At 35.8% G+C, this 576,716-nt stretch overlaps 2 protein-coding genes, 2 long non-coding RNA genes and 3 pseudogenes across 8 annotated transcripts; 3 read left to right on the top strand and 4 right to left on the bottom strand.

Annotated features, from left to right (window-relative positions):
- Positions 1–53,472: 53,472 nt before the first annotated feature.
- LOC140617059 (glyceraldehyde-3-phosphate dehydrogenase-like) lies at positions 53,473–54,476 on the bottom strand (annotated as a pseudogene).
- Positions 54,477–65,964: 11,488 nt separating this feature from the next.
- LOC140617279 (dol-P-Glc:Glc(2)Man(9)GlcNAc(2)-PP-Dol alpha-1,2-glucosyltransferase) lies at positions 65,965–78,015 on the top strand. Its single transcript, XM_072798392.1, has 3 exons — positions 65,965–66,293; positions 67,742–67,939; positions 70,152–78,015. Exons 1-3 carry the CDS (start codon positions 66,111–66,113, stop codon positions 71,205–71,207), a joined length of 1,437 nt encoding a protein of 478 aa, XP_072654493.1. The 5' UTR covers positions 65,965–66,110; the 3' UTR covers positions 71,208–78,015.
- A 35,428-nt stretch (positions 78,016–113,443) lies between these two features.
- Positions 113,444–113,555, top strand: LOC140617742 (U6atac minor spliceosomal RNA; annotated as a pseudogene).
- A 9,400-nt stretch (positions 113,556–122,955) lies between these two features.
- LOC140616828 (uncharacterized) lies at positions 122,956–165,701 on the bottom strand. 2 transcript variants are annotated; one of them, XR_012017162.1, is made up of 4 exons: positions 165,566–165,701; positions 165,022–165,191; positions 160,749–160,862; positions 122,956–123,149 (listed from the first exon to the last, which is right to left on the bottom strand). It is a non-coding gene; the product is annotated as an uncharacterized lncRNA (long non-coding RNA). The 2 variants fall into 2 exon arrangements; XR_012017163.1 differs by having other exon boundaries at positions 160,749–160,857.
- An 89,502-nt stretch (positions 165,702–255,203) lies between these two features.
- On the bottom strand, positions 255,204–571,880 carry CPNE8 (copine 8). Of its 4 annotated transcripts, none has more exons than XM_072798389.1 (20): positions 571,575–571,880; positions 538,651–538,691; positions 537,353–537,399; positions 513,216–513,319; positions 502,754–502,793; positions 485,341–485,417; positions 459,732–459,795; positions 452,846–452,949; positions 447,978–448,082; positions 446,936–446,977; positions 419,648–419,723; positions 416,239–416,292; positions 414,823–414,884; positions 396,243–396,289; positions 390,416–390,597; positions 384,201–384,328; positions 374,071–374,173; positions 373,118–373,175; positions 367,495–367,568; positions 255,204–255,354 (listed from the first exon to the last, which is right to left on the bottom strand). In XM_072798389.1, exons 1-20 carry the CDS (start codon positions 571,709–571,711, stop codon positions 255,325–255,327), a joined length of 1,575 nt encoding a protein of 524 aa, XP_072654490.1. In that variant the 5' UTR covers positions 571,712–571,880; the 3' UTR covers positions 255,204–255,324. The 4 variants fall into 4 exon arrangements, with proteins under 4 accessions (XP_072654490.1, XP_072654491.1, XP_072654489.1 ...); XM_072798390.1 differs by lacking the exon at positions 255,204–255,354 and adding an exon at positions 324,047–324,327; XM_072798388.1 differs by lacking the exon at positions 255,204–255,354 and adding an exon at positions 357,018–358,757.
- Positions 437,318–438,732, bottom strand: LOC140617278 (bax inhibitor 1 pseudogene; annotated as a pseudogene).
- A 54-nt stretch (positions 571,881–571,934) lies between the features above and the next one.
- On the top strand, positions 571,935–575,263 carry LOC140616827 (uncharacterized). The gene is made up of 4 exons (XR_012017160.1): positions 571,935–572,240; positions 572,507–572,606; positions 574,389–574,448; positions 575,093–575,263. It is a non-coding gene; the product is annotated as an uncharacterized lncRNA (long non-coding RNA).
- Positions 575,264–576,716: the final 1,453 nt, after the last annotated feature.

The following is a 576,716-nucleotide window of genomic DNA, read 5'->3' as shown; positions in this document are numbered from 1 at the left end:
CTAAAATGCAGATTTTAATGAGAAAGAGAAACAACCTTTCATCGTGTCTGAGCCATTGTCATTTTGGGTTTCTGTTACATGCATCCAACCCTAAATAAAATACCATCTTATGGGTTTTTATGATATTATCTCTAAAGACTATTAAATCCAACTGAATTTTTATAACTAGATACATAAATCATATCTTATACTTCTTGCTATTCATTTATTTGTGGGCTTAGAAAGATAGCAGTTGTATGAAAAACCTAGACATCTCCTTTACACACCAATTATTTTCCTATCAATGCAAATAAATTAAAAGAATAGGGATCCCTGGGTGGCGCAGCGGTTCGGCGCCTGCCTTTGGCCCAGGGCGCGATCCTGGAGACCCGGGATCGAATCCCACATCGGGCTCCCGGCGCATGGAGCCTGCTTCTCCCTCTGCCTGTGTCTCTGCCTCTCTCTCTCTCTCTGTAACTATCATAAATAAATAAAAATTAAAAAAATAAAAAATAAAAAAAAATAAAAGAATATTGTGGCTTCCATAATATGCTGTACTTAGTAAAATTAAGAGCTATCATCTCAGTTTACAAAAAAAAAAAAAAAAAGAGGTGTGTATTACACAATACTGCTTTCAGTTTAACTCCAGTCACAAAAATATTCCAAGGTAAAACAAAATTACCCTAAAGATAACCATCTAAAGTATAAGCATATTTACAGCCCAAGCTTACAGTCTTTTAAATAACAATAAACAAATGTTCCTAAAAGCTTTTGAAGTGAACATTTTATTCATTTAAGTCAAAAAATACCATTACCCCGAATAATCAGTTGAAATTCGTAGACAATAATAAAGTGACTTGTCTAGCTAGATTAGTCAGTGAATAGGAAGGAATGTTCATGATCCACTCTTCAAAGGGAAACAAAAACAAAAATGACTTTTAGAAAAATAGACTTTTAATAGTCATAAGAATGGAGTATTTGTGTTGTCATTTAAGAAATATTAAAGAAATTTAAAGATGGAATATAGTAATATAATAGATTTCTGCACCAAGGACTCAGTACTGATAAGACAGACCAGAAAATGAAAGAGAGGGCTCTTCTGAAATTTCAGCAAGGATAGGGTTTTGTTATCCTAGGGATGAATCTAAGGAAACCATAAATAAAGATCTCCAGGGAATAATAATACAGAAGGACTGAACTGAGATGAAAATCAAGCTCTCTAGGCCAAGTAGGATAGGAAGTCTAGGTGATAGGAAACCAGCAGAGGTTATTCTAGGCAGCTGGTTTATCATTAGCAGAGAGTTATAGCAGAGAGATAAGTTGTCAGGGATGAGAACGAGGCTAGTTGAGTTGAGATAGGCAGAATTGAGATAGCAGGCAGAAATATTGTTAATGGGAGCAAGAGAAATTAAGCAAAATTTCAGTTACTATGAATTTGGGATACAGGAAAAGAACCAAATTCACCAAAGGCATCTCGATACCATGGTCAAAGATATGTGAACTACAAGTGGAGTAGTCAATGATTAGCCATGACCTACCGTTTATATATATCTCCTAGCCTAGGAATACGACTTGACCTTGGGAAAGGAGGGAAACAGGCTCAGCCTAAAGAGATTTCAGGAGAGAAACCAAACAATATTGTTTTCTTCTAAAGTCCTACAACACCATGGAAGTAATATGGCCCCATAAAATGGGAAACAAAATGTGAATGAAGTTTGTAATCAAGAGTGATTAGGGAGCACCTGTGAGGTGACAATGGGATTCAAATGAATACCAATTAGAAGAGGGGAGAAATAAGTAGGATGGAGTAAAGAGTGGTGATGGCAGAGGCTCGGTGTCATCCTGGATTTTAGGCAAAGTCAGTCAAGGGAATCAAAAGATCCGGAATCAAGAAAGCATGTCTAAAAAACAATACTGTTTGAGGCAGCTGAGGAGGCAAATACAAAAATGGATCATGACAACACAGAGACAATGAAGCTCAAAAAATAAATTTTTATAATTTTTAATATTTTAAAATATTTATATGTAAAGGGAAAAATTTTATTTAAAGCCAAATTGTTGTTGTTTAAGAACTTTAAGACCGTAACTCACAGCAGAGAAACAAATCTCTAGTACTCTTCTGTTTGCAAAAACTGGTTGGGGAGAAAAGGTAAGATCTAGAGAAAGTACTGTATTGTTTAGTCTCTGGGCATGCAAATGAAGATGCTAATTCTGAGGTGAAAGGTAAGGAAAATTGGGGTGTACTGCCAATTAAAAGGGGAACATCATCATTATCTCAGTGTCTGGGAGTCCACAATAGAGAGAAGATACAATTACATAGGCCTTCTGGCTTTTCAACCTACCAGAAACACTAGCTTCTGGGTATTTGCTTTTGTTGTCTTTGCTATGAGGAATGCAAAGATATCCACCCACTATGACTTGCATTTTATCTCCTTCTGATCTCTAAACAAACGTTATCTTCTCGTTGAGACTTCTGTCACTTTATTTAAAATTGATTCCTCCATAAATTTAAGAAACATACAGGGGGGAAAAAAAGACAAACAAAAACAAACACAAACCAGACCCAACTATAGAGAACAAACTGATGGTTACCAGAGGGGAGGTAGGTCAAATAGGTGTAGAGGATTAAGACGGCACTTATCCTGAGCGCCGAGTAACATATAGAACTGTTGAATCACTACATTGTACACCTGAAACTAATGTAACAATGTATGTTAACTGTACTGGAATTAATTTTTTTAAATTAATTCTTTCAGATACACACAACTCTTTTGCCCTCCTGTAGTGAATTAAAGGGTGGCCTTCCAAAAGCTATGTCTGTCCAGAACCTGTAAATTTTCTTTTCTTTTCTTTTTAGGAGGGGGAAGGGCAGAGAGAGAGTAGGAGAGAGAGAGAGAATCATAAGGAGGCTCCATGCCTAGCGACTCACCTCACGACTCTGAGATCATGACCTGAGTTGAAATCAAGAGACATGCTTAACTGATTGAGCCACTCAGGGGCCCCCAACACCTGTGAATTTTGATCTTATTTGGAAAAAAGGACTTTGCAGATGTAATTAAGGACGTTGAGAGGAAATCATCCTGTATTTAGGGTGAGTCTAAATCCAATACCAGTTGTTCTTATGAAAGAAAGGCAAAAGGAGAATTGAGGCACTGAGCCAGGAGAGGAAGCCATGAGAATAGGGAAACAGACACTGGAGCTATGCTGCCACCAGCTAAGGAGTGCCTGGTGCCAACAGAAACTGGGAAGAAGCACACAGGATTATCCCCTGCAAGCCTTGTGAAGGAGCCTTGATTATGGACTCTAGCCTCCAGAACCATGAGAGAATACAATTTTGTTTTAAGACACCAACTTGATAGTAATGTGTAATGACAGCCCTAGAAAATTAATACATGGTCTTTATCAGCAGCTGATTCGTGATGTGTTTCACTTATTTTCTGTTATATTGCCTGTCTTTCTCCACTAGAATGCAAGCTCCAGTGGAGCAGAGGTTTCTTTGGGGCGGGGAGGGGGGGATGGCCATATCCCTAGTTCTTTAGAACTGATATTTTCACATGCTACACATTCAAGAAATATAAGTGATTCAATATTTAAATAGATGAAAACTGAGCTGAGTTCCACATTTGGATCTTTGTGGAAGAGAGAAAACAGAATGCCCTAAAAGAAACACATGAGTGAGATGGAAAGACTCAGGCAGGTGGGGACTTAGATTTAGAATGACCAGGAGAACATTCTAAAGGCATTAGAGCACCTCCAGAGTCTAAAGAAATTAGAAGGATGAAGAACATGATCTGAACTCTGAATTGTACAAGCTTTGCCCACACAAATTGTTGTGAAGTGTTTAAAAGCACATCTTTTTTTTCTGGATTGTGGCATCTAGTGTTAATAGGTCCTTGCTCTACCCAGAGAGTAATATTTTAAGTAAATTTCATTCTTTCCAACTAAAAAGGCAGAAGTTCACAAAACATCCCACACTGCAGTGCAGGTGAAGAATGCCATGGCTGTGATCAGAATACTTAGATTAAAAACCTTTACATAGGTAGCCCCAGTGGTGCAGTGGTTTAGTGCCACCTTCAACCCAGGGCCTGATCCTGGAGACCCGGGATTGAGTCCCACGTCAGGCTCCTGCATGGAGCCTGCTTCTCCCACTGCCTGTGTCTCTGCCTCTCTCTCTCTCTCTCTCTCTCTCTTTCTCTCTCTCTGTCTTTCATGAATAAATAAATAAAATCTTAAAAAAAAAACTTTTACATATACAAAAATATGCAGCTGTAGATGCTAATGAAAAATAGCATCTGGCAGTATTATATTCTTAAACAACAACTGACAATATAGCAATGCCTATGAAATATGACCTAAAACATGTTTTCCTTTTCATCCAGCAAGTTCATTTCTCAGAAATCATAATGTATGTGCCCAAATATTCAATTGCAAAGATAATTACCACAATGCTATTTACAATAGGAAAGAAAAGAAAGTAAACTGTGTTCAAAAATAATGGATATTTAAATGACTTTCAACATGCCCATTAAAGATGTCATAGAACTATGTGTTTTGAAAAGGAAGGAGATTCGTGATATATTAAGTGATAAACAAGTGTACAGAACAGAATACAGAGTGGCTTTAAGATTTTATGTACAAGAAGATCCATTAAAAATCTGAAAGATACATACAGTATGGGTGGTTCTTATCTTCTCTTTATCTGAATTTTTATAATGCATATGTGCTACTTTCAAAGCAAAGGGGAAAATGATTTATTTTTAAAATGAATCCAGCTTATGAAATTCTGTGTTTAAAATTTTGTATTTCATTTACATAAAAAGATTGATAACTTTGTACTTGATACTATCAAATTGGTGATCTTTCTTAATGTCACCAGCAAGGCATTAGGGTATATCATATAAAAAAGAAAAAACGTGTACCTGGGTGGCTCAGTCTGTTAAGCATCTGCCTTTGGCTCAGGTCATGATCCAGGGTCCTGGGATTGAGCCCCACATTGGGCTCCCTACTCAGCTGGGAGTCTGCTTCTCCCTCTGTCCTTCCCCCTTGTTCATGATCTCTCTCATCCTTTCTCTCTCTCTCTCTCAAATAAATACATAAAATATTTTTTGAAATAAAAGAAAAAACAGGGAAGCCCAGGTGGCTCAGAGGCTTAGGGCCGCCTTCAGCCCAGGGCCTGATCCTGGAGACCAGGGATCGAGACCCACGTCGGGCTCCTTGCATAAAGCCTGCTTCTCCCTCTGCCTGTGTCTCTGCCTGTCCCCTTCTCTCCCTGTGTCTCTCATGAATAAATAAATAGAATATTTTTAAAAAAGAAAAAAAGAAAAAGAAAAAACAGAACTTAGATGTTTAGGAAAAAAGGAAAAGGAAAACTAAAAGTGGATCAGAGTAGAATCACTTTCTTTAGTCACTCCTTGGCAAAGAGATTTCATAATTTAGAATGAAGGGAGATTATAATTCCTATCAGAACCCACATAATGATTATGTAGTTGGTTGTGTACAGTTACATTCAAGCTGACTATACAATAATGTAGATTTGGTCACCATTTCATATGTTCTTTACTATCTTCATAAAGTCCTCAGTTATAAAATCTTTTCTTATTAGGTCTCAGGTAGGTAACTAAGTTAAGTAAACTCTAACCAACTTTGTGTCAAGATTCTGTCTTCTAGAAAGGAAAATCAAGGTACACATTTTTCCCTACAGAATAAGAACCTATTAAATTAGTCTTCACTCGGCCTGGGTTTGAAACCTAAATAAAAAGAACTACTAACTCAGACAACTGCAGGAGCATTTCAAAGTGGATTATCAATCAGAAAAAAAAAAAAAAAAATTCAAAATTTTAAGAAGCTTTTGCTTCTTAAACCCAGTACCCTCCAGTTTCCATTCTTTTTATAAATGGCAGTAGAAACCAATTGACAGAAATGCCTACTTATAAAGAAGTTGGGTGTTGATTACTGAGTATTAATAATGTGTGCAGGAGAAGAGGCAGTCCTTTCAATGAAAAAGTTCCCTGTAGGTGAAGAAAATAACCTAGAAAAATAGGTGTGCTTTTGTTCTGCCCTGTGAAAGAATATAAATCCATAATGTTTTCCTTCTTGTTCCCCCCACCTCATGTCATAATTCTAGTTCAAGATGTTTCCTACCCCATTAAAAACTACCCTTCTTGGGTAAAGGGTTTTTCTTTTAACCAAGGTATATTTTTTGACAAACTGAGATAATTGATCAACCAGTTCATGCCAAGTTATAAAATTTCTAATGGACTGCCTCCCAGGTCATAATGTTGCCTTCTAAGTCACAAAATCACTTCACTTATTTCACTTAACAGTAAATGAAATTAAATTACTGAGGATAGACCAGAATTAGTACAATTTGTATGGGAACAAGGCTTTTATTCAACCTCAAAATATCCCATTAATCTATTATACTACGTCTAGATAGGGTTGGCTATGCTTGTGGGTCGACCCCTTGTCCTCGTGAGACATCCTCTTACTTCACCATTTAGGTTTTTGCATTAGAGACAACATACATGCAAAGAAGCTTTCTTGTAGATAAGTCTATAAACTTTGTTTAGCTTCCCCAAAAATAAATTGTAGGGAAAAAAAAAAGACACTTCTAAGTTCTGATTTTTTTTCAAAAAAATTCAGTCTTTCTAATACAAGTTGGAAAGATTAGAAAAGAGAAAAAGAGGATATACCTTTGAAAGCTTCAAATAATGAGAATAAAAAACACTAAATGAGTCTAAGGACATTTGAGGTAAAAAATGTCTTTAATTAGTTATCATTCCACCAAATGTGACTTCACCTTTTTTTTTTAAGGTCATTAAATTAGCCTTTATTAGAATATTGTAGCAGTGTGTTTTGAAGAAGGCAGCCCTACAAAATAAGGATTTTAAATTACCTCCTAATCCATTTCTAACTGCATGGATAGGAAAACTAGGGTTGGAGCTGAGGTGGGGATCAGCGTACCCCATCTCCATGTCAACACATGAGGACACCCCCCTACCTGTACGGGGATGCTAGGTGCACAGCACACTCATAACAGCTTCTGCCTGGCCTTGTGGAACCAGTTTTTAAGGAGCAGGAGAACCCAAAATGAACACAGTGTGACTTCACAATTTTAACAGTGACTTTTTATATTCACTCTTTTAAACATAAATCTGAATTACTTGAAAGGAAAATCTTTGGTTTATTTCTAAATATTTCTAAATAGGAGACGATGATGAATAATGTCCCAGCCTCAAGTCTTTCAGGAACTACTGGTAAAACAGGACACGTTATATTTTTATTTACTAAAATACTAAACTAGTTAATAGCAAATGAGTCTGTCTTTTTCCTATTGGATTAAATTCTTTTCACTCTCTTTTTATACTTGATACAGCTTATCTTGGGAAATTAGGTTTACTGCTGAACTAGAATACAGGACTGGAAATAATGGGGTTGTTGACTAATTCAGTGATCAGAACCCAGATCAGCTAATAAGAGCCAATAAAGTGATTTCTGGATCTATATGGCAGCCACTGCCCCAGATCCCTTTTTGACTGGTGCAAATGGAAACATATTTGTAAAATAACGGAGTACATTGGTAACATTCCTTACTTCTGAATAAGGATAACATTCTAATCTAATTTCTAGAGGATTAAATAAAAATAAATCTAAAAAGCATGCAGCACATTTAAAATCTCCCTGTTAGTTATTATTATCATCTCTATATAAAAGTAAATGAGGAAAAAAGAAGGAATAAATGAGTTTCTGATTGATGAAGATGACATGTTTACCAGTTACAGGAAAAAACACATGCCCAAATGTATCTTCTCTAACAGAATTGATTTTGAATTGCAAAGAGCAAAACAAACAATGAAAGGAAGTAATACATGTTATGGATAATAATATAATAATAAGTACTAGATGGTCAATGGATTCAAGTATCTAGGTCCTAGTTAACATTATAACAGACTGGGAGGAAATTTACATATCATTCAGGAACATTTATATTCAAAGAAATCACATAGTTTTTGGAAGATTGGTAATGGGAAAGTTTTCCAATTTCCAAAAGCAAGGAATGGGTAACTACTGGAAATGATTGACGAGGCATCTATTTTTGGTAAAATTGTGGAATTACGTATTAAATAAATGAGAAAAACAAGGTGATTGCCAAGAGGTATCATTGCTTATCTAAAGTAAATCATAGTAAAATACTTTTCTTGAGAGTATTGCTTTATTCATTCATTTTCTTGAGAGTATTGCTTTATTCATTCATTCATTCAAAGTTAAAGAGAAATATATGATTACTTTAATGAAATAGTAATTACAAATTTCATAGATATATTTGACTTAAAATGACATCAAACACCGAAGCTATTTTTTAATGGCTATATACCAAACTTAATGAGCCCTTCAGTTACCTGCTATAAGATTCTATCGTTGGCCATCTAGCTGTATAACAATTTTCTCAATGCCCCAATGAAGATATTAAATGAACGCAAATAATCAATCAAATTAGTTAAAATATGTATTTAAAGCATATAAGTCAGGCATTATTATAAGTGCTGGGGGGCTGGATAGCAGTGAACAAAATATAGACTTTTTAATAAACTCTTTTTTCATGGAGCAAACATTATGTTTGAGAGAAAAAAAACAAGGAATTCACATATAAAAAGTCAAATAATTCATTTTTTAAAATAATAGAGTGTGATGGTGAGTGGAAGTTTATAAAGTGTGATCAAAGATGAAACGTTTTATACAAAAGTAATCAGTGGAGACCTAAATGCCATAAAGCCAAAAGGATACCTAATAGTAACAGATTTTAGGTTCTATATTATCCTGGAAGAGTAAAAAACTGTTAAATATGATTACAATAAATGCATAGTACTACATTTTTGTTTTAAAAAAATTCATTTCCCTGGCACCTAGGTAGCTCAGTTGGCTCAGCATCTGCCTGGGACCCTGGGATCAAGCCCCAAGTTGGACTCCCTGTTCAGCAGGTGCCTGATTCTCCCTCTCCCTCTGCCTCTTCCCTGATTGTGCTTTCTCTCAACAATTAAATAAAATTCTTAAATCTTTGAAAAAATCCATTGCTTAAGTAAATGATGAGGAAAATTTTGCTTGCTAGCAACTCACATGATAAAGATATATGGTATTAATTAACCACAAGTGTAATATAATTAAAAAATAGAGTATAGATAGCAAAAAAAAACTATCACATTAGTTTGTTTCCAACAACAGAAGAATGGTGTTCTCTAAGGAAACTAAGTTGTCCAGCCTCAGGGGATAGAGGCAGATCATGGAAGCTGAAAGATTCTGGAGCCAAACTGCCTGAGTTCAATTTCTGGCTTTCCAATATGACCTGGGAAAACCGCCTAATAACCCTGCAGGTCCGTTTTCCTCATCTGTAAAACACAGGCCACCAATCACTTATGCGAAATTATAAAATCCAAAAATTTTCAAAACTGAAAACTTTTAATTTTCGAGGAAACTCATCTGGCAGCAAGAGCAAAGCTGAGCTGATGTTGGTTATTTATAGTCACATTTTCCCATGTTGTTTGAACATGTTTAAGTCTCTCCATTGGAATGTTAATATGTTTGATTATGGAGTGCTTCCCCAAAACCTTCTAGCTATTGCATAATCTACAATATATGCACTATATTATCTTTGTGAAACTTGAAAATCTCTAATTTTCAAAACACATTTGGCCCCAAGGATTTCAGGATAAGGATTACACATCTAGTACCTATTATTCCCACAGGATTAAATGAATTTATGAACGAAGCATGCAGTGCAATGTTTGGCACATATGAAGTACTTAATATATGTTAGCTACTATTGCTACAAATATTCCTTTGTTTTCTGAGTCCCTTATACTCAGCAAAAAAAAAAGGGAGTGAAAAAAAGTCCTTATTTTTTTTGCACAAAAAGTGATACCTTTGAATGCTGGTACATTTAAACTGTTTTATAATCAAGAATTTTCACTGGTGCTTTCATAAAATGTTCTAACTTACTACAGATCTTATAAGTCTTAATTTATAATGGTTGAGAAGTGTTAAAGAAAATGATTTTCATGGAAAATGTCTAAGCCATCTTTTGTGTATGAACAGAAGCAAATAGTAAGAGCTTATAATTAAAACGGATACATTTCAAAATACATTTTCACCCAAGGTGGGAAGTAAAGTAGGTGATAAAATCTAGTGTATTTCTGTGAAATATGTTGTTGTGTTCTTTGAAATTCTAAGAATTATAATTCCTAGAGAATATGATTTTTTGCAGGTTATATTAACTTTAGAGTAACTATTTTTATATGCGGTCCACAAAAAGAACCTGGTATTTAAAGTAGAAATGATGCTTGTAAATCTTCTACTCCTTGTATAGACAACTCATTCATCCATTTCACAAAGTTCACAAGACAGTATACATTCTAAACACTTTTTAGCATTCTTGTATATTGTAAACTATTTTATATAAAAAGGTTATTATTGGTCATAGGGAAAAATGGAATTCTAAGACCTGGAGGAGGAGCAGGCTAATGTGAGACAATGTCTGACTGACTGAATGACGGACTGGCTGAATGAATGAATGAATGAATGAATGAAAAGCTGTGGCTTTTTGCTGAGTATGAAGTTCCTTTAGAAGATCCAGTTGAAGACTACTGATAGAAACCTCATTTCCTTCATGTTTTCCTGAAAGATAGATTAGTAAAAAGCAATGCTATTTTGTCTCCTCACTTCTCCTCCCTCAACTATTTCTGTGTGTGTGTGAGGAAACAATTTGTTTGCCAAGTTAGAGAGGGTTTAATATCCACTGGGTTAAGTTAATAGGGTGGGCAGATAAATCAGAATTTAATGAAGATTTTTCTCTTTTCTCTCTGCTCCTCTGTTCCGTGGAATACGAGACAGGTCATGGCTTTTTCTTCTAACCTGAGGGCAGGAAGTGTGCATGTATTTGTGTGTGTAGAAGATAAGTCCAAAAGAAGAAAAAAGACTGGGAACATTGCCACATTCTCCAGTTAGAAATTACTAGAAATCTTGAACCTAAAGTCAGAATTGTATTTTCATTTCCACATGGATCCTTAAGTTTTTTTCTCTTGCTTGCCTTCAAACCCACAGGTGAAAACAATAAAAAAGGAGGACAGTTATTAGATTACTCCAACAACAAGACATATATCCAATGGGGAGCTGGAGGTACAGCTGTGCTATCTATAAGAGATAGATGTTTGAGATTGGCAAGTAAACTGTCATTGATCCTACAGGAGTGGACCGATCACTTAGCATCATATGGGTTTAAGGAGGAGCAGACTTCTGAGGCTAGAACTTTGGAAACCACAGATGACAAAGGAAAGAACAAAGAATGGGCAGTCTGTTCATGGTGATGAAATGAAACAGATTTCTAAGAGGAAAGCAAAAGGGTGTTTTATTTTGGAAATTAAAATCAAAGTATTTCAAGAAAGATAGTTGTCAAAGGCATCAAACCTTGCATGGCATAGGAGAGCACACTTACTGGATGATTATCCAACAACAAAGACAGAATAATTCCATTTTATTCACGCTGACTTGGTCATGAATATTTGACTTATCTATAGCACAGTGTCCAGGTTCAGAAGAAAATGGGGCATACACTTTCCTGGGTACAGCCAACTAAAAAAAGACAAAGATTTTTTAGAAACTTTAGAAAATATTTTAGAAATTTTAGAATTTTTTTAAAGAAACTTTTAGAAAGCTTGACCCAGTAAACAAAATGGCCTTGAGTTTGGCTGGGGGGAAGGATACTTAGAAATGTCAAAAAGTAGGAACTTCTAGGTAATTGATCTAACATTAAAATACTTAGAGAACAACAACAAATGCTTTATGCATGTTTAAGAACAGGAGACAAATAATTATTGTTACTACTAAGCGTGATACTCTTGTGTCTGTAAAGTTTTAGGCATAGGAAAATTTGGGGATAATATGTAAAGAAAGTACTTTTGTTTGTCTCATTTACAACTGCATATTTGTTGAATTTGTTCAACATATTTATGATAACTAAAAGCTATTTGTAGCCTTCTATAATGGACCTGTATAGAAAAAAAAAAAGAGAGAGAGAGAGAGAGAGAGAGATTCCTTTTGTACCCTCAAGCATATAGAATTACCCTTGCAAATAAGATACTGAATATACAAGCAGACAAAGGCCAGACCACATATAAAAATAGAACTCTGATCCACTGTATTCACTAACCAGCCCAGGAAATCAACCCGCTCTTTAAGTAGGACTTCTTGAAAATCAGACCATCATCTCTAGTAAACAGTCTAGGAAACCTAATAGTAATCCCTGCAAAAGCCCAAAGAACCAAGACTTGATTACTAACTGACAGCTTCCCAATTTTTGCCCCTACTTCCAACTGAGGGCCAACCAGTAAAGGTCAAATACATCCCCCAAACCAATCACGTGGGATGCTTTATTTCTAGGGACACTGTCTACACCTTCCATATACCAATACCCTTCAATCGGGGCAAACCTGAAGACTTTCTTTTTTTCAGCTGTAAAGCTTCCTCTCCCCTCTACCTGCCTTTGAATCTCCACCAAAGGAACAAGACTGACTCACTTGCAAGCTCAGAATAAATAGCTTTGTCTTGTTCTCATTTGGAGGGTCTTTGTTTATTTTCACACAGATAAGACTAAATAAAATGCAAGTATTTGATCTGATGACTATTGGATGTCATTTATTAGTGAATTTTTCTTATAAAGGAGATATTATAAAATATATCATGTTCTAGGTAAAAAGAAAAACAAAGTAATACAACTTGAAGCATCAAAACTATGTTTTGAATATTTCCCATCACCCTCATGCTGCACTTTTATTCTCCTTTCTATTCCAGAAGCAGTCATGTTAATGTATTTAACATGTATCTTTTTACTTGAATGTGTCCCATTAAAATACGTTGCAAAAAAAAAAAAGACCAAGGTATCTTTTGCTTCAGTGCAAGGTTTTCTATACATATACATCTTTTGATTTTTCTACTTTCACAATTTTATTCGTGTTTTTCTCGGGGTTAGAAATTCCTTTCTCTCAATTTCACTACCTGGTAAAATCTACATACCTTTCAAGGTACAGATCAAATACTATCTCCTTAATGAGAACTTCTCAGTTACTCATATTAAGAATGATCTCTAGTTCCTCTGAATTTCTGTAATGCTTGTTCCTCTTATTAAATATTTCCTTGTATTGACAGTGATATTGTTCCTAGTTTTCTCCTATTAGATGTAGTCCCTTGAGGGCTATACCACTACTAAGTGTTGAAAATATAATGATAAATTAGATAACTCACTAGTCTTTGATGAGCTCACACTCTAATGAAGTTACTTTTGTATATGGTCAGCTCCACAGGATCACAAAGGGTAGTAATGAGTTCTAACTGGCAGGAGTCTGAATGTGCTTTAAAAAAAAAAAAAAAAAAAAAAAGATAAATAGGGCAGCCTGGGTGGCTCAGCAGTTTAGCACTGCCTTCAGCTCAGGGCATGATCCTGGAGACCAGGAATTGAGTCTCAAGTTGGGCTCCCTGCATGGAGCCTGCTTCTCCGTCTACGTGTGTCTCTGCCTCTCTCTCTCTCTCGCTATCTCTCATGAATAAATAAGTAAAATCTTAAAAAAAAGAGATAAATATAGGTTTCCTGCTTTGCCTACACCCATTGCATCCCTGCATCCTTTCCCTTACATCAAGGAGGCACTTTGAGTCAAGAACCCTGCTTCTCCCAGCCCTACAGAAACCTGGCCCCAGCTCAAGTAATTGGTTTGCCTTTCCAAGAAATTTACAATTTGGGAATAGATATGTAATCATTATCAATTAAACTGAAAGAATATGTTGCCTGTGGTAATTATTTTACCCAAAATACATAAGAAAAACAGAGCCCAATCTCTGAGACAGGCAATAATGAACCAGACATTCATGGGAAGAGAAGAAAGAGGCAGTTAGCTGCACAGAGAAGGAGAGAAAGGAAAAGAGTTTCCGTTCCAGGCCATTTCCAATTTCTGACCTGAGTCCTTCTGAGGTATGCCTACATTTCTTGCCCATAGGTTCTGTTTGATAGTCTTGTGTGTTCTTGCATTAAATTAACAATTTTCATGAAATACAGCTTAAGGGAGTCTCTATTACTGCATCCAAACAATCTCTGACTAAGAGGATTATGTCTTAAAGGATAAATTACAATTGGTCAGATATGTAAAGAGACAGGGCAGGACTCTCCAACAAAGGGCAAAAATGACAGAAGATATAGAGATGAGAAGTTTATGTTTGAAAATTAGCAAGTAGATCACAGTAGTTAAAACATATGATGAGTGAAGGGCATTACTGAATCCTCATTAAAAAAGTAAACTAATTATTAAGGAATTTGGACTTTATCACAACAGCAGTAGAAAAAAGAACACAGAAACATACGCTTATAAGAGAGATATCAATTGAAAGATCTCTCTGCTAAGTCACATTGTAACTTTAGATGACTTTTTTCTTCTTTATCCTGTTCCTCTAACAAATAATAATAATCATTATAATTAGCAATATTGACAGCTAACATTTCTATAGTACAATGTACTAAGCATGTTTTACCCAAATTGATTTCATTTTCATAGGAGTCCTGAGCTAGGGTCTATTATTATCTTCACTGTATCGATAAGAACCTCAAAACACAGAGATTCAGGAACTCACCCTATGCCACATAAAAAGTAATAAGGAGAGACAGGATTCAAACCCAGGCAGCCTAATATCAGGGTTGATATATTAAACTACCCATGACATTGCTTTATCTCTCAGGATTTTAGTTTCATCATTGTCGGTGTTTGTTCAAAGATTTAAAATCACCTATCAGAGCACCCACGACACATAAATGGTGTTGCTCAATGGACAGTGGCTTCTATTGATCCTTACTCCAAAGTTCTCCCAGAATTGGAGATCCTAATCCAATCAGTGTGCCTACATCTTTCGTTCAGTTTAGCAACCTTAATATTTATTTGGCTACTAAATAGATGCAGACGTATTTAAAGGTATTTTTTATAGTTACTTTAAAAAATGTAAACATAAAACAAGTCTTTTCTCTGTACAGGTATACATTCAAAGAGACCAGAACACAATTGGCATCGTTGGGGTCCTCTGCCGATCATAGTCTTTGCCCAGGGTTCATGTTCTCTTCTAACTCACTGTCACGTTTCACTTATCTTTTTCTCTCTACTCCATGACCCACTTCATCTCCCACACAGCCTCTTCCATTCATTCTCCCCATAAACTTATTTATTCACTCACATTGTCTACAGTGTAGCTTTCTATAGCTGTGTCTGCTTAAATTTCAGGCTTTGAGGATTTTTCATTCCCATTTCTCCCTTTGTATTTTTTTATTTTTATTTTATTTCTTATTCACTGTTATCTAAAACAGCAAAAACAAAACCACTAACTACCAAATGCTCCACTGAAATTGATTCAAAATTATTACCTGTATTGAGAAAAGCTTTAGAGCAAGAGTGGGAGGACTGGTGGTAAGAGACCACATGCACACACACACACACACACACACACACACACACAGATATACATGCACACTTTGGTCCACAAAATCCAATATAACCTTTTAAAACACCAGGTTCTATTTTAACTTGAATTAAATATTGCATCATCAAAGCCACAAGCTCTTCTTGGGAAATTAGAGCTAGTTTCTACCAGTTTCTAGGCATCCCTGAGAAGCATCTCTGCATCCACTTCCCAAAAATCCTAAAAGGATCATTGCTTTGAGTTTAATATTCTTATGACTTGAATCATCCTGACAATGAGTTAGTAATTGCTAACTCATATTTGATAATTAATTACATATTTATTTCCCACAATAACCCTAAAACATTTTTAAAAATAGGAACTTCCTATTAGCCATAAATGTTTTTCCTGACCCCAAAATTATCTTAATTCCTCTTAACCCACAAATATAATTGATATCAATATTGTCACAACCAACTGAGTAATAGTTAAGGCACTGCATCCAGAAGAGTATTGCCTTCATAAGCATGCTATACCTTATAGGAATATCATCAGAAGTTAATCTTTTGTACCAACTGTGATTAACATTGCCTAGGACTTAGTCCTCTACTAAGTTTCATAGCTAATGTAGACAGAAGGAAAGCTAATGTGTCACAAATTTGAGTCTTTCTATAGGTCTTCCACTATATCCATAATGGTATAGAGTTGGTTAGCATTCACAATTAATGACAAATTCTTTATCATATTATGATTGTTTCTGGCTCCATCATACCATTCAAGATCGTATACAGGGCTGCAGAAATTTTTATTAAATCCACAAAGCTGGAAATAACTATTCCACAATAGTATTATAGATAATCAAGGAGACTTAGGTCTGAAAGAAGCCCATATGGCACCTTGATCTAAAAACCCACGCTTATTATATCAATGGGCCAGGAGTGAAAATATTCTATAGTTTATGAAGTTTACCTCAAGGTTAACTGCTATAGCTACCTGCTCATTTTATCTGAATAATAAATCTGTCCACCAGAAACTTTCTCTAGCAGTTTCCCTTATTCACATATTTAGATACATTGAATATTTCTGTCTACATTAGCTATCAAATATCTACTCTGTCATGGAACGACACTAGGAACCAATAGCAGAAGAAAAACTTGGATAATTCACAAATATGTGGAAATTGAACAACACACATTTGAACCAAAAGATCAAAAAAGAAGTCAAAAGAGAAATTGCAAACTATCTCAAACAAATGTAAATAAAAACACAACATGCCAAAACTTATAGGATACAATAAAAACAGTACTAAGAGGGAATTTATAGTGATGAACACCTATATTGAAAAAGAAGAAAGATCACGAATAAACAACTTACATTTATACCTCGAAGAATTAGAAAAACAACAACAACAACAACAAACTAAACCTAAATGTAGCAGAAGGAAGAGGGCAAACACATATAGATCCATGGAATTAAAGAGAGCCCAGAAATAAACACATGTATACACTTGACTGATCTTTGGCAAGAGTGCCAAGAATAAACAATGGTGAAAAGATGGACTCTTCAACAAATGATGTTGGGCAAATGGATGTTGGGCAAAAAGAATGAAATTACACCTGGGTGTCTCAGCGATTGAGCGTCCATCTTCAGCCCAGGGCGTGATCCTGGAGTCTAGGGATCGAGTCCCATGTCGGGCTCCCTGCATGGAGCCTGCTTCTTTCTCTGCCTGTGTCTCTGCCTCTCTCTCTGTGTCTCTCATGAATGAATATATAAAATCTTTTTTAAAAAAAGAATGAAATTAGGGTTCTTCAATGGGCATAAAGTTTCAGTTATACAAGACAATATAGTGTCTATAGTTAACAATATTATATTGTTCACTTAAAATTTTTGTTAAAAGGATGGATCCTACATTTAGTGTTCTTAACACATACACACAAACACACAAGGAACAAAAGGGCACAAAGAAATTTTTGGAAGTGATAAATGCACTTATTACCATAATTGTGTGCAGGTATATGTATATGCCACAATCATCAAATTGTATCATTGAATATGCACAGGTTTTAAAATATCAAATATACCTGCTACTTATCCCTGTAAAATATCAATCATAGCTGTTATAGAAAAAGTATGAATCTACTGATTACACAATTGGGGGTCACATTTATTGGAGTTCTTATGTTCATCTTGAAACCAGATATGAATGAAACAGTTATTTATAAAGTGGTTACCCCCAAATAGGTATTCAAATGGCAATGTCCACTTGCTTGACCACAGAGTAAGTCACCAGTAACAACTTTGAGGTTGATATATACCAGGCAAATACCATCTGTATGATCCTGATTAGTCATCACTAAAGCAAACTATATATAGCAATATAAAATGGACTACTACATATAATAGTATAAAAGTAGTATAAGATTATAAAAGGACACCTATTAGGTAAAAATATGAAAGGCTATCTACTTTATTAGTCACCAAGGAAATGCTCTATGGCAATCTCACTAATACTTTGTACCAGCAGTTTTTAAATTTTAGTCTTTTTAGTGGATTTAGAAAGAATAGCTTTACATTACTCATAAAGAATGTCAGTAGAGGCTCTCTAGAAACATACTCAACTCAAGAGCCAATTCAGTCATATATTTAAGAGAAGATTTTAAAGTAAAATTTAAATATAATTAGGTATAAATTCTTCCTCAAGATATCAAGCCTTGGAAAGAACATTTTAATAATCATTGTTTTAGGCATGTTGTCACTCTCCTATTTTATTTCAATTAGTTTCAGACCGGCAAGATGGTATCTTTTAGATAAAATGATTCCTGAAGCACACAATATTGTACCAATGTAAGTTTTATATATCAATTAAAGTCCTTTTAATTTCCACTTGGAATTCATGTTTTGTACCAGAAAGAATAGAAAATTGTTTCAGAGGCTCTCTCCTCTGAGAATCAATTTTGGAAGAAAAAGAAAAAAAAAAACCCTCAATTTCACAAATCACAGAGCTCCACGACACAGTTCTTTCTGGAAAGTGGAATTTCTTGTCATTAAGAGTAAATGTTTTAACTTCACATAATAAAGGTTATTCGGTTAGTATTAATGACCTGAACGTTTAAATGTAATTATTAACTCTGTCATCCTTCTCTCTAAAAAGCCATTTCTAAGCTGTGGTCGGCAGAATGATGACCCACCAAAGATGGTCATGCCCTAATGTCTAGGAACTATGAATATATTATATTACATGGCCAAAAGGACTTTGAAGATGTGACTGAGGTAACTGGACCGGAGACTGCATGCTGGATTATCAATGTGGACCCAATCTACTCACATGAATCCTTCAAAGTGGAGGGCATTCTCTGCCTAGGTTAGGAAGAGGAAATAGTACAAGATATTCAAGGTATAAAAAGTACTTGGCCCACCATTGCTGGCTTTGAATATTAAGGAAGGAGAATACAAGCCAAAGAATGTGGCAGCCTCTAGAAGCTGGTCCAGCGTTCAACTGACAACAGCAAAGGAAATGATAAGTCTTACAGCTAAAAGGAAGTGAATTCAAACAGCAATTCAAATGACCAAAGAACTGGAACTTCTCTAGAGCCCCCAGAAGGGAACACAGTTTGTTACCACTGTGATTTTAGTCCAGAGAAAACTATGCCAGACTTCTAACCTACTTGTGAACTGCAAGATTTATATATATATATATTCTGTTAAGGTTCTAAATTTGTGGTAATTTGTTACAGCAGCAGTAGATAATTAATACATGTAGTGCAATTTCTATCAATCTGAGTTAAGGAATTTCTCAGCCCATCCCTTTCCATAGCTTAAAGATTCATTACTTTTTAATTAAAAAGTTGCCAGCCATTTGTTTAGGGGTAGCTTGAAGGGACCTCTCCGGTCTCCTACATTCTTTCATACTACTTTGCAAGAGAAGAGTTATTTATACATTTTACATAACTGAGCCATAAGAAAAGTCCAGGGCAATTCTTTAATTCTCTCTAGGAATTAATTTCTTCATTATTTTTAAAGAATATTTAATAAGCATTTTAAGATTTGCATACTGTTCTTTATGCTAGGAGTACAGCATTGAACACAATTTCTGTCACCTTAGAAATTACGTTATAGTATGGGAAGTGGTGGGAGGGGAGTCTCAAATTTCAAACCAATCATCTAATAAACATATAATATATCAGGGATAATAAGTAAATAAAAATAAACCAGAGTTTAATCATTCAAAGTCACACATGAAAATAGCCAAGACAATGAAATTGGAATTCCTTAGGGAGGGACCGTGATCCCAAGATAATGGGCAAAACTGAATTGCTTTTGTTTCTCATTTTGTCCTCCCATCCTGTAGCCTCAGACATGGATGCAGTTGGAGGAAGCATGTTGCAGAAAGGGGCAACTAAAGCTTCAGCTTTCTGTTTGGAGAAACCAAACTTCTCTGGGGCTCCCCAGAGAAGTAGAAAGGTGAATCATGTAAGGAGCTTAGGAGACTGACTCTATGAATTTGTTTATGTGGTCTGCGCTCACCCCTGTAATTCTTACATTTATTTAGGCAGGGATATAGAAACTTCACAGAGAAAAGATGACCATATAGAGGAAGAGCAGATGTGTGATACCTTAGACAGCTTCCTAGGAACATCATTTATTTTCTCTGTTTTCTAGAATTCCAGCTTCCAGGCAATCCCCAGAGGAGTTTTTTTTTTTTTTCTTTTCCACCATTTATCTTGTTATCAAAGATAGTTCAACTCTTCTTGCAGAACAAAAACAAAATATTACATACTGGACACATACCTCACATTTTCTTTCGTACGGCTTTAGCCCACCCCCACTCCACCAAGAGACCAAAAAATAATAATAATAATAAGGCCCAACAACAGCACAAATAACTCAACCTGACCACATTCTCAGAAAATGACACTAGACTACACTACAAAACAGGAGTCATCTGCTTTATGTCCAATGGCTTCTTCTCTATATCTTATAGTACACAGCCATTAACCGTCACTGAAAATGCCATGTGTCAAGTCAAAACACAACTTCAACACGTGTCAGATCTCATGGGAGATGGTGAATGTACTAGAAATTGGAAATTTTTTAGCAGTATTTTTCTTTAAATACGTTCTGTCAAAGAAGCAACTCTTCTTTTAAATCAATGGCTATAGCAATAACAGAGTTGGCAGTGGGGCAGCTGACACTTAAAACTTGGAGATAACGAAATTTCTTCTCTAATCACAGGAACTATGGTCTCAAGAGGATAGTGACCATTGTTTTACCGTCACTTTTTTTCTCTTTCTGTCCTCCAACTTCTTGGTCCCAGATGTGGGTACAGTCATAGGGGTGTCAAGAGGGATAACCAAAGCTTCAGATTTCCAGCTGAACAGTGAAAAGGGGAGCCCCACTGATTTATCCAAACTAAAAACAACAGAGAGAAACAAAGTCATTTCACTCCAAAATGAAAGTGTGATGAGTGAATAAGAATACTGAGTGAAGGAAATAGGATGGTAGGAGAAGCCATTGAATACATAAGGAAATGAAAGAATATGCTAGGCTATTTAAGGCAGGCTCTCACAGTATATATTTAACTTCATCCTATGTATTTTATATATACATATATGTACACAAACACACATACCAAAACGTACGTGCTCTGGGTGTAATTGAATGCTCTTACCTCCTATTCCCTCAAACTTTATGGCACTCTTCTCAGACAAAAAGTATTTGTGTGCATATTACAAAAAAGTTCTCAATTACTGCTGAAGCACACTATCCTACATGAAATGTGTGTATGTGATCTACTCCTATAAGGCCTTTTTCTCATAGTCCAGTTTATGTATTGTCAAATAGTTCTGACTTGTGAACCGGTTGTCAAGTTGTGTGGAGATGATAGTGCTTGGCCAGCTACAAATAAACACTCCAAGCATCATAAAAAATTTTTCTTTTAATGGCCACTGAAGAGTATATATTAAAATTCAATTAATATTAAAAGAAATGATAGAGGAATCAGAAGATAAAATTAATAGGCAATTAAGGATTTGTAGAATTTGAAGAACATAAAATGCATTGTTTACAACTCATACGATACTGGAATGACATCTCTATAATTATGTTACTTCAGATTCTATCATGCCAATTCAGTTGGTCTCTGAATTTCCAGAAGCATCTCCTTTGTCCTAAAGGGGTTATGCATATAAAGTGCTTTAGGGAGGAGGTGTTCTTGTCAAAGAGATGCTAACAGGATTGTGAGGTGTTTATGAGGCCAGACTACAGGTGATTGATCCTAACAGTCCCAGGTCTGAAAAGAATTTGACTATAATCAGTAGTGCAAGATTAGCATGATTTGTGGCATGGCCATTTAAAAGGCTCAAAATAAATGGTCAAAAGGACTGAAGTAGACCATACTAGAGTTCATTACTCAAAAGTTTAGAACTGGAAGTTACCTTAGAGAATTCATGGTCTAATTCTTCATTTTGCAGATAAAGAAATTCAACTAATAGTCCAAGATTCCAGTTTAGAAAAGGAAGAGATTTCCCAATGACCATAACACCTTTCCTTCATTGAGCCTATAACTGTAAATCAACTGTCTTATAACTCATCGGCCTATAATAGTAAGATGTCATGCTTTTGGTTTATGCCTCAATTATGATAGAGCAGTGGACTCTCTTTTGTTAACTCAACATCACCTCCTTCCCCTGCTAAGATTGTCTCTAAATGAATTTCCTCAAATCTTCTTCCCCATGTAGTTCTTCAGCATCTGCCATTGAGAAGTCTGCTCATGAAATTTCAAAGGTGGGACCAAAAGAGAGACATGTAGGTAGACAAGCAGGCAGATGGCAGTTATGTGATTTGCAGGAACTTCTGACAGTTTCCAACAACTCCCCCAATGCAATATAGTTGAGACAGATGGTAGCAAATTCTTGCTAATCACTTGAGTTGGTACTGCAAATTGAGAAAATCAGTAGGAGGTTCTTAGGTTCCTAGCTGTTTCCAGGTAAACTCTTGAGAATCACCCAGTTTGCTGTTCAGATTGAATTTGTCTTGCCAGACCTCTGATCCCTCACTTCAGCCAACACTTATATAAGCCTCCAATTTCCTTTATTAGAATCCTTCATACTCAGAATACATAGAGTGATTTCTGTTTCTTTTTTCTGGAGTCTGATGCACACAGTCAGGCTCAATTTCTTGAGTATCAGAAATTAATCCCATGTAAAATTTGGCTGTTATTTGTGGGGATAACTAAAGCTGAACCTCAAGGCCATTTATTGGATACAGTCACTGAAATGCATCATGTATAACACCCATAATCCTACTTTTATATTATGTCAAGCCACTTGAAAAGCTTGACCATGGTAACTGCCCATGATGACAAAGAATATTCTCCATCCTAAGGGAGATTTTAACGTAAGCTCCCAATGAATGTGTCATTTCACTCAAAAGTAAGTAAAATAGCCTCTTCCCTTAATCTGGGTCATCTTTTGCCATTGGAGCTCATATTGTACCTAGATGTTCACAAAATCTCTCTGAATTAATGATGCAAGCATTTAACAAATATAGGGGTGGGGAACAATGCCTACAAAAATAGTGGAGTTGACTGGTTACTGCTGTTGACTAACTGCAGAAGGGTAATGATTGAGGGCTTTTAGCAAGAAGTTTTAGAGCTAACTGTGAAAAACAAAGGTATTTCCTGCAGTCCAAGAACATACATATTTGAACAACAGACTGAAGGACCTAATTTGTTAAAGTTCTAGAGCTTCTAAGATATCTAAATGCTCACCAAGTAAGATCTGTTATGCAAAGTTCATATCATTTGTCAAGAAAGATTGGGATATTGAAACAGATTTATCTGTATGCATGTCTCAAGGATGTTGATTCTGCAACTACCCTGGATCCTCTGGGCTTGTGGAAGTATCTCACTTGTCTCTAGTGTATCACTAGTGTTTCTACTGTGCTGTAGAAGCCTCTTTCCCAAAAGGCAGCAGGTGCCCCCCACCAAGAGCTGCTCCCACATTTTCTTCTGGCTGCTAGACTAATAACAAACATTAAATCCCAGCATAATCTGGCTAGAAATGTGCTAAACCTGATAAGAAGGAAAGAGAATATACACCTAAAGAATCGCAAGAATTAGCTCACATCCACCAAAAAGTAATTAGGCGGTAATTCTGCATTTGATTTTGAACATTCTTTATGAAAGGGGGCCAGAATGTAAGGTTAGATACACAAGAATTCATTGATTTGGGGGCACCTGCTCAAAACTTGGGACTCAACATCCTAGCAAGGCCACAGGAAATGGGGTGAGGTGATTTTTAAAAGTATGAAAAAAGTTAACATCATAGGTTTCTAAATAATGGAGGCCAAGAGGCTCTAAGTACCATAATAACCAGTTAGCTTGTTATGCATGCCCTGCATTTGAGGCCTGAGTAGACTCACTCCAAACAAAAAATATAAATGGCAAGATAATGGCTGCTAGAATCTAATGGATGAGCTTAAGGAGAAGTGACTTAGTTTGACAGGCTGCACAACTAGAGCCTGTCACAACAATAAAACATGAATGTTTTCTGTGAATAAGATAGGACACTGTAAGAAACATGGCCTCAATGAGATGGTCTTAAGTCCTGGCTGCCAGGGCCTCCCGGAGAGCATAGAGAACTCAGCAGAGAGAAGCTGAAGTGCATCTCCCTTTTCCAAAGGATGAGGAGGAAAGAAGTAACACTCCAGAAAAGATATGCATTCACTCAGGTGAAGAGAACCACAGAAGAAAGCCTCCCAATAATACAGGGAAATCTCTGCAATACACACTATAGAGGCAACCAGATAAAGATTCAGGTCTAACACCTTCCAGAATTCTCATCTCTAGGTGGTCTGGGGTGGAAAAGCGAAAAGATCTCAAAATTTTAGACAACCACAAGATTGTATATTTTAATGATTAAATTGAGACTATTTTTTTGACCCCTTCAAAGCCATAAAAGTCATGATGGTTGCCTTAACTTTTATCTAGGAGCAACGAAATTAGTAGCCCAAATGAGTAAACTCCTGGGAAACAAAATAAACTTGCTTGGGATTGCATCACATAACTCATACTTGATTCATTTATAGGTAGAAAGAAAGAGAGAGAGAGAAAGAAAGAAAGAAAGAAAGAAAGAAAGAAAGAAAGAAAGAAAGAAAAAATAAAACAAAAACAAAACAAAACAGGGCAATCCGGGTGACTCAGTAGTTTAGCGTCGCCTTCAGCCCGGGGCTTGATCCTGGAGACCTGGGATTGAGTCCCACATCAGGCTTCCTTCATAGAGCCTGCTTCTCCCTCTGCCTGTGTCTTGGCCTCAATCTCTCTCTCTCTCTCGTGCTCTTTCTCTCTCTCTCTCTCTCTCTCTGTGTGTGTCTCATGAATAAGTAAATAAAATCTTAAAAAAATTAAAAAAAAAAAAAACAGAGAAAGTATTACTGGAAGTCTTGGTTAGCTAAAGCAACCAGCTCCCTAATTAACTAAAACTACTAAGTTGTATAACTAAGGTATTCAACGTTAGTTAGACTGAGGCTCTACTGGCTAATATTGCAGTGTGAAAATATCTCATGATTGATTCTAGCTTAAACTTTTTATAACATTTCATTCATTTTATTATTATCATATTTATTTTCATGCCCATAAATTCCATTAGCATTTTTAATATCTTCTTATTCAGATCACTTGCATTTGTTGGGGGAGTGGTAAGTAGATGGGTTTCCAAAACAAAGGAATTTGAGAAATGAAGTCATTGTACAACTGTCACTTCTAACTCCTTTAAGTTTTACAGCTCTTAAATCTTTTCTCGAACTCAGAAATGGCAGAACTTGAGAGGTGTGGATTTTGTTTTCTATATCTTCAAAATAGTGTATTTTTAGATCCCTGCAAGCTTACCTACAAACCTATTTGACTGTTGGTTTTTAACACTCAGTGTGTAAGTGATTGACATGTAGTTAGTACTGGCAGTGAATGGTTTGGTAGTTTCAGACAAACAAGTAGATAAAACCATTTTGTTAACAATTTTAAAATTTAAAATTAATTTTATTTTTCATAAAGCACATTGTTCCCTCTAAGAAATAGTCACACTTTTAAAGATAGGCACATACTCCAAGGATGTATCAGTCTGTTGTTCTTGTCTACATAAATTTCCCAGGGTGTGGTTCATCTTACCTAATACTTCCACAATATTTTAATGTAATTTTTTAGTTTTATTACATTTGAATTTTAGTTATTTTTATTGGGTTATGTTATGTCTTCACAGTTAGATTATGAATTAAAATAAAAATGAGTAGAAAATATGTTTTATTGAAAATGAAATTAATTTTACATTGTACTTATGTGTATGTAATTTTACATTTTAAACACATATATGAAGCTTAAGGATTAAAATTGTATAAAACACTATGTCAGCCGTCTACATGTAAAAGATAAACATAATTTCACTAATAATATAATATGCAGATCTGAATTTGGATGTTTAAGGACAAATGAATTTATAAATTTGATGATTTTGTGTAAACAGCTAAAATGAAATGGTAAAGAGGAAGTACCATTATAAACACCTAAAATTTGAATGTTACTGATTCCTGGTACATTTATTCCTAGTTCCCCATCTATTGTTTATGGCTGGATAATGGCATGAAACCCTTGAAGCTTTCATGTCATTTTAAACCACTGTACACTGCCCTCTCTAATAAGCTAATTTATTTTCACAATAGAGCACAAGGTAATTCTTTTCATTATAAAGTTGATAAAATGTGTCACTAAAAATAGAGAAAAAGCCTAAAGTACAGGACATCTTTCAAGGTTGTGGTCCTTAGTACAAAAATTAGTACTAATTCTGAGAGGCATGTCAAATCAGCCAAAAAATGTCAAAGGTAAATGTGCTCACAGAAAAAGCAGATCAAACATTCAGCAAAACTCATATAATGAAAGATACTCTTTGTTGGGGCAGAATGAATACCTAGGACAAGAATGAAGTGAAGCATCTACTTCCATGCCTATGCACTAGCAACACAATTTAATAAATGTGTTGGGTTTAGAGAACTTAGTTTTTGGTGTATATGAGAAAGGAGCCCTCTAACACCTCGTTTTTTTTTTTTGTTTATTGCTGAAACCTCACACCCATGACACAACGAAAGACATTCTTTTGATTAATACTATGTCTTGAACTGTGTCCCTCAAAAAATTAATCTACATGGAAGCCCTAATGTCCTCAATGTGACTCTTTGTGGAGAAAAGGTCTTCAAGAGATAATTAAGGTTAAATGAGGTCAGTAGGACGCTAATATGATTAGACTGTGGCCCTGTAAGAAATAGTAGAAACAGATGCCTCACTCTTTGCCTCCACTACACGAGGATGCATGCAGTGAGAAGACAGCCATCTGCAAGATAGGAAGACAGCTCTCATCCAAACCCAAACATGCTGCACCTGATCCAAGACTGCCAGCCTCCAGAACTCTGAGAAAATAAATTTCAATGAAGCTTCCTAGTCTGTGGTATTGTGTTATAGCAGCCCACAGTGATTAAGACAACAATCACTTGGAGATTTATGAAGTAACTTGGAAGAGCTGGTACAGGGAGCATTGGCTGTATGAGCATGGGTAGCGGTGAAAGTTGTGTTAAGAGAATAAGAAATATTGTATCTGAAAGCCAATACAATAACAGTTTTAGCTACAAAGAACTGATAGTAGTAAATAATATGCCTCTTGATCTTGATTCAGTATTGAACCAAGAATGCAAATTAGGAGAAATGAAAGAATATGAATTGTGTTTTAAAAATCACAGCCATTAGACGTACATTACGTTTCAGAGCTGATGTGCCAAGAAGTGGACAGCAGGTACAAGACTTTGTGTCTCTATACTGAATACGCTGGCCAAGGATGGGTTCAAAAACTTCAAAAAAACATCATTTTATGTTAAAAATGAGATTTATAATGAAGATACCTTTATGAAAATATAAATAAAGCTAATTCTATAATTCCAATTGAATTTTTTCTGATGACATTATTCAGCAATGTAGTCAATATTTCCACTGGCACAAATCTATTATGTTAGGGGTCAAAAATACCACAAATTTTCAAGAAAATGAGAAATCACAGACTTGGAGAAAATGTTTGCAAAAGACATATCTTGTAAGGAGCTGTTAATCCAAAACATAAACAGAACACTTACAACTCAACAATAAGAAAACAAACAACCTAATTAAAAAATAGCAAAAGACTTGACAGACACCTCACTGAAGAAAGACACGCATATGGCAAATAAGCATATGAAAGTATGCACATCATACATCATTAGAGAATTGAACATTAAAACTGGGACCCTTGGGGGACTCGGCAGTTGAGTGTCTGCCTTCAGCCCAGGGCGTGATCCTGGAGACCAGGGATCGAGTCCTGCATTGGGATCCCTGCATGGAGCCTGCTTCTCCTTCTGCCTATATCTCTGCCTCTTTCTCTCTGTTTTTTATTTATTTCTCATGAATAAATAAATAAAATCTTTAATTAAAAAAACAATAGGATACCACTATATGCCCATTAAAATGGTAAAAATCTGAAACACTGACCACAACAAATGCTGACAAATACACAGAGCTATGGGAACTCTTATTCATTGCTGGTCGAAATACACAGTGGTACAGCTACTTTGGAAGACAGTTTGGCGGTTTCTTACAAAACCAAACATGCTCATATCATATGATCTGGCAATCATGATCCTTGGTATTTACTTAAAGGAGGTGGAAATAATGCCCAAACCAAAGTATTTGGGCAGATGTTTATAGCAGTTTTATCCATAATTGCTAAATCTTGGAAGCAAGCAAGATATCCTCTAGTAGGTCAATCGATAAATAAACTGTGGTACATCCAGACAATGAAATATGATTCACCACTAAAAAGAAATGAGGTATCAAGCCATGAAAAGACACGAAAGAATCTTAAATCCACATTACAAAGTGAAAGAAACCAATCTGGAAAGCCTGCATACTGTATAATTCCAACTATACGACATTCTAGAAAAGGCAAAACTATGGAGACAGTAAAAAAGATTAATGAGAGAGGGGTTAGGTAGGAGAGAGAGCAGAGCCCAGAAGACTCTTAGAGTATTGATGGTGAATGCATGTGTGATACATCTGACAAAAAATCTGCTTTTAGAATCAATTCCCCATTTTTGTGTAAGTCATTTTGTAAGATGCATTTATTATTAACTTCTAATGGGAATAAAGGTATAAGGATACTACTATATGGAAGTAACTAGAAAGTGAAAGTGAAAACTGATGAAAGTTGACTCTCATTTTAACAAATCACCTAAACAAGTTTAAAATAAGAATCTGAAATAGACTCTGGTTAAACGATATTTTTGCTTCATTTGAATGATGGAAACTAATATAGGCTTTATTACAATGAGACATTTTGTTTAGGAAAGTGACTGTGTCGCTTGGTGACCTGGCACTGAGGGATTGAACATAGAGCAATAGAAAATAAACAGAAGTTCCAGAGGCTTGGATTGGGTCTGTCCATTTACTAAAGCAATTTCTTAGCCTGGCACATTGTTTCTTGTTGCAAACTGTCCATAGGATAATGACGTTTGAATAAAATAAATTTTCATGGATTATCTGTCATGCAAGTGCCTGTTTATAATTTAATGCTATCTTACTATGGATAATATTTTTTTCCTGTCAAAAGTAAAATCATTAGTTCAACTCTAAACACACAAATTTCATTTTTAAAATGTCACTACAAACAATGTCATCATAATTGTATGAGTCCACACTGAATCAAAATTGGTCTTTTTGAAACAAAAAAAATTTTTTTAAAGACTTAGTGTAGTTTACACACAATGTTACATTATTTTCAGGTTACAATATAGTGATTCAACTTCTCTATACCTTATGCTGTGCTCACCACAAGCATAGCTGCCATCTGTCACCACACAGCACTATTACAATATCATTGACTATATTCCTTATGCTGTGCCTTTTGTTCCCATGACTTATTCATTCCATAACTGAAAGACTGTATCTCCCACTCTGCTTGACCCATTTTGCCCATCCTCCACCCCTGCCCTCTGGCAACCATCAGTTTGTTCTCTGTATTATGGTAATACCTCTGGTTTTTGTATGTTTATTCATCATAAACAAAGCCATTCTTTAAATAGAGCAGCGATCAAATTGCTTCTTACAATTCCAATTTAAGCTTACAACATACTTTCATACAGATAGACTCACTATGACTCAGTGGGTTTTCCTTCATGACACTTCTTCCCAAATTAACGTACATATTAAGACTATATCAGATCAGAAAATTGCTAAATAACAAGGTTTTTTAGTTGAACAATAATTAGGATTTACTTTAATCTTAGTGTTAGTTAACACCTAAAATAGTAATAATAGTAATAATTTCAGAGTTAACCTTACATAAATCCTAGGGATTGTAAAAGTCTGTTAACTTTATACTAAATGTTATAAGGTACAGACTTCTTTAACTATCCATTACTACTCAAATTAAATTAATTTCAGGGAAATAGGGAAATTTCCTGAAATATCATTCCTTTTTGCCACTATGTTTATTCTATTAATTTCAATGAAACAAATTTCATTTTAAAAGGCCTTGCATAGAAGCCTTGGACAAACTCTTCTCTATTCCATTATATTCTCTATCCCTCACGTTAAGAAATAATTAATTTATTTTGGCAGGTAATTCCAGTCATGCTGTTAGGTAGAGTGGTAAGGTATTGACATGGGCTAATTGGAGAAGTAATGAGGCAAGACATCCTTACAGACTATTTCAAAAATATTTTCACCTCCTAAAAGACTTATAATTGATAATTTCACAAAGATGGTACTGCATCTTTGACCATCTTAGAATCAGATGATCAGAAAACACCTAAAGGAAAAGATTTAATAATATTAACTCAATTTCCTTATTCAACAGATGGAGAAACTAAGTTGCAGAGATATTCAATTGTTTGGCTAAAGTCATCCAAACACACAAATAACAATGCATATAGGACTAAAGGCTGTCTTCTGATTTCCCACCAGTCTACTTATGCTTCATTAACCTATTTTAGAAAGATCATCAAAAAATATTTGGCTTGACTTAGTGATTTTGGCTTCCTTTTTCAGCTTCTTTTTTTTATTTAACCCAAGGCATATAGCCAGGTATAGAAAGTATTAATAATTTGCTCAGACTTCATCCTTCTGTAGGGTAAAAATCTTACAGCAAATTATTTTTTAAAAAATTATTTATTTATCCATGAGAGACACACACAGAGAGGCAGAGATGTGGGCAGAGGGAGAAGCAGGCTCCATACACGGAACCTGATTTGGGACTTGAGACTCCATCCTGGGACCACGGGATCACGCCCTGAGCCAAAGGCAGGTGCTCAACCACTGAGCCACCCAAGCATCCCAATCTTGTGGCAAATTCTGTTATCCAAACAATTCTAACCCATAAGCTATAGCTGCCCTGAATGCCTTCAGGCTGAGGTGGCTTATTGTTACTTCAGCAAAAGTCAGGAACAAATTTCATACAACCTTTTTGATGGAATAATGCCCACCATAGGCAAAATTCTGTGCTAACAGGTGTTTTCCTGGAATACTTCTGATAACCACATCAAGTTGTAAATAGTATCAGTTTAGGAATGTATTGAGAAAAATAGCATTTAGACACACTGTAGGAATGGTTACATGACTAGAGAGAGACAATATAGAAAGAAAAAGCAAGGATTGCTCATATTTATTAGTCTTAGCCTTTTATTAAGTTCTGTTTAAAAAAAAATACCATGGAAAAAGTAAAAGCTACAGTCATATGTCTAATTCTGGCCCTGTTGAATGATGGCACAAGTTGACCTGGTTTGAAGTCAGTCTATGATAAGAAACCTACTTCACAAAGTACAGCAGAACATGCAAGCTCAGATTTCTTTTGAGGGTAATAGTGGTAAAAGAAGTAATGGCAATAAAGGTAGTCACAGTAGTACTATTACTGCTAGTACTATTAGTAACTATAGTAATAGTCAACATGATCTAGGGTTTACTATGTGTTAGGCAATATAATGCAAAGTTTTATATATAAAATTATCTCACTTAATTTTCACTTCAGTTCTCTGAGAAATAAAAGAGGTAATTCCTATTCAAGTCAAAAAAAAGTTGAAAAAACTTTATTTAGAAGAGGTCCAAGGGATTTTTTTTTTTACCAAGGGGTTCTTTTAGACTTTCATTCCTGTCCAAGATGGAATAACAAAAATTTATCCCCTGTCTCAAACAACAACAACAACAAAATGAACATAATGCTTAGAACAACAGTTTCAAGACACTGAATGCTAGACCAAACTGACAGCGATTCTTCAGAGTTGGAAAGTAGAAAAGGTAAGCCTATGATTTCCCTAAGCTTACTGCCATGACAGCCATTATGCAACACGAGGTGGGGGGACCCAGGAGATCCCAGCAGACAAAGCTGAAAATCCAGGGAGAACGAAACAGCTAGACTATAAAATTCAAAGGACCCCAAAGAAATTAAACATCTTTGAAAAACAGCAAAGTATAGGGTTACATCTACATGGTTTCAACATTTAAAAGTTAGAGTAATCAATACAATATGGCATTGGCCTAAAGATAGACCCATTCATCAATGAACAGAATGATTTCAGAAACAACTCATCACATGTACACAACTGGTATTCCACAAAGGGACACATGCAATTAACTGAAAAAGGATAGTCTTTTCAACAAATAATGTGCAATTAAATATCCACAAAAAGAAAGAACTTCAATACATACCTTACACCATATTAAAAATTAACTAAAATTAAATGCATCTAAATGTAAAATTTACAATTTAAAAACTTCTGGAATAAAACATGAGAAAATATTTGTTAACTTGAATTAGACAAAGATTGCTTAGATATGGCACAAAAAGCATAATCCATAAAAGAAAAGATTGACTGGTCTATTAAGATTTTTTTATTTCAATGTCTATATACAACTATTTGTATATTTATAAATGCAATTTCCAAAAATAAAAAATAAAAAAAGACAAGATTGTTCCATTTGAGACAACAAGGTTGGACCTAGAGGCTATTATGCTATTATGCTAAGCAAAATAAGTCAGACTGAGAAAAACAAATACCATATAATTCCATTCATATATGGAATCTAAAAAAAAAAGAATAGACAAACAAAAAGCAGAATCAGAGCTATAAAAACAGAAAACAAACTGGTGGTTGCTGGAGGGGAGGGGAGGAGAGTTGGGCAAAATGGTGAAGGGGAGAGGGAGAAACAGGCCTCCAGTTAGGGAATGAGTAAGTCACAAAAATAAAAAGTAGAGAAAAAGGAATAAGGTCAATAATATTGGTGAACATAGCATAATGTATCAACTTGTTAAATGACTCAGTTTTATACCTGAAACTAATGTATAATTGTGTATAAATGATACTCAAAAAATCTTAAAAGATTAAAAGAGACTGCTCTTCTCCCATTAAAAAAAGAAAGAAAAGATTGATTGATTGATTGAACTTCATCAAAATTAAAATTTTCAACTCTTCAAAAGATAGTAAAATGGGGGAAAACACTTGCAAAGCATATATTTGATAAAGGATGTATATAGAATATACAAAAACTCTTATATTCAATAATAAGAAAACAAACAAATAAAAAAGTTCAAAAGATGTGAAAAGATACTTCATCAAAGAAGATATATGAATGGTACATGAACACATGAAAAGATGCTCAACACCATTACTCATTAGGTAAATGGGTATTAAAAACATAATGGTATGCTAATACACACATATTTAAATGCCTAAAATTAAAAAGACTCTTCCCAGGAAATGAACAGTGGAGAGAATGTGGAGGAATTAAATTTTTATCTACTACTAGGTAGAATGTAAAATAATACAACAACTTTGAAAAACCTTTTGGCAATTTCCTTAATATTAAATATACACTAAATATATGATTCAGACATTCTATTCCTAGATGTTTACCACCTCTGCCCACAAAATGAAAACGTATGTCTGCAGAAAGACTTGTACACAAATGTTCCTAGAAGCTTGATTAAAATATCCAATAACTAATATGTACATCAAGAGGTGAATAATAGTAAATTGTGGAATACCAATTCACTGGAATACTACTCAGCAATAAAAAAGGAGTGAACCATTGTTTTTTTTTTTTTTTTAAGATGGATCTTAAAATAATTACAGAGTAAATGAAGCCACAAAACAAGAGTACATACTGAATGACTCCATTTATATCAAATTAAAGAGAATGTAAACCAAGCCACAGTGACAGAAAGAATACTTGCCTGTTGTGAGGAAAGAGCAAGTCGGGGGGTGGGGAAGGGGAAGGAGGTATTTTAAAGGGACACGAGGAAACATTTAGAGGATGATGGGTATGTTTTTAACTTGATTGTGGTTTCATTAGTCATAAGACACATATCAAAACTTACCAAATATACTTTTCATATATATGCATTGTATTATATGTCAATTATATTCCATAAAGCTGTGAAACAAAGAAAGAAAAGAGAAAGAAAGAAAGAAAGAAAGAAAGAAAGAAAGAAAGAAAGAAAGAAAGAAAGAAAGAAAGAAAGAAAAAAGAAAGAAAGGAAGGAGGGAGGGAGGAGGGAGAAAGGGAGGGAGGGAGGAAAGAACAAAGGAAGGAAGGAAAATTCTAGCTTCAGGTATGTCCTGGTGAAACTAAATTGAAATTAAAGTTTGATAATGAAGTACAGAAAAAACTCAGTACCTGTTTTGTAATTGTTATTTCAATGTAGCTTCACTGGTTTTAATATATTCTGAATTTAAAAAATGTCTCCTAATGGCTTATTTTTTCTGTAAAAATACTTTTTTTTAAAATAATCCCTCTTGTTTATATCAAGAAAGGTCAAGTTAAATTGGATTGAAAGCAAAGGTTTCTATGTCTACCTTTAAATTTGCAATTGACTAGGTTATAATTGATCATTGCATTCTATTGCAAGGAAATCACTTAGACCTTCTGAAACCTACTGAGATGCAAATTAACCAGCTATTTCCAAAGCACTGATCACACTGGCTTGTCAGCTTCAAGTGCTTTATTAACAAGCTCCTGGGCTGACCTTTCTTAGACTCCCTGAATCTCAGGGGAGGGGGTGGGGGGATGTAGAAATAACAAAAGGATTTTATATTCTCATATCTCAGCATCAATTAAGGAAAATATCATAGTACTTAACTCTGGACCTTTTGAGAACTCTTGAATGGATTTAGTATCAAAACAATTTATTAACTTGATAATAAAGAAATTCATGGGTATGATATTGTTGTGAATTATACTATGCTGTTCACACACTGATCTTGTGCTTTATTCTTTTTTCCACCATCTGGCTCTTTTCACACTATCCTATACAACATTATCCCATTATACAATCTGCTATGCTCACAATCATAAATGAAACAATGTGAATTCCACTATTCTCCAAGGCACAGAGGGTCATACACTGTTAAGAAGAAATTTTGGGACAGATAGGTCAAATTGCTAAATGCAAGATATAGGAAAGGATGACTTTTGAAAATATTTACCAATATCTATATAAAATGTAATATTTAAGATATTATGGAAAGTACTAATATTTGCATCAAATAGAAGATGGAATATAAAAGATGGAATATAATAATCTGTTCCTGCATTGCTCCAGCAAATCAATCACTTTCAATGAACAAAGTCCTCTGCCTATATGACAAGTTGATGGGCAAAAAATTCAATGCCTTTAATTTACTATGTCTATCCATGAGATTTTTATCTCATATTTTTGTCTATTATTTTGAATCACTGTGATTTATATATCCACAAGGCCAGTTGTGGATATATCTTTGTCTTTTTACCCATGAGTCAATGCTTTGCAACATACAAGTAGGCTATGTTTGATAAATGACGCTCTCAAGCATCTGATTATATCCACTATCAACTCATTAACTTAGTCACTAATGACTTTTGGCAGAGTCCTAAAAAATCAGGAAATCGTCCCCATCACATTTAAATATTCATGAACAGCTTATGGAAGTAACTATTGACAGCTGAACACGGTAAGAACTTTATACACAAAAACATAAGCAACAACAGTAACAATTCCAAGATGGAATAACAAGATGTAACTATTCAGAATTCCTAGGGCCATTTCTCCTAGAACTTTTTGAATATAGTACTGGATTAATAAACTTGAGAGAAATAGGGGGGAGGAACCCCCAAGATCTTCCAGTTACATTGAGTTCTGCATAATTGCATAGGTTTGCTCCATTAGAAAACTACAAGAAATCAACAGATTGTTTTGTTGGAGATAAAATATGACAAACTTCAACAATGCAAGACATAGCAGCTACACTATGCTCACTGATAATCATTGAGCTCTCTCAGGATATGCAGACTATAAGGAGCATCTCAAAAAACGGAGAAGAATTAATCATTACTGCATTTGAACAACAAGATCTAAGATCATTTAAAATAGTAAGATGTATCTTTTGAGGAACATCTTTTGAGGTGGTTTTTAACTGTTGCTTAGTTTAGAAGCACAGAGTTGAATATACTTTGGTTTTACTGTCCTTTTCTTTCTTTTTTTTTAAGTAGGTTCCAAGCCCAGTATAGAGCCCAACATGAGGCTTGAATTCACCACCCTGAGATCAAGACCTGAGCTGAAACCAAGAGTTGGATGCTTAACCAGCTGAGCCACCCAGACTCCCCTGACTGTTCTTCCAATGGATAACTTATTTCCTATCTCTGGTCTCTCCATTTGGCTTCATCTTGACAAAAGACCTCATGGTATATTTTATTACCAACTGAGCCACCAATCTTGAGTCATAAAAGATTCTAAAAGCTTGGGGTTTTTTAGACCCCATTCACCAACCTGTTGATGTTTTTGGTAATGAATCACTGTCTACTTTTGGCATTTTTGTTCTTAATCACTCTCTGCATCTACCTTGAAGAGCCTTTTCTTCCTTTATCTAATTCTTCATTTCCCCTCACCCCTGGGTGCAGATTGTCTTTCACCGGGAAATGTATGTACTGAGAAGCATTCTTTGTATATCACACCAAGAGAAGGAAGATTGGCAAGAAAGAATGTTAATGTATCCATTTTTTGGAGGTTCTTGGATTTTTAAGCTTAAAATGTGGGTAAGGAAAAAATAATATATTGTTAATTGCAGTTATTCATTTAACTTCCTTAGTCAAACCAAGCAGCATGAAATTTATGGGTGACATTGAGTTCTTTTGGCCAATTATCAAGCTTGGAATTTGCTCCCAAAGAGGATGCTTCAGGTTGCAAATACTAATTGGCTTTCAATGAGTAATAGTGAGTATGCAAAGTGACATAACTAAGGAAAGAAGTTAGGAAGCTGTACTCTCCACTACTCAACAGTGGCCAGGCCTTCTGTGTCTAATTCAAAAGCACTACTTGACAGGAAGTGACATTGTGACTATGTCTCATGATAGGTGGTTTTCCTAACAAAGTTAGCTTTTCACCTTAGGGCATCTTATTTCACACAAAGAGCAGTGACTCATAGGAACTGGGAAGAAAAGGAAAGCTTACGAATTTCCTGAATATCTCTGCCTATTGCTCATATAATTAGCATTTTACTATAAATATCATTTTATTTTCAGTAGACATTTTAGTAGGCAGTATTATCTGGCCACCATTTTGGGTGGCCAAAATGAGGTAGCCTTTAATCATACCAAGAGTATGAGAGAACAAAATACAAAGGCTTCAGAGTCAGTTTAATCTGAAACCCCGCTCTGGCCTGTATTAACCACATGACATTTGGAAAATTACATGATCTCTGAGTTTGGTAAAACATGAATAATAGTAAGAGTGCTTACTCTACTGAATTCTTAAAAGGATAAAATGAAGCAATACACATAATCCTTGTATGGCACTTGCAGAGTTTCTTCACACATTGTATCAATAAGTTTTTGTATTATTATTATTTCATGAATGTTTACTAATAGTTCAGCAAGTCACTTCACACTTTATAAAAAAGGAAACTACGACACAGGGGATTAAATAATTTGCCCAGATCACATTGAGTTAGTAACAGTTAAGACTAGAACCCACATTTCTAAATTCCAGAGCTGTATTCTTTCTCTAGCTATGATTCCTTTCTGCCATTGCTTCAATAAAGACCATTTTACTTTAGAGTGTGAATCATGAATTCACATCTCATGCAGCTGGTAGATGGAGGTCGTTCTAAGTAAGAAAGAGCATTCATATATTAAAATAAAGAAACATGAATATGTGTTTTCAGGTTAGAATGAAGAACCAGTTTAACTAAGGACCATCTCCAGAATGAGCTGGGGCTCCCAAAGTGCTATACACTCAAGGTTAAGGAAAGCTAGAAGTGAGAGAGCTATTACATGGAATTTGGGCCAGATTTGACTTTCTTGGATCAAGGAATCTCAAATTTAAGCTAAATTTGACTAGTTGCAGACTGGTAATGCTCTCTGGTACCGCAGAAGCAAAGGATATATTCTCTGGAAAAAACTACCTTCATAATATACCCCAAATCACTCTTGCATTTTTTCACATGCAATATTTAAGGTATACTAAAAAATAATGGAGACCACATTGAGTCTGTAATTTAAAACCAGAAGAAAACTGAAAGATAAGTGGGACCAAAGAGACTTCAGATACTGAAATTATCAAATGCAAATGATAAAACAATCATGCATAAAGAAATACATTGTTAGCAGTCTCAAATTCTAATTAATTCATAGCCATAATAAGAAATATTTGGTTTACCAAATTTAGAATAAAAGAAAGAAAAATCTGACAGATCAAAAAGAGAAAGTCATCCTTCCTATGACAATCATACATAAGTAGAATTCTTAACAGAATGTGTTTTAATTATTAAAAAACATTCTTCTTTGACAATGACACAGTAACTCTCAACAAGTTAATTAGAAATGAAGCTTTGTATGATCAATAGGTTTTACTTCCAGTATTTGTAGGGAGAAGAAGCATCAACGGCATATTTGTACAGTTGAGTATACATAGGAATGAGACTGGAAGACCTATCTCTATGTCAATTAGCAAAGGTTAATGAGTGGTCAGGCCTATATTGCATAAGGCCAGAATGTCAGCAATGTCCTTCCCAGACCATCTTAGTGAATTTTCTAAGGGTCATATTTAAAAACTTTAGAGAACAAACTGATGGTTACCAGAGGGGGGGGGGCGGGTAAGGGGATGGGTTAATTAAGCAGTGGATGAAGGAGCACACCTTTTGTGATGAGCACCCAGAGTTGTATGTAACTATTAAAACCACTAAATTGTACACTTGAATATTACACAGTATATTAACTAACTGTAATTTAGATAAAAACTTAAAAAAAATAAAAAAAGTGCTTGAGTAGGACCTGTAAGTAGGTATGGTCAGTATGAGGATAATCTTAGAATATTTAAACAGAATACAGCTGTAAACGTTTAGAGTCCCTCTTATTATACTGTCATATAATAACCTGATTGTCTACATGTAATGATGCTTCGCTCTGGATCCATGCATCTTTCTACCTGAATGTTCATATGAATCCCTGAGATATCTTGTTAAACTGCAGATCTGATTCACCATGGCTGGGGGAGTGGGGGTCGCTGAGATTTCTAACAAGCTCCAAGTGATGCTGACGCTAGTGGATGTGACTAAGAGGATGCAAAATAACAGTTTTCAGACTTCAGCATGCATTAGAATCACCTGGCAGGCTTCGTAAAACACAGATTCCTGGACTCGACAACAATTACCCTGATTTAGTCATTCCAAGTTGATGCCTGAGAGTTTTCATTGCTAAAAAATTCCCTGGTAATGCTGATAATGCGAGCCCAGATGCCAGATTTTGAGATCCACCAATCTAGGGTGTAGGATTTGGAACAGGCAATAGACAATGCCAAAGAACACAGCAGGAAATGAGTCTATTCATCATCCAAGGCTTAAGCCAATCAAGCTTCCCCTGAAAAAGCACCACAAGAAGCCTGGGCCCATAAGCTCTTTCAGATATCTCATCCATAATTCGTTCTTGTGATTGCTAAACATGTCACTGATGTGGTGGGACTCAGCAGCTTCTAGAACCTGGCCAGCAAAGGTTTCATTAGATGGATATTGTTTTGAAGTTTACCATTTGATATTACACACTAGGAACTGAATATCATTAGATTCATATTATTTCAGATGAACAAAGAATGAAGGGTCGTTCCATAGCCAATGATTCAGAAAAGAAACTGAGAGCCAGGAAGGTTGTTTGAGCATACTCAGTACTCAGTGGTGGCACAACTGAAATCAGAAAAGGCCTCTGACTCCAATGGTATAAAATGGAACATTATTGTCTAGTACATTATGTTTTCATCTAAATTATTCCTCCTTGAAGGAGATATTCTTTGACGTTTAGGGATATACTATGTGTTTGGGGGAGGAGAATTCGCTCAATGCTCTTCTGAGAATAATCAGGTAGCAGGTCAGTGACTATTTCCTGATAGGATATTTAAATCACCTCAACTCAAAAACAAACAGAAAAGGTGGTACAGGAAAACTAGCTTTATTTGAGCACTGGTTCAGACACTATTCTACACACTATCCGTGATATAGATGGTCCCCTACTTATGACGTTTCAATTTATGATTTTTTGACTTTATGATAGTGTGAAATTGATCTGCATTTAGTAGAAACCATACTTCAAATCTTGAATTTGAACCTTTTCCCAGGCTAGCAATATACAGTATGATACTCTGTTGTGGCGCTGGGCAGGGGCAACAGCCACAGCTGGCAGCCAGCCACAGGATCAAAAGGGTAGAAACTGATACATTTACAACCATTCTGCACCCACACAACCATTCTGGTTTTCCTTTTTAATACAGTGTTCCATAAATTACATGAGATATTTAACACTTTATTATAAAATAGGCTTTGTGTTAGAGAATTTTCCCCAACTTTAGGCTAATGTAAGTGTTCTGAGCATGTTTCAGGTAGGCTAGGCTAACCTGTGATGTTCCATGGGTTCGGTGTGTTACATACATTTTCAACTTACGGTATTTTCATTTTATGTTAGATTTATCAGGGTGAAATCCCATTGTAAGTCAAGGAAGATCTGTATTTATTTTGGATCCTCACAATGCCCTTTGAAGATGAAGACCCTGGACCTCAAAATTAAAGTCATTACGCCAAAGTCAAATATCTAAGAAATAGCAGAGTTATTCATTCTATTTCTAAGGGCCACACTTTATATGTTCTGACATACTCTTGGTAAGCAGAACATTAGAGGAAGTGATGAAATGCTGCTGGAATAGAGAAGTGGTCAGATAATTTAGAGGGAAGACTGAGGATTGATTTAGGTCACTTACTCTATAGTATATACCACATAATCAGCTGTATCTTTATATTGCACCTTGACTCATGCATTCAATTATCCACTAGATTGTCCTGTATGGATTTGCCGTAGGTAGGCTGCACACAAATTGTGTAAAACTGAAACTATCTTTCTTCTAAAACTTGTTCCTTTTCAGACTTCATTTTAATAAATGGCAATATCCTTTCATTTAATACTGAAGCCCAGGAGTCAACTCTTCCTTCCTCCACATGACTTCATCCATGATTACTAATACCTTTCAATTCACTCTTATTAGGTTTTAACATATCTATTTCCCTCCATTGTACTTACTTCACCAGAGTTCAGATGTAATTAACGACATTTCACCTTGAATATGATTACATTTTGCTAACTGACCTGGTTTCTATTTCACCCTCCTAAAATCCTCCACAGTACTATCAGAATAGTTTCCAAAAAGACACCTGATCCCCTGAAACACACCCCCTGCCATCAGTATCCTCCAAATTCCGGACATCCTATGTAGTATATTCATTTTTTCATGGTCCTTTCCCTTCCTTTTTCTTAGCCTTCCATAAGGCTCTCCATGAGGTTTATTGCATCCCACTAGTGTCCTAAACACAACATGCTATGTTGTGCTTTTGTGCCTTATCCAAGCTGTCCAGAACGTTAAGTGTAGTTTATAGTTTCTGAGAAAATGGTCTGTTACCTTTTGGAAAAAAGGGCTAAACAGATGCAACAGAATCACCTGTAAGATTTCTCTCCTTTTGTTCTTTTATTTTTTTATTTTGTTTTGTGTTGTTTTTGCTTTTTGAGAGAGAGAGAGAGAAAGAAAGAGAGAGACAACGGGGCAGTGGAAAGAGAGTGAGGGAGAGAGAATCTTAGGTCCCCTTAGAATCTTAATCTGAGGAGCCTGATGCAGGGCTCATCTCATAACCCTAAGATCATGATCTGGTTCCAAGAATATGTTTATGAATCTCCTTTAGTAAAACAGTGACAGGGCTGAGATGGGACTTTTCTAGAACCAAGAATTAGCTGCTTAACCAACTGAGCCACCCAGGTGCCCTCACTTCAAAGATTTCTTACGAAAACTTAATCTCCACATTGCCACATACCCTAATCAGGAATCCAATCAGAGGCTTCCTAAGCATTAGTTCTTTTTTTTTTTTTTTTTCTTTTTCCTTTCTTCCTAATTAGAAAGCTGCTAATGTCCTAGCCCTGTCCTCTGCAGCAGTGTCCTTAGCCCTGGAAGTGGTACTAGGATTTCAAAAGCTTGGAAAGTCTTCAAAACCTGTCAGGATAAAAAATAAACACATATCAAGTGCCTACTGTGGGCCAGGTACTCTAAATGCTTAAAGTCTAAAGGAGTACTTTGCAAATTTTTATGTTTATGAATCTCCTTTAGTAAAACAGTGATGGGGCTGAGATGGGACTTTTCTATGAGTTCCCAAATGATATTATTGTGCAAATAAGTGCAGTTTGAGTAGCAAGATTCTGGTCTATTACAACACATTTCCTGCTAATGTGGCATTGTATTTAAAATTCCCACAATTATTATTCCTCTGTGAAGAATCTGTACAAGAGTTAGTCTGTCGCTGATGACATAGTATGTCACGTAGAGGTGAATCACTTACCTCACCCTGAGTGAGGATGAGAGCAGTCATTAATGAGTTATGCACACTTTGATTGGATGGAACAAGGTGATAGGATGGCAAAGCTCCTTCAGAGATACCAGGAGGCTGGGCAGGAAGCACCAAAGACAAACATCTTCATAGTCATCATGACTATCACTTAATGAACATTCGTTACATGCCCACATATTTGCTTTACATGCAGTTAATAACACACATAGTGTTTTATAAAATAGCAACATTGTCTATTTTCCAATGGGCCCAAGATGGGCTTTTACTAAAACATGTATGAATCATTTCTTTTTCTGCATCTACTTGGCAAAGAAAACATTTACGATGTTTTATCTATATAAAAAAGGGGGGCACCTGGGTGACTCAGTCAGGATCCAACTTTTGATTTTGGCTCAGGTCATGATATCTAGGTCATGAGATCAAGTCCCATATCTGGCTCCTCCCTAAGCAGGGAGTCTGGCTTGAGAGTCTCTCTGCCCCTCCCTCTGCTTCCCCGTCCCTCAAAAATAAATAAATAAAATCTTTAAAAAAAAAAAAAAAAGAAAGAAAAACTATTCTTGTCTACTGAGACTGAGCCATAGGCATAAGATACCATTTTGCCTCAGGAATGACTTTCATCCACTGACCTGGGTTTAAGTCTGATACATCGTTTCTCTGATTTTCTGGTTCAGCCTCCCTAGAACAGATAGGTCAGCTATTTTTGCCCAAGGTCTAACATGCTCTGATCCCAAGGAAACGCGTTGTACTTGGATGGCATTTCATTTGTACTCAGAGTGGCCTGAGGCTGAGTTCTTTCTTCCAATGGCTCTGTGAACTCTTCATATTCAGTGAAACACATTAGCCCCAATGTTTGTGCCCCAATCTATGAAAAATCACTACGGAGATGAATACATTCTAGGTCCTGCTATTTTTTAAAAGCATATGTACATATGCCAAATATTTTTGCTAAGAATTTCCAGAAAGCTTCTCAGAAAATCAAAGGACTACTGACAGGTACAGGACCCCAGAGAAGAGCCATAAACTAACCTAGTACCCAGAGTGTCTTCTAAATGTAGTTCCTATCCTTTCAGCTACTCAACAAATATTTACCAAGATCATAAGGCTGCATAAGACACTGAATCTTTATCTGCATTTTCATATATATGTTATATATAACCCATGCATGCATTAATTAATTAATTAATTTGAGAGAGATAGCATGCATGCGCATGCAAAAGAGGGGGTGGAGGGGCAAAGGGAAAGAATCTTCAAGCAGACTCCCCCACTGAGCACAGAGCCCAACACAGTTTTCAATACCAGAACTCATGAAATCATGACCTGAATAGAAACCAAGAGTTGGACATTTAACTGACTGAGCCACCCAGGTGCCCCTAGACCTCATTTGTATTTATAAATTAAGAAGATTAGGCTAAGATTATTCTGCAGCTTTTTAGAGTTCTTCTAAAAGTAGATGCTACATACATGTGTCAAGCAAATGCATTGCTATTTTTGTGATACTGAAGGTGGCTCACGTACAATGATTTATTGATTCATTCATCCAAGAAATACTTATTGGGAGCCTACAATGTGTCCAAACTGTTCTATATGATCAAAATCCATCAGAGTACAAAACAGACAACATATGCTTCATTTTGTATGACCATGACCTTTACTTTCAAGAGATGCACAGAAATAAGAATCCATATACATTACTTTCAGGAATCAAAATGTATCAAGTAAATGAGATGTCTTCCAAAGTATCATTCTATCTCGGGAAACTGGTTTCACCCATACTGCTCCTCTATCTCCCATCAATGCCATGTTAAGAGTCATGCTGTAATGTGTACCCTCCTCCAGGAACTAATTTTGTTTTCCAATTCCCCTATGGCATTCTAACCTGGGCCATTGTCCGGTTTGTAGTGGCTTTCTTGTTCATTGGCTGGCTCTGTGGTCATCGCTACCAGGGTCACCTTCAGTCCTTCCTTTGTCCACTCTTATGTATTTGATTAAAGGTTTCCCTGGGACTTTGGCAGTTCTCCTTTAAAACACTGTTATTACCTGCTATTCTTATCACATGGAGAGATCACTCACATCAGTCACTAGATATCACTTAGGAAAGGAACATTTTATAGAAAAGAAACAATACATGTTCTCTCTAAGAGATCCTCTTTTACTTGATTTGCAGAGATCTATTGTCAAAAGTCAGTAACTCACTTCAAATTCAATGGGAGACAATCTGGTGGAAAGTAAGGTTGTGAGATGACCATTACCATGTTGTATAAGCATGTGCAGGATATTCGATCTTTGTGTCTCAGATTCTAGGCAAAAAATAATATGTAACTCAGAATGTTGTTATGAAGACTAAATTGAATAATATACAAATGCCAAGCATGTTATTACCAAGTATTACATAAAAATACATCTATCAACAATTGCAAGAAAGGACACCATAATATGCAAATGAATAGCCAGCTATAAGTTATATGAAAATGTTCAAATATGAGATATTTTTCAGTGATATAGATAAAACCTAAGGAAAATGAACTTAATGAAGTAAAATTTTGAAATTTATATCTAAGTTCCAACACAACAACTGCTAGTTTCCTTCCTTAATATTATTATTATTTTTTAAGATTTTATTTATCTATTCATGAGAGACATGGAGAGAGAGAGAGAGAGGCAGAGACACAGGCTGAGGGAGAAGCAGGCTCCATGCAGGGAGCCCAATGTGGGACTCGATGCCGAGACTCCAGGATCAGGCCCTGGGCTGAAGGTGACGCTAAACCACTGAGCCACCCAGGCTGCTCTCCATCCCTAATATTCTACCCGAAGTTCTATAATGAAATCAACTGTTTCTCCAGATGGACAATTCTAATTTTCTAGGTGTTAGTGTACTTGTTGCACTTTACTGATCGGCTCACCAATGAGCTAAAATAGCAATCTTGGTGAAGGAAATGCCAAGAACTGGGCTTAAGTTGCAGATTTACCACTTCATCACCTACATGACTTTAGCATGTTGACATATCTAGATGCCAATTTTTTCAGCTATAAAATGGTAATCACTAGCTGCTTTACCAATCGCAAATTTTATGTAAAGATCAAAAACTCATCAACTTTGTAAATTTGGGACTTTTATCAATGTAAGTGATTTTGTTATTTCCCTATTACAAATAGAGTTAATTGAATATATTTAAATAAAGTAAAAATGGTTCTTAAATATATATATATTCTTAGTGAATAAATCCAGATTTCCTTTCTAATCTTAAAAACTACACATTAGAAAGAAATTAAAATTTGAATGTGAAAAAACAGGAAATAGCACCATCATGAGACTAGCAGGGTGATTACACCATTTACTGAACTAAGTGTATGTGGTGGGAAAAAGATGTTGCCCTTTCTCCAGTAAAACATGGATCAGCAAATTTAACATACAGAATATTATGGGGGGGGGGGGATTAAATGGTATTTTATTTTATTTTGTTAACCATTTTATATATATAATTGAGTCATTTTATGTGATATCTATATCAACATTAAAATTCTCCAGCAACCTATGAAAAATAAGAATATTTTTATTGTATATGTTAAGGTGTACAGTGTGATGTTTTGATATAAGAATATTTTCATTGTATATTTTAAGGTGTACAGTGTGATGTTTTGATATATATATATATGGTATGTGAAATGATTAACACAATCATGCTAATTGACACATCCATAACCTCATAGAATTATGATTGTGTGTGGTGAGAACATTAAAATCAATTCTGTTTTTTTAAAGATGTATTTATTTATTTATTTGAGAGTGAGAGAGAGAGAGTGGGAGGAGGTGAAGAGGGAGAGAGAGAATCTCAAGCAGACTCCTCACTGAGCTTGGAGCCCAAAGGTGCTTGATCCCAGGACCCTGAGATCATGACCTAAGCCCAAATCAAGAGTCTATTCAACCAACTGAGCCACCAGGCATCCCTAAGATCAATTCTTTTAGCAAATTTCAGGTATAAAATACACTATTAACTATAGTTAATATTATTAACTATAGTCACCTTATTACCTTAGTCACCATTCTATATATATTAGATCTCCAGAATTTATTCATCCTATATAATTGAACCTTTAAATCATTTGACCAACATCTTTTCATTTTCCCCACCCTTATCCAATAGCACCAACATTCCACTTTCCACTTTTATGAATTCAATATTCTTAGATTCTTTATATAAGTGAGATCATTTGTTTTTCTGTGTCTGCTTCATTTCACTTAGCATGATGTCATTCAGGTTCATTCATCTTGTCACAAATGGCAGGATGTTTTTCTTTATATGGACGGCAAAATAGTCATATATATATATATATATGTAATATATTCATAGATACTAATTTTATTTCCTTTGAATATATACCCAGAAGTAGGATTCCTGGATCATATTATAGTTCTATTTTTAACTTTCTGAGGGACATTCAATACTGTTTTCCATAGCAGTCACAAAATTTCACATTTTTACCAATGGTGTATAAGAGTATCTTTTTTTCCCAAATCCTTACCAACATTTATCTTTTCTCTTTTTGATAATAACCAATCTAACAAGTGTCAGGTGATAATCTTATTGTGGTTTTGATATGCTTTTACCATATGATTAGTGATGTCAAGCACCTTTTGTACACCTGTTGGTCATTTTTACAACATCTTGGCAACATCCTAAGTTTTCCAGCTTCTTTTCCAGACCAAATATGTCTATTTAATTTTGTTCTGTTTTCTGATAAAAACTTAAGTGGATGATGTTGAGCCAGATTGTGATGTGGTTAAGCTAAATGCTTTCAAAGATCTATCCAATCTATAATTAATTAGCCATTAAACAGAAATATAATGGATAAGGAGAAGAGTGCATTTATTAGAATGCTCTGTGAGAGTGTCCTAAGTGTGTTTAAATGAGATTTCCCTCTTATTGCCACTTAAGCTGGAAGAAAGGGGTTGGGTTGAGGGACATGAAAATGGACCCTAAACCACCTTGTATGGATGCTATTATCTGCAGGCATTGCTTGAATAAGCTGGCTGTATTGGCTTTCTCATGCCATTGCAACAAATTATTAGAAATTTAATTGCTTAACAACAACAAAATACATTATCTTACAGTTTTGAATGTCAGAAGTCTGATATGGGTTTCACTGGGCTAAAATCAAGATATTAGCAGAAATTCATTCTTCCTGGAAACTTTAGGGAACAATCTATTTGCTTGACCTTCCCGGCTTCTAGTATCCACGTGCATTCTTTGGCTTGTAGTCTCTATCATATCACTCTGACCTCTGCTTCCATTGTCACATTTCCTTCTCTGATTCTGACCTTTCCCCTTCACCTAAAAGGACCCTTGTGATTGCATCGGGGTTACCATATAATCTAGGATAAGCTTCCTGCCCTCAAATTCCTAACTTAATCACATTTTCAAGTTATCCTTTTCCGTGTAAGGTAACATATTATCAGATTCCAGGGGTTAGGAAGTGGATATCCTTGGAGGAGCCATTATTTTACCAATCACACTGAATATGCTATTCTGGAGAAAAAAGAATGTGTATTTATATCTTAAATCCATCACTTATCAACTATTGGATTTCAAATAAATTGCCTAAATTGTAAGCTTCGTACATATATAAAACTAGCTGGGGGACGCTGGGTGGCTCAGCGGTTGAGCATCTACCTTCGGCTCAGGGTGTAATCCCACGGTCCCGGGGTCGAGTACCACATTGGGCTCCCTGCACAGAGCCTGCTTCTCCCTCTGCCTGTGTCTCTGCCTCTCTCTCTCTCTGTCTTTCATGAATAAATAAATACAATCTTAAAAAAAAAAAAAACAACCCTAGTTGAATAATGACTGATATATAATTTGCCACTCTAGTACTCCTAACCTTTGAGTGATTAATGATACCTTTTCAAGGAAAAGAAAAAAGATCTCTTTGGTATTGATAAAATATTTAAAGTACATTGTTATTTAAATAGGTGCATCATAAAACTGGGCAAACCCCTTTGGCTTATAGCTCTTTTACAAATACACCAAGTAGGGGTGCCTGGGGTTCCTGGGAGGCTGTCAGTTAAGTGTCCAACTCTTAGTTTCACTCAGGTCATGATCTCATGGGTCCTAAGATCCAGGCAGCCTCTGGCTCATGCTCAGCAGGGATTCTGTTTGGGGATTCTTTCCCTCCCCCTACCCTCCTCTCATTTTTGTGTCTTTGTGTGTGTATGTGCATGCACACTCTCTCTCTCTCTCTAAAATAAATAAATCTTTATACACAAAGTAAATTTACAGGTTAAATTCTCGATTTTAAAAGTTCATGATTCAATTTATTGATAGTAATTTAATTTGGGAGTTAAATGCTATTTAAATGGACACAAATCACTACTTATAACCTGAATGGCATGCTTGCTACTATGCTTTGGACCTTTTGAGTACGGTATTTTTATTAACCAGTTTGTGATGCTTGAAAATTCCCACCATCTTTCAATATTTAAACTATTTGGAAATCTTCCTGTATTAATAGGATAAGAGACCATGATATCATTTGGGCTTCACATGGTTAAGCCTGATTATAAACAAATAAACAAAAACCCAATCCAGAAGTGCTTAGTTGAAATGCCACTGTTCAACTCTGAGAGCATCTAGACCTATACTTTCCAATATAGTATTTGCTAGGCACATGTGAATATTTAAATTTTAATTTAAATTATTTTAAATAAAATAAAAATCTCAGTTCATTAGTCACACTAGTCCCATTTCAATACTTAATAGCCACGTACAGCTAGTAGCTACCATGATGAACAGCATAAAACTGAACATTTTCACTACCATAGAAAGTCCTAAATAGCACTTATTTAGAATATACTTACATTTATCTATTTATATTTTCAGATTAAAATTTTAAAAATTAAAATTCTTATGAGGAATTCCGTATCTTTAGTAGACATCCACTAACCAAAAGGGACTGAAAGACATTACACTGGACTGTAGGCCATGAGTAAAGGAATCATTCCTATCCTGTTAGCTGGTTTTTCCTTAATCTTAGTGCTTAATAAAAGCTTGTTGGAAGATAGAATTCTCTATTTTAAAAGAAAGCTGAGTATATAAGTTATGTCTTAGAACTAAGAAGTTTTGGCTCAGTGATTGAGTGTCTGCCTTTGGCTCAGGTTGTGATCCTGGGGTCCTGGGATCAAGTCCCATACTGGGCTCCATGTAGGGAGCCTGCTTTTCCCTCTGCCTATGTCTCTGCCTCTCTCTGTGTCATTCATGAATAAATAAATAAAATGTTTAAAAAAAAAAACTAAGAAGTTTTGTGATGGAGTAGACATCTTGGAATAGAAGTTTGGGTATATATGTATATATACCTTTTCTTTAGTAAATATAACATTAATATATTTTCAATAAATACTTCTTACATAATTTATTTTCCATGATTATTATAAATAATGATAAACTTGTAGTTAGAAAGCCTGCCCTCTTTCATAATTAACTTCTTCAAATCCTCTCATTTGTGACATTATACCCCACATTTTGGCTATGGAAGAAATCAGTATGTAAATTTGAAAACAAATCAAATTGAATTACTGGTATGTTGTAAATAATGACCATCAAGTATTAGGTTAAGATTACTTTATTATTCTTTTTTTTTTTTTTACTTTATTATTCTTACTGAGTGGACTCTGTCACAATAAAAAACTTCATAGACTCTAGTACAGTATCAAGTGTTTCAGACATGTTTGTTTTTAATGCTAATATCTTTACATATTTACTAGCTTCCCTGAATAAATTTGTTTCTGCAAGTTCTACACAAATTTACATTTTAGAAGTCGAATCCTTCTTTAATTAAACTAGAGTATTTCATTATAAAGGAACTCTAACTTTTTTGTTATTATATCTTGTTTTCACACAATGGAGTTATTATGTAATTTGAAAAATCATCCCTGTAATGTTTTTGTTGTAAATTTGTCACTTTAAAAAAAATGACTTATTCCTAAGACTATACTGGCAAAGAATCTAGACATTTCATCTGTATCTTATTGTATAAGGTTCACATGTTGGCATTTAAGAATCTTCCTACAATGAAAACAACTCTAATAGATTATTGATGTCCTAGAAAAATGAGATAAGCTTATCAATGATGAAATAGATGCATGTATCCTACTTTATGAAAAATAAGATATTTTATTAGTTGGCTGTTTGATTTATAAATATTACAGATTTTATTGTAAGTTCCATAAATATGCTTGGCAAAATATAATGGACTACTTACATTTCTCTCAAGAATACTCAGGTATAATATATTTGTATTTCTCTGAATTTTAAGGGAACAGCCTAAAACTGTGTGTTAAAATGCAAATGAAATGCCATAGTGCTGGAAACCTTTTCTGTCTAGCAGGAAATATAGAGCACCAGTAATTTAATTAATGCTGGAAAATGATGCTTTCCATTAGCACAGATTTACTTTCGAAAATAGATAATGTGTTGACTTAGAGGTAATCTCAGTTCTCATCTTTTAAAAGATTCCATTTTCCTTGGAGTGCAAGTACTTCTAAAATGTATATAAGAAATAGCTATAGTTTTAACCACATCAATTTCAGCCAAAGTTTGATCTATCTTAAAAGATCAGTAAAGTGAGTATGACTGTGGACAATAATGCATGGAAAATACAAATACTTCTTTTGGGGTGCCTGGGTGGCTCAGCTGGTTAAGTGTCTCTTATTTTGGTTCAAGTCATGTCTCAGGGTTGAGAGATCAAGCCTCATGTTGAGCTTAACATTCTCTATCTCTCTCTCTCCCTTTGTCCTTCCCTGCTAGCTCTCACTCTCTCTCTCTCTCTCTCTCTCTCTCTCTCTTTCCTTCAAACAAAACAAAACAAAACAAAACAAAACAGACACAAAAAAAAGGCAAACCAAATACCTTTGAGAACCAATAACTCTTAAAGAGCTGGTCACTTATCCTGGAACCTGGAGTTATGTTTATGTCCTTGCACAAAGTGATATATTAATGCATATGATGGGGATTCAAATAGCCTATGCTAAAAATGTATATTTCTCTATAGTTTTCTTCTGAAAATCAAATTTGAATGAAGTTCTCTAAATCTTAAAGGTTTTATATATCTTTACCTTTTCACATGCTGCTTTCTCTAAATAGCTCTCCTTCCTCCCTCACTCTTTTTTTCCTTTTTTTTTTTTTTTTTGGTATCTAACTAAATTTTATTGTATTTTTAAAAGATTTAATTTATTTATTCATGAGAGACATAGAGAGAGAGAGGCAGAGACACAGGCAGAGGGAGAAGCAGGCTCCATGTAGGGAGCCAGATGTGGGACTCGATCCCCGGTCTCCAGGATCACACCCTGGGCCAAAGGCAGCATTAAACCACTAAGCCGCCCAGGCTGCCCATTTTATTGGTTTTTATTATAAGCCTGAGCATCTTTGGGAAGGTTTCTCTAGTTCTAGGAATAAATGAATCTTGTTTATAAGTATTTTTGCAGGTGTATTAGTTTTCTTAAAAATTTGTCAGACAAATATTTTTAATTTCTATAGTTAATATATTAATCACCTGTTTTACTGAATGACTATGTATCAAAGTCTTTAAGATTCACCTGAAGCTTTTTCTTCCCTTAACCAAATTCTGCAAATGTACTTTCTTTAGCAATAAAATAAATAGTTAAAGCTCAGATTCTATGTTTTATACTCGCAGTAATTCACTGATTTAGTAAGCAAATACTGCAATGTTTTAGAATTTTCTTAATTAGCAGGTCAGCCTAAAACTTAGAAGAACATAAAAAAAGACCAAATATACAGTTATAAGTTCTCCCTGTAGTAATAGTCATTGGTCCAGTTTGGGTTGATAAAATCTTCTGGGCTTAGAACAACTATTGTGTCTGTGAAAACCTAAAACACAAATAAAAAAATGTTATGCTACATTTTACTATGCTACATTTTACTATTATTCCAAAATATCAGGTGTTAAATAAAGAACATATTATCTGCCTACCATTCTGAGAAAGGAGAAAGTGGTAATAGTCTCATGAGGTGGATTTTACATCGACTTTAACCCTTCTGGATATAAACAATTCACCATATATACATAATGTTTAAAGTTGCTCTAAGAGAGGGGCACCTGGCTGACTCAGTGGTTAAGCATCTGTCTTTGGCTCAGGTCACAATCCCAGGGTCCTGGGATCGAGTCCCACACCAGGCTCCCACAGGGAGGCTGCTTCTTCCTCTGCCTAGGTTTCTGCCTCTCTCTCTGTGTGTCTCTCATGAATAAACAAATAAAATCTTAAAAAAGAAAAAAAAAACTTTAAAGTTGCTCAAAGAGAAAGGTGGTGATTTGGACTAAGCTATTAGTGCTCCCATTTTCACACCGTGCTTTCAGACTTATACTGACACATTAATAATATCAATATCTCCCTAAGTAGAGATTTAATTATACTTTCCAAACAAGGCAATACATTCATACTGTACATTCAAACTGTCATAAATAATTAAAGCTAAAATATATTCTTCAAAATAAACAAACTGAGTAAATTTGTGTTGCTGTGGCCTTGATTTAGTAACAAGGAATTTTTTAATCACTCATTTGCTCATCAAAGAAATATTATAATCTTGATGTACTATCCTTGGGTTCTAGTTTACTTCCTTATTTTAATAAGGCAGGATACATTTTTCATGAAATGTTACTTAAAATGGCATTATGATCAACAGACATTTATTCAATATTTACTGGAAGCACGTCAAGCACAAGACACATTACTCACTCAAGCTCTACCATTTCACTTTCTAGACCAAATTAGTACCAAAGTCTTGGACAAATGGTATTGCATAGAGTAGGGCAAATGGCTTCATGGTGATTCTAGGATCCAATCTATTCACGTCTCCTCAAGTAACCCCAAGTAATCCTGTTTCTTTATTTGTTTATGACTGGGTACAGTGTACTTTATTGATGTTACATTACAAGGTAGGGCTCCCTAGCCCCCCCTCCCCCCACTTTCTCCAGAAAGTCTGGGATAGAAACTGTGCAGGGGTCAGGAGATTCTCAGTATGTTGGGGGATGAGTTGGAGCAAGGATTCCTCAGCAGCTGGGGGGGTTGTCTCTTTCTCCCTTGTTCTTACTGGAGCAGGTGGTCCAGGAACTTTTGGAGGCCATGTGGATCATAAGGTCTTCCACTCCATTGCTGTAGCCAACTTTATTGTCATACCAGGAAATAAGCTTGCCAAAGTGGTCATTGACAGCAATGCCAGCCCCAACATCAAATGTAGAAGAGTGGATGTCACTGTTAAAGTTGTAGGAGATAATCTGGTTCTCATCATAGCCCAGGATGCCCTTCAGATAATCCAATGTTTCCTTTGCCACCTTCTTGATGTCATCATATTTGGCAGCTCTCTCCAGAGTGCAGAGAAAATCTACAACTGACATTTTGGGGATAAGGACACAGAAAACAATGCCAGTGAGGCCCCGTTTAGCTTAGGGCTGACCTTGCTCATAATCTTGGCAGTGCCAGTAGAAGCAGGGATGAAATTTTGAGCAGTCTTATGGCCATAATGCCACAGCTTCCCAGAGGGGACCATCAGGGATCATTTAGTGATGGCATGTACTGTGGTCATGTGTCCCTCCACCACGCCAAATTTGCCATGGTTGACCTTGGCCAAAAAACCCAAGCACTTCGTAAGGCAGAAGGAATTTCTGAGAATCTTGAGGAAGCTGTCATACATCTCAGGTTCATGCCCATTCCAAACATGGGGGTATTAGTGGAAGGGGTGGAGATGATGACTCTTTTCTTCCTTATCAAGTGATCACTAGCTTCTTCATGTTGGTGAAGACAGCAGTGGACTCAACAGTATATTCACTACCAGGATTACCCCATTTGGTGTAGGTGGGCTCTTGCTCCTGGGAGATGGAGATGAGATTTCTACTAATGACAAGCTTCCATGTTTCAGTCTTGACTGAGCCGCTGGTTAGAATCATACTGGAACATGTAGACTGTGAAGCTGCAGTCAGGGGTCACAGATAGAGACAATATCCACTCTGCCAGAGTCAAAAACATCCCTAATGACCAGAAACCCAATGTAGTCAAATCAGTTTGTTGAATTTTCCCCATCACGTCTTAGGAACGTGGTGGGCATTGCACAAAAAGGTGTGGATGCCTGCATAATGCAGAGGAACAAAGAACCCCAATCATGTTAACTACTTTTATCCTTCCCAAACAAATGTGGGTGATATTATATCCTATGATATCTCTTAGTTCTCTTTTATTTATTTCATCCATTTATTTATTCATTCACTCAATAATTATGGAGGGCTACTGTGTGTTTGATACTATGCATACTAACATGTTATTTGTTATCAAGTGTTTACATAAATAATTTTTCACTGATAAGTAATTTTGGCAAGATGATAAGTGCACTATATTAAGTAGCTTCACAGCAGTAACAACCTCAAGCAACATTTATTTATTTCTCATTCATAGTACATGTAAAGATCTGTGAGTTGGCTACTGTTACTCAACTCTTTGTTCATTCCCATTTCCGAACTCAGGCTTAAGAAACAGTCCCTGTTTAGGACCTGACATTCTTATGACAGAGAGAATAAAACAAGAAGCTAATTGGGCAGTGGCTTCAAATTCTTCTGCTTGATGTGATATATGGTTGATTCTCTTTATTCTTGGTAATTACGTTCCACTAAGTCATCATAAACACTGAATTAGCAAATACTGAACTATTGTTCTAAGGGGACCTGTGAGTGTCTGGTCGTAGCATTTTTGTCAGTCAAAATCCATCCTATTTGAGTTATATAAATGTGTCTGTTAAAATCCTTGTAAAAGAAGCCAATGTCATCATCATTGAAAACCTGCTCTTCCATATAACCGTCTCCTGTATGACACTTAGCAGATATTTTTAAAAACTTCATGCACATTTTCCTGCTCTGCAGAACCTGCCTCACTTGCAAGTTCATTTTTCATGCTGTTTCACCTTTTGAAACACATGATTCAGATAGCAGCTGATAGGGGTCTAATATTTTCCTGACCCTAGTTAATGCACCTTTCAACATGGAACCCTCAGTAAGAGAAAGTATTCCTACAGATCAACAAGCCTGGAGAAGGTCCTCAAATCTCCATTTCTTAGAAGCAACAGCCCTCCCTTTCTCAATGAGGAATACCCGGAGATTCCATGACTTAGTTAAGCTTCTTCTCTAATGCAGAAGTGTAGTTGAAGATTTAAGGAATCGGTGAATTATTGGTGGTCTTAAATTATTTCCCAATAGATCCACTGTCCTATGGTAGCACATTTATAGAGCTCCAGCTGGGATGGAGGAAAGAATGTGTGTTTATGTTAACCTAGTTTGTAAATAATAGCTATTCTAAGTTGAAATAATACTGTTGGTATTCACAGGATAGATAGGCTTTTGAATACTGCCCTGATTATTTATTGCTAATATCACCATTACAAAACTGTTTTGACATCTTAATCTTAATAAGTAAGTTGGAAACTATTAGGTTTACTGGGGGCTTTGGCAAACTATAATCAGTGAGTCAAATCCTGCCTGTTACTTGTTTATGTAAATAAATTTTTATTGGAATACAGCCATACTTTTATGTACGGTCTATGGGTGTTTTCACACTACAGAAGCAGAGTAAAGTAGTTGCAGCAGAGACCATATGGCCATAACACTGAAAATAGTTACTATCTAGATCTTTACAGAAAATGTCTGTCAACCTTGGCCTTATACTTATGGTAGATGTGTCAAAAAGAAAAAAAAAAGACATTAGTAGTGGAATCATGAAGAAATAGTTTGGAAAAAGAATATCTTCCCACAGAAACTATATTTCCAGGCCTTCTTGCCTAGGTCAGTGGCATTGAATGAATGTAAGCTGATTATGAACTTGTGCAAGAAATTAGTGCAACCAGATTTATGATAATTAAATATTCTATATTACAGAAAGCATATGATATTTTAGGAAAGCTGTTATGTTTACATCGGATTGGGAAATAATATGTTTGTGAATTGGTTAAACTGAATCGAAATATTTTGACCAACCATTTAGCATATTAATTATCTTTGATTCAACTATTTGAGCTTGGCTAATTAGCATATGAAGAGACTTGTATTGGTACCTATGAAGGATTAAACATAGAACTGTACATTTAAAAAGAGTGAATTTTATTGTGTATAAGTCTTATCTCAATAAAACTAATTTCTTTCTTTTTTAAAGTTATTTTTTTAAAGGATCTTATACCTGTATAGATATTTTAAATTGTAGTCATTAAAGTAAGTTTTATAAAATAGTTTTTTTTGATTGCTGGTATCATTGCTATTTAAGTTAAATGATTATAGGACCCATAGCATTCCACATTCAGAAGGAACAATTCAGTTTCTCTCCACTTAAAAAAAAAAAAATTCTGTCTGAAGAGCTGGTTATAAGGTTTGCCAATTGTCGTTAAGAGTATCACCATATCTGCTCAGGAATAAGGCAAACATGAGGGTTCTAGCAGGAGACCTACAAAACAACAGAGGAGAAGAGCTTTTTCTATCTGCAAATAGATTGTATGGCTACTTTGGCCTCATTGGTGCTATCACACAACCACCTTCCAAAGAATTTGGCCAATTTTGCTTTAACTGCAATGAACCATCTGATAGTGAGGCTGCAGAGGTGGAGAAACAGAACTGTTACCAGCCTCTCTTTACAAAGGTGGAGTACCTATATTCCTGAGAGAAAACACAAAATTTGCCAATTTCCAAAAACTGCCTTCATTTAAGCTAGATTGATAAATAAATTTTCACTCACAGAGCACCGAATTCTTGAAAATAAAAGAAGGGCAAATTTTAGAGTGTTGAATACTGTATTAAATTATCTTGACCAAATGGAAACACCACGCTTAGACATTCGTTACATTACATTTCTAAGGTTACCAGGTTAAAAATTAGTCTCATTATGTATCTTCTGGACATACCACAAAGGTTTCTCATCTTTTTAATTTTGTTTTTTGACTTAAATTTGCATTTACCACCATAGAGTGTTTCTCAAACTGTATATGATAAGGAACCTCAATACAAAAAAAAAATGGTAATGAATTATTAATACTGAAAATAATGAACTTGATAAACCACAAGTAGCCAATCTGGGTATCATTCCTGTTAAGCAGATTTTGAGTGCTGATTGATAAATACAGCTAAAACATTATTGGAATCAGTCTGGAAAGGTAATAAATTGGTCCTGATTCTGCTGCAGTTTTCAGCACCCTCTAGTGGAAATAAGTTTTTGAAAAACCAATTCTTTAATATAGGGATGTATTTCAACCATTTTTGCACAGATGTATCATCAGTCATCAAAACCTGGCAGTTACAGAAACTAAAGCTTTGAGACAGTAATAAACAGCATTCTATTATATTTTATTGTGTTAAATTATTATAAATCCTTCAATATGATTTGCTGTCTCAGTGAGTAAAGCAATACAAATCAAAACAAGACTAAAAGGAAACTTAAAAAAAGAGGGACCAGAGAACTGGAGCTATTCCTACAATGTCTCTGCTTTGTGCAGTGGAAATAAAGTCTAAATGAGGGTTTCTGTATCTAAATTTCATTAATGAAAATCCAGAGTATCTCTGTTCCTACTAAATTAATATCATACAAATAAAGAATACTCTTTTGAATGTATGCCAAACTTGAAATTGGTACAGGGCACCAAATGATCAGCATAAGGGTGTTCGCATGTCTTCTAGCTCTGCCTCCAAAACCAAAAGGGAAATAAACAAACTGAAACCTTCCTCAATATTTCTTTAAAAAAAATGCTCCAGGATCTCTACTTAATTTTATTTTTATTATTTTTTTAAGATTTTATTTTGAAGCAATCTCCACATCCAACATCAAGCTTGAACACACAACCTTGAGATCAAGAGTCACACTTTCTTGCAACTGAGCCAGCCAGGCACCCCAGAAAACCTCTTCAATATTTCATATTGACTTGGATAAGTGTCTTTTCAGTAATAACAACTGCACAATAAATCTCAATCCAAATTCTGAAATTTTTTATAGTAAGGTCATATTACTATGTTCATTAAAACTGTAAAATTACAACTATAAAATTATTAATTTCATGTCTTTCTTTTAGTTTTTCATTTTAGTTGATTTAAGGGTACTGTGATTTTATCAGTATAATAGCTCAATCAATCCACTTAATAATCAATTTGCGGTTTCCTTAAATTTTATAGTGTAAGGACAAAAGCCTTTGTGAAGTTTCTTTACCCCTGGAATGTTTCTCATTTAACTGGCAGCAATAGCTGTAGGACTATTCAGCTGCTCCTTTTGCATTTATCACAATGCAAAAAAATCCTTTTTACATAGAGATTTTTTTAAAAAGAAAAATTCGATGTGTTTGATTATGGCTATATATGATAGAAAAATATTAAATTGTAAGCATTTAAATTTTCTTCTCCATCTGCTGACAAGGAAGGAATCTATGTTTTTCAGTGATGAGCTTTGTGTTTTTCAGCAGAATAAAGCTTGGAGATGAAGAACTGGATAAGCTAAATTCCTCTTTATGAGAAGAAAAAAAAAAAAAAAGATGAAAGAATACAAAGATCCCAGGGAGGTGACCAAACAGCAAAAGTGACCAGAAGAACAAAACTAATGTAGAGAATTCAGTGTTCTCAAACTCAGGTTCACCTAAGAATTTAAGAAAATAATAATTGATTTTTAAATGAGTGTTTTATAAGACATAGATTGCTTGGCTCTACTCCCAGAGTTCCTGTTTAAGTAAGTCTCAAGCATTGTTTAATAACTTGCATTTCTAACAGGTATCCAGGTGATGCTAATGCTGCTGGTCCAGAGACCACACCATAAGAAGCACTATTATAAAGGATATGTAGGAAGTGTTGCTTTGGTTTGTATGGTACAGCTTTCCAACTGACCAGCCATCTTGTTTGTCTGGAATTGGAGGATTTCCTGGAACTTGCAAGGCCACAAATGGAAACTCTTCCAACACCAAGAAGATTGGTCACCCTACATTCTACCTTCAAGATATTTCAGTAAAGAGTTAAAATACTGGCTAATCCATCTGTATAAGAAAATGTCGGGTTCTTTTAAAAAAATAATTCATTCATTGGTTAATTATAAAAATTATTTGGGAGGGGTCATGGGGGACTCAGCTGATTAAGCATCAGACTCTTGATTTTGGCTCAGGTCGTGATCTCAGGGTAGTGAGATCAAGCCCCACATGGAGCTCCATGCTGGGTGTGAAGTCTGCTTAAGATTCTCTCTCTCTCTCTCTCTCTCTCTCTCTCTCTTCTCTGCCCCTCCCTCCTACTTGTGCATTCTCTCTTTCAAAAAATAATACAATTATTTTTTTCATTAATATGTTGAAATTGACTTCAGTGCTGGAGTTGTCCACAGCAACTTCTTGCTATGCATACCTCCAAAAGCAAGGGAAAGAAAGGCAAAAATTAACTCAAAAATTAACTGCTGAGACTTCATCAAAATAAAAAGCTTTTGCACAACAAAGGAAACAGTCGATAAAACCAAAAGACAACTTACAGAGTGGGAGAAGATATTTGCAAATGTCTAGTAGTTAAAGGGCTAGTATCCAAGATCTACAAAAAACTTATCAAACTCAACACCCCCAAAACAAATAATCCAGTTAAGAAATGGGCACAAGATATGAACAGACATGTCTCCAAAGAAGACACATAGATGGCTAACAGGCACATGAAAAGATACGGAATATCACTCATCATCAAGGAAAGACAAACCAAAACCACAATGAGATACCATCTCACACCAGTCAGAATGGCTAAAATTAGCAAGTCAGGAAACAACAAATATTGGCAAGGACATAGAGAAAGGGGAACCTCCTTACACTGTTGGTGGGAATGCAAGCTAGTACAGCTACTCTGGAAAACAGTATGGAAGTTCCTCAAAAAGCTAAAAATAGACCCAGCAATTGCACTACTAGGTATTTACTCAGAGGATACAAATATTGTGATCGGAAGGGGCACTTGCACCCCAATGCTTATAGCAGCAATGTCCACAATAGCTAAACTATGGGAAGAGCCCAGATGTCCACTGACAGATGAATGGTTAAAGTAGATGTCACACACACACACACACACACACACACACGCATACTAGTCAGTTATCAAAAATGATTAAATCTTACCATTTGAAATGATGTGGATGGGATGAGGGTGGGGTATTATGCTAAGTGAAATAAGTCAATTAGGGAAAGAATTCATATGGTTTCACTCATATGTGCAATTTAAGAAATGAAACAAAGGATCATAGGGGAATGATGGGAAAAATAAATTAAGATGAAATCAGAGAGGGAGGCAAGCCTTAAGAGACTATTAACTATAGGAAACAAACTGAGGGTTGCTGGAGGGGTGTGGGGTGGGAGGATGGGGTAACTGGGTTATAGGCATTAAGGAAAACACTTGATTTAATGAGCACTGAGTGTTATATGCAAATGATGAATAACTGAACTCTACATTTGAAACTAACTATGCACTATATGTTAATTAATTGAATTTAAATAAAATATGATAATAAAAAAAGCTCGAGCTGCTTTTTGAATGTCATCATCTATAATCCTGATCTAAGGTGCAGTATCCTGCTATGGCTAGAACTGTCACCTAGAACTGAGTAAGCCATCTCATGACTAACTATGACTATCAAGTGGTCAGTGTTTTGGTTCAGCAGCAAGTGAAAAGCATTCAATTAGAGAAAGAATCATACTTGGACTATCACTTCAAAGTAAGAAGGTACTTAGACAAATTTCTCAATTTTTAGAATTACAATCTTAGGGAAATTCAGTGCTTGGGAATAAGTGTTCCACACAAAGTTCATACATAAAATACCATATGAGTTCATCAAATCAGGAATATCAGAATTGATCAGGATGGGCTAAGTTTTATGGCAGTAATAAATGCAAAATCCAAATGGCTTAAACAAAAAAAATGTTTATTTCTTGTGCACATTACTTATCCTTAGAACTCCAACAGAAATTGCTCTTTTTTCCTTTTTATATCATAATTCAAGTAAACAGCACAAAATAGAGAATTTGATTGATGTGCAATGTTGATGGAATTTACTCATTCTAGGGATAACTCTTTTCCACAAAATAAATCTCTTTGGGAAATTGGGGTGAAATCCTGAACAGAGAATATAAGGTGATTATGAATGGTGATCCAGTTTTTAAAGATAAGCCTAATAAAATATAACTTACTTCATCAAAATCCCCAGAGATAGCTATTTTATTAGGTCTTGATTTAGTGGCAGACCTTGGAAAAGCATTTATAGTTTACTGGAGATGTGGTAATTCCAAAGTGATAAGTGACAAAACTTCATCAATTTGCAGACAGTAAAAATAATTCACCAACAAACTAGTGGAGCATTTTGTCACTATTGGATGAATAGGATTTCTTAGCATTCATGTTTTGCACTGATGGTTTCCAAATCTGAAAATTATTATTCAGTGGTTTGAGATGGTACCTCGGAATCTAATTTGTTTTACAAAGCTCTCCAGCAGATTTTAATACAATTACTCTGCAATGTGGACATCTAAAAAAATGATACCTGTTTTTTGCAATTTGATAGAAACATAAAGGGGTAGAATATAAATATAAGGTTACTGGGACTAACAAAACATTCATTTCAGTGTAAGCTGAATATTGTTTTAAACCATAAGGGGCAGCCCGGGTGGCTCAGTGGTTTAGCGACGCCTTCGGCCCAGGGCCTGATCCTGGAGACCCCGGGATAGAGTCCCATGTCAGGCTCCCTTCATGGAGTCTGCCTCTCTCTCTCTCTCTGTCTCTCTCTCTGTGTCTCATGAATAAATAAATAAAATCTTAAAAAAAAAAAAACAAAAACCATAAGGCTATGGGGTTATTTTATTACTCTTGAGCTGATATTCTAATTTCTACTCATGCCTCTGCCACTAATTTCCTATGTGATTTCAAGTAAATCATTTATTTTAACCTCAGATTCTTTTGAGAAATGAAATCAAGTAGATTATTAAGGAAGATGCCTAGTATTTCTAAAACCCCATATTTCCTTGAAACCTTCCAAATACCTTAAAAGGATGTGTGATATATATATATATATATATATATATATATATATATATATATATAATATATACCCCCACTGCCAGTGCATGTGTTTTTAAAAATATAGATCTCTAAATACTTGATATATCTGGGATACTCTACAGTGCCAGTTAATAGCTACAAACATTGTTTTCCTCAGGTATTTCTAGATGCTGTAGAAATCTATCGGGGATTTTTATTGTTACAAAAATTTTTCTCAATTGTGAAAAATTAAAATCAGTTTTCTAACCTTTAGAAAGGAAAGAAAATGAAGAATCGCTTCACTGTAATACAGCATGAAAATAGGTATTTGTTTGCTATGTCGTGAGTGTGTTTCTTAAATGAAACAGAATCAATTTCATCCGATTTCTAGAACAGATGATTAAAATCAAGTTCTTTTCAGGCCAGCCAAAAAACTTTAAGGAATAATCCAGTTTTGTACAACTTAGTCATGTATGTACATAATAGAGCAGGCTCATGTTTAACTATATATATGTGTGTGTGTATATATAGTTACATATATATAGTCAGATGTATATATGAGTCAGATGTATAGTATAAGCTGTTGCTGAGAATTATTATGGAAAAAAATGTGCAGCATAAATCTTTGGCCTTATTCTACTACCTTCAAAAATTGCCCACTATTTCTGGATGAGATCAATGGACTGCAGAGTATTATTGGGAAGTGAGGTTTAAGACATGCTAGCTCAAAATATGATAACTTGGCATATTGAATATTTCAAGCCTAAGGGATTTGAGAAATGGCATGTGCGGGAAGTGTTTTCTGATCTTCCAATGAAGTAGATCATAAAATCTAGGGAGGACTTTCTGACCTGAAGCAGGTCATAAAAGCTTCACATGAGAGATGCCCTTCTGATACCCACAAGAAAGTATCCTTATTTTTGAAGTTGAAGGAACACAGAGAAATTTGAATGAACAGGGCTTGCTAAGTTTCCTCCAGTTTACTACACTTACCTCATACCTTTTGTCTTACCATATTCTTTGACTACTTTCCACTCCTCAAACTTAGCACAAAAAAATACTCTAGCTGAACTATCTCTTCAGGTTTTTGCTTCCATATGAAGGCTCCTATGTCATGTAAAATTAATATTAAATAAATTTGTATGCTTTTTCTCTCCAATCTGTCTTCTGTTATTGAGCTCTGAGTTGAGAACTTAGAAGGGTAGTGTGCTCGCTTCGGCAGCACATATACTTAGAAGGGTAGAGGGAAAAGATCTTCTTCCACCCCTATACTGTATACGTCACAGTTAGTCATGGGATCTGGGGCTATTACTCATAGACCATATCAACTTTTTGAAGACTGGATCATCTGGACATGATCTCAAATAGGTAAGTACACCATGTACTCAATACTAAAATGGGAGGTAGTAGGGAAAATAAACCTAAGCATCACATCAAAGCAGGATCCTGACTTGATTTTATTCCAGTGGTTTAAATATGTTCCCATCTTACCCCTTAATCACCTTGTGCTCCTCTTATTAATGAGGAAATGGCAGAAACTGAATAGGCATGCAGTTTAATTTGTTTAAATTGTGTGAATTAGCTTTGACCCAGAGAAAGAGCTGAACTGAGAACCCTGAGGTTTGTAACACTAAACAAATCCTGACTCTTTCCTGATGCATTTCTACCGAAGATAACCTGAGATTAATTCAAGAGGTTATTTTTCTGCAAAACACTGCCAACTATGCTCAAAGCAAAATTACAAGATGTAATTTACTTGAGCATTCTTCAAATACTCTCTCACCTCCTGCCCCTAACTCCTAATACAAGAAATGTGTGACATCTACACAACCTGTAACAGTCCACCAGTGTAAGTGCTTAGTATGTGAAAGCCATTTGCAGTATTACAGGATGTGTCCCCTCAGTGCCCCAGGGTTCTTGATCACCCCTCTTGGAAGAATGAAGAGGTAGACCAGATAAAGAGTGGTGGGCAGTAAAGCAAAGTTCATTGAGCAATAGTATAAAGCTCCCCAAGAGGGACCACCTCCCCAGGGTCATCTTCCAAGTTTCTAAGTTTAGGGGTTTTTAGGAGCTCTTTTACAGAACTTTCTTAAGCCATCAGGGTGTGCTAAGTTGTGCCCATCAGGGGGTTTGGTCAGGATCTGTCTACCCATTAGGTTAGTAGGTTAATGTCTTCGTGTTGAAGGCCTTTTTTTTTTTTTTTTCTTCTTCTTTTCTTTTGCTGACATTTGGGGTCTTATACCTTCAAGGTCCCTTGCCCGTGATATTAACAAATGCTTTGTGGTTAACTGTCTTATGCTAGGATGTTTTGCAGAAGTCATTTCTGCCAAGGCTGCAAACCAAAATGTTAGCGCGGTCCTCTCCAAGCTGCAAAACAGGATGTTGGTGCCGTTTTGTTTTTTGGTTTTTGTTTTTGTTTTTGTTTTTTTAAAGCTGTCCTGACTCCGTATTTTCTTGGCCCCGATTTCCTAACTGTCCAACTAATTCCTAAGCGGCGGGGCTACCAATACAAGTGCTGCATAATGCTAGTGCTTATTATCTAAAAATGAAGATAAAATACTGCGATAGAGATGTTAACAAGCACAATCAAACTTGAAGGCATAGAGCCCGCCTTCCTCTTATCTAAAACGACCCAAATCCTGAGATGATTGCTTTCCCCAACCCCTGTAGAGTACTTCAATCCGGTTATCAGAGTGCACTATGAATGCCGATGTCACTAAATCCCCTTTGAGAGTACCCACATTCTGCAAGTCTTTTTTTTTTTTTTTTTTTTTTTTTTAAGATTTCATTTATTTATTCATCAGAGACAGAGAGAGAGAGGCAGAGGGAGAAGCAGGCCCCATGCAAGGAGCCGGACGTGGGACTCGATCCTGGGTCTCCAGGGTCACGCCCTGGGCCCAAGGCAGATGCTCAACCACTGAGCCACCCGGGCTGCCCTGAAAGAGTTCCTTTTTAACCTTAAAACAAAACAAAACAAAACAAAACAAAAAAACACTTGTAATTCGTGAGGTTCACCCAGCAGGATCATCACGTTTTAACCGGAAAGTATTAATCTTAGCTTCCATAACCAACGTTCCCCTCCCACCCGCCAAAGTTGCGGATATCAAATACTCTGCCATCGCAGATTGCAATTCAGATCACAGGACCAAAAAAAAAAAAAAAAAATGGGGAGGAAACGGGCAAATTCTGAAAAGCTTCGTGATTGCAAACGCGGGGGAGGGCCGCCACCTCCTGGTCAGGAAGTGGAAACGAGCTGGAAAAAAAAAAAAAAAAAAAACCCACCGGGAAGCTGCGGGCTGGAAGCACTAGCCGCGAATGTGCGGCGCGCGTGGACCCCGAGGCCCGCCCCTCCTGGTGGCTCTGTCCACTCCGCGGCCTCCGCGCAACGTGATTGACAGGCCAGCAGCCCGGTCCGTTACCTAAACTCGTCACTCCGGAAACAGTGACCGGATTCCTCCGGAAGTTCGCTGGGGGGGCGGGGAGGGGGAAGGTCCGCGCTCTCCCAGCATCCTTTGCTTTCCGGCTATGCTCAGTCCCGTCCGGCCAGTCCCGCCTTGCGCGCCCATTTCGAGCCCGAGTTTCCAGCTCGGCTCTGCGGGCTCGGGGAGCCCCGAGCAGGTTTTCCGGGGCGCGGTTCCGGCGCGGTGGCTATGGGGACGGGCATGGCGCAGCTCGAGGGCTACTACTTTTCGGCTGCCCTGAGCTGCACCTTTCTGGTGTCCTGTCTCCTCTTCTCCGCCTTCAGCCGGGCGCTGCGAGAGCCCTACATGGACGAGATCTTCCACCTGCCGCAGGCGCAGCGCTACTGTGAGGGCCACTTCTCCCTCTCGCAGGTGGGGCGCGCGACCTGTCCCCACCCAGCACTTCTTCCTTCCACCCTTGTCCTTTGGTCCCTCCGCTCTAGCCTTTCAGCTCGGAAAGACGAAGGGAAGTGGGCAATCCGTTCGTTCCCGTGCCTGCCCACCTAGGGAGCGAACAGGAGCGCACCTGTGCCCCAGGAGGTCCTGCTCCGGGAGATGGACTCCTGGGAAACGATCTGCTTTACCGCAGGGTACAACCCAGGTACCCAGTCGGTGTCCCTGTCCTCGGCAGGCGATGGGAGAGTGACCTCTCCCAGGCTTTCGTGCCCGGTCCCCAGACGAGAGGCATCGGGCCACCGCTTGGAAATGTCCGAAAGCATCGCTGGAGTGCCCTGGTCAAGGGCCTCAGGGTCTATTTCGGGGGAGCGGGGGGGGGGGCGCTTAATAAATGGGAGGTGCTTAGAACAATGCCCACTAGAGCCGTACGGACTCAATAGTAATTATAATAATTGTTTTTAACTCAAATGGTTTAAGTGGTGTAAATTGTGAGAGGGAGATAGATGTAAGATGTTAGGAGGACATTCAGCCATCAAGGAGTGGCAAGTGACATTAACTCCGTCCTGGGCGTTTACAGGGACTTTTTCTCTTAATTGGATGGACTGGGGCCCGGGGAAACGGCATCACGTTTGAATATATCACTGGCTACGTAAATGTAAGAGATCAAAAAATAAAGCAGAGGTACTAGTATCACCTGTACTCTTCCGGGAAGGCGATGTCGAATCGTGGTGGGAAGTATAAAGTCTGTAGTTGAAGGCCTGATTTTATTAGACCTTTGCGTGTTTACGAGGACCTGCGACCCAGGGAATTAATTTTGATTAATTTCTGGTTACTCATTTGCGAACGACTGTTCTAACGGGATGTCCCGTAGGACGTTTTGCGGGGTTAAGTACAGAGGATTCGGCGTGATTCTTGGCTCAGTAGAGGTTACCTATCATCATAGAACCTGTGATTTGATCTCTCTGACTGCTTCTTTCTCAAAATAAAATAATAAAATAAAATAAAATAAATAAATAAAATAAAATAAAATAAAATAAAATAAAAATAATCTTCCTTTTCTCCAAAACCATCAGAGTTCCAGCCAATATTTCCCAACAGTCTAAAACTGGGACGTTTGGGGGAGTTTAATCTCCAAAATACAGGGTCTTGGAAGGGCAGGTGTTGGAACCGAAGACGGAGGATTGTTGTCTACTGGCTCCAGCTGCCTCTGCAACAAAACAGGTACAGAGGCGAAATGGACGCAGAACTTTTCTTTAGAGGAGACTTTTGATGTGCTGAGTACTTCTCCAACCACCGTGTAGCAGAATAACGCCCCCAAAATGTCTGGTTGTTGGTCGAGGTGTTTTCGAACTTGACCCCCTTGTGGGGCCTGTCTGTATTTCATCTTGCTCTTGCTTCATTGTTGGCCTTTCCTTTTTTTTAAGTGGGATCCCATGATTACGACGCTACCTGGCCTATATCTGCTGTCAGTTGGAGTGGTCAAACCCGCCAGCTGGATCTTTGGATGGTCTGAACACGTGGTCTGCTCCATCGGAATGCTCAGATTTGTCAATCTTCTCTTCAGTGTAGGCAACTTCTATTTACTGTATTTGCTTTTCCGCAAGGTACAACCCAGGCACAAGGTATGTTTCCAAAATAATTTATTGCAAGTTTATGCATAGTCAGGTCCACAATTTTGACAGTTTGGTTTTATGAGATCTGGTGAAAAGTTTCTTCAACACTTAGTGTGTGTATATATTTTTTTAAGATAAAAAAGCAAGCCCCACTTGACGGGATGAGCACTGGGTGTCATTCTATATGTTGGCAAATTGAACATCAATGAAAAATGAATTTATATAAAAAAAAGAAAAAAAGCAAACCCCTCACCACCCCCCATTTTAGGAGGAATTTGTATTTAAATACTTGAATGACTTATTTATTTGTAAAAACCTAAAAGAAATATTTGAAAATCAGACGAGTTCAGTAAATGTTTATTGTGCTTATTACATGTGCCAAGTACTGAGACTACAGAAATAAATAAGGCCTTTTTTTTTTTTAACCAAACTTTTATTTTCATTAGGGAAGACAGAAATACCTATATTTAACCCAGGAATTTTGAGGTGGCTTGCCCAGCTATGAATTCTGTCCATTTACAAGTTGTGTTACTTTCAGCAGGTTACTCTTAGTGACTCCATATCTTCATCTGTTTTTTTTGTTTTTTTTTTTTTAAGATTTTATTTATTTATTCATGATATACACACACAGAGAGAGAGAGAGAGACAGGCAGAGAGAGAAGCAGGCTCCATGCAGGGAGCCCGACATGGGACTCGATCCCAGGTCTCCAGGATCACACCCTGGGCTAAAGGCGGTGCTAAACCACTGAGCCACCCGGGCTGCCCCATATCTTCATCTGTTAAATGGAAATAATACAGATCTGTATCATAGGACTGTACAGGAGCTTAATAAATGGAAGGTGCTTAGAACAATGCCCACTAGAACAGTAAGGACTCAATAAATAGTAATTACAATAATTATTTTTAACTCAAATGATTTCAATAGTGTAATCATGAGAGGGAGATAGACGTAAGATGTTACGAGGACAGAGAAGGAGTAGAGGAGCACTTATTTTGCAGCCTGACAGGAAGATGTATAGGTGTCATTGGGTAAGACTTCGCAGAAAAGATGGTCCCTGACTTGAATCTTGATGAACAGACAGGTCTATAGGGTGGGAAATGAATCCTGATAGGAGAAAAATCATAAACAAAGGTAGAAAAGAGTTGAGCAACAAGATGCAGAGGGAATTTCTATTTGGGATCACAGGATTATAAAGTATAAGATGTGAGGCTGGACAAGTAGATAGAGGTGAAGTCATGAATGTCCTTATGTGTCATGGAAAGGATTTTGGACTTTATCTAGTCAGTGATGGACAGCCTTATAGTTTTTTTAAATTATTTTTATTTTATTTTTATTTTTTAAGATTATTTATTTATTCATGAGAGACACAGAGAGAGAGAGAGGCAGAGACACAGGCAGAGGGAGAAGCAGGCACCACGCAGGGAGCTCGACATGGGACTTGATCCTGGGTCCCCAGGATCAGGCCCTGACTGAAGGCGGCGCTAAAACGTTGAGCCACCCGGCCTGCCCAGCCTTATAGTTTTAACCAAGAGAGTGGCATGGTTTGATTTGGTGATTTAGATTAAATGAAGGATAAAATTTCGGAAGGTAAGAATGCTTTCAAAATCTGAAATAGTGAGAAACGCCAAAATAAGATATTTAGCTTTAGACTGGGCCCACTGTTTTCAGGAAGAACCCAGTAAGTTCATCATGAAACAGTAAGATCATTGGGTATAGTATATATGGGTAGTGTAAATGCTATATACATAGTTATATTTTCTCTAAAGTAGAGTTTTCAAGGGGTTGTCTTTAAAAGGAATTGATGATGGTTAAATAAATGCTGATTGGAGGCCCTAAGACTTAAGTTCAAGGAAGTGAAACCATGTGCCCTATGTGCCATTCATCAACATGTTCCTTACAGAATTGAGTTCAGTGTCTTTCACACGATAACTCCCTTAACTCTATTTGCTGAATAACTCAAAGTATTTCAGGACATAGAGGCTTTGACGTAAACATGTATTGTCTTCATGGCTTCCAAACTGATAGATACAACTAAAAGGGACCAGAAAGTGTCCTTAAAATGTATATTGTATTTTTGCAAAGCTAGAAATAAGATTAATATTGGATAATTTTACTTAAGATTCAGACAGTTTTTGTTTTTTTAATAAATCTCTCTTAGCAGAAATGGCATATTTATTTTATCATGAAAATAATTTTACATGTGTTTTCTCTTCCCCTTAGGCTGCCTCAAGTGTCCAGAGAATCTTATCAACATTAACATTAGCAGTATTTCCCACACTCTATTTTTTTAACTTCCTTTATTATACAGAAGCAGGATCCATGTTTTTTACTCTTTTTGCCTATTTGATGTGTCTTTATGGAAATCATAAAACTTCAGCTTTGCTTGGATTTTGTGGCTTCATGTTTCGTCAAACTAATATCATCTGGGCTGTCTTCTGCGCAGGAAACGTCATTGCACAAAAACTAACTGAAGCCTGGAAAACTGAGCTACAAAAGAAAAAGGAAGAGAGGCTTCCCCCTATTAAAGGACCATTTTCAGAGTTCAGGAAAATTCTTCAGTTTCTTTTGGTTTATTCCATGTCCTTTAAGAACTTGAGTATGCTTTTCCTTTTGACTTGGCCCTACATCCTTCTAGTGTTTCTATTTTGTGTTTTTGTAGTTGTTAATGGTGGGATTGTTATTGGCGATCGAAGTAGTCATGAAGCCTGTCTACATTTTCCTCAACTCTTCTACTTTTTCTCTTTTACTCTCTTTTTTTCCTTTCCTCACCTACTGTCTCCTAGCAAAATTCGGGCTTTTCTTTCCTTAGTTTGGAAACGTAGAATTCAGTTTTTTGTGATTACCTTGGTCTCTCTTTTTTTAGTTTGGAAATTTACTTATGCTCATAAATACTTGCTTGCAGATAATAGACATTATACATTCTATGTATGGAAAAGAGTTTTTCAGAGGTACGAAATTGTGAAATACTTGTTAGTTCCAGTATATATATTTGCTGGCTGGAGTATAGCTGACTCGCTGAAATCAAAGTCGATTTTCTGGAATTTAATGTTTTTTATTTGCTTGTTTACTGTTACAGTACCTCAGAAACTGCTAGAATTTCGTTACTTCATTTTACCTTATGTTATTTATAGGCTTAACATACCTCTGCCCCCTATATCTAGACTTGTTTGTGAACTGGGTTGCTATGCAGTTGTCAATTTCCTAACTTTTTATATCTTCTTGAACAAGACTTTTCAGTGGCCAAATAGTCAGGACATCCAGAGGTTTATGTGGTAACATCAGAGATACCTTGAATCCTAAAAATAGACTTCTTATTTAGACTATCTCCACAATGAACAACTGAACAGGTAAAAATTATGGACTTTCTTTTAGGCACGGTGGTGATCCACAGGTCACATCAGATTTTTTTGTGTTTTAAGCATCACATATATGTGTTATAAACATATATAATAAATCCAAGGAAGTGTTTAAGAACTGAGAAGAGTTTAAAACTTGCTCCATAAGCCTGAATAATGGAAGATGAAATTGTTTACAGTTATTTCATGATAGCCCTTTGATACTGCTGGCCATACAGAAAGCTGGGAAACATTTTACAGGTACAAGTTTAAGAAAACTGAGCTTTTTGGTACTGAAACTTATTTATTAATTGTCTTTAGAAAGCAGTAGCAGGCAAAGTATTTGAAAAAATTTGCAAATCATCAGGTAATATTCTTGATTGAAAAGTTACTTAACATTTCAGTAAATATAATTTTAATCATAAGACAAAATAGGCTCACTGATAGTAAATGTTAAAAATTAGAGGCTCATCTAGATTTATCTTGTAATTAAGTTGTTGATTTTTGTTAAAAGTCTAGAAATGATCAAGCCCGTTCACTAATTCTTTATTTTTATTTTATTTATTTAATTTTAATTTTAATTTTTTTTTTTTTTTTTTTTTTTTTTTTTTTTTTAGAGAGAGCATGTGAGTGGAGGGGGAGGAGGGGGGAAGGCAGGGGAAAGGAAAAGAGAATTTTAAGCAGACTCCACCCCTAGCGCAGAGCTCAACATGGGGCTTAGTCTCACAACCCTGAGATGATGATCTGAACTGAAATCAAGAATTGGGTGCTTAACTGACCGAGCCACCCAGAGGTCCTACTAATTTTTTTTTAATATTATTTAAGTAATCTGTATACCTAAAGTAGGGCTCGAACTCATGACCCCAACATCAAAAAGTGGCACACTGTACTGACTGTGCCAGCCAGGTGCCCCCTTTTGATTAATTCTTGGTATGAAATGTATGATGGCCAAAGATAAATTGTGTCAATCATAGTACCTTTTAAAAGAGATTTTCTGTCAGAAATACATTACTGTTTTAGTTTTTTTATGGCTGCCGTAACAGATAACCACACACTTGGTAGCTTAAAAGAATGTCTCTCATAGCCCTTGAGGCTAGAAGTCTAAAAGTGTTGGCTAGGCTGGTTACTTATGGAGGCTCTGAGGGAGAATCTTAACTGCTGGTGGCTGTGTGCAGTCCTTGCTGTTCCTTGGTTTACAGTGCAGCACTCCAATCTCTGCCTCTGTCTTCACATGGTCTTCTTTCTCTTATAAGGACAATGTCATTGGGTTAGGGTTTAGACTAATCCAGGAGGGTCTCACATGGAGATCTTTAATTAAATCTACAAAGACCCTTTTACCAAATGAGGGCACATTTACAGGTTCTGGGTAGACATCTTTTTTGTGGGATACCTTTCACCCACTGAAGTTACCAAAGGATATTTTAGGATAAACCTCTTAAATTTTGTAGGAAATAATTTTTTTGCTGAGATATTTTAAATAAAAATATATCTTTACTGAAAGGTAAATTTACATAATACTACATAATTACAGAAGAAAAGGCAATTGGTATTGGATTCCATTATCCAAAATAGTTAGAATTGAAAGGAAGTTTAGAAATCATTTGATCTAGTTTTCTTTTGTAGATTAGGAAGCAACTGCTCAGATAGGGTTTTTTTATGTGTCTTTGGATTCTGTGTCTACTGTTTCGTGTATTCATTTTGTGTCATTCCATTGCAGAAAAGTATTATTTGGACATGTTTTAACTTTGACATGCAAAAACTTAGAACTGTGAATAAATTTATCTTTTAATCTCACTTTACATTTGTAAACTTAAAAATAACTGTGAAAAAATTACTTTGTCTTCAGTGTTGGATTGTGCTTTCTCTGGGTTTTAAATAGTGGATAGATTTGGAAAATATCCTGCATTTGCAAATATAAAATTGTGCAGGTGAAAATTATAGGTATAGTCTTGAGTAATAAGTACAGGACAGTCTTGTACTCTGTTCAGTAGTTAGAAAAGTAGGTTGACTCTCAAGTTGTAACTGATCGTTGACAGATATTTTTACTTTTTTTTTCTTTGGTAATTAGATAAGAAACAAAGAAATTATTATTTTGTAATGGAGCTCTGAGTTTCAGGAAGTCAAAATACATAACTTCTTGATCTGATATTATTAATACAAGGCGTTTGTGGTTAGGAATATTTCTGAGAAGCAAAAACTTCCTCTCTAATCCATTCTGGCAAACATGAGGAAACCATTCCACTCCACGGGGGAATCATTGTTCCAGTTCATTTGTAAGTGTTGAATTCTTGCTATTTTAAGAGTGTTTGGAGGAAATCCACACTCAGAGGGAAACAGGTTAATCTTCCATGTTTTCTATAAAGTATATAAAATACAACACAACATTTTAGAAAAGAATACTGTGAATTAAATGGTGCTGTGGAGCATAGCTTTTAGAAATATCCTAAGTTGCATTTGTGGTTTGAATATTTTTCAAGAATTAAGTACATACTTTTGACATGAGTCTTTAAAAAATTAAATGTAATTGAATCTCTTGATTAAAAGATGATTATTAAAAAGTATTGATAAGTTGGAGAGCTGTGGAGCCTAGTAATTATTGTTAAAGTCTTTTAAGTAGAATAATTTTTAAAAATATCATAAAAAGATTTAGTCCATAAATTTTTAAGCCTTGTAATAAACTTTTTGAACTTTTTCTACCTTATATGAAATTCCATTGATAAAGAGTATTTCCTTTATATGGCATTTGTAAGCTTGCAGTGTGCTATGCGTTTCCTCATGTATTATTTATGTTTTCTTTTAGTGGATACCAGAAATCTTTTTATGTATCTGACTGTGTTTTTAAATTATTTGGGAATACAATGTTCCTGAGCTTAAACATAGAATGTCATTTTGGTAAGAGAAATTATGTTAGCTGTCTGGCCTCTTCCTCCTCTTAAAGCTATTTCTGGAACATGCTTAGTCTTTCATGAGGTACATTAATATAAGTAGCTTAATGCAGTTTATTTATATTAGATAAATAGCTTAATGTCATGTATTTCTAGTTTGAATTTAACTGCCACTTGCTTGACATTTTCTTTTTCTTTGTAATTGTCTGAAGATAGGAGAGGAGAGGAAAAGGGATCCATCCTCATTTTTATTATGCCCCCAAAATAGTAGACAGTTATTTTTGGTAAACATTTAAGTGAAATGTGATATAAAAAAGAATTCATGTTAATTAGGCTGGAGAGCATTTATTATCTTTGAGGCAACTAGAATTTCCTTAAGTGAAACAAGAAAGAAATATAATGCAAATAAAATGAGAAAGCTTTTTTGAATGGAAATTTGAATATGACTTAGGAACCATGGGCTTGTAGAAAAAGCATTTAACATGAAAGTTAGGATTTCTGTATTTGTGGTGTTAGATTCAATAAAGCCACTTGGTGGTTTAATCTTTTCTCCTCACTTCAAATGAGAACAGTATTTGTCTTGACTGTAGTTATTTTAGCCTGACATGTGTCTAGCCTTATTTCAAAAATAATTCAGCCCCTGTTATATATCCATAAAGTTCGTAAATATATAGTAAATGTCAAATAAATGTATACTGAATGAAGTTTTTAGCATAGAATGAAGTGAGTCCTAGAAAAAACATACTATGTAACCATAAGCTAATTTTAGGAAATAAATCACATGCTTCATAATGAAAGCCATTCTAAACTTTTTTCTGCCTAAATTTTCGGACCTAGTTTTAATTTTTTTTATTTACCATAGTGTTTAAAACTTATACATGTATCTATTTGTAAATATGTTATTTGTTGTTATTATAATAGGATGTGATTTCAAAATTATTGCTGTTTATTTAAATAAGAACAATAAGTAACTTTCAACCATTAGAATATAAGCCGTAAAATGTCTGATGCTTATTAAACTTTTAAGGGGGAAGAGATTTCAAAAATCATGAATAATTTGTGTTACTTTAGTTAGGGTGCATCTAACTACTAGAGTATTTTTTTATGTATCTAAATGACGACAATAAGACAATTCCAATATATTAAAACTTGTATAGCTGAGAAAATTATAGTAAAAATGGATAGATGATATAATTCTTAACATTATCCATAATCTAACACTGAATTCTGTAACATTTGGAAATTATTTCTAGGGTAAGAAGTGTTGCCAAAATGAAGAAATCCAGTAGTGTATTTTGATTATTAAAAGTTGGGCATTTGATAAATTTAATGTTAATTTAATTTGAGCCCAGTGCATCACCATCAGACAAAAAGAGATACGGTATTTTTCTGAGGAGATAAATATTAAGTATTTTGTTTTTTTCACACTGACTGAAACTTGACAATGATACAGTTCAGTTGAACCACTGGGGTTGGGGGCATATAACAAAATAAGAGAGGGAAGAAAACTAATGGTAACTAATAATTGCTATCTTTTTTTGAGCACCTACAATGTTTAGGCATTATACTGGCTGATTTATAAACATTATCTCATTTGATCCTACTCATATTTTTATATGACTGCTGGAGAAAATAAAGTTAAGGCAGATCAGGCAAGTTGCCCAAAGTCTGCACTGTCACTTAAGAACATAGATTGGCCTGACTCCCAAGCCTGTGAGTTTTTAACTGATACTCTGCCTCACTGAGAAAGTTTTTCATTAAGAGAAGTAAAATGTGGAGAGAGAATTTGTATTCTGTCTTTACTTTGCATTAGCCGGAACATTCATGACATACTATTTTTTTGTATTGAATGAAGTCATTTTTTAAAATGCTAGCAGCTATTTAAAGGTGCACAAACAGTTGTAAGATAAATGGCTTTTAAACGAATATACAGGACGCTTAACTTGGAGAAGTAGAGATCCTACAACTTGATAAGCTCTGATAATTGAAGAGTAATTATTTGGAAAAAGGAGTGGACTATTGTTTATTCCCTAAAGTTTATATCAAAGGCCAACAGATTTCAACTGATTCAAAACATACATTCTTTACTTACTTAGTCTCTGGCTGGGAATGGATCCAGAAAAGAACAAGTTTCCCCACTCATTGGCAAGATTTCTGTTTATCAGGAATGCTTCAGAAGAGATTCAGATTAGTAGGTAGTGTAAAATGTTTTTTTTTAAGATGCTTCACAACCCAGTGATGTGAAATTCATTGTTTGTTACAACTAATATTTTTTGCATTAATTGAGAAGTCATGGTGAAGTATTTCTGGTGAATTGCATGCTGTCCTCAATATATTTTAAATTTCCGAACAAAAATTGTACTTTTAACTCTGCTACCTTGTTTAGAAGTAAATTTGAGATACACAACTTAGTAGGAGGTATTTTTAGCTATAGTGTTTAAGATTACTGCTAATATAGTTTAAATTTGTTTTCTATTTTTTTAAATCCCCTTTACATTAGTGAAGAGAATGTGCTTCTATTTGAAAAGGATTTTCCTCCTAAAGATAAATAGGGCAAGCACGATCTATAAAATGTTTTTAAATACAGTATCCACTAGGTGGTGATATTGTACTACATTTCTGAGTGTTCTGGTAATTAAACTTTCTTAATCTGAGTTAAAACCTTTTTTTATAGTTTTAAGTTTTGAACTACAAAGTAATTTATAGTCATCCATGTCTATTTATTATAATGTTATTCACAATATTTTCTAAATTATATGAAGCTAAGGTAAATATAAAAAGCAATCATTTTTGTGTTTTATAATTTTGTGTTTTATAATGTCTTAGGTGATTTAACCTAATATATCTTCCCATATGGCATTCTTTACTTCATAGGACATAGACAAGATCTTTTCCCACACTCAGTGAATGATGATGGTGACAAATTTGAAACCTCCTATATTGTTGTATTAGCCACAGATGTAAGTGCTTTACCCACGTTTTTTATGGATCATAACAACATTGTGGGATCAGTACTGTTTTTAATATATCTGCTCTACACATGAAGAAACTGAGTAAAGGGAGATTAAATATTTTTCCCAAGATTGCGAAATAACTGGCTGAGCTGGGATTCATATGTAGGCAGGCTGACTCCAGAATCCAGGTTAACTGCTGTCAATTGATGGGGGGGAGGGAGAAGAGCATGAAGTCTACCTTCAAATTCAAGTCTATCTTCAAATTCATAGCAAAGTTTAAAATTTGAAGTAAGCATGAGGAATGATTATACTCTCTGTTTTTATAAGTCAGGAATATGAGGCCCACACCAGTTTCGGCTATTCCAGAGCCAGATAATCTTCCATCTGCCACGTTATCCTCCATTTCTGTTTTGGTGATGGTGTCTCGGAGTGAAATATGTACGTACTTATGAATTTAAGGGAGGGGAAAAAATACCCATCAGGATTGGAGTGTTAGCCATATTTACATTGAAGTAAAGACCTTTGTTTTAATTAGATGATTCCAGCTACCAAATGGAGGGGCATAGTTGTTTGAAAATTGTTACTTAGTTTCTCTAAAGAGACTCCCATTTGGAAGCAAATTGTCAAACATGATATACTTTGGAATTTTTTTAAAATTTTGACTGGAAAAGCTTAATCCTTTTTTGAAAAAAACCTACAAATGTTGTAGATGCTTTTAAGTTTTATATTTTATTAGATAACTGTTCTGTAAAATGGAGAAGCTTATTTTACTTCTAAAATTGTGGGTTTATGTCACTGATTTTAAAGTACATCTATTTATAAGAATAAAAGACTTGTTTTCCTTTTTAAGAAGTTTGTTCAGATATCATAGTTTCATTTTGCTTGTAAATAAATTCATGTTTTGTAATAATTTACTGTGTCTATTTAACATATTTTCTAATCTAAACTGGATACCAGTGGCTCATTCATTCTATGCTACTAGCCATTTTTCTTTGTTTACCACCCACCAAATCTTACAATTTTATTAGTCTTGAAATAATGGAACTGAACAGAATTTGTAAGCATCTGAATGAATGCCCATCACTATTGCGGATAAGTATATAATCTTCCTTTTATTCTCATAGTAATGGAAGACAGTGAAACTACTGGATGATCACCTTGAACTTGTAGAGGTTTGGTTTTCATTGTTAGTGTAGGTCTTTAGAAAGCCCGGAATGCTTTTCCAAAACCTTTACCTTGGCAGGACTCAAATACCACATTTTGGTGAGGAGAAGAGATCCCTGCTCTGTTAGATGTCCAGTTCTGACTTTCACTGGGCTTCTTGGAGTTTCCCCCGCTTATATGTCAGCCAGCAACTTATACATGGGTTTGGTGGTTCCTCTTTTATGTCCTTCCTTTCCAGGATTTCTCTTCATTTTTAGCCACCTTAAACACCGTGCTCTCACACCTCAAGCCAGTGATGTTGCAGCTTTCTGGGCTCGGAAAAAAGTCATATAAACATGGTTCTCACCCAGTGGACTCTTCCAATTGTCAAATCCTATCCAATCCAATTCCTGCCTGCTTTTGTTTGCTCCTCAGTGCTTTTAAATATATATATATATATATATATATATATATAAAATATATATATATATAATAATATACTAAATCATAAAATTTATAATTAAGTCCAACAACTATTCGAAGATCCCTTATGTAAGAATGGTATCAAAAACAAAAGTGACTAACCTATTCCAGACAAGAGTAGCTCACCTCTTAATTGGGGGCTACCTATTGCAAAGCATAATATCACTAAGGTGGAATTTAAAGCGAGGGAGTTTACTTGGAAATAGAAATTACATTTGACTGAAATATTTCATGGGAAAAATTACATCTGAGACTGTATTTGGTGAGAATGGGTAAAGACTGAACATTCCACGCAGAATAAAGGGGTGTGAACAGAAACTGCTCAGCACAATTATCCCACTTGAGCACTAGGTGATGGCAACAGTGACATTAATGGAGCGCTTGATATGCGCTAGGTACTAGTCTAAGTCTTAAATATGGACTAATTTATTTAAGCCTCATAATAACTGAAGCTGATGCTATTCCCATTCTATTGATGAGGAAATTGAAGTAGAGGGATTGATACATTGCAAACCTAGGAAGTATGGCTCCAAGAGCGCCTGCCCTTTTACACAGGCTGCTATACTAAATCTCTAAATGTGTATAATCTGACAGCCTGTGCTTCAAAGAAGTTGAGAGAGAGGAGGGGCAAGAGGGCGGAAGAGTAGGGTCCCCAAATCACCTGTCCCCACCAAACTACCTAGAAAACCTTCAAATTATCCTGAAAATCTATGAATTCGGCCTGAGAATTAAAGAGAGACCAGCTGGAACGCTACAGTGAGAAGAGTTCGCGCTTCTATCAAGGTAGGAAGACGGGGAAAAAGAAATAAAGAAACAAAGGCCTCCAAGGGGGAGGGGCCCCGCGAGGAGCCGGGCTGAGGCCGGGGCGAGTGTCCCCAGGACAGGAGAGCCCCGTCCCGGAGACGCAGGAGCTGCACCGACCTTCCCGGGCGGAAAGGGGCTCGCGGGGAGGTGGAGCAGGACCCGGGAGGGCGGGGATGCCCTCGGGCTCCCCGGGACAGTAACAGACACCTGCGCCCCGGGAGAGTGCGCCGAGCTCCCTAAGGGCTGCAGCGCGCACGGCGGGGCCCGGAGCAGCTCGGGGGGGCTCGGGCGGCGGCTCCGCGGAGGGGGCTGCGGGGCGGGAGCAGCTCGGGGGGCTCGGGGGCGGCTCCACGGAGGGGGCTGCGGGGCCCCGGGAGCAGCTCGGAGGGGCTCGGGGGCGGCTCCGCGGAGGGGGCTGCGGGGCGGGAGCGCGAATCCACCAGCGCAGGCTCCGGAGCACAGGGCGCCGGGACACAGCCCAGGATCCGGCCTCCCCCGGGACAGGCAGAGGCCGGGAGGGCCCAGGACAGCAAGGACGCTCCTGCCCCAGCTGAGCACATCAGCGGCCCCGCCCCGGAGCCTCCAGGCCCTGCAGACGGAGTTCCTGCCGGAGCTGAATCCAGGTTTCCAGAGCTGCCCCGCCACTGGGGCTGTTCCTCCTGGGGCCTCACGGGGTAAACAACCCCCACTGAGCCCTGCACCAGGCAGGGGCACAGCAGCTCCCCCAAGTGCTAACACCTGAGAATCAGCACAACAGGCCCCTCCCCCAGAAGACCAGCTAGAAGGACAAGTTCCAGGGGAAGTCAAGGGACTTAAAGTACACAGAATCAGAAGATACTCCCCCGTGGTGTGTTTTTTTTTTTGTTTTTGTTTTTTTTTTTTTTTTTGCTTTTTGATTTCTGTTTGCTTCCCTCACCCTTTTTTTTCCTTTCTTTCTTTTTCTTTCTCTTTTTCTTCTTTTTTTTTTCCTTTTTTTCTTCCTTTTTTCTTTTTCTCTTTTCTTTCCTTCTTTCTCTCTCTTTTTCTCCTTTTCCCAATACAACTTGTTTTTGGCCACTCTGCACTGAGCAAAATGACTAGAAAGAAAACCTCACCTCAAAAGAAAGAATCAGAAACAGTCCTCTCTCCCACAGAGTTACAAAATCTGGATTACAATTCAATGTCAGAAAGCCAATTCAGAAGCACTATCATACAGCTACTGGTGGCTCTAGAAAAAAGCATAAAGGACTCAAGACACTTCATAACTGCAGAATTTAGAGCTAATCAGGCAGAAATTAAAAATCAATTGAATGAGATGCAATCCAAACTAGAAGTCCTAACGACGAGGGTTAACGAGGTGGAAGAACGAGTGAGTGACATAGAAGACAAGTTGATGGCAAAGAGGGAAACTGAGGAAAAAAGAGACAAACAAAGACCATGAGGATAGATTAACGGAAATAAAGGACATCCTCAGGAAGAAAAACCTACGTTTAATTGGGGTTCCCGAGGGAGCCGAAAGGGACAAAGGACCAGAATATGTATTTGAACAAATCCTAGCTGAAAACTTTCCTAATCTGGGAAGAGAAACAGGCATTCAGATCCAGGAAATAGAGAGCTTCCCCCCACCCAAATCAATAAAAATTGTTCAACACCTCGACATTTAATAGTGAAGCTTGCAAATTCCAAAGATAAAGAGAAGATCCTTAAAGCAGCAAGAGACAAGAAATCCCTGACTTTTATGGGGAGGAATATTAGGGTAACAGCAGACCTCTCCACAGAGACCTGGCAGGCCAGAAAGGGCTGGCAGGATATTCAGGGTCCTAAATGAGAAGAACATGCAACCAAGAATACTTTATCCATCAAGGCTCTCATTCAGAATGGAAGGAGAGATAAAGAGCTTCCAAGACAGGCAGGAACTGAAAGAATATGTGACCTCCAAACCAGCTCTGCAAGAAATTTTAAGGGGGACTCTTAAAATTCCCCTTTAAGAAGAAGTCCAGTGGAACGATCCACAAAAATAAGGACTGAATAGATATCATCATGACACTAAACTCATATCTCTCAATAGTAACTCTGAACATGAACGGGCTTAATGACCCCATCAAAAGGCGCAGGGTTTCAGACTGGATAAAAAAGCAGGACCCATCTATTTGCTGTCTACAAGAGACTCATTGTAGACAGAAGGACACCTACAACCTGAAAATAAAAGGTTGGAGAACCATTTACCATTCGAATGGTCCTCAAAAGAAAGCAGGGGTAGCCATCCTTATATCAGATAAACTAAAATTTACCCCGAAGACTGTAGTGAGAGTTGAAGAGGGACACTATATCATACTTAAAGGATCTATCCAAGAAGAAGACTTAACAATCCTCAATATATATGCCCCGAATGTGGGAGCTGCCAAATATATCAATCAATTAATAACCAAAGTTAAGATATACTTAGATAATAATACACTTATACTTGGTGACTTCAATCTAGCGCTTTCTATACTCGATAGGTCTTCTAAGCACAACATTTCCAAAGAAACAAGAGCTTTAAATGATACACTGGACCAGATGGATTTCACAGATATCTATAGAACTTTACATCCAAACCCAACTGAATACACATTCTTCTCAAGTGCACATGGAACTTTCTCCAGAATAGACCACATACTGGGTCACAAATCGGGTCTGAACCGATACCAAAAGATTGGGATCGTCCCCTGCATATTCTCAGACCATAATGCCTTGAAATTAGAACTAAATCACAACAAGAAGTTTGGAAGGACTTCAAACACATGGAGATTAAGGACCATCTTGCTAAAAGATGAAAGGGTCAACCAGGAAATTAAGGGAGAATTAAAAAGATTCATGGAAACTAATGAGAATGAAGATACAACCGTTCAAAATCTTTGGGATGCAGCAAAAGCAGTCTTAAGGGGGAAATACATCGCAATACAAGCATCCATCCAAAAACTGGAAAGAACTCAAATACAAAAGCTAACCTTACACATAAAGGAGCTAGAGAAAAAACAGCAAATAGATCCTACACCCAGCAGAAGAAGAGTTAATAAAGATTCGAACAGAACTCAATGAAATCGAGACCAGAAGAGCTGTGGAACAGATCAACAAAAACAGGAGTTGGTTCTTTGAAAGAATTAATAAGATAGATAAACCATTAGCCAGCCTTATTAAAAAGAAGAGAGAGAAGACTCAAATTAATAAAATCATGAATGAGAAAGGAGAGATCACTACCAACACCAAGGAAATACAAACGATTTTAAAAACATATTATGAACAGCTATACGCCAATAAATTAGGCAATCTAGAAGAAATGGACCCATTCCTGGAAAGCCACAAACTACCAAAACTGGAACAGGAAGAAATAGAAAACCTGAACAGCCCAATAACCAGGGAGGAAATTTAAGCAGTCATCAAAAACCTCCCAAGACACAAGAGTCCAGGGCCAGATGGCTTCCCAGGGGAATTCTATCAAACGTTTAAAGAAGAAATCATACCTATTCTATTAAAGCTGTTTGGAAAGATAGAAAGAGATGGAGTACTTCCAAATTCGTTCTATGAGGCCAGCATCACCTTAATTCCAAAACCAGACAAAGACCCCACCAAAAAGGAGAATTATAGACCAATATCCCTGATGAACATGCATGCAAAAATTCTCAACAAGATACTGGCCAATAGGATCCAACAGCACATTAAGAAAGTTATTCACCATGACCAAGTAGGATTTATTCCCGGGACACAAGGCTGGTTCAACACCCGTAAAACAATCAATGTGATTCATCATATCAGCAAGAGAAAAACCAAGAACCATATGATCTTCTCATTAGATGCAGAGAAAGCATTTGACAAAATACAGCATCCATTCGTGATCAAAACTCTTCAGAGTGTAGGGATAGAGGGAACATTCCTCAACATCTTAAAAGCCATCTACGAAGAGCCCACAGCAAATATCATTCTCAATGGGGAAGCACTGGGAGCCTTTCTCCTAAGGAGAAACAAACATTATATGTTCTCATTCATTTGGGGAATATAAATAATAGTGAAGGGAATATAAGGGAAGGGAGAAGAAATGTGTGGGAAATATCAGAAAGGGGGAGGAGGGTGGGGGGTGGGGGGTGAATGGGTGACGGGCACTGAGGGGGGCACTTGATGGGATGAGCACTGGGTATTATTCTGTATGTTGGCAGACTGAACACCAATAAAAATAAATTTATTATAAAAAAATATAAATAAATAAATAAATAAATAAAACAAAGAAGTTGAGATTATTTTTATTTTTATTTTATTTTTATTTCTCCTAAGATCAGGAACAAGACAGGGATGGCCACTCTCACCCCTGCTTTTCAACATAGTACTGGAAGTCCTAGCCTCAGCAATCAGGCAACAAAAAGAAATATAAGGCATTCAGATTGGCAAAGAAGAAGTCAAACTCTCCCTCTTCACCGATGACATGATACTCTACATAGAAAACCCAAAAGCCTCCACCCCAAGATTGCTAGAACTCATACAGCAATTTGGTAGCGTGGCAGGATACAAAATCAATACCCAGAAATCAATGGCATTTCTATACACTAACAATGAGACTGAAGAAAGAGAAATTAAGGAGTCAATCCCATTTACAATTGCACCCAAAAGCATAAGATACCTAGGAATAAATAAACCTAACCAAAGAGGTAAAGGATCTGTACCCTAAAAACTATAGAACACTTCTGAAAGAAATTGAGGAAGACACAAAGAGATGGAAAAATATTCCATGCTCATGGATTGGAAGAATGAATATTGTGAAAATGTCAGTGTCACCCAGGGCAATTTACACGTTTAATGCAATCCCTATCAAAATACCATGGACTTTCTTCAGAGAGTTAGAACAAATTATGTTAAGATTTGTGTGGAATCAGAAAAGACCCCGAATAGCCAGGGGAATTTTAAAAAAGAAAACCATATCTGGGGGCATCACAATGCCAAATTTCAGGTTGTGCTACAAAGCTGTGGTCATCAAGACAGTGTGGTACTGGCACAAAAACAGACACATACACAATGCAGCAGAATAGAGAACCCAGAAGTGGACCCTGAACTTTATGGTCAACTAATATTCGATAAAGGAGGAAAGACTATCCATTGGAAGAAAGACAGTCTCTTCAATAAATGGTGCTGGGAAAATTGGACATCCACATGCAGAAGAATGAAACTAGACCACTCTCTTGCACCATACACAAAGATAAACTCAAAATGGATGAAAGATCTAAATGTGAGACAAGATTCCATCAAAATCCTAGAGGAGAACACAGGCAACACCCTTTTTGAACTCGGCCACAGTAACTTCTTGCAAGATACATCCACGAAGGCAAAAGAAACAAAAGCAAAAATGAACTATTGGGACTTCATCAAGATAAGAAGCTTTTGCACAGCAAAGGATACAGTCAACAAAACTCAAAGACAACCTACAGAATGGGAGAAGATAGTTGCAAATGACATATCAGATAAAGGGCTAGTTTCCAAGATCTATAAGGAACTTATTAAACTCAACACCAAAGAAACAAACAATCCAATCATGAAATGGGCAAAAGACATGAACAGAAATCTCACAGAGGAAGACATAGACATGGCCAACACGCACATGAGAAAATGCTCTGCATCACTTGCCATCAGGGAAATACAAATCAAAACCACAATGAGATACCACCTCACACCAGTGAGAATGGGGAAAATTAACAAGGCAGGAAACCACAAATGTTGGAGAGGATGCGGAGAAAAGGGAACCCTCTTATACTGTTGGTGGGAATGTGAACTGGTGCAGCCACTCTGGAAAACTGTGTGGAGGTTCCTCAAAGAGTTAAAAATAGACCTGCCCTACGACCCAGCAATTGCACTGTTGGGGATTTACCCCAAAGATACAGATGTAATGAAATGCCGGGACACCTGCACCCCGATGTTTATAGCAGCAATGGCCACAATAGCCAAACTGTGGAAGGAGCCTCGGTGTCCATCGAAAGATGAATGGATAAAGACGATGTGGTTTCTGTATACAATGGAATATTACTCAGCCATTAGAAACGACAAATACCCACCATTTGCTTCAACGTGGATGGAACTGGAGGGTATTATGCTGAGTGAAGTAAGTCAGTAGGAGAAGGACAAACATTATATGTTCTCATTCATTTGGGGAATATAAATAATAGTGAAGGGAATATAAGGGAAGGGAGAAGAAATGTGTGGGAAATATCAGAAAGGGGGAGGAGGGTGGGGGGTGGGGGGTGAATGGGTGACGGGCACTGAGGGGGGCACTTGATGGGATGAGCACTGGGTATTATTCTGTATGTTGGCAGACTGAACACCAATAAAAATAAATTTATTATAAAAAATATAAATAAATAAATAAATAAAACAAAGAAGTTGAGATTATTTTTATGTAGAAAACAATGTTCTGCTATATGCAAGGAGGAGCAAAGAGAACACACATCCTACAAACAGACTTGTGATAAATGGGCTGGAGGAAAACTCGCCATTTGAGAGGATAGCCAGAAAATGATGAAGGGAATTGCCCTGTGGTCCCTCCTTACATCCCGTTGGATTAAGGAGAAGGGCATTCTTAGGGAACATGGAGGTTGAGGGGAGCACCCTAAAATGTTTGGCCTGAAAGGTTTTGAAGCCAGGAGGAGACATATAGTCTTCTCAGGAGAAATGTTTCATGAGAGGAAGTACCTGCTTCCTCTCATGAAGCCGGAAATGCCTGCTTTCTTTCAGAAAGACTGAAAGATCAGTCTTCCTCAGTAAGTTCTGGTCAGGGAACTTTTTTTCTTTTACAATCCATCGGTCTCTCAAAATACAGTGAAAGAACAAAATGTAGATTAAGAAACCTGGCCCGATCTGGAATGTTAAATGATGACTGTGTTAAGGATTTGGGCTTCAAACTGGTTGACCAAATACAGTGTCAAGTTGCAGAGGTGTAAGGAGGCCTTTGGACTAGGGAGATCCACAAGCAGAGGAGAGCTTTCTGATCTTGGAGAGCGATTTTTAATTGACCCACCTAGAAATCTATGGCTTGATCATAGGATTTTGTCCCTTTTTGAAATAATGCAGGGGAAAACAACACATGAAGGCTAATCAGGCATTAACATTTCAGTATCCTATGAGGATATCTATGTGTGTCCCTTCCAAGCCTCCAGCCATCACCATCCCCCCCGCCCCACACACCCCTCACTGCCTGCCTACATACATACAAGGACTTCTGGGAATGAGGAGTGTGAGAACTTTAGGAACATGCAGGAAAAGAGGGAAGAAGGTGAAGTAGGAAGGTGAAGAAAGATGAAGAGTGAATAGGAAGGGGTAGTCCAGAGAGGAAACATTTCTTCGTATATTGTTGACTCTCAGAATTTCTTTATTAAAATATTTTATTCAGGAAGTTCGCTTATTATGGAATGCATCCAGAATACTTATATGAAAAGGAAGAAGAATATAATAGGACCTGGATTAAAAGGCCAGACTGATGTCTGCTTGCACAATCAAAATTTAGAGTAATGTTAATTCTTTAGTGGGGAGAACTAACTATTGAACAACCATTAATCCCCTTTTTGCTAATCTTGTTTTCAAAATGCATTTTCCTCAATTACACTGGAGGTGGCGATCTTGGACATCTTTTCCAGTTCTTAGTACAACAGGAAATATACCATTTTATTTACCTACATAATGTTACAAATACTGATGATTCTTTTCATTACTTTTGAAAGACATTATTTTTGAATTTTTTTTATTTATTCATGAGAGACACACAGAGAAGCAGAGACACACAGGCAGAGGGGGAAGCAGGCTCCATGTAGGGAGCCTGACGTGGGACTTGATCCCGGGACTCTGGGATCACGCCCTGAGCCAAAGGCAGATGCTTAACCACTGAGCCACCCAGGTGTCCCAGAAAGACATTCTTTAAGTATGTTTAGCTTTAGGCAAATATTACTTGCTTATTTTTATGGGGGAGCATTTTGGAAATGTGACCAGTGCAAACTTGAATTAGATAATTACAACTGCATTTTCCCCTGTTATTAAGAATCTGTGAAAAACTTTATATTTTCTACGTTTTTTTTCCATTTCTAATACCATTCAAATCTGGACCTTGGACCTTATAAACACAGTTTTAATTCCTTTGGAATTAAATATATATAGTGTATATATATATGTATATATACATACGTATGTATATATATATACATATATATATATACAAAATGACATAATAGTTCTCAAAAGTTTTGTTGTTGGAAAATTCTTGTTTCCCTTCTATCTGGCCATTAGACAAGAAGTCAGCCATTCTCTGACAGCTGTTCTATAGAGCCAGTTACTTGATAAGGGGAGAAAGCAGTAATTGTATTTGTATTGCTATATGAGTAACATAGGAAATGAATGTTTTAGTCATTCATTTTAGATGAAATAAATGCAATTTGAAAGTTTCTGCAAACCTCCAAATGGTTTACAGTGATATATGATGTGACTTGGTAGATTATTTATGTATTTTCTGAGTTTTATAATGTTTGATATTATAGTGGCTCTTTATGTTAGTTTTCTCATAGATATATATATGAAAACTTCCATGGACTATTTACCATCCAATGATATTTTCTCAGTCTCAAGAGATAAGTAATTCAATTTGGAAGATCATAAATTTGTTAACATGTGTTCTATGATCCTCCAGATGTACTGCTATTTTTCTTAGTAAATTCCCAGTTAAATGTTTCTCATAAGCTGTAAGGAATTAGTATAATTTTACTTTCTTCATACTCCGGTTTTCCTCTATTAGTAAATTTTTATCAAATTGAAATAATGGTAGTTTTCGGAAGAAAAGTAGCTCATTATGACAGATAATTGGCAAGTATCTAAGAAGAAAATTCTGATCAAATTTGGCCTTCTATTTCTTAATGGTTTAATTTGGGCTTAATATTTGATAAGGATAAATTAACCATGATCAAAATTAGAGTTAAAAATGTTCTAGTTTAGAACCGTTTTATAATTATTAAAATAACTTCCTTCTAATAAAGGAGAAAATGATTGAATAAAATAAAAATAAACTTCCTATTTACTGTACACGAAGTTCTGATTGATTGTCTTTTGTCTGAAGTTGTAAGGCACCTGTAAAATATAGAACACTCAGGCTGGCATCACAAGACACGGATTCAAATCCCAATTCTACCTTTAACACATGTGATCCTAGGTAAGTGAGTCTGCCAGGATCAAATGTGAAAAGGAGATACGCATGGAAATGATCTGATAGTTGTAATCACACACCAGTAAGGGATATGTATTAGTTATTAAATGTGACTGAGGCTGTGTCACAAATAGTTTATCTTTTACGGTATTTTTTTGGTGTGTGTAATGTTAAATAAATAGTGTTAGATAATTGAATCATTACCTACCATCCGAAGGAGTTTGTGGAAAGCTTTTTGACATTATTTAAAATGGAATTTTGGTTCTTTAACTTAAAAAGACATGGATTTTGGTAACTTGTGATGGGTATTTGCTAACTATATAGTTAATGAGCTTGTCTTCTAAAAACAGCAGTTTGGTGTTCTAAAAATGTTACATATGTTACATTTTTTAGAATCACATTACTTGAGTTTTTTAATGATGTAAAGAAGAGCTAAGGGGAGTCATTGAAATTGGACAAAGAAACATAAATTAAGAAAGGATATTGTCAAAAAAAAAAAGAAAGGATATTGTCTTCCCATCTATATCATCTGTCACTGTGAGTCCCAATGCTTATAAAACTGGAATGTATGGCGAACCTCATGGAGAAGTTTGATGACATCTCAATGCTACTGGAGATAAAAACAGAGTTCAAAATATCTGCCTTCTCTTAGGTTCTCTACCTCCTTCCCTACACCAGAACCCACAGAGGTTCATATTGGATCTGTCTGCTTTCACTCACAATGTACACAATAGGCAGGTTTTCACTCTGAACCATGCTAGAACTCAATATGATCCATAAATAATCCCCTTTGACTTTGATACCAATTACTGGTCCAATCCATTATGGCCTACATAGTAAGGTTGGTAACATTAAGATCATAAGTCACACGTTGCACCAACTTTATTTGGGAATAGTCTTCTTAGAGCTGCTCTCATAAGAACATCCATGGATTCATCCAGTATAGGAATATACCACTCTTTATAACAAACCAAAACATTTTATTATAATAAACATAGAGGTGTATGTGTGATTGTATTTTCCAAGTTTTTTTCTTAGACCCCCATAAAAAAATATAATTACTAGATCAATCAGTGGTTATTTGCTAAGTACCTGAAACTCCTCATTGCTGTAAAGTATGTATAATTTAATATCAAATGAGAAGATAAAATATAAGAAGATATATTCAGGAAGTTTTCCATGACACTACTGCCTTCATAACTGAATATTTTTCTATTTTTCTCATAGTCATTATCACACCATGGAAACTGACAGCTTCCTTGTCTTTATTCTTTACTAGACTAGTATGATCTTCATGTAGTCAAGGACTGTGTCTGTTGTATTCACAAATGTCAGGCACTTATACAGCAAATATGCAGTAAATTGTTTTTGACTGACTGCTTGAATAAATATGAATAACTAGATGCCTAAGGATGCCAAACTAGAATAACTCTAGTCAGATTTAAATCTAGCAATATTCTATGGAATTTTCATTTCATAATCTTTTACCTGACATTCAACTACCTTGATGCTTAGAGGCCAATATAGTTTTTTTTTTTTTTTTTTTTTTTTTTTTTTTAGTAGAATGCCTCCTTAGTTTAAAATAAAAATGACAGGGGATCTCTGGGTGGCTCAGCGGTTTGGAGCCTGCCTGGATCATGGCCCAGGGCATGATCCTGAAGTCCCGGAATTGAGTCCTACTTCAGGCTCCCTGCCTGGGGCCTGCTTCTCCCTCTGCCTGTGTCTCTGCCTCTCTCTGTGTGTCTCTCATGAATAAATAAATAAAATCTTTAATAAATAAATAAATAAATTAATTAATTAAAATAAAAATGACATATAAGATCCTCTAGCAGTAATTCAATTTATAGCAATACTTATTAACACTAAGAATATGTCTTTTACTTAGAAATTTGTATGTTGTGTGTGTAGTAACTATAAAAAGAAATACCTGTATCTTTGATTATTAGAATCATAGTATCAGTTTGGTGATTCACAGTGATATAAAACATTTGATGCATATCACCAATGAATGTCTATCCAATACTATATAAAATTAAAATATTCTTGCATGTAAATGTATAGTGGAAAATCAAGGCACAACTCCTAGAAAGGACATTGAGGCTAAAGATAAAAGGCATTGCTCTGGGACGCCTGGGTGGCTCAGTGGTTAAGTGTCTGCCTTTGGCTCAGGGCGTGATCCTGGACTCCCAGGATCGAGTCCCACATCAAGCTCCCTGCATGGAGCCTGCTTCTCCCTCTGCCTATGTTTCTGCCTTTTTCTCTGTGTCTCTCATGAATAAATAAACAAAGTCTTTTTTTTATAAAAGGCATTGCTTTTTGCAATATCAGCAGTTGTATTTGCAGCCCGTGTTCCTCTTGTCTTTTATCCCATTTTAAGACCATATTCTTTGTCATTCAGTTACATGATAAATTCTTCAGGTAGCCAATTTCACAGCTTTCCCTGAAAAGGTGTTGGAGCTCTGAGTCACTGAGGTTTAGTTTGAATGTTACATATTTTCTGTTATATCGATACTTTTCAAATAGTGGACCATCATACCTAAATTTTTCTCTTTTCAAATCAAGACATGTCGAATAACGGTAACAATGCAGCATTAATTTTGTTCTCATTTGTATGCATAATGATCTTCTATTGCTTCAATGTGAATGTAATATTTTTGCTGTTATATTTACCGGTGTTGTGGGAGGAAAGGTTTTTGTTTGTTTTGTTTTACATAAATAAGTAGGCTGTTATTGGATGCCATCTTCCCATAATGATGTCTGTCCTCCCCCCCCCCAAAAAAAAGGCGAAGCAGTACACTCATCTATGGATATGCAATTTTTCATTTATGTTGCCTGCCTTGCCAATTAAAACAGACAATTCTTATATCTAATGAGAATGTTCTTTCTAAAAAAGGTGATGGGACACCTGGGTGGCTTAGCGGTTAAGCAGCTCTGCCTTCAGCTCAGTGTGTGATTCTGGAGTCCCAGGATCCAGTCCCACATCAAGCTCCCTGCATGGAGCCTGCTTCTCCCTCTGCCTGTGTCTCTGCCTCTCTCTCTCTCTCTCTCTCTCTCTCTCTCTGTGTGTGTTTCTCATGAATATATAAATAAAATCTTTTTTTTTTTAAAAAAAAGGTGACTTAGGGATCCCTGGGTGGCGCAGCGGTTTTCCACCTGCCTTTGGCCCAGGGCGTGATCCTGGAGACCCAGGATCAAATCCCACGTCGGGCTCCCGGTGCATGGAGCCTGCTTCTCCCTCTGCCTTTGTCTCTGCCTCTCTCTCCCTCTCTCTCTCTCTCTCTCTGTGTGACTATCATAAATAAATAAAAATTAAAAAAAAAAGGTGACTTAAATCACAATAATTTAACCCATGCATGATCTGATATAATAGGAGGTTATAAACGTTATTAATCAATTCTATAAAATTTTACATTCATTATCAATACCTTTGTTTTCACTTTTATAGATCAAAACATAAAGGGAATATCCAAGAAAGTCAAAATAGTTAAAGCAACAACTATTTTTATAACTCAAGATTCTGATTAAGTCAGCAATGTGGACTGGACTCGGGTGATTTCCTACTGGTCTCAGCTAGATTCACAAGTTAGATAAACTATTTTGACTAGGAAGGTAGCTAACTGTTCACTGGGGTTGTCGGGACACGGCCATATGTCTCCAGCAGGCTACCTTGTGTTCTTTCACATGGTAGCATTGTCAGGGCTCCCAAGCACAGCAAGACAGGGCAAGTCACAATGCACAAGCAATCTTCAAGTTTCTGCTTATTTTATGTTTGCTCCTGTTTCATTAGACAAAGTGAATCACAGAGCCAAGGCAGAGTCACTATGGAAGGATGCTGCCAAAGGGTGTGGAAAAAGGGAAGGGAAGAATTTGCAATCACTTGGGATGGATTTTGGGGAAACTGACTTCTATACGCCTGTGTTGATGACTTTTTAAAAGTACTAATTCATTTGTAATTACAACTGATATTAAACAAGTGGTTGGTAGATTAAACAGCAAATGTTCCTATTCTCTTATGCTGCCAAATCTAGCAATTCAGTTCACCTCCATGGTATTAAATACTTTATTTATATAACATATAAACTTACCTACTTTAAACATTTCATTATCAGTTCATATTTTTTGGGTCATGGGTTGAGAAATCATTAGACATTTTTAGACGTTTGGCTCAGATGGTGCTATATAACATTGAATTAATTGATTCTAAATCTCTCAAGTATATAAAAAAAATAGAATAAGAGCAATAAGCCTTGAATTTTGTCCTAAAAGAGTAGATCACAACTGTCACCAGAATCCAGACTTCTCTCTTGGATTATTTTAAATGATTCATTACACTGACCTTAGTAAATAGCTGATGTTATATAAATCTAAGTAAATATCTAAAATAGTTCCCCTGTGGGTCTGTCTTTATTGAAATGATTAATCTATGTTCTTGGAATTATTTTCACAATTCTGAAGCCATATACTTGGAAAACAAAAAGAAAAACAGAAAGTGTCTCTATCACAGAGCCATAGACTACCTATTTGTTTTTCTGTGTTTTTTTTTTTTCCTTCTTCTACTTTACTGAGTGCATTCAATGCTGTCCTTCTGTCCCTGAAGTCAATGTTAAAGGATCCCCAAAAAAGGCCTGGTGGAAATAGACTCTGGAGTGAGGCTGAAGCCTAAGAACCTGGCAAGCCTTAAATGAGGGTGTGACTTTTCTGCCCTCTTCATCCATTTCATTACTCAGCCCCATGCTCCAGTGAGAAGCTATCAGCTGTAAGTAACAAAAACAACCCCAACTTAAGCAAAAACAAAGTAAAACAAAAAGAAATTTATTGGAAGATTAAAGAAAGAACATCAAGAATCTGAGCCTGTCCTAGAACCTCAGGGTTGGAACTGGGCCTCAAAATTTATTTTCCCCTATCTGGATCTCTCTATTTCTCTTGCTGCTTAACCTACTCTTTCCTACTGCAGCCAGATTGCTCCACTCATGCGGGAAGAAGGACCAGCAGGAGTCCTGTGTTCATATCATATCAGCTTGGTGATCGCAGAGGAAGGAATTACTTGGACTGAGGTTTCTTCCATCCATTACCTTTGATTACTCTGGCTCCAGAGATGGAGAAGCTTATTATCATCATTAAATACAAATTATTGAATTTTACTGCATGCCAGGTACTGTTCTGTGAGCTCTCCATGATTAACTAATTTAATTCTCACAGGAACTATTGGAGACAATCATATGAAGTAGGTATAATTCTGTATTATGTGCATTTTACAGATAAAAAAATGCAGAACAAAAAGATTAAAAAGCTTCCAAATTCACACAGCTAGTAAGTGGCAAAGCCACGATTCAGTATGAGGAAGGCTGCTCCCGGGGTGATGCTGTAGTCAGCCTGCCATGGTTCGAATGTCTCCCAAATTTCTACTAGACCTCTCCCATAGTTCTATATAACCAACAATGGTTCCTCTTTGAAAAGGCTGAATTTGAAATAAATTTATAGGTTTTGGGGGGTTCTTTTTTTTGGAAATATGTAATTTAGGACTCAGAATTGGAAAACAGTTAACCTCAAGTTTATCTGGACAGCTGGGGAATAAAAGGACTAAATATAATTTTGATTGAAGAGTAAATGATCATGTAAAGCAAAGACTTGTCAAAAACTCTTACACTGGATTCATTCCACCTTCATAATCAAAATATGCCCTATTTGAGCTTTGTGTTATTTCTTGTTCCTTGCATGGACACTATCAATTTTATAAGAGGTATTGATTTTACTGTAATTCTATGAAGAAGCACCACAGTACTTTGTACTAGTGGATAGAAATAAAACATTCATCAGTAGTGAAATGACTTATAGTAATTTATAAGTTAAAGTTCCATATTACAGGGCAAATTCTTTGAATTATAGAGCAATAGGATTCTGCATCTTTTGAAATAGTATATTGTGGAGCAAGCCAAATTTCCACAAACCAGATAGTTTATTTTTCTGTCAATTCCTTTTTACCTTTGAAATTTTTGTCAGCTGATATGTAGCTTCTTTATTTTATTTGAGGCACAGAGAACCTCCCAGGCTCTTCATTATAAAAACTCTTGTCATCAGCGAAGAGGCTAGAAAGAAGTTGTGTGGGTTAACAATGCTGTCGTGCTCACTTCTTGGGCTGTTTCATCAGGTCCAGGAGCAATACCATTTTTTTTTTTAATCACTGTCCTTAATTAAAAAGAAAATCCCTTTAGAAACTAGTCATTGAGGGACGACCATGTGGCTCAGGGGTTGAGCATCTGGCTTTGACTCAGGGCATGATCCTGGAGTCCCAGGATCGAGTCCCACAACTGGTTCCCTGCAGGGAGCCTGCTTTTCCCTCTGCCTATGTCTCTGCCTCTGTGTCTCCCATGGATAAATAAATAAAATCCAAAAAAATAAATATATAAATAAATAAAAAGAAACGAGTCATTGTTCTTAAAACATCATAAACAATGATAAAGAAGCAAACCCTGATCATCCTGCGGTGAATATTTGGCTGAAGACAAATTCTTAGCTGAATATTTGGCTGAATAACCTCAAAGGACATTATTATCCAACTTTATGTAGAGATGGTGTTGGGAAGGCCAGTTGGGTTTATCTTCAGAAGAGAGCAATTTTTTTTGTGAACTTAAGCAGCTACGTATACACACTTGTGCAAATCAAAATTAATATAGGATACCAAAGGACATATTTTTAGGCATATGTCTAGAGGTTCTAAGAGTACAGAAATTTCTCCTATTTTTTCCCAAGCTATTTATTGATCATGTACTATATGCTTTGAACCATGCCTAATATATTGGCCCTGCCCTTAGGAAGAAGGAAAAAAAAAAAAAACCTAACATTTTTTTTTGATTTACATCTCTGGGCTAGTAGTTGTCATTCATCCCTTCAATACATTTATTTTCAGAGTAGGGAACTGAGCAGTGAACTAGGGAGACAAGGTCTCTGGTATCAAAGAAATTATGTTCTAAGAAAAAGGCAGAATATATTCAGTGAATAAGATAATTTGAGATAAGGACCCATGGGTGGCTCAGCTGTTGAGCGTCTGCCTTCAGCCCGGGGCATGATCTGTAGACCTGGGATCGAGTCCCGCATCGGGCTTCCTGCCTGGAGCCTGCTTCTCTCTGCCTCTCTCTCTGTGTCTCTAATGAATAAATAAATAAAATCTTTAAAAAAAAGATAATTTAAGATAATAGTAAGTGTTATGCAGAAAATTTTTAAAGTGTGATATGACAGAGAGGAGTAAAGAAGGGGACACTTGAAGTAGATAAGGCGATAAGGGCATTGTGGAGAAGAAAATATTTGTGTTGCATCCTGAATGTGAAGAAGGGAATAGCTAAAGGAAGAGTGTTCCAATAGCCGCAAGGCGAAGGCTCCGAGATTTATATGCATTACATCTCCTTTAATCCTCACTAGGTTTCTGTGAACGATGTAGTATTTGCCTAATTTTCCAGATAGCAAAGAAACACAGAAGTAACTTATGTCACTCAGTAAGCCTGATGCCATGATAGGAGCTCAGGATTGTTTTGCTCATTCTGCTACCCACACTGCTTCACTGGGACTAAAGCAAAGACTAAACATATGTAACAGGAAGGAATTTCAATGGGAAAAAAAAAAAAAAGGCTCCTGTTCTAAACATAGGGCTAAGAATATCTGAGGTGCTCCTGATTCTTCATTTCCTTTCTACTAAGAAATATACAACGAAGACTTACACTTGTCCATTTATTGATTCATGCGTTCAATAGACATTTTTGAGTGTCTACAGTTTGACTACAGCATATGTTAAAAGAGTTTGGAATACACTTGTGATGAATAGTGTGAAGTACTTCCTTCAAGAATTTGAAAGTGTGTGTGTTTTTTTTTTCATATATCGTTTGGGAATTTTAGCAGTATAATTTGTTCTGCAAAAGTTACATGGAAGAAAATAAGTCATCGAAATACTAAAGTCTTCTCATCAGTTCGCTGGAATTTGTCTCCGGCATTTAATATCTGACTCAGTATTTGTAAGCAAATGAAGAAATAAATATCCTTCTTATGAGTGTGATGAAAAAGGTATAGTTGGGATCTTTTCATGGGTTTGTAGAACAAAAGAGCATTTTATAAGGTTATGATATATATATAATTTAGAAGGCATTGAATTATTTTGTTACTGATGCTGTCTCTGAATTCTGAGAAATGCCAAAGGAGAGACCCAAATATCTTCAATTCAGCCAGTTTAGGTCTACCATTGTCAATTAATTCTTTTCCTGCTGTGATTTCTGGCTTATTCTCTTATCGGCTAATTACTAGATAGGACAATGGTTCAGCCAAAACAGCAAAAGCATGTATTTCTATTTGTTTCCCTTAAATATAAAGGTGCCCTTGTGAAAGGCAATCTATGGTTATTTAAGTCAATGCCTGTACTTAGTATTCAATAATAACTATCCTCATACCTGAAGGTTCAGTAGTAACCTGTATATAGTAATTATTTAATATTGCTCAGTGGAATGAGAAATGCTGCCACATATTACTCTTTAATTTTCTTAATGGTCTTTACCATCGTTAAATTTTATTTTAACTTCTTATTATGTGGTTTCACTAAGAAGTAAAGGAGCTAGATCGTGTAGGCCTTGTGGTATTGTAAGAACTGCAGTTTTTACTTGAAGGGGATGAGAAACTATTAGAATTTCAAGCATGAATGCCCTGATCTGACCTGTGTCTTTTTTGTTTTGTTTTTTGTTTTTCTTTGAAGATTTTATTTATTTGTTCATGAGAAACACAGAGAGAGAGGCAGAGACACAGGCAGAGGGAGAAGCAGGCTCTTTGTGGGAGTCTGATGCGGGACTCGATCCCGGGACTCCAGGATCACGCCCTGAGCTGAAGGCAGATGCTCAGCTGCTGAGTCACCCAGGCGTCCCTGAAGTACTTTTATGTGATGAATTCTTTGGGATACTAAGGACATCAAATGCCAACAGAATGTTCCAAGACAGTGAGATGAGATTACTGCTTAGGTCAGGGCTATGCCATGGCACCAAAATTTACTTTAAAATTAAAATTGCAACACAGGATTTAATTTCCTCCTCAGAAGAGGAATAACCTCTTCAATGAATCAGAATTGGCTTTTTCTGTTTACTGTAAATGGGATCATGCAACCTGAACATCAAGGAATACCTAAATAGCAGGCTATGTTAGAAAAGTTTGGGGAACAGGGAGCACCTAAGTGTATTTAGTTTGCAACATTTTCTGTAGGGAAGTGGAGAAATAAGACACACCTACTCACACACACTCGTTTGGATACAAAGAAACACTGAAAAGATACAGAAGCAACTAATGCCCTGTCTGTAGGGGGCAGGAGATAAACTGGATTGACAGGAGTAAACTTTTAAATTGATTTTTAAATATTATTTTGATAATTTATCATGAAAATTATTTCCTATTCAGTAAGTAAATAAAAAAGCATCTTTTAATTCCAGTATAATTAACATACAGTGTTGTATTAGTTTCAGGTGTATTTTACCCCCTCCCCCCCCCAACCTCCCCTCTGGTAACCATCAATTTGTTCTCTGGATTTAAGAGTCTGTTTTTTTTTTTTTTTTTTCATGGGTCTGGCTTTTTTTTTTTTAATTTATTTTTTATTGGTGTTCAATTTACTAACATACAGAATAACCCCCAGTGCCGTCACCCATTCACTCCCACCCCCCACCCTCCTCCCCTTCTATCACCCCTAGTTCGTTTCCCAAGTTAGCAGTCTTTACGTTCTGTCTCCCTTTCTGATATTTCCCACACATTTCTTCTCCCTTCCCTTATATTCCCTTTCACTATTATTTATATTCCCCACATGAATGAGAACATATAATGTTTGTCCTTCTCCGACTGACTTACTTCACTCAGCATAATACCCTCCAGTTCCATCCACGTTGAAGCAAATGGTGGGTATTTGTCATTTCTAATAGCTGAGTAATATTCCATTGTATACATAAACCACATCTTCTTTATCCATTCATCTTTCGTTGGACACTGAGGCTCCTTCCACAGTTTGGCTATCGTGGCCATTGCTGCTATAAACATCGGGGTGCAGGTGTCCCGGCGTTTCATTGCATTTGTATCTTTGGGGTAAATCCCCAACAGTGCAATTGCTGGGTCGTAGGGCAGGTCTATTTTTAACTGTTTGAGGAACCTCCACACAGTTTTCCAGAGTGGCTGCACCAGTTCACATTCCCACCAACAGTGCAAGAGGGTTCCCCTTTCTCCGCATCCTCTCCAACATTTGTTGTTTCCTGCCTTGTTAATTTTCCCCATTCTCACTGGTGTGAGGTGGTATCTCATTGTGGTTTTGATTTGTATTTCCCTGATGGCAAGTGATGTAGAGCATTTTCTCTTCGCATGTTGGCCATGTCTATGTCTTCCTCTGTGAGATTTCTGTTCATGTCTTTTGCCCATTTCATGATTGGATTGTTTGTTTCTTTGGTGTTGAGTTTAATAAGTTCTTTATAGATCTTGGAAACTAGCCCTTTATCTGATATGTCATTTGCAAATATCTTCTCCCATTCTGTAGGTTGTCTTTGAGTTTTGTTGACTGTATCCTTTGCTGTGCAAAAGCTTCTTATCTTGATGAAGTCCCAATAGTTCCTTTTTGCTTTTGTTTCTTTTGCCTTCGTGGATGTATCTTGCAAGAAGTTACTATGGCCGAGTTCAAAAAGGGTGTTGCCTGTGTTCTTCTCTAGGATTTTGATGGAATCTTGTCTCACATTTAGATCTTTCATCCATTTTGAGTGTATCTTTGTGTATGGTGCAAGAGAGTGGTCTAGTTTCATTCTTCTGCATGTGGATGTCCAATTTTCCCAGCACCATTTATTGAAGAGACTGTCTTTCTTCCAATGGATAGTCTTTCCTCCTTTATCGAATATTAGTTGACCATAAAGTTCAGGGTCCACTTCTGGATTCTCTATTCTGTTCCACTGATGTATGTGTCTGTTTTTGTGCCAGTACCACACTGTCTGGATGACCACAGCTTTGTAGTACAACCTGAAATCTGGCATTGTGATGCCCCCAGATATGGTTTTCTTTTTTAAAATTCCCCTGGCTATTCAGGGTCTTTTCTGATTCCACACAAATCTTAAAATAATTTGTTCTAACTCTCTGAAGAAAGTCCATTTTATTTTGATAGGGATTGCATTAAACGTGTATATTGCCCTGGGTAACATTGACATTTTAACAATATTAATTCTGCCAATCCATGAGCATGGAATATTTTTCCATCTCTTTGTGTCTTCCTCAATTTCTTTCAGAAGTGTTCTATAGTTTTGAGGGTATAGATCCTTTACATCTTTGGTTAGGTTTATTCCTAGGTATCTTATGCTTTTGGGTGCAATTGTAAATGGGATTGACTCCTTAATTTCTCTTTCTTCAGTCTCATTGTTAGTGAACCGATACCAAAAGATTGGGATAGTCCCCTGCATATTCTCAGACCATAATGCCTTGAAATTAGAACTAAATCACAACAAGAAGTTTGGAAGGACCTCAAACACGTGGAGGTTAAGGACCATCCTGCTAAAAGATGAAAGGGTCAACCAGGAAATTAAGGAAGAATTGAAAAGATTCATGGAAACTAATGAGAATGAAGATACAACCATCCAAAATCTTTGGGATGCAGCAAAAGCAGTCCTAAGGGGGAAATACATCGCAATACAAGCATCCATTCAAAAACTGGAAAGAACTCAAATACAAAAGCTAACCTTACACATAAAGGAGCTAGAGAAAAAACAGCAAGAGAAGAACCCAACACCCAAGAGAAGAAGGGAGTTAATAAAGATTCGAGCAGAACTCAACGAAATCGAGACCAGAAGAACTGTGGAACAGATCAACAGAACCAGGAGTTGGTTCTTTGAAAGAATTAATAAGATAGATAAACCATTAGCCAGCCTTATTAAAAAGAAGAGAGAGAAGACTCAAATTAATAAAATCATGAATGAGAAAGGAGAGATCACTACCAACACCAAGGAAATACAAACAATTTTAAAAACATATTATGAACAGCTATACGCCAATAAATTAGGCAATCTAGGAGAAATGGACGCATTCCTGGGAAGCCACAAACTACCAAAACTGGAGCAGGAAGAAATAGAAAACCTGAACAGCCCAATAACCAGGGAGGAAATTTAAGCAGTCATCAAAAATCTCCCAAGACACAAGAGTCCAGGGCCAGATGGCTTCCCAGGGGAATTCTATCAAACGTTTAAAGAAGAAACCATACCTATTCTCCTAAAGCTGTTTGGAAAGATAGAAAGAGATGGAGTACTTCCAAATTCGTTCTATGAGGCCAGCATCACCTTAATTCCAAAACCAGACAAAGACCCCACCAAAAAGGAGAATTACAGGCCAATATCCCTGATGAACATGGATGCAAAAATTCTCAACAAGATACTGGCCAATAGGATCCAACAGTACATTAAGAAAATTATTCACCATGACCAAGTAGGATTTATCCCTGGGACACAAGGCTGGTTCAACAACCGTAAAACAATCAATGTGATTCATCATATCAGCAAGGGAAAACCAAGAACCATATGATCCTCTCATTAGACGCAGAGAAAGCATTTGACAAAATACAGCATCCATTCGTGATCAAAACTCTTCAGAGTGTAGGGATAGAGGGAACATTCCTCACATCTTAAAAGCCATCTACGAAAAGCCCACAGCAAATATCATTCTCAATGGGGAAGCACTGGGAGCCTTTCCCCTAAGATCAGGAACAAGACAGGGATGTCCACTCTCACCACTGCTGTTCAACATGGTACTGGAAGTCCTAGCCTCAGCAATCAGACAACAGAAAGACATTAAAGGCATTCAAATTGGCAAAGAAGAAGTCAAACTCTCCCTCTTCGCCGATGACATGATACTCTACATAGAAAACCCAAAAGTCTCCACCCCAAGATTGCTAGAACTCATACAGCAATTCGGTAGCGTGGCAGGATACAAAATCAATGCCCAGAAAATCAGTGGCATTTCTATACACTAACAAAGAGTCTGTTTTTTTGTTTCTTTTTTTCTTTGTTTTGTTTCTTAAATTGCACATATGTATAAAAATCATATAGTATTTGTCTTTCTCCAAGTGACTTATTTCACTTAGCATTTTACCCTTTAAGTCCATCCATGTTGTTGCAAATGGCAAGATTTCATCCTTTTTATGACTATTATTCCGTTCATCTTTATCTCTTTATTCACTAACCTATAAATGGACACTTGGGCTACTTCCATATTTTGGCTATTGTTAATAATGCTGCAATAAATATGAGTGCATATATGTTTTTAAATTAGTGTTTTTTACTCTTTGGGTGTATACCTAATAGTGGAATTACTGCGTCGTGTGGTAATTCTATTTTTATTTTTTTGAGGAGTCTCCACATTTTTTTTTTTTCACAGTGGTTGCACCAGTCTGTGTTCCCACTAACAGTGCATGAGGGTAGTTTTTCTCCACTTCCTGGCCAACACTTGTTTCTTGTGTTTTTAATTTCAGCCATTCTGACAAATACGAAGTGATATTGTGGTTTTGATTTATTTACATTTCTCTGATGATTGGTGATGTTGAGCATCTTTTCTCGTGTCTGTTGTCCTTCTATATGCCTGCTTTGGAGAAATGTCTGTTTATGTCTTCTGCCCATTTTTAATTGGGTTATTTGTTTTTGGTGTTGAGTTGTATAAGTTCTTAATATATTTTGAACTCTAACCCCTTTTGGGATATATCATTTGCAAATATCTTCTCCCATTCAGTGTATCATCTTTTTGTTTTGCTGACAGTTTCCTTCCCAGTGCAGAAGCTTTTTTATTTTTATGTAGTCCCAATAGTTGCTTTTTCCTTGTTTCCCCTGCCTTGTTTCCTTTCCCTATGTCTAGGAAAATGTTGCTGCAGCTGATGTCAAAGAAATTACTGCCTGTGCTGTCTTCTAGGACTTTTATGGTCCTTAACCCATTTTGAGTTTATTTTTGTGTATGATATAAGAAAGTGGTCCAGTTTCATTCTTTTGCATGTAGCTGTCTGGTTTTCCCAATACCATTGTTGAAGAGCCTTTTTACCATTACATATTCTTCCTTCCTTTGTCAAAGATTAATTGGCCAAGTAGTCATGGGTTCATTTCTGGGTTCTGGGTTGTGTCCTATTGATCTGTGCGTTTGTTTTTTTGTGCCAGTACCATAATATTTTCATTACACAGCTTTGTAGTATCGTGAAGTCTGGGATTATGATACCTTCATTTTTTTTTTCTTTTCAAGATTGCTTTGGCTATTCAGGGTCTTTTATGGTTCCATACAAATGTTAGGATTACTTGTTCTAGGTCTGTGAAAAATGCTGGTGGTATTTTAATAGGGATTGCAGTAAACCTGTAGATTGCTTTGGGTAGTATTGACATTTAATAATATCTGTTCCTTCAATTTGTGCATGGAATATCTTTCAGTTTCTTTCATCAATGTTTTATAGTTTTCAGTATCCAGGTATATTACTGTGTTTTCTGCATATAGTATCATGTCATCTTCAAATAGTGAAAGTTTTACTTTTTCCTTACCTATTTGGATGCCTTTTATTTCTTTTTCCTGTCTGATTGCTGTGGCTAGGACTTCCGTTACTATGTTGAATAAAAGTGTGAAAGTGGACATCCTTGTCTTGTTCTTGATCTTAAGGCAAAAGTTGTCAGTTTTTCACCATTAAGTATTATATTAGCTGTGGGTTTTTTTATATGGCCTTTTATTATGTTGAGGTATTTGCCTTCTAAATCTACTTTGTTGAGAGTTTTTATCATTAATGGATGTTGTACTTTGTCAAATGTTTTTTTCTGCATCTGTTGAAATAACCATATGCTTTTTATCTTCTCTTGTCAGTGTGGCATATCATGTTGATTGGTGTGCCAATATTGAACCATCCTTCCATCCTGGGAATGAATTCCACTTTCCCACTTGATCTTTGTGAGTGATTTATTTTTATTTTTATTTATTTTTTTATTCATGAGAGACACGGAGAGAGAGAGGCAGAGACACAGGCAGAGGGAGAAGCAAGCTCCATGCAGGGAGCCTGATGCAGGACTCGATCCCAGGACTCCAGGATCACACCCTGGGCCAAAGGCAGGCACTAAACTGCTGAGCTACCCAGGGATCCCCGATTTTTTTAAAAAAATATATTGTTGGATTCAGTGTTCTAATATGATGTTGAGGATTTTTGCATCTACGTTCATCAGAGATATTAGCCTGTAGTTCTCTTTTTTTGTGGTGTCCTTATCTGCTTTATCTGGTTTTGGTATCAGGGTAATGCTGGCCTCACAGAAAAAATTTGGAAGCTTCCTTCCCTTCCTCTTTTATTTTTTGAAATGGTTTAAGAAGAATAAGTATTAATTCTTTAAATGTTTGGTAGAATTCACCTGTGAAGCCATCTGGTCCTGAACTTGTGTTTGTTAGGAGTTTTTTGATTACTAATTCAATTTCCTTGCTGGTTTTCAGTCTATTCAAGTTTTCTATTTCTTCTTGACTCAGTTTTGGGAGCTTATATGTTTCTAGGATTTATCTATTTCTTCTAGGTTGTCTAGTTTGTTGGCCTACAATTTCTCATAAGATTCTCTTACAATCCTTTGTATATTTGTGGTGTCAGTTGTTATTTCTCTCCTTTCATTTCTGATTTTATTTGAGTATTCTCTCTCTCTCTCTCTCTCTCTCTCTTTCTTTTTTTTTTTCCCGATGAGTTTATCAGTGTTGTTGATCTTTTCAAAGAATCAACTCCTGGTTTTATTGATCTGTTCTATTGCTTCTTAGTTTCTATTTTGTTTATTTATACTTTAACCCTTATTATTATTTCCTTCCTTCTACTGATTTGGTAGGTATAATGCTAGTTGTTTATTTGAGATTTATCTTGCTTCTTGAGGTAGGACGGCATGACTATCAGCTTCCCTCTTAAAACCACTTGCTGTATCCCAAAGATTTTGGCCCATTGTGTTTTCACTTTCATTTGTCTCCATGTATTTTTTTTTTAATTTCCTTTTGATTTCTTGGTTTACCCACTCATTGTTTAGTAGCATGTTATTTAACCTCCATGCATTTTTGTTCTGTCCAGAGTTTTTTCTCTTGGATTATTTCTGGTTTCATAGCATTATAGTCAGAAAAGATTCATTGTAAGTCTTTAATCTTTTTGAATTTGTTGAGACTTGTTTTGTGGTTTGGTCTGTGATCTGTTCTGGAAAATGTTCCATGTGCATTTGAAAATAATGTGCATTTTGCTATTTTAGGATGGAATGTTCTGAATATATGTTAGATATATCTGGTCCAATGTGTCTTTAAAAGGCACTGTTTCCTTGTTGATTTTCTGTTTATATGATCTGTCTATTAATGGAAGTAGAGTGTTAAAGTCTCCTACTTATTGTATTGCCATCAATTTCTTCCTTAATGTTTGTTATTAGCTGCTTTACATATTTGGGTGCTGTTATGTTGGGTGCATAAATAGTTACAATTGTTATATCTTCCTGTTGGATTGTTCCCTTTATCAGTATGTAGTATCCTTCTTTGTCTCCTATTACAGTTTTTATTTTAAAGTCTATTGTCTAAGTATTGTTACGCCAGCTTTCTTCACTTCCATTTAACGTGGTACACGTTTTTCCATCCCTTCACTTTCAGTCTACATGAGTCTTTAAGTCTGAAATAATCTTTTCTTTTAAAAAAAAAGATTTTATTTATTCATTCATGAGAGACAGAGACATAGATAGAGACATAGACAGAGAGAGAAGCAGACTCCCTGTGGGAGCCCAGTGTGGGACCCAAGCCCAGGACCAGGATCACGCCCTGAGTGGAAGGCAGACGCTCAACCACTGAGCAACTCAGGCATCGCTGAAATGAATCTCTTCTAAGCAGCATAGAGATAGGTTTTGTTTATCCATTCCATTACACTCCATATTTTGATTAGAGCATTTAGTCCATTGACATTCAAATTAATTATTGATAGGTATGTACTTATTGCCATTATGTTACTTGTTTCATGGTTGTTTTTATAGTTCTTCTCTGTTCCTTTCTTTCCTTGCTCTGTTCCTTCATGGTTTCCTGCTTTTCTTTAGTGATACACTTAGATTCCTTCTTTTAAAAATCTTTTGCATATCTATTACCAGTTTTTTATCTGTGTTTACAATTAGGTTACATATAACATCTTGTGCATATAGCAGTCTAAATTAAGTTGATGGTAACATAAATTTGAATTCATTCTAAAAAATATTTACTCCCTGCCTCCATGTTTTAGGTATACAGTGTCACACTTTACATCCTTTTCTGGGTTGTTTACACTGATGCGAGTGTTATGTAGTTGTATGCATGCAGCAAGGTGATTTGGGTCCTCCTACTCCACCATCTTCCCCCAGAAGTCCTTAAAAAACATCTTTTACAAAGCCACAGGGGAGAAAGGAAGAGCTTAGTGAAACAAAGTGAAACAAGAAATTCCCTCAAAAGTGTTTATTTTGTCACTTTCCTGACTTCCTAAACTACATCGTGGGCTCAGCATTCTCAGATGATGAAGGGTATGTGTGTGGGCACTGATGACAACTGATTGGGTCATGTTCCTTGTTTTTCCTTATAGAATGTAGTCCTAATCTATGGGGCTGCTGATGCAAAGGCTACAAAAACCAGTTGAAGAAAGCCAATCTGTGAGAATGCCTGGAAACTCTTTAGTCTTTTCAGAGGCTAAAGGAAGTAAAATTCTACTAAGGAGATTGTCTGTTTTCAAGAAAGGGTTACAAGAATCAATGTTTGTAACATGCCTGTCCTTGCCCCCTGTGCAATGCTGAGAAGGCTTCTGGGCATCCAGCCGTCACTGGCACCATCCCTCTAGCCCCACTTGAGTGCGAAACTCCTCATGCCTGCAAGGCTCAGCCTGGAGCAGGGTGTGCGTGTGCCACAGCTGCACACAGACTCTCCACACTTGTCAGGAACAGCTGTGAAATTTGCCCCTGGTCTCCTCTTCAGGTAAGAAATTTCATCAATCAGAATAACACCTGGCCCTTGTATAGAGTTTTGTGTTTATAAAAATGTTTTCACCTATGGTTTTTCATCTTATGGATTCATAGAAGCTGAAATCGAAGGAAATCTCAGATGTTGTGACCTCCATGGAATAAAAGGAGAAACTGAATCCAAGAAAGTGATCTCTTTGCCTAAAATCAAATAGCTATTTAGCAGCAGAGCTGAAACCAATACACAGTTGTGCTGACTTCCAACCCTGAGACTTTTCCATTATTGTCACATGGTAATCTCACTTGTTTTCGCAGGATCTCCTCCAACTTTTCCTTCTTTCTGACCTATCTTATTTTTTCCTCTTTTATGCACTAAAGGTAACCTACTTCTATCAAGATTTAATAATTTCTTATGCTTGTTGATTCTTTCAAAAACTGCCTGAGAACTTTTATGCCAGCAAACAGTTACACTTTCATCTTTACTTTTCCTGTCTCACACACTGGAAAATTAAGCATAAGTGGAAATGGCAATTAGAGTTGTTTTCCTTGTCAAGGCAATGATTTATACTTGAGTTGTTTCCTATCAGATTTACCAAGCTGGAATCTTCTAAGCAAGTACTCCCTTACATATATTCTTTCTCAGTGGGCAGACACTAATGAAGTCTCTGTCAAAAATCTGGCAAGAGAATGTTTCTTAAACTCATAGCTGATGCCAGACAATAACTACATCAGGTTTTTCTATTCTGTGGTGGGAAAAGGAAAAAAAGAAAAGCATATATATCTAAATTAAATTCTGGTAGAAGGGAAAGAATTATATCCAGGTCAAGTTCCAACCCAGTGAGGTCTGAATAAATTGAGATACCGTGTCTTCAGAATTCAGTCCTTGCATGCTTAACACTCAGAGACATGCCAAAGTCAAAACAGCACTGCACAGAATTGGAATGACATCCCTTTGCAAAGGTGTGCATTCTCAAAGGATACTTATTCTATACCGATTCCTTTCTCCACTCAAAATTTAGAGGCTCCACAGCTACCAAAAGACTGTTTTGGTATTACAGCACCAAAAGGCACATGTAAAGGCTACTAAGAGGAAATTGCTGAAAAATCTTACTTTGGAACCTTTAGAGGAATCCTCTTGCTTGATCAAAGACATACTATTCTCTTCCCTTACCCATAATCCTACTCCATGTTGCCAATATCCTAGCAATTTTCTGGAGGGTATCCTATGTGAAAATATTATGGTAGAAGTTAGAAATCTGAGATTTTTCCTAAATCACTCATAAATTTATCCCCAATACTTGGTTTGATTTTTCCTAAAATGGGGAGAAAACTACTGTTCCAACCACCAACTACCTTATGTATATTCAATGAAACATTTTTTTCTAGTTAAACATTTGTGTAACTTAACTGACAAGAGGAATGCTTTTTAAGTAAATCTAAAAAGACCTCATTTGTCATTAACAATACTGACTACACAATAACTATAATCAATAAATTATTTTATTACAAGTTAAATAATTATAGATATTAGTTCATAATTACATATTACTTAGTTTGAGGAAATATCTTTCTAAACAAGATGTAGGATATTTCAAAGGCCCTTCTCATCTTCTGCAAGACTCATCTTCTTAGTGACAGAAAGCCAGAAATTTCCTACAAAATTCAAGATACAGAAAGATTTTAAGGGTCTAGTGCCTCTAAATTTTAACATAGAAATTTGTACCAACAAAGAGTGTTACATCCAAGAAAATGCTTTCATGCTACTGGTTAAATTACAGAGAGAAAAACTCAACCTCCAAACTTTTTCGCTGCTAAAGAGATTGAGAAGAACTCAGTGCTGCAACATGACCCAGCCACATAAGCAAACTTTTCAAAAACAGTTATGTACATTAAGGAGAGCACATGATGAGATGAGCACTGGGTATTATATGCAACTGATAAATTATTGAACACTACATTTGAAACTAATGAACAACAGTTATGTACAGGCCATACACCTTTCATAAAAATTAATGCAAAATGGCTCAGACACCTAAATTTAAAACTCTAAATTTCCTGGAAGAAAACACACAGGAGCAAATCTGCTTGACCTCTATATTACTTTCACAATTTTTCTATTAATCTAAAACTGCTTTAAAATAAAAAATTTACTTAAATGATTATGAATTTATCAAATTAACATTTACTAAGTGGTGCACAGGATGCCAGATGGTGAGCCATGGTTCAGCAACAGACCTCAAAAGGAAATGAAATAGAAAAGTCCGTTACTCACAGGGCCTGGAAGAAGTACAGCATCCTTCCAGGGGCTGCATGGGAAGGTCAAGGTAGAGTAAGTCAGGACTTGAGGTGCTGCCATTAATAGGGCCTGTGGTTGGAGTGCTTTGGGGTCTCAGGCTAAGGCCAGATTGGTTCATTCAAACCAAAAGAGTAGAGTTTTGGTAAACCAAAGGGGAAGCTACTGGGAGACAGGAGAGACTGTTGATCACAAGTTCTGTTGGGGAACTTTATATTTATATTTACTCATGACTCTGTGTACTGCTATGGGGAGTTTAGCTAAATTACTCCATAATATTTTTGTCTTAGCATCCATTTCCTGTGGTCAAGTGACCTGTGAGGACCTTGAATTGACATTACCCCTCCCTTGAGCCCATAGCCTAGATAACAGCCCACAGAGTCGCAAGTGTGAAGTTCTGGCGTGACAACAACCACTGCACCTTCATGGGAAACATTCTCCCCTACCTCCCAGGCCTTCCCCTTGTGCACGCCTAGAATAAGACCTCCTTGGAGCTTACCAAAATCCTGTTCTTTTTGGTTTCAATTGACCAATCTAGACTTAGTCTGGGAATTTCAAAGCACTCCACCCTCATAAAGCACTGACCCTATTCAAGGCAGTGCACCTGCACCTGATTCTTTCTGTCTACACTCCACTTTGACCTCAGGCTGTGGCCACTGGAGATGTACTGGGTACTTCCTCCAGGACCTGGGAGTAATAATCTGTATTTCAGTTCCTCCTGTTATTGAACTGTAATACTCAGGGGGTTCTTTTTTAATTAATGTTAATTTAACAAAGTCACAATAGCTGCTATTAGGGCACACGGTTGCATGAGGGGGCGAGTGTCAGTTTAAAAGTCACTGAAGGCTGCCTGGCCAAATACAATGGATGCTAAGGCAGCAACGCCATGGGGTAGCTTAGCTAAACTCTGACATATGTACCCAAAACAACCCCATATGGCCATTAATGGGAATGTGATTGATGTGTCTATCAAAAGTAATTTAGTGCAAGAATTAGTGAAAGATATATACCAAACTAACCAGTTTTAAAAAGGAGCCATTTACTTTCCAAGTGATTGAATAAATTTGTCAAAACATATTTGGCAGTACTTTTCTTGGTAAGAAAAGTACTTTTTTTTCCCTATAAATACTTCTTAATTTATTTTTAAAAAATTGTGCTGTTAACCCTTTTATGGGGCAACAAGCTATGTGAAAAGTACAAAACTTTTTTGTCAAATGTAATATTGAGAGTGCTTTTGACATAGTTCACTGGTTTATCATCTGGATCAGTATATACTGTGCAATGGGCAAGGCTAGAATCCATGAACCAAGCTGCAAAGATCTCAAACTAAATAAGGCGGAAAGATTTGGAGAAACAAAAGAAAGAAATTCCAGCCCTGAAAAACAATTACTTATAAACAGGAAATTTTGACAGTATCAAAAATTCTGAAATAAAAGTATTCAAAGGATAGGGACTTAAGGAATGTGTGTGTAGTGTGGGGCAAAATTCTACAGATTATGCCTCTGAGTTGAAAAATCAAAGAAAAGTATTTATATTAATTCAGAGCAAGAGATATGAACCACAGAAGAAGCGGCTTGTGTGGTTAAGAGCACTTGCTTCTGAGTATCAAGGTTCAGTGCTGAGGCTGCTGTCAACTGTAAGAAGAATAAGATTTGCCAGAACTTTTGAATTTTCAAACTATATGTTTCTTAAAAATATATTAAGAATACAAAACAGAAAATAGTGTGTTAAGTAGAAAAAGCATTAAGTCAAAATTGAAGAACCTCAAGTTCTAGCACTAACAAATTATAAACTTTGAGCATAGCGCCACTGTAGGTATTCATTTTCTCACTTGTGAGCTGAAATATTGGACTAGGTGATTCATGAAGGATCTTCTATTCTAAGATTATAAAACAGTAGAAAAATATATACCAATTATTATATTTTATTAAAGATTTTATTTATTTATTTATTTATTTATTTATTTATTTATTTATTTATTTAAGAGAGAGAGCGAGAGAGAGTGAGAGAGAGCATGAGTCAGGAGTGGGCAAAGGAGAAGGGACAATCAGATTCCCCATGAGTATGGAGCCCTACATGGGGCTCCATTCCAAGACCTTGAGACCATGACCTGAGCTGGAGTCAGATGCTTAAGCTACTAAGCCATCCAGGCACCCCTATCTATTTTAAAGAAATAATGTATTTTTAGGATTTTTGAAAAACACAGTAGTCACTGGAATGCTTGAAGATTAAATGAAAAAAAAAAGTGGGATAGTAAAAATGTAGTGTTCAACATGTGTCAAACTTTGCAACATAATTCAAACAAGGAACAACTCTTAGGATGCCAGGCTTATAGATATTCCCGTTGTTATAATCATGTACTATAGTGTGGCTTTACCAAGGAAAGTACTGCCAAATATGTTTTGACAAATTTATTCAATCACTTGGAAAGTAAATGGCTAAAGGACATCAGACTTAGGGCATTAGTATATTTAAAAATATTATTTTAGAAAATTAGAACTGAATTTGTCTTGCAACTATAGTTACCATCAAATGGCTTGAAGTCAGTTGGAAAATTCTTATATCCAACAATGATAGATATATCCAACTTTGAAAGGTGATTAGACTGGTATAAAGACTTTATAGTCTTCATTAATGATTAAAAAAATAATACAGTGAATATGATACCACTGGGTGGTTAGTATGTCTTACAGTAGTTCACTACTTCCTAAACATTTATAAAATGGACTTAGAGTTTATAATTTTGTGCATGAAAAGAATAATAAAGGGATTTATTTTTTTTCCCCTGGGGTGCCTGGGTGGGCTCAGTTGGTTGAGTGTCAGACTCTTGATTTCAGCTCAGGTCATGATCTCAGGGTCCTGAGATCGAGCCCTGCATCAGGCTCCACACTATGCTTGAGATTCTCTCTCTCCATCTCCCTTTGTCCCTCCTCCTGTGTGTTCTCTTTCTGTCTTTCTCAAATAAATAGATCAACAAAATCTTAAAATCATTTTATTCTTTAGGGAAAAAGTAAAATTTGAATGATAGGCACAAAAACCCCTCTACATTAATGGTTTAGGTAACTGCAGTTTACATCAGAGAAATGCAATATAATTATTTTAAATTGTAAGGGATGGGGTGGGGAGTAACCATTTTAGAGCTATAGTGTGAGATAAAACACTATTCTGAGATAAGTATATTATAGCAGTGGGGCAGGGTGTGGGATCACATCAACTTTACCAGAACAGATGATTAATGAAAGTTTGGAGAAATGGGTGGAAGTCATATTTACAGAGGGCTTTGTATATTGCCAAATTTTACCACTTTACCTTTTTACCGCTTTATCTCATGGGTGAAGAAGGATGTAGAAGAGATAAAATATGAAAAAGGTTTTAAGACTATTAATGTGGTAGTTGTGTGGAGGAAGAAAATGATACAAGTTAACAGATGACTTCAGGTTCCCATGTATCTGGGTTGGATCCCTGGCTCGGTATGGCCACCAGCAAGGTACTTAAACACTTTATGTTCCCAGATTTCTCATAGTAGTATATGAAAATTAAAAAAATATTTTTATATAATGCATTTGGCATAGTACTTGGCTTAATGATTAAATACTAAAAAAATGTTTTGCAAACAAAGAAAAGTGGGTAAGAGGCCAACATTTGAGAGTTTGAGAGATCATTAATATAGCTTAAGGAAAAGTCCATGAAAATAAAAATAAGGAATGAATAAAAGAATTAATAGGCCTTAAAGACTAAAAAAAAGGGGTGAAAAAGAATGAGGAGTCACTGTTGACTTGAAAGCTTGGTGTCTGAGTAACTAGAAGAACCAGAGCTAAACTTCTCAGAAATGTGAACTCCAATGAAGGGGAAGAAGGTGCTGGGAACCAGAAGGAGAATATGAGCTCTATTTTAACTGCTTTGGGTGTGAGGTGACAATGAGACTTACAGCTTAAAAAAATGTCTAACAGGTGACTGAAGACATATCCCCCTCTAACCACTACCTGGAGGCATATTTAGATTCAGCTTCCATTTGTGTTCTTGTATCTATGGTCTCCTCTCAGTAATTTCAACCAATTCCAGTTTCAACTTGTTATGCTCTTAAAGTCTGAGGCCTACTGGAAATTTCTACTTCAATGTCTTATAAATACCTCAAACTCATTTTGTCCCAAATCAAAACTGTGTTTATCCCTAAAAAGGCATCTCTTGGGGAGCCTGGGTAGCACAATTGGTTAAGTGTCTGACTCTTGGTTTTGGCTCAGGTCATTATCTTAGGGTCCTGAGATCCCACTGCAAAGACTCTTTTACTCCTCCCCTCAACCCCCCGACTTGCTTGCATACACAAACTCTCTCTCTCTCTCTCTCTCAAATAAATCTTTAAAAAAATAAAAATGACAGAGGCATCTCTTATTGACTTATCTGATTCTGTTAACAGTACCTTCAAGATCACCCAGCGTAGGTAACTTGGAGTAATCATTTATGTATTCTCCCTTACTGGCAAAATCTTGTTAAATTGGTATTGTATGAAAGAGAGGTCAGAAAAGGATGAGAAGGTCCTAGTGACCAATACAATACATTTATGGTTGAGATATTGCTGTGCATTTTGTGGCATCTAATCATGATATTCCACTAACTGTTGACATATATCAAACCGTATTAAAAATAACCTTTCTTCATCAAAAGATGAAATTAACAGAGTCAAGCAATCTAGAGAGTGGGAGAATTTATTTGTCGCACATATATCTGACAAAGGAATTCTATCCAGAATGTGTAAGAAATTCATCACTTTACAAAAGAGGACATCCAAATGGCAAAAAAAGAAAAACATATAACTCTACTAATTATGTTAAGAAAATACAAATAGAACCCATGAGAACAAGCTATTGTATACTCATCAGAATAATATAACATAAAGATAGAAAATGCCAAGTACTGGTAAGGGTATGGAACAGCTGGAATTCATACACTGCTAAGTGAGCATTAATTGCTGCAACTACTTCAGAAAACTGGTATTATCTAGTACCGCTACATATTACACATGACCCAGAAATTCCATTCACAGATACATATCCAATGGAAATTTTATGTGTGTTCACAAAAAGGTGTATACACAAAAGTCCATAGCAGAATTATATGTTATTATTCCAAACTGAAAAATACCCAAATGTCCACCAACAGTTGAACGGGTGAATAACTATGGTACATCTATGCGATAGAACACTACACTGCAACGAGAAGGGCCAATATTCAAAAACGTGGATAAATATCACCATCATGGTGTTGAGTTAAATAAGCCAGACACAAAGGGATATCGTGGATAATTTGTACTTATGCAAAATATGAAAGCCATTGAAAAAAATCCACGCTGTATAAGAAGCAGTAGGATGGGTAGAGGTGGAGATAGACAGTGGAATCTTCTGGGGGTATTCTCTTCCTTGATAAGGGTGCTGGTTTGTGAAAATTATGATAGTTTATATACACTTGAGAGTAACATAAGATACGTATGCTTTTTAGTTTGTATACTATATTTCAGAGTCCTGTAAATTTTGTCACTTCGCTATTTCTCTCCTTTGTTACCTCCTTATCATCCAGTGCTCACCTTTGTTCTTTAGAGAGCCGAGTGGAGGGAGGGGCAGAGGAAGAGAGAGAATCCTAAGCAGTCTCCCCACTGAGAGCAGAGCCTGACAGGGCGCTGTATCCCAGGACCCTGAGACCATGACCTGAGCAGAACCGGCTGAGCCACCAGGTACCCCTAGTGTTCACCTTTTTATTTCAGATTCTTATTACCTTCATCTAAACAATTGTTAGTTTTCTACACCTATTTCCCTTTCAATGCATTTTAATTACCCTCGGCATATTTGTCTCTCAAAAGCAGAGTCTGGATATCCCTAACAGGCTTTCAGGGCCTTCATACATTACTTCTAAAAATTTTCTCACCCACTTTGGCTTAAACAGAATAAACGGAGATTTCCTATTAACCTAAATATGATTTTCTGCCCTTCTGACCTCATGCTAATCTTCTTGAAAAAGTTTTTATCAACCTCTCTGTTGAAACTCTACTTTCTTCTCATCCCAATTCAAACATCCAGTCCGCATCCAACTGTTCTTGGTCACTGCCTTACCCCCAATTTCGGAATCTGATCTCTCCTTTTAAGAGTCCTTTAACAATTATTGCACACTTTCTCAGATGGTTTGAATTATCTTTACTTTTTTTTTTCTTCTTATCCTACCCGTTTTTATTCTAACCATCGGTGAAATAATAGGTTTGTGTCACTTCTCTTTCCACCGCTTAATTCACTTGGTCATTGAGTTTGCACACAATGGTTGATCACTAAACACTTTAAAACTTATGGAATCATGAAATGTAAAAAATGGTTGCTCTCAGCTTTTAATTTAACATCCTTCAATAACTTATAATATCTGCTTATTTATGTTTATCAATCATGAGATGATCTTGGATCACTTGATTTTACTAGGTAATTTGCCTTTTATCAAAGGTGTTCCACTCTGCATTCTTCCAGAAAATGAAACCAAAGAGAAATTTATTACGACTCATCATGCTGTAAAAAAAAGAAACAACAACTAAATAATGATATATACAATTTTTTAATCACAATCATAGAAAAACACTTGCAGTAAAGGTAGCTTTAAAATGCCAAAGCTGAAGCTGCCTCGTTATTCAACGTTACTCGGAATTTGAAACCACTGTTAGCTAGTTACATTATACTGCTGTTGTTTTGTCTTACAGTGTTGAATTGATGTCTTTGATGATACGGAGTTAATATTTTTGACACATTTTCTGTATGCATGAAATTTGGACCATCTCAAATGAACCAAAATTTAATTGGTTTAACTAGAAGAACATGAAGGAAAAAGAAAAGCTGATATTTTCTTTTAGCTTGCTCTTTGACTAAAATGAAAGACTGAGGTGAATGGGCAGGTCGGGTAGACTGATTAGAAAAAGAAATGAAAGAAAAGATTCCTCTTGCTAGCTTCCAAATTTCTGTCACATCCTGTGATATCACATTATATCTTTACAAATATCTATCGGTGACTTGCCCACAGCCACGCAGTGTGCAAGTGGCAAAGCTGTGGTGGGACTCAGCAGAATTTGCAAAAGGAGCAGCTTCCTTTCAGAAGAGTACTAAGCAACAGGAGATAGCCAATAGGGATTCTCTTCTAAGTCTCTTAGTAGTTTTGGTTTTTGGTTTTTGGGTTGTTTTTGTTTTTGTTTTCCCATTGGAAGGGCTCTTTATTGGCAGCCAGACTAGCAGGCCAGAGGAGCACTGAGGCTCCAGTTAGGCCAATCCTTGCTCTGGATGCAGGATCTTTGTGGGGGAATAGGGGAGTGCAAGGGGGCTTCAGACCTCAGAATGGTCCTTGGCTCACACAGCACTGTGCAAATACAATCTAAAAACTTCCTGAGTGTCTCTGTCTGGAAACCAGTCAGCCCAACAGGTTCCACAACCACCTTCTTTTTGATCACTGGGTAACACCAAAAATGCTGATAGAGGAGTGGTTCTGAGTCCACCCAGACTAGATTCTTGACACTGTCATTAGAAGCCAGGTCTGTGGTGTTCAGCGGTCCACCAGGAACTGGAAGATGTGTCCATACAGTGCATCCAGTGCACTGTCCACTGAGTCCTCTATCAAATCAGAAAATTTGGGAGTGCCTAGGTGGTTCAGTAGGTGAAGCATCCAACTCCTAATTTCAGCTCAGGCCCTGAGATTGAGCCCCACATCAGGCATCGCACTCAGCAGGGAGTCTGCTTCTCTCTCCCTCTCCCTCTCATTTGCATGTGCTCTCTCTCTCTCTCTAAAGTAAATAAATAAATCTCTTAAAAAATTAGAAAATTTATGGGATGCCTGGGTGGCTCAGGGGTTGAGCATCTCTGCCTTTTGCTCAGGGCATGATCCCAGGGTCCTGGGATCGAGTTCCACATCAGGCTCCCTGCATGGAGCCTGCTTCTCCCTCTGCCTGTGTCTCTGGCTCTCTCTCTCTCATGAAAGAATGAAATAAAATATTTGAAAAAAAAATTGCCACGACAATGGGTTTAGAACATTATCATCATTGTAACTCAAATGACACCAGAAACATCTGATGCCCAAGCCTGTCCTGGTGTCATAGGCAAAGAAATTTCAATGAAACACTGAAAAATAATTGAAAGTGATTTTATATTTTTGTTGCTTTCCCTTAAAAACATCATAGTGGTTGCATTCATAGCATACAAATAAACTTCTAGGACTTCTCCCTCTCGCCCCATATCTCCAATATCTCATAGACATTTTATCAAAAGATTAAGATTCTTTCCTCTCTACTTCGTTTCTAAAAATTATCTCACCCTCCGTCCAAAAATATCCTTTATCTTCCCCAACTCTTCCTAGTTTCCTCTTTCCATATCAATTCTTATCTCTGTTCTAAGTGAGTAGTTGTGGACTCCTTGCCAGGTGAAGCCTGGCATCCACATTATTCACATTATTCTCTTTCACTATTTACTTTAATGTGCCTAACTTAAACCCAGTAGCCACCAACACAGGATCCTTCCTACTGAGTGCAGAGCAGCAGGAGGTTGTGGATACTAATAGATTAATATCTTTCTCCTCAGTACAGCTACTATGACCAAAGCACTGCCTAGCTACTGTGGGAGATAAAAACAAAACCACCAAACTAAAGACAAGGACACTAATCAGTTTTAAGACTTGGCCTCTTTCTTAAGGAATATCCCAACTGGGAAATCACTCTGGAGATACTGCCCATTAAAGCAGCCTGTCTTTTGTTTTCTACATTATTTATTTATGCATTCTACTATTTCATTTCATGAGAGAACGTATAGACTAAGATAAATGTGCTAAATACAGTTGTTGCACAGGTTTTGACGTGAAAAACTGTGACAGGGAGAGATGAGATGGATGTGGATTGATTTAACCATGCATTAAACCTGAGGAGGGATAACTAGGGTCAGAAGGAGCAGAAAGATGGTGCTGTTAGAGGAGGAATAAGTAAATATAAAGGCAAGAGTACTGGGCACTTAGATGTCATGGACAACTGGGCAAGAATCAATCAAAAACTGATTCCAGGTAGTATCACTGAAAAAATGGAAAGTGGTAGGAGGAAGCAAATCTCGGAGGCAAAGAGGATGATAAGTTTGTCTTGTTAGACCTAGCGCATCTCCATTGAAGCATGTCGAGACTCTGGAAAGATGGGAAGACCAGTCGGGGATATTTGGACGCCACTCACTTAGCATTAACAGCAGAAGGAGAATAGACAAAGAAAAAAAAAACAAGATGAATGAAGTTATGGTGCATAATGTCCTACAGTTTTTCAGAATGAGATTTTGAACTGTTTTCACACTGAAGTGTTTTTTATAAATGTTCATTGGCACTAAGAGTGAGTGCCTTCATTTCTCTAAACCCCCGATTCTTCATACTTTTTGCTTTTTAAATTATTTTAGATAAATACTGAAGCATTTCTAATAAGCATTTTAAGGGTTTCTTTTTTGGCATAGAAATTGCTATTTTATTTAGATCTTTTTAAAGACTTAAACTTCTGTGCTGATGGAAACCTAGTCATGAGAGTTCATATGATCTGATACAGATTTTTAAAGAATATCCCTCTGGCTACTTTGTGAAGGATAAATGTGTGGCTATTAGATGATGTGCTAGAAATGAATTATAACAGTACAGGTATAACTGATAGCACTTTAGTCTGAGATGGCATCAGTGAGGATGGATGAAAATGATATAGCATAAACTGTGTCCCACCCAAATCCACATGTTGAAATCCTAATTGCCAGTATTTCAGGATGTGACTGTTTTTGGAGATAGGGCCTTTAAAGAGGTAAGTGAGTTAAGGTGAGGTGATATGGGTGAGCCCTAATCCAATGTGACTAATGTCCTTATAGGAAGAGCAGCCTCAGACTCAGAGGCAAAAAAGAAACAAAGTGTGAAGACAAAGAAAGATGGTGGCCATCTGCAAGCCAAAGAGAGAGACAGAATGAAACTAACCGTGCTGACACCTTGGTCTTGGACTTTTGGCCTCCAGAATTGTGAGAAAATTAACTTCTCTTGTTTAAGTCACTTGGTCAGTGGTACTTTGCTATGGCAGCCCTAGTAAACAAATACTGAATGAATTCAAGATGTAAGTTGAATATAGAATTTCTAGGATTAGGAAATGGGTTGAATGTTGAAGAGGGTACATTTAGGGTATATATTTAGGATAAATTTCCCAGTTTGAGCAATTGCCTAAATGGTGTTATGATTATTACACCTCTACACTGAGCTATACAGGCACACCTCAGAGACATTGTGGGTTTGGCTCCAGAGCACCTCAATAAAGCAAATACTGTAATAAAGCAAGTCAAATGAATTTTTTGGCTTTCCAATGCATATAAAAGTTGTATTTCCACTATACTGTAGTCTCTTGAGTGTGCCATAGCATTGTATCTTAAAAAATGCACATATCTTAATTTTAAAATACTGCACTACTAAAAAATGCTAGCTATTATCTGAGCTTTCGGTGAGTCATAAGCACTGATCACAGATCACCATAACAAACATAACAATAATAATGCAAATGTTCGAAATATTGCCAGAATTACTGAAATGGATACAGAGACGTGAAGTGAGCAAATGCTGTTGAAAAAATGACACCGATAGGCTTGTTAGATGCTGTGTTGCTACAAACCTTCAATTTGTGAAAAATGCAATATCTGAAAAGCTCAATAAAGGGAAGTACAATAAAAAGAAATATGCCTGTAACTTCTCAAACTCCCTCAGCTATATTGATTCCAAAGCTACAATCTTAACCTCTATGTTCCTATATTCTTCACATTTAAAAAATGTTGCATTTAGAGCTATACAAATTTAAAGCAAAAATGAGCCACAGACATCATTTAACTGTGTTCCTTCATTCTATAGTTAGAAAACTAGGGCCAGCAAGAAATGATCGACCTCTCTATTTTAAAAGAATAATTCCAGCATATCTTTATATAATAAGAGGAATTGCAATAAGCATTCTACCTACTATTTACAGGGACAGAACAATTTTTCTCGGCTGATTAGAGGGACCCCTTTGAACACTGAAAATCAAAATCATTAGCATTTAAAATAATAGATTTAGCTAAACTTTTCTTCATCCAGTGATTTTGTTTAATAAAACACTACAAAGCATGAAACCGTACATGATTGGCATTAGCTGAATTTAAGTCCTGACTTACTTTTTCATTGTAGAAGACTAGTGGTTCCCATGCATCTGATCTTTTTCTTCCTTATATAATCTCACTGTCTTTCTCCCTTTTCCTTATCTGTACACCATTAAAAGATATGTACATACTCACAGACAAACATCTCAAAAAGTACATATGAGAAATGAATATCAATATCAAAGTCCTGTGGAACTCATTTAACTAAGGTGAAGATCAGAGAAAATCTTAAATCCTGGGAAAGAATGGGCAATGTTGAGAGGAGCAAAGATTAACTACCTCCCAACCCCTCCTCTGCCCAACACCAATAACATCATCACTGCCACCATTACCACCTCTTCTTCCACAAACAAACAAACAAACAAACAAACAAACAAAAAACCCACACCATATCTCAGTCTTAGAACTCAAATCTTCAGACATGACTATAAGGCGCCATGATAGGATGTGAGACAGAGCATGTAGAGTTATTATTCTTATGTTGTTTCCAGTAGAAATCGCATTGGATTGTTAATTTGGAAATCAGAATTCTAGTAATGAACAACATTAATCAGTCATCTGGCTTTAGTCAGCCCATAAGTATTTCTAATCCTCAATTCTTTTGTTTATAAAATGAGAGGAATTATTTCAAAAGGATACAGTTGAGTATTAAGGAAAGCCCTACTTAAGAATTAAACAGATTGACTCAAACCCCAGCTCTTATAGTGTTACCTGTTTAAGCTTCTCTGAACCTGTTTCATCACCTATAAAATGAGCCTTGCATTGTTTAAATAAGGTATGTGGAAGGATTAAGTGGGATAACACATGTAAAGCACGGCTGCTGGGTAGAGTCTCAATAAATATTCATTCTATGAAAGTCTTCCCAAGCTTCATGACCTTAAATCTGATTTGAATGAACAATCAGAAGGTAAAAGAAAAGAGAAAGGCAGTACCACCTCTTTTGCTTTAGTAGTGGTGGTGATGGTGAAGGTGGTAAAACTTCTATTTGATTAATTGAGAAAATGTTTTTTGAATACTGGACATTTTGCTGGCATCAAGGTAGAAATGTGCTTATTATATAGTGTGTGATCTCAAGGAACTCACAGTCTCTTCAGGGAGACAAACATATAGTACACATAAAGCACTCTAGTGAGGTCAGTGATAAAGCTCAGTACGGGATATTACAAGCACATCCAGGAAACATGGCTTCCAAGCTTCAGGTCTGAAAAATTAAGGAATCTAGCATCACTCATCTCAATTTGCAAAGGATGTTTCTGGGATGTTGGGACAATTCTTGGGATGTGTTGATGCTTGGGTCTGTATTTGGAACCCTGAGTTAAGACAGTTTCGTCATTTGTAATTGTCAAAGATTTTATATTCATCTTTTATGAGGTCTTCTTAAAGACCATGTTACAATATCACTTTACAAATTACCTTGACAGATATAGGGCTCTGTTACACATAGGGGGGAAAGTGGCTTTAATTACCTCTGTACCACACTGCAAGGGGCTCTTATGCTGATTAAAGGGAAATAAATGCTGGAAGGCTTTGACCTCTACATGATATTAAGAGTGCAATTGTTACACAGAGGTGCAACTCTGAGAGCCATTTAAGCTGTGGTTCCTTCTCTAAGAGATCCTCCATTTTTGAATCTGTGTGTTCTGCAGCAGTTCATCCCTGATATGATAGCTTTTTGCTTTCTCCTTGATCCTCCTTGTTCTGGAAAGGGAGGGACTGAAAAGAAAAAAAAATATTTTTCCTAGCCTGTGTTACAAGATGTAGGAGATGTGTTGTGTTTTTAGAACAAATAAATATCTGGGCTGGTTAATTAGACAAATTGATACCATGAGATTCTTGAGATTGTTAAACTGGAAACCTAAAAGTTATAAAACATGTCTTGGTAAACAAATTAATGAAACATTTGAGTGGATGCATTCATGTAGAAAAACCCTGTCATAAAATATTCTGGGGATATTTTTATTTAAAGTGACATAAAATTCCTAAGGAGATAAGACTCTCATGACAGAAAAACCTGTGAATGTGTGTAGCAGAAATTTGCTAAGGTTTTCTTGTCGTAATACCTTCCAATCCAATTATTTAAAAATCTGTCATCCTTTTATAGTGTATGGGAGAGAGAGTGTGTGTGTATGTGTATGCACACATGAGCAAGTCTATGGAGAGAGAGAGAAACCTGGGAAAGAAGAAATTCATCAGTTCTTGGTTATTGAGTGCCAACCACAGGGGCTCCACAGTAGAGAGAAAATCAATAGGAGATGCCCACTACCAGGGTGGTTAATTCCCAGTGGATTGATTTTTGTTGTGAAGTAATAAGAAATGCAACTTGAGCTTTTAGCATCCAGCATTTGTAGCTTTGTCAGAGGCTTCATAGAGTATCATCTCAGCTGAGACCAAGCAGAGCCTGCAGAGCTACAAGTCTCAGAAGCTGCACAGAACCTGGGATAGTGGGTTCGGCCACTGTTTTTTTTTTTAAGATTTTATTTATTTATTCATGAGAGACACGCAGATAGAGAGAGAGGCAGAGACACAGGCAGAGAGAGAAGCAGGCTCCATGCAGAGAGACCAACGCAGGACTCGAACCCTGGTCTCCAGGATCAGGACCTGAGCCAAAGGCAGATGCTCAACCACTGAGCCATCCAGGCATCCTTCTGCCACTCTTTTTAAGTTAAGATACAATATATGTTAACAAGAGATAATAATTTGTCTCTCAAAATTATTATTCCCTCTACTTTGATGTCAATTATATTCACTATAGAAATGAATGGAAAATAGGTCCCAGTATTCAAGTGCATGCTAAAGGATATTAATAAATCTTATTAAAAGATCATAATCATAAAAAGGAAAACCTATATTTTATTTTTTTAATATTTTATTTGTTTATTCATGAGAGACCCACAGATAGAGAGAGAGGCAGAGACACAGGCAGAGGGAGAAGCAGGCTCCATGCGATCCCGGGTCTCTAGGATCAGGCCCTGGGCTGAAGGCGGCACTAAACTGCTGAGCCACACGGGCTGCCCGGAAAACCTATATTTAAAAAGAAGGTAAACAGGTTTGCTTACTGCAGAGATTTCCAAAGCCATTCACATACATCACCAGACTATAAGGTGGCAGGGAAGCATATACAGGGCTTCCCATTTTTAGTTGACTGCAGAATCAGGAGTAAAAGAAGGGAAAATAATAGAGTAATATCAAGCAACTAACCCTCCATTCCCCTTAAGACTTAAATGCATTCCCCATTTTTTCTTTCTCCTGGTGAGCAGCTTAAGTGGATTTGGCTAATAGAGGTTTAGATTGAGTGCAAGAATGTTTTAAGACCTTTATAAGCTTCAGCACTATTTATTTTGGAGGCTCATTCCACACCTCATCAAAAAATTTTAAATGTCCTCTTAAATAAAATGTTTGCTATAAAAATAATTTTAAAGCATTTTAAAAGGTTTTTTTTTCTGACAGCAACATGATAAGGTTAATAAACAAAGGCAATGCAATGAAAAATATGAACTAGGAAGGATCTATCCTTATGGGAGTTAACCATCAGTGGGAGCATTTAAAAAAAAAAAGTGTCAAAGAAAAATGCAGTGCACATTAAAATCCCATGTAGGGAAAAGAGTTTCTCTCATGGCCACTGTTACACAAATCTAGAGGGCATTATTTATATAAACTGTCATGCAAATGGTACTTGCTAAAATTGTGCTACATGGCAGCCATGTCGCTGCTTGGGGCAGGAACAAACTGGTCCTGTTTAGGAAGCAGGTGTGCTTGTGGAAATGAGCACATCCACCTGTCAAACCTGGAGCCATTAGGCACTGCAATCAAAACACCAGCAGCCTTGACTCTGATTCCAGGATCTCTAAGAGGTCTTGTGATTATAATTTGACTTCCCATGCAGTTTCTTACAGAGAAAGAATATGATGGTCAGAGAAATGAATGTCTATTCCCCCTTGACAATTATTTTTCTCAATGTAAATGAAATCAGCATTATCCATTAGTCCACTGTAATCTTTGTTATAGTGAATCAACAACCCCAAGTTTGATCTAGTCTAAGCAGATAAGACCAAATTTTGAGTTTGAAAATACAAAGATCAAACCCAGACCTAGAATGTTTTTGCAAATATAATACAATCGTGTAATGCTTCTTAAGGACAGTCAGTGGGTCAAAACTGTCAACACCTATGCATTTGAACTTAAAATAGGGTGAGCTCCTGAGGAATAATGGACTACTTTCAAGTAGAATTTGGGAAGTAAAGACAGTTGATAAAGGAAAGAAAATATCAATTGTACATATGAAATGCTTTTATTTACATAATTTCATTTAAATCTTAAAACCTTATGAGGTAAGTTCATGTTATCTTCAATTTGATGAAGAGGGAATGGGTGCTCAGTGAGATTCCTAGCTGCCTAAGGCCACATAGCAATAGGGAGGAGCCAAAATGGGTCACAGAATCACCAGGATTTAATTGCACATGGGTACTATTGGCATCATGTAAGTAAAGTGAATGAAATTGATTAATTTGTCTCACTGGAGAATGAATAAATATAAGAAAGGAAAGAACTGGAGTATATTCACAAGGCGAGGGCTTACTGAGGAGGATATTGACATATTTAGTGAGCTTAGACTATACTAATGAATAGCAATAAGTGGTGAACACTGTAATGAAAATAATATCCTCCATCAAGAAGTCAAGAAATAATGCAATAACTAACTTAATTAATGTATACTGGTTACAACTTGAGTTAGATTTTTTATTTAGCTACGCCTTTGGTCTTATCTATTTTCTTATAAGTAATCCTATACTTGAAAATAGCTAAAGACCTATCTGTGTAAAAGAACAGAGTGAAATTTGTGGATAAATGAATTTTGGAAGCTATGAAATTAGGCACATCAACAAGAATTGTTTGACTAACAAAAAATGATTTTTATGGGTGATTTGAGATATACAAAGTTTAAAAAAATCCTGAAATTGCATAATTAGTGTGACAGATAGCTAATCGGGCATATGTTGATTCCAAAGGAAATGTGTGGCATTTTTAGTGTCAGAGGATCAGATATTAAGGACTCTACACCAGCTGGGTCTGCATTGCCATCTGATAATCAGCAACTTGGCAAAAGTGTGTTCACACAGATCACAGTATGGTTGCTTTTGACTAGAAATACCACCACGGTAGTTTTAATTAGAGACATGTCAAGTAATTCAGTGTTAACAGTGGTATGGATGAACTAGAGCTGGTTACAGTCTGAAAAACTCTATGGACATTTACTCCATGTATGGGAGTCTCTTGGCAACATTTCTGCGAGCTGAAAATAATTCATATTATATCTGCTGGTCCTTAAGTCATGTCCCATTGTGTATAATGCCATGACTAAATGGAAAAAAAACAGATGTGGCAATTAAAAACTAAAAGTGATACCCATTTATTTTTGGCCGGAGAATTACTACACAGACTGCATTTTCTTTCTTAGCCAAAGAAATGGCATATATAGAGTAACTATTATTTTCCTGCTGTTTATGAATAGTTCATGAATCATAACCAATGCCCAACCACCTGCATTTTTCTATTTTAAAACCATTTAAAAATATTCTTATATTCATTTACTGAAATATCTCTAGACTTCTAAAATAAAGTGATATGTGTGTTGCCCATTTTTTTAGACGATTTGGCTAGAAAGTAAAAAGCAGTGAAATAACTGAAATAAAAGAGCAATTTTGAACAAGGCTTGTACTCAAAGTGAAATTTAGAAGCCTAGAGATAGATCATAAATAATGACATTTCCCAAGTCTACAGGCATGCCTGTTGCAAAATCAAAACAGCCATGCTCTTGTTTGACAGTAACTGATCAATTCAGCTATTGATCTATACAGGTCCACTTTTAAGAAGACTAAAAAATATCATATTAAGTAGACTTTTTAAATATTTATGCAGGTTAAATATTTTAAAATATATGCTTTTGCAAAGATATTTGAGAAATTTCAAGAAATTAAAGAATAAAAGATAGCTTCTGCTGCCACAGGGGTTATAATTTAGTATGCTTGTAACACAACTAGCTAGAGTTATATAACTACTCTATAGGTAACTAGATTCTAAAATAAAGTATGTTAAGTATGTTAAGTTTAAATATGCTATGTAGGATCACGATTTAAAAAAAAAAAAACAACTATGACTGAATACAATTCCTATAAAAATCCTTAGCTGAATTATTTGAATGAATTCACAACAAGATCCTAAAACCCATATGAAAACGAAAGGAGCCTAGAAAGGCCAAAACAATCTTAAAAAGAAAAAAAAAAATTCGAAGGATTGACTTTTTATTTCAATACACACTACCAAGCAACAGTGATCAAGATGGTGTGGTACTGGCATAAAGAGTGATATACCACTCAATGAAATAGAATTGTAAGTTTAGAAATATACTTTCACATTTATGGTCAATTGATTTTGATGAGGGTGTCAAGACAATTCAATGGAAAAAGAAAGGTCTTTTAAAAAATCTGTGCTGAGACAACTGGGAGCAATATGTCAAAGAAGGAACTTGAAACACTACACTGCATTACATGCAAAATTAATCCAAAATGTATCAAAGGCATAAATGTAGGAGCTAAAACTACTAGGCTCTTATAGAAATATATAGGTATCTATCTTGGATTGGGCAGTGATTGCTTAGATATGATATAAATGCAAGCAAAAAAAAAGTAAATTAGAAAAATTGGACAACATTAAACTATCTATAAACCAACTACCAACTATCTATAATTAAGACACCATTGTGAAAATCCCAGAATCTAGACCCTGGAGACCAAGAGGGACTGCATTAGAAGGGGAAGAAGAGCAGCTACATTCTGACTGCCTTGCCCCTTCCCTAGGTTAGTATAGCACTGCACCAAGAGGGCCCTCTTGGGCTTAATTTTCCTCCTGTAGGACAATGAGAGCCCAAGATGGACATTTAGATCCCTCAACATTACAGGACACTTCCGAGGATGGCTGCTCAGGTCTCTACTCATGGAGATCATTGGGAGAATCTATGAGGTTTGACTACTTGGGATCAGATAGAGACAGAGAAGAGGAATGAGGCTTACAGCAACCAGTGCTCATATCTTGATGGATGGCATTCATGCTTGCAGTGGAGCTCAAGCAAAGATCATGGCCACTGGATCTTCCCACCAGCAGCACTGAGTTTATTGCCCTATCTGGCCAGGAAGCACAGTTGGCACTTCCACCTAATTTGGATTCTCAACCAACAAATCATAACACCCATGTAACCTCTCCTATGACCCTGGCTAAGCAGGAAGAAAATTTGCAGCCCTACCCAGCTGTTGAGTATAGGCTTCAGTTGCACACAACCAGGAAGCCTGGACAGCTTCAGAGCCCATTCTACAGCCTACTTGGGCAGAGAGCCAAGCCAGCGGCCCTGCCCTACTGTTAAGAATAGCTTCTGGTCTGGCATTAACAGGGAACCTGAACAGTGACTTTAGGCAAGCCTGGAGCACAGCCTACAGTACTATCGGCTGCAGAGCCAAGCCTATAGCCCTGCCCTGAGGCAGAACCCAGTCTAAGGCCTTGCCCAATTGCTGAACACAAACCAGATGTGGTGAGTACAGATAGTGACACTACTTGACTGCAGAGCACAGCTCTAGCACTGCCTGATTGCAGAGCACAGCTTTAAGCCTCAACCAGTCATGGAGCACTGTCTCTGGTCCTGCTTGAACAGATTCCAGCCAATGGCACTATACAGTCAGTGAGCATAATCTGAGGTCCCTCTCAAACAGGAACAATTGTAGACCACAATCCACCAAACTGCTCAATCATGAAGTCCAACCAGTGTCATCACCTTTCCAGGGAACACAGCCTACGAACTTTCCTGACTAAAGGTGTTTGCAGAGCCCAGCTAACAGTCCCACCTGACTGTAGAACATAGCCAGTAGCCATGCCAAGTCAGGGAGTCCACCCAGCAGTCCTTCATGAATGAAGAACCCAGCGAGCTGTTCCAACCAACCACACAAGACAGCCAGCAACAACCCCCTGACTTAAGAGCATGGACAATAGCCTCACCCAACTAGATACTCCTACAGCAAGCTCCATCTTTCCAATGACCCATCCAATGAAGATCTTTTCATGCCAAAGCAAAACTTTAATGGCTAGAAGAGGAGACTATCTCCTCAGATGTATAGACCACTGCAAAGAACCAATAATCATGAAAAATCAGGTGAACATGACACCATCAAATGACACTAATAAACCTCTAATAACAGAACTAAAAAAATGGAGATATATGTACCGTCTGACAAAGAACTCAGAAAAATCCACTTCAAAGTCAGTGAACTACAAGAACGACACACAAGTAAACAAACTTAGGAACTGACAATGATGAATGAAATGAGAAATTCAACAAAGATATAGAAACCATTAAAAAAAAAGAACAACAGAAATCCTACAGCTAAAGAATAGAATAACTCAACAACAGACTTGACTAGATAGAAAAGGAATCAATGAACTTGATGACAGGCCATGTTAAATTATTCAGTGAGAAGAGCAAATAATAAAAGATCTGTATACTGAAAACTTTAAGACATTGATGAAAGAAATCAAAGAAGACACAAATAAATGTTACAAAAATAAGTAGCTGTATTATATACCAACTGAAGCAAGATAGGAAATATAATGGAAAACAAAATATTCCATTCTTAATAACCCCCAAAATGTTAAATATCTAGAAATTGGCTACACAAGAAAATGTGTAGGACTTATTTGAATTAAGTATAGAATCTTACCAGAGTCTTAAAACTAGTTGATTTCCTGAATAGAAAGGGTGACTACTAAAAATTTTAACTCTTGGAGCACCTGAATGGCTCAATGGTTGAGAATCTGCCTTTGGTCAGGTTGTGATCCCGGGGTCCTGGGATGGAGTTCTGAATCAGGATCCCTGAGGGGAGTCTGCTTTTCTCTCTGCCTATGTCTCTGCTTCTTTCTCTGTGTCTCTCATGAATAAATAAATAAAATCTCTTAAAAAATAAAAATTTTAACTCTTCTCACTAATTGGGTTGGTTTCATATAATATCAAACATGGTTCTAATGACCTTTATTGCAGCTTAAGTGTTTAAAAGTTCATTAGAGAGAATAAACTTATAATAATGTGGAAAATAACTTCTATCAGGAAGAGATATAGGACACTAAAAATAAATAAAATCTTGCAATTTTAGTAAATTAAATACATAATACTAATAACTTACTAATTAAAATTTAAAAATTGAGAAAAAGAAGTGACTGTGTGGCCCACAAAGACTAAAATATTAACCATCTGTAAATCTTTACAGAAAAGTTTACTGACTCCTGTATATTTTTTTTAGTTATTTTAGACTTACTTAGATATAGACTTTTGATCATATGCCACTTTTGTCTATAAATATAAAAATTAAGTATAGATGCAATAAATCAGTTAAAATATGAATACACTTCTTCCCAAAGTCCAGCTCTTTTATTTTTTAAAATTTTTATTTATTTATTTTTAAAGGAGGTAGAGACAGAGGGAGAAGAGAGAATCTTAAGCAGATTCCAGTCCCACTGTAGAGCCCAAGCAGGGCTCCATCTCACAACCCTGAGATCATGACCTGAGCCAAAATCAAAAGTCAGACCAACTGAGTTACTAGGTGCCTCATCTATGTTATTTTTTTTTCATATAGTAGTATCTCCTCTGTTCAATCTAGATATTTATTGATATGGAATTTCTTAAAAGCATGTTCTAAATATTGTTTCTCATGATTTCTTCCAAGCCTCTGACATTCATCCTCAAATATGATGCTGACACTGTCTTGATATTATCAGACAGATTCCAGCAAGACTATGGTCTGTCAGTGCTTGTAAGACCTCATTGGTTTAAAAGATATCTGGTTTCAGAGATGTTAAAATTTGACAAGTGTATATCTTAGAATTAATGAAATACAGATGATATTTTCCTCACACCATCTGAGAATAAATTCTAGGTGAAATGAAGAGTTAAGTGTAATGATGAAAACGTGAAAGATATACAGGAAACACAGGTGAGTATGTATATAATCTGGCAGTGAATGAATCTTTTCTAAAAATACTAGATAAGAAGAAATCATAATGGAAAACATTGATAAACTTACCTGCATTGTGACCTTGGGCTTGCACTTTTATCTGTGCCTCACTTTTCCTATCTTTGAGATAAGGACAATACTGCCTAACTCACAGAGTGTTTTGAGGATTAAAGTAGTTGATATGTTTAATGCACTTGGAATAATGCTTGGTACATAATAAGTGCTATATAGAATGAAGCTCTCTTTTTGTATTTGACAAATAAAAAGTGAAAGACTAATGTTGAAAAAAAATGCCATATACATCTCTGTTCTGTGTAGATATTTTTTCCACCATTAGTATGGAAGCTTGACTCTGTCCTACATAAAGATGTGCTTATTCTTGGAGTTCAATCACATTTCTTTTTAAAGATTTACTTATTTATTTTGGAGAGAGAGAGGAGGACAAAGGGAGACAGACTCCACACCCAATGCAGAGCCTGCCATGGGACTGGATCTCACAACCCTGAGATCATGACCTGAGCTGAAACCAAGAATTAGACACTTGGTGGACTGTACCACCCATGTGCCATAAATCACATTTTAGTTACAGTGAATTACACATTGCATAATATAAAAGACATTAACTGACCAGTGTTTAACACATTCCATTAATCTCTATTCATTTTAAAACTCAAATATTAGATATCCCTACTTTGCTTTTGTTGTTTACTCAAATGCAGAAAATTTTAATTTTCTGAATTCCTATATCTTACTCAAATTTGGAATAACTGACAGCTCAAGGAAGGTGTTGTGTGCTGTATAGGTCTATGTTTATGAGTGTATATGGGCATATGTGGATTCAGACAGCAGCCTATAACTAAGTTGCTTCTCATGCAACTGCAGAAACTGTCTCAATCCCTTTCTTAGACATTTCACACAGTGGAAGGGCAGAGGTTGTGACTGATAATAAAATCTACTCAGAGATTTCACAGGGATTAATCCCATTATATTATGCAAAGTTCCCATCTAGGCAATCCTATTAGAAAGTAAACAAATCCTGTCCTTAAACAAATCATCTCTCTAAACAGATCTAAACAAAGGCATGCAATTTACATATTTTGCTCATGATTCTCAATGCAAACATGCAACTAAGTTAAAATGGGGAACAATGCTTTTTGGCAAACATTACCTAGAAAAAATAATTATCATATTATCTATTCCCATAAGCAGGGAAATTTTTCATGTTCTAGCATAAAGATAATTTTAGTATCTATGTGGGGAGTTTATGTGAGAATCTAGCCTGGCACCATGCATTTAAACAAAGATAACAAAAATAATCTTAGAATGGAATAAAAGACAAATTACAAATATAAAAACACATGAAATATATATATATATAAATATAACATAATTAATAATGTCTTTGCATTGTGTATATTATAACATCTTTTATATATGAAGAAATCATAGAGTGAAAGGATGAACATCACATCTAGGACACTTAAATCTAGGACATTTGGAAAAAAGAAACAAATAGTCTAATAAATTTGAAAAGAGATGTATCCACATTTAGTAACCAGAGAAATTAAGTTTAAAATGTGATACTATATTTCATCTAATATATCTGTAAAGGTTACAAATGATAGTAATTCCCAATATGGCATTAATTTCTGGAAAACATAATTTCCACACACTGTTATTGGTATTCTTTCCAGTTGGTCTCCTATTCTTTAGGATTTCTTCTATCAAAAGCTTCAAACCATATGAATATAATTTGACTGAATAGTTTATATCTGAAAACACACTTTTGAAAAATAATAGGAAAACTGAACACTATCTGTATACAAGAAAATTTATTTCAGCATTATCTATACTGTTAAATTATTTGAGATAACCTAAATTCCTGCAAATAGGGATAAAGTTTGTCACATATTCTGAGTACTCTGTTCCTTTTCTTCTCAGGGGGCTTAGGCTCTAGGGATGAGATTGGGGAAGGTCAGAGGAATAAAAATTAACTGCCAATATACCTAAAATCACATTCATAACACCATTATGATCACATTTCTCAGTCTGGCACAGGCTGATGATAGACTTCTCTCATGGTAATTTCCATCATTTTAGAATTATCCCCTTTTCCATGCTGCTTCCTTTGATCATTTAAAATAAATAAATAAATACATATACATATAATCTATAATATATTATAATATAAAATAAATTGAATATAAATAATATAATATTCCAAGGGATCTAGAAAACTGCACATACACATGAGTAGGGCTATGCACTTGCCAGGAAAGATCTAACAGAGTGTTTATCTCTTGTTTCTGGTTAAACTTGAGTTCCCGTAGAAGTGGGAAATGAAAACAAACGTAAATGACCTGAGCGTTGAAGGTATACTCCAACACACACCACACACAGATTTTCAGCAAAGATCAGAAACTAATTTGTTCAAGCATTTTAAGGAAATCCCCAACAATTATGAGCTGCCCAATAAGCTAGCACAACAGAGACTTCATCATAGTCAAATCATCAAAAGCCAAGGACAAAAACAGAACTTTAAAGCAGCAAGACAAAAAGGGTTTATCATGTACAAGGGATTGTCAAGAAGATTGACAGTTGAATTTCCATCAGAAACCAGGGAGACTAGAAGGCAGTGAGATGCTGTATTCAAAGTGCTGAAAGAAAAAGACAGTCAATCAAGATTTCTCTATCCAGCAAAACCATCCTTCAAAAAGGAAGCTGAATCAAGACTTCTCAGATAAGCAAATAAAAAAAAAAAAAAAAAAAAAAAAAAAAAAAAAAAAAAAACCTAAGAGATTTTATCACTAGCAGATCTGTCCTACAAGAAAGAGTAAAAGCAATTCCTCAGGTTGAAATGAAAGGACACTAGATAGTAGCTCGAGTCCACACAAAGAAATAAAAAGCACCAGTAATTAAACTGTGAAATTATAAATGTAAAGACACTATAAATGTATACTTTTTTAAATCTTATCTATCTCCTATCTGATTTAAAAGACTACTGCGGGATCCCTAGGTGGCGCAGCGGTTTGGCGCCTGCCTTCGGCCTAGGGCGCGATCCTGGAGACCCGGGATCGAATCCCACATCGGGCTCCCAGTGCATGGAGCCTGCTTCTCCCTCTGCCTGTGTCTCTGCCTCTCTCTCTCTCTCTGTGACTATCATAAATAAATAAAAATAAAAAAAAAGTAAAAGACTACTGCATAAAGCAATAATTATAAAATATATTCACGGACTTATACTGTATAAAGATGTAATTTGTATGATAATACTCCTAAAAAGGAGGTAGGGGAAAATGAAGCTATGTTGGAAAAAAGTTTTTGTATGCTATTAAAATAGTGTACTAGATATAACAAAAAAATAGTAAATTTATAAAGGAATTGAGTAAAGTTGTAGGATACATAAATAAAAATCACTAACAAAAAACACTAAGAATAGTAACAATGAACTATGTTAAAAAGAAATTAGGAAAACATCCCATTTATAATAACTTCAGAAATAATAAAATATTTAGGATTAAGCCTAAGGAGACAAAAGTCTAGTATACTGAAAACTACAAATCTTAGATGAAAGAAATTAAAGAAGACACTAACAAATAGCAAGATATCCCATGGTCACAGATTAGAATAAGTAATACTACCTAAATGTCCATACTATCCAAGGCAATGTACAGATTCAATGCAATTCCCATTAAAATTTTAATGGCATTATTCACAGAAATAGAAACAATAATTCTAAATTCTAAAATTCATACGGAACTGCAGAAAACCTCAAAAAGCCAGAACAATCTTGAGAAAGAACAAAGCTGAAGGTATCACACTTCCTGATTTCAAAATATATTTAAAAGCGATTGCAATTAAAAGTGTAGGGTCCTGGCACAAAGGTAGACGTATAGACCTCCAGAAACACATCTATGCATATATGGCTAACTGATTTTTGACAAGGGTATCAAATACAAAATGGTGAAAGGATAGTCTGGGAAAACTGGTTATCCACATGCAAAAGAATGAAATTGGACCCTTATCCTACACTAAACACAAAACTAACTGAAAATGCGTTAAAGACTTTATGCGAGATGTGAAAACTTAAAATCTCCTAGTAGAAAACAAAGGAAAAATCTTCATGGCATTGATTTTGGTAATGATTTCTTGGATATGAGGCCAAAAGCACAGCCAACAAAAGCAAAAAGAGAAAAGCGTGATCACACCAAACTAACAAGCTTCTGCACAGGAAAGGAATTTATCAACAGAGTGAAAAGACAACCTATGGAATGAAAGAAAATATTTGCAAACCGTTTCTGACAAGGGGTTAATTTACAAAATATATAAAGAACTCCTACAACTCAACATCATCAACAACACAACAATAACAATAGCTCAATTCATAAATGGACAAGAAGATTGGAATAGACATTTCCCCCCCCCCCAAAAAAAAAAGACAGAAAAATGGCCAATAGGTATATGAGAAGTTGTTCAATGTCACTAAGCAGGGAAATACAAATCAATATCACATGGGATATCTTCTCACATCTGTTAGAGTGGCTATTAGCAAAAGACAAAAGACAACATTTGGCAAAGATATGGAGAAACTGTATTTTTTAAAAAATATATTTTATTTATTTATTCATGAGAAACACACAGAAAAAGGCAGAGACACAGGCAGAGGGAGAAGCAGGCTCCATGCGGGGAGCCTGATGTGGGACTGGATTCCAGGACTCTGGGACCATACCCTGAGCCAAAGGCAGACCCTCAAACCGCTAAGCCACCCAGGTGTCCCATGGAATTCTTGTATACTATGGGTGAGAGTGTAAAATAGCACAGCTGCTATGTTAAACAGTATGGTAGTTCCTGAAAAAATTAAAAATAGAACTACCATATGACCCAGCAATCTGGGAATGCATCCAACAGAATTGAAATCCAGATCTTGAAGTGATATTAGCATTCCTGTATTCATTGCAGCACTCACTACTCTCTGTAGCCAAGATGTGAAAACAGCTTAAATGTCCATTGATGGATAAATAGATAAAGAAAATGTGGCATATATACACAAGGGAATATCATTCATTTTTAAAAGGGACAGAAATCCTGTAATATAAGACAACATGGACGAACTTTGAAGACATTATGCTAAGTAAAATAACCCAGTGATAAAAGGACTAATATTGCATGATTCCACCTATATGAGATATTTTTAAGCCATGGAAGCTTAGAATAGTGTGGTGGTTGCCAGAGGCTGGGCGGGGGGTGGGGGGGTGGGGCATGGGGAAATAGGAGTTGCTATTTATTCAAAGAATATAAAATTTCAGCTATGCAAGTTGAGTAAGTTCTAGACATCTTCTGTACAACATTGCGCCTATTGTTAATAATACTATATTGTGCACTTAAAAATTTTTTTTTTGCACTTAAAAATTTAAGAGGGTAGATCTTACATTGTGTTTTCACCAACACACAAAAATAAAACAAAAAAGTTGACCTTGAGCATATTCTTTTCAGGCATCATTTTATCTGTCCCTTGTTATCTTTTTTTTTCATTTTAATTAGCAAAATATTATATTGTATTTTATTTTTCATTTCCTCTTCTCGCACTTATTCCACAAACTAGAGCTGTCTGACTTCTCTCATCACTCCTGCAACAAAACATGAACAAAAACCCTACCAACTGAAAATAATCCATGGACAATTTTATCCCTATCTTAAACTTTCAGAAGCAAGGACAGGTTGATTCTTCTCTCTTACAAAAATTTCTTTTTGCCTTGGATTCATTGACTTCATACATCTAGGTTTTTAAAATTTTTCTATAAAAGTTTTTTTATTGCTGTTGATTATTTCATGGGCTACACATTTTGTACCTCTGATTTAGTAATGTTTTCCCCAAAGTTTTGTCCTTAGTCTACTGTCTGAGGTTGAGTGATTTCATGAACTGTCATCATTTTAGTTACAACTGACACAGCATAGACATATGGTTAAGAATTCAGGCTCTGGAACAAGACTTTCTGGTTTCAAATTCCAACTCTAGGCAATTTTCTTAATCTTTCCATGCCTCAACTTTCTTTTCTGTATAGGAGGAAACATAATAGTACTTATCTCAGGTTTGTTGTCAGGACTAAATACATACATGCAAATTGTTTAGAAAAGTTAGTGATACATAATAAAGCACCAGAAATGTTAGATCTTTTTGGTACTATACCTCTATGTATGTAAAATTCATACATATCTATCTCAAATTCTATCTTCTGAAATTTTTTCTTTATTTGTTGCATCACTCTACTTAAAATGTATGAATATACATGTACTAGAAAATATTGCAAAGGCAATGTGAATTTCAAAAGAATTACTTACCTTATTTAATATTTATGTCATTTTTATGGTGCATATTTCCAGTCACAAGTTAGAAATCTATAACCTTATTTTTTTTTTTAAAGATTTTATTTGTTCATCAGAGACACAGAGAGAGAGAGGCAGAGACAGGCAGAGAGGTTCCCCTCCATGCAGGGAGCCTGACGCGGGACTTGATCCCGGGTCTCCAGGATCACACCCTAAGCCAAAGGCAGGCACCAAACTGCTGAGCCACCCAGGCGTCCCAATATAACCTTATTTGTAAATGAGTGGATCATATTCTTTTACATGGCATACTTGAATTGATTGTCTGTAGTTGAACATTTATATTATTTCTGAATATTTCTATAGTAATAAATTATTCAAAAAGCATTTATTGTAAATTCAGTGTTTTAAAATTGGTGGGCTAGAGAGTTGTTCAGTTGTTTACAGTTGGAGCATGTAGTTTACAGTTTAAAAGAATGGGCCACACAACATGGATGTTTTAACAACCTTTCAGATAGCATAGCAGACTCTTTGCAAGGGCATTTCCTGTCTTCAGATATGAACTGGCTAATCAAGTAGGTAGAGAAATACAAAGAATGTATTTAAGGAACTTTTTTTTTTGCTTTTTAAAAACTATTTATTTATTCATAAGAGACACAGAGAGGGGCAGAGATATAGGCAGGAGAAGCAGGCTCCCTGCAGGGAGCCCGATGCAGACCGATCCCAGGACCCTGGGATAATGCCCTGAGCCAAAGGCAGATGATCAACCACTGAGCCACCCAGGAGTCCCTTTAATGTAACTTTTTGAATTTGATTTTTGAGAGTTTCAAAGGCATGGCAAAGGCCTGCAGTATTGGGCTAAGCCAAGTCTCACAAAGCAGACACTGATATTTTTAAAGTTAGAAGCCTATTGTGACTAATTTCTTAGAAAATAAAAGGCAGATACCTCAGCTAGACTGCCTCGCATGACCGCAGAAGTCCCAGTGGCAGTGGTGAGATACCAGCAAGCTTCTAGATATGAATGATTAAGCTAATTCCTAAGTAAAATAATTCTGAAATATAATTACTTTTCTTCTTTATAGATTGACTACTTGTCAGGTGCCATTTGGCACTAGAGATTGAGATGTAAATACGGCATAGATTCTGATGTCACAGGGCTCATGATTTAGCAGAAAATGGGGATATTTAAATACCCTAAGTGTAGAGACACCAGAGTATCGTAAGAGAATCGTATTGTCTTGACTAAAAGCTTCACACAAGAGCTCAGTCTTAAAAGAATCAATAGAAGTTTCCAACTAGAAAAGTAGACAAACAATGTTTCTGACAATAAAAATGATGTGCACAAAAGCGCAGTGGCATGTTACGATGTACTTGGTTGGTAAGAAGACAGACATTTTAGCACTGAGGAAGTGAAAGACAAATGAAAAAAATCTGAAAACAAAACAAAAACAAAAATAAAAATAAAAACACTGCATCTGGTAGTCTGCCTTTGGCAATCTCCCCTCCCAATGTCCACATGCTCTTCCAGCAAGCACTGATATTTAGCAAGAAGCCAATAATCAAGGATCTCTTTCTATTTCTGGAAATCTTTCTCCAATTATTATATTAGTATGATTCCTGATAGTTCCTCATATTTCAACAAATATGTATTCCTTACTATTTGTAAACTTTAAAAAAAAGTTTACAGTATAAATTATACAAACTACAGTAAATTTTCTGGTAGTGTAATATTTGATTGGTGCCATACACTGAATATTTGTGTCCCCTGGCTCATCCAAATTCATATGTTGAAACCTAATCTTCATTGTGTTGGTACTTGAAGATGGAGCTTCTGGGAGGTGTGTGGAGCCCTCATGAACCGATTATAAAAAAGACTCCCAGAGAGCTCCCACACTTTTTCTGCCATGTGAGGTTACAGTAAAAAGATGTGATCTATGAACAAGGAAGGAGGAATGACACCATAAACGGAATCTGCTAGCACCTTGGTCTTTGAACTTCTCAGCCTCCAGAACTGTAACAAATAAATTTCTGTTGTTTATTAGCCACCCAGTTAATGATATTTTGCTATAGCAGCCCAAATGGAATAAGACAATATCTGGGGGCAATATTAAAGTGCTCCAAAGGACACAAAAATACTAATTTGATGGGATACCTGCACCCTAATGTTTATACCAGCATTACCTACACCATAGCCAAATTATGGAAAGACCCCCAAATGTCCATCAACTGATGAATAAAAAGGATGTGATCTATCTATTTTCTATCTATCTATCATCTATCATATATCATCTAATATCTATCTATAATGGAATATTAGTCATAGAGAAGAATGAAATCTTGCCATTTGAAACAATGTGGATGGAGCTATGCCAAACAAAACAAGTCAGCCAGAGAAAGAGAAATACTGTATGATTTCACTCATATATGGAATTAAAGAAACAAAACAAACATAGGAGGAAAAAAAAGAGAGGAAAACCAAGAAACAAACTCTTAACTATAGAAAACAAACTGATGGTTACCAGAGGGGAACTGGCTGGAGGGATGGGTTAAATAGGTGATGGGAATTAAGGAGGGCACTTGGGATGAGCACTGGGTGTTGTATATAAGTGTTGAATCACTAAATTCTGTACCTGAAACTAAAAAGAAAAAAAATAAGACCTAAGTCCTTGAGGTTTTATTGACTTTTGGTAGGAAATGGTAACTGTCAGATGCATAGAGCATCCCCCAAGTCTACACCTATCTCTCATTAATTTTTCTTGCCCTGTCTTAAATATGACTTCTAGGATACCTGACCTCCTTGACTGTTAGTACTCCAAGATTATACTGTATTTTTCATGCCCTCATATGTCACATTTTAGTATAATACCTTACTTGATTATTTGTCTCTTTAAACTATAAACTCCGAGGAAAAGAGCCATGTCTCTTTGCTCTACTTTGCATATCCAGACCCCAACACCTATTCTCTAACATCAGTTAAATCCTTTTCTATTAATCAGCCATGGCCTTTCAAGTAGCTTTTTCCTGAGACTAGTAGCACAAGAAGGGAGTATGATCTGGGCTGGCCTCTTCCTTGATGATGTAGAACTTAATGGCACGTCCCATTTTCTGGAAACAGAGCTAAAATAAAACTGTATATTCAAATATTGAATCTAGTGCTTTTATCACTGTGCTTCAGCTACCTGAGCCAATCAGTCACACAGAAAGTCAGTAGTACTGCTTGGGCAATGTGACAACTGGTGACATTTCAAAATAAATTGAATAAATAAGTAATAAATAAGTCACTGGATGTGATTCTGACCTAGCAGGAGGATAAAATGGCTAACTTAAGCACTATCAGAGCCCTATATGGAGATTTGAAAAAAAAATCACTATTATAATACATGGGTTTTTAAACTTTAGGCTATATCGTTATCGTAGAACATGAAAAATGAAGATGTAAGCAGAGTTGAATATGAACATCCTTATTTTTTTTTTTAATTTATGATAGTCACACACACATAGAGAGAGAGAGAGAGAGAGAGAGGCAGAGGCAGAGGCAGAGGGAGAAGCAGGCTCCATGCACCGGGAGCCCGACGTGGGATCCGATCCGGGGTCTCCAGGATCACGCCCTGGGCCAAAGGCAGGCGCTAGACCGCTGCGCCACCCGGGGATCCCTGAACATCCTTATTTAGCCACTAACAGTAAACCATAGGTTACTACCCTACCTGAAGTAAGTTGCTGTGAGTCTTTTGCTGTGCATCCTTAAAATTGTTTTACATACATTTACATATGTGGAGATATTTATCTATACACAATTGTTCATTTTATTACGTAAGTGGTACACTATATTACTTGTTTTATTACTTGCTTTTTTCACCTTTCACAATATGTGGAGATATTTTCATATTACTGACATAGATTAAATGCCTAATTTTTAAATAGCTACTGTGTATTTTATAGCGTGCATGTCTAGAATGTAATTACTTTCCTATTATTCAATCTTTGGGTTATTTCATGTATTTGTAATTTGCAAAAATACTAGAGTGGACATTTTGGTGCACAGAAATACAAGATTTCTTCTAGATAACAAGGAATGGAACCTCTCAGATGGAAAGGCATATGCAAATTTAAATTTGTTGAAATTATTATAAAAGGCCTTTATTTTCCATACTCCCACCAACAGAACATGAGTATGTACATTTTTCTATACTTCATCAATGTGAATATCACTAATCTTTTCTGGAAGTAAAAGTATTTCATTTTATTTTATTTGCATTTCCATAATTATGAGTATAATTGAATGTTTTTATATATTTCTTGTTCCTTTTTCTGTACACAGATTATTCATAGCATTCACCCATTTTTCTCTGTTGGATTTTCTCACTGACTTAAATGAATCCCATAAAAATTCTGTGTATTAACCCTTTGTTATACATGTTATAACTTTATTCTCAATTTATTGCTTTTCCATAACCTTGTTATGATGTCTTTTATTATACAAGTTGTACATTTCTCCTTTATAGTTATAAAGTTTTGCTAAAAAAAAAAAACATTCTTCTACACAAGATAATAAAAGTGTCCCTATTTTGTCCTAATGTTTTCTTCTTCTTTTTAAAAAATGTTTTAAAGCTTTATTTATTTATTTGAGACAAAGAGCAAGACAGAGTGAGTAGGGAGAGAGGCAGAGGAAGGGGGGAGAAATCTGGGACTCTCCATTGAGCACAGAGCTCAACACCGGGCTCCATCTCACCACCCTGAGATCATGACCTGAGCCAAAAACCAACAGTTGGATGCTCAACCAATTGAGCAACCCAGATGCCCCCTGATGTTTTCTTTTCAAATTTTCAACTATACCTTTTTTTTTCTTTCATATATCACACTACATGTTAAAAGAAACTTAGAAAACCTGACTTATATTTGACTAATCGAGGAATTCAACCATCTTTTCCCCTTAATACTTGATTAGTTTCTTTCAATTCTTAAGTGTTTCTTATACCTATTTCTTTGAAATTTATTCTATGTATGCATTGGAAAATGAATCAATTTGATCTGTTTATATGATTATCCAATTGCCCTAACATCATTTATTGGAAGTTCACTTTTTTCCACAGGAATATGAGATTTGTCTTAACTCCATATGTACATTCTGAGTCCACTGTATCACATACTGAGTATATTTGTCAACTTTCTATTTTGTTTAATTGGTCTATTTTTGGCACCAGGATCACACTGTTTTAATGATAGAGCCATTGTAGTATGTTTAATACATGGTAGGGATAATTCCTCTCCTATTGCTTTTCTTTTTCAGAATTTTCCTAGTCATTTGTGCATTTTTATTTTTCCTATGTCATGTTTAATATCAATTTGTCTATTTCCAGGACAAAACTAATTAGTATTTGATTGGGAAAGCATTAGATTCATAAATTAACTGAGAACAAATTATTGATACAAAGTCTTTCTGTTTACTGAAGTCAAATTTTGCACTTTTTGGGAACTATTATTTTTGCTTTCCTCTATAAGCTTAATTTTTTTTTTGTTTTTACCTTTTTCATGTTATTCTAAAAGAAGTATTCCCCTTCAGTATATCTTGTGCCTGATTATTATTTTTGTATTTGTGCTATTGTTTTATCATTGATGTTCTAGGAGTTTCCAGCTATATTGTCATGTCACTGACAACTATATGTACAGTTTTACTATGCTTTCATTTGTTTTCTTTTATCTAATTGTACTGGCTAATTTCTCCAGTTGAGTGTTAAATACTGGTAGATATATCGGGCATCTTTGCCTATAAATCACTTAGAAAAGATGCTGGATTTTTCAGTATTTGTATATCCAAAAGATGAGGAAACAATTGTTCATTCATTTTTCCTAGGAGATTTTATAATTCAGGTTTGTCAAATTGTTTTTCATCATCTATAGAAATGATTGTGGGTTTTTTTTCCCTTTAGTCTTAGTAATATGATTATATACAGTAATGAATCCTTAGTTTCATGGTATGAATTCCACTTGTTTGCCTAATGTGATGTTGAAGTCAAATAGTTAATATTTTATTTAGGATTTTTGGTTCAATATTCTTAAGTGATATTGATCTATCTATAAATTTGTTTTGATTCTGTTCCATCTTTGTTAGATTTAGATGTTAACATCATGTTTACTACATAAAAATGATTGGAAAGTTTTCTCTTTTTTCTACATTCTACAAAAAATTTATCAAGCAATTGAAATATCTTTCCTCAAGGTTAGAATTCACCTTGAATCTGTTTGGGCCTATATTTTCCTATTAGATGCTTGATAAATTGTCTACTTCATCTGTGGAGTTGGTCTTTTTCAAGCTTTCAAATTAAAAGCCTATATTTTCTTCAGAAATTATGTGTTTCATTTAGGCTTTAAATTTATTTGTTTGGTGGTGCACAAAATACTGATCATCATATATTTTAGTTTTTATGTATCAATACAGAAATTAAGACATGGATATCTTGGTGAAAAATGGGTGTCAAAATTCAGCCTACCACTGTCTCCTCTCTATACTACTCTTGGTACCAAAATCTATATCAGTCAGTAGTCAACCAGGGAAACAAAAGCAGTGGAAGATACATATTTAGAGATTTATTGAAAGGGATTAGTTTACATAATTGTGCAGGCTAGCAAGGTAAATTCTAGATAGGTTCTTTCTTTCTTTCTTTCTTTCTTTCTTTCTTTCTTTCTTTCTTTCTTTCTTCTTTCTTTCTTCTTTCCTCTTTTTTAAAAATTCCTGATCACATAATTTAAATTTATTTAAATAGCTACATCCCCACTGTGCCAATTTTTATTTCTGTTTCATTATTTACTCCCTTGCCTTCTCTATTTTGAATTTTGTATATATTTTTAAATGGGTTTTGGAATTTCTGATTCTTTCATGTTTGTACCTTTTTGTTTCACATTATCAATCTATACATTTGCACCTTTTACTGGGAAAAAACTTCATGTTCATTTCCAGCTAACTACTTCTTTCTTTACCTATATCAGTATTTATGATTAGGGACAACTAATAAGACTTTTAAAATATTTTAATTTCTTTATCTTTAGTTATTTCATTTTCATGAATTTAGTATCTACTCAAAATCTCATTAGGAGGTCTGTTATACTTAATTTAACTTTTTGGTTTGTTTTTCTATTCATTCTGCAGTATTTCTTTAGTTGGCTAGTTTCTTTTCTGGGATCCAGATCTTTGGTGACACTTTCTCCTTTACTCATCTAGTGTTTGATGGTCACTGTGCACAACCCTTAGCTGCTAGTTCTGATTAAAGATCTTGTCTACAGTGTGAGGAGGAGACAGTAAGAGCAGGATATGCTGTCAGGAAGGGTTTACCAGTTTTAAATGATCTCTGTTATCTTTTCATAGTCTAAGTATTAGTAGATAAGGAGCATATACTGTATTCTTCTCAAGAGAACATTTGTAAATGAAATTGAAAATAGAGTTTGAAAAGAGCAGCAGAAATGGCTTAAATATTAAATATGTGGATCTTGAGATCAGTTAGAATAAATTAACAATTAATATCTACTAATTGTCTAGAAACAAATGAGGCAATATTTGTAGAATATTTTTGGAGCTAGTTTGTTATTACTACTTCAGCTGTTTCTCATTAAAGTCAAATGTCCCCTCAAATAAAACATCTTCTGGGAGAATGTATGCAGAAAATAGAACCACCCATCCTAATTCATAATTTTATTATTATTATGAACATAATTAATAGATTATTCTTACAATGTTGGAAAACATTAATTTTTGGAAGTTTTTATGTAATTAAAAAAGATCAGTGTTGCCTCATAATGGTGATGTTTGGCTGATGTTCCTTGTGTTTTTGTATCAATGGTACAATTTTTATGATACAACTTTAATAATATACTTTATAACTTATGAATTATAGAACTACTTGGCATATCTGGATACTGAAACCATAACCTTGATTAATTAACCATGATAATATAATGCAACTAATGTTTATTTACCATGCATGCATTCAGCTATTATTGTGCTGTTTGATATACCTAATTGCTTTATTATTATGCAGAATCTGGGGAAAAAATTAAATAGCTTCATGTAGCTCTCTATGGTAGCTGAGGGAGTGGAGAGATATGTAATTCAGCAAATTACATGTGCTATATTAGTTGTAAAAAAAAGTCTTATGAATAAAATAAAATAGCAAAGGAGATCTGGAGTTAGGAGTGGAGGAGTTAAGGTGAATGAGGTAGAGCTCTCTGATATGGTGGTATTTAGGCAGAAACTTGAACTAATAAAAATCAACGTGCCTAATATAGTACACAGCTTGTCATAAGTACCAAATAAATACTTATGCTTATTATTAGCTAAGAAGAATTTTGTTATTCACTGTACCCTTGAACTATAGCACAATAGACTTATTTTAGAAGAAAAAAATTCTGCATTTTTAAACAAACAAAACATACTGCTACTTTAAAACATTAAATTCTAGTTATGACTTCATAAAAAGAAATGGTCTCCTTGCAGTATCAACAGAGAGAAAATAGCTAGTTACATACTGTAATAATAACTCAGTAGAGAACAGAGAACAATTTACTGGTCTCCCAATCTCTTTTTAAATGAAAAACAGTGAAGTTCAATCTTAAACAAAGTTTTCCTGCCAACTTGTCAGATGAACGACAAGAGAAGTTGTTGCTCAGCAACACAGTAAGACCGAGCTCCCATGATAAGTTCTTACATAATTTCAAAACAGTACATTGGATAACAATGTACTATTCATGTAAGTAGCGAACTTGTAACCGAGTCACTAAGCATTTTGAAATCATTCTTAATTAAAAGTCGAACACTAATTTTCTTACAGTAAAACTTTTGTGATGACACCATGTCTCTACTAATGTTTTATGATTCAAAGTGCACTTTGCCTCGTGCTAGAAAAATTCATTGTGACATTTCTATTGGAATTTAGCATTCTATTTCTAACAAAGGCTCTTCTTTATGCTTCTATCAGGATAAGAATAAGATGGTATCAGTTAATGACTTTAACTTGGGTGACCAGCAGACTTTTCTCTTCTGATTTAAGTCCTTTGACAAACTGTAGATGTATTCCGTCTGAGTTCCACCTAATGATAGTTTGTTACACTTTCCGAGATGGTGTAAATATGCACTGTTTGTTTGGTTAGTCTTGAAAATAAAAATTTTAAAAAGGTAAACAAGTCCCATTCCTGAAGGCATTTAAGGAAGATCTTCGAGATCATCATACTTTACAATGGATCTACCTAATTAAATTCTTTCTGTACTTGAAACCCTAACTCAAGTCCTAACTCCAAATATGCCCTTTCCAAGGATGACAGACCTGAAAACTGTATGCATATATTGTTTTTATGTCTCTTTGCTGCCCCTAATCAGATACTGATTTGCACTTTTACTCAATGATTTTATATACATCTGTCCTGGGTCTCTTAAGAACAGAGAATACATTTTACTTACTTAATTTACTTACTTTACTTTACTTTCAGCACTTACTGTCATGCTGTGCCCAGAATATGTAATGAAATAACAAGAATAATATACATATATTTAATTTGGGAGTCTGTGCTCTTCAAAAATATTTTCACAAATCTTTTATTTCTATGGAAACTGGAATTTACATATGTTGAATGAGTGCATTTCAACTATATGTGAATTATTACAAATATCCAGTTTGATCCTCACAGGTTGAAAAATTTTACCTTTAATGCAATATAGATGAAGGAACCAAGCTCTAGATTAAAGTATTCTTAAGAGACTTATAAGTCAGGAGTCAGTACTCAGTCTTTGTCATCTTACTCTAATCCCTTGCTCTTTGTAGTAATCTAAACTTTCTTAGTTAATCAAGGATTGGATAATTAGAAATACCTGATTGAATAGAAGAAGGAAGAAATGCTTGAGTGAACTCTAATTTTATCACCATGTTTCATTCATCATCCATCTATGGATCCTTCTTCAACAAATATTGGATAACAAAGGTCTCCATGCTCTTTCTGTCAGATTCTTTTTTTTTTTTAAGATTTTATTTATTCACTCATGAAAGAGACAGAGAGAGAGAGGCAGAGACACAGGCAGAGGGAGAAGCAGGCTCCATGCTGGGAGCCTGATGTGGGACTTGATCCCAGGTCTCCAGGATCAGGCCCTGGGCTAAAGGTGGCGCCAAACCACTGAGCCACCCAGGCTGCCCACTTTCTGTCAGATTCTAAGCTCATTCTAATAGTTGCCTCACATTTGTGACAGCCATTTGATACCCACCACCTAGTGTTTCACTTTCTTAGTTTCTTATTATCTTCTCGATCTATTTTCTTCTTACAGTGAGACTAATTTTCCTCAAATTCTGTTTGGATCACTCATATCTATATGCTAGACAATACCAGTGGATTTGCATTGCCCAGTTTACCTGGTACACACCCGTGGGCTTCTTAACTACCCCCTTACTTTATTTTCTTGAGTCATCATATTGCCTGCTATAACATCAGATAAAGCAAATCTATTCTCTCTCATTTGCTCATTATTCTTGCTTCTTTGTCTTTCTTTATCACTTACTCTCTGTAAGTTCATACTTTTCTCTTCTTCAGCTGCTACCTTATTCAAATTTCACGTCCTTAGGAAATAATTCTAACTACTACTTTGGGGATATTCCAAGAACTAAAATGTCTTTCATTTGATAAGCAATTTTTATAGTCTCCTTTCCCTTTAGATTGTTACATGAAAATAAAAGTTATAATCTTATATTTCTTTTATATCTTCCTTAGCTGTCTCTGTGAAGTCACTATCAAAGTATATTGTTAAAAAGTTGTTTCTTGCCTAAAAAGACATAGCTCTTCACAGGGCTTTTCTGGCCTCAAAAGGTAATTGCCTCAGTTACCTTTCAAGGTATATCAGCAGACAAAAAGGAATGTTCTTTATTTCAAAGGCTTTGCTGAATTACCAATGGGTAATACAACATGGTAAGCTAACCAGAGTAATCACTGTGTGTTGTCAATATGTCAGACAAAATGAGAATCTCTTTTATACTGCCTCAAACTTTCTCCTTTGCTAGAAATAACATCCAGGTGTACATAACCTCAGACTGAAAACATTATGCTTGTCCCGAAGAGAACAAAGTATACAGAATAACACATGGAAAACAGTCACCTTCAAACATAGCTGTAAAATATCTACTGGCTGACTAGAGAAGAATATCTATAAACAAAGAAGCAACCCTTTCCCCATCAAAAAGACAGATATTCCATAAGCTACTAGGAAAATAAAAACAAGATTTAAAAATATCTGCTATAATAGATAATGAGCAAAAAGAAAAATAATAAATGGTTTTGGGAAGAGATATGATAATGATGATTAAATAAAGCTTAGAGAACACATACAGAATGTCTGAAATGAAGGCAGAGAAGCATTTAGCAAAAGGCTTTTATCAACTGGAAAATAGCTGTCAAATGTATATGGGTCAGTGCATTTGATATGTGAAGTTCCCCTAATGATTATACAGATGAGTATTCTCTCTTGTATGTGGTTGTCTCAGATGGAGGAAAGAAGATCAAGACTCCTAGCTAAGGCACTCTTTTTGTCTGGCAAAAGATACTCTGGTACTTTTGATGTCTAACATTTGTGAGTAAATTTAAAAGTCTTCTGGCTGCTGTGATACCTTTTTGGTTTTACTCATGACTCCATACAGACAATGGAGGCTGCCATGTGAGAGGAACTTCACTTTTCTGTAATACCCATGTTCAAACGTATTTCTTTCTGTTCATCCATCTTTCCTTCATCCCCATCTCAGTGAAAAGATATTCTTTGTATTTTTCTCAAGATAATAATTTCAACTCAGCTCTGGATCCCATCTCCTTCCACCAACCTAAATTTCTTCATTAATTATACCAGTTTTCCACCTCCATCCTCTTCTTCCTGCCTGAATATCTTTTCTTACATCAAGTCTCTCCTGATTTAAGTAACAGCAACACCAAAGCAAACAAACAAACAAACAAACATCTGGAAACAACTAAATGTGAAAACACTCTGTTCTATTTTTTCCCTTCTATTTATCTTAAACTCCTCCACACTTCTCAGCCAAGTTACTCAATAACAATAACATCTCTAATGCTCACCAACTAAGTCACAATATACCAGGGATTTAAATATTCTATATAAAGCAGTGCATTTAATACTCTTCATTAGGTACTTATGATATTACTTTTCACTTCATATTTTAGCCCTCCACAATCTCTTGAAACCAATGGGAAAATATCAACTTTATCTTATTTGACCTGTGTGTAGCCTTGGCCCATTATTTAAACTAAATATTCTTGTATTTAATATTTCTACTATAAAGTTTGAATCAAATATTTCCATAATCTACTATTATCTCTTCTTGAACTTCTTATGAACTCATACGTTTATTTTGGATAATAATACGATCATATGTATCTAGGTAAGCATTCTTTTTCTTTTTTCCTACCTGTAAAGTTATCTGAAGTATTTTTGAGTGTGAGTCTCTCTTTCCAAAAACTTTTTTTTACAATGGTGAAAAATTTCAGATCTAAAGATCTTAATGATTTTGCAATTCAATAGGTCAAAATACCTTTGTAGTATTTTGTAGTACTCTTTCATTACAGAAGGGTGAAGAAACTTTCTCAGGAGGACATAATCTTTGTGAAAGTCTGATTCATGTGAAGCTTGTGTGCTAACCAGGACTTTCTAAATTTATTTAATCAGTCTGTCAGCAAAACCGATAACCTGTCCCAAAGCTGGTTGGTTGGATCATTTGGCACCTAGAATAAGCCATACTCACAATGGACACTTGGCTTATGAGTGATGGATTTCACATAATGTATCTGTCTCCTGCATGGCTCCCATGAGGGCCTTTGATCCATTCAGATCATCCTGTACACCTAAAGGACTGAAAATCAGGGCAATACAATCTCAATCTTTTGCTCCATGTCCCTCAGTCCTGGGCAGCAAGCCCTAAGAAATTGCATTTCTTAGATGTATTTGAGCACATTGAAACACTGGCATACAAAACTGATTTTTTTTTCTCCAAGGTAGATGCTTTAAGACTACACTGGGAAAAGTAAGGTGAAAAATAGCTACCTCAGAGATGAATAAGAATGTATTAAAAGTTCATTCTGTGCACAAAAGTATAAAAGGAACCACAGAAGTTGATTTTGCCCCCCTTTAGGTAGCCACTAAAGTGTTCCATTTATCTGGACTGAAAGGAGGAAAATTTTGAGCAGCATTCTGGTGATTGCCATTGACTTCCCATTAATTCTTTTTATTCTCTTCTGAATTTTACTCCTGAGTCCATGTTCTTACTTATCTTCTCCTCCTATCAAGTTAGTATATTTGAGTTTAATATTTTGGAGAATTCCACAATATATAGCACATTAATATGGCATGGGAATATATAGCACATTAAGATAAATTTTCAGGAAACATATTTTCAACATGTTCTCTGACTTGTCTTTTCAAGAGAAAATACAATCCTTGCATCCTACCCTATAACTCTCCTCCTCCTTTTAGGAACATATCTAATTCTGGAGTCCTAATGATTAAATAATTTATTTTTAAGTGATCTCTTTCCCCCCTTTCCCCCCTTATTTGTTTAAACTATCTCCTTAACAATGTTGTTTGATATAATTTTGAAGGAGAACTTTAGGTTTCTTAGGGAGACATGGCAAAAGGAGAGAAAATGTTATAATTCAATCATATGGAAAAGCTAACATCACTCTAGAAATGTCCATAGCATTAATTTTGAAGGAACTCAAAATATTTTTATTATGAAACTGCTATTTTTTTGATCACCCATTTTATTCAATGAATAGTTTTGAATGCCCTGCCTATAAAAAACTAGGGAATGGGCCTAAATTCACCTAGTTCTTATTCTCCGGGGCCTATAATTCTTCCTATCATCTCTCTGACAATAATAGAATCCATTCTTTCTTTCACATTGAAAAGGAGGTTAGGAGAGATCACTACTTTGTCTCAATATATAAAAAAGGTCACACACACACACACACACACAGACACAAAAAACTGACGAAAAAAACATGGGCAGAGGACCTGAATAGACATTTTTCCAAAGCAGATAGTTCCTAACATCACTAATCATCTGGGAAATTAAAATCAAAACCACAATGAGATGTTCCCTCATACTTGTTAAGACAGCTCTTATCGAAAAGACAGAAAATAACAAATGCTGGTGAGGATCTAGAGAAAAGGGACCCCTGTGCATCAGTGAGGATGTAAATTGTAAAGCCCCTATGGGAAATAGGATAAAGATTTCTCAGAAAAATTACAATAGAGCTACCATATGATCCAGCTATCCCATTTATGGGTTTGTATCCAAAGGAAATGGAAACAGGATCCTGACAAGATATTGGCACCCCCATGTCCATTGCAGTATTGTTCACAACAGCCAAGATATGGGAACAACCTAAGTGTCCATCTGTGGATGAAGAGATAAAGAAGATGTGGTATACATAAAAAATGGAATATTATTCAGCCACAAAAATGAAGGAAATCTTGACATTTGTAACATGGATGGATCCTGAGGACCTTATGCCAACTGAGATTAGTCAAGAAAAATACTGTATGATCTCACTTATATGTGAAATCTAAAATAACCCAAAAGCAAAAAAAACAAAAAACTGAGCTCATGGATATTGATAACAGATTGTTGGTGGCCAGAGAGGCTGAGAGAGGAAATGGGCAAATGAAGTTGAAAGGTACAAACCTCAGTTATAAAATAAATAAGTCCTGGGGATGTAATATACAGCATAGTGACTACAATAATACTGTATTGCATATTTGAAAGTTGCTAACAGAGTAGATATTAATAGTTCTCATCATAAAAAAATTTTAAGTCATATATTCACTTAGCACTAAAAGAAAGAGTTCGAATTTCTGAAACCTCCAGGCTACTGGGAAATTTTCCAATAGGTTAAGCTGGTGTTGATTAGAAATATTCACCCCTGGTTTCTTCCATGTTTTATCTTTCAGATAGTTTTCAATGTCCTATCAATTCTCAATTGTCCTTTAGTTCCTTTACCATGAAATGAAGGATCTCTATTAGATTATCTCCAAAAGTTTCCAAGTCTAGAGTTCTATAATTTTGGAGATAATCTTATTTAATCTAATCTAATTTCTGAGTATAATATTACTTGAATTTTTTTTCAATTTTAGTCAATTTGCCTGTTTCATTTAGTAATTCAATAAATATAAGTTTCTCTCAAGCTAATATAATCATTTCCTCAAATTGGCAAGGAAAAAGAGCTTGATCTTGTTTTATACTTTGGTTCTTTATATTCATCTCAGAGGTGATACAGTGCATTTCTGAAGAAGACAATAGATGCAGCTAAGGCAGGGTAAGGCTGGCTGATATACCTAAACAGTAAAATCTGAAAAGCATGTTTAAAATTTTTTAAAGACTTCGAGTTCTATGCCTGATAGATTTTATCTCCATGTAAAGATTTATTTATTTGTTTGAGAGAGAGAGAGAGAAAAAAAAAAAAAAAAAACAGAGACCATACAGTGGGGAGGAGCAGAGAAAGTAGACTCCATTCTCAGTGTGGGGCTTGATGCCAGGACCCTGAGATCATGACCTGAGTCGAAACCAAGAATTGGATGCTAGACAGACTAAGCCACCCAGGCACCCCAATTTTAACTCCATTTAAAAATACACTAACAAGCACCTGAAACCCTAATAAAAATACTTAAAAAATTATTTACCCTTTTATTTATTCTTAAATATTGATTCTTTTCATTAATATAACTAGTCAAGACGCACTATAGATACAATCACCTAACAAATGAGGGGAGTATTTCTAATATTTACAAATCCACAAATAAATAAAATTCCCTGAGTCATAGAAGAGTCTTCTGAATGGAATTTATCTGATTTTATCCCTGAACAATGTTGAAGATTACATAACATTATATATAGGGTCTAGAAACTATTTCTATTTGATGAAAATATGAAAGTCCCAATAATTAGATATTTCTATGAGTTGTTATATTCATTCATTTGCATACTCAAAACATATTGATTGAGTGCTTACTAAATACAGAGACAGGAACCCTAAAGTTATTTTGTTTCCTATCAAATATAAAAACATAAAAAAGTCTATCATAATCAACCTTTTTAGTCATACATATATCAATGTCCCTTAGTTATCAGATCTTTTAAAAGCAGGTTTTCAAATAGAATGTAGTGAAAATCTGAAGACAGGGCAGGTTGAAGGACACAAGAGGAGACCATGAGTGCCAGAGCACAGAATTGAACTACATCAAAATTTTATTGAGTACAATTCTTGCTGAGAATGAACATGATCTGTTAAAAAAACTTGAGAGTTATATTGTGGATACTAGAATTTTATAAATAGGGCAAGACCAATGGAAAAAGATGGCACATCAAGGAATAATGTGAAGAAAAGAATTAGCAAACCTTTAATGAAACATACTTTATTGTAGTCTAATTGAAATTCCTGCAATATAGAATTAGAGGTATTCAAGAAGCCATATGCTGTCTTGAACACACATGTTAACTTTGATTTCTAAAGGGTGGATTTTTAAATTTTTTTTGTTGCCATTGTTGTTTTTTTTATATATAATCCAAAATAAACATCTGATATTATCATTTAAGTAGAACCCAGTAGCACAAGTCCGAGTCATAAAGATACATCTCAGCTAGTATGGCTCTCACTACCTTTGATCTGATTATTTCTAAGATGTGTGACAAGGATGGTGTATGTTTGGTGTCTCCAAGTTACTTTCAAAACCTAATGTATGTTTTAAGGTACCTATAGGGTTGTTCAACCATATGTTGGGATGATCAGGGCCTTGAGAGGAAAACAATGTAGACATAAACAAAAACAATTCAAATAAGAAAATACAGAGGCTGTTTACTCAGAATTTGCTATGGCAAGGGAGTCAGCCTTCATCTGAATTTGGTCTAGACTCAAAGATTTCAATTATGCCTTAATTGGAGGTGGTTGTCCTGGGGAAACTGATGGTGCACTAACTAGAAGTAGGTTGTTCTATGTAATTGATTAGGGAAGCATATTTGGCTTTCTCTGGTTGGTTCTGAGTTGGAAGTAGGAGCAAAAATGAAGAAAGCTGGCAGTTACTGACGACGTGCTAACTGTTCTAAACTGGTTGCTGCACAGCTTGTGGGTCAGAGTTCTGTTGTCATATAGGCAGGCCATAGTCCAATTGTGTATTCACTCTGTCAGCATTTAATAGGTTAGATCAATAAATGTATATTTCATGGTATCATGTATTATCTGAGTCTCCATGTCACACTCTTTTATCATTTCTGAAAGAGGAAGGAAAAGAGTGAAATGTCAGTTCAATAAATAATCCTGAGAAGGAATTATACAACATTTATTTTGACAGCAACAATGTTGAATGCCTCATAGGGTGACACTTTTAAATTTTTTATGCTGGGGAAAAAAAGCAAGAAAGGGCAGAAGTGCATGATTCTCCAACTCAAAAATGTATTTCGACATTGACACAAATAGGAGTCTGAGTTTTGGGCTGGAGATTGAGGACATTTCAAAGGCCTAAATCAATAAACGTCAATAGAAGAAAGGAATGTGAGGCATGGCGCCATATATCGCCTAAACATGCTGCTGATTACACACACCAGTGATTAAGAGTGCCCATCTGGGTTTCTGAAATGCACTTTGTGAGACATAATGCCAGTGTTGTGAATGATTTCCTGGTAAACCTGGCCTGGTTTCCTGTGCCAACATAAGCAGAAATCTGAAGTAAAACTTTCTCTCCACAAAGAAAAATAGTTTTGTAGTTGTTTTGATTTTGTAAGTGAAACCTACTTCCACTCGGGTACACACCACCCAATGTACACCCATGTAGCCCCCCTTAACAGAGAAAACAAGGTGCCTCTATGGCTCCTGAGTTTGGTTCTCATGTTTTGACATCTGCTTGGTGTAATAGTACCTCTGAGTTTTCTTCCAAAAAGCCATGATTACCTCAACTTCTGTTGAACTGACCATTGTTTCTAATTATTTCCACATGGGAAGCCAAAAAGAAACTATTCTGCAAGCAAATGTTTCACAAAACTATAAGCTAAAGAAAAGAGTTGCTTGATGTGAATAAAAAAAAACACAGTGATGCTGTTAGGAAAGAGCAATTTGTTTTTCCTTTTGGGAAATATTTTCATTTTTAATATGCAAGCACATCTCCAAAATCTACATTTTAGATAGGAGAAAGTGAATGGATAATGCAGTACAGTATAAAATCCAAAAGTCACTTGTGGTTAGGTTTGAAAGGGTTATGGAATTTTTTTTTAATTCTCCAAATACACTTGTATTATACAACTTTCACTACCTAAATTCAAAGACATGGAAATTACAGTAATCATCCAAGTGTTCTGATTAGTGTCTGTGCCTGTCTAGGTGACCTGGGTGAATGTAACTCTTTCTTCTTGAATAGAATTTATTAAATGCTTATGTTAGCCATGTTATTATTTTTTCTAATCTTTTTAAAAGTTTAAATTCCAGTTAATTTAGATACAGTGTGATATAGTTTTAAGTGGACAATAATATAGTGATTCAACATTTCCATACAACACCTGGTGCTCATCACAAGTGCATTCCTTGATCACCAACACCTCTCTCCATCCTCTAGCCCCCTCCCCTCTGGTAACCCTCAGTTCTCTATAGTTTAGAGTCTGATTCTTGGTTTGCCTTTCTCTCTCTTTTTTCCTCCTTTTCTCATTGGTTTTGTTTCTAAAGTTCCACATGTGAGTGAAATCATATGGTATCTGTCTTGCTCTTACTCACTTAGCATAATACTCTCTAGCTCCATCCATGTCATTGCAGATGGCAAGATTTCATTCTTTTTTATGGCTGAGTAATATTCTATTATAGTTTTTTTTTTCTATTATAGTTTAGCTAACTTTCTGCCATGTTGCTTATCCTAATACAAAAATTACTTTAAATTTCTTGGTCCGAGACCAACAACAGTTGAGAAGGAAAAGGCTGAAGATGTCTGCTGGGCAGCAGACATAATCCTAATTGGGATGAAAACATACATTGACCTCTTTATATTTTCTTCTATTGCTCTCAAGAATGTCCTTGCTGCCCTATTCAAATCATCCTACAAACATGTCTTGCTTCTCCTACTCTTACTGCATGCCTTTGCTTATGCCCATCCTCCTTCTAAGTTGCAATTCAAAGCCCGTTTGTTCCATGAAAGAGTCTCTCATGGCCACAGCCTCTTCTGAGCTTCTAGCCTACCTCAGTTGTAAAACATAAATCTTTCTAAAAGTATAGCTTATCCTTTCAATCAATTTAAAAATTCTTTAACTAAAGGGACCCTTCCCAAATGCATAATATTATTTAAATTGCCTTATACATTATGTTTTTAAAATGTGTTGATTGATAACCCCCTTTTGGAAAAACACTGATGGTATTTAAATTTTTGCTGTTAAAAATAATTTAGGCATTAATAAAAAAAAGCCCCAAGCCTTTCTTGAAATTCCTAGCTAGATGACATGTTTTGCTAGGATCCAAACAAATAGAATTTCACATAAATTCTAGGAACTTTTAATTTTATCTAGTTCTTCTTCCTCCTTCATTTTTGTTTTGTTTTGTTTTGTTTTTTGTTTTGAGCTCTTTGAACATATCTTTAAATGCTTAAAAACAGTTTTCAACAGGGAGGTCATTTTTCTCTTCTCTCATCTAAATAGTATAGATTTTAAGAGCCAAATGAACCTACGTGCAAATCTTGATTTTGCCACTTGCTAATGCATCAATAACATCTCTAAGACTTATTTACTTCTTCAGTAAAAGAGAACTGAGAACAGTAAAGCCTGTCTCATAGAGTGAGTATTAGTATAAAACACTTAGGTTGATAGTGAGGATTAAATAAAATTATAAAATGGCACTCAAAAATGTCTGCTAATAGTATTGCTGTTATTCATACATACTCTTTTTTATAGTCTCAAAATCCCCTTACTGAAATCCCTTACTGAAAAGTTATATGGACTAAAGAATGAAGTTATAATCTTTAGTCCCCAAGTTTTTTTTTTTAAGATTTTATTTATTTGTTCATGAGAGACCCAGAAAGACAGAGAGACAGAGAGATAGAGAGTGACAGAGGGAGAAGCAGGCTCCATGCAGGAAGCCCCATGTGGGACTCGATCCCATGACTCCAGGATCACACCCTGAGCCAAAGGCAGATGCTCAACTGCTGAGCCACCTAGGCCTCCCTTTAGTCCCAATTCTAGTTGCAGGACTTTCCCAGGGATAATATCAATCTAAAATAATAACTGTGTATTTAAAGCCTGGGATGGGCAGATTGTATACATCTCCCAGATGCATGAACAATTTGTTTCAAATGTATATAGATAATACTTTGATACTGTGAAAGGTGGGATTAAAATAGTTTGATGAGGGAATCTTTCTAGTTATAATATTTTTACAGCTTCAGAGAAGGTTTGAGAGATTAAAGGTGGTATTTGGAAAAGATAATTGGAGGAGATAAATTGCTGCATGTAATAAAGTAAGACCAAAGAAATTGTGTAAGGAAATTTTTATAGCATGACCTGCCTGTAATTGCTGGAAAGTATAAATTTACAAAACCAGGTCCAGCATTGCTGTGGTAAAATATATCAGATTATGATGTAGATTGTGACCATTCAAAATGAAACCAATTGGAATGGATGTTTTATCCAGTGGGTCAATCAACTGGAGCCCATTATACAGTAATGACACACTATGACACTCTGTGACTATAAAAAAATATTAAAGTAGATTTGTGTGGACTATAGTGGAAAGCTCTCCAAGATATAAAATTCAGTCTAAAATCATAATGATGAACAGGATGGATGTGACCCTACTGATCTATGTGTATAAAAAGTGTTATAAATATTAATATGTGTATATTCATTTATATTTCTTTCTGGAAATGAATGCAAGTACATGTTAGCCTTAAACTCAGAAATAGGACTCATGTTTGGGATTGAGTAAATTATTATCAATGTTGAGAGTCTTCAAAGAGATTTCTAATAAATAGATTTCTTCCTCCTCACCAAAGCCACTAGTAATTTGAGAAACAAATAACGTCAAATAGATCTGCTAATTGAATCTCAGAAAGAGACAAATTACCCATATCTTCCCATCCCAAATCTCTCACCACATGTGGGAGCATGCACCTTGGAGAACCAGTGGACAGCTTATTCCTGAAAGATGGACAGATCCATAGAGGAGAAAAGAAGGTAGAGATAACCCAAACATGCCTATTCATTCCTGCCAAATTTACCAAGGTAATAATTTGCTGATACTACCAAATTTACCAGCATTATATTTCTTTAGGAGTACAGTGAGTAAAGGGTAAAATAGAATAATAATTTGCTCATAGAGGAAAACTCATTTAGGCCAGGAGTGAGAAGCTCCTTCTTACAGTCATTTGATAGGTCCCTGTAACATTTTAATTTTTTACCATGTGCAGATGGTACTTTGTATAATAAAGCCAGTTGAATATTATTTAAAGTATATTCTTACTCTGTAATTTTGTAACCTTGAATAGCAATTAGAATGGTCTAGAACTGAAAAAGATTGCCTTATAATTCATTCTTTCATTTAATTGCTATATGCCAGAACTCTTTCATTATTGGAGATACAGGCTCCCTGGCAGCTCTGAATAGACAAGGTTATGGGGGTGGGGGGGCGAATGGAAGCAGAGAGCCAACAACTGTGTCTCCCATCACTGGAGCTGTCAGAGAACTGGAGGTCTTGTGATCCCTTGGTAGAGGATTTTGGTAGATTAGGATATTACAACTGAGAATGAGCTTCCCTTTAAGACCCAGATGAAAGTGAAGCCCATAAGTGGGACATGTAAACTGGGTCAGAGCACAAAAGGTGGAGAGACACAGAGCAAGAATGCTGAAGGCATAAGGGCAACGTACCCTGTACACTAGTTACCCTGACAAGGAGTATAGTCACAGAATCATAATGATACAAAAAATGCTTTTTAGGTAGTTCAACATGTTAGGAAAGATGTTTTATGTGGCAAAATATCAATGAATTCAGTTTAATTAAGGGTAGAATTAGATTTTGATCACCTATTGAATATCTACCATCGGCCAGAGACTATATAAGCCACTCTCAGATACCATTTGAATATGCAGAACCCCTGCCCTCAGGAGCTTATAACCTCATGGGAGAAATAATATAGTTGTATAAATAATTATAATATAATTATGTATTTAATAACTGCACTTAAGATATGCTGCAAGTGCTTGTTTACATATTGACCTTCCCTTGTGTGTTATCTTCCTCTTTATTCCCCTAGTACTTACCAAGTGAATACATGATCCAATGGTTAATAGAGACCTACACAAACAGAGTAGCTCAAAGAAGGGGGAGAAAATGTGGAACAATGAGAAAGAGGGCTTAAAGTAGTTGGGAGAATTTGATCTAGCTCTTGGAAAAAGGATTTTTTTTTTTTTTTTGATAGGCAGAGTTCCATATGAAAATGAAATGTACTCAAGGGGCACTTGGGTGACTCAGTCGGTTCAGCCTCCAACTCTTTTTTTAAAATAATTTTTATTTTATTTTATTTTATTTTATTTTTTATTTTTTATTTATTTATTTTTTTTACAGCCTCCAACTCTTAATTTCGGCTCAGGTCATGATCTCAGGTTGTGAGATTGAGCCCTGCATTAGGGTCTGTGCTCAGCGGGGAATCTACTTGAAGATTCTCTCTCCCTCTCCCTCTGCTCTTTTCCCCACTCTGTTTCTCTTAAAAAAGAAAAAAGATACTTCTATCCCAAAGTTATTAAGTTGGTTGATATTAGATTGATACTTCAATTTTTATCCCAGGTCTTTTTTAAATTTTTACTTATTTATGATAGTCACACACACACACAGAGGGAGAAGCAGGCTCCATGCATCGGGAGCCCAGTGTGGGATTCAATCCCGGGTCTCCAGGATCGCGCCCTGGGCCAAAGGCAGGCGCTAAACTGCTGCGCCACCCAGGGATCCCTTTATCCCAGGTTCTAAATCATGAGCTTTATAGTTTCAAGACTTTTTTATGGAAAAGTATCAGTTTATTATTACTAATGTAAGCATTTGATGCCAAAGAAACAAAGGTAACTTTACAAACTCAGAATTTTGCAAGTACATGAAATTTCCATTTTATTGTTTTTTTCTAGCACACGAGCTCAAATGTATTTCTCTATAACTACTCCAGCATAGCACCTTTGGAACTATTTTAGTCATCCTAAACATGTGACTGCCAAATATTCTGAATCTAAAATAAACATATAAAATTTTAATTATTACCTTTAGATGAATGGGGTAAGAAAGTCATCAGGTGACGATTGGGACTGCTAATTTCCTACAAGAAACTTTGCTGAAATGATTCTTCTGATACAAGCAGTTATAGCTTCAAGATTTAAGTCAAAGCTGCAAAATCAGCTGAGTATAGCAGTTAAAAGCAGGTGAACCCGATTTACTGGCCTACAGAGTGATCCTCCTGGCTCTAGAATCATGGTAATTGTTTTCTCCACAACCCACCACTCTGTCTGATTTCCCTCGCAGCCCTGCTATCACTTCACAAACTCTCAGATGGGCATTTTAGAAGACTTGCTCTTCTCAGAGCATTTGGCTCAGTCAGTTAAGCACCCAACTCTTTATTTCAGCTCAGGTCATGATATCAGTGTCATGAGAGGGAGCCCCAAATCAGACTCCATTCTGGGCAGGGAGCCTGCTTAGGATTATCTCTCTCCCTCTGCTCCTGCCCCCACTTTCTTAGAAAAAGGAAAAAGAAAAAGAAAATTAAATACAATCACAACATGTGTGAATATTGGACCTGATCTCTTTCAGTGCTATAGTTCACTATGAATGACTCTAAAATGGCAGCAAGAGAGTAGCACACACAATGAAAATAACAATGACAAACCTGCTCTCAACCTCTCTACAGGAAATGTGAGAAAAAATATGCCTAAATAGATCCCTGGCATGAAGGAGTAATATGATGTTAACACATTTTCAAAGTTGGATGCAACTGTCAGAAGAAAAGTGAATCGATGAGCAATAGTTTGCATGAATAAAAATGGTATTTTCCTTAACCCAAAGTAAAAAACCTAATAAAGAACAAATAATGATTATATTGGCATACAGTCATAAACTGATCTAGAAAATGTCCCTTAGAGATTTACATTAATGATTTGGAGTACTGGAAAGTGTAGTACCATCCAGTGAACACCTGACAATATAGAGAAGATATAGTAAATGGAAAGTAGCTTCTTACAGCTGAGTAAAGAGTAGGAGTTCCAGATGTGTGCTGTGTCGCTTCCATCAGCTGAGAATAAGGGGTTTCTATGTTTGATTTGGAAAACGACACTTTCTACCTTCCCCTCCTGTTCTGAAAAGAAAATAGAGGAAATTAAATTAAGAAAAATTCAGAATTTGGCTATTCATTTATTTGTTTTAGATAAATTTGGCCTATAGTGAAAAAAAATTTAAGTGCCAAAGGAAATTCTATCATCCTAAGTCAATATCCATATCATGAACTTATCCAATGTGCTCTGGTTCCTATGCTTTTTGGCCTCTAAATTCCAGTAACTTTATTATATTCTTTTCATTTTAACTACCTAATTCTATGTATATGTCAATTAGTGTCACTTCTAAAATATTAAACTGTATTTCATATTCTGGTCACCAACTTCTCTTTTCCTGGATGTTTCCCTTCTTCGTCCTGGCTATACCCACACTTCTACCTCATGGAATTTTCCAACTCCTAGTCACCCCATATCTTCTTAGTCCACTTTTTCTGCATGTCTTGATTTCCATTCCTATATACTGAAACTAAGCCAAGTCACAGGGGGTTCCTCTTGGTTTGAATATGGTAAAAATGACATATCAAATTTGGTTTGCTATCAGTCAATTCACTTTAATATCAAATCAATTAAGAATCAACAGATTATTCACCAAATGAGAATGTAAGTTGACTGAATGGCTCCTAGAACATCTCTGGTTCCAAATGAGTTGCGTGTGAAATTAAAAGGTTTGTTGGAATTTAGCAAACCTCCAAATCAAAATAACCACATTGTAGATAAAATAATGGATCACAGATTTCATTCCTTTGCAAAATCAAAATGACTTCTATGAATTATCTTTAGTGCAAGCCTACTTCTCTTCCTGAATTCTCAAAAATGGCTATTTCAAAAACTTAACACACTTTTAAAGTTTCCTATCCCATCCTATCTCTCTCTTTCTTAACAAATAACTGATTCACAGTCCTTCAAGAAAATCAATAGTAACGGGTATGGATTTATTCAAATTTCTAGCCTCACACTTAACAAAAGATGTATATCAGAAGAAAATCTGACCCCTTTCTTGTTCACTAAAAATTGTGCCCTGGACCCCAACTTATTCTTTCCTTTAGGTTCTTCCTTCATTTACTATTTCTTTGCCTATATTTTAAAGCTCTCTCTCCAATAGTTTCTTACCTATAGCCAATAATTTGTCTTAAAATAATAATTTTTACCAGCTATATCCACTTCTGTGATGCCCGTTCCGCATGAGCACAGAATATTTCCATTTATTTGTGTCTTTGTCAATTTCTTCCATCAATATCTTAGAGTTTTTAAAGTACAGATCTTTCACCTCCTTTGTTAAATGGATTCCTAGATATTTTGTTCTTTTTGATGCAGTTGTAAATGGGATTGTTTTCTTAATTTCTCTACTGATAGTTATTAGCGTATGGAAAAACAATCGATTGTTCTATATTGATTTTGTATTTTATAACTTTACTGGATTAATTTATTAGTTCTGTTTTGGTAGATTCTTTAGAGTTTTCTATATAGACATGTCATTGGCAAATGCAATTTTACTTCTTCCTTTCTGATTTAGATGCCTTTATTTCTTTTTCTATGCCTAGATCTGGCTAGGTCTACCAGCAGTATGTTGATTCGGTGAGAGATTGGGCATCCCTGTCTTGTTCCTAATCTTATGAGAAAAACTTTTAGATTTTCTGCATTGAGCATGATGTTAGCTGTAAGCTTGTCATATATGATCTTTATTCTTTTGAGGTACTTTACCTCTATATCCACTTTGTTGAGAGGTTTTATCATGAATGGATGTTGAATTTTGTCAAATGCTTTTCTTTATTTATTGAAATAATTGTATGACTTTTATCCTTTTGTTAAGGTCATGTATCACCTTTATTGACTTGCAGAGGTTGAATCATCCTTGCATCCCTCAAATATATCCCACTTGGTCATGGTGTATGATCCTTTTAATTTATTATTAAACTCCATTTGCTTTTTTAAAAGATTTTATTTATTTATTCATGACACACACACACACACACACACACACACACACACACACACACAGAGGCAGATACATAAGCAGAGGGAGAAACAGGCTTCCTGCAGGGACCTTGATGTGGAACTCAATCCCAGGACCTTGGGGTCACCACCGGAGCCAAAGGCAGGTGCTCAACTGCTGAGTCAACCAGGTGCCCCATATACTGCATTTGCTAATATTTTCTTGATGATTTTTGCATCAATGTTCTTCAAGGACATTGGTCTGTAATTTCCTTTTCTTGTAGTGTTCTTATCTGGTTTTGGGACCAAAGTAGTGATGGCCTCATAAAATGAGTTTGGAAATATCCATCCTCCTTCTGTTTTTTGGAAGAGTTTGACAAAGATTAGTATTAATTCTTCTTTAAATGTTTGGTAGAATTCACGAGTGAAACCATGTGTTGCTGAGATTTTTCTTTATTGGAAGGTTTTGATTACAAATTCAATCTTTTTATTGGTAATTGGTCTGTTCAGACTTGTACTTTCATGATTTGAGCAGGCTTTTATGTTTCTTGGAATACATTCATTCAAAGAAGGAATGTACAATTTGTTGGCATGTAATCGTTCATAGTAAAGTCTTATGATCCTTTGTATTTTTGTAATGTCAGTTATAATGCCTCCCTTTTCATTTATAATTTCATTTATTTTAGTTCTCTCTCTTTTTCTCCTGGTAAGTCTAGCTACAAATTTGTCAATTTTGCTTATCTTTTCAAAAAGTCAGTTCTGGGATGCCTGGGAGGCTCAGTAGTTGAGCGTCAGCCTTTGGCTCAGGGCGTGATCCTGGAGTTTCAGGATCGAGTCCCATATCTGGCCTCCTACATGGAGCCTACTTCTTCCTCTGCCTATGTTTCTGTTTCTCTCTCTGTGTCTCTCATGAATAAATAAATAAAATATTTTTAAAAAGTCATTTCTAAGTTTCATCGATCTTTTCTATTATCTTTTTTGTCTCCATTTCATTTATTTTTGCTCAAATCTTTATTCTCTTCCTTCTAGTAGATTTGAGATTCATTTTTTTCTTCTTTCTTTAGTTCTTTGATGTGTAAAATTAGATCACTTATTTGAAATTCTTTTTTTCTGAATGTAAGCATTTATCACTATGAACTTCCCTCTTACAACTGCTTTTGCTGCATCCCATTAGTTTTAGCATGTTTTATTTCTATTTTCCTTTGTCTCAAGATATTTTTTATTTCCGTTTTATTTTTTATTTGACTCAGTGATTGTTCAGGGTCATGCTGTCTAATCTCCCACATATGTGTGAATTTTCTAGTTCTTTTTTTGTAATTTTTTTTCATATTATTGTGACTGGAAAAGATACATGTTGTGATTTCAAACTTGTCAAATCTATTGAGATTTGTTCTGTGGCTTCACACATCATCTATTCCTAAGAATGTTCCATGTATATTTCAAGAGAATGTGTATTTTGCTGCTGATGAATGGAATGCTCCATAAATGTCTGTTAAGTCCATCTGTAGTTTAAGTTCAATATTTCCCTATTGCTTTTCTGTCTGGATGTTCTATCCATTGTTGGAAGTTGTTTTGGATAAAAGAGACTTATGGAAAAAAAAAAAAAAAAAGAGACTTATGGGCATTTTGGGAAGGAGAAAATTGAATCATTCAGCAGGAGAATATTAGCATTATTATAATATTTTTCTTATTTATTCACTATGTACCAAGCACTGTTTATTATACCATATGCATTATCTCACTCAATCTTTACACCAGCTATAAATATTAATTTGCCTTACAAATGAATACAATGAGGCACAAAGTATTAAAATATTTTCCCAGGGTCATGGAGTAAATATGTGGTAAAGTCAGAATTTGAATTAATGATTTGGATCGACATCTTGTTCTTATTATCACTGGAGTATAGTTTTGGAAGCATGGTAGAAGTATAGCATAAATTAATACTTCTCAAACTTCCAAATGAAAATAAATCCCCCTGAGGATCTTGTAAAAATGCAGAATCTTATTAATTACATATAATATCTCAAGATCTTCATTTCAAATAACTCCCAGGTTATCCTTTGCTGCTGGTCTATGACATTAATGACAAGCTACATTGTTCAAATCAATTAGAGAAGCTAAAGAAAGCAAAAGGTATTTAGTTAACTCCCAAAGGAGTTAAAAATAAAATAAGATTATCAATTTGGATATTATATGTAAATTAATTTCAAAATCTATGCAAGTCAAATTCAAAAAGAGTGTGTTTACCTTTAGTAAAATGATTTTGTCACTGGAAGAAATATTGGAGGAATGAAAAGAGATGGGATTTCCTTTCTTCATATAAATAGATAAATAGGTGAGCCATATGCCGAAGGCTTGGACAAAGGTAGAGGAATGACATCTTTCAAATAGGTAGATAAAGTTGGAGAGGACAGAGACTATAATAAAAAGAAAAAATTTTACTGTGTTTATAATTTCTATTACTCTTTTATACATCTTTTTTAAGTCAAAATATTAAACAATAACAAATTTAAAATATAAAAGCTTAAGAAGTTGCATCATTTTATAACAATCTTCCCTTCTTTCTTTCTTTTTAAATAAGATGTTAAAAAATAAAAAGACTTTATTTTTTTTAAAGCAGTATTAGGGTCACAGCAAATTTGAGAAGAATATACAGATATTCTCAATATATTTCCTGCCTCTGTACATGTGTAGCCTCCCCTGTTAGCAACATCCCTCACCAGAATGGGACATTTGTTACAACTAATGAACTTACAGTGACACATTATCATCACCCAATATCCATAGTTACCTTAGAATTCACTCTTGGTGGTAGACATTCTATGGGTTTGGACAAATGTGTAATGAGATATATCCATTATTATAGTATCATACAGAGTATTTCTACTGCCCTCTAAATCCTCTGTGCTCTATTTTTCTTGCCTCTTCTTCTCCCATCCCTGGCAACCACTGATCTTTTCACTGTCTCCATAGTTTTGCCTTTTTCCAGAATGACATATGCTTGGAATCATAACAATATGCAGCTTTCTCAGATTGTTTGTTTGTTTTTCTCCATTAGTAATATGCATTTAAGATTTTCCCATGTCTTTTCATGGCTCAGTGGCTCACTTCTTTTTAGGGGTAAATAATATTCACTTGTCTATATGTAACACATTTTATTGATCCATTCACCTACTAAGGAACATCTTGGTTGCTTCCAAGTCTTGGCAATTATGATAAAGCTGCTATAAACATCTGTGTGCAGGTTTTTGAGAGGCTATATATTTTTATTTCCTTTGGGTAAATACAAAGGAATGTGTTTGCTGAATTATGTGGAACCTATTCCTTTTAGGATGTATTTTCCTAGTCTTTAAAATTTCACTTCTCAGTACCTCTCAATAGTGGGAAAATCTATTAAGTTAAATATTTAAGAAGTCAAGTGACAAGTACCTAACCTTACCTTTCAAGTGTTACTGTCTTGCATAACATACCAATAGAGAAATAGTGCTTCCCCTTGCAAAAGTATTTTGGAAATACATATTTACAAGCACCATTTACCATTCACGCAAAATAAAAGATTACAAAACTACCAATTTACTATGATAACTGTATCTATTTAAGGATATGTATCTTTAATATCTGATAGATTTGTAATTAGGAACTTGTATTTTTGTTTCCTCCAACATCACACAATCTTTGAAACCAGTGTTTATAAGTCCTGTAGGATGCCTGATAACCAGAGACAGCAGTCTATTCAGTTACATACAGCTAGTTCTTGATTATCTGTAGTGATTGATAGATGATAGCATAGAAAAATGAAATCATTTTAGCAGATGGGTATAACCACCTCTACCCTAGTCCATCCTATTAGTGATGTGTTTAGTAGGTAGCCAACATCCTCATTTCAATTTCATTTCCTTTATTATTCCATTTCCAGACACTTGCTCTAAATAAATGTTAATGAGCAAGGAAGCAGCCAAAAGACAGGAAGCAAAAGGAAAGAGAGAAGCAATGGGAGCAGATAGCTCCCAAACTAGAAAATCAGATCCTGAATAATCACAGGTTGTGATGGTCCCATTGCTATAGGAATACAAATGACCATTACATCTCATACTGGAAAGAAATGCAAGTCTTGTTTTTCAAATATGTAAATGTGCTGAAAGAAATGTTCCACCCAATTATTCTCTGTCCATTTTGGGACTGTAACTGAGCATATGTTCCATTTCTAAATATTTTTTATTTTTTCATCAAGATTTTATGCACTGTCTTTTCTGTGAGTATTTCTCCCCCAATTTTTGCCTTTTATTCAGTTGATTATGATGGACACATCCAATTTGCTCCAGTCCTGCCAAATCTGTTTACTACCCAGAAAAAGGTGAACTATTAAAATATGCCTGCTTTGATCATGAAGGTTTGGGGAAAAGATGTCACTAAAGCTTCTTCTTTTTTTTAACCTTGCCCAAATTTCCTGTGCTGGTGTTGAAAGTCCTGCCAACCCTCTTTAGTGTCCAGAGTAATAACGGCATGTAATACAGGCCCTTAGTGAATGCAAATATAATTGTGTTGTAGAGATTAATGACCATAATTTTGTTTTTAATAAACTAATCTCTAGCTAGCAAGATTAGCTTCAGTATGCAAGCTGGTTATTTATTGTAAAGGTATTGTGGATGATATTTGATCTCAACATAAGCTTTAACGATAAATTTAATAGCAAAAATATCTACATTATATTTATATGTAGTGAATACTGCTATCCCCATTAAACACACATAATTTTCCTGCTTTCAAGTTTCATTCTAATAAAGTCTGACTCCATTTTTTGAGATTTGCTGACAGATTTTAGTTCTCGGGCCCTTCCTCTTCTTTTTCTGCTCCACATCTGGCAAGCTGATAATAAATTTCCAGTGTTTCTTCCTTTGGTGCAAGGCAGGAAATTCAAATTGTGCCTGGGGAACCTTCACTCCAGCCACCCCCTAATCATATAAAAACCCCAAGCCAGTCTCTCCAGCTTGTTCTTGCAAGACATTTTTGGACTAGCTTGAGAGGCCTGCCTTGTTCTGCCCAGAAAACTTCATTATATGAATAACAAATCTTTCAAACCCTCATGATGTGAGTGTTGTATCATCAGTCTTGATATCTTGCACCAAATCTAGAGGGTAGGGATCCATCATCCTGCTTCTTGGGAGTTTTCACAACAAGAAAATCAAATCCCATGAGTACAGATCCTTCATGTCTTCATCCATTCAAGTATTAATCCATTTACTTAATGGGATATAAAGATGTAAAATACTTAGTTTTGGCCACCAGGAAGCCAAAAATCTCTACAAATTGGCTCTAACCCAGGATATTTTTCAGCAATGGGATCTACAATAACATTCTAACAATCATACCATTGCAGATCCCATTTGTTAGCATGAGTTAGCCCCTCTGCATCTATTCAGTAGTAAACTGCAAAATTGGGAAGGAAAGTGGAAAAGTGAAAATAGACTCAACTTTTTTTTTTTTTTTTAAAGCCTGAAAAAGCAGGAGACATCTCTGAGCATCACTCACGGCCATCTCCACCGCCCTCATCTTTGGCAAACAACTATCATCCAGCAGCTTCCCCTGTGGTTTCTCTCTCCCACCACTTTCTCCTCCTAGGTATCCCACATGGACCCACATGGAGCACAACCTTTTAATGTGTAAATCAGATGACTGGACTCCTTAGTTAAACCCTTCAGTGGCTTTCTTATTGCTCTTCAACTATAGAAATCTACCATTCAGCCACATCTCCCACTTTTATCCCTTCTCTCACATATTCTGACCAGACTGGCTGCTTTAATCTCTGGATTCTCTGAAGTCTACACCTTCAAACATGCTATTTTAAAATACTCTCCCCTCACCTCTGCTTGCTTGACTTCTGTTTCATATCTCAGGTGAAAAGTTCCTTGCTCAGACAGGCCTTTCTGAATCCCCTCAATCTAACATGCACCTCTCTGTTTCTAATAGCACACTGTTCTTTGTCTTTCTCCATCTTATCACAATTTATAATTATATATTTGATTTTATATTTTTTTACAAAGCCAAACAGAAAAACATCTTGAACATCTTGATGGCAGAAACACTGACTGCCTTTGCTCCCCTAGTCTTGGAAGACAGATAGTTTCCCCCAGGAAGGAATTCTGATTTTCTTACTGTCCACTACAATAAGGATGTCTTCATATAGAGCAAGGGTTACATGTGCTTGCTGCCCAATTAAAGATTAGGGGTTCCCTAATCTTTGGGTTCCTTTCCTGTAACTCACTCTGCTGTGTGTGCAGCTGCCATCTGGCGCTTTCTACAGTACCCACAGGGAAGTTGGGCTTTAGAGACCAACACAAATGCTTATAGGTTAGCTAATGATATTGTTGTGGGTAATAAGTTGCCTTTTTTCTCTGACTGAAGAGTGTCATACCTTGTCAGCATCCATAAATCTGTGGCAGGCTAACTTGTAAGCTAGCAAGTAGAGCACAATCTCAGACGCTTTAGAGTTCTTAAAGCCAACACTATAAATCTGAAACTAGCACAGGGCTTGGCTCTTATTATATCTAACAAAAAATGTGTCAATTCAGTGAATAAAGAATTGTGCCCTTTTGAGAATCTCATTATGTTTGGTTCCTCACCTGCAGTGTAAGCCCTGGGAGTTGTTTTGTTGTTGCTGTTGTTTTGGGCTTTTACTTATTTTATTATTTATTTTTTATACTACATTACTTGACTTAAATTATGATTGCTGAGGCATTCACTTCAAACATGACTATCTTAAATAAACACATTGCCAACCATAAGACTAGATAAAGGGCCAGGCTACTTCCCAAATTGAGGCTCTTTGTTGTAGAGATTTTGGTTGAGTTTGATAGCTGAGCATTTGAGCCACTTGTCTTTTCTCTTCTGGTGCTTTGAATCCTCACTCTTATGCTTTAAATCAACCGATAAAGAATGAGCCTGTGAAACCTTATACCTCCATCCTCCACTGCAATAAAAGCAGAACCTTGGGCCCATGGGCTTTTTTTTTTTCACCTACAAATTTGTTGTGTGACCCCAGGTGTGCTGTGTAATTTCTAGATCCTATAAGAAATAAATCGTTCCCCCCCTCTCAAGTTTCCCAATGGTTATTGCATCCTACAATCATAACAAGAACCACAAGGGCGAGTCCAGACATAACATTCATTATTAATAGGCTGAGGCTGGCACAAAACATCGCCCTAAAAAACTCCACATGTGTAAGTGCACACATAACTTTTCCTGTGTCAAGAGGATTACAAACCTTCTAGAGCCCTTTGGTAGACAAATAAATCTCCATGGACTCCAATTTAGGAATGGTTTAGTTGCATACTATTTTCTAATATACATACTAGGACTAAATCCTGGAGAGAACCCTTATCACCTGAATTTCATTATTTTTTTCTTGTCCTGGTTGCCTCCCTACCATCATATCAGCACCTTAAAAAGACTTTTAGAACTACAAATAAAACATTTCATGGTGGCATTCAAAATTCTGGAATGTGCCACAATTCAGCAAACATGCAGGTAAAACTAAATTCATGAATAGTTAGATAAACCTCTCGTTGGAGCCATAAAGGTGATTGAAGATGAGGAGTTCAAAGTGAGTACAGGTTTTCTTGCTATCTAGTTAAAGTGCCTTCAGAAAATGCAAAGACGATTGCTGATTGCTAGGCCCTTCCAAAAGGTAGCCCCGGGTGCTACTGGCAAAGACTGCAGCTAGTCCTGGGCTGAAATAAACCATAGCTCTTATCCAGTACCTGATGGCTCAATGCGAAGAGCCTGGTGCTATTATAGACAACTCTCTGACCTTGGGAAAATTATCTTTGACTCTAGATTTTCTCATCTCTAAAAGGAGATAATTTTATTTAAATTCTGAAGTTGTCTTAAAGATAAAATAAGATTTTGTGCAAAGAACCAGCATGAGGAAGGTCCAAAGATAAAGATGGCACAAGTTCTTTACTAGCAAATACTACATCTATGTGCAAAACCTCATTTAGTCTCTTTCTGCCTTTGTGTTTAAATTACAATCTTGTATAATTTGCATACCCTGACATGAAAAATTATCAGTCCCATAGGTCCTCTTATGTTGCTACAGGTTTCATTTGGTGGAAATATAGTCCTATTACTTGGCTCCAAACACTGTCAGCTTGGAAGGATTATTATGGTACTTGGAACTTAGATACAGTGGTCTTAATTTTCTTATGTAGTTCAAAGCAGAGGCCATTTAAAGTTCTTTGCACTGGGAGTTAAGGCCGAAACATACAAGACAGATTAGACAATTAGACAATTTAGTGCTACTGTATACAGAGGCCAGCCTCAACAATTACTTGCTCAATGATTTATGGCAAGGTCTTCATTCTCTGGATTTGGTTTCCTTCTTTGTAAAATGGGTATTATGAGTATTGTGGGTATCAAAGAAGATTTTGTGTGCAATGCTCATAAATAACTGCACAGTTCTTGCAGTTATTACTATACCCCCCCATACACATACACGCACACATAAACACACCCGAAATGTATGTATTGGCTTAATTTTTTCAGAATTAGAAATTGGTCCAGAAAGACCAAGCAGTTCATCCAAAATCACACAGCTAGCAAGATGTGAGAATAAGATAAAATTTATATTTGTCCAGTTGTTCTATCCATTTTCATTCCATCTTGCTGTGTTCTCAGAGGCTATCTAAATGCAGAATAATGACAGGTGATTGGCACCATTTGAGAAGTTTGCTATTTATCTTGACTTTAAGAGTATTATTTTGGATCTGACACTAGGTAGGCTTACAAATTTTTCCCAAGTCCTCTAAGAAGAAATGCCTGGAGGTATCAGCAATGTCTTTCTCTCAAGAAACTGGTATTAAAGCACTTTAGAATGAACAGAATATGTGCTCACTGAACTAAAGACTGGTTTAAAATTGAGCAGATAAACAACTTAGTAAGCATCTCTTAATAAAGGACAAAGCAATTATCTTTCATTATAGTCTTGCACTTTTAACAGAACTCCATGGGAAAGACTAAATATGCAGCAATAGATCCTAAGAACACCACTAGGTAAGACTTACATGTCTATTGTATTTTTTGTCAAGTTTTGTGAACATGCTACAAAATCTCTAGGTATAAATGCAGTTGGATAAATAGTGATAATGTTGTGATAATGACAGATTTTCTTTAAGGGTATGGGTTGATGGATGGACTGGCCAGTCAGAGTATCAATTTCAAATGATAGGTACATCCATAGTTGGTGGTAAAAATATTTTGCATTTCAGGTTTCCTTTGTCAATTCTAGTTTCTGGATTGTGTGATGTGATTTTCCCTTATCATACCATATAGAAATCCAAGATTACTTTTGTGCCCCAAATGATTTTATACTAATTTATGTTCCACTTAAATTTGATGAGATATATTTCCCTCTATCCCCCAGAATGAATAATTCCTGGTGAAGAGAAAATGCTTGTTGTAACAAGACTATACATACATGGCTTCCAAAAGTAGAGTTTGGAGCTTAATACAGCCCTGGAACTGAAGGAATCTTGTGGTATTTAACTATACCCATGTGATGTTCAGCCAAAAAGGCAGTGCTACTCAGAGCATGTGACCTGAAAGTACATAACGTAAAGTAGGAAGAGTCTAACACAAGTGTGTAAATTGTAGATGATTCCGGGAAACTCTGATAAAACTTCTTAAATGAGAATTAAATTTTTAAAATTCAGTAATTTGATACAATGTAATTTTTGAGTCATGTTTCTACTAAAATATGTTGTGTCCAGTTCTTGTAGTTTATTACCAAATGAAAATATTGATAGGCTTTATATAAACTCAGCTAATAAATCCAAGAAAATGTGTTGATTTTTTAAAGGATTGCTTTAGGGACAATTAATTATAAATGGCTCATTTTTGTATTGGCAACTCAATACATCAGTTTGGCAGCTGCCTCAAGAATCCTGGCTTAATAATTAATGCAGTGCTGTTTATCTGGTAATGAAAAACTGTATTATATGCCTTCACATAACTCACTGAATTAGGTCTACTATTTCTACCCTTTTAAATAATCTCTTTAGCCAACTATTCCTAGCTGTCATTCTAAGAAGCTCTAATATTGTATAATGCATTGTTTCTAGCCTTTAGATTTCTAAAAGATAATATTACTGGAGAGGTACCGGCTACACAGGAATGATACAGAACTGCAAGGTATCATAACTGGTGTTTTCACACTCCCCACAACTGTCAACTCAGGGGAATGTAATATTTTTTCACTTGACCTCCAAACCATCTGTGCAAATTGGCCTGCTTTGTGCTTTTCACACCTGCTTTGATTCAGAAGTTGATGTGCAGGCAAGGCAGATTTATCAAGAGCAAGAAGAGCATTTTCCAGTTTGCTTTGAGATGTTTGTCAAAATAGTACCAAAATGAATCCAATGTCAGAAGAGCAACAATGTGCTATTTCAACTCAAATGATGTGATAGGCGGCAATGTTTTACAAAATCTATATCTGAGGACATGAACTCAGGGGGTCTAAAAGTTGTATATAAGGTTTCTTTTTTTTTTTTTTCATTTTGATGACAATCTAAAAAGTAAGTAGCATGGTGAAATGGGCTCATGATGTAATCTCCCCCTTTATAAAAAATCAGAGCAGCTCTAAAACAAGAGGAAGGAAGACTTGCAGGAAATTGAACCTGCAGAGTTATTGAACTATTGAACTCAGATTTTATAATATGAAATTTAAAAATGCCAGATTGTGCAGGGAAAAAATATATTGCCACAGAAATGGTGGGTGCAAGGTGCAGGAGAAAATTCTGGGGCAATTAAAGGGGATTAATTGCTCTTCTGCCATGAAAATACACAAGGTTTCCAACTGCTGTGCATCTCTCCTGACACATGCCTACCTCCAAGTGGATCAGACAGTAATGGGTTAGCTCTCTACATGCAAAAATGAGAAATGTGGGAGCATAGGGCAGAGATCCAGATGGTTGATATTTGAGAACATAAAGAACCAAAAATCAGAAGATGAGCCATTGAAGTAAACCACCCAGCAGCCTTTCAGGTCAATTAGTCACTATCCCTGAAATAGGGTAGAGTACAAGGGAAGTGAGGGCCCCTTGCTCCTTGCAAAGTAAGCTGCATCAACAAGGCAACAAACAGCCTAACATACATCAATTAAAATGATGAGCACTTCACCAACTATATGGAGAACACTAATGTAATGAATAAAAGAGTCTTTAAACTTTACTAATATGAGAACTTACATCTGAGGGGAGAGAGTTAATTAAACAATAAATACATTGTAATTTTTTAGAAATAGGAAGAATATGCCATTTATGACAGAAAGGCTATTATGCATAACAAACTCATTAGAGATTGAGAGTTAAATCTGTAAATTTTCATGGTTCAATAGCAAAATTGACAAAGCTGAATAGCATATTATTGAGCTGAAATGAAATAATTTTTAAAAAGATAAGATATATGGAAGACAGATATGGAAATTACAGAGTTCATCTAATAGTTGTTCACCTGATAAATTTATTCAAGATAGAGAAAATGGACACTGAGAGGGAATCACTACTTAAAGAAGAAGGAATTCTGGGGAAAATACTATCACAATATAGTCACTTCTTGATTACTTGAGCAAATAGGGAGCTGACATTTGGATAACAATGATGGCCACTCCCAGTATTAATTCGTATTTTAAGATAAGTTTTATACTTAATTCTGAGTGAGAATATATCACTTTTAAGTTCAATAAAATCAACAAGCAAAATATCACAATGAGAACTTTTAACAGAAGTGAACACCCATCTATTATTTTATTCTCTTACCTGTTGAATTAGACCAGGGCAGAAACATCCAACTCAGACTAAAACCAAGCTAAATAATTTTCAAAAAATATTTCCTCGAGCATGGACAGTATTTAAAGATTTTGATTTCAAAGTATTTGCTAGAAATAAAGAGCATTTAGAATGAAGCAAAGAGAGCTAGATTTTCACAAAAGAAATAATTAGGCCGAGAAAATGGCCACTGTCAAAATGAAAGAAGTCAACAAAGTAAACAAAATAGCATAGATACTTTTACATGTCCATAAATGTTAAAAGAAAAGAAAATAAAACTTTTGCTACAGACTAGTGGCATTTGAGAGCTATCTGTATCCATAGCAGTATAAAGCATCTAACTACAAACCATATATTTCTATGTCAGATTCATTTCAAGACAGAACAATAAATTTTCTTACAAAGTCTATTGTGAGCCTGAGCCAAGAAATATGTCAGTCTTGCCCAGGTTGGCAGAAGAATACGGGCATTTCTTTTTGACAGCAATTAGCAGAATAGAATTAGTCAGCACCAGTGAACTCACAGATAAAAGCTGAAGAAGCTATTCTCTTTTAGCACATTCTATGGCAATTACCTTTCTGACTCAGGTCAGCTTTTCTTTGAGTTTGGAGAAGGCAAAATTTCAAGTTCAATGCCAATCTAAGAGTAAAGGTGTGAACTTTCTGACATAACCTTAAAACTCTCATATATATATAAAAAAAATGCTCTTTCCCAGTGAACCATTTAGAGTTATGAGTCCATTAGCTAGTTATAAAGCTGTAGAGTCAGATACTTGGTAAGTAGGCTATCCTGGAAATTTCTTAAAAGTGGAAACACCCTTTAACCAAGCTAGTCACTTTATTTGATGCTTTAATTTTTTTTAATTCTATACAAAAGAAATAAAAACTAGTTTATAGGAACATTCTCATTTATTATTTATAAAATAAATACATTAATGAAATGAATTGTAAGTTCAATTTTATAACATTGCAATAAGAATTTACCACTTGCACAAAAGCCAAAACCACCATGAAATTTAATTAATAAATAAATACTCCCCACCTCCACTAAAAAAACTAAAAAGAGTTATATCCATGAGTTTAGGTTAAGTGACACTTCAGTGACCAGTGGATCTAACAACAAAGGTTGATTACTCATTCATGTTTTATGCCAGCCTAGGCTTTATTTCATGTCTTCTTCAGTCCTGAACCATACAGATGTGGGTTACAAATATATTTTCTGGAGTAGTGATCTTGGGTGCAAATTTCAGATCTATCACTTAGCTATATATATTTGTGGGGGGACATAGTATGATGGCAAATTACCTTTTATTCATTTTTAACCAACATAGTAGCGAGCCTTAGAGGCAAGGCAGTATGGAGATTAAAAACCAGGTGCAGAGTAGGGGTGAGAGGTGCCTACCTTACAGGCACTCACAGCCTGGGAGAAAGTCAATTACATAGAAAACAGGATGCAAGACAGATGATGATCATTGTCATTAATAATGACACATGTTATAGGAGTGTAGAAAGGATCTTGAAAGACTTCTTGAAGAAATTGGAATCGGATATGAGCATAAAGGGAATATTGACTCTTCAAGAATTTGGAGAAGAACATAAGGTGGAAGGCATAGTCTGATTCATAAAATCTTCATGAACCATGTTGGGAGGCTCTGAAGATATCCTGAGGATAATGAGGAGTACTCAAGGGTATTAATTAAGAAAATATATAAAGAGATTTGTACTTTAGTAAAATAATTCCTGCAGTAGTTGTAGTTTGATTGGAGGGGGAAATAATCAAGCTGGAAAATTAGTTTGGAGTCTCTTTCAGGAGCCCAGGCATAAGTATATGGCAAGAAGGAATCAGACTGCATCTACCTATTTTTACCTACAGAGGATAAAATTAGGAGGACTCAACAATTGAATGCATGTGGTTATTGAGGAAGAGAAAAAAGAGCAGTGGCTCTCAAATGGCTGCACATTGGAACTGACAAGATGACTTAATGCTCCTCTCAGCTTGATTAAACTTTAGACAGGTTTCTTCCTGACGACAGGCCCCTGACCTTCCATTTTTTAGAGCAGTTACTTTAGAAAACTTGGAATTGTAAATTCTTTCTGTCACTTTGCGATGCAAATACTGTACAATCCAGTAATATCTTTCTCAAGGACCTGAGATCCATCCCTTTGAAGTGTCATCAGCAAGATAGCATCCCCATCTCCCAGTCTCTGGGAGTAGGAACATAACTTTAATAAGCTACAATTAGCAAACTTGATAGTCTGATCTAACTGACCACCTGCCCCACTAAACACCCTCCAGTAGTTTTCCATTAGCTCATTCTAGTGCTTTGAAACTCCCCAGTTTTTGCTTCAGCAGAGTTGAAGTCAGTCTCTCTCCCCTATTGCAAAAGTGTTGAATAAAGTCTTCTCTGTGTGTTTAACTGATCCAGTTCAGTTTTTCAGAATTAGCTGGAGGGGCTTTAAAAATGTCTCTGTCTCATCATTCTAGATCCTAATTGATCTGAGGAACAGCCTAGGCACTGAGAGTTTTGAAAACTCTGCAGATAGTAACATGTAGCTAAAGTTGAGAAAAACTGGAGCAACAAATAATCCCCAGGTTTATTTGTCTAAGGAACCAAACAGAAATATGAAATATGAGAGGAAGAACTAATAAGTATCCCTATTGGAGATATAGTGGACAAAGTTGGTTACCTCACTGGTATAAATTCTCTTCTTCCTAAAATAATCTGAATTTTGTATAGGTATTCATCTCTTCCTCACAAAGCCCATGTGACTTAGTTTAGATGAGTTTACCCATCCCCAAGCTGCAGATTAGTTTAAACCAATTCCAATAATCTCATTTTTCCTGAATGAGAACAGTTCAGAAAAGGCTATATGATCTAATTTCTAGCCAAAGACATTCAGCTCGAGTCTTGTTTGTCCTTTCTGACATAGAAGCTTTCTTGTTCTAAAGACCCTTGTTTTAAAAAGCTCCCTTGTTCTCTTCAGAGCAAGAGAAGCCAGTTCTGTTTTCATCCTATAAACAAACAAAAGTGCATAGACCTCATCACTATAGATAGCTGTTTTATTTACTGTTTTTTAATTTTATTTATTTATTTTTGAGAGGCAGAGAGAGAGGCAGAGACAAAGCAGAGGGAGAAGCAGGCTCCATGCAGGGAGCTTGATGCAGGACTCCATCTCAGGACCCTGGACCGAAGGCACGATACTCAACCACTGGGCCACCCAAGTGTCCCCAGACAACCTTTTAATAAACATTCACTCAACAATAGCCAACTAATATTTAATTGAGTACCTACTATTTCCTAAGGACTGTTCTAGGTGGCTTGCAATATACTAATGAGCAAACCAAAAAGTATTGTCCGTGTGGAGGTTATATTCACTCAGAAGAGATAGACATACTCAATTGATATAATAAATAGGTAAACTATATAATAAATTGGAAAGCGATGCATACCATGCAAAATAAAAGCAAAAGAAAATGGGGATGAGAATGGTCAAATGGTTAAAATAAATCTGTAACACTTGTGCAAAGACTAAGGATTTGATGGAATTAGCCAAGTGGATGTGTGATGTGAGGAAAGAGTATTCTAAACTAAGGAAGACAGCTGGAGTCAAGGCCCACAGCAAAGGCATGGCACAGAGATCAGTGCATCTGGAACAGAGGGTGGGGGAGGGGATAAAGTAAGAAGAGGTCTTGGCGGAGCATCATAAAGACATTGCATCCGTTGTAAAGTCTGTAGCTTTAATTTCAATTACCAGAGGACCTCTTGATTTAGAATTGAGTCTGGGCTGAGGCCAGCAGAGCAGACAGACAAAAAGAAACATACAAAAAACAAAAAACAAAAAACCTCCTAAAAACAAAAAACAAAACAAACCTGGGTTTTTGGTGGAATATTGACCTGTTGAATCAACCAACCTGCATGCCTGCCTTCTCTTGGGTTGCCTCTCTCATGAAATAATGAATTTCTTCATTGTTTATGCCAGAGTTAAATTTCTATTGCTTGAAGTTGATCCTAGCCTAACTACAAAAACAATTTTGTCTGAATTAGAGAATTAAAAAGATTCTTACAAATATGTCTTCATTTTAACATAGAGCAACAAAGTCAAATGGCTTAAATTACTTGAAGAAAAAACTATGTTATACACAGGGAAAAACAATTTCACTGGCAAAAGCTAGTACAAGAGTGTGCTGAATTTATTCCATGAAAAATGATACTTTTCATATATTCAATAAAATATATGTACACTTGTCCAAAGAATGAATATGGAACTACAGAATGAGTTATCAATGTCTTTGATAACTGCGTTATTTAAAGTCTTAGTTACTGGGGCACCTGGTGGCTCAGTTGATAAGCATCTGCCTTTGGCTCAGTCATGATCCTGGAGTCCTGAGATTAAGCCCTGCTTCAGGCTCCCTGCTCAGGAGGGAGCCTGTTTCTCCCTCTTCCCTCTGTTCCTCCCTGCTTGTGTTCCCTCTCTCTCTCTCTTACTCTCTGTCTCAAATAAATAAAATTTAAAAATAAAAATAAAATAAAATTTTACTTAGTGTAGTAGGGGGGATAAAATCAACTTAAGAAATATGATCTTTTGATATTGAAAATGAAAATAATGTAGATTTCTTCTGGGTAATCCTTACAACAGATTTCTTTTTGTAATTTGTGTTTCATTTATAAATTATTTCAACAAATATTCGCTGAGTACTTAAAAGTAGAGTTTTGCTTGATGGATTAAATGCTAGGGTGAAAGTCAATATATTCTGCTTGTCAATTTCATAGCTATTATTTCATTAATCCTTCATGAATATATTCAAAACACATATATTCATCTTCTATTATGTACCTGAGGCATTTGATTGTGGATGACAGGGAAGAGGCAGGAAGGTGAAGTCAAGGAAAAACTCACATACCCAACAATATGGCATTAAGTATGTTAATATGGTCAGATGAGATAATGCATACAAAGTGCTCAACATAAAGATTTAATGAAAAGCTGTTGTTATTAGAAATGCTGATCATTGTTAATGTGCCCTTGTGGTAGGAAACAAGTAATGTCACAGTTACTCTGGGCTTCTGGAAAATGTACTGAAGAATGTAGGTAGGACTAGTCTTTTTCAGCAATAGGCTCCATTATTTCAGAAAACTGCTGTGGGGTAATTAACCCATTAAACCTTGTGCAGCAGATAAAAGCTAGTGATTGGACCAGAGTTACTCCTAGATCTGCAACTCTTAGGACCTTAGGCAAGTCAATTAATCACTGAGACAATTTCCTCATCTTAAAAGACGGGGGAGGTATAAATAACATTTCATGGGTTTCTTGTGAGATGATATAATTAAAGGTGCTATGTAAACTGGAAAGAAGCCTCATACAGATAAGGTGCTATTAGTGTAGCATTTATTACTTTTACCCTTTGTAATTAGTTTATTAAGAATTCCCAGCTTAGAATATAAACATTAAATTGGTTTAGATTTCTCTAAAACTTGATTTCCACTCTGTTTTGTTGCAAGTATAAACACCATGGATCGAGTCCAAACTTCCCAGTTCTTTTCCATTATTGAAATGTACCAGTCCTCTTTAAAACTGATACTAGTGCTTCCCTAATCTCTGGTTGGAGCTATGATACCAGCTACTTGCATGGAAAGGATGGGGAGACAGAAGGTATTTATTTTGTACTCCCCTTTCAAGGCTTAACTCCTTTAGTGGATGGGACCAAGGTAAGACTGGGAGCGAGAGTTATCTGTGATGTGAGCTGGTCTTAGATTACTGCTAGTAGATGGCTCTGCTCTCTAGCTCACCGTCTCTGTGTGCTTTGTGTTTATGTGTGTGTTTGGTTAGGGCTGTGCTTACTTTGACCTGGCACTCTTTTTCTGTGTCTCTTTTTTGATAGACAGAAAGAGGCAGAGATATAGGCAGAGGGAGAAGCATTCTCCTTTCAGGGAGCCCAATACAGAACTTGATTCGGGACTGGAGGCCTTGGACCCAGCATCACACCCTTAGCCAAAGGCAGACAGACGTTCAACCCATAAGCCACCCAGGTGTCTCTTGACCTGGCACTCTTGACTGAAGAAACTTTCAGGAAAATATGTTAGACTTTAGTCAGTTGCATCAAATCCTCTCCTCCCCCCCCCCCCCCAACTGGGTATGGTATCTTCTCAGGTGACTTTGTAATGGTTATTTTATGTACCAACTTGATTATAATGCAGATTAAATATTATGTCAGTGATGTCTCTGAAGGTATTTCTGGATGAGATCAACATTTGAATCGACAGATTCAACCAGTAGATCACTAAGGTAGATTTCCTTCCCTAGTGTGGCTAGGTATCATCCAATCTGTTGAGGGAGGGCCTGAATAGAACAAAAAGTGGAGGAAAGAGAAACTTGTCCTTTTTTCTTGCTTTACTGTTGAGCTGGTTTTAGCCTAAAAATCTAAAATTAAAATTTCAAGAAGTGTAACATAGACTTCTTACATAAAATTCTAAAAATGGAAAGATTTTCAATAAAATAATTTATAATATGCACCATAGATCTTAATTACTTAGTTTTATATTTAAAATCTCATGTTATGCTGTTTATTATTTTCACATCAGCCATAAAAGGCTGAATTTCTTCCTTGTCTTCACCATTGTATAGATGAGGAACGTAAAGAGATTAAGTGCCTGAAATCACACAAGCAGATAATGGGAGGTGGGGACTTTCTTTAATCCACTTCTTCTGACTCCAAAGACCATATTTTCCTCCCTATCATCAGTGCCTGTCAATAAATATTTAATGATGATTGATTCATCTATTGCTTGCCAACATATGTTACTAAGAGCAATAAAAAATACAGAAAAAGAAAAAGAGAAAGGGTAAGTTAGTAGAAAACCTACCAACACTACTTAAAGGGAAGGGGGGGAAAAGGGAAATTTAATTGACTAACGGAGTGCTTGGCTTTAGCTTAAAATTCTAAAGTTAATATTTCAAGAAGCCTAACATAGTGTTCTTACATAAAATTCTAAAAATTGAAAGATTTTTCTCTAATTAACTTCACATTTCTTAATTACTTTAAACTGGGTGCCCATCCCGCTCATTTAGGCTTTATTCTCAGGGCGTATTTACTGACAAAAGAGATAAAGCTTTCTCGAAGAATCCTTCTTATGGCTCAGTTGAGTTGAAATTGGTAAAGTATCCATCTCTCCACACATAGGAAATCTAAACAACTTTGTTTCTCCTGGGAACAATCTTATTGAAATTAATTTCTGCTTATCCCTCTAAACTTCTATTATTTGCAGACATCAAATATGACATGTTTTTTTTTTTTTTTTACCTTTTTGCTTTATTTTAGATTCATGCATGTCCTCACCGCTACTTCATTCATTTTTGTTGGTGGAGGTGATAATTGTAAGAGTTTTAGTGTGGGTTGCCCTCTTTTCTTTGGACTGGTCAGGAGGAAGGGGAGCTGCTAATGGTATTCCTGCAAATTACAATGATGCCAAGGCAGGAATGCCAAATAAGATATCAGCTGGTGAAGATGACTAATGGATGCCCACATCATTACTACACGAGAACAGAGAAGTCTGCACCATGAGAGCTACAATCACTATGATTGTCTCAGTGCTCTAAAAACTGGAAACAAATGACCCGTTAGGCAGACTTCTGGATTCTGGCCTCCTCAGCTGTCCCTAAATCACTGCTCATTTCAAGAGGAAAGCAAAGAAAATATCCCTGGTTGCTCATTTGTAAAAGAAAAATGCCAATGTTTTCAGTTTCAGATGATTGTTTCAATACCTTCACAAGTGAATCTCTTGACAGTCCTGGTTAAAAAATAAATAAATAAAAACATAATAAAACATGATCATTGCCTAAAGACTAATAAGGACTAACATTCCTCAGTGGTACAAACACTGTAATGAGATACGGTGATACTCTGCATTAACTCCTTAGGTTAGTCTGAAACTTCACTCTCCAAGGACTTTTTTAATAAGAACCCAGGTGATTTTGTGTACTAGCGTATGTTAAAGCAGAATTTGCTCACCTCAATTTATAGGAAATGGGCTTCTTTGGTTTATGTTAGAGAAATAAAATACTGAAGATACTATTTGGCCAGAAATAAATAGTTTAAGTGTTAAAACATTTATGAGGATCTTTATTAAACTAGAATTTTCTTTCTTTTTTTTTTTTTAAGATTTTACTTATTTATTCAAGAGAGACACAGAGAGAGAGAGAAAGAGGCAGAAACACAGGCAGAACAAGAAGCAGGCTCCATGCAGGCAGCCCGATGTGGGACTCGATTCCAGACTCAGGGATCACGCCCTAAGCAGAAGGCAGATGCCCAACCACTGAGCCACCCAGGTGTCCCTAAACTAGAATTTTCTTACATCAAATTATCTTCCAAATTCAATTGGAGCTCATGGAGATCCTTATAAAAAGAATTTATTACCAAAGACAGGACATTGCAGGCAGCACTTGACTGAGTTTCTAGAACTTTAGGTTCTACTATCAGCTCTATTGTAGGTTATGTATGTGTAATCCTGTACTGATCTTATTATTTAAGAATGTCAGTTTTCTCATTTGCAAATAAGAAAAATCCCTTAGTGCTTTAGTGTTTTGTTGTTGTTAAGGTATAATATTTAATATAACAAGAATCTGTAATAATTTTGACTCAGGATCTTACCTTTTTTTTTTTTTTTTTGCCCTTATTCAGGCTTTTGGGCATTCATTAATTTAACAATTGTTTTTTTTTGAACAACAGAGATATTATAACTAAAGATATACTTTATTTTTTTAAAAGATTTTATGTATTTATTCATGAGAGACACACAGGAGAGAGAGAGAGAGGCAGAGACACAGGCAGAGGGAGAAGCAGGCTCCATGCAGGGAGCCTGACGTGGGACTCGATCCCGGGTCTCCAGGTTCAGGCCCTGGGCTAAAGGTGGTGCTAAACCACTGAGCCACCAGGGCTGCCCAAGATATATTTTATCAGTCTTCTCTCATAAACGAATTAAATTTCTGAGATTTGGAAAACTTTAGCATGACAGAACTAGTATTAAATCCTGACTTTCTCATATATTAGCTATTGTATTTTTTTTGTAAATTATTAGTAGTTATTATCTTTAGTTTCATAATTTTTAAAAGTAGGAGTTAACCAGCATCATGAGATTGCTATGACAACTGCAAAATCTTAAATCTAAAGTATAAATAGTAAGAATAGCTGTTGCCATCAATCATCTATTTTCTTTACCTGTCACATCCATGAAATCTTCCTGACTAGTTCTGTAAATGCTGGAATTTACCTTACTTACAGACATATAATATACCCTTCACAATAATCCCAAATCCATGCAAATTGCCCACTGCACTGTCATGTCTGCAAAGGCCTCCTGGGCAGTAAATCTGAACCAAACTTGTGACATTTAGTCTTTGAATAGAGGCCTGGAGATCTGGAAAGCAATAATAAAACCAAGAGATGACCTGAGAAAGGAAAACCTATGAAAAGATTCATACCAACAACTCAAATGGTCATCAACTGGTGAATAGACAAACAAAATGCAATATGACTATAAAATAAAATGTGATTTAGAAAGAAAAAGTAACCAACCACTGACATGCTACAACATGGATAATCCTCAAAGACATTTTGCTAGGTGAAAGAAGCCAGACAAAAAGGGCTTCATAGTATGTTATTCCATTTATATGAAATACTGAGAAAAAGAACATTTTTAGAGACATAAAACAGATCAGAAGTTGCCTAGGGCTGTGAGAATAGGAGTGGAGATTGACTACAAATGGTTCAAAGGAACTTTTTGAGGACATAGAAAATTCTAAGACTTGAAAATGAGGCATTGGGATGGAAAATTCTGCAAGGTATGTTGTTTAGTAAGGAAAGCAAAATATAGGACATGCTATGAACACAGGAAAAAAAGGGTGTCTACACAAATGCATATATATGTGTGCATGAATGAATGATGTATACAATTAAAGTATCTTAAGAAGAACACATAAGAAATCAATAGCAGTATCATTTCATGGAAAAGGAACTGGTTTGTGGGTTTTGAAAGATTTTATTTCCAATGTTTATCCTTCTATAGTTTTTTTAAAAAAATTTAGATCACATACATTTAACACTCTACTCAATATTAAATTTGAAATTTTAAAAAATTTCTCCTTTTCTGGATAGCATGTAGGTCATGACACAGCAATACTCCTGCTCAAAACAGCTAGAAAAAATGGAATATATTATAAAAGTCTTATGTTTTAAAAGTACCAGAGAGCTGTGGCAACCACAAAGACCAATGGGCTAAAATCCCCAGAGGGGACAAACATTAAGGATGATTTGAAGACTCAGGGAAACTCTTACATTCCCGGAGGAGTTTTGCCAATTATGGGAGTGGGCTGGTTATGACCTTGGCAGAAGGAAGCTTTCCAGGAAAAGAGAAATGAACAAAACTTTAATGACAACATTGGAAAGGAAGAATTTCAAACACATGTTGGTTTCTGTGCAATGACATTGCTTAATTCTGAGGTTGTACAAAATCATAAAGAGCTAGGCCAAAATTTGAAAGACAGAATAAAATCTCATTCCATCTAACTAACAAAGACCAGCCTGGGGAGGGAATCTGAAAATAAATCAGACACATTATGAAATTCTAGTGCAATGGTTTTCAAGGTTGGTTACAGACCAACAATATCACCATCATCTGAATAGTTGCTTGTAATTTGAGTTCTGGGGCCCCACTCAAACCTACTGAATCAGAAATTTTGGAAAACTCTGGACTATATCAGAGTCATCTGGAGGACTTTTTAAAATACAGATTTTTGAACCTAAGCCCAGAGTTTCTGATTCGGTAGGTTTGAGATGTCACCTGAGGATTTGCATTCCTACCAAGTTCCCAGGTGAAGGTGCTGCTGCTGGCCTATTAAACCACACTTTGAGAACCACTGACCTAAAGGGAATGATGAATTAAGACGGAGGTAAACAATCATTATTGACCTATGGACACTTACTAGTTGTCAGTACTGCTGAAAGCTAATAGCTCAGGCCTAGTACATAGCAGAAGTCTATTCCATGGGATATAAAAACAGAAGAGACTTTGTGCAGGGCTAGCATGACAATATTGGAAACTCAAGGGATCTCAAATATATGGCTGATATTTATCCTAAAACTTTTGACAAATATTGAAGCTCCTTAGGAACTGAAGCTACAGAGTTAAGCTGAAAACATCTGAAAAGCAGAGCTGCATATCTGCTAGGCTCCCACATAAAATTTAAAAGCACTATGGCCTAGGGACAGGGGTAATCTGAAGGTAATTTAGTAGTCTTACCAAAATTTCAACTTAATGCCAACACTAGGTTGAATGATATAATAAGCCACTTTATTCTATTTGCCTGATGAGAAAAAGGAGATATACTCTCAGACGAAGTGTATCATCTGGAAACTTTGTCTATACACAATGGCTGGAATATTAAATTAAATAAAGAATTATGAGACATTAGAACAGGTATGGCCAATATCCAAAAGAAAGCAAGCAATGTATGCAGACTCACTCACATGAAATTATTATGATTAATTAATTTTATAATGGGAGGGGCAAAGGAATGCGGGTACGATTATAAAGAGGTAGTACAAGGAATCCTTGTGTTTATGGGATTATTCAGTGGTGAACACGTGAACCTACTCCAGTGCTAAAATTGTATAGAACTTAATAAAAACTCATATGCTCATGCAAATAAGTAGAATAAAATATTTTTTATAAGATCAGTGGATTGTAATCTCTTGTACCTCAATATCAACTAATGTGCTGCTTATGATAGACTATTTGTGATATATACAATATGTTATCATGGGGGAGAACTTAAAAAAGTGTATAAGAGGTCACTCTGTATTATTTTTCATAACTATATGTGAATCTATAATTATCTTGATAAAATCTTCAATTAATAAAAAATACTCCCTCAATTTTATGGCATTGGAGAAGGCAAAATACTTTTCAAATAGACAATAAACAACACCAACCGACAAAAATCTATTATACCGTAGTGAAATTAAGAATTATTGCTCATCCAAAAAATTACAATACCAAAAAGGCAAGACACAGAGTGGAAGAAGATATTTGTGTAACACTTGACCAAGCGCTCCTATCCAGAATAAAATGAACTCTTGTAAGTCAATAAAAAAAAGGCAAATAAATAATAGGAAAAAATGGGCAAAATAACTAAACTTCATAAAAAGTAATATCCAAATGGGCAAAAGAAGTATAAAACATTTCCAATATGATTAGTTATCAGGAAAATGCAAATTTAACTGGAATATGATGCCACCAAATATCCAATAAAAGAACTAAAATGAAAAAAAATAGAAAATATATAGCATTAATGAAGAACAAGAATACTTACCCTTTACTCATGAGAATGTAAACTGGCAAAATCACTTTGGAAAACTATTTACTAAGGCTTAAAATATGCACACTTTGTGATTCAGCAATTCTACACTGACATATGTATACCAAAAAATATGTACAGGAATATCTATAAGAGTACTATTTTGATAAGCCCAAATTGGAAATGATTCAAGACAAGAGTGCATTGGTAGAATGGATAAATATGGAGTACTATAAAGTAATGACAACAAAGGTACTATAACAACAAAGGTACATTATGAAACTCACAATCGAGACAAAAAAAAGCAAACACCAAAGAATACATGTTGTAGGATTACATTTGCATAAGTTAAAAATATGCAAAAAAAAAAAAAAGCAAAGCTGAACAAAACAAAAAATCCTGCAGTATTAGAGGCTGGTTTTGAGGGGTAGTGATTGAAAATAGACAAGAAGGAATTTCTGGTCTCTTAATAATATTCTATTTCCTGATTTGCATGAATGCTTATTCCTATGTAAACATTCATTAAGAGGAAAAGACCTTAAAATAACAGAAAATTTTACCTACAAATTGGAGTCAATAGAAAAGAATCAAATGGATACTCTAGAAGAGAAAAAATATAATGTCTAAAATTAAGAAGTAAGTGCATGGGTTTAATAGCTGGTGCTGAAGAAGACAGGATTAATGACTTATCAATAGAAAATACTTAGATCAAAACACATAATGTAAACTTAATGAAAAGACATGTACAGGCATAGGTGACATGTGGAAAGCCCTCTCTGGCCCTTATACACATGCAGTTGGAGTCACAGAGGGGAGGAAAGAGGAGGAAAATGAAACAAAGTTTTTATTAAAATAAATAATGGCTGAAGTTTTTCAACTTTTATATAACTTACCGACTTAACCTTAAAGACTCATGAAACGTACAGAATATTATAATAAAAACAAAGAAAATCAGACCTGTATACATCACTGTCAACCTTTTGAAAACAAAAGACAAATAGGAAATCTTAAAAGTAGAGAAGAACAACCATTACCTTTATAGAAATAATGATATCGCTGGCACCTATTTCTCAACAGTAACAATGGAAGAAAGTGAAATGATTTCTTTAAAGTGCTGAAAGGAAATAAATGGCAATTCAGAATTTTATACTCTATAGTAGTATTTTTAAAAATTAAAATAAATTAAATGCATTTTCAGACAGAAGAAAAACAAAACAGAGTATCTAAATGGCCAATAACCATTTGAAAATGGACTTATTAGTTATGAGTCTTCAATGAGATATCACTAGGTACTCAATGGGATGGATTAAATACAAACTATAGAAAATCCTGTATGTTACAAGGATATGGAGAAACTGGAATTCATTTTTTAAAATTTCTTTTTATTGGAGAAACTGGAATTCAAATACACTTTTGATGAGTCTACAAATTGCCCCAAAGCTTTGGAAAACTATTTGTAAGTACCTCTTAAAGCTGCAAAGTCACATACTATTTGAACCATCAATTCCACTTTTCAGTGTGTTTATCAACAGAATTTATCACAGCAATACTATATACCTGCACTGAAAACTACCTAACTGTTCATAGCCAGTCGAATGAGTGAACAAATTGGACATATTTACATAAAGGAACATTATTTAGCAACATTTATAAACAAAGTACAACTACACATAAAAGTATGAATGAATCCCACAAATATAATGTTGAGCAAAAGATGCCAGACACAAGAGTCCATAATGAGGGATTTCATTTATACAATGTACAGACACCTGCAAAATAAATCTATGCTATTTGAAGTCAGGATACAGGACATCTGAGAGTGGGTGACAGTAAGGGTTTTTGGGAAATACTGGTAATATTCAGTTTCTTGATCTGGGTGTTGGTATGGGGGAAGATTAGAGAAGGCCACCCCAGAATGTGCCACTTTGGCATGTGGAGTATTTTGAATTGAAGGCAGTCAAGGTCCAGCAGACTCAGGAAGAGCTTTATACCTCCCCCTTAACTGCCTAAAAGAATTTATAGGGGAAAACTGTACCAGAAAGTGAGCTATTACCAGAGATAACTTTTCATACCTAAAAGACTTATCTGCATAGCATGGCAAATATCTGATTACCAGACATCTGCTCATCTCATCTTCCTGTAAATTGTTTTCCTCCCCTTTGAAGCCCCAGGCTCCTATCCCTTTCCTTAGCTCAGGATACTATATAATAAGCCTCAATTGCCTGACCATCTCTGAATAATATATCTTTGTGGGGCTCCCATACATACAAAATTAAATTTCTTTTTCTGCCACTAATCTATTTTATGTCAATTTAATTAACTGAGGAGCCAAACAATCTAAAAGGAAGGAAAAGAAAATATTTTCCTCACCTTCTACTAGATGGATATGTTAAGTTCCTGAAAATGTATTGTTATACAATTATATGAATTTTCAATACACATAAAATACTTTAATAAAGTTAAAATATACTTGGACTTGATGTAAAAAAAAGTGATCTCAGGCATTAACCAATAATTAATAAATAATTGAGAAGTATACTCCATAGAAATCATACTGTAAAACACAAAGATATCCAGCAGTGACAGAACAACAAATGCTAAACAAAGATGGAGCAACTGAAGTCTCTGAGCAAGTGTTGGCTTTATCTCCACTAATTCTTAACATGGAGCATAAGAGGGATAACTGTAGCCTGGGGTTTCTTTGACTAGTTGTTAAAATAGCTATATAGATATTAAATTACATGAATATAAGTTTGGACTTCTATATATTGTGGTTGGAAACTGTAAAATTGAAGGATCTTTGTAGAGGAGAGATCTCATAAAAAGAATTGAGACTTATTGCATAAATGGGCAGCACAATATTTAGGCCCTCATATGAAGAAGGGGGACTGTAGTTTATTTGAATAAGAAATAATCATGAGAAATAGCCAAAATTTTACTATTTTTGGCCCAAATGAGGTAATTTTAGTCATTTAATCTAACAATAGCCAAATCCACGAGGTTGGCTTAGTATGTTTTACAGGGACTCAACATGCTCATAGAAGTATTCTAATTACCTTTGAGTTAAGAAAAGATATAGAAAAGGTCTTTCTAAAACTGGATTCAATCAGATTATTTCCTTTTTAGACACTGAAGTTCATTATCAGAAAGTGAGAAAATGACTCGTTCTTGAAAGAATATAGGATCCAATGGATTCTTGGTTGACTTGTCTTGACACGGCTTGACTGATGTGGTTCCTCTTTGTTTGTTGGAGTAACTAGTCAATATGGGACTACTACCACTTATTTTGTCTAAAACCCATACAAATCATAATCCTTGTCCCCCAAATCTTCTTCTTTGCTCTTTTTTAAGAAAATATAGATTGAGACAACCTAGACCTCAAGGTGAGCCTTCTGATTCTACTTGGGCAGAACATGAGTGTTCCAACAAAAATTTCAATAACTTGGTGACTTGTGCTCCATTGCACCTTGGAGTCTCTTTGGAGTTGTTGAAATATTTACGATTAGGCACTACATTAGTCACTGAGGAATATCTGTGTTTCTGTCACACCTCATAGAGTCTGAAGAGTTATACAGATTTTAAATCATTCATTTTATTTTTAAGAGATCACACAATTTGACCTATAAGGAAATGATATCCTTCGGAAATTCGACTGAACTATGACTAGAGTTGAACTTGTTATCCTGAGGGAAAATGTGGCCTCTAGTTCTGCTGAATTATCTGGTTCATTTCCTTTTCTCAGTAATGTTCTAAGCTTTTCCTTAAGAGCTAGTTTATGTATCAAGGACTTTGCTACTAATAGAATAGAGGAATCTTGCACAGGGTTTAGGGGTTGGAGCCAGGGTGGCGAAAGGAGTAAGGCTTAGAGGAAAATGTATGTAACTCTCAGGACTTACGGGATAGGCTGTCTTGACACCTATCTTTGTTTGTGAGTTAGTTTTTGCCATTTTAAACCAAAAAGTAAAAGAGGCCATATCTTATTTTTTTCAAAAGTAAGCCACAAAACATAGTAAAAAACGGAATAAAAAATGAGTTCAAGAGCCAGTAGTAAAGTCCACTATGACATGGACGTAATTGGTGAACAAGCAGATGAAAAAGCAAATGATCAGCAGGTGTCCTGCACAGCTGTACTCTCAACACTGGGATTCAGAACAGGAGAGATCTAAAATGTTAGAAATTGAGTTTCCTGATCAAATGACCACAGCAAGAAAATCATAGCCAAAGAATCCTTTGGGGAAATGCCTCTGGACTCCACTTGAACAGTTAATGCTTGATGGGGAGATTTTAATCAAGCTTAAACAGATACAGCTGGGCTCTCTTGCCTCTCAGAGCTACAACCATTATGCCTATTAATGTTGCCAAGAGAAATTGCCAATGCTTTCTTTGATTAACCACTGGCTTGGACTATCTGTATACGAACTCCCTCTGTTAGAGTGGTTGGTTAAGGGTTCATTATTTTGTAAATAAATAAAGATCATGTTTATAGTTTAAAAAAAACTACTTCCTAGAGATGAGAAAGCTTTTATAAATGAGAAATCACTTTATTTTCAGAAGTATCACCTTTGGTTTTATATTCTAATATGTGTAGATTATCTATATGCCTTTTTTCTAGGCATAACATCAAGTGACCACAATCTTAAGCCACACACATTTTACATAGTAAAAAACCTGCTTCTTCACCTCCAGCCTTCTGCACAACACTAACCCTGAACCCTCCTACTTCAAAGCAAATTTGAAAATGTTTATTTCTTCTGTTGTGAAGGGGTTTCAGAACATGCTACCCTAAAATATTCCACTGAGGCATAAGAATTATTTTAAGCAAAAAGCAAACAAGACCCAGTAGACCAAGGAAAAGTTCTTTCCGTTCCTCTTAATTGCCTAAAAGAAAGTATATTTCCTCACTTGGGAAAATCTACATTTATAAAAGAAATTCTGTGAGAAAGGGGGCCAGTTCAGAGCTAACTTTTATCAGAGATTACTTTTTCACCTGAGAGATTTTTCTGCATGGTAGAGTAACTTCTATTTAGCAAATATATTCTCCTCTCCCCTTTCTTCAGATTGCTTCCCCTTACTCACCCCTCAGAAACTCCAAATTCTTATCCCCCCTCTTATTTTCTTATCTCAGAATAGTGTGTAAGTTTCAGTCATCTGGCCATCTCTGAGACTCATATCTTTATGGGGTTCCATGCATATGTTTGTAAATTAAAGTGTTTTTTCTTTTCCTCCTGTTCATCTGTTTTATGTCAAATGAGTTTTTAAACCAGATGCAGAACCTAGAAGGGTATAAGGGAAAAATTTTCTTCCTATGAAGTTCCAAAAGAGTACTTCTAGTCACTCTATTCACACCTATCCCTTGTACACATACAGCTGGAGAACCTGTGACATGGGAAAACATTATTTGAATACACTAAATATCCTCCTAGCACTTAAGTAGCTGTTGAAGAAATGAACTAACCAACAGAATTAGCAGTCATCTACTCCTGTTTACAGATCAATTTATCAAAATGTAGCTCTATTTTTTTATATTGTTACATATACTCCTTTATTCTTTCTTGGAATATTGCTTAAATTCATACAGCTTGAAATTAAAATGTTTCTTATTTTAGCTCTTAAAGCCTTTTTTCCACCACTCATCATCATGGCTTGTTTTAGTTTCCTAGGGCTATTGCAACAAATTACCACAAACTAGGCGGTTTACAACAGAAATTTATTCTTTCACAGTTCTGGAGGTTCGAAGTCTGAAACCAAGATACCAGTAGAATCATGCTTCCTCCAAAGGCTCTAGAAGTGTCCTTCCTTGCTTCTTCTACCTTGTGGTAGCTTCAGGATTCCTTCACTTATGACTAGTTAACTCCAGTCTCCTTCACTTATGACTAGTTAACTCCAGTCTCCTTCACTTATGACTAGTTAACTCCAGTCTCTGCCTTTATCTTCACATGATCTTCTCCTCTGTGTCTGTCTTCTCTTCTTCTGTTTCTTATTACACTCATCATAAGATGAGAGCCCAACCTGAATAATCCAGAATGCTCTCTTCTAAAGATCCTTAATTTTACATCTGCAACAACCCTTTTTCCTTTTTTTTTCTTTAAAGATTGATTGATTGATTGATTGATTTATGATAGACACAGAGAGAGGGAGAGGGAGAGAGAGAGAGGCAGAGACACAGGAGGAGGGAGAAGCAGGCTCCATGCCAGGAGCCTGACATGGGACTCGATTCCGGGACTCCAGGATCGCGCCCTGGGCCAAAGGCAGGCTCTAAACCGCTGAGCCACCCAGAGATCCCCCCCTTTTTCCAAATAAGGTGACATTAATAAGGTCTGGGTATTAGGACATGGACATATGTTTTGGGGGGACATTGTTCAACCCACTACATGGTATGATGACTGAGGATATTTAATATTATCTGGCAGGAGTTTAGAGGAAAGAAAAGGAGGCTGGGGAAATGTAAGGAGAGCATGACAAAACTGAATAGGCAGTATAGTTCCATGAAAGAAGCATCATCCCGAACATAGGTGGTCGTCATTGGAAATTTAGGATACACAGTCATGTATTAGGTGCTATTAAGTAGGTCAGTTGACCTCAAGAAGCTGACAGCTTAAGGGACAGAACCTTAGAATGTCATGATTTACTCAAAGTATGACTTTTCTTTCAAATATATTCTTTTGTGTTTCAGTTTTCCTTTTGGCAAGTATGAATGTCAAGTATATCCTTCTCAGAAAACTATAAACACTAATTAAGCCAGTGGGCAGCCTTATGAGCTCAAATTCAACCCATCTTCATTTGAAGGTCTCCTTCATAGTAGTACATCAAAGGTCCGAGAGTCCTTTCAGCTATCTCAAAGAAATAATTGCAGTTAAAATGATTAATCCTTGATTTTTCAGTCAACAACATTAATATTTCAGTGTAAACCATCTTGAAGATAAATTACCCATAGTGATATTAATTATAATGAAGTTTCATGAGAGTGCAAATCGAGTGCCTCAAAAAATCATTTAGGTCCACTTATTACAAAATCTACTTACTGCAAAATGTCATGGAAATGCAGCATGCTCTAACTAACCTTGTTTTAAAGAATATATAAGAGGTTAGTACTAGATAAATGCATTTATATAATATCTATAAAAAAGAAGAAATTCAATGGCATAGGAAAGAGGGAACAGAAACAATATAAAACCTGTGTATATATTTAATAAAATCATTTTTAAAAAACTAATGCTTGTTTTACTTCTCTTCTGAGGCTATTATGTAAAAGGAAATAATATGTGAAAAAAGGTTTTTTTTTGATATGATAATGCCCAACATGCTGTTATTTGTAACATTTTTATTATTACTAGAAAAAAATCTTCATTTTTGTGCATCTTTGATTTTTAAAAGGGAATATATGTCTTTTGAAGTAGATAACAGTTCTTAGAGAATGAATTACATAGGGTGCTCTATTTCTGTGGGCAAGTGTTTCTTCACATTTTCTCTTGTTATTCAACATTGACACACATAAACCCACACATACATAATTTGCATGCTGCCTTTAAGGAGATAATATTTGTGATAGTTATTCTTGGATTAAGAAAAAGAAAGAATGAGGAGGGAGTTATCAGTAGAAAGAGGCAGTAATGGAGTTAATCACAGTGTGAAAAAATATACACTGAGAGCAGTAAGTAAATGTCAGTTGTTAGTCAACCAAAATGAGAGGCAACAGTTATCTTGCTTAGAGAAATGAATAAGAAAGTAGTCAATTTAGGAGATTCTAGAAAATCCTAGATATATGGCCAATTAAAATGCTGAATTGGTATGGGACAGATCCTCCAAATTTTTGAATACCAGAATTTTAAAATATGAATAAGTATTATTGCAAAACTAACAAGTTAAAAACAAAACAAAACAAAACAAAACAGGAAATCATCCTGAACTGCACCATCTAAAACAAAAATAACCATTTTAATTTAATTTTCTTCCTTTCCATTCCTATGATTTTATAGGATAGGAAAAATTTTTCACCATAGTCATTTCACTTAATAATACAGTATTTACACATTTCCATTTAGCCACATAACGCTTTATCTTAACACTTTAAAAGCATCATGACATTCAATTGAGTCGATATGAGAAAATTTTATTAACTGTATTTGAAATATAAGTAGTTTCCAGTTTGTCAATGCATAATAAACCAATGTATTAGTCTGTAAGAAACCGAGACCAGGGATCCCAAAACTTTAATTTTTTTTAAACTAAGGACTGAGGTTATTTGCAATTATTAGCCTCATTTGTGACAAAATTTTTCTCTTGAATGCATTAAATATTCATGTGTTATTTGTTCATTCACTCAATACATTTTTGAGCTTCTTCTACTCTGGATTTTATTAACTGGAAAAACAGTGATGAAAGATAAATTAAAAGCCTATGGCTCTCAAGGATCACATTTTCAAGGGAGCAGAAAGAGAGGATAACATGTAAACATATCATTATAGTTTTGGACAGACCTAAGTGTTTTAAAGACAATAAATTATAGACTTATGATTCATAATGAGAGAATAATGATATAAACTTTAGATGAAGTAATGATAAGGAAAAACTAAAGTTTTTTTTTTTTTATTTCTAAGAACAATCTCCTGCCTGCCACATCTACCTTCTCCATTTAAAAACTGTATACATCACCTGTTTTTTTTTTATTCCCTTTTGCTGTGTGGAAGAACAGAAGGCCATAAATAGTCCAAGTAGAACAAGTCATTGAGAATTTGGAATTGAATCAATGTTGATGAGTATAGTTCCTTGGCAAAATATTTTAAGAATAAGAAGCCCATAATCCCCAAGTACCAATGGGGACAAAGAAGAAAAATTTTCCACTTTTTTTCTCCTACATTTTATTAAAAGCTATTTCTTCAGAGCCACCAGCTATAGATGAGTGGAGAGTGACTTACTCTTTGAATATATCTTGCCATTATTAAACCATGCCTGTATGAATCTGAAATGGTTTGAGGTACAGAGTAAGCAGTAACTCTTCTTCACATTTAAGTGATGAGATTATTAAGGAGTGCCATATCTAAATGGATCTTACTGTCAGAATTGGAATTAGATATTCCAGTCTTTTATGACTTGTAATAAGTGCCTATTCCCATCATGACTTTTCAAATCAAAGTAATTTCATTTCCTATCTTGATAGTATCATTACTATAAAATTAAATTGCATTAGGTTTTTAACTCCCTGAGACCAACTTTCACTTTGCATCCTACAATTTAGTACTAACATTTATGCTTAATGAGACTGTGGACTTCAGGTTGTTATGACATATGTCTTTATCTTTTTAATTTTAAGTCAACAACCTAATTTCTGTTTGGAACTGAAAATAAGGATGGTTTGTTGTTTGCTTTGCTTACGCAGACTCTAGTTTTCTGGCTGGACGATTTTGGAAAGCGACATTATGTTACTCTGGTATTTGATAAAAGTGGGAGCAGCATAACAAAACCAAATAATTTCACAGTAAGAGAGCAGGGGGAGAGAGTTTGTGTTGCTAAGTGTCAGAGTGCCACTCAAGGCCTTAGAGTCACTCCTGACCTCTTACTAATCATTATATATTATATATGTTATATATATTGTATATATATATAGCATATATGTGTTGCCTATATATTATAATAATATAATATAATATAATATAATATAATATAATATATACATATATAACATATACAACGAGGTATTTGAGCTGAATAAAAACTCTGTTAGGCCTCCATCATTGCCTGATGGCTTCTGTAGGCCACAAACAGAATATCCTTCTCTCTTAGAATGTGTCACACATTTTGCCTTCAGTATCAAAAGAATGGAGTATGTGCTTGCATGCACAGAACAACTCTTATGATCTGAATGGGCCCCAGAGAGAAAGAATATAAATCATTCATACCTGTGGGGCTGGGGATTGCATGCAATGTAGGTACTTGGACCCATGAGAAGAGAATAATAGCTCTGTACGAACAAGAATCTGCGGGAGTAGGCCAGAGTGAGCAGCACAAGGAGGATGTAGAGAAATTGTGATGAGGTTGTTCTTGATCAGAGGGTCAGCTCCACTCCCTACCATTTTCCAGGCAGGCTGCTTGGAGAGCCTCTGTGACTCAGGATTGGGGAAGGGCACTGACCTTGAAGGATAGTTGGGGTCCCCACGGGCTGAAGCTGCAAAACTCTGCTGGGGAAAGTCCATCAAAACTAGCTCACCAGAAGGAAATCCTAGACTGGAGAAGAACCCAGAGATCCTGAGAAAATGAACAGATGGAATAATAAAGAGCATAACACTGGGTGGGACAGAGGAAGTGGGCAATGACTGGGCAGCAGAACACCTGAGGACAACAGAAGAGGAGGACAGTAACCGCACAGGAGCTGCCACTCTGATCATGTGCCACAGCAGCACTCACACTCACCTTGCACCCCCTCTCCACACTGCCCCTCATGATTTCTCATGCACTCCTTACCAGAGACTCTTGAGCTCGTGGAGAATATAAAACACTTTATGACATATATAAACACGATGGAAACTCTTGGGAATGTTGGAGGCAAATAATTAAAGAAAGCATTGACATTCCTACTTATCAAAGTGACTAAGGGCACAGAACAGTGAAACATGGAGTCAAAACATGCTATATTCTATAAAATCAGATGTGAGTTTTTCTTCATTGGTTTGCAAGGCTAAAGACACACTGAACTGGATTGTATGTGGGTAACATTCCAAAGACTTTTACATTTATTATATTGCTTTTCTCTGGCAGCTCTGTAAGCTGAGGAGGGCTGATATTTTTATCATCTTTTAATGGGCAAATTGCTGTCTAGAGAGGCTGAGTGAGGTGCAGTATCTGCAATGGTACCCTAGGAACTTGTTTCTTTTATTGCCCATAGTGCCTACTATGAATTTTTTGCTTAACTTAGATATCATATTTGTTTGTTCATTTGTCTAGGTTTTTGATATTCATATGAATTTATATTGTGTGTATATGATTCAAACTTCTTTAATTTAAAAAATGGAAAATAGTAATAAAACCTACCACCCTCTCTATTAAAATGATCTGGGATGAAATTTTCATGTGATCTTTTTATTTTTATTGATTTTTTTCTAGAAGATATATTGAGACCCATAGAATTATATTATAGTTGCTTTTTCTTTTCTTTCTTTTAAAAAATATTTATTTATTCATGAGAAACACACAACAGAGAGAGAGAGAGAGAGGCAGACATAGGCAGAGGTAGAAGTAGGCTTCCCACGGAGAGCCCAATGCAGGACTTGATCCCAGGACTCTGGGATCACGCCCTGAGTGGAAGGAAGGTGCTCAACCCCTGAGACACTCAGTCACCCTCCCTCATCTACACACTAACTGTTTTATCCATTTCCAAGGACTTTCTAAACAGCACAGTACTAAGAATGCCTCTTATTTAAAAAAAAAAAAAAAAAAAAAAAAGAATGCCTCTTATTCCCATACGACTAGACAAGTAAACAAACTACCTGTGTGGTTCCTGAACCAAGGGAAACTTGATCGGAATGTTACCTGAGGAGAGCAAAAAATAGGAGACTAACAAATAGTGATTATTTAGCAAAAAAAGAATTAGTTTAAATGAAAATCTGTCAATCTAGTTTCATATTATTTGTGAAGGCTCCTGCCATCATTACCTGAATGTGGCTTCAGTATCTCCAGATCATCCCTTAGTCCCTTGGCCAGGAGACTGAGAACTGTATTTAATTTCCATGCAACTGCCAGATGTCACTTTTACACCGAACACCAAGCTGTTCTCAAACCCTGTGAGAGAGCAGGTCAACGTTTTGCTTCACCTTTTGGGGTTTGCAGTCCCTAATGAACAGCTAACATTTATAGAGTGGTTTTTATGTACCAGGCGTAAGTCCAAGGACTTTACAGGGACTATTTCCCTAACTCCTACAGTCACCTTACGGAATATGTTTCATCAGCATCTTCATTCTACAGGCAGGGAAACTGCCACAGAGGCTGTAAGTCACTCCCCGAAAGCCCCACAGTTAGGAATGGCAAGTCAGGATTTGGATCCAGGATATCAAGCTCCTGAAGCGCATACTCCTAATTTCTTTGCTACTTTCTAAATGCTGGAGACTAATATTGGATGTAGTATTTTTACTGAAACTTTTTAGCAAAGCAGTCATATTTATTCATTCATTTATTCCACATCATTTATTAGGAGTGTCTGGGGAGCCAGAACCATACCTGGACCTGGGTAAAGACAAGGATCTTTCTTAAGCAATGCTGGTTCTCCTGAGACAAGGCCAAAAAGCCAAGGCTGTACGGTTTGATTAGAGTGCCATAGGCCAGTTGTAAAGATAAAGCAACTGCTGAGGACCCTGCAAGGAACAGCTAGAGCTCAGTGAGTCAGGGAGACTGCCTAGGGGAGGGACACTTGACTGAGACTTGAAGGACAATACGAGTGAGCTAGGGAGAGGGAGTCCGGAGGGAGTGCGGGAATCTGAGGCAGTAGTAGAAACATATATGGAGGAAAAGAAGCACAGAAGAACAGGAAGGCGTGGGCAACTGCAGTGGTTGGTTTGGCCAGGCCAATGTCATTGTCGGGGTGTGGCAGGAAATGGAATGATCAAGGAGACAGGAGTAGCTAGCTTAAGTATAGGTAACTGTTCAGTGCTTCCTGAATTCCAAGTGTCTTCTGAGGAGAAGACTTTTGCACTGATTACATCATTCAATCCTCCTGACTGTCAAACAACGAAGAGACTGTTGCTCTTCCATAGATGGTAGATCTCGTAGCCAAAGATCACACAGACAGGATTTGAGCCAAGCAGAATTCCAGAACTCATGCTCTTTATCCTGCACTACACTGACAAGCTCATGAAGAGTTCTGTATCTGAGGCTAGTGAGCTCGAACTTTCTAAAATGCTTCTGTGGCAGACATACCGAGACACTGGCCTATGCCAAAGCAGGCTCCCCTGTGCTCATTTCTTTTATGCTTTAACTTGATTTGTCCAATGATAATAACTATAATTTATGCCTGGCTTACTCTTTGCCAAGTGTTATATAATCATGTATATTATTTCATTTAATCTGTGCCCATGACAGTGATGTATACACTAATAAACGAATCGATGTTAGGGAACAAAGCTGCCTAATACTTCATAGCTACTAGTGATAAAGTCAAACTTCAAAGTCAGTTTAACGGATTCTGAAGCATGTACTCTTAATTCTTTGGCTGTATTCCTTTCATAAAAGCACTGAAATTTTCCCATAAACTCGTGTTGCAAAAAATGTATCTGAGACTAGCCTCTCAGGATTTAAGATGACCAATTCAGCCAGGTTCAATTTAAGTGCTATTTAATTGACACTGTACAAATAGAGAAATGTGGAAAGCCCAACTATCACTACACGACTTACCCATTCTTTACACGCTTATGATCTTGTTTCCTTGGAGCTAGTTCTCATCAATTTATGATGTGATTCCCTTGCAGCTAAGGAAGCAAAATCTTATGAAAGTGACCTGAAAAGGTAAAGTGCCAACTTCAGAAGTTTTTTTATATCTAACTCCTTCAGTGAGAATTAAATGTTTCTATCCCTTTCATTAGTTAGGAGTAAAGCAGTTTTAAGAAGCGCATATATTTATAGTGAATCTTCAAATATTCTGTTGGACTTGGGTGTTCTTTCTCCTGTCAAGACCCTGGTGTAACAGTCTTCATACTATAATAGTTAAAAGAACCTAATCTTGGTTTGAATTTTGGATCTACCACTTACTTATTTTAGCTTTCTTCTTTATGAATTGCATACAATAATCATGGCGAACTCATTGGATGATTGGGAATATTAAACATGATAGGGGATCCCTGGGTGGCTCAGTGGTTTAGTGCCTGCATTCCTGGATCACGTCGGGCTCCCTCTGACTGTGTCTCTGCCTCTCTTTCTCTCTCTCTCTCTCTCTCTCTGTGTCTCTCATGAATAAATAAATAAAATCTTAAAAAAAAAAAAACATGATAATGCCTATCTTAAAAACAAAAACAACTCAGTGGGGCCTGGCAGAGAGTAAGCATTCTACAAAAAATTTCCCACAAACCCTATCATGTCTGTCTCACCTTCTCTCTCATTTCCTCCCACATGCCAGTTCCATTCCAGCTGCCTATAGCTTCTGATTGACAACTGCAGTCATATTGTCATCCTGCTTCCTGAGTAATATGAATAAATCCTTACCACCTATCCTGTTCTTCCTGTACCTTCTACTAACTCATAATTATTCTACATTTCAATGCTCACTTCAAAAGCCACTTCCTCCACAAAGGGTTTCTTACATAATCATTTCCTCATTGAATATTTCCTTTTCTTATGTGTGTTCAATATTTAATCCCAAGTGCCCAGTAGGATATAAATAGATTTATCTTTTACATTGTTTTATGAAAGAGTGCTGGTTTGGGATTGTCCCAGTCTGGGTCTAAGCACAGATTTAACATCTGCTAACTGCGTGAATTTGGGCAAGTCAGTCCATTGAGACCTCATTTTCAGAATCCGATGAATGTAGAAGCCATTTCATTGGTTTCACTGACTTTGGAAATTAGAATATAAAACTTAGGATGTAGTTGTTCCTTCTCTTAAAGTATTTTATTCTCACAGCTTCCCCACTTGGAGTCTTGCCTCCCTACCCCCCTATCAAAGGAGGCCCCAACAATCACTTAATGATCAATTAGCCCAATTTTATGTGCTTTGGGCAGAACTGTTTGTAGTGTGTACAAGGAAATGATGAAAGAGTGTATTTAGCTTCCCTGCCATGATTCTGACACCAGAAAAAAGCCCAAATATTGATATGCCTTTGCTCTGAGCAATATCCTAGGAGCCTGTTGATGAGCAATCTGCACTGCCTACCCAACACATATCCCTCCCTATGAGATGCAGGTCAGTTCAGGGAAAAAAACTGAAGAAAAGCTCGGTGTCCTCTGTTTCTCTTCTTTATAAACCAGTTGTCCTGAATACCTATTAATATTTGGTACCAAAATAAAATAGATAACAAAAGACTTAAGCAAAATAAGGTTAAGAGACCCTTAATGTCTGAAAATTTACCTCCATCATTTAGTGGCTCTGTTGTAATATAGGAAAAGGTAATTAGCTTCACTGTGCCTAGGTTGCCACATTTGTTAAGTGAATGATAAATATTTATCATGTAAGATTATTTTAAGAATTAAAAATAGGATAATATATGTACAACACTTAGAAGGTAGGGAGTGCTCAATCATTCTTAGTAGTAGTGGTGGTAATGGGAGTAGTAGTAATGGTCCTAGTTGAAGTACTAAGAGTAGTAATTTTCCTTCATAGTCTTCTTTTCAGCTGCCTTTCTCCTCACTAATATCTTGCCAGAAATTCTAGTCAAGGACGCCTGAGTGACTCACTGGTTGAGTGTCTGCCTTCTGCTCAGGTCGTGATCCTGGGTCCTGGTATGGAGTCCTGCATAGGGCTCCCCCGGAGGAGCTGGCTTCCCCCTCTGCCTATGTTTCTGCCTCTCTCTGTGTGTCTTTCATAAATAAATGAATAAAACATTTAAAGAAAAAAAAAGAAATAATTGCTGATCAGTCTCCAGACTACTTAACTAAATGACAAGACCTTTATTTTATCACAGGCAATAAGAAAACACTTGTCATGTGACAATAGTATTTTAGGCACATGAGGCAGGTAATGCAGGCACTCTGATCTCCCCTTTAACCATTGGATCTATAAAACTGGCCTTTGGAGAGATCTTGTTGAGTTACCTGGGTCCATGAGGATATATCTAAAATGTATTTATGGGTACAAGTAAGGATTTGTTTATTTATTTACACCAACCAACTATGTATGAAGTCAGTAAACATGGAGAACATAAGGTATCAGTGACTTATATTTTAATGCCAGCTGGAAGTAAGAAGAAAACTGAGCTTAGGGACACCTGGGTGGCTCAGTGGTTAAGCGTCTACCTTTGGCTCAGGGCATGATCCCTGAGTCCTGGGATTGAGTCCTGCATCGGGGTCCCTGCATGGAGCCCACTTCTCCCTATGCCTGTGTCTCTGCCTTGCTCTGTCTCTCATGAATAAATAAATAAAATCTTAAAAAAAAAGAAAACTGAGCATAGCAATTTTTTTTAAATCTGGGTTCTTGAAAGTAACTGAGCAGCTAACTGCCCAGAGTGTTCAAATCTTGAATTGTATGAATATGTGGACCACTAAATTTATAGCTGAATTTCTCAGCAGATGCAAAAGTATGGAAAGTAGACATAAGAAGCTCACATTTGGCCTCCACTTGGATTCCATGAAGAACTGAGAAAGATGGGGATCATTGTACTTTCAGGTCACACCTCTCACAAGGAAGGGTATGGTGATGACTAATAGCCTGGACCTTGTTAAGATCAGTTTTCTTTAAGTTCATCACCTCCAAAATGTTTTCTGGCCTGCAATGTTTTTATTTATCCTACCCTAATTTATCAGTGTCGTTTCTGTTGGTAACAAGAGAAACAGTAATTTACGAACCTTTACCACATACCTTTATTCAATCAGAAGCTACCATCACTTTTAAAAATATTTTTAATTTTTTTGGACAAAGCAATGAAAAGAAGTCAATACATTTAAAGTCTGTGAACCAGAAGAAGTGTTTTATTGACACTGAAATCATTTGTTGAGAGTCCTTGACCTATTTACCATAAAATGCCAAATCTCATGTTGAAAAGGAATTTTTGACCCTAGGTTTTCTTATTTTGGCTCTTCCAGCTCCTGAGTCATTTTTTCTTAAATGTATTCTTTATCCTTTTTCTCTCCTGGTGGGGAAACCATAATTGGAAAGTTGGAGCGATAGTCTTTGCCTTAGTCAAAACAACAAATAACCTTAAAAGCAAGACACTCAGATTTTAATTTTTTCTCCTTTTATAAAATGGAAATGTATACTTTTCTAAAGAGTCATATTCTTATGGGCCAGGACCTTGTCTGTGTTTGCTGCATCTAAAAACTAAATAACATTTAGTCAGTGCTTAATTTAAATTTATTGAGTGATGATACTTTATCATTTTCTTTTGCTTGTTATTCTGTTTGAATATTGCTATTCCTATTTCCATGATTTTTCTCTTATTTGGAGATATTTAAGTTTCTTGGTACATTTTGAAATAAATATGCTAAAAAGAAATTTCAAAATATATCTCTACTGCGGAATCCAGAAGCTTTCACTTTCACAGCTCCCCTCAAAAGTGTGCAACACTCTCATTGTTATAGCTGACCTTAGACCAGAAGAATTACAATGGCCACAAAAAGTAGCATAAATAATTTCCATCAGTTATACACATGTTAATGTGACAGTGAGTTGGCTTTTGTGTGGGAATGCTGAAGATGTGGGAAGCATCAGAGTCCCGGGAGCATTCAACTACACACTCCTTTTCATCATGTTTCCCGTTTTTCTCCATTTGTTCAGAAAAGCAATGACAATAACTTACATTTACACGACACTTCATCTCAAAGAATCCCTAGTATTTTGCAAATCAAACATTTGTATATACCTCATTTACATTTAATCTCTTTTTTTCTTTTTGGCTTCAATTAAATAGGAACCTAAAGCAACCGATTCTTTTCTGCTCTCATGCACTTGGACATTTGAGAACTGACAACTTTAATCATGTTCCTCATAAAGCAAGTGCAGGATCTTCCCTGGCACCAAAACAGTCCAAATATTGCTGTAATTAAAATAAAGTGGTCGATGGGCAGCAAGGCAATGACACAAAAGGCAGCACTCACGCCACTGTCACTGTTCCACTGATTTGAATTAGGTTGGTGTTCTAACTTTCTTTTACCATATGATTAGTAATGCAAATGAAACTGAAATGCTGGATGTAAAAAAGAGTTGGAGGAAGAAGGAGGAAAGAGAATAGTAAATTCCAGTGTTAATGCTGTTTCTTTTCTTTTCTGTAACCGCAGAAAAAGACACATTCATAGTTCCATCTATGCGATTGATTTGTGCCCTTGGTTAGCCAGGTTGGTTACTTAAGCCAATATTCTGAAATATTTGGACACAGAAAGTTTAAAAAATAGATCATGATGATCAAACTTGTTACAAGACCATGTTGTTTGTAAACTCAGTCATAGTTGAATACTTTGAAACATAAAATTATCAAATCCACAAAGAAGTTAGAGAATCAAGAGCTCTTTTGAGCTCAGGTTAATCATTACACCTATGGAAACCACTTTACCCCCACTGGGATTCCAGCATTTTGGTCAAGGATCATTTTTCTTTCTCTTCCTACACATGTCAATAGAAGTCAAAACTCCAGCTGTTATCTTTAATTACCTGAACAAAAATCTACTATGCAGGTAGTTCAAGTTTAATTTACCCCCTGTCATGATACTAAAATGTCAAGAGAAAAACATGTGATTCAGAGTATAATATACAGTCTGGATAAGCTGCCTAGGAAGGAGGTCTGCTAGTACATCGATCACTGGAAAACTAGAGAATTTTAGGGGTTTCTTCTGCAACTTAATGATGTTTCATGTCTATTATGGGATGAATTTTAGCTGGCTGTTGATTTGCAGCTCCTTTCCCACTTTACTCAAATTGGGGTCAATTTCTTACTTCTGATTTTAGACTAATTTAAACAAAGCGCACACTAGTTGTGATCTGGCTATTCCTCATGAAAATGTTCCAGTTTGTCCGGACCCTTTCTGTTAGCTTTGAGGTAGTATTTGTCTAGCCAACACCATGTGGGTAACGTTTCCAAGCATTGTGTCATTTTGTTAAATTATTCACAGTGTTCCCAAGTAGGATTTTAAAACAACTGCCTCTATCTAGGCATGGGAAAAATATAGCTTCATTTGACATATGTATTATATGCAAATATGAGTATTCCAGAGATATAGGTGTGATCCCAAATGGCCCTGTTAGTTGCTGTGATAGTGAGCTGACATTTTTCTCAGCTTATTTGGGTCCTCAAATTTTGAGTTTTTGGCTTACTGTCATGTCACTCCCTCAATTTTCTGTCCAAATGAAAAGCTACAGAACTTCCTGCGACTTCAATTTAATCTTGTGGTTCTTGTCATGGCCTCCCTTCTGACTTGAGTAACCCCACATTCTCTCCTAATCCTATATGATGTTGAAGTGAAACTCAAGTTCTATAGATGAAGCAGCCTATGAACTATTGTCTGGAAGGCATTTGTATTTTCTTACCAAAGGTGGCTTTTTGCTTTTTCCAAGAGATTTACCATGAAGTACAGCTTAAAAAAACGGTCTTACAGTTTCTTTTCCATTCAAGAGGATGAATTTCTTTTTTTTTTTTAGATTTATTTATTTGCTTATGATAGACATAGAGAGAGAGAAAGAGGCAGAGACACAGGAGGAGGGAGAAGCAGGCTCCACCCTGGGAGCCCGACGTGGGACTCGATCCAGGGACTCCAGCCTGGACCAAAGGCAGGCCCAAACTGCTGAGCCACCCAGGGATCCCCAAGAGGATGAATTTCTAGGCCACATGGTAACTTTGGTCTGACCTAGAATCTACTCATGAGCCAAAGTCTTACAAAGAAATAACTAACTTGGCCCTAAAGAGACATAGAGTCAGGCAAACATGAAGAGAAATGGCTGATATTTATTGAATACTTGCTATAGGTCAACATTTTTCTAAGGGCTTTACATGTGTCAAATCATTTAATGTCATTACAATAACCTTATAAGTAGAGAGTAGATCACACATATATGTATATGCATATATAGACTATATATAATTATATACATACATATGAGTAGATATGTGGTGTGTGCACACACATGTATATAGCGATTTTAGTCCTCCGGTTGCTTAGATCAAGAAACTTGGAGTAATTTTCGATTGTTCTCTTTCTCTCCAAATCCATATCCATAAAGAAAACTATCGGCTCTGGCTTCAACATGCATCTAGGACCTGTCTACTCATCACCTCCGTGGCCATTATCTTGGTCCAAGTCACTAGGTATTTTGCCTGAATTACTATAATAGCATAATAATGAATTCTCCTTACTCTACTTTGTTCATTCTCCAAAATTCTGTCTCCATCTGGTTTCAACACAGTGATCCTTTTATTTTTATAAAAATTTTTAATTGTTTTTTTAAAGATTTTATTTATTTATTTGAGACAGGGAGTGAGCAAGAAAGAAAGCACACAAGCGGATTGGAGGGGCAGGAGGAGAGAGAGAAGCAGGCTCTCTGCAGAGCAGGGTGACCTATACAGGGCTTAATCCCAGGACTCTCAGATCATGACTTGAGCTGAAGGCAGACGCTTAACCAACTGAGCCACCCAGGCATTCGACAATGATCCTTTTAAATCTTAAATCGGATTTTGTCTCTCCTGTATTCAATACTCCACACTGGCTTCCCATTTCTCTCAGATTGAACACCGAAGTCATTACAATGGTCCATCAGGCCCTCTGAAATCTGTTTTCTGTTACCTTTCTTACCTCATTTCCCACTACTATTCCCCTCATTACTGGCCCCAACCACGTTAGCATTTTACCACGCACACACAAGACACAGGTTTGGCTGCAGTATTCTCTCTTTCTGGAACACTCTTCCCTCAAACATCCGTTTGTCAAATGACCTACATTTTTTAAGTCCTTGCTCAAATTGCGCTTTCTTAATAAGGCAAAATATGTTCCAGTTTTTAATCACCATTTTTTTTAAAAAGATCTTATTTTTTTATTCATGAGAGACAGAGAGAGAGAGAGAGAGAGAGGCAGGGACACAGGCAGAAGGAGGAGCAGGCTCCCTGCCTGGAGCCTGATTCGTGACTTGATCTCAGAACCCCAGGATCAGGACCTGAGTCAAAGGCAGATGCTCAACCACTGAGCCACCCAGGTGCTCCTTTAATCACCATTTTAATTAAGATATAAAAATAGCCCAGAAGGGTTAAATATCAAGACTACAATTTGAACCTTTGCCATTTTATTTGTAGATATTTCACTTAACTGACAGACTAGAAGTATGGGAGAGTCCTCATCTTAGCTTTTTGTCTTTGTTTTGTATATGTGTGTAAATTGGGGGCATATACTAGAATTTGGAGCTCTATACCGCTGGAAGGCAGGACTAGTCTTACCCAAGACTGACCTTCATGACTGTGGCTTTGCTTTTCAAAGTGTTCTTCTCTTTGAAATGAGCTGTTTCTCCTCTTTCCCACCCCTCACACCAGATTCAATGTCATCTCCTCCACCAGGCTTTCCAAGTCACCAGGTGTCTGGTTTATATTCTATGTCCTCTCCTCACAGCATTCATGCTTCAACCATTATACTCATGACTTTACTGTGTTTCATTCACTTACATACTTTATTCTTTGTTTGTAAAATAATAAGTGCTTGGTGACTACTAGTTTGAACTTTAGTTAAATGGACAAATTGTTATTTCAGTTGATCTAGGCACAAATTAAATTTTGCATACAATAAGATTTCTACTTTTTTTTTTTTTTTTTAATATTTTATTGGGCAACCTGGGTGGCTCAGCGGTTTAGCGCCGCCTTCAGCCCAGTGTGTGTTCCTGGAGACCCAGGATCAAGTCCCACGTCTGGCTCCCTACATGGAGCCTGCTTATCCCTCTGCCTGTGTCTCTGCACCTCTCTCTCTCTCTGTGTCGCTCATGAATGAATAAATAAATAAAATCTTAAAAAAAAAGATTTTATTTATTTGAGTGAAAGAGAGAATGAGAAAGAAAGAGCACAAGTGGGGAGGAGTGGTAGAAGGAGAGGGAGAAGTAGGATCCCCCGTGAGCAGGGAGCCCAATGTGGGACTCCATCCTAGGACCCTAAGATCATGACCTGAGCTAAAGTCAGATGCTTAACCCCAAGATTTCTACTTTTTAAAAGCTAATATAAATGAAATGGCATTTAGATGCTTATATACACAGGTAAATGTCTATACACACACACCCCTGATTTTGGAGATATGGGGAGCTTATTCCTAATACATTTCATCTCCCCTGCCAAACCATATTTTTAGATATTTAAACCTTTTAATGTGGCTTTTATCTAATAAGTAAGACACCTTTTTTAATGTATTCTATGGAAACTGAAGAGGAGTTCTTATTAAAGAAAGGTTTTCAAACATATCAAAAATTTCCCAAAAGAAAGCCATAAACTTAAAAGGATATTTGGAAATAAGCTCACTCTTAATAGCCCAAATGGAGACCATCTTTTCCGTACATAACTTTCTCTAGCTATTTTAATAGCCTACATTGCTATTATTATTATTATTATTATTATTATTATATATAATGGACTGAGTATTTGTATTCACCCCAAACTCATATGTTGAAATCTTAACCGTTCAGTGTGGCTATATTTGGAGAGGGGACCAATCAGTAAGGAATTAAGTTAAATGAGGTCGTAAGAGTGGGGCCCTCATCTGATAGGATTGTGGCCCCCTGAGAAGAGGCACCAGAGAGCTTGCTTTCCCCACATGCACTAAGGAAAGGCCATGGGAGGATGTCAGGAGAAGGTGGTTGTTGGCATGCCTGGAAGAAAAGCCTTAATAGAATCACACGGCCCAGAACCTTGATCTCACACCTTCAATCTCCGGAATTGTGAGAAATATATTCCTTGCGTTTGAGCCTCCCAGTCTATGGTACTTTATTATGGCAACCAGAGCAGACTGACACAGATACTCTGTTATATTTGCAGTTGTTTCACAACACTGATTCATTTTTTTTAATTGAGGTATGATCGATATCTAACATGATGTTAGTTTCAGATGTACAACATAATGATTCCATATTTGTATACACTGTGATCACCACAATGAGCCTAGTTGGCATCTGTCCTTATATGGAATCACAGATTTTTTTTCTTCTTGTGGTGACCACAACACTCATTCTGGCTTCCCTGAATAAATAATAAATTGGAGGAAACAGAAACTGATTCATTTTTCTTGTTCACTCACTTAAGCTTGTATTGCTTAGAAACAGTAAGCAACTACATTTCTTGAATAATATGTCATTTTCTCATAAGTGAATTGAAGTTTTTTTATTTTCTCTGTCTTCTCTTGGCAGATTTAAATTGTATCCCTCATCTATTTTGGTTAAAAAGAAATAAGAGGAAATGTCTAAGGCAGGATGAGAGCATCTGCTCTTGTTCTTCACTAATACTTGGCTATTTCTCTCATTCCTAATTGTCTAGAATAAGAAGTTAAAAATGCGTATCACTCAAAACATAGAGTGTAGGCAGTGATTTTTAACATATTTGGAGTCACAGTCCCCTTTGAGATTTCAATTAAAGCTATAGATCTCACAAAAATGCACATGGTCAAATATGCCCAATTTTAGGGGCTGGTGGACCTCTTGATGCTCATTCAAGGACTCTCCGAGGTGTCCTGAATCCCTAGGTTAAGAATTCTAGGCCATGTATTTCTTTTTTTAAAGATTTTTAAAAATTTATTTATTCATGAGAGCCACAGAGAGAGAGAAAGAGAGAGAGAGAGAGGGAGAGAGGGGCAAAGACACAGGCAGAAGAAGCAGGCCCCATGCAGGGAGCCCGATGTGGGGCCTGATGTGGGGCCCGATCCTGGGATTCCAGGACCATGCCTTGGGCCGAAGGCAGGCACTAAACCGCTGAGTCATCCAGGGATCCCCTAGGCCATGTGATTCTATTAATCACAGTAAGTGGGCCTTACCTGAGTTTTTTTTTTTTTTTAAGGTTTTATTTATTTATTCATGAGACACAGAGAGAGGCAGAGACATAGGCAGAGGAAGAAGCAGGCTCCCCATGGTGACCATGATTCAGAACTTGATCCCAGGATCCCAGGATCACGCCCTGAGCTAAAGGCAGATGCTCAAATGCTGAGCTACCCAGGTGCCCTTACCTGAGCTTTCTGTAAAGATTTGGAAAAAAGAGAGGTGCTGGATGTCATATAATCCAAAATAACATTTCCAGTTTTCCACACCAGTACTTCTTATGGGAAGCTTTGAAGTAGGGAAATATGAGCTTCCGATATTGGAAAATGTGTACTACTGAGTAAACTCAGAATGCTGAAACTCCTTAAAACGGCCCACTGCTTTCCTGATGAAATCCGCAAAGTAGGTTGCCTGTGATATTTTTAAAATCATGTGGGAAATATTTCAAGGCCTGATCACAGACTACACATTAAAATGAGTCATCATGATGACCTATACTTTGAGCCATGGAGACAAACAGCCTTAAGGGAAATCAGAGCTTCTGAAAAGCAGCTTGTACATTCTGATATATGTCATGTTATCTTAATAGAAGGGAGGGAGGAGGAGGGATGAGAGTGACTCCTTGAGTTGTTGCACTCACAACCTGCCTCTGATCTCAGGCTGCGGAAGGGCTGCCTCAGACCCTGGTAGGGAGGGGCTCACCTTTTCTCATCTCCATGGACACAGCTGAGTCCAAATGCAAGCTGCGACCCCAGGATACTATGCGATCTCCCCTAATCCCACAGGGGAAGGGAGGAGGAAGCCTATGGCATTTATTTGTACTTTTGTTCAGCTAACCTTATAACTTGTAATGGTTTTCATTCTAATGTAACAAACCCATACATATGATACAGAATAATGATTAAAGATTTTTCCAAGCGTATTTTAATTGTAATGAGAGATCTTAGGGAAGTCCCTTAGTAACCTTCTTTATTACATTAGATGTTAAAAAGCAAGCACATAGAAAATGATATGATGCTTTTGTTGCCAGCAGGATGTTCTGATGGATGGAAACGTGTCATGCAGGATATGGACAATAATGCTGCATATATCTTGTTCAAGATTTTATTCCTTCTTTCAGAAGTTTATTTCATACCACTCCTTGCAAGTGTGGGGTCAGAGGTACAATACTTTGATGATGACACCTTAGACAGGTAGGACAGAAAGTTTTCATGCATTCACTATTCTGAAGATTTTTTTTTTTTTTTTTTACAGAGAACAAGTTCCTTTCCCAGGTGTTCTGAAATAACAACTTTGATGCTGCACAAGCAGTATTTTCTTATATGACTGCAGCAGAAATCTCAGTTTCTCCTGAGTCCTGTGCTATTTATGAATGCAAATAAGAAATAGAACTTCTCTTCCCTAATTGCACCTGGCAAATAGTCAGAATGACAGATTGGGAATGTTCTTAGTCAGTAAATTCCTTAGGCAGAGCCAAACACCCTGACACACAACAATTAAAGCTTCACTTGCCCCTCCCACACATACCATCCCCATCACTGTCATCCCCTCCTCCATTGAGAAAATACGTGAGCTACCTTGGTCTTCACCCTGTGCATCTGGCTTCACTTTCGGGCTTCCACCTTTTGATAAATATGTGTTGATATATATGCTTTGAGATTTTAAAGAAATACCAGTTTTAAGATATTTCACCTGTAACTATGGCAGGAAATACAATTTCAAATCCTGATTCTGCTAGGTCTGTGCCCTTAGAAAAACAATGTCAGTTTTTTTTTTTAACCTGTGCTTTTGTATCTGTAAAATGGGAGCAATCATGTTTGTAATATGTTGCTCACAGACTTACTGTAAGGATAAACATTAGAGAACATATATGAAGGTACTTGGTAAACTGAAAACTGCTTTTTAAATAATAAGAAAATAAATATATGGAGTCCATAACTCCACACTTCTACAGACAAGTTAAATGCTTCTGCCAATTGAAGCATTTTGTGTTTGTAAAATAGCATGGAAAAGGTCCTTTTAATTTTACACTGTGTGCCTTTATCTTCATATAAGTTAGCAGAAAGGAGCTGGCTAAAGCATTCCTTCGTCAAGTCTAACAAGCTGAATATCTAGATTTAGAATAAAGCTGTTCTTAATATATAGTAATTGTTCATTTCTAATATTTTTAAATTATTGTCATAGTTTATCAATCAAAAAAGACTATTTAAATCAACATTTTTCTGACCCAGAATCAGAAATATAAAAGTCTTGGATGAGAATTATCTTTTTTCCTTCTTTGTTTCTGTGATTAACATTCTAGCATAAATGTAGTTAATTTTAATTATTAATTGGTAGACAGTTGTGTCTATCTGTGCCTCAATTTGATTATCTATAAACTAAGAGTAAGGCTAATACTTCATAGGTTTGCTGTGATGATTTAAAGAAGTAACAGAGTTAAAATGCTTAGAATGCTTCAGGAACAAGTAAGCACTAGTAAAACATCACTACTTTTGTATTAGTATCATTCATTCAACAAGTTGAGGGATCTCCCACTATGTGCAGGATGCTTATTCTAAGGGTTTATTAATTGTAATTTATTAATTTATTATATTTATTTATTAATTATTAGTTAATTATTAATAATTCATTATTTATTAATGAACAAAGATTCTAACCCTCACAGGGTTTATATACTAGTTTGAGGAGAGAGACAGAGACATAATCAATAAGCATAATAAAAAAGGAGAATATGATAATTGCTATGGGAACAGTATAAAGAAGGGTGAGGGTAATCAGGAATGCTGGGGAGCAGAAATGGGGGATTAAGAATTTATATAGAATAGTCAGGGTAAGTCTAATAGAGAAGATATGTGCAGAGCAATTTGAAAGAATGTGTTATCCATGTGCATATCTAACAGAAGAATGTTCCAGATAGAGCAAACAGTGCAAAAACTCTAAAGCAAGGATATGCTTATTGTATATAGGAGTAATCCAGAGCTCCATGTGACTAGAGTAGAGTAGAGAGATCAGTGATAGAAGATGAAGTCAGGGAGAGAATTGAAGGTAAGGCCATGTAAAACCATGTAAATCTCTGGAAAGATCCACACTTGGGAGCAACTGGATAGTTTGGAGAGAAGGGATGATGCCATTGGCTGATGTTTTTCACAGGATTGCACTGCCTGTTGTGTTGAGGGTGTGGCCCCAGCACGTGAGGGCAGACACAGGGAGTCCAGGCAGAAAGTGATCGGAGCAGCTGAGGCGGGAGGCTACAGGAGCCCCGGCCAGGGATAGCAATGGGAGTGGTGATAAACGTTTGGGCTGTGAATATATTTTGAAGGCAGTCAGTGGGATCACCCTATAGAAAATAATTCTTACAATGCCTCACTTCAATCTCTATACTGCAGAAAGCTCCTGGGAGTAATCAGAACTGCAAAGATTTGGAAAATTTCAAAAGAAAGGTGGGAATTACCTATAAAGATGGATATGAGCTCTAGGCCCACAGCTTCTGTAATGAAAAAGATAATCAAGAAAGAAGGTTTGATTATTTTGTGAAGGATAGAGGAGACTATGATCAAATGTTGATTTGATGTCACACAACTTATGCTACTCCCAGGGAGACAAAGCAGAACATAGGTGTACCCCCATGGAAAGAGGGAGAGTTCTACAGAGCTGAGGGTTGCTCTGTAGAACTAAGAAAATCACTGGCTTAGTGCAGAGTGTGCAAGCAGGCCACGTGGGTATGAATTCTCTTCTGCTTACTGGCCTCAGTCTCTTCATGTGCAAGGTGAAGATGATAATAACGATAGTAAGGAACTTACAAGGTTGCTTTACATTTTAAATGAATTATTTTAAGAAAAGAGCCTAGAGTAGTACCTGGTAATTTCTGTTATATGTGTTAGGCATTATTTCATATATGGGTGGGGGGCTGAGAGTGAGTTGCAGAGCTGGGATCTCTGTTCTATGTAGATCTTTCATTGCCATTTTGAACTTCCATTACTCAGTACTAGTTTATTAAGATGTGGGTGATTGGACTCTAAACAACTGATTCATGTTCAACAAACCCAAATGAATTTTATTCATAAGCCAAAATAACAGGTTGGTTATTTTCTCTGAAATAAATAAATGCTGCCAAAGTGAATATAGAGTTCTTTTCCAGAACATTCCCCCAACAATGAAGGAAGAGTATTGATAAGTAAGAAGATATCTGGATGACTTTAAGAAATGTTTTTACAAAGTTGTGATAACCTGCTGGGCCACCATTTCCTGGAGGTTTTGCTTGACAAGGAAACAGGAATCCTAGTGTCAGCCAGCCATTCGGGAAAGACAATTTCCAGACAGCAATGGGAAAATACAAAATAACCATTTTTTTTCCCTCAAGATGCCCAATTTTAGCATTTCTAGTACACGACAGTACTAGAGAGATAGTACTGTATCTCTTCTCTAATTACAAAATCCTCTCTATCACTTTAATATGCCTCCAAGGCATGTTGTCATTTCCAGAATTTCAACTTACTTTATACGAATTTTACTGATTATATTTGAATTGACAGGTTCCTGATTGCATGGTAATACTGAGAGGTACACACCTTGTTGACCATATACACATAAATCATATTTTATTTTTTTTTATTTTTTTATTTTTTTATTTTTATTTATTTATGATAGTCACAGAGAGAGAGAGAGAGGCGCAGAGACACAGGCAGAGGGAGAAGCAGGCTCCATGCACCGGGAGCCCGATGTGGGATTCGATCCCGGGTCTCCAGGATCGCGCCCTGGGCCAAAGGCAGGCGCCAAACCGCTGCGCCACCCAGGGATCCCCATAAATCATATTTTAAAGTGTTATTTCTTGAGAGATATGTGTGGTCAGCTAATCAGCCTCATGCATGAGTGAATTCCAGTTAGTTTCTTTTTAAGAAATTATTTTTCCCAATTGTGAATCTCTGACTCTTGTATCTTAAGAGTGCTTTATTCTGAGATGCATTCTTTACTTTCATCAATTAAGAAAGGAATGGAAACAAAAGGAAAACAAAAGTGTTATCCAGAGAAAGAACATGTTTCTACTTGCTATCACTTAATGAGATGGAATTCAGAAACTATTGCAAGTTTGCAACTGTCACTATTAAATCCATCAGATCCACCGTGGGACCCATATTCCAAAGGATTGTGATCTCAAGATGACACCTCAAAAGTCCCAAAGTGATCAAAAGAGCAGAGTTAGCCTCTTTAAATCCTTAATTATTCTTCCTGTAATTCCATTTTTCTCCTCATTTGTTTTAAGCCCACCCAGATATTTTTGTTTCTCTTTGGAGTATTCCCAAGCATTTATTTTAATGAATACAATTAAAATTTTATTATGTGGTCCACAGGGTTCATCTAAATTTGGCACTGCTTTGGAAGTTTCAATCATTTTCCTGGGCCAAAAGGAACTCTGTTGAGAAGATGAAATATGGATTCTAGCAATAATGATGTTGCCTTGGCTTGTGAAAGTACTGAATTAGTGTTGTGGGAAAACACATCATTAACTTTTAATAATATTTTCTGGAACAGAAAATCTGGTAGACCATATTTATGCTTCTAAAGATAAATTTAAAAGGCAGGTATGTGCATATTTACACAATAATAAAATTATAAGGAGTCATTATTATTATAAAAGAAAGATGAGTACTGGAAAGTAAAATTGATTCTATTTACTAGATTATTATTAGATATTATTAGATAATTATATTAGAACAATTTGAAATAATGCTTATTGGATCTGATGTTCTGATTCCATCAGTTACTCATATATACAATATTTGCTTTAAAGGCACTGTTAATTATCATATCATATCAATTGTTGGGAATATAGAATAACATTGCTAAACAAACAACTCCATTCCCATATAGCAGAAAGAGCACAATTTATTTAAAAAAAAAAAAAAGGGAACACAATTTATTACCGGGGAAGCATTGTCAGATTTATATGCATATAAGTTTGCCTGAAAGTGAATATAGACTCTAGACAGAATTTCAAACAAATTTACAAGATAAACCAGAAGGAAGAACCACTAAAACTTCTTTTATCTCCTTGAGAGATCATTAGATGCACCTTGTGTTGTCTTCTGCAAGGCCCATGATAAAATCATAGACTAATTTTGGAAGCGTACGTTTACAGTTCCAAAGATCTGAAAGGCCCATGACCTTGCATGGTGAAATCGTAAGTTCAAGCCTTTTCTGGGGCCTCTCATTTTCACAAGTACATACCCTAAGGAGGAGAAAATAGGGAGGCAGTTGTCTACTTCCTTTTTATTACAGAAAGATAATTTTATCATTTTACTCATATATGACTAAGAAGAACAATTTGAATGACATTTATTAAGAAACTAAGTACCAGGGGGACTCTATGTGTATGTCTGTATATATGTATAAGAATATGCCTTTCCATCTGTCTTTCTTCCTTTCTTTTTCTTTCTTTTACTAAATTAATAACTTTAATTACTGGATCATGAATGATAAATATAATTAATTTTGCAAAATTGTAATATAAGTAGTCAATGTATGATTGAAATTGCTTTCCACATATTTGGAAGTCATTTGTATGGTTATACCAATTACACCATCTGTTGATTAAATTAGTCTCAAAAAGAATATGTATGTGAGACTATTTAATTTGTACAAGAATGATTTAAAATGAAGATTCAAAACAAGGTGTTTGACAGTTCTCTCCTAAAAAACACAAGCATAAAATTAAAGTTTTAAAAATAGTAGAAAGAAGCATAATTATCATGATACTCACATGATATGATATTGAATACCTGGAAAATAAAGAATAATTTAAGGTAATGAATATCACAATTAATATTCAAAAAATAAGCTACTTTCTTATTAACTAGAATAATCAGGAAAAAACTTTAATAGAAATTATTTTAAAAATGCCATTTAAAAAAATGAAACAACTCAGCAAATGCATACAAAAACATATACAAGTTTTATGAAGAAAATTATGAAAATATATTAAGAGGCATAAATATTTCTACAGTGGAAAAATATAACTTATTCTTGGCAAGGAAGGTTCAACACTGTAAAGATATGACTTTTTGAGTTAATTTGTTAAGTGAAAATACCAAAGGAACTTTTTCTGACTGAAGAAAGTGTTTCTTTCTTCAGTACCACCCAAAAGTACACATTTGCCAGAAGTCAGGAAATTTTGAAAAAGTGAGAAACATTTAGTTCTTTCTCTCTTATAATCTTAGCAATGAAAATAGGGTGGTCTTGTAAGAGATATAAATTAGATAAGTAACAGAACAGAGTTTAAATATAAAAAGCAATGAATTTAAATGTAAAAACTAAAACCAAAATTGTAGGAAAAGTATGTTTTAGAAATAGAATTTAGATGAGAAAAGTCTCTCTCTTTTTTTTTTTAAACTTATGGAGGGGGGCAGGAGCAGGGGGAGAGCAGAGGGAGAGACAAGCAGACTCTGTTGAGCATGGGAGCACCATGCAGAGCTCATTCCCATGACCCCCCCATGACCCATGGATCATGCCTGAGCTGAAATCAAGAGTTGGCCACTTAACAGACTGAACCACTCAGGTGCCCCTAGATGAGAAGGGTCTTTCTACTATATCACTGAAGCTAGAAAGCACAGGAAATTTGGTAGACTTAATTACAAAATAAATAAGATTTAAACTTATTTCTGGCAAAAAAAATACATCTTTAATAAAATTATAAAACAAATTCTAACTTAGGAAAAAATACTATTTGCAGAAATCTGACAAATAATTGATTAAACTAATATGCAAAGAGATTTTATAAATCAATAGAGAAAAGAACCTAGCAGACACAGGCAATTCCCAAGAAATGTAATTTTAATATTATATATATATTTATTTATTTTAAGGATTTATTTATTTATATGGGAGAGAGAACATGAGCAGAGGAAAGGGAAGAGAGAAAGACAAGCAGACTCCTCACGGAGCATGGAGCCCAGGGGTGAGGTTCAACGTGATGCTTGATCTCAAGACTCTGAGATCATGACCTGGACTGAAATCAAATTGGCCACATAACCCACTGAGCCACCCAGTGCCCCTGGAGAACAGTTCCTTTATACACTGCTTGTGGGACTACATATATTCTTTCACAATTTCTAAAGCAATATGACAATAAACATCAAAAGTATTAAAACATAAAAATCGTTGACCTATTTCAAATCTAGAAATTTCTTTCGCAAAGAGCTCTGTGAAGCAGATGCTCTCCCTATCACAGACGAGGTCCATGAAGGACAGTCACTAACTAGAGGGCCACAGATGTATTTGCTTTGACTCAAAAAGTGTTCTTGCTTTATTTTAAATTTAGGCCAACAGTTAAAATTTGAATGTCTCACATAAAAATAGTGGGTTCCTGGTTTCTTTCTAAATTCAGAAGGTCTGGCATATTGGAGCCAGAGATAGCCTTAACTATGGCCAGTGAAACTCCATAGTGGCCACTTTTGAGACAGGGTTTGTTCTACAAGGTCCATCCTGGACCATACTGCTTCTATATTTGGCCCAATTTCATTTACTTATATCAGTTTGGCCTTTGGATTTGCAGTTCCTGAGTGAAGGTGTTTGCTAATCAATGGAGGACAGACAATTCAATTTTAGCTCTTCTACCTACAAGTCTGAGATATCCTGCATTCTTGTCTAGAAAAAGTCTAGTTTTTTTCATTATTAATACTTCCTTGATCCCAGGTCATGGTCATGATTTCTCCAGTGGTTTTATAATCTTTTATTTCCTGAATCAAACATTCACTTTTTGGTTTGGGGGCCTGGAATTTTGAAGAAGAGAAATGTGTACGCTTAACTATGGAGTGGAATTTTCAGCTTATCAAATGAATTGCCTCCTTATGTAATGGCAGTTCCTGGTTCTCCTCATCAGATACTTTTGTAATTACTCTCTCCCAATTCATTATAGACATGCTTCAGACGGAGACTCAATCTATTAATTCTCATCAGGAGCTCCAACAGAATTTTCAGTCTGCTGCTCTTTCTTCTTAAGCTACAAGTCTCTGTGCTGGGGATTTTCTTTTTTTCCCAAATAGTAACATAGCCCGATTTATATTGGAAATCTGTCAAATTGCATTAAATGATTCTTGATTGAATTAGCAGTTTCCAAGCCTCTTTCTCGCAGCTGTCACAGAGCAGAACTGCACAATCTGTTCAGCTGGTTTCAGGGCAGGTGTTTTTGTCTTGACAAAAGTTCGTTCTTTATCCCAGCCTGTCTGGAGATTGAAATTTTTCTCAGGAGGATTATGAGAGGAAATCAAGGAGAAACAGTTTTTTTTTTTTTCTTTTGCACACCAGCAACTTTACTTTGTGCTTCTCAGTTAACCCAAACCCTGTAAGTTAGCTGCTTAGTAGCTCAGCAAAACTAAAACTATAGCTCTTGAACCACAGTGTGCAAGGGGGGAGCTAATCCTGAGCTCAGAAAATGAGATTCTTTTAAAGGAAACATTTAAATAACAGAAAGGCCTCATATGTAACTACCATAGTTGTAAATTGGTTATTAAACCTTGCATTTTGAAGATGCTCATAAACTTCTTTTGTCAAAACAATTTTATGGTGAAAAACTGGGCTTTACTGATGGAGGGGGGCAAAACACCTTATTTTACACTTAAGGAAACTTACGCCGAAGAAAGTTCAGGGACGTACTAACCAATACACACCTGCTGAATAAGTAGAGCAAAGGTAAGAATATGAATCCTGTGCATTTGGATCATCATACAAACTATGCATCATTTAAAGCACAAAACTCCCGTCTTCTAAAAGCTTAAAATCAAGAAGGGAACACGGGACATGCGTAATACACACACACACACACACACACACACACACACACTAAAAGAAATACCACATGAAAAGAGTAGCCTTCCTCCAGATTGACAAACCCCAGTGGAAATGTGTCAACCAACAAACCCGAACGTGTTCATCAGAAACACATGTAGAAAGAGAAGACCAGGCCAGTCGAAAGTGAAAAGTCATTAACTAGCAGTAAAAATGACCATTAATTGTGAGAAAATATAAGTAGAATAATACTTTTTGCATTTGAGAAGTGGCAGTATCTGTTTGATGGGACTCAGGAGACTTCGAATGTGAAGCATTCTTATAGGTCAGTCTCTGTGGGCTGAGAGGGCCTTGGGAAAAAACAAAATTAGGTGGGGGATATGGGACAGATCAAAAGAAAGGACCCCCAGCTACAGAAGTTAGATCCAGAAAAGGAATCTGGCTGATAGAAAGCTCCTCAGCTGACGTGTTTTGCCATGATCAACATTTAGGTGTCCCATTTTGTGAACAGAGATAGTCACTAGAGACATCCCAGGTGCAGCTTCTCTTCATAAGCATAAGAGGTAAGAACTTGAGGAAATCCCCCATATGTAGCAGGCACCTGCCATTCATGTGGCAACTGTGGGAAATGGTCCAGCTCTAGGGGAACACTGTTGGCAGCAGGGAGGCCATGCAATATTTGAGGGGGATTAGGGTCCTCAGGAGAGAAATTAGATCAACCAATTGTTGATCTAATATCCTTTGACCATGTGGATAAAAGTGGAAGGTAGAGCAATTCTAAGAAATTAGGTGATAGGCTGACAATCCAATAATGGCTCATTATATAATGAACAGGTTTTACGATCTTCATATATGTGGACAATGTCTAGTTTATGTGATAATGACAAGTATTAAATAAGATATCAAATACTGGTTTCCATTAGTCCTAAATATTTATCAACATTCATCTAAAATAGATTGTTCTGGGTGCATATCCCCATATTGTGATTATTTTTTATATGATGTAGTGAAAACTTTAAGCTCATTGAGATACAGACATGAAACAATTTTATATAGTTTAACAATGATGCATAAATTCCATCTTCTGGCTGAGTATTTATTCTCTCACTTGAGAAAGGTTAGAAGTGTTTGTCCTGGGCAGCCTGGGTAGCTCAGTGGTTTAGCACCCCCTTCAGCCCAGGGCGGGATCCTGGAGACCTGGGATCAAGTCCCACCTCAGGCTCCCTGCATGGAGCCTGCTTCTCCCTCTGCCTGTGTCTCTGCCTCTCTCTCTGTATGTGTCTATCATCAATAAATAAATAAAATCTTTTTTTTTTAAGTGTCCTAAATAAGCAGGTTATAAGACGGGGGTGGCGGGTGGGGGTGGAGTGGTGGTGGTGGTGGGAAAGTTTCTGTGGAAGATTATTGCTTTTTCTTATGAACCATTCTAAAAAAGATTTGAGGGGTTACCAGTGTGCGTATATTACCGTGTTTAAAAGAAAAAAAGATGGCATGGTGGAAACTCAGCCACTCTTCTGCTGGTATGGCTAAGTACAGAGGATATTAAAACTATTTAACGGGGCAGCCCAGGGCATGATCCTGGAGACCCGGGATCGAGTCCCTGTCGGGCTCCCTGCATGGGGCCTGCTTGTGCTTCTCCCTCTGCCTGTGTCTCTGCTTCTCTGTGTGTGTGTCTTTCGTGAATAAATAAATAAAATCTTAAAAAACGAATATTTAACAAATCTTATGGCTCTACTAGTTAATATATAAATCAATAAATCTAAAAAAATGTTTACAACTCAATTTATTTTCTAAATGAGCTAAGTTCTATATTATAAACTGCATAAGTTATATGTATGTAATATGTGATTTTAATATATTATATATATTATGTATAATATATATGCCTGCCAGTCGGAAGTATTTCATTGTTTTAACATATGATAGTTCTTCAAGACCGTGTAGAACTGCATGATCGGGCCCTCGTTTAGTTACTTAGCCTCTTTTCTTGCCAACTGCCTCTGCCACTCTGCTCTCCAGCCTCATCAAACTGCTTTCATTTCCTTCAATGTGTTGTGCTGCTTCATACTTCTCTGCTTTTCTCACACCACTTACCTTGCCCAGGATACACTCAGCCTTAGCTTTCTGCCTGGCAAATGTTATATCCTCTTTCAAAAGCGATTTTGTGCCATTTTCTCAATGAATACTGGCTTTCCAGTACTGGGATCCTGGTTTATTCCTATCTCTTTCCCAGTGATACTGAGTGGTTTAAAGCATCATAAAACCCCTAGAATAGTATTATAAAGCTGGGATCCATCATTTGAGCACTTGGACACCTTCAGCATAAATGAGTGTCCAGCTCGTGCCATTGCATGAGCGGGCATATCAAACACACAGAAAATACTTGCTCCTGGTGTGATTTGAGGTTGATAGATCTTCTGTGAAATATTTGGACAGGGACCTGTACTGATCTCTAACGAAATGCAGCTGATGCTAAGCCAGTACGCAGCCAACAATACTTGCCTCCCTCTGCTCTCTCTGCTGCGTGTTCTCCCCCAAGCTAAAAGGATGAATGAACAGAATTACTCAAGGACACATGCAAAAGAGCATATAAACCAAGAGGAGAGTATCACTGCTGTGGAAACTCCAAGAGCTTCCTTCCTCTTTCCAGAAAAGAGCAAAAGGGGAAAAAATTTTTTTCAGAATGAGACTTGTTTGCTGATTCAAGCATTTGCGAAGCTAAAATAAAGACTTGCCACAGAGGAGCAAATTGAGACCTTAAGGCAAGTTTTGGGAGATCTGTAACATGATGCTAACTGGTCTGATAGATAATAGTTTAACAGTTATACTACCAAGATTTCTCTAGAATGACTTTTGTAACACTTCTTGGGACTTCTTTCTACCAAACAACAAAATACTTTCCATAGTTTTGCAACTGCAATAATTCTAAATATTTTTTCACAATGTGTACTTGTGAACAATCCCAGATTTGTATTCTTGATAAAATGGAGGGCAAGCCAGATAGGATTCTGAATGCAAAATAACATATTTCTTCTATTTTGAATTACCTTCGGATGAAGGTGATTAGCAAACAAGCTAGGTCTCCTTAGTTCCACTTACCACAGTCTTTCCTCCATGCCCTGCTCCCCTGCTCCTCCTTCACATGGTAGAAGTGGGTCAAGGGGAATGTCCAGAAGCACAATGATAGTGTGGCTATCAGGGAAAGACCTCAAGTTGTGATATCAAATCATAAATATAAGAGGAAAATGGGTGAATAAATTTTGTTTCATTTTATCTTCAATATTATCGCTTACTGTACAATTTCTAGTGCATTCGTCAGAATAATTTTACCTTTTTGCAGGACATGACGTTTTACCATTTCTCTGAGAAATTTTGCTTGTTATCTTCAGAATAAATATGTTCTGTTCAGTTTGCTTTTGATTTTCTTAATTATTCCCCTGTCTAATATCTACGTTAAACGTTATATCTACGTTTATTCTCTTTGGACCTGTCATGAATAGGTGAAGTGCCTGACTATGTTCAAAAACCCATTCTGCTCAAAATTTGTATTTCTATGATACTTGGGCTAAAAGACTAGTTCGTTTCCAATCTTTTATGAGATAACTTTTTGAAATTCATTTTCTGAAATCTTGTGGCAATGAAGTTTATGGGTATGTGATGTGTTGAGAAGGGAACAATTTAAAATACATTTTGAAAAGCACTTTTTTAAATGACCAGTTCTGAGGCATACTATCAGCATGGGCAAGACTGTCTCCCTTCTGTCTCAGAGATCACTGTGGAAAGTTGATATCTCCATGTATCACAAGTCTCACACATAGGCAAAGAAAACACAGCATCACCTCAGATGATGTCAGGGCCTTGAAAAGACCCCATATTTTTCCAAATGTTTATCTCACCAGTTCCCTAAATGACTTTATTTCAGCTAACAGCTGAGCCTTCAGTTCCAACAGAAGCATTAAATTTTAAATTCTAACTAACCTAAGAAAAGTGGTCAAACCAAAATGCAAAGGCAAAGGCAAAAGAGATTAATCTCTCTTTCATGAGGTAAAGTTTTGAGGAGCAGAGGGAAGGCTTGGGAGTGTCCCACAACTATCATGGGTTCAATGGTAGGACTTACAAAGTGAGAAATGACATGAAGGAAATCTCAGAAAGTTAGAAGAAATATTGATCACTATAATTTTTTTAATGTGTGATTTTCAGGATTCATGGCTGGCAGAGTTTATTTAGTTTTTATTTTTAGTCACTTTCCACTTGTTTCAAAGCACTTTCTTCTTCTAACCAGAAAGAAACCATGGTGGCTACCTGAGCCCATATGTCCTTTGTTTTTATTATTTTTTCTTCCTTCTAAAGAGAGCTCTTCTCTTCATGTCAGAGACAAATATTTACTGGGCACTGTGCTAAGTGTTAGACTTTCCAGAAATAATGCACCATCTCTGACCTCAAGGAACCTCAACAACATTCATTCATTCAATGCACACAGAGTCTCCCACCAGGATTGTCATCTCTCACTTCCTAAGTATGAACCTCAGCCCAGGTCCACCAGACATTTGAGAAAAACTTTCTACCATGAAAGAGAATATAACAGTCACAACCAAATCACCAAAAAGAAAGAGTAAATAACAGAAGAAAGAGTCGATATTATAACTAATGTTGTTTGGTAGGCACACTATTTCATTTATAAAAAGGAAAAAGGAGGCTGATATAGGAAAATCAAAGAAAAATCAGGAAGAGAAAACTTGGATTAAAATCACTATGCAAAACTATTTAAAGTAAATAGAAGTTTGGCGAGTAAGTTGAGGCACACACATAAAATAGCAGAGAGAAGATAAGAAACTTAGAGCACCATCCAAGATATCCTACATCTAAAGAGCACCAATTCCAAAGAACAAGAAAAATAGAATAGGGGTGAAAATACCAGATTATTTCCTAGAATCCAAGGGCATGTGTTTGCAGAATAAAACAACACTATGTGCTCAGCTATTGAATGAGAAAAAGACCAACACACAACTTTGTGAAATTTTGAAACAAACTGAAGACCCTTCAAAACTTCCAGATAGAAAAATCAGGCGATACAAAGGACAGAGAATAAGAATAGAACCAATTCTCCTGACAGCTATAACGCATCTAGAAGATACTAGAGCAATGCCTTAAAATTATTAAAGAAAGTGATTTTAAAAACTAGACATCTATATTCAGCTAAACTGCCAATCAAATATAAGAGTAGACTATAGTCTTCAGTGGTACAAAGTCTTAATGGAACTTTAATGGAGAATGGGCTGCATTAAGTCAAAGGTGTAAATAAATGTAGAGACAGTCAGGGGACCCAAAAAATGGAGAATCTAGCGGAGGAAATAGGAAAAGAGCATTCCTAGGTATTCTGCAAAGAGAAGTCCCGGAAACAGTGGTACAGCACCCTGAAGAGCCATTAGTCAAAATTTGGCAGTAAGGTGGAGGCCTCCAGGAGGGATGGAATAATCAGAGAAGAAGTAGGATGAGAAGGAGGAGAAGAGAAATATATAAATAGGATGCTTAGATTATTTGGCAAGTTTGGGCAGGCAAATCAATGTATGTGTAAAGAGTGACATACGAGCTCTAAATCATTATTTGCAATAGAAAGAAGTCAAAAATTAGTATCAAAACTTGAACAAGTATGGAAGAACAGTTTAACTAGGGAATTTTCAAATACAGAAGTAAGTACTAGAACAGCTAAAAGAGTAAGAAGTGCTATTCTCTCTGAGGGAATATTGTGAGAGACTTTGAAATAGACCAAAAATCACCAGGGGACTTCAAGAGAGAATTCTTCACTGCTTAGAGCATATCATTCAGAGTTATAAGATTCTGTAGGGTTGTGCCTCTCACTGTCTTTTATTTATCATATGACTCTGTAGAGATGGAAGTAATTTGTAGGAAACGTATAGTAATAATGCAAATAATTTCTGGTGGTCTTATGTATTTGTCTGGTTTGGGAGAGTCTTCCTTATATTGGTTTCCTTGTTTATCAATGAATTAAATAAAGTCTTTGGTATCTGTTCATTTTACATCTGGATAAGAGTTGTGATTTTATTACTTTTGAAAATTGTTCTTTAGCATCTGCGGAGGTGGCCATTAGTGATGGGAGGAGTGAGGCACTGGAGTTCTGATTTTCAAGGCAGGCCTTTCTTCTGTTTGACTTTCTGACAAAGCACACTTTGTTTTGATCAAAATAATTAAATTTTAAAAATAATTTCTCAATATCCATCATGGAAATTAAAATATTAAAAAATGATGAGAACTGTGTAAAATGCTCAGCATTCTTGAATGGAGCTATCTTATGTAATAGGCAGAAGTAATTAAGTTGAGAGTGAGGCAGGTGTGTGACCTTAAGGAAATCAAAAGCATATGGCTGGTCAGTGCTTCTTAGGAAAAGTACAAGCTCCAGGACATAGTGTTTAAGCAACTGCATCTGAAATTCTGCCAAAGTCAAAATTTCTGAAAACTTTCACATATTTTGCTATTTGGTTTGCTCAAAACGAAATAATATCTTCTGATATTATTTTTTCTTGCCTGATTTTCCCATAAGAAAACTACCCTTCTTTTCACTCCAAATCCACTTTGATGCATCCTTTTCACATTGGCCAATTGTTTTTATCATGTATTCTTAGTTGCATTACTTGTGACCCAGTGTCTTTCCCTGTGAACCTCAGACACTGTCTTTTTACTCTTCTGGACTCCTCAAACAGTGTGTCCCCAGAACACCACCTAGCAATTGTTTAGCAAAGGAAACTATGGGTGTGAACCATATCAAATGGCAGTCTCATACCACACTGTAGGATAAAAATACCAGCAGGACCAGTACAAAATATATTGTCATTTTGTCTAACACAGAATGAAGGAACTGTGTCTCCTCAAAGAATTTGTGTATAGCACAAAACATGCCAACAGTAATTGATCAATAATCATTCATTCCACTTACTACAAAAAGTATCCAGTACATTCTCAGCCAAAGGAAAGAAACAAAACAGCATGAACTTCTGGCTTAAATAAAGAATATATTTTTTAAACATCTGACTTTGAATTACAGTATTTGGCAAATCATACGAATGAAATGAGGTCTTAAAGCAATTTTATCTATGTAAAGTAGTTGGAATTTCAGAGAGCTATTTTATTTAAAGGAGTTCACTTATCTGACAAGTTTGCCAAAGTCCTAGTTAAAAATGTGCATTTCCCATTCACTCCCAGTGACATCAAGAGATCCAAATCTTCTTTTCTCTTTATTTTCCTTTCAGTGCTTATTGGCAGTCATTTTTGAGGTCAGTACTTTCCATTCCAGATAAGCCAGAGAAAAGAATTTGTTAAGTGAGAGCAGTCTCTGCATGCAAGCTTTGTTTATAAACAGAAACTAAAGAACCTCAATGAGAATATTTTACACAGTAAATGGCTGACCTCAAAGTCTTTTCAAGATCCTGATTTAGATTATATCTAACTTTTCTACCAACTGCACATCCAGCAGTAGGAAGTAATGAGTCAATAAATGAATATGCTGGAGAAACTATTGCTGCATGAAACACTGAAATGGGGGTGGGGGTTGTGCTTCTTCACAGCCAGTGCATCCTAATAGGAAAAGAGCATGATTCCTTCAGTTCAAATTCTGCTGCCTTTCTTCATGGGCAAAAGACTGACTAGCTAGAGTAAAAATCCTTTTAATATTTTCTTATGAAGAAAATGAGTTTTGCATTCTCTGTCTAATAATCCTGTATGCACAGAATCTGATGACCTAATCTCTTCGGTTCCTGAGAACCTTGACCTATTTAGTCATAAGAATACCTAACTCAGAGGATTGGGATGAGAATTAAATAAATTTCACCACATGAAAGAGATTTACACCTAATAGATCTACAATCAGTTTTAGCCATCATCATCATACTTGTGATTGTTGAGCTAAATTTGCTTAATAGGTGATAAGAGTAGATGGTGTATTTAAACCTTTACAAATGTTGAGTATATGGAAAGTTGTATATGAACATAGTATTATAGTATTATTTTAATAAGGCCATGTTTTGCATGATGAAGAAAGCTAAATGACTCCTTTATTCAATGACTATTTCCTTGCTAAAATTAAAATTTTGTGACCTGGAAAAATATCACAGTAAATAAAGATTGATATAAATTGGGCATGCAAGTTGAAAAATAATACTAAAGTTCCAATAGATAACCTGGGCTAGATAAATCAAGTTCATAAGAGGAATATAATAATAATAATAATAATAAAAAGGTTATATCTCACATTAAGCATGCAACAAAAACAATGGGTTAAGGTAAGGGTATCAAATTGGTATACATGCATTGCTATGAGTAATGTAGATCATCATGACCTTTTAGAAGATAATTTCATAATTCCATGAACACTTGTATAACTGCTAAATACTTGCACCATGGAAAATATATGCTAAGGAAAATCATCCCAGAGAATCTTTTAAAAACCTGCATGAATATGTGTGTATGTAGGATTGTTTTTAATATTAGAAAAAAATGATAGCAGAAGTATCTAAAAGGAAAACTATTAGTTCTTCCAACATCTATTTGTTTTTTTTTTTGTTTTGTTTTGTTTTTAATTTATTTTTTATTGGTGTTCAATTTACTAACATACAGAATAACCCCCAGTGCCCGTCACCCATTCACTCCCACCCCCCGCCCTCCTCCCCTTCTACCACCCCTAGTTCGTTTCCCAGAGTTAGCAGTCTTTACGTTCTGTCTCCCTTTCTGATATTTCCCACACATTTCTTCTCCCTTCCCTTATATTCTCTTTCACTATTATTTATATTCCCCAAATGAATGAGAACATATGTTTGTCCTTCTCCTACTGACTTACTTCACTCAGCATCATACCCTCCAGTTCCATCCACGTTGAAGCAAATGGTGGGTATTTGTCATTTCTAATAGCTGAGTAATATTCCATTGTATACATAAACCACATCTTCTTTATCCATTCATCTTTCGTTGGACACCGAGGCTCCTTCCACAGTTTGGCTATCGTGGCCATTGCTGCTAGAAACATCGGGGTGCAGGTGTCCCGGCGTTTCATTGCATTTGTATCTTTGGGGTAAATCCCCAACAGTGCAATTGCTGGGTCGTAGGGCAGGTATATTTTTAACTGTTTGAGGAACCTCCACACAGTTTTCCAGAGTGGCTGCACCAGTTCACATTCCCACCAACAGTGTATGAGGGTTCCCTTTGCTCCGCATCCTCTCCAACATTTGTTGTTTCCTGCCTTGTTAATTTTCCCCATTCTCACTGGTGTGAGGTGGTATCTCATTGTGGTTTTGATTTGTATTTCCCTGATGGCAAGTGATGCAGAGCATTTTCTCATATGCATGTTGGCCATGTCTATATCTTCCTCTGTGAGATTTCTGTTCATGTCTTTTGCCCATTTCATGATTGGATTGTTTGTTTCTTTGGTGTTGAGTTTAATAAGTTCTTTGTAGATCTTGGAAACTAGCCCTTTATCTGATATGTCATTTGCAAATATCTTCTCCCATTCTGTAGGTTGTCTTTGAGTTTTGTTGACTGTATCCTTTGCTGTGCAAAAGCTTCTTATCTTGATGAAGTCCCAATAGTTCATTTTTGCTTTTGTTTCTTTTGACTTCGTGGATGTATCTTGCAAGAAGTTACTATGGCCGAGTTCAAAAAGGGTGTTGCCTGTGTTCTTCTCTAGGATTTTGATGGAATCTTGTCTCACATTTAGATCTTTCATCCATTTTGAGTTTATCTTTGTGTATGGTGAAAGAGAGTGGTCTAGTTTCATTCTTCTGCATGTGGATGTCCAATTTTCCCAGCACCATTTATTGAAGAGACTGTCTTTCTTCCAATGGATAGTCTTTCCTCCTTTATCGAATATTATTCGCCCATAAAGTTCAGGGTCCACTTCTGGATTCTCTATTCTGTTCCACTGATCTATGTGTCTGTTTTTGTGCCAGTACCACACTGTCTTGATGACCACAGCTTTGTAGTACAACCTGAAATCTGGCATTGTGATGCCCCCAGATATGGTTTTCTTTTTTAAAATTCCCCTGGCTATTCGGGGTCTTTTCTGATTCCACACAAATCTTAAAATAATTTGTTCTAACTCTCTGAAGAAAGTCCATGGTATTTTGATAGGGATTGCATTAAACGTGTATATTGCCCTGGGTAACATTGACATTTTCACAATATTAATTCTGCCAATCCATGAGCATGGAATATTTTTCCATCTCTTTGTGTCTTCCTCAATTTCTTTCAGAAGTGTTCTGTAGTTTTGAGGGTATAGATCCTTTACCTCTTTGGTTAGGTTTATTCCTAGGTATCTTATGCTTTTGGGTGCAATTGTAAATGGGATGGACTCCTTAATTTCTCTTTCTTCAGTCTCATTGTTAGTGTATAGAAATGCCACTGACTTCTGGGCATTGATTTTGTATCCTGCCACGCTACCGAATTGCTGTATGAGTTCTAGCAATCTTGGGGTGGAGACTTTTGGGTTTTCTATGTAGAGTATCATGTCATCGGCGAAGAGGGAGAGTTTGACTACTTCTTTGCCAATTTGAATGCCTTTAATGTCTTTTTGTTGTCTGATTGCTGAGGCTAGGACTTCCAGTACTATGTTGAACAGCAGTGGTGAGAGTGGACATCCCTGTCTTGTTCCTGATCTTAGGGGAAAGGCTCCCAGTGCTTCCCCATTGAGAATGATATTTGCTGTGGGCTTTTCATAGATGGCTTTTAAGATGTTGAGGAATGTTCCCTCTATCCCTACACTCTGAAGAGTTTTGATCAGGAATGGATGCTGTATTTTGTCAAATGCTTTCTCTGCGTCCAATGAGAGGATCATATGGTTCTTGGTTTTTCTCTTGCTGATATGATGAATCACATGATTGTTTTACGGGTGTTGAACCAGCCTTGTGTCCCAGGGATAAATCCTACTTGGTCATGGTGAATAATTTTCTTAACGTACTGTTGGATCCTATTGGCCAGTATCTTGTTGAGAATTTTTGCATCCATGTTCATCAGGGATATTGGTCTGTAATTCTCCTTTTTGGTGGGGTCTTTGTCTGGTTTTGTCTTCCAACATCTATTTGGATTCAAGGTTACGTTGTGTTAAAAATAATAATTAAGGAGATTACATAATATCTTAGAGGTATGTTTATTTTACATTATTACAAGAACATGTGGGTTACAGAATCATATGCTAGGATTGAAACTAGGAAAAAACATATTTGTGATTAGGTAAAGAATAAAATCAATTCCCCATCCATGTCAAAGCAAATGGTGGGTATTTGTCCTTTCTAATAGCTGAGTATTATGCTAAGTGAAGTAAGTCAATAGGAGAAGGACAATCATCATAAGGTTTTACTCATACGGGGAAATAAGAAATAGTGAAAGAGATTATAAGGGAAGGGAGGGAATATGAGTGGGAAAAATTAGAGTCTCTCACAAAACATGAGAGACTCCTAACTCTGGAAAATGAACAAGGGGTAGTGGAAAGGGAGGTGGGCTGAGGGGATGAAGTGACTGGGTGACGGGCACTGAGGAGGGCACTTGATGGGATGAGCACTGGGTGTTACACTATATGTTGCCAAATCAAACTTCCATAAAAATATATATATTAAAAAAATAAATAAAGGTATAAATCATGCTAAAAAACTTTAAAAAATCAATTTCCCAGATGAAGCTATTTCTCTAGAAAAATGTCTTTTTAAACATCCTTTACTGTTACCATTATATTACTTTTTAATTTTTACAACAAATGAATAATGTATTGAGTAGGTCAACACTTCATAAGTGAGATAATATACTTCCTAAGTAAGATATTTGATGAATTTGGGCTTTGATTAAATGTTTCCAAAGTGAGGCACGACTCTAATCAGCAAATATATTATTTAAAACCGTTGTTAAATGCTATTTTAAAGGTTTTAATGCAGCACTTGCAAAAACAGTTTTAAGAAATATGAAGGTGTCCAGATATGGAATGGAGATAGTTGCAATTTGGGACACTTTGAGATAAATGTGGATTTCCTTACTGATCCAACATTCTGCTATTCTCTGACACCTTTTTCTATTAAAAAACCTATTATTATAGTTAAAATGCCTTGAGGCACTATTCCCAAACTGCTGAGAGTTAGTGAACTTACTCAAGAACTGCATAAAAGAAAGGCATAGATAATAGCGTTGATCATGTCCTAGACGTTGTCCTTACTAGGGAATGACGATCTATGTAAAGAAGATTTGGGTCATATAACAGATTTGGGTCATATAACGTATAAACAGATTCAGCCTAAAAACTTTGTGATTAAGGCTGACCTGAGAGAAGAAATGGGTAGGAAATATCAGAAAGGGAGACAGAACATGGAAGACTCCTAACTCTGGGAAACGAACTAGGGGTGGTGGAAGGGGAGGAGGGCGGGGGGTGGGGGTGACTGGGTGGCAGGCACTGAGGGGGGCAGTTGGGATGAGCACTGGGTGTTATTCTGTATGTTGGCAAATTGAACACCAATAAAAAATAAATTTATTATTAAAATTAATTAATCAATAATTAATTAATTAATTAATTAAATTATTTAATTAATAATTAGTTAATAAAAAAGGCTGACCTGAAACACAGTGCTGTGTTTGATGGCTTAAAGATAACAGCCTCATATAGTTCACGGCCTCCCTGGGTGTTCAACAGGCATCTCAAACCTACTGTGTCCAAGGCTTCCCTCTGCATCATTCTCATGCCTGAGACCTTCTCCTGGGCTTTCCCAATTTGGTAAATGGCAATTACATCTTTCCACTTTCAGACCCCCAAATCTTGACTACTCCCTTTCTTTCATGCTTCACATCACCACATCCTATTGATTTCTCTTTCAGAAGATATCCAGACTAACCTACTTCCGTTACTCCACCAGTGTTAGTCACCATCATAATTAATTCACTCTCTGCCACCATCATAATTAATTCACTCTAATGCACCAATATATCCTCGGTCCAATAGCCAGGGGAAATATTTTTCATTTTTTGAGGTAGAAAGATCCACACAGCTATTAAATTAGGCCACATAACGAGGAGCTACAAAATTATTTTTTAAGAAATGAAGTAAGGTGGAGGAGTAACTTCCAAGATATTTTTGAGTAGTTTGAAATAAGTGGCGAGGGACCTCCAGAATTTGAGGCTAAAAAGACACAATAGAGTCCCATACAAAAGATTTTGGAGAGAGAAAGAGGAAGGGAGGAATACTAAGTAAAATACCACCTTTTCAGACAATTTGTAATTCTTTCTCCCTCAAGTCTTAATCCAAATGTCATCTTCACAGTGAAGTCTCTCTTATTTAAAATTGTAATTCTCCAACCTCTGAAGTATATTTTAATCATATTTTCCCATTGACTATATTCTTCCAATACAGACAAGAAGTCTGTCCTACTTCTTTCCCCCACTCCTACCTTACCAGTGCATTTAACACTCTCTGGCTCATGGTAAGTGGCCAATAATGTACATGGGACTAAGCTGGCTATATTATTATTATTTTTGGCTATATTATTTTAATAATTACTGAGTCAGTCCCTAATCTTGAGGAACTCTCCAGCTTGGAAAGAAAATGATAGGTAAACAAATACTTACATTAAGTGTAAGAATACTATAATCAGAGTATTTGCTAAGTGCCACAATAAAAGGCAAATATTCAGAATCCACTTAATTTCACTTAAACTTTTCCAAGTGTATTCCTTACTATTCTACTTTATACATCCTTTAATCTGATGAAATGAGCTATTTTATTGTTCATGAATACATAGTAATTTATAGTTTTGTATGTTTTGCTGATAATCTCCCTGCCTGGAAGTCATCTTTTTCAGTTTTACCAATCTAAATCATTCTAAGATTTGAAGCAAAATGATATCTCCTGCATATAGTCCTTTCTTATTTCTCAGCTGCAAGTAACCTTCTCATTTTCTGTACTTAATAAAGCCTTTCTGAAACCTTTTATTTTATTGCTTATGGTTTTTTTGTGTGGGGGGGGGCAGATAATTTTTTATTTTCATTTTGACCTATCCAAACTGACACCTTACCTCATTTCTTAAAAAAATAATTTGTAGCTCCTGTTAAGATTCATTAAGTTTTTTGCAATGTTTTACAATGAAAGTTAATCTGTTGTTCACTACAAATGACTTAACACGGTAATTCTCTGAGTGATTTTTAGATCACTTTCTCCTTTAAAATTCTAATGTACCACGTATGGACACCTGTTTTGCCACTGATATACTATTGCTACATATACTTATTTACACATTTGATCCACCTTGTATTCTGTCTTGAATGAGGGGACTTTCTAGTTCCCATCCCCATTTCCAAGCACAGTTCCAGCATAGAGCAAATGCTTTAAAAAATGCTTGTGGGTAGAAACAGAAGAAGAACAAAATAAGCAAGGAAAGATAGAAGATGAGTTTACCAGAGGATTTCTGAGAGCAAAATATTTTAAATTATTAACAATTTTTTCCAGTTACAGATATTCTGTAATGGACATTTAAGGGCTTTTGCCTTGCCTTAAATCACAACCTAAAATGACACCCTAGTGACCCCTATGCAGGAAGAAGAACACCCTGACCTGTTCAGCTGTCTTACCAGTTATCCTTGAAGAGCATCATCACAGGCACAGACTCACTCTTTAAGCAGCCCTTACACACACACACACACACACACACACACACACTACATTCTTCTTTTGGCCACATTTATATACAAAATCTAGAAAGCTGAACAGTAATGAATTTCTATCATTTAAAAAAATAACTTTTCAGAAAATGTTTGTTGATTTGTCATTGCTCTTCCTGTGTAAGACTGCTTTTCGTATTATTCTTCTATCTCCGGGACTTGGAAATGAATTAGCAATATGAATACCAATATGACAGTTGGCTGATAGGCTTTTGGCACATAGCTAAATACTCTTATGACCAAGGAATGCAAAATAAAATAATGAGTTAGTATTATTATCATTAGTAGTATTAGGTCAGGCCTCTAAGTTACCCCTCCTTTTTTTTTTTCTTTCTCTTCCCTTCCACATATTTTAAAACCGTAAGCTCTCTTTTTCATTTGTAAAATACAACTTTTAAATTTCTTGGATCTTTAATTCCAAGAAATGTGAGGTAAAAGAAGAGGGGGAAAAAAAGAAAATAAAAGTCTGATTTTTTTTCCCCTTCAGCTCCCACAACACCTAACTCAGTACATTTAGCTCATTTGTCAAACTGAAATTTAAGGTACTATTCTTTTATAGGTCTTATAAATTTAGAATATGTTGATAAAATGATGCCCTATTATATCAGAGAAGAGCAAAAGGAGGCTTTGTTTAAGGAGTACTATAGCAAATATATTTTCCATTCACCTGGATGAGATAGAAAAATAGGTGAAAAAAAGCAAAGGGAAAAAAAAAATAAAACATCCCTCCTTTCAAGGAGGAAATTATCATAGTGAGAATAGTCATACTCTTGGGAAGTAATTAGATTAGTTTTTAGTTTCCAGCTAATGAGACCAAGTCATTCACGAAAATCTCTGGGAGCTGGTTTGATTTGTGCTGTCCATCACCACAGGTGCAAGCCCTAATCCCAGCCAGGCAGCAGATTTGTCATGGGGCTCAGCAAAAGCCCAGATATAGTGAAAACCAATCACCAATACCAAGAAAGCAATATATACATATGTACCTCACTGTAGTTCTGTAAACTCATTGTCCTGGAAGGAAAACACATTGAATTAATGCTTATGAAATAATCACTGGTTCTGTTGTGCAAATGCATGAGAAGGGAAGCTTTTGGTAATCAGACGTTTCGTTGATGACTCAATATTCAGTGTCTTCTCAAATATTTGAATCTGAACTTGAGGCCACTGGGTGAATATAAATTGACTGTTCCTTTTCCATCATTTGGTTCTATCCAGAGACTGAAACATGTTCTTCATTTAAATGTGTTCAAATCTAATACTGGAAAATCCTCCAGAGCCTTGTGTTTGCCTTAATTTATGTTTTTAATATTTCTTTATTGCTCTTCTAAAGCAATACACATGTTTAAAGTAGAAAACAAACAAACAAAACAAATACCACATATTGCAACTAAGTGTAGGTAAGATAAACTGTTTGGAATCTAAGTTATTACAGTATTATTATGAGAAAGAACAGACCTTAGCCTAATAGCTTGGGAAAATTAAAGCATTAATTCTAAGTCTCATTATTTATCTAAGAATATCAGAAAACTGCAGTGTAACTCTAAAGCTTGTACAAGTAATTTGCTGTTGAAACCCATAGGTTAAAACTATGAAGTTTCAGAGAGAAAAGACAAACTGCAGTTTAGTCTTGTGTAGATGTAACTGTTGATCTTGGTTACAACATTATTAAGATAGAGAAAAATTGTGCCACTCTAAAAGATCTATGTTTAATCATGTTATTGTAGAGTATATCCAGCAAATAGGGTAAACATTGCTTATGCACCTTTCAAGTCATATGTGACAGACATTTATTTAGCTCTCCTGTATATGTAGAAATATAATTTTGTGTAAGCTATGGCTTTGGCTCCCAATAAACTTTAAAAACTAGAACAGCCTAGAGACAGCATTTTGGAAAATAAGAATTTTGACATGTGACCCTTGCCCTGTTTTGCCACATATTTGCTGTAGAACTTTGGCCAAGTTATTTAATCTTTCCAAGTCCCTGTATCCTCATCTATAATGAGGATCATTATAATGAGGATCATCTATAATGACAATCATTCCAGAGTGATTTTGAAAATTAAATGAAGTAATACATATACATTCATTAGCAAAGTGCCTTAGCACAAATAAAAAACGTGACTGATGCTAATAATATTTTAGTAATTATGTTATTACATTACTAATATAAACCATGCAATAATTATCATAAAATTTTTTTATCATTCATGGATGCCTGGGTGGATCAGCTGGTCAAGTGTTTCCCATTGGCTGAAGTCATGATCGTAGGGGCCTGGGATCGAGTCCCACACCAGGTTCCTTGCTCAGCTAGGAGTTTGCTTCTCCCTCCCTCTGTTCTTCCTCTCTGCTTATGCTCGCTCTCAAATAAATAAATAAATAAAATCTTTTAAAACTTTATCATTCATTATAAAACATTCTCATGACAGAGAATTTGCTTGGTTTTATTTTTAATCATGAGGCTATCACAAAACAAAGTCTGAAAAGTCTCCTATTGCACTAAATTCAGACAATATCAAAGTAGATGTATATGTAGTAAATTGTCAAAGTGCTCCCACACTTATCAACCCTTCAGCTTTCTCTACTCTTCTGCTGCCCTTTCTGTGCAGTAACCACTGCACAATTTGGTCTTTGCCCTTCCTGATTTTTTTCAGTTACTTATATGTGTGCATATCTAGATATGTGACTTTATTTTGTTTTTATATAAATGGCTCACTTAAAAATGCTCCAGAGTATTACATAAATTAGATATATCATTGTTTACTTAGCTGTTTCTCTTTTAGGAGCATTTGGCATATATTTAATTTTTAGCAACTGTAAAAAATAATGCAGTGAGAACTCTTGCACAAGTCTTTCTGTGTATATGGCATGTTTTCTAGAATGGATACCTAGAAATTGAAAAGCTTAATACGGTGGCACCTGGCTGGCTCATTGGGTGAAGCGTGTGACTCTTGATCTTGAGGTTGTGAGTTTAAGCTCCATGTTGGTTGTAGAGATTACTTAAAAATAAAATCTTAAAAGAACGAGACAAGCATAATAGGGAATTATGAGAAATCAAAATTTTAATGTATATTATCCAGTTGCCCCTTAAAGGTTATAATAACATGTAATTTACACACCCACCAGCCATGTGTGAGGGTACTCATTTCCCATGTTCTTCCCATCTGTATATTGATTTATTCATTATTTTAATGACAAATTACTGCACATCTACTGATGCCAGGTATAAGGCATATTGCACCTCCCCCAAATCTTACATTATAATGGAATGGAATGACAAAAAACAATACACATAAGTAAGTAAATAATATCATATATTAGAAGATAAGTACTATGGTAGGTTGTAGAAGGAGAAATTCTAGGTAGTGGAAGGACTACAATTTTAAATAAGGTGGCCAGAGTAGATCTCATTGGATATACGGAATACAAAAATATATATATATTTTATTTATTTATTTGAGAGAGCATGAGTGGGGGTGGTGAGGGCAGAGGGAGAGGAATAAGCAGATTCCCATATTCCCCACAAAAAGTGAGCCCTATATGGGGCTTGATTCCAGGACCCCAAAATCATGACCTGAGTCAAGGGCAACTGTTTACCTGACTGAGCTATCCAGGTGCCCAGAAATTTGGCATTTGAGCCAAGCTCTGAAGGATGTAATGAATTTAGCGAATCTATAATCTAGAGAAAGAGTTCCACTCTTCTTTGGTTTCCGAAATTATTGACAATAACACTCTAATCCACTACATACTGCCCCCTCACACTTCATACTTTATAAATGACCACCTTCTTCTTATTATTCAGTTTTTCTTGAATTCGTAATTCAACAATATCGCTAAGATATGTCTTGAAATTTTAAGAATTCTAAATTATTTTTTCCAGTGGTTCTATGGGGTCTTTGAACCTGAAGGTTTATGTTTTCATCGATTTATGAAAATATTTTCTCCATTAAGTCTTTGATTATTTTTTCTTTGTAATTAGTTCTGTATTTTTCTCAGAGGCAATTGGTCATACTCTCCCTTTCCATATTAGACTCTCCATATATATTATCCTTTCTTCAGTAGCCTTTTTAAAGTTCCTTTGTTCCAAGGTTTGATTTTTTTTGTCTTCTGTCTTTGGAAATATCAGCTCTGAGTTTGCTACTTTGTTGTATCCTACATATCCCACATCTTTTTCTCTTTTGAATTCTCTTTTTATTTTGATGTCACTAATCTTTATGGAATTATTTCAGATAGAGTCTGTGAATGTTGAAATATCTGAGCATTTATATAACTAAAATCATTATTATCTCTCTCTCATGTTTGAATAATAATTTGGCTGTTTATTAAATTTTAGCTTCAAAATAGTTTTCCTTCTTGTTTTCAGTGTTAGTGAGATATAACTGACATATAACATTGTATTAACCTAGGATGTACAATATAATGGTTTGATGTATGTATACGTTGTTAAATGATTACAACAATAAACTTGGTTGACATTAATCACCTTGCATAGTTACAGAATTATTTTTCTTGTTATAAGAACTTTTAAGGTCTACTTTCTTAGCAAATATACAATACAGTATTTTCCTTCAGTTTTTTAAAAATTTCCCCACTGACTTATTCATAATAATGACAATATTTATTGAAAGTTTACAAAGTGTGAGGTTGCTATATGTAGTTCTTTAATTGATGATATTACTTAGTTTTTAAGACAAATAAAATATATTCTAAAATATATTCTATTACTATCTACTTTACACATAAAGACAAGGGGGCTTATTATAAAAGATAAATGGCTTTTAATTATTGTATAACCAGGAAGTAATACAGTTGGAATTGAAACCAGTATAGTTTGATTTTAGAAGTGACACTGATGGTAACAATTCAATTTTGGCTGCATTGTAGGTAAGATATCCTCCCTTGTCTGCCAAAGGCTTTAAGATTTTTTTCGTAGCCTTAAAGTTTTGAAAATTCAACATAGTTTGTACTTGTGAGTCTTTACTTATCCTTCTTCACAATTAATGGAAATTTCATTCTAAAATTCATTCTTTTCTTTAAGTCCTGGGAATTTCCCAATATTCAGGTTTCTCTAATATATTTTCTTAAAGTCATTTGTTCTTTTAAAACGTTAGATGGCTGTTGACTTCCGGAATTCATCCTTTACATTTCATAACATGTTCTTGTATTTTCTATTTTGTTTTCTTAGACCTCCTGCTCTTTAAGATTTTTCAAGCTTTATTTTTTTTAATAATTATTTATTTATTCATGAGAGGCACACAGAGAGAGGAAGAGACACAGGCAGAGAGAAGCAAGCTCCCTGTGGGGAGCCTGATGCTGGACTTGATCCCAGGACCCATAGATCACGCCCTGAGCCAAAGGCAGATGCTCAACCACTGAGCCACCCAGGTGCCCCAGGAGACTTTATTTTTAATAAACCTTGTCAGTCTTCTGTTTGTTTACTTAGTCCTGCTCTTTTGTTTTTTCTTTTCCTGAAGTTGACTATGCTTTGTGTGTATTTATGTGAACAATTAGAGGGCAGCCTTGGTGGCTCAGTGGTGTAGCGCCTGCCTTTGGCCCAGGGCGGGATCCTGGAGTCCCGGAATCGAGTCCCACATTGGGCTCCCTGCATGGAGCCTGCTTCTCCCTCAGCCTGTGTCTCTGCCTCTGTGTGTGTGTGTGTGTGTGTCTCTCATGAATAAATAAATAAAATCTTAAAAACAAAAACAATTAGAGCAGGTGTATGATTTTACATGGCTTGAAAAGGTTTTTTCTATATTTATGTAGATCTCTTTCTCAAATAGTCCTCTTTTTTAAATGGCAACTGACTGGCATTTCATAAAAAGGGAAGATTATGTGAAAAAAAGTAGATTTCCCATTTGTAAACAGGGGATTGAAACAGACAAGCAAAATCAGACATGTCCTTCACTGCCTCTTTGCTAACAGGAAGAAAGCTTTGTTATGCTAATTTCATTTGGCATACAACAATGTTCCATTAGTTTATTGTTGTCGTTACTTATTTACCTTTATTTTCTTTTGTGGCAGTTAGAGTTACCTCAGGCTTCCCTCCCTTATGTTCTGTCTTTCCCAGGATACCCTACACCCAAATAGCAATCATTCCCTGTCAGGCAATTAGGGTTCATTTTTTTCATTTCCTTTTTTATTTTTTTTTCTTTGTATTTTTATTATTGTGTGTAATTCCTGGGTCCTCTTCTGGGCTAAATGGTGTCTTCAGCTCCGTGTGTGTGTGTGTGTGTGTGTGTGTGTCTGGTGAGAGGGATGAGAAAAGAAAGGAAGAGCTAAAAGGAATGTTTGTTCTAGAGTCAATCTTTCAAGTATTCTCTTTTGAAGTCATGGAAAATTTGAATTGTTTCCCTTAATATGTCTATTATTTGTTTATATGAAGCAATGATTTAAATCATTTGATTACCCCCTAAAAATCCTACAGTGAAATTAACATCCTCTGAATACCTACCTTTGTGAAAGAACCTGTCACTACAACTTTAGGATATGAATAATCCAGCCTGCAGGACAAGTGAGAGGAGGAACAAGAGAACTACACTAGGTTTGCAAAATCTGTATTCCAGCCCTGGCCTTGCTCTTTCCAGTGTGACCAAGATAAAACACAAGTTCTCTGAGCCTCAGGTGGCCAATATAAAAGGAAAGAATGATATCTGTCCTACCCCAGCATGTGGGCTTGCCATCAGTATCAAAAATACAGTTACATATAAGATCACTTTGTAAAATCCTGTGCCTGTTTATACTTTTATTAAGGAAATACTGGATGCTTTGCAAGTGTCAGGTTCTCTTTTGGTACAATGTTGGGTTTTCTAAAGAGGGAGAGGTCAGAGGGTGATGTGCTTAAGAATGGCTGGAATTTTTTATTGAAAATCAGAAGCCTGGAGAAATTTAAATGAAAAGAAGACTGGGATAGGGTATCCAGGTCTGAAAAACAGAGCTAGTGTCACAGGGGATTGGAGAGAATTCTGGTGAATAATGCCATGTGGTTGGAGCAAGATCTTATTTGGTGCTCTCTCTCCACTCATCACTCTGTTGGATACATTATGTACTCTTTAACTAGGCATATCTACTTGAGTCGACAGGTTTTTCAAACTCCAGAAAAACAGGATTGCATATCCTTTTCTTACCTAGCCACCAGTACACTTAAATCAAAGTTGATTGTTTCACTTTTTTTTCCCATTTAGAGACTTTGTAATTTCAACGTGATGTAAGATCTACATTTCCATCATTAAATCCTCTGCATGTAACTGGTTAAATCACACTGCTGTCTCAGTAACACCTTCAGAGTTGAAGTCAGTCAAACACTGCTATCATACCCACATTTGGACTGCACAATCCTGCCAGAGTAGTATTTCCCTAAGGAGGATTTCTATCTCCGGAACTAACCTCCCACTTTATTTTGACAAAACCCAACACTGATGTGTTTATGCGCTCATTTGTCTTATTGTGTGGGAAGGTTGACAAATCTGGGCCCAGATAACAGAACTGAGAATCCTTTTTATATCCTCAAATGCAGTCTGAGCATTCCAAAATAATGAAATGGTTAGCATAATTATTTTTTATGAGTTGGACAAGTAAAGGATAGGTTCAAAATCAAGACATACTCTGTATACACTGAGGATCAGCTTTACCTTCTTCTGAGTTATAAAATTGTCTAAAAAGAGAGAGGCAGATTTGAGGGTTGCTAGTACATAAAAATGTATAAAAACTTTTTAAAAACCTTGGCTTTGAAACTCTGTCTACATGGTAGTAGTATTCCTCTGACTACACACTCAAAATTTCTCTAGTGTGGACTCTTTTGGACTCTATCTCCTTATTCGGTAATCCAAATCTTTTACATACTGTGGAGTTGGCAAAGCAATTTTCCCTCAGTCCCACTGTAAAACCCTCTCCACTTGTCAAGCATTGAGAAACTAGGGACTGAAAGGATATCACTGGGAACTGCTGGTTAAACTCAAGAGCAAATTGGGAGACGTGATAACATAGGATGGCCTTTAATAGTACCAAAACATTTAGCTCAGTGGTGAGGAGCTGAGAGAATTTATCACTAGATTGACAATGGACTATTGATTGTTGAATAAGAAAGATCACTTAGCTTCTTTGGTTTCCTTATTGCTGTGCAGAAATAGTATTCTCTTTCAAAAGGCAATTTATTCATTCAAAATACTGGTTGTGATGAAATTGTCAATAACAAAGCCTGAAATTATAATGAACCAAAATCTATATGTGTTTGCTAATTCATGGGATATGTTAATATTACAATTTGATTATCTGCTCTGTTTTGTTATTTAAGTGCATTTCTATAAGCAGAAGTCACCAGAGTGTAAAAAGTGTTGATCTTTGCAACAAAATATATTTAGGTTATATACATATTTGAATAACTAAAATAAACGTGTCTTTAACAATCTGTAAATAATCAAATCAAAGGCTCATTTTCTACCTTCTTTTTGTTTCAATTTCTTATATCTTCATTTCTTTTGAGTAGTTTATATCCATATTTTAACGAGTAGTATGTTAGATCATAATTCCGGTAATAATTTCCAATGTTATAATACATTTTTCTGACATTTACAAAATGGTGAGCTGTTGTTTTTTTATATTTTGTGTATTTACTTTTATATTAAATGTCTTCCTTTTTTTTAAAGATTTTATTTATTTATTTGAGAGAGAGAGAGCAAGTGAGAGCACACACAAGCAGGGAAAGCAGCAGAGGGAGAGGAAGAAGCAGGCTCAGCACTGAGCAAGGAGACTAATGGGGAGCTCAATCCTAGGGATCATAGACCGAGGCACCCAGGTACCCCTAAACATCTTCCTTTCAACTTAAAAGAACACAGAGTCTGATTTAAAGCAATTTCAAATATTTTGCAGCAGTTACTTTAAAAAATATCCTTTAAGTGTTTTTTTTTAATGTTGAAGATAAGGGACTTTTTAGTGGGGTGCCTGGGTGGCTCAGTGTTGAGCCTGCAACTCTTGATTTTGGCATGGGTCATGATCTTAGGGTCCTGGGATCTGGCCTCACCTCAGGCTCCCTACTCAGCCCTAGTCTGCTTGTCCCTCTCCTTCCCCCTGACCCTCTCCCAGCTCGCAAAAAAATAAATATGAAAGTAATAAGATCTATTGGAACTCATATGCTAGGCATGTGTGATTATCAGGTTATATGCATTGTGTATATCTTTTGATTAGGTCTGTTCTGAACTGCTTTCCCCATACCCACTTTTCTTATGCAGCTCTATTACCTTTTTGGTCAACACAGCCAGTTAGTTAATCAATACATTTTTATTCACAAAGGGAAATCTTTAACATAAAGGTCTTCTATAGTCTGCTCTATTAACTCCATTCTTCTTTTAAGGTGTATCTTTATGGTTGTTCTTGTAAAAAATTCTGTGCTTACGGCTTCAAGAAATTGCCATAGTTAATTTCCCAGAAACCCGTTGAGCAAGCGCAGGAAAAGAAGTGGTGCCTCTCAGTTTGATATCAACTTGTTTTTCTAAATCTCCTTTGTCTAATGTCCCTTGCTCTTAGTCATTAAGGAAATAGGGGAAAAAAGACTATGCACAGTAATTTTTTTTAAAAAATGAAGCCAGCTTTCTAAAGCTGTAAAATCTATTAGCTATATTAAGTTCAATAATTTTGAACAAACAAATCATCAGTACTCTTTTTAATCTTGGAATGAATTAATTAGTAGGTTCACTTGTGCTTCTTGAAAGAGAGTAAACTTGCTCCTTCAGGTGAGATACTCTGGGGCTGGTGCATCCTTCAGAATCAATCTCTGGCCTCAATTGTGTGTTCTTTGTTTCATTAGTTACAGGGTACAATGGCTTCAACTACATCATTTACACAATATAAATTGATTCCTTGGTTTATTCAGAAGTATATGCACTTATGCCCTACTAAAGACTTGGAAAATGATGTGTTCTTTTCTTAGAATATGTGGAATTTAAGAAACAAAACAAATAAGCATAGGGAAGCAAGAGAGAGAGAGAGAGAGGCAAACCAAGAAACAGACTCTTAACCATAGACAATAAACTGATGGTTACTAGAGGGGAAGGGGGTGGGGAGAAATGGGCGATGGGGATGAACAAGCACACTTATTGTGATGAGCACCTAGTGTTGTATGGAAGTGTTGAATTACTGTTTTGTACGCCTAAAACTAATGTAAGACTGTATGTTAACTAGGTGGAATTTAAATAAAAACTTAAAGAAAAGAAAATATAGCCTTCTTCTATAACATAAATAGAAAGAACCTCAACTCCCCAAGACTATTTTGCTTCAGTTTTCTGAACCTATAAGAAGAGTATCACAAATTAAAGAAAATAAATCCTAAAAGTTATATTGGGAAAAATGTTGTAAGTGAAATAATTTCAATTAGATAGCTAGAGGTACACATCTAATTCTTCTATTACCAATTTGAATGGTTAGCTGGAAATAGAAGATTTAAAGTAGGCAGAAGTTGATATCTGGGTGGTCAATTAGAATGCTTTTGATAGAAAAAAAATCTGTGAAACAATAAAATATGCCAATTGAAAGAACTAGCTATTCTGTGTTGAAAGGTATTATAGGCAGAAAGCTCAGAATCAGGTTGTCTAATCCAAGTCACAGATCTGCCATCTTCTAGCAGTGAGCAGATTACACTTAGCACATGCTTTATACATAGCAGGTGCTTGAACATGCTAATAGATTGTATTCCACTCAAAACATGTTTGACTTATGCATAGCCATACTTGTCTAAAAAAGAGAAGGCAAATTTCCTTGTAGACTGAGTATAAGCAGCCTGTCAGATTGGAGTAGTTCTAAGGAATGGACACCTTAAAAGAAAAATATCCCAGCTGATTTGCTACAGAATTTGAAACCTCCAATTATAGGATTAAGTCCTTTATGTTGATACGCCATCTATGGAAGTTTTTCATTAGAAAGCAAATAACCCTTTGAGATGAACCACAGTAAGACAAATTAATTTTCCATTAGAAAGAGCTGACTGGCACCTGTGAAACTCCTGCAGGATTGAGAGGTAAGGTAGGTAAATCAGACAGGGAAAGAGTTGGCAACTGAACTGCCAAAAAATCTTGTTTAGTTAGAAGTTTCTAGACTGTTCCACTAAAGTAAAGAAATCAAAAAGAACACTTTGCTTCGAGAAATAGAGACTAGAAATATGAAAGTGAAAAAGTATAAACAAATAGAAGAAGAAAGGGAAAGAGGAGGGAGGGGAAGAAGAAGTGGAGAAAGAAGAAAATATTGGGAAGAAAAAGTAGGTAGAGATTAAGTAAAACAGAAAAACAGTAACCAAGATTCATAAATCTGTATAAACGAAAGTGTGTTTCTGTCTTTTGTCTGTTTCAGATGCCTGTGAGAGTAGCTAGATGGATTGTCAATATACATAGAAACCATGGTTGATATGATTTACCTTAAAATTGAGACTATGTAGGCAGCCCCGGTGGCGCAGCGGTTTGGCGCCGCCTGCAGCCCAGGGTATGATCCTGGAGACCCGGGATCGAGTCCCACATCTGGCTCCCTGCATGGGGCCTGCTTCTCCCTCTGCCTATGTCTCTGCCTCTCTCTCTCTCTCTCTCTCTCTCTCTGTCGCTCATGAATAAATAAATAAAAATCTTTAAAAAAATTGAAACTATGTGATGTATGAAATAATCACTCTGGGGAGTTTGGGTATTATGTCAATAAGATAATCATTGATGATCTAAAGCAGCAGAACCAAGGTATGTGAGACCCTTGAGTTGCTTTGGGCAGAAAAAATCAAAGCAAACAACAAACAAAATCAAACAAGTAGTTTCAGATAGGACTCCCAATCACAAGACACAAGGATGGATGAAATTCCAGGCATTGATTTATAGTTCAGTTGCTTCTCACATGAACAAATCTTTGAATCATTTAATGGTAGTAACTGTCATATAATCTCACTAAGTATAGGGAGATCAAGAAATAAATCAATAGCATAAATGGGCATATAGTTTAGTTATATATCTAATATATCACTAATATATTTAGTACATTGCTTATTTATTTCCAACCCCATCACAAAACTAGTCTGTAAAAATATCTAAAAGGTAACAAATTGAGAATGATTAATATTATATTAATATGGCATGTAGGAATGATTAATATAAAGAAGAAAGAATTTTTTATAACTTACTAGAATGAAGATCTCTATTGAAATATTAGACTATAATTTATATAGGATTTTCCTAAAACTCTAAAGAGAAATAAGAAAAGCAAATTCATATGAAAATGAAAAATCTTAAATCTAAGATTTTTAATAATCTATTTTTGAAATAACATTTCCATGGGAAAAGAATATGTTCCAGGCTCTAAGCAAAACTTCTCTGACCTTGAAATACTTACAGAGAGTGGAGAATCTGTCTTGTCTCTTTCCCATTGAGCTCAGGAGTGGGGACACTCCCATTTAAGCCACTCCAGAGCTAACATATAAAGGACCAGGCAAAACTGGACCTCAGGAAGGGGGAAGACTTTAATAGTGCTGAGAGGGTCTTAATGGAAGAGTATAATGAAGAAGGGTAGTGTTCTATCAGTGAGAAATAATTGGCTTCCTCAAAGGAATTGGTGAGAGCTGAATGAATGAAGAAGTTACAAAGTTAGAGGAATTAAGGGAAACCAGTGAGAAATGATGAAGCACACTGGATCCCTCTTGCCCCCACCCAGTGAATATTTCCTCAGCGTAATCACTATTTTGACTTCTGATGTCATAGATTAACATATCAACAATATTAAAAATTCCAATCCATGAACATAGTATTTCTCATTCATTTAGCTTTTCTCTAAATTCTCTCAATAATATTTTGCATCCATCTTTTGTTCAATTTATTCCTAAAAATTTTATATGGTTAGTGCTATTATGAGATGTTGGTTTTACAGTTAATTTTCTAATTTCTGGTTTCTAGAATATAGGAATATCATTGATTTTTATATATTGATCTTGTATCCAAATAGCTTACTAAATTAACCTAACTTGTTAATTCCAATAGATTATAGATGAGTTTGGATTTTCTGTGTATAAAATCAAGACATCTGGCAATAATCAAAGTTTACATCTTCCTTTTGGTACTCTTCTTTTTTTTTTTTTTTTGGTACTCTATTCTTTTATTTATTTATTTTTGTTTATAAAATTAGTAATAATGCTTGCTTTTTCATTTCTACTACTAGTAATTTGTGTTTTCCCTTTTTCTGATGTTAGCTTGTTTGTTGTTGTTTTTTTTTAATCAGCCTATTATTTTCTGGATCTTTCTTACTAGGTATTCATGGTCCAGTAAAATGCCAGCAATTTAGACTGATAATTTCAAAGTAGCATAAGTAATAAAAGTAGAAAGGGAAGAGAAGGAATTCTCTTGTTTATCTCCTCCTGTTTAATGTAAGAATAAAAGGATATGATGCTCGCAGAATAAGTACTAGATATTTAAGCATATTTAATAGTTCAGAAACAAATATGATGAAATGAACTATTATTAAACTTAAATTGGGCTGTGGAGGAAAGAGAGGAGAGCAAATTTTATTGCTGCTCATAGTAAAACTAATTAACAATAAAAGATATTATAGAACAGTATAAATATAGTTATTAGATAATTATAAATTTTATTAAATATTATAAAATGTAATAAAAATAAAGAAGATCACATGCTTCATTTATTAGTTCTTTATTTATTCGACAAATATATGTTGGATAATTTTTGCATGTGTCAGACAATCTTCCAGGCTATGAGGTATATGAGAAAAAGATTCATACCCTCCACCAGGGGGAGAGAAAAAATAAAGAGTGGACATAAGCAAGCTATTATCCTGTGTAAAAGAAAAGGATAAGTATTGTCAATAAAAGAAAAAATAGAAAAGAATTGGTGGATAGGGTGTTCAGGGAATAAAGAGGATTATGATTTAAAACAGTGTACTTCAGGGCGCCTGCATGATGCAGTTGGTTAAGCTAATGATTCTTGTTTTTGGCTCAGGTCCTGATCTCAGGGTGGTGAGATTGAGCCCAAACAGGGCTATCTATTGGGCCACTGGGTATGGATCCTGCTTAGGATTCTCTCTCTCCCTCTCCATCTGTCACTCCCCACAGCAAGTGATCTCTCTCTCTCTCTCTCCCCCCTCTCAAATAAATAAATAAAAAACAAATACATCTTTAGAAAGGTATATCCCAGGGGCTCCTGGCTTATTCAGTCAGTAGTGCATGCAACTCTTGATCTTAGGGTCATGAGGTAGAGTGCCAAGTTGGGTGTGGAGATTATTTAAAAAAAAAAAAGAAAGAAAGAAAAAAGTATGCTTCATGAGTAAGGGTTGTATCTTCAAAGATTCAACAGAAGGGAGAGAGTTAGCCATGTGCAGATCACAATCCATGCAGAGGTAACCTCCCCTTGGCTAGAGTAAAGCCAATTCCTATCACCAAAGAGGTTTGGCAGTGTGGCTACAACAGAGTAAGTGTGAGGAAGAATAAAAAGTCATGAAATAATAGTGGTCAGATCAAGGAAGATTTTATAGGCCATTTGTAGTAGTGGAAACCTCCCACCAATAAATAAACCTTATTTCTACAAAGTCTGAATCTAAGTTGTAGTTTTGGACTTGCTTTCATCACTAGAATGTGGCAAAGTGATGTCTAAGTTCTAAAGCCTAGTCTCAAAAAAAAGATCCCCTCTCATTTCATACCTGCTCTCCTGAATCCTGGAAATGACTAGGGCATGTACAGATGTCCAGAGTATCCTACTGGAGAGCCCATGTGAAAAAGAACTGAAGCATCTTAGCCAACGATCCCAGAGAAGTAACCTCAGGCAAGTCCAATGGAAGAACTTCTCAGCTGAACCCAACCCAAATTAGAGAATCATGGGTAAATATATGGTTGTTGTATTAAGCCCATAAATTTTAGGGGTGGCTTGTTACATGGCAATAGGTAACAGATACTCCAGTATAACAACTGTAGATTTCACTCAGAATTAAATGGGGCACATTATAGCTAAATTTAGCAGCAGAGTGATATGATCTAACTTGGAATTTGAAAGAGTTTTCTGAGAAATGTAAAAACAGATGGCGGAGGTTCAGACACAAAAGAATGGAGATGAGTGGAGGAGACTATTGCAATTAATCCAGGGTAGGGGTGATGGTGGCCTGGACCGGGGTAGTGGAGGTGACAAGTGGTCAAAATATTCACATTTTGAAGAAGATAGACAAGATTATTAAAAGACTAGGGATTTATTTTTTTAAGATTTTTATTTATTTATTCATGAAAGACACAGAGAGAGGCAGAAATGTAGGCAGAGGGAGAAACAGGCTCTCTGTGAGGAGCCTGACGTGGGACTCGATTCTGGGATCCCATGATCACACCCCGAGCCGAAGGCAGACACTCAACCACTGAGCCACCCAGGCATCCCAAAAGACTAGAGATTTAAAATATTAGATGTTGGGAGTTAGGGAGAAGTCAAGGTTGACACAAAGATTTTAGGGTTTTGCAACTGAACATAGTGATATTTTGCAGAGACTATTATAGGACATTTTATGAAAATAGGTGGGAAAAATATGTGTACGTGCATGTGTGTGTGTATGCATGCATATATATTGCTTATATTTGTATAAAAATATAGTGGAAGGGTAAATAAGAAATTTAAAAACGGATTCCATACAGGGAATTAAGGAGTATGGGGTAAATGGGGTGAGAAGAGCATTTATTTTTTTATCCTTATAATTTTAAATCTTCTAAATGTAAAAGTATTATTAAAGTAAAATGGGAAGGCAAGACAAATGATCTTTTTTTTTTTTGAATACCTATGATGTGCCAGGAACTATGCAATAGCATGCTTGTGTAATTTTTTTTTTTAAGATTTGATTCATTTATTCATGAGAAACAGAGAAGAGGCAGAGACACAGGCAGAGGGAGAAGCAAGCGCCATGCAAGGAACCCGTTGCGGGACTCGATCCCAGAACTCCAGGATCATGCCTGAGGCAAAGGCAGATGCTCAACCCCTGAGCCACCCAGGGATCCCATGCTTGTGTAATTCATGGCCTCTTTGGCTTCCTCACTTTTGAATGGTGATTATATACCTCTTTTGCAAGGCTATTCTATCTGGTTAACAGATATTAAGAATAACATAGTTAGCAAATATCCAGCATACATCAGGCACACAGTAATTTGTAGCTGCCATTAGTATTGTTCAAGGTCATCTAACTAGTAAATGTTTCAAAGTAGACATTTCTGGCTGTAAAATCCCTGGTATTTCCCTCTCTGCCACACTGTCTTTTAGAAGAAGGAGCATAACAACCAATGTCTCCAATTATACTATGCCAGGTGTGTGGGAGTGCTGGAATGCAAAAGTCAGTCTCAGGAGGACCAGGAAAAAACTAGGAGCAAATGTTTGGAGCGAACATGGAAGTGGTCCAAACCTGAGAAATGCCAGGGCATTGGCAATACATGCAAGACAGTGAGTTAGAACCCAAACAAGTGTTCACGTACCTGATACACACAAATACTGAGATTCAAGTTAAGGCAGAGGGTCTGGTGCCAAGCAAGTCAGCAGAATCCAGAGTCATTGAAATGTAACCCTCCCTTTGTCTCCACCATAAGCCAAATTTTTGCCTTCTGCTGAAGCTAGAATTGATTTCAGGATATACTTAAGTTCAGAGTCTATTCATGTGTAACCTTGTGAAGAAGAGAGTAGAGTTTAGGCACAGAATTAGAGGAGTCCCCAAGCGTTTTTTAAAATTTGGACTTTCCCGGATGTCTCTGAGAAAGCCTTTTTTTTCACTCAGATGTTGAACAAATCGAGGAATAAAACAAATGGCAAATGGGAACTTGAAGAGTAACTTCGGTAAAGACCAGGTTGGAAGATAGATTCTCATGACATCCAAATGGGCTTCCCAACACCAAATCTCAGAATTTCACAGACTTTCTCACCCAAACCAGAGCCAGCTCCTCGACTACTATGTCAAAGACAGTCCCCAACCACTGCTTATCTTTCTCATAATACTTATCCTACTTCAATATAATTGTATGATTACCTGTCCATATCTCTCAGACCTTTATAAGCTCCCAGATGTTAACTAAGACAGTTAACCAGGTTTCTGGCACATAATAAGAGATTTCTATACATCTGGTGGATAAACACCTGATTTCAACTATTTTTTTTTATTTCAACTATTTTTTATGCCAGTTTTTCTGTCATTCCTCACATCCAACTTAATCGCATTTATATCCTTGCTTGAATATGTGGAAGAAGAAGCCCAGAGGTTTGTTTACTTTACATGAAGATGGGCATAGTCTTAGCTGTCTTCTAAAAGTGACATCTAGTTTGGCTGAGTTATCCCAAAACTCTTGTCAGTGTTCCAGAGAACTTTTGTCAGAAAGTTGACATCACTGTGAACATATATATCCATCTGTGAAATAGATGTCTTTTTTGAGTGAGGGTAACTGAAATACACCCCTCAAGTGTGCCTCTCATAAATAGATCTACTAAATAAATCTGTTGGGGATGCTTGGGTGGCTCAGCAGTTGAGCGTCTGCCTTCATTCAGCTCATGGGATCCGAGATCGAGTCCCGCTTTGGGCTCCCTGCGGGAAGCTTGCTTCTCCCTCTGCCTGTGTCTCTGCCTCTCTCTCTATCTGTGTCTCTCATAAATAAATAAATAAATAAATAAATAAATAAATAAATAAATAAATCTGTTAGAGGAGAAAGCCTCTTTCCCTCTTCTCCTCTTCTGAAAGTTACCATTTGGAAGTACGTCTTGTCCTTCTTTGTGTCTTTACTCAGAACTAGGGTGAATAGAATATGGTGTGTGTGTATGTGTATGTGTGCAAAGATAATGAAGAAATCATAAAAGATGAATGTATACATATATTTGGAATTAATTCTTAGAGCAAAAACATATAGAAGGCAATAAAATATGTTGAGTAGATAAATGACAACATCATCATAACTATGTTTTTAAAAAGTCAACAGCTACACCACATAACATGCATAGAGTATCATCCTGAAGTCAAGAGCTCTGGTAATACATGTAGGAAATGATGGTTGCATGAAATAATTATTTAGAAGTAAATTCAACCAAAACTTGAGATGGTTAGAAGGACGTAGAAAGATTGTAATATTATATACATTTGTAAAAATGAGTCGATAGCTATGGCTTATAGAAGATAACCACAGTGATTAGGTGTGCAATTTCTTTTCAAGTAATGGGAAAGATTTCTTGGCAAAATGCAAGGGGTTTTCTAGCCCTGGTGTTAATATCTACTCCCAAATGTTGTCTTGGCATTCCATAGACTTCCACACCACTTGTTTCATATTGGCAAAGTATATCTGTCCTTGGATTGATAAAATACATCACATCACAAGCTACTATCATTTTGGGTGAATGCTAAACACTTTACACATGGATTTATTAATGTCATGTGTAATTTAAGCCAAGCTTACAATACAGTATTTCAGAAAGCAATGATTCAAGTTCCTGCCATCAAGTAACTTATTGACCATAGGAAGATTTAGACTTACATGTTTTTGTTAAATCATTCAACTAATATTAACAATTGTGCTGGAATGCCTGGGTGGCTTAGTGGTTGAGTGTCTGCCTTTGGCTCAGAGTATGGCCCCAGGGTCCTGGCATTGAGTCCTGCATCTGGCTCCCTATGGGGAGACTGCTTCTCCCTCTGCCAATGTCTCTGCCTTTCTCTGTGTCTCTCATAAATAAATAAATAAAAATTTAAATAATTGATAATAATAATAATAATAATAATAATAATAATAAAACACAATTGTCCCTTGCTAGATACAAGAAATTCACCAAGGAAAGGGATGTGATTTCTGGGCAATGGGGATTGCAACTGAATGGAAGTACTTAAGGATCAGTCACTTCCTGGTTTGGTTCCAAATGTGAGGCTATAATTTTATAAATTCCACCAGGGCAAACATCAAAGTAAGAAAATAGAAATAATTTTAAAATGGCTTCCTTACTCTCTAGGGGCTCCTGGTTGGCTCAGTTGGTTGAGCATCTGACTCTTGATTTTGGCTGAGGTCATAATCTCTAATCTCTGGGTTGTGAGATGGAGCTCCAAGTCAGGCTCCCTGCTCAGGGAGAAGTCTGCTTGAGATTCTCTCTCTCCTTCTCCCTCTACCCCTTATTTGCTTATATCTCCAAATAAATAAAAAAGAAAATTTTAAAAAATAAATAAAATACCTTCCCCATTCTCTTTACTATGCCTGAGAGACAGAGAACCTTAAAAATTGCCATGTTTGAAGGCATAGTATAACATAGTATAAGCATTCTAATGCAGTTGTAAAATACAAGTGTTTTTTTTTTTTACTAAAGATGATTTCAAAATATTCAGAAACGTGAATATATATTAAAAGAATTTTTCTTACTTCAAAAGTGGCCATTGTGCCCACAGCAATTAGGTATATGCATTGCAGACTGCCAGCAAAATGTGAAAACTATCTAAACATATAGAATTGGATATTATGATGACATTCACTAAAATGGGATTTTAACCGGTAATCTAGGCCTTCTGCAAATACTATAACTGAGGTATACCCTATTTCATGTGGCAGAGCCAATACAAAATTTCAGATCACTTGGCCAGCATTCTGCTTGTACCATTGACTTTGTTATTTTTCTCATAAATTCCCTTTGCTCTATGGCTTCCCAAGTCTAAAATATTCATTAGTATGGTATTTATGACAATGACTGAAGTATTTAGAGCATGACGGATTTAATGCATTTTTTCACAGACACTCCCTACTAAAATATCTCAGCCATTTTTTTTCTTTTCTTTTTTTTTTAAGACTTTATTTATTTATTCATGAGAGACACACAGAGAGAGGCAGAGACATAGGCAGAGGGAGAACCAGGCTCCCTGCACGGAGCCTGATGCGAGACTCAATCCTAGGACTTCTGGGATCACGCCCTGGGCCAAAGGCAGATGCTCAACCACTAAGCCACCCAAGTGCCCCAGTATCTCAGCCATTTTAGATGAAGCATCCTGTTGTGTGTGTTTTGTTTATCACTGCAGGGCCACATTTGTGAGGAGAGCAACCCTATAAAGCAGGGCCGACCATGTACTGAGATCTGGTAGGGAGAGTAGTAGAAAAATCACTTAATGTTACTCCACAAAGTTTAGGGACTAAATACCCCTCCCCAATAAAACCAGATGCTAGCAAATAAAGGAGAACTCTTCATATAGGTCCACTTAACCCATCTGTCCATACTTTTAACTCCAAAAGAGCAATGATACACAAGTTCCAGGAGAGGATTTTTTGGTGAAGAATGGGAAGACAAGCTGATGCCCAGAGTCTCCAGGTAATAAGGGAAATCTGTATGCCTCAGTTATACCAACAACGTTGTGGAAGAATCATACTGCAAAAAAAAAAAAAAAAAAGAATCATAATGCATGATTTCACTTACACTATTCACTCTTTCCCACATGGGAGTTCTCCTTTGGAGAATGGAATATCCACAGACATTCCCAAGGGAATTCCCATGGTCATCATATTACCTTCTTAATTGTTTACTTGTACCGTTTGTACTTGCTGCTGTGGAAACGGTATGCCCTGTCTGCTTACCAAAGGTGAACCCTTCTGCCCACTAATATCCACAAAAAGTCTAATCATTCTAAAGGAATGGCACTGTGTCCTTTAGCTACAAAAGCCATTGCAATAATGTCTTTTCAACATGGAAGCCATAGACATTGGCATTCTGTAGCAGATGCTCCACATTTTCCATATTTTAGCAGCCCCTAGTCCCCTACCATCCCACTCCCCTTTTTTTGACATTCACTTAAGTTTCAAATGTCAGTCCAAACAAGCTAATCCAGGAGATGACCTATGTGACAAACATTATGTTTCCTCAAAACCTCCCCTCCACTCTTAACCATTATCCTTTCTTTGATCCACACTGGTGTATGGTGTAACTCAACCCACTCATCAGGTTTCAGCATAAATTTAATTGTCCTAGGGAAGTATTCTCTGATTTACTTCTCTAAACTCTAAATTTTATTCTCTGATTTACTTCTTTTTTTTTATGATTTACTTCTTTAGAGCCCACCCCCACCCCCCTCATATTAGGCTTCCATAGTATTCTTTTTTTGTTCTTTTTTAAGATTTTATTTATTTACTCATGAGAGACACAGAGAGAGAGAGAGAGAGGCAGAGACACAGGCAGAGGGAGAAGCAGGCTCCATGCAGGGAGCCTGACGTGGGACTCGATTCTGGGTCTCCAGGATCATGCCCTGGGCCGAAGGCAGGCGCTAAACCGCTGAGCCACACAGGGATCCCCAACTTCCATAGTATTCTTTGAAACATTTACTTCATTTTCTATTTTCTCTAGGGGTAGATATCATGGTCTTTTGTGCGTAGCACAAAGCCTGGAACACCGCACACAATTGGTACTCAATACATATTTGTTGAACAAATAAGCTCTATGACCAGAAAGACTTGATTCCTCCTGTAACTGCATCTCTGCCTATAACGTCTCCCGAACAGTCCCTCCGATGCTCCCAGACTTGCCTGAAATCTGGCATGAACACAGTATAAACTCAAGGCTTTTGCTACGTGAGATTTTGTAAGTAAATCCATATTTCAAATCTCACAGGAGATTTCCTTTCTAAAAGATCATGTTATAACCAGGAAGGGCAGGCAAAAAACATACAAAGACACAACCTCAAAAAAATTGAACTTTTTGTTTGATGTCTTTGATTGGGGTAAATGGAGGAACTTTTAGGGAACCAGACCTGGAGGATCTGAACAAATAAGAAAGAGACGAGAAGAGGAAAACTACAACAAATGACTCAATCAACTCAGCAGGTGTTGTCAAGAAACCAGTTGGGCGCTAGCCACTGAGGTAGAACAGGTGACTCACACCCTTCAGGGGGTCACAGTTTGTAACCTGTAGATCCATGAACCTATTTTAAGAAAATGCAGCTGCATGCAACTCTGCTGTACAGCTGCCACCGCAGGGACACCTGCTGAAGTGAGAGGAAGATGTTTCTTTTTATCAAGGCAACAGAAACATGGTGTCACTTGTCCACTTACCTCCATGCTGTTGTTTTTCTCACTAACTCCCTCAACAAACATTTATTTAACATTCACTGGGGCCCGAGTCTGTGCTACGTGAAAGGAAGTAATAAGACACAGCTTCTTTTTGGTTTCTTGTCCGTATTTCTTTTCCATAGAAAAAGCAATGCTGATGTAGATTCATATTAGAATAATATTCGGTGTCCTCTGCTTTGCTTATGTACTGTTTATAGCTATCAGCAGAACTTCTAGGTGAGTCCCTACTCTCTCAGGCCTCTTCCGGATGCCGCAGAGGAATAGAAGGAAATTTATGATCCCTGTCCTCCAGGAACTTGAGCAAAGTTAAGAAACAGGATACAATTATTTAAAAAGAGACCTTTATCCCTTTTTCTATTTCTCATTTCTGCAAATCTAATCTTGAAAATCCTTCTCTCTCTCTCTCTCTCTCTCTCTCTCTCCTAAGAGGCTGAGTGGGCAGTTACATCAGAAAAATCTACTTCAATATTCCTTTGTTCTTTTTTGGTGGCAATTTTTATTTCACTGGGAGTCTTATCAGTGTCAGCAGTGTCAGGTTTTTACCCCCTACCAACCTGAACAAATTGACCCTTTCACTCATCATCTCTGCCTCCTTCAACTCTCTTCCTTTCATTGATTGCTGGTTTTGCAAGCTTCAAGAATGACCTTTCTAGCAAGCTGCCTACAGTGAATCATACCAGTTCTGATCTTTTGAGAGCAACTGGGTCTTCACAAATGTTTATTAATAATGGTTTCACTCAAAAAAAAAAAAAAAAAAGGAGAGCTCCTGGTTTTTATTTCTTCTCAGTCTGGAGCTTCCCCTTCTCATTCGGCTAGAGTCAATTGAATAAACAAGGCTCATGCGTATTTATTGTTTTGCTAAGAAAAGCAGGAGGTTCAGTCATGAGTGTTGCTGGAATCTCAGGGAATTGCACTTTTCAGGTTGAGGCAGGATGGCTTTGTGATGGATCGTTCCCTGGGCCCTTCCAACTCTACTTTCTGCTGTTTCTCTTTCTCCAGCCCATTGCATGCTGCTCTTCATCTTGCAGGATGTCTGACATTTTAAGAGTCAAGACAAAAACAGTTAAACAAAGGCAGAGCTGGGGAAAGAAATGGTTCATTCAAGTAGATCGGCATGTTCCTGGAGATGTGACAAGCTAGTTACTGATTCATGTGTCAGACACTGTCCCTACCTCACCTTATTTAGTCCTCATAAAAGCTATATGAAATACATGCATTTCACCAACGTGAGACTGAGACTGAGGCTCGAAATAGTTAAATAACTTCCCCAAAGTCCCACGATTACCAGGGAGTAGAGCTCAGAGGGCGCTTGCAGTAGCTCCCTGTCCTCTGAGTTCATATGAGCTGCTGCACATCCAGGGAGCTCTAGCCGAAGTGCACTGTTGCTATGTCTTGCCTTTTCTTTCTCTCAGCTGATCTCTGAACTGTGGATGCTGTCACTTTTCTATCCCAAGAAATTGCTTCAATTCCTGACACACTGTGAGTGCTCAATAATATGTATGGAGAGCATAAACTACTGAATGCACCTGTTTGCCTCGCCTGCCGCAGACTGTAACAATCAGACTAATATAAAGGAGGCTTTTTTAGTAATGAAGTACTCTACAGTGTAACATTGACATTGGTAGCTGTTTTAGTTTTACTACTAGGTTTGTCTTTTGAAATAAAATCCCGTATTTTACTAATTTTTGTGTCTTCTACACTGCCCAGCTGGATCCTAAGAGTTGGAAGCATTTGATAAATATTAGTTCACTGAATGAATTTAGGATGATTTGTAAAAGTAAGACATGAAAAAGCCCATGGCAAGCATTTGGCTTTTAAAAGATCATTCTGGCAAAACGGAAGGCTATTTGGGAGGAGGTAGGGGTAAACATAATGGGGAGACTAGATCGGAAGCTATAGAGGATAAGTTATGAAGTCTTGACCCCCCCAAAGATGTCAAAGATGTTGAAGCAATGTCTTTTTATACAACTGCCTAAACTCCCAAGGTATGCAATAAAAATGTAGAGGAATCAGAACAATAATCATTAACAGGTCTGGAGGGACTGAATACTTTTCACTTGGTCATAAGCGAATTTAAGTAATATTTTAAAAAACGATGTCCTAAAAAAGACCTGAGAACAATATTTTTAAGATAGGTATTTTGGCTTGAAAGCTTTTGCAAAAAATAGACTATCCTAATTAGTGTTCAATTGTGCAACAGTAAGTGGGAATGGCAGGTTGTACCTTTCCCTTTAGGATAAAGCTCCTCTGGGGCCTTCCCATCTGCTTCTGCTTTGGTTTGAAGCAATTTCTCTATTTCAATCTGTATATGGGTTCTACTTTCATTTCATGTTTCACTTGCCTCGTGAACGAAGAAAATGCCAAATCTTAGAACTGAGAAATGAGATGCCGTAATGATAGTTCTGCTTCTTATGTTGTCATAGTGTTCTAAATATTGAAGAAGAGGATCCAGCTAAAAATCATTTTCCAGGTATTGATGTTAATATTGCTATTAAAGAAAGTGCCAAAGTCCTTGCATATCATTCCACAGTTGGCAAACTGATCTACCATATGGTTTCAGAATATCTTCTTGACTATATCACAAGGAATATAAGTCTTTTTTAAATTTTGTTTATTTATTCATGAGAGACAGAGAGAGAGGCAGAGACACAGGCAGAGAGAAGCAGGCCCCATGCAGGGAGCCCGATGTGGGACTCCATCCTGGGACTCCAGGATCACACCCTGGGCCAAAGGCAGGAGGTCAACTGCTAAGCCACCCAGGCATCCCAATATAAGTCTTTTTAAACACAAAAGGGCTTGAATATTTTGAAGTATAAATTATATGGACCCCTAAAAGTGAAAAAATATGCCCACATGCCACAATTATTGCTTATAATTCAGGAAATTTGTCTTAAAGAAAAAGGCAAAAAGGCACCAGGATGATGAGAAAAAGAGATTCAAATAATAAAGAGGGTAGAAAATTAAGGAGAGGAATGAGATTTGGCTGTGTCCAATGTATTTTTATATGCACATACCTATGTGCTTTCATATAATAATGCTCATCTGACAGAAAAATATCTGGCAAATGTGTTTTATATGAGTGACTTTTTTAGTGCAAAACAAGAACAAAGCAAAATGAAACAAAATAAAAATTGAGAGAGAGAGAGATCTAGAAGCTCAGTAAGCAGAATCACAAGGTTTCTTCACAATATGGACTGAATAAAAATTCTCATCTTCTTGGAAGAAAACTGATGCTCACTGTATTTGAGGCAGTTGCCAAGAGTCACACATTACCAGAACTGGACCATAAATGCATGTTTTGTACCATTTCAGCCATGGCTCTTTACTCAATGTATTTTGCCTTTTGAGGGAGGCAGAGTAGCCTACTAGGAAAATCACTCATCTGGGAGATTAAAACAAACAAACAAACAAACAAACAAACAAAACGGACAACTTATACTGAGGCTTGGTTCTTCCCCTGATTAAATGGATAACCACCTTGAGAAAATCCTTTGAATTTTCAGGACTTCAGCTTCCTTGCATAAGTAGACTACCTACAGTGACAAAGTACTAGGTAGGATGCGAGATCGTTTTGAAATGGTGATTTGCTTCAAAAGGAACTTTAATTTTCAAGACTGCAAACTGACATCTTGTAATCCTTGGTGCATCCCTCTAATACAGATGTAGAGAATTCCACCCCCAGTGATAAAATGCAGAAGGCTCTACGGGAATGAAAAAAATCACTTCTTTCTGTTTCATTTACACTCCATTCACTCTTTTGCTGAATAAAAGCCTCCCTTGTGTTAGTGGAAACTTGTTAATCAAAATATACTGAGGAGGTAAGGGAGAAATCACTGGAAAACTCAGAGTACCTCAAACTTCACCTCCTCCCAAATAAATGCAGTGTCTTTGTGCCTGTTTCAGCCTTCTCTGCCTACTTTCATCTCCTAAAAAAATGTTTATCCAATGTTCTTAGAAGGCCCTGTCATCCTGTACTTCTCTCTCTGCCCCCCAAGTCAAACCATACTATTTTGCTTTCATGAATTTGGGTTTAACTACTTCTTTCCCTGGAAGAAGGGCATGCTTTTAACCACGTCCCCTGTGATGCCTTTACCTCCAGAGCATCCAAACTCCCTTTATTTCATGAGTGAGCCTTTTAAATGGTTCTGACTGACCTGCTTGCCCTCAGCCATTCTCATCCTTGTGGACTTCTCACCGAGCTGCAGCTGTATGCCTGGTAAATTCAAATCCCAATCCTTCTCATGATCTAAGAAGCCTTTGTCTGATCAGTATTTATCAGACCAGAGCTCTGAAACTCTAACTTCATCTGCTTTCCTTTCCTTTCCACCATCCATAAACTTTGAACAGAATCTCATGATTCTTGAACATCAGATTTCTCCATGACTCCATGCCCTTGTCCATATTATTTTACATGCACTTCTTCTCTTCCACCTTTCTAGAAAGTTTCCCTTGACTTTCCCGACCCATTATTCACTCTTTAACTTGGACTATCAATATTCTCCAACCTTCCCTTTCATGCCCTACTTATTTTTACCCTGAAGTATAATTCACACAGCAGAAAATTCACCATTTTAATGCGTATGCTTCAGCGACCTTTAGTATATTCATTAGCTTGTGCAAGCATCATCACTATTTCATTCCAGAACATTTTCATCATCTCCAAAAGAAATCCCATGCCCATTAGCAGTTATTCTCCATTTCCCCTTCTATTCAACCGCTGATCTATTTCTGTCTCTGTGGATTTTGCCTATTGTAAACATTTCATATAAATGGAATCATACAATATATGACCTTTAGTATCTGGCTTCTTTCACTTAGCATGATACTAGCAGGTTCATCTGTGCTGTAGCACCTATCAGTATTTCATTCCCTTTATGGCTGAATAATATACATTGCAACGATAGGCCACATTGTATTTATTCATTAGTTTATAGACATGTGGGTTGTTATACATCTTATACCTATTTTCAAATCAATTTAATTTGTTTTATTTATATTACAACAAAGCTTCTAGTAGGTTCTAATAAGCACCTTTATTCTTGAGCCATGCTAGTCAGAGGAAACCTTTTTTAACCTCCTGAGATCAAGCCCCTCATAGAGCTCAGCATTGGGCTCCTTGCTCATTGAGGAGCCTGCTTCTTTCTCCCTCTGCCTGTCACGCACCCCTGCTTGTGTGCTTTCTCTATATATCAAATAAATAAATAAAATATTTTTTATTTCCACATATGAGTGAAATTTTATGGTATTTGTGTTTCTCTAACTTATTTTGCTTAGCATAATACTCTCTAGCTCCATCCACGTTGCTGCAAATGGCAAGATTCCATTCTTTTTTTTAGGTCTGAGTAATATTCTATTGTGTGTGTGTGTGTGTGTGTGTGTGTGTGTGTGACCTCTTTATCCATTCATTCGGCATTGAGCACTTGGGCTGTTTCCCTAATCTGGCTATTGTAGATAATGCTGCTATAAATATCAGGGTGCATTTATCCCTTTGAATTAGTACTTTTGTATTCTTTGGATAAATACCTACTAATGCAATTGCTGGGTCATAGGGTAGTTCTATTCTTAACTTCTTGAGGAAACTCCATACTATTTTCCAAAGTGGCTTTACCAGTTTGCATTCCCACCAACAGTGAAAGAAGGCTCCCCTTTCTCCACATCCTCACCAACACCTGTTGGTGTTCTTGTGTGGTTGATTTTGGCCATTCTGTGAGGTGATATCTCACTATAGTTTTAATTTGTATTTCCCTGATGAAGGATACTGGAGCTTCTTTTCATATATCTGTTGGCCATCTGTATGTCTTCTTTGGGAAAATGTCTATTCATGTCTTCTGCCCATTTTTAACTGGATTATTTTTTTAGAACTTTGTCTTAATCCCTGTCCTTTCTCTTATTATTTTTCTTAAGAAATAAAATGATGTCTGGTTTCATGGATGCATTCGCTTTCTGAGATATTTTTCCTACTTGTTACTTTTAGTTTCTATACTTCTGGACTTTTCTCATATCTCTATTAATCCTTAGCTATCCGTTCATGACAATAATAAGGAAGACATGAGGTAATCTTATCAATTCCATTTTAGGGGGGAAGGGAACATTTCTCTTGAATGATACCATGGTCCAGCTATAATCTTGATTGACTATTCTTTGAGTCTAAAATACAGCCATCATCTTGTGATTTTTACCAATTTTTGATTATACATCCTCATCAACTTTTTGTGATGTCTTTCTCATTCTTATTTTATTCTTTCATTTTATAGGAACATATTGATAGTGCTTCCTGAAAAAGATGTGTAAGAGGTAATTTTTTGTGTGTGATATTGTACAGAGGAAAATAGTGTTTTTCTGCATTTACACTTGATTGGTGGTTTGCCTGCATATAAAATTCCAAATTAAATTGTTTTCTGAATTATAAAAACAATGATTAATTTCATATTAGCTTCCACTGTTACTGCTAAGAATTGCAAAATCACCCTGATTCCAAATTACCTGTTAAGTTAACGACCCTCCCCCATCTTTGGAAACCTGTAGCATCATCTATTTGTTCCCAGAATTCTTAGATTTTCATGTTATGTGTATGGTTGTAAGTCTATTTCACCATGCGTGTTGATGGACCCTTTAAATCTGAAAAATTGTGCCTTTACGGTTTGCAGTTTTTTCTTAAATTCATTAAATTTCATTGGTTGTATCTGCCCCTAGGTTTCTCAAATTTTGAGTATCCTGAGTCAATTCTATAATTTACTTCTACAAAATTTTCATTTTTAATTTAGTTCTATTGATATTTTAATTTTTAAATGTAAACAACAAAAAGAGGAGAGGAGTTGAGATGAGAAAAAGAGCTAGAAAGCTGATGGACAAATAGTAATTGGTTTGTGATCCTGGAGAAAGCTAATAATTAATAAGAATTGATAAAAGGCAAATCCACCCCAATTTATGCTGAAAAATTCCTTCCAAATCTTAAGAATCAGCAGCACCTGGTCTTGATGTGTGAAAAGGGAAGAAACTACAATAAGGAAAATTGTTTGAATACTTAAATCCCCAGATCCTCTTTCCAAAATAACTAATGTTCCTGATTTTCATTGATTTATTGTTTGTTTGTTTCACAGTTACATGCTGTCTCATATCTCTCAAGGTGGTTTGTGTCTTTGTGTTGCTTGTTTCTACTTCTTTGTTTTGGTCCATCTCTTTCATATTAATGCCTTCCTCAAACATTGGACAATCTCTGTTTATATGCTCATATTTAAGAATGTGGGACAAAAATGCTCTTTGGAAGTCTCTGGGTTGGAGCCTTGTCAGCTATGTTTTTCATCGTAGGAAGATTAGACTGGCTTGTTTATTTATGAAATCTTGATGTAAATATTTTCAAGTCTTTTCCATTAGAATGATCATATTCCCTAAAAATGACTTTTCCAAATGTTCTGTCAAACAGGAATAAACAAATATATCTACCAGTGTTCTTGCAGTTGAGTTGAAAAAGTAATCTGGGTCTCCAAATGTAGTCTGCACACATTCTCCTAAAACCCGTTTTAATAGTACAGAACACAAGACATCGATTGTGCTTGGTATCACCAAGTCCAAAAACAACCAACAAACAAAACCCTCTACCCTCCAAAGAAAGAAAGTATTCAGTGTGAGAAATCTGGCTGTGTGAAGGGTAGGGAAGAGATCTGACCATTCTTAAATTGTTAACTAGTACACCCTATTTACCCTCTCCCTTATTTCCTCTCTTAGTGGAAACCAGTGTCACTGGTTAATAATATTTCCACTATTTTTTTCTTTTTTCTTTTTTTTTTTAGTACTTAGGGGATTCTTGCCATAAACTAATTGAATCTTGGCCTAGAAATCTCCATTAAGTTCCTTTCTTAGATGTGCTAGTGAATTACCATTTGTTTATTGTTTTCCAGCTTCCAGAATTTTTTCTACTATTTTCTCTTTTCTTATTCTCCCATTACCTTTGATTTACTAAGAAAAAAAAAAACAATTTCTGTATTTATAATGGCATTTTTGAATGGAGAAAATTAGATTTGTGTGTTTTCAATTAGCCTGTTTATAAGATGTTCCTGTTGGTTTCAACATGCACTTCAGTGGCTGCTATGACTTTTCTTTACATTTTTTTTTTTAAGTAGGCTGCACACTCAGCATGGACCCCAGTGCAATGCTTGAACTCATGACCCTGAAATCAGGACATCAGCTAAGATCAAGATTCAGATACTTAACCAACTGAGTCACCCAGGTACCCCATCCTTATGCCCTTTTATATTTCCTCCTCCTTCCTTCCCTCTCATCCTCTAGATGAATTATGAAATACTTTATCACTATGCATTAATTTACATTTTCTAGAATTTTATATAAATGGAATCACATAATATTTGTTCTTCTTGCCTGTCTTCTTTTATTCAATACAATTATTTTGAGATCTACCCATGCCATTGACTGTATCAATAGTGTAATAATTTTTATTGCAGAATAAGATTCCATTTATCTATTAAATACATTGTATTACAATGTATAAATACAATTGCTTATACCTTCAACTGTGAGTGAGCATTCCTGTTGTTTACAATTAAAGCTGTTACTACAAATAAGGCTGTTATGATTGTTCCTGCACAAGTCTTTTTATGGCTATGTGCCCTCACAGACTTTGTATAAATGTCTAGCAATGGAACCAGTAGATTGTATAGTAAGCAGTATGTTTAACTCTTAACAAACTGATAAATTATTTTCCAAAGTGACTTAATCATTTTATATTGTCACCAGAAATTTACAAGGATCCCAGAAACTTCCTATTCCATTCTTGACAAAACTTGCTACGTCCAGTCCCTTCAATTTTAGACATTCTAATAAGAGTATAATAAGGGCTGCCTGGGTGGCTCAGACGATTAAGCATCTGCCTTTAGCTCAGGTCATGATCTCTGGGTTCTGGGATGCAGGCTCCTGGCTCAGACGGGAAACTGCTTCTCCCTCTACCTCTCCCCACTGCTCATACTCTCTCTCTCAAATGAATAAATAAAATATTTTTTAAAAAGAGTGTAATGATATTATTTTATATTTCCCTAAAGACTAACAGTGTTGATTGAACATCTTTTCATTTGCTTATCATCTGTGTATCTTCTTTGATGAATTTTTTGTTCAAATTTTTTTTTCATTTCTTATTGGATTGTTTGCTCTCCTGAGTTTCAAAAGTCCTTTATATATTTTAGATTCAAAATCTCTGTCAAATATGTGATTTGCAAATATTTTATTCTAGTGTGTGGGTTTCTTTTCATGATTTTAGCAGTATCTTCCAAATGATAGCAACTAATTGTGAATGAACTCTCATTTATCATTTTTTCCTCTGTGGATCATACTTTTGGCATTGTATCTAAAAAATTATTGCCCAACTCAAGGTTATAAAGGGTTTTCTATGCTTTCTTTACATTTTTTATATTTTTTATCTTGCAGATTTTCATCTATTTTTAGTTAATTTTGATGTCAATGTGGTTTTTGTTCTGAGTGTATATTTGGAATGTCTTTTCTCTTCTATGATAATAGTTTTCTGTCATAACTACAAACACACTGCCTTGGCTATTAAAGCTTTATAATATATCTTGAAATCAAGCAGAATTAGGGATGCCTGTGTGGATCAGTGGTTGAGCATCTGCCTTTGGCTCAAGGAATTATCCCGGGGTCCTGTAACCGAGTCCCATATTGGGCTCCCCTCAAGAAGTCTGCTTCTCCCTCTGCCTATGTCTCTGCCTCTCTTTGTGTTTCTCATAAATAAATAAATAAAATCTTAAAAAAAAGAGAGAGAAAGAAATCAAGCAGAATTAATCTTCCAGCTTTGCTCTTCTTTTTCAAACTTGTTTGAACTCTTCTTAGTCATTTACATTTCCAAGTAAGTTTGCAGTTATTGCATCAATTTCTCCAAAAAACCAAACCAAACTAAACAAACAACAACAACCAAGAAAACCCTGCTGGACTTTGTATTGAGATAGTTGAATCTAGATCATTTAAAGAGAACTGAGATCTTCATGATATTATTTTTCCTCTCAGAACACAGTATATCTCTTCATTTACTTAGTCTTCTTTCATTTCTCTAAGGAATATTTGTAATATTCCATGTCTTGGTCTTTCATATTTTTGTCAGATTTATCTCTTAGTATTTCACATTTTCATGTTATTATAACAATGTTTTCATTCATTTTTGATTATTTGTTTTGTATACAGAAATACAAGTGATATTTGCCTATTTATCTTCTATCTTGAAACTCTGCTATATCCAAATTTGCCATATAGCCAATCATGTTATTTATAAGTCCGTTTTACTTCTTCCCTTCTGATCTGAAGGTTTTGTTGTTGTTGTTGTTGTTGTTGTTTGGTCTTGCTAGTTGAAGTCACTAGGAATCTCCAGTATAATACTTGCAGTAAAATGTTAAACAGAAAATGTTAGTTGCTGATATTGAAGGAAAAATATTCAGTCTCTCATCGTTAAGTACAATGTTCATGTTAGGTTTTCCATAGATGGCCCTTATCAAGTTAAAGAAGTTCCTTTCTACTCATGCTTTTTGCTGAGAATTTTCACTGAGTATAGAATTCTAGGTTGAAACTGTTTTTCATTTTAGTGCTTCAGAATTCCTGCTCCCCTGTCTTCTTGCTTGCAGTGTTTTTGATAGGAAATCTGCTACCAGCCTTGATTCATCTACTTGTGTCTCCTGCCCCCACCATCCACTCAGCTGCCTTTAAAATCTCTTATCACAATGTTTGAATAATTTGGTTATGTATGATGTGCCCTAATACATTCTTTTTTTTCATGTTTCCTTGTTTTTAGTGAGCTTTTTGAATTATCTACTTTCTGGTTTTCATTAAATTCAGAAACATTTTAACCATTATTTTGTCAAATATTCTTCTGTGCCCACTTTTCTTTCTTCTTTAGAAACTCAAATTACATTTATATTAGGTTGCTTGAAGTTGCCCTCCAGTTCAATGGTGTTCTGTTCACTTAGTTTTAAATCTCTTTCCTCTCTATGTTTCATTTTAGAGACTTTGTATCGCTCTGCATTAGAAACCTTTTCTCTGCATTTGTTCTGCATCATCTAATCTGTCACTAATTCCATCCAATACATTTTTATGGCACAATTTAGAAGTTCAGTTTGATTTTTTTATATCTGATATGTCTTTCTCTACTTAATTTTTAGTATATAGAATAGTCATGATAGCTATTTTTTGCCCTTTTTTTATTGAAGTTCGATTTGCCAACATATAGTATAACACCCAGTCTCATCCCATCAAGTGCCCTCCTCAATGCCTGTCACCCAGTTAGCCCATACCCCTGCCCACCTCCCCTTCCTCTAACCTTTGTTCATTTCCCAGAGTTAGGAATCTCTCATGTTTTGTTACCCTCTCTAATTTTTCCCACTCATCTTCCCTCCTTTCCCTTGTAATCCCTTTAACTATTTCTTATATGGAAGGAATCTCAATGTCCTTTGACAGATGAATGGATAAAGAAGATGTGATCTATATATACAATGGAATATACTCAGCCATTAGAAAGGACAAATACCCACCATTTGCTTCAATGTGGATGGAACTGGAGGGTATTATGCTGAGTGAAGTAAGTCAATCGGAGAAGTACAATCATCATATGGTTTCACTCATATGGGGAAGATAGCCATTTTAATATCCTTTTCTGGGTCAGCTTCAATCAATTAAGTTTTTATCCTAATTATGAATTGTAATTTCCTGCTTCTTTGCATGATTGATGTATTAATCAGGGGTTCTCTAGAAAAACAGAATCCCACACATACACATTTATACATATATATTTATACACACATATACATTAATACATGTATATACATATATGTAAGTGTATATATATCACACACATATAAATTGAACATATATGATGTTTTGTAAGGAATCAGTTTATATACTTATGGAGGCTGACAAGTCCTCAGATTTGCAGTTAACAATCTGGAGACTAGGTAGAGCCAATGATGTAGTTCCAGTCCAAGTCTGAAGGCCTGAGACCCAGGAAAGCCAATGGTGGATTTCTAGTCCAAAAATCAGCAGACTTGAGACCCAGGGAAATCTAGTGTTTCAGTTTGAGTTCAAAAGCAGGGGGAGAAATGGTGTGTCAGTTTGAAGACAGTGAAATAGGAATTCCATCTTATTCAGGGGAAGATCACCATTTTTGTTCCATTCAGGTCTTCAACCGACTGGATGAGAACCACCTACATTAGGGATGGCAATCTGCTCTACTCAGTCCATTAACTTAAATGTTAAACTCATCCATAACACCCCCATTCAGAATAATCTTTGACCAAATACTTGGGCATCCTGTGGCCCAGTCAAGTTGACACACAAATTGATCATCACAAGTCCACATCTTGTCAGCTTGGCAGCCATATACATCTTAAGCCATACTTAGTCTCCAAACAAAGACAGTAATAAGATCATAATTCCATCTAACCTGATATGACTATCCTGAGAGCATCAAAATATACTAACCCCTTTCCCATGAGAGAGTTAAGGTCCTTGAGTGATGTTCACCCTTCTCTTTGATATACTATAACTTAAATCCTATTTTGTAAGGTTAACAATAGTTAAATACTGCAATGTGAAGTCAATACACTTATGTTATATCATAAGGGAATCAGATAGGGAAGAAAACAGATATTGCCATATATGTACACACACACACAAAAGTATTTATAACAAAATTAGGAGGTTTTGTAGCTGGTCCTGTGGTCATAGCTGGTATTTATGACTACCTTCTTCCACCACTCAGTCTACATTTCCTTTGCCTTCAGCAAACACTTCATCTAGTCATGGTTCTTTACTTGGTGGGTTGATCCAAAGCTTCATTCCTAAAGGATCTGGGTCACTAGTAGTTCTGTCTCAATGGGTTGTTATAGTTTTCCTTTGACCTTAATCACAGGGCATAGTGATGCTAAGACATTCCTTAAGGAGTCTCCTATATTCCAGACACATTCTTCCCTACCTCCATTGTGGAGTAGCAGTCCAATATTCTATTTTTATTGAGGATCGATCCCCTAGCCAGCACAGTGACTCCCTACTTTGCCATTTGATTCAGAAGCATAAGGATCCCAAAGCAGTGGAGTGGCAATCTTGACTTCCAAATCAATGAAATAATTATTGTATCTCCTAGTAGAAGCATCTCCCTTTGGAACTAAGATCTCTAGGATAGCAGAACATAAGGTCACAAGAATAGGAAGCAAAAGTTTTGCTGGTAGAACACTAGAGATATAGTGATGCCACTCCCATTTTCATCCCTTAATTCCTGGACCTGTACATCCTGGCTGTAGGAGAAATGGTACCATATATTGGATGCTTATTCAGAAAATATACAGCCTTCTGGAGAGCCTTGCCTCTGAGCTTTAAGGTATTGCTGTCACTATGCCTGAGTCTTTGAAAGGCCATTCCATCATTCTATCAAGCCAGCTGCTTCCCATGGTAAGTTAACCAGGGAATTCCATGAACATGGGCCCTTGCCTCACTTTGTTTGCTATGAAGTGAGTTCTTTTGATCAGAAGTAGTGTTGTGTGGAATACCATGATAATAGATAAGACATCTGCAGATGGTAGTTTAGGCAGAAACATTGCCTGTAGAGAAGGCAAATCTATATCCAGAGTACATATTTGTCTATTTCAGTAAGAACAAATTATTGCCCCTTCTATGATGGACGTAATCCAGTGTAGCCAGCCTGCCACAAAGTAGCTGACTAATCAGCCTGGGAAATGGTGTCATACTAAGGACTCAGCATTGGTCTCTGCAATTGGCAGGTTGGGCACTCAGTAAAGGCCATAGCCAGGTCAACCTTGGTGAATAGAAGTCTATGTTGTTGAGTCCATGAGTAACTATCATTCTGGCTACTATGGCCACTTTGTTCATGAGCCAAATGGATGATAACAGAGGTGGCTGGGGAAAGAGGTTTCTGAGAATATGTAGAAAAGGCCATCCTATCCACTTGACTACTAAAATCCTCCTCTACCAGAACTACTTATTGGTGAGTATTCCCATGGGACAATTTATTTTTTACCCATTCAGAGAACTGTATCCACATGTTTCTTACCCAAATTTCCTTGCTACTAATTTTTCATTCATAGTTTTTCTGAGTCCCTGACCATCCAGCCAAACCATTGGCCATAGCCGATTAATCAGTATATAATTGCACATCCGGTCATTTCTTCTAAGCAAAGTGACACAACCAAGTGCACTGCAACAAGTTGAAGGATTTCCCTTTACCACTGTCCTTCCAAGTTATCCTAAAAAGGGGCTGTAATCATGTAGCTGTCTACTTTTGGGTGGTACCTGCATATCATGCAGAACCATTTGTAAACCAGGGTCAGAGAGTCTTCTCTTCTTTGCTCAACTGATCATAGGAACTCCAATGAGGCCATGGGCACAGAGTATAGCAGGAAAGGGAAGAGAGGGCAGTATAGCAAGAGAGGAGACCATGGGTATCTGGGCCATATAGTCACTACCTGGGTAAACTTGCAATAATCCACTGTCATTCTCCAGGATACATCTTTTACACAGCCCAAATAGGCAAGTTGAATGAGAATAGAGTGGGAATTACCACTGCTGCATCTTTCAAGTCCTTGGTGATGGCATTAATCTCTGGATACCTCCAGGAATATGGTATTGCTTTTGGTTTAGTATTTTCCTAGGTAGAAGTGGTTCTAGTGGGTTCTACTTGACCTTTCCTACCTAGTAGCACTCACTCCACAGGTCATAGAATCCATATGGGGATTATCCCAGCTGCTGAGCATGTCCATTCCAATTATGCATTTGGAACTGAGGATGATTGGTGCTCTCTTTACTACTAGAAATGTAGTCATTCATATATTTAAATTTAATCAGATTAGAAAGCTAAATTCAGAAACTCAGACCAATTCAGAAAAGTCATCCTTAAAATTCTGTTCCCCTGGAATCATATTAAGTACCAAAATATATGTAACTCAGGGTTCTCCAGGGAAATGTAATCAATGCAACACACACACATACACACACACACACACACACATGTTATATATATTTGTTATATATATTTGTATATAGACATATAAATATTTGTTATAAAGAATTGGTTTATGTGATTATAGAGGCTGACAAGTCCTAAGATCTCCACTCAGCAATATGCAGACCTAGGAGAGTAGATGCTGTAGTTATAGTCTGAAGTTCAGAAAGCTCAAAACCAAAAAGAACAAAGTTTTTAGCATAAATCTGAAGGCAGGGAAAAAAATGTCCCATTTCCTCTTATTCATGGGGAAGGTCGGCCTTTTTGTTCAATGCAGGCCTTCAACTGATTGGACTAGGCCCACTCACATTAGAAAGGGCAAACTTTCTAAACTGCTTTACTCTGTCTATTTCAGTGTTAAACTCACCCCAAAACATTCTAATGGACACACTCAGAATAATCTTTACTGAATATCTGGGCACCCTTGGCCCAGTCAAGTTGACCCATAAAATTGTAGACATTGTCAATTTAAACTTGCTGTCTGCTTGATATTTTTAATTCCTATAAATGCTCATAGGAATATTTCATCTGGGATGCAGGTACATTACTTGGAAAAGTTTTACCCTCTGCAGTTGGTTTTAAGACTTCTTTGGCACTACACTACTTGGAGTAGTATTTAGACTGGGTTTAATTACACTATGTCATTGTTCTATGGACTCTACCAAGCCTGCATAAATCACACAGTTTTTCCTTCTCTGCCTGGTGAGAGCATACACTTTTTTATCTTGTTTGGGAACTAGGCATTATCACCTCCAATCTTTTGTGATGATTCTTTCCCTGTCCTCAGGTAATTGCCTAAACATACATGCCGACTAGTTGCTTGCTTAACACTTGAGATAGACCATCTGCTGATCTCTGGAGTTCTCTCTCTATGCAGTTCTCTATGCTCCAGTGTCCTGTCTTAAGTAAATCTAACTATCCTTTTCTCCCAGATTCTCAGCTTTGTAAAATTTGGGTAATCCACCAGGTTGACTTGGGTTCCCTCTCCTTGGACCATGGCAGAAAAAAGCTTTCAATCAGTAAACAGGGGAAATCATGGATCTCACTTCATTTTCCTGCACCAATCAGGGATTGCTGTTGTTTTCTGTTTGATACCTTGAAAATCATTTTTTCATATATTTTATGTGGGGTTTTTTTTTTGGTCATTTCAGATGGAAGGGTAAATACAGTTCCCATTACTTCATCTTGATTGGAAGTAGAAATCGCTTCTGTATTTATTTTATTTTGTCGTTTTATATGGGTTTCTATCCCGTAGCTTGTGGGTACATAAAGAAGAAAATCAATGCTAACCACCTAATAGTAGTCAACAAGTAATATATTGTTAATCAATGTCCAGAATAGTTTCAAGAACATCACATACATTAATGTATTTAATCCTCACAACCACCCTATGAAGTATCTACTATTAGTCCGATTTTAGAGACAGAAATACCAGAACACAGAGTGACAAGGTAACTTGCCAAAGGCTTCACCAGCTAGAACATGGTAGAGCAGGAATGTGAATCCAGGCTCTCTTAACATTCATGCAATATCTCCTCTTCAGAGCAGAGGCTCTCAAACCTGCCTATGTGCCAAATTCCCCTCAGAAACTTTCAAAGAGACAGAGTCCCTGGGGTACCTTTACAAAATTACTGAACCAGAGTCTACAGGAGTCAGACTCAGAAGTCTATAATTTTAAAGAGCACACAAGATAACACTAATATATGCCCAGTTTTGTAAACTGCTTACTGTCCTAGAGGTGACTTTTAAAGTTGAAAGTTAAAAAATTAAAAATTAAAAATTAAAAATTAAAAAATAAAATAAAATAAAGAAAGTTAAAAAAAATAAATTGATAAAGTTGAAAGCACTGCTTACTCATATAATTTTTTCCTGAAGATGGTTCTGCTTTCTCTCTGCAGCACAAGTTTAATTATTTGGGAGTTTTTAAACATTTTTACTGTTTTTGTACTTTGGGTTTTTATTTTTTTTTCTGTTCCTCCCACCGCAGGAAAATCTCTCTTATTTAGTGGGGGATAGAGTTTCTAAACACATAAGCCTAAGTTTGAATGATGGCTCTATTACGTCCTTAGCTGCAGAACAATCAGCAAGTCACCAGTCTCTCTGAGTCTCAGTTGATTCATCTGTAAAATGGAGAAAATAATACACAAAGTTTTTTTTGAGGACTCAATAAAATGATAGATGTAGAGTCCTTAGCATATTATAGATGATTACGAATGATAGCTAGTATATTTATTTAGCAATCAGACACAAAGCGAAAGCTGTAAATATTCATTGATATGTAGCTTTATAAATATGACTAAGCATATTTTATCAAATTTAAGGTATGCTTGATTGTGCAATTTACCATTATTTTCAGTACCACTAAGAAATTAAAAAAAAAAAAAAAAGGGAAGGGGCAACTGGGTGGCTCAGTCAGTTAAATGTCCAATTCTTGGTTTTGGATCAGGTCCTGATCTCGGGGTTGTGGGGTTAAGCCCCATGTTGAGCTCTGTGCTCTGCTTGGAGTCTGCTTGTGATTCTCTCTCCCTCTCTCTCTGCCCACTCACTCTCTCAAATAAATAAATAAATCTTAAAAAAATAAAATCACTGCCAGCTAACCTTTGACACAATTTTTTCTTATCACTGAGAGTTTTATGCTTTTCAAAAGAATTCTTCTAGGCTTTTTAAATTATGTCTTATATACCTTATAAACAAAAAAAAATGGTCAGTGGATTTTTAAAACTTCTGTACATATAGAGTCTAAGTTTTAGAAATACTTTTAGACTGAGAGCTATTGATATCCACGTTTTTCAAAACATTGTCCACTGTGCCACAAATATCTTCATTAAAAAGATGGATTATATGGAAAAAGTTTATTTTCCCAAAGTGCTTATTATTAAACAATTAAAACATGCAGAGACATTTGAAGAATACTATAATGAATGCTTATGAACTCTCTCCACCTAGACTCAATCACTGATATGTTATACCTGCCATCTGGCTAACAGGAACTTTGTAACACCATCAGTCTTAAGCATGTCCCAATTTGGGAGCTGTTTGAAACATTTTAGAAAATGTGTGCATCTTAGAATAAAAGAATACAACACTCTAATGCATGTATGTGATATGAGCACCTTACCTTTGTATGCTACCTATTTACACAGTAAGTTCATTTTTATGCCTCTGAGCACCAAATTCAGAGACTGTCAACAGTATTATAAATACTGACTGATTTACTGACCTGACATACTCTTGGCACATCGACCATGACACGGAACAGGAAAAAAGTAAGTCTCAAGTGTCAAAATTCTAACACAGCTTCACTTTTCCAAAAATTAACTGAAAGTCAAACATATGATCAAGTGGAAATTCAAAGGCAAAAATTAAAAATCTAAACCGTGCCCAGATTTTGCCGTTGAACCTCAGGCATTATACTCAATCTCCTTCTGCAGCACTTTTTACCATCTGTTACAAAAGGACTGTTGATGCTTTATGGGTATTGCTTAGAAAAGGTCATTAAAACTTTCCGTTACCTTCAGGATACCTGACAACAAACCTACAAACTGGTAACATTGGTTAGAAAAGACGTTGGAAAAAATTGAAAACACAAGGTATTACTATCCCAGTTCAACAGTGAGGTACAGATGACTTGAAAGCTCATGAAAGAAACTATTCTACTGAAGTTTCCAAGCTACCTGAATGGAACCAAATATGCTTGGGCGCTTGTGGAATTGGCTGAAAAGTAAGGATTAGATTACCTTTCCCACAAAATAAAATTAGATACAGCATCTCTCATGCAGGGAAATTAATCTGTCAGGATGGGGAGCCTTGCAGACCTATTTACTCTGAGGAATGTTTGCTTTTACAAACTGAGAACTAAAACCACTTTTCAGTATATAATTTTCAAAACAACATACGGCACTCTTCACATCAGTGGGAGAAAATCAATGTGCACTTACGGTCAGAAAAATTCAATTAGTGAATATCAGCAGGAGAATACCAATTGGTCTTCCTTCCATGATCCAAAGGTTGATTTTCAGTTTCGACTGTATTCTTTATCCCTTTTACTACTTTTCATCCTCAGAAGTCCTTCCCAGTTTTGATCAGGGAATTAGCATAATAATAATAATTTGCTTCTCACAGATGTGATCCCATTTCTATACTCAGAAATTTTTTCTTCACAGTCGGTAGACAGAGGGGTAAACAGCTCAGCTGATCTGTGAAGGGAAGACTATGGGCCATCAATGGAGAACTGGAGTCACTCCCCAGTGGATGCTTCATGAGAGTCGGCCTAGGAACTCTTACTTCTTAAAAGCACCATTTGAGTATAATTAGCTGCTAGATCCATCCCAGCATTTTTCTTCTGCTTCTCCCTCTTTGAATGTAATCAGTAGTTTATCTTTTCTAACTAAAACTCCTTTATGTATGTAAACCTTGAAACCACAGGATATTAGAGACAATTTAGGACTTAGACATCATCTACCTCTATGTTCTAATGGCTCCATGGGGTACTTTGGGATAACAGAGAGGACTGCCTCTGCCTCAACCCCTCTCTTCCATCTGCTTAATGAATTAGTTTAACCTTATGATTTCATTTCAAGAATGTTTTTCTTTTTTCTTTTTTTTTAAGATTGTGTTTATTTATTTTAGAGAGAGAGAGCACAAGTGGTGGAGGAGGTGGAGTGGGAGTGGAGAATCTCAAGCAGACTCCTCACTGAGTGTGGAGCCCTACCTGGGGCTCAATCTCACAATCCTGAGGTCATGACCTGAGCAGAAATCAAGAGTTGGTTGGTCAACTGACTGAGCCATCCAGATGCCCTGAAAGTTTTCCAATAAGAGAGTTTTAAAAGCATCATCCAATCTTTTGACTTTACAGATCAGACAACTGAGGAGGTTAATGGATCAGAGCCTACCTAGTCAGTGCAGACTTGGGGCCATTACCTAGGCTTTGTCTCTTGGAGTCAGCAATCTTATGCTGCACAATAATACAGTGTCTCTACTTGTGTATTTGACATATATTGGGCTGGCTTTGTCTTTTCATTCATAGTTTATATGTTCAGGCTCTTCCTGTTATGAATTTCAGAAACCCCACTTGAATGGGTTTTAGTGAAAAGGAAAATTTATTGGTGGGATGTGAGAGAGGGGAAGTATTTTACAAAATGCAAAGAATAATTGAACAACCGAACTAAGGAAAAAGGAGGTAACATGACGCAATCCAACATCTGAAACAACTGGAACTTAGAACCTGAGTGCTGAGGGCTATTCTCCATCTGCTGTCCTTGCTTCTCTCTGTGTTTCTTTCTTATTCTTCTCTTTGTTGCTCCTTCTGCATGGTGGAAAACATGGCCTGGTTCAGCTTCAGGTTTCCCAATTCCAGCTTCAACCAGTGTGAGAGGGTCTAATTTAACTCTTTCATTCATGACACCAACATTTCCAGGGAAGAAATCTGCTTGGTAAGCATGGATTAGATAGCAATTGCTAGAGAAATCAGCTGGCCAGAGAAAACACTACCTTTAAAAATGGCTGCTGCCATGACACTAGACGCAAGGCAAAGGGTGGTGGGGGGATGGGAGGGTGTTGCAGGGAGGCAATTCCAAGAAAAATAAAGGTTTGTACTAAAAATAATAAATAAACAACAGGGCCAGTACGTGTATGTTTGCTTTTGAAATGCACGAGAAAATAATCTTTAAAATCTGTCAGTACTTAAAAAAATTTATTAACAAGTTTAATAAAATTAAATAGTACAGAAATTTCTTTTCCTAAATGTTTCTGTATGTAAGTTCCATCTCTCTAACAAAAACTTCAAGCACTTGAAGGGCAAAGGAAAAAAAAGATGTGTCCCCTATAGTACTGAGAATAATGTTTGGTCACAAAATTGGGGCTGATTTAATACATATTGAATTAGGCTAAATTAATAAGGAATTAATTATTCATTACTTTCAAATGAATGAATTATTTATTATTTTTGGCTCCATTATAGTCTATTCAAATAAGAACTTTGGTCCTTAGAGGATGAAAGTAATAACAATGATGTGGGAACATATTCACCTAGATTTGAAATCTTATGTCAGCACATAGACCCAGCTCTGCTCCTAAATTGATGTGTGACTGTGATCAAGTCAGAGCCTATTTTCTCATTTATAAAATGTACTAAACAATTTAAAAAACCGGTTCTAGAAAAATGCCATTAAAACACAAAAGGCCAATATTCCAAAAGTAATAAATGTATGTGAACTGTTCACACATCAAGGAAGTTTTAATTCTATAGTTTTTAATGCATTTGATTTTTCAAGCTCTTCTATTCCAAAAATTTCCTAATATTACAGTGAACTAAATAGGAATATTCAAGTAAGCTTTGTGATTTACTGTACATTTAAACTGCCAAATCATAAACTCTTTGGGTGTCATGGAACTTACAGACTATACCCAGTTTTTTCCAAATGCAAGAATCAAATGGAGCATACCTGAAAAATCGTCATCCAGCCAGTGATGGGGAGCTTAGTATTTAACTGAAGAGTTTATTCAAAGGTTGGATAACTCTATTTGTTACTGAGATTCTTCTTTTACTGAACTGTAATCTTTCTTCCTGTAATTACCTCTCATTGTTATTAATTCTGCTCTTTGAAGCAAAACAAAACAAGTTTCTCTTCCATAAGACAGCCTTCAAATATTTGAAGGTATTATTTTCCCTACTAGCTAACTATTCCACTTCCTTCAACTGTTTTTTTTTTTTTTTCTGACAAAATTTTCATCTTCTTCTCTTCTGTGTATAGTCTTATTGTCACTGAAAACTTACCACAAACTATGCTGGGGTCTCAAGAGTATGAAACAATAGGGCTATTTATTACTCTCTGAGAATCAGATGCCGTATTTCAACAAGTGCAGGGTAAGGTGCCAATTCTCTCTAAGGGAGGTACTTTCTATTATTGTTTTGCCATGCAACACATGAGGGGTTAAAATCTTCAGACCTTTTTATGTAAGTTTCTATCACAACTCAGTCACCTAGTAAGAATAGAATTGATTTTTTAATCTAAATTTTAAGACTTTATATAATACCAGTTAAATAGCACTTGCTTACGCTTGGTGCATGTGGCGGTCATGAAAATGTGCCATGTTGATATTCTGCTGTGAAAGAGCAAAGTGGTTTGACAGCTCCAGCCTCCACCATCTGGAGCCACTGATGCATTTGCATAGAGGTCATACTAGTAAATGACTGGGGTACCAGTGCAAGTAACTCTACTTTGACAACTCCTCATTCTCTGCCAAAATTTTCTTAGAATTTTGCCATAGTCTAAGAAACTTCCTATCTAATCCTTCCTTCTCCTGTCTTTTTACAGGGCTCAGATTTGCCTTGCAATCAGAAGGTTCTCCCTGCCTACGCCTAATTCTTCCCTCTTATTGTTAACAGCTGTTTCCTCTGAATAAAGCTTTTGCAACCCAATTCCATGTTCATATCTGCTCCTCACAGGACTTGAAAACAGGAAGTAAGGTGGGATTTGGAAGCCAGGCTCACTTACCACCCAGTGGGCAAAGAGGAAGCCATCTTTAGTGGTAAGGAATGTGGCTAGCTCCTAGCCCAAAGTCACAGCCTAACTACTGAAGATTTCATGGATGGTAATCTGGGAAAACTTCCCAGCAGAGGGGAACACCAAAAAAAGTGGAAGGGGACTACAGCCAAGAAGCACACTCAGGATCTGATAGAGATGCAGAGCTCCAAGGCTTTTCAGCCAATCTAAGTCTGCTATGCTAAGGTCAGAGCCCTGTGCAGAGGTCCTGACATCTTGACGAATACCTCTAAGATTATTGACTCCAAAAAGATCAATGGTCCTGCAGAAATGGCCTGCAAAATCTCCAGGGCTTACAGAGGTGATGAACTCCTCTTGAGTAAGAGCTGGCATTTCTCCCAGCTACATGAGGCTACAGAGCTTCCACCCACCCCTGACAAAGCAATACTTGGCAATCACCCTCCAGGAGCTCGTTCCACCTTCTCCACTGATTTCTAGGCTTATAACTAAGCAAAAATTTCAGCATAACCTTGCCGAGTATGTGCTAGTCCTGATTAGGAAGGAAAGACATTATACACTGAAGTAACTACAAGATTTAGCTAGAATGTATCATCAGGATCCAGAGGAGTTCACAAATCTGAGGTTTGGGTTCTGAGGGTGTTTGATCAAGGGGACCAGAATACAAGTTTGAATAAATAAGAATTCATTGAATTAGGGTCACTGAGAATTAACATCCTGGCAAAGACTCCAGGGAATCCTAGAGGGCAAAATCATTGCTAGGCAGCTCTTAGAAGTCTGGAGAAAAGATTAGCTCAAGTTGAGTCTTCGAAGTGAAAATGCCTGAATTGCCCTTATCAACACTAGAAAGGAGCACTGAAGCTGATAACAGTAATGTAATACAGACCAAAGTAAAGGAGGCCAGTCTTAACTACCAGAAGTCAGGACCACAGTTACCATAATGACCAGCAAGTAGGAAGAGCAGCCAAGGAGACTTGACCAGCAAGGAGTTATGGAATTGGTTAATAGAGAACAGGCAGCCACAAGGGTCCTGATTTACATCTATAACCAGAAAAAAATAAGAATGCAGGGATAGAAGAGTAAGCATGTTTACCCTAATTAAAAAAAAAAAAAAATCACAATACCTTGCTTAGTTCCAGAACCTGAACCAAGTTTCAGACTCTGAACCCACTGATGGAAGAGGTAGCTTGGTTGTTAGGAGGAAGGACCCTGCAACCTTATGTATATATGGTAATGAAGTATATATGGTAATGATTCCCTACAGCCATTTATTTGAGTAAGTGCATCCAAACAATTAGAGGACGATTGTGTACAAAACGTGAGTTGTATCTAGGATACAATATCTAGGATATTGGCATCTAGAGTCCAAAAGCATCATTATGACATTTATTTCCAGTTCATATTGGGTCCATTGTGTCTGTGGACCTACACAGTAGTCATTTTTCCAGTATCTGGGTATACACTTGGGATTTATGTACTAGGGAGCTTGAACAACACATTGGGTCCTTGGCCTGTGGGATAAGTGCTACCGTAGAGGAGAAGACCAAGAGGAAATCTCTAAAATTTTCCCCAACACCTGTAGCCTACTAACAAATTGAAAACAGTATTGCATCTTATGGGGAATGGCAGATATTAATTCCATCATTAAAAAGACACAAATAAGGAGATGTCATCCGTATTATATCTCTGTTAATTCACCACTCTCAAAAATAAATAAATCTTTAAATAATACAAAAGTAGTGGAAAGAAAATCAGAGCTATAAATACTTGGTCATCTTCTTTCTTTGGAAGAAGTGACCTAAGTGAGAATAAAGATTCCTAAGCAGCAACCAATGGTATGACTCTCTGATCAAGGACCCAAAAGGAACAGGACTGAAATATCGGAGACAAGGAAGTCTGGTTAAAGGCATGTAAATGGACAGAGGGGAGTATAAAGTATGAAGATCTTTGCATCACATATTAATGCCCAACAGAAAGCATCCATCATTGAAGAAGCTCTAAAAAACCAAGAAGATGATATGGATCAAGCCACTGACATTAATCAGCTCTTATCCTTGGTCACCTACTGCCAACACGACAGGCCCTGAAGTGAAGTGACCACAGTGATAGAAAAAGAAGCCTCATATTGTCCCCACAGTTTGGACTCTCACTATGGATCTCACTAGTGCTATCTCTGAAATTACAACCTGTTAGCAACAGAGACCAATGCTGAGTCTCTAATATGACACCATTACTCAAGAACCAGTCATCTGGACTGCATTGGGCCCCTGATGACCCGAAGGACCAGAGGTTTATTTTCATAGTAATAGACACTCACTGCATGTATAGATTGCCTTTCTTGATGAAAGCACATCATCCAACACCACTATGAATGAGCTCAAGGAATGCCTATTTCATAGACCGAAGTCCCATACAATATGGCATCTGAAGAGTCACTCCACAGTTAAGGAGGTGCAGGGGTGAGCCTGTGACCACACGGTCCTCTGATCATTTCACTTATATCTCGAAGCAGCCAGCCTGAACAAGCAGTGGAATGACCTTCTAATGGGACAAAGTACCACCTCAGAGCATAAATATGTGGAAAGAATGGGTTTCTCTCCTTCAGGATGAAGTACAGGCATTAAGCCAGAAACCTTCTGCCTATTAGAGGCAGAAAATTTGGATCTAGGGCACAAAGGGGTAAAGGTAGATGTGGCCCATCCTCCAGGCTCCCAGGATCCACCAGAGGACTTTGTATTTCCCATTTCTACAGCTCCGAGCCCTGCAGGGGTACAAGTCTTGATCCCCAAAGGGAATGCACATTGCCAAGTGACACAGAAAAGGTCCATATCGAACCACAATCTGTTACTACTACCAGGACACTTTAAATGCCTTGCCAGTGACCAGCAGGTAAGAATGAATGTCATCATCTTGACAGGGGTATTTGGTTTCGCTCAGTAGGCAGAGGAAAGGCTACATTTTCACCATGGGTGCAGCAGAGAATACAAATAGAACCCAGGTGATCCCTGGGACAATTTTCACTGTAAAAAGTCACATGCAGAAATCCCATTCTGAAAATGGTATGATTATGAATGCTTTAGATTTCTCAGGAATGGAAGTGGAGGTCACACCACCAGATAGGCCATCAAGGCCTGCTGTGGTTAGAGCTGAGGGTGAAGAAATGAGTGCAGAGTCAGAGATACGATTTACCCCAGGAATCTGCTTTGAAGTCCCCCTCACAAACAGAGGCCCCCAGGAACCCTAGAGGGACTGCCTTTGAATGTGCACAGATAAGTAAATTTGGGTCAGGATTGGGTTGTGGTAGCAATGAAAACGCACTGTTCTATTCTTTGGCTGTGGGAAGTAAGTGCCACTTCTCTGAGCCCAACACCACATCTCAAAAAGGCTGTACTTCCTCCAGGCTGCTCCCACCCAAGAATTGGACACAGTGAGAAATCCTGGCACACACCTGTCCCTGTTCATAAGCTTGGGACTTTTCTAGCAGATGACTTTGGTTTGAAGGTCACAGACCAGTCTGGAGCATTTCTGGGATCACACTGTTGTCTGAGACTTCCTACCTGTCTTTCCTCTGACCTCCTCTCTGCTCATGTAGGCCCTTCCTTCCTGGCATCTGCCTCTTGAGGACCCAAACTTAAACATTATATTATTCTAATCTGTTAGGATTATTTTGACTGATGCCATTTTAGTAATCTTCGTATTAGCTCAAGCTTTTGAGGGAAAGGGTCTTCACAACTTTCTTGTGGTTTATATCATCACAGGGGTGAAACTTTTTGTCATTGGCTGTAGGGTCTTCAGCCGGTTATGAACCAACCTCAAGTGTCATATACTACATGTTTAATTTATGCCTACCAATGTCATGAGTGATTCATTAAAATAGATAAATAAATAAAGGCTATGGAGTCATACTACAAGCTATCTATAAAAGTTCCATGTCAATTAATTTATTTAAAAATGTAGCTAGTCTGATATGAATTGTCCTTAGTAGGCTAATAAGTCCTTGTTATCACCCTTCTTTTCTAAATTGTATATTTATAAATTGTGAACTGTTTTGTAATTTTGAGGGGAGGGTGGTAGTAGCCTATACATGCACATGGTTCAAAATTCAGAAAAGATAAAGGATATATACACTAAATTATTTCTATCCCCATGAAAAACCAATGTTATTAATTTTCATGTGCTCTTTCTGTTCTTCTATAGAAATTAAACACACACACACACTCACATCTTGCTTTTTTACTGAACTATATATAAGAGAACTGTGTCTCTCACTATTTGAAGATTTTCCATGCTCATTTTTACTCCTAAATACTGAGTTATTGGTTAAATATACCACAACTTACTTAACCTTTTTTATATTAGTGACATGTCTGTTTGTCTAATATTTTACCATTAAAAACAATGCTATACCATTATTAACAATGCTTAAGGAAAAAGCATTACACAAACACCATTTTGCATATGTAAAATTTGAAATTTTACAAATTTTACAAATTTTTCAAATTGTAGAAATTTGAAATGGAACTGCTTTGTCCTAAGTTATACATTTGTCATTTTGATAAAGTTATCCAAACTTCCCACCAGCCAGTCTATAATCCTACCAACAATTTAAGAGAATCCCATTTCCTCAAACTCTCATGATCACAAGAGCTTATTACATTTTTTAATCTTTCCCATTCTCATAGGTAAAATATTTTAAGTCTGCAATAGCTTTAATTTGCATCTTTCTTATATGGGAACTTGTTGAATAGCTCTAGATGGGTTTAGGAACCATTTCTCTGGGTGCTTTATGCCCATAGTCTTTGCCATTGGCCTTTCTTTCTTTCTTTCTTTCTTTCTTTCTTTCTTTCTTTCTTTCTTTCTTTCTTCCTTCCTTCCTTCCTTCCTTCCTTCCTTCCTTCCTTCCTTCCTTCTTTCCTTCCTTCCTTCCTTCCTTCCTTCCTTCCTTCCTTCCTTCCTTCCTTCTTTCCTTCCTTCCTTCCTTCCTTCCTTCCTTCCTTCCTTCCTTCCTTCCTTCTTTTTCCAGTAAGTGGCACCAACTTTTTGTATTTTAAAAAAATTAGACATTTATCAGTTATATGATAAATATTTTCCCATAAAAGTTTTTGTTTGTATGTATTCATATCACATGTTTCTTTCAAAGCTTCAGTTTTATGTCATAGAAAGAAATTATCCACTTTAAGATTATAAAAGAATTCTCCTGTGATTTCTTCTAGTATTTTGTACAGTTAAATCACAGGCCCAGTTGAAGTATTCCTCAAGTAAAGATCTGGAAATGTATCCAATTACCTGCTTTTTTTCTAGTAACTATTTGTCACAACATCATTCACTGAGTAACCCATTTCTCTCTTCTGCTTGACACACTACTATTTTCATATACTAAAGTCAATGTATATATACTCTACTTTTTCCCTACTCTTCCATTGTTCTATCAATTTGTGCACGAGTACTATTGTTTAAATTTTTCAGAATTTAGAATATTATTTAATACTTAGACTAAACACCTTCATTCCTTTTCTCATTTTTATCAGAATTTGTCTAGCTATTTTTATTTTCCCATATTAAATCAAGTTCTGCTTATCTGTAGCAAACAAAGACACATTTGGTATTGAAATAGAATTGTATCAAATGTACACATTAACTTAGATATAACTATATGTTTATCAAAGAACATGGGTGCGCTTCCATTTTGTCATCTTCTTTGGGAGCTTATTAATTTTTGTCTGTAAATCATGCATAATTGGTTTTTATACTTAAGTATTTTATCTTTTAGTTGTTACTGTGTGAAGTCTTCCATTATTTCTTCTAATTTGCTGTTAATTGTATATATGTGAACTATCAATTCATTTATATTTTTCACTGATTTCTTAATTCTCTTACATTTTTGTAATTGTTTTATTTTTGGAAAAAAAGGTGAAAGTTGTTTTGATTCATTTTTTCATTTCTTGTAATATAAATAAATGACTTGAAGATTAGTAAAAAATCTCACATCCTTTTTTCCAAATTTTATAGCAATATTTTATTTATCTTTCTAATCCACTTGATTAATACCTCTAATACAATGATAAGGAACAAGGGTGATTAAAAAATATTCCACTTTGGGACACATGGGTGGCTCAGCATTTGAGTGCCTGCCTTTGGCCTAGGGCATGATCCTGGAGTCCTGGGATTGAGTCCCACATCTGGCTACCTGCATGGAGCCTGCTTCTCTCTCTGCTTATGTCTCTGCTGATCTCTCTCTGTGTCTCTCCTGAATAAATAAATAAAATCTTAAAAAAAAAAAATTCCACTTTTTCTCCTGATGTTAATTGAAATGTTTCTAGTGTTTTCACCTTAAGAATGATGTTAGCTTTTGATCTGAGATAAATATACTTGATCATGTTAAGTAAGTTCATCTACTCTATTTTATTTAATTTTTAAAATACTGGATTTTTGAATGGCTTTAAGAAACTTGAAACATGTTTTAGTTTACTAATACTTTATTTAGAATTTTAGCACTTATTATTAGTGAATTATTTTATGTTTTGACATTGAAATTATTTTATGCTTTGTAAAAAGAATTTGAAAGATTTTCTTTTTCTGTTAGAGATGATTTTACTTTTTTAATTATCTCTTTTTAGTTAGAGATGATTTTAAATAACTTTGGAATTATCTGTTCTTCAAAAGTTTTGTGTAAGTCAGTGTACCACAATTTGGGCCTGTGGTGCTTTTGGGAAAGGCATGAGACAAGACGTTTTAACAAATTTCCCAATTTATAATAAGTATAATCATTCTTGATTTTTTTCATTTAAACTTTGACATTTTTCTTATAAAATGTGTTTTAATTAACAGAGTATATTCATCTCTTGACTCTTGATATGGTTGTGGTTGTCCTTACCACTTCTTTTGTGTATTTGTTACTTCTACATTTAGTATTTGTTGATTATCGCTTAATTTTTCTTTAAGAAAAAATTTTTGGATTTATTTGTGGTATGATTTTCTCTTTTCAATTTATTAATTCATCCTTTCATTTTGTTTTTATTTTTATTTCATTTTTTTATCATTTTCCTCCAAAATTCATAAGATGGATGCATAGTTCATTTTCTTTCTTTTTGTAATTACTAAAAGCTATATTTAATAAAATACTTTAAACTATAAATTTTCCTTTCACAGTCTTACTAGATCCCATATATTGGGTGTGTGATATTTTCATTTTAAAATGGTCTGAATAAAAAATAAATAAATAAATAAATAAAATGGTCTGAATATTCTAAAATTTCAGTTTAGATTCTCACTTTCAATAATTGTCTACAAGAAAGTTCTGAAAACTTTCAGATTTCAGGGTCTCTATTTCCTTGTATTTAAATTAATCTTACATTTTCTTGAACAATGGAATTGCCAGGGTTCAGAGTTCAATATATATCAAATATTGGTCCTTTTATTTCTACAATAAGTGAAATACAACTGCATTCATTTTTTCCTTTTTTTCTTTGTCTCCCTGGACTGTCATGAACTAAGAGAGGAATCAAAAATATCTATTATTAATATTGTTGCTTTATTTCTCATATCTCAGAGATTTTTTTCCTTTATGAATGTTGATGGCATGCTATTTGGTGAAAATATGTTAACAACATTTGTATCTTTACTATCCACATTATAAAGCTTTCTACTTTGTCTCATGTAATGCATTTTGCTCTCAATTAGACTTTACTTTATATGAAAACCATGATTCCCTGTCTTCAGTTTTCTGAAGTTCAGTGAACAAAGGTCTGTCAACCTTTGTTCACTTTAATAATTTTGAGACACTCTACCTTAGAGTGTCTAGATTTTTTTCAATAACTAACCACAGCTTGTTTATGTTATATAATAAGACAGAAATGTGGGATCCCTGGGTGGCGCAGCGGTTTGGCACCTGCCTTTGGCCCAGGGCGCGATCCTGGAGACCCGAGATCGAATCCCACGTCGGGCTCCCGGTGCATGGAGCCTGCTTCTCCCTCTGCCTGTGTCTCTGCCTCTCTCTCTCTCTTTCTCTCTCTCTCTCTCTCTCTCTCTCTGTGTGACTATCATAAATAAGTAAAAATTAAAAAAAAAAAAAAGACAGAAATGTTTGGTCTCCAACCTCTTGCACTTTTTCAAAACTTCCACTGTCTTCACATAACACAAAATTAACCATTTTAAAATGAACATTTTAAAAATCAATGACATTTAGCATATTCACAATGTTGTGCTATTCAATTGTACTTGTAAATATTCTTTGTAGCATATTTTTAAATATGTAGTATAGATTTAATAAAATCCTTTACTGTGTTCCCCTTGATTGTGTGGCTGTGTACATATCTTAAGGTTTTTTTTTTATTCTCATATTACCTTTTTAACCAAAGCTTTATATAATATGTTTAATTCTGTTTTCTACCATTAGCAATATCATGTCTCACTACCCCAAAATAACATGTATTTATATCTTAATTATACACAAAGTTACTCAATCATCTGTTGATTGGATGAAACTCATTCTTGTAAGAAAAGCCCATAAGAACAATTTTTTTTACCTGGTTCTTAGATAATCACATGGTTGATCCTTAACATTCCTTACTTGAAAAACAATTAGATTTTTTATAAAATCTTTGGCTTCTTCCTTCTTTTCTAGGAAATTTCAAAGGTATTCTATTTGCCTTCATGTTTTAATGGTGTCATGGAGAAGACAGAAATTGGCCTGGACCTTTTCTACTTATAAGTGACTTTATCTCTCTGACTGCTTGAAGGATGACATCACTATTTTGAAGTGTACTATTTTTACCAAGACATGTCTTTGTTAATTTTAAGGTCAATTTTTATGGGACACATTAATTACAATATGTGATTCATATCCTCTTTTATTTTAGAAATTATGTCTTCAAATATTTGTTCTTTTCAATCATTTTAGTTAACTTCACTGAGGATCAATTATGAGTACTTTTTAATCTCACTTGCTGATCTTCACATCTATTGCTTTTCCTCTAATTCTCTTAAATCCTTGTTATTTTCATTTTATATTTTCATCTCTCTTTAGCTTTTTTCTGAAATGCGTATTCTCATTATGATCCTCAAAATTTGCCCTGTATTTTGGGAGGGCGTCATTGTTGTTTTTTACTTCTGTTTTTTTTTTTAAGATTTTATTTATTCATGAGACACACAGAGAGAGAGAGAGAGAGAGAGAGAGAGAGGCAGAGACACAGGCAGAGGAAGAAGCAGGCTCCTTGCAGGGAGCCTGATGTGGGACTCGATCCGGGGTCTCCAGGATCATGCCCTGGGCGGAAGGCAGGCGCTAAACCGCTGAGCCACCCAGGGATCCCTGTTTTTACTTCTTTCCTGAGTTATGCTACTCCTTTCATCTCCTGCTGTAATATCATATTTTTTTCCCTTAAGTATTTACACTTTAGCTTTATATACTGATTTCAGAGTGGTGATTGCTAAATTCAGGTTTGTTTGTTTGTTTGTTTTTCTGTATTTTAATTATAAACAGGGTCCTGGCAATTTATTAATCTGCTCTCTAAGAACATTTCTTTCTGTTGTGAATTTGTTTCTAGTTGTGCATAACAGGGAAAACCCAAAATGACAGTGGCCTCAAATAAAGTTTTTTCTCACTTATGTAAGAAAAATGGTGGTGGTAAGCAGCCTGCGGCTGGTGAGGATCCACAAAACTATCAGTTACCCAGGGTCTTTCCAACTCATTGCACCTCATCCTGACCAGAACTTCAACCAGGAGGATGAGATGAGAAGACACTACTTTCCTCTTAATTAAACTTAAGTCCCACCTAATTACTTCTGCTAATATCTCTTTGACCAAACTCAGTCAAGGGGCCAAGGGAAACTGGGATACGTAGTTTTTCAGCTCAGGGACCACGTGTCATTATAAATTAGAATTCTTTTGCTAAAAATGTAGGCGAGATTAGACTTTTGGTTGGGATGAAGACTTAGGGGTAACGACTGCCACAGGATCTGCATTTTCTTTTTTTCTACATCCTCCCACTGTTTTCCTTATTATTCTTCTTTTAAGGACTCTCTTTCTTTCTTTCTTTCTTTCTTTCTTTCTTTCTTTCTTTCTTTCTTCTTTCTTTCTTCTTTCTTTCCTTCTCAATCAGCTATTCTCAGAAGTTTCATGTGGGCAATGAGCCGTATCCTATGACCATAGTTAGCACAAGAATTGTTTAGCCATTCTCCTATATAGCCAGCCAGAATAAGTATCCCTGAGTTTCTTCCCCTCTGATATGAAGACCCCTCTCTGTCACTCTTGTTCTTGATGTCATTTACTATGGATTTGGGTTTGACACCTCACAGTATGCTTCACAATTTCAATAAGGGGATTATTTTTTTGGTTCTTCCTAAAATCTATAGCCACCACCTCCTCCCCATCAAATCTTCTTTCTCCACTTTCTTTCATGTGCCAATCTGTTTTATTTCTTTTCTCTTGGACATTATTCCAGGATAGGGGAGGAAAAATAATTTCCCTTTATCTTTCTAGGTCCTTGGCTGAGATGTCCCTCCCAATAATAAAAGACGAATTAACCAGGGGAAAAAAAAACAAATAGAAGTTTCATAATGTGTTTACCTCCTCTATACATGGGAGAAACCCAGTAAAATTGATTCAAACCACTACCTTAAATACTATCTCCAGCTAAAGTGGAGATATTGGGGAAAAATATATTGGGGAGTGGGAGGGAGACCAGTTATAGGAGGCTATCACAAAAAGCACAGTAAACAAAGGTATGGTTGTTACACTGATTTAGGTAGGTTTCTTATCCATTGATAATGGTTTCTAGAGATTTAGACATCCTCCTCTTCCTGCCTGGTACGGAGATGGAGACACCTTTACAAATGGAGATTTCACTTATAAATATAACCGTCTCTTATGAAAGTGTAACTTTTACTCAGTTTTCAGAGCTTCTCCTGTGTCTGTAATTTCTTAAAAATAACCAGCTCAAGATAATCGCTATGCCAAAGAGACATATTTTAGGGTTGCAAATTCTGCTCCTTCATCAACTGTGAATCTAGAATTTTAGTCGATTCCTGAATTTTCTGCCAAAAATAGATTTTTATATTTTTGTTTCACATCTCTTTTCTGCTTATGAATAATTTCCAAGAAGACAATGAAAATGCTGACATTTTGCCACATATTCATACTGGAGATAAATAAATACTGCTTTTTTAATCCAACCCTATAATGGTTTTGTTACAATAATATCAAGTATTTTCTTGGCTTTGATGATGAATTTGCCTTTATTTATAGTTTTCTGGTGTCCTATTCATTCTTGGTGATTTCTCAACTTGCCGTGGTGACTCTGAACAATGAGTTTTGCAAATTCATTCAGCAAATTAGCTTACATATCAGAACCACTTATTTTAATTCCTTGAAAGGGGTTTCCTCTCCATTCCTGGGCTAATTTGGGTTTCAATTTCTGTTTTACAATATTTGTTCTGTTCTTTACATTCTTTCCTAATCTTTCCATTTTACTACAATTTCTTTGCTAGAAAAATAGCAGAAGCAAAATAGGAACAGAGAGGTCCTGCTTTGTCTCTGTCCTCTGTTAACATTATCTTTCCCATGCAGCATGCTATCCTTGTCTGAAGAAGAAACGCTGATTATATAACAGAAATCTGGCTTTTTTTTTTTTGACATTCTTCATTGTACTCTAAGCAGTCATAGATGAAATATACATCTCAGAATTGGCTCCCCTACCTGTTTATTCATTTTTAACAAATACTAGATGAATATAATAATTTAATATTTTACACAGATTATTAGATTTCTCTATCACAACATTCTTATGCCAGACCTTTAGTTACAAATCTTTATTATTCATTCTCTTTATTACACCTCCCACTGTCATCCAACCTTTAACACAGAGAGATTTTTTCTGGAAATCAGTGCTTTAAGACTCTCCCTGAAACTATATTTCCTGGTATTAACAGTGTTTATGCTTTGCTCTGCAATCAATTCTAACTCCCGACTACCTGTGTCTGAATTATTCATTTACATCTTCACAATGCTGCTATGTTGCTTACCTTATGTTGCTAAAATCATCCTTTGCCCTATTATTTGCTCTCCCTCAACACTCTTTAGTTCCATTCATCTCTCTCTTTATCAAAAATTTAAACTGCAAAACCAAGTCTTTCTTCAAACAAAGGTTTAGACGGAAGCAAAAATGTGAAATGGCTACTTTTGCCCTGCAGATATTTTCAATATATATATTTCAAATATTCCCTTATCCATGAGCAGGTTTTGATTTACTCTCTCATCATAGTTTAAGAAAGGGCAGAGGGGACACCTGCCACCTCAATGAGGAGAGTAAATGTAGAAGTCAGACCTGACCAGAGAAAGAAAAAGAAAAAAGCTGACAATTCTAGCCAAGTGGGTTGTGATGCAATGAGGAGAGACAGAGATGAGAGGCAGGAAAGCTGAGTCCTAGATTGGTAGGATGATTTCAGCTTGGCAGATTTCAGCTTAGAGAGGTGGAGGGATGTTCAATATTTTGGAAGATGTCCCCAAGCAGGGTGCTTTCCGCTGGAACTGGATGTATGATTCTGGGTGGAAAGTTCTTTACCAGGTAGTTCTCAATGGAAATGAGGCAATTTCAGGACAGTTAGGCAGAGAGATGGTCTCTCTTGCTCTTTTGCTTCTTCCTTAGTTCCCTGCAGTCTATATGTTGAATTAGGGTCAGCTGGCCTGCCAGGGTTCACAGTGGGTGGAAGCACAGGACTACCCACAGAGACTACAGCACTGATACCCCAGCTCAGGGGCTTCATGAAATATATGATGGACACTCAGAAGCATCTATAGGGCAAAAAGAAGAGAGAAGATGGGGAGTCAGCAGGGTAAGTCTCCTGAACTTTGGCTGAGACAGAAAAAAAAAAAAAAAGCAACACTATTTTTTCAACCACAGACTTTAGTAGCCATGCAAAGAGAATACCCATGTAATAGGATTCTAGATCAAATTCCAGTGTGAGGAGAGGAAGTTACACACACAAGAAATTCTCCAGCACCAGTTGGGTACTCTAACATTTTTTAAAAATGTAGACTCCATGCCCAGTATGGAGCCCAAAATGGGGCTTGAAATGAGGATCTTGATATCAAGATGTGACCTGAGATCAAGAGTCAGACATTTAACTGACTGAGCCACCCAGGTGCCCTGCGTATGCTACCTACCATTTAATTTAATTCTGACACTATCCATCTGGAGATAGTGTCACTCCAACACAGTAAAGGGTCAGTCCTACAAGATTGTCCCCTACTTGAGATAATAATTGCAAGCCCATGCTGTCATCTATGTTTCTGACCGGTTAGCTATAAATCAGACCCTCTCCTTGGGTTCAATTAATTTGCTAGAGTAGTTCACAGAAGTCATGAAAGATATTAACTAACTGAATTACCAGTTTACTATAAGAGGATAAAGCATACAGATGAACATCCAGATGGCTGAGATGCATAAGGCAAGATGTGGGGAATGGGTGTAGAGGTTCCAGACTCTCTAAGAGAACCATTCTCCCAGAATCTCCACATATTCACCAACCTAAAAGCTCTATGAAGCCTGTCCTTTCAGATTTTTAGAGAAACTTCATTATACAGGCATGATTGAATAAAGCACTGGCCATTGGCAACTGATTCAACCTCTAGCCCCTCTTCTCTCCCAGAAGGTCAGGGATGTGGGACTGGAAGTTCCAACCCTCTACTCACAGGCTTGATTCTTCTAGCAAACAGCCCCTAACCTTAGGTCACTTAGGGGGATTCTAAAAGTCATTTCATTAACAAAACTAAGGACACCTTGGGGTTTCTCCAAAGATTTTAGAAGCTCTGTGCTAGAAATGAGGATAAAGACCAAATATATATTTCTTATTATAAATGATATTACACCAGATAATCAGTCAACCCCAGTGCACCTCAGAAGATTCCAGCAAGAGCTCAATTACATATCAGTGCACAACTGAAGCATCCTCTGAACAGTTTGATATCATTTATTTCCCTACCCTTACAGCTCAATGCCATTTAGGAAAGGAGCAGGGAGAGAAGGGAGTTCTCTGTCACCTGAACAATCAATCCAGAACAGTGAAGCTAACCAGAATGTTCGTATATATCATTAGATTGGACTAAATTCTGAACCTGGTTCAACTAATTCTATGTGTGTGTATGTTTACTTCTACTCAATAAGTTGTCAGTGGCTCATGAGAAAGATCAGGGAAGTTTGAGGGAAACAAAGGAGCTATCTTTTCTTCTTGCTTTTCTTTGTTTTGTTTTTCACCTTTTTTTCTTAATATGGAGGCTGCTTTAAATAAATTTGCTACATCTCTAAAAACGATGATGGCAAAGGTGTTCTGGTTAAACCTGTGGTGAGGGGTATATATTTATTTTCATATATTTTTTCCAACAAATCACTTTTATTTATATTTACTTTTTAATTTGTATTTATTTTTAGTTTTTATGAAATATTTCAAAGAGCAAACACTGAAAAAATATCACAAATGTCAATATCTGTTCTTTTTACTATTATTTTTAAAACTCAACAGCAGCCAACTTATACAAACTTCCATCAAGTTATCTTATTTTTTTCACTTATTTTACTTGTCAAGTAAGTGTTGTAGTATATTTGTATTTTTTTAACTTAAAGTATCCTTATTTAAAAAAAAAGTATCCTTATTAATGAGGGTTCTTTTAATTTTTAATTTTGTATTGGGACAGTTATTAATTTGGGTAGCTCATAGGTTGTAGCTGCATAAGCTTTGAGTGGTCTAATACAATCTAATTTTTCTTTATAAGATGTTATTTTTACCACATGATTTTATAGAATACCTGTTTATTCATTTTTGAAAGGAACTTCCACATTAGATTATTTGAAAAATGTCTATATGTAAAATTAGAAAGGGGAAGGAATCAATTAGTGGCCATCTCTACTTCTGTTCTCAAAACCAGAACAAAATAGCATCTTTCTTGCTCAGATCTATCTATAGTCATTATTCCAGATTGTGTTCCACTTGATTTCCTAAATCTTTTATATATATATATATATATATATATATATATATATATATATATATACAGACTCTATCATGTCTGTTAGACTCTATCTTGTCCTGTCCTTTCAAATAATTTATTTCATTCACATCCTGATTAACTGCATTCATCTGCCACCTTCTGTAGGTTACCAAGAACATGCTTGATGATGATGTTATGGCTTCATAATCATAACAAAGCAAGTTTTAAAAGTATTTGTTCAAATATTTAATAAGATCTTAGAAATACCCAGAAAGAATGAAGCAGCTAAAGACCTCATCGACAGACCTCAAGGACACCACAATACCCTCCTGTTGGCATCACCACACTCACAGCTTTGGAGTAAGAATGTTACTTCAGGGTTAGGAATTTGGCTGTGGACTCGGATACTTGGGTTGAAGTCCTGGCCTCACCATATCCTGGCTGAGTGATCATGGACAGATTCCTTACCCTCTCTAATGTTCAGTTATTCAGTCTGAAAAATGGATCATCTTCCTCTTGAGATAATTGCAAAATAATTGGAATAATGTACAGAAAACCTTAGGCACTTACTTCACCTAATGAGGATGCAGAAATACTAGCTATTGTCTGAATAGTATGAGTATGAAAAGTATGAGTTTTGAATGCATAGTTGTTGGTGGGGGGGAAAGTTTCATGAACCTCTGAGGAGTAATTTTACTACTGGGTAAGCCCCAGAACACACCACTCTTTAACATGGCAAATGATAGAAAACAAATAGATTTGGATTGTGACTTTCATTTTAGAAACAACGTAATTTTCTTTTATGTACTGTTACAATCATTTAAGTGGTTTTTTTTATTGCATTGTAAGAACTCAAAATAGGATCTCTTGGCTTCATGTTTCCCCCTCTTCATACTCACTGTTGAGAGTTGATTTCTCTTATGTACTTGCTTTTGGCTAAACATTGTTTTTCCCTCACCCTCATCCTGTCTGTTATAAGCACTTACTCTCACATAAAATGGCTTGCTGTCACACAGGCACACCCATATTAGCAGTCTGAAGAGCCTCTGTGAAAGCAGGAATGGAAATTGGTGAGATTTTGCAGTCTTTCACATATGTGTTACCAAGGAAACCATCTATGTGTTAGCTTGCAGTCAGGCTGGCTTTTGTTTTGTCTCAGTTCATATGAGGAAAATAGAAGGAACTCAGATTTACTGGGGATGCCTCATGAACAAGAGCTAAACTCTAATTTTATATATAAGTACAAATAAATATATACCCCACCAGTACCAGAATGAAAGTAATAGAAGGGAAAACAGACTTTTCAATACCAACCCAAATCATTGTTAACCTTGATAAAAATGCATTTGAAATTTCAACAGAAATTTCAACAACCAGATAGTTGACAGAGAGAAGGGAGCTCACATTACAGCCAAGAGGAGGTGTGACTGATTTATTTTCATTTCTAAAGTGAATGTTATCATGAAGATACTGTCAGGTGATAGATGAAAAGACAGAAGACTGGCTCCTTAACCTGAATTCACCCCTTAACGTCTTGGAGTCTCAATTACCTTGGGTTTAAAATGGGCATGAGGATATATTCTCTATCTACCTCAAGTCAGAAATACAATGTATTTCACATTCTGAATTGCCATTTAAATATGTACACATGTGTGACTTTTATAATTTCTCAAGATGCTGGAAAAATATAAATTCAAATCTTTTTTAAGAAGTAATTTGGGGGTGGGGGAATCTGGGTGGGTCAGTCAACCAATTCTTGATTTTGACTCAGGTCATGATCTCAAGTGTGGGCGGCCATGGACTAGCTGGAGTAACTAAACCAAACCAGGCCTGGACTTGCGTCCCTCATTCACCCAAAAGGCTCAGAGCCTAAAGGGTGAATAGTTGGTTGATGCTTGAGAAAGGGCTTGAGCAATGGTTCTCAGAGCTGGCTTGTACGTGGTCGCCCACATAACACAATAGATACAATTTCTTCTGGCCTGGTCATAAATGTAAATAAGGGTCTGTGCTGTCCTTGCTGGTCTGTTAACCATATCTAATATTCCTTTAAAGTATGCACATCTGGAGCAACAAGCTTATCTTTTACCAAGGTCTTCTGGCACCAGTGGGTCTGTCTGGCGTGCTGAGAAAGGGGAACTTTGGAGGGTTTCACAAACATGCTAAAAATAGATACCTCCTTAGCTTTGTTTTGCTCATGCTATAAAATGTTATAGAACCTTGAATAAAGCTGGCACTGCTTGAACATCACCCACTGTGTCCCTCCTGTCCCCATCTCTTTACTTTTCTTTTACTTTCCTCATCCCCTTACCCTCAGACCCTGATCGTGTTGCCACAGAGCGTGCAACACTCAGGGTGGTGAGATCAAGCCCTGCAGCAGGCTCCACACTCAGTGGAGAGTCTGCTTGATTCTCTCTCTCCTTCTGCTCCTCTCCTCACACATGTGCATGTGTTCTCTCTCTCTCTTTTAAATATACATCTTTTTAAAAAAGGAAAGAAATTGAGCATTTCTATCCATAGTTTAAGAACAAGAAAAAAAATGAGTAATAAGGATTTCTAAGGCCAAAGACTCAGAACTTTATTTGTAATAAGACTACAGAGACGTAGAAAGGATTTGAAATTATGCAAAAGCATGTTTTCAAGTTTTGGTTCTACTGATAAGATATTTATGTTGTCTAGGTATATTAATCTAAAACTGGGATAATAATACCAAATTGATTAAGTTCTAGTGAGATTTAAATAGTGTAATATATGGCAAACCACAAACATTAAGCCTATGTAATACATGGTCAACAAATGGTGTCAAGTTAGCCAAAAATCTTGAATGTCAACTTAAACTTTAAGCTACAGATTTTCAGAATACCTGAGGGCCCTCTCCTTTGGTTCAATTAAAAACAATCTATAAAAAATAATACAGACTCACAGTTTTAAATATTCTTAAAGAACATCAAACCTAACTCATCACTTTCTGATATCTAAAATAATTTGGAGGCAAAAATTATTCCTAATAAACACAGTACCTAATAGACCCTCTTCACTTTCTCAGTTGAAGAGAAGATAATATTTTCATAGAGGAGTTTAAAAGAAATTATCTTCTATCATGTAGTGGAGCCTCATAAAAGGATATTACATGTCATTAACTTGCTTAATTTCTAGGGACACTGTCATGAGTATCCTCACTTTAAGTAACCTGGATTATTTTGCAGAGTGATTTCTTTGAAAAAACAGTAGATCTTTAAGTCACAGGCACAGATATAGAATGGTGTCAACATAATGACTCACTTCATTCCTTTTAGAAATTAGCATGAGATTTTTAGGCCCTCTCAGTTAAGTTTTGAACATAGGGGTGGAACATCTGTGGTCAATAGAATTTCATATGGAGGATTACTTCACAGAATATTAAAGCTAAGAAAGAGTTATTCAGAATCCTATTTGGGTGTTTTCTTTCTTTTCTTTTGTTTTTTTGGGGGATAGTGTTTCCTTTTTTCATCTCAACTGTATACCTTATTGCTAGTTGTGATTCTGCAAATCTTTCATGGTCTCACAAGCCTCCATACCATCATATCTGTGCTGTCTTCAGCCTCAAATGTCCCTTCCCTGATCCTACTGAAGAACTTCCAACCAATCCTTCCTATTTCATTCTCTGCTTTCTCATAACACTTTATGTAAGCCCCAGTTAGCCCACTTCTATAATTGTTTAAATCATTTGAATACCCCGTTATTAAATTCTGAGCTCCTTGACAGAATGTATCATGCCATATTTATTCTTGTTTCTTCAGGACTCAGTACTGTGTTTCAGAAGTAGTAGTCAATATGTTTTTCATATTATTTCACAGTTTATAATGGCCTTACTTTCCATTATAAGTCATATAATTCAGATAAATTCAGATACAAAATCCAGGAATTAATAATAGGAAGAGACCTTGAATCTGATGAAAGCACAGGAAGAAAAGACTTCGAATAAAAAGATGCTCAGGGAGGCAGACACATGGCCCCAACAGGACTAACTTAAGAACAGTTCAAGACCTTGAAATTCAAAGAGAAGAAAGCTTTATAGACAATGCAGGTCTTTAAATCATAAATATCTTTCTTCAAAATAATGGTGATTAGGGTGAAAAAAAATGGAAAAACAGTTTGTGCAGTCAAAAACTGTGCAAGAGAGCTGAAGCTGCCATAAGGCAGATAAGCTGGTATGTTTGGAATGCTGGAAATTCATGTGGTAACTGTACATGGGAGTATGTTCTTACCAAACTTCTGTGATTAACTGGTCATATTTCTTAGGCCTTTGTATTTATAGTGAAAACCATCCTTTCCTCAGCTAATCTTGGCTGATTTGAATTTTAATACTCGAGTGACCCAGGATTCAACATTTTCTCCACTAAAGTGAAGATTGCTGGCCAACACACCACATAAATACTCTAATAAAAAAGAATTACTACTTTACTGCTATACCTGGTGTGTTAGGTTCTGATATATTGCCATAACAAATTACCACAAACTTAATGGCTTAAAACAACACAAATTTATTATTGCCAGTTTTGTCCAACAAGGCCTCATGGGGTTAACGTCAAAGAGTTAATAGAGCTGTATTCTTTTTGGAGACTCTAAGGGGAAATCTATTTCTTTGTGTTTTCTCCCACTTTCTAGAGGCCACCCATATACCTTGGCTGGTGGCACATTCCACTCTCTCTCTCTCTTTTTTTTTTTTTTTTAAGATTTTATTTATTTATTCATGAGAGACAGAGAGAGGCAGAGACATAGGCAGAGAGAGAAGCAGGCTCCATGCAGGGAGCCCGATGTGGGACTCTATCCTGGGACTTCAGAATCATGCCCTGGGCTGAAGGCAGTCAACCGCTGGGCCCCCCAGGTGTCTCACCTTCCACCAGCAACACAGCAACTCTTTAGCCCTGTTTCCATTGTCACATCTCTATCTAACTTTCTCCTCTGCCTCCTTCCTTTGCTTTGGAGGACACCTGTGTTATATTGTGTCACTCTGAATAATCAGGATGAACTTCCTATTTTAAGGTCAGATGATAAGAAACCCTACTTCTTCTGCAAACTTAATTCTAGTTTGCTATGTAACCTAACATATTTCTAGGTTCCAAGATTTAGGATGTGGACTTCTTTAGCGGGGTATTATTCTGCCTCACATACCTGGTAATGAAACTTTTTTAACCCTACTTGTAAACAACATATGGCTTAAAGGAGGCCAGAGGTTGAGATAACCAACGATATTAAGACCTCTTCTAGGGATCCCTGGGTGGCGCAGCGGTTTGGCGCCTGCCTTTGGCCCAGGGCGCGATCCTGGAGACCCCGGATCGAATCCCACATTGGGCTCCCGGTGCATGGAGCCTGCTTCTCCCTCGGCCTGTGTCTCTGCCTCTCTCTCTCTCTCTCTCTCTCTCTCTGTGACTATCATAAATAAAAAAAAAAAAAAAAAAGCCCTCTTCTAGTCAAGATCTGCAGATTTAAATATAAGTTAAAGTTACCATCTTCCTCCTCTTGGCACATAAAGGAAATGCTGCATATCAGACCATTTTTACTTTATCCTGGCCACCTCTTTTTAAAATATATACTACCAAAGAACACTTTCAGAATTTTCATAGTATATTTTTAAGTAAACCCAACAAAATATTGTAGAAAGATTTTCACTGTTGACTTAACTGATCTAGAAATAGGCCTGCAAGATATTTCTGGTGCCAAGCTGGGCACAAGCGATTGCAAGTACATTTGCCATCTTCTTGGCAGTGAAGTAATATAAAATCATTATTGATATCAAAAATAATGTTGAAACTATCATTAATTTTTGCTAAAAATCTACTCTACTATATTCAATTGTTCTTGAAAAGATCAAAGGAGAGGAAAAGAGATCCTAGTCTTTGGAAAGAAACCATGGAGGATTAAGAAGGTCTTCAAAATTAAATTGAAACTAAATCCCGTATTTGAAAAAGACTGTTAAAAGCAAGCCATAATGAAGACATAAATAGAGTTCTTTGAAGGAATCATGATATACTTAATATATAGAGGCTGAAAGCTCAAGACCATAGGTCATGTTTAATCTTGGTTGAATAAAATTAAAGTAGATAAACATAGAACAGGAAGCTCCAAAGAAAAAAAAGAAGATATTAGTGAGCAATTAATCTGTGTGCCCTGATAAGCAGTCAAGAACTAGAAATATGATTTTATAAGTAAATAAACTTTTAAGTTAAAACTTATTTGCTACTTAACTAAAATAATAGTTACCTTCCAGTTGAAATGCATTACTCATACTACCTGTGCATTTGGTAATAGCTATCTTATTAGATAGCTATAAAAATTACTTTAAATAATAAAAATACCCACAAATTTAGTAAATCTATAACTATTCTATATAGCTATATCATATACTCTATGTTTCAAATTAACTGGACACTGGCTCTTTCTTTACAATATGAGTTGAATGATTTGACAATAATATATTTATAAGAAAAATGGAAAGCTTAATAATGTCACCAAAGATTATGTACCATGAAAAATAGAATTCACTATAAATAATATAGAATAGTATATTAAAGACTGACAGAGTCATGCTCTTACTAACTTAACTCAAAGGGTATTATTGTAGGAAGGAAGAACAAGGAGTTGCACAGCCAGATGTTGTAAAACATCGAACCATCATTCAGGTTACTATAGTGACTGTGGTGACCTTTGAACTCAGCAAGCTCCCCAGTAGACCTCCCTTGCTCCTTACTCTAATGACACCGACATCATGGTCACTCAGGTGCTCTCTACCTATTTTACCTACGCTGCTATCTGCCTCAAGGCTTCTTCTTAGTGCTTTATCTTTTTGTATTTTGGCTTTTGCCTTATTTTTCTGTATCTTTATTTCATGTGCCCCAACAGGAAGAGAACCCAAGTACATGGCAGCTACATCCAATACGGATGCCCTCTTCTCATCAATATAGATGAGAGACCTTGCAGAGCCTCTGTTCTCTACTTTTATGCCCAATCCACTGTGACCAGGAAGTGGATTCATGTAGTACAAATGTGAAAGGAAACATCTGTGGCTTTTTTCCCCCCTAACAGAGAGTTGTAAACATGGCAGGAAATCAGAAAGCTTTGTCTTGCTCATATATAATGAATATTCTGTAGAATTTGAGAAATATAATACCTTAGGATTTTAGAATTCCTGGAATGATGACCTTTACATCCTAACCAGGTAGAAGCATGATATAAGTGGTGTGTGTGGGGTGGGGATCGGCATTATCCATTCACTTATCCATTATTGGGCACTTGTTGAATATTGGCTGCCATTCTTCATGCTGAGAATACAGTGATGGATTAGGCACACCTTTTCTAAACTAAGAGAAAGCTTGAAATCTCATGGGGGAGACAGCCCTTAACCACAAAACAAAATAATTTCAAATGTACTATGTGCTTTTTTCACTTGCTGCTACAATCAAACATATGCAGACCATCTGCATCTGTATATATATAATCTTTTTTCCCCCTTATTGCTGTGGTTCATTGACCCATCTCCTACTAGTACTAAGTCTTCAAGTTTTGCACTGGATTCCACTCCCAGCTCAAGGTTGCTATTAACACAAGTCTCCCTTTTCTCTCCCAACTCATCATTTTCTCCCTCTCCATTTGATTTTTTCCACTAGTATTAAAAGATGCTATCATTCTTCATGTCTTAAAAAAGTAAATGTTCCCTTGATCCCAGGTCCCCTTCTACCTATAGCCCAATTTCTGTGATCCCATTTATAGCAAAATTCTTCCAAAATATTATCTGTATTCATTATGTCTCAGTCTTTTCTCATTCTTTCCTGCTGTCCAGTCCAACTGTTTTCTTTTGGGGAGCCTGATGCTGGGCTTGATCCCAGGAACCTGGGATCACAACCTGAGGTGAAGGCAGATGCTCAACTACTACACCGCCCAGGCATCCCTGACTCAAAATTTATTGACCCACATCCAGCACTGTGCACTTTTGGGAAGAATATTGAAGTATCAGAAATCTATACTCTTACAAGACAGTTTGTGATCATACTTTTGCTATTTGAATATGTTTTTAGTAACCCACACTATTAGTCAGGATTTCCTTATTCTTTCTGTAATGGAGAAGACACAATAGCAAGATCTTAAACAAGATATAAGTTTATCTCATTCTCTATAAGAAAAAAATCTCTTATTTTAGTATCAGGCTGGTATGATATGCCATGGTGAACAGTGATCAAAATTCCCAAACCTTGTTGTTCTGCCATCGGCAATGCCTGACTCTTATTCTATGCTTCAAGATGACTGCTCAAACTCCAGACATCTGTATTCCAATCAGCACAACAGACAAAGCAACAAAAGAAAGGAATGACCTTTCTCACCTCTCCTTAAGACTCTCCCCAAGAAATTACATGTAAACTTTTGCTTAATTCTAGTGTTTCTTTTCTAGTCACACAATAGCTTCAAGGGAACCTGGAAAATAATTCAGTGCAACCATGAGTCCAGTAAAAACCTGAGGGTTCTATTTCAAGAAGGGAGAAAGGGATATTTGGGGGGAATTAACTCACTCTGACCATGTCGCCATCCACCCAAAATAGTTCATTAATCTTTTTCTTAAGAAAAAATGTAATGACATCCTCCATTACATTTGGTTGAGTGAAAGTTTCTCTAGTAAATCTAATCTATGTATATTTGTACCTACTTATCATCTATCTAATTATTTCCCTATCAAATTTATTTATCTACTTACCTATACAACTATCTGGTTATCAAGTTAGCTATTTATTTGTTAAATTGTGTCACTGCTTCCTGCTTTCTCTGGGCTGTCCACTTTTAAGATTTGTTGTTGTTATTAATAGCTAGGAAAGTTGCTTAGAAGGAAGGTGAAGGGCTTTAGAAACATTGTAACTATTGGGGGAATATTATAGTTGCTTGACACACAGAATTATTCAACAGAACTATAAAAATGTGTGAAGACAGTTACAGCCTCTTTGTTACTGTATAGTGTGCTTGCAACTAGTCAGGTAAATGCCTTTGATAAAGCCAAAGCAGTGCATGTAAATCTGATAGGGAAACATATGAATATCTCATCAGTACCAGAACAGCTCCTTGATGAGAGGCATCAATTTACAATATTTCCTTTTTTGAGTTGTATAAAGAAATTGATTGTTCTCCATTATTATCTGTAAATTTCATATCTCCTTTTATTTGCAACAAAATGCGTGTAATTGGAGGTAGAGATCATGGCTTCAGAGTAGGACTTTATTTTTCTTGAAATTGGCAAGCAAGAGCTGAAAGCCTCTTTCCACATAATTTCTCTGCTCATATCTAGTTCATTTAAAATAAATAGTAAGGGCACTGTTACACTCAGATGCTATAATTCCAGATTACAAAGCATCTCTCTCAGTGCTAAAGAATGAAGATGACTGATCTAGTGTGAAGCCAGGTGGTTACAGATGTTATCAATTTGGGGATTAAAGGTACTAAAACTGATGACCAGAAGTTGCACTAATTCTTTGCATATATGTCAAGGAGGATGGGGACAGGATGTCCCAAGTCATAAGCAAGAAAGTAAAGTATCCAAGAGTATGCCAACCTATGCACATGGGGAATAGAGTGGGGGAAAAAAGCTTTTTCAAGGTAAGAGTTAACAGAATTCCAGTTACTATAAATGTTTAGAAATTTTTATGATAACTAAAGATTGAGAGTGATTTTAAAGCATTGGTTCAGGGATAAGAAGAATCTAATTCCTGAAGAACTATTTTCTAAAAAAAGAGAGATCTATGTCTACCATTGGTTTTTAATAACTGTAGCACATTTTGCAAATTTATTTACTAAAAATCTTACAGTAATCTGGACTCTTAAAGTATTCCCTATGTAATACAATTCTCAATCTCTCCTTGCTAACTAGTTAAAAAAGCATCCCATTCATCCTGTGGTCTTAACGCCAGTTAAGTAATTATTTTACTTTTCTTAATTATACAGGAAAGTCACCAATTCATAGTCTCTGTGTTTTCCCATCAACTGATTATTAATGGCACTACTGATATTAGCAGGTGATTTGTCTTTAAAATTTGCATGTGAAATTTTGCTTTTACCATTGAGGTACAGGAATCATTCTCTCATCTGCACTAATGCCTCATTTGTATTCTGAAGTAGGAAGCTCCACTTTTTTAACTAAATGAAGAATTCCCATCATCCTTTCGATTCACTCCTTCCTAAAGGAAGGGAGCCTTTGGAATTGGAGAAGAACTAAGCATACATAATTCTGCCCATTATTATTTTCTTTTGGACATGCCAGCATGCATTGAATATATATTTGATTCAGCTCCTGATGCTATAAGGTGAATACACTGAGATCAGAAGCCAGGAATATCTTCTAAAAATAGGCCTAGGGGAATCTATATTCCTCTCCTCCTCTGCTTTCTGCTCTATGTAAGACAGCTACTCACGGTGTCTTCAAGGCATAGCATTGTCATTGCCAAGAAGCCTGATGTGGCTCCGTATCTACATTATATTGGGTACTCTATTTTTAGTAGTTTAATCTCCATTAGTGCTCAGTTGCAGGATCAAGGATTGTAAGAGCTACTCATAATTTATTTCTTGGGTTATGTGCATAATCACAAACTTATTTCCGCCTCTCCCTTTTCTGTACTAATCTATACAGAAGAAAGTCACTAATGGTGAAATTTTTAATTTAGTCCTCAGATTATAGAATATCAAGGTGTAATGGCTATAGAGAGAACAAGAATGAACATCAATTCTAAGATAAGCACAATAATAGAAGGAATTTTTGTTTTGCCTATTGAGGAAAGTGTAAGACACATGGGAGAGTTGTATTATGTCAGTTAAGAGTGTTTATTTATTTTAGTTTTTGTTATTATTGGCATTGAGAACTTTGTTGACAAAAACATGTATGAATGCTAAGCAAACAGAGGAGGTCACTGTATTATAAAGTAGGAGCACATTTATTCACACTTTCTCCTATGTTCCCCTCTATGTTACAGGTGCTGGTAGGTTAAAGTACTCTTCCTTTATAGCTAGACTTCTAGATGCGTTTTTGGTTTTGCCAATGAGATTTATTCACAAAGGTTTTGGAAAGTAGAAACAAGATGGAGACCATTTTACAGTGGCTGTGTTCGCTAACAAGGGTGATCTAACAGCACAGAGTATGTGACAGGAGGTGAGGCAGCTATGATATCAGCAGTAGTGACAGAAGCACCAATCACAGCTTTCTCCCCTCCGACCACAGCTACAGCGGTATGACCTGAAAACCAGCTGTCCTAGGTTAGCACCTAGACTTGCATTTCTCCTACTCTTCCAATAATTTTGCAAGCACCTTATTTTCTCTATTGAATCTCTTTCTGATTGGAATGTTTTCTATTTCCTGCATGTAACACTGCTTGATATACTATGACACTAATTACATGACACACTGTAAAATGCTGATTATAATATATTCCAAGGTTCTGTACAGATTAGAGAGAATGTATATAAACTGTTGAGCTTCAAGCAGTACCCAGTAAATAATTTCTATTTTCACCAATACTTATTAATAACTAAGCTTTTCTTGAATATAAAGTACATGACCATTAGCTCTATGTATTCTAGAAGAATACTACAAGTGATTATGTTTTTTGTACTGTAACCATCTTCACAAATTATAAACAATTCTGTAGTCCCCCAGAATATATTAAGAAGTTATAGGAGGGTGTGTGTGTGTGCAATAATTTCCTGTCATTTATTCTATCATTCAATCCTTCCATTTGTAAACAAGTTGAAGAGATTATAAAGTTTCTTATTTTCACAGGAATTACTGTTCACTTCATTGTTCACAAGAAGATTCTTACTGAAAGAAAAGGGAGATGAAAGCCTATTATCCTATTCATGGGTTTGGAATTTTTCCCTCTGATAATTTATGCAACATAGATTTGTCACATTAGAGGAAAATGCCATTGAATTTATGCTTTGATTTTATGTGTGTGTTGGATTCCATAAACAAGAGAAATTTTCTGCACTATATTAAAGTCTGAGTTGAAAACTATACCCTCTTAAATTAATGTCTTCTGAGGAAAGTAGGATCCACATTCCTCTGTAATAAAGTAAGAAGTAAAGAAATCTCTCTGCATGCTGTTGTGACCTTTGACAAGTGTCATAGTTAACTGGTCTTAGCAGCGGCAGGACTTATTTCTTTCACAGAGGTTTGTGATCTCCCAGGTGGAAATAATCACTAAAAATAAATGCCTCTGGTGTAAAAAACAAAAAACAAACAATACCTGTTGGCCTTTTTTAGTGCTTACTCTGGCTCTGAGCCAGTGATTTGTTGGCTATCCCACCAAGTCAGACTAAAAAGGCAGTGGAATATTTGGGGTAAGATGAACTGTGACTTGTCCTAGATGTTGCTTGGTTTATAAATTGCTTGGTTGCCAGCTTTATAAACAAACCATCAGGGCTTAAAGACTTTACTTATAAATATATCTAGAATCCTCATTTCAGAGTGTTTTGTTCCTCTGTTCTTGCTGTCTCTGAAAACTACTGATTCTTAAGTTTCTACAAACATTTGGTCAAACTGACAGTCCAGACTCTGTTAGGGATAAGTGAAAATCTGGGGCTCAGCTCTTTGCTTGGAACACACTACTGATGATGAAAAGCAGGGTTCATTGCCATGATCTGTAGATATAGTAATGACTTTACTCACTTCAGCATTTAAAGTCTGGCATAGACAGTCCCTGAAATCCCTATTACTGAAGAACTTATTTTAGAAGCTAACAAACATTCAAACACACTAGCATCATTTATCCATAACAACACTATGGTTTTTGATGCAGATCTATTAGTTTTCATAGTCTCTTTATAACCATCACAATAGTAAATAGAATCCTATATTTAGTAAAATTGTCCTTCAAAGTGAGGGAGAAATTAAGACATTTCCAGAAAAACAAAAGATGAGAGAGTTCGTTACCACTGGACTTCTCCTGCAAGAAGTGCTAAGGGAAGTCTTGCAGATTGCAATGAAAAGACACTAGAGAGGACTTTGAAGCCATATGAAGAAATTAAGACTCAGTAAAGACAAATAGATGGGCAATTATAAAAGCTAGCATTATTGTAACTGGTTTATCATTCTACTTTTGGCTTTCTACATTATTTAAGAGATTAATACATAAAAAAATCATTGGTCTGAAAGCCAATAATATCATAAATTTGGTTTGTAACTCCACTTCTTATTTTCTACAAAAAATAATTTTATTTTACTTGAGGCTGAAGCATAAGAAAGCTATATATAATCTATGTTTTGGACACAGTATATGAAGATGTAATTTCAATAACTGAATGGGAGGGGACTAGAGATGCATAGGAACAAGGTTTTTTCATGTTTTTGAAGTAAACTGGTTTAAATTCAAATCAGGGTGTTCTATTTTAGAATGTTAAATATAATTTCCAGGGTAACCACAAAAAATAGCTATAATATATACATAAAAGAAAATGAGAATAAAAACGTTTTATTACAAAAATTCAGCTAAACACAAAAGAAGACAGAAATGCAGAAAGTGAGGGACAAAAAAACACTATAAGGCATATGGAAAACAAATAGCAAAATGACAGAAGTAAATCTCTTCTTATCAGTAATTACTTTAAATGTAAATGGATTAAACTCTCCAAAAGACAGAGCTTGGTAGAGCATATTTTAAAGAAGCCAAAAACATAATCCAACTATATATTGTCTACAAGAGACTCATGTTAAATCCAAAGGCACCAGAAGAGTGAAAGTGAAAGGATGGAAAAAGATATTCTATGCAAATAGTAACCAAAAGAGAGCAGGGATAAATATTCTAATATCAAACAAAATAGACTTTAAATTTTAAAAATGTACAAAAGTACAAGAACATTACCTGTTAATAAAAGGTTCAATACAGCAAGAAGTATAACCCCAAGTATTTGCACACCAATAACAGACTATCAAAATATAAGCAGCAAAAATTGACAGAGTTGAAAGGAGAAGTAGTTTTGTATTGGTAATTGGATACTTCAAAATATCACTCTCGGTAGTGGATAGAACAAACAAAATAAGTAAGGAAATAGAGGATTAGAAGAAAATGAAACAAGCATATCTAACCATACCCAACAACAACAGAATACACATTCTTCTCAAATGCACATGGGTCATTCTTCAGTATAGATTAATATGAGCACAAAGTAAGTCTTAACACATTTAAAAAGAAATGTCATAGAAAAATAGTTCTCTGACCACAACAGGATGAAATTAGAAATCAATAACAAGAAACGCAGGAAAACTCACAAATTTATGGAAATTAAACAACATACTCCTAAACAGCTAATGGATCAACAAAGACATTACAAGGAAAATAAGAAAATACTTAGCGATAAATGAAAACAACATATCAAAACTTATGTGACATGGTGAAACCAGTGTTAAAGAAAAATGTACAGCTATAAATGCGAACATGAAAAAAGAAGAAAGGTATCAAATCAACAACCTAAATTTACAACTGAAGGAACTAGAAAAAGAAGAATGAACTAAATCCAAAGCTATTTAAGGAAGGAAATAAGATTAAAGCTGAGATAAATGTTATAGGGAATAGAAAAACAATAAAGAAGATCAACAAAACCAAAAGTTAATTCTTTAGGAAGATTAATTGCCCAACTTTAAGCTAGATAGGCTAAGAAAAAGAGACTACTCAAATAACTAAAATCAGAAATGTATGTGAGGACATCACTACTCTTTCTCAAGAAATAAAGATGATTGTAAGTGAGAACTGTAAACAATTGTACATCAACAAATTGGATAAAGTAGATAAAATAAACAAATTCCTAGAAATACAACTCCTACCAAGGCGAAATCATGAAGAAACAGAAAATCTGAGTAGATCTCCAGGAGGAGGAGAATCTCCTCCAGGAGACTGGGTAGTGAAAGTGAAGATTCTTACCTTGTGCCTAATCTTGAAAGATAATCTTTCAGTCGTTTATCATTGAGTTTGATGTTCTCGCTGGGTTTTTCACAAATAGCTTTTACGATTTTAACGTTAATTATCTATCCCTAATGTGTCGAGTGTTTTTATTACAGAATAGACTTTGAATTTTGTAAAATGCCTCTTCTGTAGTAATTGAGATTACCATGTGATTTTTATCCTTCACTAGGAGATGTATCAGCATGGATCTGTTCATCCTTTTTTTGAGCTTCTTCAATCTGAAAACCAATATTATTCAATTTTAGAAAAGTATCAGCCATTACCTTGTCTTGGACTATTATAGTTCCAACTTTCTCTTTATTAATAATTCTGAAATCCCTATTACTGGATGTTAGATTTTCATTCACTATTTTTCATGTCCATAAGTAATTTTTTTTAGCTCACTATGCTTCGTTCTATATAAATTGCTAAATCTATTTCCAAGTTTACTGTCCCTAACCCTTTGAATTTAATGTTCCATACAATATGTCCACTATGTTCTTAATTTTGATAATTATATTTGTCAGCCTTAGAGATTAGATTTGGGTCTATTGCACATTTAGTTTGTTTATTTATTTTTTATTACTATACTGCTCTCATTGCAGGCTTTATTCCTTTTTTGTATCTCTTTAACTTTAAACACTGATATTTGATAGTTACATTTATATCATTTTTAGCCTTTTAGATATAAACTCTTACATTTGTTGCATTTGTGGTCTCTTTTTGCACTATAATTAATTTTCATGCATAGTTTGAAGAGTTTTTTTTCATTGTATCTCATCTTCAGGAAGGGTGGATTTTCTTTGTGGGAGTCTCAGGTACTGTGGACAGTAGCTTCTGCTGAGACCATTGTTAATTTATCATTTTTTGGCTTCCTACCTCATGAGTAATAAACATTCAACCATTACAGCATGTGATTTGGGATTGGGATTTTCATTTTTCCAAGGTTACTTTTTTCCATTTATGGATCTGAGTAATTGGCATGTTTCTTGGATCTGTGGTGTTACTAATCCAATTTCCACAGATATTGTAGCCAATAGAGGCATCCAGTTTTGTTTTTGTTTTTTACTTTGCAGAGAGTTTGATTCCAACTAATTACCTTGTGTAAAGCTAAAACTACAGCTCCTATTCCAATGTAAGCAACAATAATCTGTCAACTTTATCCCAGCTCCTATACCTCTGAGCTACATCAGTAACACTCTAATGCTCTATTGTTTCCTCTTCACTAATAGCAATAAGAAAATTTCATTTCTTTTTTCCTGATGAATTTGGCATTGTAATTTCCTAAAGTATTTTTCTTTAAATTTAATAATTTTCCTATGTAAGTACTGGATTTGTAGGATGAGTTTTTTTTTTTAACAGTACAGAGCAGAAAAGTATTAACTAAGTTTACCACATATAACTCCTTTACTCACTCTGTAATTAGAATATTTATATGTCATCGATCTAGTGTATTATTTTTACTACCTCAAGACCATTTAACTATTATTTATGTGTCCTAATTTATACAACTAAATCCCTTTTGTTGGACACTTGGCTTGTTTCCATTTTTCTCCTCTCTCATAAACATTTTCTTTTCTCTTTCCTTTCTTTTCTTTCTTTTCTTTTCTTTTCTTTTCTTTTCTTTTCTTTTTTTCTTTTCTTTTCTTTTCTTTTATTTTCTTTTGTTTTTTCTTTTCTTTTTAGGAGGCTCCATGCCCAGTATGGAGCCCAGTGAAGGGCTCATACTCACAACCCTGAGATCAAGATCTGATCTGAGATCAAAGTCAGATGCTCAACACAACTAAATCACTCAGATGCCCCTCTCATAAACGATCTCTTATAAAAATATTGCACTATATAATTGTTATGCATTCAGTGGGAAAAAACCAAAGGATATACATAAAATAATGACAAAGCTAAAAACAGCAGGAGATTTCTAGTTAATAGCTAATAATAGTCAAATAGTTAACAAAAGTGAGAGTACCAAACTTCTCCTTTCTCTGTAGCAATGTTTTAGCTCTATCAAAAGGGCTTCCTTGTTTTTTTGGAAATAGGTTTTTTGTTTGGTTTTGACATCTATGAATGTCCCAGAAAATGAAAAATCTTGTGATGAGCCAGAACCAAATTTCTTTGCTGGCACTGTATCTTGAATGAGATCTCTATGCTCTCAGAAAAACATTAATGTGATTGGAACCAACATCTCTTTCCCTATTACTTGCTGCCATCTTTGTTTTTTTGAGGTGTCTAGTGGATGGTAACATAATGCACCCTGAAAAACAATACTTTATCAGTCTTGAAAAGGGGTTGCAAGTGTGATTAGGTCACCTCAGCTGACACTATGGTAAGCTTGTTGGAACTAATCCCCAAAGTGCCCCTAATACCATAAAAGCTACAGTTGCTTATCAAAGCTGGGGCAGTCTAGCATTCTTTAAAGCTTCCAGAACTCTCTTCCATCTCAGAAGTGTTCTATTTCCATTAGACTGAGTATATATAGATATAACTAAAAAGTTGCAGACGAAGCAGAATAAAACATTTTAAAAAATAAAACAATAAAGTAACTGCAAGGAAGAGCACAATGCATAAAACCTGACAATAATATACAACTTTTAAGACAGAAATTGCTAAAAGAGACAAATAAGGGGGACAATTAGATTACTAATGCTAATTTTCCTAGAGAAAATGTCAATGTTATTCATTAGAAATCAACCCCATAATCTTTACAGTCAAGATGTGTGGATTTTTTTTCATAAACTGATGGTGGACCCTACTTTTTTTACTCTATTTTTAATAGCATTGGGGGGGGTTTTGTCCTACTTTTTTTTCCTTTTTTTTTTTTTTTAAAGATTTTATTTATTTATTCATGAGAGAGACAGAGAGAGAGGCAGAGACACAGGCAGAGGGAGAAGCAGGCTCCATGCAGGGAGCCCGATGTGGGACTCGATCCTGGGTCTCCAGGATCACGCCCTGGGCTGAAGGCAGGCGCTAAACTGCTAAGCCACCCAGGGATCCCTGTCCTACTTTTAAATAGCATTTTCTTTCTGCTTATTGTAGACTACAGAGAGCAGATATTTTAATATATTTCAGATTTCAGATAATGTATCTTATTTTTTATTTGAAGGTCTTATTTTTACTCCCACAGATAATGGAAAGCTAAACTGCCTTCAGCTATCAATTGATTAACTGACTTGATTGTGTGACAGTCCTAAAAAATATCTTTCCTACTTATTTCCAAGTTTAATTATGTGCCTCTTAGGGTTACATGAAATGCATCACTGCTTAATCCAGAGTGCATAAACAATCAAACTAAGAAGAACTGAATCTTAAAGTTGGTGATTTGGTCAATAGAGCTTCAACAGTTTAAATAAGTTGCTTCAGTGACAGTCAAAACTGTAGGCTGTTCTAGGTTTTTCAGGAAAGTCCTCATGTGGGAGATAAATCCTGACAATTTTGATATCCTAGACAATACAATTTTAAAAGGAAATTAGACCATCCTAAAAGGAAGAACAAAAATGTAACACCTCTTCAAAGTTGGGAATTTTTAAAGTATAATAAGCAGGGAAAGAAGCTTTTTTTGCCTAAAGAGAAAAAATAGCAGAATAGGAGAGATGAGGACAATCTTCTCATCTATAAAATATGTGTGTATTTGAGATGTATCTTTGTATAATCCGAACTGTATAAAATGTATCTGGTGTTAAATATTATATAGAGCTCATCAATTGGCATATCTGGAAAAAAGATATTTATAAGTATTATTGGAACTGGGTAGGAGATGTATTAATTTCCTATTGATTCTATACTTCTAGGGAAGATGGTGGAGTAGGAGGACTCTAAGCTCACTTGGCCCCATGGATACAAGATAATAGCCAAAAAAGTATAAGAAGCCCATAAAATGACCCAAAGACTGTCAGAGTAGACTCCACAGCTAAATATGGAGAAGCCACATAGAGAAGGGTAGAAAGGGTGAGACTCGATCAGGAGCTAAATGGGCCTACTGGACTATCTGTGGGAGAGAAGAATTCTGCAGGTGCATAGAAGGGAAAGGAACAGACCCTAACACCAGGCACCCCAGGCACAAGGAATCCAAAGGGAAGATGAATCCCTATAACATTTGGCATTGAAAACCCAGGGAACTGAATTTCATAAGTTCTTATAACAAGCAGGACTAAACCCAGAACCTTTAAAAATCACCAGGCTCCGTAGTACATGAGTGGCTCAGTTAATTGAACTTCTGTCTTTTGATTTCAGCTCAGATCATCACCTCAGGCTTGTGAGACAGAGCTCCACATTGGGCTCTGCACTCCGCACAGAGTCTTCTTGAGATTCCTTCTCTCTCTGCCCCTTCCTTACCACCTCAAATAAATAAATAAATACATAAATAAATACATAAGTAAATAATTCTTTTAAAAAAATCAGTAGGCTTCTGGGAGAGCTGGGAGGGTGAGAAGAAACTGATCCCATCTTTAAAGAGATAGCACAATAAACAACCCCATGGAAATACAGCATTGAAGCAGCAGTTTGAAAATCACCTGGGTTATACAGGAAATAGATTTGTTTACTAATACTAGAACATATGCTTGAGGAACAAGGATCTTTACGAGATTTCTCCAAGAATACGGAGCTGGTGGGTGTCATTTCCCTTCCCACCCCTGTGCCAGACTAGACACTAGGACACCACTGGGAGCCAGTGCAGCACTAACACTCCCTCCATTTCTAACAGCCCACCCCACCTCTGCATTCTCCTGCAGATATGCCCCCCAATCAGGCCTCAGGTCCAGGTCCCCCCCCACAGCAGAATTACACAAAACTGGTGAACACTCCATATATCACCCCCACACATTTATTTGGATCTGCATCCCCTAACCAGGCCTACATCCATCCCCAGTGGTTTTACATCCCCTCCTGAGAGCAGAGATCTTGCTGGCACCATGGGACCTGCTCCCACATTCACCTGTAGTTTGGTGCAAATGCATCTCTGGCAAACACCTGATCTGACTCAATGTAAGCCCAAGATGTCCCCAGATTGCCCCCTAACAACAAAGGGAATAAACCTTGTTCACAACAGGCAAAGAGACTCATTGCAAAAAACTGGACAAAAGGAGGTCAGTCACAATAGCAGAATATGTACAACACATATAGGGGACACTCCAGAAACACCAGTTTCTGGTGAAAAGGAAACATACTTCAGGGCACTATAGAACCTCTTCTTCATAAGGCCTCTACTTTTAAGAGCAGAATATGTAGCTGACTTCCCTAACACATAGAAACAGACATGGGGAGTTAGACAAAATGAGAAGACAAAGGAATATGTTCCAAATGAAGGAACAAAACAAAATCACAGCAAGAGACCTAAGTGAGCAGAGATAGGTAATATGCCTGATAAAGAATTTTACAAACCAAATTCTAACCACAAATCGAAAAGCACTAATAGATACGCAAAAAATAAAGAAAAAGGAATCCAGGTATATCACTAAAGAAAGCCAACTAATTGTGAGAGAAGAGAGCTAGGGAATAAAGGAACAGAGAAAAACTACTAAAACAACCATAAAACAGGTAACAAAATGGAATAAGTACACACTTCTCAATAATTACTTTGAGGGGATTCCTGGGTGGCTCAGCGGTTTAGTGCCTGCCTTTGGCCTGGGGCATGATCCTGGAGTCCCAGGATCGAGTCCCACATCAGGCTCCCTGCGTGGAGCCTGCCTCTCCATCTGCCTGTGTCTCTGCCTCTGTGTGTGTGTGTGTGTGTGTGTGTGTGTGTGTTTCTCATGACTAAATAAATAAAATCTTTAAAAAATAATAATAATTACTTTGAATGTAAATGGACTAAATGCTCCAACCAAAAGACATAAGGTGACGGAATGGATTAAAACACACACACACACACACACACACACACACACAAAATCCCCAAAACAAGACCCAGCTATATGCTGCATATAAGAAACTCATTTCAGACCTAAAGATGCCTGTAGATTGAAAGTGAAGGGAACATCTATTATGCAAATCATGTGAAAAGAAACCTGGGGCGGCAATACTTTTATTGGACAAAATAGACTTTAAAACAAAATATAACAAGAGGTAAAGAAAGACACTATATAATCATTTAGTGTACAACGCAACAAGAAGATATAATAATTGTAAATATTTATGCACTCAACACAGGAGCACCCAAATTTTTAGAGCAAGTAATATGGCAAGATGGTGGAGGAGTAGGGTTCCCAAGTCACCTGTCCCCACCAACTTACCTAGATAACTTTAAAATCATCCTGAAAACTTACAAATTCGACCTTAGATATAGAGAGAACAGCCGGAATGCTACAGAGAGAAGAGTTTGCACTTCTAACCAGGTAGAAAGGTGGAAAAAAAATAAAATAAAAAAGACATCAGTGGGGGAGGGGCTCCACAAGGAGCCAGGCTAAGGGGGGTGGTGAGAGCCCCCGGGACAGGAGAGCCCAGCCCCAGAGAAGAGGGAACTTCAACTCTGCACCTGATTCTTCCCGGAGGGAGAAGGGTTCAGCAGGGAAACCAGGGAGAACCACAGAGGGGCAGTGGGGCCTCCAGGTTCCGGGGGTCACTAACAGAAGAGGGGCACCAGGGGGAGAGCGTGCCACACCCACGGGCCGAGTGCTGTAAAGGGCTGGAGCACATCAAGCGGGGCCTGGGAGCAGCTCAGGCGGTGGCTCCCGTGGAGGGGGCTGCACGGCCCCAGGAACCCGATTCCAGCGGCACAGGCCCTGGAGCCCAGGGCACCAGGGGACATAGCCCCGATCCTGCACTACCCCCAGGGACAGGTAGAGACGGGGAGGGCCCAGGACAGCCAGGACACTCCTGCCACCGGGCGCCCCTAGGCTGTGCAGGTCAGCGCCCCCCTGCCTTGGAGCATCCAGGCCAGTGCAGACTGGGAGCTACAGTAGTTACTGGGGGAGCTGACAACAGGGCTGGGGAGCTGGCCACCACCAGTGGTGTTGTCCCTCGTGGTGTCACCCTGTGCCTGGGACGGAGTGGGCTGCCAGGGAACTGGGGCTACATGGGATAAACGCCTCCCACTGGCAGGCCCCTGCCCCAGAGACCAGCTGGAAGGACAGGGGAAGAGCAAGTTCTTGGCCAAGCAGCGCTGGAAAGCACCAGGGGAAGTCGAGGGATTTAGAGTATATAGAACCAGAGGATACCCCTTCTTGTTTTTTGTTTGTTTGTTTTTGTTTTTTGTTGGTTTTGTTGTTCCCTTTCTCTCTCTCTCTTTTTTTCTTCCTTTTTCCAGTGCAACTTGATTTTAGCCACTCTGCACTGAGCAAAATGACTAGAAAGAAGAATTCACCACAAAAGAAAGAATCAGAAACAGTACTCTCTGCCATAGAGTTACAGAATTTGGATTACAATTCGATGTCAGAAAGCCAATTCAGAAGCACAATTATAAAGCTACTGGTGGTTCTGGAAAAAAAGCATAAAGGATTCAAGAGACTTCATGACTGCAGAATTTAGATCTAATCAGGCTGAAATTAAAACTCAATTAAATGAGATGCAATCCAAACTGGAGGTCCTAACGATGAGGGTTAATGAGGTAGAAGAACGAGTAGTGACATAAAAGACAAGTTGATGGCAAGGAGGGAAGCTGAGGAAAAAATAGAAAAACAATTAAAAGACCCTGAGGAAAGGTTAAGGGAAATAAATGACAGCCTCAGAAGGAAAAATCTACACTTAATTGGGGTTCCAGACAACGCTGAAAGGGACAGAGGACCAGAAAGCATATTTGAACAAATCATAGCTGAAAACCTCCCTAATTTGGGGAGGGAAACAGGCATTCAGATCCAGGAGGTAGAGAGGTCCCCCCTTAAATCAATAAAAACCCCTCAACACCTCGACATTTAATAGTGAAACTTGCAAATTCCAAAGATTAAGAGAAAATCCTTAAAGCAGCAAGAGACAAGAGATCTCTAACTTCTATGGGGAGAAATATTAGATTAACAGCAGACCTCTCCACAGAGCCCTGGCAGGTCAGAAAGGGCTGGCAGGATATATTCAGAGTCCTAAATGAGAAGAACATGCAGCCAAGAATACTCTATCCAGCAAGATTCTCTTTCAGAATAAAAGGAGAGATAAAGACTTTCCAAGACAGGCAGAAACTGAAAGAATATGTGACCACCAAACCAGTTCTGCAAGAAATATTAAGGGGGACTCTGTAAAACAAAGAGGATGCCCAAAGAAATAATCCACAAAAACAGGGACTGAATAGGTATTATGGTGACACTAAATTCATATCTTTCAATAGTAACTCTGAGCATGAATGGATTTAATGATCCCATCAAAAGATGCAGAGTTTCAGACTGGATAAAAAAGCAAGACCCATCTATTTGCTGTCTACCAGAGACTCATTTTAGACCTAAGGACACCTACAGCCTGAAAATGAGAGGTTGGAGAACCATTTATCATTCAAATGGTCCTCAAAGGAAAGCTGGGGTAGCAATCCTCTTATCAGATAAATTAAACTTTATCCCAAAGACAGTAGGAAGTGACGAAGAGGGACACTATATCATACTTAAAGGATCTATCCAACAAGAGGACCTAACAATCATGAATATTTATGCCCCGAATGTGGGAGCTGCCAAGTATATCAATCAATGAATAACCAAAGTAAAGACATACTTTGATAATAACACACTAATACTGGGAGACTCCAACACAGCCTTTATGCAAATGACAGATTTTCTCTGCACAACATCTCCAAAGAAACAAGAGCTTTAAATGATACACTGGACCAGATGGATTTCACAGAGATTTACAGAACTTTACATCCAAACACAACTGAATACACATTCTTCTCAAGTGCACATGGAACTTTCTCCAGAATAGACCACATACTGGGTCACAAATCAGGTCTTAAACAATACCAAAAGATTGGGATTGTCCCCTGCATATTTCCAGACCATAATGCTTTGAAACTTGAATTCAATCTCAACAAGAAATTTGGAAGACACTCAAACACGTGGAGGTTAAAGACCATCCTGCTCAAAGATGAAAGGGTCAACGAGGAAATTAGAGAATAATTAAAAAGATTCATGGAAACTAATAAGAATAAAGATACAACTGTTTAAAATCTTTAGGATACAGCAAAAGCAGTCTTAAGAGGGAAATACATCACAATAGAAGCATGCCTCAAAAAATTGGAAAAAAAAATCAAATACACAAGCTAACCTTGTACCTAAAGGAACTGGAGAAAGAATAGCAAATTAAACCTACACCCAGCAGAAGAGAGTTAATAAAGATTTGAGCAGAACTCAATGAAATACAGACCAGAAGAACTGTAGAACAGATCAAGAAAACCAGGAGTTGGTTCTTTGAAAGAATTAATAAGATAGATAAACCATTAGCCAATCTTATTAAAAACAAAAGAAAAAAGACTCAAATTAATAAAATCATGAATGAGAAAGGAGAGATCACCACCAATACCAAGGAAATAGAAACGATTTTTAAAAACATACTATGAGCAGCCAATAAATTAGGCAATCTAGAAGAAATGGATGCATTTCTGGAAAACCACAAACTACCAAAACAGGAACAGGAAGAAATAGATAATCTGAACAGGCTGATAACCAGCAAGGAAATTGAAGCAGTCATCAAAAACCTCCCAAGACACAAAAGTCCAGGCCCAGATGGTTTCCCAGGGGAATTTTATCAAACGTTTAAAGAAGAAACATACCTATTCTACTGAAGCTGTTCTGAAAGATAGAAAGGGATGGAGTACTTCCAAACTTATTTTATAAGGCCAGTATCACCTTAATTCCAAAATCAGACAAAGACCCCACCAAAAAGGAGAATTATAGACCAATATCCCTGATGAACACAGATGTAAAAATTTTCAACAAGATACTAGCCAATAGGATCCAACATTATGTTAAGAAGATTATTCACCGGGATCCCTGGGTGGCACAGCAGTTTAGCGCCTGCCTTTGGCCCAGGGCACAATCCTGGAGACCCAGGGTTGAATCCCACATTGGGCTCCCGGTGCATTGAGCCTGCTTCTCCCTCTGCCTGTGTCTCTGCCTCTCTCTCTCTCTGTGACTATCATAAATAAATTTTTAAAAAAATTAAAAAAAAAGAAGATTATTCACCATGACCAAGTGGGATGTATCCTTGGGATGCAGGCTGGTTCAACACTCATGAAGCAATCAACGTGATAGATCATATCAACAAGAGAAAAAAAAAGAACCATATAATCCTCTCAATAGATGCAGAGAAAGCATTTGACAAAATACAGCATCCATTCCTGAACAAAACTCTTCAGAGTGTAGAGATAGAGGGAATATTCTTCAGCATCTTAAAAGCCATCTACAAAAAGCCCACAGCAAATATCATTCTCAATGGGGAAGCACTGGGAGCCTTTCCCCTAAGATCAGGAACAAGACAGGGATGTCCACTCTCACCACTGCTATTCAACATAGTACTGGAAGTCCTAGCCTCATCAATCAGGCAACAAAAAGAAATAAAAGGCATTCAGATTGGCAAAGAAGAAGTCAAACTCTCCCTCTTTGCAGATGACATGATACTGTACATAGAAAACCCAAAAGACTGCACCCCAAGATTGCTAGAACTCATACAGCAATTTGGCAGTGTGGCAGGATACAAAATCAATGCCCAGAAATCAGTGGCATTTCTATACACTAACAATGAGACTGAAGAAAGAGAAATTAAGGAATCAATCCCATTTACAATTGCACCCAAGAACATAAGATACCTAGGATAAACCTAACCAAAGAGGTAAAGGATCTATACCCTAAAAACTACAGAACACTTCTAAAATAAATTGAGGAAGACAATAAGAGATGGAAAAATATTCCATGCTCATGGTTTGGAGGAATTAATATTGTGAAAATGTCAATGCTACCCAGGGCAATTTACACATTTAATGCAATGCCTATCAAAATACCATGGATTTTCTTCAGAGAGTTGGAACAAATAATCTTAAGATTTGTGTGGAAACAGGGACGCCTGGGTGGCTCAGCGGTTGAGCCTCTGACTTTGGCTGAGGGGGTGATCCCTGAGTCCCAGGATTGAGTCCTACATTGGGCTCCTTGCATGGAGCCTGCTTCTCCCTCTGCATATGTCTCCGTCTCTCTGTCTCTCTCTCTGTGTCTCTCATGAATGAATAAATAAAATCTTAAAAAAAAAAAAAGATTTGTGTGGAATCAGAAAAGACCCCAAATAATCAGGGGAATATTGAAAAAGAAAACCAGAGCTGGGGGCATCACAATGCCGGATTTCAGGTTGTACTACAAAGCTGTGATCATCAAGACAGTGTGGTACTGGCACAAAAACAGACACATAGATCAATGGAACAGAATAGAGAATCCCGAAATGGGCCCTCAACTTTATGGGTAACAAATATTCAACAAAGCAAGAAAGACTATTCACCAGAAAAACGACAGTCTCTTCAATAAATGGTGCTGGGAAAATTGGATAGCCATGTGCAGAAGAATGAAACTGGACCATTCTCTTATACCATATACACAGATAAATTAAAAATGGATAAATATCTAAATGTCAGACAAGAAGCCATCAAAATCCTAGAGGAGAACACAGGCAACACCCTTTTTGAACTTGGCCACAGCAACTTCTTGCAAGATACATCTATGAAGGCAAGGGAAACAAGAGAAAAAATGAATTATTGGGACTTAATCAAGATAAAAACCTTCTGCATAGCAAAAGAAACAGTCAACAAAACTAAAAGACAACCTACAGAATGGGAGAAGATATTTGCAAATGATCTATCAGATAAAGGGCTAGTATCCAAGATCTATAAAGAACTTATTTTTTAAAATTTTTATTTATTTATGATAGTCACACACGGAGAGAGAGAGAGAGAGAGAGAGAGAGAGAGAGAGAGAGAGAGGCAGAGACACAGGCAGAGGGAGAAGCAGGATTCCTGAGGGGAGCCCTATATGGGACTCAATTCCAGGATCCCAGGATCTTGACCTGAGCCAAAGGCAAATGCTCAATCACTGAGCCACCCAGGTGTCCCAAAGAACATGTTACTAAATAATAAGTGGGTCAACCAAGAAATCAAAGAGGAAATTTAAAAATGCATGGAGACAGATGAAAATGGAAGCACAAAAGTCCAAAACTTTTGGGATGCAGCAAAAACAGTTATAGGTGGGAAGTTTATATAGCAATACAGGGCTTCCTTAAGAAGAAAAAGAAAAAAGAAAAAAAAAAACCCACCTCAAATATACAATCTAACCTTTCCCCTAAAGGGGATAGAAAGAGAAGAATAAACAAAACCCCAAACCAGTAGAAGGAAGTAAATAATAAAGAATAGAGCAGAAATAAATGAAAAATAAGCTAAAACACAATAGAACAGATCATTGAAACCAGGAGCTAGTTCCTTGAAAACACCAACAAAATAGATACATCCTTAGTCAGACTCATCAAAAGAGAGAGAGAGAAGACTCAAATAAAATTAGAAATGAAAGATGAGAAGTAACAACTGACACCACAGAACTACAAAGAATTATAAGAGAATGTCACAGAAAATTATATGCGAACAAATTTGGCAATCTAGAAGAAGTAGATAAATTCCTAGAAACATAACTTTCCAAAACTGATTCAGGAAGACATGGAAGATTTGAATGGACAAATTATCAGCACTAAAATTAAATCAGTAACCAAAAAGCTTCCAACAAACAGAAGTCCAGGATCACATGGCTTCACAGGTAAATCCTACCAAACATTTAAAGAAGAATTAATTACCTGTTCTTCTCAAACTTCCCCAGAGAATAAAAGAGAAAGGAGAACTTCCAAATTCATTCTATGAGGCCTTCATTACCCTGTTACCAAAACCAGATAAAGACACTATAAAAGAGAGAGAGACAGAGAGAGAGAGAGAGAGAGAACAACAGGCTAATATCTCTGATAAATACAAATGCAGAAATTCTCAACAAAACACTAGTAAATCAAATTTAACAATACATTGAATAAATTATTCACCAGGATCACCTGGGATTTATTGCCAGGATCCAAGTATGGTTCAATACTTGCATATCAAATGTTCTGATACATCACATCAATAAGAAGAAGAATAAAAACCATAAGATCATTTCAATAGATGCAGAAAAAGTATTTGACAAAGTACAACATCATTTATGATAAAAACCCTCAGCAAAGTAGATTTAGAGGAAACATACCTCAAAACCCACAGCTAATGCCATCCTCAATGGGGAAAAACAGAGCTTTTACCCTAACGTCAGAAATGAGGTGATGATGTTCATTCTCACCAATTTTATTCAACATAATAATGGAAATCTTAGCCACAGCAATCATACCACAAAAAAGAATAAAAAGCATCTAAATCAGTAAGTAAGAAGGGAAACTTTAACCATTTGCAGATAATATACTAGATATAGAAAACTCTAAAAGCTCCATAAAATAACCACTAGAACTGATGAATGAATTCTGTAAGTTTACAGAATCAATATATAGATATTCATTGCATTTCTAAACGCTAAAAATGAAGTAGCAGAAAGGGGAATTAAGAGAATAATTTCATTACAGTTGCACCAAAAAAAAAAAAAAAAACAGGAATAAACTTAACCATGGAGATGAAAGACCTGTACATTGACAACTGTAAAACATTGATGAGAGAAATTGAAGATGCCACAGACAAATGGAAAGACTCCATGCTCAAAAATGGAAGAACAAATATTGTTAAAATGTTCATAGTAGTCAAAGCAGTCTACAGATTTAATGCAATCCCTATCAAAATACAAACAGGATTTTTTACAGAACTAGGAAAAATAATCCTAACATTTGTATGGAACTATAAAAGACCCTGAATAGCCAAGGCAATCTTGAATGAGAACAAAACTGTAGGTATTACAATCTCAGATTTCAAGTTATACTATGAAAGTGTAGTAATCAGTGTGATATTGGCATAAAAATAGACACATAGATCAACAGAACAGAATAGAGAGCCCAGAAAAAAACCCATGACTTTATTTTCAATTAATCTTGACAAAGGGGAAAGAATATGCAATGGGAAAAAAACAGTCTCTTCAAAATGGTGATAAGAAAACCAGATAGGTACCTGTGAATGAATGAAACTGGACCACACACAATAATAAGCTCAAATGAATTAAAACCTAAATGTGAGACCTAAACCATGAAAGTCCTAGAGGAGAGTAGAGGCAGTAACTTCTCTGACATTCATTATAGCAACTTTTTTCTAGATAGGTCTCCTGAGGCAAGGGTGAAAAAAGCAAAAATAAACTATTGGGACTACTTAAAAAAAAACAAAAACAAAAAACAAAACAAAACAAAAAGCCAAAACCTTCTGCACAGCAAGGAAAATAATATATATATATATATATATATATATATATATATATATATATATATATAAAACAAACCTAAAAGACAACATACCGAATGGGAGAAGATATTTGCAAATGACATATCTGATAAAGGGCTAATATCCAAAAAATGTTAACACCTATACAATAAGCAACTTAGGTTTGATGCAGAAGAATTGAGAAAGCTTTAATTATGTATTTATTCATTTGATATAGTTTCCATGTAACAGGCACTGCTCTGAATGTTTTACAAATAATAACGTTTATTTTTCATAAAGCCATATGAAGTAGATACCATAATCACTTCCATTTTACAAATAAGAGAACTAAGGCACAGAAAAGTTAAGAATATGTTTAAGGGCACCCGGGTGGCTCAGTAGTTGAGTGTCTGCCTTCAGCTCAGGGTGTGATCCTGAAGTCCTGGGATCAAGTCCTGCATCCAGCTCCCTGCATGAAGCCAGCTTCTCCTTCTTCCTATGTCTCCGCTTCTCTCTGTGTGTCTCTCATGAATAAATAAATAAAATCTTAAAAAGAGAAAAGTTAAGAATATGTCTAGATCACAGAGGTAAAAGTGGACAAGGCCAGGTTTTGAATCCAAGAAGTCTAGTTCAAATAGTCATAATCATTATTTTTTGCTCCTTCTGTTAGTGATTCAGGGGACAGAAGTAAGGAATAGATGTTATAACAAAATCTTAAAGCTTAAAGCTACAAAAGAAAACTTAGCAACATCAACAACCCTTTGCACATGGCTAGAAATTAGTCTTTAAAGATTAAAAAAGCACATAAAATTATTTATTATTTTGGGGCACCTGGATGGCTCAATTGGTTGAGTGTCTCACTCTTGGTTTTGGCTCAAGTCATGACCTCACATCAAGTCCCTTGACAAGCTCCATTCCCAGCATGGATTCCTTCTTTCCTCTGCTTCTCTCCTTCCCTCTCTCTTGTGCACATACACACTTTCTCTCTCCTTAATAATAATGATAATAATAATAATAATAATAATTTATTTTTCAGTCTATTGAAATACTTGAAATATCTATTCTATATTTTAAACATTTATCTCATAAAATTGTTTTACATAGAATTATATTTCTAAGCATGTTCTATCAGAACTACCTTGGATATTGGTTAAAATGCTGAATCCTTGCCACACGCCAAATTGACAGAATCAGTCTCAAAGATTGCATAGTGAATTTTTAACAAACACATTAATTTGTCTAATGTTTTCTGAAATTTGAGACTCCATGTTGTCTAGGATGAAATATTTTGCCATTATCCTGAAAACCTCACAGACTTTTAAAATGTACTAATAAGAATATAAAATGTAGGTCAATAACAGTCATAAATTCATTGTGGACTTAGTTTAATCACACATAAAGTGCTGAACTGGATACACACCACCCTTTAAGCAACATCTATTTGGCAATATAATAGAGATTTCTGAAAGAAGTCCCCAGGATTATGATGGCTTGAACACTGTACCACATTTGTATTCCTCCTCCTTGTTATTGATTTAATAGAAGGACTTCTTGTATCGAGTGTAAAATCTCTTCATTAATTTATGCATTAATTTACTCATTCAATTAAGCTTACTGAGGGCTAAGTGCTGGGGATAAATTAAGATATAAATCAAAGTCTTTTCTCTCTGAAGTTAAACTTCTATTTTGACTATGATTGAATCATATGATTGAATCAAATGTCTTGTGATCAGTTAGCATCAGATTCAGTAGTTATTGACATATATCCTAAATAACAATGGTTTAAGCAACATTGAAGAATATTTTTTTATCTCACATAAACATCCCAAAAGTTGGTCCAAATAGGTTACAATTTCAAGGGCCCATTATCTTTTATGTTGTTAAAACTCCGCATAAGCTTGACCTCATGGTCCAAGATACACATCAGTAGCCCAGAAAATAGGAGGGAGAAAGAAATGAATAGTGGGTAAAGAGAACATGTGCTCTTTCTCTAGGGAAAACATTTAAGCTTGTATATCACTGGCTACATGCCAAAATTTAGGCACAAGGGAAACTAAGAAACATGGTCTTTAATTCAAGAAGCCATGGCTAAAAATCAGAAGTTCTAATAACAAAAAGTAAGATAATGAATAGTGAAGGGCAAATGTTAGATTCTAAAACAATCAGCCTCCTTGGCCTCCAAAATAGCAGTACTCCCTCCTTTTCAGATAACAGAATAACTTCCTCCTCATATAAGACATCTGGATGTCCCATCTTCTCACTGCATCCAGCCCCAACCCAGGATTTGGAGGTTCCTCTCCACTTAATTCAATAGTATCTCTTTCTGACTATCCTTTAAGTTAAACTTAACCTTTTACTTAATATATTAAAGCAGCATAGAAAAGGGCAATTAAACTTGCATGTGCAAAAGAGGAGAATGGGGAAAAGCATGCAGTCACTGATTATTAATTAACATCAAATTTCTATGGGCAGGCATCACAAAGTATGAGGAATAAGTTCCTTGGAGAGCCCGTTTGATAACTTCTGGATCACGCTCTGAGGTGACATTCCTTGTCTGTTGACTCCCATAGTCCTTGGACCTGCCTCTAGACATTTCTTTGGATATCTTTCTTGAGACCAGCGTGCTTTCAACACCCAGTGGTGTCGGATGGTTGAGGATTAAGGGATTACTTTAGGAGTTAATAGGCTACTTCAGACCAAAGTTGGATTTCATTAGCAAAAAAATTCTCTCAAAAATATAGTAAACAACAGATTTCTTTGTTCCATGTGTGAGTAACTAAATCCGAAGATTTCATTAGACATCATTTCTTTAGCCTGGAAACTCTAGCCTCTTCCTTATGGACCACTGGGCTCTGCTCAGTGCCCCTCTCTCACTTAAACTGAGCAAAACTTGAGGCAATCTGAAACCACAGATTTGAGCAGGAAGGCAAAAAATCTTTAAATCACTTTTTACTGCTTCCATTTTTGGCAAAGAATTAAAGGAAACTACTTTAAAAATCTGCATTAGTCTTCATCACCTATTAAGAATTTTCCACCATCACTCATAACTGCTTTAATTTGGAATACAAAGTAGTTGGCTTAAAATTATTTAAATTCAATAAGCCAACATAAAGTACATACTTATATTCAGATGTAGAGTTCAATGATTTATCAGTTGTGTATAACACTCAGTGGCTTTGTTAACCATAGAAATTATAGACTCTCCCTCAACTTAAATGTAGGTCATAGGTAGAAAATGCCTGTTTTAGCATAGCTGTATATCCTTTCATCCATACTTTGTTGAGATCAGAAGCATCCAATATAGATGACATACTAAATTCTTCCTATTATTTTTCAAGGATACGTGAAATACCTTTCAAAACATTAATGGCAACAGTTTGACTACATTTTGGTTTTGCCATAGCATAGCTTCAATCTCACATATCTTTATTCCAGGCAGCAAAATATAGGATGATTCCAAAGAAGGGGCAAAGAAAACATGTTACAGTCTCTTAGGGGCATAAGTCATCACATTTATGCCTATGTACCTTTACCAGAACTTGGTTACATGGTTACACAAAGCTAGGAGATGGGAAATACCACCTTTTGCTTAGACGGAGCCATATTTTCAGCTAAAAATCAGAGATGCTACTACCATAGCAAAAGGAGAAAATGGATACTAAGATTCAATTAGGCATTTCTGCCAAATGTTCTAAGACCATTAAAATAAGGATATATGATTTTAAAATGCATTCCTTCTTTTGAAAAGACTACTGGATCAAGATCATCAAACATAGGCTAATAGTTGTTCCTTACTTGAACCATTCATTCTTTCAGCCAATTAATTAGTATTATTCACATCCAACCTTATCCTGTTATTTAAAAGAAAATTAAAAAAGACAAACACTGACTCAGAACAAACTAACTTACAATTTGACTAATAGGATAAGAGAGCTACATAATTACTAAAGGAAATTTGACAAAAATGCACTTTATCATCAGATTCTATAGTATATACTTTTAGTTGTAGGAGTTCGAAGAAACAGGAGATCAGAGAAGTTTAACTTTACCGCTGACTGCATTTGAGAAAATTCTGAAAATACTCCTACTACAAAAAAAAAAAAAAAGAAAGAAAGAAAGAAAAAAAAAAACAACAACAGAATCTACCTCCTGAGAGCCCAATATGACTTTTGGGGGGTCCAATATGGACACTGGAGTTAAAAATAAACAAACATAAGAAACTCATCATTGATTCTGTTGTGCAGCCATTATTAAGAATCACTGGCTTCTTTCATTACTGAAAATAATAATATTAGTAATATTTTCAGTAATGAAAACAGGAAGTATAATTAAACCCAACCTATAGCAGAATGGCAGAGTAGAAATTAGGCATTTTGATCAGTACCAGGAAAGTGTCCGTATCTTTAATGTTTCCTTACAAAAAGTCATGCCAGCTACCCAAGGGTTTAGGAAAAATTATGCCTCCATTATGCCAACACTCCATTTCATCTTTGATCTTTTTTAAGATTTCTTGCTTCCATCTGATGGCTTATATGCAGATTCTCCCTTTTTAAGACTTTTTTTTTTTTTTTTTTTTTTAATGGGACAGCCATCTGGACTGCCTTTTTTGAAAGATTTTATTTACCCATTTGACACACACACACAGCACAAGCAGGGGGAGCTGTAGGCAGAGGGAGATGGAGATACAGGCTCTCTGAGCAGGGAGCCTGACATGAGGCTCACTCCCAGGATCCTGGGATCATGACCCAAGCTGAAGGCTGATGCTTAACTGACTGAGTCACCCAGGCGCCCCTATCCATCTAGACTTCCATTTGAACTTCTCCCTGCATCTGCCTTAATGTCTTATACTTTACACATACATACATACATATACACACACAGGCAGTCAATCCCCCGACAAATATTATTAACTTCTGTACCCAACTTACATTCCTATGCTGCTACAACCAGCATCCACTATCCAGGTAGATATTCCAGGAACATATTCCATATTCCAGGAAAATGGAATAGCACAGACAAATCTTTATGAAAAAGAAAAATCATCAAAAAAAAAAGAAAAAGAAAAATCATCCAAAACATAAAGCTCAATTATAGATTATGAATCTCCAACTCTTAATCTAATTCAGTTTATTCTTAATCTAATTACACATTTTTAAAAACTCCTATTGCTTCCATTTTGTGGTTCCCCGCTACTTACACATTATTTCACTTTTATCCAGATGACCAATCTCCATACTTTTTCAAAGGTCAGCTCCAAATTTTGTTTCTCAATTAAGTTTAGTGCATGCAGAGCTGATTGGGAGAATGCCAAAGTTGGTAGAGCAGCACAGTCGATATACTCTCTATTCCCTGATTGTCAGTCAGAAACATCTTTTTATTGGATGGTCTCTTATTTAAACTCAAAATGACCCTATGACAACATCTACTGTTCTCCAGAAGTATTTGGAATTTAGTTAACTACTTACTTGAAGTAACTTGTTCTGTAAATTACCTTTCTTGTAAATTCAGGTCATTTTTTATTTATTCTTTTCCAAATATGCTCTACATTAACTCTGAAATCTCTCCTCTAGAGCTCGGCCATATAATTATGTTGATTGCATTCACACTTCTTTATTTCCAAAGTGTACCAGGTAATTGTAGAAGTGCAACAGAGTCTATATGAGGTTCAGATTCATTTACTGTGCTAATAGAAGGTTTGGCTCTTTGGTATTGGCAGCTTAGTAGCTCTCTCTACATACATGTCTAAATTTTGTAGCATAAAGAAAATTCCTATCATGAAGGGCTAAATTAATAACCAAAACAATTATTGATGGCATTTTTAAAAGATTAAGCTCTTCAAATTTGCTATCTCTCTCTTATTTACCACCAGAGATGCAGTTATCAAATCAAACAGAAAAAAGATTGTTTTATAGGACCTACCAAACACAAAGAAAATCTCATTTCAAATGCAAAAACTTCTAGAGTCTACTAGAGATGGTAAAGATGACATTGAATTTAAATAAGAAGCTCTTGCAAATTAATCATAGTTAGAAGTGCTAAATACCAGGAATTATTAAGAAATAAATCTATGAAATACTTGAATTTATATATATATAAATATATATATATGCTGTGCCCACAGAGGCAGATTTGATATACAGATAGGTGTTCACACTGTATGATTTAAAGTTTGTATCATCATAAAGTTTAACCAAAGAAGATGCAACTCTTTCTATATTTTACTGTCAGAAATCATTCAAAAGTGTGGAAGACAGAAGCTTTGACATAAGCCCTCCGTTCACAAATGACAAATACAAAAGAGGACTATGTATAGACATAGACATAGAATATAGACATAGAACTTTTGCATTTGCTTATAGATCTAACCTGTCATTCGGAGTCTCAAACATTTTTTTTTCTTTTTGTGCAACCATCACATGAGTTTTATTGCAAATTTAATTGAATCACATTTTCAGAACTTATAAAAGAATGAATGCATACACATGTAAGTAAACTGCTTGAATGTTGTTCATCACATGAACATAACCATGAAACCAAGACCCACGTTATCAGCACTAGGTGTTCACACACACACACACACACACTAAATATTTGTTTAATAAATAAGTAAATAAATAAAATAAGGAAAAATCTGTCATAGTAGAACTTATTTTAATACTTATAAATATTCAAGCAAAAAGAAATCTAATTCATCTATGGGCTGAGTGTCCTTGTTAGTAGGAAATCCACAATAAAGTCTTTCCATATTACTTTGGGTAAAAAGACAGAGCACCTTACTCTCAAGTAGTCCAGAAAAAATCAAAGCACTTTCTTTGTTCTTCCAACTATTCTTCAAACTAATTGCATACATTTGAAATTGTTTATCTTTTTTGCACATCTTATTTTATTTATTTTAAGTTTTTATTTAAATTCCAGTTAATGACACACAGAGTAACATTAGTTTCAGGTATACAATACAGTGATTCAATACTTCCATCAAACACCTAGTGCTCATCACAAGTGCACTCCTTAATCCCCATCACCTATTTAACCCATTTCTCCTCTGGTAAATATAATTTTATCCTCTATAGTGAAGCACCTATTTCTTGGTTTGTCTCCCTTTCTTTTTTTCTCCCTTTGCTCATTTGTTTTGCTTATTGAATTCCATGAGTGAAATCATATGGCATTTGTCTTTCTCTGACTGACTTATTTTGCTTAGCATAATACTCTCTAGCTTCATCTATGTTGTTGCAAATGGCAAGATTCCATTCTTTTTTTATGGCTGAGTAATGTTTCATTGAATATATATATATATATATATATATATATATATATATACCAGATCTTCTTTATTCATTCATCAGTTGATGAATATTTGAATATTTGGGCTATTTCCATAGTTTGTCTATTTTAGATAATGCTGCTATAAACATCTGGTGCATTTATCCCTTTGAATTAGTATTTTTGTATTCTTTGTGTAAATACCTACTAGTGTAATTGTTGGATCATAGGGTAGTTCTATTCTTATCTTCTTGAGTAAACTCCATACTGTTTTCCAAAATGGCAGCACCAGTTTGCATTCCCATCAACAGTACAAGATGGTTCCCCTTTCTCCACATCTTCGTCAACATCTGTTGTTTCTTGTATTGTTGATTTTAGCTATTCAGTGTAAGGTGATATCTCATTGTGATTTTGATTTGTATTTCCTTGATGATGAATGATGTTGAGCATTTTTTCATGTGTCTGTTGGCCATCTGTACATCTTCTTTGGAAAAATCTCTTCATGTCTTCTGCCCCTTTTTTAGATTATTCATTTTGGGGGTATTGAGTTTTATAAATTCTTTATATTTTTTGGATACTAACCCTTTATCAAATATGTCACTTGCACATATCTTCTCCCATTCCATGGGTTGCCTTTTAGTTTTGTTGACTGTTTCCTTTGCTGTTTAGAAGCTTTTTATTTTGATGTAGTCCCAATATTTTAGTTTTAGTTTTGTTTCCCTTGTCTCTGGAGACATATCTAGAAAGAAGTTGCTACACTTATGTCAAAGAAATTATTGTCTGTGTTCTTTAGGATTTTTGCGGTTTCAAGTCTCACAGTTAGATCATTAGTCCATTTTGAATTTATTTTTGTGTATCGTCTAAGAAAGCGGTCCAGTTTCATTCTTTCACATGTATGTGCTCAGTTTTGCCAACACCATTTGTTGAAGAAATTGTCTTTTTCCCACTGGATAATCTCTCCTGTGTTATGACAGATTAGTTGGCCCATATAGTTGTGGGTTCATTCCTGGGTTTGCTATTCTGTTCTGTTGATCTATGAGTCTATTTTTGTGCCAGTAACATAATGTTTTGATGAGTATGGCTTTGTAATATCGCTTGAAGTCTAGAATTGTGATAGTTTTGATTTTCTTTTTCAAGATTGCTCTGCCTATCCGGGATCTATGGTGGCTCCATATGAATTTTAGGATTATTTGTCCTAGTTCTGTGAAAAATGCTATTGGTATTTTGACAGTGATTACATTAAATATATAGATTGCTCTGGTAAATATAGACATATTAACAATATTTGTTCTTCCAATTCATGAGCATGTGATTCTTTTTTTAAATTTTTTTTGTGTCATCTTCAATTTTTTTCTTCAGTGTTTTATTGTTTTCAAAGAACAGGTCTCTCATCTCTTTGGTTAAGTTTATTTCTAGGTATCTTATTGGTTTTGGTGCATTTTAAATGGGATTTATTCCTTAATTTATCTTCCTGCCACTTCATTATTGGTGTATAAAAATGCATTATATAATCATAAAGAGGACAATCTAATAAGAAGATATACCATTGAAAATATTTATGCACCCAACATGGGCCATCCAAATATATAAAACAATTAATGTAAACATAAAGGAACTGATTGATAACAACACAGTAAGAGTAGGAGACTTTAAACATCCCACTAACATCAATAGACAGATCATCTAAACAGAAAATAAACAAGGAAACAATTGGTTTGAATGGCACACTGGACCAGATGGACTTAACAGATAAAGTCAGAATATTTCGTCCTAAAATGATAGAATACACATTCTTTTCAAGTACATATTAGACATCCTCTAAAATCACGTTAGGTACAAAACAGTCCTCAACAAATATAAAAAGATTGAAATCATACTATGTACCTCTTTTGACCACAATACTATGAACTAGAATTCAACCACAAGGAAAATAATTGGAAAGACACCAAATAAATGGAGGTGAGCACCATGCTACTAAACAATGAATGGGTCAACCAGGCAATCAAAGAACAATTTAAAAAAAAACATGGAAATAAATGAAAATGAAAACATGACAGTTTAAAACCTTTGGAATGCAGCAAAATGTTCCTAAGAGGAAAGTATATACCAATACAGGCCTACTTAAAAACACAGGAAAATCTCAAACAACTTGACATTACACATCTAAAGGAGCTACAAAAAGAAAAACAATTGAAACTCAAAGCCAGCAGAAGGAAGGAAATAATATTGATTAAGGAAGAAATATATGATATAGAAACTTAAAAAAAAGAACAGATCAATGAAACCAGGAACTGCTTCTTTGAAAAAACTTAATTAATAAATCTGTTTCCAGACCTATTATAAAAAAGAGAAAGGATCCAAATAAGATCAACAATAAGAGAGGAGAAATAACAACAAACATCACAGAAATATAAACAATTATGAGACAATATTATGAAAAACTATATACCAACAAATTGAACAACCTACAAAAATAGATAAATTCCTACAACACATAAACTATGGAAACTAAAATAGGATGAAATAGAAAACTTGAAGAGATCAATAACCAACAAAGAAAATGAATCAGCAATCATAAAAAAAAAACAACAAACAAAAGTCCAGGGCCAGATGGCTTCCCAGGGGAGTTCTACCACATATTTAAAGAAAAGTCAATATCTATTCTTCTTAACTTATTCAAAAAATAGAAAAGGAAGGAAACTTCTAAATTCATTCTATGAGGCCAGCATTACCCTTATATCAAAACCAGATAAAGACTCCACTAAAAAAGAAAACTACAGGCCAATATCTCTGATGAACATGGATGCAAAAATTCTCAATAAAACACTAGCAAACCAAATCCAACAGTACATTAAAAAAAATCATTCACCATGATCAGTTGGGATTTACTCCCGGGCTACAAGGGTGGCTCAATATTCACAAATCGATCAACATGATACACCACACTAATAAAAGAAAGGATAAGAAATACATGACCGTTTCAATGGATGTGGACAAAGTGTTTGACGAAGTATAACATCCATTCATGCCAAAACCCTCAACAAAGTAGGTATAGAATGAATGTACCTCAACATAATAAAGGCCATATATGAAAAACCTACTGCTAGTATCATCTTCAATGAGGAAAAGCTGAGAGCTTTTCCTCTTTAGTCAAGAACATGACAGGGATGTCTGTTGTCATGACTATTATTTAACATAGTACTGGAAATGCTAGCCTCAGCAATCAGACAACACAAAGCAATAAAAAGCATCCAAATTGGCAAGGAATAAGTCAAACTTTCACTCTTTGCAGATGACATGATACTCTATATAGAAAACCTGAAAGATTCTACCAAAAAACTGCTAGAACTAACTGATATACGATTTCAGTAAAGTAGCAGGATACAAAATCAATGTACAGAAATCTGTTGCACTCCTATATACCAATAATGAAGTCTCAAACTTTAAAGAAGTCTTTCATCTATTGATTCTATATCAAACTGTAGTATATTTAACCTGATGTTTTCTATATCAATATTATTTTATGTATTTTTCTTTCATTCCTTTTTTTTATTAAAGCATAGAGGACATACAATGTTGTATTAGTGTCAGGTGGATAATATAATGATTTGACAAGTCTATGCACTATACAGTGCTCAATAGGGTAAGTGTAGTTACCATCTGTCACCATAAAAAGTTACTATGATGTTATTGACCATATTTGTTATGTTGTATTTTTTTTATCCCCACAGATTTTTTTAATTAAAAAAGAAAAAGAGAAAATGTAATAGTGTAATCATACAAGATATTTTCCCATATTAAAATGCCAGTTCAATTAAGGAGTATTGGTACTGGTGTAAGGAAACACAGAGAGTGTGGATAAATAGGAATGGGATTAAAGATACTGTGTATGCAATTTAGCATGTAAATGTCAGTGGGAAAAGTTGAAGCCTTCAATACATGTTATTGGGACAAATAGCTGTCCAGTAAAGAAAGCTGGTTCCTTTTGTCATCTATTATATCAAAACAAATTTTACATGGATCAAATATTTGTGTTAAAAATAAAGTATTAGAGAAACCAAAGGCATAAAAGAAACTGAAGCTATAAAGTAAAGGAATAACAATTTTTTCTGCTCATATAGTTTTATAGCCAAATACCATAAAGAAAAAGATTCAAACTAGAAAAACTACTTCCAATATATGTAGACAAACTACAACTTTTCTGCATGTGTAAAGAACTCTTCAAATTACCAGTAACTGCACCTTTTCATGTCTAGACATTTTTTTATTATGTTATAGCATAGCCAAGAAAATCTAGTGCAAGCAAATAAAGTATGATTCAGCAGCAACCATGAACAATTTATTTCTATGTGTAGATGAGATGTCTTATATATTCATTAATGAAAGCAAGTTTCAGAAAAACAAATATAAAATAATCAAATATGTGTAGAAGGAGAGAATTTTGAAGATACTTGTAGAATAGATTTTGTGAAGTGATAGGAAAGAAACTGCATATAGTGGTTACTCCTGAGGAGTGACACTGAAGGAATTTAAACAGGAGAGAGAGACATATTTTTACTTTAACCTAGGTTGACTATTTTATTTTATTCAAATAAAAAGGAATTGGAAAACATAGAAGAGCAAATAAACATTGTCCTTTTGCTTTTGCCCAATGTTTTATGCTCAAATATTTTATTTAGATCTTCCCCTTGGTTGACCGTTCTCTTTGGCCTTGGAATTGCTTATAAATTGCATCAATAAAGCATGTTTTTGTAGATGCTAACCCTGACTTTTCAAATTTCATTTTTGCATTAATAACTACAGCCCGAGCAAACTAATCCAATAGCCTGAGATGAAGGTGACCACAGAGTGAGGCAATTAATTCTTGGCAAGAACAGATGAATTTACCCTGAGTGCTCAGTACAAGCTACCATTTGCCAAGCATATTACTACTGCCAAAGCTTCACATGGGCTGCAGATGACAGGCTTATTCAGGGATTTCTGTCCCCTTAGCCAAACCAATAGCTTCTTTGTAAGCACCCTCTTGGCTGACATTCAGAATTACAAAATGTTAGACCTGGAAGAAACCTTAAAAACAATTTAGTCCAGCCCATTCATCTGGTAAATTAGGAGTCCAAGACTCAGTGATAGTCTGGTCACTCAGCTAGGTGAAAACAGAGCTGAACTTAGCATTTCCTAATTCCTAGTCAAACACTATTAACAGTGAGTACAATGGTGTTAGAAATCCAGTAATTTTCAAAGATGTAGACAGATAACTATTTTGCCTCTTCCTTCTCCAGGTCTTTATTGACAATCTAACTAAATTGTTTGGACGAAGTTTTAATTTCACATGATGGTTCATAATAACTGCATAAGCCCTATTCTTTTTTGGCAAGGCTTCCTTTGAGGTGTTATGGTCAAGAGCAACGATTCTAGAATCACAGTATCTAATTTGAATCCTAGCATTGTGACTTACTAGCTGTATAATCTTGGGTGTGTTAGTCTCTTGGTATTTCAGTATCATCATACATAAAATGAGAAAAAAACAATAATACCTATTTCATAGGGTGCTTATGAGAATTAAGTAATGCATATAGAGATTTAAAAAGTGCCTGGTTCATGAACAATATTCAATAACTACTAGCTCTTCATACACACTAATACTATTATTATTACTAGTTTGTAGAATGTTTCCTGTTCTATTGTAAGTGTCTGATTCAAAATTTATCTGGATTATTGAAATAACATGGCAAATTTCTTCCTGACCACAATCTTCTTTCATTTCTTCTCATAATTCCCGCTGTTGTTAGCATTAACTTTATATAATGTTAAGTCTGGTAATGTTATTTCTCCCAAAAAAACCTTTCAGTGGCTCCCCATCACCTAGTTAAAAATCTAGACTGCCTGGCATGGCCTGCCAGGCCATTTGTTTTCCAAGAGAACTAACTGGTCACTGTAAAACCCCTATAAAATGGCCCCTCCCCACTTCATGCATAATAAAATTTTATAATTTTATAGAATGGTAGCTTTTTGTACTTGTCGTATCTTGCCTAGTAGCATCTTTTATAATGTGATTTAAAAGCATTAAGGTGATCCTGTGTAAAAATTTTAAAGAAAGTCACATTTCAGATTCATACGTTATAAAAAATTATGTGCCTTTTAATTTAATTCATTGTGTTTAAATTCAGTAGGTCTAGAGATGCTTCACAGTAATTCCAAAATGGTACTATATTTGTTTAGTTAAAATTTACATTTTATAACATTTTTCAACGGTGTAAGAAGCTAATGGTAGCACTTGAAAACTCTTAAATCTGGATCTAGTCATCTTTAGTCCAGAACTCCCTCCTTAATATCTGATATGTGATATGAATGGCCTACTGCACATGGAAGTAGCACAGATATTTCAAACTCGGCAATGAGATAATTGCTTTACTTCCTCCATCCCCTATCCTGCATCTTATCCCAAGCATCAATATACACCCAGTTCCCCCAGAGCAAAAGCATGGATGCTTTTCTTGTGCTTCCTTCTCACTCAACTCCAAAACTCAGTCACAAATTCCTTCTGGATCACTTTTAAAACTATTCCATCCTCTCTCCTTCAACAATCATTATTTTCATCATGCCTTCAGGCACTCATCATTTCTCATCCTGACAAATACAGTGATCTTGCCTTCAATCTCCCTGCCTCTAGACTCATCCCACTTGAGTCTTCTAAAGAAAGCTCATCTCCACAGCTACCAAAAGCAAACATCTAAAATATAAGCCTGATCCTTTGACTTTACTGCTCAAAATCCTTAGGAGTCCTCCAAAAGCTTTAAGATAAATTCAAATTCCTCAATCTTCAGATGTAAGGTCTTTCATGAATTTTCTCCCATCTACCTCCCTTAGATTTACTTGTTTCCTTAAATATATCCTTTGCTCCATGCATACATAAGGACTTATATTTCCCAGGATGCTGTGTTGTTTCATACCTCCTGGCCTTTGCACTCTGGATCTTTTTGTTGGAAATGCCTGCATCCTTCTCTCTGCATTACCTTCCTCATTTACTTAACTCTTTCCTACACATTTTTAGAAAGTAGCTTCATGTGTCCCTCCATCTCCAGGAAACCTGGACCCACGCAAAAGATGTTCTGCATTCTATTAATCCTCCTGCAAATACCCATTTATAAAATGTATCACACTTTTCTAAAATTATCATCCCTCTTCTTTCTATCTTCCTCAGAAATATAAGCTCCTTGAGAGTAGGGGCCTTATATAATTTATGTTAGTACTCTCTAATGTGTTCATGGTGTCTGACAGTCTGTAAGAAAATCCTGAGGTCAGTATAACAGTGGCAACAAAAGTCAGGGAGCAATTTCCAAAGGAAAGAGAAACATTAACATTCCTCCACATTAGGGAGGATCTGGACTTGATTCTTTTAAGGAAGTTAGGGGGTTTCCTTATATTGATATTTGTTTCCTTACATGGACACTCAAGAAATATATGTTGAGTGCATGCATTCATGCATGCATGCGTGCATGAATCAGTGATACCAGTTGGAGTTCTTTTTTTTTTTTTTAATTTTTATTTATTCATGATAGGCACACAGTGAGAGAGAGAGAGGCAGAGACACAGGCAGAGAGAGAAGCAGGCTCCATGCACCGGGAGCCTGACGTGGGATTCGATCCCGGATCTCCAGGATCGCGCCCTGGGCCAAAGGCAGGCGCTAAACCGCTGCGCCACCCAGGGATCCCACCAGTTGGAGTTCTATTGGAAAAGAACTTTGCATCTCTTCCAATGTACCAGCCCTTTCCAGGCTTTGCATTTTCAGATTCTATAAGAGGAAGGACATCTCAGAGGAAGGGTAATTCTACATCTATTGTAATGCAGACTATTATTTCATCCATTCATAGTATGTGGAATCAGGTGATTCTAATTGCCCATATGGGTACTTCAGAGACTGCTAAATTTTCAACAGTTTTCATAGACAATTGTGAGTGAAAGACACTAGATCCTATTGCAATGATGAGGAAAATAGCATTTGTTTAGCAATAAGATACTGTTTTGTTGAGAATCTGCTTGTTCCATGTCAATGCTTATCCCTCCCACACATAAAAATACTCAAACCTAGAAGTTTGAAGATTTTCTCATTCACCTGAGTTAAATGTGTCCTATTTTTATCTACCCAAGAGGCTTAGTAAGATAAGAGTGCTTTTATAGCTATTACCTAAGCCTTGCTTTAGTACAGAAAGTGGCCTATGGGAAGGAGAAAAAACTTACAACTGAGAATTGTATCATAGATTTTATGTGGTATTGGCACTGGTTTCAAAAGGTCTATTTCTTTTTATATACATAGACCTCCTTATATTCAGGGAAATGGTTGCACTGTAAACATTTTGGTGGACTGTATTCATTTAAAGAAAAAGTAATCTATATAGAATTTTTGTTACAATACAGAAATGATGTTCTGTAACGTGGACAAAAAAGTGTTAAGCCCCTCTAATGTTAAAAATCTATAGCTCCCAAATAAAAGATATTAAAGACATGTTTGGGTAAGTTACTTAAAATTTGCTCTCCCCCTCATCTCCCAAATTGTCTAATGTATTCCTTTGTTATTGAAAATCTAATTATACAAACAATAATGACTATATGCTACTGATATTTTGGGATGGGTGGAGTCAGGGACTCATTATAAACTTAATTAGTCATTCCCACTAAGAAGCAAGTTCTATGAGAGCGGGAGTATGCTATTTTGTGGTTGCTCACTGCTGGATTTCCTTTTTCTTGTGCAGCTTTAAGCAAATAGTAGGTTCTCCTTGTTTGTGTAGTGAATGAATGGCACCCTTTGGGATAAAAAGTATAGGAGTTAAGAGGGCATGGAACAACCCACCCAATAGAGTTAAACAGGTATTAATTCATTTTTTACCCCATCCAATAAGGGTAAATAGTTAATAGAGCAAATAGAATATACATAACATTATTTACACTAATATCTACACAGTTGCAGTTTTAGGTTGTCTTTTAAAATAGATTACACAGCCCAAATAGGCAAGATCAATTGAGCAAAATTTCATTAAGATATTTTTAGGGATATTCAGCAGAACTGTTTTGGAAATACATTTAATGAAAAACCAGAAGCAAGGAACACTTTTCAACAATAGTTTGTGAGAAAAAGTATTCATTTTCCAATGTACTATAGCCTCCAATTTAGTAGGTCTTTGCTAAATAACTACCATGCATGAAGCAGAGTCTGGGGTGAGGGGAAAACATCAAAAATTATCCTCTACCAGTCCCTTCAAGGGGGTTTTTGGTTCATGTTGTTGGATCACCTTCCTTCACTTAAATTGAAAATGTTTCTTATTTTTTTTTTCTTTCTATTAGGACTTTGGTATATTGAGATGATGCAGGACCTTCTGAGGTCATTCCAAAACTTTATACATTGTTGACTTCTGTGATCAGAACAGTATTTAGATAGATCATCGTTGGAAAACCTCCAAAGCAGACTGCATGATAAGTTTGAAAAGCCTGATAGCAAATTGAATTTTAAACTAAAAATATTTAAAGCAGAACTTTTTCATAAGTGATGGATATCAAATGTTAATGGAGGCTCTTGTTGATTTCTTCCTCCATAGTAATTTAGGAGTTAGTTCTCTAGATGTGCAGATTAAACTGTCATGTGGCTATAGAAGAGATAAATTTAATTGTTCTATTAGATTCAGGGCACTGTATAAAGTATGTCTCATTCTGACAAGTCATCCAACCTGTATGGATTCTGAACCTTGAATAGAATTGTTCTTTTTAAAAATTCCATAATAGCTTGCTGAGTACCTGAGTCAGGCCCTGCATTGGGCTCAGTACTTCAGTTAAAAGAAAAAAGAAAAAGAAAGAAAGAAAAAGAAAGAAAGAAAGAAAGAAAAAAAGAAAGAAAGAAAGAAAAGAAAGAAAAAAGAAAGAAAGAAAAAGAAAGAAAGAAAGAAAGAAAGAAAGAAAGAAAGAAAGAAAGAAAGAAAGAAAGAGAAAGAAAGTTGTTTATTACATTGCAATGTAGCAGGGTAGTTTGGGAGCATCTAACAGAGTGTGTAGGTCCAGGAAGATTTCCCAAAAGCAAATGATATCTGAAAAAAAATAGCCAGGCAAAGGAAGAAGAGATAAAGCTGTGTCACAATCAAAGAATTGAAGGGTTGAATGGTGTGTGTGTGTGTGTGTGTGTGTGTGTGCGTGCATACATATGTGTGTTTGAAAAGGAATTAGGGAAGAGAGGAAGGGTTTGAAAGGGGTCAAGCTGGACATATAAATTGAAATCTATAGACCATGATAATAACTGCAGACTTCCTCTAACAGCAAGTGAAGTCTTGATAGATTTAATGAAGGGGAGCAATGTCATCAGATTGGTAAAGAACCCAGGCTGCAGTGTGGATAAAGTCTTGCAACAATTGATAGGGAAGGAAGGCAAGCAAGTTAGGTGGCTGTCATACTCATTCAAGTCAAAGATTATGGTGGTTTCATATAAGATGGAAGCAGCAGAAAATGACAAAATTGGTGTATTTAAGAGCTATTTAAGATATAATACAGACAAGATGGATGGATGGAGGAGAAAAAGATTGAAAGTGATTTCTGGGTTTCTGGATTGAATATGAGTGTCACTGTTTACAGAGCTAGCTAGTAATTATTTTCTTGATTTTGGCAGTAGCAAGAACTGACAAAGTCATAGCTAGGTCTTATCCACAGGAAAAACACACACAAGCAGAGCAGTTTCAGAATATGCCCTTGCCTCTTTTATTAAATCATAATTCCTGGATAGACAGCAGTTCATAAGAGTGCTAGGTTGTGACAATCTGTATTTTGAAAAAAAAAATCAATCTGAAGTAAGAGATGTACAAAGAAGTGGGGATGACTAAGATAGTTAAAAATCAAAGAAGAACATGGAGCACCTGTGTGGCTCAGTTAAGTATTTGACTCCTGGTTTTGGCTTAGGTCATTATCTGAGGTCTGTGGGATTGAGTCCCACATGGGGCACCCTGCTCAGTGGGCTGTCTGCTTCTCTCTCCCTCTCCCTTTGCCCCTCCCCCCTGCTTTCATACTCTCTCTCTCTCTCTCTCTCTCTAAAATAAAAATAAATCTTTAAAAAAAAATCAAAGAAGAACAAAGAAAATTTTGGTGAGAATGCTTTTATAAATAGCTTCATTCAAACTAATTTCAAACTAGAAATGTCTCTGGGGAGTCCATTAAAAGAAATTTATATGCATCAGATACTGAAACACAGATAAAACTGACTTAATTTTGTATGTACTGATGCTTCAGCATACTCTGTCTCAGTACTTCAATAAATAATAAAATGAAGTATTGGATTGGCACATAACTATTTAACAGCTTCTAGTTCACTCGAAAATTCTACAGTTTGGATATTGGGTTTAAAACTAAGACAAAAGTTGTCTATAGCCTGATAAGAAAGGAGGACAGGGAAGAGGAAGGAGATTTGAGCTATTGTAATTGGGGAGAGAATGGCTAGAGCTATAAAAGCACATGCAAAATGCAGATTTAGTTGATGCCATTAGAATTATTTTCTAAGACTTTGGAATTATTGTCAAGATTTTGATCTCACAAAATGGCTGATAAACTGTATTCATTTGATTTATTGTGTCAAGTACAAATATTCCTCATTCATTCATTCATTCATTTATTTGACAAACATCCATTGAATACTCAATATGAACAAACATTGCTAGAATCTAGGGTTTAAAGATAGGTCATACTTGGCATCTTCTCTCAAGAAAACAGAAGTTTTCTTTGACGAGAACAGCCATTAACTTCACAATGACAGCACTATGTCATAAGTACTACAATCCAGAACGTACAGAAGAATGGCAGAAAAAGAAGTCTATATTTTAGAAATCATTAGATGAAGAAGGGGGGAATGGGAAGAATGAAAATTCTAAGTGAGAAAACTGTGGGCTCTTAAGCATGATGACTGTGGGAACTACAGAAAGTTCCAAATAACAGAAACAAAGGTTGTGTGGGGATACCGGTGGGCAATGAGCCTGGAGTAGCAGGACAGGAATCAGGCAAGTTATTAAGAGTTTTGTATGCCAGACAAAGGGGGTTTTGGATATTGTCCTGAAGGCTACAGGGAATTGTTGAAGGATTTTAAGCGGAGAAGTGACACAATCCAATTAGCATTATATTATGAAAGCTGGTGATCAGACATGAACTGGCAACAGCCAGTTTTGAGAAGTTGAAGAATTTTGCTTACAACGATCTACCAAATATAATAATATGTGGGGGTCACATTTAATGAATGATAAACCTTGACTAAAGCGAAGAGTATATAAAGCACTAGTAGACTCATTCTGGCGATGGAGCAGATCTCTACTCCAAAAAATAAAGAAGACTGCTAGCAATGTGAAGACAAAAAGTTAAAAAAAATATATATATATATATATGTCTCAAACAGTCTTTGGACTGTATCCTACAGGGTGTAATAAGTAGCTGAAGTGAATAGTTTGGAAACTACTATTAGACTTTAATCCCCAGCAAATGCCCTGTGGTCATATTCATTCTAGACACTGAGGAAAAAAAATTACTAAAAGTGTACTGATGTTTTACAGGGTCATTCCAATTTAATTGCCAGTGTGGAACACTTCCAGGCACGATTATTTTCTACTATGGCTGTTTTATAACAGAAATACCTTAAGTGGTGAGGTCTCAGTTTCATATCCTATTTAGCCAAGAGATAATGACTCTTTAGTAATCATGGAGGAACTTGTGTATTGAAATGATGCTAATCACCTTCATTATAGGTTATATGCTTATTCAAACAATGTTCTTTAGTAATTGCATGCATTTACTCAAGCAAGTGATAAAATTTAATATTTTATGGAAATATTCTCAAACAACTATAGCAGGAAAAGTTGGCTGACAGGGAATTAGAACAAAGAAGAAAATAAATGAAAAAACTATAAACCCCATATCTTCTCATTTTTCCTTTATTATTTTATTTTTCTTTATTTCACTGTTTCTTATTTAAAAATAAAGGGATACACTGAAGTTGTTTAAGAAACAAATGAAAAGTAATAAAGAATTACAAAGAACTGAAATTCTGTGAAGCTAAGATATCAATACAGGAAAAATAGTCACCAAGGATGTTCACTGTGGACCAAGCAACAATCTAACTCACTTATCTCAATATACTTGGGTTTTTTTTTTTTAAGATTTTATTTATTGATTTGAGAGAGAGTGAGCAGGAGCAGAGGGAATGGGAGAAGCCGACTCCCCGCTGAGCAAGGAATTCGATGTGGGGCTCCATCCCGGGACCCCGGGATCATGACCTGAGCTGAAGGCAGACACTTAACCAACTGAGTCACCCCCCAGGCCCCTCTCTTTCTAATTTTCTACCATGACAAACTGTTTCCTCCTCAGAGCCTTGTTGTTAGCTGTTTCCTCTTTTTTCTCCCAGATCTTACAGCTGATTCTTTACCATCAGATTTCAGTTGACCCCCTGACTACTCAATCTAAAATTAGCACTCAAATGTTTTCTATCATATCACTTAGTTTATTTTCTTCTTTGCGCCTGGTATACAATAATATCATATATTACATATATATAATATATACATTATAAGCATTGTCTTAGAAGAAGGATAACTTGAGGGATATAATAATGAAGCAACTTTATTTGGATTAGAATTTTAAGGTTATCTTATAAAAACTTATTGAAGAATTTCCTATGACAGCTTCAAGAGGTCATCCTTATTAAATAGACTCAGTAAGAGAAGATTTTTATCTTATTATTCCAGCTACTCTGTAGTTGAAAGATTATAATTTTTTTAAAAAAATTCCTCATATTTATATGAAATATGTTTTCTTGTAACTTTATCACTAAATCCACTTTGTTCCCTTTGGAGCTATATAAAATCAAGCTACATACCATATTTACACATTAGTTTTTTTCCAGTATTTGATGGGATGTAAGTTATTACAAATTCAATCTTTGAACAGGAATGAGAACACCATAGTGTTCTGAGGAGATGGTTGTTTTGAGAGTTTATTAAAATATCTAGGAAACAGTAACCAAAGTAATAACACTATCAGACAAAAAAGCAAACAAGAATTTACTGAAGTCACTACAATGGTAGGCTGGTCCTTCATTTTGCTGCCATGGAAATGGGGAAAAGGCAGCACAGATGCAAGCTCAAGAAGATGGGGTTGACTGGTCACTGGTAGACTAAGGTGTTCATCTTGTAGTTTATTTTAAGCAGAGGGTGAAGAAACATCAACCATTAAAAACAGCGTGAGGTTTTCAGTTATTTTTCTTTAATCTGTAACAATATTTTGTGCCCCCAAAATAGTACCTTTGTATTGGCTTGCCACTTTCCAATGGGATTAGAGGAATGGTTCCCATTATATAGCAGGGGAAAAGAAATAATTTGTGAGGCTATTTGCTATACTAATTATATCAAAAAGGGTTAGAACCATATGAAAATCTGGAAAAATTCATAGATAGTTGAAATATTAAAAATTTCCCTTCAAGTTAAATTTCATGCTCATCAAATCAACTATTTTTATAGTCTCAACCCACTGGTCATTCAATTTAGTTTAATGTGTATTATTTAAGTACTGAATATGCACCAGGCTCTGTGCTGGCTGTAAATAATCAACACAAAGATACAATCCCTGTCCCCAAGAATCTCACAGTTTGGCAAAGAAAATAGATCTGTAAATGAGAAAATATGGGTGTCAAAACTCCAGTGTTGAATAGGAGGAGTACTGAGCACTGGACATTCCAGTGTTGGATAGGAGGAATACTGAGCACTGGACACTGGACATAGAGAAGTCTATGAAGAACAAATGAACAAATTTTCTAGAAATTCTATAATTTTTTCATACACGTTTCAGGTACTAAATGAAAATTAATAGACAAACCAAGAAATAGGACAAGAGACTAAACAAAAATATAAATAGATCCACCAGCATGCCAGATATTGGCTATCAGAACACAAACTTTAAAATAACTGTAGTGAAGGGGTACCTGGGTGGCACAGTTGGTTAAGTGTCTGACTCTTGTTTTCAGCTCTGGTCATGATCTCAGGGTTGTGAGATAGAGCCTGCATTGGGCTCTGTGCTCAGGGCAGAGTCTGCTTAAGGTTCTCTCTGTTACTCTCCCTCTGCCCCTACCCCCATGCTCAATGTCTCTAAAATGAATAAATACACCTTTAAAAAATAAAATGGAATAACTGTGGTTAATATGCTGAAAAAGTAGAAAAGATGATGGCAATTTTCACTAAAGAACTGAAATGTATAAAATTAATCAAGTGGAAATAGGGAACACAATAATTGAAACTGAGAATTTAATAGATGAGTTTAACAGGAGATTGGACTCGAGAAGATTAATCAAATAGAAAATAAATTAATGGAAAATATCCAGCTGAAGCACATAGAGAAAGACAGATGGGATATAGTTTGAAAGTGTATAATAATTTATAGGGCCTGAAACCGAAATTCTAGAAGGGAAGAACAAAAGAATAATTCAGAAGCAATATTTAAAAGGATAATCACTGATAATTTTTCAAAATTATAAAAAAATATCAATTCACAATTTCAAGAAGCTCTAATAAAAACAAAAACAAGGAAAAGAATGTCATAGTAAAATTGCTGAATACCAAAAGCAACAAATACCTTTTTCTAGGGAAATGCACATTACCCTTAAGGATAAACTGTGGGTCCTATGGGTTCATTTCTTAACAATGGACAGGAGAAGATAAGGGAATTATAACTTTAAGGTGTAAAACAAAAAAGTAAATGTCAGCCTAAAACTCTTGCACAGAGAAAATATCTTTCAAAAGTGAACACAGGACAATCTATTCTTCCAAGAAAAAAATTGAGAGAATTTGTCATCCGTAGACTCCTAAACAAAGAGAAAATAAAGAGAATTTTTAAGGCAAAGGGAAAATTATCTCAGATGGAAATCTTGAAATGCAAGAAGTAATGAAGAAAAATGGAAAAAAATATGTGGGTAAGTATAAATTAACAAACTTAGTCATGGTATCTTAAAAAGTTTAACATATATGTAGAATTAAGATACGCTTCAACAAAATTAAAAAATTTCAGAGTTAAAGAGTTTATAATTCTGGCATTCTGGGATATGGTATAAGTATTATTTTCCCTAGAATTTAATAAGTCAGGACATACTATATAATCTCTAGTAACACTGAAAGAATAGTAAAAGAATATGTAACCAAGAGGCTAATAGATTGGTATTCTTATTATGAAATAAACTCTTGGTTAATAAAAAACAAGAAGAAAAAAAGAAACATAATAGTAAGATGCCCGATATTTACCTAAATGTATCGACAATTACATCAACTGCTAATGGACAAAATACTCATATTTGATTATCAGAATGAATGTACCAAAGTTTGCCAGATTTAGCAAGTGAATATACAGGATACCCACTGAAATTTGAATTTCAGATAAACAATGAAAAATGCGTTAGTATAAGTATGTACCATACACTATTTAGAATACACCTACACTGAAACAGTATTCATTGTTTATCTTAAATTTATTTTTTTAAAGATTTTATTTATTTATTCATGATAGACACACAGAGAGAGGCAGAGACACAGGCAGAGGGAGAAGCAGGCTTCATGCAGGGAGCCCGACGTGGGACTCGATCCTGGGACTCCAGGATCACGGCCTGGGCCGAAGGCAGGCGCTAAACTGCTGAGCCCCAGGCTGCCCAGTTTAGCTTAAATTTAAATTTAACTGAATATGATGTATATATCTAGAAACACTAGCTATACTGTTAGCACTAACAGAGTCTTCAGTCCTGTGCTGAAGAATGTGACTTCTGGCAAAAGGACTTCCCAATATGCAGCCTCAGAATTAGACAGATTTAGCCATCTGTGAGCACTACCCCAGGGAAACCTACCCACTGAAAATTCAAAGCCTCTTCATGGAGACACAGAAATATATACTCAAGTTAATGCTGCTACCAAAAAAGAAATCTTAAACACAAGAATAAAAAAGATTGAAGGTAATATGTTGCAAAATAAAAACAAAAAACACAAAGCATACACCGGAAGAGTACTAAGCAAAAGCAGCTTAGTTATACTAATTTCAACCCATGTAGACTTAAAGGCAAGGAGCATTTCTAGGTATATACCCAATAGAAATAGAGGCACATTTGTATCAAAAGCCATGTATGATTGTAATCATAAAGCTTTTTTCATATTATTCTAAAACTTAAAATAACCTCAAACCCCATTAATAAAGAAATCCAAAATGTGGTATATTAACACAATGGAATACTATAGAAGATTGAAAAAAATTGCCATGCACAAGTACAAGTACTTGTAAATAAATAAATCTCATGAAGGGGTTATTGGATGAAATAAATTAGACAAAAGAATGTAAATTGTATTATTCCAATTATATAAAATTTGGAGGAAAAAAAGATAAAAATAACCTAATATGATAAAAGTCAAGATAGTGGTTACTTTGAGGAGGAATTTGTGTCTTTAATGGGGCCCAGGGAGGGCTGCTGGTAATACTATATTTTTAATCTACGTGGTGGTTACATAGATGTGTTCATCTTGGGAAATCTCATTAAGCAATGTGCTTAGAATTTTTGCATTTCTTATCGCATACTACACTTTAATGAAATAGTGACCTTAAATAAACATGGTACTTGATGTGCTATTAAATAACATGTATAACTGCAGTGTAGTGAAATAATATAAAGGAAGGAAAGCTGAACTCATGTAGAAATACCTAAGCAGGGCTTTGGGAGACAAGCACGTGTGAGGATGAGAAAGTGCGCCTGGAAAAGCAGGGAATATGCAGTGGAATGGTGTGTTTGGAGAACTGCAGGCACGTGAATGCGAGCCGCCTTTCCTGCGCCAACGAGAAGCAGCAGGATTTGAAGCTGCAAATATAGGTAATGCCTGCTTCAAGGTTGAATCTCGAGGGCCCAGTGCTTCATATGCCTCTGATGACCCCACTCATTCTCCTAGCCTCACTTCTAATTTTAGCCCTAGTTGGCTTGATGCAGGCTTCACCCCACGTCGTGCAGATGATGTCTGACCTTAACCCTGTACTGCATGTTTTTGACTTTTCACCCTGGAAAGGCTCCCGTGCCATAGATGCCAGAGTACACATTTCTCAAGCACGTGTGAGCAGCCCAGAAGTGCAGGCTGCTCCATCCAGCAGGAGACAGAGACTTACAGATCAATGGTTCTCCTGGTCAGTCCTAAGGTGGGTGATTTCTGAGTTTTCTGTATGATGCTTAGGAGTTTGGAGGCAGGAAGGAGCCCTGCTGCCTTCAGTGACTTTGATAACACCCTTATATTGGATTTCCTCTTTCTGTCCTTTTCCCAAATCTCTCAGTCCCACTCCAGGAGATTAGCTCCCTAATAAGCTGCATGCACCCCAAGACTTTGGCTGGGTTTCTGCCTTAGGAGAAAACACAAACTAAGGATTGTGGATTCTATCCTGCAGGGTAGGGGGAACCCCAGTCAAGGGTGGCTGTGCAGAGCCATGAAGGAGATTGAGGAACAGTGCTGGTCAGGAACTCCCCGGGAGACTGTTGGGGTCTTTGAGAGACTGGATAAATCACCCCCTTCTTCTTTGAAGCAGTGAGAAATAGGACAAAAAAGTAAAGTGAATGGGAGGTAAAGATTACCTTTATCTTTGACAGAGATCATATCGGAGAATGTGACTCACATCTTTAGGCAGATGGGCTTCCTGTTACAGAACCTCAGATTTAGATTGACCCCCTACAGGGTTAGGGCAGTAAGACCTCCCCACTGCAAAATAGCCTGCCCCTAGAGATGCGGAGCAGACTATCTATATACATACAGGCTGGTGAAAAAGAGGCATTGATTCCCAGTAATCTAGGGAATGCAGAACAGCATCGGTGAAAAGCAGCATTTGAGCTGAATCTCTGTGGGCGAAAAGAGTTTTGACAGGTGTAGACAGATAGCATATGAGATAGTGCTGTGCAAGTGATTAAATGCTAAACCAAATTCATTACCATGGTTTAGGAAATAGTTATAGGACATAGATGATCTAACGGGGGATGCAGGTAGGATTTTGAGTATTTATTCATTTCTTCTTAGAAAGTTAAGTAGAATTCAATCTTAGATTGAATGGTGGGTGAAATTCTGAGCTAAGATGCCAATATGGAATAACTATAGTCCTCCACATTCCTTCCCCACAGCCAAATTCTTATTCATTAAACACTTTTCCCTTGTTGCTAAGCAGAGGATGCAAGAATACATTACAAATCATAAATATTAGCACAGTAGGATTTGCAAGTCAACCTGTCCTATTATGAATGCAGCTGCAAAGTTCTAACCTTCTGTGTTCTTGTCCACATTTTGTACAGGCTGGGAATACTTCCCCCAGGATAGATAATCAGCCCCAGGAAAGGCAGTAAGTGCTTGTAAAGCAAAGTCATTTTTTTTCTATAATAAACACCCTCGTTTAGGGCCCTCACATTTACTGTTGCCTACGCATAAATGCAGGTACATGCATGAATGAAGGTATATGTTCACCACCACCCCACACACAAGCATGCATAATCCACTTGGAAATATGCAAAGCATAGATAATATGTGAAAGTGAGGCTACAGTATGGTTTCCCAACATATAAAATATAAATTCTTGCCATTTTCATTTTAAAGGTAAGTTGCAGGCTTAAAAGCCTTTTGTTTTGTTTTGGCTTATTTAGCATGCCTGGTCAGAGCAGAAATTATATAGGATCTGGCATTTTATGAATACTTTCTCCCTAGACTATCCAGAGTCAGGACCTGTGGCTATCAGATTGTGTCAAAGCTTCATTTATCTCTTCCCTCCTGCTGCCTGCCTGCCTTTTGACCATTTCCCTGCTAATTAAGCCTGAGAGCAGGTGGAGAGAGAGAAGCTGTTAATCTCTATTTATTCCCTTTCACAGTTCAGATTTAGAGGAAAGGATAAATAAATATGGGAAAAGTGAGGTTGGATGCTGTTTTAAGATTTTTGCTGATTTCTCTCTGTCTGGATATACTGTGATTCAGTTTTATCTTAAAACACCAAGTTACTAATGTAACATTATTAGCGATCATTCATTTGACTGAATTCCCTTCACTAATTCAATTGATGTCCTACTAAGAGTTAGGCCCTGTGTTATGTGTGAGAGAAGAGTGAACAAGACTGCCCTGCTTTCTGCTATCATGGAGCTCACAGACAAACCTGAAATACAGACAAACAAGTAACTGAAAATGTGATCAATGACAGGAGGGTGAAAGCAGGGACACAGGCATGAGGGCACATGCACATAAGATGAAAGGCATTGACAGAGCAAGGGGACTTGGGCTTTTTCTCTCATCTTTCCTATATACTCCAGATTCTCAGACAAAGGGAATGGTGAAAATAAGACTGACTTAGATTAATAGCTAAGCTAATAACCTGCCACTTTAAATAGGAAGCTGAGTTTTCTTTCTTTCTGGTCAATCTCTCAGAAGGTCCCTTGGTAGCTTATTATATATCAGGTTCATTCAATAAAATCCTCCCATCAGGTTCTTAAAGGGTCAAGTTTCAGAGTGTGCTCCAATTGAAATCATTTCTGTCATTGATGGAACCACAGGATAGTGCTTTACGGACCCTTGCAAATTACATTACATTACATTAACGATAAAAATTAAAATTGGATATTTAAGTGATATTTTAAATAAATCAAATAGCTGAGATAAACTCAGATCTTTTGGCTCTAATATATGGTGTCATAATGAGTCATACTCTTTCTGGTGAAGCTTCTAGTAATTTTATAACAAGCCTATAGAAGAGGCCAAGCACATATATAATTTTTTTGGATTTAGATTCCAAATCATGGATTTAAAACTACCATGCATCCTCAGAAAATAAATGGAAAATTAAAACTACCTTCTTAGACTGCCATCTGATGACCTAATTTGAAAAAAGTATCATAGATTGTTGTTGTTGTTGTTGTTAGGTCCATATAATTTTAGGGACTCAAAAGTTTGTTCTTGATGAACCCAAAGGGGTTTCTAGTAATTGCTACTTGATTTCTCAGGGTTCCTGCATTTTCTTTTAAGTCTTATGATGCAGAATGAGTGCATTGCAAATTGCCCATCTCTTAATTATAGGATATCCCTTTTGTTATTTTTTGAAAGTTAAACAGTAAAATTTTGTTATTTTTAGGTATATTAGATTTAAATATATTTCTCAAAGATTTGATCCATGCCTTATTTAGTGTTTCTTGTCAGAATTATCTTGTGGATATTGTAGGAGTTATCAAACTGGTTGTTCACTGTCAAAAATACTAAGCCAGTCTTTAAAAAAAAATTCTAGGGGATCCCTGGGTGGCTCAGTGGTTTGGGGCCTGCCTTTGGCCCAGGGCGCGATCCTGGGGTCTCAGGATTGAGTCCCGCGTCGGGCTCCCAGCATGGATCCTGCTTCTCCCTCCTCCTGTGTCTCTGCCTCTCTCTCTCTCTGTCTATCATGAATAAATGAATAAATCTTTAAAAAAAATTTCTATTAACTTCTTTTGTAAGGTGAGGACAATCTCTGAAAGAGGAGCTTTTTTAAAAAAAAAATTTACTTGTTTATTCATGGGAGACAGAAGAGAGAGAGGTAGAGACACAGGGAGAGGGAGAAGCAGGCTCCCTCCAGGGATCCCGATGTAGGACTCAATCCCAGGACCCTGGGATCATAACCTGAGCCAAAGGCAGACACTCAACCACTGAGCTACCCAGGTGCCCCTGAGGAGCTATTTTTAAGCAGGCCCTGAGCATATTCTTTCCTTCATCCTTCCTCCTAATTTGTAAGGTCAATGATATCCACCTCTTTGACTAATAGGAAAGCCTATCTGTATGAAATCAGCTTATCTAAATATATTAGGAATGTCCAGCAGTCCTGTTTCATGGAAATTAAATGAATGAATAAGTTTATGATGTGAAAATCTCAAGGTCATGGCCATTGCTGCTTTAAAACTAAAGGAGCAAATCTTGAGAACAGTTTGCTTTTGCTCTTTCCATGGTAAGAGCTCAGTGGTCATCTTTCTCTTAGATGCACCTTAAGAGCATCTCCAAGGTCCAGGCAATAAGAACAATGGGAGATGATGGGGCCAGGGGTGGTTTGTTGAAATATTAAATAAGTAACAACTCTGCCTTATGAGGTTTAAAGATGGTTACTCTAAAACTGTTCAGAAGTCTGTTAGGAATCAGAACTAGTCTGCCATCAAGGAATAATCTTAGTACAATCACTATGTTTGGAGACATCTGTGTATTATGTTAGTATATTGTGTTTATTACAAGTAAATATTTCCATACAGTTAAAATAGTGGTTGGGGTCACATTAACTTTTAAAAAAAATGATTTTATTATGGGTCATTTATCTATTGGGCAAATATTACTATTTGGTGGCTTCTTACTCTGGTCGTGAAGCTTGAAATCTGAGCTGTGAATGTTGCAAACATAATCATTGGTGTGAAGGAGTGATAAACATAGCTTAGGCTTGTGTTTGTGGGTTCTCTCGTTTCCCCCTTCACATCTTCAAGGAAACCCTTTCAGCAATTGTATGCTCATGATATACCAAAGCGTCTTTCATCAAAATCATGTGGAATCTGATGAAGGCTTTAGAAAACAAATCATGGTGCACTTAGGTCAGTACATTTATAAAATGCATTTATTAATTCTCAAAACCTCCTTGTCTTTCATCTCAATACCTTCCTATATTTGGGGGAATAAAAGGCTTTCCTAGTGTTCAATGACTTTCAGGGATCATCAGAGCAAACAGAAGAATATTTGGTGGGAAGTTGGGGTGAGGAACACAGCAATGGTGAGGAGGAGGGGGAGCATCTAGAATTGTTTATTCTAAGAGAAAAAAACAAGTGTTGAATTCCTTTGATTTTATTATGCTTTGAAGCCTTTTGAGTCCTATAGTAATACATAGATTAAGGAACCCACTCTTTCTGGGTGTAGTGGAATGTTTATGAACAAGATGATTGACAAGGCAAGAAAGGTTTCTCAGAAATTCTGTAATTCAATGTAAAACGAGGTACATGATTAATGTAAACTTGAGATTCTCATAAGGACACTCATAACTTATTTGAGAAATAATCTCTATAATGCAGAGCATTTCTGTCAAGATACACATATTTTTTTAACAAAAAAAAGTATTTGTAAGATATCCTGAGGTTAGCCAATAAGGATGCTGGAGCCTGAGAGTCCCGGTTATCCCAAGCTGTATACCCCACAGCTCATCAGCAAGGTATACACCTGTAGCCCATCTGCATGGCATATACCTGAAAGCTATTTGTGACTCACTGATAGGAAAGCTCTGCACAGTATTAGCTTTTTACAAGTAGATTTCCATCCTTTTGATCTTTATTAAATGATACCACATGCACTCAAAGGAAATCAATTTGATCCTCAGCTCTGTTTCTTTATTGGGAAGTGTATCTGATTTGTGCTAATGATAGAAATTAGTCTTCAAGTGAGTTTTTATTGAGTATCTTGCCATTTTGTGTCAATTACAGATCTGAGCAACACAAAGATATAAAATAGTTGAAATAAACACAAGTTGAAAGGAAAAAGCATGCTCTTCAGTAAAATCTTTGGCAGTGGCTGGTCCTCTAAGAAACAACCACATCAATCTCATCTTTTTTTTTAAGATTTATTTTTATTTATTTATTTATGATAGACATAGAGGCAGAGACACAGGCAGAGGGAGAGGGAGAAGCAGGCTCCATGCAGGGAGCCTGATGTGGGACTCGATCCTGGGACTCCAGGATCGTGCCCTGGGCCAAAGGCAGGCGCGAAACCACTGAGCCACCCAGGGATCCCCGCATCAGTCTCATCTTGTGAGAGAAATGTCTTTATATCCTAAGCAGGTGATAAACTACCATAATAACAATAAAAGGTACATGAGCCTACTTAATTATCTTCACTAAATCTGAACAACAGAACAGCCTGTCTTCCAACCCTGTTCCACTGCCACTCTCTCCCTCACACATACCACCATTCAAAGTCATACCCACCTCTTCTTTTAGCCCCATATTACATGCTGGAGGAGAGGATTTTAAAAGTAGTGATCGAGCCATCTGATATCCTCTAATTGCAACAGTTTCACAACCTTGTTACTCAATACAGTAAACTGGGAAGCTTTTAGAATTTACCTTTATCCAGGTACCATTAAATCATATTCTCTGGTGCTGGGGAGATATCAAGATGCCCCAAAGTAAAATAGTTTATAAATAATGAGGCTATGGATATGCTAACATGCAGTGCATGTTTGAGTTCACAGAAGTTACTGATCACTGTTAGCTGAAGTTTTTAAGAAAAAAAAAAAAAACATGATTAAGAAGATTAGGGCTTGGAAAAAAAAAAAAAAAAGAAGACCAGGCTTGGGCTAGAAGATGCAAAGGGTATTTTAGGTGGAGGCCTACGGAGAGAGCCTGGTGGAAGGAAAGAGTAGGAACTATCTATGCCTGAGACCTCAGAAGAACTCAGATTGTTTGGAAAAAGTGAGGAGACGAGCCTGGATAATTTTAATATTTATTTGGGAAGCAATGGGAATATATAACTGGGTGAGACCAGTGACAGAGATGCTTGAGTAGACATCCAATGGCTCATCCTGGAATTAAAATGATTCTCATCAGAGAGGAAAGGAACAAGATTAGAGAGGATAACACCCAGGACCAACATCCTTTGGTCACAGTCTGCTTTCTGTAGTGAGGTTAATGACTTAGAGCTATCACTCTTTTCCCAACACATACCTTTCTGGTCTATTACCTAATGTTCCATATCCCTCACACCTAGTTTGTATGTGCAACCATTGATGTGCATTTGCATTTATGGATCTTATTCCTGGGATTTCTCATTACAAAGCCCCTAATGGCAGTTCAGGAGATTTTTTTAAAAAGATTTTTATTTATTTATTCATGAGAGACACAGAGAAAGAGGCAGAGACATAGGCAGAGGCTATAGGCATAGGCTCCTCGCAGGGAACCCAACGAGGGACTCGATCCCGGGACTCCAGGATCACGCCTTGAGCCGAAGACAGACGCTAAACCACTGAGCTGCCCAGGGATCCCTCAGAAGATTTAAGTAGTTATTTTTGCAGTAGTAACCAGCTCTGCTTTGGTTACATGGACTTGGATAAATCACTCAAACCCTTCAGATTTGGTTTCTTTACACAGAGATAAGGTAAGACTGGGTATTTTAAAACATAAAATATAGAACTAACATCAGGGCCCCTAGATGGATCAGTCCGTTAAGTGTCTGACTCTTTTTTTTTTTTTTAAGATTTTATTCATTTATTCATGAGAGACACACAGAGGCAGAGACAAAGGCAGAGGGAGAAGCAGACTCCATGAAGGGAGCCCGATGAGGGACTTGATCTCAGGACCCTGGGATCATGACCTTAGCCAAAGGCAGAGGCTTAACCACTGAGCCACCCAGGTGTCCCCCCTCCCTTTTTAAAAAGATTTTATTTATAAGTGTCTGGCTCTTGATTTGGGCTCAGGTCATGATCTCAGGGTTGTGAGATCGAGCCCCGTGTTGTGGTACATGCTCAGCAGTCAGCTTGAGATTCTTTCCCTCTTCCTCTGCTTCCTCCTGCTCACACGCTCTTAGATAGATGATAGATAGATAGATAGATAGATAGATCGATCAATCTCCCATCACAAGCAATTTGGTGACCACTCTCTGCCATACAAAGGGCAAGGCTTTTAACTAAAGATTGTTTCTTAGCCATCTGCCCCCACTAAGTTTGAGCACACTATTACTTAGATAAGAAAGCATCCTTCACTTTCTCTGATTAGTTCAAAGTAAAATAACTGTTTGCCAAGAAGGAAAGCATACTAACCTTATTCATCTTTGTTTCTTTGGACCAAACAATGAAGGCAAATTAAAAAAAATTGGTAGGTTAATAAACGATACCAGTAAAAATATTTATGAGCAGTAAGGGAAATCATCACATGCCACATCACTCACACATAAAATTTCCAGAACAAATAGTTATCCCTTTAAAGATTTTAATACATACTTAAAAATGGACAATTCATTATTACATAATTATATAATTGATAATGTTAGATATGTGGGTGTATATAGTTTTCTTTTCAATAAAATAGTTTCATGCTTATAAAAGTCACCCTAAGTCAACTTGGGACAGAGAGAACAACATACAGTAGAAATAAACCAAGTAATAAATAGGGTATAAGTAAGGAAAAATATTATAAAGCAGTTACATTGTTGACACAAAAGAAAAAAAATACACTTTTCTATTATTTGAAGGCAATTCACAATCATTTCCAGGAATTTTGTGAGAATTTAAGGCCATTTGTTCTAAAGAAATGCTTTAATTTAGACACAACATCACAAAACTGTTATTCTTGTAAAAACTGTACATGCAAAAACTCTTTACAATTAATTGTGGACAGGCAGTTCAGTATGTAGGAGTAGGTTATTTCACAAATGTGTTGTGCACTAAGTCACATGGTTGTGTATATTTAACTGGGAATTTCACAAAAAAACTTCCAGCCTGTGCACCCTGCAGGGCAACATGAAAAGGTGATAACAAGGAATCCAAATCAGGAGAGCCAGTATCCCTTTGAATTAAAATATCTAGACAAGGTATAATGGAATAAAAAGTTTAAAACTTCTGCTACATGGTTCACAGTTAAATATTCTGGGTTTTAGTCTTTCTAAATAGCATTATAATATAAAGATGCTACTTTGTACACAAAGTATTTTCTGTGCATTTTACAGTTCACGATGTTTGACTTTTTATTATTTCTACTGAGAATTACAGAACATAAACTGACTGCAGTCTAAATTTAGAACCCAAACTCCATGAAAAATGCATGTTCTTACAGGATACACATCTGCTAAGCTTAAACTCCCTAACTTGGCAAACAACGCAGAGGAACTCATTACTCAGCAGATGCGGCTTCATAAGACAATTCACTTACTGAGAAATATGAAAGCATCTCTTCCTTCCCTTATTTGCAATTGCATTTGTCCAGACAGTCATTCAAAGAGATATTGCTCTTGTGATTATAGCTATTGCAATTTAGAAGACAAAGGATTCAATTTTCAAAACTCTTATTCTTAAGAACAGTTATAAAAGTATTGAAATTTAAAAAGTTGTAACATGTAAACATTGATACAGAGAGACTGCTTTCCTATACACACAGCAGTCGAGGACAATATTTGAGTTAAAAACATATTGTGCTTTTTCCCAACAATACATTGGAAATTAGCTGTTTCTGTCCAAAAAAAAAAAAAAAAAAAAAGAGAGAGAGAGAGAGAAAGATTCAGAGAAGACATCCATATTTTGCTTCAAGCATTTAAACAATTTTTCTGTTGCTCATGCAACAACTATATTTACAGTTTTGGTTTAGAAAGAGAATTAATTTTGGATCCGAGAAAGCATATTAACCAGTACTGCTGAAACCAAACTGAGAAAAGGATCTCATTCCCTGGTTCCTTACAGAGCACCAGGAGCAAAGCGTTGACTCAGCAGTTCTAAATGAAGTGTACTTAACTGAGCAATTCAGAGCACAGTCATATCTGAGTCTGTAACACATGTGTAGGTGGGGTGTATGGTGGGGGCGCAGGTGATGGCTTGATCCCACGGGCCCTCATGTAGGAGAGAAACTGCTCAGGGATCTCAGCGAGGACATCTTTAGCCAATCTAGCCATGCTCAGGATGTGGTTTCCGCTTCTGTCAATATAATCTCTGAATGGCACAAACTAAAATAGAGGTGAAATCACAATTCATTAATGAGTGAAAGAAAAGTGATTTCAGAGACTTTAGCACGCTATTTAATAGACACAAAAATCGAAACATGTACACATTTAACTGAGATTCAGAGAAGCCTGGAGGAATGGTTAGATGGATAGTAATTACTATGCATTTTCAAGAGATTTTTTTAAAAAAATATTTTATTTATTTATTCAAGAGAGAAACACAGAGATAGGCAGAGAGAGGCAGAGGGAGAAGCAGGCGCCTCAAGGGGACCCTGATGGAGGACTCGATTTCAAGACCCTGGGATCACGCGCTGAGCAGATGTTCAACTACTGAGCCACCCAGGTGTCACAACGAGATTTGATTCATTGCCAACAGCTAGCTACTACAATGACCAAACGTTTCTAATGTATATCCTTTATCTAAAAAGAGATGTTAAAAAATAAATAAAATAAAATAAAATATAAAGATGTTATTGGGGATGCCTGGGTGGCTCAGCGGTTGAACAATCTGTCTTTGGCTCAGGGTATGATCCCGGGGTTCCAGGATTGCGTCCCGCATCGGGCTCCCTATGAGGAGCCTGCTTCTCCCTCTACCTGTGTCTCTGCCTCTCTCTCTCTCTCTCTCTCTCTCTCTGTCTCTCGTGAACAAATAAATAAAATAAATAAAATCTTTTAAAAAAAGAAGAGATGTAATTGTTTTCTCTGTTTTTTCCTACCAATAACTCATGTCTCCTGGTTCCGACAGGGCCATCATGCTGCTACATGTGTTCTGTAGTTCTGAGTTCTATACCTCACCTGACAGCCAGTGGGATAGAGTATTTACCTCTTCAGGGCTCAGTTTCCTGCAAATGGAGTTAGTACATGCCTAATTCAACTTACAGTGTAGAAACAGTATCCAGGGGAGGGTAAAAAAAGAAAGTGTATATTGTTAAAGAATCCTAAAACACATGTGCAGTATTTTTCATTATTACTAAAATGTCAAGTCACATGTCCCAGATGAGGCTTTTGAAAAATCTATTATTTGGAATGGAAAATGAAAAGAATTCAGCATGAGAGTTGGTATACTTGTTATTGAAATATCATCATTCTCGTTTTTATATCATATAAAAATAACTGCCCTATCTTTACTTAAGCAATTATGTGAGGGCCACTATCAGCTCAACATTAAATACTCTGGCAATAAATTGCTTGATTCTATCTTCATTTACAATGGTTACTTAAGTTAATAAATATGTGCTGCTTGAGGGCATTAGTTCAACTTCCCTTCAGAGACATGATGATTCTTGAAGCAACTTGGAAATGTTTGGAACCATTAATGTTGTGAAACCAGTAATTTTAGGTCTTAGAGAAAAAGGCACAGTGAACACATTTGAGAATGTTGAATAATATCTGAGTGTAATATTTAACAGTTGAACTAAATCGTTTTTTTCTCCTCTAGACAAAGCACGCTCCAATCTCGTACTATACCATAGCTATGTTAAATTTATTTTGAAAAAATTGTATTTGATTTAAGTAGCTACTCAAGATGTGCTTTCAGAAAAAAAAAAAAAAACTATTATGGGTAAGCAGGCTTTAAAATGGTCAGGTTGTTACAGATAAACCAAATTAAAATTTTGAGAAATCAAATAATAGCAAGTATAATACCTTTTATGCAGTGAACACAGTCTCTTTTAAGGTAGAGTACAAAATTACTCTTTTCTTTTTAAATAAGACATACGGTAGGCAGAAGCAACCTATGTGACTATAATTTTACCTTGTCTTGCTAAACCAGGAGGAAAACTCAACCCAGCTTTTAGAAAAGTGTAGTTGAAAGGTGACAAAGCTTTCTCTTTCACCTGAAGAGAGCTAAGTGAGGGTAAGAGAAACTAACAGAGCGAATATAATCTTCAACTGAGAAGAGAACTGAAGGGGATGTGAGCTTGTGTGAAGTCAAATTATCTAACTTTGGACAAGACTTGACATTTTTAACAAAAAATCAAAGAGGTGCAAAAAAAGGTTAGAGTTTTTTTTTTTTCTCTGAAACTATAATTAGAAAAGTGAGAAAATAGGAATCAACAAGATTGAGGATTAATGAGAAAAAGATATCTAATTGCTATAGCTTACTTCATTCTTCTTGTAAAAGGCATCGATTTAAAAAATAAGTATTTAGTAGGCTTAGTATATAGTAATTATCCCTTAAACTTTCTTTTTAAGAGTTCAGTTTTTCAGAAATCAGTAGCTATTACATACATTGGAGGGAAAGGATGGTACCTCCAGCAAACAGTTGATCTGACCGGTTTATAGGTTTACTCTAACTTTGCTCTTTTATTTTTTTAAAAGATTTTATTTATTTGACAGAGTGCAAGTGAACACAAGCAGGTGCGGAGCAGAGGAATAAGGAGAAACAGACTCCCTGCTGAGCAGGAAGCCTGACCTGGGGCTTGATCCCAGGATCCTGAATCACAACCCTAGCCAAAAGCAGATGCTTAACCAACTGAGCCACCGATGCGCCCCTCAATTTTGCTCTTATATTTTTCTTTGACTCTTTAGCTTTACTTACACACTATGGACATTAAACTCATTTATCTTTTTACCCTCTATTCTCCCAAGCCCTGGAATTACACTGCCCAGGTTCAGGGCCTGGTTCTCCGACTTATTAGCTGTGCTATCTTAGACAAATGGTTTTCCACTTTTTGCCTCCATTTCCTCTTCTAAAAATGAGGACAATAAGAATAATACTTCATCAGGTTGCTACATTAAATAAATTAACATGTAAAGTGCTCAAAACAGTGTTCAACTCATAATATATACTATATGTGATAGTTGTAATCATCACTATTACTATTCATCAACCTATACATGTATATATTCAATATAAATATGAAACTATATTGTTAATAGTTTTTTATTTACATTCACATCAAACATTAAATACAAGGACTATCCTTCTCCATTTAGCCCTATCAAATTTAAGTACAATATCAGTTGTCTTCTAAGTAATTCCTGGCCTTTTTGTTATTTTAAAACACCCAATGCTTCAACTCCCCAGCAAATGCTATGAGATGTGCTAATTTTTTTTATTGAAGTAAATTAAAATTCATATTTAAGAAATTGATGCTCTGGGATGTGAAAACTCAGATTCACAACCACCCTTCTCATAATACATGCAGTTCTACTCATATTTAAAACATGTTTATAAATAATGAGCAAGAAAGAAATCTTAGTTTTCAGCTGAAGAGGAAAGTATACACCACATTTAACTTAGATTTGTTCAGTGGGGCCACAAAATCTGCCTTCCTCTTGAATACTGGGGGACCTTGCCCCCATGGTGAGAATCACTGCCATAGCGAGTTCCTGTTATTAACAGGCGTATACCTCATCCGACCTGTGTGCTGGGGGTGGACAAAAAGTGTTAAGAACTTTCTACTCAGTAACCTAAATTATCTAAACCTTTCCCACAGGACATTCAGCTCTTCAATCATTTCACAAGGAACTTTTCCTAAGTGAGAGATGAAAATGACAAGTGACTTCATTTCCTTTACCTCTTTTTAATGTCAAATCTTACAGCTGTCAGGACAAAATATGCCCTCTATAACATTATCGCTCATATCCTTCCACGATCATTTTCCATTCAACTTCTCAGACCACTCTGATTATTGTCTTTTTTTTATCATTCATTTCTGATCACTGTACTGGGGTTCAAAATAATGCTCACATATTTGTGGGTAAGTGTTGTTCATTGTCCCCACAAATTAACTTGAACCCTTAAAATGTTCAATCTAAAGGGATAAATCAGTTTTTACTTTGCACTGATTTAATACATTCATCTGAAGAATGCCAATAAATGCATTCTGTTCTGTAGAAATACACTATATCTTTGATACTCTACATTTTTATTATTATCATCATTATTATTATTATTTTAGCATCCATCTAATACAAGGAAAATGTTCTACATGGCTGCTCTAATGGCTAGCTTTGCCTATTTGTGAAAACAAGTTTTGAGTCAGTTTGGGCAAATGGACTTTTAGTTGCTGTTCTGCTCAATTTTACTTGATTGTTCCTACTGTGCAGAACTCCATTAGTGATTTTCAAGTCTCAGCCTTCAAGGTTATTATTCTCCTTTTAATGGAAAATATGATTTAAATATAATTTTTAAGAAAATGATAGGCTAGCCAACAGCTGCATGTAGCCAGTGAAATGACACTGCATTATACACAACGGCCAATTCATAGCACAAACAAACAAATAGAAAGTCTTTACATATATTGATCTAAGAAAATAACTCATTTAAGTTTTAGAATAACAACCATAGGATCTCATCTTGCTTACTTTTTATACTATAGTCATGAGATTTAATCTTGAGGCAATGAATATAATCACACATAAGGCTGACTACAGTGTCCCATGTCAAGGTACAGCTACTATGAAATATTGACATAAAAATGCCTTTGCACTGGACTATGCCAACATACTATCTAATAATAATAACTAATATTGGAATTATGCATTTATTGAGCAACTGGTAGGTAACAGGTCTTCTGCTGAAAGATTTATACAATATCTCATTAAATTTTTATAGGCATGTTACCCATATTTTCAATTTATAGAAGAGGAAACTGAAACTTAAGAGAGTTTAATTAATTTAGATCAGATACTTACCAGCATCATTCACTATTTGAACCTAAATTGACCTAACCCTGATACATGAACCATTATAGTAATATGAAAAGGGAAATAGATTTTAACAATCTGCATTAAAATATTGGCTTTTATGAGACGAGATGTGTTATAACAGAAAGATTGCTGCTTTTGGAATCGGAACTGTTAGAAATTTGGATCTACCAATTTATGACCTAAATAATTTTGCACAAGTTGTTGTAAGTTTCCTTGTTCATTAATTATTACAAGACAAAAAGTGACCAATATTTTGAGGAAGATATAAAGTGGTTTGTGAATAAACTGACAAAGAAGGGAAATTAGTTCAGGGGTGCGGAGAGCACTTTGTGCAAGGCTATATAGTGGGAACTTTCAAAATGTAGGATTTCAATCAGCATGGATAAGGAAGAAGCATATTCCAGGTAAAATAATAAGAAAAAATAAAAATAAGAACAATGGAAATGTGTGATGCAAAGACAGTTGGTAGTCCTGATTATCTAGACAAGTGTGTGTGTGTGTGTGTGTGTTTGTGTGTGTGTGTGATATTAGGTAAAGAGGAAGATTAGGGTCTGGTCATGGAAAATCTTATGTGTTTAGGTTTTAGAATAAATTTATACATAATTTTTGTCAAGAATTTTATAATCAGACATTTTAAAGTTAAATCTTGACTCTATTTCTTATTAGCTACATGACAACAGACAAGAAAAACTGAACCTCATTTCTTTCTTTCTTTCTTTCTTTCTTTCTTTCTTTCTTTCTTTCTTTCTTTCTTTCTTTCTTTCTTCCTTCCTTCCTTCCTTCCTTCCTTCCTTCCTTTTTCTCTTTCTTTCTCTTTCTTTCTTTCTTTCTTTTTCTTTCTTTCTTTCTTTCTTTCTTTCTTTCTTTCTTTCTTTCTTTCCTTTCTTTTTTTTTTTTTTTTTTTGTAAAATGTAGTAGTCAAAGTACCTGCATAAGGTCAAGTAAGGATTGAATGAAGTGATACTATAGCTCTTAGCCTGCCAAGCATAAAAAGAACTAATAAACGACTCAATATTATTATTATATGAGGAAGTTGGAAGCTACTTAAGGTTTGACATAATAATGAGAACTCCATCCAATACCCTCAACTTTCTGCAGAATCTCAGCTACCTTTGGCCTTTGTTATTATTTGCAGCCTTAGGCTTTTGTTTGCCCACTTAAAAAAACTGGGTTCCATTTCCAGTGCATTAACTTGATTTGCTTCAACATATAAGAAATTGGAAGTAATGAAAAGTTTAAAAGAGCTTAAACAGACCCTATTTTCTGGTGATATTTTAACCAGCAGTATTTACAGCATCAATTGTGATGGCTTAGATATTTTCTGATGATGGAAAGATTGACAGTATTGTCCTTGGTGTGCCCTTATAAATCACTATTCTAAATATTCTAGAGTATTTCTATTCTTGAAAATAAGTCATTTAAAGAACATTTTAGTGGATGGTGGAACTTGGAAAACTGTGATGGTGGAATGTTTTTTATTTCTTTTAGATGGGGGAGGGGCAGAGAGAAAGGGAATCCTAAGCAGGTTCCATACCCAGTGCTGAGCCCAATGTGGGGCTCAGTCTCACAACCCTGAGATCATGACCTGAGCCAAAATCAAGAGTCAGATGTTTAACCTGCTTAACAGACTGAAGCCAACCACATACCCTTGGGATGCAGGAATGCTTTTAAAACCTTACTTCAGGTGAGAGAATATGCTAATTCTTCAACACAATATAATATGTAAATGGTTACCCAGTTTACTATTGTTAAAAGACCAAACCCCATTTAGGAACATCTCTGTGAAATTAGACCAGGGTCTATCAAATTCCCTTAACTAAATGTAGGCATGTAAGTCAAGATGTCACAGTCATTCAGGAGGCTACTAATTCTCTGGGGACATTTTAATTTCCTATTCAGTATCTATAAGATCTAATGACTCTCTCAGTTCAACTTTATGTAGTAAAATCCCTTGAGTATTTAGTTACATCCCCAGGAGTCTTCAGGATATTTGGGGATCTCAGTGTTACTGTAAGGTGGAACACTGGTCTCAAGAGACACTGGTCTCTTCTTTCAAGAAGAAACATGATTATATGAATATATACCTTATACTGATAAGTAATAAAGCATTTTCATGTGCTACTTCCTCTGAGACTCACAACATCATGAAAAGAGCAGAGATGAAAGAATTTAAAGTCTAGAGATAATGAAATGAAGTCTCAAAGAGATTTACAGACTTGTTCAAGATCAGTGTAACAATATTGTAATTTCAGAGATCTGGGTCCAATCTCAATATTCTGCCCAATGTAGTATATCTGTTGAGAGACTAAATACTTTCATGATCAAGGATGTTTTTATTATATAAATGCTAATAGGCATGACTGTTGCTTGTCACTAGCAAAACAGATCATCCCTCTCAAAGGAAATCTTAACAATGCAGGCAATTGTAATTACCTCTTCCAGAAAAAAATAGTAATAAGTTTCCCTTTAGAATCATGGTGATGCTATGAGACATACGGCTGCTTCTACCGATTTTGTAAAAATGCATTACAGTAGCAACATAACACATTCCAAAGAACTTCAAATTCATACTTCCCTTCAGTAATTTGATTTTTTGGAAACTATGAGTCAGGCATTATGAAGAGCTTTTAGATAAAGTGTAATTACTTAGACCTATAATTATGCTAATAAGGTTAAGGTGAACAATCATGTGTCTAATTATGAAAACAAAACACCATGGGATACTTAAATAAATGGCCACATCATCATGTTCCTTTTCTCAGCTGCTTTTAACCTAATCATTCATGTGTGTGTGTTTTTCACTCTACCAAGAACATTAAGTTAAAAAGTTTAAATCATATTTATTTTCTTTTAAAAAACTGTTATACAGATGTTTCTATTACAAAATTTAATTTTGCTGCCTAATAAAGTACAATGCTTTTTAAAATCTTTATCAACATTAATCTTTATATTAACATATTTATAGATTATTTTATATTTCTTCCTCAAATTATTTTAACCATTTTTGGTGGTCTTTTACTGAGTTCTATTTCAGAAATGTTTTTATATACATGATCTTATTTAATCTTTACAACAATGCCAAAACACTGAAATTTAGAAAACTCATTCAAGTCATCACGGTGGATAGTTCGGGATTTGAGCCAAATTCTGCAATGTTCCAAATTCCACGGGATTCTCTTAATGACTGTTTTTTGGGTGAATATACAGGTTTTTATTAAGAGGATAATATTAAAGTCCATTATTTGCTCCTTCAAAATTTTTATAGCATGTGTTGAGACCTTTGCTTTCCTACTTTAAAAAGTGCACTTCACAGCTTTTTTTCTCGTGTAGAAACCTAAAGGATATGGAAACCTAATATGTAGCCATTTAGTTGAATTAACTGCTTGCTTTCAATAATAAATTTGAACTATATTGATTGGTTGCTGATTTTTTCCTTCTATTCACTCCCTGAATAGTAGGCTTTAGTTATGTAATTTTTCTTGATTTTAACAACTGTAAGTTATATATGCTATATCAATTATTATGTTATATTATATCATGATTATATATCATATATCATCTACATATTGCATTCAAAATTATATATAATTTATATTTTAATATAAATTTCTATATTTACATATAATTATAAGATCTATTTCTCCACTTTTCTAACTGTAATCTAGGGAGGAAAATAACAATATCTAAAGTTTTAGTTTGTTACCACTAAATTTATTTACACTGAAATATAATCAGCTGTCTTAAAATATATTTAATCTTTTCTGAGGACTGAACAATGAATAGATAAGCAGTATTAAAAAGTCTGTTATATTTCTAGTCTCTAATTTTACCAAAGATCTCAATGATATTTTCTGGTAATATGAAAGTAGGAAAAGACATATACTATTTTATAAATGGTGAACCTGAAATATAAGAGAGTGACTGGGTACTTTATTTCAGGCCCTACTTGCCATGCATTTCATAGAGAATCAACCAACTAAAATAAATAAAACCTAAGAGTCCTGCTTTCAATGTAATTTGTTTATTTACAAATCAGAGCTGACATGTTCCTCACAATGAGCAAAATAATTTCCAAATTTCTTACCTGTACAATATCCCTTTCAGCGTATTTTCCCCTGGAAGAAACTCTTACATCATCTCCATCCAATTCAACCATTGCTTGAAAATAAAATAAGACCATTTATTCAGTGCATTTCATCCATATACTCTAACAATGTAGGTGACAGGAAATCAAGATGCATGAAGTAGCAATGCGTCCCATGTCAAGGCAGAAAGCTTGTTGATCCCTTCACCTCCTCAGTCATTCTGCCACAAAACTTGACTGAGTGAAAATTTTACAAATGAAGAAAGCTAGCCCAGACTTCATGTGACCCTTTGAAAGATGGAAGAGCCACTGTAGTATAGGTGTATCTCCCCATCTCAGAGGTTCTCAATTCTGGATTGTATACTTACGTGACTGGGCAAGTGATGCTAATCCATTCCACTTTTGTTGTCTTTCCAATTTAAGAAAGGTGGCACTAACCTCAGAATTTCCAATAACAATTTGAACTTTATTCTCATTGAAACTACAACAAAGCTGTCTATCCATATTGCCCAACTTTGACTGTATTTAATGGATTTTAAAACAAAGAGGTATTTGCTCTGCCCTACATGTTTAGATTAAGTATGATTTTCTGAAGTGTGATTTTTTTTCTTAGTTAAATAATCTCAACATCACACAGATCAGCTGGTATTTGTGAATATTGTGATATAAATGGACAGCTGGTAATAAAGTAATGTTATGCTGCAATTAAGAGCATTTTCCAGGGTTTATTAAGTTTTCAGTGAGAATTCTCCAAATAATTAATTACACGAAGAATGCTAATTTGTGTTTAAAGTATAATTCTATTACTGATAATTCATTTTGTATACACATGACATTCACCAGAGTCCAGAGGGCCACTGGTCAGAATATAATCCTCAAATTTCCGTTACTGTCTTAAGTGTTTGGATAATGCATCTGGGTTAAAAACATTGTTTTAAATTTTACTTTTCTACACATATTCATGAGTCAATTTCTGAGCTGAAACATTGATAGTGCACATAATTGATAGGGCCACTACTCAGTAATTTGCTTAGATATACAATATATGCCATAATTTAATAAATATATATTATCAATAGTAAAGAAATTAACTTATTGAAAATACAAAAGATCTACAAAACAAATAAGCAAAGAGAAAAAATAAGAGAGAGACAAGGCAAGAAACAGACTCTTAATTAAAGAGAATAATCTAAAAAAATAAAGAGAATAATCTGATAGTTAAAAAGGGGAGGTAGGTGGAGGGATGGGTAAAACAAGTCATGTGGATTAAGGAGTGCACCTATCATGCTGAGGACCAGGTTGTAATACGGAAGTGTTGAATCACTACACTGTATGCCTGAAACTAATATTACACTGTATGTTAACTAACTGGAATTAAAAAGAAAACAAAGAAGAAGATGAAGTAGAGGAAGAAGAGGAACAAGAAGGAGAAAGAGAAGGGAAGAAGAAGGAGAAAAAGAAGAAAAATTTTTTTTCAGAAGATCTATTTTTCTTCCATACTTATTAGAAATGTGAATAGGAGAAATCATGCTCAAATACTTCTAATAGTTAATTCCTTTCTTTGGTTTTGTTTTGCTTTCAAATTTTTCATATGACTGAGATATAAATGCACAAGGATCATGAAAAGCCAGCAATTGCAGGAAGTTCTCCTTCACTCAAATAGAAAACAAGAATTTGATGATCATCCGTGTCTCACCTTCCACAATCCCCTACAATTTCCATCAGCCTTTGTGAACGTTTCATTCCAAAGAAGGCAGATGACAGTTATTCAGGAAACCATGCATTAGAATGGGAACCTCTAAACTATCTCCTACTTTTCAGCATGTACTTTGAGTTAAAATGCTGCAGGAAGCAAGAACTGGAGGCTATGCTTTGAGAACAAGGAGAAAAGACACAGGATAGAAGCAGTGGAAGGGTCCTATTGACCCTTCAGGTTTTCACCTGCTCCCAGGGAGCCTGAGACTGAGCCCCAGCTCCCCACAAGTACTTGTCTTTGGAAAAAAAAAAGTTTATAAGAGAGAGAATTATACCTCTTTCTGTGGGTGGGAAACATAATGAAATCTGAACCCCTTCTATTTCTTTTTTTTGTATATTTTTTATTGGAGTTCAATTTGCCAACATACAGTATAACACCCAGTGCTCATCCTTTCAAGTGCCCCCCTCAGAGCCTGTCACTCAGTCACTCCATCCCCCACCCACCTTCCCTTCCACTACCCTTTGTTCATTTCCCAGTTAGGAGTCTCTCATGTTCTGTCTCCCTCTCTGATATTTATATTTTCTCTTCTTTCCCCTTTAATCCCTTTCACTGTTTTTTATATTCCCCAAATGAATGAGACCATATAATGTTTGTCCTTCTCCAACTGACTTGCTTCATTCAGCATAATACCCTCCAGTTCCATCCATGTTGAAGCAAATGGTGGGTATTTGTCGTTTCTAATGGGTAATATTCCATTGTGTGTGTGTGTGTGTGTGTGTGTGTGTGTGTGTGTGTGTATATATATATATATATATACACACACACCACAGCTTCTTTATCCATTCATCTTTCGATGGACACCGAGGCTCCTTCTACAGTTTGGCTATTGTGGACATCGCTGCTATAAACATCGGGGTGCAGGTGTCCCGGTGTTTCACTGCATCAGTATCTTTGGGGTAAATCCCCAGCAGTGCAATTGCTGGGTCATAGGGCAGGTCTATTTTTAACTCTTTGAGGAACCTCCACACAGTTCTCCAGAGTGATTGCACCAGTTCACATTCCTACCTGAACCCCTTCTATTTCCATTTCTCCCCTTCTACTAACTCAGATCAAAGCTGGTAGCCCAACGCTGCTTTAATTTGACTTTTTTGCCTTTTAAGGATAAAGAAATCTGCCTTGAGAAACCCTTCTTTTCAATAAAAGTGCTTAATGGAGGAGTGAAAAATCACAGAAAGTTCGAAATTGTTCTTATTAAAATACAGAAGTGAGACTTTTGAATACTCACTAATCTAATAGTTTATTCTGAATTCCTCTACCTCAAAGAACAGATGACAAGATACTGCCTTTCTTGCCCAGGCAAATAATGTCTTTCTTGTTAAACATGTATAGATGTTGATTTAGGTGGTTAACTGGTAACTTGTTCAAATTTTATCTGTCTTATCCTATGTCAGTTTATGTTTGTGATATGATATATAAACGTACTCTACGGTAGATCTGAAAGTGCAGAGAGAAGGGCTCTTCTTAATCGGACAACACAATCTGAATGCAAGTCAAAGATTTTCTATATGACACATGAGTATCAGCCCTTTTCTTACTAGCCACAGAGAGAAGAGAGGTATTTTGAGAGGAGAGAAAAAAAATAGAGAAGCATCTATGTTTCCTAGTGAAATAGTCCACTTTCCTAGTACTGGCCTGGAAGAGTTTCCTTCCTATTAAAAACTTGTTGTCATGGTGAAAGCTACAGTCATGTGTCCCAGGACCCAGACTCCTCATCCCCATGTTTGCCAGAGGAAAGTGTCACTCTAATTCCCAGGAAGGAATTCGACTGGGAAGGCAACTTTCCTCTTTGCCTATAATCCTCACTCCCTTTTTCCAAATGGAAAGAGGACTGACTGATTCGTGGGATTACTAAAATGAAGAGAAGGGATGGATTTTGAAATCCTTCTCATTAGGAGCAGCCTATCTTCAGTTTGAATGTAATTTCTCCCTGTGCCATGATTAATAGGCCAGGCTCTGCTGTTGTAGAGAGGAGGCCAGGAGATAAGGCGGAGGTCATTTATCCTTGGCAGAAAAATAGTGACAAGTCTGATTCTGTGCAGAGGTTAACCCAAATCCTCCAAATCTGCCTTGTTAGTAATAAAAACCTTATATTGTGGTCTCTGTCTGAATGATTCCTTTTTTTTCTTTTTTTTTTTTTGTCTGAATGATTCCTACACATTTTTTTTTTTTCCAGTTTGGGAAGTCAGAGAAGGAAATGATAAATTATCATACCTCAGAACCCTCATAAATAATTCATTGGGAACAAAACAAATGAAGAAAATAAATAGCTATGGCAGCTGGATGAGGGTAGTACCCAAAAAGCTGTACCTGCTGCTCTGAAGAGAAATATATGACCAGAAATATACACCAGGAAGGGGCAGTGGTTCTGTAGTCACACATGATGTGTGCAGCTCTTGAGGAACAAGTGAACTAAGGTTAGGTCATACACCTAACCACAGACTTCCCCAGGAGCCAGAAAGACCTGGGATCTACTCAATGAGAGGTGCATCCCTGAGGCAAAAGCAAGTCAGTAATGAAAAGAAGGCAGGAGTTATTTTACCCTAGCCATCAGTGAAGTTCTTGAGTCACAGTCTATCACTGATTAATGCAGATGATCAAGCACATGAAGCATTAACTAGAAAGATCTCTCTTAGCTTTCTTGACTCCAGAGAGGTTGTCTCAAATTCATGCCTGAAGCACAGTGCACACAGATGTGAATATTCAGAGACCGAGAAGATATTAACAGAAGCAGCAGCAGTCAGAGCTAAATGACTTTTGCTTTAGACATTGGAAGATTCTAATAATGCAAAGCATGACCAATCAAGCATTGAATCGAAGAAAAGGATTTCCAGGGTCAGCAATATAACAACTTTGCCTGTGGTGCTTTCCCTGAGACTGGCAGATCTATATACTATCCTCATGGAGGTGGTTCTGGTGGTTAAACAAGAATCATCCCGGTGATGATCATAGTGTAATTAACCACGTATGTGCCTAACTTAACCCGTAATTACCAAAGGTTGTTCCAAATATTCTAAAATTATTCTCATTTCCACAGCCCCAAGCTAAATAAACCGTCATTGTTTACATTGTCAAAACACTTGAACCAGGTGAATGCTATGTGATCATGCAGTTGCCATCCAGCATAGAGTTCTCTCTGAAAGAATTCACCAGATGACTGGGAACAGATCATCCTTAAAGAAGTTTACCCAGATCACTAATTACACAAACACCTGTCACTTAATTGTCATTTAAACAAGTCCTGAACCCAAACAGAGAATTACCTAGTCACTCAATTTAGCATAATTTTATAAAGTGTCATTAATTCTCAGATGGTCAGTTCCATTTTCATTTTACTTTGCTCTTTCATACGACAGAACTTATACATGTCTGTCAACTAGCCAGTGTCTGAAAATCCATTAAAATAGCATATTATGCTTGTGTTAACATCTCTCTTTGCAACCTAATGGTTTATTAATTTAGGGTTCATCCTCAAAGGTTTTAGTGAACCCATAGTGTATTTTGCCCAGGGAACAACAATTCAATTTATCACTCTGTCAGTCATAAAAAAATATTATTTTGAGGTACAAACTATCACTAATGGAATAGAAAGCTACATGTTGAATTAATCTATACAAAAGAGATAATGCTCTTAGTGTATTTACCTCTACTAGTTGAGATCGTCAGAAGACGATCTTTTCATTTGCTCAACTAAACATAGATTTCATCATGAGATATCCATCTTTATGTGTATATGTACATGGACATTATATACAGATCCACATTCATATTCACATTCTTATATACAAAAAAGAGTGATAGAACTCTTAGAGCACAATGAATCAGAGTAAATAAATTCCCATGGAATAGTACTGAAATTTTATTACTCACCATCAAATTCTGCTGGTCCAACACCTACTATAATTATCGACATTGGAAGTTTTGAAGCCTTCAAAGAAAATACACAATTAGTTCACAATTAAGAAATTGAGTTCTTAAGAAAATAAAGTTTAAGAAGAAAAAACTATACTGCTTTGCTATTTTTTCAAGATGTTGACTAAATAGGCTTGGACATATTTGAAGTTAACACAGAATAATATGCTTGATTTTACTCCTTCTTTTTGAACTCTGTACACACACTTATTCAGTGAGACATTCTTCAGGAATGACCAGCCTTGGACAATATAAAAAATAAAAAGTATTTCCCATCTGCTTTCACTTGCTATTCTCAGCCAAGATCTTCCTAAGCTGATTTGGGTATCTTTGGTCACTTTATTCATGTTCTCTCTCCTCTCAAAAATCATTCAGTTGCTAAATGGGAGAAAAAGGTACTCTATTTGTGAAGCAGTGATACCCTACTCTACCTCATTAACACCCAATGGATACAAAAGCAATTTTCATAGTAAATGAGTGAATAAAAATGATAAGTACAGAAGACTGATGAATCACTGACCTCTACTTCTGAAAACGATACAGTATATGCTAATTAATTCAATTTGAATTTTTAAGACAAGAAATACTCTGTACAACTGTAACATTGTGTATAAGTACATTCAACTAGTAGAGGTAAATACACTCATGGACATGAAAGTGATGCTATTATTTATCTTTTTTGGAGAGGGACATAAAGTTGTTACAACTCAGTTATCCACACCGCTCAGGTTAGTCCTTAAGGATTAATGAATGGTACTTATGCATTTGAGTTGTCTGGATAAAGTTAAGAATGCAATCAACTGCAAAGGCATGGGCATTTTGTTTCAGTATTAAGTAAACCCTGCTTATTCAACCTAAGTAGCACCAAGCTGTCATTTAGCCACCCCCAAGACTGAATGACCCCTACTCACATTGACTATGGACTCCTTGGTTTGAGCCATATCCGAGATAACACCATCTGTCACAATCAGGAGCACAAAATACTGGGAACCATCTTTTACAGAAGAGGCATATCTAAAGCAATGAAAAGATAAAGAATACCATGGAAAATAAAACAGTTCTTCTGTACGTGATGGTTGCTAAATAGAATTGTGATAGTCAACAAACTTTTAATCTCAAGGAAATATTTAAGCATATGCTAGGAGTCTATATTATGCAAGCTCTCAAATAATACATTTTTCTGAAATAGCACACTAGACTAACAGCCATACTGCTGCATGCCAGCACACAGACATGCCTATCTGCCTTGGAAATTCATTCACTAATAATAGGTGAGCTGGATGTGGATATGTTGAACACAATAGAATGGATATAGCTTTCAGAAACAGATATCCTAGCTAAGCAACACATTATGTGTATGATCTTCAGTAAATTACTTAAGCTATCTAAATTTTGTTTCTTTGCCTTTAAAATCAAGATTATATACCTCTGCGTTGCTAATAAAGAAACTGCATGCATGCTACTCAATATATAATATAGTTTTAGAAATGGTAGCAATAATCATAAATGTTTTTTGTTTTAAAATAGATGCAGGTGATGGTTGCATATCATGGTGAATATCCTGAATGTCACACAACTAAACTTCAAAATGGTTACTCTTATGTGAATTTCATCTGAATAAAAAAATTTCAAAGGAAGAAACACTTTTTCACATCTCCAGAGTTCAAGTTCTTAATATTTGTTAAACTGCTGAAACAAGGGGAAAAGATACCAAACAAAGACAAAAATTAGGTATATAATAAGAACATATTCTAGTACTTAAAGTTTATCAGAGTTCTCACCAAATAATAGTAATTTACAGGAGAATTTTATGAATGTTATATTTTATTATATCTCTTTTTTCCATTGTGTTCTACATTCTGGGTATCTAGATTATATTCTCAACAATAATAACCTTTATGATTTTTAGTATATCATTAATATTCAGGTCATGTCTAGTAATAAGCAAACATTACAGTACTCTTAGGAGATAATAAAGAAGACTTTGGTCTACTTCGGTAAAAAAAAATCATTGAGTATTTATGTATTATAGAATCATAGAAAAAAAGCATCACAGAAAAACTGGGTTCAAGAACATGTCCATTGATTACCATAAAACTCCTTCATAATTTGAAGTACCCAAAGGGATCAAGTTTGAACAGGTCAAGGACAGACCAATAGCATAATATGACAGGGAAAACATTTCTTGGAGAGCAAAATTAACAACCATATGGACCAAAAAAAAAAAAAAAAAAACTTTGCCATAGACTAGAGAAACTAGTAATTGTTCATGCAGCTAACAAAATGGTAATTTTATAGACAGATCAAGAGGTTACAGTTAGTGGCATGTTCATATCCTATGAAGATGGTGTTGAACTGGTTCCACAATGTACAAGCCAGTTCACAATATTGAACTGACCTTCAACATTAAAGAATTTATAAGTGTGATGGTAACACAGTCAATGAAAAACAATCCCAACCGGATCTGAGACTATTTCCTATTTCATGATTAACTTTTTTCTTAATTAAGGAACTCAGATAATCTCCCTCAGGTATGCATTTTTTTTTTTAACTTTTAAGTAGCCATTATTTTTTAAAAAGCATTTCTTACTATGCTTCAGAAACATAGGGTTTTATATTTCATGTGATTAATGAAAGGCCATAAATTGTAGTAAGAAAAGCTTCTACGAGTACAAGAGTGTGGCTTTTCTGCTTTCCTTACCAAATGATGCTCTTAACTGGCAAAATCTTACCAGATTTAAAAAGTTAAACATTATGCATTTCTATAAATATTACTTCAAGTGGCTTAACTGATTTTGGGAGGGGGAGCGTATTTATTTTTATTTTCTTTTTTTTTTAAAGATTTATTTATTTATTCATGAGAGACACAGAGAGAGAGGCAGAGACACAGGCAGAGGGAGAAGCAGACTCTATGCAGGGAGCCCGACATGGGACTCGATCCCGGGTCTCCAGGATCACAGCCAAACCGCTGCGCCACAGGGGCTGCCCTTATTTGTATTTTCTTTCAACACTTCTGATCATCCATAAGGAAAGTCTCAGTTGTTACATATTTTTTCCAGTTTTATTGAGGTATAATTGGTATACAAAAAACCCTACATAATTAAGGTATATGGTTTGATGAATTTGGACATATGTAACATAAATTCATGTTACTGTCAAAACCATCAAGATAACAAATATACCATTTCTAAATTTTCTTTGTCTCCCTTATATGTGTGCACATGGTAAAAAAACAAACAATTGACATGAAATCAAACTTCTTAACAAATTTTTAAGTGCCAATATCTTATTGTTATCCAATGAGTATATCTTGGCTGTTGTGAGTAATGCTGAAGAAATCTCTTTGCGATCCTGATTTTTAATTTTTGTGGATGTATACTCAGAAGTGGGATTTCTGGTAGCTCAGTTTTTGTTTTTTGAGGAATGTCTATGCTGTTTTTTTCATAGCAGCTGCACCAATTTAAAATTCCCACCAACCGTGCACAAGGGTTCCAATTTCTTCATATCCTTGCCAACACTTGTTATCGTTTTGACTTTTTGATTATAGTCATGCTAACAAGTGTGAAGTGATAATGATAGTTCATTGTGGTTTTGATTTGCATTTCCCTGATGATTAGTAACGTTGAGCATTTTGTATATACCTGTTGGCCATTTGTATGCCTTCTTTGAAGAAAGGTTATGCCAGTCCTGTGCCCGTTTTTAAAATCAGATTAGTTGTATTTTTGCTATTGAGTTTTAGGAGTTCCCTATATATTTTGGAAATTAATCCCTTATCAAATATATAGTTTGCAAATATTTTCTTATACTCCAAGGTTGCCTTTTCATTTTGTTGACTTTTTTTGCTGTGTAGAAACTTTGTTTCGACGTAGTCCCACCCATTTATTTTTGCTTTTGCTGCTTGTGTTTTTGGTGTCATTCCCAAGAAATCATTGCCAAGATCAATATCAAGGATTTTCTCTATGTTTTATTCTAGGAGTTTTATCATTTTGGATCTTATATTTAATCAATTTTAACTTTTGTGAGTGGTAATATAAGGATCCAATTTCATTCTTTTTCATGTGTATATCCAGTTTTCCCAACACCATTAAAGAAATTATCCTTTCCCTATTGTATCTTCTTGACACCCTTGTCAAACATCAGTTGGCCATACACCTGCAGGTTTTTGTCTGGGCCTCTCTATTCTGTTCTATTGGTATATACGCTTATTTTCTTAAAGACTTTATTTATTTATTCATGAAACATACAGAGAGAGAGAGAGAGAGAAAGAGGCAGAGTTATAGGCAGAGAGAAGTAGGCTCCCTTCAGAGAGCCCAGTGTGGGACTTGATCCCAGGACCCCAGGATCACGACCTGAGCCAAAGGCTGGTGCTCAACCGCTGAGCCACCCAGGCATCCGTATATGTTCCCATTATTTTATATCAGTACCTTGCTGTTTTAATTGCATCTTTGTAGTATATTTAAAACTCAGACAGTGTGATGCCTCCAGCTTTGTTCTTTTTGCTCTAATTATTACTATGTCCTTCCTTCTGCTAACCTGTGCTTTTTCTTCTTTTAGTTCCTTGAGATATAATAAGTTATGCCATTTAAGATTTTTCTCCTTTATTAACATGTGGTGTTTATCATTATAGACTTGCCTCTTAATAGTGTCTTTGTGGTATTCCATAAATTTTGATATATTGTGTTTTCATTTATCTCAAGATATTTCCCAACTCCTTTTTGATTTTTTTCTTTGACTCAGTGAATATTCGAGAGATTGTTGATTTCCACTCATTGTGACTTTTTCTGATTTCTTTTTTTTCCTACTGTGTTCAGAAGAGAGACTTGGAATGATTTTAATCATTAAATTTATTAAGACTAGACTTGTGTCCTATAATGTAATCTATCCTAGGGAATGTTTCATTAGTACTTGAAAATAATATGCATCCTGGGGCTACTGAGTGAAATATTCTGTATGTCTGTTAGGTCCATTTGGTCTAGTGTGGTGCTCAAGTTTGCTCTTTCTTTATTGATATGGATGGCCTATCTATTATTAGAAGCGGGGTACCAAAGTTTTCTAATATTATTGTATTACACTATTTGTTCCTCAGATATGTCAACTTTTGCTTTATATATTTAGGTGCTTTGATATTGGGCACATACACATTTATAATGATTATATCTTCCTGTTGAATTGACACTTTTTAAGAAAAACTTAATTCTTAATAAAAGTTCAATTTGGGATCTCTGGGTGGCGCAGCGGTTTGGCACCTGCCTTTGGCCCAGGGCGCGATCCTGGAGACCCGGGATCAAATCCCACATCGGGCTCCGGGTGCATGGAGCCTGCTTCTCCCTCTGCCTGTGTCTCTGCCTCTCTCTCTCTCTCTGTGACTATCATAAATAAATAAAAATTTTTTTTAAAAAGTTCAATTTAAGACATACAACATAATGATTCGATATATATAGTGAAATGATTATTACAGTCAAGCTAATTAACATATCATATCATCTCCTTACATAGTTCCCATATTATTTTGTTAGCAAATTTCCAGTATTCAATATGGTATTTAACTATAGTAATCACATAACATATTAGAAATCTAGACTTAATTTGTCCTGCACAATGCAACTTTGTACCCTTTGACCAATATCTCCCTATTTACTCTGCCTCCCCTCCCTTGGTAACCACCACCCTATTCTCTGCTTCTGTGTATTGGCTTCTTAAAATTCCACATATAAGTGAGATCATTAAGTTTTTTCTTTCTTTCTGTGTCTAGTTCATCCATTTTGTTACAAATGGTAGACTCTCCTTTTTAAAGGCTGAATAATACTTCATACATATGAAAGTTTCTCCCACTATCAGGAAACAGAGTATTCTTATGAAAGCCCCCATAAGCAGAAATGGTATAAAATGAAAAAGCAATTACCATTAATTTATATGGAAAGCTTTTTGAGTATTCCCAGACCTAAAAAATAACCTATCCTATCTTGGGCTTTTCTGATACCTTAGGAGACATCTTGCTAACAGATGCACAGTGGAGATAAAGCACAGATGCTCACAGACAGAGTTCAAAGCTAAGGCACCTTGACACTTAGATGCTGAATGTAGTTCCTAAGGAAAGAGCTTAGTGACATGACTCTTGCTGCTTGTGATTCAGGCTACTTTTATAACAGCTTGTTGTAAAACAAACACTGAAATCTATAAAAGCAAAAAATCTTTGGATTTCTTTTGGTTAGTGAAAACAGATCCTAATGTAAGTGTAATGTGAACTTTTGAAAGTGAAGTATACCTGTACATATCAATCAATATATCATATAAATTGACCCTTTTATTATGTAATAACTTTGTCTCTTGTGTCAGTTTTTATTTAAAGTCTATCTTCTCTGGTATAATCATAGACACCCCTGCCTGCTCTATTTTGGTTATCATGTGCATGGAATATATCTTTTTTCATCCCGTCATTTTTGGTCTATGTATGTCCTTAAACCTAAGCCGAGTCTCTTGCAGACAACATATAGTTTGGTCTTGTTTTTTTAAGCCATTCAGCCATTCCGTGTCTTTTGACTGCTGAGCTTAATACATTTACTTTTTGGTTTTCTTTTGATTCACCAGAAAGTATACCTAAGAGAAGGGGAGAATATATTCATCCCACCAAAAGAGTTGGGAATAGAATCTGAAGCAGATATGGAAAACTTGGAATTTCTCTGAAGTTTACTGTTTTACCTTAAAAATTCATAGGAACTTTTTATTTTATATTATAAAAAATATGTGCTTTTATTTTATTTTATAAAAAATATGTGCTTGTGTTAATGCTATATGTTTCTTAACTTTGAATGCTACAGAAAGAAATATGAATTTAATGTGTGGCTCTCACAACCTCTAGATACACTAATTTAAAAATAAATTTCACTTTAGTCTTTATCATCATAAGCACCATGAATTAATCTTTTAAAACTTTTCATGATTTTTATGGGATTTTTGCAGTATTTATTGGCATATTGTTGCACTTTGCACATAAATCTAAGTATCAAACAAAATAATATTTTCTGCTACCATTTCTTCTCATTTAGTCTATTTTGATGTATTATATATCTGTAATAAGATAATTAAAATGCTACAGAAATGTGTCAAGTAGAAAGTAGAAGCTGATCACATCTCAATCTGTCTTCCAGGAGGTAACACTGATATATAGCCTTATGATTCAAATTATGTTTTAAATGTATTAAAGAAGCTTGCTGCTTAAAGGAACCTGATGATGAATTCTTTTGTAAATTGCATAATTAAAAGCCTTATCATTAAAAGCCTGCTAAATGTCTTTGTTCAAATATAGGCAATCTATAATTTATATTTTAATATTACTATGGTAAATCTGAGAGAGAGGTTAATTTTGTCAGAGTTTTGGAATTCAAACGCATTCCTCTAGAGTCTTTGTCAAGCAACTTTATCGGATTGTGTTTATAAAATTCATAAATGGTTGGCTCAGATTTGTGGAATATTCTCTTAGCTTATTATTAGTTCATAGGAATTGGGAGCACAACACAAGATAAGAAACCGACTCAGAAATGTTGTATTTAAGTAGTTTAATTTTGATATACACAATGAATTAAATCTTAATACTAAATAAAGGGATACATCTAAATTATTCCAACACAAAGTAACACAGTAATTTTTATGTTATTAAGTTGTTACCCAAACTATTTTTGGCAGTATAATGAAGTGACCCACCATGTCCACAATCATATGTAGTTTTGTTGCACTTTCTCATTTATGTATGTTTACCTCTGGAACTGAGATAAAAGGGTTTAAGTATGTAAGGCATCATAACATAGGTACTTGGAAAAAGATTATTCTGTTTGGAATTTCAGCTCCACCACAAATGGCCACTCTTACATATCCATTTTGTCATCAGCAAAATAGAAATAATAACACTATACTGACACCTCTTAGAGTTGTTGCGAAGATTTAAAGAAATTAGCACTGAACACATTGCCTGAGATACATTATGGGCTCAAAAATGAAACTTAATTTTAGTTGGTTATCTGGATCTAGATTTAGATACAAAAATCTAGTCAATAGTTAGAAATGGATAGATCCCTCTTAAAAACTGAAATGTGACAGCCCCAAAACAAGCAATTGGTTAGGCATAAGAAACAAATGACTCGTAGTTAGGAAAAAATACATTATTAAGTCAACTGAAGAAAATAGTAAAATTTTCACAATAGCCTGAAAAGATAATCGATATTTTCATTGTTATATTAGATTATTTTGAAAGAATAAGCTGGTAAAATATACCAACAAAATATATTTCAAATATCTTGAAGTTATTGAGGTAGAATTCTAGGTGAAGAGAAACCTTTGAAAAAATGATCTAAACAGGAATGTAAACATAGTAATTGCCATATCTGAGAGGGCATTGAGTTAGTAAGGGGATAGATAAGTAAACCCCACTTTATTATTACCACATGTCTATAAACACATGATTTCCTTAACATGTTTCTTCTTTAACTACTAAGGAGATTTAAACATAATGTTATAGACTTTAGGTCTCTTAATAAATTCATATATGGAAAGGATTTCTCTGATTTTAAATTTGTTTTAAATGTACAACCTAATGGTAATGCATATCTTTTGGTAGGTACGATAGTCTCATGTGTCAACTTGGTTCAGCTATGGCAGCAGGTTATTTAGTCAAATACTAATTAAGGTATTCCTGTGAAGGTATTTTGTTTTTGTTTGTTTAAGATTTTATTTATTTGAGAGAGGGCACAAGCAGGGTGCAGGGCAGATGGATAAGCAGACTCCCCGCTGAGTAGGGAGCCTGATGCCAGGCTCGATCCTGCGACTCTGGGATCATGGCCTGAGCTGAAGGCAGACACTTAATTGACTGAGTCACCCAGGTGCCTCTTGTGAAGGTATTTTGAAGATATAGTTAATATCTACAAGTGGATGACTTTAAATAAATGGGATTATCCTCAAAAATTTGGGTGGGCCTCATTCCAATCAGTTGAAGGCCTTTACCAATTGGTTTCCAAAGAAAAAGGAATTCTGACTTAAGACTGCAAGGATATAATATCCTGCCTGAGTTTCCATCCTATCAGATTGCCCTAAAAATTTATGATTTGCCAGTGCCTGCCACTGCATGAGCCAATTCTTTAAAATAAATTTATCTATACATCTATATTTATCTATCATTAGTTATGTTTCTCCTGAGGACCCTGATTGATACAGTAGGTATCAATCACAATCACATTTTCTACAGGCCACTAAAATTGACTAAGCATTACCATTAATAGTTTCTTTAGTTTCTATTATAAACTTATTTTATTATATTTGTGAGAGAGAGAGAAAGAGAGAGAGAGAAGGAGAGAGAGAGAGAAAGCATGCAAGTGGGATGCAGAAACAGAGAATGAAAATTGTAAGCAGGCCTCATGTTGTCATGGGGTTCGATCTAAAGACCCTGAGATCATTTATCATTTTTCTTGTATCTTTTTATAAAAGACATCAGTGGGTAGTGGGAGAGGAGGTGGGCGGGTGGATGGGGTGACTGGGTGATGGGCACTGAGGGGGGGCACTTGACGAGATGAGCACTGGGTGTTATATCTTGGCAAATCAAACTCCAATAAAAAAATATACAAAAAAAAGACATCAGTACTCTCTACGGTAGTGTGTGAAAGAGAATGAGAGTCAACTATAATTTATTTTGTGATAATATTATTTTTTAATACTGCTTTGACAACCACCAAAAAAACTAGGAAATAGAGTACAGATAATGCTAATCATATAGGCTAATATAATTAGCTAGGATATGTTTTTCAAATTACAGGTAATGACCCATTAGTGGATTCTAAAATCAATTTTGTGGGTCAAGACACAAAAGAATAACACAAAAGAACAGGACATCATAGACATAAAGAGGAAATATAAGAAAAGGATAGGTATTATTTCATAAATAATCCTTTTTTTTTTTTTTAAGTTGTGTGTTTTCTGGGTTGGGACATGAAATTCATAAGTTAAAACAGACCGTGGATGAAAATGTTTCAAAAGCCTAAGTTAAAGGGTCACACTCAGAATGGTCATCAATGTATCACTGTCAACCTGAGTTGGACTTCCACAGGAGTGTTCTACTGGGGTCAGCCCTGGGTACAGGGGTATTTTAGTATCTTGTCTATGTCCCAGATAATGGAAAGTAGAACACATTTAAGTTACTCATGATGTCCAGTACAAAGATGATACAGTACCAGAACCTTTAAAAAGAGAATTGAGATTTCTTATCACTTTACGCAGTGATCAACTTATCCCAATGCAACATATTTTCATGTTCTGACTATATACTGGGAAGGATACAAAAGCTACACATTTTTTAATTTTCTAAAAATAAGGCAATGCTTCATAGGATCTGCAACTGGGTCAAACATTTTAAGGATTTTGAAAGTGGTGTCTAATTTACTTATTTATACACTCACGAAAAAAATAAGTAAATGTGTATAGATTTTTACATTTAGAAACTTTTTCCAGAACATGTAATTGGAATCATAAGCAATTATATTCTGATCTCAATACTATGTACTATATACAGGTAGCGCTCTGGGAATTTTTAAAATTAGCTATTATATTAATCTCAGAGAGGTTAAAATAATGTGTCCTATATATTACTCAAAGGCTTTAGTTGTCTTCATGTTCTCTTATTACTTCTATGTTACTATGGAATGTGATTTTAGACTGAATGATTTACATTGTTGAGATCATAATTTTTTTTTTTTTTTTTTTTTTTTTGAGTCTTGAGATCATAATTGATCATGTTATTGTTCTCGTGGCTGTCTTTTCAAAGACTAAAACACTTTTCTTGATTGAACAAATACAGGTCCTGATTGAGACTTTGATGTAAAGTTCTTAGCAATGTATTATGATAGCTCAATGGAGACTCTTTCCATTGTATCTTTTTCCTCACTTTCTTTGAGGTATGTTAGAAGAAAACATCTTTCATTTGTGGAATCATGGTAACTAATATTATAATTTCACTGCAGTCTAGTATACTAGAATAAATTTCTTGTCTACTTCCACTTACCTTGCTACATGATTAATTACAGGAGCAAAGTTCGTTGGCCCATACAGTTGTACAGATTTCAGACTCCTATAATAAGCCTCCATGACCCCCTCAATGCCATCACAGTAGGGGTTTTGAGGGTTCCCATTCTGTGGAATTTATAGGCAAAAAGGAGTAGAAATTAGTAGTGTCTGTACAGATCAATTGGAAAAGAAGAAAGATAGGTTGACACTCAAAGATATTTTAGAATAACAATCATTTATATAAGAGCAAAAATAACACATTAAGTAGTCAACAATAGTTTACAATATTATTGAATAAATTGTGATATGATGAATCTAATATATAAGCATTAAAACTGATACTCTTCAAAAGAACCATAGGATATTCTAAATAATCTTGAGAAGCTGAATATCGTAACATTCTATAATTAATGTCTTCATTATATACATGTCTGTGTATTTGTAGAGATGAATATATAAAAATCCTGAGAAGTAAATAAAATATTAACAGTGGATAACTCGGGGTGATTACATATAATTGGTTACTTTTATTTCATTCTTTAAACTATTCAATATTTCCCAAGTTTTCTGCAGTGACATCTATTAAAATCAAGAAAAAAAATCGCTATCCATTCAGTTTAACCTTATAGAAAGAAAAATACAAAATATCTGCCACATGTGCATTTTTAGGTCACAATTGATAACCTCAAGGAGAGAAGGGTTCTTGGGGAATGTAATTTGGTGTGGAAAATATCAAGAAAAGTTAAAAGGAAAAGAATCAAAGAAACATTCATGTTGTTCAAGGGAAACAGAGCTTGTCACCACGTTCTCATTCTGAAAATGGCACCTAGAAGGCACTTCATACCTAGAGACCTAGACTAGCTTTTTCATACCTTAAATGCTTTGCTATTATTAGGTTTAATTCTCCTAGTCTAGATTTTGCAAATAACATAAATAAGGCAAATAACACAAATATTAGTTATCTATTGCTCTTGTAGCAGATTATCCCAAAAGTTAGTGGATTAAAACAAGGACTATTATTGCAAACATTTTTTGGGTGTCAGCAGCAGCTTAGCAGGTGGTTCTCACTTAGCATTTCTCATGGGTTGGCAATCAATATGTCAACCTGTGCATCTCCGAGCTTGACCAGAGCTGCAGGATCTGCTTCCAGGAAGGCTCACTTATATGGCTGCTGGCAGGAGGTCAACATGGTCTCTCTATAGGGCTGCTTAGTGTTCTTACAACATAGCAGCTAACTTCCTTAGAATGATTAATCCAAGAAAAACAGCAAAAAGGAAGCCCCAAAACCTTTTATAAGCTAGTCTCAAAAGATGCATACCAATACTTCTACTTCAATCTATTTGCTAGAAATGTATCACTAAGTATAGCCCATGCTCAAGGGAAAGGGAATTAGACTCCATCTCTGAAAGTAAGTAAAAAAAAAAAAAAAAAAAGATATATTTAAAACACTAGAGGCAATATTTACATTTAAACATAGCTAACAATAATTTCAGCATACATATTTTTATCTGAACAATCACAAGTGACTGTAGTTGGTAACTAAAATTTGTTGAATTCTATACACCAAGCTTAACATTAAAATATTTACATATTTAGGTAGTTTTTTTTATAGCAACCCTAAAAAGAGTAGATAAAATATTGTCATTTTCCTCACTTTATAAATGAAAAAAACTAAGGCACAGAGAGTTTAGTATGCCCCCAAATTACACAAAACAAATGAGAGGGCCAGTATTTGAACCTACACAGTTTACTTTCAGAGACCAATCACTTAAACACCACCATGCCACCATGTTTTAAAATACTAAGCATTTTGAAAGACAGGAGATCTTAGGAAACTAGGACAGATGTTATCAACTACCTCAGTTTTGTCATTTGGGAGAGAGGGATATATACCAACTTTTTCCTTTTAATTTTGTATTTTCTTCATAATTTTTAATTAATTGACCATCATGTAAATTTTGAAAAACATAAAAATAATAAAAGACCTCTTATAATTTATAATAATAAAGACCTCTTTATAGTTTTATATTATAAAATTGGTTACATAAATTGATGAAATTATAAGTTTAATATTTTGTGCAAAGTAGTTAATGATTGCTTTTGATATTAATCTGAGCTGACCTAACTAACCTTCCTTTAAATAAAATTTTACAGTATTCTTTTCCCTTGATAAGATATGAAGCTAATTAAAATTAAAACTCATTATTGATATTGAACATATAAAAATGCATTCTATATCTGCCTTAGAGAAAGAAATATAAACCAGGATGGTTCTGAGCTACTTTCTCATCATCATTTTAACATTTTAATTAAGGGTTTATATTTCTAGAAAATAATACATTTTCTCTCTTCCTGTGGAACTGAAATTACAACCAAGTCACCATCTTTCTCACCATTTCATTTCTCTGTTGAAAGATAATCATTGGATGTCCTATTCATCATTATGGAATATTTAAAGCACTGATTTCTGCATTAATCCTAATTCTGTAATAAATTGCTCTAAGAATTCCTCATATGCTTTGGATGACAAGAATACTTAGGACACAAAATTATACATTCTTTTTTATATATACTTTGTATTATATCAGGATTATTTAAAATAATTTACAGCTATTAAAACGACATTTTCCTCTTAATGACAAAGTTGTAATGAGTTATAAAAAGACTTTTAAAACCTGTTTAAAAACTCATTTCACAAAATAATTATGTGTGTTAGTTACTAATTACTAACAAGCAATTAGATTTTACTTGTTAAAACAAATTAAAATAAGCATATGTGTAGATCTAGCACAAAAGAAAAGCACAGGATATTTTTGAATATAAGTGCATTCAATTTTGTTGTTTATTAATGAAGAGTGCAGTGGATGCCCTATTTTATATTTCCATTTTAATTAACTACCTTTCCCATTTATAAAATAATGAATGTTAATTTGTAGAATGAGTAGAACATAAAGAACAGAATTCAAAATGAGCACTAATCCCACCACGCAGACTTAAGTGGGGAGGGATGTCCGGCTCTCATCCGTTTTTCCCTCCATTTGGCTCCCTGAAGCATTGTATTGAGGATTTAGATTCAGTTCCAAGACAGAAGGCCATGTAGTCTCTTGCTGCCTAGAGCCTAGGACATTTTTCAGCAAGGCTAACAAGCTGACAAATGCTGAAGAAAAGCTCTAAGGAGTTGTTGCTTTACTCTTTGAAATGTATCCATTGCTGCCCAGTGATTACTTATGTGGGGAAGATCGACAAGAAGTCTCCTTTTTATTCAATAAACATCTGTTGAGCTTCAATTTTATGCATACAGTGTTAAGACCCTAGGCTGTTAAATTGTTAGCATCTAGATGGAAGAAAAGACAGACATATAAATATTAAATTGTGCAGATTTCTATAAATGTCAAAATAAGGGAAAAGTAGGCCAGCACTTTTATAGCTCTAGTGAGAAATCACTTGGACAGATGTAAGCATTTCAAGATTGATCATTGCAGGAGCCTTTCTTTAAAGGGTCACTGGCCATATGACCATTACAAATACTTCCTCTAAAGGTCTACACTATTATATTTTGTTGTAACAACTTAAGGAGTCATCAGAATCATAACAGGAGGAGAGTAATGATTCCCTTTTACAACCTTTGTGCTAACACGGTGGTACTAGGACATTCTTCCTTTCCTTTCCTATTCCCTGTTCTTTTTCCACTATGGAATATATGTATATTCTTATTCATATTTATATGAAGACTGGGGTTTATCTGAGACCTTTTGATTAACAGCAAAGAAAACATTAAAAATTACATTTTTCTGCTAGCCATAAACTCATCCACTAGGGATTATTTAATTTTTAGAAGGCCTTCCTTGATATCTGAAAGATTATTTGAACTTGGTATGATAAAATTTATGAAAATGAATCATAAATTACCATGAAAATATGAGGGCTTAGGATTACAGACTATACTAATTGCCAGATTGACATGGGACTGGTTTTCCTATTTGCCATTTCAGCACCTATAGATATATATTGCAGTTATTTAGGATGAGGTTAACAGAACACTGTACCAAAAAGTCAAATCAAATACTAATACTGAAGGCCTACTTAATTCTGCCTTTATTTACCCAAGAAAATAAAAGTGGTTTGAAAAAAATTAATTGATCAGTGATGTTAAAGTTCACTCATTAGCATCATCATGGTTGTCTCCATCTTCAATTTGGGAGACTATTCTTCATAACCTAAAAGAGGTATGATCTCTATCCTTTAAGTATTTGAACTGGGTTCAAAGAACTTTTTAAGATGCAAATAATAAAAAAAAGTCCTTCCTTAACAATAGCATTATTTGCATAGGTTTTGTTATAAGGAATGAATTTAGAGGTAGGAAATGCAGAAAAAGAGAGGATTAGAAAGATAAAAGGAAAAAAAATCATAAGCAAGGGTGAGAAGTATATGGCAGGAAAAATTAATAAACCTCATTTAGTTTAACATAATTATTCATTTTCTTAAGCTTTAAAATAGCTCATGACCTTTTTCCTGAGGCACTTAAGGCTTAGCGTCACACGAGTGATTTTCATGGTTTTATAAGTTTCTGGGAGATTTTAATTCTCTAAGACACAACAAAATCCCAATAGTCATTTATATATGATGCTGGGAATGTGGCATGCGGGCTAATTCATGGAAGAAAGAATTAAAGCCTCCAGCAACCTTTTCGGCAATTGCGTGGGCAATGGAACAGAAAAGCAAGAAAAGATATAGAAATAAAAACGTGAAAATACTGCTTTAAAAGATAATTAAGGAAGTTTAAATTTAATCATATAAAAGCTCTGGATGTATGTGTGTGTGTATATCATGATCAATATCCTACTATGGTGTTAATAAAGCACATATCCCAGAGGTAGGATTGATTGTAGGTACTGTTATAAAATGTGCTTTAGTAGCAGTTAAAGAGCATGTATTCTAAAACAAGATGGATCTGGGTTCAAGTTCTGTCCTCTGGAACCTGGTTAATTCCTGTTACTCTGAGCTGAATTATACAACACTTGGGCACTATTTCACTATATTATTCATTCGATAGGAGTAGCACTTGCAAGAGTAGTACTATGTGATAGTCATGATATACCTATCACATAGAAATCTTATGAAAATTATGTAAGAAAATTATTGTAAAGCATTTGGCTTGATATTTAGTAATTACTCAATAAATAGTAGTTTATTATTTTTGTCTACTTTGCTTGAGAACTTAAAAAAAATCTCTATGATTATGCATTGCTTTTGTAACAAGAATAAAAACAAAGTCCTACAAAAACAATGGGGATGGAAGAGGTTACTTCTGAAATGTATAGAGGGTAGGAAGGCACTTCTATAGGAAAAGCTAAAACTTTTCAAAATGATAGCCAACCATTCCTATATTGATTTTCTCATTATTTTATCACAAAGTGCAGTGAGAGTAAGGCTGATTGGATCTATAAGCATTATCTGTGTGCAGTTTATTTTGAAGGTAGAGTGCAGTACATTGCTTCTCTAAAAATCACACAATATGGGCTAGATCTATGTAGAGTAAATATTAACTAGATAAATATTTATTCCAGTCATATCTACTCCATTATATTGAAATCATAATTAGCTATAGCTGTAATCATTGCTTCACATTAAAAAAAATTTTAAAGATTTTTTATTTATTTATTAGAGACAGAGAGAGAAAGAGAGAGAAAGAGAGAGAGAGAGAAACACAGGCAGAGGGAGAAGCAGGCTCCATGCAGGGAGCCCGACACGGGACTTGATCCCGGGTCTCCAGGGTCAGGCCCAAAGGCTGCGCTAAACCTCTGAGCCACCAGGGCTGCCCCACATTTAAAAATTTAATTCTAGCCATAACTATTCCTTTAAATTTGAAAAGAAATGCCATTTTATTAGATGGTAGATTAAGATAGCCACATATTCTTTGAGATAGCCTCCCACTGAGAGATGATGGTTGTTTGAAAACTGGACTGGCTTTAGTGACTTGCTTGGCCACATCTAAAAGGAGATACATTTTAGATATACTTTTTACTAATATTTTTAACTGTCTTTTTTCCCATAACACCTCACTCCTAAATTAATCATTTAGCAAAATTAAGCTGAGTTTACAGTCACAAAAGATTGCTACGTGATTGACTAAAGCGTAAGTGGTGAATCAATATTAAAAGATCCAACATATTATTTTCTTCAAAAGATCAAATCCTTGTGACGTATTCTTACCAAAGCAAATTCATGAGATATCCTTCCATCCGGAGGCAGTTTTGCACCAAAACCTAGAGCTGGGAACATTTTATCACTGTCATAATCTTGAACGATTTCTCCCACTGCTTTCAGTGCCATTCCATAGGCATTCAGTTGGTAAGGATTCATGTAATGGAGAGATGTGGGCTGGGCGGGGTTGCCTGATGACAGAAAAAATATTTCAATCATGACTGATCAGGCCAAAGATGTCATTTTTTTGGACATTTTTCTTGATGCCTATTTTGAAATGAAATACTTAAAATTATGTTTTCTGCCTACAACCATACTGTGTCAAATAATTTCTTTTTGGACGGATATTAACATAAAAATATTCATTACATTATATCAGACATGTGGAAGGTTTTCCAAAGATATGCCAAAGCATATGCAGATTTTTTTCAGAAATTATTCCTCATTGTCAATGCTACAGGCTACTCTTGAATCTCAGTTGCAGAAGAAGTATTAAAGTACTTTTGTTAAACTGATTTTATAGTCATCTTTATTTTTAAAAAAAAATCATGTACCTTTAGCTGAACCCTCATGCCTATAATTAGAGGACCATGAAGCCTTCTAAAGTTCTATTACAAACATAAATTGAATATTTGAAAAATATCTCAATTTAATCACTTTAAAGAGGAAAGCATAGGGATTTTAAAATTCAAGCCAATTAAATATCTCTCTCTGAAAAATGATTTGGAGTTTCTAACTAGACATTAAATGAGGAGCCAGAAGGCTCAAAGTCCAGTCTTGCAATTTTCAAGACAATACCTATAAAATGTCTGCAATAAATCCTACCCCAGTGTTTACTGGAAGGACAAAAGGAGATTATGTGTGTGAAAGTGATTAAAAATAATAAAGCACCATAGAAATAGAAGGTTTAACTGCTACTGTTATTACTGTCTGGGTCAGCCACAAGGTTCTGAAATTTCAATATACTAATGTAGGATGTTGCATTTCAATAAGAGATGAATTTGAAAGAGAAAGTAATATAAGTTCTACCACTCAAACATATTGAGATTCACATTGAGTTGCCCTAATTACCAGCACAAAGGCTGCTTGAAAGTCCATTTAGTCTCTTAAGTGAAAATAGAAAGTTAAATGAGACTTGTAATAGCACATAAAGCTCAATTCTACATTAAAACATTGCCAGAAGGAGGAAAGCCTTAGGGCACAGTCCTTTTCTGATAAAAAAATAATAATAATAAGCGCTTGAGATCCAGAGAGAAACAAAATTAAGGAGTGATCTCCCCTTGGTTTATAATACATATAATTATACACAGAACATTTCTGGTCTAAAAATAATACATTGCATAAATACATTTATATTTCCAAAGGGTTACTGGCATTCAAGGGCTGGTTCTACATGATGAAATTTCTGAAAAAGGATCTCCTGACAAAGTGGCCTTAACATTCATTCCCTTCAATTTGACTAAACTTTGGAAAGGATTCTTCATAACTATAGGTTCCTGACCGTCCTTTTCTTAGAGCATTTGCTTTAGAAAACTTGCAATTGTAAATTCTGGCTCTATACCTTTGAGATATAAATCTTCTACAACCCAGGACTATCTTTCTCCAGGACCTGGAGCCATCCCGTTGAAATGTAATCATGTAGAAAGATAGTACTCCTACCCCCAGTCTCTTTGTAAAGGTGAGAGCCTAACTTTAATAAATTCTAATTAGCAAACAGACTGATGTCTCTTCTAATGTCCCTCATTACTTTTCCACTAGATCAAGGCAACACTTCAAACCCCTCCCACCTTTTGTTTTGGAGGCATGGAGTTCAAATTTTCCCTTACATCCCAGTAACCTTGACCTCTATGGCAACAGTCCTAAATAAAGTCTTCCTCATCTGTTTAAATTATCTGGTGCAATTTTTCAAAGACACCTTCTTCTGTAGTCAGAATTTTGTACTTGATCAAAAGCCACTGGAGCCACAGTGGAGTAATATCATTACTGAGTGGTCATTTAACATAACTCTCAAATATAATAAGAATTGTTACCCAATGGCTGATGGCAACTACTAGGTCTATTTTATTAAGATAACTGTAACTTAAAATTAAAATACAAATATCACTCATACTCCAGCATGTCTAAACATCTTCGCCTATCCTGAATAGCAGGGCTGGATCCCACCCATGCAAAGATCTGCCTGTCTCTTTCCAGCATCTTCATCAGACTATCTCTTCTTTGTATTACTAAAGATATGTTCTTTCCTATTTTTACCTCTCAAGTTGCCACCCTGTCCTAGAAGTCACTTGACTCCACTCCAGCTTATGTTTTATTTGCACCAGACAGCCTTCCTTGCTTATTCCAACCCTTATTGTCTTTCCTCTTCTACCTCTAGGACTCTTGTGTTCGGCACCACAAAATTTGGCAATTAAACATTTCCTACATTGACTGCCCATTCCTTGAATCTGGGCCCATGTTTGTGCCACCTCTGTATCTGCATCAATGCATATGAAGAATGAGCTTGTGGTAAGTTGATAACACTGGGATCCAACTAATATCCATGATAATTATAATAGCATGGAATCTAACATGCATTGAATATCTTACTTCATATTTTTTTAACCTTTCAACAAGTCTATGACATAGGTACTTTTTTATTATATCCATTTTTCAGGTTAAATAACTTGCCCCGAATCACACAGTAAAAGTTGATAAAATAGAATGTTAATCTAGGCAGTCAGATTCCATAGTCCTTATTCATAGCTAGTACTTTATACTTAAGGATTTTGTAATATTTTAAACACTGGATACTATCAAACAAACATATCTGATTTTGTTTTAGAGGTACATTGTGCCTTTAAAAAAAATCACACTTGACTACACTCTTTTTAAAAAATGCTTTATTGAGGTATAATTCACATAACTTACAATTCAACCATTTAAAATGTACAATTCAGTGATTTTTAATATATTGACAGATAAGTACAACGGTCACCCCAATTGACAACATTTTTATCACCTCAAAAAGAAAACTTGTGCCTATTCACTATCACTCCCTTATCACTCAATCCAGCTGAGCTCTAAGAAATGATGAATCTTTGTCTCTACTAATTTGCTTCTTCTGGAAATTACATATACATGGATTCACATAATATGTGGCCTTCTGTGACTAGCCTCTCTCACTTAGCATAACGATTTCAAGGTTCATTTAGGTCATAGCACATATCAGTACTTCATATTTGCTGAATAGTATTCTCCTGTATGAATATATCACATTTAAAAATCCATTTATTGATGAATATTTGGACTGTTTCCACATAATGGCTATTACACTGCTATAGTCTTTTCTGTATAAGTTTTTGCATAGACATATGTTTCCATCTTTCTTGTTTATACATCTAGGGGTGGAATTGCTGGGCCCTATGGTTACTCTATGTTTAACAACTTGAAGAACTGCCAATGTATTCTCTCAGATGACTATACCATTTTACATTCTCACATTCAGTGCATGAGCCTTCCAATTTCTCCACATCCTCACCAACACATGTTATCTTTGGATTATAGCCATTCTAGTGGGTGTGACATAGTATTGTTATGGTTTCAATTTGCATTTCCTGATGTCTAAGTTTGCCAAATATCTTTTCCTTTGCTTATTGAGTGATCATTTGTACATCTTCTGTGGAAAAATGTCTATTCAGATCCTTTACCCATTTTTAAAATGAGGTTATTGGTCTTTATATTGAATTATTAGAGTTTATACATTCTAGGATACAAGTTCTCTATGAGATATATGATTTGCTAATATTTTCTCATATTCTGAGGTTTGTCTTTTCACTTAGTTAACAGTGTTCTGTGAAGCATAAAAATGTTTTGACTGATAGTTTAATTAATTAATTAATTAATTTTTGCTTATGTTCTAGTGTCATATTTAACAATCAATGCCAAATTCAAGGTCATGAGTTGTATCCCTATGTTTCCATCTAATAGTTTATAATTTTAGTCCTCATATAGGTCTTTGATCTATTTTGCATGAATTTTGTTTTTGATATGTGGAAAAGGTCCAATTTCAGTCATTTGTAGGTGGCTATCCTGTCATCCCAGCATTATTTGCTGAAAAAGCTATTATTTCCCTACTGAATTGTCTTGGTACCCTTCGTAAATCAGTTAACTTTAGTCTCTGGAATCTCTATTCTAGTTCATGGATCTATACATCTATCTTTACACCAGCACTATACTTTCGTGGTTACTGTTGCTTTGTAGTAAGTTTCCAAAATGGGAAATATGAATATTCTCACTTTGTTCTCTGTTTTCAAGTCTGCTTTGGCTCTTCTGGGTCCCTTAAAATTCCATATGAGTTCCTGGGTCATCATTTATGCAAAAGAGGTCTTTCAGGTTTTGAATGAGATTGCATTGATCCTGTTCACTGCTTTGAAAAATGTTCTTCTCTCAACAGCTGAATTTTCTAATCCATGAAAATGGCATATTTTTCCACTTACTTAGGACTTTCATTTCTTTCAAGATTTTTTTCAGAATATAGTTTTTGAGTGTGAATTTTGTACTTACTTTGTTAAGCTTATTCCTATGTATTATATTCCTCTTGATACTACTGTAAATGGAATTTTCTTAACTTCACTTTCAGATTGTTAACTAGAACTATATAGAAAAAGACCTGATTTTTATATATTGATATTTTATCCTTCAATCTTGCTATGCTTATTTATTAGTTTTAATAGATTTTTAGTGAATTCATTTGGATTTTTTACATATAAGATTATGTTATCTGCAAATAGAAATCATTTTAACTCTTCCTTTCCAATCTGGATATTTTTTCTTTTTCTTGACTAATTGCTATAATGACAACTGCCAGTACAACGTTGAATAGAAGCAGCAAAAGCAGACATCCTTGCCCTAGTTCTCATTTTAGGGGGAATGCATTAAGCTATTTTAGGTATGAGTTTTTCATATTTTCCCTTCATAAGGTTAATAAGTCAACTTCTATTCCTAGTTTGCTAAGTGTTTTTATTCTGAAAATGTGTTAGACATTGCCAAATGCTTTTTTCTGCATCAATTGACAGGACAACATGATTTCTACATTTGCTTCTATTGACATGGTAAGTTATTTGATTTTTTAATATTAAGCCAACCTTGCATTCCTGAGATAAATATTACTTCCTCAGGGTTTATAATTTTCTTCCTATTCCTGTTCTTATGATACATAATAATTTACATCAAATGATTGTTCTGTTTCAAAGTTACTTCAAAATAAAATTTTAAAAGTTGACTATCTTTCCTTTTTTGAAATGTTTGATAAACAAATTATGAATATCTGTACATGGGGTATTATATAACAATTTCCCTGAATTAAATATAAATGTGCTAAAATGAGTAATTCTTAAAAATAGTCAAGGAAAGATGAATTGAGTTGCATAAAGTACATGTATTTGAATTACATTTACATATATTAATACATATAAAAATACTAGAAAATGAAGATAATTCACACACTTCAGTATTAAGGTTATGTATGAAGATGAAGGGAGGGTAGAAGAAATAGGCTGAAGTATACAATGGGCTTAACTAGGTTTCAAATTTTCTTTTTAAAAATATGTGAAACAAAAATTAAAAATTTAATATTTAATAAATTTGAATGGGACTATTAGGCATTTTTAAAATTTCTTCTAGTCATTTGTATACCTATTTCATAATAGTAAAGAGGAAGGGAAACTGACCTGAATTTTACATGACACACTTCAGAAGTATGTAAATATAGGAATAAAATATCTAACCTCATGAAAAGAAATATTTATTTCTCAATTAATTGCTGAAATTTTTTACCAGTGATAGTTATAATACTCACCATTTGATGCTGTAAAATCAATAGCCACTGTGAAATTGATTTGCGTTCTAGAATATAAGTAAATAAGAATCATTAATAATTAATCTCATAGAAAAATGTTTGTTTTCTATTTGTGTTATCAAATTTTTTAACATCATTTAGTTTCCTAAATGTTACTAATCCTATGTTTAGGAATAATATATGTATGATAGCAGGGAAATTACAGTACCCACTGGATAGCATCAGGATAGGCAGTTTTAAAAGGTAAAAACTGAGCAAAATACTTTTATAACCATACAACTCTAAAATAAGAAATAAAGTGTCAGGAATAAAAATAGCTCCTTTTGGTAACAATAACTAAGTGAGGGGTTCATTATAAAGAAGTCAAACTGCAAATAATGATTTGCCAGTCTCCAACACCAGCATTTACTATCAATTTGCTTTTAAAACCATTCTGTAGTCATTGTTGAATCATTATACCCTTAAAAATGTGACACAGCAAAAATCATCTCTAATAATATCTTTCTTAAAGTAATTCTTTTCACAACCCTGAACACACAGGATTTTCTTCTGCATTCTTCTGAAATGAAGTATTTCAGATAAAGGTCTACCCCTCAGTACTTACAGTATTCCTGGATTTGTGAATTTATAGACATAGATAAATATTTATATAGATAATGTTGATTATATATAATATAAACTTTCATTTATATTAATGGAATAGGTTAGTTCCTGCTTTTTTTTTTCTGATAAAAACCAAAGAGGTGGCATTTATATAAAAAAAACTCACTTTTATATACACCTAAATACTCTTTGCATATGTAACTCCACCTCTTACCAATGAAGGCAAAAAAAACCCACAAATAAGCAACAATGGTAGGATTACTGGGATCATCTACAATCATATATAATTTAAAAATTAATTTTAAAAGTAAATCATTTGAAAACATGGTACTATAAATCATCTTATTTTTAGAAACAAATTACTTTGGGCATATTGCACAACTTATTTAACACTTCGAAGTTTGGAACTGCTATTTAAACTGTCACTAATGATGATGATGATGATGATAATGGGTACTACAGTATAGGATCCCTTGTAGTTCTCTTAGTATAAATTATAGTGACATTTCCTTGTTTTTCTAAAAATTCAGCTTCAAAATCCCTAATACTATTCAGGTATTGAAATAAATTCACACATTTTTTCCCTAAGGAATGAACAACCTTTTGTGCTTTACATTTAATAAAAACTAATATAGAGTCTCTTTATAGTTATAGTTAATTTTTTTCTCAGTAGAAATTAGGTTTATAGGCTAAGAATATAGGCTAATTTGGAGCATAACACTAACAAGTATGAACCAAAAGGAGTAAAAAATTTTAGAAAATGAATATAGTGAGACTTTTGGGAGGACACTTTGAGATAATGAATCCCTTTGAGGAATTGAAAAGAAGAGCCACCATCAGTATATTGCTTCGTAATTCTGCTGCCAGGGAAAGAAGTGATTGTAATAAAGGGTATTACAGGTATATCAGAAAGGGTAAAGCTTTTAAGTCTGAAAGAACAGGGTTTGAATTCCAGCAAACCAGTTGCTGACGTTAGCCAAGTTTCAAAATTCTCAGAGGTAAGTGCCCGGCACATAATAATAGCAAGACCTGACAGACAAATTAAATAAAATATTATATCTTTCTCTATATATTTATTTGTAATACACATTTTACAAATATTATATATCATAAGCATATAAAATGTTTTTACTTAGTGTATATCAATTAACTTTATAATAATTTTTTAAAAAATACTATTATTCTCCTTTTACATCTATGCTCACAAAGCTTAATAACTTTGACACCAGTGATAAATGCCAGTATTGAAATCTGAATTCACATCTACCCTCAAAAACCATATTCATAAACTCCATACTACTCTATTTCTATAATTAAATATTTATAAACTGCTTGACTATAATAACATAATAAAAGAGAGTGATTATTATGTTACAAACATAAAAATGATACTATACAAATATCCTTCATGGTAAGAATGCCAGGGTACATTCTTGTGGTTGGGCAAATTAGCCCTTCTATCAAGTATGTTGTTCAATATACAAATCACAAAATTATCAGTACAAATGCCTTTTCATGTGATTTTTTTTCCCAAATGATACCTCTTCAGAAATGAACAATAACTCTGAGCTTCAAGAACATATGTTTCCCCTAATTATAGAGGTCAGTTTAGGTGTTGAGTCTTTGGTTTAATCTCCCTTAGGCTGCAGCGATAGATACCTTGTCTTGATTAAATTGTCTCTTGGAATAGTGTCTGCACAATGCTTTGCCAATGTTGGAACCTCACTGTATTTGTTGGGTGAATGAATGCATTCATTTTATGATGGTTTCTACCATGTCTCCAGGATAGCCCAAGATGTGTAGCATAACTACCAACTTCTTAGAAGCATTAGTTGCAGAGAAAAAGTTTTGATAATCGGAGATACAATGGTCCTTTCAAAGCCAAAATTGTGCCTAGCAAAACTATAAGGAAAAGCATGGCTACCAATTAAAGATCTATATTGTACATAAGAATTTTAAAAAAGGAGATATTTATTATTAAACTGCTTTACTGAAACCTCTAGCTAACAAAATGTCTAGCTGGCTAAATAAACTAAATTACAAAACCAAGCAGATTAGGTATCCAAAAAAAGTCTTAAAAAAAAAAAAGAATGTTTAAAAAGGAAAGAAGGAAGGAAGAAAAGAAAGAAGAAAAAAGAGAGTGAGGGGAGCCTCTTATTACACTATTTGGGTTTTCCATTTAAAAAACTGTAATTCAACATTTTTTGAGCATCTTGATTGCCAAGCACTGTGTTAAGAAAATAGGAGCAAACCAAAAACAATGCTGATCTCCTAGAGCTTATGATTCCAGCTTTCTACCATTAAAAGCAATGGCAAAAATAGCACAGCAGTTATCATTGAATTCATAATCAATAGCATAACCTAAAACTCAACTGTGCGTTTACTGTGGATTTCAGCTTATTCTTTCCCACGGTTCCCAAGTTCCCATTCATATTATAATGTATACTTGCCATACCAGGAGTCACATGCTATGCTATTTTGAAAGTATTAATGAACAAAGGTTTTTCTGAGAAAGAAAGCGTGCACGTGTCCTCGCGGACAAGTGGAGGCAGGAGTGGATGGGGCAGAGCAGAATATTAAGCAGCCTCGATGCTCTGCACAGAGCCCCACATGGGGCTTAATCTCACAACCATGACCTGAGCAGAAGTCAAGAGTTGATGCTTCACCGACTGAGCCATCCTGGCACCCCACTAATAAAAGTTTTAAAGAAAGTTGCTAACAATACTATGACTTTAGGCTATGAGACAGATTTCTTGTAGACTTTGATAAATGATGTATCATAAAAGTAAACCAAACAAAACATCTTCATTGGTAATCCTGTTACCCTTTCTCATTCTTTAATATTGCATGAAGCCTAATGTTAGAGGGAAAAAATTAATCACGCATCAAAGTAAGAAATCTGAATTCACACAAGATGACTCCTGGCAAAATGTTCATAAAATGATCACATATAAATCCTTGAAATATTTTGCTCAGGAAGCGTTACTTTAGCTGTCATTTTGCATTTTAGAAGCCGACAAGAAGGAGCAGAATTTCAAGAAATCTAGACAGGAGTATTACATTCTAGAGCATAAAAAAGGCGTGCCTGCCAAATTTCATGAGTTAGTAGTAACATCTCATGAGACTTCCCAATGCATATATCCTAGTATTGCTAAATGCATACTTGGAAAATGTCCTTATTTTTCTCTGCCACCTTTCCAAAAGCTGTAAATGACAAATCAGATGTCAAGATGGAAGATTTAACTAGCACAGCAAAGATCCATAAAAAACGAGTATCTATATGTATTTTAAAGAAAACCACACATATGCCAGCATGCACCTGCGCACATGCACACACACAGTAATACCCTCTTAGACAACTTTTCTGTGGCTGTCATTACGAATTAATTATTGAGAACTAACAACTTTGGTGAGGGTGTGCGGAAGGACTGTTTTACTTTCTTCCCAATTTCAAATTCTGTTCAGCTGCACAAACTGAACATTATCAATATGAAAGAAGAACTGTCACCATCCTTCTTTATTTCTTTTTAAGATTTTATTTATTTATTCCTGAGAGACACAGAGGGAGAGAGAGAGAGGCAGAGACACAGGCAGAGGGAGAAGCAGGAATCCCGATGTGGGACTTGATCCGGGGTCTCCAGAATCACGCCCTAGGCTGAAGGCGGTGCTAAACCGCTGAGCCATTCGGGCTGCCCCACCATCCTTCTTTAAATTAATCTTGACAAACTCAGGTTCAGATCCACCAGCTGCTGGAATTTAGAACTTTTAAATAAAACTGAGACGCCCACTTGGCTCTAAGATACCTCTTATTCTTGCCACTCCAGCACCAAGACTATGCTTCTGCCTTGATATACTGACATGCACTCTCATTCTGACTTCAGTTCTGGAATCTACTCTGCATCCCTGGTTTACCCGCTCCAGGCACCACCATCCTGCCAATCATTTCTACCCCTAGCTCACCATGGGCTAAATCTTAAATTGTTTCCTTTTTTCTTAAAGGTAGTTCGATTACCTAAATGACAACAAAGACAATTGCCTGATTCCAAATTTTGCTGCATCTTAAAAATTCCTTCTTCCCATGCCCAGAAACCTCTCACAGGATTAAGTGCCCACAGCCAGTTAGATCTAGAATGAAGGCAAACTTTGAAATACACAAATGCAAATTCAAATATAAACACTTCCACTTACTTGCCACATGATCTTGGAAAAGCTATTGAAGCACCCTGCAGCTCATTTATAATAAGTAAATCATAATAAAACCTTCTCTGGATTGTTTTGAGGACAAGTACCTGTCCTTTAGTATGTAGTCAATAAGCAGTTGTTACGCTTCCTTGTTATCACCATTATCTATGCTAGCTTTTTGGGATCTGAGTTAGCATACTTCTTTGAAAACTGGAGTGTGCAGGGCTTATCAAATTTCTGGACCTACCAGAGTTTCAGGTTATTTCTGAGAACCTGACCCTCCATGTCAGATTTCCTTTCCTACCAGCTATTAAGGTCTTAACCTGCCCAACTCAAAACTGCAGCATGAATGATCTAACCTTGTTAGGAGGTATTATCTGGGTACTTCCTCCAACAAAATCTCTTGGTATGAAGTAACTGTAAGCTTTGACTCCCGCCTTAAATTTTCTTTTCTATTCTTCCAAACAGTCTGGATTTCTGATAGCTCAGTGAAATGGCAAAAGAATAAAAAGCAAGGAGACAAATGATGTGGTTCTTAAACTATTTACACTAATACTGGTCCTTACTAAATCTAGTTTTCATCAATTACCAAACCTTTGTGTTTTCATTGGACTTTGAAGCTTGATTTCAATTAGTTTTTGTTTTTAACACAGTGTGCCAAGGTACAACTTCACAAGGTCTTGCAGTTCAAGAGCTTCTTCTCAACAAAGATATGCAAGATGGCCAACCTGTTTTCAACTCTTTAGGAAATATCTTATAGGTGACATAATCAAAATAAACAAATAAAACATCACCCTAAACAAACAAAAAAAAAATGCAAGCACTCTCCACAATTTAAAGTGAGGTAGACATTGAAGAGGTAATCATCCCTAGTAGAAAGACTACGAACTTTTGAATCGTAGATTGGAGCTTGAAACCCAGAATCACAACTAGCTAGCTACTTGTGAGTCCTCGGCAAAATTGCCTAATCTCTAAGCCCCAGTTTTCTCAAATGATAAAGAGGTAATAAGTATGCTGAAGAAGTCCTCTAATTAATAAAAATAAATCCCTGAAGAACCTGCTAATAACAAATATTCTATGTGCTCGAGGACAAATCTCCTGAGCAATCCATGTCATCCTCTCCTGGTTCATACTAATCCTTTCCTCTGTTGGGTCAGCAGAGACAGTTCTCTCTTAACATTAACACATATTTCTTTTTCACTAATCCTTCCCATAGTGTTGGTCAGTGACCCATTAAGGATGAGGTAATAAATAAACTCCCAACCAGTATAGGTAGTAGAAGTGCATTTTCTCTAGATAACTTAAAAACAATAATGCAATCTTCCAATCTTCAGTCTACATTTTACTGTAACCACAAACCAGCAATTCTAAGCAATAGAAGTGATAAAACTCTCCTGCTCTACCACAACCTGTCCACCAGAGAGAAACTATTCTAAAGATAGCGTGGCTGGAAATGCACCCTCTGATCATAAAACATAACTAAGAAACCGCCTGATACAAAACATCTTGTCAATATTTGGGCTAAATGAGTGCTAGTTCTGAACATGAAGCATACATGCAGTTTTCTCGGACTTTGAAATAAATGTCTCTGAAGAAAATAATCTGAAAAATAACATAAGCTGTCAATGAAACCACACTTAACTGGACCTGTCTGGCCTTTTCAAGCATGCATTTAAACATGTATAAAAATGAAAATCATGCATTAACCAAAACAAAGTTTCTGAGTCTTAATATTTGTAAAAGTTTCTTTTCTAAATCTTAGTTTAGATGAGTTTATTTTTTTTTTTTTTTTTTTTTTTTTTTTTTTTTTTTTTTAGTTTAGATGAGTTTAGTTTACATATGATAATACTCGATGTGAATGTATTTATAGAAGGCAGAATGGTTTTGTTTTTATTAGATTTACCCCTATTTGGCGCTGCAGGGTTTAGCTCTCCACTGATTTGATGAATGCAAAACACTTGGGTGCCACAACAAGAAACACTATAAAATATCCTAACTTGTATATTCAGTTTTCAAAAAGAAATTGGATTAAGAAAAAAAACCCTCAAAAACCTTGCAGTATTGCATGTTCTGGCAAGATGTGCTCCCTGAGGCCACCTATCGAAAATAATGCCACCAACTTTATAAAACTAAGGCAAATATTTTACAATATCATTGCACTTGCTTCAAGTATTTTTAAGGTAAGAAATCCTTATGGAGATTGTTGATAACAGGACTTACTGATATTCAATTCAGCCTTAAAATAAGCAGTATCAAAAAGCCCATTTCAGCCTTTAAAATTAGCTTATAATAGGGAGGTAACTCTTTTTTATTTTCTCCTCTAAGACTTCTTACTTCTTTTAAGTGGAATATAAACTTTTTATCTATAATTTCAGACAAGTTTTAGAATCAGAATCAAGAGTTTGGGTTGACATTGGAATGGAAGGAATGTTTTGGTATTCCTCCAAAGAGAAGTGAACTACAAAAAATTACTGTTATTGATAAATTTTGTAAATTTGAATATATCTTTTTTCTCTCCACATCTCTGATAACTGGGACAATTACCACCAACAATATTATGAAGATCAAATACGATAAGACACATTGGAACTTTAAACAAATTCAAATTATTGAGAAAAATAGTAGCTAGCATTTACTGAGGGTTAACTCTCTGCCATTTAATCCACATAGCTACTCCATGATACACACTATTCTTTTTATTCCTATTTAATGTAAATGGAAACAGGTTATGCTAAAAAGAGGCAGATCTAGGATTTGAACTACGCAGTTCATATCAGAACCTGAATTCTTGGTCATGACTATGCACTGCCTCAGTTATCAGCAACCACATCTTTGCAATTGACTTGATTTTGGCCAAATACTTAACTATTAATTTTCCAGAACTTGTCCACTGAGCATCTAACCTATTACCCTCTTTCATGGTCTGGTAAGATGTGAGGGAAACAAGCAGTCCTATGCTTCTAATCTTGATCTCGTCTTTTCCTCCAAGTCACTACAAACCCAGATATGAGTTAAATGGAGATAATTTCTGGCAGAGGCAACATAAAGGCATTTTCTTATCCCAGAAAACCTGGTTCATCTGTTTTATTTGATGATTGTGGTATGCATTGTAGAAAGAGGAAGGTCACAAATGATAAAGTCAAGGAAACAGGTTTATAATCTAGTTCACTGAATTGGCATACTCCATTTAAAAATCCTATTTGTTTATAATGTTTCATTAAACTTAGAGATTTGGGGGAAAGGGTAGGAAAGTCAGGTTTAAAATGGCTTTCTCTTTTTTTTGTAAAAAAAGATTTTATTTATAATATTTTATTTATTTGTTTATTCATGAGAGATGCAGAGAGAGAGAGGCAGAGACACAGGCAGAGGGAGAAGCAGGTTCCCTGCAAGGAGCCCAACGCAGGACTCGATCCCGGGACTCCAGGATCACACCCTGGGCTGCCACTGAGCCACCCAGGGATCCCTTAAAATAGTTTTCTCATCCATCTGGATTTATTTAGTGTACTTGGTGTTCAGCTGTCCAAAAATATCTTAAAATTGCCAGTCTCTTTGAGAAAACAAGTCACAAACGAACAAATTAAAATGACACCAAAAAACTAGCAACCACTTAATATAAGTGGTGGGGACTTTTGCAGCTCATTGAAATCAGCTGGATGAAAGTTTGAGCTTTCTTCAAAGGAAGGAAAAGACAGTTTATAGTTCTGTAAGTTTCTAATATATTCAATAGTCTGATAAAAATAATGGACTAGAGTTCCATGTTGACATAAAATTCTGGTAACTTAGAGGGACACAGTATGCAGAATTAGTGATCTGTTTCCCCCTTCACCTGCCAGTCAAAGAGATGTATAAAACTATAAATATTTGTTCTTGATCATGTTAGTGGTGGAGTGAAGAGTTTTAGGAGGATTTAAGATACACAGAGGACTTAGCTAAATTGGTATTTATGATTCTGTGCTGAGATACTTATAGTGTAAGCCATTGGAAATATAGAAATATGTATTTTATAAATATTTAGAAGTCAATAAGCCCATTTTACAGATATTAATAATCATAATAATGATCATCTAAAGCAGAATCTTAGATTTCAGAACAGTATGACTTTATATGAATCTGACACTATCCTTATTACTAGTTATCAGATACTCAATGCCATAGATTAAAGATTACTGAATAAATATCTTTAGTTCCCAATTATATCAGACTTTTAATATTCAAAATTATTTATTAAGAAGCAAACAGAAATATTACAAAAAAAAAGAAGCAAACAAATACATGACCCTGGGATAAATATACAAGAGTGTAATTTTTTAAAAAATGGCCCTAGGGTCAACAATCCAAAAGAGACAACCAGTTTTTACTATCTACAGAGAGACCTCCTTTGTAGGTATCATTCTTCTATTTAGAAAATAAAACTCTTTCTGACCTGAAGTTATAAAATATATCTTATGCTCCAGGAAGAGCCCTGTCCTGCTTAACCAAAAAAAAATCCTAAAAATTAGATTTTTGTTTCAAAGAATATTTGCTTAAAAATTGGCTGATTTAGAATGCATCTGTCTCATCTGCTCACGGTATACCTGAATTGTAAGCCTGGTAATTGCAGCTAAACAGAGTGTTTGAGGAACTGAGACTGTGAATGAAAAGTAACAAGCTAACAATATGGTTTCACAATCAGGGTTATATTTTCATGTAAATATCTACATCAGTAACAACTAAAATAATGGAAACCTAGAATATCCAATACTAAAAATTAGGTCTACAACGTTTCTTCAAACGAGAAGATATTAAAGGACTTTGAAAACAATTCTGTGTAGTATTTAAATGTGTTCATTCCTAACTCTGCATAATTTCTACTTGGATTCATGAGAAAACAAATAACATTTTTTATAATTTTCTATTGAATTTTTTTGTGTGTGAGATGAAACAAGAAGATAGATGAAATTTAAAGGGCAATTTAAGGATTGCTTTCTAAGAGTTTCAACATAAGCAGTTAGTCCTACATATGCTGTATCAGTCATCTGTTTGTCCTCTTTCCCTTTTCCCATGCTCCTCATACAACTGAGGGTCAGGGCAATGTTCTCCAAATTAGTGCAGAGCACAAAATGAATGCAGGGAAATCTCAACTATTTTGGAAAGCCCAGAGTACCAATTTTTACTCATATTTTATACGATGATTGTTTGACCTTTTTTTTTTTTTTTTAAGATCTCTACCTTTGTTGGCTAGGGTTCAGCATGATCATAACTTAACAGTAGTTTCTCCTAGATTAGAAAGGATACAGTAGGGGCACCTGGGTGGTTCAGTCACTTGAGCGTCTGCCTTTGGCTCAGGTGATGATCTCAGGGTCTGGGATGGAGCACATGGGGCTCCCTGCTCAGTGGGGAGTCTGCTTCCCTGTCTCCCTCTGCCCTTCTCTCTACTCATGCTCTCTCTTGCCCTTGCTTCTCTCTCAAATAACTAGATAAAATCTTAAAAAAAAAAAAAAAAAGAGCATGGTGAATAGGTTCCTGAACTGATGCCACCCAAATTAGCAGCAGTGATGCTAACCCAAGTTAGCAACAAAAACAACCCACAGACACTGGTCACAAATACTGATGTCTTAGTATTTTAGGTTAAAAGTGAGTAGTTACTCCAATATATTACAGAAACAAAATGGAATTGAACACTTGGTTCCAATCACTTTTGAAATAACATACTTATTCGGAAATATGGTAGAGCAACTCTTCAAAAACCTACCCTTGATAAACCCACAAATCTTCAAATGTACTAATAAGACCTCCATAATACTACTTTGAGATGTTTGGTTGATTGCAGTCCTAAATGTCAGGTTATTTCATTGTTCTTCTTCAGTGTAATCATAGGATAAAAGGCAAGACCAGATGGCTAAATTAAGAAGAGTCTCATTAGATGTGTGCTGAAGAGGAGTTCTATCAAAGACTGAAATGTGAATACTGGAGTTTAGCTGAAGTGTTGACTACACTTAAAAGATGTAGCTGCCAGCTATCTTTCTATCTTCTATCCTCAGTTAAAAATACTCAATTCTTTTAGGTGGAACTAGGGGAAGAAGGAGCAGAAGAAAAGCAAAAAAAAAGTTTCTGAAACCTAGGCTTCCAAAGACATGAGCTTTTTTACAAAAGACACCATAGTGGCTAACGAACAGAGGTTTCACAGATAAAAACTGACAATGACATATATATCATCTATGAAGTTTTAGCAAAGATAAAAAAGGAGTTCCACCATTTACTAAGGTAAAGATATAGTAAACTTTCATATACAAATGAAAGTGTTAGGAGTGTAAATTATTACTACTCTTTCAGCAACACAACTTAGAAATCTCTAACAAATTATAAAATACACATACCATTTTATCCAATAATACTATTTCTAGGAAATGACCCCTTACACATGCTTAATGACATGCATAAAAAGTATGCACCAGGGTTTTACCATTGAACCTGGTTTATAATAAGAAAATAAAATAAAATAGATACAACTAAAGTGTTTATCACACAAAATAATTTATTTTATTTATTTTATTTTTTTAAAGATTTTATTTATTCACTCATAGAGACAGAGGGAGAGAGAGAGGCAGAGACACAGAGGGAGAAGCTCCATGCAGGGAGCCTGAGGCGGGACTCGATCCTGGGTCTTCAGGATCACACCCCGGGCTGCAGGGAGCGCTAAACCGCTGCACCACTGGGGCTGCCCACACACAAAAAAATTTAAACCAAATTATATACTTTCATATGATGGAAGACCATTAAAATAAGGTAGATACATAAGTACTGATGTGGAAATATATATACACAATATATTTAATGAACAAAATACACATTATAGAATATTGTACACAGTGTTATACCAATGTTACAAAAAATAATTATGCATTCTGCAATTAACAAATATGTAACTAACTATATTATCTCTATAAGGTATGATTACAGAGGATCTAGCTTCATACTAAATTATGTTCATTCACTTTGACTAACTTTTCGTTTTACTATTTCACATTTTATGTTTATAATGTGAAACACAAAGATTTTTATGATTAAAATGTGAGAGACAGGGCGTCTGGGTGGCTCAGTGATTAGGCGTCTACCTTTGGCTCAGGTTGTGATCCCGGAGGTCCTGGGATCAAGTTTCGCATCAGGCTCCTCAGGGGGAGCCTGCTTCTCCCTCTGCCTAGGTCTCTACCTCTTACTCATGAATAAATAAATAAAACTTTAAAAAGTGTGGGAGATATAACACTTCTTTCCTAGAAACATGAATATAAAACACTAATAAAATAAAGTAAAAGTATTTTATTATTTTTGAAAAAAGTAACAATGAAGAATATCAAATATAACTAAAGTGTTTAACAGTTTTCAGAATTTTTTAAATTGTAAGAGATAGGAATTCTGATTGATGTTGTTCAAAAAAGTCAGTAGCCATTTACTGAAACTATACATAATTGTCATTTATTACAATTAATCCTAATTTGAAATGAGTGCAGCTCATTATGTTCTACTTTGCTATTATTCAGAAATTTTGTGTGATTACATATCTGCTTTTTATATGATTTTCCATCATTGTAGTGCATTTATCTACTTGGAGGTTGAGATTTAGCAAGGGCAGAAAGCTCAAAATGTTACAATGTCTAAACAGGTAGGAAAAAATTGACAAAATCTATCAGGAAAAATAAAAATAATGTACTGAAATATTTGGATTAGATGTTTGTAGCTACACTTTCACCTGGTTTTCATATTTGTGTTCTTTCAAACTGTTATAATTTGTTATTTTCATGCAACTAGGGATTTTTAAGAAAGATAGGAACATGAATCTCTACTCTTCCTTTCTTATAATCAGTACCCATCAGGTATTCTATGAAGTAAATATCCTGATCAATCTCCATAATCAATTAATTCAATGTTTCTAGAGGGCCTCCTTGATTCACTCTCAACTCTGGTCAAACAACATGACCCCGACCAACAGACCAAAACTTTTTGCCCTTGCCACCACTGCTAAAAGGTTAGCCAAATCCATGTCACAAGTTAAAACATTCAGCTCAACTCAATAAAATCTGTTTTTTTTTTTTTGCAAAAAGCCTAGACATTTCAAAAAGGAATGTCTGAAATATGAAAGATGGCTCCAAAAGCATCCATAAATCTCACACACAATTCCCTTAACAGATTAGGGACGCTTTGAGAACAAAGAGGGGATTTTACCCATTCTCCGAGCAAACACTGCAAAAGAAATTTCTATAAAAATTCAAAATGAGGATGATTTCACTCTTATAGACACTGCAATAACTTATTCAGTCCTCAACCCCTTTCTGTTTTCCAATCTCCTGCCTTGGAGTAGAAAGGCATTTACCATCTAATGGTAATCAGTCACAAAAAAGAAAAAGGAAAAGAAATGTTTTTAGATTTGTCTTCTCAACCTTCAGAATTCCTAATTCTACCTATCTGTCCAATTCTACTCCAATCAGCCCACTGCCCTCCCATTCCTAAATATACTCTCTGATCAATTACAGGCAACTTCCTCTACCAATAGAAGACATATGATTTCAATTTCCCCAACAACTGTTCAAATTGATCCATCAAAGCCCTTAACCAGTATTAAGCAGTATCCTTCAAGCCCTATGGCCATTAAAGGAATAACTCTTATTATTCAAGATTAAAAAAAAAAAAAAAGATTTTACCAACTGAAGATTGATCATCCCCACTACAAGACCTTGCAATACAAAACAAACAAACAAACAAACAAAAAAAAACAAAACAAAAAAAACCTTGCAATACCCTCATCATGCCAAATAAAAAGCCCATAACAGAGGACTGCATTTTGGTCAAGACCTTAGGGCAATCAACACTATATTCATACCCGATCACCCTACATCTTGACAGTACATCCTCCTTTTTAATATGCCCACTGAAACAACTACTTTTTCTGTCATGGACCAATACAGTGCCTTTTGCAGCATTTCCTTTGGCCCCCAAAGTCAATACCTTTTGCTTTTACAAAGAACAATCACAAAGACACTTGAACAGCCGTACCGAAGGGATATACCAAAAACTCTATTTCTCTCAAACCCTCCATGGTGACCTGAAAGATTTCAATTTCCCTGGGAAATCTATACTATTACAATATATAAGCAATCTTTACGGGGTGTCTGAGTGGCTCAGTCAGTTAAGCATCTGCCTTCAGTTCAGGTCATAATCCCAGGGCCCTCGGATCGAGCCCTGCATTGGGCTCCCTGTTCAGTGGGGAGTCTGCTTCTCTCTCTCCCTCTGCCTGGTGCTCTGCCTACTTGTGCTCTCTCTCTCTCTCTCTCTGTCAAATTAATAAATAAAATCTTAACTTTTTTTTTATATTTCCCCACCCTAAAGGCCTCTTTATAGACACTAAACATCGTCTTCAACAATTAGCCAACAAATGACATAATGGAAAGATAAATTTCAATTCTGTTCTGCCTCTGTCAAATTCCTAGGCCACCTTTTAACATCAGATGGGCTAAAAATAGAACCAGACAGAATGACTACCATCACCCTGTTCACTCAATCCCAGACTAAATGACAATAATGAGTTTCCTGGGCCTTACTGAATCCTGTCACCTTTGGATTACCAATTATTCCCTCATACCTCAATCCTTAAACCTCCCTACTGGAACCATTCCAGACCCTATTCCAAGGCCTCAAAGAGACCCAAGAAGGTTTTATTCTTTAAAAAAAAAAAAAAAAAAAAAAGTTTGTCTCTTTTCCAACTCTAGGACACCCTCATTACCAACTGCCCTTCTTCCTTTTTGCTCATGAACTTTCCAGTAGCACTTTGGGAATCCTGACCCAAATCCTGATCAATTGTTGGCATATGGAGGCCAAGAATGCCCTGCAGGATATTATAATCTTCAACTAGACCCTGTGGCCAAAGGTTTTCCTCCCTGGCTCCATGCCCTAACAGCAGCCTTTACACTCCTTACTGCCACCAAAAAAATAGTACTAGATTCTCCCCTATAGGTATTCGTTCCATTTACAGTTAAAACTCTCTTAGATTCCCACCACACAGAACATCCTTCTGCCAGTCCACCTATCCTTTCTAGCCATTTCACTCTCTTGTTGTCCTCCTCTCAAATTGCTGTCATACTTTTCTTACCCCTCAAAGATTCAACTAACACAACTGCATCCTTGTCACTGATTCATTATTTACCCCAATTAAACCTTCATAAATCCCCCCCCCAAGTCCCCATTTTACTTGGTTTATCGATGGATGTTACATAAAAATGAACAAGGAAAATACAGTGCAGGACACTCTATACGATCCACTGAAAAAATTTTCAAAGCAGGCTCCTTTCCCTAGGCTTGTTAGGCCCAATAAGCTGAATTACATTCTAACAAGTGTATGCTAATTGTTAATAAATAAAGCTCTCACTGTCTATAGATAGCATATATGCTTCTGAGGTTGCCCAGGATTTTGGTATGCTCTGGAAACAGGGTTTCTAATATTCTCTGACAGTCCATAAAAACAAAGCTTCTATATTAAAACTACCTGACACCTTCTCTTTCCCCACAGCTTAGCTATTATAAAAATTCAAGCTCATTCCAAATTTGATATCCCTGAAGCCAAGGGCAATCATGCTGACCAGGCTGCCAAAAATGTGGCACTTCAAACCTCCAACTCACAAACATCTCCCTATATGACTTTCATTCCCTTAACCCTGTTACTTAAAACAAAACAAAACAAAACACACACACACACACACACACACACAAAAACAAACAAACAAACAAACAAACAAACCCTCAAAACATCACTGAAGGGGGAAATGGATGAAACAAGGTTCCTAGAAGGATTTCTCCAAGACAACGTTTGGGTGGGTCCAAATAACAAACCTGTGCTACCAAAAAGAGCCCAGGAACTCTTTTTAAATGTATCTATGACACGACACCTCGGAGCACAAATAAAATGGTCCAATGGACACACAGTTCTATTAAATGCCATCTCGAACTCTTGCCCAACAAATATTTTGTGCAATCCTACAAAACCATATTGCACTGCCTTAGGTCAATTTCCTCTTCCCAACAGGCCTTCTGACATCTGGCAAATTGATTTCATCCAGCTTCCTCCATTTACCAAATAGAAATGTGTATTGATAATGATCTGTATGTTTTTTCACTGGGTCAAGACATTTCCTTGCAGGCAAGCCAACTGCTAAAACAGTGGTCAAAAACCTATTAGAAAAAAATCATCCCAGTTGGAATATTCTCAAAAGCTACACAGTAACCAAGGAATCCATTTCACTGTTTAAATTGTCCAAGAGATCTGCAAAATCTAATCCATCTTTTAACATTTTCATTGCACCTATCATCCTTAATCCTCAAGATTAGTTGAACACACTAATGGCATAATCCAAACTCAACTAAGTGATCTGGCCATAGGCATGTTGGCCCCTTGGGGAAGATTTGCTTATCATAAAGCCACACTGTGTAATCCAACAAACGTTCTAGAGGAATTACCCCACAATACTGCTTCAGCCCTACAAAACTTACAATTATCCTTAGACTCCCTTGCTTCAGTAGTCCTAGGCAATCAAACAGCACTGGCCTACCGGCTGGTTGAATAAGAGGGTGTCTGTATTCTTGCTAATATCTCTTGTCGCACCTGGATAACTACATCCTCCAAAGTAGAATTAGAAATTTAAAAAAAATTTTCACACAGGCCTCTTGGCTTCACCATATCAACAATCCCACCTTCAATGAAATTTGGAATTACATTAAAAGTTATCTACTATCATCCAATCTCTTTAGTTGGTCACCTGACAAAACAGAAAACATCCTTCCATCTGGACTACAATACTGGATGATACTATTAACTTGGGGATTAAGCATCTGGTTGCCATATAAAATACCTTTTGCTTGTTTCAGAAGTGTCTCACTTTCTTCTCTTCCGCTCCCAAGCTAATGATGATGACTGAAGCTTCTGTGTATACTGTTCCAACTCCATGCCCTTATGCCCCTTACAATGGATTGGATGGACCCCAAGAAGTAACCAAGCACTTGGGCCACGAAGGACTCTACCATACAACTGATCATGGTAACCTTTTATACACCAATGATCAAAAAGAAGAAGTGAAGAGGAAAAGGGGCAAAGGAAAGTTAACAATTCTGAGTCCATCTCTCAACTGCCACCATTTTTGCGTAGTTCAGAGAAGAATCACCACTTCCTGGAATCATGATAATCATCTTGAGGTTTAGACACCTGGAAAATTTTCCCCCAACCCACAATACTGAGCAAAAGAGGTCAAATAATCTCTGAGCAAACCACACCAACTGAAATTTCTTCCTCGCTGTGGTTTCAAGTTTTAAAAACACCACCTCCTCTCATCCTTTTTGGTCAAGCACAATGTGACTGAGTTGGGTTGTCCCTTATTTATAAACCTAAATAAAGATTTGTCTCCTATTTCCTCACTCATAGGCTCATTCCTGAAGTTTTTCTTTAACAGCATTTTTCTGGACTTTAGTACCTTTCCCTTTAACTTTATTGAAACAGCCACCGTAGCTTCTGTGTCTGTGTAGCCAAGTGGCAGGTTGCAAGATGTCCATATATAGCATTGATTTTGCATTTAAGCAAATTATCATTTTGGGGTTTGTTTTTGTTTCCTTAACTAAGAGCAAAAGGGTCAAGCTCCCTGTGTTTTGGTAAACTGTCTTTGTTCCTCTAGCCTCTTCATTCTTTTATCCCTTTCTTCTACCTCATGACATTCTACCAGTGAACTAGTACTGGAAAAAAAAATTCTAGGGGCATCTGGGTGGCTCAATGGTTGAGCATCTGCCTTTGGCTCAGGGCATGATCCTGGAGACCCGGGATCGAGTCCCATATCAGGCTCCCTGTGAGGAGCCTGCTTTTCCCTCTGCCTGTGTCTCTCCCTATCTCTCTCTCTCTCTCTCTCTCTCTGTGTCTCTCATGAACAAATAAATAAAATCTTAAAAAAAAACCTTAAATCATAATTAGGAAAAGATTTACATGAGTGTTGCCTCTGGCTGCTATTTTTTGTCATGAAGTTACAAACCACATTCAAATTTACCTCTCACCGTTTGTGTATATTCTAATACAGGTTATAGCACATAAATTAGAATATGTGGACATTTTAGACTGCATATTAATGAATGTTTTCAATCTCTGGGGATGCTTGGTTTTGAAAAGATAGGGGCAACTCAGTTAAAAATAGGAACAAAATTGAAAAACATCCTTCCTATTTACTAGGGTATAGGAATCCACAATATATTACCAAGACAGGCTCTGTCTGGACTCTGGAAAATTTCAAGAATGGTTAAAACAACCAATTTTTTTCTGAAATATATTCCTGCCCAGAAGCGTAAGGAGCAACAAAATGACTACTCACCATCCATTTCTGCATTATGATTTTACGACAAGATACATTCTTTAATATTCTGGAGCTCAAATATACATTTACAACAAGCCCTCAAGCTTTTCTTCTACTTCAAAAATAATGAAAAGTGCATATAAAAGTCCCATATGTTAGGCAACTGAAAATATTCTCTGGAAGTACATATAATAGCTTTATCTGCAACTATTATCAACACAATAGAGTCTTTTCTCTTCGTCAAAGAAAAGTTGCAATTTTCCCCCAAAGTAATAGCTCATTGTGTTTAAGTTTATCTCCCTAAGTCTGTAACAAAAGTGCAAAAGTTCTGCCCTCAAAGTATAATAAAGTTGATCATTTCAGCTGCCTATTACTTAGTGGTAGCACTTGCTAGATACACTAAAAGAGATGTTTAAGGAATGAAACAATTTCAGACAATGACTTACCCTCCTTTAATATAATCAAGGAATGAAACTTCTGTTTCTACCAGAAAGGAGAGTAAAGTTACCTGAAAAAGAAAAGAAAAACAAGGCAAAATTACCTGCCAGTACTAACTGCAACCCCAAATGGACTTTAAGTATTAGAGACGAACTCATATTCATATTAGAGAGGAATATCACATTTTGAAAATCAATAACAATATAATTCTTTATTAAAATCTGCCAGGACTGATTGTTTTAACGTATAAAATTATAAGAATGAAAGGAGCCAAAAAAATTAACTAACTCCTTCCTATGACCAGTTTATTTCCTTTGAAGAATAGCATAAAAATTGTCTACAAGGACATTGTGTTACTGCATGTTTTTGTCATCGTCCTGTAATGAGGCTCTTGAATATTTCAAATGTCTTGCAGTATAGAAATCTTCAAAAGGAAATTTGAGGAGAACTTAGATATTCTTTCTCCTAAGAAAATTTAATCATACAATAAAATCTTCAGTATATTATAGAAGAAATGTCACCAGAGAAGAAAAGTAGAGTATGGGTAACACAATATTACAATGTAATATTGTAATAACATTGTGTGGTGACATCTGGTGACTGTACTTATGGTGGTGAACACAGAGTGACGTACAGGATTGTTAAATCAGTATGTTCTATACTCGAAACTATGACATTGTGTATTAGCTATGCTCCAATAAAAAAAAAAAAAGCACATCTGAATTCTCCAAAAAAAAAAAAAAAAAAGAATAGGATGATTTTTCACAATTTTAAGATACTTTCATCTTTGCACCTTCCTGTATCGATTTATTTTTTATTTATTTTTTTAAGATTTTATTTATTTATTCATGAGAGACACAGAAAAAGAGGCAGAGACACAGTCAGAGGGAGAAGCAGGCTCCATGCAAGGAGCCTGATGCGGGACTGGATCATGCCTTGGGCCAAAGGCAGGTGCTAAACCGCTGAGCCACCCAGGGATCCCCCTCCTGTATTGATTTCGTCCCACTTCCAACAAGGTTGTAAATTTTAATGCCGTATTAACAAGTACTTTCTCATGCCATGAGTTTTAACAATTAAGTGTAGCCTGTAAAGAGTGTAGTATTTCTTACTAGCACTTAAACTTTTTCATACCTACTTGATTCTCTCTAGTGTGATTCCACTGAATGAAGATTTCATAACAAAACTTCAGCTTCCCTCAGAGGTCATACAATCCCGAGGACAACCTGCAGGAAGCTGGGTCACTACTTTTTATAAGGTATTCTCCATTACAACCATCCCCACAGCAAGTTCAGTTTTCTATTATGCACCTTTATATTAAAATCTTAAGTGAAAGAGCTTAGTCTTTAGTTCCAGTCTATATAATATTATACATTTTTTTATTCATTTATTTGACTCCTTGATGAATAACATAAAATCTGACTTACTGTTCCCGAATTAGTGTATTTTTTCTTTTTTCCTTTCTTTTTGGGATTCACCACCTTGAAAAGCAGATAAAACAATTATTATGTGTTAGTTTTATACTGAAATTTTCACATTTTCACAGAATATGTAGTTCAAACTGCTGCTTTCACTTCAGATACATTTATACATTTACAAATGCCTTTAGTATGACTCCTGGACAGTCCTTCGACCAAAACTTCTCTCCAAATTTTCTAGTGACCATTTTCTTTGTGTGTGTGCACATCTTTTTTAAAAATGTTTTTTTTTCAGTAATATTCTTCTCAATCACTTTATGCATTGATTACCCTAATCCATCTGTATCTTCTTGATGTGAGAAGAGACTTTTAATATTTAGGTCCTAAGTAATAATGACTGCTTTGAAGTAAACTGTGTAAATAGCTAAAGAAAGTATAGTCAAGAAACATAACTTTTGTTATTAGGCTAAAAACACTAACATAAGCAAATCACCCAGATACGTGCATACATAAGAGCTCTTTTACTCTATTGCTGTCAGGGATATTAATTTCCGCCAGATACCGAGGCTATGTAATAATTGGTAAAGGTCTGGTTTGTGGGCCTAAGATTTAACGTTTGGCCACTTATTCCATGAGGAAATATTATTGTACAAGAAATTGAAGAATACAGGGAACGTAAAGATGAGTAAGACCTGTCAATCTAATAGGATAAGCAAATCACATTTTCTTAAAAGAAAATCCTTCAGTGCATCCCAATCTGAAAGGAAGCATTTTGACAGGCAAAGAAAGTTAAAAGAATTTATGATAAGTATTATTTAAACTTTATTAATTTAAACTAAGGCAACAATAAAAAGAGATAGACAGAACATTCTAGAAAGAGGAAAAAGTAATTGGCCCAAGGTGGTTGGAGCAGAGGGCAAATACATATTATTGAAACAAACCTGAAGGCCCACAGGTACGTGGAGCCAGCAGGAGACACTCCTATCTCCATACCTAGAGACCCTGAAAGCTGTTTGCAACCTTAGAGATCTCAAAGGGCCCTATTCTCTGCTCCAGCCCCCTCATAATCACAGTTCACTAATAGTCCTATGGGTCCAGGGCCCCAGTAGGAAACAATCCTGTCTGCAATCATTTAGATCTTGAAAGGGACCAATACTTAGTTCCAGCTCCTTCCAGGTATAGTTTGTGAGAAATTCCACTGGCACAAGGACCCACCAAGATGCACTCATGTCTTACCTCAGGAAATCACGAAATACCCTTATATTTATTTATATTTATTTGGCCCCAACCAAATAAGGTAAGGAAGCAACCTAGCCCACCCAGAGGCCTAGTGGGAGACATGCCCATCTGTACCTCCAGTGCCAGGTCTACAGACCAAAGTCTTGACCATGGTACCTGAAACAGCCATGCGATTCAGTGGCTGACCCTCTTAGGTATGGTGCAGAGCCAGTCCTGCCTACTTAAGGACCATCCAGTGATCAGATAGATGGGAGTCCTCCAAGGGAACTGGCAGGAGTCACACACATCTTTGCACTTAGTAATAGGTGCAAAAGTACATCTTTGCACTTAGGTCATCTGACTAAGGACTTGTACACCCTGAAAAGAAATCCTGGTTCAGTGCCCCTCTACTGAATAAAGTACAGCCAGCCTCATTCACCCAGGGTCCAGACAAAATCCATGCCCACTTGAGCTTCTGCTAACAACCATCCCCAACCATGGATGCTACTACAGACCTAACAGCTTCAAAAGCAGCTCAAATCTAGCATGACTGCAGTTTTGGAGATAATCCTATCAGCTCAGGAACTGACAAGAGAAGGTCTTTACCAAAAGCAGTCTGTAAAGCTGTAGGGAGTTTATAAAAGCTCAAGTATATTGCAGGAGATCTAGAAACACAATGGTAGGCAGAGAAAACAGGCATCTATATAAGTACCACCTGTTTTATATTACTTTCATTGCCTGTTTAGAGCCTTAATATTTCTTCCTTGGAAGACCTAGATAGAAAAATTGATCCAGGGGATCCCTGGGTGGCGCAGCGGTTTGGCGCCTGCCTTTGGACCAGGGCGCGATCCTGGAGACCCGGGATCGAATCCCACATCAGGCTCCCGGTGCATGGAGCCTGCTTCTCCCTCTGCCTATGTCTCTGCCTCTTTCTCTCTCTCTGTGACTATCATAAATAAATAAAGAAAAGAAAAATTGATCCATTACTCCATCTTTGACCTTGCCTGAGAAGTTTGACCTTTAATATCTCATACTCTACTAAGTAGCTGTTATCAAGACACACTAAACATATATCATGTGTTTGTCTCCCATTAGACATGGAAATTTTTTTGAGAGAGAGAGAGAAAGAGAGAGAGAGAGAGAGAGAGAGAGACCAAGACCAGAGCCTAACACAGGGCTCAACCTTACAACCCTGACTGAGATCATGACCTGAGCTAAAATCAAGAGTCAGATGCTTAATCAACTGAGCCACTGAGGTGCCCCTAGACACTGAAATGTTTAATCACCTCTGTACTCCGACGGTCTTAACAGAGGATGTGTAATATAAAAGCCTTGTAACAAATATTTTATTTATAGGTGAATGAATGAGTGAATGAATGGAATGCTATTGCTTTAACTTAGTAAGAAGAAGGCAAAAGAAGGATAGCACTCCATTCCTAACTTAAAAGATGTCAATTTTAGTGTCAACCTGGTGGGGAAAGAGGTATCAACCTGGCAGGAAAAGAGTTACCTTTATTGACTAGTACTGAGATATTCTCCTTTGTTATTCATGTTTGTAAAATAAAAGAATTATAGAGAATGTACAGGTAACTTAGCTCAAGTATTAACAATGCCAAAATATAACATGTGCTCAATACATGTGCCAGTTAACTGGCAAGGTAGGTTTAAGGCAGAAAGAACTTAAGAAAGATTGTGCCTGCTTTAACAACTTCGATTTCTTTAATGACTGAATCATATTTTGTCATTAGCTTTAGTCTTCACCTAAATAACAGTAAAAGTGCTCAAACATACTAAGCAGATCACAGTTCATTTTTTAACACCATACTGACATAATGAGCATGCATATTTTTCTCTTTTTATTAAAAAAGGTGTTGGGGAGGAGGTTGGTAGGAAGGCAAAACATAAAGGATGAAGTTTATGGAAAAGTGAACTTGCGTCCATATTGAATTTTTTTTAAAGAATCAAAAGTTTCATAGGCAAGAATTTTTAAATTTCTCAGATTGAGTTAAAAGACCATGGGATTGAAGAGAAATACTATCATTCAAGTCTCAGAAACAAGTCTGTTCAATAAATTTAAAGATTCTTACATATATTGGTAGTTGGTTAACTTTTGCCAATTACCCTTTGCAAAATCTATATTTTTAAAGCATAAATTTACTTATTCTAAAGGAAAATAATAATAAAATAAAATTCTTCTTACCTCATATACATTGAATTGCGATTGTCCTCTAGAAAGTTCCCTATAGCTTGTGGTAAATTCTCCAATGAAATCGTGACTAAATTTAAGGAGAAAAATATACAGTATTAGCTTTCATACATTTGTCAACTATACTTTAAAGCTTTTTACAAAGTATAGTTTAATCATGGAAAAAATGCTTAATATTACTATGAACATAACTTAATAACTTATATTTTAAGAGATTCATACATAACTTCATTGTCCTTCAACCCCAAATTATGTTCACTCAAAAATTATATTTTGTTAATATTCAAATATATAATTTATCCAACCAATATTAATATTTCAAACAGGTATTTTAGTTTTAATAACTCATCTCTCAAAAACATTTCATTGTCTATACTAGCAAAATGATTAATAACATATTAGAATGAACATTTAGGACACTCAAAAAGTTATTTATATCAATAGTCACAGGTACAATATATAAAACTCTTCAAACTTTCTTATGACCAGGATGTAACAGGACATTATTTTTCAAGAGTATCCCATGTTAACATGGATAATAGTCACGAAGCTTTATTTTCAATAATAAGAGCTCTAAAGTATATTATTAATACCAACATGGTTATTCTGAGTTTCTTCACCTTAAAGCAATCATCACTGACTTCTCAGAAAGCAGACCTCTACAGGTGACTTCTAGTTTAGATGGGGACAGATAAGGATTGAGTAAGCATGTATTAGTTCTCACTATAAAATCCTGTCAATGTGATTACTGAAGCTTAGCAAAGGAATCGTAGAGACGAAGATGATAAAAAAGATAAAGACTGTAGGAACTAAAATGGTAAACACACCATAAGGGATATCACTGCCATGTATATCATAGAATTTCAGCTTGGCCCATTCACTTTGCAAATGCAAGGTGTTCATTACCATTAAATATATATATATTTCCCCACCCACCAGGTAGATTTAATGCTTACTTGTGAAGACCTGATGACCAGTGACAACCAATAAACAAGCTGCTATCTAGCCAACCAAAATATTGATTTCTAAAGACAAGATTTGGAAGAAAAAATGAGCTACCATTAAATTTAGCAGAAATTTTGCAATATGATGCTGTTATAACATTATTTAAAACATAGCTCATTTGGATTTCCAGCCTCCCAGTTTTCCATGGTCTCAAAGATCTTGTACATACATCATAGTATTCTAAATGTGACAGTCCTGTTTACACCAGTATCAACACCTTGACTTCTTCCAGATTTAACTTTCAGAAGCAGATCTACACTCATGAAAATGTGAAAGGAAAGGGGACTGAAAACAGTCGTAAATATATTTGTATTTATGAACCCAATCGCCTAGGCCTCACACATTGAAATGACATGGGGAAAATTATAAAATAGTACTTTAGCACTACATATTTCTAATAAGTGAAATAATTTTCTTTGGCCTTCAGAAGCGCAAACTCATAATCATGATATCTTTCACTGCAATCTTAAAACCTGAGTTATGGAGTTTATGTTTATGGAAGAATCTCTCCTCCTCCATTTCTGTGCATATTTCAAATATCTTAAGCTGTAGCCATGGAAAGAAAACGTTCTATTATACTATTAACATTAAAATTTCCAACATTCAACACTAATCAAAAACTTGGTAGAAAAAAGCAGTATTATTTGCCACAAGTAAATACAACTATGCAATCAAGTCTCAAGAACATGTAATACCCACCCGGATAATGTAAGTCCAACAGAGTGGCAAATCTGGAATCCAATGGCAATGATCAGGTTTATCATACAGCACATTGATGTGCCCCTGTTGAAGTCACTGTGAAACTTTCTAAGAAGCAATTCTGTGATATTTGGTCCTGTTTTGTTTTGGTAAATTTGTTACTCTCTGTAGAACTGAGTGATGAACAATGAAGTACAATTCTCTCTGGTCTCAAATGTATGAATCTGCACTTCTGTGCTTCTTTCTCACTGGTATTTCCTATTCTGAAAGAACTCTGTTTATCAGGAAATAGAGATTTTTTTTGTTCTCCCTCTGAGTTAGGTTTTATAGAGAGCTTATGGTCAAATCTATGGCCCATTTCTTACAGGATATGTCTTCATGACACACTGTCCTCTGCAGACTTTTCAAATTTCAGACTCTTATTTCTCCTTTCCTTCAATTTCCTCACCCAGTTTATAGTTCATCATGTCTTAATGCATGCATTTCTATAAATTACCGTGGATCATTTTCAGAATAAGGTAGGATACAAATAGAAGAAAGAATGAATAAAATATTTGCTCCTCCCTTTCTGAATCTTGTTCAAGATTATGATTTTGAATAAAATACTGAATTTGCATGTCATATAAATGCAATGCTATCCTGTGCTGTAGAGGAGGAAATGTAATGAGTCATAAATTGCATTTCAGCCTCCAAGACAACATTTCTGTGAGATAAAGAAAATACATCATTGTATCTATTCAGAGCCAGAGAAACAGATGATCAAGAAATGAGGTTTTGTCAAAAGATCATCAACATAAGGCAGGTAAGAGGAAGTGGCAGTAAATCTGTCAATCCTAAAAACAAGGTGCTTTGTCTCCAGAATAATCTGAAGAATTTGGGTGGATAAGTGGATTGATTCCCAGATCAATTTTGTCATAGATCTCTTGGAATACATGGAAATTTTGATAGATTGCTTTGTAACTTGTCCTGCTTCAAAAACTGTTTAGTAAACCACAGAGAAATACTTAAAAGAAAGTATTATATGTAATTTTCACTGACTTATAATTATCTTCCCCCCTATCATCACCTATTCCTAGATTTTACCAAGGTTAAAAGAAGGAAAATTTAATTTGTTTTAATATTTTTGTCTGTTCCTGATTTTCAATACTGTAATATTGAAACAATTATCACTATACAGAGAGATAGGATGGAAAGACTTTCATAATAAATCACAACCAACAATTTCCTTGTGATTCAATAACACTGCTTTGCTATTTCCTGTTAATTTAATTGCAACTAAAATAATTATTCTATGTTATGTCTCTCTGACTGCATTTACAAAATAAAGTCTACTCCAGGGCTGTTTATCTGATTTGTGTCTGTTTACATCTCTAATTTGTTCTACATATTTTTTTTTATAACGGATATATGCTACTTAGAATCTGAGGGAAAAAATTAAAAAGATATTTAAAGCTAGTAGTCTGGCTCTAAAAGCCTTGTTTGAGCAAAGTGATTAAATTGTCAAATAAAAATCTGTATATTACAATCATTTCTATGCTCTATGAATAGTGGAAAAACATATTATGTATATTCACATTTATATTTGAAAACTGTAGGACGGTCCTTACTTAAAAATGTGTTGGGGACGCCTGGGTGGCTCAGTGGTTGAATGTCTGCCTTTGGCTCAGGTTGTGATTCTGGGGTCCTGGGATCAAGTTGTGCATCAGGATTCCCTGCAGGGAGGCTGCTTCTCCCTCTGCCTGTGTCTCTGCCTCTTTCTGTGTCTCTCATGAGGAAGAAAAACAAACAAACAAAAAAAAAACCAAATGTGTCTATTCTACCTCCCCCCATTTCTGGAACCTTCTTTACCACCATCACCTCTCTCTTATAGCCTAGCTATTATGTCCTCCAGGAAGCCTTTCCTGCTTCATGTTGTTCCCTCTTTGCTCTTAAAGAAAGCCACTATCTCTCGACCATCACAAATCCTATATTGTATTATACCTGTTGTTTACTTGGTTCCCCTTCTCAGCCTTCAACATAGTTGAAGGTAAGAAAGATGATAGACTCATCTCCGTGTTTTTGGCGTCTACCTCATGGCCGTACACAATGGGCACTGTGTGCACGGTAAAATTACCAGAAAGCTGGAAATTTTAACAGTAATTTTAACAAATTTGCCTCAAATTTTATTCAGCCTAAAAGAATGGCATAAGTGCCATTCACATTAACCACTGTTATCCTCTCCACTTCCTTAAAACAACTCCGAGAGTAATGCAAACAACTGTTCTTTCCCCCACAGAAGTACACCCACACAATCACACCTAGGGCATAGGAAAGGGAGGCAGGCAATCTTGCCTTTTGCTGGCATCTCTGATGATCTTCCTGAAGGCCACCCTGCCTTGGGAAGAACAGATGATTCTTACATTCTTGACGGTCATTAAACTTGTTTTTCATATAATATATACAAATGATAAGTATGTACTGAACCCATTTCAGTCCTTTATCACCATGTGGTCTGGAGTAAGTCAGTCAACTTTAGAATTTTTATGTCTTCCCTTAAGAATTGGAGGCAATGCCTACTTACTGTTTTGAAAATAAACTGAGAATTCATTTGATTCTTTCTGTGAAAGGTGTTTAACTCCTTGGAAAAGACACTCCTAAACTACATTTTTCCAACTATTAAGACTACAATTCTAGATATATATACACACACACACACACACATACATATATATATATATATATAACATATAATTTTAAGAAAGTTTTACCAAAATAAGTTGTGGATGTAATAGGCTTATGAATTGATATATGTTGTGTTATTTTGGAGTTACACACACATCTGTGGCTTTTACCATTCAAGTGCCATTCCTCTCCTTTGGATTTATCCCCAGTGTGCCATGTTCCAGGTGTGTGCTAAAGGATCTCTCAAATAAGGATTTTTAAGCAAATTGCATATAAAAGACAATTTCTTTAGAATGTTGAAAAGATTTCAGCTCAAAAGCTGCCATGATGCCTGGGTGGCTAAGTGGCAAAGCATCTGCCTTCGACTCGGTGATCCTTGGGTCCTGGGATCTAGTCCCACATTAGGCTCCCTTCTTGAAACAACAGTGCCAAATAGTACTGATTCCTCCATTTGTACTGCAACATACTGATTTCCTGTGTTCCTCTAACCTGACTAATCTGGGCCAGGCTTACCAAGCATAGCAATATTTTTTAAAATAACTAGAGGTTAAACAGTCACAGCAATGAGAGACACTTTTAAATGAAGTGCAGTTATGGTGACCCTAATTCAACTCATAGGTTGCAAACATTCTTACTGTTTAAACCTGTATTTGTAGAAGGGCAGCAATGTTTTTTAGAGCTGATTAAAACTAAACTACTAACTCCAAAACAAGTAAAATATGCCAGAGGATTTGTGATTTCCCATGATCAACACAAAAAGTCATCTTTATGAGTCCAGATAAGTATGCATCAGCTGTCTCTGATTTTGCCAATTTTCTTTGCTTTTATTCTACTCAAAGCCTTTGACTTTGACAAGACTTTTCAGCATCTAAAAATGTTTTTGTTTTTTTTTAAACAAGAAAATACTACCTTCCACTGATTACTTATTTATTTATTTATTTACTTATTTGAGAGAGAAAATGAGCATGAGCAAGGGGAGGAGCAGAGGGAGAGGGAAAAGCAGACCTCCCTCTAAGCAGGGAGCCCAACATAGGGCTCAATCCCAGGACCCTGAGATCATGACCAGACCTGATGTCAGAAGCTTAAGCAACTAAGTCACCCAGATGCCCCTTAGCCTCCACTGATTTAATATAATAGGAAGTAGTTCTGTTTCAAAATCTCAACAGATTCATCTTTCTTTTCCCCTCTAATCCTGATGGAGAATTTAGTTTACTTTGGAAAATCTAGAAATATGACCTTTAAGTATTCCTACATTATAAGCTTCTCTGTATGTAAATTTGCAGAACTATTATGATTCTTAATAATTGTGCTAGTAAGCACAGATTATAAACAAAGCTTTACAAAAGTACTTTTTCTTTGGAAAGTACTAGTTTGTTTTTACCAATAGAAATTATTATATACAAGATTTATCTGAATGTATTCATTGCAGAAATGATCATTTAGCTTTGTTATAATTTTAAATAATTTCAAGAGATTTGCATTATTTTTGCTCCCTCCATAGATTATAATATTTCTGGACCTTCAAGAGGAAAGCAAGTACAATCACTCTCAATATTAATAATTCAGAAGGAAAATTGGCTAATTTTATGTCTTAGCCACACCTGCTCCTTGATCCATTTCTAATACAGATAGAAATTTTAAAAGATATAAATAATATATATGTATAACATAAGTCCTATTGTCATTTGGGGTATAAATATATATAAAATATCATATAGTAACATATAATGTCTACATAATCACACATATTTTAATATGTATTTTGTTATTTAAGATTTCATTTATTAATTTTATTTCCATTTATTTATTACATCTATACAAAGACTTGAGACAAACAACACTTTCTAAGACAAAGACAATACCTTTTTTTAAAAAGATTTTATTTATTTATTTGAGAGGGAGAGAGGGCATGAACAGTAGGGAAGGGCAGATGGAGAGGAAGAAGGAGACTCCCTGCTGATCAGGGAGTCCCTAAAGGGCCTCAATCCCAGGACCCTGGGAACATGACCTGAGCCAAAGTCAGACGCTTAACTGACTGAGCCACTTAGGTGCCCCAAGACAAAGACAATATTTTTAATGTGGTTTATATTGGTACAGAATATGATATATAATATTATAAAGAAAATGTTTTATATAATGATTTACCATATTTACGCCCAAACTATATGCCTACATGAGTACTCCAATTTTTTTAATACAACGTATAGACATATTTTTAAAGTATGCATATAAATGTTACATTATTTAAATTCCATGTGTATGTATTAGATATAATGTCAATTTTAACTACACATAAAGTCTAACTTTTTTACATAATTACCTTTAATTATTTTCCATTTTCTCTAACAAGCTTAATGCACCAAAATATCATCAAGCAAAAATTTCTCATTCAAATTAAAATTTGCCTAAAGAGGAACTGAATTGTAAATAGCCAAAAATTATTTAATATAAAATCACTTATCTAGCAACAGTTTCACAAATGCAATTTAATCCATTGAAAGGTAGGATGAAGTTTCTTTAGCTAGCCAGGACCTTTGAATATTTTTCTAGGATTATATTAATTAAAACGTTAACTGAGAGGGGTACCTGCCTTGGGCTCAGGTTGTGATTTTGGGGTCCTGGGATCTAGCCCCAAGTCTGGCTCCCTGTTCAGTGGAGAGCCTGCTCCTCCTTCTCCCCCTACCCATCTCCCTGCTAGTGCTCTCTCACTCTCTAATACATAAAATATTTTTTAAAAAAGTTAACAGAGATAATGTCTGAGGTTAAAATATCCTCCAATTTCATGAACTTTTAAATATTTAATGTCATCCATGTCACATACTTTTTCCTCTCTAATTTCAAAGTGACTGAATTCTAGTTTTTACCTTGAATATTAATCTCTAGAAAGGTAGGTCTGTGTGATACACTAACCTGTTTCTGAAATTTAAACTATCAGCCATAAGTGTTATTTTTTCAGACTAATGAGAATAATAATAATTAACATTATTATACTAAGCAAAACAACAACATATCAGAAGCAGGATTAGCATAAAATAAAGGCCAAAAGATCAGTTTTACACTTTTTTATTTTTAAAATTTTTTTTCAAAAGATCAAAGTTTTAAAAAATGAGATATTAAATCTCTATTCTTGTACTTTTTCATTCTTTTGATGTCATTGGTCTGTAGTTACATAAATACAACTCAAAGTAATTACCTCTCTTCCAGCATATTAATAACAGATACCTTCATTCAAGAATTCTAAAATATATATGCTGTTATAAGGAGATAAATTAAATTCAAAGTTCTAAAAATTTTTATTTTAGCTATGCATCAGATGCATTTATAAATTATTCATTTATATATTTCTGGGTTAGCCACTGAAGAGAGGTTAGTACTTGTTTATATTTTACATTTTCACTCAAAGTTGCCACAGTTCATAGATAAATCTATCTGATTATCTTTGTAGATTTCATATTACATTGCTAGCTTTGTCTAATCTCTGTAAGCCTTGACTACCATTGTATATTTTTAAGAGGTAATAATATCATCTTGTCTTGCTTTTTCACAATGATGAAGACTGGAACACAGTGATTCTATCACTTCTCTACCAAGTTCATTTTTTAATAAAAGGCACAAGGAAAAAATTATGATAAGAGTTATACACACACATACACACACCACTGCCTGTCTGCTTGTCTGTCTGTCTCTCTCCCACACACATACCACTGTCTGTCTCTTTCATACACACACACACACAAAAAAAAACCTCTCAGTCCAAAGCAGTAAAAGTTTGCAAGCTGTACACTACTATGTACTGCTACCCAAAGTTACGGTCTTTTCATTGGCAAACAATCCCTTCTTTGCCTCTGGCAGATCCTGTCCACAATGGGTGTTGGGGCACCACTTCCCACAGTTATGCCAGAGTTGCCAACAGACATCATAAATGTTCTAGCTCTCTTGCCAACCTTGCTTGTAAAGCTGGCTACTACTTTACATACTCTCCCTGGCCACCAGTCTCCATACTGTCCTTTATCCTCCTGACAGACTGAGGGACACCAAAAGGGCAACACTGATCAATTGCTAAGAGTGAGCCACAAGTAGGAGGAAATTAAACTACATTTGCTACTGAAATTCTTTCAAACCTATAGTTCAAATAGAGAGCTTTCTTCTGTCAGTCTCAAGGTTTTAGATTTAATATACTTACTAGGAAAAACAAGTGTGTATCCAGTACAAAGTTATGTAAAATATTGCCATTGTAATTTTTAATTAACATGTACAGACAATTGGGATCATTCAAGTCCAAAAGCAAGTCCCACCAAATTGACTAAATTATCTCAAATAAAACCAAGTAATTAAAAAAATTATTTTATGCCACGTAGATCAAGCATTGTTAGTAAAAAACGTTATAAATTTTTAACATTAATCACCCATTTTGGTGAAATTTCACATTTAGAACTGATAGAATTAACTGTAAACCCGGACTTCAATCTCATTTGGCAGCTCAAATCTCTCAGATTTGAAAGAATTTCACCACTGAAGACTGTGTGCTTATTTTTATATTAATACAAAAGTGATAACTATGTATTACCATTCATGATTTAAAATTTTTCTTTGAATTCCTATATTATTACCCTTTATACTCTTGAAATGAAAATTATTTTCTTATATTATTTATGGAGGAAAAAACTTTTTAGGTATTTTGAGAGGCTTTTATAATTCTTTATGTGTTTTTGAGGCATGTTACTTTTATGATAATGGTCTTAACAATATGATTATCTTCAAAATATTAAAATATGGAAATAGAATAACCCACCTCATAAAAGTTATTTTAAGAAAAGGTATTAGTACCTTGAATAAATTAATATATTTTTTAACCAAACGAGATTCCAGGAGACTATCAAGCAGAATTTCAGAAACACTGAGTTCCCAAGAGATACAAATCTAAGGGATTAATCAAAGAATTAAAAATACTTAGTGAATTGGTGTTTGGGTTGCTTAGATGGGATAATACTTATGTGTAGAAGCTCTTAGCTCTTCCTTTTCAAAAATAAGAATAGTAGAAATCTTGTCCTTAAAATACATACAACATAACTAATTTGAAAATTCAGAAAACTGAATTTTCTAGTAGAAAAGAAAGAAATATCTATGCAACACAATAAATATGTCTGCCTGTAAGTTTTACCTTTGGAATCTACTGACTTTGGGTAAATCATTAGGCTTTCTAGCAAAATTTTTTTCACCTCTCAAAACTATAAATACATTTTCTTATTCACTTCCCCAAAAAAGCTGAGTTGATTAACTGAAGTTGTTCTGAACAGAACACCACAAACTTGTTTTGGATTCTTGGAAGAAAAATACTATCTTCGAAAATGGCCATAAATGCAGCTCCAATCTCCATATATGTTAAAATTAATTTTAGAGGTTAAAATTTGTTTATAATACATACAACCTATTGGCTTGTTCACTATTCTCTAATATATACAAATGTATTAACATGTAATCTAAAGTACATGTACAATTGACTTTTTCCACATATTATTTTATTCTATACTTTTAGGAAAAATTACACTAAAGAACTATGTAGATAACAACGTCTTTAGACAGGCAATGTGAAGATTTAAATGTAAGGTTATTTTTCTATAAATCTAAATAAACCTTCCAATTGTTAATTCACTTTAAGCATAAATCATAGGAAAATGATACATCATAAGTTTTTCTCTTGTTTGTAGGTTTACCTATGTACAAAATCACAAATTGAGGCCAAAAATGTGTTAATAAGTTCTTATCTCTATTCTAGAGTTATAATTATAGAATAGTGCTAGTAAACCAAACAACTAAAGTAGCATAATCTATGAATATTCATATACTTTCATATGTTTTCCTGTATATATCAATCTGGATATTTAGAAGATTTGGTTTCTGAAAAAAGTTGCCAATAACTTTGTAATACCCCATAGCTTGGTATATACAAATGAAATGAATACATAGCATATGTATTACAACTATATGTATATAATCAACCCAATCCAAAACCACAGATTTTGACATCATTAGGTACTTTATATAAGAAATACTAATCATAGGAGAAATTGTGATACCAAAAATTTATCTAGTTATTTTTAAGGACCTTATTTAAAAGAGTTACTCAGTACTTCCTTTAACTGAACCTCAATGCCAAATAATTATATTTAATTTGTTTAAATATGCACATAGAACAGCTTAGAAAAATGAAAAAGAATGGTTTATTCTCAGATATTCTTTGATGGTGTCAAATTCAGTGCAATGCCAAAAATGTAAATTTTAGATGAGATCAGCTTAATATTAAAATGTTACTGATTTTTAGTAACTTAAGTTGTAATAAACTATATTACCTGGTTTAAACTACAATGCAAAAATTACTCCAAGTACTATGAAATGTACACACAAAAGAAAGTCTTCTTCTATTTCTAATGAAGTGGACAATCAAGGCAATTGTTTAGACAATTCAAAATATGATTATTTATTTCATATAAAACTATTATTAAGATTTTGTTTTTCCTTTTCAACTTATATGTACAGACACAAGTTAGAAATTATGAGTACCAAAACTTGTTCCCAAGGAAGCTGGAACTAAGAATGTCATAGCTGAACATTAGAGCTTAAATATCAAAATTAGAATAGAAATGCTTGATGGGGAACAGCAAAGCAAACTTTTGAACATAAAATATCATCTGTATCATTTAGGGAACTCAGCTTTTACCCAGACCAGTCAGTAATTTAGTCAAAAATGTTTGAAAAATAAGTAAATAACACCAAGCACTTAAATATATACCAATATTTACCAAACCTAAATTGTTATTGGTAGTGATAATATTCTATTTGTCTTAATTTTTCTCCAGATCAGCAGCTATAAAATTTTCCTTTCTAAACGTGATTTGAATAAATGGCTATAATATATTTTTGTCTTATTTCAATTCTCTCAGGTTATGTCTACAATAGTCATCTCAAATGCTAAAGGTAAGAACTTATGTTTCAAAGAAAAGATGTGGAATTCTGAATACCATGTTCCATTTTTCCTATACTAAGAATCAAAGATAATGGTTAATAAAGACAGTGTTTAGAAAGATAATTAGAGGAATAAGCAGTAGTTTGGTTTGAAAACCAATTACTACTTAAGAGTCATGTAAAATGGACAAATCATTTCCACATTTTGAATCTTAATTTTCATGTCTGGAAAAGAACAATAATAATATTTCCTATTGGGCTTTATTTTTTGAGAATTGAGAGGAAATATGTAAAATTGCTTGGGACATCTAATTAAATTTAAAGCTCTTATAAAGAATGATCTTGAAATTGGATTCCCATGCTTTCCAAAATGCAATTTATATAACAAAAAGACTGCACACCCACCACATTGTCTCTTTCTTATTCATTTTCGCTCTCTTTCTGACCAATTTCAATGAAATATTAAAATTGTTACAAAGTAAAGGTATTTGGCAAATTCACGTCTATAGTTAACTTCTCACTTGCTAAATTTTAATAAACTGCTTTTCCCAGGACTTAGTTGTCACTAGCTTAGTTTTACGTGTGTTTGGAATACTCTTGGGTGATTAACAAACACTATACAGCTATATAGCACATAGGTAACACAAAAATCTCAAATTGTCTTGGTATTTAGAATCAGAGAAAATAATGGGTGATGATTGCATATCTAAACATTCTTTTGCATAAGTGATCAGCATCTTTACTACCAGAAAGTCTTCATCACTCACATCTAGAAGTTTCATTTAACTGGAAGACTTGTATGTAGAATTTTCCCCCAAAACTCTCAGTGAGTGATCACATATACATTTTTGTGTCAAATGATCTTTTCAGTAGAAGATTCTCAATCTATGCCTTTGATTTACACTCCAGCATCTAATTCCTGAACTTCATATTTCTAATAGCCTGATACACATGCTCCACTGTGATATATAACTTTAAAAAGAGGAATTAGAGGTGAAAGAAAAGAAATTCAGCGAAGCACAAAAGTAATCCTGGGGGAGATAAAGAGAAGGAAGGTAAAACCTATCCAGGTCTTGAAAACATCTATATCTGTTAGAAAGAGTGAGAGAGCTGTGTTTTGTAGAAGAAAGCACAACAAACTTAGGGTGATGTGATCTGAAATGTTTTCGTTCCTCTAACATGAGGTCATCATGAGTTCTAATATTGTTCGTTCCTCTAACATGAGGTCATCATGAGTTCTAATATTGTCTGATTGAGACCATCCACTAGGTTTACATTTGGAAGTTTCTCATCAAAACTAACCAAAAGCTTCATCAGAATAAAAAGCTTCTACACAGCGAAGGAAACAATCAACAAAAGCAAAAGACAAAAAAAAAAAAAAAAAAAAAAGCAAAAGACAATCTATGGAATGGGAGAAGATATTTCCAAATGACACATCTGATAAAGTGTTAGTATCCAAAATATATAAGGAATTTATAAAACTCAATACCCAAAAAATGAATAATCTAATTAAAAAATGAGCAGACAACATGAATAGATTTTTCTCCAGAGAAGACATACAGATGGCCAAGAGACACATGAAATGATGCTCAATATCAATCATCAGGGAAATGCAAATCAAAACCACAATGAGATATCACCTCACATCTGTCAGAATAGCTAAAATCAACAACATAAGAAACAACAGGTATTGCTGAGGATATGTAGAAAGGGAACCCTCTTGTGCCTTTGCTGGGAATGCAAACGGGTATAGCCACTTTGGAAAACAGTATGGAGTTTCCTCAAAAAGATAAGAATAGGACTACCTATGACCCAGCAATTGTGGTAGCAGGTATTCACCCAAAGAATATAAAAATACCAATTCAAAAGGATAAAGGCACCAGGTGTTTATAGCAGCATTATCTATAATAGCCAAATTATGGAAACAGCCCAAGTATCATCAACTAATGAATGGATAAGGAAAATGTGGTGTATATATACAATAGAATATTACTCAGCCATAAAAAGAAGCAAATCTTGCTGTTTGCAATGATATGGATAGAACTAGAGAATATAATGTGAAGTGAAATAAGTCAGTCAGAGAAAAACAAATACCATATGATTTCATTCATCTGCGAATTTAAGAAACAAAACAAATGAGCAAAGGTGAAAACAAAGAGAGAAAGGTAAACCAAGAAACAGACTTTTAACTATAGAGAACAAACTGATGTTAAGAAGGGAGGTGAGTGGGGTAGCCCAGGTGGCTCAGTGGTTTAGCCCCTGCCTTCGGCCCAGGGCCTGATCCTGGAGACCCGGGATCAAGTCCCACGTCAGGCTCCCTGCATGGAGCCTGCCTCTCCCTCTGCCTGTGTTTCTGCCTCTCTCTCTCTCTGTGTGTGTGTGTGTGTGTGTGTGTGCCTGTGTCTCTCATGAATGAATAAATAAATAAAATTAAAAAAAAAAAGGGAGGTGAGTGGGTAGGATGGGTTAAATAGGCAAGGGGGATGAAGGAATGCACATTTTGTGATGAGCACCAAGTGGTATATGGAAGTCTGAATCACAATATTGTACACTTGACTAATATTACACTATATGTTCACCAACTGGAATCTGAACAAAAACTTTAAGGAAAAACCTACTAAAAGTTTAGATTCACCAAGTCCAAAACCAGACCCATAATATTCACCTCTTTCCCCACAAACTGATGAGTTAGCAATCCCCGATTTCCCTATTTCTCTTAATGACACACATTTTTCATTGTCAACTACATTCAGAATCTGAGAATTGTGTTTTACTTCAGTACCCAACTGTGATTATCCAGCTGTTAAAAACATAGATTCCATTCCTTACCACTGGCCCTAGTATCTAGCCTCATTTTGTGTAAGGCACTGAAAAGCTCTCAAACCATGCAGACAATCTGGAGCAAGAAACTTAACCCCAATTCACTTATCAGCAAGATCAAGAAGATAATAAGTAATTAATGCCTACAGGATTCTTGTGAGGATCAAATGAGAAACTGTGTGAAAGTATTTTGTAAACTGCAAAGCTCTGTGCATATTAAAAATGTAATTTAGTTGTTTCTCATGACAAGGGTTTTATTATTTTTTTATTGCCTTTACTACAACCTAATAGAGGTCTCATTACTAACTCAACAACTTCCCTGACCTCCTAACAAGTTTTTGCATTTACGTCTCTCCCTGAATCCAAGTCATCCTACAGATATTTTCCCCTAGCTCTGATCATGCTAGACTGTCCTTCGTTCATGATACAGAAACAAAATCTCTTCATGACTCCACAGTTCTGAGGGAATTCACTACATACTCTTGTCTATCAGAGGCCTTCCATCATATGGTCTTGACCTGCCTTTGTACATCTGTATTTTCCATTAATTCCTTCTAATACATTATTACTTACTCTCAACCAAAAGCCCAAAACAAAACTCTTCATTTTCTGGGTTCACAAAATCACTGCTTTTAAAATTCCCTCTCCTTTCAGATGAATCACTTATCATACTTTGTCATAAGGACATCTGGATACTTCCACTTGAATATGAACTTACCTTTTTTGGAAATTTAACAACACATTATACCCTTCTCAAGAAACATGCTCTTGCTACTATTTTGCTCCTGGGACTATACGTACACTCTGTAAGTACTGTACAGTTCTTCAATCCATGACCTGGATTATCAATCATTTTTTAATTACCTTGCAATAACTAGCATAAAGATCTGCACTTAATAGATGCTCAAAAAAACATTGGTTCAGTTTAATTGTATTGATCTTCAGTTCCTAATATCAGAAAAAAAAATTAATGGTTTCATCAACTAAGATTTTTTATTTTCCATTATACAGTGAGTTATCTTACAATGGTTCTCAACCCAAATCTGTATTAGGATGAACTAGGGAGTTTTTTCAAGCAATTCATATTTAGACTGTATCCCAAGCCTATTGAAGCAGTATCTAGGGAAGTATCACAGTAAGAAAAGGGCCCCCAAGTGTTTCTCAGGACACTCGAGCTGAGAACCACTGCTGTAAATGGCCCATAGTGTTTCTGGCAATAAGTGAAAAATACATTTTAGTCTTGATTACAGGAAAAGATCAAGGTTTTTTCTATTTCATAGAATGGAGGTGACATTTAAAATCATTCTAGAGGCATACAAAATATTCTTCAACATAAGCAAAGGGAAAACTCTTTTGAACATGAATCGAAAACCTTTTGGGATACAATTGATAAAACTACCTGTAGTCACAAATATGTTAATAAAGGCAACATTTTATCCAGTAACTTAGTGGTTAAAAATAATTACCATGAATGAGGAAAGAGGTAAACCTTCCTATTATTTCTCTTGAAAATACACATTTCTCATGTATGTTATAATATACATAAGCTGTTTTTTTTTTCAGACTAAAATTACAAACAGTGAAATAGTCTGAAGGATGGCATGAGATGATAATAAAAATGACAAAAACAAATAATGTTGTGTTGCTTCAGAGTTGAATTACTAAATATCTTATCTACAGAAGCATACAGCTCTCAAAATGGTATTTAAAACTGCTTCCTTTCTTTAGGAGACTGTTCTTTAGCAAACAGCATCTTTATAAGGAATTATTCTTGAATGTTTTGCATATACTAGAAACAGAGATGTTTTAATTTTAGGGACAGAAACTAAGGACCTATGAAGATGTTAATAGGAACTTGAATCAAAACCATTAGCAGTAAAGAAAGCAGTACCTTAATTTTTTTGGAGAATAAGTGCAATTAAGTTTCCTTTTTCTTATTGCTCAATGTTGAAATAGGATCTAGAATCCTACATATGGAAAATACAGATTGAATATGCATATGATTTGGATGTTTTTGTCTCTGCAACTAGTAAGACAAGAGTGTAACATATATTAGTTCAATGAATGAGAAAAAAATTAAAATGTGGTTTCTATAAAAATTAATTGGAAACTTGGAATAAATGGGCAATCTGTGAGCCAGTTTAACTTTTGCCACTTCATTCACACTACACCATATGATGCTTTTCTAGGTATATATTCTACTGGTTTGATTTTCACCATGTATAATCCAGGGGTATACACAAATATGTTCATGAAGCACTAATCCTAATAATAACTGAAAAAATGTCTCTCAGGGGCAGCCCAGGTGGTTCAGCAGTTTGGTGCCGCCTTCAGCCCAGGGCCTGATCCTGGAGACTTGGGATTGAGTCCCACGTCGGGCTCCCTGTATGGAGCCTGCTTCTCCCTCTGCCTGTATCTCTGTCCCTCTCTCTGTGTCTCTCATGAATAAATAAGTAAAATCTTTAAAAAAAAAATGTCTCTCAGTATTGGAATGAACAAATCTCACAACTTAATGTTAAGGAAAGCTAGACACAAAAGAGTACCTACTATGCAATTCCATTTATATAAAGTTCAAAAACAGTCAACACTAAGGCATTAAAAAAAAAAGTCAGGAAAATGGTTACTTGGTAGGGGGGGCCATAATAAATGGAAGAAGGAAGAAGAAGGATTCTGCAATGCTAGTAAAACCATTTCTTGATGTGGGTGCTGAATATACATGGTATATTTCATTTGTGAAAATTCATTGAGCTGCATATTTATGATTTGTGTACTTTTCTATATTACATTAATATTGACTTAAAAAGCTTATTTTTAAAAAGGACCCTCTTTGCTCCATCTCTTATTATGTTTGGAAAGAACTTCCAAATTCAGAGATTATTTCTTTTCTTTTTTTTTTTTTTAAGATTTATTTATTTATTTATTCAGAGAGAGAGAAAGAAATTGAGAGGCAGAGACACAGGCAGAGGGAGAAGCAGGCTCCATGCAGGGAGCCCGACGTGGGACTCAATCCCGGGTCTCCAGGATCACACCCCGGGCTGCAGGTGTCGCTAAACCGCTGCACCACCAGGGCTGCCCCCAGAGATTATTTCATAGTTTTTTATTTTTTTCTCTTTGTGTTTTATTCTTTCTGTTAATCTGGAAATGTTTTGGTCAATAATATGCGTTTTGATTAACTCTTCAGTAAATTTAAATCTTATACATAATTTCAAATCATATAAAAGGCTCGATTGGTTTTTATCCAATGTATGATTATTCCTATTCTCATTCTAAGTTAAAACTTGGTTGGCCTTAAAAAAAAACAGCTTTCTTTCCTAGCAGATCTCTACGTCAATTACTGCAGAATACTGGGTTCTGATAGTTACAGATTTTAATACTAAATCATGTCTACAGACCAAATTAAAAAGTAACATTTTCAGGTAATTTGAGTTCTTTTTCTATGCTACAGGGGAGCAACTTTTGCCACCCCAAAATGTGTCTCTTTAGCATGTGGATTATTTTAGGCTGATTCTTTTCTTTTTCTTTTTTCTTTTCTTTTTTTTTTTTTTTTCCTGATGCTTTTCATTATCACAGAACACACCACCTGCAATGTGTGCAAAGAAGAAATGAGGGGTAGAAGGAGAGGTCAAAATGGGAAAAAGGCTGGATGGGCAATTTCACTTCTTCTCTTTCATCTTGTCCTTCTCATTCATAGCCAGGATCATCATTAGTTTTCTGAAGAGGGTAATGAAATCTAAGAAGACGTCAATGCAGTGCCAGATACAATCCTTATCTACATTTTCAGCCTTTTCAATAATGAGTTGAGTACCAAAAAGGACAAAGCCACACATGACCACCAGCCCCACATACGGGTTTGCCTGGGAAAGCCAAATGGATCCAAAGAAAAGGTTCCCCAGGGAAGATAAGAGCATCAGACTCATGGCTGACATCAAGACACCTCCCAGAAAGAGGTAGCTCTGGCACCTGGCATAGAGGGCAATCAGGGTGAAGCAGGTAAAGATCACTGCTGTGCCCATGAAGGTGGTGGGAAGAATGCTGGGGTTGATGACAATGCACAGCTCCAGAGCAGGGCTCAGGCCAACTCCTGTAAGGAAAGCAAATCCAGCAAGAAGTCCCAGTCTTCTTGCTCAGTTTCATGGCTATGAGGTGTTGCCATTAGGCAAATCATCAACCCCAGGGAGCCCAAGGCAGAGAACAAGCCAGCCTGAAGGAAATGAGTGACCACATGGACACAGACCCCTGCAGCCACCACAAACATACAGAGGGCAAAACTGGCATAGACCTTCTTCAGGTGCTGCTGTGTCGAGGGGGTTATGTGGGAAAATTTTAAGAGTGCATCAAAGTTGATCTTCCGATCAAATATGTTCATGATGCCAGAGACACAGCCTCCGCTTGGCCTCTTAGAAACCTACATAGTTCTACCACCGGATGCGCTTCTAGGCAGATTATTTTCAAGGAACAGAATTCTCAGGAAGAACCTCTGACCTTCCACCTAATTGCCTAAGAGGATTTAGATAGAGGACCTGCTCTAGGAAGGGAATTGTCACCACAGATTATTATATTATAATACGAACTAGGTATCGTAAAGGGAGGGAGGAACTTTTAGCAAAGTCTGTTTGTTAAAATTCATCCTGTGTCTCAATGGTTTCTGTCGGGCCAGCAAACATGTCTTACCACACATTTATTCTTTTCCTATTCCTGTGAATTAGTCTTTTTCCCTTTGAAGTCCCAGACCTCTACCCACTTACTTCTCCTTAGCTCTGAATGGCATATAAGCCTCAATTGCCTGGCTGCCTATGGATCTCATAGTCTTATGGAGCTCCCCCATGTATGTAGTTACATTTATTTTTCTCTTGTGAAGGACGCCTGTGTGGCTCAGTGGTCAAGCATCTGTCTTCATCTCAAGGTGTGGTCCCAGGGTCCCAGGACTGAGTCCCACACCAGGCTTCCCTAGAGGAGGCTGCTTCTCCCTCTGCCTGTGTCTCTGTCTCTCTCTCTCTGTGCCTCTCATCAATAAATAAATAAAATCTTTTAAAAATAAAATAATTTTCTCTCAGGAGTCTGTCTCATGTCAATTTAATTCTTAGACCAGCCAAAAGAATCTTTAAGAGTAGAGGAAATTTTTCCTTCCCAACAATACCAAAATGTTAATCCTAATTCACCAATGATGGCACTGGAGGTACAAAATTATTTATATTTTTTATAATTTATATTTATATTTATATTTAATTAATTTATATTTAATTAACTTTATAAAAGTTAATTCTATACTAATGAATTCACACCAGTGACAATAATGGCATGATTTCATTTATTCCTTAGAGATGCTGGAGTTGGAAACTGACTGTATATGGTAGCTGAGGGCAAAGGAAGGGTCAATATAATTATGATCTTTTCAAGTCTGTAAACCTGGGATTATAGTAATGCCTGGAGATAATACTCAAGGGTTCTAAATCCAGTAGAGTCAAACCTGGGATTATGGTAATGCCTGGAGATAATATTCAAGAGGTTTAAATCCAGTAGAGTCAAAGTAAATGTAAAAATACAAAAACATATGTCTACTCATCCAGTGTACACGGTGAGTCTACTCTAAACCTATTGTATACTCTTCACTCTTGAGTCTCTTGTGTGCTTCCTACTACCCCAGTTTCCAAGGACATTCCCCAGGGCTTTCCAGGCCACCCTGTAATCCAACAATGAAAGGCTGACCCTAGCAAAGAAAAGGGTTTCTGGGACCTACTTCTATTATAAGCCCTCATCTATTTTGTGTGTGGATAAACATTTTGAATATCTCCTCTGGTAATCTCATGATGGAATAAAACCTATGAGAGGAAAGGTAGATGAATGATGAAATTAATGATTAATTCAAGTAGGACATAAATAGGTTTGGTCTCTTCTTTGTAAAATAAAGAGTTAAGTCTAAGAGCCCTAGGGACTCTAATATTACCTTATATTATAAAAACTAGAAATTAACTTACATTCCAAATTTGACTTTACTTTCTAATAGAGGCAAATAAAATGGTAAGGTGATCATAAGTCAAAATTTACACTGTAAAGTGTATTTGTTGATTTGAATTTGATAATTGTGCTGTTTAGTCAGTGAAAATCATCAGTACTTGAGCATTGAATAAAGCAGAAAAAATAATTAATCTGTGTGATGAGAAGATCATAGATATGTGAATATAAAATCTAAGATGTCAGGAAATGGTAAAAAAGAGAGAAAATGACAGATGAATTAATTATTCACTGAAGTTTTACTATAGAAATATCATCACCAATATTCAAGACAATTTCATAATTTCAAGTACAGAGTGGAAATGAAAGGATAAATAACTAACATTGATGGAGGACTGTGTGTTCACCAGAAAGACAACAGAGTTATTTCAAATACCCTCTTCCATAATATTGAAATAACATACTAAGAAGCTAATACATTCAACTACATTATAATACTATAACTTCCATTGTAAGAAATAATAAGACAAAACAAAGTCCTTGACCTCAGAGAGTTTACAATTTAAGATGATAGACAAGGCAGAAACAAAATTTCAGCATAAGTCATAATATTCTAGACAGGGTAATAAGCATTCCTAAACGGCAAACACAAAAAACAGAGGGATTAAATGAGTTTAGAGGTATAGGGAAAGCTTTCAGACAATTGATAGCATTTAGACTGAACCTGAACAGGGACGCCTAGTAGCTTAGTGGTTGAGCATCTGCCTTTGGCCCATGGTGTGATCCTGGGGTCCTAGGATCGAGTCCCTCATCTGGCTCCCGGAGAAGCCTGACTATGTCTCTGCCTCTCTCTGTGTCTTTCATGAATAAATAAAATCTTAAAAAAAATAATAAATTGGGCCTGAACAGAAAGCCAACAGGCAAAAATTAACACAGAAGTGGAAGGATATACAAAATGTATTAAAGAACACTAAAATATATTTGTGTAAAGATTAGAGATGTGTATTTTCACTAACCTGGCAAACTGTTTAGCACATCAGAAATGCTCAGTAACAGTTTCTTCCAGAATTAATGAAGTTTCTATTAGAACATAAATAGAGACATAGAGACATACAAAAATAAAATTTTGATTCCCACATTAGGTATCAATATATATAAATAATTAAATGAGACTTTAATGAAGGTTAAGAATTGTATACTGAAGGGAAAGGGGACAAGAGAGGACAAAACCCATTCCACAAACTATCTAAATTTGTTGGAGGTGGGGAGTAAAAGTAGCATGTCAGTAATTAACATGTGGATTATGAAATTCCATTTATCAACATTTTTGAAAAGTCTCAAAGAAGGGACACCTGGATGGCTCAGTGGTTGAGCATCTGCCTTTTGGCTCAGGGTGTGATCCCGGATTCCCGGGATCAAGTCCCACATCAGGCTCCTTGCATGGAGCCTGCTTCTCCTCCCTCTGCCTGTGTCTCTGCCTCTCTTTCTGTGTCTTTCATGAATAAATAAATAAAATATTTTTTAAAAAGTCTCAAAGAAGTGGTGGTTACGGGAACAAGAAAACAGGCTGAATCTTGTCTATTGAATACACATTTAGGACCTTCAGGTTACTGCAAGCAAGAAGAGGGCTAAATCTTTCTTTTAGGGAAAGATTAATTAGAATAAGTGAGGAAATTTAAAATAAATAAGACAAATATTAAAGGTTTATACATGCTCCTCCTAAATGAGTTCTAAATGTTTTAGACTACTTACAAGTAAGTTCTTGAGTGAAGCACTGGATCAAGAATCACTGTTATTTCACACCATGATGATGCATAATTGCAGAAATAAAACACCAAGTGTGTTTATCAAATATCTTCAAAGGTATTTATCTGGCATTTCACAGATAAATGAAGATTGCACTTTCTTGTAGTAAGTGTCACCATTTAAAATGACTCCATGAGATACAATGCCAAGTGCTAATAATGAAACTTTTAGTCTCCTTTCTCATCCGACTTCAACAGTCAAATTTTATGATTGGCAGTTCACTAGTTCAGCCTTTTCATCAAATCATCTTCCGGGAGACAGAGATCTACTCGGTGGCCCATTTACAATCAGACCCACATTAAAGCCACATGGTTTTAATGCAGAGCTGTTCTGTTAATGCTCCCTGAATTTTAAATTAAGCTACAAAGTCAGCTGAAGCTACTTCAAGCAATTGAAGCTTTTCAAAGATACCACCACTGATTGCTTTGTAACCCAGACAAGTCAGTTTCTCAGCACTTCAGCTTTTCAATTGTTAAAATGAGGTTTAAATAGTCTTTCTTCACATCCCTTGACGAAATGGTGGGAATTATGGAGATGATTTTAGTAAAGTGGTTTAACTTGTTGAAAATTGGTACATTTACACTGATTATTCATACCAAGGTCAAGCAATGTCTCTGCACTCTCAGACCACTGCCAATGTGTTTAAAAAAAAAAAAAAAAGACAAATAACTGTATTTCCTCTGTTCCAAATTAGCTCAGGATACCCATTTTAATGTCAACTGGTTACTTGCTCAACAGCATTGCCAAAGTTTTGTATGCTTCACAGATGCACAAGATGTTTGTTACAGAATTAATTTCAAGTTGATGAACTGAGTTGAACATACCATTAGATTTCTGACCCAAGATCACACCACTTCCTGAAGTTCCTAATCTATGAATGTAATTATAACCTCAATTATCTGAAGTGCCCTAGCTAGTAAAACAAAATGTGATTGTAAGCAAGTAAACACTGTCAAGCATTGCTTACTTAAATTTTTGACTGAAATATTCTCTCTAATCGAAAGATCAGACTACTTTATTGGTTTACCATGTTCAAATTGATACAAAAGGGCAGCCTGGGGTGGCTCGGTGGTTTAGCACCTTCGGCCCAGGGCATGATCCTGGAGACCCCGGATCGAATCCCATGTCAGTCTCTGCATGGAGCCTGCTTCTCCCTCTGCCTGTGTCTCTGCTTCTCTCTCTCTCTCTCTCCTCTCTCTCTGTGTTTCTAATGAATAAATAAAAAAATAAAAAAATTGATACACAAAATAATATAGATATCTGACCAGTTTTTCCCCACTTTATAAGGGGACACCTCTAAATTTCTATGAAATACAGACAAAACGGATTTAAAATTAAAACAAATAATTGATAAAGTTACTTATGATATATATTTTGTATAGATTTATTAAGCTCCACATGATGCTATCCAGTACAGCAGTTGCCAAAGAGATGTTGCAATAGGGCATTTGAAATAGAGCTACCCTGAATGCAGTATGTTGCAAGCATAGTGTACACACCAGATTTCAAAGATTTAGTATAAAAAATGTAAAATGTCTCATTAATAACTCTATATTGGTTCCATATTAAAATAATATTTTGCATATATAGAAATATATTATTACATCAGTTACATTGGTTTATTTTTAGTTTTTAATGTTGCTACTAGAAAACTTTTAATTATATATGTGATTTGTATTATATTTATACTAGACAATGCTGGTATAGCTGTCAAAAAAAAAGTGGGAGGAATCCACCGAGTAAATCAACTTTTCTAAATAGAGGAAACAAAAATTCTCAATCTAGACAGAGAATTTAAAAATTGATACATGTACAAGATTTATGACAGGTACTAAAGATGACAGGAAGACAAAGAATAGGAAACAGCTGCTGATAATGACATCATATCATGAAATATAATGAACATCAAATCATATTCACTGTGATTTAAGGAAAGAATATCTACATTGGGAAATCATGTCTAATAAACAAAAATACATGTAAAAGTATAATAACTGTATATTATTATAAGCACATGTGACCACAAGCTGGATACCAACTTGTGTAACAATCCACATAGTGACTAATATTATTGCATTATAGAATTAATATCTGATTTTATGGCATTTATGCATCATTGTAATTAGAGATCAGTGTGCCTTTTCAGTTTCATAAACTATATTATTTAGTAAAACGTCTATCAAAAATTATTTAATCATGATTTTAATTTTGCTTTTTATATGTCTTTCTCTAACATGATTATGCTACCACTGAAAAGGCTAATTAGTGCACACAGATTATATAAAACTGAAATTTCTTACATTAAAATATGGGCCTATATCCTAGATTAAGAAGCATTGTACCCCAACATTAAAAAATTATTAAATCAGTTATAAAATTACAATGCATTCCCTCAATTATTCTGCTAATCATTTAATCCATCTCCGAGGAATATTTAAAGTTCCCCCTAACAATCCTTCCCCTCCCATCTTCATCCTCTTTTATTGTCAGATAGTCTTGAACTTCCCAGATCTGCTTTTGAACATGCTGTCACTGATGGTATATTGAAGTGAAATTCAAAAATAAATCAACATAGGATGTACCATCACCAATCTTCTCCCCAAATAGGTAAAGATTTAATGACAAGACTTTATAAAATCTCAGTATCTAAATATTTTCTTTCCATCTAAGTTCATATTCTCAAAGATAAATCATTGTATATTGAAAAAAAAAATTCCCCAATCTAATGGCTCAAACCTTCACTTCTTTTTTCCGGTTTAGCCTTCACTTCTTGTAACTACATTTCATAATTCCCCCATTTTTTATTTCTTTCTCTCTCTTGCTCTTATTCTCACTCTACCTCTTATTTTCATAATCTAAGACAGCTCTTTTCTACAATTCACTGGCTCTTTAAATAGCTATCAGGATTCTCTCAAAATCTTTAACATTCATTTCTCTCTACCTAACTTTCTGTTACGTAAGACTTGCTACCTGGAAATGTGTCCTCCACGTCTCTAGGTAATAGAAAATGTTATGTAATGACATACTTATGTTAAAAGGTTTCCTAAATAGTCCTTGCATTCTTCTTAATTACATTATCAGCTACCAAAGACTCATAGAGTAAGACCAATGTCCAAATAATACCAATGTCCAAGGGAAGCCTTTTATTTAACTGCCAGAATTTAAAATTATGTTATGGAAATATAGTATATTAGTCATGAGTGAATTGTTGGAAGTATAGTGCTAGAGTTCAAGTCCTGGCTCCACCATTTATTAGCTGTGTGACCTTAGGTACCTTACTTTGTTGCCTTGATTTCTCTATCTCTAAAATGGTATTAATATAGTACCTATCTCTTATCGTGAAAATTACAAAACAAAAAACATGAAAAATTCCAAGATAATTCTGACCTCCAAAACTATTCAAAATTTTTGTGGCTCAGATGTAGACTGGAGACACAAGGAGAGTGATAAAATCTTACTTTTCAAAACAGCGCAATAAAATACCTACAATGTCTGCAAATTTATCATTAAAGGTCATAGATGCAAATGAAATCTGAATTTATACCATTCATTTCATACTATTCAAATCAAAACCATTTCCTTAATTTCCCAAACTTACTAGGGAAAGGCTAGTAATTCTGCTCATTCTCAATTAAAATTTAAAACAGGGAAGGTGATATAAAGCACAAAGTCCTATTTTACTCAGATTGTTACTATTTCTTTTTCTATTATTTCTTTTTTTTTTTTTTTTTTTTTTTTTTTTTTATTTATGATAGTCACAGAGAGAGGGAGAGAAAGAGAGACAGGCAGAGGGAGAAGCAGGCTCCATGCACCGGGAGCCCGATGCGGGACTCGATCCCGGGTCTCCAGGATCGCGCCCTGGGCCAAAGGCAGGCGCCAAACCGCTGCGCCACCCAGGGATCCCTTTTTCTATTATTTCTGAGGTGCAAAACTCCTTTTCTCAGTGCATAAAATTTAATGAAACAGTGGACTATGTCCTATAGGATTGCTTTCTTCTATGAGAAAATATAATGTTTTCTACTGAGATTTCTCCAGAATGCATATAGAATTCTTATAAAGGAACTCTATTTAATTAATTAATTAATTAATGTTACAGAAATATAAATATCTGTGGTGGAACACGGATTGTCTTTCAGAGTAACTTCCAAGAGGGTTAAGATGCTTTAGCACAGTCATGCTTGGGGTATCATACGAAGATAGAACTCAATTATTTGGTAGAGCTGAAGTGTAAGATAGTATCCTCATTCCTCTCTCCATCCTCCCTTATCATCCATGAAAAGGAGAAAATACTAATTGGGCCAAATTCCAAGGCACAAATTGAACTCTGTGTGCAAACGAATACAGGTCAAATGTCACATACATACTTCTGTGTGGCTCTCCAATTAGTCATTTTCCTACCTAGGTAGCAGAAGGGATGTCCCCCTCAGGACAGTCCAAACATCTCAGAGAAACTTGTTCCTATATTAAGAAGAGTGCTCAGGTATTCAGAAACCCTAACGCTTTGGGCTAGGCTTCTGACCTATATAAAATGCACTGAAAAAGGCCTTGCTCAGATCTTGAGCTTCAACCTTACACTTCAACTCCATTTTTTCAGAAAATTTTGGAGTACAGGGCATTAGCCAAGCAAAATTAAGTGTGCTTTACTTTTCCTCTTGTCACACATGCTCCCCTGGCATCTGTACATTCTGTCTCTTTAAGAATGACCTGCAGAGGCAGCTATATAGGGCAAGATGAGATGTGAGCATTTCTGGGTCCCTTGGCTTAACACCATTTGAAAACACCTCAAAGCAGTGGAAATAGTGGAAAACTAAAGAAAAATTAGTGAGTCCACTCTCTTTTAGTATTTAACATCACTGTGACATGCAGAGGGAAACCATGATTTTGGAGCTCTGAATATTTATTTGTATTGGCAACCACCAGATATAGTTCCAGAGTGGAGAGTTTCGCTTTTTTTTGTTTGTTTGTTTGTGAGGTATGTGTCTTTTTTTAGGGGGGACAGATACTCAGGTACCCATTCAGGCTCCCATGAGTGACATGGGATAAAAAGTAAGAGGAATCTTCAGAGATGATGAGACATAGACATTTCAGAATCACTACTATGAATATATACTACAAGACATCTGTAAGGTATACAATGAAAAATCATCAAGTCCTAGTTGAAAATCTGTACTATATTATAGAAATGAGGAAGACCACTATTTTATTCTCTGAGTTGAAAAATTACACTAATTCATGTAAGAGCTTTCAGTAACATTTGGAAAAATAGACAAAATCTGCAATCTTAAGATTAAAGTTAAAAAATGTGCTCATTTCAGTATACTTCTTCAAGCATAGTAAGTTTCAAAAGCAAGAATAAAAGAAAAGACATTGTCTTACCTCCCATCTCGATCCCAGTCATACACCTCTACTTTGATTGTTCTGTCCAGAGGGAAAACATACCCATAAAGTTACTTAGTAAGATTAAAAAACATCATTGATAATTAAAAAATAAGTCATAGATTTTCTTAGGTGAAATATATGCTTATAGTTTTTACAAAATAGTTTAATGTTGACTGTTGATTTTATTACTATATTTTGATTTATATCTTAAAATATCTTTTCAAATCTTATTGAAATCCTGCAGGATTTCTCAGTCTTAGTTAGCATGGATCCCCATCACATGGAGGGCTTCTCAAAACGTGAATTGTTGGACTTCATGCCCAGAGTTCCTGATTCAGTAGGCTTAGGTTGGGGCCTAAGAATTTGAATTTCTACAACAGGTACTGCTAATCATGAACCACATTACAAGAACCACTTTGTTAAAGAAACAATTCAGTTAAATAAAGTTATGATCTCTTTAAATGAATAAAATGACAGCCAACTTAAGTTTTAAAGTAAATTTAATGACATGCTAATCAACAGTTGCTTCTATGATATTAGTTAATAATTCTATTAGTTAATAGAATAAATTTGCATTTTTCTAATATTCAGGTAACATGATAAATAAAATAATAAAGAGATCGGATTTTTACTTTCAATTTATTTTCTTTTCTTTCAGGGTGTCTCTTGTATATTTACTTATTCCACCCTAGAAAGATAATACCAAATGCAAGCATTGAGGCAATTAAAATTCTAGAGTAATTTTTGAATAATATATTAAAAGAAACTAATATTTAATCTATTTTTAGCATTTTGCATATTTTAGTCTTGGAAAATCAATCAGTTCACCAAACTTTAGTCAAATTTTCCCTCTTCCCCAAATCATCATGGATTAAGAAAAAAGTTATTCAAAAAAATTCTGAATAAATCATCTATGCCAAGCTAAATACACATTCACATAGGTAAAGAAGACACCTTAATTTTTTAAAAGTTTAGATTCTTAGATACAAATTCTACAGTAAATATCCAAAATTCTCCAAAAAGTTGTCATTTATTTTACCTGTCATAATCACCATTACATAATGCTCTGACCGAGATCTTGAATGCTTGCCATACAGGATTTAGAGTATTTTTGACAACTTCTGTTTTATGACAAATTGTAAAACTGTAAAAACAAACAAAAAAGGGTATTCAGTTATTTTCATAATTCGATTATGATATATTGCTTTAGTAGTTATTTTTCTCTTTCCGTTTGTGTAGAACGAATGTTGTGAGTCTCCCTGTGGCTGGTATGTGACTTAGTAAAAATAGACTTGTGGTTTTAAAACTTTAAAGATAAGCTCACTACAATATAAACCAATGAGATTTTGCAATAAGTTTATGAAAAATAATCTTTTGCAGATTCAATAAATTCTAAAGCTGCTTTATAAATGATCTCTATAAAAATTGTGATGACATATTACAATAGTGAAAAATATCTCTGGCTAAGAGGTCATTGGCATCCTCAACAAAATTACCTTGTCGTAGAGTTGGGGACAAAAATTTGGTTGGGATGGATTTAAGACAGAGAAGAGAAACAGAGACAAAGTGTGTAAAGAATAAATTTGAGGAATTTAGCTATAAAGAGAAAGTGCAGATAGCTTCAGGGGTAGATTAATCCATAGAAAGATTTGTGGTTTTGTTTCAAATTCTTCACTCCAATATTGAAGGAAAAATAGCAAGACTATTTTCTAGAAAAGATACAACAGATAGGAAACAATTTATGACACATAAGAGAAAGAGAAGAAAGGCTGAGGCAATGTCCTTAAGTAGAGGAAAGTGCTTGAGATCCAGGGCATCAATGAAGGAGTCAACCTTGGGAACCTTCAAGAAGGCAGAGTATATGGGAGATGCTATGATGGGATCATGAGAAAGTTCTCCAATTGCTTCGATTTTTTTTTCTTTGATTTTCTTATGAAATGAAAAGCATGATCCTCAGTAAAGGAAGTGGGCAGAAGTGGTGAAGTGTCTCAGAGAGGGGAAAAGCTGATGGATTAAGCAAAAAGTAAGATTCCTGGAGAGGCCCAAGGGCTCCATTTAAGATAAACATCATGAATTTATAGTGAGAAACTCAGTTTATGGTTCCTAAACTGTTGGCTCTATAGATCTAAAGAATACACAATGAGAAAAAATCCATGTAGTGGTAAAGTTGGTTCTCTGATTCAAATTTCAGTATTGTTTCTACCAAACCATTAAATCTCCATACATGGATCAGCTCCTGAAAATGTTCTGGCCTAATGTAAATACATGTGGCAGTTCACGAGCTACAAAATGATTTTGGTCAGAATGATATGCAAACCCAGTCCTCACTAAGACCTTAGTAATGTTTTCCAAACACTGGGACACCTGTAACAATCATGAACATGAGGATATTACATAAGGACCATAATGACCATACCGTACCTAACATCCACAAGAAAATACTCTCATTTTGAAAAGACTCCGAGTCCATTTTCCTCCTCTCAAGCAAGAAGAGTCTATTTCTATTAAGAGATCAAACAGAAAGATAAAAAAGATCCACTATTCATTAAAGATTTATGCCATGAGTGCCATCCTCTTCCCTGGTAGTATCCTTGTCCAATTACAACAAACTCTTGCTGCTAAATGGACAGAGCTCAAGAGAATGTATCTGTGGGCAAAAGCTCTCAGAGTTGACTCGTCCAAACAATTTAGGGGCAAAAGGCATGAAAAGAAAGATTGAGAACAGACTGAGCAGACTCAGAAAGGGTTATCATATAGTATCTAAAACAGAAGAAAAATAAATAAATAAATAAATAATAAATAAATAAAACAGAAGAAAAACAATGGAAATAAAAGAGGAGCAGAAAGGGAACAAACAGAAGGAGTCAAATGAGAAAAGATAGTACACAAAAATATTTTTAAAAAATTCATAGGGACAAAACTATATATATAGTTGACCTTTGAACAATGCAGGGGTTAGGGGCATGGGTCTACCACACAGTCAAAAATCTGCATTTAAGTTTTCACTCTCCCCAAACTGGACTACTAGTAGCTGACTGTGACCAGAAGCCTTACTGGTAACACGAACAGTCAATTAACACATATTTTGTATGTTATATGTATTATATACTGTATTCTTGCAATAAAGTAAGCTAGAGAAAAGAAAATGTTATTTTAAACAATCTTAAAAAAAAATCGAGGTGTAAGTGGACCTGTGGAGTTTAAACCCATTTTGTACAAGGTCAACAGTACTTTTTTTTTTTTTAAAGACTTTATTTATTCATTCATGAGACAGAGAGAGAGACAGAGAGAGAGGGAGAGAGAGAGAAGCAGGCTCCCCTCAGGGAGTAGATAATAGAACAATCAACTGACCATCTTCAAATGAACATGTTCAACAAAAAAAATCTATTGACTTTTTGGCCCTTTTATTCATGATTAAATCAAAACTTCTATTATATTCTTCATATCACCAGCCATAATAATTAAATACTTTTTTTTTTTAATTAAATACTTTAACACTTGAAACATTTGCTCTTAAGTGACTCACCTTGGCAAGTTATTTATTTATTGCTGCATAAATATAACTGCATATATATTATAAATAGTATTATAAGAAAAATATTTTTATTAAATAGCCTCATTAAAATAGTTTAAATGAAACCATTTGCCAAAAAACAGGTATTTCAAGGGAAAATGATTACCTAATTATAAATACAGTTTAAGTTGCTAAATAAATGTGACAACAAGAAAATAAATGTATAATCATGTATTGTTAAAGATTTTTAGTAATGCTCCTAGGAAAAATTAAGTTTTTTCTCTATCTTATAAAACAAGCTTCAAACAAGGCAACAGACAATTTTTGAAACAGCTTCATATTCAAATAAATATTAGCAACAAAACTAAAATCTTTGCAGCTAAAAACAGAGACACATAAAAAGTAAGGAGTAAAAGCACTTTTACTCATTCAAAACTCATGAAAACAAAACATAAATATACATAAATACACTCATATATATGCTTTAAAATATATATTTGGATATAGATGGTGACCTAGTTTTCTGTGTGTACATATAAGTGGAAAGTTTTCTGAAATGAGACTCACGAAATTTTAGCAACAGTTGTTTTTAAATGCCTTGCAATTTTTTTTATTAATTATACTTTTTCAACATTTACATTTCATTTAATGAATAAATCCACTTTAATAAGCATAATAAGTATAATAAATTTTCATAAATAAACCTCATCAGTAATATTACATGTGTGAGAAACTGAAATTCTATAATTGTACAACAAATATTTATAAACAAAACTAATAAAAACAAAAACAGAAAATTGAGAAAACAAGAAAACAAGTAGTTCAGAAAGGAAAAGACAGCATTGTGACTAGAAAATCCTGAACCACTCATTAATAGAGAAAACTGAATGACTGGTTTGTGATTAATTACGGAAATGATTAATTTTTTTATTGCCCAATATTTTCCACATGGGTAAAAGTAGTGTTCAGATGCAAATACTACTCTGACATTTTTACCACAAACATAGAACAGAAGTAGGAAAAGTGCAATAATAACCAACAGTTTCTGTGTGAACAGTAGTTTGCATCAACAATCTCACAATAAGTAAAGCATCATTTTATCCTGCCCAGTGTATTCACTCTAAATAGCAAACTTTCTACTTTTATGTAACATTTTATATACTTATTACATAATATTAACATGTATAATTTCATTTGTAAGTGTAGCAGTAGTAACAGGTTTTTTTTTTTCTCTCTCTTCCCTTCATTTTTAACCTTAAAATAACATTTTTCCCTTTTAGCTAATATTTTATTGCATACAGTTAAGGAAAACTTATACATTAAAATTAATAATAATAACAGTTAACAATTACATTTTAGGTACTAAGCATGCTTCTGTTTTTTCGTGCAGTAACTCACTGTCAACAATACTGTGAAGTAGCTATGATTATTAGCCCATTCTACAGATGAGGAAACTGAGTCACATATGGGTTAAAAAAACTTGCCTATGGTTTCATAGCTATTAAGTAGCACAGTCATGATTGAAATCTAAGTGATAGAACCTTGGCCCATAATTTTACCACTAACCTTTCCCACAGATACAGTACAGCATGAATCACAGAAATAATAAAACATATTTAATGGTAGAATTGAACATATTATATTATACTTTATAACTCATGGGTACAATCTCAAATCACACAGAAACCAGTTTAATCTTGACGACTAAAAATACTCAAATTAGAAAATATCAGTGAGGGTGACAAAACATGAGAGACACCTAACTCTGGGAAATGAACAAGGGGTAGTGTAGGGGACGTGGGCAGGGGGTTGGGGTGACTGGGTGATGGGCAGTGAGGGAGGCACTTGGCGGGATGAGCACCAGGTGTTATGCTATATGTTGGCAAATTGAACTCCAATAAAAAAATAAATTAAATAAATAAATAAAAATACTCAAATTACTAAAATGTAATGAAAAATGTTATTGCATGCTAGACAAATATTATTGGAAAAAAACCTCTCAAACCCTGCAGTATAAAAAGCAACCCATAAAATCCTAATTCTTCTCCAAGAAAATGATTTAAGACTTCAATTTTATAACTAAACACATTAGTTTTAGTGTTTGAGATTTCCACAAGAATATAATTCTTCGGTACTATTAAGGCAATATTATAATTTTAGGGAAAATACAGAGGAGAGGTTTCTTTGAAGCTGACAATCATTCATTTTAAATATACAAAACATATAAAATGCTTGTAAAATTACACATTGTTATTTAGATGCAAAATCAAATCAATTTTTAAAATACCAAAATATTTTACTGTTTATCAATTTACTGAGCTTCTGTGAGAAAAAAATAATAGTTCAAGTATCATTCTTACTAGAGAGTAAAAATACATAAAAGATAAATCTACCTGCCATCTTCATTACTTCGATAAAATACAAGAAAAGGATCTGATTTTCCAAAAAAGTCCTTCTTGTCCAATTTGTTCGCACAAAATTGCATCAGAACAGCATCCTACAGACAAAATTAATAAAATATCTCAAAACCTGGGTTATAAATAACTAGAAACTGCAGATCACAAGCAAGACTTGACAAGAAAACAAATTCACCACTTTAATGCAAATGGCCAAGTGTGCAAGAATCTCAGACAACATAAAATTACTTTTTAAAGGATTGTGAGACTAAAAAATTGACTCTGGAAGTTTTGTTCTTGTCAGAGAACTATTACTTTTTAAAAACCTCTAACATTTCTCCCTGGAAAAGTGATACTAAGTAGATAATATAGGTATCCAATATTGCAATACAAGAACTTCATTCCATCTCCAATTATTCAAGTACACACTTTTAAAACATAAGTATTTTTTAATTTCTCTGGAAATAATTACTAAGCATCAATTACATATCTACCATGTATTAGATGTTAATATATCTTTGCTCATTAAATGAAGTGCAAGACAGATAGAGACTGACCACAAAGTTTGCAATCTGAGGGGGGGGGGGATACTTTTATTTATTTATTTATTTATTTTAATTTTTATTTATTTATGATAGTCACACACAGAGAGAGAGAGAGAGAGGCAGAGACACAGGCAGAAGGAGAAGCAGGCTCCATGCAGGGAGCCCGACATGGGATTCGATCCCGGGTCTCCAGGATCGCACCCTGGGCCAAAGGCAGGCGCCAAACCGCTGTGCCACCCAGGGATCCCTTATTTATTTTTTTAAAAGATTTTATTTATTTTATTCATGAAAGACACACACAGAAAAAAGGGTTCCTTTTAAATTATACACAAGTCCATCACAAAGTCTTAAATGATAATTCCTATTATACTGGGTTTCAAGGAAAGTAAAGCACTTCCATGCTTATCTGTAGTTTATGACTTTGGATGTTAATTTTTATGCCAAACACATCACAAAATTTTTATCGGTGCAAATATTTAAGCACTCATAAGCTACACAGTTTAGCTTATAAGTAAACAAGTTGTAGTATCATAAATTGAGGAAGTTAAAACTGTTCAATTACATAGGATGAGCACCTTTAAGAGATGGAAAATATATGGTAATTTAACAATTAAAATCAGTATCTTGGATTTGTTTTTGTTTTTTTTTTGTTTTTGTTTTTTTTTAACTGAAAGGAGATGCTAACAATTTTAGAAAGAGATGGAGGGTCAAAGTAATTCAGATTCAATCAAGAGGTTGCAGTTTTAAATACTATTTAGTGGAAGTGTCGACTAAAAGGCACTCTCTTATTCAGCACTTTTTTTTCTTAAATCTCACAGAGTCCAGCAGTACTTATTAAACATCCAACTAAAATTTTCATTATTTCCTTTTAGCATTTCTGGGACACTACACAAGAGAACATTATCTCTCTTTTTCATTCATTCATTCATTCATTCACTCATTCATTCATTCATATACTTACTTAGCAAACATTTCTGAAGCAATAATCAGGCTAGAATCTGGGACTAGACAGATGAAGAAGGTATCTTGGCCTTTGGAAAAGTTCACAGCTCTAGATTTCTGGTTTTCAAAGCACTGGTACAGTGTCATTTTACTTTGGTATTTAGCACAGATGTGGTAACTTCTGCCAGAGGAACACTCATTATAGAGTTCCCTTCTTTTTTTTTTTTTTAAGATTTAATTTATTTATTCATGACAGACACAGAAAAAGAAAGAGGCAGACACACAGGCAGAGAGAAGCAGGCTCCCTGCAGGGAGCCCTATGCAGGGACCCAATCCCAGGACCCTGGGATCACAGCCTGAGCAAAGGCAGATGGTCAACCACTGAGCCACCCAGGTGCCTCTATAGAGTTCACTTCTGAACAGGCATAGCAACCAATATACATTTTAAAGAAAATTAAAAGAACAGAGGCAAGAAAAATATGAACACCTCTATCACCTCAAACGTCTCACCCATGTTCATTTTTCAAATTTGAGGTTGAAAGATCAAATTACTTACTTCTTTAAGGAAGCAGTAAGAAAATCACCCTGACAAACTATAAAATCAGAGCAAAAGTGAAAGAGGAGGACTGGTTTTGGATTTTGTTTTGTTTTGGTCTGGTTTGAATGCCCTTTCACCTTCACATATATTAAAATGTCCTTGGGAGATAATGGTTTTCTAAGAACACAGGACAAGGGCATTGTTTTTGCAACACAGGAAAAAAAAAAATCCCTCTTGTGAGACATTCTCCCAAAGCATCTGGAACAAAACACAAACTACCAAAAAACATTCTGATGTACTCAAAATGTGCAATAGGTTAACGAAATGTACACATTTTTAAATGATTGTGAATAAATCCTCACAGAGATTAAATATCATTAAAGCAAGTTTTCATCATGATACCAAGTTGTAATTTTTCAAATTATATTCCTTAAGATTTGCAAAACAAATAATTGATTGAAAATAAAAAATAACCTGGGTGGCTCAGTGGTTGAGCGTCGGCCTTTTGGCTCAAGCTATGATCCCGGGGTGCTGGGTCGGAGTCCCGCATCAGGTCGCCTGCAGGGAGCCTCTTCTCCCTCTGCCTATGTCTCTGCCTCTCTCTCTCTCTCTCTCTCTCTCTCTGTCTCTCATGAATAAATAAATTAAATAAATAAATAAATAAATAAATAAATAAATAAATAAATAATAAGTAGCAAAAATTTAAGAATAAAAAGAATTATTGCTTTAAATAAACCTAGGGAAATTTTTTTTTCTATTATCCAAGTGAGTAACTTGGGGATTCTATCTGTACCTAATACAAATGAAATCTAATTTTGTAGGGGGGGCTGAGGGAAGACAAGCATTCACTTACTTTTAGAAATATATAATCATCATTGCAAATTTGTTTTATTTTATTCTCTTATGCTTTATGCCACCGGAAAGAATTTTAGGGTTTTTCTTCAATATTCCACACCAGTATAACAAACTTCCTAGGGTAGAGATCCACTCAAATGCTTCACAGCACTTCTAACTAATTCAAATCTAACTTGCATCTCTTGAAATTTTCCCAGCTCAATTAACGATTCATCATCCACCCAAAGTGTTCCAAGAAGCTGTCCTTGACTCCTTTCTTTTCTTGACTCTTTATCAAGCCAAGTCATATCATTCCCCTTCTAAAACATTTCTCAAGTCCTCACTCTGGCTACCCTGGCATTATTGTAGTCTAAGCCAAACTCCTCTCTCCCTGGGCCATGTGCAGCAGCATAATTTTTTCTTCCCCTTCTACTCCTGCAACCATCCAACCCATTTTCCATTCAGCAGACATCGCAATTTTCTCAAACTCTAAAAGAAATAATCTTGTTCATAATTTAAAATGCTCCAAGGTTTCCTCTCGGATTTAGGATAAACTCAGAATCGTTCACAGAATCGTTCAGATGGTCTACAAAGCTCAGCATCAAATGAGGTCTGAATAGCCTTTTCCACCTTCATTCGGCAAGGTTTTGTCTCAATTATCCCTCAGTCCTAGCGTTTTGCCACCACACACCAGACACACTCCTTTCCCTCCTCACAACCTTAACAAGCTAGTTCCAGTGCATTCCACTGGAATTCTCTCATTTGACTGGCAAACCATTTCTTAAGGCTAAGCTTAAAACTTATTTTCTAAAAGAGGTTTGCAGTGACCCCCTCCCCAATAAAAATTAGACTCTCCACTGTACTCTCTCATATTGGATCACTTAGTATATATCATGACATATTTACCTGCATGGTCATCTGATTAATGTCTGTCTTTCCCACAAACTACTTGCACATTAAAGGTAAGGACCAAGGTTGTTTGTTGCTTTCCCTCACCATTGTATTCCAAGCATCAATTCTAAGGATGAGCACATATTTTGTGAATATTATGGACTCAATCAATCAATTAATCATAATGAAAAATATTATTTGTGGATAATTTCAAGCTACTTTTAAGATACTGAGTAAACAAATAATCCTAATATAACTTCAAAATTACATTAATTAGTTACACTGGCATTTGACTAGATATATTACAAAAGTTGCATTTTAAATAAGCTGTAATACAAGGTTGAAATTAAAATTATCACACCAAAAATAAACATTTGCATAAATTTATAATTTACGCATCTCTCCAGTGCTGCCCCTTTTTTATTCTGAGAAGTAATGATCTGGGGGGAGATATTAAGACTTCTAGCATTTTATAAATGCAGAAATTAAAGCTCCAAGACTATAACCTCACTCAGCTGACTACTGAAAGAGACAAGACTGAAATTTAAGTGTCCTGATTCCAAAGCTTGTGCTCAAGTTAATGTGTTTTCAAGGGGGGAAAAAAAAATCAACTTATATGATGTCAAATGTGAAATAAAATTATTTGATTCAAGATTCTAAGGGATAATGCCTGATATTTTTAAGGTACCCTTAAATGTTCATTTAAAAGGCACTCTCTCTTCTGAAGTAACTATAAACATTGCTTTGAGTATATTTGTTTATTCTACTGTACTAGCATAATAATATTATTTCATGGTTTATACATCTTAATGATGCTGATTATCAATAAGGTTGTAGCTAAGAATCAGAACATACTATATGTAAGTTAAGTTAGATCAAGATTTAAGCAGTATTTTTTAAATATTAGATCTATAGTTATAAAGTATAATAAATATGTGTTTACTTATTAAAAATATTAAAATATAATTTCAGATATTCTAAAAGCTTTAGTAGTAGAAAGAGTGGTAAAAATGCTTCTAGATCAGTAAGTAACAGATTCTATGTCATTTGCATTGAAACATTCCTGTTCTTCCTATTCTTCCAAGCAAAACAACAGAATTTAAAGTGGAAGGTACTTAAGATGCAACCTGGCCATACTCAATCTATGCCCTTGGTATCTTGGTTCTATTTTGAAATGCAACTAAAAATAATGTGTTCATTGGCATTTTTACACACAATCACCTAAATGTCAAGACTTTTGACAAAATAGCACGTTAATGTCAACACAAAAAACATGTATCTTATTGAGCTTGAACTTTTTTTTCTCTTCTCTCCCTCGCTATACAAAACACATATTATATGCACATACATAAATTTAGAGACAAGAAGCATAAAAGATGGTTAGATGATAGAATTATAAGAAATCGTTGTGCTAATTTACCAAAAAATAAGACAGCAGATAATATTTCTGTACTGTGTTTTACTTTTTGTAATGTATTCGTAGTATACGTAAAATGTTTTCAGATACGTTATATTTTCAGATTTAATGTTACAGGAGTCAATTAACAATTTTTAATATTCTAGTGACTGGTTCACATGTCTGACTTCTTTCCCCCCTGCAGATATGGAAGGTAAAACAGTCGAGTGATTTGATAAAACAAAGTACAAATTCAGAGCAAAATCAGAAGTCAACTCAGTCTGATGGTCTTTAATGCCCTTATACTGTGAGTAGATTATGGGCATCTCAGAAAACAGACTGAGGTGGCCGGACCCATCCATGGGCACATAGATGGTGGAGGAAGAAGAGTGCCTCAATTTAGATGCATTTTAGCTACTTAAATCCTAGTATTTTGTTTAATCATCTCCACAACACTGTTAGTATACTTTACTTTTGTGATCTCGACAAACAGCCCTACCCTGCCTAAATCCAGCTTCCATCACTAGCTAGCAAGTAGTATCATACAGATTTCTGACCATATTGCCTCAGATATATATTATGTATAGAAATCCACAGTAATTATCTTTAAAGAAAAGAACTCTAGAAATTCAAGTTACATATTCAGATAAATAAATAATAGTTTTCTATATGAAAACTATAATGTCAAAGTATTAAGTTTTTTTAGTATTCTTTGGGAACTTCTGTTTCTAAAATCCTGCAGCAGAAGTTGAAAATAAAGAGCCCTAGAGATTTAATCAGGGCAAACTTCTTTTCCCACCCTAGAAATAATTCCCAGGGATCCACTGGGCCACAATGAATAGACAATACTGACTTCAGATTCAGGGAGCTATCTTTACCTCCAGTGTGGAGTGTCAAAGCCATCACCTCATTTCTGGACAATAGTAAAATCACTGAACATGAGTCAATAGCTATATCAGCAAATCACAACTAAAAATAGCAATTTTCTAAAAATACTGAGCTACACTATGTTATCATATTCCTCATTGGAGTGGTAGTTGGTCCTTTCTTTAAACGTGAGCTTCCCAAGCTAATAAAAGATGGGAGCTTGTATAAATCCTGAATTAATTCAATTAGAATTATGGAAAAAAAAGTATGTTATGCAAAAAAACTAAAGTCAAGTGACTAGAAATATCCTAGAAAATTACATGTAAATCTTGAAAATTTTTGCAAGAACTGAACTGATTGGTAAAACTGATAATTCCTAATATTAATGCCCCCTCAATAATACTGACATTATTTTATTTTAATAATTTCTATTCCTTAAGAAGACTGTTAAAATAACTAATATCCCTTTTGGACTATAAATGTAGTCTCTCTAACTATCTAAGATGATGTTTTAAAGATTACAGAATTATATAATGTAGTCTTAATTTTTTTTTTTTTTTTTGCTAAAATTACTCAAGAATTAATCACCTAAGTATATAGTTTCACAAATACCTTTTCAAATAAGTTTTGGAAATAATTTTTATTTTTTTAATTTTTTCTTAGAGATTTTATTTCTTTATGAGAGACACAGAGAGAGAAAGAGAGGCAGAGACATAGACAGAGGGAGAAGCTGGCTCTCTGTGAGGAGCCTGATGCAGGACTCAATCCCAGGATCCCGGGATCATGACCTGAGCCAAAGGCAGATGTTCAACCACTGAGCCACCCAGGTGCCCTGGAAATACTTTTTAAATCAAAGAAATATTTACTTACCCTGCAACAGTTTAATTCCTCTGCAGTAAGTATGATTGTACCACACTTCCTCCCTGGAATTCCTCTAAAATAACAAAAGATATGTATATACATTAATAATATATATTAATATTTATTATATAAACTAATATGTATTTCATTTTTATGGAACTGAATAAATAGCATGCTACTAATTGATGGGTGCTTTCCTAATAAAATATATTCCTAGTTTCAATCTTGAGTATATCCTATAGATCCACATTTCCTAATAAAGCTAAACTTTCATCACTTTCAACATGTCAAGCTCTGCTCAAGAATAGTCAATAGCCTCTCATTGCTTACCATATGTAATTAATATAATAATATCTATAATAAAAGTTTCTCCCAGGGGTTCTAAGATTTCCATTATGTGATTAAAACCTATTCATCATCTTGGTTTACAATATTTCTTTCTCCTGTCATCAACATGGTTACTTATCTGTGCTTATTTCTTCTTTGAGTCCATTCACACGCCCTAATATACCTCAGCATACTAACTGTTCCCTATTTCACCTCAAACCTTCCGTATGCTCAGATAAAGTTCCATTTGTTCCACGAAACTTCATCCTGGTCAATCTCATACAAAGTTCAGCCTTCTCTGCATTCCTATGCCACTTAAAGTCAGTACTACAAATTTAGCATGTAACTATTCCTAACTTTTACAATCACATATTTTTTTCTCTTTCTTTTTTCAAGTAAAATTCATGATATAGACCTCTTGTGAGCCAACAGTGTTAAATGTCTACACATAGCAGGTGCTCCAAATATAACAAGAATATATAACACGTAAGCAAAAAATAAAGTAAAACTCCCTGGTATATTTATGCTCATATAGCTTTCAACTGACACCAAGAGCAAAGCCCACCAGGAAAATGAAAAGTGTAGGGATGGTTCCCTACTTTACATGAGGAAATACAGAGACAAGTCCATGAGAATCCTCCAAAGAATAATCCTAAGACTCTCATGATATAATTCATACTTCTTTTGTCTCATCACAAATCATAGCTCAGACTCTTCAGTTCATCCTGGGAACTACAAGTTATGGAATTAGAACCCAACAAGTATGTTTGCCCTCAAGAATATAACTCATCTCTGATAATCTATGCCAGTATGTATGCATCAAATACATAATCCCCTGTTCTCCATGTGTAAAGGAACTGGACTCTTTAGTATCTTGGCTGGGAAAAAAGTAAAAGAATGAAAAGTTAAAATATCTGAGCTGTAAATGTATTAATGTAAAATTATACTTATTGTAAAACTCCTCTATTCCTTCTTTCTTTCTATTCTAATATTTTCTTCAAGAGAGCATCATGTGGTCTCAACCTAAGAATGCCATCTCATAGTTTATGTGGAAACTGCCGACCACAAAGTTTTGTATTCCCTCTATCTTTGTTCCCTATTAGGGTAACTGTACATGTCAGGATTTTCCATTTTCTCTAGGTCTTTATGACTAAAAGATCAAGTAATTTATCCACGTACATTTTTTCTTAAATATTACATACATTATTTTTAGCATCCTTCCAGTAATCAGTTAATTTTTCTAACCTAGCCAGACCATTTTTTCTTCTAATTGTGAATCTCAAGATTTACATATTCAATGTTATGACAAACTAAACACCCTGCCTGAACATGTACCTGAAAATACTTTAAAATGCTGAATAAAATTTGCTAAAAAAAATCTTTTAAATGTTCTAATAACCTGGCAAAAAAGTAAGGACCAACTTGAAGTTGAAGACGGAAAAGCAGAAAGACAAGCAGAGTTGACCCTGTAGAATTTGATCTTGGGTTTGTTTTCTATGGTTCCTTGGGACATAAAAATGAGAGATTAAAAAAGGTGTGGGGGGACTCACAAGGTGGACAATTCAATAAATGACTAATACCAACATAAAGCTTACATCACAATGACTATGCTGCCTAATAATAGCATAATTAGATAAAAACATCTGCTTTGGAGGGACCTACAAAGTAAATCCCTGCTTTAAAACTTGATGATGAATAAAAGAGAAAAAAAATCTCTTAATCATTCCAAACTCAACCATTCTTGCTGCCTTAATTTTAATGTCCTGGGTAGTTATAAATAACTTTAAACCAAGAATTCAGTTTAAATAAAGTGATCATAGGTATCTGGTAAATGTAAAATCTCTCTGAAGAATTTGCCTTCAAACTACATCTCAGAATATCCTCACATTAAAAGTTTAAAAATACATATGAGTTCATCTCAAAGTAGCATAAAAACACTGAAGAAAAAGTGCCCCAGGTATTAGTCTCCAGAAACAGCAGGCTACGAAATCAAACACAGAATACTGGAAATATTATGCATAATATATGAAATGTAAACATGTATAAGATACCTAATACCTAAAATTTAAAGAGAAGGATGGAAATATGAGTAGGTAGCAAAAGATTATAAAAATAATCAAGAATACTTGGATAAAAAATTTGGAAATTCTGGAAATAGCAGTAATAGAAATAGAAAACACAGCGAATGGATTGAAACAGAGATTAAACACAGCAGAATTAGTGAGCTGCAAGATCTGTAAAGCTGAAAAATGGCTGTAAATAAATTATCCATAATGCAGCAAAGAGAGGCAGACATGGAAACTATTATAAAGAGGTTTACAGACCTGGAGAACAAAGATAAAAGTTTTAATACACATCTAATCAGAAGTCTAGAAGGAGAAGAAAGATTGAACAGAGAAGATAGAATATTTGAAGAGAGAGTGGCTGGGAAACCTCAGAACTAATTTAAAAAATCAATTTCCAGATTCAAATGTCCAATGAATCTCAAGCAGCATAAATAAAAAATATAATAAAATAAAAGTTTATACCTATACCCATGAGACAGACATAGCAAAACACCAGAAATGAAGGGTCTATGTTCAAATGGGCCAGATAGAAAAGGCAGATGACCTACAAGAAAAGGAATATCAGGGCAGCCCGAGTGGATCAACAGTTTAGCACCGCCTTCCGCCCAGGGACTGATCCTGGAGACCCGGGATCAAGTCCCATGTCAGGCTCCCTGCATAGAGCCTGCTTCTCCCTCTGCCTGTGTCTCTGCCTCTCTCTCTCTCTCTCTCTCTCTCTCTCTCTCCCTCTCTGTGTCTCTCATGAATAAATAAATAAAATCTTAAAAGAAAAAAAAGGGAATATCAAATGGGGGCTGACTACTCAGAAGGAACATTGAGGCTGAAAGACAAGTGAAAATATCTTCAGAGGTTTAAAAGAAAGTAACTGCCACTCTAGGAATATATACAGTGTAAGAGCAATCATGAACCACAAATATTTTTAAACAAATAAGAACTGAGTGAATGTACAGCCAAGCATGCTTGCTTGAGGCATTTCTAAAGGACTTCAAACTGAAGGAGAATGATTACAGATGGGAAGTCTGCAATAAAAGCAGAACAATAAAGGAGGTGGTAAAATAGAAATCTTAATAAATATTGACTATAAGAATGCAAATGTTAAAAACTGAATAGCAAATATAAATGATAGCATTAGTCAGGAGAGGGAGAATTTAAGTCAAATCTTCTGATGTTCTTTGATTGTCCAAGAAGAAAGTAAAAGATGCTTTAATGTGAATAGAGGGATGCCTGGGTTGCTCAGTGATTGAGCATCTACCTTCAGCTCAGGGCGTGATCCTGGGATCCTGGGATCGAGTCTGGAATCAGGCTCCCTGCAGGGAGACTGCTAACTCCTCTGCCTATGTCTCTGCCTTTCTCTCTGTGTCTCTCATGAATAAATAAATAAAATCTTATTAAAAAATTTTAAGTGAACAGAATTTGATAAACTAAGTAAATATGTGTAAATACTTTCACCACACTACAACTTTTAAAGGATTTTAGAACCTAGAGTTTAGAAAAGGAGAATTGTGGAGTAGTGTTTTAAAAATACAACCAACTCAAAAAAAAAAACTAAAGGAAAAAAGGGTCAAGCAGATAAAAAGCATTAAAGAAATAAATCCAGAGGAATCGTTACTAAAGCACATCATAATGAAATAAATGTTCCCGATTAAAATCATACTGTCACTTTGTATAAAAAAATTAAAATTCATCCATGAGCTACTTACAATAAACATCAATATTTAAGGATTTAGCAAGTTCAGAAGAAAAGAATGAAAAGATATACTAAGAGCAAAAAACTAAACCCAATAAAAGCCAGTGGACCCACAATTAATAGCAAATATATAGATTTTAAATTTAAAAAGATTGCTAGAAATAAATAATTCTTATTTCATTAATAAGAGGTTCAATTAATTAGGAAGATATAATAATCTCAATACTCTATGCATCTAACGTTATAGCTCCAAATATAAAAAAATCTCACCATATTACTAAAGAATATGTGTACCATATATTGACCATTTTAACCTAGCAAACACTAACTTGGCCAATTTTTAGGGTTAACATCAGCAGCATTAAGTCATGTTGATATCATGTCCTACTGATATAATGTAATGAGATACTTCACCTTTGTGGCCTTTCCCTCCAAATCTACAACTCCAATCTCATCATGAGAAAAGCATTAGAAAAAATAATCCCAAATTGAGGAGCATTCTAGGAAATATCTGTAATACTTCCCAAAACTGTCAAGATCATCCCAAACATGGAGGGACTAAGAAATTGTCACAAAACAGAAGATACTAGGAGGTAAGATGACTAAATGCAGTGTGGTATCCTGAACTGAACTGTGTAACGGGAAAAGGACACTAGCAGAAAAAACAGGACTAAAATTCAAATAAAGTCTGGAGTTAGTTAACTATAATGTATCAATGTTGGTTTACTAGTTGTGACAAACGTACACTGGTTATATAAGATGTTAATATCAGGAGAAACTGGGTGAGGAATGTACAAGAACTCCCTGTACTGTCTTTGTAACTTTTCTGTGTATCAAAAGCTATTTCAAAATAAAAAGATTATTAAAAACAATGTGAGGAAAGAAAAGGAAGACAGGCTGAGGAACTGTTCCAGGTTAAAAGACACTAAAATCAGGACAACTAAATTCAATGTATGATTCTTGACTAAATTTTAGACTAGGGAAAAACTGCCACAATGGATATTACTGGGACATCTGTTGAAAATTTAATATGGAGTATGGAGTAGATAACATCTTTGTATCATTGTGAAGTTTTCTGATTTTGATCATCAACTCCTCATTTAAAAATACACACTTAGGACACCTGGGTGGCTCAGTGGTTGAGCATCTGCCTCTGGCTCAAGGCATGATTCCAGGGTCCTGGGATCAATTCCTCCATCAGGCTCCCCGCAGGGAGTCTGCTCTCCCTCTGCCTATGTCTCTGACTCTCTCTCATGAATAAATAAATAAAATCTTAAAACACACTCAAGAATTTAAAGGAAAGGAGACACAATGTCTCCAACAGTATCTCCAACTTACTCTCAGAACTAGAATATGAAAGAGGGGGATGAGAGGGAAGAAGGTGGGGGAGAGAATGATAAAGCATTGGGACAAAGTTAACATCTGTTGCAAGTAAAATTCTAGGTAAAGGGCATCCATGAGTTTCTGGTACTATTCTAGTCATTTTTCTGTATATCTGAAATTGTATCAAAATAGAAAGTTAGGGATCCCTGGGTGGCGCAGCGGTTTACCGCCTGCCTTTGGCCCAGGGCGTGATCCTGGAGACCCAGGATCGAATCCCACGTCGGGCTCCTGGTGCATGGAGCCTGCTTCTCCCTCTGCCTATGTCTCTGCCTCTCTCTCTGTGTGACTATCATAAATAAATAAAAATTAAAAAAAAATAGAAAGTTACCCAAAAAAGTCAATTTTGAAAGTAGTTTCAAATACTCATATTCTTCTACTAAATTTTACAATATGTAATAAGAATAAAAAAACTCGTCACCAAGACAGCTGAAGATACATCTCAACAGAATTACTAAAGATGAATAATCCTTTCCAAAACTGATACATGAGGAATAAATGGCCTTTTGGGAGACTAGATGTTTACTTTTGTTTGATTTGATACTGCATTTTGTTGATTGTTTCAGTTGGTTTTTTTCCTAACTAACACTTTTCCATATTCCTTACTACTTCTCCATTACCTCTAGCACTGCCTTTGTTCATACCTTTACACTTTGGCTTGGACTACTGTAACCCTTCCAACCACTCAAAACCCCTGTTTTATCTCAGTGATTTCTACGCATTCTCCAAATTTTGCTTTAATTTATGGAACATTTACTAAAATCGATCACATACTATGTCATAGAATGTTTACTAAGGTATATCACATTTGTCAGCCAAAAAAAAAAATCAAGTTATAAATTAATGACAAAAGGTAATTTTTTAAAAGATTTTATTTATTTGAGAGCAATAGAGGGTGCATGAGTAGGAGAGAGGGGCAGATGAAGAGGGAGAAACAGACTCCCCACTAAGCAGGGATCTTGATGCCAGGCTTGATCCCAGGACCCTGAGAACAGGACCTGAGCCGAAGGCAGACACTTAACCCACTGAGCCATCCAGGTGTCCTGACACAAGGTAATTTTTAATACATTTCTGAAAACTCATTGCTAAAAGAAGGAATAGTGGACAAGAAAGAATACTTAGAGTGCCCAATAATAAAAATAACACCTGTGGGATTCTATTAGTTTTGTATTTTATATGCAAAAAAATATAAATAAAATAATATTAAACAAAAATCCAGCAGTGTATAAATAAAAGAAAATACAACATCAACAACAATATTTCCTAACATATTAGGAAATGTTAACACTCCACTTTCAACAATGGATAGAACACTAGACCAACAATCAATAAACAAATATAGGGCTTGGGAAACATTATAGACCAATTAGACCTAATGGACAGAAAGAGCATACTCCATCCAATAACAACAGAACATATTTCTTAAGTGCACATGGAACATTCTCCAGGAGAGACTATATATGAGGTCACAAAACAAGTCTTAACAAATATAAGCAGCTTGAAATTATACAAAATATATTTTCTAATGACAATGGAATGAAATTCGAAATCAACAGTGGAGGGAAAATTAGAAAATATACAAATATGTAGAAATTAAACAACACATTCTTAACAACCAAGGCATCAAAGAAAGAGTCACAAAGGAAATTAGGAAATACCTTGAAACAATGAAAATGAAAACACAACAGACTAAAACATATTGGATGCAATGAAAGCAATGCTAAGAACAAAGTTTATAACTTTAAATGCATAGATTTTTTTTAAAAAAAAGGCTGCAAATGAACAACCTAACTTTATACCTCACAAAACTAGAAAAATAAAAACAAACTAAACTCAAAGCTAGCAGAAGTAAGGAAGTATAAAGATCAGAGACAAAGAAAATGGAGAATAGAAAAACAACATACAAAAAGTTGTTTTTTAAAAAAAATTCAACAAAACTGACAAAGCTTTAGCCAGACTAAGAAAAAAGAGAGAATACTCAAATAAAAAGAATAAAAGAACAAAAAATGTAAGAGGGAACATTACATCCAATGGCACAGACATAAGAAGGATTCTAAGAGAATATCACAAACAATTATAGGCCAGCATATTGGATAACCTAGAAGAAATGGAAAAATTCCAAGAAGAACACAATCTAACAATTGTACTGGGAAGAAAAAAGAAATATAAACAGATTAGTAACTAGTAGGAAGATCGAATCAGTAATCAAACACCTATTAACAAAGAAAAGCCCAGGACCAAATGGCTTCACTAGAGAATTTTCCCAAACAGAAGAATTGACATCAATTTTCCTAAAACTCTTCCAATAAACTGAAGAGTAGGTAGTAATTACAAGTTCATTCTACAAGGCCAGTATCACCCTGATACCAAAGCCAGACAAAGATAATATAAGAGAAAACCAGTATCCTTAATAAATATTGATGCAAAAATCCCACAGAAAATCCTAGCAAGCTGTTTTCAACAGCACACTAAAAGGATTATAAACCTGACCAAATGGGATTTATTCCTGGAAGGCAAGGATGGATAAACATATCAAAGTCAGTTTAATATATCACATTAACAGAATGAAGGACAGAAACCTTGTGATCATCTCGATGCAAAAAAGCATTTGACAAGATTCAACACCATTTCAAGATAAAACACTTAAAAAACTAGGAATAGAACGACACCACCTCAACATAATAACAGCCATATTTGAAAAGCCAACAGCTAACTTCATACTCACTGGCGAAAAGCTGAAAGCTTTTCCTCTACGGTCATAAACAAAACAAGATGTCCACCCTTGCCACTTCTATTCAACACCAGAATGTGAGTTCTAGCTGGAGCAATTAGGTAATAAAAAGAAATAAAAGACTTCAAATTGAAAAGGAAGAAGTGAAATTATTCCTCTTTGCAGATGGCATAATCTTATATGTAGAAAACTCTAAAGATTTCACAGTAAAAAATACTGTTAGAACTAATAAATTCAGCAAAGTTGCAGGAAACAAAATCAACATAAACAGTCAATTTTGTTTCTGCATATTAGTGAACAAAACAAAAAAAGAAATTAAGAAAACAATTGCACTTATAATAGCATCAAAAATAGTCAAATACTTAGAAATAACCTGAGAAAGTGAAAGACTTTCACACTGAAAGCTATAAAATATTGCTGGAAGAAATTAAAGAAGACACAAATAAATGGAAAGACATTCATGTTCACGAATTTTAAGACAATACTGTTAGGATGTCTATACTAACCAAAGCAATCCACAGATTCAACATAATCCCTATCAAAATCCTGGTGTCATTTTTTTGCAGAAATAAGTAGAAAAATTTGTCCTAAAATTTATATGACCTCAAGCAACCCCAAGAGCTGAAACAAATTTGAAGAAGTCCAACCTTGGAAGACTTCCATTTCCTGATTTCAAACCTATTACAAAGCTACAGTAATCAAAGCGTGTACTAGAACAAAAACAGACAAATAGACCTATGAAAGAGAACAGATGGTCATGATTTTCGTGTTGCCTCTACATCTTCCAGCCAGAAAAGGTATGTCAGGTCTTTTCCATGCTTTGAAACCCTGTGGCCTTCCCATTCCCATCACATGCATCTCTCTCATTTCCTGGTCTGATTTTTGCTCCGTTTTTAATGGGTTTTTGTTTTGTTTTGTTTTGTTTTGTTTTGTTTTTTGCTTATGTTAAAGGCTCATGTGATTACATCAACCCTACTGAGATAATTATGAAAATCTCTGTATCTTAAGTTCAGCTGATTAGTAATTTTAACTACATCTTCAAAGTTCTTCTTGACACATAAGTAACATGACCACTGGTGTGACACTGGACTGCAAAGGTCATGGGCCCTAAATTTTCCTTCTATTCTCTACCTACCTTATGACCTCAGAATTTCATTCCTAGGCATAGAGTAAGAAGACATACAGTCATTTTTATATGCAAATAATTTTATATTTTATATACAATTGGGAGACATAATAATTTTTACAGTAGCACTGCTTATATAGAAAAAAAAACTAGAAGCTACAAAAAGCCCACTGACATAACATTAGGTAAATCTGTTTGTAACTCATAAAACTGAAACAGTAGTGAAATAAATGAGGAAAGTATGGTTTCACACATCCACACATCACATAGTATATAGTGGGTTATCACAAACAATTCTGAGCAAAATATCAAGTCATAGGAAAATATACACAGTATAATTTCAGTTACATAAGTTGAAAACATGAAAAATGAAACATCACATTTAATGACATTAGGAAGGAGCTGCTTATCAGGCTTCATATATTTTCCCTGAAAATTAATATGCTTATGCTGAACTGAAAGCAATAAGTCATATCACTAAGAGATATGTCTTCAGTAATTTAAAATGCTTCCTGCCTTAAGATATCACCTTTATCAGCCTTTCTCAATGTTGAAAATTTTTAGGATCTCTTACTCATCTTTAGACTATTTACCTGGTGAACATTTTTTCAAAGCCCAACTCAAATGCTGCTTCTCTGACTCCCATAACTAGAGTTGATTCCTCCCCCCTCTCTACCTTGTAGATACTCCTGCTGTGATTCAATGAGGCCTAAGACATAGGCATTTGGGAGTCCCACAAAGCTGAGTTTACATGTCAGGTACAACAATTAATGACTGTGACCTTGAACAAGTTGTTTAATCTTCTTGAAACTCAGTCTCCTCCTCTGAGAAATCAAGATAATAAATGCCATTTTAATATCCTATGTGTTTAAACATAGCACAGAGCAAGTATTCAATACATTATAGTTATGATTATGTGCTTATGTATATTATTCACAAAAGCAGGGAGTTCCAGAAGGGGAGGGATTATACACTGCCATCTCTGCAAGTCTATACCTAAAGACATGTGATATTCATGTTCTCTAAGCATTTGTTGAATTACACTGCATTTGATTTAAGACAGTGACTTCAGAAGCCCTCAGGTAAGTAATATACACTCAATGTGGATGTACAAGAAGACTAACAAATTAAACTGGTAGCATGCCTTCTGTTCAAACTTAGTACTGATTTGGTCATTATATTAGCTCTTTGATGAGTGGGCCAGAAGATAACAAGATGTAGTATATTTACTGATTGAGAGTAGGGAGAGGGAAGGAGGTGATAAACTACGAAAAAACAGTCCACACTACACAGTGTTAGGCACCTAAACTGTGAAGGTCAAGGAATTAAGAGATAATCCTCAATACAAATATGCCAACTTCATATATGAACTAGACTTTTTCTTTTTTTTCTATGTATGGACTAGTCTTTCAGTGGTAATAAATCTCTACATTCAACGGCATTGGAGAAAGGACACAGGCTCTATTAAGAGCTAGTTCTTAACTGGATAAAGGATAAATATCAAAACCTCTTTCCATGTTAAGCAAATCTATTGCAACTGGAGCAAGAAGAACTCAAAACAAACTGAATTAACTCTTTTTAATAAATGAAATTTAAAAAAATTAATGCAATACTCAAAGTTACCCAGTGGCACAATGAGGCATTTATATAATATTGCACTAAAATTTGGCAACACTTATTCATATATGAGAGTTCTGTTTATACTTGAATCATGAGGGAGAAATGACTTCAAGCTTGGGGTGGAAGCACTATACAAATAATTGACTGCCACATGTCCCTGCAGTGAAATGCAAAAAATGTGATGCAGAAATAAATATGTAAAAATTCATTTGTTATTCATCAACATTAATGGTTTTAACATAGGAAGTAAACCTAACACGAAACTATGTTTTGTCCTTATTAATAGATAAATACTTATTTAACTCCAAATGAATTACTCATATGATATTTCTTAACCTTATATACTGAGTCGAATTGGCCTCTTGCTATGAAATACTGATGAAAATAAAATTTTGTATTTCATATTTATAGGTCCAAAGAACGAAATAACTATAGATAGATCATTTATTTAGCTTTGCAAAACAGAATTGCATTACAAACAGAATAGCATTGATTTGCTTATTTATGCAGCAAATATTTGTTGCGTTATCTACTTATATGCAAGGCATGGCAACTAGCATTCTCTCGGGTTCTGTAATATAATCATTGGAAAAAGATGTATTGAGTACTCACCCTTTTACAGGCATTGTGCTAGGTAGTCAAGACACAGATACAGTTGAAGTTAGATATAGTCCCTAGCCTAGAGGAGCTCAGTAGGAAGAAAACCACAATAAAGATGCCATACTGATACAGATACTGATGCAGTAACAATAAAGGTGGGTGATATTATAACTGAAATAAGCAGCTGCTACAACTAACAATGGGTACCAATCCTAGTCTGCAGAGCCCAGGGAGATTTCACAGAGAAGGTGATAGGAACTGTGACTAACAAGATGGGTGCATACTGGCAAGTGGGGCAAAGTGCATAAATGCCTTCCAGACACAGGAGTCAGGCATAGTGAAGTAGGAAAGAAGACACAGTGATGTAAGAAAATGGTCTACTGAAGATAATTCAAGATGCTTGGAGCATGATGTGTGTTTGGAAATATGCGAGTACACTGCTGGGTCTCGAGTGTCATTGCAGAGTTGAGTTTTCTCCCCCAAAGGTTATGGGGAAGAATTGAGAAAACGGCTGAATGCTAGATCTGACTCCAAAAAGGTCAGTAGGAGCTACTGCATGCAGATGAGATTGGTGCACACAGTAATCACAGACCTCAACAGACCTCAAGGCCACTCAGGAAGAGATGTACACTTAAGTAAGAAGGGTTGCTGCAAGACAGTAGATGGACAGTGTGGCTGCTGAGAAAGAGAGAGGGAGAAAGAGCCTAAAACTAAAAGGACTCCCCACTCTCTCACTTAGAAAACTGCCTAGTGGTGCTACCACAGAGAAAGGACACAGAGGGGGAGTTTTGGTGGAATAAATGACAAACTTGCTTTTGAGGCATATTCAAGTAGAGGTTTCTTGGAGACATCTATTGTCAGTAAGCAGTTGTACATATGCATCTAGAGCCAACAAAAGAAATATGATTGCTATAAGATGTAAGCCTCAGTGGTATATAGGTGACAGTTGAAATCAGGGACATATAAGACATCATCCAGAGTAACATACCCTGTAGGGTGAATCACAGACACATGTGGGACTCTAATAAAAGCCAGAGACACTTTCAGGAGAAAAATGTCACCCAGCATTTTGTGCATAATTTCAGGTCATTCCTGAGCCTGTGAAGAGGACTATCTAGGGAGCCACAAGGGGGAACTAAGAGAGACGGTGTCATGAAAGCAAGGGGAGAGAAGCTTCAAAGAAGAAGTGGTCAATAGCACCCAATGTCACAAAGAGGCCAGATAAGATAGAAATTATAAGCACCTATGGATAGGGCACACAGGAGGTACCAGGGCCACCCAAGCAAGCCATTTCAGTAGAATCATGAAGACTGGGTTGAAGAGGTAGTGGTAGTTGAGAAGCTGTACAAGAAGAGTCTTTGAATATTATTTGCCACGATGGGAAGAATTGAGGCAGAGCTATCGCACAAGGTACAGGCGGAGTTGCATGTCTGTGGGACAAGCTGAAGACACAAGCATGGTCTCTAGGTGGAGTGCAATCCAGGGCTTAAATTGAGGCAGTTGTTGAGGTAGAGAAGAGAAATGTATGCTCAACTAAACCAAGGGGGGAGGAAGTGAACTCTATCTTGCCCCTCTTCTTCAGTAAACCAAAAACAGAAATGATTAAGGGGTCAGATCTGATTTTTAAAAAGCAGTTCAGCTCCTGGCAAGGTATTTGATTTATCTAAGCCTTATCTGTTCATCTGCACAAATATGACTAATAATCCCTATTTTGCTAGGTTGAAGAATAAGTGTTATAATATATGGAAGGCTCCTCACAAAGGCTGATAGAGTGTTAAATAACAAATATAGCAACTACCATAATTTGTGGTATTATTTTCTCTGAGAGTCAAAAGGTAAAGCTGTAAAAGGCTGGGAATGAGGAGAAGAAAGGTTATGTGACAGAGGACCTGAAGGAAGCATTTATATCCTTTGAAAAAGCTCCTAAGGAGAAAGGAGAATTGTACCTCAAAAGTCACAGAGTATTGAAGGCTGAAGCCAGGCTGGAGATCAGGAGTCAGCGGTGTCAGCAGACCATTTGGTTCTGTACTGACACTGAGGTGCTCAGGGCTCAGGGGTGTAGATGCAGGAAGGGAAAATAGCTGGGGTTGATGACATAAGATACCACGTGTTTCTTGTTAAACAAAGAAAAATCAAAGCCACATAAATAGCTCAATAATTGAAAACTTTAACACTAATGTTCAAATAGAAAGAAACATACTTTTAGCTTATCAGCTTTCTTTTGAAATCTGATTACAGGAGAAAATTACGTCATTTCCAAAGGCAAAAACAAAACATCCATGCAGGTAGTTCTTCAAAACTAATAATTCATTTAATTTAAATCTCATGCATTTATCTTTCCATGCAATATGCTTTGTCTCTAAAATACAAACAAGGTGTCATTTTTAAGATTTTACTATACAGTAACCACAAAAACATACTACTTTACTTTTACTGTTAAAATATGTCAAATGCCAGAAAACTGCAACTACAACTTTTGTTTAAAATCTTAAAGACTGTGCTCAAGAAATCCATCTGCTACCCTATAATTTGTTAACATTATAATTAAATTAAATATGATCTCGTTTTATAGTCAGAATATAAATGTTGACATTAAAACAAAAGCAAGACAGTTATCATGATACATAATCATAATGAGTACACAATTATTTGATAAATAGTTTTTTAATAATAAAAACAGAGTAAACTACTTATAATCTCTGGAGACTAGGATTTTTTTTAAGGTTTTTATTTTATTTATTCGTGAGAGACACACAGAGAGAGAGAGGCTAAGATTTTTTTTTAAGGTTTTTATTTTATTTATTCGTGAGAGACACAGAGAGAGAGAGAGGCAGAGACACAGGAAGAGGGAGAAGCAGGCTCCATGCAAGTAACCCGACATCAGACTCGATCCCGGGACTCCAGGATCACGCCATGGGCTGAAGGCTGCGCTAAACTGCTAAGTCACCGGGGCTGCCCTAAGATTTTCTTTAAAAGTAATTATAGGGGCCCCTGGGTGTCTTAGTCAATTAAGTGTCTGCCTTTAGCTCAGGTCACGATGCCAGGATCCTGGGACCAATCCCCGCATTGGACTCCCTGTTCTACTAAGAGCCTGCTTCTCCCTCTACCTCTGCTGGCAGCTGCCCCTGCTTGTGCTCTCCCTCTCTGTGTCAAATAAATAAATAAATAAACAAACAAACAAATAAATAAATAAATTTAAAATAGTAATTATTGGCAAAACTGATCTGAACCTAGCCCTCAAATACCACATCAAATAAAATTTTTAAACAATTACTTTACTTGGGCTGTGATAAACTAGATCTATCCATCTATCTCCAGAAATATTAGAAATATTAGGTTGCTAGTATTACTGAAGACACACTCTGCATCCGTAATGTAGTAAAATACAGATGTACAACACTATTATAATATAAAAATTCTGTTCCAAGTCCTGAAGTGCAAAGCCATAATGTGCAGGAGAGACAGTGTACTTAACAAAAAAGAAAGAAAAAAAACATATAAATGTGACTATTATTCTGGAAAATTCAGTTCAATAAACATTTACTGAATCTTACTATTTACAAGTCCCAATAACAGGTCTCTACAATACACAGGATATAATGGTTTCTTTTTAAGTCTTTTCACAATTGTTAAAAGAAGAAAAGATGGAGGAAAAGCATTCAGCATCTTGATTGAATTTTGGGAGGCTGTTCTGGTACTTTGCTTCAACATGCTGTGGAAACCACATATGTCATGGTGAACAGAAGAATTAATGAGAACAGAACAAGAACATCAACTGTGTATTCCTTTGATTATTTTTTAAGTGGACCTGCTTAAGACAGAACAATAGGGAACTTAAACAAAAATAGTATGAAAGGAAGAGGGTAAGAAACTTTACTAAATGTTGGAAGAAGCTAACAATTCAGTTAGCTAGAAGTGGTATATTTACACTAAAAAAACTGAATACATTCATTCAAATGACTAGAAATATATGTTGGAATCTAGATGTATTTGAAAATGTCAGTTTACTAAATTGTCCTTTATGTTTTGAGTCTTTCATCAGAGTTAAATCGGGAAAAAGTTGAGATTCAGTTGCTCTATCTACATGATTATTGGGAGAGTCTAATCAATACTGGTATCAAAGTAGGCAGTGAGTTGTAAAGATTACTGAGATTTTTCACTTACTATAATTTATTCTCAGAGCGGCCTGTACTGCAAGGTTCTGTATTGCAAGAATGGCACCATAGCCCAATCAAGGCTAATTATTCACAAAAAATTTTTAAGATATTATTTATTCATTCATGAGAGACAGAGAGAGAGGCAAAGACATAGGCAGAGAGAGAACAGGCTCTCTGCAGGAGCCTGATGTGGGACTCGACCCCAGATCCTGGGATCACGCCCTGAGTCAAAGGCAGACAGACACTCAACCCCTGAGCCACCCAGGCATCCCATTCGCAAAGGTTTTTAAAATAAAGACATAATTAACAATATGTTTAATCTCTCCTCCCTGAACTTTGGAAGAGTAGAAAGCAGCAGAAAGCTCATTGTTTTTAGAATGGAAGCATGAAAGAAAGAAAGAAAGAAAGAAAGAAAGAAAGAAAGAAAGAGAGAGAGAGAGAGAGAGAGGGGAAGGAAGGAAGGAAGGAAGGAAGGAAGGAAGGAAGGAAGGAAGGAAGGAAGGAAGGAAGGAAGGAAGGAAGGAAGGAAGGAGAAAGAGAGAAAGAGAGAAAGAAAGAAATGGAAGCATGTCATCCTGAATTAGCAAATGGAAGAAATAACCAGGAAGGGTAAGTATCTGGTGCTCTTAACTTGGCAACACACTATGAATTCAGAATGATGATTTTCTAGATCAGGAAAATAAATCTCACGTGTTTATTTACCTCTTTCAAAAACTAGATATGGATTTAAATTCCTTCCAACAGCCTTCCTATATAGATTGTGTTGGCTCTAGAAAATTTAATGCTACCCCTGGAGAAGAGTGCTATCATCCTGGTTGACCAGAGAGAATGGGGGCAGTACTCCTAGAATGGAGACTGGTTAGCCCTGCCAGGGCTATTGTTTTCCTCTTAGTATTCATAGGAAACTGAAGAATTAACCACATACCCTACAGAAGCCCAGTGTAGTCCCAAAGAAGATAAGTCTTCATGACCCAAGATGAAAGCAAGATAAACAGAAACTTTTTTTTGAGATAAGCTCTATTTACCTCAGGAAAAAAATTTTACCTTGGACTGTGCTTGCATTAAGAGTTGTGTGGGTAAGAGATAGTGCCAAGGAACTTCATACTTGAAACGACCTAGGTCAAAATAGGTCAAGCTCTTGAAAGCTCTTCTTATCATCCAGAGATGTTCTTGACTTTTAAGTAAATAGTTTTTTATTACTAAAATGAAATAAAATTTAAAAAATTAAATTTTCTTCAAAGCCAAATAAATATATTCATTTGTGAAGGCAATATAATGCTCTAGTTAAGCACATTTGAAGCTTGGTTTCTCCAGAATCTTTGTCTCAGTTCCTTTCTTTGATGAATGGAGATAATTAGAATACTTATCTACTTCATAATGGTGCTATAAGGATTAAAGAAGTCATTAGGTGTAAAGCAGGTATTATAGTGACTGACACATGATAAGAATTCAATCAAGTCAACCACTGGTATTATTTTTTTAAAAATTCACTTATCCCTCTCAATTGCTTTGAAGAAAAGAAACAATTGTGTATATGTACAGGAACATAGACAATGTCCAAATGTTTGTTCCAAACACTCATCTCATCAGTGGGTTAGAGCTCAGACCAAGATGCTTATGCCAAGATTGGCCCATAAAGGCCTTTCTTCACCTAATGGTTTGCCTAACTACAGAACTAATATTCCTAGCCTACATCTTGAGTCCCAGAATCAGCAAATTATGCCATACCTAAGAGGGGAGAAAAAAGAAAGGAACAATGAATTTCATTGTAGAGGAACCTATAATTTCTCTGAAAGATTTTATTCAACATAATTTCCAAACATTGTCTATACAAAATAACCCATTAGAAAATTATCTGATACTAAATTAAACTAGGAATGTTTATTCAACAAAGGTGGATACTATTTAATTTAGAAGCCATCTTCCAAAATAACACAGCTCGTATCTTATCATTTCTTTCCTTCAGTTAAGATTTTTCCATTAGTTTTCAATCCAACTCAATGAGGTTAGAAAAATATAAATTAAAAAAGTGTTGCAAATGTCTATACTCGCAAATGGAAATAGAATGACCCACTTCTTCCTAAAACATTGTTAACTTATGGAAAGCCCAGAAATGGATGATGTTCCCCTTGTCAGAAAATGATACATCCATTCATTCAGTTACTTGTACAAGAGATCTGAAGGTCTTCCTTGAAATCCTTTTTAATCAAGACTATCAGCCTTGATTAATCCTTGTGAAATGAATCTTAAAAACATATTTTAATCAGCTTACTCCTCTTCATTTTCTTAGTCCAAACTACCATCTTCTCTGAACCAGATTATTTCAACAGCAATTAATTTACTAATCTTTCTGTTAACTACCCACAATTATTCTGCACACAGAAGTGAAAGAACCTCTCTGAACAAAAACCATGCTTTTTCTCACTGTGTTTGTGATAAAATTCAAATACTAAAAATACCTATATATTCTGGTCCAAGCCTGTACTCTAATTTTCAAAGGGCTTATATCAATATGTAATTATATTTATTTGTGTGACTCTTCATTTAATGAAAAGATGATTAACTCCATGAGGACAGGAACAATTCTGTGTTTTCATAATTGTATGCTTAGTCCCTAATAGTTCTGGCCCATTATGAATTCTCAGTAAAGATTATTGAATAAATGAATTAAAAGAAGAAGAAAAAAGAATCCTTAAAACCTCTACGATACTGAAGTTCTGTCTGATAGAAAAGTAAGCAAATCCAGGCAATAAATATAGCCTATATAGGAAGCACTAACATAAAATGATTTGCCTTTTTTCTTTCTTAAATTTCGATGCCCGAAAGTTACTTGTATATAATAAGCTTCATAAGAACAGGAAAATATAACATCCAAATCAGAACAACACATCAACCATTCTGGGGCTTGCCTCTGATGATGATATTCAGGACTATTTTGAGAAAAATGTTATTTATCTTACCTATATCTCTCCTGACTGGCCATATCCTTTGCAAGCCTATCTATTCAGATTAGTTCTTTATTTATATGCTTTTACCTATAACTACTGGAATTTCTGCAGAGACCAGAGAAGTGTGGGCGCTTGCAGCTATACACAGTCTGCTCTTTTAGGTTAAACAATTTTATCTCTGCAGATTTTTCCAGAGCATGAGCTCAGATCGACAAATGAATGTAAGAAAGTGGGCCAGTTGAACATTTACTAAAGTTTCCATTATATAGAAGACTCATAATCTTGTGCAAGATATGTAAGGAAATGTCCTAAAACTGCCTCTACTTTTGGTCTTTAGAGAACACACAATTTTTCATATAGACTCCCAGAGGTTGGTAAGTGCTTTACACCAGATCCATGAAGCACCCAACATCTCTCTAAGGTGTGATCAGTTGTTCAATTTTTAATGTGTTAGAAGTGTATAAAAATTACTATGTATACACTTCAATGGAATCTTTGCAACTGAAGAAAAATAATCTTTAATTGATACTGTACTCTAGATGACATTTTGTAATTACAAATGAGTGTGGGCAAAGCTCTACAAATTCAAGACATTTCCAGTGAAATAACACCATCTTATAAAACCCAAACTAATAAAAAGCAGAAATTTAACTCCCTCACAGTCTGATTTTTCAGCTCTATACTGAGAATAGACAAAATAATTTTTAATATTTATATTTGGTTGCATTTAACAAATGTAATTAAGTTTGGTTCAAAATTGTCCTTTATCTAATCTTGCTGAATTCCTAGCTAAATGCCTCTCTAAGGAAAATAAATAAAGACAAAAAGACAGAAAGACAGGAAGGAAGAAAGGAATGAAGAGAGAAAGAGAGGGGTGGGAGAGACTGTTCAGTGATTTCATTTAAAAAGTCTTTCCTAAAAGACGCTGGCTATATTTAACACCAAAAACAACATTAATAATAACCACAATTTGGGTGTTTATTAAATTCTGGTGTCCTCCATGACAAAATTATTATATAAAGTATTTCTATTTCTTAAAACTCTCTTAAAAAGTATATTATTCATATGTTTCAGATGAGGAACCTGGAGCTCAGGAATTTAAAGCAATTTGCTCATATTTTATACCCAACAAATTATGATCCTAAATTTGACTGCCCTCAAAGCCCATGTATTGTCAACTCTGTTACAGTGGCTATTTATTTATCTCTAGGTTACGTTGTTCATATTAAAAATGTAACCCCCAGATATAAAAGTATAACACGGATATACAAATTCTGTAATGTTATCTAGAGAATTAGCAGCAGAGATGGTACTAAAAACATCATATTCTGATTCTCAGTCCAGTGTTCTTTCCAACAAAATAAATCAGGGAATATAACAGTATCACTCTAAGTAGCACTCTGATCTTTAATAAAGTGAAGATGACTTTGAAGGTCAAAATTGCCCACAAAGTTGACTATATTTTCATATACAAAATGTTGCACAATAAAGACGTGCTCTGCTTAATGGCAAGTTTACGTTTCTCACCTTCATGACTAATCATTTGCCTATTCTTCCTCTTCCAGTTCCTTCTCTCACTGATTGATCTACATGCACCCACAGCCACAGCATAGCTTTCAGAATCAGGCCACATTTGAATCAGATCTTTAAGGCTCTGCCCCAAGTCCCCCACAAGTCTTCTTCTTCGTCTTCTTCTGCCTTATTCTGCAGCTTCCTGTCTGCTCTGTTCCTCTCTCCATATTTCTCTTGTTGAACTTCAGCACCCAGTACGCTGTGTCCTTGAACCCTGTGTCAGAGCTGGGATCACGGTGTCCCTCAATCAACTAACTGCAAGCTGGTCTTCCATTTATCACCTGCTCTGAGTCCCTGTCTCTGTACTCTTTTCCCCTGGGTCCCTCCCTTCATCCTCTTCCCACTACTGATTGCCTAGCTCACAAGCTGCTATAGCCACCTTACAAAGAACATAATCTTTTCCCTTAGCCCAAACAGTTGCCAGTTCAGTTACCCATGGAGTTCCCCCTCCTCTCTAAGGAGTAAGAATCTTCCTTCTAATCACAACCAGTCCCTGCCTCCTCACTCCATCCTTTTATATGGAACCAATCATGCCTGGATGAGCGAAACAGGAACAAACAGGTCTATTACTTGATGAACATAATAAATGCTTTCCTCCCAGAGGGGAGAATGGCAATCTTTCTTAAACTGGTGCTGATTCCAGCATTTTGGAAGGCTTTGCTGAATCCATCACTAAGCTCCCTAAAGATAGAAGAAGTAAGATTCTCTGACAGCATCACGCAGAAAATTGGATACAATCTCCCAGCATGAGAAAACACACTGCTGAGTGGGTATAATGGTAAATAATAATGGGACGATCTAAAGAGAGGAGTCGATGAGTCATAGGAAGACACAGTAAATGTTGCAGACAAATTAAGTAGCACAAGACTCATTTTAGGAGGGTTCAGGGAAAAGACCAAAATGTTGGATGGAATTAAGATATGAAAAATGTGTTTGCTCAAAACCGGAATCCAAATTTGTTCAGAACTTGAATTCAATAGAACAGACTGTTGGAAATTGTGAAAACGTTAAGCTGCTATTAAAAAGTAAATTAAAAATTCTTGAACATCAATTCCAAAAAAATTCACCTAAGTTCCTACAAATCATTAAAGATAAATTTTATTCTCATAATAAAATAAAATCTGTTTTTAAAGTGACAATAACTGAAACACAGAAAACAAAAAGACTTGATTTTAAATCCAAATTCTGTATTTAATTGAGCATGAGCCTATGTACTAGAAATCTGTTTTTCCTTTGTTAATAAATACAACTTAGTTTTCAAGGGCTTGGTTAGTAATAAACAATTTAAAGCTCTAGTATATCCGATTTGAATCTCCAAATTTTATAGTTACCGTCATTTTTAAAATTCCTCCTCTGAGGAGATATAACTCAATTGCAATCAAAAAGCTAAAAAAAATTATTCTTAATACCTTAACAGAAAATAATCTAAATTAGATCCTTTAAAGGGAAGAAAACAATGGAATCTTTTGAATAACTTAAAATTTTTAAAATTATTTATTTTTTTTATTCATGAGAGACAGAGAGAGAGAGAGGCAGAGACATAGGCAGAGGGAGATGCAGGCTCCATGCAGGGAGCCTGATGTGGGACTCGATCCTGGGATCATGCCCTGGGCCGAAGGCAGGCACTAAACCACTGAGCCAACCAAGCATCCCTGAATAACTTAAAATTTAAATGAAAAACTAACTGGAAAATAAATCTCTAATCTAAAACAAATTGGTAAATAAGCCCTAAATCACTTAGATAATGCTATTTAAGATAAATAACATCTGGGACACAGGGAGATTGTTTAAATTCAGGATGAGTTAATTTTGTTAACTGAAGATGGATTATCTGCCTCAGGAGGTGTCCTATGCTCTAATTCCAAAGCCTATACCCATCCAGATAGGAAAAACCCTCCAACTCCTTAACAAGATTGGCTAAAGTAATGGCTGCAAGAGGAGAGAGTACAAATTCTATTTCTATCTCCAGCCATGAGGAACCAACCATGCAGAACAGTGCGATGTTTAGTGACCATCTTACAATGTTATCTTTAACTAGATAGCTAAGCCCAGAGCAGTTTCACTCGGTGGGGCAGGAGGCAGCAGAGGGGACTGTGAGGAACAGATGTAAGAGCTACATGTTAAATACATATTATTTGCCAACATGAAGTTCATTTTTTCTGCCATGATTTCATGTATTCCACTCTACTTATATATTATATGATAAAACATGATATCTTCCCTTAGAAGTCATGTTTATCATCAAGTTTCCTGTGAGAAAACACTTCCCTGATCTTGTATCATCTCTGACATTCTCCCTGGCTCTATCCTTTCTTCCAAAACCTTTCTCTCATCCCTTCCAACCTTCCCATCTCTCCCCGACCACTTGTCCATTAGATTGGCTTGAAAAATCAAGCACGTAGAAAAAAATATCAGTGAATAGAGGCGAGCAGGGGTGGAGTGTGAAACCTGAGAGCATCCATCTAGTAGACCAGCTGATTTGAAGGCCTACTTCCACGTTGTGGGCAGATAAAACTTCCATGCAAACATTTCATTCTTTTCTTCAACCAAACTACACTTTTAAACAAAAAAAATAAATGATTTTCATTGCTTTTCATTTGAGGTTGAAGTAAGGGAATAAAATGCCATTTGAAGAAGATGAATCTTCTCTCAGAGCACTTCAACTTCCAAGAGCCCAAGACGGCATGCTCAGCCCAGTAGACCCTGTCCTTCCATCTACATGCTCTCCTTTCTCTATACACATGACTTTCTCATAGCTAGTGTTTTTAATAAAAGATAATATTTTCTCAAACAAGATGGTGGGTTACAATAAAAATGCATTTTTCGGGGATCCCTGGGTGGCTCAGCAGTTTAGGACCTGCTTTCGGCCCAGGGCATGATACTGGAGTCCCGGAATTGAGTCCCATATCGGGCTCCCTGCGTGGAGCCTGCTTCTCCCTCTGCCTGTGTCTCTGCCTCTCTCTCTCTGTGTGTCTCTCATTAATAAATAAATAAAATCTTTTTAAAAAATGCATTTTTCTCCCATTGTTCACCTGGGATGGAGTAACTGCTCAGGTAAGAGCACAGGAGTATATTACTGAATGCTTTAATTAATAAATCAAAAATATTACTCCCCCAGCAAGCCAATTATATTTACTTTTACTCTCCTATTTTTGATTAGTCTCTCCTATTTGATTTCCCTCTCTCACCTCTTTCTGTTTTCTCTTTATCTCAAGTATCTAACTGGGTTTCCCTCGTGTAATAGGCCACCACACTGCCATTCTTACAGTTTTATTTTTTGCTTCTTTCTTTTGTCGCCAATCTCTTTGCTACTCAAGCTCTATATTTCATTGCCCATTTAATATTAATACATGCCTGCCTAGTTAAATTTACTTTAAAAAAAATTCTTTTTGAACTCTCACTGCTCAAACAATAAGTCCACCTTTTAACCCTTTTCTTAATATTTACTTACCTGAAAAGACTTCCCAGTAGAGTCAAAGGTTGAATAAAACATTAGTTACATATACTTTAAAAATTGAATGAATTCTACCTTTGTCAATAAGAGATAATATCAACACTTCCAATAAAATTGCCTATATTACCAAAGACCCTATAGATGAAGCAAAGTGAGTAGTTAGAACAGCTTCCTGTTGCCTACACAGATTTCTAAGGCTTTGTCTCATTTATGCTATCCCATCCTCAGCAGGAATGAGGAAAAACATAATGGGCATTTCATCTTTCCTGATTATGTGAGATGATAATAAATCAACTGCCAGCAAATATTCCCAATATCTGCATAATTATTACTCTAGACATCTCCACCCATTGCCTGAATGTGTTTTTGTTGGTCTAGTGAGAATTACTGAATCAGCTGAACAAGAACCACATCTCACACTATATCTACCACACCTTCCAACCAGTATAATATCAACTTTTTAATATGTTTCAAGACTAACATAAAAATAATTTTCTACTGGAAAATATCTTATATAACTTAAGAGTTTTCTGGAAGTAGAGCTCTAATTTCCCATTATGGAGAAAAAAACACCAGATCAAAATAACCAGTAAAATGACCGATTTAAAAGTATGAGAGCAAGTTCCATAAAAATCTCTATTCTGTTGATGTGAAATAAAAATTCTATATTTTAACTGCTTTCGTTTTCGCTCAAAGAATATTCAGGGCATCAATATTCAAAGTATTGTATGTACGACTGATATGTTTTAGCAAAAAGGGTGAGTTAGTGATCTTCCAAGAATTTTCATGGCCCTAAATCAGTACTCAACAATGTAGAAAATACTTGCATTAGCCTTACAGATTACTTATCACTGACATATTAAAGTGAGCATAAACATATTTGAATCATATGCTTATATATCCTACAAAAATATGAAAATAAATTATATGTGAAAGAAGTGTTGAAAAGGCATTGATATGCAAAAGTCTTCGAATTGGCACTCAGTAATAATTTTCTAAGAAAATCAAATTAAATAAAAGAAGTAAAAATTCATAGATTTCTTATTAGTGTAACAACACAGTCAGTATGAAGTTCAATTCTATAGCGATAATGTGAGAATGATGCCTTGGACATTTCAAGTATTTGGATATCAAAGGTGAATAGATTTGAAGAGTTTTGACACATTTATTTTATGAATTTGAGATTCTTAAAAGACTGTTGAAGATATTCACTTCAAAATTCCCCAAGCCTTTTGATATTGTAGTTAGCTCTACAATCTTCTCAGTATTCTCTCTAGATCATTTGATTTTTATGAACAGTTCATTGAATCCAAATAATTGAGATTGGGTATGGGGAAGAAGAAGGAAGACAGTGAGGGGGAAGATTTAGGGAAAAAATATCTAAAGTCAGTTTTCTATCTCATTCAGAACTGGAGAAAATAGGATCACGCTACGCAAATGATCTGAAAATGGAACAGGAGCCCAGTGATTGAAAGTGAAGTAAGAATACAAAATTCTGAGATACTACCTTCTCTTAACATTTATAGACTTCGTTTTTTTACAAACCAATATTGTAGTAAAAATCATTATTAAAATCCCAATCACTAAAAATGCATATAATTAAGCATATGGTATAAAGAATGGTGCTATATATAGCCCCTGGCCCAAAGTAGGAAAGTCTCTTTTCAAAATGTTTCTTAAATCTAAGAATTAATGCTTATAACCAAAAAGGAAAACAATACATTTCCTTTTTAAAATCTCATTTCATTTTGCGAACATTTTACAGCATGGCATATGTCAGCTGAAATAGAAATGATTCTTTACAAACATGTCAAAACTCTTTGTTAGAAAAAAACTTCAATAAGATTTTTAAAACCACTTTGGTCTACAACCATGTATTCATCAACTCCAAACTACCAAAATGAAAACTGAAGAGTTAACATTTCATTGTCTGGATTAAAAAATACTTACACTATTGGCTTTTCCAGGCGACTTCCCTGAGAACCAACAATCTCCCCCAATGTACAAAACACTTGTCCCAGAAAGTCCTAAAATAGATAAGAGGATTAAAGCTCATAAGTTCTCAAACTGTCTTTACACTACATATTTTGTACAACATATTTGCATTGGTTTCATTGCTGAAATACTCTAACCTCTAATAGTAAGTAAAATAAGCTCAATATGCATTAATTTTAGCATGTGATTTTCCTGCAAGTTTGCAAAACCCTTTGTCCTTTTATCACAGCAGGCTTGTTTTTGCAAGTAAGCAAGGCATTCTTTTCTCTTTTTGAAAATACAACAAAAATGGGGGAAAGTCCCAGGATTTGATTTCACAATTGGCTTGATTTTGGATATTTTTGAACCTAGTAAACTTTGGGCTGAGGCAATCTGTGCAAGCACAGAGCAGTGGTGGTTAACAAATAGCAGCACTACCTACAGAAAGGTTGTGAGATGTGGCTACAGGTGGGGCCCCAAGCCACACTACCAGGTGTCTGTGTATTCCACTACTGCCACTGATTACCAGGGATAGGGCAATTAATTAAGTTCTCCAGTTTCCTCATTGCTAGCATGCTAACTCCTCAGAGTTGTTTTAAGGATGAAGGAGTTACCATATGAGTTAATATTTGCATATACTGACCACCTAAAAATAGGTAAAGTATTATTAGATTATAAAGTTCATTAATGTCCAATTAGATGAATCTTATTTGAGTACAACTGTATACTTATTTCCAAGACCCAGGATAACCTTGCAAAATGTAAGGTCTGTTATTAATCTTCATTTCACATATAAAGAAACTCCTAATCATATAGGAGGTTGACCTTTTCATGTTGTAAAGCAGTCAGTAAGCAGCACGGTCAAGACTAACCCAGATGTTCTGATTCTAGAATAATATGCTGACTAAGAATTTAAACATTGTAAATACAATGCAATTTCACATGCCCAGAAAATCAGAGCTTCGACATCTTTGGATATGTGAATCAAGAAAATACGGAAGTAGTTCAGAGTAGTTCAGAGACAGACACACACTCCAGGTTAGCTTGTATATTATTTCAATCCCCTAAAAGAGAAGGTGGAAGATCTCCCTAAATTAAACAGTGAACTGGCCCAGGAGAAGCCCTAAGAAGGATGGACAGGAATGAAGGCAAACAAAATGTTGTTTAAAGTTTTTAATAAGTAAAATGTTTCAATGTCTAACAAGTCACAAAGTAAAAACTATGTCTTCCATTTAAAAAAAAAAATTAAGGAGGAGTGTTCTAACTCTCATGAAGGAAAAAGTCCACACTGCAGACTAGGATAGTCAGGGTAACATTTCCCAAAGGAAGTAAGCCTTGAGAGTCAAGTAGGAATCTGATCAGAGGAGAGAAGAGAGTTGGACATTCTTTGGCTAGGATGCAATGGGAAGTTACTCAGACCCCAGGACTGAAAGACAGAAGAAGGGAAGAGGGGTAAAGGACAAAATGAAAGATATGAGAAGGGAAGAGGGGTAAAGGACAAAAGCAAGGAAGGAATGTGTTTTGTTTAGCAAAAACCAGTCATTCCCACCAAGGAGGCCACTTTGAGCAATGGAATGTAGAAAGGGCTTGCAGAGACCACCAGGCTTAACAGATGGGCCCATCAGAGGACCCCCCCCCCTAAAAATATCCATAAGCCCTAACTGACCAATGGGCTACTTACAACAGGCACAGCTGCCAAAAAAGGGAGAATTTCACACCTCATCATACCTCCTCATCTTCCACCTTTAAAAACAGCTCCTTCCCACTGCCTCCTGGCAGACAGCCTCTCCTCTTGATCAGGCCGCTGCTCCCTTGCAGTGTTTTCAATAAACTTCTACCTCCTTTGTTCTGCCTCAGGTCCATTCTTTCACCTCCAGTGCCCCATTACTACCAGCTTCCACCTGAAAATAGGCCCACATTTGGGGGCCCCAATCCAATCAAGAGACACACCATTTAGACACATCGGCTAGGAGTTTCATCTGTTAGCCCCTTAGTAGGTGTTTCTTTCACCTTACATGAGCCAGTCTGAGCCAGTTTGGGCCATTTTGGAGCTGAGGACCTGAGCCTCCCTAAGTTTTCCTATAGTTACCTTCAACGCATTATAAAACTCAGATCTCTTCCTACAGGTGGGATTTTCTGCCAGTTTTTGAAAATAGATTCATGTACTAGCATGTTGACATGCTAGACATGTTCAATTGAACCAAAGTGCCTAAATAATAGAATATCTATAACTCCTTAATGTGTATGTAATGCATATGCAAGTTCCCTGCCCCCCACAACACACTGAATAAAGGGTTCCTATACTCACGCCAGGGGGAGACAGGGCTTTGACAGCTGCCTCCATCTTCTCACTTGTAAAAAGTAATAGAAATTTCTTTGCTTTCAACACTTTCTTGGGTTGTGTTCAATTTAATGAATGCCAAGGAGTGAAGCCCTGGAGTTCATTTACAATTGCAGTTAAAAAAGCAGAATTGACTACCCCGAAATAGGCCTCCTTGGCAGAAGGATTATATTTTGAAGAAGCAGCAGACACAGCAGAAGCCCTGAAAACCAGATTAGAAGTTACCCTTTTGTAGGAGACATTTACATTTAAAAGAAATTTGCATTTATGTCTCCCTCACTGTACTAAGAAGTGGGGGGGTGGGGGTCACTAAACCTCTAGGAACTCATCTGAGCAGAGAAGGCAGAGACTTAAATCTGCATAAATCATGCCCTCTCTAATATGCTTTGCCTGAAAACCTCCCATAACTGGTTTCCCACCCACCAACATCTTTTGTCTTTAGGTAGAGATGGTATAAGATTTGGACCAAAAAAGAAAAAAAAAAAAAAAAAAAGATTTGGACCATTTCAGGGAATTACTCAGCTGTTCCTGGCATTTTACAAGAAGTATACTATGTTATTAAACTTTCATTTGTTTTTCTCCTGTTAATCTGTCTTTTTCATTACAGAGGGTTGTCAGCCAAGAATCTTGACGGGTAGAGGGAGAATTATTTTTCCTCCCTGACATAGTTCTAAAGAATAGATCAGGCAAGAATGTAATCAGAAAAGAACTGGCATCAAGTAAAGGGCAGAATTGAAGATGAAGACCCAGGAGGGTGAAAGGTCCAGTTAGCTGGGCAAAAACAAATAAACAAAAAAGTTGCCTTTCGCTAATCAGAAGCAACTGGAAGCCTGTTAGTAATTCAAGGATACCATTAGAATAGTGCATTCACGAATAGTGAAAGGATAGGACTTTAGGTAAGGAAAAGAATAGGGACCCTACCCAGGTTCCAAGGGTATTTCACGTACTTCAGATGCTGAGACAGAACAAAGACAGAGATCAGGAATATTTAGACCCTTCCTACTCCAGTTACTAAGGTTAAAATGTTTTTCTAATAATTACATTGCTAAGCACAGAAAATAAAAATAACCACAAAAACTAATCCGGCTTCAAAGGAAAAGTTCACTATGAAGATTAACCAGACCTACCAATACGTATTTATAGATCATAGATGTCCCAGAAACAAAAACTCTCACACAATGTGTGTAAGCGTCATGTCTAGTTCCAGACACCTGACCTAACCACTGGCAAGTTTCCTGATAAAGTCCCAATAAAAGACCAGAGATGAAAAGGGCTCATTGGCAATCTAACTGGAACCCCTCTCACTTCTGAGAACTTTTTCTGTATCCTTGGCTTAATAAAACTCTATCACTTTGCTCATTCTCCGTTGTCCATGAGATTCATTCTTCAACTCCATGAGACAAGAACCTCTCTCTCCTGCTTCATCTAGATCACTCAGGTACCAGTGTGCAGAATGGACTGAGGGAAAATGAAAAGTCTGGAAGGGGATCAATCAGAAGACTATAGTAGTTAACAAGCCAAGTGCTAAGATCCAAACTACAGCTGTAACACAAAATAGAGCAGGGAAAAGTGACAGGATTTGGTGTCAACTATACTTGCACATGGTGGTGATGTGGGAAAGAAAGGCAGAAGTAAAATTGTCAAATTTCCTTACTAGTTACAGCCCATTGACAAATCCTTGAAATAGGCAGAGTAACATTCCCCTTGGGACTCAGGTGCCTGGATGTTAACACTTTGCTAAGGGCAAACAGCAATCTTAGCCCAACCCCCAGGATCCTGTAAGTCTACTTTAACATATAAAAATTCCTTTGAAAACTTCCTTTATCTCTCTACTCCTCAAGATACATGTTGGCCACCATCCCTTAAGCATATGGCCCATCGATATACAGCTGAAGGGTCTCATGACTAAGGTTTTACAAGTGAACTTTTCCCAACAATAGCTAGCCCTCTCAACGTCCTGGAAACCTTTCTTCCAAAATTCCTTAGAGACTTGCACTCTCCCTAACCCCACCCACCTTTAAAGTATATAATGGGCCACTCCTCATGACCCCAGAGCAGCTCTTTCTGCCCACAGGTCCTGTCACCATGCTTTAATAAATAAGACCACCTCTTTGCACCAAAGACATCTCAAGAATTTTTTCTTGACCCTCGGCTTCGAACCCTAACATTTGTCCTACGTCAATAGGGCGACATGCAGGGGGTACAGTGGAGACAGGAAGAGAGAAACAGAAAATAACTCTAGATCTGAAACTTGATGGCTTACAGAAGGAAATGTCACCAGCTAAACCCAAGACCTGACCTTTACTGCTCACCTACTTGTACTCATTAACCTTTGTCCCACGTTTTTCCTTAAGTTCTTTCTAGCTTATCTCTTATGTAATGTAGGCAAAAAAAGACCCAACAGGCAGGCATCACCTGATAGGAACCAAAACTATCCCTCAAGCTTTAATGACTGCTCTGGCAAAGAAATCCAGAGGCCCAGACCATCCAGACCAGTTTAAGCTTAACCACTGAACTCACACATGTGCAAATGGACCATGGAGTGAAGGACAGTAACTTCTCCCTCATTATAATGCTAAAACCTTCGCCCAAGGAGGAGCACAAACATCATTAACACAACATATGATGTATGGATTTTTTTTTGTTTTTTTTTTTTTTAAGATTTTTAAAATTTATTTATTCATGAGAGACGTAGAGTGAGAGGCAGAGACACGGGCAGAGGGAGAAGCAGGCTCCATGCAGGGAGCCTGATGTGGGACTCGATCCTGGGACTCCAGGATTATGCCCTGGGCCAAAGGCAGGCACTAACCCACTGAGCCACCCAGGGGTCCCTATATGATGTATGTTTAAAGCACAGTTCCTTAAGGTACATATGAAACCTTATGCCTACTTCTACATATGATGACAAGGTTCCCTTTTCTAAATATTCACTCTTACCCTAAATAGAAGGAAACCATCCACCCTTGCTCTTACTCCCTGTGATCCCCTCATTTGCTGCAAAGAAATTTTCCTTTGTGTGACAACCCCCCTTGGGTGTATCTGTGACTCACCAAAGAGTGAACTCACGTTAGTTCAGTTATGAGATCTTCATAAAAGTGTATATTATTTTAAATTGTGCTTCCAAGTAGGTAAAAAGTATGTTAGGTAAACCTTGACATACTTAAATTAAATATCCTTAATAGCAACATATCTTTCCCAATTTCAAAACAGATATTACAGATATGTTTATGAGTTAAAAAACGCAAATTTCTCTAAGTCTCATGGCAGAAAGTCAGTGCTGAATACTAAAGATTTGGAATAAATCATTGCTCTTCTGAGTGGTCTGGGACTCTGGAATTCTTTATCAGAGCAGTCATTAAAGCTTGAGGGGTAGTTTTGGTTTCCATCAGGTGATGCTTGCCTATTGGAAAGAGATAAGCAGTGAAAAATACATGAGAGATTCTAGAACTCTTTTCTAAAGATACTGATAAGGTAGGGGCACCTGGGTGGCTCAGTGGTTGACTGTCTGCCTTCCGCTCAAGTTGTGATCCCATGGTCCCAGGATCAAGTCAAGCATCAGGCTCCCCGCAGAGAGTCTGCTTCTGCTTCTACCTGTGTCTCTGCCTCTCTCTCTCTCTCTCTCTCTCTCTCTCTCTCTGTGTCTCTTGTGAATAAATAATTAAAAAAAAAAAAGATATGGTAGGTAGCTGTGCATGCTAAGAGCTGTCCTGTGCTGTCATTACACAAGAAAACAAAAGTATTGAGTATATCCACATTAGGGTAGACATATTAGCAAACAGATATCATTGCTGAACAAAAAGGAAATTAAAACAATAAAATCAATAAAATGTGTACCAAAAAGATATGGTACACATCTATACGTGTTATCTCTGGAGTTATTGCATACTCTGCCCCTAAATATTTACAGCATTTATGTAGTTGTTTTACCTGTGTTTATGTATTCCCTATCGAGCAGCACATTTAGCACTCACAGTGGAAAAATAAGCTTACAGTGATTGTCAACTATGCCATGCACTGGAAATTTCTACTGAATCTATTTTTCAGTTCTCTCAATGCTTCCCATCTTCTGTGCATTTTAAACAAAGTAATAGAATACATGTCCTTTAGTGGATATTTTTAGATATTCTGATGTGTAGTTAAAGATAGAAATAAAAATTACCTTTAACACGAACTGCTTTATTGTTTCTTACTACGGTGTTGTGTTCCAGTTGATGAGTCATTATAATTACGTCACAATAGAACTTCCAGTAATAAATCCAGGCATGTTTCCACAGCTTTAGCACACACAAAGACCAAATCTAGTTTATAGTGTCTGGCAGTTGAGAAATGCTTCATTTTATTCAATCACATTAACTATTGGGCTTTCCTCAAAATGACCAAGAGATCAATAAATATTTGCCGAATCAGTTATTTTATAATCTAAATGATACAGATATAACTTAGTTTTGAAATCTATTTAAATGAACATAAACCATGTTGTTAGTATATAGGATACATTCTACCCTCTTTAAAAGTATCCAAATATTACTCTGAATATAGTAGGCTGTTATTAAATCTGAAAGACCAAGCAATACAAAATAAAGGAGACAAGAAAAAAGCAGAAAGCACAGCACACAAAGCATTATAACAATGTTATGAGTTTTGCATGTGTAATAATACATAGGTGGTTTTAAAAAGTTATCAGCACATCAGAGGGAGTCTGGCTTGTTCCCATTAACTACCTAAATCTAATTTTATTACTAATATAATGTAGCTCAAAATCTAAGGAAGCACTGTAGTACCATCACATTCTAGCTGATTATTATGCAAATATACAGTTGACTCTTGAACAACATGGGTTTATTTTTTATTTTTATTTTTTTATTTATTTATGATAGGCACACAGTGAGAGAGAGAGAGAGAGGCAGAGACATAGGCAGAGGGAGAAGCAGGCTCCATGCACCAGGAGCCCGACGTGGGATTCAATCCCGGGTCTCCAGGATCGCGCCCTGGGCCAAAGGCAGGCGCCAAACCGCTGCGCCACCCAGGGATCCCTACAACATGGGTTTAAACTGTGCGGTTTTACATGGATTTTTTTCAATAAATAGAGTACTATAAATTTATTTTTCTCTTCCTCATGATTTTCTTAATAAAATATTCTTTTCTCTAGCTTACCTTATTGTAAAAATACAGCATGTAATGTATATAACATACACAATATTTATTAATTGACTATGTTATCAGTAAGGCTTCTGGTCAACAGGAGCCTATTAGCAGTTGAGTTTTGGGGGAGTCAAAAGTTATACAGTCTTTCAACTGTATGGGGGTTGGCACCTCTAACCCCCATGTTGTTCAAGGATCAATTGTTATTTATTTTCTTTTTCTTTTTAATGTTCAGGACAGTGTCTTCTTTAACTGCATGCATGAGCATAATATTCTAATTCCTTCAAATTTATTACTTCATTATTTCTTCATTACATTTTTTACTGATCAATTCCTCTATTTGCATTCTATATTATACTGAAGCTAGCTACTTATCTATATTCATAGAAGTTACATTAATACTATGTACTTTAATAATCCCACACATATTAAAAAGGTAGTTTGCTTTGCAATAAATGAAGTGATTTTGTTTGTTGGTTTATTTGCTTGCTAGCTAGGTACCAGTATTAATTCTGATTTACCTTTCTTCAAAGACCTTTTACATACTTGCATACATGTATTTATTTATTTTTTATTTATTTATTTATTTATTCAGCAAAGCAGTGTAACATATTCCTTAAGAGTGAGAATTATGAGTGTCTATATTACTCATGTTTATGCTCTGGCTGAACCACTTACTAAGTCAAGTCCTACTAATGACCACTGATTACTGTCTTATTAGTGACTCTATGTCTCAGTATCCTGATCTATAAAATAGACATAATAAATAATGCCTACATATTAAGTTGTTGGGAAAACTAAACAAGATAATATATGCAAAGCACTTAAAAAGATAATATATACAGATAATATAAGCAAAACACTTAGAAGAGATGCTTGCAACATGGTAAACATTAGATAAATATATACTTCTCCTCCCTACTTCCTTGGGGTTATACTCAAAACTTATCCCTTTCCACTAGATTCCAGAACTGCAGATACTGTAATTACTTGTATAAAATATTTTATGTCTCCTTTACACTCATGGCCGATTCAGATGCTCATTTTATGTGTCATTATAAAATATGTCTTTTACCCCACTCATCTTAACATATTAAGTAGTATACGTATAAACATACATATGTAAAAGAATGACATTATTAAAACAATGATATAGTGATCAGGAGGCATTAATGGTAAGCGTAAATTTTGATTTCTATACTGTCACAAAGTTAACTGTAGTTGATTATTAGCATCATCATAAACAATTTTATAAGTATTCAATAGTGTGGCATCTTTTTTCTAAAAGGTCTACAAAGACAATCTATACGCGGCTTTCCCGTTTTATGAAGTGATCAAGGAGTATCTAAAACTATAATATCTCTAATTAATATATAATTTAGATTAAGAGACATTAAGTAGATTTATTGATAGCTAAATTTTAACACAGCATAGTAATTGAGTGCAGTCAACTGTTCAGTAGTTAACCATCCTATTTCTTGAAAAGACAGACTCATGATTTGCCTCTATTTATTGCTTGTGCCCATTTGTGATCATTTAACTAATCTTAAGTACATTCATGCTAAACCAGTAAGAGCAAGAGAAATTAAGTGATAAAAAATGTCTTGCTTTTACAATATTTTGACCATTGTAGAAAAAAATTGGTGAGGAAAGCTTATATCACTTGTGAAATTTTATCATCAGAATTATCTATTTTATTGCTGACACTCTGCTAATATTGCTGACTTCCTTTTATTTAATTAATTCATACTAATCACATCTAATCACATCAACTATAAAGATTAAGGTGTGACTTAATTATGTTATGTGCTATATACTAATATGCCAATCATTTATAATAACTAAACATGGTGCTTCTGTGCTCCAATAATGATTTCCACTTTCTTTATGGTTGTTAACACATCTGAATGCTATTTTGAAATAAGGCAAGCTCAAATGAAACAACTGGACTCAATATTTTAGTAGAAACAATTTGTCACATTTTAACATAATAATACAACTTTTTTTAAAGCAGGGATTTGTCTTTTTTAATGGATGGATCCATCCACACACCAAAAATGCTAATTTACCTCCAAGAGATTAATAAAATTCCTAAACTTATACATCAGTGGTTAAGAAACAAATACAATGTCAAAATTATACTCTAAAGCTGAATGTATTCATTTCTCTTCCCCCAGCACAAATGTTGATTTTCAAAATAGTTTTTGTGTGCTAAGAGTCCAAATGAAAGCAGTTCAGTAAGTCACTAAAAGAAAATTAAGCTTCCAACAATGAGTGGGTGGTCATTGATCTAAATTAACCAATTATTTTAAATTATCAATAACATATATATTTAGTAATTGAAAACCATATTATATAGATTAAAAAATAAAGCTATACTATTCAAAGGTAAAACAAATGTTTGCAAAATATTTAGGTTTGGAGGCACATCACTTTATGTAGAATATTCTCATCAGCAAAGGAATGAGAAATGTAATATGCTTACAGAAAGTAAGTTAAATATTCTCACAGCCATTACTCATGGTGAGATAGCTGACAGGTCAAGTAACAAGAAAATTTACTACATATTCTATTAAATAATATAAAGTATATCATTGCATTATTAGATAATTAGATATTATATAATACTATTAAATGTAATGTAATATTATCAGTCAAGATCACTATTAAATACTGAATCCCGAATAAGGGCCAGTTTTGCATGCAAACAATCATACCTAACATAACTTAATGAGTGTTGAAGATATGGCCATCAAATCTAATTCAGGCATTGTCCTATCTCTCTGTCTTAAAGTCTAATATTCACAAGACCCTGCTGAAAATGCATATGAAAACATAATCCATTTATAAAACATCAATCATAAATACTTTAGCTTGAATATGCATATATGGCTAGTTTTCATCATCTATTAAGGATCTGAAAGTATATTACATAGAAAAAGAAAGTTATTATTGAAAAGGCTTTTCAGTAGGTGATAATTTAGTAGAAACCTAAATAATGTGAGAAAAAGAACCATGTGACTATTTGGCATGAAAGAATTCCAGGTTGGAGAAAAAACAAAAACAAAGTCTCTGAAATAGAATATATTTGGGATGTTCAAGGAAAAGCAAGATGGCCAGTGGGGCTGGAGCAGAATGAGCATGGAAGAGAAGAGAAGGAGAGGAGGGAACCAGGGGCCCCTGAAGCACTGTGAATTCCATCATGAGTATAGAGAACCCACTGGAAAGTTTGAATTGGAAAGTGACATCTCCTGACCAGCTTCTAAAAATGATAATTCTGCCTAATGTTCTTCCCCCCAATTTCTGAATGCTTCAGTTCACCAAAGTTTCTAGCTTTGGTTCTATTCTGCAAAATATTCCCAATTAAATTAATAAAAAAACAATGATAATACTTTAAAATCTATCTATAGATTTTATCTATCTATAGATTAAAATCTATCTATAGATTCTCCAAATTATATATATATAATTTTTTTAAAGATTCTATTTATTTATTCATGATAGACACAGAGAGAGTGAGAGAGAGGCAGAGACACAGGCAGAGGGAGAAGCAGGCTCCATGCAGGGAGCCTGACATAGGACTCGATCCTGGGTCTCCAGGATCAGGCCCTGGGCTGAATGAAGGTGGCGCTAAACCGCTGAGCTGCCCAGGCTGCCCTATATATAAATTTTTAAGAAACTTTACTGAGTTCCAACTTTATAGGATGATGGTTCCCATAGCAATCTTTCTATTCTTCAGACATGGCCTAGTCAGTATCTCCAATTGGATGCTTATTGGCGTCTCAAACAATGTAATCCCACCCTGATCACTGAGTTGTCTTTCTTCACTCCATCACTTCAATTTCTTCCTCCTCCATGTGCTCCTTGCAATAAATTAAACCATTTACCCAGTGGCTCTTGCCAATAACCTAAGAGTCACTCTAACTTCCTTTATGTTCTCACCAAACATCCAATTCATCAGTAATCATATCACCAAAATCTATTTCTTAGCCCTTCAAGAGCTATACCCACGAAATACTGTTCATCTAGCTAAATTATAGCAGCCTTACAACTGGTCTCTTTTGATTCACAGTCAGGGGTGTTCCCCAGGTGAAATCTGAAACTGGTCTCCAAACATGGAAAGCAAGGAAAGACTGAAGAAATGTCAGGCCACTCCAGATTGAGTAAGCAGCAAGTTTCATAAGCAAAGGAACTAGTTTGTGAGACTCATCTTGGGTAGCTGCAGGGTGAGTAGATCTCCACACCAGCCTACCAAAATCTTAAAACTTTTTTATAGAGGCCTTAATAGGGTTCAGTCATCTATTCAGTCCAGATGTTCTCAACAATACATGACCCTTTCAGGACTATATCCTTGAAACAGGACAGTGAGTAGAACATACATTTCAAGGTCAGGAGAGGGAGGGATCAGGTCCAACTCATGGGTCAACCGGCAGTCATGTCTTCTCAATGACCTCCTCTAACAGTCTCCTTAATTCCAGTCTTGCTTCCCAACCCCATCCTCCACTTCAGCTGCCAGTTGTTATTAAACGTATAAATCAGATTACATCATCCTCCAGTAAAATCCATTTTTTAAAAAATGTTCTTTGTAAGCCATGGCCTACAAATGTTCACATCATCTGAATTCTATGTACTTTTTGAAACTATTTAATTCCACTCTCATAATTCACAGTGCTCTCTATATGGTAGCTATCTTCCAGTCGCATCATCATTCCAAGTTCTTTCTTTTTTTTTTTTAAGATTTTATTTATTTATTCATGAGAGACACAGAGAGAGGCAGAGACATGGGCAGAGGGAGAAACAGGCTCCATGCAGGAAGCCCCATGTGGGACTCGATCCCAGAACTCCGGGATCATGTCCTGAACCAAATGTAGACGCTCAACCTCTTAGCCACCCAGGCGTCCCTCCAAGTTCTTTCTTGACTCAAAGTCCTTGCACTGCTGTTCTTTTTTGCCCAGAATGTTCTCCCTCTAGATTTTCAGTAGTTCCTTCCTTCTCTTTCATAAGTATACCCAGGATGAGAACTGGTACAGAATATCCTGGATGAAAGAAACCAAAGCTTCTAACTAGTGGTCTTCATTAGTCACTCTCTCTCTGTATCAATAGCTTAGAAGCGTATAAAGAAGTAAGTTATCTTAATCATTTTGTATTTGTTTCTTTTAAATAAATTTGCCCACTCTACTTCCCCAATTCCAAAGTGTAAGCTGTTTTAGGACAGGGACCTAGTTTGTCTTATCCATTGCTGCATTCCTCGGCACTTGAACACCACCTGAAATACATTTATTGCTTGCCTGATTTTATGAAAAATACATTAGAATTCGGTTCAATTATGTATGGATTAAACTGGTTTTTCTTCTATTGAAAAAAATCTTGCCCCACAAACAATTATCTTTCAAATGAAATTTTCATTTTTTTTTTCAAATGAAATTTTCAAATACAACTGATCTACTACATGTGGAAGCTTATATAGATGATACTTAGAAAATATATTTAAAAATATACACACCTTCACTGAAGGTGGCCAAAATAATCCAGTGAGCCATTAACATGTCTAAAACAAAGATTTTACTGGGTACCTTCTGAGAGTAAACAAATGAATAAATGCATTTTGGATTGCCTGGTGGGTATCAAAATTTAATACACAGTTTGGATGTCATCTGGTCCAGAACACCAAGCAGAATCCTAGATTCACCAATTATGGGCCTGTTATTAATCTTTTCATTAATGATTTAGCTGGTGCAATTATTATGCAAATGAAAGTATGCTATGTAGTTCTGCTAATGATATTAAGATTAGTGGATTCAACAGCAACTTAGGGAACAAAGCTAGAATTAAAAATGCCAGATTCTGTTCATAGGATCTAACACTTGAGGGGGATAGTATTTCACCAATTTCCTTAGAGAATCATAGAAAGGATAAATCCTGCAAAGGAAAATGTCCCTGGATTCCCTAAGTCACCCGGAGCATGTTTCTCCACTGAGAACTTTTCTACCACCAATAAAATCAGTTAAAAGGATACTGATTCTTTATCCACTCATCTCGTATTCATTTGCAATGTTAGAAATCTAAGGTAAAATTCTGTATTATATCTCCATTTTCTTATTCATTCTGAAAATATAAGAATTTGACCCAAGATCCTTAAGTACTGGAAATCAAATAAAGCCATCCTGAAAGGGGTTTCTGGCAAAATTATCAGAAATGAGAATGGGGAAAAAAAAGATTTTCTTATTGTTGACTCAAGGAGTCTCTTGCTACTAAATCCCCTTAAGAAAGGTAAGTGCCTGCTCTCCACACGCAAGCCCATGCACTTAGCAGTCTCTCCTAAAAGGTTCCAGTTTTTATTTCACTTTCCGAATTTGGCAGGTAGACAACCACACTTTTAAACAATTGCATCCTCAGGGAGTAGACCTAGTTTGTTCATTGGCTCCTCTGATCTAAATGCCTCCTGAACTCTTTTTGGGTCGAATGAGTTATACACTCTTCCACTCAAAATCTATACTTGGATGCTTTCAAATTAAGAAGGGCTCTTGTTTTCCATTTTGAACAGAAATTCAAGATAGTAATCTCTAACAATTCTTGTAACAATTCAAAAACACATTTCCTCCCTCTTCTGACACCTCATCCATTTATAAACCCAGGCACTTACTAATTTGTATTGCTTACTAAAGATATGTAAGAAATACAACACAGAGTAATGTAAAGAATATACTAAAATGTAAGAAAATACAAGCATGGGAACTATAGGAAGCCATGCAACACCTTAGGAGAAGGTGATGAGAATCTGAATTAACTAACAGTAAGAAAGGAAAGAAGACAGAAGAGAAATAATACTTCATTAGAATGAACATGATTTGGTCATTCACAAGATGTGGTATGTGAGCCAGAAAGAGGTTAAGGATACAACCAAGTTTTCTAACTAAGTACACTATATTGATGATAATTCTTGCAATAGATAATACAAGCAGAGAACTGAAATGGAAAAGGCCATACATTTTTTTTATATGTTTGCGTTTTAGGCTTTGGCAGAACATCTACCAGTCAGTATCTAACAAACAGAAACTTGCATTTGCTGAGGTACACAGAGGGACAGACACTTGGGAGTCATCAGGGTAAGGCACAGAAATGATTGAGATTTCCCAGGGAGAGCTGATACAGAGAGATGAGATGAAAACTGAAAACAGAACCAGGAGAAATACTAATAATTAGGAATAGGAAGAGGAAGAGAAACTTAAAAAAAAAAAAAGATCAATAATGAGTAAACACAGAGGTAGAAAAAGAAGCAAGGGAGACATTTCTTCTTTTTTTAAGATTAACTTATGTATTTGAGAGAGTGAGTGCACAGGAGGAGGGGTGTGTGTGGGAGGGGGGAGAGAGAGAGAGAGAGAGAGAGAGCAAGAGAGAGAAACAGACACTTCACTGAGCTGTGAGCCCTATGAGGGGTTCAATCTCATGACCCTGAGATCATGACCTGGGCCAAATCAAGAGTTGGACACTCAACCAACTGAGCCACACAGGTATTTTGGCAAGAGAGACATTTCTGGAGAGGTCAGAGGATAAGAGGATTTCAAAAACATAGCAGTCAACTTCGTCCAAAATAAAAGAGAGGTCAAGTAAAGTAGAAAGTGAAGAGAAGCCACAAAAATTTTTCTCTAACCTATGACAGAATAGTTCAAGCATAAATGAAAAATAGAACCCAGTAAAGCAAGATGGTAAAAACTTAGGCTGTTCTGAAAAGAACTGTGGTGATAAGAAGCTGGTAAAGAAGAGAGCATGGAGATAAAGCAGGGTCAAGATATCAGGAGGAAGACATGAAATATGTCTTATGGAAAATTATAAAAAGCTATTCTGCAGAAGAAAAAGATTTTAAAAGATACGTACACATCCAGGGCTCCTGTAGTACATAAAGTCATATATAATAATAATTATGGATTTTTAAGGAAAATATAATTAATCGTGTTTAGGGTACTTTCCTATCCCATATACTGCTCTTTGTCCTGAATGCAAGGCAACTACAATGGTAAGGACCACATCTTACCACCTTCACACTTACCCTCAATATATCCCACTTGATAGGAAAGTCCTGAACTACCCAGTCCTCTACCCAACTACCATGTCCTCTAAAGAGTAGTTTTAACTGAGAAACAGAAATTATATTCAGGGAGAGTGAACACTTGAAAATCTGTGTCCACTCAGGATTTAGGGAGTTCAATTGTGCACAAAGATGAATAATCAGAGACTTGGTCTTTGGAGAGAAACAGAAGCTCAGAGAAGAATCATAATGCAAATTCAGGGCCCTTCAGAGAGGGAAATTGAGAAAATAATTGTCTCACTCCCAATCCACATGCCTGTTTCCAGCTGGAGTTCCTCTAAGGGCAAGCTACACATCACATTTATGAGATGCTCCTAAATCTCTAATATTAACCACCTACATGTGAGATCAATGAATGCATTTTCTTTCCTTGCAACAAAATTTTGACTACAAATGGAATTCTTTCTCTGATCTTCCAGTGGAATTTGGAAAACTTCCAATACAAAGCTAAGCAAATAAGTTTTAAATGTACAACTACAATCCTGTAAGTCTTACGAAGAGCAAGAAGGTGGCATGGCAACTGAAATGGACTTTACATATGGAGAGTAATGAGCTTATTACACTATTTGTTTTCAATTTGTAGAAAAGTCAATTAGAACAACTATTCTTTGCTTCTTCAATGATTCTGCTCTATGCTTAACAACAGAAATAAATATTATAGCTTCCTTACAATGAAGGACAAGAACAGTATATTGTGATTTTTACCATCATTTTTACTAGCTTTCTAGTTTCCTCAAATCAGCCTCTTCGCTCGGAATAACCTCTCATGCATCCTCTCTTCTCTTAATTATGACACCACCGCTCTCCAAATGACACTGGAATCATATCCATCTATTCTAGTCAATAGGCTTAAAAAAATGAAGAAGTGAAAAATCTTACCCACCCTAACCCTCTGGGCATGACTAGGACTCCATCCAGCCTCTCACCTCTCAACCCCGGCAGCTGCCAATTCTACATCCACATAGAATTCCACTTGGAACCTAGTTAAACTCCTTTCAGAATGCTGTTTTCACTCCCCCTATATACCCTCCATTCAACCCTTCCTACTAGCTTGGTCTAATTCCATTCCCACAGTCCAATAAACAAGCTGATCAGATCACAGGTGCTTGGGCAGAGAATCTCACTCTCATCTCTCCCTCCAGACCTCTACACTTCCATATCTGCCTAGTTTTGATGCCCATGCTGCTCCTGAACCTGGAAATATCCCTAGGGAACAGTTGTGGCCTTAGAAGTAGCATTCTACTCAGAGCACTGAGTAGATGACGGGAAGATCAGGACTCAAAAGGAAAAAAAAAGACACTGTAAATGAACTTGAGGATGGACTCTATATGTCCATATTTCTCATACTATACCCTCAGAAACTGACATGGTGCCAGCATGAGGAGGTACGTAGAAAATATTGTTGACCAAGTGGACCATAGCAGAATAACAAATCACACTACCTACACCCAAGCACTTCTCAGTCTCTTAGAAGTGAAGCCACTCCAAATGACACGGGCTCACTATTTCATCTTACTTAACCTGATCCAACTCCAAATACTGCAGAGAACTGACAGCATTTCTTTTAAAAAGTATGTAAATAAATAATAAATAAAATTAATCCTTTTCACATACTGAAGGTATCTTTGCTTTAATAAGTTCCTCCAAATGTTATTCTAGGAGCCCTTAAAAATGTTATTTATTTTCTATGACAATTAGTACATGAACAGTTAGGGACATATACCTTTAATATTAATCTGCCAACACAAATATAAATCATGAATCATGAGATCGTAATTTATATTATGTAATCATCATAAAAACATAAAATATAAACTTACATGTTTGGATAAGTTGGGGCTCTTTGAATCAACATCATACCTAAAAGATTAAAATATAAAACTCAAATTATTTCCACAAAATAAAGCTACAGAAAAATATCAGAATTTCACCAAAAGAATGTAAACAATATAAATCAAATCAGTTATGAAAAACTAGCAAATTTAGAAGTCTCTTATAATCTGCTATATATATGCCAATGGTCGAATTCACAATCTCTGGGTCCTTTTATTTCCACACCTAAGTAGAGGTCCCGATACTTTTAGTCATCAATTCTGCACTTGAAAAGAAAGTTTAAAACTTCTCCTTTGTACCATCATTTAAAAAGTTTAAGAATTAAAAATAAAATAAAATAAAATAAAATAAAATAAAATAAAATAAAATAAAACAAAAAGAGCCTTCCCTTTGTGTGAATCAGCAGTATCCCAGTGCTGTTCAAAATTCCCCAACAACTGCAATTCCTCTCCACAGAATACCATTAAAAAATAAGCAAGTGTCATTTGTGTATATTCTAATTTTTATTTAGTATTTTAAATTCTACCATTAACTTTGAAATTTGGCGAAAGTAATGAGACATTACCTTTCCCCAATCACTGGAGTTAGGGAAGCCATTTTTTTTTACAGAAAGAGAAATGCATTCATGTAGGACTATTTCTATCCTGTTTTTGATTGACCAGTTGGTACTGGAAATAAATGATTTCTTAGAAAGATCCTGGGAAAATATCACTCACTATCACTTGAGCTCCTCATTTTAAAGAATTTGTAGGAAGAGTAAGATCTCTAACAGCCAAAACAACCTCAAATCACTGAAGTCTTAAGTAGGGAAATATTTGTACCAGCTCCAGTGTTTGTCCCAAATCATATTCCTTTCACACGCCTTGTACATAGCTTCCTACCAAAATTCCACTGCCTTTTTTTAAGGTTAATTAATTAAAGTCTTTGCTCTCACATAGCAAGAATGCTTTTACAAAGAAACAAAGCATCTCAATCAATAAAAGACAGAGTTCATAGAATGTACCAATGCTGGCCAGAGGTTCACTTACTTACTCCTTAGCAAAGTATGTTTACCACAGACTGGCTTCAAAATTGTGCAATGCAAAAATACCCGCCTCAAAAGAATTACAAAATACTCTCCTTCCCATCAGGGCATTCTGATCATTCTGAACAGCTGTAACCTAGAATTTTCAATCGGCTAATTGCCAACATCTACTGAAAACCTACAGATGTTAGTACAAAAAAAATATTTCTTATTCACAACAATTTTTTAAGAGTAAGATTGAAATTAGCAACTACAGCGTATCAAAGGTGAAAAATAACTGTGCTGGCTTCTCAAGAATCAGAAACTGCTTTCTATAAAGAGTCTACTGTGGACTGGGGAGAAATAACATGGTGTGTTCAGTTCTGTTAAAAGAAACAAAAAGAAGAGGAGGTGATGTTTTCACCACAAAAAGTTTAAGTATCTTCAAATCTAATCCCCTTTCATTGCCTTTAACAAAGCTTTTTTTTTAATGCTAATATTTCAAAAATGTGCAATTTACAGCATACTTCTAAGGGCTTTAGGTATGCATTGATTATAATCCATTTGAAATTACCATGAGTTTCCCTTTCATGCAATTTTCCTTCTAACTTTTCTAAAAGTATCAAGACTACTCTGGTCCTCACCTTCAGAGGACAGACATAAACATGACATTCTAAATACTTAAAATGAGTGTGTGTGTGTGTGTGTGTGTGTGTCTATGTGTATAAGTGCCATACTTTCATTAAGGAGGAGAGATTACGTGAAAAGCAGGAAGGTAAGTAGTTTACCCCTAAGAGGGTGCATCTCACTGCCTAAATTTACCCATGTCAATTTTGTAAACTTGAAGCTGCTACTGAAATATTATTTTTTTAAAAGATTTTATTCATTTATTCATGAGAGACACGCAGAGAGAGAGAGAGAGAGAAACAGGCAGAGGGAGAAGCAGGCTCCCTGCAGGCAGCCTGATGCAAAACTCCATCCCAGGACCCAAGGACCAAGACCTGAGCTGAAGGCAGACGCTCAACCACTGAGTCAACCAGGTATCCCACTACTGAAATATTATTATTACCAAAGTACTAAATTGGTAGTAACTGATATGGGTGGATCCCAAGGATCACGTTTTCAATTAGAAGTAAAGATATTGACCAGAGTTGTTCCTATACCTCTGCAATTGCAACTAAGACTCCAAACTGAAAACCAAAGATGTTACATATCCCTTATGATTGGCTCAGAGGTGCTCAAGGGTCACTCTCATGAGGGTCAGATCCTTTCCCACAAACTGACCCATAAAAGTGACAGGCTATTCCTACCTCTTGGGCAGCCAAGTGAAGGGGAGTTCCAAAATCTGAAGTGCCTGCAGAAGACAGCATCTGGTTTCCCAGTAAGATGCTGCTGGGCTACAGAACCTGCCTACAGGTACAGCCTGTGGCTACCAATAAAAGACAATGTCAGGTGACAGTCCTCAGAAATGCCTTTTGAGAACTGAGGAGCAAGTAGAGTGCATGATCAGTGTGACTGTTAAGGTGTCGATTTTTCAGAAAATAAGAGATCCACATGTTCCCCTTCTGCTCATCTACCTTCCCCTCTTCAAGGCCCTGCTCTTCTGCAAGTAGCTAAAACAATATATTTGAGGGTAGAGGAGGTGAAGTTTTGAAGTTTGAGATTAAAGTTTTAAAGAGAAGAGTACATTTGATAAACAAAATAAATGATTCTACTAAACAAAAGTGCCTAAAAACTCTCAAAATTAGACCTTGACATTGTTAAGGGAGTCCTTAACCAATGGGAAAAACTAGAATTAACCATGTTGGGAAGAAATTTTAAAAACTTACTTTCCTCAAAGCGTTGAGATGCTTCAAAAATAAAATACAATAACATTACACATTCACAATTATCACCATTTGATTTATCAAGAAGGAAAATAATTTGCCAGGTAAGTTAGACCTACACTCATAACTATCTTATTGATGTTCCAGTCTAAGTGGAAAAACAGGAGTGAAAAAAGTGTATCTCATTTCTCCTATTCTTCAGCTCATGCTATTTAGTGATGTGACTACCCACACCTCTTGCTCAAAGGCATTTTTTAAAAAAGATTTTATTTATTTATTCATGAGAGACACAGAGAGAGAGAGTTGGAGCCACAGGCAGAGAGAGAAGCAGGCTCTACGCAGGGAGCCCGACGTGGGACTCGATCCCGGGTCTCCAGTATCATGCCCTGGGCTGAAGGCGGCGCTTAGCCGCTGAGCCACCCAGGCTGCCCCGCTCAAAGGTATTTTTGTGCAGCTGTTCTGCAATAATAGTTTTCAGCTGTGAAAAAAAGGGATTTATAGGTACCTATGCTATTATCAGTATGATAATTGTAACAATATAATAAATGCCAGAGTTTAGAATTTTATCTGCAATACATACACAGCATGATGACAGAGACCATATCTCTTAAACAAAGAAGTACACATCAAATCAAAAGGGCAGGAGAATTTTAAAATTCATAGTTGATAAACTAATCAAGTATGTATCTCAGGCATATTACAGGAACAGTAATCATTACTATGGAATAATCAGAACTTATAGGAATTTGGTCAAGTTGTGGCAGGAAGACATATTCATTCTGTCTCTCCCTCTCTTTCTCTGTCATTATAATTTTCTATCAGCATTGAAGCTTAAATAAAAAAGGCTCCTGAAAACCATTTTTCAAATCCTCCATAATAGGTAATTCTTTATATCATACGCTTTCACAGCTTGTTCTTAATTTGTTCTTTAGAATTTTATAAATCAATGGACAGATTAAATAAAACACAATTCTGAAAACCATTTATATCTATCTGTTGGCCAATTTAGACTACTGTATTCCTCAACACTGTTGTTCTCTCCAGGGGACATGTTATCAGAAATGCATTAGAATATTACTGTAGTTCTCTGGGAGATGCAGGTTGGGGTTATGAATGATTTTATTGCCTACTTGATCCTGTTTTTATTTTCCAAATATCCTACAATGAATATTTTTCCTAGGAATAACACATTGCTTTTGCTAGGACAAAATTTAAAAACCAATTATAATTAGGTATACTAATGAATAAATAGATACACATAACTAGTGAACAAAGACATTGTTTTCCACACTTATTTGGGTAGATATGCTGGAAAAATCACAAAGTTAAAAAAAAAAAAGAAGAAAAAGAAAACCTGCTCTCACAAGTTAAAGGTGTTTTGCGAGATATTCTAATACATGGTAAATCAAAAGGAATTAGTTAAAGTGATATCAAAAATACTACATGAACTAAGAGAATACTCTTGTTGCTTTTCTTGGTAATCTTCTAGAAGTATCCTTTCTCTGGCCCTAATTGTTTGAATACTTCAGAGATGCTCTACTATTGAAATAAAGTTCTTTGAATTAAATTGCTGAAATTAACCAAATGCATTCAAAAGGCAAAATGATACATAATTCAATTTTGTAATATGCTTTCACATTTTGAACATTATACAATTTCTGTGAAAATTACTATAATTTTTAGAAGAAAAGAGAAAGCTGAAGAAGTTAAATCACACCAATTTACCTGCACTAATTTCTGTCACTTTATTTCTTCTTGTCACACTGAGATAAAATAATATAACATGCTCCCATTTCAATCAAACATAACAATTTCCTAGACAGTCTTACTTTTGTTTACTTAGATTAAATATATTCTATCATATTATTATATTCAATCTGCAGCAGAATACTTTAAACATATACTTTCATCTGTATTAAATAACCAAGGCAAAAATAAAAATATTCCAGTTTAGATATTTTAAACTTCATAAAATTTTAGAAATTTGGGATTTGTAGAATTTAACTTGAAACTATTTTAGGCAAAATCTGATCCTTTGAACATATTACATTTTCTGAGCCTTGGTTTTCTCATTTACAAAAATGGATTAAATCTACCTCAGAAACTTGTTGGATGGGTTCAAGTTATAATGTGTATATAACAAACTGTGAATAAGAGTAGTAGTATTACTAACCAAAATAACCTCTTTTTGTCTGTGCCTACAAAACGTACTAACTCTCAAACTCCATGAGCTTCTATAATAATTTTATCTCCTTTGTAAGTAACTGGAATACATGAGTGACGAACATATTAAACCATCTTATCATTCCTTCCTCCTGTGTTTCTGCCAGCAAATGTATTGAAGTTTTGTTTTCTTTTTTCTAATTGCCTGAAATACATACAGTGAAATTAAACAATATTATTGATTTATCATCAAATACTAGAGAAGTATGTGAAGTTCTAGCAATGCCCTAACTTCTCCCTCCCTTTAAGTGTTCCCTTGTTCATGCAAAGCAGACCTAGTAAGCTCACAAACATGACATAAGTATCAGGTGCCTCCCTCACCGAATACATTCTCATTTGGACTCACTAATTGGTCAGAGTGATTCTTGAAATGCTACCTATTCCAACAGGCATAATATTTGAAGACTAAGTCAATCAAATATTTGATTGCTGTCATCCTTTTGAAAGCACCCTTCTTTGGAGCACCTGGGTGGCTCGGATGGTTTAAGCATCTGCCTTCAGCTCAGGTCGTGATCTCCAGATCCTGAGATCAAGCCTCATGTCAGGCTCCTGGCTCGGCGGGTAGCCTGCTTCTCCCACTGCCTCTCCCCCTCCCTGCTCATTCTCTCTCTCTCTCTCTCTCTCTCTCTCTCACCACCCCTCCCCCATATCTCTCTGTCTCCAATGAATAAAAAAAAAATTCTTTAAGAAATATGAAAGTACCCTTCTTTTAATTCCACTTGTGAAATTCTGTAACAGCCACAGTTATGACATAGGTGGTAAGGGATGAGTAAGACATAGGCTTAAGAAACCAGGGCCAAGCAGGGACAGTGATAGTCACCTGGTAGCAACTGCTTGTGATGGTGGCAGGGGCCTTTTGGCAGACAGCAACCAAAACAAAATAGAAATAGTTCTGAAAATCATGGCTAACATACAGGCAACAAGTTCAGAGAACAAATCATACAGGACCTTGGCTTTACAGGTGAATTCTATAAAACTCTAAAGAAGACTTAATGCCTATTCTTCTTAAACTATTCCAAAAGATAGAAAGGGGAAGAAAACTTACAAATTCATTCTATGAGACCAGCATTACCCTGATATCAAAACCAGATAGACATCACACCAAAAAAGAGAATTACAGGCCAAAAACCCTGATGAATATACCGGCAAAAATTTGCAACAAAATACTATGAAATTGAATTCAACAATACACTAAAAAAAAATCATTCACCATGATCAAGTGGAATTTATTCCAGGTTGCAAGGGTGGTTCAATATTTGCACATCAACCAATGTATATATCACATCAATAAGAGAGGATAAGAACAACATGATCATTTCAATAGATGCAGAAAAAGCATTTGACAAAGTACAACATCCATTCATGATAAAAACCCTCAACAAAGTAAGATTACAGGGAACAAAGCTCAACATAATAAAGGCTATATATGAAAAAACCCACAGCTAATATCATCCTTTAGGGGGGAAAACTTAGAGCTTTTCCCTAGGTCAGAAATAAGACAAGGATATCCACTCTTACCACTATTATTCAACATAGTATTGGAAGACCTAGCCACAACAATCAAAGAAAAAGAAGATATAAAAAGCATCCAAATTGGTAAGGAAGAAGTAAAACTTTCACTATTTGCAAATGACATGATACTCTCTATATGGAAAATCCAAAAGACTCTACCAAAAAACTGCTAGAACTGATAAACGAATTCAGTAAAGTTGCAGAATACAAAATCAATGTGCAGAAATCTTGCATTTCTAGACACCAATAATGAAATAGCCAAAAAAGAAATTAAGAAAACAATCCCATTTATAATTGCACCCAAAATAATAAGATACCTGCAAATAAACCTAACCAAAGAGGTGAAAGATCTGCACTTGGAAAACTATAAAACACTGATGAAAGGAATTGAAGATGACACAAAGAAATGCAACAATATCCCATGGTCATAGATTGCAAGAACAAATATTGTTAAAATGTCTATACTACACAAAGCAATCTACATATTTAATGCAATCCTTATCAAAATACAGCACTTTTCACAAGCTCGAACAAAGAGTCCTAAATTTTTTATAGAACCACAAAAGATCCCAAATAGCCAAAGCAATCTTGACAAGGAAAAGTAAAGCTGGAGGCATCACATTTCTGGACTTCAAGCTATATTACAAAGATATAGTAATCAAAACAGTATGGAATTGGCACAAAAATGGACATATAGATCAATGGAACAGAACAGAAAACCTAGAAATAAGCCCACAATTACATGGTTAATTAATCTTTGACAAAACAGGAAAGAATATCCAATGGGAAAAAGTCAGTCTCTTCAACAAATGGTGTTGGGAAAACTGGACAGTCACATGCAAAATAATAAAACTGACCTGTTTTCCTACACCATACACAGATATAAATTCAAAATTAATTAAAGGCCTAAATGTGAGACCTGATACCATAAAGACTTAGAAGAGAACACAGGCAGTAACTTCCTTAACATCAGACTTTGACATAGCAACTTCTTTCTAGATATATCTCCTGAGGCAAGGAAAACAAAAGCAAAAATTAATGGGACTACATCAAAATAAAAAACTTCTGCACAGCAAAGGAAATAATCAACAAAACTAAAAGGCAACCTATTAAATGGGAGAAGGTATTTGCAAATGACAATAACCAATAAAGGGCTGGTATGCAAAATAACTAAAGACTTATAAAACTCAACACCCAAATAATCCAATTAAAAATGGACAGAAGACATGAATAGACACTTTTCCAAAGAAGATATCCATATGGCCAACAGACACATGAAAATATATTGTTCACCATCACCTACCACCAGGGTAATGCAAATCAAAACTACATTGAGGTATCACTTCACACATGTCAGAAGGGCTAAAATCAATAATACAAGAAGCAACAGATGTTGAAAAGGTTGTGAAGAAAAAGGAACCCTCATGCACTGTTGGGAATGCAAACTGGTGCAGTCACTGGAGACAACAGTATGGGGGTTCCTGAAAAAGTTAAAAATAGAACTACCTTATGATCCAGTTATCCCACTACTGGGTATTTACCCAAGAATACAAGAACACTAATTCAAAGGGATATAGCATTATTAATAATAGCTAAATTATGGAAGTAGCCCAAGTGTCCATAGATTTATGAATGGATAAAGAAGATGTGATATACACATATATATCAAACAGAATATTATTCAGCCAAGAAAAAGAATGAAATCTTGCCATCTGCAATAACACAGAAGGAGCTAGAGAGTATAATGCTAAGTGAAATAAGTCAGTAAGAGAAACAAATATCATAGGATTTCACTTACATGTGGAATTTAAGAAAGAACACAAATGAGCTAAGTTAAAAAAATAAGAGAGAGAGGGAGATAAATCAAGAAACAGATTCTTAATTATAAAAAACTGATGGTTACCAGAGGGGAGGTACATGGGAAGATGGGTTAAACAGATAATGGGGATTAAGGTGTGCATTAGTTATAAGGAGCACCGGGTGATGTATGGAAGTGTTCAATCACTATATTGTACACCTGAGATTAACATAACATTATATGTTAACTAACAGGAATTAAAATAGAAACTTAAAAAGCATATGGGATTCTTAAGTTGCTCTCAAAGATTAAAATCAAGAATAAATACTCATGTCCACATCTTTTTATCCTGAAATTTGACTCTGGATAATTTATACTCTGAAAATTTTTTAAAATTATAGGAAATTTATATACGAGGATACTTGCTGCAGGATTACATGTAATAGTAAAAATAGAAAAATGCAAAATGTCCATCAGTAGATGTTTAGCTATATAAATTGTATTTTTAAAGCAATAAAAATTATGCAGCATTAAAACAAATGAAATATTTATAAAATACAGTGGCATAAAAAGATTTCTGAAAAAATGCAAGTAATAGGAAAATATTTGTGATTTTCAAAATATTGAGATTCCCATAAGCTTGTGTATCTTTAAAAAAAAAGATCTGCAAGTATATATATCGAGTCATTTACATTTTTGGTTGTTTGTGGGTTGTTTTTGGTGGGGTGGGTATTGGACTAACAGGAAACTCTCACTTTTAAATGCTTGTATTATTTAAAGTTTATAATAAATATTTTATACTTTTGAATGAGAGAAAACAATGCAAATGAATAAGAAAGGGAGAGAGAAAGAGAAATAAAAAGAACAAGATTTATATGTCACTTCTAAATAGCAACACTATGTGCAATCTCCATGATAAACATGATCAGGGAATCATTATATTCCACTTCAGGGTTTTTTCGCAGAAGTAACATTTTTATTGTTTGAAAAGGATTTTCAAAAGACATAAAAAACAAACAGGGCATAATAAATTTTGCTTGATAAATATAATGAATATTTAGAACTCCTATAATTCTTGAAGGAAAGGGCCTGGTATAAAATTCTCCTTTTATAAATAAAAACACTGCAGGTTATTTTACTGTACATATTTTAGAGGAAATTGAGAACAGCTGTTAATGCTAAATAACTTTCTTTTTACATTAGAAAGCAAGTTAGGATTTTTTTCAAATAAGATTTTTTTTTCAAATAAGATATTGATTAGCTTTTATCAAAAAGTATTTATAAAATATGACAGCCTGGCACATTTTATTGTTTCCAGCTATTTAAAGACATTTACATTTTTAATGTTCTTACAATGTTTAATGACTTGCAATGTTCATAAACTCCATTTTAATTTATTAAGTAAAAAAAAATTTATTAAGTACACACTTTATATAATGTTATACTTTTCCCTCTCAACAGATTTCCTTTGAACAACATACTGATACTTCAACAATCACCAGAGTTTACATCTGTGAAACAAAAACCAATAACAAGTAATATCTTGCAAACAAACTGACTTCAGATTCTCTGCAGACAAGAAGTTGAATTTAATGATAATATTTTGATATGCCCAATTCAGGATCAAAATCACAAGAATATTAAAAATATCAAAAATTCTGGCTCTAGCATCCTCGGTCTTGGAAATATGAGGCCACCAAGAGATAAAAGGAAGCTATAGTTAGGCAGAGATCCATATACTACACAAAGACACAGCTGAGAGAAACTTAAAGATCTTGGGGATATGAGCCATGGGGGTAAATGGTAAAGAAACCACTGAGGTCAAAGATGGTTTGAAATAATATCCATATATACCACCACAAATTTCCTCATAGTTAAATTGCTCACTAATTTTTTCAATAAACATATAGTGAAAAACCTATAAAATGCAGAATGTGCTAGGGATAGTGTTCAGGCCACTGAGGCCATAGAATTAGTCTGGTTTCCTACGAATGTAATCTAGTATTCGTGCAACCAGACCCAGCCATATGTTAAAAATTTCCCTTTAAAAATCATTTTTTAACAATGCAAGTTATACTAGAACTTACAAGTCAAAACGAAGGTTCTCCCTTTCTTCAAAAAAGTAGTCCAGAATAAATTTTCGTACAAAATCAGGATTTAAAGTATTATCAATCACTTCAGTCCTTCCAAACTGTAGAGAAAAAGAGAGAGAGAGGTTAAAATCAGGCTCTCCATGGTTAGTTATTGTACAGCATTGTACTTAGTATTAATATAGTTCCTTGAAAACATAAGCACTAAATATCTAAGTGATTGATAAAATAAAGCACTGCGGAAAAGTTTTTGGAGACAATATCATTGCCTTTATTCACTCAGGGAAATATGAAAAGGAGCACTGAGTTCATTCAAATTATTAGAAAAGCAGCTTCTGTAAATTCTTATAACAAGCTGAGCCACATTTTCTCTTTGCCCCACTTAAAAGCCAAATCCCATTCTAGTCAAAGGAAGTTATTTCTCCCTTAAATTTTAGTGTATCACAAATATTTTTCCTAAGCTAAGTGTATAACTCAGCCAAGCAACGTACAATCTTACAATTGGGGGTCCAAGTATTCATGATCAAGAAGTCCTCTACATAAAATAGTTTAATAGCCATATTTTGGGGAGAAGTTTCTCATAATCTGTTACACACTTCAATCATTTGGTTTTTGTTTTGTTTTGCTTTGCTTTACTTTAACTCTCATGGTATCTACAGCCAAGATAGGATCTATAATACGTACAGTTTTTAAGCTAGTAAATTGTACTTTTGCTTAAAAAAATAAGTTTCTCCATCTTAGGGAAAGTGGAAACCAAGAAATAAAATTTTCTAGTTGTTCAATGTGAAGGAAGGCCACCAGCGTCTGCTTCCAAAGTCATATCAGAAATATAAATTTTACAACTCCTTTCTTTTTTTTGTCTTTGGCTTACATTCCTCCCCTCCTACTGCTATGGAATTCTAGTAAGGGAATTTTAACCTTTGATTCTGAACAGCATTATGCATACCATCTTATCAGAGAACCAACTTTTATTAAAGTTCATGGGGATATTATTTTTTAATAGGAATAAGAGAAGTGTGGTAATCCACTAAAAAGTGAAGGTCATGCTTACATAAATTTTGATAATAAAACTATGGTACAAAATACTGATGACAAAGGATTTACCATGGTTATTGCTAACTAATTATCCAAAAAAGAACTAGTTTGCAGAGGCTTATGTATCTGAAAATGCTTTATGTCATGGACCAAAATCATACAGGCAACTGAGGTAATTAATTCAATGTTTCAAAAATATTCAACACTTACTTTGAATAATAATAATTACAGCCACCATTTATTGAGTACTTAGTTTCAAGTGCTTTTCACTAATTACTTTAAACCTTAATCATAACCATGAAAGGTAAGTATTATTAATCATATTTTAAAGATGAGAATTTTTTTAAAAAATACATAAATAAAGATGAAGAAATTGAAGCAGAGGATTCACAACCTCTGGCTATAAAATCTACATTCACTTTGGCTTAAAAATCTACATTCTTTTTTGGACTCGCCTCTATTTCAGAATAAAACATGTGAGGCCCTGAGAAGATCCAACAATGAGCCTTTCCATGATTTCTAATGTTTAAAAAGTGGGAATGTCCCAAATAAACATATGCTGGCAGTGCCCATGCACTCCAAAAGAGCTGTGCAGAGGTCATGAAGCTTGAGTCTGAACCAAACACAGCTGGGCCCTCCCAGCCTTTCTACTGCCTGGAAGCTCCCTATTGGTTTGCAGAGAACAGAGAGTACCAAACCAGTAAATGCTCAACACTCTCCAACAGAAAGTCAGCCAGGATGCATATTCCCTAGCACACAAGACCCTCTTGTGGATTTGAACCCAAACTCACACTCAGAGAAGACAGAATGAAGTTTCCCAGTGTAAGCTCCATGAGTTGCAAACCAACAATTTTCCAGGGCCTGTGAGTCATTAAAACATCCACAAGCCTGTTTCCCTAGGGACTGTTGCTTGTCAGCAATATGGGTGGCTCCTTATACTCTGCTATCTCAAGCGAAGATTAATAGGCAGTCATTAAAATTTTAGCTAATCATCTATATATTATGAACATTTATTACAATATGCCTTCCTACACATAGCTCTGAAATTGCTTTTGACATCACCAGTAACATTCACCTTGTGAAATCTTTGGCCCTCACACTAGACTGCTCAGCAGCATGGGACATGACTATCCATTTTATCCTTTCTGAAGCAGTCTTTTCTTGGTTTTGACACCACACTCCTGTTTCTCTTCCCGTCCTAGATTCTCAGGCTTGCAATTTCTCATTTTCAGAGCCAGTTCTAGGCCCTCTTCACCTGCCTAGCTTCACTTTCCTGTTAGATTATTTTATCTGTTCCTTTGGCTTTAAATCCCATCTACATGATGATGAATGCAACCATCAGTCCAGACACACCCCTGGTATGCTCATGCACACAACTGCCTTCTTGGCTTATTCATGCGATTGTCTAATAGGCCCTTCAGAATTATCATAGAACTTGAAATATTTATTTTATACCACAACCAGCACCCCAATCCTGGTCCTTACCAAGTCTACCCCTTGTCAATAAATGACACCATCATCCCCTCGGTTCCTTTGGCCATCAATGGGAGTTCTTTTTAACACAACTCGTATTCATCACCACCTCATACACCGGCAATTCCAACCTCAAACATATCTCCCAGCTATCTCCTCTCTGTATCTCCTGTCCACAGCTTCATTCAAACTTTTCAGTTTTCTCATGGACCATCTAAGGACCCTCCTAAATCATATCTTTGTGTACTCTTGGTCTCCCTCCAATTCTTCCTCTATATAAGAACCAGAATAATCTTTTGAAAAAGTGTAAACACATTCATGCAATTTCACCTCCCAAAAAGTGTTTAATGGCTTCCCTTAATAATTCAAATAAAACTTCTTTTGTCCTCAAGACTGGCTCCTTTCTACCTCTTGAACTACCCTTCAATTCTTCCTCCATACAAGATCCAGAATAATCTTTTGAAAAAGTATAAACACAGTCATGCAATTTAACCTCCCAAAGAGTATTTCATGGTTTCCCATAATACTTCAAATAAAACCTCTTTTCTTTTACCTGCAGGACTGGCTCCTTTCTACATCTTGGACTTCATCATGGACCAATATCTACTCTTCCTCTTCGCCCAAGCCAGTTGGCCTTCCTTTAGATCCCTTTACTCATCAAATCCTTTCCATCCTATGGCCTTTGCACCTGTTATTTATTCTTTCTAGTATGTGCATAACTCCATTCTGGCATGGCTGAATTTTTCTCATCTTTTAAGCACCTATTTAAGTGTCAGCATTCTGGGGCTAAATACTCATACTGATGTTGGCCCCCTACTCCTAAAATTATTCTCCTTCATAGCACCTGTTTTTTCCTTAAAAAAATTACATGTTATAATTATACTTTTATTTATTTGTTTTATATTTCCCTCCTTAGACAGTATGCTCCATGAAGATTACAAGACATACATACCTCTTTAACCTACACCTGTACAAAACTGAACAAATGATTAACTAAAGGAGATCTATATTTTTCAGAGAAAAAAGAATCAAAGATCATGTATAGTATAATACCAATTTTGATGCAAATATATGTTTATACATAGAGAGATAAAAATAGAGGAAGATCTACTAGAATGTAAAAATTATCTTCTAATTGTTTTTTTATTATATATTTCTGGACTTTCCTAATTTCTCACAATGAGTATGTTTTACTTTTAAAATCAGAAACAGGGGCACCTGGATGGCTCAGCTGGTTGGGCATCTAACTCTTGGTTTCGGCTAGGATCATGATCTCAGGATTATGGGATCAAGCCCCACATGAGGATCCGTGCTCATGCAGAGTCTGCTCGAGATTCTCTCTCCCTCCTGCTCTCTTTCCCTTTCTTCCCCTCCCTCTTGTTTGCACACTTTGTCTCTCTCTTTATCTCTCTTTCAAGTAAATAAATAAAATCTTTAAAAAAAATAGAAACAAAACTTTTAAACAGTGTTACTGTTTTTTAATCCATCCTATTATGAAAAGTGAAATCTGGCAATAATAAGAAATCACATTATGACTAGTTAAGCTCATGGGAAATATGTTGGTTCTTTCCCAGAGGCTGGAATATATTAGCTATCAACCAAGTGATTAATCTTTTTGACTTGAAATGAAATTTGTCTCAGCTAATGCCTTAGACTACCAAATAAATTTCTAATTCCTTGGAAAATATATAGTTGCATATAATTCTGTGTGGATCAGAAAGGATTAAATTTTTAAGTAAAGACAATTATTAATCACTTTTATCCATGGCGCATACACCCAGAAACAACTACTTGTATCCTAAAAAGTCTTCTTCTGAGTATCAACTATCCTGGATTGTCAGAAGCACCTACAAACCTGATTACAATAATCTCTGGCACAATGAATATATCCAAATATGTAGACAATCAAGCATCTTTACATAATTACACTGTATTAAGTTTTATTATCCCATAATTAGAAAAATGTGAGGAAAAATGTATGCAAGTTTTTTTTTACTCAACAAGTATGAAAGTTTTCAGTCATTTGAAAAAAGTATGTAAACATTACTTTTATTGGAACACAAAACACTGTTTCTTTTAAAACTTTGGCCAAAAGAAAATAAAATTCACAATCAAGTCTTTGAAAGTTTTCCTCTATTTTATGCTTGAGCTAATCGGATAAATGTCTACTTTTCCAATTTAGGAACAAGTCCTGCAGAAAATGATAGAATGGAAATATTCCTGATTTCTAAATCAACTAATTGTTAAACTGCTTTGGAGGAGCAGTGCTAGTAGAACATTCATCTATTTATGGTACCAACCAGATGAATTCTGTTTTTGATAAAAATGTTCAGAAAGGTTTAGTTTATTGTGAAGGCCCAGAACAGCCACCCAGGTCATATTCATGTGCCAAATGAGGTCAAAATGATAAAGAGAGACGTCATCTGGACAATGTGCACTTGTCCAGATGTGCACATTTATAATTTGATCATATTAGAATTCTATCTTAGTGGTAGTGATATATAGAGCATGGTCTCCAGAAAGTAGACAAGAATACTAAATAAATTGAGTACTGAAAGACAATATTAAGAAAAATTCAACTTAAAAAGCTCAGTTTAGCACTATACATACCCAATTTGCATAAAGATTTTACAAAGTACAAGCATGCATGTGCACACATACACACATGTGCACATACAACACTATTTGTACACATTTCCTCTTGAAAGTTAAATACTTGGATTACCAAAAAATCCATGGACCTCTTCCTCCAAGGGAAAGAGATATGGTTTGGTCATGTACCTTATCATCCAAGATTATTTTTTTGCTTGGATCAAAGATCTGAAATTCACTTAATGATAAAAAGACAAGTGGAAAATCTGAAGGCTTTATCTAGGTCTTACATTATTATACATCACTGAGATATATCTATAGATGTAAATGTGAATATAAATACATATACACACAGAAAGAAAGAAAAGCCACTTTCCTCTAGTAGCTTTTGTTTAAAATGGATATTTCACATAAGTGGCTCACTTAAAAGTTCATAAGTTCACTTTTTTAGGTGTTCAGTCTTAAGGAATGAACATAAATCATTAACCAACAAAAAAAAGGACACCTTGATCACATCCCTATAAAGATTACATATAAAATAAAGGATTAAACTCCACCAATTTTTAAAATTATAGTATTTTAAAATCTTAGTTAAAACATTTTAATATGCTCTAAAAATAACAATATTTCAAGAAACTGTTAACCATGTCATTGCTTGTTATTAATTCTGTGATTAATGACATGTTTTATCATCTAAAGAGAAAAAAATGAAGTCAATTTATCAAAGAGGTCCTTATTGGGGAATATGAGTTAATTTTTATCCTATATCAGTTAGATTTCCATATATGTGATACAAAATATTATTAAATGAATTGAGCAGATTATTATTTTAAGTTACTTTGTTATTTTAAGTTATATTTTTAAATTTAGATTATCTAAATTTAATTGAAAATGAACTTGAAAATGTAATCATACTAGCCCTGAAATTTCTGAATATTTAAAAGCAGTTCTACACCATAGATGCACAATGAATGCTGTTGACTCACATTCATTAGAAAGTAGGCAATTATTAACTTCATATACTCAAAACTAACTTTTGATTATTATCTTAAAAATCCTCCAAAGGAATAATTCCTAGATTTTTTTTAGGAATTATTATATTCTATTACTGTCTTTCATAAAATTTTGCAACACACTTTCTCTCCTTCCTAAGATTCTATATGATAGACCTTTAGATATAATTTTAGCACTGATATTTTTAAATTCTCAATGTTTGTTTCTGTGAGTTTTATTCACTTTAGGGTTTTTTGGGCGTTGTTGTTGTTGTTGCTATTGTTGTTTCGAGAGCTTAGAAGGAAAATGGAAACATTGCAAAGCTAAGACTGAGAATTATTTTCACTCAAAAATGATCAGAACCAACTTTTGCTTTTGCCAGTGGCAAATTAGGTTGTTTCAGACCAACTTCTCCCCTGAGAACAACCAGAAAAAATCTGACAAAATTAAAAATAATCTTTTTAGAGTAACCAGAGAGCTAAAAAGTTATAGATGTGAGGAAACCTGGAGGAAAGAGGAGCCAAAAAGAGGGCCCTGGATTTGAAAAAGAAGCAAACTAAACTGATTTCAGCAATCTCATCAAGTTGAGGAAGACAGTGAAGTTTTTAAAAATCATCAAAGGAGTTATATGCATGTTCACTATATTTCTTCCCACTTGTCAATATGTTTAAGGTTTTTTTTTAATTGAGGGATTTAAAAATACAAAAGCAAAGATTTTAGGTTGAAATTCTAAGAGGCTACACAGGATGAATCAGAAGATCAATCCTTAAGAAGAATGAAGCTCAGCTCAGAGTGAGTCAAATCTTTAATTGAATTAAGATAAACTTTTTCTAGCCTAGTTATCTCTCCAGAAGCAAAAGTAAACCCACTCTGGAGAAATATAAAATCATCCAAAGCCTCAAGTATATGGCTAAATTTTCTTACATAATATTCAGCAATTATTAACAGGCATGAGGACTTCTGCCTCTAGTTCTAATGCAGTCACTTGTAACAGACCAACATTCCAGTGGAGAACCAGAAAAGGTAGTAGATAAAATACAAAAATATGTTTGATATTATTGTAGAGATGCAAAGGCACCCACGAGCTGAAAAGCCCAATTCTAGAGAGAAGGGAAGTTAATTAATGTGACCCCAACTTTTGCTTCGAACAGTGACAAATTAAAAATCAACTTCATATAAAAATGGAGAGAGAAGCAAAGCCAGAAAATCTCAACAACGATGAGCCATACTTTTGAAGACTACACAACCGAACAGAGGTAGGAGCTTAATGAAGTTAGAAAAACTGTCTGAACCCAGACTTCACTAAAATTTCAGGGAAACTAAAGGTGTCAAGGTCCAATTTCATACAAAGTTACCATTAAAAAAAGAGAGATTAGAGAGCAGAATAATTTCTCTACAGGAAATGAAAGAATGCGAAAAGATACAATCAAAAGCCAAACTAAAACTGTAGTATCTCAAGTAGAGCCAAAACACATACTGACATGAAACAATTGCATAAATCAGAATTAGTAACACAGAGAAAGGAGGTGAAATAAATCAAAGAGGAACTAAAGGTAAAATAGATAAAACAGCATCTTAGAACTGAAATAAACTAGTAAGGACACAAGAATAATCACAAGAGATAAAACCTTAACAGAAATTGGAAAGAAATATTTTTGTTTTTAAGAACCAAAAATAAATGGGAAAATAAAAGGAGAGAAAGTATCAAATACTGAGTACAGGCAAACTGGACCCATCATATAATAACAGAAGTTCACAAAGAAGAAAATCATAACAAAGAACAGACAAGTATCAAAAATTGCAATTCATCATCACCTGGCTTAAAGAAAGACAAAACTAGATTTTCTTCAGATTTTTGACAGAAATGTTTTATGACAAAAAAATGAATAACATTTAATATACCTAACAAAAGAAATATAATCAAAAAATTGTATATTCTTCATATTCAAAGGGCACAAATAGTTGTTGACATAATGAAACCACATGAATATTGGTCCCATGAGCTCTTCTAAAAAATCTACTAGAGACTGAGCTTTAGATAACCAAAATTAGTACAGAAATATTGACATATGGAGTGGTGGTGAGCATTACTTATAGAACTAAGACCCCATTGGGGCTAAAAGAGAGAAAATAAAGCATGCAATGTCAACATAATTGATATGATCTGATAATGCTGACAGAATGCAACATTATTCCAACTAAGAAGTGGAAAACCCCCAAAGATCCAGGTGCTAAGCATCAATGGGTACTACACCAAAATAGAGAGAACACAAGACATCATTTGCCTCCTATGGAAAGTTCACACCATCACCAATACATTTGCTAAAAGAACTGAACCTATGTCTGATCAACCTCCTAATACAATTATCAAATTATAGAAATACAGAGAATAGCAAAAGCATGATGAACTGCACCATTAGCATATAGTCAATAAGATCCTGACTGTGGAAATCTATAGGTAAAATGGTCAGTTTCTAAGTTGTAAGAAAAGTTATAAGAAAAACAAAGGAACAGAGGGAAAGCTGTAGACTAAAAGAAACAGAAAATACATACCATTTTTTTTGAAATGTGCATGACTAAACTATAATGCTGAAAAATGCACACTTGGATAATAAAACCATAAACACATGCACACACACGGATCATTACTCTTTGAAAACAGAGTGTGCTCTGTTTGGGAAGGTCGATGAAAAAAAATTCTAGGGTGCTGGCAAAGTTCTATTTCTTGACCTTGTTAATGGTTAGATGGGTGTTTGCCTTCTAATAATTCACCAAGGTTTTTATTTTTTGTATGGTTTTATTTGTTCCCAATAAACAAAAGAGAAAAGTGAATGCCAAATAAGGGCATCTCAAATAAGGGCATCTCCCTGTAAAGAAAACTGAGACAATTATTGACAACATGACTGCAAAACTGCACCAACATAAATTTTAAAGGGAATTCTTCATACAGAATTCAAATGATTATTGAAGGAAACATATAAATGCACAAAGAAATGAAGAGCACCTAATACAGTCAATACATGGAAAATAAAAAAAGAATATTGATGATGTAAAATAATAATAAACTATCCTGTGTGTTTACATCACATACAAAATTAACATTCACAATAATGATACCAAACATGGGAGTAGAGGCAAGTTAAAATGTATTAGGACTAAGCATTTTCTGGAAAACTGTAACAAAATTAACTTATCAGATTCTAAAATATCAAGAAACTTTTATGCACATGTTGAAATATTTAGAGTAACTACTAAAAATAGTAAAAGAACGTAAAACTAACAGCCTAATATTGGGAAAAACAAGTAATGCTAAAAAATTATTGTCAAATCCAAAGAAGAAAAAAAATGAGGGATAAGGAATTTAAGACATGAATAAAATTTAAAAAGTAAAAAAGAAACAGTAAAAGGCAGATTTAAACTGAAATATATTGGCAATCCCACTAATTGTAAATAACCTAACACTTCCAATAAAATAAATATTATTGGTGTAGATTTCTTTTTAAGCCCAAGTGTCTGCTGCTTACTGGAAACACACTTTAAGTACAAAAACACAAGAAAACTAAAAAGTAAATCCAGGAGAGAAAAGACTAAATGTGCAAACATTAAAGAAAAGAAAGCCAGATTAACTATTCAAATATCATGTGAAGTAGAATTTGGGAAATAGTTCCAGATTAACTATTCAAATATCATGTGAAGTAGAATTTGGGAAATAGTTCCAGAGAAAAAGTAAAAGTCCTAAACATCCTGCTTCTGGAAGTAAAGAACTGCCGAAAGAATGACAGGGGTTTATTTATTTATTTATTTATTTATTTAAGTAGACTTTGTCTTTTTTTTTATTAGTTTCTGAGGTATAATGTAGTGATTCATCAGTTGCATATAACATCCAGTGTGCATTACGTCAAGTGCCCTCCTTAGTGTCCATCACCCAGTTATCTGTTTTCCCCTACAACCTCCCCTCCAGTAACCCTCAGTTTTTCTTAGAGTTCATCATCTCTTATGGTTTGCCTCCCTCTCAATTTTCATCTTATTTTATTTTTCCTTCTCTCCTCTATGTTCATCTGTTCTGTTTCTTAAATTCAACATATGCATGAAGTCATATGGTATTTGTCTTTCTCTAACTGACTTATTTCAATCAGCAGAATACACTCTGGCTCCATTCATGTCATTGTAAATGGCAAGATTTCATTCTTTTTTGATATATCACATTTTCCTTATCCATTCATCTGTCAATGGACATCTGGACTCTATCCATATTTTGGGTATTGTGAACATTGCCACTGCAAACACTGAGGTGCATGTACCCCTTTGAATCACTATGTTTGTATCCTTTGGATAAATACATTGTAGTGCAATTGCTGGGTTGTAGGGTAGCTCTATTCCTAACTTTTTGAGGAATTTCTATACTGTTTCCCAGAGTAGCTGCATCAGTTTGCATTCCTATCAACAGTGGAAGAAGTTTCCCCCTTTCTTCACATCCTCGCCAACATCTGTTGTTTCCTGAGTTGTTCATTTTAGCCATTCTAACCAGTGTGAAGTGGTATCTCACTAGTTTTGATTTGTATTTTGACAGTGGCATTTTTTAAAACACACAGAAGCCCACTTGAAGGTGCTCCAATTTGTCAAATTTGTGAAAATTTGAGCTCCCAAATAAACAGTAATATATAAAAATCCATTGAAAAAGAATAAACAGTGAGTCTATGCTTATAAAATAAATTAATAAATTAAAAGTCTAATGAGGAAGGAGATATTTATATACTCTCAAACCCATCTCCCCACACACTCATCAACTACTTTCCTAACATAATTCCCAGAGTCTTCCCCAAAAATATTAACTACAAAAAAGGACTGTAACTTTTTGGTGGAGAAGGCTAGCAGACATTACTTTAATCAAGTGAGCAAAATTAACCTAACCAAAACTGGGACATATCAAATTCCTGTGACACCAGATATGATACAACAAGAAGAGCACACAGTTATCACCTCTGTGATATTTCATCCAAAGTTGCACATGAGAGAAAATATTCCACAAAATCAAAATAAGAGAAATTCTATAATGTAGGGAACATTTCATTTTCAAAAGTGTCAAGGTCAACAAAGGTAAGGAAAGATGAGGGAAGTATTCAAGATCAAAAGAAACCCAAAAAAATGACAACTACTGCAACATGTAATTCTGAATGGAATCCATCTGCTTTAAAACATATTATTGGGACAAATGCTGAAAACTGATCTTATGATTTGATGGTAGTAACATGTCAATGTTAATTCCCTATGTCTCAGTATTATATTATGGCTATGTAGGAGAATATCCTTTGTGCAAAAAAGTATTCAAGGGCTATGGGTCATCATGTTGGCAACTTATTCTCAAATAGTCCAAAGGAAAAACATTTTTATATTTGCAACTTTCTATAAATATAAGATAGTTTCAAAATTTAAAAAAGTTTGAATCTAAAAGTTAACAAAAGTACAACTAAAAAATTGTAGCCTAAAATGCATATAATAGAAAAGACAGATGACTAAAAATAAATGTTTAGAAACAGAATTTAGAAACAGAACAACAAATTAAATCCCCAAAATGTGGGGAAAAGTAACAAAGATTATTGCAATAATCAATAAACTTTAAAAAAACTAAATAAAATAATCAATAAAAGCAAATGTAGATTCTTTGAGAAGACTAATAAAACTGATAAACCTTAACCTTAATCAAGATTGTTAACCTTAATCAAGAGGGAGAAAAGAGAGAAAATGCAAATCATCAATATCAGAAAATAAAAAGAGCATCATTATAAATCATACAGAAATTAAACATAACAGTATATTATAAGAAACTTAGTGCCAATAAATTTGAGAATTTGGGCAAGACTAATTAATTCGTGGAAGAACATAGCATACAAAACTGACAGAAGAGGAAATGGAGATCTTGAGTAAACATACAAGTAAGAAAGGAAATGAATCTGAAGTTAAAATATCCCACAAAGAAATATCTAGGCTAAGAATGCTTTAACAGCAAAATGTTCTAAACATTTTAATTAAGATATGACTTTCACTTTTCATATATTCTCTCAGAGAACAGAAAAAGTGGAAAAATACTTTCAAGCACATTTAATGAAGCCTACCTAACCTAAGTAACAAAATCTGAAGTCTATGACAAGAAAGGAAATTTATAGATCAGTATCACTCATAGCATAAATTCAAAATTCTAATACATATTAGCAAAGCATAGCACATAATATATTTAAAAGGTAAAACATTATGAATCAATGGGTTTTATTCCAGAAATAATATTTATTTTAACTGAAAACCCAATATGTAATTCACCACATTGACAAAATAAAGAAAAATCATACAAGCATCTCAAAAGATGCATACATGAAAACTTGACCCTTAAGCTCAGGAATAAAACAAGGATGCTTCCTAATACCACTTTTATTCAACACTGTACAAGAAGTACTTGTAGTGCAATAAATATCATGATTAGATAGGAAAAAATAAAACTCTAATGTGCAGATCAGCATAATTTATGCAGAAAATTTTAAGACTCTACAAACTATCATTAGTAAATTGAGCAATGTCACTTCAGTTATTACCCAAAAAACAAATTATATTTTATATATCTCAATAAAAAAATGAAAAATACTGTTACATTAAAATAAAAAATATTAAGTTGCTAAAATGAAATCCAACTAAAGATATGCAAGAGTTCTACATAAAAATACTATAACATATTAAAAGAAACTAAAGAAAAATAATTAGAGGGATATCCATTTTCATACATCATAAGGCATACTATTTTACATATTTCAATTCTCTGAACTTGATCTACAGTTTCAACACAATCTCAGATCTCAGTGTGTCTCTGTGTGTGTGCATGCTCATGTGCATATGTATGTATGAAGTAGGAAATAAATTCCAAAATTTCTGTAGAAAGGTAAAGACCTAAGAATATCCTAGAGCAGGGTTCAGAAAATTACGGCCCCTGAGCCAAATCTGGCCTGCTGCCTGTTTCATAAATTAAGATTCATTGAAGCATAGCCATAATCAAGCATTCATGTATTGTCCATGGCTGCTTTCATGCTACATTGGCTAGAGAGACCATAGGGCCATCTAGCCTAAAATATTTATGAATCTCTTATTTATATCTGGTCCTTTACAAGAAAAAAAAAATGCTAACCCTTGGCATTGAAAATCTTGGGGAAAAAAAAAAAACTACAAAGCACCAACAACCAGATTTAGTTATTAAAACAAAGTATACCATAATAGAAATCAAAAACGGCCCTCACATATAGTCATTTCATTTATGATAATGGTGATATGATTGCACAGTAGGAAAAGGAAATCTCTTTAATAAATGCTCCTGGGTCAATTAGATACCACATGGAATCAAAGTAAATTTTACTTCAAGCCATATCCAAAAATTAATCTCAGAGGAAGTATAAATCTAAATATGAAAGTTAAAACAATAAAACTTCTAGAATATAACATTGAGGAACATCTTCATGGCCTTCAAATAAGAAAGTATTCTAAAACAAAACAAAAGCACAGCTCATAAAGGAATACACTACTATGGTGACCTAAATTAAGAACTTCTGGGATGCCTGGGTGGCTCAGCGGTTGAGTGCCTGCCTTCGGCCCAGGGCGTAATCCTGGAATCCCAAGATCGAGTCTCACATCAGGCTCCCTGCATGGAGCCTGCGTCTCTCTCTAACCATGTCTCTGCCTCTCTCTCTCTCTCTCTCTCTCTCTGCGTGTCTTTCATGAATAAATAAATAAAATATATTTTTTAAAAAAGAACTTCTGTTCACCAAAATACAGAGCTCAGAGAGTAAAAAACAATGCTACAAAAGGAGACATTTGCCAGACTTATTAGCAACAAAAATTCCTATCCTAAAGATATAAATAACTCCCAAAAATCAATAATTGGAAAAACAGCTGAGCATGCCCATCATAAAAGATAGCCAAATGATCACTAGGCCTACTAAACGATGCTCAGTCAGATAGCAGGAAGTTAAAATCCAAACAAGATACCTTTGCACACTAACCAGAATGGAAACATTTAAAAAAAAAACTTAACAATAGAAAGCATTAACAAGAATGCTCCGCCATAAGAATGGCAGATGGAAAATGATTTGGCGGTATGTACTGAAAATGAAAATATGCACACCAATGGAAGCATCACAATCCCTGATTTCAAACTATATTACCAAGTTAGTAATCAAAACAGTATAGTACTGGCATAAAAACAGATACAAAACCCAATAGATCAGAATAAAGAGCCCAGAAATCAACCTATGTGTATCAATTAATTTACAACAAAGGAGCCAAGAATAAACAATGCGGAAAGAATTGTCTCTCCAATAAACCATGGGAAAACTGGACCGTCAAATGCAAGAGAATGAAACTCTTATACTATATGCAAAAACTAATCCAAAATAGATTAAAGACTTGAATGTAAGACCCGAAACCATAAGATTCTTAGAAGAAAACAGAGGCAGTAAGCAACCTGACACAGGTCTTGGTGATAATTTTTTCAACCAAACAAAAAATCGAAAATAAACAAATGAGAATGCATCAAACTTAAAAGTTTCTGCACAGCAAAGGAAGCCATCAAGAAATTGAAAGGACAACCTACTGAATAGGAGAAAATGTTTACAAATCATATACCTGATAAGTGACTAGGATCCAAAACATATAAAGAACTCATTTAACTCAATAGTAAAGAAGAAAAAAAATTAATCCAATTAAAAAATAGGCAGAGGATCTATCTAAACAGACATTTTTTTCCAAAGACACACAGATGGCCAATAGGTGCAAAAAAAGGCACCCAACAACACTAACCCATCAGGGAGATGCAAATAAAAACTACAGCGAGTATCACTTTACACCTGTCAGAATGGTCTTATCAAAAAATTAAGAAATTGCTAGTATTGGGGAGGACGTGGATAAGAGGGGAACCCTTGTGCATCTTGGTAGGACTGTAAACTAGTGCAGTCACTATGGAAAACAATATGTAAGATCCTCAAGAAATTAAAAACAGAACTACCATATGATGCAGCAATTTTATTTCTGGGTATTTACCCAAAGAAAACAAAGATACTAACTCAAAAAGATATGTTCATTGCAGCATTATTTACAATAGCCAAGATATGAAAACAACATAAGTGTCCATCAATGAATGAAGGGATAAAGAAGTGACATCTCTATATATATATTCTATATCTAACATTATACTATTCTACATATAATAGTATATATCTCTATATATATAATATTCTAATTTATATGTATTAGAATGTTATTCAGCCATAAAAAATAAGGAAATCATGCCATTTGTGGCAACATGAATACCATGAGGGCATTATGTTAAGTTAAATAAGCCAACGACAAATATTCTATGATCTCACTTATATGTAGAATACTTTTTAAATAAACTTTAAAAGCTCATAGGTATTATGCTGAGTGAAAGATGTCAATTGGAGGAGGACAATCATCATATGGTTTCACTCATACGTGGAATATAAGAAATAGTGAAAGGGATTACAAGGGAAGGGAAGAGAACTGAGTGAGAAAAATTAGAGAGGGAGACAAACCATGAGAGACTTCTGACTCTGGGAAACAAAGAGTTGTAGAAGGGGAGAAGGATGGGGGATGGGGTAAACTGGGTACTGGGCACTCAGGGGGGCACTTGATGGGATGAGCACTGGGTGCTACACTGTATGTTGGCAAACTGAACTTAAATTTTAAAAATGTAAAAAAAAAATTAATTAATTAAAATTTTTAAAAAACACTCATAGATACAGAGAACACATTGGTGGTTGCTGCCAGAGGCAAGGGTGGGGTGTGAAAAAATATGAGTGGGGATCCCTGGGTGGCGCAGCGGTTTAGCGCCTGCCTTTGGCCCAGGGCGCGATCCTGGAGACCCAGGATCGAATCCCACGTCGGGCTCCCGGTGCATGGAGCCTGCTTCTCCCTCTGCCTGTGTCTCTGCCTCTCTCTCTCTCTGTGACTATCATAAGTAAATAAATAAAAAATAAAAAAAAAATAAAAAAAAAATATGAGTGAAGGAGGTCAAAAGGTACCAACTTCAGTTACAAAATAAATAGATCATGGGATATAATGCACAGCATGGTGACTACAGTTAGTAACAAAATAATGTGTGTATTTGAAAGTTGCTAAAAGAGTAAATCTTAAAAATTCCTATCACAAGGGAAAAAATTGTAGCTATATGTGGTGACAGATGTTAATGAGATTTATCGTGGTAATCATTTCACAATATATATAAAAATAGAATTATTATGCTATACCTTAAACTAATATAATGTTATATGTCAATTATATCTAAATTTTTAAAAAATGAAAATATATATAACCTATGGCTTAGAAATTTTACTCCTACATATACAAACAATAAGAATAATAAATATAGGTCAGCCCGGGTGGCTCAGTGGTTTAGCACTGCCTTCAGCTCAGGGTGTGATCCTGGAGACCCAGGATCGAGTCCCACGTCAGGCTCCCTGCATGGAGCATTCTTCTCCCTCTGCCTGCGTCTCTGACTCACTCACTCTCTCTCTCTCTCTCTCTCTCCCTCTCTGTGTGTGCGTCTCTCATGAATAAATAAATAAAATCTTAAAAAAAAAAAAAAAGAAGAAGAAATATATAAATAGGGATGCCTGGGTGGCTCCGTGGTTGAGCATCTGCCTTTGGCTCAGGGCATGATCCCAGCCTCCAGGGATTGATTGAGTCCCACATCAGGCTCCCCACAGGGAGCCTACTTTTCCCTCTGCCTATGTCTCTGCTTCTCTCTGTGTGTCTCTCATGAATAAATAAATAAACAGCTTTTTAAAAAAAAGAGAGAAGCACAAGAATGTTCTAATCAGTTAATCATAATATGCAACAACTGGGAACGACCCAAATGTCTATCCAGAGTAGAATGGATAAATAAATTGGGGTATATTCATAAAATAGAAAAACATACGGCAAAAAATAAAACCAAAGTATTTATTACCACATGCATGGAAAGACTATCAAAGCATAATTGTGAGTTAAAGAAACTAGACACAAATAAATATATACTATGTCATTCTATTTATATAAGGCGTAAGAATGGAAAAAATTACTCTATAGTGTTAGAAGCCAAGATAGTGGTTTAATTTGGGAGAAGAGAAGGACACAATCAGAATTGCTGGATTACTAGAAGGTTCTATTTATTGATCTAGGTGGTGGTTACATTATGTATTCACATTTAATAAATTATTGTGTTGTATTCTTTTCCCCCTTATTTGGGTGTGTTTTAATTTCAATAAAAAGGTATATTAAAAACAGAACAGAAATTCAGCCATAATAAAAAGGGAATTAATTCTGCCATTTGCAAAACAACATAGATGAAATTTAAGGGCATTATCCTAAGTGAAATAAGTCAGTCAGAAAAAGATAAATACTATGTGATCTCAGTTACATGTGGAATCTAAAAAAACTAAACTCATAGAAACAGGTGAGATTTGCAGTGGCCAGGGGAAGCAGGAATGGACAAAAGTGGTCTAAGGGGTACAGAGTTCCAGTCATAAAATGAATAAGTTTTGAAAATGTGATGTACAACATAGTGACTGTAGTTAATAATACTATATTAAATATCTGAAAGCTGCTAAGAGAATAGATTTTTAAAGTTCTCATCACAACACACACACACAAATATATAGATGATAGATGATAGATAGATGATAGATGGGTTAACTCATTTTAGTAATCATTTTGCAATATATACATATATCTAATTACTACATTGTACATTCTAAACTTATATAATGTTACACATCAATTATATCTCAATAATCTCTTTCCTGAAAAAAATAATTCAAGAGACCAAAATTATTCTGGATTTGTTTTTCAAGTAATAACCAGCAAAATTCTATTGGAAGTATGATTCTCATTCAATTAGTCACAGTATATTCATAGAGTTAAAAGACTTTAACTGAGTCATATAAAGAAAGGACAACTTAAATTAAGCCACAGCTTCTAATCATCTGTAGCCAGGAATATTTGTAAAACTACTTCATGTCCTTTTCTAAACAAAGAGACTTCAAGGCTCAAAGATCTCTTTCCAAAACTAGTATGTCTGACTTTGGGAACGCAAATGTATAGAGTATTTTCCTGAGGGGCACACAAAATATTTTTGCTAAAATAGTAATGCCTTAAGACTGACTACATGTATCAGAGAAGATTTTGGTATTACAAAATTCTTTCAACCACAGGCCACACAAGTGTTCCTGTAAGAGAACTTCAAATGTCTTCTGTTACAATCGCCTCACTGAATTGCAGTGAAGTCAAGATATATATTGTGAGAATCCTTTAAATGTCTATGAGAAGAATATAATCTCTGCAGATTGAATGTTTCACAGTATTCAGTCATTAGGATATTTCTTTTAAAAAAGAGAAAAGCAAACTAAACAAAACAGACATGTTCATTTGCTCTGCATCATGAATCCTATATGGGAAGGCAGTGTCATATAGGACCCTCCTCCGAGGCTGAGCAACAGTGCCTGCCTAAAGATTGTGGGGAGTTTTCTGTCCTGTATCAATAACCTTAGATGGTTCACTCTAGTATTCCTATAAGACAAAAAAGGAGAGAATGAAATCAGTGCCCCTTAAGCTTCAAGGACTGTATATATTTTACATGGATGCTGTTTAATTCAAGTTCCAAAATATGTAGTTAAAAGTCATGATAAGGAGCTGCAGAACAAATCCTGGGCTCTCATAACTAGTTAGTATACCACACAAATGTTCTCATTTGAAAAACGTGACCTTCATACCAAATGACCTTCTTCCAACTCCTAATTTTGAAACCATGAGAGTTAAGTGTGTGCCTAAATTTGAGGGTCTCCTCAAATTTATCCTTCCAACAAATATTAACTGGCACCTTCTAAGAACAAAGCCCTATCTTAAATGCTATAGTGCAGGAGGTTGACCTTAACGGAGCACTAAGTTAAGGGAATAAGTTCACAAAAAAGACCTTGATGTGTGTTGAATGATATAAAGTAGAAAGTGACAAGGACTATGAGAAAGATATAGAAATTATAGGATTTTAATGGTGCAAGGTGGAAGTTCTAGTCGCGAAACAGAAAAGTCTGAGAGGTAAGGTACCATTTAAGCTGGACTGTGAACAATATTCTCATCCTTTCTGAATATGTTTGTGTGTTTATATATTATACATATATGATTCAGTATGGAGAGGAATGGCTCAGAAGCAGAGACAATGTCAAACTATAGTAATCAACAGGTGGCAGTAGATTTACCGTCAAACCATGATCGCTGTGAATTATATAAACTTCACTTTCCTTTTTGTCATCACATACTAACTTAGAGAATCTAAAACCAACTCTATAATTCTCAATGTTTAAGAGTAATTCACAAAATAGAGTGCCTATGGACAACTAAAATTTAACTCAAATAAGTTAATTGCAACATTTTCAGAACCTCTCAAAGTGAAGTGCGCATCCTCAGGGATAATACTTTCCCATTTCCACTTGCCACTAAGAGGTTTTCATATTTTCATGATTTGTGGCACTTAAGCATCATTTTTAGCACCAAAATTGTTAGGCACTGAAATATAATTTTAGTTTTAAAAGATCAATTACTTCAAGAGCTTTTGATAATTCACAATCATTAGAATTTATAGAAGACATGCAGGTAATTCTAACAGTGTCAGATATAATTTTAAAATTGCAGATTTCAACAGATCAATTTTAAATATTTTTTTCTACCTCTTCATTTGGAGCCTTTGTTTCAACACAGTTTCAGCTCTTTTTTCTTTTTTTTTATTACTTCTTACTATCTAAAGGTAATTTATCCCAGAACATAAAATCATATAGCTAGTTACCACATACTTGTCCAGAATACAACTAAATTCAAACACAAAGACAACCAACCACTCTATTACTGACATAGTGTTGAAACCTAAATCAGTGCAGTGGTAGTGTAGACACACAGGAGTTGCTGGTGACATTCTCCAAATATATTAGATGCTCCTTGAGGAAGAATACTGTCTGCTTTAAAACATTTTCCACCACTACAGCTACATAACAGGCACCCCAAAAAATGTCAAATTGATAAATGGGTGGATATATTTAAAGCTATTAATAAAGCATTAATAATACTGTTTTACTTGTCTGATTCCAAATATCCTGAGCGTAGTTACCAGAGTGGTTTTTTTGCTGTTATCTTGTAAAATAATGTTCAATACTTGAAAAATAGTTGGAAGAGCTGATAAAACAACTAGAAAACTCTTTTGAACTCTATAGACTCATAAAAAAGCAGGTTGTAAGGAAATTAGGAGTTATTGAGTCCAATTTCACTCCTGATTAATTAGTCTGGCTCCTGTTTGGATACTTTCAGAAACAGGACATCCTGGAACAGCACACAGTTCCAGGAAACCCATTCCACCATGGAATATGCTAAATGTTACAAAGGTCTTCCTCACAGTGGATAAAACAACATCTCTTTATCTCTTCATCCTCTCAGCCACATTTTTTGTTTCCTCCTTTTTTGTTTCAATATCAAGTGAGTGTACTCCCGTTTCTAACTGAAAATACCGTTAAGAGTTTGAAGACATTTATTATGACTAGTCAGAGTCTTTGCATTTTTTTAGATTCAACATTCCTTTATTCATGTGGGATAGCTTCTATCCCTCCCTTCAAGATGCTAGCCCTCCTAAAATACATGGTTGGCGTTTTGATGGTCTTCAAGAACTAAACAAGTCACACTGCAGATCTGCTCACACCAGAGCAAAATACAATAGCATTTGATTGAATCACATGAAACTGCCAACACTCAACCATTTTTGACCTACAAAAATGACAATTTCATGTAGTTCAACATAATAGCATTATCTCCTTTGATGTAAGCACTGCACATCCATCAATGCATCCTCAGATTGCATTAGCTTTTTAGCAGCTGTGTAACACCACTGCTTCATATTAGGTTTGAGGCCAAGTAAATCCCATAGGTCATTTTCCCATCAACTGCTGGGCTTGTGCAATGAATTTTACAGAATTTTATAATGCAGGAATTTACTTACCTGACTAATTTTGTTATCCTTGTACAAGTTTTTTGATGTCTTAGAGTCCCACTCTGACCTTAATCATATTATGTTTCCTGTGTGCCAGACACTGTTATCAGAGGGTTCATACTGGATCTTTACAACCACTATATGAGCTAAAATCATATCATTGCTCACACCGCAGATGAGGAAACAGACACTGAGAGGTCGAGTGCATTCCCTTAACTACTACATCACTTGTCTCAAAATAAGGAAACTGTCGGCTTGATAGGATGAGCACTGGTTGTTACACTCTGTGTTGGCAAACTGAATCTAAATAAAAATAAGTTTTTTAAAAATAAGGAAATTGTCAGGAACCTGGGTGGCTCAGTGGATGAGCATCAGCCTTTGGCTCAGGGTGTGGTCCTGGGGTCCCTGGATGGAGTCCTGCATCAGGCTCCTGCAGGCTACTTCTCCCTCTGCCCATGTCTCTGCCTCTCTCTGTGTGTCTATCATGAATAAATAAATAAAGCCTTTAAAGAAAACTAAAGAAACTGTCTTTCTCAAATGGTTTTGTGGTGATTTAACAATATATATAATGTGTTTAATTTTTTTCACACCTATCTATCCTTCATCCAGCAAGCACAATTAGCTGCTAAATACAATGGATTTAGCTCCTAAATGCTTGTCTCTTACATCTGGCACTTTCTTTCTATTCTTCCAGACTATGCTCCAGTTTTTAACACTTTTAATTCTTTTGAAATGCTGTCTATTGAAATTGCCTCTTAACTGGTTTCTCTTCATCTTCATCCATCTGTTCCTATCCACACTATAACTCTGGGTCCTATTTCTCATCACTTTCTCAATTTCTACTTTGTTTTTATACCCTCTTTGAGTATTATTCTCCCTTACTAGCTCTTTTTACTCCTTCAAGGAGAAAAAAAAATAAACAAGCAGAATATTGTTTTCTGTTTTATTATTATGCTGTTTTCCCTAACAATAGGCCTTCTTTCCTATATCACTCAGAGGCAAGCTTAAATAAGTAAGAATAAAGCCCAAAAATCAATTTACAGAATTTCCTTCCATTAATAAAACCAGAATGTGAATGTTGGGATCAGATCAGAATTCTGCAAAGCAAGGTGATCTAACAGCAATAGCTCTGGAGCCAGATGGTTGGGGTTAAAATCCCCAAGTGATAACTGGGTAACTTTCATCCTGTCACTTAAGCTTTCTGTGCTTCAGTTTCCTCAGGTAAAAAAAGGATTGCAATAGCATCTTCTCTTAAGGTTATTGTGCAAACAAGAAATTAGTCAATATGCCTAAAAGGCTGAGAATAGTAGTTAGTCATTATGATCATCAAAGATCTTGTGTAGGTGATAGGAAAACCTCATCACTAGGGATCTGTGTTGGTCCAGAGGCCTGGTCCAGTACCTTATGAATATTTATCTCAGTTCCTGTATTGGTCCCTCAAGTAATGTTATTTTCTAAACACTTCTAGCAAGTGTCCATTCCCAGCTAGCCTGACCCCTATGGTCAGTCAGGAGTTGCACTGGATTGCCCCAGGGCTTACAGAAAGGGAATTTTAGAGCAAATGACAAGAGACACCATATCGTTTTGAAAAATAATCAAAGGAATAATTAGAGAAACAAGAGAGAGGAGTATGGACTCAAGAGAATGTTCTAACAGAGAGGACAAAAGATAACATAGGTCTGGGTGAAAGAGGTGGCTCATTTGAGACTTTTTTTTTTTAACCAAAGATAATTCACACCCCTGGAAAACTGATCAATAAGGAAGGTAAGGGAAAAAAGTCAAGGATGACTGCAAAAGTCGCAGTTTGGTATTTTGACTGGTGATATTATTAGCTATACGTGGAACAAAGAAGCAACAGCCATAGGGTAGAGCTGAGTTTACATTCGGATATGTCGAATTTGACATAAAGCTCAAATAACCATATGGAAATGTCTAGAAGCAATTAAATATGGGAAACTGGTACTCAGTATCCCACTGACCCATTATCAGTAGGGACAATTTTTGAATTGGTTTACTCTGCCGGTTTTGAGAATAAATTACAATGACCTATTCTTACCTCTATCTCACAGTTGAGACACACTGGTAAGATGGCTGGCTGCAAAGCAATCTATGGCAACAAATAGCACAAATCTCACTGGGGAAATCTCACCAGAAACTGTAACCTCATTAAAACAATGTACTAACTTCCTGGGATAACCAGCAACTACAAGCAGATAGAAATACCTCCTATTTTAATATGTCTCCCTCCCCTTTGGTAATCATCCTTCCATTTGAAGAACATGGAGATATTCTAGAATATAAATTAACTGAAATAACGGTTCTGCCTCCTTGCTTTTATTTCTTTTATTTCATTAAACAAAATATGCTTGTATTAGGAAACTACGTTTCTACTTTATTTTCAAATAATAAGTTACTAACTGGCAAAATTCAGGTGATAGTTGATATCAAGTACCACACTTAAAACCCTTTAAAGCAATATTTTGGGATGCCTGGGTGGCTCAGTGGTTGAGCTTCTACCTTCAGCTCAGAGTGTGATCCCAGAGTCCCGGGATCAAGTCCCACATCAGGCTCCCTGCATGAAGCCTGCTTCTCCCTCTACCTGTGTCTCTGCCTCTCTCTGTGTGTCTCTCATGAATAATAAATAAAATCTCTTAAAAAAACACAATATTTCATAAAAATCAGCAGTTGACCTCTAAAAGTGAGACTAAGTCTAGACTTCAATTTTGTAAGGATTGCAACACATCAAATTTACTTTAGACTGAGGAAAATACAAGTTTCAAGGCCAAAATATTCTAAAGGAAGGTCATAAATCATACAAACATTGAGGATTATTAAAAACAAACACAAAGATTACTTTCATAAACTAAAAAAAATGCAATCTTTGTGTTGAAGAAGACTAAAAATCATGGAAGTACCATCCTGACCAAACTGTAACTTATACCATATTTTCCAGCACAATGATATTTTAAAAATTTTTAATGCTTACCTCTCTCCATTCTTTATTTCCAACTCCTTGTACATATAAGACACAAACTACAAAAGATCAAAAAGTAAATATATGAATATCTTTTTATAAATATATGAATGGATACAATTTATTTTTCAGCTGTCTAAAAGCGACATCAAAATGATTTCCTAATTCCTAGCCTTACTCTTGTAAGAAAATCACTAGTAAAACATGAAATAACTAAAAAATTTGTAAAGAAACAAAAAATTACATCAGATCTTTAGAGCCTAACATGTATAGACCTAGGCACGAAAACATATGATAATTATTTGCTAATTTCTTCATCTACATTATGCTACAGATATATATATAAACTTTTTAACTATAATTTAACTGTTTGAAATATTTCAATATGCAATTAGACATAAGTCAATCTCTTCCTAAGATATCCATAATGCACAAAGCCATCACAAGGAGGAGGATGGAGTATATCATACTCTACATTTAATATTTGCAACTCCCTCCCTCAATATCTGTAAACACATAAGAAATCCTGTCAACCACAAGAGGAACTCACAAAAAGAGAAATGAAGTCTTTAGGGTAAAGATTAAGGGATTTAAAAAAGTCCCACTCATTTGTCAAGTGAGCCCCAGGAATTTTAAAAACTCACAAATTGTAATGCCTTTTCCCCAGTGACTACCTCAAGAATGCTAACATCTCCCAAAACCTCCCCCTCTAATTAAACCACATCTGCCCACATATTTGTAGGGATGGAGAGCGGCAGGATATAAATTTCTATTAGAAGATTTGAAACACTTGTTGATTTACACATTACTGTTGCTGTTTTCTAATTTAAACTGTCTTTTTTATTTTACAGGTTATCTCCAATTTTTAATATACATAATTAGGAATCAAAAAAATTCAGTTCATCCAAGATGATATATATTTCCTTAGTTATGCATGCCTTTATATACTCTTTTATTTACAAAAAAGAAGGAAAAGTTTAACACTGGGGCTAAATCACTTAACATTATAGCCTATTGTGATCACCTTTCAAATATTTCTATCATATAGCCATGCCATGAAGTTTTAATTTCAAAGTGAACTATCTTACATTTGCATTTCCATCTTATTCTCAAAGTGCTAAGCGATTCCCTCTCCTTAGCTAGACTACTGCCCACGTAGATGAGAATGCAGGGCTTGAGGCCATCCCATCTTGCTTCCTGTGCTTTAAAACAAGTATTTAAGCAAAGACTGTAAGTTTCATACAATTTTTGCAAAAATCAAGTAGGAAAAATAAGTAGACTGCTTCATAAAGCAAGTAATAGATACCTACTTGGATCAGATTTAGAGAATGTGTCTCTGTCAAGAAGATTCCTGTTGAATAAAGGAAAATGTTAGATGAATAAAAGAACAAAATATTTCTACAAATACATAAATATATATACAACTTTGTATATATTATACATTTAATATATATGTACAGTATATATTATATCTGTGATATATGTCTGGATTGTGTGTTATATGTGTAATATATGCATACTATATATACATGACTAAATAAAAATTTGCTAAAGATCTGCTTATACTTATTCTAAGTACATATCACTTAGGTTTAGGAAGCCGGGGTGAGGGAGGCCTGTTTGCTCAGCCTTGTACTGCAGCTGGGTGATGACAAGACTCTCCACATTCTAAGATTAAAATCTGAGAGATTTAACTGTTTCAAGTTTCCTTTTATTCCTTCATTAATCAGTATACAGATGGTCAGAAATGTTTCCTGAATTGAATTGTGGGTTGTTGCTGATGCAAAATTCTTTGAGATTCAGAGCCCATGATCACATTAGTCCACACAATTAGAAGGCAACAGTGAAGCACCAATATCTATTGACATTTCTGTGATATCAATTTGGAGGAGTTTTATGTTGCTACTGTGGTTTGGGAATTTAAAATGAACCTACACATCTTTATTTAAGATTTTTTTCAGCGGAAGAAAAATTTAAAAGGTAGACAAGGCCATTATTAGCATCTATTTATTCTCATTTACAGATAGTCCCATATCTAAACCAGAATAAAAATGGAAAATCAGAAGCTGTGAAAGTCTGGATTCTTCTGGTATTGGGGTATCCTGTTGACCTTCAATGCTAATGCAGTCCTACACTTTATGCTCATAACAATAACCCTGAGTAATCAAAAAAATTAATTCAGTATGCCCTGATTAATAAGACAATTGGAAAAATTTCCATCCAAGACAGATTTTTTTTCTAAAAAGTGATAATTTGAGGCTATACCCTCGTATGAAAAAATTTGGCAACCTAGAATGATGACTTGAATGTTCCGAAAGTTAAATTTGTCCTCCTTATTCATCCTTTATTAATTAGTAATAACTTGTAAGAACAAATTACATTTTTATGCTTAATACTTATACTAAAAATCTCATGTTTAAACTGTCTTATTCCTCCACCCAGGACTATTGCTCATGTGAACTTATCTGGCTGCCCATGGTATTTGAAAGGCCTTTTTTTCTTTTTAAAGATTTTATTTATTTATTCATGAGAGACAGAGGAAGGAGGTAGAGACATAGGCAGAGGGATAAACTCCCTGCAGGGAGCCCAATGGGGGACTCGATACCAGGACCCCAGGATCATGACCTGAGCCCAAGGCAGGTGCTCAACCACTGAGCCACTCAGGCATCCCTGAAAGGCTTTTTTTAATATCAATGTGATATCCTTTCTTACTTCAAGTTCTCAAAAGTTACTGCTTCCCTGGAATCACTATACAGTAAGAAAATAAAAATAGTCAACAGAACAATGCAGCACAGACCAAAAAAAAGTTTTAAATGACATTCTGTCTTGAAATATTCCTAAAAAGAAGAGAAAATATCAGACATATTTATATTTGGAATTAAGTCAGCTTCAAAGACCACTAGTCAGAAATCAAATTAAAATAATCCTTCTGTACCCTAAGCAGACACTATGACTCCAGCAATGGTTAGCAAGCAGTAAATTAAGGCATTTCCATTTGGAAAGTTGATCCAATATATATTTACAAGGGTGGTTATACATTTAAGTGGAACTTCTTCACCCCTCCCATATCCCCAGCCTCTTGCTCATTAGTGTCCTTACAAAATGTAATTCAGCTCTTTCTCTCAGAGTTCATGATAATCTAGGAGATAACAGTGCAAAATACTGCAATGTATTTGGACTCAAAAACTATTTTGTTATACACATATTTAAAAGAAAAACAATGTGATTGCAGTGCCTATACATCTTTTTTAAAAGACCTATAATTTTTAACCTCAAATAAGGAATAATGGATTTCTATCAACAATAAAGATAAATATTTTTAACCATATAGACTCTACAGGTCACATTGTTTCTTCTAACCATTATGACCCATAATATACATGGTAAGGTGAAAAATAAACAAACAAAAAAAAACCTTAGATCCTATATATGACAGGAAATAAAACTCCATAATCTCTTTATAAATTAGCCCGTGAAATTTGTAATTAAACTTCCTCATTGCCGCTTGACAACAAATTTCATCAATAAAATTCAAACATCGAAGTTTGGGAAGGCAAACATCCTTTAATAGTATATATACTATCAAAGACCAGTGATTATCAAAATGCATCATAAGTTTGGGTTGATGATAGAAATGAAGATTTTTACTTTTTCAACATTCTAGTAGGAATACAGCACATTCACATTAAGTAAAATAAGACAGGTCTTACTGTGAAGGCTATTTTATAAACAAGAAACGAAGCTGAGAATCAGAGACTGAATAAATGAGTAAGAACACGCTCATCCCAGTACAGATTCATCCAGTAGAGTCAGCCCTTATGAACCTAACTTCTCCGTTCTTCACAAAATGCCACACTGTCTGGAAAAGTCCAGAAAAAAAAACTTATTTTCCTGTAAGTGTTGGAAATATGGAAAGCCTCCTCCCACCCCATTATACCTATTGGTTAAGTCACTAGAGTATAAAATAAAATCCAAAGACCAATACTAAGAGCAATCCTGACTACAGAACAAATAGAAGACCAAACATAATTGTAAATATTCACAGAAAAATATCTTTGTTTCCTACATGAGCCACTGTAAACACACACACACACACACACACACACACACACACACATACACCACTCATTAGCTTTTATGTGGGAAAGTTACTCTTCCTTCCAGGGGGTTGTCATTTGCCTGAGCCAGGATGCCTACAATTTTATAATGTGATGTTGTACTTCAACAGTAGGTTAGAAATCCTGAATGCATCTTTCTATTCTGTAAATCTGCAGCCAAAACAAGGAAGAGAGTACAGTCCTGAAAAGAAATTATGGAAAAATACTGTATATGAGTAAGAAAATTTGCAGGAAGAAAAAACCTAATCAAAATTATAATCTGTGAATTGCCTGAGTTGTTCTAGTAATCACTCATCCTCAAATTTCAGTTAAAATTCCTGTTTTTAGGGCAGCCTGGATGGCTCAGTGGTTTAGCTCCAACTTTGGCCCAGGGCGTAATCCTGGAGACCCAGAATCAAGTCCCACATCGGGCTCCCTGCATGGAGCCTGCTTCTCTCTCTGCCTGTGTCTGCCTCTCTCTCTCTCTCTCTCTCTCTCTCTCTCTCTCTCTCTCTCTGTCTCTCATGAATAAATTAAAAAATCTTTAAAAAAAAAATTCCTGGATTTAAAAGAATACAATTGAAATAGCATCACTAAAGCTAAGGCCCAATCAATTAAACCCTAATCCACATGAAGATACCAGGTTAATGGAAAAGGTGTGTTTTACAAGAAACCTGAAATAGGAATGTAGATAAGCGAGAATTTAGTAACACCTTTCCAGGACCATCTAGGAAAAAGGCTTCCCTGACTCCCCCCTTAACTATTTAATCCTCATAACAGAAACTGATGCATCAAGCTAACCTCCCTTGATGACAATAGTTAGCTCAGCCTATAACCCTGCCTGCTCTCATTTTATTTCCAAGTGATTGGAAATAAATGATTTTAAGATAGTTCTCATACCATCATTAGCACAGAACTGTACTGAATGGCCGTCATGAATATTACCATTTTCTTGGCCATCATAGTTTTTATTCTCAAATGTCATTCTAAGACTCGTATTAAACAGCTGGTTAAACCCTTAAAATCACCTCTTATTGGGGCACTTCGGTGGCTCAGTGGTTGAGCATCTGCCTTTAGCTCTGATGGTCATCCCAGGGTCCTGGGATCAAGTCCTACATTAGGCTCCCTACAGGGAGCCCGCTTCTCCCTCTGCCTATGTTTCTGCCTCTCTCTGTGTGCCTCTCATGAATAAATAAAATCTTTTAAAAAATGACCTCTAAGCTAAAGACTTGTGTCTTTCTCTAACTGGAAAACAGCAATTCCCTTTAAACTTCAGTGCAATTTTTTTAAAGTATTTTTCAAGCAAATACTCTAGCCCAAGACCTAATTAAACAGTACCAAAGATAGAATAAATATTAAAGACATGTTCTCTTATTTGAAAAAGTCTGAACTGTACTGGGTAGACAAACTCACAGAAATAACTAAGTAGCAGAGGTGCCTGGGTGGCTCAGCTAGTTAAGCTTCTAACTTGATTTAGGCTCAGGTCATGATTTCAGGGTTGTGAGACTGAGACCCACATTGGGCTCTGTGCTGGGCATGGAACCTGCTTAAGAGTTTCTCTCTCTCTCTCTCTCCTTCTCCTCAAAAAAATAAACTAACTTACTAAATAGCAATATTGGACTATATATAAAATATCAGTTTATTATGGAGAGAAAGAACAGTAACCTAAAAACAAAGTCAATTTGATTAAGATACAATGTTTAAAAAAAAAATCAAGTACAATGCTTAGCTCTTATCTCAACTATTTTTGAAAATATACTAAAGAAAAAAACAATTTATAGGTATGTCTCTATAATTGAAAACTAAACAAATATCTTGAAATAAGTATTTTATTTTTAAAAAATTCAAATATCCTTCTCTGCCATATTTATATATAATGAAGATTTATGAATAGAATATTAAAATTTCTAATTCTTCATGTCTATAGTGAGCATACAATAACAAACTATTAAGGTAAAAGTGATCTGAGTTAACCCAAAGGTTCTAGGCTTGCTTCTCTCTTTCCCATTCAGTAAATGAAATAACCAATAAATACCCTTCTTTGACAGTGTGGTAAATGTTGAATTTTTAAAAAATTCTTTCAAAGGCAAACAAATATCATTATCCTAACACAGATGTAATTTGGAAAAGAAAATCTACTTGATAAGTATTATGAATTTTAAAGTTAATAGTTTCACAGAAAAAAAATTTATTACGTGTGACCTTTTAAAGTGCTAATTTAACAAAGCAAACACTGTCATTGTTTTAGGAAATAGGTCTTCAAATTGAAGATATGAAGTGAGTTCTAAAACATACTGCTACTTGTGGTCAACAAAGCTTAAACGTGTAAAGGGGCTCTACTGCTGGACCTGATCAGAATTGTTTAATTTTTAAATAAGAACAAAACAGAAACTTATAAATAGAGCCAAATAAGATACTGTTCTATTTAATTTTCCATAGGAGCAAAAATATAGCCTATAGAGCCTAATTATGCTTAATCACTTTACAGAGCCCAGTATAAATTTTCCACAGGTGGGCAGTGAACTCCATCTCTGCATCATACAGTCTCCCCCCTTAAAAGTTGTTCTGTATCTATAAACAGAATGATTCTGGGTTTCATGAAAATTTAAGAAATTATTCAGAGCCCTTTATTGACCTGTTTTTCAGTGTAGTCTCGGCATCACTGAATGCCTGGGAGGTCTTTATGAACTACTGCTTAGGCAGCCACAGAACCAAGCATACAAGTAAAGGCTCAACCAGCACCCACTGAATGAATGAATGGTTTTAGTATCTAGTCAAAAGCATCAGCTTTTTTTCACTGTACATATGGTGGAGTATCTTATCATGGAAAGAATAGAAGAAGAGGTGGCATTTAGGGCCTTTGCCCTAATCAGTAATCCATTAACTGAAAAAACATGAGAGCGGCTGCTTTACTGGCATCATAAACATGTTCCATGTCACTAGGCCATGCCCAGGGCCCTCCCCTTGGGCATTATATTGTCTTAAAGACTAAAATGAGGAAGTTCTTGGGGGTCTGTATAGACGTATATATATCTATATACATAGAAATATGATTCTCTATCTATATACATGTATCTCTATATACATATAAATATATGTATATCTATACACACGTATATATAAATATACACATATATATGTATTTTAATGCACAAAACACATATATATACATTTATGTATTTTAATGCACATACACCCAAAATGGTTTTCAGAGGACTTTTTTTATACAAAGACAAGGAAATCAAAACCTTTTTGAGCAAATGAAAGGAAATTTATCCCATCTTTGAAGTGACTTGAATATAGTATTTAATCATCTTTGACTCATTTATTCAATTCTTTTTATTATTATTATCCATTGAACAAGTATCATTAGTGGAAGTTTAGCACAGAAATTTAAGGCAAAAAACATTTTTCCTGAAACTACAATTGCTATGGCAAAGGGGAAACAAATTATGCACAGGCAAGAAGTAAAGCTTTTAGAAATGAAAAAATGAAGTAGTTTGAAACTGAAGCTTACCAAAAAGTCGAAGTCAGCGAGAATCTACGATACCAAGTAATTCTGAAGGATAGGGTCATTGAAAGTACTTAACAAGATTATCTGGCTTTCAAGAAAATAAGAATAGACTTTCAGGTTTGAAGTTGTGCAAATCAACTAAAAATTCAGCTCAGCAGCTGTCTCTCGTAAGCTGAGCAACCAAGAACTCTGTCATATGTGATACACGTTACCCCACAAAAACTGGAAATAAAATAAACTTTAAGTTGCTTTTCAGTTTTGGCAAAATTGGTCGCTTAAAGTATTTATATATTAGTACTGCTGAGCTGAAAGAGTCAGTAAATATATTTTCAACCTTGCATGAGTTGAACTCAGTTTAGATTTTAAAAAGAAATTATAGAGGCAGGTAATTAATGGTGAAAACTTTTATGTTTCTCTTAAGGCATACAGTAGGATTGATATTTTTGGAAATTACTTAAAAGAAAACCCAGACTTTTTTCAGAATGTGACATGGCAGAGCTCTGGTTTGCCTAAACTAAGGTAAATAGAAGAACCCACTTGTTTGAAGTAATGTAAGGTTAACTCGGGGTAATACAAGCTTTCAGAAAAAGGTACAAAACCTAATCTCTTCTTTCAAGTGGAGAAGAGGTATGTAACATTTAACAAAAAATGGCAGGATAAAAAGACACCGAGAACAGGATATGGGGCTTCTTAAAAACCAAAATCTCGGGATCCCTGGGCGGCGCAGAGGTTTGGCGCCTGCCTTTGGCCCAGGGCGCGATCCTGGAGACCCGGGATCGAATCCCACATCGGGCTCCCTGCATGGAGCCTGCTTCTCCCTCTGCTTGTGTCTCTGCCTCTCTCTCTCTGTGTGTGTGTGACTATCATGAATAAATAAATAAAATCTTTAAAAAAAAAAAAAAAATCTCATGCACAAAGCTAATCCCATATTTTCCCCAATCTTGCAGCTCCATTTCATAGCGCAATTATGGAAGGCAAAATAATGCCTCCTCCCAAACATATCAGGCAGGCCCTCATCCCTAGAACCTAAATGTGACCTTATTTGAGGGAAAAAATGTTCTGTGCAGGGACACCTGGGTGGCTCAGTCAGTTAAGCGTCTGCCTTTGGCTCAGGTCATGATCCCAGGGTCCTGGGATCAAGTTCTGCATCAGGATCCAAGCTCAGGGGGGATTTTCCTTCTTCCTCTACTCCTCCCTCTGCTCATGCTCTCTCTCTCACTCCCACTCTTGCTCTCAATTCTCCTGCTCTTGCTCTCTCAAATAAACACATACATATATACATACATACCTAAATTCTGTGCAGACATGATTAAATTATGGATCCTGAGATGAGAGGATTATCCTGGATTATGTGAGTGAGCCCTAAATACAATCACATATATCCTTATAGGAGCCAGTGGAGATCTGACACAGACAGGAGACAATGATGTGAACAAAGCAGAGAGCTATTAGAAAACTCTAGCCTTGAAGACCGAAGTGATGTAGCCAACAAACCAAGGCATGCCAGCAGCCACCAGAGGTTGGAAAAGGCAAGGAACAGATTCTCCGTCACATTAAAAACATATTATAAACAGCTATACGCCAATAAATTAAGCAATCTAGAAGAAATGGACGCATTCCTGGAAAGCCACAAACTACCAAAACTGGACAGGAAGAAATAGAAAACTTTAACAGGCCAATAACCAGGGAGGAAATTGAAGCAGTCATCAAAAACCTCCCAAGACACAAGAGTCCAGGGCCAGATGGCTTCCCAGGGGAATTCTATCAAGCGTTTAAAGAAGAAACCATACCTATTCTCCTAAAGCTGTTTGGAAAGATAGAAAGAGATGGAGTACTTCCAAATTCGTTCTATGAGGCCAGCATCACCTTAATTCCAAAACCAGACACCCCACCAAAAAGGAGAATTATAGACCAATATCCCTGATGAACATGGATGCAAAAATTCTCAACAAGATACTGGCCAATAGGATCCAACAGTACATTAAGAAAATTATTCACCATGACCAAGTAGGATTTATCCCCGGGACACAAGGCTGGTTCAACACCCATAAAACAATCAATGTGATTCATCATATCAGCAAGAGGAAAACCAAGAACCATATGATCCTCTCATTAGATGCAGAGAAAGCATTTGACAAAATACAGCATCCATTCCTGATCAAAACTCTTCAGAGTGTAGGGATAGAGGGAACATTCCTCAACATCTTAAAAGCCATTTACGAAAAGCCCACAGCAAATATCATTCTCAATGGGGAAGCAGTGGGAGCCTTTCCCCTAAGATCAGGAACAAGACAGGGATGTCCACTCTCACCACTGCTATTCAACATAGTACTGGAAATCCTAGCCTCAGCAATCAGGCAACAAAAAGAAATATAAGGCATTCAGATTGGCAAAGAAGAAGTCAAACTCTCCCTCTTCACCGATGACATGATACTCTACATAGAAAACCCAAAAGCCTCCACCCCAAGATTGCTAGAACTCATACAGCAATTCGGTAGCGTGGCAGGATACAAAATCAATGCCCAGAAGTCAGTGGCATTTCTATACACTAACAATGAGACTGAAGAAAGAGAAATTAAGGAGTCAATCCCATTTACAATTGCACCCAAAAGCATAAGATACCTAGGAATAAACCTAACCAAAGATGTAAAGGATCTATACCCTCAAAACTATAGAACACTTATGAAAGAAATTGAGGAAGACACAAAGAGATGGAAAAATATTCCATGCTCATGGATTGGCAGAATTAATATTGTGAAAATGTCAATGTTACCCAGGGCAATTTACACGTTTAATGCAATCCCTATCAAAATACCATGGCCTTTTCAGAGAGTTAGAACAAATTATTTTAAGATTTGTGTGGAATCAGAAAAGACCCCGAATAGCCAGGGGAATTTTAAAAAAGAAAACCATATCTGGGGGCATCACAATGCCAGATTTCAGGTTGTTCTACAAAGCTGTGGTCATCAAGACAGTGTGGTACTGGCACAAAAACAGACACATACATCAATGGAACAGAATAGAGAACCCAGAAGTGGACCCTGAACTTTATGGTCAACTAATATTCGATAAAGGAGGAAAGACTATCCATTGGAAGAAAGACAGTCTCTTCAATAAATGGTGCTGGGAAAATTGGACATCCACATGCAGAAGAATGAAACTAGACCACTCTCTTTCACCATACACAAAGATAAACTCAAAATGGATGAAAGATCTAAATGCGAGACAAGATTCCATCAAAATCCTAGAGAAGAACACAGGCAACACCCTTTTTGAACTCGGCCACAGAGCAAGATACATCCACGAAGGCAAAAGAAACAAAAGCAAAAATGAACTATTGGAGCTTCATCAAGATAAGAAGCTTTTGCACAGCAAAGGATACAGTCAACAAAACTAAAAGACAACCTACAGAATGGGAGAAGATATTTGCAAATGACGTATCAGCTAAAGGGCTAGTTTCCAAGATCTATCAAGAACTTATTAAACTCAACACCAAAGAAACAAACAACCCAATCAGGAAATGGGCAAAAGACATGAAGAGAAATCTCACAGAGGAAGACATAGACATGGCCAACATGCACATGAGAAAATGCTCTGCATCACTTGCCATCAGGGAAATACAAATCAAAACCACAATGAGATACCACCTCACACCAGTGAGAATGGGGCAAATTAACAAGGCAGGAAACAACAAATGTTGGAGAGGATGCGGAGAAAAGGGAACCCTCTTACACTGTTGGTGGGAATGTGAACTGGTACAGCCACTCTGGAAATCTGTGTGGAGGTTCCTCAAAGAGTTAAAAATAGACCTGCCCTACGACCCAGCAATTGCACTGTTGGGGATTTACCCCAAAGATACAGATGCAGTGAAACGCCGGGACACCTGCACCCCGATGTTTCTAGCAGCAATGGCCACGATAGCCAAACTGTGGAAGGAGCCTCGGTGTCCAACGAAAGATGAATGGATAAAGAAGATGTGGTTTATGTATACAATGGAATATTACTCAGCTATTAGAAATGACAAATACCCACCATTTGCTTCAACGTGGATGGAACTGGAGGGTATGATGCTGAGTGAAGTAAGTCAGTCGGAGAAGGACAAACATTATATGTTCTCATTCATGTGGGGAATATAAATAATAGTGAAAGGGAATATAAGGGAAGGGAGAAGAAATGTGTGGGAAATATCAGAAAGGGAGACAGAACGTAAAGACTGCTAACTCTGGGAAACGAACTAGGGGTGGTAGAAGGGGAGGAGGGCGGGGGGTGGGAGTGATTGGGTGACGGGCACTGGGGGTTATTCTGTATGTTGGTAAATTGAACACTAATAAAAAAAAAAAAAAAAAAAAAAAGGATTCTCAGTCACAGCCCCAGAAGGAGAGCAGCCTGCCAGCATCTTGGTTTCTGCTACTGATTTCACATTTCTGGCCTCCAGAACTGTGAAAGAATAAATTTCCATTGCTGTGAGCCAACAAGTTTGTGGTCATTTGTCACAACAGCTGTGGGATCCTAACACAGCAACATGGTCCAACCACCTCTCTCTCTTCCAAGCCAGACTCCAGAGTCATCCTCCCCAATCCTCTTTTTTCCTATCCTTCTCTACCCTAATGCTTCCCTCCACCTTGGCTTCTGCTTCCAAGTCCCAACTACTTCCCAGACCTTAGTTAGAGCTCTTAAGTGGTCTTCCTGTCCCCTGAGTCCCAGCTCATTCAAGATGCCTCCAAGAGAAAGTTCTTTGCATAAAACCTAATCAAATGGCCCCACTGCATAAAAACCCATTACCTACAGAAACTCCAAACTCCGTAACATAGCACTAAACACCTGTTACATTCTGAACATGGCTTTATCTCCGCTGTACTTCTATCCATCTTCCATATCCCAGAATCTGCTCCAGACATTTCAGATTTTTTTTGCAGTTCCTTAAACTAATACTGCCTCACGTTTCTATACTCACATTTTACCCACAACATCCTCTTTCCCAAAATTCCTTCATCAATCTCATTCCTCCTTCTCAGCCTCTTCCCACTACTGTGCTCTGGCAAAGTAGAACTGATTATTCCCTCCCGTGTGCCCCATCATACCCAACCTGAACCTGAATCACCAATTCTGTGCCTGTTATTTATTTATTTAATGAGCCGGGTGCCAGTCTTTATGCGGAGCATTTTGAAGAAATCATTTCATTTAACCCTGAACATAATCCTAAAAAGTAGCAATTACTATCATACTCCATATTCTAGAGGAGATAACAAAATTTAGAGATGTTAAATAAACTGGTTAAAGTCACAAGAATAGTAAGCACTTACTGTACGTTTTTGTAAAATTTATTTATTGTTTTATAATTTTGATTTTGATTTTTTATTTTTGTATTGGTTCTATTGACTGTTGATATTCCTGAGAATAAAATGAAATGAACAGTAACTACCATTCATCACTTTGGAAGCTCTAGGGAATAAGATACAAAGTGAAAATGAGACATGGTACTGCAAATTATCATTACTCGTAGATTTAATTTTGTACCTAGAAAAAAAAAAAACAAGAGAAATAATTAATAAAATCTTTCAAAATTAGTAAGGTAATTCAGTAAAATTAATAAGGCAATTCAATTGGAGGCATGTTGAATACATAAAAGGCAATAATCGTCTTACACATCAATTGTTAATAGTTCTCCTATCCATTGTAGATTTTGGTAGTTATCTGTTGCCTTCAGTTGCTGAAGTAATATGCAGGCTATGCAACTCTTTTGCTATAGGATAACCTTGCTACCAAGTCTCAGATCAAATTATTGCCCAAGTAACATTTGTTACCAAGCAGGACTCAAAACAGCCACACAATATGCTCTATATCTTTAAGCAAGTTCCAGCTCTCCATTGCTTTCAGGCATTCCAAGCTGAATCATAAGGCGTCTGTGATAATATTCTGGTAGCAAGAGTCATCTAACCTTCTGGTCAAATCTGTCTAGAGAATCATCTAAACATTCTGTGCCCATGACCAAGAAAGTCCTTAGGCCTAGAGCACTACTACAAATGAGAGAATCACAGGATATGCCAGGTATGTGTGACCTGTTCAATGTGTGATATTTCTAGCTAATATACATATCTTTCTTTTATAACAGCTTTACTCAGATATAATTCCCAAACTGGAAAGTTCACTCTTTTAATGTGCACAATTCAGTGGTTTATAGTATATTTCACAGAGTTCTGCAATCATCATTACTATCTAAGGTGAAAACATTGGCATGGCCCACACCTACACTCCTCATTAAACCTCTACCCAATAGCAGTCTGTCCCTATTCCACCTTCCACAGCCTCTGGTAACCATTCATCATCCACTTTCCATGTGTTTGGTTATCTGGGACATGTCATACAAATAGAATCATATAACATATGGTCTCCTGTGACTAGTTTATTTCACTTAGCCTAATGTTTTTAAGGTTTATGCATGTTGCAGCAAGTATCAGTGCTTTATTCCTTTTTAATGCCCAATAATATTCCATTGTATGGATATACCATATGCTCATTCGATCATACACATTTGGGCCTGTTTCTACTTTTTTTGGCTTTTAACAACAATGCTGCCATGAACATTTGTACATGAGTTTTTGTGTGAGCACATCATTTCATTTCTCCTGGCTATATACTGAGGAGCAGCATTTCTAGTTCAGAGGGTAATTCTATTTTTAATATTTGGAAAACTGCCAAACTATTTTTCAAAATGGCCATACCACTTTACATTCCCACCAAGCAATGGGTAAGGGCTCCAATTTCTCCATTTCCTCTCCAGTGCTTATTATTACTGTCTGTCTTTTTTCATTATAATCATCTAGTGGTAAAGTGGCCAATCAAATCTGATCACCATGTATTATTCCAGTAAAAAAAAAAAAAAAAAAAAAAAGCCATTTCTGACATACACAGTAATTATAGAATCCTCTGATGTTGACCAGTATAACAGGTCAGAGTAGGTACTTCTGGAGTGTGGACTTCTGATTAATCTCAGATACTAATGGATCACATCCAAAGTATGTAGTTCTGACTAAGATATTTTAGATATAACTCTACAATCTAACACACACATCTATATGATACTGTCTCCGCTGAAATATTTTAAAGCAAATTATGGAAAATATAACATCAGCCAGAATCAATTAGAAAAGACTGGAAGGAAATGTAACATACTATTTTTAAAATGTTGGCAAGAAGATTACTTTCTAAGCTTTACACAAAGCTCAGAGAAAAGACTGACTTATTTGACAATGAATGCATTTTCAACTTCTAGACAGAAATGATACAATAATTAAAGTTATATATATGCTGGATAAAATGTTAAAGCTATAAATATACAAAGCAATCTCTCAATAATGGGCTAAAGAAGTGAATAGGCATTTACTCATAAACAGATTAAATGAAGTTCACACTCAAGAGTAATGGCGTGCAAATAAATAGGATACTTTTCTCCTGTGATATAGATAAATAAATATTTGTACGAATCAAGGCTCATATAGTTGTAAGTGACATAAATGAGGGAAATTTATGATGAAAATATGGAGATGTTTTATGGAACCAAGAGGCAGGAATGTAGCTGACACTATGGAAGAACAGAACCACAAAGCCCTAACAAATCAACAGAGACCAGTACCATGAGGCAATAAGCAGGACTCCGGGGTCAAACAGGCAGCAAGACCACGTGTCAGGCCCTGCAGCAAAAAAGGGCAAGCTGCAACTTCCCAGGGCCATATCAACAGCAGAATGTTAACAATAGCAGAGAGGACTCTGTGGAGGGGGCAGAGAAAGAAAAGCAGCTGAGGTCATCCACTTGGAGATGTGTACTGAGTTCCTCTCTAGGCAAAGGGGTACCAGGCTTATAGAAAGGAAATCAGGTTCAGATATTTATATCTGGAATGGAAAGTCCAAGGAAAAATTGGACTCTCATTTTGTCTAAGTCAACAGAATATGGATGTTAATAGATACATGCCTTAAATATATCTAAATAAAAGCACAAAGAGATATGCTCTGGCTGACATGCTCTATCACAAGGTGGAAGCTGGAGTGATTTATACATTTTCCTTTGTTCTTTCCAATGATGTCTGGTTGTGTGTGTGTGTGTGTGTGTTTACATCAGCATACAGTACTCTTCTTAAAATTCTAGACTTTTTTTTTAGAGAGCCTTCACTATCTTCATGAGGTGATCCATTGTTTTTTAACTATTCCTGTTGAATGCCAGTATAAAACTCAGAGTCCCTTGCTAAGTGACAAGAACTTTCCACATACTTTGATGATTTTATACCACACAATCCTGATAGCAACTATTTCAGAAGGAACATCTATCTTCATTTATAAACCAAAGCAGAGAGAGACTAATTTATCTAAACTTAGTTAGCAGTACATGGAGCTGCAGTACTCCAGTAAATCCAGATATTTCAATCTCTAAGCTTGTGCTCTGCTCCCTAATACATTACACCGTTTCCCTTATTATGATACAACACTTGAGACCGTGTATCATCATTTCCCTCAATCCTTCCCCCTGCCTGCTCTAAAAGCAGTAACAGCTTTCAGCTAGGTGGGAAATGACCTTGCACATATTTTAAACAATTTTCAGGGTTTATTACTTCTCCCAGAGTCATTGCATGAAGCATGTTTGCAGGTGACAATCACTTGTCCAAACACCAAGAGCTTGTGGCTGTGTTAGGTCCACAAATCACTCCTAAGTAGAAAGCTGAAGGCTAACACTACTCTGTCAACATCAGCTCAGGGGTAGCTGCCTTCTGCACCACTTCATAAATATACTGGTCACATGACTAGGTTTTCTAACTCTCTATTTCTTTGACTATTAGTTTTTGAGCAACATATTGCTTCTATGTAGGGAAAGAGTAATGTGTCTTCAGGCTCAACATTCCAAAAAAAGAAAAATCTTTATATGCAAGGTTGTCTTGAGTCAGCTCTCTTTAAGACTTATCAATCAAAGCACAGGCTGTGCCAATGAGAAAAAATAACATGCCTATGAATGTAAGACTAGGTTGGAAGCATTTTGTTTTGATTGGTCCTCCAGATTTTAAGTAACATCTTCTGCAATTTCTTTGGATCACTGATCACTGAACCACTGAAACGTCCTTAAGAGTAACCTGAGAATCAACAACAGAGTTTAAACAGAAGGAATTATTCTGGAAGGAAATTTGTTTGTAAACATAAATGACCAGCTTTGAGATAGGCAGACTGAAAATAATTTTTTAATATGCATTTGTTATCCTTGACACTAATGATTAGACCAGGAATTTGCCCCTGACTCCAAAACACTCGTTTAGGGTCCAAAAAAAAAAATAAATAAATAAATAGACAAATATAGCTCATTAGCAATTATGAACCCATGCTACCTACAATATTTTACAAATCCTAAAAAACAACAGAATGAAACAAGTATAGGCAATTATTGAGCTATGTCTCCTTGTTCCTGCCTTTATACAACTGATTTTTTCCTCAGATCAACTGGTGTCACACTCTTCCCTGTATTTATGCCTTCCAGTCATGGTTCCCATTCATCTGGGAGGCACTACCTTCCTTTCTTCAATTATACCTTGAAAAATAATTATTAAACACTATCTAAAAAAAAATATAAAAATAAAAATAAAAATAAAAAAATAAAAAAAAACACTATATGCAAAACATTGGACTAGATACTAAATGGACAGAAAGGTGTATAAGACACAGGTCCTGTCTTACAGGAGTTTATAATTTAATAACTGTCTGATATTCTTTCAAATGTTTATTCAGCAAGCATTAAGTTACTAAGTGACAGAAAAAAAGATTTGGTGCTGGAGACTATGATGTGAACACATGGGCTCCTGACGCTAGATTATTTATATTCTATTAAGGGGACAAATTTGTAAACAAATATGCACAGTAGAATGTGGAATGTGTATAATGAATTCATTACAGATGACAGAAAGGGAGGGATAGTGAGTTCTATTCGAAGGATCAGGGCAAGTCTTCACAGTGAGAGTCATGCCTGAACCATCAGTAGTCTACAACCTGGGACAACAAAGTTTGGCACAATTATTCCCGCAAGAACTCAGGCTTGAGCCTCATAGTTCTCTCAAGAAATGCAGATGGTCTGAAAGGACTTAGAGTTTAGGAGGGAGTTTTTAGAGGCCAGTGGTGAGGAAAAGGACAACGGGACATGGAGAGAAAGAGATGAGGCTGAAAAGCTAGGTCAAGTTTTCTAAGGTTCTCAGGGACTTGATTCAAAGGCAGTTAAAGGTTTGTTTTTTGTTTTGTTTTTACAGATTGTATTTATTTATTCATGAGAGATACATAGAGAAAGGCAGAGACATGGGCAGAGGGAGAACACAGGCTCCCTGTGGGGACCCTGATGCGGGACTTGATCCCAGGACCCTAGGATCACGACCAAAGGCAGAGATGCTTAACCACTGAGCCACCCAGGCGCCCCAAGTAGTTAAAGTTTTTTAAACAAGAGAATAAGAATCTGATGGTATTTGCTCTTTCTGAAAAGGCCTCTAGCAGCCCAATGTGCAGGATTAATGGCAAGAAGGAGGAGGGTGGCCAGAGCAAGATGTGGGGTTGGGAGAGTCAAAGAATTTTGGCCACAGTGTCCACAGGAGTCAGACAGGCCTGGACCCAGTCAGACTCAGAGAAGTCAGGCATGCCAAGGGCTGATATAGACACAGAAGTAGATCCAGGCTTGCTCAACTGGTAGAAATTCTTCAGGGCTTGGGGGAATAGAGAAAATGGTGGGGAGAACTCATTCCCATAAGGGAAGCAAATTGGAATTCTCAGGGATTGAAAAATCTCTGAAGCAATTCTGATGATGATAACCCTTGTTTAGAATAGCTGGTGTAAATCATGCCCCCCAGATGAGAGTGATACAACCACCCAATATTTTTTTTTATCACAGCTTTTTACACATATGCTAGAAATGTTCCTCAATTATCATCATTCCACCATGAATTAAACTAATTCAATCCACATATGGCCCTCACTGAAACAAAGTAGCTCAAAGTAGCTAAAAAAAAAATTTTTTTTTTCCAAGTAAGAACCACTATTGAGGTCTGTGTCTCTGGAAAGAGTCAATGTAATTAGGCAGGATATAACATTTTGAGCAAAATACTATCAGTTGGAACACTGACATAGTTCAGCTGTGTCACAAGCACTTCAGAAATTATTTAGCCCATCCAACAAAACTTTATAACCAACAAGGGTAGAAACAACATGATTTATGGACACTGACTTGATTTAAGTAAACATGCTCATTTTTTACTTGTGCACATAAAAAGAAGTTACTGTTTCCTGTTCTATCTTCCCATTCTTAACACTTTTTTTTAGCTGAATTTAGATTTTTCTAAAATCTTGTTTTACCACTTTATGATCCAAAATTAAAATTGGTAGAACAAAAACACAATGGTCAGACAGAAAGTACAGTAGCAGATAAAAAACCTATTGCTTCTTGAAGAGGCTAGGCCACTAAACAGCTCTTCTTACCCTAGATTATACCCAGGTAAAATCATCATGTCCTGCTATACTTATCAGTTCACCAAGTAATTTATTATAAATATCTCTCCTCAAACAAATTCTTCCTTAGGTCAAAGATATGGTCACTCATCTTCTTGTTTAGATATGTTATACTGGATATCATCATATATACAAATTCAATCATTTTTCTCTTTTTTGGCATATTATTCATCCCAGATTAAATAAGCAAGTCATCTGCTACTGTTAAAAATGTACTAAGTGTCCACTTCTTTTTAAGATTTTATTTATTTATTCATGAGAGACACACACACAGAGAGAGGGAAAGACACAGGTAGAGGGAGAAACAGGCTCCCTGTGGGGAACCTGATTGGGGACTTGGTCCCAGGACCCCAGGATCACAACCTGAGCCAAAGGCAGATGCTCAACCACTGAGCCACCCAGGTGCTCCTACGTGTCCCCTTCTAAAACTAGTTTTGTTACTTAGAGGCAAAGTCAATTCATTTAAAATTATTCATTTGTCTCTCATTTATTCACAAATAAAACTTTATTGGATGTCTTACATAAACTAAGATTGAGTAATTAAATGCTTTTATAAAATTGTACTAGTAAAATAAGTCATTTTAATGCTCTTACTGAATATCCAAACCAGTATTTTAAAAAGTATAGACCTACACAAATTCATGTGCATCCAGATTCATTCTTCCAATCTGTCCATAAGGCAGCAAATGTTTATTATTGTTCAAGTGAAAAGAAGAGTTGTACATCTCTTACTTTATGGCAAAAGCTAGAAATGATAAAGCTTGGTCAGAAAGGCATGTCAAGCCAGGACAGGCCAAAAGCTAGGCCTCTGAAGCCAGTTAGCCAAGTTGTGAATGTAAAGAAAAAGTTCTTGAAGGAAATTAAAAGTGCTACTCCAGTGAACACACAAATATAAGAAACAATAAAAGCTATATTGCTGATATGGGGAAAGTTTGAGAGGTCTGGATAAAAAAAATCAAACCAGCTACATTTCCTTAAGCCAAAGCCCAATCCAGAACAAGGCCCCAACTCTCTTCAATTCTATAAAGGTGAAGAGAAATGATGAAGCTGAAGAAGAAAAGTCTTTAGAGGTTAGCAGAGATTGGTTAATGAGGAAAGAAACTGTCTCCATAACATACAAGTGCAAGGTGAAGCAGCAAGAGCTAATGTAGAAGCTGTAGCAAGTTACCCAGAAGATCCAACTAAGATAATTAATGAAGGTGGTTACACTAAAAAACAGATTTTCGATGTAGATGAAACAGCCTTCTATTAGAAGATGCTATTTGGGCTTCTTTTGGTAGAGAAGGGAAGCCATTGTCTGGCTTTAAAACTTGAAAGGATGGGTAGATTCCCTTATTGGGGTTTTAATGCAGCTGGTGACTTGAAGCCCATGTTCATGGGCCATTCCCAAAAACCTAAGGCCCTTAAGAATTATGCTAAATCTACTCTGTGCTCTATGTAAGGAACAGAAAAGCCTGGATGGCTGTTTGTACTCTAAGCCCACCGTTGAGAGCTACTACTCAGAAAAAAAAAAAAAAGCTTTTGGGACGCCTGGGTGGCTCAGTGGTTGAGTGTCTGCCTTCAGCTCAGGTCATGATCCTGAGGTCCTGAAATCAAGCCTTAATTCAGACTCCCCACAGTGAGCCTGCTTCTCCCCTCTGCGTATGTCTCCGCCTCTCTGCGTGTGTGTGTGTGTGTGTGTGTGTGTGTGTGTGTGTCTCATGAATAAATAAAATCATTAAAAAAAAGCTTTCTTTCAAAATATTACTGCTTATTAACAATGCACCTGGACATCCAAGAGCTTTGATAAAGTGGTACAATGAGACTAATGTGGTTTTCACATCCACTAACACAACACCCACTCTGCAGCCCATAAATCAAAGAGTGATTTTGACTTTCAATAATTATTATTTAAGAAATACCTTTCATAAGGTGATAGCTGCCATAGACAGTGATTCCTCTGATGGATTTGGGCAGAGGAAACTGAAAACCTCCTTTAACCTCCATTAAAAACATTTGTGATTTATGAAAAGAGGTTAAAGTATTAGCATTAGCTAGAGTTTGGAAGAGGTTGATTCCAACTCTCATGGATGACTTTGAGGGTTTAAAGACTCCAGTGTGGAAGTAACTGCAGATGTGGTGTAAATAGTAACTAGAGTTAGAAATGGAGTCTGAAGATGTGACTGAATTGCAGTAATCTCATGATAAAAGTTGAATGGATGAGGAGTTGCTTGTCATGGATAAGCAAAGAAAGTTGCTTCTTGAGATGACTTATACTCCTAGTAAAGATACTGTGAAGACTCTTAAAATGACAACAAAAGATTTAGAATATTACATAAATTTAGTTGATAAAGCAATGGCAGGGTTTGAGACGACTGCCTTCAATTTTTAAAGAAGTTCTACTGTGGATAAAATGCTATCAAACAACAGCACCGACTAGAGAGATATCATTAATGAGGCAAGAGTTCACCGACGTGGCAAACTTCACCACTGTCTTATTTTAAGAAATTGTTAGATCCACTCCAATCTTCAGCAACCACCACCCTGATATGATCAGTCAGCAGCCATCAACATCAAGGCAAGACCCTCCACCACCAAAGAGATGACAACTTGCTGAAAGCTCAGATGATAGGTGGCATTTTTTAGCAATAAAAAATTCTTAATTAAGGTATGTACATTTTGTGAGACATAATGCTATTGCATACTGAATCGACTACAGGATTATAGAAACATAACTTCATTATGTACTGAGAAACCAAAAAAAAAATCTATATGCTCATTTGAATGCAACATTCCCATTATTGCAGTGATCTGAAACTCAACCTATATCTCTGAGGTATAGGTTCACAGCCAAGGACAGGCACAGAAACTGGGTGGGTTGGGTGGGGGGTAAGGGTTGAGGGAAACTTTTCTGTCTGAAGGAAAGCACCCACAATGGTGAGATGCCACAGTCTACACAAAAGATTTAGAGATTGGCAAGTACTCCACTTTGGCTAGATCCCAGGTCTGAGATGTGATTGGCAGGGGATGTCCATCCAGGATGAGGGAAGACCCTGAACACCAGGTGAAGGTGCTTGCATTTGATTTTGTGAGGAAAAGAGAAAAATGAAGGAAAATCACTCAAGTCAACCTGTCTTTAGGAAGCTACCTACACAACATGTGAAGAATAGACCAAAAACGTGAATCCTGGAGTCATAAAGAGTAGTTCAGAGGATATTTTCATATTCAGCGAGAAAGTACAACTTCCTGAACAAGAAGGCTGGCAGCAGGGATGGAGAAGGATGCAGCAAACATTCTGGAGAGCCGAGGCAAATGTAAAGTTTCAGTGACTGATCAGACCATGTAAGTAGGCTAAAGGAGGTAACATTAGAAAATGTATAGTAGGGCAGCCCGGGTGGCTCAGCGGTTTAGCGCTGCCTTCAGCCCAGGGTGTGATCCTGGAGACCCAGGATCGAGTCCCACATCAGGCTCCCCGCATGGAGCCTGCTTCTCCCTAGGCCTGTGTCTCTGCCTCTCTCTCTCTCTCTCTCTCTCTCTCTCATGAATAAATAAGATCTTAAAAAAAAAAAAAAGAAAATGAATAGTATGCATGTCACCTGGTATTGGGTTACTTTATTTCAAAAGTCAAATACAACATGCTTCCTACAAAACTTACAAACCTTTCCAGGTGCTACTGCAGGCAGCCAGCACTTAGGAACAACTAATCAGGAAACACAAAATTGAATCCATGTGCCATCTCCACTAGAAGCTCTATATTTGCTAAGATTTAAATGATGGGGGGGGGGGGTAACATATTACAAAAGCGAATTGGAAGAAAGGCACAGATATCCATTAATATCAAACATTATTCATTTTCAAGATAAAGAAGGCGAACTATAGATCTCTATTGAAAGGGAAAACTAGAACAGCAATAGTAGAAGTTGACATCCCTTTGGGAGAATATGAAGTGAAATGAGGACTTTGAAGTAGGAAGTGACTGGCATTAGAAATCGTCTACCTTAATATCCCTGTAAAAACCCAGATACTGAATTTCAAGTCTAAGTTTTCAAACAGGCATTGACAATCACAAGATTTCCTTAAATCTAAGCATGTTTTTTTTTTAATTTTTTTATTTATTTATGATAGGCACACAGTGAGAGAGAGAGAGAGGCAGAGACACAGGCAGAGGGAGAAGCAGGCTCCATGCACCAGGAGTCCGACGTGGGATTCGATCCCAGGTCTCCAGGATCGCGCCCTGGGCCAAAGGCAGGCGCTAAACCGCTGCGCCACCCAGGGATCCCCTAAGCATGTTTTTACATTGTATTTCAAGGTCCTACTTCTAATGTCACTAAATTATCAAGCTCTGAGTGACATCCCTGGTCAACTAGATCAGGGACTCAACCTTTCATAGGAAGCTATGCCCAGACAACTGCCAGAATTGTCAAAGGTCACACAGCCAGTGTCAGAAACAGAATGAAAGCTCAGGGATTCCCACCATGCTTCACCGACATATTACACAAAGAAGAAAGAAGTCACATAAATGACATTCAAATGATAAAATGACCTAAAGTGAAACAAAGAAACAAAAACCATTTGATTTACATTGTAAGACAAACCCTGAGTTGAAAATCAATCATCTTTTAGCTAGTATACTTCAAACTTCTCTCCAAAAACAATTTTGAATTCTCACTAATTTAAATTACCAGTTAAGAGAAACATTCACTATCAGCTTAATATTGATTAGGCCTCCTTTTCCCAATGCCTACAAAGAGCTTTTAGGTGAAACCTCTAACATGAAAATCAATTGCAATCAACTTTCTAGCATCCCAGCTTCCACAATTAATTTGAAAATTGAGATATCCAGATAAGTCAGAAAATGAGCTATGCTCAAAACTCTCTCTCTCTCTCTCTCTCTCTCTCTCATTCTTTGCTTTATAGCTGGGAAACATAAAAACCTATTGAAGACATTAAAGAAGAATGATTGAGCTTTCAATTACCTAGACAACCACAAATAATGTGATATTCCCTTTACAGGAGTACATTTAGATTAAAAAAAAAAAAAAAAAAAGATTTGTAAGAATGCCCACAGCATTATACACTTCAAGAAGACACAATAATGAGGATCTGTGAGCAGTGAGAAACAAAATCCTCAAAATGATTCTAAAACCACTATTAGACTTACTAAGGCTGAGAAATGTGTTGGTTTCAGCCAGGTATGACAATTATAATCATACCTAGTTGACTGCACTCTCTGCCAGTTGAGATTATTCCTAATAAAATTAATGTGTCACTTGTTTTATTTAAATATAGAGTATGTGCAGCTAATTAGCAAAGTAGAAAATACTGACTTGTACAAAGTCACATCACAATTCAGTTAGACTACCATGCTGACGTTTTCACTACCTAAATACTTATTTTATTTATGTGGAATTCTAAAGAGCATGTTTGTCACGAAAGGAACCCTGGAATTTATTATTGAAAAGCCAGCAAGTTAAGTGGTGACTTCCTCATTACTAAGAAAGCCGAGGGCTGAAATGACAGAGCCTGCAGTCAGTTCTCAATTCCAGCAGTAAGTATGAATGTCACATAGTCAATTCAATTAATCTCCCTCTACTTTTCATTTACCTGGTCCATCACCTTTGTCCGGCATTTAGCTTTCATCTCACCCTGCCTGCTGATTCCTAGTTAAATAGTCCGCTCATTACTTAATTTCCCACAGCTTCATTAGGTAACTCAGCGGCAGAAAAGAGGTAAGAATCAATACTTGGAAATTAAACATCAAATTGTTAAGGTTTATGCCACTCATCTGAACTGTTCTACCCACAGCTTTCCCCACCTGGAGATAGAAAAAGCACAGAAGAATTCTGTATTCCTCTTTGTGATGGTATTTATATCACCTGTTCTAATCGTGTTTCTCAATTTTCCCATTTCTCCTCAGTCACCAATACACCGATACCGATAAAAAAGAATCCCACCTTAAAGCCTAAAAGACATAACTTACAGTAGGATGCCAGAGTATGGCTAGTGGACAGAAGTACATACCTAAGAATTAGGCATACATGGATTGCAAACTCAACCTTGCCACCCTTAGATGTGGGATTTAGGCCAAATTATTTAAACTCTGGCTGAACCTCAATCTCCTCACCCATAAAATAGGACATAAATCACCTGTTTCAGAGAACTGTTGGGAGGGCTGAGTAAATTAGCACATGTTAAGTGTTTTCCAGGTTGTCTCACATAGATTTAGATTTTGACTTTAATTAAAATACAGAGCGAAGGTCCAGGGCCTTCCTGACTTCATTAGTACAGCTTATGATTGAATCATTGTACAGTCTAAGAAATAGAAATACTTCCTGGGGACTGTCACTGATATTTTGTTTCTTTAGAGTTTCACGAGGGTTGTTTTTTTTTGTTTTGTTTTTTTTTTTTAAGATTTTATTTATTCATTCATGAGAGGCACAGAGAGGCAGGGAGCCTTTGGCAGGTCTCGATCCCAGAACACAGGAATCACGACCTGAGCCAAAGGCAGATGCTCAACCGCTGAGCCACCCAAGTGCCCCAGAGTTTCACAAAGTTAACTGACAATTCCCTCAATGTTTGGAGTATTATTCTTTATACAATAAACAATAGACAAAATGTCTCATAATTTGAACAAGAATACCCAAGAGCTAATGTCCCTGGCTGAAGAGGCATTAACATTGATGTCTGTCATTCATTTGAAAACATCAAGGTATTGTGTGTCAGGTCACGAACACTGAGTGCCCTTAAGGCAGGGCACCTTTTAAATACTTAGGGCAGCCCCGGTGGCTCAGCGGTTTAGTGTCACCTTCAGCCTGGGGTGTGATCCTGGAGTCCCAGGATCGAGTCCCATATCAGGCTCCCTGCATGGAGCCTGCTTCTCCCTCTGCCTGTGTCTCTGCCTCTCTCTCTCTTTCTCTGTGTCTCTCATGAATAAATAAATAAAAATCTTTAAAAAGAAATACATCTTACTTAATGACTGGCAATAAAAGCTTCATCCTCCTTCAGCCGGTGTTCTCATCTACTTGGATGTTTTATCACATGTCCAACATGAAAGAACTGTCTAGATGTGAGTTTGTTGATTTTATTGGTGGGTACAAGAATGTGCTAGAATGTGCTTTTATTCTAACTTTGTTGTTGGGGCGCCTGGGTGGCTGAGCCAGTTGAGTGTCTGCATTCAGCTCAGGTCATGATCTCAGGGTTCTGGAATAGAGCCCAGAGTCAGTTAGCAGGGAGTCTTCCTCTTCCTCTTCCTCTGCCCCTCCCCTGTTCATGCTTGCTATTTCTCTCACTCTCTCTCAAATAAATAAAATCTTTAAAAAAAATAAAATAAACTTTGTTGTCAAACACTACTTCTTATCTGTCAAATCCCATTGGGTCCACGTGACCAATTGGGTGTGTTAGTGTGGGGAGCCATGTAGTAGAATCTGTAGAAACGTCCTATGAATTTCCAAATCCACACTCTTCTTCTGTACCTTCTCCACATGTAGGTACAGGGGCTGGACTATAACGTAACATCTTGAATATGCGGCTTTATGTCACCTTGGATTTCATGTTTCTATGACTCCCCAAATTAATTATAAATTTGTCCAAGATAGAGATATCCTGCGTTCTATGTGGCTTGTATGCCAGCTGGTAATATATTTATAAAAAAAAAAAAAAGAAAAAAAAAAGAAAAAAAAACTGAAACAAAACTAACAGCTATTACGGGCTTGTCTTGGGACAGGCACAATACTGGGCACTTCATAGACTGTATTTCATTTACTTCTCCAATAATCCTATAAATTTGGTTTTTAAGTCATTTCTCTATTACTGATTAGGAAATGAGATTCCAAAAGTTGAAATAAGTTACCCAAAATAACATTCCAAAAAGGGTAAAAATGGGATTTAAAGACATTTGTCTGACTCCTAATTCCATTTTCTTGCCGCTATACTCTGCTGCCCCAAATTCTCATTAATCTTTAAGTGCAACTTCCTCATGGGAATAAAAGTATTTAGAAAGGCACAGCCAGGAGTTTAGACTTGACTCTGCTTATTTAAAGAGGAATAGGAGGAAAACAACCAAAATAAGCTATTACAATCCCCTTGAGAAAATAGCTTATTAATCACTGCAGCTCTAGAAAACTATCCCCAGGAAAAAAAAGTCATAGCTGTTGTTAAGTGTTCGTGAATAAGAAGGCTCATTAGCATGACTCTGAATAGTTAACTTTTCGAAATAAATTTTGGAAAATAAGAGATAAGTTAAATAAATACAGTATGCCCATAAAATAGACTACTTCACAGACATAGAGGGTTATTTTTCCAAAACCTAATGACATTACATATACATAATTTAAAACAAACAGATAAGTACAGAAGATAGGGACGCCTGGGGGGTTCAGGGGTTTGAGGGTCTGCCTTTGGCTCAGGGCATGATCCCAGGGTCCAGGGATTGAGTCCCACATTGGGCTCTCTGGAGGGAGCCTGCTTCTCCCTCTAACTATGTCTCCGCCTCTCTCTGTGTCTCTCATGAATAAATAAATAAAATCTTTTAAAAAAACAAAAAGTGCAGAAGATAAATTGTAGAAAAAATATAGTATGATTCCTTTATATAATGTGTGTGAGCATACGCGCACACACACATGCACACACACACACAAGGGAGGACTATAAATGTGACCTTGTAAATACAAGAGAAATGAACTAAATATTCAGAGTTTAATGGAACAGTGGGTGATTTTTATTTTGTATGTATATTCATTTGTAATTCTGAGTGCTTAACTAAAACGAAAAGTAGTATTTTCACTCCTATAGATATATTAACTTACTTGACACTCAAAACAAATACAAGACATAGGGGCTGTTGTTCTTCCCACTTTACAGATGAGGAAATTGAGGAACAGAGAGATTAAGTGACTTTCCAAGGCTTTACTACTAGTAGTGGTAGAACTGGTCTAGTTCCAGACCCATGCTCTTCAAGACTAAGTAAAACTGGCTCTAATAAGCAAATATTATTATTATAAAACAGGGTAACAACTGAATAAAACCCCTTTGAGAGGAACTGTTTTTCTTCCTTGCTTTGAGTAAATACAAATAAGAAAGGCAGGCTTCCACCTAATGTTATGCCACAAAAATCATCTAAAAGAGCACATCCGTTTACACCCTCTCTCAGGGCTTTGCTTTGTGAATTGCTTCTAGACTCACATTCTTTATATCCCAGGGCTGTTTTAGAACAACACAGGCCTCAAATGCTAAAAAACACAGAGCAGACCACAATATTGGTGGAACAACAGCATGAGTAATGCTTTCGTCTTACCTGAGCAACTCTCAGATTGAGACTTTAAGCTTTAAGTCCAGAAGTGCCCTAGTACAAATATTCCTGAAAGGCTGGGGCTAAGACAGACTCAAATGGCTGAAAAAGTACCGCAGGTTCACTACAGTTTTGAACCACAAGACCTCAGGAATGACAGAGCCAGAAGAATAGGCCAATAGGTCATGCCACACTTGGTCCTCAGTTTACCTATTATTAACATGATAACAGGCATCCTAGTTTCCCGAGCTTATAGCAACAATATAATTTTTCAGTTAACAACATCATTTGAAACCTATTTACACACTAACTTCAACTTCTTGTCTTTTTTAAAGAAGGGTAGAGAGGTAGCTGGGTGGCTCAGTAGTTGAGTGTCTGCCTTTGGCCCAGGGCGTGATCCTGGGATCTTGGGATCAAGTCCCTCATCAGGCTCCCCACAGGGAGCCTGCTTCTCCCTCTGCCTATGTCTCTGCCCCTCTCTCTGTGGCTCTCATGAATAAATAAATAAAATCTTAAAAAAAAAAAAACTAAAAAGTAGATTACATCTAAGAGATAAACCATCAGGGACTGGGGTGGAAACCCCAATTGCTGTATTTGAACTCTTTCAGTTTTTCACCATAGATAATCAGAACAGTGAATGCATCTGCTTCAAACTGGGCCAATCCCCGCCGGACCAAGCAGATTCTCTCTCTCTCTTGCAATACCCATTTGCTTTCCCAGGTGGTCTGGAACTGGAACTGTAACATGTAAACTGGCAAAGTATATGCCACCAGCGGATGGAGAAACAGAAAAAAGAAAGTCTTCAAGGTAAGAGAGAATAAGGAAGCGGAAAGAAACGTGAAAAGGAGAAGGCAAAGAGCATATAGAACTTCAGTTATCTTCCTGTTTTATTCACAATACAAGCTGTCACAACTTTTCATGGATTATGAAACCAGACAGCCTCACTTATTCCAAAAAGAGAAGCAAGACCACAACTGTGCTGACCTTGACACTGTCATTTCTAATAGTGAGAGTCCAACAGGAGCAAGCTTTTTCCTTTGTATAATCTTTTACAAAAAGCCTATCAACAGTAATGTGTATGCAAGCAATATATGCTTAACAATGAGCTCTCCAAAAAAATGCTGAAAGCATAGATGTGTGGGTTCATGTGTGAATAATTTGTTATAAATTTTACTGACATCAAGGATGTGTGGCTGAGCACACAACTTCTGGATAATAATAGTACATATATTTTTACCGTAAATTCCATAGAGCCAATTGATTCCCACAGAATGTCTTAAGTGCAGACAACAACAAAACAAGCCCTGATTTTTAGTGTTTTTTGCCAGTTTCCATGGTGTAAATATTCCCACCACGGCCAACTTCCATCTACCAACGCGTCTTCACTGAACAGGAATTGAAGGGATGAGCGGTAGAACATGACTGCATAACACTGTCACCTTACTGATTAAAAAGACAGAGCACAGATGACAATAAAGATAAAATAATATTATTATATTAATATAGATAATATAGATAATAGTAAAATGTAGTAAAATAATTAGGAAGTGACAACTTTTGAGTATGATTTAACTTTGTTTTAAAAAGTAATCTATCTAAATTTAGGTTTATATAATTTAATTTTTAATAATTGCTTTATTTAACAACCGGTGCGCAAATTCCAGTCTCAAGCTCATTTAGGCCAGCTCCAGCACACCCCTGAAAAGTATTTCCTAATACCTGAGGAAGGCAGGTATTGCTACTTCAGATGGAGTAACTAGTCAGTCATTTCCTCATTAAACAGGTAACCAGTTTAATGTGTATTATCAGCACATGATAAATTTGTTAAAAGTCCAGATTCTTAGGTCCCAGTCCCAGAGATTTTGAGAGCAGATCTAGTATGGGGACCTAGAGGTCTGTGTTTTTTAATAGGCAAGCAACCCTCCCCATGCCAGATGATTTATTCAGCCCCCAGCATTTGTTGACTACATATTCTGTGCCAGGCTCAGAAAACATGGACATGAAAGAAACAAAACTTGCCCTCAAGGTGAAATCAGAGACCAAGAATTATAATCTAACCATAATACTGGTACAAACGAGCTGCTTTGGAAAAACAAAATCCACTTTGGGAGAAAGAGAAATTTTTGACCTGAGTCTTGAAGAAGAAGCACAAACTACTAAAAAAAAAAAGACAGGGGGAAGGGAGGAAGGGGTGGTTCAGGGCAGAGATTGGCACGTGTGTAGCGCCACAGGAAAAGAAGATTCAGTCCACTGGGATGACAACACATGCTTTGGGACTGTACCACTTACTTGTGTTTTGCAGCCACATTTATCTGTCATCAGTCTTAGCATATAAGAACATGTTAGACCATGTTCAGTCACAGTGTTCATGTGAGGAGTGGTGGTAAATTAGGCAAGAGTCATGGCCAGGTCAGGCGGGACTTTACAGAATGTCCAGCACAAAGTAGCTCCCATTGTGTGTTCTTCCTTCAATGTGAGTGTTAAAAGTTGCTTTTACCACCTTTATAAGATTACTGCTGTGAAAGAATTTACATGTGATGACTAACCTACAAAATCTAGAAATACAGAATGCTCTCACAGCTTTTTTCAATGGATAAACTACATTCTCAATCAGAGAAAATGACCAGGATAATGTGTTAGAAATAGTTCCCCAAACCAAAGTTCCAGGGAAATGGGTGATTACTACATATTATTTTTCCCATTGGTTTTACCTCATTCTAATTAACTTGTCTTCAGAATATAATGAGAATGTTGTAAATGTTATTTTATTTCCTCAAGTTGTACCATCTCAGCTACTGGCATTTTAATTAGGTAACCCAATTAACTTAAAAAAAAATCGATGAATTAACATAATGAAGAAAAATGAATGCTAGGAGAACGAAACGATGGGTTGAGGGGAAGTCGTAGAGTAGGAGCTTGTCTCTACATAAACAGCTAGAAAAGTAGACTTGTCACCCTAACACACCAAGCCTGTAGCCACCTCCATGTCTCTTCTCTATTGCAAACCATGCCCATCCATCCTGCCTCCCCTCAAGCCCCATCTCCTCTTTGTGGTACATTCTTAGCACCCCACTGCACAGTGATTCTCAGTGCATGAACCTCAACTTTGGATTCAGTCCTACATAATCGTGTGTTAGGTAATACTCATCTCTCAACCACACTTCACATTTTCAGAGAACTCCTCTTGCATTTGTCACGGAGTATGGCTTAATGCTAGGCATATAAAAGACATTAAACACTTGGTGAGTGAATAGACTAAATGATCTCCACGAATTATATTTAGCTTCAAGCTTCAATTGTTGATTTTCTCACCTCTCCCAAAATGAAGATGAAAACGTCATAAAGATTTTTAAAGGTCTCAGATTGGGGACAATGAAAGGAGGTTATCAAAAGGGATTCTATTCCTGAGTTGCTTTTTAAGTGTCAGCAAATCATCAGAGGTCTCTAACATAGAAAGGCAAGGGAATTCCTCATTCTGCTTGCCCACAGTAAGACAGGGGGGCCTACAATGAAGCCTTGTTGCTAACTGAAATTTTCCCTAAAACATCCTAGAATATAAACTCTTTATCCTACTCAAAGAAGAAAGAGAGAACAGGCTTCCCAAGGCTGACTATCCCGGTCTTCTTTACCAACTTACTAAAGTACAGAATTCCAACCTGAAGCATATATAATATATTTATTCCATAAATACTATGTCCAATATCACAATAGCTAACATTTCTTAACACTTTGTGTCCTACAATTGTGTGAGCACTTTTCAGACATCTTCTTATTAAACTCTGCTATCATTCTATATGAGATAAATACCATAATCTTCCTCGTTTTAGAGAAGAGGAAGCTCAGCGTAAGTACAAACTCCAAGGTAACACAGAGCCAGAATCTGTAACTGGGTCCGTCACGCCAAAGCCCAAAGGACATCATCTATGTTTACAAGATTCAATTCCCAGCAATGTAAGTACTCTAAGTACTTGAGTTCTATTTCAGGACTTTATTTTTCTTAATTCGGAAAATTAAAAGTTAAAAAACAAGACAACAAATCAATGGTATGAAGAAAAGACTAGAACAAGGGAATGTCCCGAGTCCAAGATATCAAGTTTAAACAAACTGGCTTAAAGCCAATTAACTACAAGATTCCTAGCACACTTGGCGCAGGCGCACACATACACACACACACACACACACACACACACACACACAAAAGTGGTTAAATGTGGATCCCATTGGTAGAAAGACCAGGGAAGGCATAATTGATCCCCATCAGTCCTAAAGAGCTTTTGGGAAATTCAGATTTAATTTGTAACATTTTTATATTCATTCCAGGAACACGCCACATGGCATTCAAGCTTTGCAGCATGTTCAGCAGAGCAGAAGAACTCTAGAAAATGCTTTTATTGTAGGACTTTGGCCATGCACTATGTGTGGATAGTAAGGACCTCTCTTGAGCATCCAAAGGCAGCTTCAGAGAATAGAAAAAGGCCTAGAAATTAATGTCTGCAGAGAGTTTTCCATATAGCTTCACCTGTTCAATTGACAGGAAGAAATCTCAGGCAGCCCTTAAGGCAATGAACACTGGTAAGGCAAGAGCTCAAGCTTAGCTATCCTTATCAGCATTGTTTCCACAGTTTGAGGTCAGCCTGAAGAGGAAGCAAGCGATCAGAGGACATGGTTTCAGGGGTAGCTGAAGGCTGTCCCCTAATTAACACCTCTGCTGAGGTTGTCGGTGCTTGAATTTCCACACACCCAAAAAAAGAAAATTCCATTCCTTAGGCTGTAGACTCCGTCTTCTGAAAATGCAAAAATCGAATCCAACTGGGGTGACAGCATGGTCATTTCGGGGTTTCTTTACATCCAAGATTCCCCAGGTTCGTTTCTTTCAAGGCACATTTTGCTAAGGAAAGGAATGGGGGGGGGGGGGTAGGGTGGCAATTCAGGGCACTGAGCGCGATCTTGGAGCAAGAGAGAGGAGAGTTCTCCGCTGGGACAGATCCAAGTGTGCAAACAAGGGAGTGGACTCCAGAGTCAGTATCATGCAAATTCTCCCTCTCCCGTGGCCCTTATCGATTTAGTAAGGTCCGCCCACCTCCTTTTCAAAATCTTGCGCGATATAGCAGTTACGCTGCCTTCTTTACAGGGAAACTGACCCAAACAACGTGAGGCAAAGGGGCTGAAATTTACAGACCTCGGGCAGACTGTCAGTTCTCAGGAGCGCTCAGGCTGGGGCTACTCGCAGGCAGCCAAGTCGTGACTTCCCAGATTTGGGGGGTAAGGCACGCAGTCGCCTGCAAAGGGGGCTGGAGCCGAGAGCTCTACCTATCAGAGGGAAGGCGAGAAGCCCGGAAGGGTAGAGGGAGGGGGGAAGGCCGGCGGGAAGGCTCCAGGAAGTGGGTGGGGAGGAGGCTGCGCGGGTGCGAGCCGACCGTGGAACCCCGGGCTTGCGCGCGCCGGGCCGAGGGAGTCCCGGGCCGCCGCGCGCCGCGGTCACCCGCGCCTTGGGCAGCGCCGGCCCTTGGATTCCCGCCAGCGCCCAACCACACAGCTCGGGGTTGGGACGAAACACGGGCTTGCAAAGTGGGCGGCGGCCGGGGTTCCCGCCGCTGAGTCACAGCCCAGCCGACAACTTTTACAGCGTTTCCCAGAAAGAAAATGCAAAGTCTCCGCTCCGCAGCCCAGCAGCCGCTCCGTGCCCCGGAGCTGGGGGCGCCTCTCACGGCTTCCCGGTCGCCCCGCAACTTCTCGCGCCGGCAAAGCCTCGGGGTCGCCCGAGCGTTCGCCCCCCCCACCCCCCACCCCCGCAGGGCGCCCGGGCGAGCCGGAGGAGGGACGCGAGCGCGGCGCGCTCACCTGCAGGACACGGACACCTCCACCCGCGTGGCGGGGATGGCGGCGCTCAGCTGGTTCAGGTCCCCGATGCCCGCAGTGCTGGTGTAGCGGCTGTCCATCTCGGGCGGAGGCGCCGTGGACCCGGCCGGCGCCCACATCCAGAGCTCGGGCGACTGCGGGATCCGAGCCCAGCTCCCGACAGACGGGGCTGGGGCTCAGGGTGGAGGCGGAGGCAGGAGGGCGGAGGCAGCGCGCGGGGAGGGGAGGGGACGGGAGGGGAGGGCGGGGGAGCCGCGAGCCAGTCCCGGCCCAGGCCGAGGCTGCGGGGAAGTGGCGCGCGGGGCTCCCCGCTTCCCTGCCCCCCTTTCCCCCCTCCCGCCAGGCGGGCGACAGCCCCCCCCAGGCCCCCACCGTCTAGGACAGCCGGGCTCTGCGCGCCGCTGGGGGTATTTGGGGGGGGGGGTTGTCTCCGCCTCTACACACCCCCTCCCGCCCCCTGGGCCTCGACTCCCCTCCTCCTGGCAATCAGGTGTGGACGGGAATGTCACGCAGTTCGCCCGCCCGGGCTGGAGCTGGAGGTGTGGGCGCCTCCGCGTGTTCCTAAGCCCCGCGGGCAGGTGCACCCCTCGTCGCCCCGCTGGTCCCCACCGCAGCCCACGGAGCGCCCTCCCACCTTGCCCTCGGCAGGTGAGCCGCGCTGGGGTGCGGGGGGCTCCTCTCCTGGACTGCCCTCTCCCTGGGACCATGGGACGCGAGGACGCCTCCAGGGTTGTGTGCGCGGTGGTAAAGGGACACATCAGTATCTGGGACAAGGCGGGCACAGGACGGACCCTAATGGGTGGGTGGGGGGTGGGGGTGCTATTCCGGATTTAGGAGGGCCACCTGGTTTCCCTCGGCCCTCAGTTCCTCGAAACACGGGGTCTAACTAACTGGGACGGTCGTCCTACGGTCAGGACTCTTCTGCGCCCCCCCCCCCGTTTGCAAATGCGTGGAGGTCCTGAAACCCGGAGGTCACGGCCATGAACGCAGCTCGCGCACCCCGACTCCCTGCAGGTAAGATCCCAAAGAAACGGGGCGGACGGAAGCAGAGACAGGAGCCCGAGGGGGCCGGAGAGCCGGAGCGGCCAAAGCCCGGGGAGGTCCCGACCGGCGGCACCCCCACCCCCCCGCACCACGCAACCCCCCCCCCGCACCCCCCCCAGCGCGCCTGCGGGTCCCCAGGCACCTGCCACCAGGCGGCGACGGAGAACGGGGCAGAGGCGTGGAGACGGGGGGGTGGGGGGGGCGCCTTCCCTAAGGCGCCCGCCCAGCTCTCACAGGAGCTGTGTCCCCCCCACCCCCTACCCCCTACCCCCCAAGAACCTGCCGCCCGCTCCTGACCTGGTAACCCACCTGCAGCCACCTGACTAGAGCATCCGCGGGGGTGCCCGGGAGGACGCGTGGGCAACTGCCTTGCTCTCGGGAGAGATCCTGCCCTCGGGTCACTCTGGGTGTTCTTTCCAGGTCTCCCAGCCCACCCCCCTTGTCATCCCTTAAATCCAGAGGTTCTCTGTTTCTCTTTTTCTATCACTGATGAACCTGTAGTTTATTACTCTTTGGAAATATCCTGAAACCCCAGACATTTCTCTTCTGCTGCCCAAAATTGCTTTGGGGGATTAAACCTACATATATATATATTTTAAGGTAACTAGATTTTATTGCATAGAAACCTACTGAAGAAACAAAAGTTGAGGATTCTAAAATAGTAACTCCCGACATTTCTCTTCTGCTGCCCAAAATTAATTTGGGGGATTAAACCTACATATACATATATTTTAAGGTAACTAGATTTTATTGCATAGAAACCTACTGAAGAAATAAAAGTTGAGAACTTTAAAATAGTAACTCCCGACATTTCTCTTCTGCTGCCCAAAATTAATTTGGGGGATTAAACGTACATATATATGTTTTTTAAGGTAGCCAGATTTTATTTCATAGAAACCTACTGAAGAAATAAAAGTTGAGAACTTTAAAATAGTAACTCCAGACTTTTCTCTTCTGCTGCCCAAAATTAATTTGGGGCATTAAACCTACATATATATATTTTTTTAAGGTAGCCAGATTTTATTTCATAGAAATCTACTGAAGAAATAAAAGTTGAGAACTTTAAAATAGTAACTCCAGACTTTTCTCTTCTGCTGCCCAAAATTAATTTGGGGCATTAAACCTACATATATATATTTTTAAGGTAGCCAGATTTTATTTCATAGAAACCTACTAAAGAAATAAAAGTTGAGGACTTTGAAATCTTTATATCATTATAGATAAGTTTGCATTTTCTGTAATGTTATATGAAATCATATAACACGTACTTTTTGTGTGGCGTCTTCCACTAAGCAAAATTCTTTTGAGGTTTATCCCCACATTGTGGAGTGCATCAGTAGTGCATTTCTTTTTCGTTGTTGACTAGTATTCCATTGTACACATGTGCCACAAATTGTTAGTGGACATTTTAGTTTCTTCCCAGTTTGAACTATTACGAATAAAACTGCTGTGAACATTTATGCCCAAGCCTTTATGTGGACATATGCTTTCATTACTTTTGGGTAAATACCGAGAAGTAGAATAGCTGAGCCAAAAGGAGTGTGAAGGTTTAACTTTTTAAGAAACTGCTAAACTGTTTTCCAAGATAGTTCTACTATTTTCCATTCCCACAGCATTATATGAGTTTCAGTTGCTTCATATCCTTATCAATACTTGTTAAAAAAATACTTATTGTTGTTACTCTTTGAAATTTTAGCCAATTGAAATAGGTGTGTTAGAGTAGGTTAATGACTAATGATGTTGTCATTATAGGTCTCTGTGGATTGATGACTTGTTTTTATGTGCTTATTTGCTACCTGGATATCTTCTTGGGTAAAGTGTCCATTCAAATCTTTTGCCCATTTTTATTGGGTTATTAGTTTTATTATTCCTGAGTTTTGAGAGGTCTTTAAATATTCTGTATACAAATCCTTTATCACATACAATTTACAAAATAAATTCTGTCAGCCTGTGGCTTATCTTTTCATTTTCTTAACAGTCTATCAAAGAGTAGAAATTTATAATTCTGATGAATCTAGTTATTCAACTTTATCTATTATTGATTATAATGTTGGTGTTGAATCAAAGAAATCTTTGCCCAATCTGAGATCACAAAAATGATCTTAAACGTTTTCTTCTAGAAGTTTTTAACTTTCAGGTTTTGCATGTAAACCTGTGATTAATTTGAGGGTTTTTTTTTTTAATCAAAATTCTCTTTTTTGCACATCAATATCAAATTGTTCTGGCACCTTTGTTAAAAAGACAAATCTTTCTCTATTGACTTGTCTTTGCACTTTTATCAAAAATCAATTTATCATAAACGAGTCCCATTTCTTAACTCTATCCTACTCCATTGATCTATTTATGTTTCTTTAAACCAATTCCACAGTCTTAATCACTGCAGCTTTTATAATATCTTGTGAAATCAGGTAGTATAACTTCACCAACTTCGATCTTTTTAAAAATTCTTTTGTCAGGGACTCCTGGGTGGCTCAACAGTTGAGCATCTGACTTTGGCTCAGGGCATGATTCCGGGTCCAGGGATCGAGTCCCACATCAGGCTCCCTGTGAGAACCCTGCTTCTCCTTCTGTGTCTCTGCCTCTCTCTCTGTTTCTCTCATAAATAAATAAATGTTTTTAAAAAATTATTTTGTCATTTTTGTTTCTTTGCATTTCCACGTAAATTTTAGAATCGGCTGAGCAATGTCTACCCAAAAAATATTATCAAGACTTTGATTAGGATTGTATGGCTTCTATAGACCACTTAAAGAAGAGTGAAAAATTAGTCTTCTGATCCATGAACATTTTACATCTGTCCATTTATTTAGATTTTCTTTAATGTCGATCAGTAATGGATTCGTGTCCTTAAAAGAGAAAGATGTGGAGACACACAGCCACACAGGGAAGAAAGCCATGTAAAGACAGAGACAAAGATTGGAATTATGCTACCACAAAGCAAAGAATGCCAAGGGTTGTTGGTAACCACCAGAGACTACACAAGTTGGGTAAGAAATCTTCCCTAGAGCCTTTGGGTAGAGCGTGGTCCTGCCAACACCTTGATCCCAAAACCATGAGAGAATAAATTTCTGTTGTATTAACCCAACCAACTTGTGGCAATTTTTTACAGCAGCCCTAAGAAAACCAATGCATCATTATAACACTATTTCAATTTTGCTGATTTTTTTCAAGTTCAGTACTTGGAAATTCATCCCATTGAAGCAAGCTTTAAATGACACAATTTTTAAAGTATATTCAAACTTTTTGTTAATATAGTCAGCACGGTACTTAAAGAACTTCAACTTAAAAAATATTTTTAATGACCTAATAAACATCCTGAAATATGGCATGTCTATTTCCTTAAACTTTTATTTTGGAGAATTTTTAATAAAAAGTTTATACTTATTGAAGTGTATTTAAATAATATGAATGACTTCAGAATTGCTAAAAGCCAAAAGTAAATTTCATTTACTAAAATTTGTGAGAGGCCATTACTCACCAAGTTAGTGATTTAGTAAACATTAGTTGCATGTTTACTGTGTGCTAGGCACTGAGCTACATCTAGGACGTAAAGCTCCTTCTGGCAAGGAGATGCATGACTGCATAGAGATATTACTGAATGAATCATCAAATTCTTTTCATTTCTGGGATTTTATTATTCCACAAAATTAGAGAAGACTTCAGTTTGTAAATTAAGTTGTCATTGTACCTTATTTTTAAGAAGCATTTACTTATAAAATAGCATTAAAAGAATCACCTCGCCTGAAAGAGTGTATTTTCATAATAATAAGACAAAGTTAATTTACTTCATCTGGCAAGTGGCATATCAGCTCATGCAGAAGTCCAAAACAAACTGGACCAGGCAGTTCTAGAGACTGTGACTACATCAGTGGAGAATTTGCTCTATCAGACCCAACAACTATTGCACCTTAGGATAAGTCAGAAATACCAGCATTAATGTGGTGCCTGGGTGGCTCAGTTGGTTAAGCATCTGATTTTTGATTTGGGCTCAAGTCATGATCTCAGAGTCATGGGGTCAAGTCCCACTTTGGGCTCTTGTCTTTCTCCTTCTACTCCTCCCCGCACTATGCACACTCTCTCAAA

Source organism: Canis lupus, chromosome 25, assembly GCF_048164855.1.
Source record: "Canis lupus baileyi chromosome 25, mCanLup2.hap1, whole genome shotgun sequence".
Taxonomy (NCBI): domain Eukaryota; kingdom Metazoa; phylum Chordata; class Mammalia; order Carnivora; family Canidae; genus Canis; species Canis lupus.
Note: the sequence above shows the minus strand (reverse complement) of the source record. Positions and strands in the feature narration are given on the sequence as shown.

Coding starts and splice junctions, on each gene's coding strand:
- CPNE8 (XM_072798388.1), bottom strand. CDS start 571,711: ATGTGGGCGCCGGCCGGGTCCACGGCGCCTCCGCCCGAGATGGACAGC. Junction 446,978..447,977: donor TGTAATGGTGATTATGACAG/GTAAAATAAATG, acceptor CCCTCTGGACAG/AACAATCAAAGTAGAGGTGT. Junction 384,329..390,415: donor TATCTCATGAATTTGCTTTG/GTAAGAATACGT, acceptor TAAATTCCACAG/AATGGGAACCCTCAAAACCC.
- LOC140617279 (XM_072798392.1), top strand. CDS start 66,111: ATGGGGACGGGCATGGCGCAGCTCGAGGGCTACTACTTTTCGGCTGCC. Junction 66,294..67,741: donor GCCACTTCTCCCTCTCGCAG/GTGGGGCGCGCG, acceptor CTTTTTTTTAAG/TGGGATCCCATGATTACGAC. Junction 67,940..70,151: donor AGGTACAACCCAGGCACAAG/GTATGTTTCCAA, acceptor TCTTCCCCTTAG/GCTGCCTCAAGTGTCCAGAG.